Genomic DNA, 576,716 nt, shown 5'->3' with positions numbered 1-576,716 from the left:
GATATTTCCAGCCTTTTCTTCCTACCACCATAAAGACTTTTTGTTTATCATCGTCAGATAAAAAACATGTCAAGATGTTTTCTAGACATTCAGGAAGGCATCATTTCTGCCTTGCAAGCCTAAGTATTGCAGAGGACATGGACAAAATGGGATAACAAAAGGGGCTATTTTAAGGTGCAAGTCATAAATCAGACAGGAACCTTAAAAAGACTTGAGTATATACATAAAAGACAAGAGTCCTAACAAACTAACTTAGGCAGGATGCTCTGTTCAGCAGGGACAGCATGTCAAAAACAAAAAAAAAAAAAGATAATGATAACATGAGAAGCAGATGGATTTGGGAATATTGGAGGAGCAGATGGGGAGGACTAGGAACAGGAAGTTTGTTGTGGGAGGACAGCTAAGGAGGACAAGCTGTTCTTAGACAGAAAGGCTGCGAAAGTGGTGGCAAGCTATTTACACCTGATGCAGTATCAGATGAGGAGCTGGTAAAGACACGTGAAAGAGGGAGGCAACATCATTGAGCTGATAAGTAAAGAAAAAGTTCTGCAGATGCATTTCATATTCATTAGGAAGGGTTCTGCTTGGATTTGGTATTCCAGAGTAGTGGATGTCAAAACAGTCAGGGACATGTGAAAGGAGACTCTGTAGGTCTACATGGACTCCAAAAAAATCAGTTGGCTCACGCTACAAGTATTGCTTATTGTTGGACATGGGGACAGATGTTTAACTAATGAAAATCAGAAGAGCTATATGAATGTCAGTGGAGCTATAGCAACTTATGACTACTGGAGGGTTTAGTCCTATTTGTCATTAACTAACAACATATTGCCCACAAATAGCATACTTCGTATATCTGCAGCAGTAAAGAACTATTCTTTTTAGACTGAAAAAGTTATTTTCTTGTCAAAATAAACTACGTTAGCTGATGTTTCCTGCCTTTCACAAATCTGCTGCTGCCACTGATAGCCATTTCCACCAGCTTTAGCTTGGTAAATATTTGATATTTTATCAAGTATTACATCATTTTCAGTATATGGCTCACAACTTTGTTGCTAAAGTTTATATGGTATGCAATAGCCAATTGGAGATTGACATATGAGTTTGATTTAGGTTAAAAAATATGAACCAGAGCAGGGGATGAAGAATTCAATTTATAACCACTAAAACTGCAAGGAAAATACAACTGAGAACAATGTTGGCATTCCTCAAAATAGCAGATATAAGTGTGGTTGTGGTTAGGAGAGGGAGGGTGAAGGGGAGGATTTTCCAAAGTAATGGAATAGAAATTCTACGGTGGTTTGTCAGGCTATTCTATTCATAGAGTTTGTTAACTCCCTAAATAAAATAAGTACAGAAAATCACTGGCATTTTAAATAATAGCTTTTGCCTGAGGATCTTGATTCACTTTATTAAGCACATTCACCTTATTAAACAATTAGATACAAAACACATCTAAAAGATAAAAATTAATGCTAACATCTTTAGATTGTAAGGTTACATCATACGGCCTTCCAAAAGGCTCTCAGCATTGCAAAGACATTTCAAATCTGAACATTTTCTCATTTCTTTAATCTTCAATTCTTTCTTCTAGTCTCTGTATTAACAGGGTGAATTTTTTTTATTTAAAGTTTTTCTTAAGTGAAGGCTTCACTAAATACTACTAAATGAAATTTCTTCAAAACTGGCATGGGTGAAGTCTTCACACACACATACAAACTACGGATTCACATGTATGAGAGAGTAAATTCTCACCTATGTCCAGGAGTAATTTCTAAAAACAAAATAGAGAGCAGGAATAAGGAGACAGCCAGACAAAGTTTGTCTTTTTGACTCATCAGTTTGACCATATCAATCTTCATTTTCAGAGCCCTGTCTAACAATCAGTTGCAACTTAAAGTTCCTTGTCATCACTTTCCAAGTTCTATGTTACCATTCCTTGACTCTCTCTCTCTTTGTCAAACTTTGTGTTATCATCCATATTTGCTAGTGCTCAATCACGTCTTCTGGTCTGTCAGTCATTCACAAATCACCTCTATTATCTGTTTCACAAGCATCTTCTCTGATAGAACAAACTCCTGAAGCCATATGCACAGTTCTTTCCGTACTGACATTTAATGCTGTCCTGGGTTCAGCAGTAGCAGTCATTTTTCTCCTTCTTAAGTAGCTGGTGCAGTGCTGTGGTTTTGACTTTCAGCCTGGGAACAGCATTGATAACACCAATGTTTTTAGTTGCTGCTCAGCAATGTTTAGTCTGACCAAGGACTTTCTGAGTCTCATGCTCTGCCAGGGAGGAGGGGAAGCCGGACGGAAGCAGAGACAGGACACCTGATGTAAACTAACCAAAGAGGTATTCCATACCACAGCACGTCATGCTCAGTATATAAACTGAGGGCAGTTACCTGGAAGAGCTAGATCACTGCTTGGGTCAGGCTGGGTGTCGGTGACGGTTTGTGAGGTGTTGTGTTCTCTTCCCTTGTTATTGCCCTTATCATTATTATTATTGGTGGCAGCAGCAGTGATTTGTGTTATACCTTAGTCACTGAACTGTTCTTATCTCAACCCATGGGAGTTACGTTCTTTCAATTCTCCTCCCCATCCCTCCAGGAGTGGCGGGGAGGAAGGGGAGTAGAGTAAGAGAGCGGCTGCATGGTTCTGAGTTACCAGCTGGGCTTAAACCACGACAAATACCCTCTTAAAAACTTACTTCTCCCATATTGCTTACAATTAATTGAGGTTACTTATATATATATATATATAAAAAAAAAAGAAGCCAGTTTTGTTATCTTAACCCCCTATTACATTTATGTTCTTTCACAGGACCTCAGTAGATGTGTTTGAGAAAAGATGCATGAAGTCAGGAAAGGGCTCTACAGAATCATTAATAAAATAAAAATAAAGAACATAATATCCCACACATGTGTATAAAAACTGCTAGTAATAACGATGATTATAACAGTGTTCAATTATAACCCTGCTGGCAAACTCATAGCTTCTTAAACCTGGAAAGTGCCATCAGTTCATCCATTGATAATTTCTACCATTAGATCATCTACTGTGACTTCTTGTCATTGAATTTCATTTTAGAATCCTTATCGAGCTCTCTGGAGGCCAAACAGTACACCACAAACATTAAATCAGGTAGACATCAACACACCACCATTTTCTGAGGCTCCTGAAATGACAAAGAATTGATTAGATGTCCCCAGGTTATCCTCTCAGAAAAACATATGCTGTGGAGGCCATTCCTTCTCAATCTTCCAAAAATTAATCATGGGTAACTAACCAAATACACATGGTTACACAGTCAAACAGAAGGTCTAAGAAGGCTCTTTTAAAAAATATAGTTAACTTTTAAAGAGAAACATGTTGTTTGCTACATGGACAAGAATCACTACTCATTTTGAAGACATGAAATAAACGAAGGGTTACTGATCAGCTATAGCAGCAGCAATTTTGGTCAGCAAATGTCTTAAAATATTGATAACCATATACACCTAGATGAAGATACAGTATCACATCTGCTCAAGCCATTATAAATTCATAGAAATACATTTGTATCGGACATTTAACAGTTTCCTGGTTGTCTTCTTCCTGTTACCCATTGATTCCATAATGTGTTGGCATTGCTGAGAAGTCTCTTGGGAAGTAAAACCAAATACAGCTTCAGAAGCTAAAGAGAACAAATGGAGCTTGATTTAGCTTGCAGTAATGGCAATAGACAAAACAAGAAAACTACCTACCAAAAGCAGTATTTTTCTATGGAAATCATAGCCATGCTCTTTGGTTCTAAGGAAGAATGTCAATGTTGAAGTAGCTTAACTTAGTGGAAACATTTAATTCTCATGACTGTGGCTTTGCAAGAGATCTAGAATGACCTGGCTCAGGATAAATTAAATAAATCATGGTGGCAGCACTATAATAGTGTAATTTTATAATCTGCATATAAACTTAGAGCAGTGCAGTAGACTCACTCTGATTTATTTATGTCCATACAAATGTCCATCCATTTAGTATCTCGCAATTTAATCAAGTTAGGAAAACAAAACCCTGCATGCTACATTAGTTAGTATTATACAGCTTAAGGGTATGTTGAGCCACAGTTTCTAAATATTGCACTTTTCAGGATATCTGAACAGCTGTGCGATACCAATGATGGCCCTCTCTCAGCTGGTAGGAAATTAGACAGTAAGCATTAAAAGGCTGGTAAAGAAAGTTGTTTAACATTTTGTAGCAAGAACATTGTAGGGGGGAGAAGCTGCCAGCAAAAAAAAGGAAGCAAGATCATGAATGTGCCCATGTATGTGCTGAACATGGAATGGATTTTAGCTTACATGGTTGATTTCCCAGGGTACAGATCTGTTACATCGAAGTGCTTTTTTCACCTTGTTAAAAGATGATGTTCAGTATCCGCTGCCACACTTTGGCTCTACCCTATGTGAAGAGATAACACAGCATTGGTCACGTTCACTCAACAGCAGTTATAACAATTCACTGAGAAAAATCAAACAGAATTAGATATAATGGAACAGGGAAGAGAAATTGTTAATATTCTTAAGGTTTGCGATCCAGGAGAGTACTCTAAACATGAAAGATGGGACTAAGTTATAAAATTAAGAAGTAAAACCAACAAGGCAGTTAAAAAAAAGAACAGTTTTGGGCATGTTAAGGCCTGGTGGCTAGGCATTCATGCTAACTGCTATGCAGTTTGTTCAGTTTCCATGTCCAAGCTCTAGATGACCCATCAGACAAGACCTGTCCTGAAATATTATCATCTCCCTCCATTCCTCACATTTTATGAACCAGTCAGCAACAACAAAGAATTCCAATAAATTTCATCCCTGTAGAACACACAAAGGCTAGGGATTATGCTGGGAAACTATAGTCACTGAGACAAAATGGCTTCTTCAAATAAGTTATAACAGATCTATTTCTAACATACTCAGACTTGCCAACCCACCTCTTCCTAGACTCCCCTCCAACCCCACAAACTGGGAATTACTTCTGATTTTATGCTTACTTGCAATTTTGACATCTTGATAGATACATCAAGGAAATTTTTTCTGTTCTCTTTCATGTTGTCTGTTGACTCATATTGCCTGAATTTATGCTACAGCACTTACATTTCCAGGACAGTCATACTCTAAAAATCTATGCAAAGTCACCTTTTCCTACATCTTCCTGGAGGCTTGGGCTAGAACTTCCAATAACTCACCCCTTTCCCACTCCATTTGTTTGACACCCTATGACTTTTCTTGTTAGTAAAGTTCTTACTCACAAGCATCATTGAGAAGCAGCATTCCTGCACACCAGAAATGCTAAATAGATAGTCTGAAACTAGCCTTATTGTGTTTTGCAATATCACCTAATCATTTTTATGCACACTTTCTGAGAGAAATGGTTGTAAGTTTCTGCATGTCCTAAATGCCAAGATAAATTGAAAGATAATGGTGGGGAATACCATGTCTAGAGTGCTGTATCCTGCAGAGTGCAATTTTAATTTCTTGAGCACTTTCCTCAGCCTCAGATAATGAAAGGTGGCCAGTTTTCAAAAGGTTTACTAGATATTCTTATGTTGTGTCTATCCAGTTAGAGCAAACAAATTCATCACTATCATCTTCCAACACTGGTAGCATTTGAAATGTCTTCTGCAGGAGCTCACTGCAGAGACATTCAGGCACTAGCTTTCTCCTGGAGCAGCCTCTGTGAAGTTGTGGTGGACATGTTCATAACAACCACACCTTCCAGATCCTCCCATATGACTGGAACGCTAACAACAGTTCTGAGTACTGTGATAGGGCAGATGATAGGTTTTTTCAGATACAGTTTCACAAAATCTAGAAGAACCTTTTACTAATCTGAGGACACCGCTATAACACGGATTATCAGGTTTATATTTCAGCTTTGGCTTTTTTTTTAGTAAGATCTGCTTTTACTCATAAGTAATAGGCATCAGATGTTACTACTAAAAATCTCACAAGAAGAAGATGCATATATGTTTTAGGACATTATAAGCAATAAACCATGAAAAGGCCTAGAAGCAGGAAGAAAACGGATTAAGGAAGAAGTTGTCATTGTCCAACTGTGGGATAAATTGTGTCTCGCACCTCGACGATCATGCAGCTAGATAGTTAACATGAATTAACATTCACTCTGCTCAAAAAGTACATGCTTTTGGGGATAAAAACATTGACTGCTGGAAAAATGCATGCTTTGGAGGGTGAGGACACTGACTGCCTTTTTATATTTGCTATTCTAATTATACTGTCCTGATTTCAAATTGAAGACACAATGGCTTTTGCTATTCCATTATGTAATTATAAATTTCTCTAAACATTCTTTCCTTTGTTGGTTTGCTCTGTGCATGCTTTTTTTTTTTTAATACTTAAAGCAATGAAAATAAATTCTGAAATCAAAACAAAGAGAAAACAAATGAAGCCACAGATATTCCCTTAAAAAATAGCTCTGTGCATCATCCTCAGGCACTTTTGTCATCTGTTGCTATAATAACCACTTTGATTACATGAACACTCAAGAAACTGTGCTTGGCTGACTATAGGGCACTTCCCAGCAGCTAAATGAATAGCTCTCAAATAGTGCTTGTTTCCAGCTCAGTACCAGATTTTGTCCTATCATATCAACAGCCACACAGCCAAGAAACTGAGCTTTCTTGCACATGGTCTCCATGGCATTTATGTGTTTCTTCCCCAAACAGACAGATGCAGATTAAGCAATGCATGTCAATCTCATTATGAGACTGTGAAATGTGCAGAAAGTTTGTTACACACTCATGCAATCATACACATTGTGAACATCCTGTTTATTTGGCCTGTTCTCTGATGATCGGCTGTGGTGTTTCAGCACATTACTGACAGCTGGGAATTGCTCCAATGGAACATGCTTTTCCTATGACAAAGATTCAGAGAGCAGCAGCAACATGTGTCTGCCCATTATTTCAGCCATAAAAAAAAAATCCAACAACCCAGCACAGTCCCTCCAAATTAATAGCACATTGGTCGTCTGAGCTGTGCTGGAGCATCGCTAGATGGGCCCTTGACAACCTTTGGAGGCCATCTGAGATAATAAATCCTCAGACCCCCAGTTCCGGAATGCTTTGGGCAAGGTCAGGATGGCAAATTTCCCACTTCCACAATATCAGATGTTACGGTAATTCCTTTTAGCTAATGTGTAAGAGCAAAGGAATGTCTTCAAACCTCATCTAGGCCCTGTGGAATCTGTTGAAAATGCATGACAGCTGCAGGCTTTGGCTAGGGTCTGTCTGTGAATATATGAAATTTGGAAACATTTCAGATAAGGAAAGGAGGGAATGACTGTACATTCAATGTGTACCATTGGTCTCCCACCCTCCTTTCCCAGCCTCATTTCACACAACATAGCCATATCACAACCCTACAGTCATGGCTGTCATGCATTCTTTATGACTGTCACGGGTAACGTTCAGCACACAGAAACTATGCACATGCACACAAATGTAAGGAAGGAAAAAGAAAGGTGGATTCCCATAAGATCTGAAAATAGGAAATTGGGTAGCTTGCCTATTTTTTAATAAAATTGGTCAGAGCAAAGAAGCAAGCAACTAAGCTCTGGATTACTGCTTGATGTGTCCAGATGCCCAGGGTGAGAAAGAATCCCACATGGATTCTCGTTACCTATTCTCCAGAACCTAAATGAAAGACCAGATCATGCAAAAGACTATGGCCCCCTCCCACATCCCTATTTTTGAACAAAAAATCATGCCCTATTACATGCCTATTTTCACATCTCTAAACAAATGTTTCAATACCAGCTAGCATATTTATCCTCTTTGCAGTCCTGTGCTTTCTGAGAACTTTATAATCTTGATTTCACTGATTTGGTTCTCAGATAGAAGGCTGTGGTGTGTGGGGGGAGCTCCATTTGCCATGTGCGTTAATGACTCAGATCAAGGCAAGGAAGGATCAAAACAATAGCCTTAGAGAGCAATGTCAGCTATACATAGACTTTTCAATCTGCAGTTAACAGCTCAGACTAACACAAGCTTTTTACTATTCTTGAATTACTTCAACAGTGCAAGAAAGCTCCTAGAACAAGAAAAATAAAGTTTTATCTACTTCAGAATGCAGACTCTGAATTAGAGAGCTCTAGTTGCTTTGTTCTACCATATATCTAACAAACATCTACCTATCTACTTCTATATATCAACACAAAATGCATTTTAAATGAAGCAAAGTGGAATTACCACCCACTCAAAACCAGTGTTGTGTTTGATACTGCAAAACATTTCAATCCCCCTATTTAGAGGCTTATAACCAATATCTGCAGATTTAATTAGTTCACATTTATGGAACTCTGGACTTGCAAAGACATAATTACCCTTATTCTGGTGCTGATCTCTGGTAAAGTATTACCTCAAATAACCCTACCTTCTAGAGTGGTAGATTATTAATCTATATTATTATCTAGATTATTAATCTATGTTATTATCTAGATTATTACCACTATCTAATTCACCTTTGTTTTTCACTTTTATCCAAATATATCTGAAACTGGTTTTCATTACGGGAGTTTACATAAGTGAGCATCACCAGTCATCCTTGCCTTTTTCTACTGCTCATGGTTCTCTAAGCAAACAATACTCCTTCAGACAAAGGAACTGAACCCATCATTTATTAATCTGACATTCCTCAGGTGAAGATGCCTATTCTCCACCCCATGCCATCTTGAATAATCTCTAACTCCCCCCAGCAAGCGTGTTAACATGTTTTAGCTTTAATTCAGAATCATCATAAAGGGTACTGTAAAATGTAGTCCTGAAAAAAAAAGGTTGTTCTATCCAAGCATACAAAAAATAATATGGCACCATTTTTTCTTCAGACATGGGGCATGGGCATCATTGTAAACTGTATTCTGATTTACAGTAGATCAGCCATACTTCCAGATTTTGTATTCACAGGTATACACTAGAGTTTCTAAAGTTGGGCTCTGTTATCTGAATGCTGACCCAAACACTGTGACCAGGCGGTAGGGTGGTCTTTTGGATCACACTTCAGACACGACTTAGATTTGCTTTGGCAATATCAGGTCATACCTGAAAGTCAGTTTGCAAACTGGTGTCCTAGTGTGGATAAAGAAGTTAAGAGGAGACTCCTCTCTTTTAACATTATGAAAGGAGATTGTGAAAGACCATGTGCACAGCACTTGGCTCAAAACACTGAGTAACAGTAGTGACATGAGAGTAAATGGAAATTAAGTACAATAGGAAAGGAGATAGTTGACATACTGGTGGGAGAATTTGTTCAGTCATTGACCTTTTACCACTGTCTTTTACCTTCCAACGACATCTGGTTCAGAGGGAGAACAAAGACAAGTCATCTGGTCTCTTATCTGATTTTGTTAGTTTCTGTTTTTTCGATGAGTACTGTAAAGTGACATGATTTCATGTACAAATTGCTTACATATTGATTTTGCCAGCAAATGCTCATTCAGGGAGCCACAGACACATAGTATTTCTTAGTTTATTCCAGATATTTTTTTTGACTTTGCGACAGAAAATGGACTGGATCATCAAGCTGGAAGGTCCTTATCACTCAACCAGAAGGAATGCTCTTTGGAAAGAAAGCAAAATGGGTGGCTCTGAACCAATACAAAAGATATAACAATCATAGGTCACTGAGTAAAATAACTCCATTCAGTGACTAATAGGTCTAACACATCTGCCAAGGGAACATCAGGGATTGGATACATTTTGCAACTGCTACAAATCAACACAAATCGACCACACTGATTCGGTTCTCCAAAGCAGCAATGCCTCAGAGCTGATGCAATCTTAAAAATCAAAGACTAATTGTTCATTTGTTATGCCCATGGAAACAGAAATCCTCCAATCATTACCTCAGGAGAAAGAAACCAGAGATGTGTGCAGAACTGCTAACAGCACCAGTCATTAGAAGTTTCATTCACTTTTCCCATTTTTCCTGGGAATACATATAAGCAGACAAGTTTTTGCATTACCAAGATGAAGCCCTTTATATACAGTCCTTATAAAATATTACTACAGTTTCAGAAATTAACCCAAACATACAGTAACACTATGTAATGGTTGGTGATACTAATGCAGGATATCATACTACATTGTTTTTAAGAAAAAGGGGATGGCAGTGCACTAAATCAAGTACGATTCTCTTTTTAGTGTGGAAAACTAGCCACACCTTATTAATAGACAAATTCTCCACAGATAATATCAGTCTGTCTGCTGCATTCAACATGATTTTTTATCTTGATTCTGCTTAATTGAGAGTTTTACCCATGATTTCAGATTGGTTTTACCTACTGCCTCTGCTTTTACGCAAACTTCCTGACCCCTGGTAAAGTGCATGAAGAGACTAAAGGAAAGGAAGAGCTCCATTCAGAACATATTATCAAACTTCAAAACCGGCCTATTTTGAAAATTACATCTACTGGAAACCTTCTTTTCTGAAGTCTATGGACAAGCTGGTTTTTTCCTTACTTGCATTATCAGCCAATTGCTCTGACAGTCACAGCTGATTTGCTTACACATTCAAGAATTTTCAACAGAGCTGAATCAATTCAGCAAAAAGTTACATTAAAAATACATGGAATTCATGAGGATAAACTTTCTTTGTAGAACCTTATCAAACAGCAGGAGATTTCTTGTGTGATCAATGGCTCTTTCGATAATGTCAATGGGGCAGATTCAGCACTTTAAAACAAAAGTGGAAATGTAGAGGAAATCCATGTAATCAGCTTTGTCTCTGGGGAATTCACCTAGATTTATACTGCTGTCAATAAGACCAGAATTTTGCCCATTGTTTAGATTACATCATTTTGCAATGTGATAATAAGACTATTTCAAAGTATTCACTCTCCAGAACATGTCCAATAATAATAGATCCCACTACACTACACTTTTTCAAACAACACTGAGCAGAATTCAGCCTGCACACCATTCCATATTAAAGGCAAAAAAAAAATCCACACTAGAACACAGGTATCGATTTAAAATTATATAAGGCCCTCATGGAAATACAGTTTCCACCTTAACACTGGAGAAGTTTTAATGTACTTTGATCACAGCAGCCATTCCCCTCTCAACAAGGTTATTTGCCAGCAATGGTCTACACAGATTTTGAAGGCAAAGAGAGTATTGAATCTTCAGCCATTGAAATGTTTACTGTATTTCAGGCAATACCAATATTCAGGATATTTCTTCTGCCATGATGACTTACAAGCTGTTTTTGGTATTCATCTTGTAGTTTGCATTTAGATGGAAAATAAAAATAAAAATCTCTCTTGAATTCATAAATAGAAAGCATTCGTGGAAGCCTTTCCAAACTTCTAATTGTATAAAAAGTCATGATTCTAAACTGCACGTAGTAATTAAAGTAGCATGTTCCACTTCAAGAAAATCCATTTTTCATATTGGACGTTACCCTTGGTTACACAGAGTGGAAGAGCATTTCTGTTTTCTCTTACACGTGCTTTTCATTTGGTATCTAAAAGTGATATTGCCATATGATATGTAAGCAAAACAGCAAGTCAGTGGAAAAAGTACTTAGAAGACCAACATTTAAATCTTTAAGGTCTTTTCATAGCACAACAGGTACCACTTGTAATCAGTTTATCCCAACATCTACTTGAGATTACCTTGTTCCATCAGGTCCTGAGACCTGTCCGCATGCCTGAGAGCAGCTCTGAGAGTACCCTGCCAGTGCAGGTGGCCCTACTTCCCTTCATTTTTTTCCTCCAAACCAAGAACTCCATCCTCTGATTAATCCCTTCATTTCCCTACATTGAGTAGACAGCACAAAATGAGGGATTTGAAATTGACTGAGGAGTCGACCCCAAAGACAAATACTCTGTTAGCCTGACTCAGATATAATGGAGTGTGACAGTTTCCCCAATATACTGGAGATACTTCATCGTATGTTTCAATTCACACTCACTTGTACAGTCTAGCCAGTGTCACACAGCATGATTTTTTTCCATTAGATGCAATCAAAACAAAGTAGTCAAACATAAAAATCTCTTTCCTTCCACTTCACCTGACAGACCAAGGAAGCTTGGCTTAGTTAGTGGCAATAAATTATCTAAATATTTTAAAATACATCATTCATTTTGTTGTTCCCAACTTACTGACTTGCTTAATAATCCTTGATATAAAACCAGTACTAAATGCACACTTTTGCTTTACAGGTCGAGCACACTGAGGTCATCTCTCGTTTTACCTGTGACATGACATGGAAAGAGTAAGATCAGAGAGTGCTATCAGGCCAAGAGGCACATGCTTATCAGGTCCTCCTCACATAGAATCCAGCTTCTCTTGACACAAGGTTTCCAAAGAAACAAATTCTCATGTCCATTCACTTTAACTCAGAAATTTTTGTTTGAGTGAAGACCAAGATCAATCCTAGAAAGTTTTTTTAAGACTTGTCTCACTGTTGGCTTATTCTCAAAATCAGGCAAGATTACCAACATTCTTGTCTACACCAATGTTGCTGTACACATGACTTGACAAATCTCTTCACATCATCTGGTATTTTTTCCACAAAGTGAGTAAAATTTGCATGACACTGTACTGCATGCATTCTTGTAAACGAACACAATATCTGGGGATGTCAACTACTACCATTTAAATCAGAGAATATGTTGAAAATTTGGCCTGGAAAATACAAAAATCCACATCAGCAGCAGAACATCCGCTGCAAACCCAAAATAAAAAGAGCAGCAAGGCTTGCAAATTGCCTATAATTTGCAAAAGGCAAACTTCCTTAGGTAAAGTGCTTACTATTCAGCATGGCTTAGGTTTCCACTAAGTTGCTGTCTTGATATCTGCTTTTATAATTATTCCTGTCTCAGAAAGAAATATAATATTTCCAACAAATCTGTATCAGCAAAATCACATTGTCCACAAAGTTTGCCTGCCTGCCTGGCGGCAATCTTAATATGCATTGTTTTCAATCGGATTGTGTCTTTTGGGCCTCCCCCATTTGCAGGGGACATAAACAAGAACATTTTTGATGTACAGAAATTGACATTTGTCCAAGCATCATGGAGCAATATTCCACAGGAGCCACAGAAACTTTAACAAGGCAAAATTGATTGATAAACCAAAGTGTCCAATAGATTACTACAAATCCACACCCCAACAAAACTGGCTTAGAGCTTTTCATCTTGCCACAGTGATTCTATAAATACAGCACGATGTTCGCTATTAATCCTCCCTATTATGTAGCCCTGCGCTCTGTCTCAGGAACCAGCTCACTGAGCCTAAAATGCAAGCCTTGATAAGGTGAGGTGTATTTTATGGCTACTTTACTGGTCTGTTTGTACTAGCTAGGAACCAGCAAAACTTTTTGGGCTTGTTTTCTTGGAATTGAAGAGTTTTGTGGAATATGAAGGAAAAATAATCCTCCAAAGAGCAACCTCTGCAAATTATCGTGCCCTTGTGGCCAAGGAGGCCAATGGCATCCTGGGGTGCATTAGAAAGGGTGTGGTCAGTAGGTCAAGAGAGGTTCTCCTCCCCCTCTACTCTGCCTTGGTGAGGCCGCATCTGGAATATTGTGTCCAGTTCTGGGCCCCTCAGTTCAAGAAGGACAGGGACCTGCTGGAGAGAGTCCAGCGCAGGGCAACTAAGATGATTAAGGGAGTGGAGCACCTCCCTTATGAGGAAAGGCTGAGGGAGCTGGGTCTCTTTAGCTTGGAGAAGAGGAGACTGAGGGGTGACCTCATCAATGTTTACAAATATGTAAAGGGTGAGTGTCAGGATGATGGAGCTAGGCTTTTCTCAGTGATGTCCAGCGATAGCACAAGGAGTAATGGGTGTAAACTGGAGCATAAGAGGTTCCATGTGAACATCAGGAAAAACTTCTTTACTGTGAGAGTGACAGAGCACTGGAACAGGTTGCCCAGGAGGGTTGTGGAGTCTCCTACATTGGCCCGGCTGGACAAGTTCCTGTGTGATGTACTCTAGGTTACCCTGCTCTTGCAGGGGGTTGGACTAGATGATCTTTTGAGGTCCCTTCCAACCCTCGGGATTCTGTGATTCTGTGATTCTTGATGCATAATAGAAAGTCATTAGTATACATGCATTTTTTCCTTTTCTTAAGAGAGCAGGATGTACTGTTACTGACAGTTCAGCTGAAGTTTAGTTTAACCATTTCTTCCTCTCCCTCATGTAGCATTGTATGTTTAGATCCAATACACTGAGAAATCACAGGCACAGAATCATGAGAACCCTAGCTAACCATCACATGGTGCTTGAAAAGATTCAAAATACAGCTACAGCTACCTTAATATATCCAAGATGATTTCATATTAAGAAGGGCAAGGCTGCTAAGAACATACTCCAGGTATTACTGGAGGGAAATGAACAGCAGAAACTTGACCATGCATTTCAGCCCTACCATTTCCTGTACTTCCTGTAGCTAGACCTCATAGCCCCAGAGACTGCAAACACTTTCACAAAGGCATTTTGAAATTAATAAGATGCTTCTGATTTGATGAGTCTGCAAACAAAGCCAAAATCAAATGCAAAACCCCACAACAACAACAAAAACTCTAAGCAAACCAAGAAAAAGGTAAAAAGGTGTCTCCATGCAGGCTCAGCTCCCATCATGGATATGTCACCACAGATCCCAAAACAGGATCACTGTAGCCAGCACTTGGAAAAGCTGCTCACTGCTGATAACCTAGTTCACAGTTAACTCTGTAATTGTACATGAAAAAACAGATAACAGATCAAAAGTTTTTACTAGACAATAATAAAAATGATGGTCAAAGAAATATTAAAATCCATTTCAATCAGCAAAAAGAGCTTTAGGAAAAAAATGCAGGGCTGATCCCCACCCAAATTCTATGATAAAGAACTGGAGAATACAGCTGGCCCAGGCATGCACACCCTGTCATGCTCCCAGCTAAAGAAATTACAATCCCTTTATATGCACAGACAATGAACTCTGCAGACAGAGTTCAAACCCTGGGCTTTCAACCCCACTATCACAAGGCTTCCAGATCTCAGCTAAAGAAGTAACAGGTTTAGATGTGAGAAAGAGCAGGCTGCAACCACAGAGGACCAGCTGCTAGAGTAATCACACTCACAATGACAGCATACGGCTCTTATCCTAAAATGTTGTCTTAGATAAATGAACAAAATTATTTCTATCCTTCCCCAATTGTGTATTCACTACAACAAGCATATACTACAAATAAACTCACCTAGCTATTGAAATAATGCCATGTGATCCAAAAGGTTCAGCTGTATTTTGTATTTGTGTTGCATTACACTTACATTTCACATCTGTATTGCGCAACAAACTTTCTAGACAAAAAACATTGAGAGTCAAAGAGTTGACACCACCTGTCAACCAAACCAAGGATGCGTATCAGTGTCAACAGAATGCAGTAGCGTTTTATTCAGTGATATATCTCTTTCCCTCCCCTTTCCCCACCAAATGTCAGTAGTCTGAGGTCAAATTCTTGTTTTGAACAGAGAAGAAAGAAGTGAGCAAGGACTTTGAAGGAGCAACTGAATTTTACAGATCTCATCAGATCAGTGTACCTTTCCAAGTACCTTGCACCAGAATCCAACCACACGATCAGTCGAATGCCAGCTTCTTTGTGAAAGACATCACACAAAATTAAATGATTCCACAGAGCTACTGGATTAGGGAATGTAACTTTTCAAAAGTCAGATTCTTTTTACTGTCCAGAAAATTGTGCAAATGTGATGTGATTTGAAAGCCTAACTTTATAACATTCATTTCAGATTATGTTACACAGTTTTGTGTGAGTAGCCTTATGTAAAATGACTTATTATGAATCCATATATATCCAATTTTTTTAAATGGAGACGGGAAAAGTCAGGAGTGGTTTTGATTTTATAAATTGTCAATGGCCAGGATGTTATTTTGAAAATATAAAGTCTAGGCATTCCCAAAATCTTAGATCCTACTCCTGCTGATTTGTGCTTTCATTTTATGATTGCATTAAAATGTTTTTGTACTCAGTGATGCACATACTTCTCTGCATCTACAGAGAAGATAAATTGCAAAAAGTAGGGAAGAAATGTATCCTCCTGCTGCCTCCTACATAGGTATTCAGGTACCCATGAGATTTTAAAATAATTTCATATCAAGAAACATGGAGGCCACATACTGCATTTTCACTACAGAAGCTGAGAAAGCCAGAAGTCTCTGCCTACTCCCCTGACACAATGAATATCACAGTCACACCTACATAAACTTCTTAAAGAGAACTGTCCTGCAGGAAATAGCCTGTAAGTTAAATTACACAGTCACACCACTGCAAGCACTGGGATTATTCTGAAACCAATGCAGCTTTGAACCAAAGTCTTGGCTTTACACATACCACATAGCAACAGCACTATCAGAATAATACATCCATAGTTTCTTTGCTTCCATTTTGTTCTCATAGAAAAGACAGCAGATAAACAACAGAAAAATAACTGAGACATTCTGTACCACAGAGCTGCTGAAGGACAGGTCATTTTGTCCACAGCTGGAAGCAAAAGCGTCACAAAATGCTATGTTCAGTTGCTGTTTGGATGCTTGTCCTGCTTATCAAATGTGCTTAAAAGGCACTTGAGAAGAATATAGCAATGCACTTGACCGTTCTGCTTTTGGGCTCAGCCAAAAACAGAAATACAAAGGAAGCCAACAGAATGCATATACAACCATTTCAATACCTTACAATTTTGTCTAAGCACCAGCTACAAATCCAGAGTGGCTAAAGGCATCATGTTTACCCCATGTGATTTGTTTCTCCTCACTGTGGGATGAAGGACTCGCCAACCAGTTTGCATCACAGGCATTGTTGCAAATACCCGTTTGAATCAAACATCTCATGCAAACCTGCCCACAGAGACCAGTAGAGAAAATGCAATAGAATCACAACAGGAGGACAGTTTCTTAGGAAAGTCCTGTTTTTGTTTGCTTTTTTTTTTTGACACCTTTAAGTATTTCCATGGCCTACAAAGGCTATGCTGTCCCTTCTTCATTTAATTTCCCTTTATTCCCACTGGCTGGCAGAAAACATCCCACCTATTTCAACAAAAGCTTTAGGAAAGTACAGCTGATGTACAGGATGGAATCACTTTAAATTGGGGCTACTTCTGGCCATTGCCCGCCAGAAAAGAAACATCTTTCACGATGTGCCCCTTATTAAAAGACTACACTTTATTCAGAGAACTTCAGCATTGCTCAGGAGTACTAGTTTACTAACAGTAAACATGTTAATGGATGCATTGATTTTTGGTTGGTTTTTTTTTCATAAAACACACAAAACTGAAAACATAGAGATCCCAGAGAATGATAAAAGGGATGCTTAAATAAGGTAGCCCTTTTTCCTTATGAAGGGTTGAAGCAGAAATCTCAACCTTCAAAATACTCAAGTTGCAATGTATACACTCAACTTTCAGCTTTGTTTAGCTTGCTGTGACTCCAAGCCACCCCACTGCAAGATCCTTTTCATTTTTAAACTTCTGCTAATAAAAGAACCATACATCAGCTGTCAGGAGACCTACTGGGAAGCAAGTTTCTAATCCCCACTCATGTATCACAGGCGTTTTCTGGAACACCTGCCCTGACAGTTTCAGAAAAACTACTGGGAAAAGCCATGAAGCTCTGAGGTGGTGCAGACCAAACCCCGTGAAGAGCAGCAGTGACAAAGCCACCGGAATTTCTTTGTGCGCGCACACACATATGTTTATGTGTATTTGAGGACTCCAGACAAATCTGTTCAGGGATCAATATGGTTTGTGGATACAGCCTTTTCGTCATGCTACCCCGCTGTTTTCCTGGCTTTTGGTAATAGATGATAACTGGATACACTACCCTAGAGTAGGAAGCATGTAATACAAGAAAGCTGCTGCTAATTCAACACACAGGTCTTTGCCTCAGCTGGGGGACTGATGGTTATGAGCCTCACCACAGATGACCAGGGATTGCAATTTGGCAACAGCTTTGGAGTTTTTATCATGTGATACTAGTCCTCATAGGAACAAAACCAAAGCATTCTGAATGCCTACACAGAATACAGACTTAGCAAAAGATTAGGATTGGGGTTTTATTTTTCCTTTTCCCTGTCTTTACTTTTTAGCATGAATTTTAATTTTTCAAATAAGAAAAGTGAATGACAATTTTTGCCTATGCCAAAGGACGTGAGAGGCCCAGGTTTGACTCTGTTCAAATCAAAGCTTGAGTCTCTGTCAAAATCACTTTTGGAAAGAGAAGACATTCAAATGTCCCTCTTCCCCATAGCACAGACCAGTTACAAACACACCTAAACGTACCAGCAAATCTGCTTAGAGTATTTTCTAACTGTAGAAAATATTCAATAGGCAACTTCTCCATAAAACAACCTGAAAGAGAAAATATTTCATAAGATACTCTACATCATGAAATACTGGGAAAGAAGTGCCAAAAGTGATCTCCCTCCCACATATATTGTTATCCTTTTCACTGAGGCCATGAGGCAAAATGCAAAACGACGTGGGATGTTTCCAGGGGGAAGACGAATTGGCAATGGGGCAAAGTATTTTTTTATGCAATCCTGTTTAATTACAAAGAATGCACACATTTTGTTCCTTACAGAAACACAATATTAGATTTGTTAGACTTTTTTCTTTCAGTCTTGATGACTCATAGGTTTTTGTTTATGCCTCTTTACAACAGGTTCCTGAAATTGCAGGAAGACTAGATTCTCTTCTGTACAACTTCCTTACATAAAGGAAAGACTGCTTCCCTACTGACAAGACCTGTCAAGAAAATAATTTTTTGTGCTTATTTTGTGCTCAATAAGCACAAAAGCTAAGGAGACTTATGTCTCCTTTTGGTTAGTATTTTAGTTAGTATTCAGTTAATATTTTGGGTTCCCCTTATAATTGGCACAGAGAAACAGATCTCATGCCATGTGAATGAGTTGGTTTGTAAGTGCATATAAGGGAAGTCTGGACTAAATTTCACTGAGATAAAGCCTACCTTTGGTGTTGGGTTTTTTTTCTCAGCCATGACTGCCAAAGAAGGGACGCTATTCTTTCCTTTGGGGATGATCCCATCAAAACAGTGATGCTGTTAGGCTAAGATTCTTGTCTCTCTCTCAAAAACAGGTTACTGCATAGACATGAAGTTAATTATGTATGCAAAATAACTGGAAGGTCTTCAGTACAGAGCAATAACTTCAGCTTTCTAATGTCCAAGATACAGCAAATCTTCTGAAGGGAATTGTCTGACTGTCATATCAGGATCATGTAGGCTCATATCCTGTCTCTGACTGTAATTGTTACTTGTAGTACAATCTACCTCCACAAAGGTAAGTTTATACTTTGACTCCTATGGGAAATTGGCAAGAGAAAATCAAGAGGAGTACGAAAAAATGTGCAAGAACATACCAAGAGAAAAAAATATTGCCTAACTTCAGAAAAGCTAAAACACTGATAATTTTTCTTCTTCAACTAGAATATAAATACCACAACAAACTATATAAATCTACAAAACACAACCAAAAAAAGCCCACTCAGAAATATAAGATTTGCAGCAGATGCAACAAAGGAAATCACAGACACATTTTCTTACACTGCAGTAAACAGAACTGCTGCTTTGAGATTAGTTTATTTTTATGCAAAATGTTTCAGAGTTAGATTCCGAAATTAGAATCATAGAATCATAGAATAGTTAGGGTTGGAAAGGACCTTAAGATCATTTAATTTCAACCCCCCTGCCATGGGCAGGGACACCTCATACTAAACCGTGTCATCCCAAGGCTCTGTCCAACCTGGCCTTGAACACCACCAGGGATGGAGCATTCACAGCTATCCTGGGCAACCCATCCCAGTGCCTCACCACACTTACAGTAAAGAACTTCTTCCTTACATCCAATCTAAACTTCCCCTGTTTATCTTTTTAACCCATTACCCCTTGTCCTGTCACTACAGTCCCTAATGAAGAGTCCCTCCCCAGCATCTTCATAGGCCCTCTTCAGATACCAAAAGGCTGCTATGAGGTCTCCACGCACCCTTCTCTTCTCCAGGCTGAACAGCCTCAACTTTCTCAGCCTATCTTCATACAGGAGGTGCTCCACTCCCCTGATCATCCTCGTGGCCCTCCTCTGGACTTGTTCCAACAGTTCCATGTCCTTTTTATGTTGAGGACATCAGACCTGTACAGAATACTCCAAGTGAGGTCTGAGGAGAGCAGAGTAGAGGGGCAGGATCACCTCCTTTGACCTGCTGGTCACGCTCCTCTTGATGTAGCCCAGGATGCGGTTGGCTTTCTGGGCTGCAAGCGCACACTGAAGCCGGCTCACATTCATTTTCTCATCGACCAACACCCCCAAGTCCTTCTCTGCAGGGCTGCTCTGAATCTCTTCTCTGCCCAACCTGTAGCTGTGCCTGGGATTGCTCTGACCCAGGTGTAGGACCTTGCATTTGGCGTGGTTAAACTTCATAAGGTTGGCATCAGCCCACCTCACAAGCATGTCAAGGTCCCTCTGGATGGCATCCCTTCCCTCCAGCATATCAACGGTACCACACACCTTGGTGTCATCGGCAAACTTGCTGAGGGCGCACTCAATCCCACTGTCCATGTCACCGACAAAGATGTTGAACAAGACTGGTCCCAATACCGATCCCTGAGGGACACCACTCGTTACCGGTCTTCAGCCAGACATTGAGCCATTGACCACAACTCTTTGCTTATGGCCATCCAGCCAGTTCTTTATCCACCGAGTGGTCCACCCATCAAATTGATGTCTCTCCAATTTAGAGACAAGGATGTCATGTGGGACAGTGTCGAACGCTTTGCACAAGTCCAGGTAGATGACGTCAACTGCTCTTCCCCTGTCCATCAGTTCCGTAGCCCCATCGTAGAAGGCCACCAAATTGGTCAGGCAGGATTTCCCCTTAGTGAAGCCATGCCGGCTGTCACCAACCACCTCCTTGTTTTTCATGTGCCTCAGCATGCCTTCCAGGAGAATCTGCTCCAAGATTTTGCCAGACACAGAGGTGAGACTGACTGGTTTGTAGTTCCCTGGGTCATCCATTTTCCCCTTCTTGAAAATGAGGGTTATATTACCTTTTATCCAGTAATCGGGAATCTCACCTGACTGCCATGATTTTTCAAATATGGTGGACAGTAGCTTAATTTCATTATCTTACATGTAATAGGAACATAAAGTCAGCAAAGAGAGATTAATCTTTACAACTTCAGCCATTAAATAAATTATGTACTTTTTTCTATGATCTACTTGCCAATGTGAACTAAGGTTCATCTATGTTCATCAATCTCCTGTGTTTTGAAAACGAGAGCAATCAGGTACAGAAATTGTTTTTCACAATTACTTATTGCCTACATAAGAACATAACTGGACTGTGTCATTACTCAGAAAAGATGAGATGATTAAAAGAAGGAGTGACTGTACCATTAAAAACAGATGAATTATAATTCATTAGCTGTTTTGGCACTGAACCCCCATGTGTTGCATGCTGTATCTTGCATCCTCTATGTTGTAATTTATATCCTCAATTTCAATATCATTATGGTAAGAGTGAAAGGATGCCATTGTATGTTGTTTTACATCTTTTATTTAGCTGGCAAGCACTGTTCAATCTTTCAAGAAATAGTAATATTTTTAGTTTTAATTTGCTGCTTTTCTTGTGGAAGCTGTCACAAGTTAACAAGGTGGTTTGTTCTCTGCTTTAGTATCTCTAGCTAGAGTTAATTCATGAAAAAAAGTCATTCCATTGGCGTTGCTATTCTAGCAGCCTAGGAAAGAAAAAAAAAAGGGTGAGGGAGAACATCTTGCGTGCTGTTTGTCTATCCATGTTACACCAATGGTGAATGCAGTCTTAAATAAACTAAGAACATACCCAGACTCCACATCACCGATTTCTCATCCAGCGGGAAACCAGCTTGCATGACCAGGAACATCTGCTACCACTCAGCCTTGGGATGATAAAACTTGCATAAGAAACTATCTTACACTGTCAACAATTCTGTTTTCCTTTCATTGTTCAGGTACTGGCTATCACTAAGTAATTATGATGGGATTTTCACAAAGAGCATGAATGTAACCCCTTTGTTCATACATCAATTCCAGTATCTCCTCCCCTCTATGAGAACTCTGATTCCTTGAGTACAAATGCATTTTAGTCACATTAAGACATAAGATAAAAATAATCTATCCATGGCTGCTGCTTCCACTGTTATGCTGAGACTGGATTCTCAGGAATCGGAATATTGCTTTGGAGAATTACATACCCCAAAAGCATCTTCAGCATTTCAGTGTGTGTTACTTAGCACTTTCACACGTCATGGGAGACCAGCAGAGGAACACTGTGGTCAGTCATTAGTACAGCAGGGTTTTAAAACCATCAAATCTGGTTTGACAGAAATGCTTTCATAAATAGGATATAATCCTTCTTTGCAGTGGCTGCAGGACTGTGTTCATCATTTCAAAGCTACAAGAATCATATTTGCAATACAGTGAAACTTGCATCTAGACTTTTGCCATTACATTTGTTATTATTCTACTTTAAACATGAAGCTTCAATGAGAGGAGCGATCTATCCCATTTCAATCTAGGCTCTCTGGTTGCATTGACATTACATTTATCATGCATATCAAAGATATGCAGTATAATCCATATAGTAAAGTGCACTCCAGAAGCATACCTAATGCACTCTTACCATTAACAAGTGTTAAGATATCTTGGATCCAGATAAAACACAGTTATAAGCACAGGTATCAGGTCTTCAGTATGAACTTCTTCCCTTTACAGGTCCAGTACTTCTGTGATGACTACTTGCTAACACAGAGACAGCCTCTGTCCAATAAACTACTGAGAGTAATCTCCTATGTGCAGCATATCTGAATTTCCCTCACACACACATATGCCACAGGCACCTCACATGGCACATGTGTGTTCCTTTTTAAGTAGGTACTATTACATTTGATTAAACAAGACACAGAAATGTACAGAAGCAAAATAGAGAACATTCCTCTGTTGTACCCTCAGAACATTTCCTGAATGGATTGTTTAAAAAGGGAAAAAAAAATTATTTGGTTTATGAACATCACTATAGCTAGACAGCCAAAGTCACAGCATTTGTGAACCAGTGTTTCCTTTCTCCCTGTGGAAGAAAGTACATTTCCTTGCTTTTATTTCTGCAGCTGCCTTTTTTACTTGGAAGCTCTGCCTTCATTTTCTGCTTAACAACGTATAGGTTTGGAGTTCAAAATGCTTACAAACTCTTCTTTGAACCTCTCAGCATCTTTTTCCTTTGTTGTACACCTACTTGTGTAGGGGTACATGATGTGTGTATTCAGATAATACATATAAACCAGTTCCCTTGTTGAAAGTCATTCTCCCACTGTGAGTCCTGCTTTACAATAAACAGAAATTGTGACAATAGGATACTCCGATCCAGATCTTCCCAACAAGCGACAGAGCAGGGACGGTCAGAATGCAATTAGAAATAGATTCCAGATTATTTTCCATCCTTTGAAACCACTTATGAAGACTTTTAAGATGCTTGTAGCCACTTAGAAAACAACAGATTGCTTTTCTTCTATGTGGCTACCAGCAAACAACTTCAAGTGAGGAGTCCACTGCATCCCAGCACCACTGAACACCAGAGCCTCCCTTGCCGCTTGCTTCCCCTTCCCTGCTGCTCTCAGCTGTTTTCATTCCTAGTCTCCAGTCTCAGGTTTCAGCTTCCATGGCATGCTTTATTATCTAACAGAGCAGTAATTGTATGTGTTAAGCATTAAGAACACCATCACACTAAGAAATTAAAACAAATCTGAAAACCAAAATGGCTCTAAAGGGAGAAAACCAAAAGCAGCAGCATGGTTAGGCCATCCCAGGTTTGTTCAGAAAGAGCTAATGAAGGGGTTTCCAGTGACGTGGTTTATCTATCAGCAATCTGCCAAAACTGTCTGGAAATTATTTCAACACAGATCTTTAAATGCGATGGAATAAGTGAGATGCCCAGCATGTACTTACTGACACAGCATGGAGTGCTTCAGTGGGAAAGAGAGGCAATCTAGGAAATTCTCAGCACAGTATAAAATGCATGCTCCTGAGATGGTAAAGAAATCATGTCACCTCCAAATGCTTCATTAGGAAAAAAATCACTCTGAAGCCAGATCTTAAAATCACAGAATCATAGAATAGTTAGGGTTGGAAAGGACCTTAAGATCATCTAGTTTCAACCCCCCCGCCATGGGCAAGGACACCTCACACTAAACCGTGTCATCCCAAGGCTCTGTCCAACCTGGCCTTGAACACCACCAGGGATGGAGCATTCACAGCTATCCTGGGCAACCCATCCCAGTGCCTCACCACACTTACAGTAAAGAACTTCTTCCTTATATCCAGTCTAAACTTCCCCTGTTTAACTTTTTAACCCATTACCCCTTGTCCTATCACTACAGTCCCTAATGAATAGTCCCTCCCCAGCATCTTCATAGGCCCTCTTCAGATACCAAAAGGCTGCTATGAGGTCTCCACGCACCCTTCTCTTCTCCAGGCTGAACAGCCTCAACTTTCTCAGCCTATCTTCATACGGGAGGTGCTCCACTCCCCTGATCATCCTCGTGGCCCTCCTCTGGACTTGTTCCAACAGTTCCATGTCCTTTTTATGTTGAGGACACCAGAACTGCACACAATACTCCAAGTGAGGTCTGAGGAGAGCAGAGTAGAGGGGCAGGATCACCTCCTTTGACCTGCTGGTCACGCTCCTCTTGATGTAGCCCAGGATGCGGTTGGCTTTCTGGGCTGCAAGCGCACACTGAAGCCGGCTCATGTTCATTTTCTCATCAACCAACACCCCTGAGTCCTTCTCCGCAGGGCTGCTCTGAATCTCTTCTTTGCCCAACCTGTAGCTGTGGAACAACCTGTAGTTGTTGGGAACTTCACCTGACTGCCATGACTTTTAAAAAAAAGAAAGATTTTGACCCGGGCTGTGTGGCAGGGGCTGGCACCGGGAGTCAGCCCTGGGCCCCTGGAGTGGCGGAAGATAGGTCACTTGATGGGTTAACGATGCCACTGTCCCTCATTAAATAGACTTTCAGTGTGCCATCTCATTAGATTTCTTACATTGCAGGTGCACAGGGAGCTTGGCGAGTGGCGAGTGCACTGGGGTCAGCCAGAGCTTTTATTGTGCTTCAGTATAGTACCTTCCTCAGTAGAGTACTGTGTATAGTAGTGCTTTCCTCAGTATAGTTCCCTAACCAGAGTACTGACTGACTATTCAGGAAAGTCTTGTTCTTCTTTCAGAACAAGCAAAAAAATTTTTTTAAATAAGTCTCTTTTCACCCCATGTGGATATTTTCAAAAAAAATTAAAAAATATATGTTTGGCTAGATCACTGCTTCTGTGGCTTCCCTCTTTTACTGAAAGCTGAAGCTTTCACTGAATCATAGCAATTCAAATGCTTCAGGACCAGTCTGACTCCTCAAGAAGTGTGAATGACCAGGTGACATCAGCATTTAAGTGAGCTTTATCTCATCAGTTTGCTTTATCTTTTCCTCCCCTACGAAGTAGCAACAGATCTACACAATTCTCATGTGACAGGGAGCCCGCCCATTGTGCAGACAGTGAGAAATTCCAGCTGGTATATCATCCAGTGGCTGCCTGCCTTCAGCATCGGCTGCTTTAAATCCCTCCCCTGAACACCACTTTTGGTGTCAGTTTAATGCATTGATCTTCTTCAAAAACAAAAACTTAATCAACCTCCAAATCTCTGAAAGACTCCTCTGGACTTCAGAGAACTTAAAGCCCAAGGACTTAGAGAGCTGCAAATAACTCAGGTTGTGTTTAGACTCACAGATCTATCTAGCCTTAGAAGAGCTGTCAAGGAGAATTATGAAGATTAAGCCAGTGTGGCCATCTTACAAAATAATCTGAAATTCATTCAGGATCACTAAACATGAAAAGGTACAAAATCCATCCCGGGATATATCACTAGATCTTTGTCCTGGTCGTAGTCCTTCATAGATGTTGCTATTGGCAACTTGTGGAAACAGCATACTGGGCTACAAAGACCTGAGATATGAGCTACTCTGGCAATTAAATTCTTTTTGAAACAGCAATATCCTCAATAGATAGATACTCATGTTAATTCTACTAGGCCAATTCCAAAGAAGTGAATATCCAGAGCTAAAATAAAATATTTGGAGATTTTAGCCCTGAAATTCAAGGTGTGTTAGAGCTTGCATTAATTCAGTAAGGTCTTTCTCATTGAATTTACTTGATTCTAATTCAAGTATCACAGAGATGCCTTACAGTATAAAATACATAGAATATATAATAAAACAAGTTATAGAAGATAACAGTGTCAAATGAAAATTATTCCATATAAATGCTTTCCATAGGTTTTCTTCTTTTAGGCCTTTCCTAAGATTTCTTATCCTACCATCTACAAACTCTTATTCCTACAACTTCCTGCTTTCTGTTTGATATTTCCTTCTTGCTATAGAAAACATTAAGCACATGAATTTTAGCTGTTTCAGTCACTGGACAGATCCTTGAAGCATTGCTGCAATCCAAACAACCAAAACCCAAACACCCAAACAAAACCAAACACACACACATGATTCTTTGTTATACTCTGTTGTAAAATTTACTCTGTTGTATAATTCATCTGTAATATTTAAGGAGAATAAAAGGAATGACATTAGTACACATTACTGTGAAATCAAATGCAAAGTAAAACTTTTCTCCTTAACTTGAAGCAGCATTATAACTTTCATAATTAGAGAGCTGTGAAGGATCACTTTGAACACATGTGCCTGAGCTAAATTTCTATTTTGTTTACTGAAGTAAATAATTGAATATATGAAATAAAGAGTTTCATGGTATTAGCACATAGATATATTACAAGGATAGAAGTGTTTTATTTGTGTACATATATATATGTTTGTGTATATATATGTAGCCTTATTTTTTTACATCAGGAAGAATTACAGAACAAAACTAACTACTTAAGAGCTATGAAACAATTTATTTTTTTAATGAGCCAATAAAAATATTAATATTTCAGCTTGGGACAGAAAAAAAAAAAACCAACAATATTTCTCTGCTTTTTTTTTTTTTTTTACAAGCTTGCCTGGAGTAAGGACTGTCGTTTCAAATAAACACAATTCAATGGGAGAAAAAGAAAAGCAATAAAAAACGAATAAAAGCCCTCCCAAACAAAAAAGCCCCAAGAGTATTCTTCAAAGATAACTGACTTACGGACTGATTACTGACCAATTGATATGCAGCGTGCTTTGTATGACATTTAAAAAAGTATTTTAAAATTTCATTTTAACACATACTCCACTCCTAATGAAAAATGTGCTGTCACTGATAAGTGGCCTTGCCAGAAGAGTTTGTGGTGAGAAGGCTTTGAAAGAAGGAAATGAAAAGGGTACAGCCTTTCATTACATTAGGTAAATCTATTTGACCACAGAGAGGTTGAGACTCTGCTGTTGAGGTTACAAGTTAAACAGGCCATCAACTTAATTAATGTATGACTTTTCAACCAATGGCACATTTTAGCTACACCCACCGATCAATGTAATTCCTTTACAAGGTTAACCCTCTGCCACCAGCCTGGTGTTTGGCAGACAGCCCGCGAGCAACACGGCACCGCTTGCACACGTCTCCTAAACCACCATGCGGGAGGTTCTCAGGCAGTTCTCAGGCTCCCGTCAGACGGCTGCAGCCAGCTGTGCACCAGGGAAATGCAGCCAGAACGTGCCAGATGACACCCTTCTCCCAAAAACGTGGTGGAAACAACTGCCACTCCACTGCCTCCAAGCCTTCCTCCCACCCTCCCCTCCCCTCCCACAAGGGAAAAAGGTGCCCAAATCTGGGTGATCAACAAAAAGATGTTTCCCAGAAACTTCCAGTAAGCACGTCCTGTACAATGACAAGCACGTTATCCCACTCTTCAATTCTGCTTATAAATCCCATTCTTCTGCTTGACAGCTCCCGTCTTGATTTCAAACCCAGTATTTTGGATTCCTCCTTGTGATGCTGTCACAGTGCTCTTGAAGCTGGAAACTGTTACTCATGCAAAAGTTTTGTCCTGAAACTTGAAACTAGGTGAAACTTCCCCACTGCTTCCCTCCCTCCCTTCCCCTAGCCCAAGAGTTCTTGCCAGCTTTGCAGAAGCTTTTGCCAAGTTTCAAGAGAATTTGAGCACACCTGGGTTGAGCCTCAGAAGCTGAGGAAGGATGTGCACACATTGACGGAAATTACTCAAAGCAAAAATAAACCTTCCCCTCAAGAGGTTTCATGTCACCTCTGATGTGCTCCTGGGCTGCTATGGCTAATGTAGCTTCCCAGATTGTACCAATGCTGCTCTTAAAACTGCATTTTGAGCTGCTGTTGCTGTTGGCTAGAAGCACGTCTGAAACGTGCCTTTCTTGACTTGCAAACAGTTTAATTAAGCTGTTATTTGTGATATTAAACACAAGAGCATCACTGAAACAGAAACATTTCCATGTTATATATTTTCTGTGCATGTTCTAAAGGTTACGTGCATTTTCCGGCACACACCAAGGACTCTTTCCAAACAAGGGGCTTGGCTGAAACAGGTCATAGTTACCTTGAGCCCCACTTCTGCCCCTGGAAACCCATGCACTGGGTACTCATGGCAAAGCCTGGGTGTTCCAGGTCTAACCCTTTAATTTCCTGACTCATCTCCAGCATGCTGCATTTTTAACTCTTGTGTGAGACCATGCTTAGAGTATTGCCTTAATTTTTTTTTTTTAAGCAAGATATTCATGTTTTGCTTGTAGGCATTGAGTGGCAGAGGCACAAATCCAGATTAAAAAAGCAATTATCTAAATAGAAATTACACCTTAAATGATAACTATAGCCAGGGTGTGGGTTCTCACCTCCCTCCTCATAGACACTCCCTCTTTCAGAACAGATGATATGTCCGAGAGGGTCAAAGAAGTTAAATGAACCTGAATAAGAGAGGAAACCCTGTGTAGTGCATAGAATTTGCCCATGTTATCAGTTTTATATTAAATAATCAGTGTTACATATATGTGATCTCTAAAACATTGAACAGAAAGACTGGGATTACTTCCAATCTTTCTTTCTTCTTATAGGTCATTTGAAAACAAGAGGAAAACTTTTAGCCAACTTGAAAATCTTTTCTGGTCTGCCAGCACAGCAGAATCCCACTTGCCCACTCCACTGCCAGCTGAGCTTCAGCAACCAGTGTCAGGCTGTTTCCTTCTCCAAGGGTAAAGTTGGCATTTTTCACAGCCCATATAATTTTGGTTGTTGCTGTACACGAGCAATTGATTCCATGGAAGTAAACAACTGACCACCAATCACTTCATACTTTGGGCAGGGAGAGCAGTTCAGACCCATTGTTTCCTCTGCCTTTGGCTGTCCACTCTCCATTCTACATCACCTGTCTTCACTTACCCTCCTGACAGCGTCAGCGTCCAGCCTTACCTCTTTCCACTCTTTCCCCTCAGGACTGCTACCAACATTTTCTAGGACACTAGGGCAGAATATTGTTTTCACTACAGTGCCATGGTGCCACAGCACAAGGCTTAGCCCACCAAGCAGCAGGTCAGTGTGGGGCAGGTCCCACAAATAAAATACAGAATTTTAGTACACCTCTGACTCATATCCATACTGTAACTTCAGGTGCCTCAGTCTCTTTGCACTGCTTTAGCTTCCTGTCTTTGAAAAAATGGTGATGGGACCTTTGTGCCTCAAAAGTCCCAATGTAACACCACTGCAGCTGATAATGATTGATCAAGAGGTGGGGGTAGATCTGCTGCAAATGACAGTTCTTTATGAGTACGTTTGCATGCATGTCTCTTCATCACTGAGTCTAGCTTGTTCGCAGAAAGCCAGGTAGTAAACCCAGTCCCACTTGAAGCCAGAGCTTGCTTGCTTTCTTTTTGATTCAATAAGAATGGGTCAGAAAAAGCATCCTGATTTACTCAGGTGGAGGAATTTTTCAGAGAGGAATGGAAAAGAAGTGGGTGCGGTGGCTTATGCTAATTATCATCTATTTATTTTGGGAGATAAGCTACTTATACATGGTATGTTTGGTTTGGATTAATTTGGGCAGACACAGAATGACTGTTCACAGTTTGACCTTGACATGAGTAACTGGCCTTTGGCAGGGAGGGGGAACATAGACAGATTCTGCCTAAAGAAAGGGATCAGTCACAACCCAAATGCTGCAGAAGTTGCTCTGGGCAACAGATCGGGCCCGGGAAACACTGGCTGGAAATGGTGAAGAGAGTAGGGGTGTAAAATACAAACCGTGGTTGGAAAAAATGGAGAGCAGGAAAGTGAGGTTGACCCGGGGTACAGACACCTCCTGTTAATACAATTTGGTTCGGAATGACAATGTTTGTACCGAGCTGAACTCGAGGACAGGAAAAGGCAGACAATAGCACAAAGCTGCTGCATTGTTCACCCCATGTGCTCTTTTCTTTCCCCTTGGCTTACCCAGCTGATCATTATGTAACCGATCAACTGGGCTAATTTTCAACCTGTCCAGGATATTCTCAATTATGTATTCTTCATAGAATGTCATGGTTTATTTTTAAAAGGTCCGGAATATTTCCTGTGATTAATGTCTGGATTTGTCGTTGTTTTACAGGGTATATAGACTTGGATAACAACTCTTAATCCCAACTGAAAGGGCAGTTCAACATGAGCAAGCTTTTAATTTAAGTATTTTAACAAAGGGATTATATATTCTTCCCCTGCCTTACAAATCTTCAGAAGAAAAATACAGCAATGGCAGATGAAGTGGGGCATGAAACACATTGTTTTCTGTACTGGGAAGGTCTGCTTAAAAACTGAGAAGATTTCAAAATGACAAAACAATTTTTCCTGGCAAGTTTGGTATCGGGCTTTGTTTTGCTAAACCTGATTATGTACTTTGGCTGCTCAGTGCAAGCATATGTTCCAAACCAATTTAGTCCCTGCTCAGAATGAGTCTACTTATTTGTCCAACAGCTTCGGAAATAATTTTTTCATGCTGACTTTGAGTGACCGTTTAGCACACACTGCAAAGGTATTCCAGGGACAACAAACCTCTGCAGCAACTGAAGGTTCACTTCAAGACTTGGGCTTTTTTTCACTTTTCTAGTCAAGCTGCTTTAATAAAGCTCTTCTGTTTGTTTTTAAACATGCTAGCCACATTGCATGTGTTCCAAGGGAAGAAATGTCAGTCAGAGTCTGCACTGATCATATGGTGAAATATCACAAATATGGACAAAAGGGTTTAAAACAAACAAACAAAAAAAAAGTCAGGATTTCAAATATCTCTCTTATTTCTATGCATTAGAACATCATGAAAGTCTTCATATATCTGCAAAAAACAGATAAAGGACAGAAAAAATGCCGAGATCTGTGTAACCTCTCTCATATCCTCTTGCAAGATCTCAGCTGTTCTTTTTAAGACCTTTTCAGGGCTCTGCCCTGTTCAGTTTCTAAATCCTGAATTAGAAGATTTCTAGCATTGTCTTTCCACAGACAGGACCAGAGGGGAAGAATGATGCATAGGTCTCAACAGCCAGAACCTCCCATTCACACTTAGCAGTCAACTTTTTCAGATTCAGGACATTATCATACTGACAAAACTACTAAAATCCTGTCAAACAGTGCTGTGCCTTTTGCAAACACCTCTTCACTAGCACTAAACACCCACCCCCACTGGCATTCATATACTTCCCATGCAGTAAATATTTACTTGACATCCTCTTCCATTCCTCCTGAGAGAAATCTGCAAGAACACAACACAAATGTGTTTGATATGAGAGTAATGCATCTAAATATGGAGATCTGAGAAAACAAAACAACCCTAACAAACATCAAAACCATCACCAGGTTTGGACTAGAAGCAAGGAAAACCAGTCTCTATGGGACCAGCAAAACAGTGCTGGAGGAGCTGGGTCTCTCAGTGACTGGAAAATTAAGGGTCATCAAACAATTCAGTTAGCCACCTCTGCTGTACTCCCTGGCCACAGTGAACACATTTGTCAGCTTGGGAAAACTTAAGCTGGGCACATTACTAGAGGCTTAAGACTCAAAGCTCAGCTAGCAACCCCTTCCTGGGCAATTTTGTTGTCACAGCAGCATCACCAGTGGGCCTTATCAATGGGTTGGACAGGCCACCCAAGATAACCCATAACAGGTAGGCAGAAGCAGTGCACACCAACACTTCTAGCTATGCAAACTGACAGTGAGCAAACAAACACTATTGAACATTATGGCTGGTGCTAATATGACTTAGCTAATGTAAGAGATTAACCTCTCTCTGCTTCAAATCACCCTTCCTGAATATGAAAATAAGTATATAAGAATATGAAAATAAGTATATAAAACTTGCATGCCTCAAGCCACATCTTTAAGCAATAGTGATTGCTGACAGGTTGGCACTACGAAGTATCACACTTTGCTTTTCTTCATTCAGTGGGAATGATAGATATTTCAGAGTTTCTGATTGCTTTTCACCCTCACGGAGCAGAAAGGACAGGCAGCCCCAGCACAAATGCAGTTGTTCCCTTTGCTTTCTAACACCTTAGATCTGTTTCTGGAAGGAAAGATTCAGGTTTCCAGCTCCACTTATTCCCACAACAAGTGGACTGAAGGTTCTCTTAAAATTTACTAAAAATCTTTCCCAGGTAGCTGGAAAGTCCCTCTTCAATAGAAGGGAAGGGAGGCAGGGTTCTACCATCCAGAACAACAAGAAAACTTCCCTCCTTAATTGTGTTAAATTATCCATGGGTACAGGATGAAGAAAACGCAAAACAGGTCCTACTATCCTCAGCTCTACAAATCTGGGCCCTATTGGTCACTTGAAGAGCAACCTCCAGAGGTTTAGGAAGAAGGCATGCAGTTTACATGTGTCTTCTGCGAAAGGAAAATCCCTTAGCCTATTTTCATGAAAGTCACTTATTGAGCTTGGTTACATTTACAATTACACCCTTCCTTTCAGAGACACATACAACAGACTCAAGAGATCAAAATAAGGTGTCTAGAAAAACAGTCTTCAGCAGCAGTGCCTACACGTCGTTGTAGGAGGTTATAGGTTTAATATTTCTAGGCCTCCCCCCATTAACCATGGTGCCTTCTGCCTCCAGGTACTGAGCTGAGGAGAACAGGCCAGTCATACTGATAAACAGGTTCTCAGACGTGACAGGTTTCTGCTGCTCATACATGAACTCACTCCAGGATCTTCTTCAGGCTGAAATAAACTGTTCCAGTCTGAAGTAATGGATTATGTTTCTGCAGGCTCAGGAAGAAAGGCCTGGAAAAGATAATCTTTTGTTGCTATCATGACGATGCCAACCAGGGCACCCTCTGAGGACATGACAGGGCTTCACACTCAATCAGCTTCTGGTTTACAAACACTGGTTTACAGCACCTGCTGCAAAATGCTTAGCCTTTCCTCTGGTCTAGGGAAGTCTATTCCCAGACTGTTTCTTCTCCCAGAGTACAGCACTTGGCCAGGCCAAGCCCAAACTGATCTTCTATAGAGGGAGACCATCAAAAGGAGGAGGACTAATGAGTTTTCAACTCTCCATTAGGTTCAACAAGGTTGCGCTCTTGGCTTAAAGTGATGAAGTTTCCTCCTATCACAGCAAACTGCAAGCAACCATGGCCCACAGCTCTCTTCTCATTTTGTCAAGTCCACTGAGAAGACATCACAACCCAACTTAATGACTTTTCTCTCTTAAGACATTATCAGAGAGGAGATACCTGTTCTCCCAACAGAGAAGCTGTGCAATCTCATAAAAAGCCAGTGCTGACCTAACTGACACAGACCATGCCCCACCCTCCTGATGAAGGCAGAGATCATTAGGTCACCCATCCTGGGGGCATCGATAGGCCTTAATTGCCCTGAGAAGCCTCATCTGGGACCCTACATAGAGTCCCAGGAACCCCACTGAAGCTAACTGCCCAGGATCCTGCTCCTTCCCCATACTAACTCTGTAGCAGCAGCAGGAGCAGGGTTAGACAAGCCAGGAGCCAAGCAGGACCAGGGTGGTGACAGTGAGAAGATCCACCTAGACTCGATGACCACGCAAAAAGGTGGGACTACCACTGGGCACAGGTACATGCCTATGACATAGCTGAGGATCACCTAGTTGTCAGATGTTGACTGCCATATCTTTGGACATCAAGAACTCCTTGACATCTTCCAGAATGCACTTGAAAATCCTAAGTCACTTCCAGACCCAGCTTAAAACAAACCTCTCAAGCCAGACAAGAAAAGTGAACTACAGATAATACACCATTTTCAGTGCTTGCTTCTTAACACCTTTTGTTACATCCAAGTGTTCCAAAACAACTGTTGTCACCAAGAATATCTGCTGTAGTGTTATGTGCACACTACATGGCTACTTTGATCAGAAGACTAACTCAGACAGCTCATTGCTTGGTCAGTGAGTTTCACCACTCCTTTCCAACAATATTTTCAGAAAAGCCTCTCAGTCACCATCCTGTCTATTAAAGCACCTGCCTAGAGGTTTAACAGCTTTGCAATGCAAAGCCTGCAGGATGCTCCAATGAGACAGTGACACAAAAGTGGAATTGGAGGACGCAGATTGGCACCTGCTAAAAGAATGACACCTGCTCCAACCATTTCTTCTAATTTACCTTGAATGCAAGGTAAAGGGGGACATTCCACCAGGAGGCGATGAACTTTGTCGAGACTGTGTATACAAGCATGGAAGCATTCAACCACATGCCCTATAGACTTAAGAATGGGTATTTACATTCTGCTTGCTTTCACGCTTTTGCTCTGCTGCTAATAACATCATGCTTTCTTTTTATTCTGATAAACCCATTTCTTCCAGAATGTCACTACCAATTGAAGATGTTAATGGCATACTTCATAGGTAACTGCATTACAGTTACAAGTTAATTGCTTCCTTAAAACCAACTAAGTTTAGCCAGCATGAATTTAAAAGTGCTGCTATAAGGTGTAAGAAGCTGCCCATCTGAATACCTACAGTCGTGCTGTGAGAAGACATTCACCAGGTCTCCTAGACCAAGACTGAAAAGTTTTGCTCAAACAAGTGCATACACAAGAAACTCACCAAACTGTGTAAGAGTTGCTTGTGTAGATGAACAAGATGGGGTTGCACAGTCTAGCAATAATTTTCCACTGCTCAGCGCTTAGGCATAATGCTCCCTTGTTAATTAAAGGTAATTCCACTCTCTGCCAAACACATATTTGTTTCTAAGTATTTGTTTTTAAGCAATTCCAGGAAACAAGCCCTCTTTGCCTGTTCGTCCCCTCCATACTCCCACCTTCCCCCTCCATGCCCTGGAAAGATGCCTTTTAATTCCAATCCTCCACATATCTCCATGCTAATCCAGGAACAACTGCACTGAGGGGGAAAAAAGCATGACAGCTCTGCTTGGGGCCCAGAGAGGCGAGTCTTGCAGAAGCCCTTTTGTTGTTCTCCAGGTAGAATGTTTAGCTTTCCATCCATGCAGCCTGAATTCCTTTCTCACCACACCCAAGGTCATTTTAATGAAAATTCCTAAGCCCATGCCAGCGGGATAAAATTGCTCCTAATCTTTCAGCAACACGTCATTTGATCCCCAGGCCCACTGGGGTTATTATTGTGTGTCTGCAGAGCACAGCAAAGCAGACAGGAGTAGAAAAATGACAACCACTGCAGGAGATCTGCTTCTCTTTCCCAACCTTTCTTTCAGATCACCCTGGATTTTATTTTTCCCTCCAGAGCACATTCACCACCTGCCAATTTTCAAGGGATAATGCCATGTTTTAAGTCACCCTCTGCCATTCCCTAGAAGCTGCACACGTTTTTAATGAAATTAATGAGGAAGTTTCATTTTAAAGGCAGATTGTTTCCTCTGGTTTGCGTTTTTGACAGGAACTGCATGTCTGTGTGGTCCACTCCTTGCAGTACTGTACTGATGTTTTACATCTGTGTTCAAGCAATGCTTTAGCATCATGAAAAACAACACAAAAAACCCCACCAAAATTAAAGCAAAATAACATTTTTGGCAGGACACACAGGAGGAAAAAAAGACCTAGTGAATCCAGTACAACTTCTTTTTTCTGGACTTCTCATGCTGACACAGGCATCTGTGTTTTATATAGAAAGCTTTAGGTGGATAAGATAAGGTTTAATTCTTCTCCTAGAATTTAGTTGCCTCTTCGTGGCCTATCTGAGCAGTGACTCTCTTTCAGTATCATGCTGAGATCTGGAAATCCACTGCATCCTTGCTTTAGGATGCCCCAGGCCTCACACAAATCTGCCTGCCTTTTCTCGTTAGTACTATTTGCTTCCCTGGCACAAAGTTTGTGGAGCTTCCCATCCCTGCCAAATAAGATGCAGTCTTATAAATCAGCAAATTTCCTCACAGGTATTTAAGTATTTGTAGGGCTGGGTTGTAGCAACTTTCTACTCTTTCATCTTTTCTCCAGACACGAAAATTTCCAGTGTTTCCTGCAAGGAAGTAGGACAGGGAATTTCTTCCTGTAGAAACAACGAAGCCATCAGTCTTGCGCAAAGGCTGCAACTTCTGTAAACCTTACTATCAAAAAGCTGTCTCTCTAAGATTTGCAGTGAAATCCACCCAGTTCTTGTCTACTACCTTTCACTAGCAGATCTCAGTCAGGCATAGCAGAGAGGAGTATTGCCATCTCCAAGGAGAAACAGTAGCAGGAGAAAGGGAGCTCCTTAGCCAAGGTTGCTGGACACACAAGAGGTGAGGCAGCAACAGAAAAGAAAACTTTCAATCCAGGCCAGGAATGTGTCCCAGCTTTCTCTAGACCTGATCTGGACAAGTGCCTCAGAGCATCTCTTCTTCCAAACAGCTACCTAATTCACCTTGCTATGGGATGAGGGGTAAGCAGCAAGGTTTGGTCTTTCCTAATCCCTTTGAGTGTTTCACTGAATCTGCAGGCACTTCATTTTTTCTAGCTGCAGTCAGCTAATAGTGTATTGGCTCCAAAGCATGCTGCTAAAGAAGCATTGCTTCTAAAAGTTATAAAAACACAGCTACTAATGATACTTTGGCCCATGCCCTAGAAAGTAGTACATTTGAACCAAGAAGCTATGCTACTCCAACTGCTCTCCACAGCTCAAATCCCATAACTGGAATGCTACCATGACACATTTGAGCCTCTCCCTCATGCCATCCCTCATTCCTAACACTTGTTGAACTGCAGAGGAACAAGTTCAATTACATTGAATGTTATGTTATTAATTTTTTCAAAGCTAATCTAAAATGTATACCTGCCCGGAATACTGGCAAACTGGTTGCCCCAACAATAGAAGAGGGAAGTTATACCTGCATATACTATCAAACTATTACCTTGTTACCAAGGCTTGGGGGAGTCAGGAGACTTTTCTTTTTCCCTAGAATTTTACCAAATACTTAAGAATTGTTAAAAACTAAGATTACTTCACAGTATAATTGCAGTGTTTTCCCAGATACAAAAGTATCGCCAAAAAAAAACCCCTCAAAATCATTGATACAAAGGATAGAGAAACAAGACACCACTGCACAAAATGTATTGTTTTATATATGTATACATACACACTTTATATATATGTGTGTGTGTAAAAATTTAAAATCTACTAATTTCTACCAAAACTAGGTGTGGGGGGGTGCATAGAAATTAGTGCTCAAGTACTACCACATCCTTTGCCCACACAAGAGGCGCACCATGCATAAAACATCACACTCTCTAATTTAGCTTCATTCACTACTAGCTTTTCCAAACAATCATTATCCTGTAAATCACTCTTGGTTTTTATGATCTACTTCACCATTAGCTATAAAGACAGCAAATATGGCCAAATCTACTGATAAACCAAGCTAGAGCCAGGGATGATGTAAACACACTTGCTCTGCCAATCCACCTTCTTCCATCCTGACCTGCCATACTTCTGTTATTCTAGGCCTGGGCCTGATCAGAGACAGTTCTTTGTGCCAAACAATTAGCTAATCACACACACATACACACTAAACTTAATAATAATAATAATGAAACATAATTAAAAATGTTCCTCAGAATTGAGTTTGGGAAAGAAAAAAAATAAAGAAGAGCAAAATAATTGAAGGAAAAGTGTGGGAGGATGTCACTGGGGGTAATATGCAAAGAAAAGATGGATTTGTTTTTATTTTAAGGTTGTTTTACTTAACTTTGGGGGACATGGGAGTATTTATGGGGCAGTCTAACTTGTGTTATCCTGCAGCTATTGTGCAGCATGATAGGAGACTGGTTGACTGATCACAACTCAGCCTGTCAATGACCAGCATTATAAAGGTTGATGTATCCCCTGTGGAGCAAATTGCAGACAGACTTGACTGATGGATTGAGTATAGCAGAGTCCCACACTAGTCTGAATTGTAAAAGTTAATACCATACCATGCAGGGGTCCTCCTGATTCATAGGATGTTTGACTGGTTGTAGCCCAGTCCCACAAGGATAACAGTTCTGGGGGTTTATTGCCCACTGAATTCCTCAAGCTGTCACAAAGCTGGAATCTAGTCACATGCCTCTCTTATATGCTAATCAAGAAGGTTGATTCATGACAGGTGAGGATTGCTGCAGCTTTCTATTTGTGAAGTAAAATGAAGAAATGACTTCATGTGGCACCTATCTTTTGATGGCTGCACAGATTTAGGGACAACAACCTGCTAATACACAGGCAATGTCATTGCTTTATTTGCAAAGGTACACTATAGAATCACTCAAGACAACTTTGAGTAGTCAACCCTTTCTTCAAATCATAGAATCATAGAATAGTTAGGGTTGGAAAGGACCTTAAGATCATCTAGTTCCAACCCCCCTGTCATGGGCAGGGACATCTCACACTAAACCATGCCACCCAAGGCCTCATCCAACCTGGCCCTGAACACTGTTCAAGGTGTGAATTCACAAGGTGTGAATGCTGGATGGAGCATTCACAACCTCCCTGGGCAACCCATTCCAGTGCCTCACCACACTTACAGTAAAGAACTTCTTCCTTATATCCAATCTAAACTTTCCCTGTTTAACTTTTAACCCATTACCCCTTGTCCTTCACTACAGTCCCTAATGAATTGTCCATCCCCAGCATCCTTGTAGGCCCCCTTCAGATACTGGAAGGCTGCTATGAGGTCTCCACACAGTCTTCTCTTCTCCAGGCTGAACAGCCCCAACTTTCTCAGCCTATCTTCATACTTCATGCTGTTTATCTTTAGAGACTGATTCTTTCCACTGAAGAGTGAGTCATTGAGCCTTCAAATCACATTGTCTCACTATAAAACCTTTTATTGTCATAGAATTAGGGTAGCTAATGCTGTCAGCTTTGTGCCTTTTTGCCCTACTGCATTCATACCACAACAAAATGTGAAACTGTAGTAGCAGGAAATAACTGTTTGAACATACTGACCAGTTATTCTCCCTGGAATGCTTTTAATATAAGGAAATGCTACATGATTTATAAAATTATAATGGGGGAGAAATTCCCAAAATTGTCAGAAGCACAGGCCCTGTAGCAAGAAAACATGTTTTGTAGCACAGGTGGCTTTAGGGTTCTGTTTGGGGTTTCAAAAAATCTTACATCCATTAAATCTCTTCATTTACTGCTGCTACTGTTATTCTGAAAGATGATGATTTCTATATTACTTGGACTTTTTCAATATCTTTCCATTTTAGTATCCAGTTTTCTAGGCATGTAGTCAAGAAACAGCTAGAACCTTGCTCCTTTTCAATAATTTCCCTATCAATTAGTGTGATTTTAATAAAAAATAATGCAAACAATATATTCACTCAGATTAGAGGTATATAAATTTACTTGCTAAGATAACAGTCTGTATGTCTTCTTCCTTTGGCACTTGGTTTTCTTGAAGAAGGGAAAGAGAGTTCTGAGCCGTGATGGAGTGTGAGCCTTTAAATACTGTGGAGGTGAAAGAACCAACCCTAGAAGACTCACTATTTCCCCACAGCTAACATGAACTGAAGTCCCAGGGAAAGGCTCTGCACTACATTTGCTGATGTGCATGATGTATTTTGTATTCAGATCTTTAAAAATCACAAAGAGCAGAAAAATTACATGTGGCAGTACTAGCTATTATTGGCAGAGAAATACAGATATTGCATATGTATATTGCAAATACAGCAATACACTGCCAAAATCCCTTCAAAATAAGAAGAAAAACAAAGTCATCACAAGCCTTATGCAGAACAGAAAGTGCAGGCTGAAATTATAGCTAAATCCTGTGCAGTCTGTTAACTTACCTAAAGTCCCAGTGATCTTGCTCGTGTGGGGCCACTGAAAAGGGAACACGAGAAAATCCCCACCTGGATTTTTTGAGCCATTGCATTATGTCCTTTGAAAAGCCAGACAAAATCTGAAAGAATGGCAGGTTGAAAACCACTACCCTTTCCCCATGGGGTAACACGCTCTACTTGTGAAAGGAACAACAGCTGCACAAGGAGTAAAGGGAATGGCTCTGCTACAAAGGAGTAAAGTACCTCAGGCCATCCTGAAGAACAGAGGTGGATGAGATCCTTGGACAGTCATACAAAGACAAAGATGCAATGACAACACTTGCCTGTCACCATGTGAGCAAAAGACAAGCTGCAGTTGGAAAGGTGAGTCAGCTGGAGACCCAAGATAACAGTAGAAAGAACTAGCTTGTAGCACCAGAGCAACAGGCAGCCTCTCTTCTTCTCAGACAGGAGACCATGGCCAGGACCCCGAGGGGGGGCAGACACCAATGAAAGAGAAGAAGGTCTTCACGGGAGACATGAAGAAGGAAGCACATGCCTACAGCAAGAATGCCAGGGGTGGTAGAAGCACTTACAGCTAGGTCTGCCTTCAATTCTGGTTTAGTGCTATTACAGGAACAAAGTCTTGTTATGCCACTACCCAGCTCATGCTATATGAGAGAACATTACCTATGCTAACCACCCCGGCATGTTTCCCATGCCAATGCTTTTTGCACAGATCTTTTAAATTTGGCTGAAGCAGCCGTTTACCACATGTAGGGATTTTCCGTGCTGGGGGAATTCCTCCCTGGAAAGAGGATAGAATTCTGCTGCTACAGAGGCAGAGATACATTTTAATGATGAATCTGGCCCAAGGATTTGTAGATTCATTACAGATATTTTCAGTTTTACCTCAGTGATACCTAGTATTGGTAAACTTGAATTTAAAACACAAAAGACAGCTCTAGCAACCACTAGGCTCCCACTTGCTCCTAAGAAAAAATGGTTAGCACCCATTCAGAATGGAACACTAGCATAACCACTGCTCCTCCTGCACTAGGAATGTGGCTGTATCTTGGATGAGTGGCAGTGGCACACAAACAACCAGACAGGTACAGCATGTTGCTTCCCCATCCATTCCAAACACAGAAGGATAAGACTTTTTGTCAAGGGGATTAGAGTTTCAACATCTGGAAGTTAAATGTTTCCTTACTCAGTTAAATCTATCAGTTTTGTTCTGTTAACATTCCCTCCTCAGCAACCTCATCCAGTTGACTGCCACATCCCATGTTCCAGCTGTTGCCTGAGTCCACAGTTCCCATATGGCTTATCACCCACACACAAAAAAAACCCCACCCGTCTTCCCAAAAAAGACTATGATCTCTGGCTACTGTAACCCTCATACATGCAACTTAAAAACTTCCATGGGGAGACAACACATTCAACTGAAGTCAGCAGGTTTCAGCTGGTATATAGACCTACATGAAAGTAAGGAGGAACCACACATTTGCTGCAAAAGTAGCCAGTGGTAACCTATCAGTAGTATGCATAGGTGCTATCATAGCCTCTGAGTTGCAGTACATCTCTGAGTTCAAAATACAAGACCAGCAAACCCTAGCAATATTCTAGAACTCCGTATCTTTCATCATTTGAATGATTTGGGGGGGGGGGGGGGGGGGCATTCACTTTCTTTTTTGTCTGAAGCAGAGGTAGGAACTTACAGAAAGGTATGATCTGGGAGAACATCAATGGGAAGACTTGTACCTGGATTAAGAAAAGCAGCTATGATCTGTTACTATATAGATACATTTCTCCTCTATTAGAAATTCAGAAATAAACTCTAGTAACTCATGGTGAGTGGAAAATTCTGACAATTCTATTTGCATGGACCTTTACATGTGAAACACAAAACGGCGAACACTGTATGGGGGAAAATGAATCAGGGTGCTAACATAATTGCTATTGGCATGGAAAGATGCACATATTTCAAGTTCTGATCTTCAGAAAAATAAGGGTTTATTTAGAAGTCATCGCCCTCCGAAACCAATAATTACTGTCACTGACAATCATGATTTATGTAACCTCACTAAAGTGGGTTAGATGCATGCATGCATAGGAACTTCCATGGTTTAAAACAGGTAAAAATACATATTTAAGTATTAGAGCCTTTACAATAATTGCAAAACCCTGACTTTAATTTTGCAAGGCAGTTATTCTGGAAAGAGTTACACCTTCATGACCAAAAAGTATCATAACAACCTTACTTTAATTTTAAAGTCCTTGTAGTGTTCCAGTATGTGTCACGCAGGAGCACTTTCTGGACATGGAAAAGACTGTGGGCAGGTCATACAGAATTAGTACTGAAAACTCACAAAGGAAACATGACAGAATCTATCAAACTGATATATGACTTCTTTGCCATGAGTCAGATACATTTTTTACCTCCATGCTTGTATTCCATTCCTCCAACTTGTAAGAAAAAAAAAAAAAATCTTCTCCATTTGTTTATGGAAATAGGCATTAGTTTCACTCTTGACTCATACCTTGCTTTCATGACTCTTTCCAGCTGAAGTCTGAAGCTGCATACAACAAAGCCTAATTGCAAAGAGTCACTTTGCCAGAGTAGCTCAGTCCAACACTTAAACAACATACTTTGCATCATTCCCTTGCTATAGGTACTGCTCTTCCCTCCTACACAATAACGTTCTCCCATCAAGCTTTGTTTTTGTAGCTATGTAATCTTCTTCACTGGAAGATCTGATTCTCCAGCTGAGAAGCTTTTGAACCCTTCTCTCTACCAATCAATCTGCTTCTCATGCAAACTCTGGCAGCTGCAAGGCTAAATCCATACACTCTTCCTCTCAGCTAACACATCATAGTCTAGAAAAATCACGTTCTCCAAAATGTGAGTAACATACAAGCAAGTGGTCTGGTACCCATGAGAGTAAGAAAAGCTTGATTCTACATCTTCTGCCCAGTTCTGAGCGTGGACTTAAACCTACATCCCTAGAAGGTGCCTGATTCTAAAATATGTCTCCTCATATCATTCTGCTTTATTCAAATATGCTAATGTTCAATGGATACCCACATACCACATGAATAACAGTGGTATTACTCTCTCTTGCTCTCTCCCTTTGGCCTAATCCATATCTTTTTCCTGAGCAACTCTTACTACCTTTTTGTTCAGCAAGTTATTGTACTTGTGGCTGGATGCACCCAGATCCCAGCCTCAAGCTGATAAGAAGCCTGGATACCTGACTTAGAGCTTCCATGGAGTAGCAGGATATCCAGAACCTGGGCTATTTAACTGCCTCCGGCTGCTTGGACTGTAGCTTAATTTCCTTCCTGCTCTGCTCATTTCTCCCCCTTCCAGCAGAGAAGGCATGACCTGTAATATACCTCCAGGAAAAAAAATTGGTGAAATTAAGGTTTGCAGCTGGCGTTTTGGTTAACTATAGTGCCATAAATGCAAAAGGGCAATTTCAAGCAACTGGTACACAGTTGGAACCCAAGACTTCCTTTCACAAACACCAAACAATTAAAAACCAAAACAAAATCACAAAAAACTTTTATGCTTCCTGAAAAGAAAATCAAAACAATATTATAAAAACAAAAAAAAAAATCTTGTGTCATTGTTTAATGAGGGGTTTTACGCTGACTACGTTTAGTAAAGGGGGCTTTCTGAATGGCATTTGGAAAGAATGTAGCTAAGACCTGGGTGGGGTGTGGGTGGCCACCCTGAAGATACTTTCCCCTCTCTATTTGCGTAGCTACTCTGTGATCTTCCTTCCTGTAAATTAATCACTAAACTAACATCAGGGACTCCTCCCACTCTACCCCAATGCATCACAGGGTTGAGCCTTCTGGAAGATGTTACCAGCTAAATTACATTTTTCCTCTTCATGTTCATTTGCAGTAAAATCACACTTAAAATGAACTGGTAAAGTTGAGCTTTTGGCCAAGACATATTTGCCGTTGGGAACTTCCATGCTGGGGCTTCTTGTTTTAATTTTTTTCCAAAGGAAGTACTCAAGAGAAGGTAAGTAAGGAAGAATTGTGTTCAGTTAAGCAAATGAACACTGAAGGAAAATGACACAGCCTGAGGATAGAAAAAGGAACACAACTTGAGGATATGACACTTCTACTTCTTCTACGCCTTCTTGCATGTGACAAAAGCTAACTTAATGGAGATTAAAAGTTACAGTCATCTTTTGGCTTCCTGATAACTGATACAAAATTCAGCTAAGTGATTGACTGAAGTCACCTTTGGACACCCCTACATAACCAAAAATCACCATTTTAATTGGCACAAATAGAAATCTCATCAGCAGTTTTACTAGAAAGATTAAGGACAGGCTACCCTTCAACACTGCAGTGCTTACAGCACTGATGGGACAGCATGAAGCATATGCTTTCCTAGTGCCCACGCTGTGCCTGTCTCAAAGCTGAGCTTCAGACAGCAGACAGAAGCATAGACATCATTCCTCTAGCTACCTTCAGATAGGATTTCTCTCTATTGTTCCATGTCTTTAACATTCTTATTACAATCCATGTTTTCAGAGTGGCAATAGTGCAACAACTGATACAAGTTTTTTCCCTTTGCAAGGAAGGAGTCCGCAGGTTACCATTTCCCTGCTACTGTACTAGAAGAAGTTGAACGTATTCAGTGTTTTCAGCTAACCTAAGAAAGAGCATTTCACAATGCTTCAGGATCAGGAATGGCCTTTTGAGGTCAATCTCTCCATCTTCCCTACTTGATTGCACTTCGATTTATATCGCAAGGCTGTCTCAGGGTATGCAGCCTGGCTTCTTTTGGTGGAAAGCAAAGACAGAGAGACGGTCCAAGCATACACCTAATGTGCTTCAATTGCAAACTAGCATTCATTTCATAAGACTTGACTAGAACTAGTCTGCAGTACATTAAATTCGTTCAAGGACGGTGAAACCAAAGTGGGTTAGGTACACTCTAGGAATGCACCTAACACAATTCACAGATAACAGGCACTCACTACAGACTAGAGCCAGTCCAAGATGAATCCCCCTACAACACACAGGCTGTGTAAATATCTGCATCCCAAGCACCAATTCAGTTTACACACATTCCTACGAGGACACATGACACACTCAGGATCTGTGGCACCAGGCTCTGCTTGGTCTGGTCTCTCTAGCACCTCTTTAGTAGAAGACTCATGGAACGGGACATTAACAGTTTACTTGAAAATGACTCCTCTCTGCTTTTGTCTCTAACCAGCTAGGCACCCTGGCCTGATTTTACAATTGCCATTTTACAGTCCTCAATTATTAGTCAAAGAAATGAGCAGAACTAAAGTGGAGAAGCTCCACTTGGCACCACCGAACAGCCATATATTACAAGTAAGAGCCAGAACATTACATCACCATCCAATATATGCTGATGCAGGCTCTGACAACCTTTTCAAGTCCCTGTATTTCCTTGTGTCATTATACTTGAGTCTATCCTCCCTTTAAGCTATGGGGAGAACATTTTGGCTAAATTCAGTTGGCACATACTTCAGGTCAGGTGAGAGGGGAAGGCAAAACATCTAGGTTGCAAATCATACTAGTTGAGGCCTAATAGCTCAGTGCTCTCAAGATTTGGGTGGCTGTGCAAGTACCAACTGACAAGAAAAAAATCTAGCAGTTCTCAAGCAGTTATGCTGTCTGATGGCAAATCAAGGGGGATTTTGCAGACCTAAATTGTACCTCCTTCAGTATGCAAATATGTAACAAAGAGAATAAAAACTGAAGACTGCTATATAAGCTCCAATCAAAGGTCCATCCTGTGTAATGTCCTATCTATGACAGTAATCAGGAACATACATTAATAGTAAATATGAGAACTAGAAAAGTAACAGTACTTTCCTGGTAATCTCTCCCAACCCTAAATGAGCTACAGGTCAGGGTCTTCAAGCCAGAAACAAAATATTTAATGGTTTTCTTCTCCCATTAATTTGTTCAACTGGTGGGTTCTTTTGAACTGGTATTGCAAAAGGTCATATATTGCTATTGGCAAAAATTTGAAATAATTCCATAAATCCTGACTTGCAGTCACACTGCCTTTCCTTACCTTGGAATATTTTACGATGTCCCCACAAAAAGACATAACTAGACAGTCAGATCAGGTACTTTAGTTCATTTGTGATTAGCAAAACACAAAGGGAAGCACATAAAAAGGTGTTTTGTATTCAGGAAGATGAATTTTTCCTCTGTTCATCTAACTGCCAAATAATATTTCCACAATTTTCGTATCATTAACGTAAGATGGATGAAGAACTGGCTGGATGGCCGCACGCAAAGAGTTGTGGTCAATGGCTCAATGTCCAGCTGCAGACCAGTAACGAGTGGTGTCCTTCAGGGATCAGTGTTGGGACCGGTCTTGTTCAACACCTTTGTCAGTGACATGAACAGTGGGATTGAGTGCGCCCGCAGCAAGTTTGCTGATGACACCAAGCTATGTGGTTCGGTTGATACGCTGGAGGGAAGGGATGCCATCCAGAGGGACCTTGACACGCTTGTGAAGTGGGCTGATGCCAACCTGATGAAGTTTAACCATGCCAAGTGCAAGGTCCTACACCTGGGTCGGAGCAATCCCAGACACAGCTACAGGTTGGGCAGAGAAGAGATTCAGAGCAGCCCTGCGGAGAAGGACTTGGGGGTGCTGGTCGATGAGAAAATGAACGTGAGCCGGCTTCAGTGTGCGCTTGCAGCCCAGAAAGCCAACCGCATCCCGGGCTGCATCAAGAGGAGCATGACCAGCAGGTCAAAGGAAGTGATCCTGCCCCTCTACTCTGCTCTCCTCAGACCTCACTTGGAGTATTGTGTGCAGTTCTGGTGTCCTCAACATAAAAAGGACATGGAACTGTTGGAACAAGTCCAGAGGAGGGCCATGAGGATGATCAGGGGACTGGAGCACCTCCTGTATGAAGACAGGCTGAGAAAGTTGGGGCTGTTCAGCCTGGAGAAGAGAAGGCTGTGTGGAGACCTCAGAGCAGCCTTCCAGTATCTGAAATGGGGCTATACGGATGCTGGGAAGGGACTCTTCATTAGGGACTATAGTAACAGGACAAGGGGTAACGGGTTAAAATTTAAACAGGGGAAGTTTAGATTGGATGTAAGGAAGAAGTTCTTTACTGTAAGTGTGGTGAGGCACTGGAATGGGTTGCCCAGGGAGGTTGTGAATGCTCCGTCCCTGGCAGTGTTCAAGGCCAGGTTGGACAGAGCCTTGGGATGACATGGTTTAGTGTGAGGTGTCCCTGCCCATGGCAGGGGGGTTGGAACTAGATGATCTTAAAGTCCTTTCCAACCCTATTTGTTGTGGTTTAAACCCAGGCCATAAATTAGAACCACGCAGTCTACTTCCCACCCCCCCACCCCCCCTTTTCTTCCGCCTGTTCCTGGAGGGACGGGGAGAAGAATCGAAAGAATGCAACTCCCACGGGCTGAGATAAGAACAGTTTAATAACTCAGGTATAACACAAATCACTACTGCTACCACCAATAATAATAATGATAAAGGAAATAACAAGGGAAGAGAATACAGCACCTCACCACCTGCTGACCGATAACTCGCCCCCAGCCACCAGTGAAACAGCCCTTCCGGGTAACGCTCAGTCACATCCCGGGCGTGACGTGCTGTGGTATGGAATACCTCTTTGGCTAGTTTGGGTCAGGTGTCCTGTCCCTGCTTCCTCCCGGCTTCCCCTCCTCCCTGGCGGAGCATGAGACTCACAAAGTCCTTGGTCAGATCAAACATCAGTGTTATCTGCTCTGTTCCCAGGCTGAAAGTCAAAACCACAGCGCTTGCACCAGCTACTAAGGAGAAAAATGACTGCTACTGGTAAACCAGGACACTATTCTACGATTCTATGATTCTAAGATAGCTATTGAGGTATAAATTGCCTGATTTTTTCTAGTGGTTGGCTTTGTACATTGTGTTTCATTAGCTTAGTGGCTTTGGAATTTTTACTTTTTCCATAAGCAAGTCATTGGTGCCCAGATCCTATAAAATAGCATGAATATTTGCACACATAACTCAGACTATCCAGTACCTATGTGACCAACTTGTTTCTGAACTCATAAAATATTTTCAGCTGCTTAGGGGAAAAAAAGGCCACATTAGCACAACAGTTGTTGCTCCCTCCTTTCCTTTTTGTTCACTTAAACTTGGGTTTCTCAAAATTACTTTCCTTCATCTGCCCAAAGGAACCCAAATAAGGATGCCCACGTTGTGGTGAATGAATTTCTGGCTATGAATACTTTTAGTCCATCTTGATGAAGCTGATACACTTTCTAAAGCTGAGCCACAGCAAAATGAGTTAAAAGGCCTTCTAATTCTCATTTTGGGTAACCATCCAGGGATCACATGTCACTGTCATGGGCCTTGTTTCAGCAGATGGCCTCCCACTGAAGTAACATCGAAAAGAGCAGAGCATAAGAGCAGCCTGCTGGTTGGCACGTTTGCTCTTGGAGAAATGGGGTAACAATCTGGCAGAGGAGGAATCATACGTGGACCTCTCACAGTTCAGGTGAATGATTCAAATCCCTCTACAGTCACGACACAACTCGGATGAACTCAGTCCTTCATTTCACTTCCAAGTGCCCAAAGCACTTTTTTTGGGGGGGAAGAGGGGAGGAGAAGACTGGCATGTGAACATATTTCAGATAAAAGAGGGAGAGAAATGTGTTCAGCTGCTTACTCCACACAGAACTTTTTCAATGTGGCAGATAAAAATATTAAGCCATCACATTCTGAATCCTTGCACAGAGGTCAGCTGCATCTCCTCAAAATATCTGCCAAACTTTTAACTACATCTACTTATTAGAAAAAAATCCATTTTGTTGAAGACCTTGAAGCTTATTTTCATTCTGAATCAATGAAAAAGAAAAATCCATAAAATGAAATTATACAGACAAAAAAGTTTAACTCAAAACACATGATGTTTTTCCCCCTAGTGCCTAAACACCAAAAGCATTCTGAGATGACTATATCAAAATTTTGCCTTCTAATGACAAAAAAGCACTTCAGCCTTTCTCTTTTTCTTCAGAATACTTCCATGGAAGCAGACTCACAAGCTGCCTCAATGTCACTGAAATTAGATTTTCTGCAAGAACCCAAATGATCCTAAAAAGAAAAACAAGTGTAGAAGCATGCGTGGAAACAAGTGTAGAAGCATGCGTGGAAGCATGTAGGCTGCATTTCTAAGTTGCAAAGCCATCTGTCCGTAACAGTAGGATCTACTGAGGAAAGTTGTTTGCTGAATATTCTGGAATTTTGCTACTGCAGGGTCTGGGAACATAGTCCTTTATAGCTGCTGTGTATGTAGTGAAACTATGTGGTTATTCTGTAGACCTTAGCTAAATAGAAGTGCCAGTGGGGAAGGAAAAAGATAGCAAATGCTTGGGATAAAGACAAACCGTTATCTACACAATCACTTTCCACAGTTGTTTCAGTAAATTAGTTTGCTCAATAGCATGGTGGTAGGAAAGAAAACTTCTGTTAGAATATTTTATACATATATATGTTTTATATATATCATATAAAAACATTCACCTCAAAATCAGGACTTCAATCATTGAGTTACATTCAGATAATCAAGACAGGGACGTGATACCACAAGATGCAGAGCCATGAATTTCATAGCCTCAAAAGCTTGGAACTCACAGAGGTTTCAGCCTGAGAACGCCCTGAAGATTTCTTGAACAACATACATCATAAAGATGATTTTCCAAAATCACTGCTAACTAGTTTTGAAAAATAAGTGTGTGAGAATTGTAATTCATATATAGCTCATATGCTGATTCATAATCTTCCTCTCCTTAACTATTAATTCATTAGATATTACTTTAAATCATATTTAAGAGAACACCAATTAGAATGACAATAAAAGAGGAAGGGGAACAGGAAAACAAATATTCTCAAACCAGAAAATGCCAAATTATATTCAAGGCAACCATGCAAGGTACTGAAGTACCTTTGTGAGTAATTCCACCCACTGAGCTCCATCACAGGCAGCCTCGTTATTTCTGAAGGAAGTGTGTATTTTCCTAAAAATAATAAGAGAAAAAGTGGGATTTATTTTAATCACAGGGGTATTGGGTAAGAGTTGAGATTAGCCACTTTATGAATAAAGGATGAATCAGTACCAAAGCAAGATATCTGCAAGGATGTGTTGCTGTGGTAAGAATTCTACCATTTATACCAGGTTTGTGTTCAACCCCAGCGTCTCATCTCTGCTCATGTATGTAACAGGTCAACTGTTTGGATAATCCTTAGCACTCTTTGCAATCTAACTCGGGAGTTGCTGGTCTAAATCAAAAGTAGGGCTTTACAGATCACACTTCCTACAAAGCCTATTACATTGAAGATGCAGCTCTTCTGGGGTTTAGCCAAGAAGGGTGTATTTCCTGAAACTCAAGAAAAGATGACACTGTACTGATAAATCTGTTCATCAGTAGATCTTTGAGGGATCCTAGATGGAAAGGTAGAAGGAAGACCCAAAATACAGGGTAGAAATTTCAGATTTTCTTACACTGACCAGTTTGTCACAAAATCAGTTTAGCATGGTGTTTCAGCTAGGACATTAATCACCTTATTGAGCTTGTCTCCAAACAGCTTATGCTCATGCTAAAACTGAAAACTTTTTTTCTTTTTTCTTTTCACATGAAACTCATATTCACATCTGTGAACTGTTTTGAGCTCATCCCACCAGCTCTTGTTTTGTACAGTATAACTCCATGCGTTAGGGCTCAGTTCCTACACACTGATGACTGCTATTGAAACAGAGAGAAGAGTGCAGTGCTGTGCTTAATGTCCATCACGAAATTTATAAGAAGCCAAGCAGTTAATCCAGCAAGAGGCCTGTTGTTGCAGTTCTGGTAACTCATGAGGAAAGTCTGTCTCATTTGCTAACTCATTGTCCTGGTTTCAGACACTCAAATTCCCTACACTTATTACATTATTTTTACTACCTTTTTTTTTTTTCCCCAATGATCCCAAAGGATAGATACTATTCATATTAGTTGACATTAAATGGCTCATCTTGAGACTTGAGTTAGTCTCAGTGAAGTAAACAGAAACTACACGTGCTCCATATCATATTCAGGAAGACAGATAATATTAAGCAACATCACTGTGAGATAAATCTCTCAAGTAACAAGATTTTATTTTTCCCCTTATCTGTATAGGCTTTCCCTCAGGAAAGAAAACTCACAACAAAAAGGCAGCCTCTAATGTAGAGCACTTATTGGCTCTCAGCTAGCCTGAGAGAAAGCAACACAGTCCCATGGAGAAGCTGGTAAATATTTCTGCAAACACTGTCTTCAAACCGTTTCTGTCTACAAGTGAGACCACCCTGCCTTTCTTTCATGTGACATCAGCATTAGGAACTAGATCCGAAAGGAGAACTATATTTTCTGTGGACACACCATTTGCGTGTCTTTTTCATACTGAGTTTAAGAGTGACAAACATCAGGATAACTTGTGAAATAGAAACGGCTTCTTCCTCCTCTCCAATAATACCTTTTCAGAAAAAGGAGACTTTTTACCTCCACAAGTGAGTTTTGTTCTTCCCTAAATCAAAGCACCTGTTTTCCTCCCGAAGTGTAAAGAATGCTTCTTTTGTATGTACTTCTTTGCATCAAAACCAAAAAAAAAAAAAAAACCTCCAAACATTTGTTACCAGGAGAACAACAGTTAGATTGACTTTAAAAAATAAACATATCTTTGAATTTTGAAACATAAATATTATCTTTTTACCTGCAGGATTAAAGACATAAAAAGTTACAGTTGCAGTAGTAACAGAAAGCTGTGTGCTACCAGACCTCCTCACCTGGCTGTTCTTATTCAAGCAAATGTCTTACAGTTGTATAATGACTGCAAAATGCTCTTCATACAGGTTACTTATAAAAGGGCAGTTTCACAGTATCACAGTATGCTAGAGATTGGAAGGGACCTCAAAAGATCATCTAGTCCAATCCCCCTGCCAGAGCAGGAACACCTAGATAAGGTTACACAGGAATGTGTCCAGGAGGGTTTTGAATGTCTCCAGAGAAGGAGACTCCACAACCTCCCTGGGCAGCCTGTTCCAGTGTTCTGTCACCCTCACTGAGAAGAAGTTTCTTCTCAAGTTTAAGTGGAACCTCTTGTGTTCCAGTTTGTACCCATTACTCCTTGTCCTATCATTGTTTGCCACTGAGAAGAGCCTGGCTCCATCCTCATGACACTCCCCCTTTATATATTTATATACACTAATAAGGTCACCCCTCAGTCTCCTCTTCTCCAAACTCTAGAGACCCAGCTCCCTCAGCCTTTCCTCATAAGGGAGATGCTCCACTCCCTTAATCATCTTAGTTGCCCTGCGCTGGACTCTCTCCAGCAGGTCCCTGTCCTTCTTGAACTGAGGGGCCCAGAACTGGACACAATATTCCAGATGCGGTCTCACCAGGGCAGAGTAGAGGGGAAGGAGGACCTCTCTCGACCTCCTGACCACCCCCCTTCTAATACACCCCAGGATGCCATTGGCCTTCTTGGCCACAAGGGCACAGTGTTGGCTCATGGTCATCCTGCCATCCACTAGGACCCCCAGGTCCCTCTCCCCTACACTGCTCTCTAACAGGTTGTTCCCCAACCTACACTGGAACCTGGGGTTGTTCCTGCCCAGATGCAGGACTCTACACTTTCCCTTGTTATATTTCATCAAGTTATTCCCTGCCCAACTCTCCAGTCTGTCCAGGTCCCGCTGGATGGCAGCACAGCCTTCTGGCGTGTCAGCCACTCCTCCCAGCTTAGTGTCATCAGCAAACTTGCTGACAGTACACTCAATTCCCTCATCTAAATCATTGATGAATATATTAAATAATACTGGTCCCAGTACTGACCCTTGAGGCACTCCACTAGATACAGGCCTCCAACTGGACTCCGCCCCATAGACTACAACTCTCTGGCTTCTCTCCTTCAGCCAGTTTGCAGTCCACCTCACTACCTGATCATCCAGGCCACACTTCCTCAATTTAGCTGTGAGGATGCTGTGGGGGACTGTGTCAAATGCTTTGCTGAAGTCAAGGTAGACCACGTCCACCGCTCTGCCATCATCCATCCACAATGTTATTTCCTCATAAAAGGCTATGAGGTTGGTCAAGCATGACTTCCCCTTGGTAAAGCCATGTTGACTGCCCCTCATAACCCTCTTATCCTTGATATGCCTTAAGATGGCACCAAGGATAAGGTGTTCCATCACTTTCCCAGTTTGTTTAATTTTAATTGCATCTCATTGTAAAATGGCGGCAAACTAAAATGGCGGCTGGGGACACTGGATAGCAGCAAAATCTGTGTTGACTAGACTGACAGACAGCAATACCGTCACAATAATCTCTCCCCCACCATCATTGTTTCTCCCGTAGTTAATAACAGAATTCATGGTGTTCAAATAGCTTTTACAGAAGTCCCTTCTGCTGCAAGCCCCTCTTCCTCAGAGAGCATCCTCGACTTTCGTGAGTCATTTGCTCATTAGAAAAAGAAAACTGGGTTCAAAGCTGTAAAACAGCAAATGTCATGTCAAGATCAAGACTTTGTAGCAGATACCATGACCTGACTGGTTTATTTATCAGTATCAAGTGCAACTGCTAGTCTCTGAGATAACATTATTGAAATTCCAGCGCCACATGAACAACATGCTGCAACTTGTTTCCTAGCACAGTTTATCACTAAGTAATTCTAATGAGAAATTCAGCATACTTCTGTCCAGAATTGGAACATTTTACTTCCCAGGCTTAGAATTTAGTGTTCCAGAAGCAAAGTGAGAGTGGGTATCTACAGGAAAATAACCTTTACCATTTCTGAAAGACACAAAATCGCTATGAGTGGAACCTCTCTATCTCCAGGTTCACAGGTGGTTGACACAAACAGAATCAGTAAAGATTTTCATTTAATTTGATATAAACATTTCTGATGCTAGTAATTCACTTTACTCTCCACAAAATGAGCCATAATTTGCTGTGAGTTCATAACTGGAACTTTAAAATTAAACATCAAGAATTCAAACACCTTCACTTTAACTTCTTTAAGAAGGGATGGTTTAACTATCCCTTGCTTCCAAGAAGGAGTGTCTCTGCAACAGCTGTTTAAGAAATTCAATAAAAAGCAAAGGAGAATGAAAATTAAAGTTGGGGAAAGAGAGTATCCAGGAGGGGAAGCAAGAACAAAACCATGCATGCTTATGCAGCCAGCCATCTGCAAAGCTGAAGGTTCCACAAAGGAAAAAAGCCTCTACTGTTCCTGAATCAATGACTTCCCACTTACAAGCTAGCTGTATAGAAAGAGATTCAAAATGGCTCTCAAGGAATTCATGCCAACTGTGAGGCCTGTTTTCTCGGCTATATTCCCCCCACCCACCCTCTTCCTTTCACAATCACAAGGATGTAAGTATTTATCAGTCCTGTATCCCTGCCAGCATACACCGGAACGAGTCAAAGGGACCTGGCACTGAATCACAGGGATTTATGTTGCTAATAAATACAGCAGGCCCCATCTATTGTTGATTAATTTTGACTGAAATCTAAACACCAAACAACGAACACTCTTCTGAACTGCTTTGGTACACATTAGTTTGATGTGTTTATTAGACAAGACTGTATTCTTTTAAGTTTATTAACAACAGATTAGAGTATCTGCAAACAAATTTAGGGGTTTTATTATTTAAAGGTGTGGGTACCATACACTAAGATTTTTAGGATCTGACAATAAATAAAACCAAAAATTCCATATCAAATGGTACTTCGGGTGAAAAAAAACCCCAAACAACTAGTTAATGTTGAAAAGCAGCACAGTCCCAGCACTTCACGTTCAGAAGTTTCAGGTCAGGAGATGCAGAATGACACCTCTGGAGTAACTCAAATTATTATTATTAATTTAAAAATAAATTTTAAAAACAACAAAAATATTGTTGAGGAACCATAGAAATTATATTAGTTCATAGACGGTTCGTAGTAAATATAAGGGGGTTGATACCTCTATAGTGTTTTCCACCTAAAGAAATTCTTTTAAATCCTGCATTAAATCCTGGGAGATTTTATTTGCCAAATCAGCATAAAAGTATTCCAGCAGAGCTCAGCAAAACCATCAAATTTCACTATTAAACTTCACAATTTTTTTCCTAAAGATATTTATTTCTTGCAAACAAGCGTTTACTGGGCTAACAGATCCTGTAACAACCAAACAAACCATTAGCAAAACATTTATTTGACAGTTAAACATTGTAAACATTTTCGTACCATCCTGCCCAAAGGAAACAGTTAGTTTTCTTTGGTCTCCAGTCTTTTCTTCCCACAGCTCTCTCCTCTACACTTCATTTGCGGAACCCAAACTGCAGCAGAAGCCAAGAGAGATGCTATTTCATAATGAGACTGGCAGCTCTTTTTGCGCTAAGAGTGACTGGCCAACATCTCTTGAGATGTTCGTAAGCTGGATTTCAGTGGTGCCTGCTGGATAAACCAGAGCACCAGCTTCACCAGGAAATGAGACAGTAAGGATGCTGCCACAAATATCGAGTTGCCTTAGTTTCTAACTACATGCTCGACCTTACCCTGGCCTGAAATGGAGCTGAGCCCATTGAACGCAGCAAAACAGTGTCTTCTTCTGCCTATGACATACTCCTTGAGCTCTGAATTAAATACGGAGGAAGTTTGGCATCCAGCTTGCAGGCTTAGAAAGGTTAACAATCTTCCACTGCACTGAGAAAATGATTGCTTTTCCAAGCCTGGAGTTTCTAACAGTTTTATGAACTCTTGAAATACCACATTCCTCTGCTTTAAAGCTACAAAGCCAAGAAAAGGCAAGCTACCTAGTTAGGTTTGGTAAAACAGTGGCAGGTTGCACAGCCTCTCATGGTGATACCACATTTCTAGGGTTATCTAAATGCATTCTGTGGTGGCTGATGTTGTGAGGCTGCTCTCCATAATCTTTGAGAAGTCGCAGAGATTAGGGGACTTCCCAGAGGACTGGAAGAAGCTAATGTCACCTCCATCTAAAAGAAAGACTTAAAGGAGGGTCCAGGAAATTATACACCCATCAGTCTTACTTCAGTCCCTGGGAAAGTCGCTAAATGAATCTTCCTGGGGACTATCACAAGTCAAATGAAGCACTTGACTGGGAAAAGCCGGCATGGATTCACCAAGGGGAACTCGTATTTGAAAAACCTGATCACCGTCTACAACGAAGTAACCTGTTCAATTGATGTGAGGCAAGCAGTGGCTATTGCCTACCTAGACTTCTTAAAGGCTTTTGATAGTTTCACACAGACTCCTCCTACAGAAACTGATGTGCTATGGTCTAGATGAGGTGTCTGTGTGGTGAGTGGGAAACTGGCTGACAGGCCACATGCAGAGGGTGGTGGTAAATAGCTCTTTTTTTTTTCTGGTGACCTGTCACAAGTGGGATCCCCCAGGGATCCATATTGGGCCAAATGCTGTTTAATATCTTCATAACTTATCTAGACAATGGGATGAATCAGGATCAATTGTGCCCCGGTGAAATTTGCCATCAACAGCAAACTGAGTAGGGAAGCAGACACTTCAGAAGGGAGAGCCACCCTGCAGGAAGATCTGAACAGGCTGGAAGAGTGGTCTAACAAGAACCTTATGAAGTTCAGCAAGGAGAAGTGTAAACTCTTGCACCTGGGTAAACACACTCCAAGAGGGCAGCACAGAATGGGATCTTCCTGGCTGGGGAGCAGCTCTGTGGAAAGGGACCTGAGGGTTCTGGTAGACATGAAGTTCAATATGAGTGAACAGTATGCAGCTATGGCAAAGAAAGCCGACAGGGTGCCAGGTTACAGCAACAAGATTCCAATTGCACATGAGAGGAAAATTTTTCACAATGACAAAATCAGCCGTTGTAATAATCTTTTCATGAAAGCGATGGATTCCCCAGCAGTGGACACTGAAGATTCAGCTGGACAGGGTACTGGGACATCTTGTCCACAACATGCTTTTGCCAAGAAAGGTTGAATCAGATGATCCTTAAAGCTCCTTCCAACTTGGTATTCTATGATACTATGATGATTCTCAAAACAAAATACAACAAAGTGAAGAACCTCTCTGCTGAAGTCAGAGACAAAAGTTTTGACTAGGATGCAAATTGGTCACCACAGAATAAAACCAGGTAAATTTTCATCAATTTTCTACTTACACTATCTGTTCAAGACTCTAAACAATAATAAAGGATGACTTCTCTTAATCTCCCGCCAGAAATAAAAAATAGGTTTTATCTATTCTTATTTTAATTCATAGACCAATATGCCTTTTGTTTCTGTCATACATTTTTGTTATTTATTTCTCTTCAGACATTCACAAACCTATCAGTTTAGATGTCAAAAAATTGAAGTGCATTGTTATTATTTAGATGTATGACAACACTAAATTATCCTCCCTGTTTTCTCATACGGCACTTTAACCCAATCAAGGATCAAACCAAGGACAGTTCAAAATGATTAAAACACAGCCTTCTTTGTTGGATGCACTGAAGTCAAATACTGATTTCTGCCTCAAGGGAAGCATGATTCATAACCATTAGCTGGCAATATTTTAAAAACACATACTGTTAGAGTTTTCATCTTAAAGTTTTCAGAAACAGCAGAATTCCAGCCTACTTATACCTGTGCACCCCTGACAGACTGAACTCCAAAGATGCAATTGTAGTTGCTGGAGATATTTCCATGGCAGCTCTATGTGACGTGCTGGTGCAATTGTGGGAGCTGAGAGTTCAGACTCAGACCCAAGTAAGACTCAAGAATTACAATTCTGCATCAACACTCTATATTTGAGAAAATACTAATATTTTTAAATGAAGAGAATCCCATCTGTGTTTTCAATAGCATAATAATGTTTCCTTTATCCTTTTCTTTTACCCAGGCTAACATTTTTCATTTCTATTATGACTGCCACTGTACATTAGACAGATGTTTGCAATGAGCAGACTCATTGCCTAAGACCTAAGTCTTAGGGGTTTTTTACTTTATTTAATTTAATACTCAGTAATAAGTAATTAAAAAAAAAAAATCACTGTTTTCCAATAACAGCAATCTTATGCTTCTACTATAAAATGTAATTTCTCATAGTTTTTCTGACACTAGTTTTGCTAGAAATTTCTAATAAATAATCCTCAATAAATAGTGATGAAATGTTTGTTCCACAGATCAAAGAGTCAAGTACTCAAAAAGCTTTTAATTTAATGGACTCTTTCAAGCATTATTTCATAGTGCTATGTTGTCATAATGATATTACAATGCTTGTTATTTGCCTATAAACTCATTCAAGAGGAAAAGTCATACTGATCTTACCAAGGCTTATTAGCTTTCATTGTAGATTCAAATCTTGTAATTTATTAATCTAAAGATGAAGAGTTCCTAATAGAAACTTTATAGGGTTTGAGGAGTTGTTTTATTATTCTCTCTAAATATTAGGCAAAGCAGACATAACTTCTTCCGACAATGCACAACATGTTTCAATACACTAGCATCCCTTAAAAACAGTCTCACTGATTTGAAAAACCGCCTTTAAAAATACATTTGCTAAAGTTCTTTAGTTCAGCTGCTCAGGATCTGCTACAAGGTCAAGAGAAAGCAACATATTGAAAGCCAAGCACCTCAGCAGGTTCTTCAAGGAATTTCCAAGCCAGATATCTTGCTTTCCCAGCTACTTCATGTAAACATACAGCCACCTCTTGGCTAAAGCCAATAAAGTCACAGAAGGAAGGAGGATCAATAACCAAGTTAGCATGTGAATACTGTATGATTAGCATGACAAAATACTTACAAGAGGACAGTTGCAACCTATTGCATGGCACTGACGAGTAGGGTCAGGTTACAAATGATCCTTTCTGATTGCTCAAGAAACTCAACTGATCTAACTATAACAGCAGGTTGGTTGAATGTTATCATGGGTACCACATTAGTTAAACTAATCTAGAAATAACACTAGGTGGAACTTAAATACCCCTAAATCAGTGTTATCCGTGTTATCCTACTACTACTAAGCCAATAGATTTTATTTTTATTTTTTTTTAATGTGTTTGTGTCATAAAATAGACTCAGGTACACCTCATTTTAAGTTGTAGCAGTTGATATTCCTAAGCCATGCTTTCAATCTAGGGGTCAAGACAGCATCAAACCTAAAAGCAAGCCATCTAAAGTCACTATTATTGTCTTAGTTTGGTCTAGCATCATGAAAATATTCACACATGCATTTCCTCCGCTTTTCTAAATCCTTATCTAGCCTGCTGACTACTTAGAGTGTTGCTTTAACTTTCCTAACAAAATCAGTAAAGACCCCAGATGAACCTTTAGCAGTAGGTTTCTGACAGACCCCTCTCTAACAGATAAGATGTATGGAAACATAATTTACATTAAGCTTAAAACAGTGCTACAAAACAGGATAATTTTTCACTCCCTTATGGCTTTAAAGAGTGATTTTCATATTTTTCTCCTGTGTAGGTCAATTTGGCATGCACAGCATTAATTTTGAAAGAGGCTATCAGTACTAATGAAGGACTTTCCAAATAGCACAAAGGATGCATTTAATTACATTTGGGTCTGTGGAGCTCAAAGCCTAGTAAAGAAAGTCAAAAGTGAGTTGAGAATAATAAAGCAGAATCTGCGTTTCACTCTGATTCCCTGAGTGAGATGGGGACTTTGCATAACATCTTAATGTAAAGTAAAACTGCAGCTTTTGAGGTTAAGTTCTTTCAGCAACACATTAATAAGAAAAACACCTTCCAGCCAAACCTACTAATGATCTTACGTAAAAAATTTAAATAGGAATAGGATTAGATGGGAAATTCCTCTTTTGCATGGTGAATTAGGAAGGTCTAAACAGATCTGTAGTGCCTGAGGAGGCACTGAAATTACAGCCCAGATATAAGAAATACTGAGCTCATTATGTCACTGAGATAGCTACTGTAGTGCTTCATTCAATGTCTGAGTTATAAATGCTAATTTTAGACTCTTGTCCCCAGAGATATTTTCATATGCCACTTCGTTCATATTTATGTCTCCTAAAGTTGTATTTCTCCACATGGTCCTCTCTCAGACTAATAGACATAGATATACCTAAAACTTGAAATCCTTTAATTCCTCTGTTTACTAAAACCAGCAAATACTTATAAACCTCCAACATATCCCAAACAGTCATGTACTTCTAAGCCACTTGACAGAAGCTTGTAGTTATAGAAAAGGTATTTACATCATCCAGTTTTCTCATGGTAACTAGTAGGAAGTAATCCACCTATCTTAGTTATTTGAGGGTCTGCTCACAAAATGAACCCAGCTTTTGTTTGTCTACTGAGATCAACAAGCATTTTGTAGAAATCAGTTCTAAAATTGACTAACGTATTTTTTTGTACTTGTTTTCAGATCAACAAGATAGCATTAATTTTAATTTCTGCTTTTAAAAATCTTTCACAGAATCACAAACTGAAGCACCATCGAAACAAGTAAAATCCATTTTATTTAAGACTTTGCTGCTCAAAAGAGAATTTGAAGGATTGCCAAATCTGTCTTGGTGTATACCTATCCAAAGAATTTGAAGATTTGGCAATTTTGAAGCGTATCATGGGTACTTGTCCCCTGAAAATGTGATTAAATAGGCAATGATGTCTACTCATACATTTACAGAGTAATCGTGTGACGACCTACTTTATACCTTAGGAGTCTACAATTCTTGTACAGTCAATGGACAAAAATTCCTCCAGAAGATGACTGAATACTTTTTTTATATTTAAAAGTAGACTTCTATTCCTATTATTTAACCAACTTGCTTCCTGAGAACAAATTTTCATCTCATTTCACCTCATTGTGTTCCAGCTGACCACTGCTTTTTTTTCCTAGTGTTGATCTCATTATTTCATACTGTCTCAAGTATCAGCATCCTCAACTTAAAATTAATAAATGCCTAGTTTGCTATCTGTGCAATGCTCTGTTCATATTCTCCTATGGTTCTGTTCCCAGGAGGAATTCCTCGAGGCTAATAGCTTAATTGTCAAACCTCTTCTCCCAGTCACACACACTGTACAAATTCTTGCAATATAATATGATCTCTTGCTGTTCACTTACCTTTTTTCTTCAAATATCAGGCATCATCTTGCATAGGTTATCAGAGCTGGCATGGTTCCATGGGCTGTTCTGTGTAGTGTAACTGAGTTTTACATTCCTTTCTCAGGTATCAGTACTTTCATATCACTACTTTTAGTATCATGGATTTTCTGTCAAGTCCTGGCACATTTCTGTTGCTTCTTCTACGTTTAAAACTTTGAGTGTTCATTAGTAACTTCAGCAAACTTATGTTCCAGAATAGAGTCTTGCCTTGTATCAGACATTCAGTTAACCTCACAAACTTGAAATTCTGGCTTTTCCATTGAAGCATTTAACCACTTGGGAGAGTATTACTTTCTCTTTGTGCTGTCTTTACTCTTCAGAATGCTACAACAGTGGTTGGCCTCCTTTGCCTAATGGTAACTAAAAACTGTTCAGGTATTGCAGCAGAACCGTCTATTGTCAGTGACCACTACTTGAGATACAAACTGAAGCATTATGTACTCTTCATTTGCCATCTATAGAACCAAAGAGTTGCAATAGTGAAAGGTGAACTAACTGTACAGTTCTTCCAGGTTATCTTTGGCCACTGCATTTTCACCACTGTGTGTTTGTGCAGTAATCATTCAAAGCTTTTGAGAGAAGCCTTTCCACCACCAGTGCTCTACAGTCACTGCTGTTATTTAATGTGCCTACTTGCACAACTCGACAGCTGCTTCTACTAGAGTCTCTTATCTCTCTGGCCATTGAGTTTCTTTGAGATAACCCCATTCATCACCTCTGATCTTTAAAAAGAACCACAGTCATGTCTGGTATTCAAATTAAACCTGACTAGCTGCCTGTAACAGTACAGAAAAGGAATAAAAGTAAAGAAATTTTATTAAAGCTGTTTTTGTAATAAGTGTACTGCCTCTACTGAGCTCTTCAAGAAAACATCACAAATTCATTCCATTAGATTTTCATACACAGTAGAGATCTATAACTTCTGCAACACCCAACTGCAGTGGCAGAAAAGGCACCTCAGAATGGCTTAAAAATAGCAGCAGAATGTTACAGAATCGGCCCTTTAGTTGTAGGTCCTAAATATCTTATTTCTATACCTATTAAAGTTAGTTTCAGGGTTTTAAAGTGAGAGTTCTAGGTTCTGTACAAACCACAAAAATAACCTTCCCATTGCAGATTATCTTAAGGCAATTTAAAAAAATTAAAAAATAAAAATCAACCCCAAACCCCCACACCCTCACTGCAGGATTATTTGGTAAAATTGTTAATCAAGATGTTGAACTTATCAAGGTCTCACATAGCTGCCAAGAACTTATTTTACTGGGAGGGGAAGAGTGAAAGATAGACTTTGGTTCAGAAGTAAACACGAGAAGAAGGAGAGTCATTTAGGCAAGTCTGACATTTGAAGCTGTTTCTCTTCACCAACCAACTCCCTCTACTGAACATTTCCAGCAAACTGTCACACAAACTGACTGCAGGATGGTCTCAATAACCTACCCGATCCCAGCTACGCCAGCAAGCACACAAAGGCCAGTACTGCAAACACTTTACTATGCAAGTACAAATTTCATTTTAAAATTAAAGTTTTTAATAACTGCTTTTTTTCTATCTGCAAAACCAGTCAGGGTAGTACTGCAATATGGTACCTCAATCTGGAAGGACAAAAGGAAATCTTGGAACTTCATTCAGTAGTGATCTGTAATTTATACGGTCTCCCTCTGGGTCTAATACTCTGACTAATGACATCCAGAAAGACATAGTTCAATTAAAAAAAAAGTGGAAGCTGAGGCTGTATCACAAATGGTACTTCACAAGCTATCAAACTTCAGACCTCTATATTTCAATTAATCACAATCCATCATATCACACATACATTGGAAAAGATATTTCAGACACCATATCAGTCACCATAATTGATTTACAGAATTAGAGTCATGACAGGCAATATAATTAAAAAAGGCAGGCTTAAAAAGAGTTGGAGGGGAAGATCGCTGTGTTTGGGTTTTTTTATTTTTTTTAACAATGTCATCTTCCAGTAAGTTTCCTGTTTCATCCTATTCCATCTCAGCCTTGGAGATTACAGACTTTGCTTCAAAGAATTTCTTGGCACTCTCATAATCATAAAACAAATATTCTATAACTTCTAAGATCAAACACACTTTGGTGGGATGCTAAATAGCTACCTCTGTTCCAGTTTGGGCAGACACACTTGTACAGTACTGAATTTTTGCATCTGCACCTGAGCAGCACGTGATGTATCATGAAATATGCAGGTCTTCATTATGCTTGCCTTCCAAAAAGATTGCTTGTCCTTCCCTACAACTAGAACTAATATCTATTTGAATGTGCTTCTCCAAACTGAGTGAAATGTGTCACAGGATCCATTAGAACCTTTTGTACTTCTGAAACTCCAATACTGCTCCATTTTAATATTGTAAGCATTGTTTTTAATACAGGTTTTGCTCTCATGGGCAGACTGTTTGCTAAGAATCATAGAATCATAGAATCAACTAGGTTGGAAAAGACCTTTAAGGTCATCAAGTCCAACCATTACTCCAGGACTGCCAAGGCCACCACTAAACCATGTCACTGAGGGCCTCATCTACACGGTTTTTGACCACTCCAGTGACAGTGATTCCACCACTTTCCTGGGAAGTAGGATTCAAATTTCTGTTGGTTTGTATACAGCAGTTAGATGCCTAGACTCAAGCTAATGAAGTTCCACTACAGTTCTTCTATGGGATAATATATACCGGCTCTATTACTATCCTTTCAAGTAAAACAGTACAGAACAAAATAGAAACCTTCATATTTAGGCTTTAAAATTCAAATACAGACTACTGTCAGATTTTTGGTTTGTCAAATCCCTCCCAGTTTTGCAAAACCCAGCTCATATCTCAGATGAATTAATGGTTCTGATGGTTGACCTTTGATGACAGACAATACAAGATGAGTTATTGACCAAATTGATTAGATCACCATGTTCCAAAACACTGTAGTTTTTGATAGAAGGACTTCTTATTTTGGAAGAATCTTTTAAATTTATGAAAGAACAACATTTGTGGATTTATGTTATGGGGCAAGGGGACAGAAATTATGCCAGCACAAGAAAAAGCAAACACAAGAAAAGCCTGTACACCTTCAAGTACAAATGTTCCTTCTCCTTGGTTTTTCAGTAAAAAACTGGACAGGAGTAAGTTTAAGGGTACAAGGTAGGTAGAAACCTTAATATTAAGCAAAACAGAAAGATGAAGATTGAAGAAAAACCAAGAAAAGTACCAGCAATTGAAGCCATTCATATCCCAATACAGACATGCTTACATTTGCAAGACAGGCATGCTAGCTTCAAGATGAAACAGCAAGATTAGCAGAAGTAATTCTGGAGGACTGAATTCCCTGCTCTAGAGGCTGAATACTTCAGCCACCCCTATTAGCCATTACATTCCTCAAGTCCTCTGCTTACACATGTGTAGGCTCCAAAATTCACTGGGCGAGGTAGGTCTTAACATTACAGCATAATGTAAAATCTTTCTGGTTTTCTTTTCTTAAATACCAAATATACACGTTAGTTACAAAGTAAAATTACCAATATTTAATGCAATAAGTCTAAACATTTAGTCTATTACAGTAGCTTGACCTTTGAAAAGTAAAAATATTTCAACTTTGTAATGTAAATTGAAATCACAAGCAAAGCTAAACATTTTTTAAAGAAGTGTTTGATATTTATACACACAAATGTGTGCGTATACATACATAGAAGCAGATCTCCACTGGATCTTCCAAAATATAAATTCAGAATTTTGTTCTATAGAAAACACTGACTTGGAACAGAAATATTTTTCAAGTTTCCAAACTGCCATAAAACTCAAACACTGTTTCCAAGCATGGTTCCTGCAGTAATAAATACCACAGAAAAAAGCAAGAAGAAAATTAACAAGTTAGTAGTCAAAGCTGGGCTTTAAAAACTCATGCAAATGAATCACAGGCCATGTTTTGAACAAAAAAATAGAAAACATAATATGGAATTCAGTAAACACTGATGTTCTCGATGTAGGAATTCAGGAATTTGTAGAAAATAAGCAGTGGCTCACAATTTTGGCATTTTGTAACTTGTTTCAAGTAAAGCATTTAAATGTTCTTTAAATACTGTTTGTGAGCTAGAATACAGACTCAGAAGAAGAAAAGAGATTGATGCTATACTGACACTTTATTCCCTCTGGGAAAGTGCTTCTAGCACTTTCCAACATAATTCAAAACTATGCAACTATAACGTGACTTCCTCTATACATATATCAAGCCAACAAAGTGCAATTTTATATAGATTATTAATTTGACTTTACAGTTTGGAAAATTGATACACAAAGGTGAAGCAAGTTGACTAAGGTCAGAGAAGCTGAGCAAGCAAGATAAAAACCAGCTAGTTCTCCTGACACGGGGGATCCTAAATGGGATTTACTGCTTTGCCACTTATTTATCACAGAAATGTTAAAATTTCAGAGTTACTTATTCACTTATACACTGTACTAATAAATAGGCTTTACAGGTCAGGAGGGCCTCAAAGATTGCCAAAGGAAATGCTAACAACTTTAGTAACAATCAGACAGCATCAAATGAGGAGATGGAACAAGACAAGAGTTGGATACTCACGAGGCCTACGTTTAGGTGAGCTCCCTCCCCCACATGATTTTTAGACTTTCTTCAGAGATCACTGACAGGGACTTAGAAGCAAAAATCATAAGATGATTTTATAAACAAACAAATAGAAACCAAATACAACTAAGAAAACCTGTTTCTATGTGTAAATATTACCATCTTTCTTTATTACAGTAACAGCCAAAGACCAAGGACAGCCTGCTGAACTTAGCACCCACCAAGCAAGCCAGTCTTTTCCCCTGAAGAGGTTATAACTCAAATAGACCAAAGAGACAGCAGACAGGAAAGTACAGAACATCTTTCATTCTGCCAGCAGCTCACTGCACCTGAGGACTGCAGCCTTACTTTTTCTGCTGGAGGTGAGCGACACCTCTCTCATTCACAGAAATGCCATTTTCCTACTGATTTTATCTAACCAGTTGTGCACAGAGGGCCTCTGAAAGCCCACAAGCACAGAGCTGCTCACCCTCAGCCCCTCCTCAATGCATCCGAGTGATACCCTTCATATTTTGTGAAACAGGACAATGTCACACACCTCTGTCTCTTCAGCAGTCTACACTTCCTCATAGTCTCACACTTTCCAGGAGCTATTGAAGCTCTGAAGAGGCAACTGGCATTTACATGACAGAACATTGGAAAGGTCAGTGCTGTATGGCAATGTAGCCATTCAGGGAGCACACCAGCTACTGAAATGCCACTTCTTCTTTCTGATGACAAAGGCCACAGAACACAATAGGAAACCAAACAGCATAATCACATGTTTTCAAGAACCATGAGGCAGAAAAGATCATCAAATTCTGTCAAACTTGGCACCGCTTACAGCTGTACTTTGCAAGCCAGCAACTTTCTGTCGTCTCTATCACAGACTGATTTGGTTCCCTCCTCTCCCTACATTTTGCTGGCAGGAATATCTCCTCATACCTACTAGCACAGGTATGAATAGTAGCCAGGTGGCCCTGGAGTAGGTATTTATGTCACCCTGCTATAAGCCTCAGCCTAGTTTCTCCTTCTGAAGCTCTTTGAGTAGGAAGTGACACCGGTATAACCTCTTTCCTAGACAGACTCAAGATCATGAAGTCCCATGAGATCTTGTGGCAGAAATGCAAGAAGTAAAGTAAGGTAGCCTCATAGAGTTTAGACCAGCATACGCTTTGGACCTATTTCTTTTTTTCAGTTCATCAGGTTCTCATATGCAACTGCAAAGGCTACTATAAGGAAAGACTCAGCATTTCCAGAAACCAAGTTGGTATGGAGAAAAATTGATTCCTGCCAAAATGTGGTGCCAAGACATCATTCCTTTCCTCCTGCTCAAGAACTGCTCTTATGGCATTTGTAGGGGTAATAAGATTACCAGTCATTACTGACTTTCTACTGTGCTTCTTCACATCTTCCACTATCATTTTCAACATATGAAGAAGATGAAAAAAACCTAGAAACCAAGTCTGTGTTCCTTTTTCATTTTTCTAAGATGGGGGACATACAATCTAATGATTCCACAGGCTCCAAATTTCTAGCTAACCTATTTCCAGGGAAGCAGTGATATCTGAAGAATTGTTTCTAGGATAGTAGCCAGGTACAGCCTCAATAAAAATTCCTGGTCCATTACATCAGCATTGTTAAAAGTATAACCCATTATCCTTGACAAAACTTCATCAGGATTTTTATTATTCCCCTTTGCTTAGCACTCACTGTACCTGGAATATTGCACCCAGTTTTGGCAATTCCAGTGCTAAAAGGACCAAATTTAATAGAGGACCACCAAGATGGTGAAAGGGCTGGAGAGGAAGTCTGAGTGAAATTGTCTAGCCTGGAAAAGGTTTTGAGAGAAGCTACCCGCAGCTTGCCCACATGTAAAAGGAGATTACAGAGAAGACAGAGACAGGCTCTTCACAGCAGTGCAAGGCAGAAGAACAAGAACCCACACCTGTAAACTAAACCAGGAGTTCCAACTAGATTATCAGAGGTGGAGGCATTATAGTTTATCACTATAAAACTAATCAAACACTGGAACAGTTTTTCCAAGGAGGCTGTGGAAAATCTGTCACTGAAGGACTTCAAAATCCTACTAACAAGAAACTGGGCTGGACATCATCCTAAAATGCCAGATAATGAATCTACACTACCTGCTACTTTTTATCTTTCAGCAGTATCCTGATCCTGAAGTGCTTCACAAACAGTAGCCCTGATCTTACAATGTCCCCCCAGTGGATTGCCTCAAAGTCAATGTGGTTTCTGGCTGCTGATTACTCATACTGAGACAATAGAATTGAGACAAGACCTAAAAATAGTAAAAGCTTAAACAGGAATCATTCCACCTGCACTGAATATTATGGTATCTGAAAAGTAAGTGAAAAGTATTACTTTTCAATTGAAATTTCCAATGGAAGCTTAGAAAGTCATCAAAATTAAATTTACCCAGGTTATTTGACAAGATAGCTGTACAGATCAATTCCGTCACTTTCTTCTGTTGTCTGTATCACTTCCATCTCCCACAAAATGGACTAAAAAACAGATTTCTGTAGACTTGCAAACTCCAGGGTACACAAAAATTATTCCCTATTCAGTTTGCCTCATTCTTTACCAGTTCTTTTTCCTCATTGCTTAAAAGCATTTGTGCATGTGCATCTTCCTCCACTCCTTTCCCTTACCATGGAATACTTGCATTTTCTTATTTCTTTTGGTAGCAGTCTATTTTCTGCCCAATTGACAAAGACAAAATTATCTCCATATTTCCCTCTGCCTTCACCATTCTCCACTTATTTTTCAGCTATATAATGTCTTCCCTTTCCTGCCCCTTTGGAGTTCTCTTGCCACGTTATTCGTCTTACATGTCTTCAAATTTTCCAGTATATGCAATCACCTTTTTTCTACTCTTTTGGAATTTAGACCATGTAGCACTGGCAGTTATTTAACTCTTGCAAAGAATTTAGAAATACAGGTCTTGTAAAAGACAGTAAACATGACAAAGTAGTATTTTATTTTGAATCACTACATTGCTACTCAGTGGGTACATTTAATATTATTTGCAGCTCTAGTATTTGCAAGCTGAGGCAGTGGTAAAAGGTTACACTCCTTCCTTCAATAGAAAGAGGGAGCCCAATTTCTTTTATAGATTTTGTAGGAGTGCCATAAAACATGAGGTAAAGGGAGGACAAAATCCATTCCCTTTCATTTATTTGCCCACGTCAGACTCCTTACTACACCACATGTATAGCCATGCTAGATTTATAGCAGCAGAAACTTGGTAATACAAAACTTGGTGCTGACTGCAAAATCTGTGTTGTCTGCTCAGGCAGGAAGCCTGCAGCAAAAGACAATGCCACTGCATCTTCTCTACTGTCGTTACCCACACGCACTCATGCATGCCACCAGCCAGCTACCCTAGGAACACTGTCTCCATCTACATGCTTTCAAAGCATATGAAGTCTAAAGGTGCAACAGAGGTCAAATATCATTTTTTTTCAATTTAAGCTGAATTACTTCCCAATAATTTTCATAAATGCCATTTTTTTTCAGAACAGTGCAACTGTTTGCTTTCAGGCCTCTACAAGCTGAGTCTTCCATACATCAGCAGTCAGACACCTTGCTGCTGACCATGAGCTTGGATGAGAAATCACTTCTGATTTATTGCATTTTATAATTAATGTTTGGTGCTCTTGTGAACAAAACAATACACAAAACTAAAATTCACCACATTAATTCTGTATTGAGATTATAAGGATAATAATAAAAATCCTGTAAAGAATCAAAACTGCAGCATGATCCTCACTACTTGTGGTCCTCTCTAACCATGTACTGAAGTTAAAAACTAAAAAGCTTCAGGTTGGTTTTGTGTCTTTTATTAAATCTCCTTACAAATATCTTACAAATTTAAACTACTAAAACATAACCATCAAAGACAGTCACGGTATAAGAAGGGTAACCGGCACTGACATTTTCACAGTTGAGTGTATTTAGAGCTCAGCTGTCCATGCTATAGCTAGACATACATTTTCCTGTGGTGCATAGCACTTTCCAATCTCCAGAAAGATTTAGAAGACTGCTCTGTACTTGCCATCTGTGAAAAATTGTCCTAGGCTGATACTTCTCAATATGAAGAGAAAATAGCAGGCAGATAAATAAATACATATAAAAAAAAAAAAAAATATATAGATGGGCAGACAACAAATTAAGATTTTTTTTTTTTTTTTTTTTTGTCACATGCAAAATTACTGCCAGTTTAGACTTCTGGCTTTAGCAGGCAAACTGTACACTTTTTTTCATGATACCTTTTATATAACTCATTTTCTTTGGATCTACATTTGAAGTCTGAAAAAAAAAATAAAAGATGGCTTCAGGGTAATGTATTTCAATTCAAGTGTCACAGTTCCATAGATGAAGAATGTGGTTTTGTTCCTATAGTTAAATTCATATTTCATCTATAACTCAGTTCAACATGATGTTTATCTGTTTGTTTCCCCATTTCATGTCCTCACTAGGTGGTTTTGTAAAACAGATCTGTCAAGTTCTCTCCCCACCTTTAACCTTCCTCCAGTTGTAAACTGAATGTACTGCATAAAACCCTTCTAAATAAAGCTAGAGCTAATTCAGGAGAAAGATCCATGACTGATTAGAACACCTTTCATTTCCCTTGGTTTACGTGAATAGTAAAAACAAACAGAAAAGATAACTGTTCTCTGTTAAAAGATAATCCGTTAGTATAATAATTGTCTAGCAATGCTGAATGCCACAGCAGGCAAAAATCCAGCTAGGGTTCAGCAATTATGTTCCCATTTATTTATAAGAATTATGCTCTGACATAGGTTCAAGTCATTTAGAAATGCTTCTATTCCCCAAGGCTTCAGCTATATTTATAATGCAGTATCCCATACTATTTTCCCAGTGTTATGGCAACAAGGAATACAATATTTAGAGAGCTATCAAGTTCTGACAAGGCCAGGCAGCAGACTCTACATCATCCCATCGTACTCAAGCGCAGCAGGACGGGTGTGAGTGTGGGAATGTGTACACACGCGTGTCTGCCCCTTTGCGTACGGGTGCACATCTGTCAAGTCTACAAACATAACAGGAGCAGAAATAGTGCAACAGGAGGATGGAGGAAGGGGATGAACAAAACTGTATTTGTTTCTTCTTTAAATCTCCTGGCTAGAGGCACTTAATCATAGTATAGATTAGACTGTGCTGACTCATTTAGAAAAGAACGTGAAATTCAAGAAAGCTCACTTCCTACTTTTTTTTTTAATTATAGAGTGATGTTAGACTCACAAGGTTATTGAAAGTTATAGAAATATTTCTTTCTACCTCAATAACTGAGAGACTTCTATGCATGTTTCCACATCTTTTAATGATTTTTCTATACACCAGTGAACACAACAAGCTTAAGACTCACCCAGCCAGGTTTTATGCCACTGTCAAATATGTTTTGATCTAAATAGCCATTCAGCTCTTGCACGGACCTCAGTTTTCTAGTGCACTCAGGTTGCACCAGCCAGCAGGTCAAGATCTGCATTCACCCACAAGGCAAGTGACTTCGCCATGCTAATGAGCCTGTGTCCGGAGATCGAACCTCACAACTCCACATGAAGCCTAACCAATACTGCTGCCACCAAGAAGCCAAAGCAGGGGGGACAGCCTTGGAGTTTGTTTGCTTTTTACCTCCTCAATCTCTCAGCCACTTCAAGTACTTAGTTCACAGGATTTGTTGAGTAAATAAATGTAATGCAGGGAAAAAAAAAAAAAAAAAAAAAGAACTAGAAAACACTGTCATGCTGCCAGTGACCTTCTGGGCTTTATCAGTGGAGAGAAGGCTTTAGAACTAAGTTACAGAAGCTCTGTTCTGAGTAGCTGAGCAAAGACAAAAAATTAGCAGACATAAAACTAGCAGTGAAGTATGAAACTGAGTCATCAAGACAAGCAGAGGGGACGAATTGAAATTGCCTCGCTACCCAGCTTGTCTTACAGAACAGACTGTATCCCCAGCTTTGAAGTCTAAACCAGAGCACAGTCCTCTTTCATGCAGCCATTGTCTAGAAACTGCCACAAGTCTTGGAACTGGGTGAAGATTGAAGATTGGGCTTCCACAACAGCGCTTCTCGGTTACAGCTGTGTCAGCAGTATCACAAATGTGTTGCCACATTGCCATTTCTAAAGCTACTAAAAGTGGGTGAGGGTTAAAATTATCTTCTTTAGAGATATTTATCTCCTTTTACATGTGCAGATGTCAAAATAAGTCACCATGCCATACCAGCACTTACTATAGAGGAGGAACAGAACAGAGCAGAATCATTAGGACTATCCTCTGCTTATATCCCCCACCCAAGCTGTAAATGTTCCCACTGCCTCCATCTCCAGCAAGAAATAAGACTTTCAACCTTTGCAGACGAGGGAAATTTATGTCAATCCAAACTTCTACTATTGCCTAGTAGTGTATCACATTTTATTTGCTTCTGAACTCCTAATTGCAAACCTAGTCTGTAAGCTGGTAATCATTTTCATAATTTAAAAAACATTAAAATAATTATTTTTATTTAAAAATATAAATGCAATACACCTCACTCAGATATCATTTTATAACCGCTTTTTTAATATTAAAAAGTATAATTACTTATTTGACAAATCATAGGATAGGAACCACAAAGGTGCAAGATTACCTCCTTGCCTTCTAAATGCTAACCCTCTGAAGCCACCTTTTCCTTCACACACCACCTTCCTTTTGGCTGTCTGTTCTAAAAGAAAAAAAAGCCCCTAAAGTATACACACTTATGCAAAGCAACTTCAGAATAAAAACCCGTTTCATCATAACTCCATCAGCATTTTGTGGAATAGGAATACTTGATGATATTTACATAGCGTGTTTGTAGCCAGGCTGTTCCCTCTTTGAGCACCAGGCTCTGGTGCCCACCCTTTCTCTCCTTGGTCAAGGAAACCTGCCCTAAGGGCTCTGTGCTTGGCATGTTTGCAGCAGTGCTCATGGGGAGGGACAAGGTCTTGTACCACTTCTTCACTGGCAACATCAATCATCCAGGGGAAAACAGGAAAACTAAACTGTTTCCCTCCAATGACTGTTTTCAAACACTTGTTTCTCTTCAACTGCTCTGTTTTTCTCAACAGAGAAAAAACAGTGTGTGGGGAAAAAAGTGAGAGGAAATGTGAGACACCCCAGTGGGTCAATCTTAATTCCAGTGTAACCAGGCTTATGCACTAGTCCTTCTTTGAAAGAGACCGCTGACCTCAAGAGACCTTTATGAGCACCCATTTTAAAAAGTACTATCTAATGCAGTGAATATCTATAGAATAGTAAGATAGTTCTTAGTAGGGAGTCTTGAACTATGAAATGCCTGCACATCACTTCAGTATCTTCAGAATTTTTCCTGGATAATCATAAGCCAAACTTCAGAATTTATTTTTCAAATCTTTCCAAAACATGTTGTTCACACCTTAAAGCAAAGAGAAAAAAAAAAGTGTCAGGCGAGAAGGAGAAGGGTATACCAATGGAATTGAGAGACTGGATAAATAGCTCTCGTCTGGATCCGAGTACACCCAGTTACACTCCAAGTGCCAATTGCGCAGTAAGCTTGACAATAAGTCTAGCACAAGAATGGAAGAACTACACACAAGAACTAAGCTTGCTTCCCTTAAGAAGTAAACTGTAAGCACATACAACTTTTCTAAAACCACTAAGCAAATAATAAACCCACAACTCTGTGAACAAGTCTGAAGACCTGAATGAAGCTCTTCAGGATTACACTCCTCTGCTTTCATCCAACTGTTTTTCCCCTTTAAATTACTTTTTACCATTGTCCGAAGGACTTAACTGTTTGAATTTTTTATTATTTTTCGTTTTGGCTATCCAGCTTGTATGAAAGACCCATTGCCCTCTTGTGGCTCTGTTACTGGTGAGCAGACCTTGTCCACGAGGAAGCTGTATCTGAGAATAGCCCAACACAGCCTTTCTGTACCTTTTAGGATTTGCATCATGGAAGGAAATATTGGCTTATGTCCAGGCCCATGATTTACTGTAACCTTCCAAAGGAATATCCAGTTGACTAGAGCAATTTATTAACCATGCCAAGAACAAAGGCAGGCAATATTTCTGGCATGATCTTTTTTCCAAAGGCCCAAGTATAATGAGAGAGATCATGTCCCTGCTTTGTATTTCTACATTCAGAACCTCAGATGCTGTGTTCTCTTAAAATTATTTGAAGTCAGACATTTTTGCTGTGGCTCACTCGTGTCAGAAAATGAAACCTCATCACTGAAAGGAAACTGTTATTATCCTCTCAGACAGAAAGGAATCTAATTGGTCATACAAGCCTTATTGTATGCACCTTCTTAAATACAGAAATTACTTTAACTTCTATAAAACCAAACCTGAAGACTGCAAAGACTGAAAAAAATTACTTCTTAAAAAACTAAAACAGAATACATGCTGATATTCACAAGTGCAATATACACACACAAGTGACATGAAATGGGCAGCAACATGAAAAATAGAAATCTAACTTTTACTCCCAAATATCGAAGAGCATTTTGCTGCTCTATGATTGCTGATCAGCAGGAAGACTTGTGCCAATTCACATGAAAAGCTGTTAATTTCTATTCACCTGTTACATTCAACACTTCTCTCCTCCTCCCTCATCAAGCAACTCTTGATAATTTGTTCTTCATACCTAGATTATCTGAATCCACCCCTCACACAGAATCATCCACCTTCCAAAAGCATTTTCTGTGCAGTAGCCATGAAAAAAGCAAGATAAAGTGGAAAAAAATTAAATGGCTAATTTTTTTATACCTGTTCTAAAGTAAGCATGCCAAAGAACTGAAATCAGAAGTAGACAGATTTAACTAAGAATGATAGTGTCTTCATATCACCTCCATAGTAAAATTTCACAAAATATTGTGACATCAAACACAGCTGTTATCAGATTTAATGTCATCTTAGTCAGTTACAAGGTAGTCATGCTTAATCACCATGACCTATCTTTCTGGAAATCATAACTTATCTAAATTGCATCACTTTCATTAGCTGACCATATTAACAATATATACAAAATCACCACTGAAATGCCTGGACTAATCTGTGGGGCAAAGCTAAGAACATTTCAAGTCCATCTTCCTTACATAAACTGAAAAGCTTGAGCTGAAAAAGTTAAATGCTTGGAGCTTACTATGTGTCAAGTCACCGATTTTTTTTTTTTTTTGGTTTTTTTTGTTTGTTTGTTTGTTTGTTTGTTTGTTTGTTTTTTAATTTGTGCTCCATCACTGCCCCAGAACTCTATCTGTAAAGCTCCAGCAAGTAGATAAATTGTTGGTTTTAGACATACTGAGCTCAGGGATGTGGAAAACAAGCCCAAAGCACAAAAGAAGGAATAAAAATAATTTAAAAATAATGAATAAATAAATGAGAGACCATGCACGCAATCAATGAACACAGACATTCATTGCTTAGTTAGCAGAGTATTTAGGATACAGGATGTGCAGCTTTATCTCACTGTGACTACAAACCTCAACAGCTGGCTCAAAGTAGATGCAAATTTGGTGGCAGATGTTTGCAGGAATCACAGGGGAGAGACTGTTTTTGTAGTTAGAAGTGCAGAAGGCAAGTTGTTCATTTTGCCACATTTTTGTCATCCTTCCATTTTGAACCATCACCCTTCTCCCTCTTCTCTGTCAGCCTTGGACAGGACAAGCTATTTGGTAACAACTTAGTGCCTTCAAACGTGCCCACATCAACCCAAATTCCTGATCTTGCCATTTCAATCCAGAGATCACAGATGACGTCCACGGCTGTCTTATGTATTTTGCACATGCAGGCACAGCCCAGATGTGAACATGGATATTGAACATCCACAGGCTATGTGGCATTTGCCCTTCCATTTTGACCTGGGTGCCTCCAAGAGAGTCATGCACTTCCAATACACCTTAGCACCACCGAGCACCCACGAAACAAGAAGCTGCTGGGTCTGGTTGAGAAGCAGGAGAATGGTGTCAACAACCCTTCTCTATCCCCATTCCGTGAATCCACACCTAGCACAGAAACCATTCAAAGTTACATTTTCCTTTGCACTCTGTGTCAATATTACCTCCTTCCTTGTTCTGTGAATACAGCATCTGGAGAAACAGCCTCTAGTCAAAATTTAATTGCAAACAATACAACTTTCTTACAGCCTCAACCCCCCTCCCCCATATATGTTCTAAATTTCATTTAAGTTCTAAATGAAAGAAATAGCATATCTACCATTCTCTTGACTCCAGACAAGTTCATTTTTGCACAGAATAAAAGGACTGAGTGCTTGTCTAAATTTTAGGAGCCTGATTATGTCCACTTCCTCATCCAAGTCTAACCTGACAGAAGGGAAAAAAGTACATTCCATGCTAAGACTGTCTCAGCTTATACAGCCTTGAATTAAGCTTTTGACAAAGGAATCAAAGAATGCTAGGTACTAGTCAACACTAGAGTACCCCTGCCTTAGCTTCTTGATTCATTAAGGTCCCTTTTTGCTCAATTTTATATGCAGCACCTCAAAGCCCAGGCCAGTACCAGTACAGATAATCATAACTTTTAGCCAGTATAAAAGCCTGAGCTGCACTTGAATTCATAACCAACAGGCAAATGACTTTATACATTTTACCAATCCTGTAAGGCACCTGGTCCCCCACTTGGCATGCTTGTTGGAGCTCCCTGCCCTGTGGCTCTTGCACAGCTATCATATTCATAGTCTTGGAACCAAACAGAATTCCTACTTCTGTAATTCCTAACTTTCCGTTGCTAGTCGATATGCCTCCTAACATTTACAGACACCATGATTCAGTTGTTTTCTACAATGTCCTATAGACATACAGTAATGGATAGCAAATCCTCCAGAAAGCAACAAAGAGCACTCAGATTTACGAGTGCCCTTTTCAGTTGCAATTAGAAATCAGCTCAGTTCGGAAGACTCTTAATTTTGTGGAATCATAGATTCATTGAACTTTTCTGGATTTCAGATCTGGCAATGCTATCTCTAAAATTCTTGATTTCCTATCTCTAAACTTACTTGATTTGGGCCAGTTAGGCCTATAGGCATCAGTCCTTTTTATGTTATGAAAATGCTATACAAATGCCCAATAGTGTTTCCCAAGAGAAGAATGCTGTCTCAATGGCATTATGACAAGATATAAGGAAACATCATTTAATTCTTAGTACTTTTAATAATCAAGCCATATCAACTCAATAGGTACACTCTTTCTTTGAGACAAAACCAAGTTAAGTCCTCCCCCATTTTCTCCCTTTTTTTTTTTTAAGGCACAGGATTATCCTGTTGTACCTCACCACAGGCACTCTGTGCATTGCAGAAACAGCTGACAGGACATCTCCCAGGCCAAAGCCACAGACCCTTTTCCTTCTGAAGGAGGACGATGCAGCTGTTAGTTTCTCAATATAGTGGCCTGAGGCACATCTTGGAGCAGTACCTGTTTTATGCAGGAGAGGGCAGCGATATACATATGCACAAACTTAGCAACTGAATTGACATGCGTTTGGACGTGCTTCCTATGAGTGTATGACTCTCCTGGAGGTTCAGCTGCCTCTCATGACCATGCAATTAAATCATGAGAAATCCTAATGTGTCATCTAGCAACCTCACAATGACAACTCAAAATGAATGCAGGTAGTTTGATGCTAAATGAGAGGGATCAAATGTGTGGGGTTGAAAAGCAATTGTAAAAGATACAGAATATGCTGGTGAGAGAAACAGATTCAGCTTGGAAGAAAGCAGAGATACACAACAATTTGTCACTCCTTTAAGAGCTGAAAATTCAAATTTTTATTTAAATATAGCCACCCACAAACATAAGGTGGAAGAAGGGAACAGGAAGTAGATTCCTAAAGCATCCAAAGCTGAAATCTGCAAGCCATTTCATCATTAGATTCAGTAGGACCTGAGTATCTAAAGACCAGCATGTATCTGAGCCTGGAGAATGTTTCAATACCAAGTTAGTGACTCTTACAAAACCTGAAAAGACTTTCTCCTAAAACTCTGTTCACTAAACTTTCACAAATAGAGTTACTTATACTTTAGGAAAATATTCCAAGTTCTTCCCATAACAAAAGTAGTTCCTAAGGATGCCCATGAATTGTAACCTTTTCTTCTTTTTCATATGGAGCTCAGAGAGAAAACTGCAAGACAAAAATAATACTCCTTAATATAAAAGGCCAGAAATCTAAAAGCAAAATTTAAAGTGGACTACTTCACAAACAGAAAGGAGCAAGATGAGCTAAACCCAAGTACATACTTTCCATGCATCTCTGACACATCCAGTGCAAACACCACCAAGATATTATGCTTAATGCACAACTTAAAGCAACTAGTAGCTATCTGTAGATATTCCTTTAATAACAAATTTGTATTCAGCCAGTTTACAGGGGAAGCCTCACAAGTGCACCAAGATGCCCAGTACAACTCACAAGTCAAAAGAGTTAATGTTGCTCTGAATACAATTTATAACATTGGGTACCATCTGGATACACCATTCCTTACCACCTAAAGCCCTAACACGAGCAGCCCTGAAGGAGCCTGCACCCTTCCTTCAGAGATGCTCATCCTGCTCTTTGGCACAGCTAAATCACACTTACCTGAACAAACCACCCACCCCACAGGAACACCACACATCAAGAAAATGCCATTTGGCAATGGCTTAGTGAAAGTGTCCCTTCCTGAAGTGGAAGGAACTGTTGCTAGAATATTTTTTTGGAGCAAAGGGTGATCCATGTACGGGGCATATGTTTACAAACAGGTGCTGAATGCCTGCACATCTCCCTCAGGCATAATAAAAGCCACCACAACAAGTTATCAGCATGGTCTGACAAAGAGGCAAAGCATCTGGCACCTCCAGCAGCTGCGCCTGTGAAAGGCAACCAGGGGGCTGAGCACCAGGTACTCTGTGTTGCTAATGCTTGCCTGTACGAGTGTGCATTTTGTTCACATGGCTTATACACGCACATGAAGCTGAATGGAAGAAAACTAAGTGAATATTTAAGCTAACATAAACAGCCAATTTGTTAATAAATAAATAAAATCTCAGCAACAACAAATTAAAAGATAAAATGAAATATACAAAAAGTACACAAAAAGATCTGTATTTCAGCAACCAAACTGTGATAACTAGAGCTGTATCAACAGTACCTCTTAGTGGCCACACTAATCTGCTACCAAAAAGAGGGGAGAAAGAAAAAAAAGAAGAAAGTCTTGAGTGGAAACACAAGTGAGCTAAGGAAGAAAAAAAAAAAAAAAAAATATATATATATATATGGCAAACTTAGAAGGATCTGGTACCCTGCCTGGAATAATCTTGGAGACATGGTTTCGAAGAAATTGTTTTCCCTTTTGTCTTTTAAAAAGATGGATGTGAACAGATATTGTTCAACCTATCATTTGTGTGCCACACGCACACACTTCCCACACGTCCTGCTAGCGTAATTCCTCCAGCCTTGAAGACTCATGTTTAATATGTTTGAAAGCATAGAACCCATTGAAAGGATTTCAAAAATGCAAAGTAAGATCCAAACCAAGGTAAATAATAGTCACTTCTTTCCATGCAGGCTGCAGAAGGGGCAAATGGGGAATGGGATACATATATCTGTTTACCGTGTATTTAGATACCTAAAAATAACAAAGCAGAAAGTTATTTTCGACATTCCTGCACTTCACTTCTGCAAGCCAACAGAGAGTTATAGATGATCGATTTGTGTCTAGAAAAAGGTGGAACCTGCAGACAACAAAGGCATGTGCACACTGTCTACAGGGCTAGGAAACACTTTTCTTTGCCCTGCCTGGGGCATCAGTACATGGATCAAGAAGCACAAAGCATGGCCTCCAGAGCACACTGCTAAAACAAAGCCTGTAAGCATATGGGACAAAAAATACACAGACTATTCTGAGGATATTGTGAGTGTACACTTACATTACAATTAAGGAAAAGGCAAAACAGTGAGGACTCTAAGTAAAATCTTTGCAGATGTAGCCACTCAAATACTGGAAGATATGAAATGAAAATGAAGCCTGCTTCTGAAGTTCACCTCACCAAGACAACCCAGGGATATGATTCGTGTAACATCTTCCAGCCTTGATAATTCTGACATTCATTCAATTTAATACAGAAATAAGCAAATTGACCACTGCTAAGTTTAAGCCAGTATCTATTTGGCGTACAGGAGAGTTCAAATGTCCTCTACCTATCATTTAAATGCAAGCCAGAGTGCTAAATTTCCTCTGACTCTACCTCATGCCTGTAAATCTTCCAGCCAGTCATTAACTGCCTGGTAAAGGACTGGCACCTCATATATTGTCACTTAATTATGTTATGCTACATTGGGCTTCCTAGGAGGCACTCATTTAGCATAAAAATACTTCTAAAGAAAACCATGTAGACAGACTGCTGCAGCCAGAGACGATGAAGAATGCTGCTGACAGAGGAAAAGAAATGACAACTAAAGCAGCCTTTGGAACGGAAGGAAAAACTGTAGTGACAGGGAAAAAGAAACCAAGCATGGACATTTGAACCATCAGATAAACAGCAGCTGACAGGACATTTTAGATCTGGAAGGAGGGAGCAGACAAGGAGGAGGAGGAGAAGTGCACCAAAGTGGAAATAGAAAATTACTCTCCTGAATGAACAAGATGTGTTTGGAATGAGTCACAGGGGAAGGCAAGTGCAAACATCAGCAAGTCGAAAAGCTGACTATGCGGTACCTTGCTGCTGAACCTGGTCCTCAGAAACGAGAGAAGGCTGAATAACGAAAACCAGCCTGTTCTCAGCTCCTACTTTTGCGACGTTGAAATGAAAATGCTTTTTGGGCACAGCCTTACAAGCACAAGGAAAACACCACTGCTGACTTCAACATCAGCGAAGGACATTCAGCACTTCAGAATTGCCCTTCTCACCCCAAAGGAGAGAGAAAAAGAGATGCTTCAATGTTTCCTCCTATGGAAGGAAAAATTACCCTACACAAAACACACTGCCTTCAGAACCTATTGCCAAAAAAATCCAGACCAGCAAAACTGAGCATAAAATAGCCATATCAGTGAGGGATATAAAACAATACAGACTCTGCCACGTGTCAGTAACACACTCTTATTCAGTCACTGGAGCCACTGTGGATGCTGCTACGGATGGAGCACTTAGAAGTCTACAGAAAGACAGGATTGGATCTTTTGCTACTCCACAAGAAGGATCTGGAGAATTTAAGATAATAAATGACTACAGCAGAAGCTCTCCTCCCTTCTCCTTTGTAAATATCAGCATTTCTCTCAGTTCGGGTGACAGGCACCTAGCTAGAAATAGTTGTGCTCAAAGCAGCTGCTGTGCTTGGCAGCTTTGTGCTGAAGTCTGGTGTCATTCAGCTACGTCAAGTCACTGGACAAACTCAGGAATTATGTGGAGGGCCAACAGTCAAGTAGGCTCTTTCCCCTCCTCACCCTCCAAAATAGAATTTTCATCTGATACTACCGAATTTACAGTGATTCAAATCTAGGTGAGAATTTAGACTCAGAACCTAAGCTGCATACACACACACACCTAATTTGATTGAAAAAAGAATGTTCACAAATATTTCCCCCCCCATTTGTCATTGATAAATTGATACTTTATACTTGTAAAGAATACCCACTTCCTGAGAAAACACAAATAATATGTCAGGGAGTAATAAACTGGTTTAATTCATATTTTTCCTGTGTTTCACCTCCCAGAGGTGAAAGGAAAAAGCATCCTTTGAATCCATGGATGGTAAGGGGCTAATGACACTGTTTGTCTATAGAAGACTGTTGTTTATTAACAACATTATTACAACATTATTAACAACATTTATTAACATTATTAACTGTAGGTAAGTAAGGAACCTTCTCAATAGTGGAGGTGTTTACTAAATAACTTGGGGTTCTTACCTGTGCAATTAAGCAGGCACTGAGACATGCAATTGCCTTATGTGCCACTGAAACAAGTACTACAAAGTGAAATTAAATGATTTCTAAAACAAGAGGCAACATTGGTGTGTATTCCTCTGAGCTGGAGAAAATAAGTGAATTGTAATCTATCCTTTCCCTTTCCTTATCTTCACATCACTTTGCCAGCAAAGGTCAATTACATGCTCACAAACAACCAGCTCACATAATCTGCAGTATTAGCGAAATCTTAGTCACCGGTTCCGGCTGCCTACAAGTATAAAAAGCAGCAGCACTGCAAGCCTGTGTTAGAGCTGGTCAGGAAATTATACCCCCACTTCCCAGCCCACACAAAAGCGTTTTAGGAAAATGAACAATTTCCAACTTAATTGGAGTTTCCAGTTTACATACAGAGTGAAATTTTGTTTGTTTCTGGCAACTAAAACCTTTTCTCAGTTCAGTAAGTTTTAGTGGTTTTGAAGACAGGCTAGAAATACAACCCAAGTGGAAAGTTTTCATTTAAGGTTTTTATTTCATCACAAAGTTTATTCCTCCCATCCCACAGATTTTTGACTAAATTAACCAACCAGCCTCACAGGAAAAGTCCCTTTCAACACAAAGAACTTCCACCTTCTCTCTTAATTATTACACACTCAGTTCACATTTTACTGTTCGCATCCAAAAATCAAACCCCTGAATGTTTATCATGGGCGACGGTTGAAATCAATTTGTAAAACTTGCTCTAAACTAGTGCAAATATGTTTTGAAACTTTCATTGTAAATGTCATGAAACAATGCTGATATCACCATTCTGGACAGTTTTTCACATGTACTAACAGTCCACAAAATCTGAGAAGATTAGCATCTCACTGCAGAACTAAACGCAGATGACAAGGCTTCAAATAAATCACAGCAGCATAACTCTGCACTGTTTTCAGGTCACCGAGATCTCTGGACACACCTGAGAGCTGTCTGCTTTGCTTTCATTAGAGGAAGAGAAAAAAGAATCCACAAAAGTTGCTTCATACAGGAACTTCAAACCTTTGAGTAGTTCCACTCTTGCAGAAGGGAAATATATATCTATACAATTATGTATATATATAACGTATATATAAATATTTATATATAGCACACAAACATAGCAATTGCCAATCAGACTTTCTGTCCATCAGAAGATATATTTGTGTTCCTTCAGGAAACGGAAATGTCCTTTAGCATCTGCGAGTTTTCAGACATAACTGTCAAAGACTGTGCTAAATTGGAATCTACAAGTTTTAATATTTTAAAATATAAGCCATTTCATCTCCTCCACTGAACTTTAATCTCCAGTTTGCTAGCAACCCCTGGCCTACAAACCATCATCAAAAGTACCGAACTGAAAAAGGAAATAACAGAAGATAATAAAAATCAGAGCAAGAAACCGTGCATACCAGATGCTGTCTCTATTCCCTAACACTGAACTGCTTTTTCATAGATCCCCATTCTCTTTTCATACATTAATGTCTAAACTACCCCAAGTTGCAGTCAAGAATATTAGACATAGCCAAATGCGTTAGCCCAGCAGCTTCATAAGAAGACTGGATGTTTGGGCCATACACGTCGGGCTGGGACTCACTGTAAGTGGGCCAATTTCTAAGTGCTCAAATACCACCAACTATTGGAGCTATACCACTGATTATTTGGCCTAGTAAACTAGGTTTCTACCTCTTGATTCTTAAGGTTACTTTCTTATTCACCTCTGCCTCTTTTGGACACTTCGTCTTAAAACAAATGGACAACTGCAGAAAATGATCATGCAGTGGCAATCTATGTGCTACAAAGTCACCTGCCTAGGAATCTAGACAGTGAGAACTGCAACGCTGGAGCCACAGGTGTTCTACATGAGTCCAACTGCAGGAAGACCAGGTCAGCAGCATAAAGGGCCACAGCTAACCAGCTCATAGACACTCTATCGGAGACATCATATAGCAAGAGCATGTGCTCCCCCTGCTTTATAACCCACACACCAGAGCAGCTACATAAAGAGCAGCAATCTCTTAGTGAGCACACCGTAAGGTTTCTCTAGAGGTTTTCTCTGTCTGCTTTTTACAGGCCACTATGGGGACTCCGGCATGAAATATAATACCTTGGTTTGTAGTACTGTGCTTGTCCCTGCAGAATTAGTGTTCTTCCTGAATCCAACAAAAACAAAGGAGGGCGTATTTTTATTTTCTTTCCTCTTCTGCTTCCTTAACCATACTTTAAGACTCATCTTTTAGTAGAAAATTTCCACTTGGGGAAAACTCAAATCCTGTTTCCACAGAAAGATAAGGACTATGATGTTAAATCATGTGAAAATAAATCACCTTCCACGGTGCTTCTCATAAAGTCTCACCACATCTGTTAGAAGACCAAATGATACCAATGAAAAGCAACTGAGCCTAAGTATTGGCTGTGATGGATACACATAGAATAGTTTATACAGTTTTTATAGAGGGCAACAAAAATATACTTAAAAGATTTAACACTTGCATGCCAAATTAGATGTTTTGTAAAATACTGTTTTATTAAATAAACCTAGGTCATCTCAAGAGGGGAAAAAAATCATAACTGTTTTTCCTTGTTTTTTCAAAACAGTAAATACTTTTACCATGAAGGTCATCAAAGTGCTCATCATATATAGATTGCCTCTTTTAAAACCCATAGTTAAGCCACATGTTCTGTACTTCATCCTTATATTATTCAACAGAATATTGTATTCAACAGAAAGCTGCATGTTCAGATATGGGATCACATCTTATTACTCTATATTGAAAAATATGCACCATATATTTGGCATAAAATTAGCCAGGTAATCACTTAGATTGCATTGTATTTCAGAATGGTCCTGTATCATAGTGTCCACGGATAGCATATTGTCCCTAACCATGGTTTATTTCAAGTCTCCTTGTCTCAGCACATATGCTTAGAATTATAAGAGATTAATTTGCTGCTTCCAAAAGAGTTGCTCTATCGCAATCCCTATTCAAACACACCAACCAGATAACACAGTTAATGTTACCAGTCAGAAACATCATGCTTTATCCCAGTAAACTAGGACTCTCAAGACAAAATGGAGGGGGAAAGAGCCCTTAAACCTTTAAAGATACATTAGACAAAAATTTTTATCAGAAACTTGCAATCATAAATGAGCTTTTGATAGAAGCAGTATTTCACTATGGATACTGCAAACTCTGTAATGAAAACCAATTCACACTTTCCAAAGACTGTTATATGCGGATATGAACAATAAGTACAATAAGAAGACTATTAAATCCTGTCGTTAATATGTTCCAAAGAGCAGAATATTTTAAGTGTAAAGTTTATAATAGTATGCTTACCTGCTCATAGCATCAAACTCTATTTGATAAAAGGTGCATTTGGAAGCCAAATAAGCCAACAAAACAAGAAGAATGGGAATATTTTTAGTGTAATAACAGAGATTGTATTCTCACATAAGTTGGTACTTAGACAACAGGGATTTTTCTGGGCACTTATCCATTGGGCTCATGATGAACATGCTAACCATCTGTTCGAAGAGTCTTTCAGTTTTGTCATTAAAAAGCCAAATCATAATCTTGTAGCAATATACCTACTTGTTCATAGCTGAGGGTGGTTTTTTCTGGTAAAAAGGATAAATAGTCTCACACTGAGAAGAATGTGCAGGCTTGTACAAAAGTATCATCACATGAAAGTAGAAATGTCTCTGTGCTTAGATTCAAGATGCACCTCTGTGGGAAACCAAGTGTAGATGATGTAAACCTCATTGCCTCAAGTCTACATTCCCACCTGACTACGCAAAGCACAAGTGAAAAAAACTTGCACTATCAATCTGACATCATAACTTTCCTAGGCTGGGTCCAATCTGACATCATAACTTTTCTAGTCCCAGGGTCCTCCTCAGCCTTTGCATTTGAAAGTATATGAAAAAATAAGCCATTGTGGATTATGGAACCATTCTGCTAGAACTATGGGAGGTACTGTGCTTCAGCCAGGGTCTTGCCAAAACCTGGACTGACACGTACCCAGAGGGCTAGATCAATTAGCACAGACTTAGTAAACCATCTGGAAACATCTTCATGACTATGAAATCATTCTCCAGAAACCGTCAAGATCACATGTGAAAGATCTCTACCATGTTTAATCTCCATGCCACAATCTGGACCAACAGAATCTGAACTTGTATAAGCAGATATTTCTGCTCAGTTTTTTTCCTTACCCATTCCTCTAGTATCAAGTATCATACCTTGCCTTGTGCCTCAAGACTCTATGCTAAAAATCTAGCCTAGGCAACAGTTTTTCCTTTGCTAGGAGAAATTTCAGAACATATATTTGTATATAACATGGCAGAATACAGTCCAGACCAAATAGATTTCTAAAGCTCTGACAATGAGCTCTCATTCTGAGATGAAGTTACAAAGTTCTGCTGGAAGATACTGCCCAAGGAGGATGTGTAATCTCCATGAGCAGAGCCTCTTCAGAACAAGTCAAATGTTAGTCAAGAAGAATTTGGCTTAGCTAGGTCTGCTTCAGGGAAAGGAGCAATGCAGGGTGCTTGCTGAAGTTCAAAGCTTCCAGCCATGATTGCTTTAAGTCCAGAACATTCAACAAAGAGCAGAAATAAATGTTCTTGCATTAAGTTTGCTGAAATAGGACTACTTGAAATGTTCATGTCAAAATCAAAACCAAGCTGAACTTCTCTAGTTTAAAGCTCTGCTCCACAGCCAAATGGAAATATAAGCCTATTGTGAATGAATGAATTCTAGATTATTTGAGCTGGCTTACAAATTTACAACGAAAATCAAGCACTCCTGTGCAAAAAGTAAGAATAGCATTTGAAGTTTCACAAGGAAAAAAACTTTAATTCTGAAACTTAAAACCAGTCTTTGGTATTTTTGGTTCTTTTTACTACCTCACAACAAACACAACTCCTTGATTTTGCATAAACCAGTTTTATTTTCTACAGTCTGCACGACTGACAAGTTAAAAAGAAAATGATCTTCAAATACATCAAGCTCAAAATAGAATTTTGGAGAAGAACATTTTTATATGGAAGTCATCAAATCATAAAGAAGAGTTTTTCACACTGTTGTCCTCCAGGGCTTGTACTTTGAGCAACTTTTCCAAGAGCAACATTGGTTCTGTTTGCAATTCATCTCTCCAGTGAGCATTTTTAGACTTGAAGAAGTGGCAGCAGGGGAAGAAGGAAAAAGACAAAAATGTGAACATATTTAAAACAGGGATTCTATAGGAATGAGACAGTTCAGTTTTGCATGCATGTATTTTAAATCTAAAGGAAGTCTCGCTTACAAGGCAAAACCACTAGCGGTGTGAATTATATGACTCCAACTTCCTCCAGTTTGGCAGGGTGGTAAGAGCTCTGCGGAAGGCAGCCACTGTGGTTTGACTCTCACTGATAATAGCCAATCCTCCCTCCACCCCCTGAAAACTCAGCACTCTAAAAATAAGAAGGAAGTAAAAGGAGAGCCATTTCCTTGCCAACACCAGTAGCTGGGAGGCCTGGAATGATGCCATTAGATACCCTGCTATTTATTGCCCATTTCCACCCCGTAGGACGCTTGGGGAAGTAGTTGCCAAAAGAAAAAAAAAGAAGGGAGAAAAAGAAAGCTTCCTGTTTGGCCTAACATTTGACAGGGCAAAGTCAGATAATTCGAGTTCTGCATTTTGCACGTTCTTGCCCACAGTTGTTTTCCTCCAGAGGCTCCTTCTAAAAACAAACAAGGATTTTTATACATCAGTGCTTTCAAAGCAAACACAGGAAGTATCTTCTCCAGTCTCCTACACATACCTTCCTCTGTACTTTGCCTACTGCTTCACTCTCTCTTCACTGGGCATTTTCATTCTGGACAGCAGAAAAACAGAAGTGTTAAAATATATATATTCAGTAACTCCATTTCCTTCAGAAATTACTGTTGCATAAATACCAAAAGTTGTGCAAGTCAGTTGTGATTTTAACATTGTCTCAAATCAGAGATATGACTCGGTGGGAAAGAGTGGGGAAAGAGTGGGGAAAGAGTGGGGAAAGAGTGGGGAAAGAGTGGGGAAAGAGTGGGGAAAGAGTGGGGAAAGAGTGGGGAAAGAGTGGGGAAAGAGTGGGGAAAGAGTGGGGAAAGAGTGGGGAAAGAGTGGGGAAAGAGCAATTTCTGAAGAATCATTATTATCTCCTCTCTGTCCAATTCAGAGAAAATTCAAACTAGTTTCCTACCTGCCCAAAAAAGGTCATACCTGCTAGGCTAGAAAAGTGCCTCAGCATGTCCTCCTGAAGCTGTTCCACTTCATTTAAATTAAATGTTACTGAGGACCAAGACAGACTATCACCTAGTAGATCCAAGCTAGTCACCCCAGGGTCTCCAAAGCCTGGAGGAGTAGTTATGACTTACAAATTTCACCAGAAATTACAATAAAATAAAATAAAAAAAATCGAAGCTCAAATCAGGTGAATGTCTGAAGACCTGTTTTGAACAGGTCTGCTCCAACTTGAAGCTGGCTATGAAATGGTCCAGCATTTCTTTCCTCATGTGAAAGGCACTTAACTTGCTTCCAACTTCATTAACCAGATGCACAGAAGCCTAGTACGTGAGTAAGGGGAATGTCAAAATGTGTAGTTTTGAAGTTGCAAGAATTTTTTCCTTAATTTTTCATACAAGTAAACTTATCTTAAAGACTTAATCCAAGTACATAAATAGTTCCAGGTCACTCAAACTACACTCATGTAAGTTTTTGATTAATAAATAAACCACTTGTCAATAAAAAAAATCCCCAGCTGAGAAGAGAGGGAGATGACCGGCTTTCCAACCTCCCTGCAATCCTGGGTCAGTTCTAATGCTAGCTGGATCTGAAATAGTCACATGGCTGCTATATCCTACTTCATTCTTAACTGCCAAATAACCAAGTCATAAAAATTTTTCATTTCTACAGCACAACACACCCTCTGACAACTATTTACTTCAGGGAACACAGTAGCCAGCCCTTTAGGGGCAGTGTTAATCCCTTCTGAGCTGCTGCAGCTGAGCAGTAGTGGACATCCCAGCCCTATGTCAGAGACCTGGGCAAGCTCCACACTCTCCATCCTGGCCTCCTGACATAGCCTGGCTCCAATGCAGAAGGGTAACCACCCAACTTCTCCAGCCAGGTCACCACTCTGAGGAGGACTGGGCAGAGTGGATCTTTCCTGACTCACAGCCTATAAACAAGCTACAGTACAGCAGACTGCATACGGTGGGAGCACGTGGAAATACATCATTGGGTCAGGGTGGGAACCTTGTAATCCTAAAAGTGTTAGCAGGACAGGAAACAACAACAAATTCTTCTGCATCAGGACACAGAAGAGCAGACAGAGTGAAAGACATCTCTCTCCCCACACACCCTCTGTAGGGAAAGAGGCATCCACACAGGACAGCCAAAAGCCCAGTAGTCAAAGCTCGTAACACTGAAGGAACAGCAACCTGAGAATCAAGACCTCATGTTTGGCAGACATCTCCTGCATTCCCAGGAAAAGCTTTACCCTCCAGGGTATTGGCTATTCTGAGCTCTCTACTCTGGCTTTGTACAGAAACTGAGTGCCAGATCACAGAATTTTTTCCACGCAAAAGTTTCATCCAAAGTGACAAGTTTCCATGAAAAGTTCTAATGAAAAAAATGTTCTCTTGGAAAATTCCTAGCCAGCTCTACTCTTCACGTTAAGTCATGGCCATGGATTTACAGCACTTAGCTCCACACATGCTGACTGGAGCCTAGTAAAACTGCACTCAGCTCTGGTTCCTCCTCCATCCCTTCTCTGGGACATGTAAAGTCTTGCATTCTTTGGGTCCTATATAATCTCCTGGTCAAAAATGAGGTATTTTTTTTTTTTTTTTGGTGAATCAAATCCCATTATTTGTCAGGAGCAAAGCGTTGAGGCCTGAGTCTCTGTAAGTAGCCATACGTAGCTATTCTGCCTGCTGGGTTCATCTCAGATGCCCTCCATGGATGGTGCGGCAAAGACTTTATGATCATGGAAAGTTTTCTGTTACTTGCAAAGGGTTACAAGCAACTGAAAATTCTTCATTTCCTCCCTGCTGTTTCAGGAGAGCAGTGTCATCTCTTAAATAAGCAGAAACAGTTGAAACCAGCAACAAATCTCCCTCCAATGCAGTGCACAATATAATTGAAACTACTTCCATGAATTCGAATATTTGAATTGTAATTCACAGCTTTAATAGGATTTCTGCCTGCATAGAAATTAAGTGAGTTTCTCTGGGCAGCTTTCAATATCAATTTCATGAGCAGTAAAGATCAGAAATCAGTCTAGCCCTTTAGGTTTCTAGGAGGATGCTTTCCTGCTCTTCCCAAAGATTGCAGCCTTGCCATTCACAGTCCCATTATTTCCTTCTTTCAAGGACAGCACTGAGAACTCAGCACAAAGCTATCTCCACTTACATGTCATCCATATTACAAACTCTAGATCCATGTTAAATTTGGACTGAAGTACAACATAGTTGCCATACTGGCAAGTGGGAAGTTATGAAGATCATTGATTTCTACGTGGCAACAAAGAACAGGCGCTGAGGATTAAGCTGGCTAGAATTACATCATCGTTTATGCTGGCCAAGTGCAAGTACATGGGCAGTTCCCCTGGAGCAAGCCATGTGCAGTACTGTTGCTTCTTCGCAGCAGCTTGTTTGCATGCTAAGCCTTTACCCTTATAGCAATTGATCAGTCAAGACACAGTGTTGATCTGATCTTGACAAGAAGCAGCCAAATGAGCTGTGAACATGCAATCTCTAAGCAGAGATTTCTTCCTGGCCAGATATTAAAACCAGAATTACTCGTTTTGAAATGTATCTCTAAACAATCAGCAATACATGTGAAGCAATAGCCTACCTAGGACACGAATATATACAGGAGCCATATGAGTATAGCACTAACTTTGCAGAGTTTCCTTTCTTCCAAGAATCAAGGCTTGTGACACCAAAGCTTCAATCCAAATTCTCTCATTCTGCTAAATTCTGAGAAATCAGGGTCAGTAAAGTGCTACTACAATATACATATTAAAGATGTATATGATGATTGCAAGTGCATTAAGGAGTCTCCCAGCTTCTGTGCAATAGAATAAAGCAATGAAAAAAAAATATTTTCCTTTAGGCCTCTTTTCCCTATTTTGCAAAACATCAACTACTCTGCCATCTTCTCCTCCCCTAGCTGATAGAGCTCTGCACTTTTACAGTGTTTGTACTTGCTCTGCTTAGAATTCAATTTCCTCTGGTGATCTGCATGCAGGCAAATATTGCCAATGGCACTAATGTATATTTGTTCTTCTTGAATTGCATAGAGAAATATTGTTGCTATGCGGCAAGCACAAAACAATCCAGAAGTCACCTGACATCTTCCATCAAACATTTAGGAGTCATCAAACTTAATTTCCCCTTTGTGCCATAAAACACCAAGAGGAAGCTTTAATAGATTGTATTATGTAACGGTCCTGTAAAAATAGCAGGCCAGCACTGGAGCACTTCCTTCCTGAGGCCCAATAACCTATGCTGAAAGGATACACACTGGTTTCCCTGGCAACCATGAGAGATGACACTAGGAGAAAAACAGCAACAAAAGGACCATTTTTTGCTTAGCAAAATAAGGTCTGGCTTCAAGCTTGTGATACAGTGAATAGAGAGTGCCTGACACGGTTAATAATTCTGCTCAGGTCCCAGTGACCTTGCAAGGCTGTTAATGCTTTTCATTTCTTTTTGTTCTGCCTATTAAAAAAAAATAATAATACCAAAACCACAACAGAGAACTCACGTCAGCAAGGATAACAGTTTTAAATTTTTTTCCCATTAAAAAAAAGTTATTCCTTTTTTTGATGAAAGTTGAGGCAGCACCACATTAGAGATTCATCTGTCCCACTAGCATTTCCACAAGGCGTTCCTTCTTCCCTCCACTTGCATAGATCACAGGATTTTCATTTTCATATTTTGTTTTAAAAGACACCTTTCTATCTCCAAGCTTAGTGCTCCATTGTCCAGCAGACAGCTGTTTTTAGGGCGTGGCCTTTGCAAGTAACCAAAATCCAAACTCCCTCCCTAAAACACACGTAATGGTACAACACTATGCTGAAGGCACAACACAGTGGGCCGGAATACTTAACAACAAGGTTATCACTCTTGCCTTATTCAGTTCTTCCACAGCTCCCATGCTCCCCAGGGAGCCAGGCAGAAAAGTGACAAAAATGCATTTTATTTCAGTCCAACCATACAGGCTGCTGGGTTTCTTGTGGCATAACCACACAAGGTTATTCTTGTCACCTTCATCTTCCCCCAGATGATTTTTAACTCTGGCTTGCTGCATCAACTCCTGCTGAGGCAATTCCCTCACCAACATATTGCTTTTTCCACTTGCCTCTCAAACCTTTGGCATATTTGGGTATTATATAGTGCATAACAGCAGTGGCAGTGAGCAAACATGAATGATTCTGCAAGGAAGAAAATAAAAAAAGGAGAAAAAAGTGGTTGTTTTCTCTAAAATCTAGAAAGCAGCTGTCTAAGGCTCATTTTCACCCTTTCTGAAAAACTCCCTCCCTTCTTGTCAGTTAGTAAAAAGGGAGGAAACACATTTGAACAGGATATGCAGTGGCACATAACTCTCCCACTGAGCAACTCTACCATCTTGAAGTGATCCTGGGCTCCTCATGTAAGTGAGGAGCATATCAGACGCACTGCAGAAGAGGAATCCAAGGAACAGAGAGACCGGGTGATATATTCACCGTACTTCATTAGTCCATAGCAGCAGGAGGAGAAATGCAATCCAAAGCCCATTCAAAGCCATTTGTACCCCTCAGCAGGATCTTTATCACGGACATATCTTACAGGCAACAAATAAAAGCATTGGCTAGGGTCACGAAGGTGCCTCTGAAATGGTGTATCACTTCCCCCTCAGCTGTAACAAAGTCTCTCTTGTGTTTTTAAAGCAAAGCTTTGCTACACAAAACATCACAACTCTTCTTTGCGCAACAGTTCACATGTGCAAGCCACTACTTCATTTGGCATCACCCCTCACATCAAATAACTATTTTACAGAAGAAGAATGGAAAGGTGCATTACACAACGTGTATTCCACACACAGGAGCTCTAATTTGACCTAACACCTTGAAGGCAGGGTTAACAGCATGCTAGAGGTAACAAGAATTTCAACTTCTTGACAGCCTTTGCTTTAAGAAATTTTCAAATCAGTAGCATGCCCAAGAAGGCATTTAGTCAAGACAAGCAATATTAAAGAGCACGTAACAGCACAGTTTGGTTTTGTTCTAGATTTGGGTTGGGAATTTTTTGTTGTTTCTGGCTGGGTGGGGAAGGCTGTTGGCTGGTTTGTTGGGGTGGGGGAGATGCTATGTTTTGTGTAATTTTTAAAAGGACGGATTTCTATCACTATCCCACATCACTCAAACACTCCTATTTTAGTATGTAACATATTGATAAAAAAACATATTACCAGTGAATCCAAAGTAAAAGCAAATCCAAGTCCCATATAGATAGTCAGTCTCTAACCTACAGTTAACCCTATAAGGTCACAATATTTATTAAGTAAAGCAAAGGGTGAATTGAACAAACCCTCCATAGCTAAATCAACGAAATATAACTTATTTCTAGTTTGGTTGGGTTTTTTAATAATGAAGTCCTCTCTGGCTACCTCAATCTTTCTATGTCCATAGTTTCCTGATATATTTGCAGCAGGCTATATTTTAAACACAATATGTACAGACTCCTCCTGCAAAATAACCTGACTGTGTTCTTTTCCAGTGGTTTCACGAGGCTACAGGAGAGGTGATGTGTCAGTCAGGACCCATCCCTGTTCCAGAAACAAACACAGTCAATGATCTTTTATTTATGGTGCTACAGATTCTATCACACTGCTTTTAACATATGCTGACCTCAGACCAAATTACTTTTCACTACATCAGTATAAAGACAGAATAACTTCCCTGTAATTATGTGGCTTAATATCAGGCTAACAGCAAATCTGGGGCACAGACTTTCAAACAACATTTTAAAACAAATTCCTTGACACTTGTGATTGCGAAAAACCTGGGGAAGTTCTGAAAGAAACGTTAGGCTGTTAAACCCAGGTATCCTGGCTGAAATGCCATTTCTGGTCCTTATAGTTCAACTTTTTTAAAGTATGTCTTTATTCTTCAAGAGGATATTTGGATATTCCTCTTCATTTCCTTTTGGAAGCGAAAGGTGTTTGCTGTGGCTATATTTCAGCAGGGGATTAAGTCACTTGTATGTGTTACCTACTTCACACGATCACGCCCATTCCTCCAGACCTGTTCATACTGGGTGAAATCCTCCCTTATGCTGAAGGCCAGCACAAGGCCAAGGCACTGCAGAATTATTTAAGGGATTAAATGGGATTTGAGGGGCGTGTAGCCACTGCAGCTGGACAAATTTTCTTCACAATGATTTAACTCTGACACACTGACCCTTCCAAATAAATACATGAGGCCTTTCTGTAGTGTTCAGTTTAGATGGAAACTGGTGAGAAAAAAAATACTTCCACCACCTTCAAGGAATTTTCATGCACACTCTTTTTGCACTGGGAACAGGTCACTGGTGCAACGCTCTGTGGCTTCCAGTCCTAAGGTTAGCTCTGACACAAGTCTCCACAGTAAGGTGGCAACACACCATAAGGAAAACTGTCACAGGAAAGTTCAACCCCATTAAATCCAACTGCCCAAGCCAACACAGCATTCCCCAACTGCATATGGCACAGAGCCTCCAAACTGTGCAGCAGCAGCAAGGTAGCCTGGCCTGGAGATCAAAGCACAGAAGAGCCCAGCATCATCACAGTGCCATAGCAGCATGATGTGCATGTTCACCCCAAGCTCACTCGGTTCCACAGTTGGCAGGTACGGAGGCAGATGGGGTAACTGCTTACATGTTTAACAGCTCCTGCTCCTACCTGCAAGCACTATCTGGGAGCTGCCAGCCAAGCAGCTAAACTTGCTGACTATATTGCAGGCTTAACTTAGGCAAAAACCCCTCCATCTATCAGAAATGCTTCGCTCACTGCTCATCAGGCGGCTCCTAGCAGTGCCAGCTTATGCTCCTGAGAGGGTGCCAACACACACACAACTTACTGCAGCCCAGTTACTTAGTTACTATGTTAATTAAGCACCTAAGTAGGTAGTACTTTAACATGTCAGGATTTCAAAAGGCAAGATGAGCTCACTAGGCATTTCCACTTCCGAGTCACAGCAAGCGGCACAGCAATAATGAAGCCAGCTACAAACACCTCAAAAATGTAAGCCTCAGAAGACAGTCTGTTCATTTGGTATAAAAGTCCAATGCTGTTTGAATTTTAAGGGCAAAAGCAAACAAGATATCTGCTTCAAAATATTTTAAGACAATAAAAGCAAATTAACAGTGAGAGATTTAACCCTACAAAATTACCACCAGTGTATATGAGACTACACAAATACAAGGAATACGCAATGGTACTGAAGCAAACTGGGGGTTGGGGGTGAGCAAAACAAACATCTGAAAGCATGCCAGGGCATGTTAATATTGCCGATTAGAGTATGCTGAGCTTGCAGTCAGTAGTAACTGCATACTACCCTGGATATACACTGCTAGCAGCAGACTGTTAACATTTAACCAGGACACTGGGGCCGCAGTGTTATCTTATTGATAGCTGTGGAAACCTGTATGTGTTCCTTGGCTTTAGGTTGCACCTACTCAGTGAATGAGAAGAATGGGTTCAACCTATACGATCCAGGCAGTCTTGGAAAACTACAGCTAGTTATGTCTGGATTGCAACAAGTAGTCTAGTACTGATCCTGGCAAGGGGAATAGGAATTAAAGACAAATATTTTGCATTCTCAAATTACTAATTTTCCCAACTATGCAACATCATAACTCTTCATCTAACTAGTATCATCTAACTCTTCTGATCACATCAGAGGGAATATGAGCCCCATAGGCAGCTGAAGCCTTTGGTATTTTTAAGTTTAAGAGAGAGCAAGCTTTGAAAATTAAATAGATTTGGATTAGATACTAGGAAGATGTTCTTTACTAAGCTGGTGGTGAGGCACTAGCACAGGTTGTCCAGAGAAGCTGTGGCTGCCCCATCCCTGGCAGTGTTCAAGGCCAGGTTGGACAGGGATTGGGGCAACCTGCTCTAGTGGAAGGTGTCCCTGCTGGTTGCAGGGGGTTGGAACTGGATGAGCCTTAAGGTCCCTTCCAACACAAACTTTTCTATGACTCTATGATCAGGTCCTGCAGATTTCCATCTTGATTCTTCTACAGTAAAAGGTCTCAGCTGTTTAAGGCAGGTAATATTTTCTATTTTGGAGAAGGAGGTTATGCATGAAAATAAAAGACCTACCATGGTGTCCCAGAACAAAACATTTGTCCCAACAGCCTGTCCCTTAATAGTAGTGGAGAGCAGATATCAAAGAAAGAGCAGAACTGTGTGCTCACATACAATACCTCCCTGGCAGTCTCCCAGCAGCCAGTCATTTGAGAATCAGAGACTTCCTGTGCCAGACTTCTTTTTATCTATTTAGTCACCCTCAGTTAATTTCTCTTTCATGAAACTGTCCAGTTGACCCTTGTACCCATAAAGCACACTATCTGGTTGCTTTAAAGTCGATAGATAGGTATCCCTGGTATGCGAGTCAGCAGCATTTTACTGCTACTGAAGGGAGGAAAATACAAACCAAGAACTTTTGTAAGACTGCATGCTTAGCAGCTCATGATTTCACCACCACCCCCTCCCCACAATACAGGCTACATGATGGAATCAACAAGCAACAACAGGGTTCAATAAGGTAGGCTAAATCTATACATCTAGATGCTACCCAGTTCATAGGGTCATGGCAACTGGGAGCCTGAAAAGAGCTCAGGATTGGGGTTTTTTTAACCCGATAGCTAAATTCAGCCTCTTAAGTATCTTAAAGCAAGAAGAAGTTTGCAGGTGCATCCCTATTTAAAGTGCTATAAAGGAGACTCTGCAAGATGTTTTGAAGGGTAACACACAGAAATTATTTTCTTAGCTCCAAATCCATGCCGGGGAAACCAGCAACTGAAACCATCAAATAACAATCTTTAATTAGTCTTTCCCTTAGACACTTGTTGTGATGGCACATTAAATTAAGACAGAGAAAGAAATGAGACAGCACAGAAACGCTTCAGACACCCTACCATGATTTTGAAGCCAAAATTCCACTGATTTTCCTCACAGCAAGATAGACCTCGTAAGACTAAAAATAAATCCACCAGAAGCATGAAAGCAAAAGTTACTGTCTCCTGGCACTTCTGAAATCCAGAATCCTCCTTACCGTTGTGCCAGCAAGACCTGCACTACTCAACTCCTACGTAAGTATTGAAAAGAGCCTTTAAGTGAGATTGAAGGGAAGCAAAGCAACCATGCATATCGCTCGCATGGGAGAGAATTCTGCCATCTGTGCTCAGCACAGAAACCAGTCAGTGCTTGCATCTGTTCAGTGGATCGCCTTCTGTTACTGTGGGCAGTAGATGAACAAAGTTCCTTTCCCTCTGAAGGCTTTTTGACGGTGAAACTGGAGAGCATATATCACCCAAAGGTAGTCCTCCTACCACAAAGAATTACTATCCCTGTTTTACAGATCCAAAATGAAGCAGGGAAGATGGTGGAACTTGCAAACATAGAAAGCCCCTAAAAAAAAAAAAAAAAAAAGGTAAATGTATCTCTGAATGGGAGCCCACAGAAGGACAGAAAGATTCCTGAGGACCACTGTTTTATTCACTCTGCATTGAGGAACTGTAAATCAGAAATGGACAATCCAGGTCCAAAACCAACTAGCATTAGAGAATAAAACAAGTCACAGACTCTCATTAAGTCACAGACTTAATGAGATACTCTTAACACAAGCATACATGCACTGAGAAAAAAAACCCTGCCAAATCACCTAGCATCTTTTGTCTCTTGCGCAGAAAATAGGCAGAGGTTTTGCTTGCTGCCTGCAAAAAGACAGAGGAGAAGGTCAAGATTTTACCCTGGCTCTGCACAAGTGCACACACTTCATTCTTGGTAGGGAAGTTTGTGTTGTCTCTCTGATTTACACTTTCCAGAGACTCCAGAAAGGAATCCTGTCCAAGCCAGCTCAAGCACTGTAAGGATTCCTACAGCATGTAATCCAGGAATACCATCTCCTTCCACGCCTCCACGAGCCATGGACAAGCCTTCCACATGCAGATCCACTGCTTAGGAGTTCACGTTGTCTAAAAGTAGAAACCCTTAGCCCTGCAGGTGTACCTCACATTAGTTTCTGTCACTGGAACTGTTGAGGAGCCTGCCACTTTTAAGGCACACTACTGTGAATCTCCCTTGAAATAGGAAGAGAAGATAATGGAAAAATCCAAAGAAAGAAAGAATAACATTCCTCCTCTTGTTTGTTTTTTCTTTGCCCTCAGAAAGTATACAATTTGTACCAAATATTTTGTTTTTCACAAATGCTTCAATAACGTCTCCTATGTGCAGAAACAGTTCCTTTCTCTTCAAGAGCCCATAGTGCTGCTAACACAGGTCACACTCAGGTAATAGCTGTGTTTTGCATATAATCCTTCATTCCCATTAATATAGCTGTGCTCAAAACTGCTATTCAAGAGCGCTACACAGAACACATAATGCAGCTCATCCATGAGGGAAGACTAGCTTTACAAACACTGAGGTCTTGAACAGTTACACAAGCAAACCTACAGTGGTCTGCTAGTGCAGCTTATGACAACACGAACTTATGGACTGAGCACATCACCGCATTCTTTAGTGTAGCAAAGATTAAGACAAAATAGTTGCATTTGAAACAAGGGCATTGTACTAAGAACCATTTATCAAAATCATTTTTTTTTTTTTTTAAACTAAGCTATTCACTTCAGTTTTCAAATAATGAAGATTTTCTGAGTTTGGTTTTCAACTATTTTGTCCTCCATTTTCAACTTTGTGATTCCCTCTTTTCTGCAGAAGAAAGAACAGAAGAGAAAAATTCTGAGTGTCACTTCCTCTCACTTTTTCTAAAACAAATGAAACAGAAAAGAGATTTTGCTGACAAAAAAAAAACCATACAAAATAAAACCCTGTGTGTCCAGCACTGAGAACTGGCTCTACCTAAAACGCAAAAAATCTCCCTGTTCCCCGCTGCTCCTGAGTATAAGCTGTAGTATCAAGTTCTGTGGATCATGTGCTGTTGGCTGTTACTTCCTTCAGGCAACTTCTGCAGGGAAGTTAATTCTGTTTCTGAGTCACATCTCTAGGCATCTTTTTGCATGTTTGCTATTACGCCGCCAGCACATCAAGGCAAACATTTGGAATAAAGCCTTGGGTGCAAGCCACATTTGTTGTTGAATGAACAAAGCCAATGTTAAAAAAACACAATTAATCATGCTTCAAGGTATAAAACAACTGTCCTTTTTGGCCAAAGGAAAGAAACACTCAGCCCCTCACTGTAGCCTCTCATTTGGAGAGATACCTGGCAAGAAATACTGCTGTTGTCTGCCCAAAGGCTGAACTCAGCTAGGGGACCAGATGAGACATTGGTCTGACCTAGCAAATCACATCCTTTGTTCATCATGCTTCCTGGGGATGTGAAACAGCTCTTCCCATTCCCTCTAAAACCAAGTAAATAGGGTGATGGCTTTAGAGCCTTTCAAGTGACAAGAGCAGGAGGAAAGACTGGCCTATAGTAATAGGCTTTAACAAGGGTACTATCAGCTGACATAGGAACCCACATATTGGCTTATTGAGCACATTCCTCCCACACAAAATAGCAATAATTTGCTCCTTCACATGCAACTGTAGTAAAGCTTTAAGACCTCCTATATCCAGGTTCCTAATTAGAGAGAGAGAGAGAGCACAACAAAAAAAATCCAACAACAACAAAAAACACCAACAGAAAAGCCAACACCATTCTGAAAAGGCCAAGCTACAAGACAGGATGGGGTCAAGAAGTTAGTTTTTCAGCTCTAACCCTCTCATGAGTCTTATCTGATCTCAGTCCAATAAATATCTGATACCACATGACAATTTTCAAGTACAACACTGAAAAAGAGACAAAATAATGTTGTATAGGACAGACTGTGCAATTAGAGAATAACAAACAGCTGACATGGAGCACATCAGTAGGAACAGATGCCATGGAAAGCACTGGTGTTACACCATCAGAAAAAAAATTGGTGCTATGGAAGCATTCTGGGGCAGTGGAAATGGCATAATCAAGCTGTAATACTAAGAGACAAAATTATTTGCACTTTTTCTTCCAGTTGTTCCCACACTCACCATCTAAGATGAGCAGAACACCCACAATAAGATTGTGGTTAGGGCAAAAGTAAACCCTCAGAGAGAGAGTCTCTGACACTGTGCTGGAAGTTTACACTGTAAGAGTAGTAAAATATTTTGCACCTGGTTATGAACATCACACACCTTTGGAAGTAAATATGACTAGCCTGATTTGGGACTACCTGGAAAAGAAAAGGTTCAACAACTGTAGGAAGACATTTTTTTGACCTGGTAAGTATCGTAAATGAGCCCTAAATTCCATCAGCTTATTTGCACAGTTCTCACAGAAACAGCTCTCATATTTATTTAGGTTCCTTAATTTTCAGCACTTGTCTGAATAAATTCTGTATGCTCAAATACAGCAATACTGACAAAGATTGGTGCAATATTCTGTGGCACCCTACAGCTGGATAAGGAATCCTCTCTATGATGCTTCCAACAATTCCTCTGTGTAATTCAACAGGCTTATCCAATATTTCTAGCTATTCTTTCATGGTCATAAAAGCAGAAAAGAAAACAAAGAGCAAACAATTAAAAAACTACAGCTAGAATACAGACATCTGAAGTTATTCATGGGGTTTAGACAAAACACATAAGAGAGACTGTAAAACTGCCTTGCGAGTTTGTAGTGTTCCACCCTAACACCTTCAGAATGAGGAAGAAAATAATTCAGCTCTAGACCAGAAGATGTGTGTGTTTAGGGACTTTGTGGAGTTTTTCCTTCTAAGGCCAAAAAAAAGAATTCTCACTGTAAAGGATACTGCATAACTTTAGAGTACCTACAGATCAGTCAAGCAGACAAATATATGATGTGTACTATGATTTATGGCAGTTTCTACCAAAATGTATATCAGCGAATGGTCTCTAAGATTTCAAGATGACTGATTTCAATCTCACCAGTGAACAGTTGGTCTTTTCCCAGCAAATCACAAAATGTACCTCCTTTCAGAGTTTGTCCAGGAGCAGGCTTGAATGAAGTCAGTGAAGAAAAAGAGTCCCATACAGTGTATTTGCCTTTTTTAAATGTTTTAAACCAATGGGGATCCCAGCAATTATTCTAGGAGATAGGCATTTTCCCCAAGCACTTTTGCTGCTTTAAACAAAGTTGTTGTGCCCTCCATTTTTGCTCAACTTTGGCATTCAAGTAACAAAACCCTCAGATTTATTCTCAGCTCAAAACCATGAGATCCAAAGGAAAATGGCTAATTTAACATAGTTACTGAATCATATGGTAAAGCTAGGCTCACACAGACTTTTTAGGACAACGTGTTTACCCAAAACTGGATAAACAAAAATCTGTGAGAATTTCACCCACAAGTGCATTTTTAGAGTTCATTCTTGGCACAGATGAGGACAACTCCCATCAGTTTGAATGGAAAACTCACCTGTTTACGCCAGGACTAACTTTGGTCTCCAGCATCTGCAAACATAAGGCAGAGCACCTATTTCCCCACAGCTAAGTTCTGCACCTTTGTAAAGTCACTTTTTGATGAGGTACACAGCAGCAAAACAGCTGTCCACCAGGATGTGGGCTAGTTTGTTTTCAGGGATATTCAATACGCAGCAGACACTGTGCCATATTTAAGCAATAAAGAGCACTGCTTCTGTTCATCGTAAGGACTTGTTTGGAATTATAAAGGCATATGGTATTTTTAGAGGCTGAAACAAACATACTGACTCACACTCACCACTGCCAATTGAGAATAAGGCACATTTACTGATGTAACCAATGTTCCACTTCAATCCGCTTTCCCATCAAACCTCAACATTTTATTTTAGCTGCAAAAAGGTTTATTAAAACCCTGCAGCCACATGATGATTCTCTCAACTACAAAATGTCATAAAAGGCTTAAAAAAAATAGAAAAAAGCAGTCCCACTCCTTTTAAAAGTCACCCTAACCTGTATTCAGCAGTCCACTGAGTTCCTTTCTTATGATGCTGTTTCAGTGAAAAGAACAACGGTTGTTTCTCCAATTTATTTTTTTTATACAGACCCAAAATCAGGAAATATGGGGTAATATCTCCAACTCTATCACCAAATGTAAAGTCAGACAAGTTACTAAACACTTTGTGGATTCATCCTACTGGCAGATAATAATATGCTTACTACAACAGCATCTTCACCCTCTTCCTCACAAACTCAGTTTTTCTATTGTATAAGAGTCAGACACAGCTGACAAGCACATAGAAGCTCACCTATCCATTTCAGCAAGAGCTTGAATCTTAAATCCTAGTACTTATGCCGTGTGTGGGGTTTAAACTTTTTAGGTGGAAGATTATAAACATGTTGCATTTATCACTTGGTTGCAAAGATACCTCTTAGACATGGAGTGAGAACATCTTTGCAAGAAGATATAGATACTGGGGTCTTCAGCCCTCTCTAAAGGTTTCACTGCTCCCAGCAAAATGCAGGCAAGTGAATGACACATTACTTTTCTCCTAGATGATAGCAAACAAAAAGCACAGGAAAAGATTTATACTGTAGTGAATCATATGCATATTTTGACTGGTAGAAGCTCTGCCAGAGAATGGAAAGAAAGATTAATTTAGTTGGTTTATCCCTTCCTTGAACTTCCACTCAGACTAACAGAGTGCCTTCTCACAAAGCCTACCCACATTCTGGCTGCCCTCCAGGGAGGCACTGGGGTGTGCAGGCTGCGTATCAGACAGTACTTTGTCCTTGCCAGGATGTGGTCTGCCTTTGTAACAAGGCCTATGCAAATGGGAGCCCGTGAGCCCTTGCAGCCGACTGCAGCAAACACCGCTTGTTCCTTCACTAGACAAAAATGAACTGTAACTACCTAAAAGCAGAACAAACAATATAAGAAAAGAAGGGAAAACATCCAGATTTAATCAGATTAACGATAACGGCTTTCCTGAGGAAAGACTCCCTGAAGAGGAGAATCCAGGAAGCCATTAACCACATTTCTAGTTTGTGACATGCCACACAGTGAAAAATACAAGTCTGTAACTTCTCTCGTAAAAGTATCTGGGAGGACTACTAGCTTCGCAGAAGGCAGATTAGGTCACAGCACAGTCCTAAATGTTTCATATTTGTTTTGCATCCCCAGCATCCTGTTAAAAATAAAAGCAACATTAAAAAAAAATCTGTGCTAGGCTTAGAAAGAAATGTGCAGTTGAACCACCAAGAAGGCCACCATTCCTCCACTGCACTAAACACTCTTTACTCATCTTGAACCCTTATTTCTGCCCCTTCAGCCTGGAAAATATGACTTCAGAAAAACTCTCATCGCAAATTGCCGTTGCAACATTCGTATTAAAAGACAGAACAACAATGAACAGCAAGGAATTCCTAGATTTTTTCCACAAACTTTCATACCTTAGCCCTTGTTAATGTATGACCTTGGGAAAAAAGATCAAAATAATTTCTACTGCATCAGTTTTCATGGATGCAGGACTCCATTTCTAAAAGCAGAAAGATTAGGGTGACTAAAATCTTAACTACTGACTGCACTGGAAGAATGGGTGCTGACAGCAAGCTCTTAACTCAGCAGCAGATGTAGATTTTGTCAACTGTATTCAGATTAAGTCAGAATCAAAAATCCCATGAAAGCTGCAAGAAACAAGGAGCAAGCCAGACTAGCCTCACTCATTAACATGAGAGAACCACCTCTATCTATGTATGGACTCCATCACCTTCACTAGAGAAAACAGGTTCAAGGGACTGATAGATTCAGATATATCACATTTGGATAGTGGAACAAATTAAAGCAAAGTTGTGTCCAAGCCTGTACAACTCACATGGAAATAACACACCTCTTAAAAACACTGAGCTGGTCAGCAAATTAAGTGTTGGGACCAAAGTGTTAAAGACCACAGCTACTTCACTTTCTTCACAGATCTCACGCCGGGGACAAATTATGAAGAAAATAGAAAGCAGAATAGTTAAATATGCTGAGCCCACAATACTTGCAAGTACATCCTCAAGTAAACAGACTTACATGCCATCCTGACCCCACAGTAGAAAAGGTTTGAGGCCACTTTTCCTAGGCCTTTTCAGTGAACTTGAAATCAGCAATGAACTTGAAATGCCACCTCTCATACACCAAGCCATAATACAGAAACTAATAAATTTTGTGCCATTCCAGAAAGAAAACGCAACTCTTGTTACTCCATAAGCTTCTCAGAGAATAGCATCTGTAAAAGCTCCCAATACCAAACAGAGGTCAGTTTGCAAACCCAGCGCCAGTGAGTTAATCAGATTTGAACCTCTGGTCAGCTATTCCTTTTCTTTGGGAAAACTGAGGACCGTCTCTTCCACACATTTTTAAATGGAGATTCACCGCCTGCCAGGCAGAGACAGACTGTAAACTGCATCCAAAGAACACTGACAACATCCACCAGCATCACCAGGTGCTCAGCACCACACAGCCACCTCTTCCTGGTTTGGGAAAGTACTTCTCTAGCCAAAAGGTCTAGGGCGCATCAAAGGGGAGACCCTCAGTACAGAAGAGGCTCAATGGCACTCCTGGTCTTCACTTACTGTTCAGTCAATGGTTTAGGATCTCTTTGTGTACTAAGCACTCTTTGCTTGCACTGCTGTGAGCAAACAGGCAAGTTACAGCAGAGGGTCAAGTCAGAAATGGATACAGCAAAGGCTAGTGTTATTCCAGGGCGCTTGGAATCAGTGCATTAGGAGCTATTGTGACAGGACATCCAGACAAACCTCCTCTTCTTTTTCATCTCAATTATCAGCACTGGGATTATATGATATACCAGAAAAACCTTCCAAAAGAATTAATTTTAGGTTTCTAAATCTTACTTATGTACTTACAAATCACCTGTGCCTGTCCACAAAGATTTCAATTTTGCAATAACACTTTTCTGTGTTACAGCACAATCTCCAGCAACTTCTTGCTTCATGTTCCATTTCACATGTTTTTGTCTTCCCAGAGCACCACTATTTCCCCCAGCCAATTCCATTCCTCTCCTAATCTAGATGGAGTTAAATCTACAAAGTGTTTTTATCCTAATTACAAGCCTTTCAGCTAGTACCTTGGTCTTAGCCTCAGCAGGAAATGATATGCAAAATACCCTTTCATGCATCTGACAGTCCCCAAAACTACCGGTCATATAAATTCTGCCAATTTACTCTAATTAAAGCTAAGCAGTGTAGTGTGTTCTTAAACAGTCAATCTGTCTTGAAGTAATTATACCTGAAGGCAGGAATACATCAGAGTTTCCTTCTCTCGGAATTAAACTCAGATGGGCAACTGAGAAACAGTCGAGGGACATTTGCTAATGATTAAATCCAAATCACATCTCCTTTCAGTGTTCTTACCAAGTACAAGCTGCTGCATGGATGCTGATGGATTTGTGGAGGAAGAAGGCAGATGGTACAAGGCATTTGTCAACACTGCCCTGCCTACACAAAGCACTCTTCCACACCCATTGGTGCAGAGCCTTACACTCTGAAGTGATGCTTTAGGGAGTCAAAATGAGACTCTCAAAGACATGTATCATACACTATGTTCACTTCCACTGGTAATATTTCAGGCAATTCTTAGTGATTTGTTTCATTTGTAAGGTAACCACTGCACCCTTTGGAAGATCTGCTTAATTCACATTTTTATTACCTATTTCACCTGCTATCAATCCTGACCACCAGCATAAAGATGACAAAAGCCCTCTTCCAAATCAGATGCTGAGCTCAGGGCTCTCTCTCCCTTTGGATGCTCTCATCAAATCTTGGCATTTCCTTCTGGCTTCTGAGGTCAGCCAAGTATAGGGACTACCAGACTTCATGGGAAGTTCTACTTTTAAAGGGGCATCTTAGACAGAAAAACACCTGAGTAATCTCACATTTTGATGTAAGCAAATATGGGAGAAGAGCCATCAAGCAGAGGTCCTAGTGGGCAGGAGAATGTTAAAGGCCCACCTTCCATACTACAATATCAGAGACATTTCTCATATCTTGATGGTTCTTTAGAAAAGACCAAAGACGATTTCTAGAAATGGATGAAATTGATTCACGTAGGAAAAGATGAAGAGGTTGCATTGCTCCATCTGTATCCTTCTTCCTGCTCTCACATACAGAGCAAGGAGAACAGAACGCAAATACAGAATAAGAGAAATCATTAACCACAAACCACATTTACACAAGCATATTTTCTGTGCCACTCAACAGCACACAACTCCAAATTTACACCACTCCCAACACAGTGCTCAGAGACTGTTAGTCAGAAGGATGCTTACGTTGGCCCTCTGGGAACTGAGAAATCCGTCTTTATCTTTCTGGGATCTGATGAGCCCATCCTGTCACACGGGAAGATGATTATGAATGACAATGCAATGAGTAACTTTTCAAACAGGCTAAAAAAAAAATATGACTTGAATATTCTGCTTAGATTTTCATCCTTTACTGGTTCACTAATGCGGTGCTAAGGTTCCTGAAAGGAGAAGGACAGACTAGTAGAAGACAGTCTGCTTCATCAGGGACCAAATTTGCTGCCATTCAGGAGATAACAATACCATCCTATAAAAGCTTATATAGATAAACCATTAAAAGATTAACTGAAGTCCAGATTCAGCCTTCAAGAACATAATTTGAAAGACACAATAAAGTACAGAAGGAAAATCCAAATGATCCATGCAGCTTTTATCTGTAAGCTATCCATGATATGTCCATCCTCAAAACAAACCAAAACAAACAGCTTTTTGTCAAGCTTAGACTTGTACTCCTCCTACAACAAGAGGTGAAACTATGTCCCCTCCCATTCTCTCATTAAACATCTTCCCCATTTTAACACAAACATTATTTTATTTTAGTTATAATAAAATATTTAGAGGGATACCTATCTAGGAGTCAGTATTCTTTACTCCTCTATTACAATAAAATCCAACTATACTCATCACAACAGGCCAGTTCTTTCTATCCTTCTGAACCTGGCCCTTTCCGAAACACTAGAAACAGATCTCTTCAGGTGTACTCAAAATAATCTGCTGGTACTCATCTAGTAATATTTTGGGATTTCAAAATGCAAGCCTAAATATGGCAGAAATCATTCTATGACAGAAACTACTATTTACTTTGTGTTTTGTTAAAATACTTCTAGGAGATTAAGCTGCTACTCGGGGAAGAGGGGTGGGTGGAAGACAAGGGGGTGATTCTAAAAGTTGGTTTGGCATTACAAAATGTGCAGTATTGGGCACAGGAGAGGCAGGAAGAGACAAAATCAAAGAACACAGTTGCCCATCATCAGAGTAGGCAAAGCAGGATCAGCTGTTTTTTGCAGATATTTTGCTGTGAGGGATCTCACAACAGAGTCCTCCAGACTGCTTTTTCCATTCCAGTCTCACCGTGAAGCATTGTTTGCAGTGTGACAGTACAGTGATCAGTACAATTTATGAAGACACTCAGCTGTGAAGTCAGCAGAGGCAGTAATTTCATCTTAGCTTTCCTATCAGATCTTAGTGATTTCAGATGACTAGTGATCACAGGATCGTAGTGGTTTCAGGAATAGGTAGGTATGTGTCTGCCCTAGCAGAGAACAATGTTAGGACACTAAACTTCTCTCCTGAAATATCTAGTCTATTTTAACCCAGTTAAAACCAGAATAAGCTAACTTTTACCATTAAACCTGATTCCGGCAGCCTAATACAAGTGTAAGGTTTCTCAGCCACAGCTGTCTTGCCCTTTAAAAAATGGAAAAAAAAAAAAAAAAGCCAAATAAATATTCTCTATGGAGACATTTAAGATTCCCTTCCTTCCCCCCAGCAGCAGTAATGTATGTATCTTCATCTTTTGGACTATTTCCAAAGTGCTTAACTTCAGAATTTACATACTATGCTTGCCACAGCAAGTGTCTCTTTAGAGTAACACTCCTTTCCTATACTGGTCTATGTTCTGTCATTCCTTTTCCCCAGAGCTTGCAGTAATGAGTGGACAGCTTCTTTGCAGTAATTGTGGTCTTTCAGAAAAAACAAAGGAGAGGATGTATCATTTGGCTGTCTACTTAATCTTAGTGTAACAATTCCATTTTTAGGTACACAGAGTCTGTAACAGAATGGGCATATCCGAGTTTAGCACACAAAGCTCTAAATAAGACTGCTACTTTACAAAACCACAGCGCAGAATAGCAATTGTTTCTCACATGGCAACCGCAGTGATTGAGAGACGCCTAAAGTAACTTATTTTTTAAAGGAGAAATTTCAGCTTGCGGTGGTAAGCTCTGAAACCACCGATATAAATGGATTAAGCCGTGAGCATAGCAAACTATAGTTCCACTACTTTGGCTTAGGTCTGTTTTCATAAAGAGAGTACTCTAAAGGGAAAATCACCTTGCTTGTTCCAACAACACTGGAGGGTAGGTCAGGGAAGGGATGCTTTCTGCAAGCTCACACCAGAATATGCTGATATTATCAAGTCTTTTGCATTGTTGTTGGGCTATTCTTTCTTTGCTCCTAATGCTACACGAATGTTTGACTGCTGTTTCCAGTCCACATAACAGATATATTACTGGAGGTTCCAGTCTGTTGTTTTTCTTCGAAACTAAGGTTCAGTCTTGGTTAATGTTTGCCCAGAAATATGTAATTGCGGACTTCCTCCTCATAAACCGTTCCAGAGCACAGGCTGCCATCCTTCCATGTTATTATTATCTGTGTGCCTGCAGGCTAGAGCAGGGTGTGCTCTCACATTTGAGAGGATAGATAACCCTTTCCTTGCAGGAAAGGCACTGAATGCCTTTGATTGCTGCAGCTACTACTAAAGCAGACCACCTGAAAGTTTTGCTGGCGTCATTTTCTGACTCTAGATTATAGAGTAAAAATAGTTTTAGCTCAGGCCTACGAAGTCACAGATAGAAGGGAAGCTAAGAATAAAATGGACTTTTCAAGCCACTTACTTCATAGCCACTTCACTTACTTATTTGTGCTTCTTAATTTTCTATTCTGCCTGGTTGTCCACACATTAAAAAAAATTCAAGTTTAAAAAAAACCAACTCATTTTTCCCATAAATATTCTCACCCACAGAAGGACATTCAATTTTTGTGTAAAGCTCAGATTTTCAGACAGCAGCACAGTAATTCAACATAAGAAGCATTTTCTGGAAAAACAATCAGCTGTATACTTCTATATCATTTTGGGCAGATACAGTGCCAGAAATGCAGTATCAGCAATGATAGCAAAGCCCCAGGCATTAGCAGAAAGGTAAGTAGGTAATGTTCAGAATTTACAATGGTAAATATGTCCCAATAAAGAAAGTAAAATCTTTTTGAGCTACTGAAACTGCTTAAAAAAAAAAAGAATACTCTTCTCTCCTGGGGATTGCCCTCATCTTTCAGGGATAACATGAAGAATCTGCTGCACAAGCTTTTCAACATCATGTAAAATGACCAGAAAGTTTGCAATAAAACAAACTCAAGAAGCTCGAGAAATTAAAGAGATGAAATCTCTTTAGAACTTTGTAGGTAACAGGTCTTCTAAGGTCTTGCCCAGATCACTGCTGGTGATAGCCTGGCATGCTTTCCAGCCTTGACATTCCCTCTTTGCCCTCAAACCATCCAGATCTGGGACCTGTCAGAGTGTGTTAAGGCTCATACCCAATCTATTCACCTGGATTGCCTCTAAGAAGAAACAAGGGGAAAGTGGAAGTCAGTTTGAGTCTCACCCTAATGCAGATTCAGGGTATGTCTGACACATGGACCTAGTCCCAGGAACTGTGGAAAATCTCCTAGGTCAAGTCATACTGGTGCAGTCTGAGAGGTTCACAGTCCTTGAACAGGCAGATCACAGTAAATAGCATGGATCAGGCAAAACTTGCATACTAAACAGAATAAACCTGTGTCTCCGCTCAAAGAGATCAGTGAATATCTGGAGTGCAATGAATTAAGCAGTACCTCAGGTGGAGGAGCAGCACACTGAAAAGCCTTCACTTCCTTCCAAACTAAAATTCTTTGACAAGAGCAACAGCTGGAAAAAGTTTAGCCACCACTTAAACCAAAAGGTATCTTTATTTCTGACAACAGCTGCTTTTGAAGTATTTGATGTTTTCAGTAGCTTTCAGATGCCTCTTCCTGACCTCACTACAACTATCTGACAGTTTAGAGAAGGGCTAAATGAGATACAGGACAGAAAGGTAGTGACAGCTTAGAAAACTCTGGACTTCTAGCTAAAGGATTATTTTTTCAGAAGGGAAAGAGGACTAAGCAAGTCTCAGGATAACAAGCCAGAACTCTATAGGCATTCAGGACAGACACACTGAGAGATTACTGAAGGACTAAGAATATACTCCAAATCAATTACAGTGTCCTGTGCAAGTGAAGTCACCTGGTCCAGCTGAAAGCAAGAAGGTTGCTGAACACACATACAATAGAAATTCTGTTCTGAATCAGTAGTAGTTTTGAAAGACAAACCCTATAGCAATGAAATGTCAACTCAGACTAACGAGTATGATGGAGTCATCCACATGTTATTACTGCCTGCCCTAAGACACTAGGGTCCTAGGATATCACACAACTCAAATCTTTGAGGTTAACAATCTCTCATCAGTTAGTTCCTGTCACAAGGAAAAAAAAAAGCACAACTACACACGACACACACTAAGCCAGCTGTCATTCAGGCACTACTAAGATAGCTTGGCTTAGTAGCTCGATCACAAATATCTGAAATAATTTTTCTATTTTCAATTAATAAATTGCAATTTTAGAGGCGCCTTTTGGTGATATGATCTAACACAAAACTCAATCATGTTACAGATATCTCCTGTTAAATGATACTGAAGTGTCAGACTACCAATGCTGGATGAAGTAGATTCCACTGAACAGCTGCTGAAGAAGATTTACAGCTGCATCTTACTGAAAGCGCACATCATAAAACAAGTTACAGGGAAAGGTGGCCTCTAAGCAGTTTTTTTCAGTCTACAAAACTGTAAAGCCTTTGATTCCGTTTCATTAAATACATACTATCTATTTTTATGCCTTCCCAGACATGAGTGAATTCACCCAAAATCTGAGGAAAGATCATCCTCATAAACTATCATACTTTACTCTGAAAGCTTAGCTTATCTAATTTCATAGCTTAGTTCCTACCACTAAAAACCCCTTAGATAAGAAAATATTTTTATGTTAGGAAATGTCTGCTGGAAAAAATCCACGAATTTACCAATAAAGTTAACATAAAACAATAGTAAATTGTGCTTCTGATCCCAAACAATTCTAAGTCACTGCAGTATACATGTGTGAATGTAAGCATTCACATACTCATGACCCCATATACACACAAGCTTAAATTAGATAGCACAACTTTACTGCCCTTATTGGGCAGAAGAGTAAAACTTTACAGCCACTGCTCTTAGAAGAAATGCTCTGGGATATTCAATAACTACCTGAATGAGATGTAAAAATTCAACAGCAAGGAAGAATTTGGTGAGGCAGAACTAACTTTTATCACAAAGCTTTTTGTAACTTTCCAATTATTTTGCAACTATCAAAGTACAATGCCATAAATGAAGCATTAAAGACATCACCATTAGAATGATGAAAATCATCCTATATAGTCCTTCAATAAACAGAAATACTTAGTTTAGCAAAATGCTTAAAAATGTCAATGGGATTCTGCTTCAGTGACAAGCAGTAAAAACTAGAAGATGAGCTACAGGATTACTGGCATACAGCAATCACAAAATTAAAAAATAACTGGAGTGAGGTAATTTTTGAGCAGGAATTCCAACAGAGCCAGCTTGTTGCTAGAAGGCTGTTCAGCTACTGAAGACCTGTCCTTGAATTCCTGTTGAAATCAATCCATAAAAATCATATTAAAGGATTAGGCATCAAACATTTGTGTGTTGATGTGCATAAGAAATTCATCACTCACAGACTGCTGACCTTACATTCTTAAGAGGGTATTTTGCCCCATAATAAAATGTTCACTGTCAACAGTAATTCTTGTGCTTCGTGCATCTGTTGATGAAGTCTGAACAGGAAGCTTTTCTGCAGGTAAAGCTTTCAAGTGCTATGCTTATACAGGGGCTTCGTACAAAGTGTGATGCAGGATTTGGTCATTCTGGTGAACAGCAAAGTACTGATCTTGATATTTATGTTACAAGTGAACTATGAAACAAACAGATCTCACGCATGTACTTTTGATTGATTGAGGAGATTGATAGTGTACACACTAGCTTCAGGAACTAAGCAGCTATCCTTGCATATCCATACTGCTGTTACCATATCTGTTGTTAAGGCACAGTCACACTTGTAACCACAAGTATGTAGAGCTCATAAGCGTGCGAGAAAACACTGATATTATGTCAGCAGTCCTTGACTGATGAATTAATAAATTTACCCTGCATACATTTTTATAAAAATCCACTAGTTCAGGTGTCTCCAACACTGATTTTACAAATCAGTGACATCATCCCTGTGCATGATCCATGCATAAGCATAACAGTGAAAGACCATGAAACTTTGGCTTATGATGTAAAACTCCCAGCTAAGCTTTTACAGTGCTGGTGCCATTCTGGTATGCATTTAATGCATACCTGTTCATGTTCAAGGTGCACAAGTTAGCCTTTTTTGCCTGTTAAAATCACATGCTCAGCGTAACCCACCAGTGTCAGAAGGGAGCTCAAAGCAAAGAGCTTTAATGGAGGCTCAGGAGAAGTACTTTCTCTCTCTACAATCGGCTGACCAATTCCCACCAGTACAAGTTCAAGAAAGAACTGCACACAAAGCTGCCTCACAACTGCTCTGTAGGCTGCAATTACTTTGACAGAGAAGGAACAAATAAAATTAGCTCACTGCAAACAGGACTGCACTCTCTGCCTTCTTTCTTTCAAATCATGCAGGGTTACTGCTGCCCTAGCCAAACTGAAATCCCTGCAGATACACATGAGCAGCAAGGTCTGCTGTGATTGGTATCTTCAGTGGGGACACAGTGTCTTAAGTATTTCACTTTCCCTAGCCTATTTCCTTAAAAGAAATTATACTCTGATTTCTACTTGCTGGCATCTCCAGATATTTCTTTGCTCACAGAAGTTGCATCACTTCACATTAAGGCTCTCTGCAGATATCCATCATTTTGCATGCCGTATTACTTTCTGCTTGCTCTTAGACTATATGCATTCAGATACAGAAGTTACATTGATTTAATTAGAACTGATGTTAAGCAAGGTTGACTTAGCACACATTGCTAACCACAAAGTCTTCCTTCAGTCCTCTGTAGCTAATTCCTAGCAGGGCCTGGGTGAAAAAATCCTGCACAATGTTAATTAAATTAACTGCAAGAAGATGGAAACAGCAAATACAGTGTTTGTGGCTTCCCCAGCTCCACAGCTTGTCCTTCATCTATCATACCCCAAAGCAGCTTTTACTTTACATAGATTAGTTTACATTGGAAAGGACCCCTGGAGGTCATCTAGTCCAACTCCCAGCTCCAAGCAGGTCCAGTTAGATCAATTTGCTCAGGGACTTGTCTGGGAAATAGAAGATTCAGTTTTAAAGCACTGGAAGAATCGTGAAACCTTTCAAGTGAATCACATAGAAAAGTAATTAAAGTTAACATATGGAGCCTGAAGACAGGCATGCTAGTTTCTAGCCTCACATGAGCTGTGTACCACAGATCTGACTCCCACTTCATACCACAGGTGCTAAAACTAAGAACTTTATATTCCACACACAGAATTAAGAAATCAAGGTAAAGGTAACAATCACAACTCCTGCACAGTACAAGGTGGTTTCACCAACATGTCCTTATGCATATAATTTTGGGAAATGCATTTTTAAGACAACTGCTATTAACCTAGAAGTAAAGAGATGAGGTCCTAACCTGATGCAGACCAGTGCTTGCTATCTAACACTAAGTGGCAAATTGCTCACAACTTGATTTTGTCAGGGAAATACTTTCTCAGTAAGAAAAACTTGCATCTTCTACCAAAATGCAAGAGACAAGTGGATTATACTAGACAAGGCCTGATTTATACTGAACTTTTGCTAGACTTACTCAAAAACAAAGGACAGAATGCAGGGTAACAAGTGATCAGTCACGTCTGACATGCACACTGTTTCCACAGAATTACTCATCTCTGTGAGATCTGACACGTGTTAAAGGATTTTTCCTAATTCAGGCACAGATGCCTTGTAAATAAAAGGCAACTATTCCTATGACTAAATGGCTACTTCGTAGTTATTTTGACATAAGTGCTCATGGAGTTTCCAATAATGCCATCTTCAAAACAAAAACTACGTACTTCCCCCCCCTTTCCCTTGTTTTTCAGGAAACCACATTTTCAGACTTCCTGTAGCTGACACAGCGTGGTTAAGTCAGGTTGTGTTGTATCACAGCCCACAGCATATGGCAGAACTTGAGCTTCCTATGGTGATGCACCACAATGTATTAGGTGAGAAAGTCAGACTACAAAATGAAGAAGAGCTTTGATTTGTTTCAGGTTTTTTCGTTCCTGGCATGACCTACAGTTAAACAAACTGGCTGCCAAGGGAAATAGGAAAGCGATGCTTTGAGCTTAACTGTGTGGTTAGCATGTTACATCTTTCTAGGAGTTAATATACAAAGCTAAATTCAAAAGATGGATTTGGGCACCTCTCTCACTGTCTCTGGTAACAGCAACTGCCTTCAAGCCCCAACCTAGCTCATGCTCACCCTGGAGCTCTCTAGATTTTCATCAACAGACAAATTCAGACTTTAAATCTTGAGACAGCAATTTTCTCAGCTTCTTTTTTCTTCTGATGGCATTTTCAGGCTAATTTTTCTTCTGCCTACTGCACTTGTAAGCCTTGCTCCAGAAAACACATTGGCTGTGATCAAAAGATAAGATCTAGCCCCAGAAAAAATTTCAGAAAGACTTCTTGGCAGCAGGTAGGTAGAGCAGGCATCCCCAGCATAGCTAACAGCTGTATTCATACAGTTCCCATATCTCAAAAATTTGATGATAGGGGAAGAAAAGAATAAACAGCAGGACAAGAGAAGAAAGATAAAATTGAGTGAGAAAATTGTATTCCAAATGTTCACTGTAGCAAGGAGCTGGTGTCCCACTCCAGACAGCTAAGCGTCCTAGGCACTAAACCAGAGGATTACTAAATTTCTTTTGCTTCCTAAAGGCTTGATAAGAACAGTAAAACAGTCTCCAAAAGCACAAACCAAGGACAATTCATACTACCCAACAGTCTGAAGAAGCTATAAGCCGCTGTTTCTGAATCTATAAGCCACCCTGAGATCTGACCTGTTCATCCCACCTTAACAGCCAAAGCCTGTCCATTACCATGTAAATACAACTCTAAACTATTACTGTATTGTAAATAATTTTAGCAGAAACATTCAACTAACAGATTCATCTCGTTATTAGAGACAGCTTGAGAAAGTGAAATAATCATTAGCCCAGGGTGTTGAGGGAGGAGACAGCAAATCTAATCAAGTCCCTACAGAACTTAATCACCTGGAATTCCAATTGACAATTAAAAGCTGTGAGAATCACCTCCTGACAGCCATTGTTTACTACCATTCAAGCAATAACAATATATCATGTTATACACAGACTCTGATTATTTTCTCACTCCTCTACAGACTTATAGTCATCAACATGGTTTTCTGTCTACAAGGGGTGGCAAATGAGAGACAATTCAGAATGCTTTTGCACTTACAGTTTGATCTCCACATACATATATGAATGTTGGATAATAGAGGGGGTTATGACAAAGAGATTATAACTAGGCACCACAAAGATAGTTTTCATTTATGTGCACATTCCATTTTTATTAATTATTCTACTGTAAAAGTTTGAGTGTCCAATCAGTGCTGTTTCAAGACTCAGATTCTGCCCCTGGAACAGATGTTCTCAACCTGCTCATTAATTGCTCGCCCTACAGGTTAGTAACACTACGTATCTGGGCCTTGTCTTCCAATACACTGATAGAGTTGTCCCATTTTTTTTTGTATCTTTGTATTTGCCAATAAAGCCACCCATGCAAGCTGAAGCTTTTGCTACACCCATCTACTATACAGCTTAATAGCTATTAAATGGGCTACACCCATTGCTTGGCGCTTTTCACTAACTGTGCACTGCAGAGCAATTAATCTGCTCCTTCACTTAGGAATCCTTTGGTTCAGCACGCAAAAAAATTACATTCCTTGCAAAATCTAGAGCATAAAGGGCAAAAGCAGTGCAGGGAAATAGAGCTTTTCTTCTGTTTATGTATCTATCTGCTGCATGAAGCCAGAATACTCAACTGGAGCTGGAGAGAAACACTGCTGTAGCACACAAAGCACTTCAGCTCCAGACTAGTTCAGTCCTGCTTGGTTCTACCCAGTTGCATTCATGGATTCCTACAAAATGAAAGACTCAAAACTCCTTTGTGCAGATATTCAGGCTGGGCTGACACAGTGAGAGGAGAGAGAGATAAGTGCTCTGCTCTTTCCCTCAATTCAGACAGCCACTCTCTTTTTTACCTTGCTCCTCCCTTCCCCACGTATTTCTCCACAATAACTGCTGGGATTTGTAGCGGAATTTTATTTAAACCTTTCTAACACCATGACTGTTAAAGTGACTTAGGCAGCAAAAGTATTAAGCCCACATGCTTTAGGAGGAGACAGGATAAATTCTTATTTTGCTATATGATTTATTTGAATGGTAGCAGACCTGAAAAAATTTTAAAAGGAACATAGGCAGACATTATACACAAAGGCACTTCAAAAAACTAGTAGTACAACATTAAACAAGCATGGAAAAGTGCACGTTTGTCTTCCTGTAAGGTCTCAGCCCTGTATCTGTCTGCACCTACGTCTCACTGGCCTCAATCTGATAGCCACTAGCATAACCATGGGCATTATAGTTTGCCATGCAGGATATGCTTCAAAATTCCAGAATTAGCTTGAAACACTACAGCTCCGTTTCTTTCTGCACATGAAATATTAGCAGTCGAGCTGCTCTTAGCACTGACTAAAATGCATAAGGCACTTGGCTTTTGTTAACAATGCTTATTTTGGATATGCAACTCAAGCAATGGTTTGGATCTAAATCCACAGTAATCCTCAGTACAAAACTAGGCTTTAAAAAGTTACTGAAATCCAGATGCTAAAATAAAGCCTTGAGGAACAGCCCTAATTAGCTGGTGGGGTGTAAGTGCTCTATCCTTGGAATAGCTTGGCTGGGAATTGTCGGAATTCCTTCCTCCTCTTTCCTGGGGGGAGCGGATGCCATAACAGCTCCCGAGAGGATGACACTCCCTTCCTTTTGCCTGCTCAGCTCCCTGCGGGGAATGGCCCTGGATTCACTACACAGGACAGCAAGGGGATGTAATCCTTGCTCTTCAGTGGACATGGACACAATCTGAGGTCAAATTATTGACTTGTAACATTGCCACAAAAGAAACCACTTCAATTTCCACTGTGTTATAAGGCTTTTGCAAATGGCTGTTAGTGAAGTGCATGGGGCTTTCAGTGCTCTCTGAAGCCAAGATCTGAGAGGAGTCTCAAACATACATCCCCATCTTCCAACATAAAATCGCTTTTTAAGGGCAATGTGTATCAGCACTCACAGACAAATCCATGTATACAAATAACTAAAAAGGATCATGAAAAAACCTGAAAAATTACCCAATGCAGGATTGGGAGGGAGGGGGATGGGCAATAGTTTTTTCTTGGAAAAGTTAGGAAACTTCTCCCCTCCTCCTCCCCATGCATGTCACAGGCTTTTATCATCCCATGTTGCCTGTTACCACCTTTTTCTTTTGGCACCCACTGTTTCAGGTACAGGAACTTGAAGTATGGTTTACTCAAAGCTTTGGCATCACAGCTGTAACCTCAGAACAGAGATGATGAACTTAAAGCATGTAACAAGGAGCACTTGTGTTGCTTTATCTGCTTCTCACATCACACAGACCAAGCCTGACAGTACTGGTCTTCTCAGGCTAATCAGTACAACCTTTAGCTCAAGTCCACAAGCATTTGCTGATACTAGCAACCTTAAAAGGTTACACAATGTGGGCTACACACTAGGGTCCTTTGATTACAGAGCTGCATTCACCTCTGTACTATGCATCTCAAAGCATACAGTAGAACCAGAAAAGGTTAGAGAAAAAGGCAATGTGGAAAGAAACAGGTAGAGTTCAACTTCTGGGTAAGAAGGAACTAAATAAATTAGGACATGCCAGCTGGCTAAGAGAGGACAGAATCAGCACCTAGAAAATAATGAATGGAATAATGTGGTAAAAAGGGGAATTAGTTACTGCATCTAATATAGGAAGTTGGGGAGCCTGATTTTAAACTGGCAGCAATTTAGAAACAAATGGACGTGCTTTTCATATAACAATTGTAATGTGGGATTCAGTGTTCACAGGGGCTGGCCAAGGCAAAGGAGCATGTAGGTTCAAATGGAGATCAGAGAAATGAATGACAAAAACATCCAGCAGACACTATCAAGCTCAGCAGTCTGAATGCAATCAGACTAGGAAGCTGCTATATAGCTCTCTGTCAGAAACCGAAAAGATAAAGCACGGGAAAGATGATTTAAAATATATACCCCTTTTTTCTCAGGCCCTCTCTCACTGGCTTCTGCTGGAAGCAGGATACTTGGTCACAATAACCTTTGATCTAATCTAGTGTGATAGTTGCTCTATTCTCATAAATTTCACTATTTGAGTAAGACTCGTGCTGAACTTTACAGTTCATTGACTCATTTTCTATGTTTATTATTACAGTGAGCAATAGGACACGTTCCTTCTTTCACGATTTCTTGTTTCCACAGACAATCTCAAAATGCAAAACCAGCTCCCTCTCTACAATTCACATTCAAGCAAATAGTATGGAGACCAAAGAAAGCTTCTTGAATATTATTCTAGTTTTACGTATCAACAATGAAGACACAAAGGACTATGCTGAAAACTTTCTATGTGATCTAGTGAGCTCCAACAATAGTTAGGTTATAGTTTCAGTCTAGTAACTCATTACAGATATTCAACGTAACATCTTTGATACTTCTCTTGGAGAAGAAGCTACTCGGCAACACACCTGCACAAAGATCCCTGCAATCCTCGAGGTTTATGAGGAGTTATTTCATTTGAACATGGCATACTCCTTTTGTTTACCTGCTATTTGGTCTCATGATGCAACCCAACATTCTTCAATCACTTCACAGTGCTTGGAACACAGCCAGAGGCTTTGTTACCCACAGGAGATTGTGGTTTCAACAACTTTGTGCAGCCAGCATTTGGTGAATTATTCCCTGTTCTGGGTTCATTCATGCACAGAATTAATTAAAAAAAAAAAGAAAAAATCACAGACCAGGTTGCAGGCTTCTCCCTTTCACTCCATTCATATTCTTCTGGCCAAAAATCAAAACAGAGGGAGGCCAACGCACTGCAGCTAGTTAAAAAGGAGGGTTGAGCATCCGGCAATGGAACACAGCTGCCTGACACATGACAAACACCCTGGTACTAGTGATGCACCACACTCATTGGCAAATTAATCACCACTGTAGATCATCTTGTGATTATTTGCTACTCAATGCCTTCTCCCACTGACCCCCTAGAGAATTTTTTACTAAACTTTGGAAAAAGGGCAGTAATCATGAGTAATGCAATTCCAATTACAGTATTTGAAACATTCAGTTCAAAAATATGTTCTCACTGTTTCCTTCAGCTTGCTGTTTAGGCAGCCCCATGTATGTCACCACAGTGGACACAGTGTAGTAGATATGAAGTGACTGGTACAAGTATAAAGATCAGAATTAACTCCAAATTCATCTGCTTTCAAGGAACTGTTGAGTTTAATGATTAAAACCCCACAAGTGCTTGGACTGTGTGAACACCTGTCAGTGCGTTCTGGAAGAAAAAGTATTTGCTTGCTTATTCATTTGAAAACTCTAACTACATACTAGTCAAAGGAATTTTATTTGGGTTTCAAAACACAGGTGAGAAACACCAGAGCAGTCAGCAAGTGAAACTTCCATGCAAAATCACCACAGTTTCAGTACTCAGCTAGTGTTCGTGTAAGTGTTCACTTTCCTGTAAAGGTGCAGTTAGAACCGAACACAACACCTTTAAATTTCCTACTGCTCTGCTTTTGTAGGTATCTCTACTAACACCCCCATGCCTCTGTGTATCTCCAAAGTCTGCATGCTTTATATAAAAAAAACCCCAAACAAGCGAATTAGGTTTTTAAGCATTTAAGGCTGTCTTCACAACCTCAGCTCTGCCATTACACAGCACATTCATGTTACTTTTTGCACAAATGTAGATTATTCAGTAATAAAACCAGTGCTGCCCAAAAGCCTTTTCCCTTCTTTGACAGTCACATCCAGGCAACTTTCCACCTAAGGCTCATTTTGACTCTGGATCTGTTTTTCAAGAACACCAAGAGCTTTTTTCCAAACAGGCCAGAAGAGAGATCCATTTCCTCAACACTCTCCAACATTTGTATCCCTGCTTGGAAAATAAATAAATAAGTTTTGACATGGCAAAGAGCAAGCCAGGAAAATATCAGCCCAAAAGAGGCAAGTTTTGGAAAGCTGAAAACAAAGGATTACAATAGGAATGCTTATATAATCCTAATTATAGAGGATGCTTCTTCCATAACCACAATGGCATACACATGGCCTACAACTGCATATGTTAGAACAGTAGCTGTTCTACTGGCCTCTTTCTGTGCTTACCTCCCTCTTACCACATTTAACAAGACAAAATAAAAATCATGCGCATCCCCTCCTTAGATATAATTCTAAGGGGAGATGAGAGTGTTATCACTACTGCAGAAGGATATCCACCTAAATAACCCTCACATTCAGTAAATCAATAGGATTTTTCTGGTTGCATAAGAACAGCCGCACAGTGTTTGCATAGGGAAACAATCAATATGAATGGCATCCAAATACGGAACTGACAACAGCAGGGAATGTGATCTACGGGAGGAGATGGCAGAAGGAAGGGGGGTGCACAAGAGGAGAAAAGGAAAGCATAGAAGGTGTTGGAGTCAGGAAAACCCGTCCAAGTTTTAGTGCCTCAGCAACCTCCATTCGTATCTCGAGAAATGTCAGAAATCAGGAAATATTACTTCAGGTTGCATGCTTCTGTCCTGGCCTATCAAACATGCAGAGTAGTAACAGCAAATTACTGGAAACTGCACTTTGAACTTAGCCACTGGCAAGGATCCCAGTCAAACAGAAATGTAAAAGTTCCTTTCCTCCATGGGGCCTCTTGTACGGGGGTGTCCCCACAGACATTCAATAGCTGGTTGCAACAGGTTGGAATGAGGCCCTGAGCCAGAAAAACAAGCCCTGACCAGTATTATTTCCTACTGCTTCTGTTGTTTATTAAAAAGATATTTTGGCACATCACCCCCAGCTTTGTCGGGCTACATTAGAAAATCGAGGCCCATCGAGGAAACACTGGCACAATTTTCACAAACTGTTTACTCCTTTTCTTCCAGCATTCTGCTCATGTTTCCCTGTATGCATGACTATAGGTGTAGCATAAAGATATATTTAAAGAAAAATCAGCAACTCTCAGGCTGGTTGCTAAGCAAAGGCTCTGTATTTCCTGCAAATAGAAAACTAATCAACCTCTAAACCCTATCAAAATTTCTAGCATAGAGAACAGAAACTACATTTTCCTACACAGCAAACTTTTACAACACGGTGTTAAAAATAAACAAATCCTACAACAAAGTGTTCAGGCACAGTAACTTAATGTTATTAACAACCCAGAGAGTGCCCAGTGAGTGCAGAAAGGCATTGTAGGTTTCCCGCTTCCGGAGGTGAAATGATCAAAAGATTGGCCTCTTTACAGTCTGTTATATTTCTGTCTAAGAAAACCCAATTTACACAAGCAAATAAACTAGCTCATTATAAACCTGAGTCAGATAAACTCAAAAGTCAGACAGCTGAAGAAACAAACTTTTATTTAAATCACGGCACAGGTGATCCTAGGAGGAAATGGTAAATCCCCATAGAGCCCCAACTTCCATGTTGGGCAATAGGTAGCATGAGGAAAGGAGGTGTGGGGAGAGAGGATTTTCCAATTTTCTAAAGGCACACAGCTCACCACACGTTTAATCAGAAACAACAGAACTCAGCTTTGCATTTGAAGGGGAAAGGGGGGGAAGCAAAGAGGAAAATCAAACATTGTAGCCACAATGCAGCGAGTCAGATGTTATTGCTCATACCTCACCATGTTTCCTGGCTCTACAAATTATAATGTGTAAGCAGTTTTTTGCCTTTTTTTTTTTTTTTTAAAGAGACCGAGATTTCATTTTATTACCTTCCCTCCAGAAAACAAAACAAAACCAAAAAAAAAAGCAAAACAAATAAAAACAACCCTGCTCTGCTTTTAGAAGAAAAGGAATGGAAAAAGCTGGAGGAGGAGGGGGACAGGAAAAGGACCATAGGAAAATCCCAGCATTTGCCAGGTGCTCAGTTTCACCATTTACATGTCTACATTGGCCTTTTTGCCTCCCCTTTGTAACTGACAGCAACTTCTGCCATAAGCGTATCTATACATACACCTACCCATGATGATCCTGAACTTGCACCTACTCACTCCTCCTACGTACACCAGCCTATTAAGCAACACACAGGTCCCATTTATCCCCTACTGATTGAAGGAAAAAAACTGACCACATCAGGACTAGTGGAAAGGAATGACTTAATTTTATGATTTTTTTTAAAGCCTAAATATCTTACTAAGCATATTGAAAGTATTTTTTTCCAGCTTAAATATAACCCTCCTGGTGGCCAATCAATAATGTTTTCTCCATTTTATAAGATTGGGGTGCATTCCATTTTCAAAAATAAACAAACTTGTATGAGAAAATGATATACTGAACCTCACAGATGTTACTGTAGAGGTTTCAGAACAATAAATCCTGCTTCCAACATGACCTGCAAAGGCACATATTCAGACCTTAGCAAAACAAAGAGTATTCATGACAACTTCAGCCTGTCACTGTATGTCATAAGGACAGCACTCTTTACGCTGTACTCTAAACCTCCTTTTTCTTCACATTCCCCAAGAGGAGTTACAATGCAGGTTGCTGTAAGAGAGATTTACTTCATTGCACTGTCTTCCATGGGAGATAAATAAGCACTGTTTAACACAAAATTTGCCAAAACTTCAGTGGAGGAAAGTACTTTGTTGTTTATTAACATGTAGTCTAAGTTTGGACTAAAAATAAATCAGTTTCTTCTGCCCTTGAAAATTCAACACTTAGAAAAAACATAACATTTGAACTACCACGGATGTATGCACAAAAAAAGAAAAAAATCAGATCCTTCGTTTATTACAATAATGTTATTTCCTTCACACCAGCTCGAACAAAACAAAGCTAAATATTATGCAATGCCTGTAGAGGAGACACCAAAAAATTTCAGTGTTTCATAAATAAATAAATAAATGGTTTGCACATTTACTAGTCTTCTTGAATACAAGAAACACGCCAGAGCTGGCAGTAACATGCCTCGTCTTAGTTGTTAGCCTGATTCTTCTGCATACATTTGCTTCAGGTACAACGAGGAGCTACGTACGATTTGGAGCATGCTTTTGTACCTGTGTGCAATCAAAAATCCTTGATACAGTATGTGATCATGGCAGCTGATAGGCTTTTAACTTCACCCAGTGCTGTCTCGTGCCCAAAGTTTTGCTAATAATTTGCACATTATACACAAGAAAATTGTGTTTTGGGCTGTATTCTCAAGAAGGGCTTTAAGTAGTTAATGCTAGTGTGGGGTTTGCTTGTTTTTAACCTCTACTACTAGTTTGCATTAAATTATGTGGTTTTATTGACAATAAACCTAAAAAGCAAAACCTCAACACTAAGTTATCCCTACTGTGCTGAATTATGTCTCTCATTAATTGGATCTGGAGCAGCAGGTGAGCAAGGTAAACAGAAGGAGTAAACAGGAATTCAGTGAAGCATGGTTTTACTAAAAGAAGTTGTAAAGTGCTACCCACCTTCTGCACTGCTTGGACTTCATGGATCACTGAATGTAATCCAGGGAGTAACATCAGATGTCAATGCAAATTCCGCTGTCTATCTCATTGCAACACACAGTAGTTGAGAAGTTACAGCTGACACATCATCAAATGAGAAAATCCACTGAAACCAAGAGCAAGATTTGTTGAAGGGAGATGAAAGAAGAAACAAATTACCATAAAAAAGAGAAAAAAGGAGACTTAGGCCAGTATCAGAAACTGTATTATTAAACATTTTTCATTATTAGTAATATCAGGGTACCCCCACTTTTCATCATGGAAATTGTACTACATGCATCATGCCAAGCACATGACTGGTTTTGAGATTTCTTTTCCCCCTCACATTTTCCCCCTTAAAAAAAACCCAAACAAACCCAGAAACAAAAACCCTCATGTTGAAATTAAAAGGACGGAGCAGAGCGGGTAAACAATATTAAATCAAATGCTGGACAGAAGTTGCTTTGTCATGATCTTGTTCTCCCCCCTGCCCAGCTCAGAAGTGGGAGGACTGATGTGTTAATAACACCTTAGCTTTCCCCCCTTTTTATTTATAGCACTGGTTATTCCGCTGTTGTATTTTAGATGATTTACTGGGCTAGTGTTTCCATGCCCACTAAACATTTTGTTTACTAGCATCAAAACTATATCTGACTCCATGTAAAATGTGCCTATTGCCTGTGCACTTTCTATTTTTCCAGTTCTGTTTAAGCAGTATGTATATATCTCACTTGTACACTCATTTCCTGAATATGATATATATTCCCTCATTGAAGTCACACGGCAACACATGTCTATACTACAGCAGCTTTGCTCTATCCTGTCAGAAGAATCATGTTACCAGGAATGTCGATGGACTTCTGAGGAGGAGTGGGTTAGGGGAGAAAGACAAATATGTTTAGTAAGATTTTTCCAGAGAACACATGTTGCCTTGAGGCAAACACTTTAGTACGCAGCTGATTCTGTTTGCATAGACAGTGAGAGGGAAAAAAAGAGGAATAGTGGTTCTGTCTGAAAATTTCCATTCCTTGAACACAATATGTAGCAGTAGAGTTGACTGAGAATCTCTCCAAAGCAGATATGGAAGAGCCATTGTAAATGCTGAAAGAAAACTGTACACGGTAACAGCATGGACCATGCCACATGAGACTGTTGGCTTCCCAATTATTTCACTTTTCACGCAAAGTCAAGATGTCAAATTCTGTTCTTAGCTGCATTGGTTGGCAGAAGATGAGCACTGTATCACCACTAAGCTTGCTAGGGCTAAGCTCAGATCCATACAGGGGAACAGAAGAGACTGATTTCCTTTTAGAAGGAAGCATTCCCTTCAACAGCAGCTGAGCAGGCTCTGTACGCTATGAAACACATCAAGACAAATGGAACAAGAATAGAGTCAAAAGGAAAAATAACTGTGGGGTAGGGGGTGGATGTGGAGAATGAATAAAAATCACAGCTGATACCATTCCTCCCATACACTAATACCTTGAGGAGTTCAAAGGTTTTCCATGCCTATGGCATTTGGCAATTATAATCGCACAGTAAAATACCTAAGGTTAATGAGTAACCTCTAAAGGAAGTTACTTCACATAATGACAGCAATTTCTCTGACCTAAATGTTAATAATCAGGCCCGTAAAACGGTGAGAAGGAAATAGTGGGGAATTGGCAAATGGAACTCTGTTACCTAGTAACCAGTCCTTGAGGTATGAACCTAAAAAAATTTGAGCAGGCAAAACATTGCCAGCCAGGCAGAACAGCTTGACAAACAGAAAACATTTTGTAAAACCAGCAACTGTCCATGACATCAAAAGTGGAAGCAGGTGAGACAAGTTATTTTGCTAACAGGCAGTCTGATGTAGAATTAGCTAATGGCAAAGTGAAGGAAACAGTGTCGTGTAATCAGCAGCAAGGCATGGCCACAAAGTTCACATTACTCTGTGCAAGCCGTCAAGCAGCAGTGCAGCATTTCCCCAGCACTGAAGCTAAATGGGAATCCTGTTCCTTACACTTATATTGCTCATACTTCGTTCTCCTGCTCTTGTGCCCTTTCCCTGTCCACCAAGCGATAAGCAGAGTGCCCTGCCATAGCTTCAGACATGGTACATGCAAGCTGTGCGCAGTGCTGCCAGTGAACCAGGAATGCTGCTGAGTCAGCAAAACCACCTCCAGCTACCAAGTTAGAGAAACTGCTGCAGAAAGGGTTTCAACACATCTGTTACAAATGGGGCAATACATGCTCTGATCCTATTTGGGGTTATTATAGTTTGTGACAAGGAAGAGCATTAGGATGATTGCCACATTCAAATGCACAGAACAGGATTTCCCAAGTGTTCCTTTATAGTAACAAACATACTGTCCAAGTTCTCTTACAAATCTGCCTTCTCTCAGTCACAGTTAAGGAAACCACACATCCTCCTCCTCTTCCAGCTCACAAATTCCTTTTGACAGGTACAGGAACTGCACAGGAAAAATAAATAATAACTTTGTTCACCTCCTGTTTTGCATTTTTCTGTGATAAGCAGATCACATGTTTTATCTGGAGAGCAGGACAAACCAGCTCTTTGCAGAACATTAGTAAATCCATGTAAGCCACATCTGAAAACCATTTACTACAGCAGCCTTACCCTCCCAAACCCAGCCCTTCCCCTGTTCTTTGCCAATATGCCCAAAAAACATGTCCAGAACCACGCAAAGGCTTGGATTTGTATATTCACTTATGACTCTTGATCATTATCACTGGTTCAAGCATCATGAACAAACAGAATAGTGATGCCACATTCAACCCTACCTCATAACATACAGAATATTTACTTCCATAAGTAGTAAATATTAACTGTACTTACTAAAAAGAAAACATGTATCTATGCAATAGTCTCATTTTCAGCCCCTAAGTCCAACACCAATGTTTTTTCCTAATATTTCCTGGGAGTTCCTGATCAAGGTGATACACCTTTATGTAAAAACTGCCGTCAGTGAGAATCTCTAGAAAAAGCTGTGTGATAACTTTAATATTGCCAAAGTCTCTGCACAGAAGCAAACATCAGACGTTTTGTTTTATAAGAGGAAAAAAATTCTGTATATATACATGACTGAATTTGTTCATTGATTTAGAACTAATGAGTGTAGCCAGTTTGTTTGTTGCTTTAGTAAAATCTAATCAAAACTGGCCTCACCACATTATCTTGGCAAAATAGACTCCTGTTCCTGATTTTCACCTTATCTTAGAAACAAACAAGGAAATTTGATTTTAAGATGTGATGTTAATGCTAAAGTAAATTTGATTTCTAAAATTCACAAAGGCCAGGAAATTTGCAGGTAACCTTAGTTCTAACCTGTGAGCAAAACCAGCACTTTCTTTTCACAATTCTAGACAAGGTAAGACACTGTTCTGTGCTCTTATCTTTGCATGAGTTCAGATTCAAGCTAATCCCTGCAGGAGATGACTCTGGGAAAAAAAGCCACAGTGAAGCAAACACATCAGCTGGGAAACTGGGGAAAGATGGGACCATTCTTGCTTGGTCCCACCATATGCCACAGCATTCTCTGGCTCCCCTTGATTTCACTTCTTTCAGCAGAATTCCTTGCAAAAGGTTTTACTTACTTTGAAGATAGATCATATATAGCTTAAAGTTAGCAATAAGGCAGAGCTAAATACTTAAATAATCCTGGTACTGAAAACTTGGAATCAATACGAATTTCAAGTCCCTCTAAGAACATTCCTCAGGAGGAAGTAGTTGGTTTGCTTTCAAGTGCTACACTTACTACACAGGCCCTTAATCAATCTGGTCTAATTTCACTAGATTGAAATACTTCGAATCAGCTATGTCTCCTCTTCATCATATCATATAATCAGAATATATACAATCAGAATAATATATATAATCAGAAGAGAGCTAGATAGAAGTGACCAAAGAAAACCATTTTCACCAAAAATCACATAAAAGACTTTAAACTATCAGTTCTTGTTGTAGACATACAAAGAAAAGATCAAATTTAGCAGAACTCTAGGCTCAAAGTAGTTTCCACTGTCAGAAAGAGTATACATTTGCTCATTTAACACAAAAGCATATCCCTACATGAAACTATAGACACAGCTACATGAGTTGCTAAAAAAACGTGGGCCAAGTCTCATGGTAGTGCAGCAATGTTGCTTCTAACACTTGAGCAGTTTCACTTTGTTATTTTATTCTATGTCAACAGGCCTTATCATATATATGAGCAGGATGTTATTTGGTGAAAATCCACCAGGGACCAAAAGCACACAGGCAAAACATCAGCTGTAAAACCAGAGAATGATAGATACAGAAATAATTACAGATGTGGCTTTTGTCATTTTTCAGATACCTGGCTCCCAGCACAGATAATCTACTTTCCAGGAAGAGTCAAGTGGCCACCTTCAGTCGCACTGTGACACCCAAACCCATCTGCAGTCAGGGCCACAAACTGTGTTCTAACTTGTTCTAACAGAAGCCAATATTCATCACTGCACATTTTGGACATTTGCCTTCAAGGAAGGCAAGAGAATGGGCAAGAATAAGGTGGGCCTCACGTGGCCCATGAGCAAGCAGCGTGCTTCGTGTGCCAGGGCTACAGTGACGCATCTGGCAGCAGGGCTAGACTGGCACAGGGGAGACTGGGCAGTTGGAGTCTGCACCCACAAAAGGCGGGAGCTACTTAAGCCAATGCCACTAGGTTATCCTAGGACACAGCCACATACACAGCTTTGTTCCTCTCCATAGTGGCCAGAGCAACACAACTCCTGCAGAGCTGCTGGCAATGCCACCTGCAAGCCATTCCTTGAATGCGGACTCCGAGGTGAACGGTTTGTAGCCTGAGGCATCTGGCAAGTTCTCAGCTTTGGCAGGCTGTTTGCAAGGTCAGGAAAGCTGGCTGCCCCTCACCTAGAGTCTCACACAGGGCAGCCTGAAGTAGCCGGGGGGCCCTGGCTGCAGATAGTCTCACTATTCAGAAAAGAAAAATGAGGTCACTGAATTTTTATTTTTTTTTTACAATAACCAAAAGCTGCTGCTTAAAACCTTTCCTCCTTCTAGAATGTGCCCTTAGAAGACTTCACCCCAGAGGCTGACAATAGAGATGTTTCAAACAAACTAGACACTGGACTCATCATCTGCACCTCAGCCTGATGGTGCCTTTGCATATGCTGCTTTTACAGTAGAACTCTTATCAACAACCAATCTCAAGTGGCTCATTTTACACTTGTGCTATGGAGATCAGAAGGAAGCCTCATGACTTATATTCCATAACTAAAACTTCAGGAGCATAAAGACAAGTTATCTGACAAAATGAAAGTTAAATATATACAGGTGCCCTGTGGTTGCTACTTGCTGATCTGGCAACAGTTGTTAGTCATTTCATCAGAAGGCCCATCTACAGGGATCTGAGAGTCAAAAGCTTTGATTGTCTGCCCTTTATGTTGTCTGGCTCCTCTTCACTCATTCTCCAGAGCCAGTGAAGACTTGGAGTAATAACAGAAACCTATCCAAGCCATGCTGTTCTGCAGATGTTTAAAAGATCATCAAAAGCACAAACTGTGAAGAAGCTCACACAATACATGGCAAACGTTTTGATTAACTGCCCCAACTGGAAGTCATAGACCCCAGGCTCTCCTAGTGTGTGTTTTGGCTTTTAAGAAAGGAAGTTTGCAATGGGGTTTTCTGCAAGTGTCTGTCATTTCGATATGGTTTAGAGCTAGGCTCAGCCCATTGCTATGCAATGGGAGAAGGCTGCACTGCAGAGGAACCATGGGAATCAGATCCCCTTTCAGGGAGGCAGTGTTGAGGACCCCAGGATGCTGCATCTGGCACTGGGCTCAAGTCAGCTTCCGGGGAGCAGTTCCATGACTTCAAAGGAATTCCTCCTCCTTGTTTTAGTCTGTCCAGTGGCCTGGATACAAGGTCAGGCAGAGAGCTCTGGGTTTGGCCCTTTAGGAGTTACAAGTGGAAAGAACCATGGGGAGCAAGTAGAGCATGAGGCAGCACATGAGACTTCTTTCACAGGATGCTAGGGGTTGAAGTTTTAAGTCAAGTGACATGATGGTTACTTCTTCTGAACCTTAAAATCCAGGACAATACCTGCGATAAAGGATTTTGTGCCAAAAGGGAGAAGCCACTGTCACATCCATAAAATACTTTCACAAATCCAGCAGTGAAACTGCCCCATGCAGCAAATGGCTTGCACCAGCGTAAAGATCGCATCCATATGTGCAAGTTAGACACTAGCTGCTGAACTTGTCTCTCTCAAATTTCCTGTACTGAACAATGTAGGACAGCCCCAGAGACACACTAAGCATTGCAACGAGTGTTGGCACAAACTGACAGAAACCAGAAGAAATTGAAATTCAAGGCTGAAATGCTTTCCTTAGCTCATCCCATTGTACTCAGTTATTTCAGCACATAATTGCTAACATCCTTCACTGATCTGAAATTCCTGTGAATACAATAAGAGTAGCCACGGATGGATGCTAGCCTTCACTCTGAGTTTACATGCCTTTGTTAGAGCTCCTAAGCTCAAAATGTATAGAGCTTTCAAAGTGTCAATGACCTAAATGTATTTCTGAAAGCCCCAGATATGTTTGGGGGTCCTCCTACATGATGCATACAGCCCATTTCCTGCAACCACACTAAAGGCCTTAAGCGCTCCTGCAGACAACAGTATCTCTTCCTAGCCTTCTTTATTTGTCCTTTTTTCCACTTACAGTCATAAAACCCTTTCCTTTTCCTCCTGAGCTCCACATTAGCTATGATTAACTGCCACAGGGCATCCCCAGTTTTAAATGCTCTGTGCAGCCACATCTGAAGATGTTGGTGCCAGTGCTTGGAGATAAATATTCAGTGGAGCATAAAAGGTTTATTATTATGGGAGTAGGGACAGATGCACAGGTGATTTTTTTTTCATTCCCAAGGTAAAAAGGAACAATTAAGATTACTGTAACACACAAGAGCATAATGTGAAAGTAGAGTTACACAGGAAAGAGGAACAAACTGGGAGATGCATATGAAATTTATATATATTGAGATACATATTTCAGATATAGAGATGAATACTTTCTGTAAGAGTAAAGATTAAATAATAACAGATATTTCTCACACCCTTTAAAAAATTATAAGCATCATTTTTTAATTTCAGTAGCCCAATTTTAAAATGCTAACACAGTGCGAATTATTTGAACTCATGTACAAAATACACTCCAAGAAAGCCTTTACACTTAATTTCTAATGGTTCGGTAGAAGTATATGATCTGTTTACCCTGTGTTTGAAAACATTCGGTCCCAACCCATATATTAGAAGCATATCACTCTCAAGGTAAGAAAAATATTTTAAGGTTTTTCTGTTGCTTTCCAAAAACAGCTCAGAAAACGTTGGTGAAAGCACAAAAAATGGCAGACTGGGGTTTGTTAGAGAGAGCAATAGGATATAGAAGAGAAAGGGAAAAACACCATGTGGAAACAACAGGTCCTCCTTCCAGTATGCAGCTTCAACATGCTCTGTTGAGATGAAAGTCTTTATGAATGTATACAAGTCTCTAGCAAATCTACAATGCAGAGAAGGTAAAGCTAAAACAGACCATCAGATTTTCACAGACCTTGTGAGATCCTCATTTTAAATAGCTGCTCACCCCCTCCCTCTCCTAGAATCAGGCTTGGATATTCTAAAAACGGCCCTCTAACTCCAGATTTATCTAAACTGTGACAGTCCCTACAGTGAGGAAGAACGCTGGAAAAACACAGGTTTATTGCAGAAGTAGTTACTGTGATTTTACAGTGACTTTTTAGTATCCACCTCAGCCTCCCTTTGGTTTTCAAGTATTGTTGACCAAGATACAAGGTTCCCCTGCTAAACACAGCTTCACTAAAACTCCAATTTTCACACATTAACACTTTCTGTCAGAGGGACACGGCTCAAGCCCAAGCTGCCTCACGGCTAAGTGCACTCAGCAGAGATGGGAAAATGGGTCACTTACTGACAGTTGACTGACCTCATTCCAGGCTGAACTGCAGGATGTGTCCCAGCATTTGGGGAATCACATGGTTTATTTGCTGTCAGCGAGGTGAGGGTTATCAGCACAGCTGGGAGCGGAAACAACCCAAACCTGCAGCAAAGCAACACTGTGAGTACAGGTAACACTCCAGCAGCCCCAGTCTGCCCTCACTTCTCCTTACAAGGCTATCACAAGGCAGGTGATAAAACCTCCTTAATTTACCACAAACAATGTCAACCAAGCCCTCAGTCACATCATCCAGTTGGAAACACACAGGCTAGACACTGGGTGTCATCCTTCTCATGGAGCCAGCCAGAGGCTCCCCACATCACTGCAGTCCCCTCTCCTTCAGCCACCTCCATGGACACCACCACCTTCGTGACACGACAGACAAAGCTGCAACAAAGAACACAGGGCTTTTCATGGCAGCATTAAATTGCCTCCTGATCCAGTCCCAGGGGAAGAGACCACTGAGAAAAGCCATATATTTAAAAAAGCTTCAGCCCCGTCTAACCCCAACTGAGCTCCATGGCTGCCAGTGCCCGTAACCATCACCTTACAGCTGCACAGCCCAGCACACAGAGCAGAAATGCAGGAGGAAAAGGGGTTTCTAATATAACTTCTTCCTATGTCTGGTTTATTCATTCAGCACCACTGTGCATGTTGTGCCCAGCTGGCTCTGTGCTGATCTTTTCCAGATGTATTCCAGCTATATGCCCCATCCCTGGCAGTGTTTGAAGCCAGCTGGACAAAGCTTTGAGCAACCTGGTCTAGTGGAAGGTATTCCTGCACATGGCAGAGGTTTGCAACTAGATGAGCTTTAAGGTCCCTTCCAACCCAACGCATTCTATGATTCTACAGGCACCTGTCCAATAGTAAGATCCAGTTTTACAGCATGTCTCAAGTCTTGAATCATGTGTAAATTTAAAAACATGAGGTCTACAGGCTGTCTCCCAAGCACCAGTAGCCATGAGGTTCCAGCTGGAGGGAAAAGAAAAGAAAAATATTAAAGAGAAACCTGTATCGTAACATGCTCTGGCCTTGCTTTCCCTCTCACTATGAGAAGCCCTCTCCAGGTGAGTTGGTGTTATGCCCTTCAAACATGAAGCGTACAAAGGGTTGCCAAAATGCAACCAACTGACTCTTTTCTGTCAATACCCAGTACCTTTGCTATCATCATTATTTTCTACAGTGGGAACAAAGTCATCTCTCCAAAAGGCAGATGGGCGCTTTGGCACATGTAGACACTGCCACAGCTCCATTCCAGCCACACAGGGTATCAGCCACATAGAAATGTTTTTCCCTATTGATCTCAATGGGCTTAAAATCACATCAGACCATTAAATTTCACACAGATAAATTCTTGTACCCACCATGGCACTCTATGTAGCATTAGACCTTATTGCCACAGAAGGAAGTTTTAACATGAAAGCAAACAACCCTTAAAAAAGCGAAAACCAACTCAAACATGCAGAGATCATTGTTTAATGGTGTGCAACCAATGTAGCACATGTCCACACCATGATGCATCAGTCTGATATATTGGTTTATATGTCTATCATTTTGGTCTGATCAGCATACCAGGAGCTGTTTCATGGAAGGCGTCCATGATTTTCACCATCCTTCTTCCCTCTTCTCCTCCTACAAAGAGTCAGCTTCACACAAAACCCAGTTTTTCAGGTCATACTGAAGATGATGTTGTTTTGACAGCTTCATGTATTTTCCATCTGCAAAATCTGTGGAAGCCCTGCCTAAAAAAGTGATATATGGCCAGAAAGAGACCCTCACCCTCAAACCTAATTAGAAGCCTTCACTGTTCAGCAGGGTTTCAAGAGGACAGAAGACCAAGGCAGCTGGATGGGAATATGAACCATACCATGCTCGAACAACTTTCTCATATTCATTCAGTGACCAAGATCCATCTGTTTATCATCAGCTGCAATACAGCCTGAGACAAAATGCATTGTTAATAGGGTGTTTGAGAGAAAAGTCACAAGGAAGTGCCCTAAACTAAGTGATTTCTGAAAGTAATGGCTGCAGAGCATCTACCACACAGTAGCACTGCTCTAATAGATAGCTTTCTTCAGTCATTGCCATTAACTGTGTGTTTTTACTGACAAGATTCAAAAAAAAAACAGAAGGGGTGACAAAGCACCTTCTCTAGTTAAGGGATACTAGTTCCTAACACAGTATTGTAAAGGTTGTAAAACATAACGCACAAAGATGGCTGCAAAATAACAGTGATGTTTAAGAACAGAGAAAGCAGAAAAAATGATAAAAAGGATAAAGAGGGTTTATCTAATTCAATTCAAGATGCCATCTTTCTTCTAGAGAAGTACAGAGATTTTGCCTCCATGCAAATATTTCAAACCTCTTTTTCACTTTATCATTAAGGTAGGTGATAAAAAATGAAATAAGTATTTATGTAACTAAAAGAACATGGATGTATTCACACGGTACATCAAAATAAGTAGGTAAAACCTCATAAAAATATATCCAGGCCCACACATGCTCAAGGATTTGAAAACCTTGAATTCTAATTTTGATTCCTTTTGTTGTAAGTAAAATAGGGTTTGCCATGCATTGTCAGAACAGTGGTTCCTTTTGTCCATAGGTTTGTCTCTAACAGTAACTCAGGACAATGCTTCAGAATACAATGAATGTTTTTCAAGTAGCAGTTTTGCAGTACCTTGCACCTATGATTACCTATACTAATTCCAAAGCATTAATTAGCCTGAAGAGCCTTCATCACCCTTACTTGAGTTCCTCTGTCTCTAAAATACCTACTCATATATTACCATATGTGACTAAATATTGCAGATACGACCAACAGCTGCACTCCGCTGCTGAAAAGGCAAGTCAGAAAGTCAAGTGACTCTTAATTTTTTTTAAATCAACAACAATGTAAAAGGGTGTCAGAGTTCTTCCTATAGCCACCCACCCGCATATAGCTACTGGACTGTATCAATTAAGTATGATGGGCGCACAGTGCCACTTGGGAGATGGAATGAAGAGCTGGACACCAGAGAAGCAGAAGCATGGTAACTGGGGGAGACTATGAAGCACACAAAAGCAACGGAAATAAGAGGAGGCTTTTGGTCAGCTCTCCCTGAAGCCCCTGTAACTCAGTAATAGAGACATTTTGCAAGCAACACGCCCTTTAGTTAAAGGGTGATTTCTTTTTCCTGTTGCCCCTGTTCCAGCTTTCATAAATTTAACAACATTCTACACTATCAAAGCATTCATTCATCATCTTGATTTCTTGTCCCTCCCGTTGTAAATGCTATTCTACTACCTTTAGCTAATTTATGTACAGTTGCCGCTCCTAGCAGGCTCACAGAATGCCATCTGGAGGCAAAGACACTCCAGCAAGTCAGGCAAAGTATTTCATCTGGTATCAGAGTTTTTGTATGCATGCTTATTTTATAAAAGTTTGTACACTTATTTCATAAAACATTAATTAAGCAGTTTCCTTTTCTATACAGGCATGCAAGTGAAGGATGGCTTTGTTTGCAATAGAAGTTGGAGCATCTGAATTTGGAGTCAGGCTAGAAATAAAATCTCAGATTGGATCCCTTTCAACAGGACCTAAACCCAGAAGAATTACAGTAGTCTTGTGATACAGCAATGACTTATACAACACGCACCATTGCCATGTAGTTATTTCTAAGGATGGCATCTCAGTTTGCTCTATGGACTTGTTCTCAGTGCGGGGGGATCTACTCAGCAGGTTCAAGCTGCCATTACTGGAACAGATGATCCCAGCAAGCAAATCGTTTTAGTTCATAAATTCATGAAGTACAGAGTCTGTACAAGAGGCCATTTAATTGCAGATCCCTCCCTGCTCCTCCCAGCAGCTTGTGCTTAGTTTAAGCAGCGATTTCAAGCAGGCCTGCAGCCCTGACCTGAATAAATCAAGAGCTGGGGAATTTATCACTGTGCTTGATAGTTTATTACAATGGTTATTAAACCTCACTGTTAAGGATGCATGCCTAACTTTCTGATTTCAAGTTCAGTCTTGTGCTTACCCTGCTAAATTACAGAGGCCTTTAGTACATATTTCCTCTCCACAACGGCGCTTAAGCACTGTAATCAAGTTGCTCCTCAACGTTTTTTGTGATAAGCTAAATAGACTGAATTCTTCATCTCTTTCTTGTGAAGAACTCAAGTCTTTATCTAGCTCTCAAGCTTTCTACACTCTTCAGTCTTTTAACATCTAAAAAGCACAAGCAGGCAGAGGCTGTACTCCAGTGCACATAACCACACAGGTTATGTCTAACTACGGGAAAAACTGTGCTGCAGCATGCCCATGGATCAAGATTTCCACAGCCTGTCCTATGCTGTCCATGATATGGACACTGCCTTCTGGCCAGCACAACCAAGTTTCTCATCCACACAAACCAAAGGACAAGTGAAGGGATGCAGGAGGACATGAGAAAAGAAAGCAGATGCGTAGACATCACTTCAGCGTGAGCTGAGGTCACAGTGACACATGCACCTGAACCCAGCATCTCAGCAGCTCTGCCAGGCTCCTGCTTTCATTGCAGCCTTTGAACAGGGGCACACGTGGAGATCATGGAATCATTTCTTCACTACTGTGGCAGAAGCTCTTGCACTACCTTGGGAAATGTGAATGACTTGCCAGCCCTCTGCCTTCTCTCAGCTGAAGGGCTCTAGCTCAAGTAGCTGTTTAAAAATGAGTATGAGATATCCGTTCATTCATGAGGAACACAAGACTAGCTCCTTACTGACCATAGTCACTAGAGGCAGATGACCTCTTTTTAGAGAAAAAGGTAGAGAAGAGGCTTAAGATTTCTCCACAATTAGGCCCTGCTTATTACAATCACAGTCACCATTAAAAGTGTGATGAGAAGGAACAGAAAAATGGCACTTCACTCCAACTAACATGTGCAGGCATGAATCTGGGCCCATACATATCAATCCCTTAGGTTTGTATATCTTGTTTTCTAATGACCAAAGAATTGTCTTTACACCCCCTGTAGTAGTATGATACTGTACAGATGTGGCATTGTCAAGAATGGGTTTTGCGCTCTCTTGCAATGGGTTTTGTCACAGAGAAGAGAAAAATAGAGCAAAATAGACAGAGCACCCTTCTGCTTCAGCAAAGCCACATTGTGAGGAGTGCTAATGCTCTGCCTGATCTTGCAGCAGCTTTACTCATGGGAACAGGCTCATCAGCTTAGCCAGGGTGTGTCACAGGAGGAAACAGAAGTGAAAGAAGCCAGGCCCCTGTCAGTAAATGCAGGCATCCTTCTGTGCTCAGGGGGGGTGTGGTGGAAGAGGAAGAGGGAAGAAGTCACCTTTAACAGGGTTTGGGCAACAAAATTTTTGCCTCATTTTAACTTGGGCTGAATGTTCTGGCCCAAAATCCAAAGTGACAGTTCCAGCTACCCAGAAACAAATACCAGCTGCAGAAGGGGGTTAAAAAAAAAAAAAAAAAAAAAAAAGATAAGAACACACACATAAAAACACACACATATATATACAAAAAATTCCCTCTTCATTTTGTGGAAAGCATTTAATTGGGGTGTATTTTTAAGTAGACCACCCATTACATCCCATTGCCACAGTCTTGACACTTTTCCCTTCGGCTTCCACTTGAATTGCCACTGAAACCACTATTAAATGGCAATGTACTTCGGATTAAAGGAAATAACCTCTGATTTACTTTGTATTGCAGATGACTTCGGGAGGAAAAGCACATTCTGACAGCTGTTTCCATTTCATTGTGCTTTTTTGTTTTTTGAAAAAGAGAAGACCATTTGTTTTCAATTTGTCTATAAATAATAGAGGAAAACACAGCTGAAGGGCCCAGTGTGATTCTTACAGAAAGTACATTTTTAGAAATCTGATAAGCTTATAACCACATATGTTTGAAATCACAGTAATATAAAGTACAGAATCTTAAAAAAACCCTACATGTCAAGCAATCTAGTATTTACTTTATCTAGCACTTAGCAGCATTTGTCAAATATCGTGTGTTCGGAACAGCTTTGCAACTAGATCCTGAATGCATGAAGAAATATCTTGCAGATCTTCAACAAGGTACTGACCCAAAAGATACTCCAACCCAGAAGACACTTAACACTTAAGTAGCCCCCGTACAATGCAAAAGGCTTGCTTGCCTGAACAGAATTCAGGCACAATGATATGCCAGGACAGACAGCTATTGCATGCTAGCTTGAGAAACAAATGGAGACATAATCTGCAGTGCTAATCAGGTATCTGCCACCAACCATCTGCTGTGACTTCAAGAACTGCTTCACAGTTTCTCTGTCTGGAAAATGGAATTAACAGATTAGGATATAACCTTTCTGAGACCAAAATGGTTGGGTTTTTCTCTAGATTGAGAGTGACCTCATAAGCAGCATGACAAATAATTAGCTTGTGTTTATCAAAATGAGTCGTGAAAGTAATGAACCACACATCAATTCAGCTCACACTGCTTTGGTACATATCAGAACTAGCAGATTATCAATGACAGTGATAGCAGCTAGTACTGAAGTAAATATATTTTCAGATGCAGGAGGAAGCCTCAAGAAGCCCTGATGATAGCCAGAGCACAAAAGAAACCCCCCAGTTAGTCTCCTTATTTCCTCACAAAAGCTGTATTAAAAAAAACAGGGAGAGTTATGTCACTACTGTACCTCAGGAAGATTCCTTAACCTGGAGTATTTTACCTGACCATTTAGGAGGATTTCTGATCTACAGTGTGATTCATAGTACAGCAAACTAACAAGACTGGAGCGAAAGTGGGAGGGGACACAGATACATAGCTCAAACGTAATAGAACTCTAGAATAGTGAGTTTTCTCTTTCCAGTCCTAGTACTGTAGTGTTTATGATCCCAACTTGTCCTCTATTTTCCTTACATATAATCACTGTGTCACACTCATTCCATTTAACTGATACGTTGTTAAGTTTTTTATTCATAATGCAGTTTTTAGGAATATCAGTCAGGTTAAAAATTCAAGTCAGATCAGAAGCTGAAGGCATTGGAGATAGTGTTCCTGAAGAAAGGCTGTTTCCAGCTTGCATCACAGCGTGTGAAAGCTACAGGAAGCCATTACTAAACAGAAAGGTTTTATTACAAGGACCGGCTGCTACCTTGTAAGGTTTCCACAGAATGAGAAATTCAGCATGCTTGTATCAGCAGAGTGCCTGGAAAACATAGAGCATGCAGCCTGGAAAGGCTTCTAAATCTTCACGGGAGAGACTGCACTTCCTATATAAGGAAGCAGGCTCTGTGTTAAACTTAGACTTAGATTTGAGGACATAAGAATATTTCCCATCAGACTAATTGGCTGGAGCCATTTGTCCAACAAGTGGAACACTCCTAAGAGCGCATATAAATGACTAAGCATCAAAAAGACAAGTTCACCAAGGGGCTCAAGGCAGTCTAACAATCGTTTCTGTCCTTCCATCAGTGTCAGATTCCTCCCATAGGAGCAATGTGGGGTACAGAATAGTCCAGAGGTAGTTATTAGGGAGTCTAAGGGGAAGAAATAGGATAACAGCCACTGCTACCACTGGCTATATAGGGTAACCCTACTTACATGCCTTCGAGAATTGCTTCCTCTTCCATTTCTGGCATAGCAACAAAAAGCCATAGGAAGGCCTGACAAACTAAGAAGGTGACATACAAAGATATCCATTTTAAACAAAAAGCATTTCCTAAAGTTTAATGAGCTTACCACTGCCCAGTACATAGAATTAAGGTTTTTAAATTTTTAAATTCTTTAAATTAAAGAATTGCTGGCTGCCTACTTGACAATACAGATTGCAGATGATGTCTCATCTAGACTTTCAGGGAGGCAGAAGGGGAATTGCTGTCCACAGTCTTCTCAGACTTTCCTCCAGGTGCTCTGCTGGCAGTAGTCTCTACTGTTCACCAGAGGCAAGCAATGGTCTTTACTGTAGAGCTGTTAGTAGACAACAACTAGTCATTTCAAGAATATGTTCTGTTTTCAAATAAATACATAGAACAGGCTGCTTGATGAAACATAACCATTTTTTGGTTTTGGGGGTTTTTTTTGGTTACAAAGGAAACTGACTGCTCTCAGTGGACTTAATCTTTATCACAGTTGCTTTGACAACAGCCAGAAATAACTTCACAAAAACCCAAGGGGAGTATTTTAGCAAAGTGCATTAGGGCAGGTGGCTGCCTAAATTCCTCAGCTTTAGCCCCCAGTGATTTGGAAGCACTCACTTGAAAACCACCCCCCATAATCTCCATGTTCCTAACATATTGATTCACGTTGCCCACATACACACCCTGGGAGGACATGACAGATTTGTTCCCGTCACCTTCTACCACTCCTTAAGGAAAATATGTAACCAGCATCCCACCTGTCACATACTGAGTCACCTCCCAGTTAAATATATTTTTTATTTGTACTTTTTTCTATTCAACAGATAAACAGGTTTCATTTGTCAGTACAGCTCACTTCCTCAGGAAAAGAGCTGAAGGTTATGCACTAACAGAATGCTAATCACCCACCAAAACACTTGCTGTGAGATATATGCTCATACTGTATCCCTAGGAACTATAAAAGTCAGAGAGACCAATTTCAATGAGATGTTGAGGGGAGAGGGTCCTCTCAGACTGAAAAAGAAAAGTAATAATTCAGTTGGCATGGTGACCAGTTCTGTCATACCAAGTTAATATCCTGCTGTCATGCAATGATGTACATGTGCTGGTTTTACACACTACAACACAGTTTGAATTATGGACAGAAAGCAGTTAATGAGTCACTGCACCAGGGTGCTGTGTGCCTCAGAAACAACCACGGCCCTGTGGGCCCAAGCTGTTCATAGCATCCCACAAGTAGTGGGTCCCCACCACAGCCAGGAGGTCTAAATCAGGAGTAGGAGTGGGTTGCTGCAGAGTCCAAGCCTCATCTGCATGCAAGGCCAGTTGCACTACACTGCCCCTCCTCACCTTGGCCAGATGCTGGCTTTTCCCTCCGCAAACCACTCAAACACCTGCTGTCCCTGCAAAGCACAAATGACATGCAAAGACTTTGGCAACCTCACAGGAGGTTGCTCACAGGACCACAGAAACTAACAACTCACACTCTTGTGACAGGAGTTCTTATAGTGCATGTTCACAATGACAACAGGACACACACCAGGAGTGGTAAATTCCCAGCAGTATTACACCAGCTACTACTGAATTTTATTTACTGAAGTTCTCTCTCCCTCCCCCCAAGAATCTTCATACACCAAGCCTCCTCCACACATTATGGGTTATTATTTTCAATTCATAAGTGGGCACAAATTTTAAGGAATATAAATGGGTTATTTCTTAAGTACTCACACAGTAATCTGACAGCAGAATTAGGCACAAATTTGGCATGCCAACCGTCATGGCTTTGTGCTTTAATCAAACATTATACAAGGCCAAAGAGGCCCAGGAACTGGCCATACTATCTCTAATGTCAGGAACTGATTACAAAGGCACCAGTTGTTCTTATTCTTGCCAATACAGCTTCAGTCTGATAGAAAATTATTTGACTGAGGGCTGATTCAGAAAGGAGCCATAAACTGATAATACCCACATTACTACAGGAACCAAGAACGTAATCTCTGAGGGTTATTTCCCAAAGCAAATATTTAAATAAACTAACATCTAAACAATAATAAAATGTAATTAGAGATAAGCAAGGTTATAAAAGTTATTCTCCCGGAGGTTGCAGGAAATCTTATTTCCAAATCCCTTCAACATACAATGGAATTAAAAAGTCCCTATGATAGACATTATAACCTAAGATCAGATTTCCTTCCAATACCAAAAGCATTTCCTGTAATGGGAAGTTGTCAATAGACCCACATAGTAACAAACCAGGGTTGGTTTATTTTTGCATTGTCTTTAAGGAACATCTGGATATCCTGTCAAGACATTCGCACCTTCTTACAGGACCCATATTGGCTTGCCATAATGGGAGACTCCAAGTGACTCATCATAAAGGTGCATCTCATGTCCAATAATCCAGGAGGCATTATGAACTCACATAGGTCTTTATTCTTGCTTTTTTTTTTTCTTTCAAGATGAGAAAAAGTCTATTCTTCCCTAAAATTTCCTAATCCCTATACCTCTGTTTCAAAAGTAGTCACCATTAACCTGTCTGGTGTGTCTTTATGTTCTTTAAAACCTCCAAAAACAACATGCTAAGAAAAAGAGGAAATAATCCATAAAAACAATTCAGTCCCCTAACTTGTGAGTAGAGATTGCAGTGAATTGCAGTCAGGCAAGACAATGAGGCAGAGCATCAGCCCAGATCCATAGTCTGCCAGCTCCGTAGAGGAAGAGGAAGAATGGAGGCTGGAGCAGGTGCAGTGCTTCAATTCACAAGTGCAGTGACTCTCCGTAGAAGCATAGCAGGAATTTCAAATGGGATTAGCCACCCGGACAAGGGAAAGGTCATACTTGACATTTCCACTGGAAATTCTAATGCAAATAGACCTCTGATACTCATGAATTTTTTTTTCACACACATCTAACATCCATACATATGTAAAAGGAAAATGATAAAATGTGATGACTAATTTATGTAAATCTCATAAAGGCAATAACACCAACGGCTGACTACACAGAAACATTAGTCAGGCAAAGGAGCACAATATTATTGTATTCTGCTCTTATTTGCCACCGTTTAAAATTGGTTCATTTTGATAGGGCTGTTATTTGTTTAATTTTCAAAAAGTGCTCAATGCTGTACAAGGAGTAGGCCATAGAGACTTAATCGTTGCTCATAGTAAGTAGCATAGTGATTTCTTGGCTTTATTTAGAGTGGTTTTGATTATTGCAGTAAGGGTAGGAAGCAACAGAGGCAGAGGGAGAACCAAAGAGAAGAGCCTTATTTTGCCATCTAGGAAGCCTCTAATTTTTATAGCCTACCTCAGGCTTGAGTTTTTACACACTGTAAAATCCTGGTTGAACACCAAAGGAAAGCATTACTTTTTGGAATTAGACTCCAGTGCAATTCAAGTAGGATACCTACGAGATGAAGATTACATGGAAACTAGTTCTGCTACAACAAAGCTTTTCTCACCTCAAGAAGCCTTAACAAGAGCACTACTTGATGTCTAGCTGCTTCCAAACATTGCAACATAAGTTTCTATGATATATCTTGATAAGTCCATTTCCTGTTGCAGTTGTCTTCTGTAGTCACCAAATTAGACAGAACATAAATGCCTTGGTTAACCTACCTAAAGAAGAAAATCGAAGTTATTACAAGAGCAGAGGGGATGGATATTTTGGTTGTCATGATTTATTTTACACAGCAGACTAAACTGCCCAGCAAACCATTAGGAGTGCACTATGATATAGACAGGAGTCTCCCAGTAAGGGCAGGAAAAGAAGTCAAAGCTAAATATGAACTAAACAGAGAAAACCCAACACTGTCAGAAGTCTTACTCAAAATTTTATTTTCAGTGCAGCTAAGAGCAGATTTTACCCCTTGTACTATCATCACCTGTTGTATTTCTATACACTTATTTCTGCACTTCAAAATTATTTCAAAAGGCTGTGCCTCATTTTCCACAGCTGGGGGTAGGGAAAGCATTTATTAAACTCCTTAAAGCTTGTTTATTTTCTCTTAAGGGTAATTACATTCCCGATATGACTCAATTTTGTTTATTACAAGTTTTAAAATGACAAGTTCCTCTGAAACTGGAAAATAGTGATACTTTAGCAACAATAAAAGACCACAATCCTGCAAGCACTTATGCATATGCTTCATGTTTTGCATGCAAATGGCGCATTGACTAAATCACAGTTCTTTGAAAGAGAAGAAAAGACTGAAAGGGAATCATTGTTTTCCCAGGCAAACAGTGCTGCAAAAGAAAGGAACAAGTTAGGAATATAGAAAATTAACTCATTTCCCATCTCCCACCACACACACACATATCCTCAAACTCATGAAATAACTCCTGGTATACAAAGTTCCTTCTGTATGCAACCCAGTTTCTCAGCATCTTAATGTTTTATTAATTTTCCAAGGCAATTTATTTAGGCAGATCTAAAATGGCAAAAAGACTTTAAAAGATTATTCAAGACAAAACATTGTGAGCAAGCAAAGGCCAGCTCTGATATTCTGCCTCCTTGAACTATTTAAGGAAAAAAAAAAAATTTCAAACCAACCACCAAGGAAAGCTGTAGATATTAATTTGTTCAACCCACACTTCCCTTAAGCTTCCCAGCTAGCTCCATCCCAATTTCCTCCATGCTGGTTAACCGTATGTCCTGGGTTCAGCAGCAGCAGTCAGTTTTTCTCCTTCTTAGTAGCTGGTGCAGTGTTGTGGTTTTGACTTTCGGCCTGGGAATAATACTGATAAAGCCGATGTTTTCAGTTGCTGGTCAGAATGTTTACCTTGACCAACGACTTTGTGAGTCTCATGCTCTGCCAGGGAGGAGGAGAAGCCGGGAGGAAGCAGGGACAGGACACCTGACCCAAACTAGCCAAAGAGGAATTCCATACCACAGCACGTCATGCCCAGGGATGTAACTGGGAGCTACCCGGAAGGGCACGTCCTCTTCTCTGTCGGGCTCATTTCTGGTGGGCGGTATCGTATTCTCTTCCCTTGTTATTTCCTTTATCATTATTATTATTGGTGGTAGCAGTAGTGGTTTGTGTTATACCTTAGTTACTGGACTGTTTTTATCTCAACCCATGGGAGTTACATTCTTTCGATTCTCCTCCCCATCCCTCTGGGAGGTGTGGGGGGGAAGTAGACTGCGTGGTTCTAATTTACAACCTGGGCTTAAACCATGACACCATAGCATATCACTTCAGCCAAAGTCACCCCAGGCTAGAGCTGGCAGGACAGATCAGAACAGCATTGCTGCTGTAACTGCTGACACTCCTGTGGCATCAGGGTTGCACCCAAATTGTAGCATGTCATGAGCTGAAAATGAGCTTGGACTTAGTAGTCTAGGCAGCCCAGCCAGAACATTTTCCATGGGAGCACAAGAAATCTCATAGGTGTCCTTTCTAGCTGAAGTCAAGGAGGAGCAGCTCATAACCTTGACTAGAAGCCCACTCCCAAGAGAGGATAGGAAAGATCAAGCCCCAGACCAAGAGAAACCTGCAGCTTGAGGCTTTCCAGAGCCAGGCAGCACACAGTAAAAGCAGTCCAAAAGCCAGCTCAACATGGCAAAACCCACAGCAAAGCCACAGCGCTGGAGACCAGCAAGGAAGCATGTGCCAAGTATGACAACAAACTACACTGCAGGAGGCTCCCTGCACCGTTAGAGAGTTACAGGTCACAAAATATGTGCAAGCAAGCACCAGCTTCTGGGAAGATAGAAGTTACTTAGGAAGGATAACACCCTTAATTTAGGGCATGAAGTGACCACTTGATGTGAGTTAGAGCATGACTTCTGAGCACAATATCACAGATGCCACAGGGAGAAGCCCATGAGAAAGTCCACACAAAAGCTCACATTGCTGTGGTTCACTTGCTGAAGTTTCAGCTGGCTTGCCCGTGTCTGTGCTACACCACTGCAGGCACATGTGTCTACCATGAGAGCGCCCAGGCTGCAGCCCAGTCTAGTGGCCCACAAGATGTAGTCAGGGGTTAAAGAGTTGTCACTAGCTGTGGAAAAAAATCTGAAAACATGCAGAGAGAGCTGAAAACAGTCACAGGCATCTTACTGGCTAACAGTGGCAAAGACATTAGTAAGTGGAAATAGCCTTCTATTACACATACACAGGTTCCTACACAGGACGATGAGAATTAGATAATACCACCTTGCCTCATGCTGGGTTATGTTTTTTCCACTTGATAAAAAGTCACGAGTTACTCTTCTGTTGTTATCAGTTTCTTTCAAACCTATCATGCTGCCATCACTGAATCTGCATGAGAGATTTGACAAGTGGAAAGAATTAAAAATCAATTTGCTTGCATGAATTTTCCGATAACTGTTCTTTATCAATTTTCATTAAAAAATAAAAAGCCTCCTGAACTTGCACAAATTGGAAACTACATAAAAGCAATTTAGACGGAACTACTGCTTTGAGGTTCCTTCCAACCTGAAATATTTTAAGATTTAAATTCCAAATTTAAAACCAAAAGATATGGGTACAGAACATGCATAATGAATGAAGATGTACAGCCTCTGCTAATTGAATAGTTTCTTGTAGCCTTGAGAGTTATAGTTGATACAACCTCTGCTTCTCAGAGACACTCAAGTTACCACCTCACAAATCAGCCAAGCAATGCAACTAAATCTAGACAAATATTTCAATGTTTCTTACTGTCCAAAGATAATATTTTAATGGCCAAAATGGGTGTGCAAGGGAAATGCATGGGATTCATGAAGAATTACAAGCAAACTCTTCCTCATGGAGAAGTCCTACGACACCTAACAGTGGTGAAATCAACAGGCTTGTGCAGCAGATCACCCTGAGAGCCCTTGAACATTTTCTAGGCCTGGTGTTTCAGGGCTTGCTTCAGGAAATGTAAATACTAAGGAATTTTTAACACAGTGTTACATGGCAAACACCAGCTCCTCTGCCACCCAGACACTGCACAGTTAAAAAGAATTGCACCAAAATTTAAATCTTGGTGTAGTCATAAAATCATATAATGTAGTCCTCCTTTAGGATCTAAATAAATTCCAAATATTTGATTATTTCAACAGGATTGGGGTAAAGTCCATGCATGTATACACCAAGGATGTGTATGATGTTACATTCCCATTTTAACACATCCTTCTGGAAAAACAGAAGCAGATGGGGGAAAGAGGGCAGGAGCTGCTCATCTGTGGTCTGCTTGTACTTATAAAGGTAAGAACATGTTAGCTTGTATCAAACCATGCTGTCCAAACTGCTACTTCACAGGTCTCACTACTGCTCACAGTTAGGGCTTTTCGCTCATTTATGGAGCACCCCCACTTCACTTGCTAGTGATAGGTGGCATTCAATGTCACTTTCATTACTTGCTAGTACATTTTCTTCCCAGTTCCAAGCTTTTCTTCTGTGTGAAGATCTAAACATTGATACAGACTGTAAGCAAGCACTGCACAGTTCCAACCCTTATTATGTTGCTCCTAATAGACCTCTTTCAAACAACTCCCTGACATTTTCTTCTTCCACCCTTGGAATATGTGACTAGAAGCTGCTGAGCATCTATGTAGAAGCTGGTAGGTGATGGAGGGTTTCAGTGTATACTTGGATGTACCAAGTATGTATTTGCAGGTGTTGTTCTAGCATCACAGTTGACACAGGGCGAGCCGTGCTCAGCAGCAAAAGGTGTAAGGGCTGTGTGCCTTTCGGACAACAAGCCAGCAGCTCAAAGAGTAAAGGTGTTTGGGCTCTAGGTTATGAAGAAAGTCTGGCCAGGCTTGGCTTTAATTGTTTAAGAGAAGCAGCAAAAGACTTTCAAGAGGTGTCATCTTTTCAGAGATGAGTGGATAAAGCACTTGGTATCTTTAATGTCTGAGAGAGAAGTTCCTGTCCTTCCTGTGTCAAGCATACACAATTGACAACTAACCTGATCTTACCATTGGCCTGGAATATCTCTGTCAATTTAAAAATGTCCTGATATTTCTATGCATTTTTATATATATGTACAGTCAAGTCACTGGCATATTTGTATTTTGTGTGTATACACATATGTTTATATACATATGTGTGTGTGCGTGTATACACACTCACTCAAAACCCTCAACTAAATCAGCCGGTGACTTGAATGGCTTTAACACAACTTCTGAAAAGGAAACTCTGTAAAACAACCTGTAGCTCTACCACATACAGAGCTAGCAAAAAAAACCCCAAACAAAACACCAAAATCCAACCAAAAAACCCTTTAGCTCAGATCTCATGTAGGCGATGAAAATTAAAGTTCAGGCCTTTAAACACCAACATAGGTAGAAATCCAGAACCAGACCCCATATTTGCAGTATATACATCGTACATATTTTTTCACCTTAGACATGCACGATTAACTCTTGCCAGCATTGCCAGCCAAACTCAGGCTCACTAATAAGTTCTCATGTATACCAATGTTTTGTTAAAAATAGAAGAGGAGCTCCAGTAATAAACAGATAATTACCTGCTGCACTTGCAAGTCACATGCAGGTGACTTGACAGAGAACACTTCAGAGTTTATTTTAGAACATAATAAATGCATTATTCTTAAATGGTTTATTCTTGAACATTTTACAAGTAAATACACACACACACAAAAAAGACAAGACAACTTTTCATGAGTCCTGTTAAAAGCACATGGAGGGTTCTACACAGAGGTACATTAGACTAAAAACCTTCATATCTAGACTAACTGGTATTAGCAAGTAATTCTTTAACAGACTTTAAAGGGGAAAGCACTGTAAAACATAAGCAAACACACATACACAGAGAAATGCCTCTAAGTTCAGGAACAGTAAAACTACCATTGTTTTCACAAACCTATTTATCCTACCTGACTGTATCACACACAACACACGCATAGCTCACACACATTGCAGGCTTCAGATCATGTGATCAGGAGTATATTCTTTCCCTATAGCATCTCTGCCTCATTCTACATATATTTAGTGGGAAGGTGTTAATTTGCACACACACACATGCACTGTCCTCTGTTGAAAGCTTACTACACACCGCTAAAACCCCATTCACCAATCAGAATGATCATTTACCTCAAGAGTCCCTGCAATGCTGTTCACCCCAGTAACCACTTGCTTCACATGCCCTAATTTGTCTTAACAACCCCTGTGAAACAGATATCATTAACCTGCTTGTTTTAAAAGATTGAGCATGAAGCTAATTGGCTTTTGAGTAGCAAAATTCTGGCAGGAATCAGTTGCCCCTGGATTACCAGTAGGCAGCCTAACAGAAACACACCTTTCTCCCCAGTTCCTTCATCACATGCATATTACTGTTAACAGATGATCATCACCACTTTAAGTGCTCCCTTGCACTGCAAGGGAGCCTTTATTACCTTGAAGGACACTGGGGTGGGGAAGGAAGGCAGCAATGTCCAACACATCCATCAGATTTGGGGATCTGTTTGGGATGCCTGGGAAGCAACAAATGGCACGTGATGGAAAGGCTCTCCAGCTACCTCTTAGGTAGCCTCTTAGGGCTTAGGAGCACTGGAGCCAGCTCCCTAGGGTGCCAGGGCAAGAATCTAAAAGAAATAAAGAACACACAATTATTTACAGATGAAAAAATCCCTGAAATTTCAGTGACCAGGGTTTGAAAACACATACAACTGTCCAGGGCAACAACCATTTAACTTAGACTGCATCCCTTCTTTTCCTGCACCTACCTGCTGCCTCAGCCCTCCCAAGCACTCAGCTTGGTGAGAGCCTCAGGGCAGATCCACTCAAGTCTCTCAAGAAAAACAAAACTGCATGCAATGTAACTGATGACCATACATGCCACAGCCCATGCACAGGAGACCTGAACTCTGGTCATTCCCAGCTTGTGAGGGCTGTCCAAAAAGCCTCAATAACATTGTTTTACAGCAGACTTCTGCATGCAAATGTCTTTCATAGAAAATTAAGGGGGGGAGGGAATGTATGTGGTTTGATGCAGGATTATAAACTTTATCTCAAATGCTTTATGTAACAAAATAACCAATGCCGTTAAACACTTTTAATTCCCTGTATAGGAACCTGACTGCCTTCACATCATGGAAGCCAGAAGGATTCCCTGGTCCCCCAGGTGAAGGTACCAGCCCCAGCTCCCTGCAGCAGCAGTACCTTGGCTGGGCACCATTCTGCACTGGGTCCAGGTTTCCGGCAGCTGCAGCCCAGACAGACAGGGAACTGAACACGCAAAACCACCGTTGTGATGCAGAACATGTCCAGTTCACACCACAGAGGTTTGTGTTGTTTCCCAGACGAAGGAGCAGCCTTGATAGAATTAAAAAGCTGCTGATGAACAAGTAAGCCAATATATTTTTATTTTAAAGGTCACCGTTTAAGGGAGCAGTGCAGTCCACACCAGTAACAGAAGGATTGTGGTAACCAACGTATATCTCCTGTAGAAAATTCCGAGAAAACTGGGTAGTGACAGAACCCAAAAGAAAAACTCCATCAGGTGAAAAATACATTAAACACCCCCCCAAAAAAAAAAAAAAAAAACAAACAACCCAACAAGCAAAACCTCAACCAACAACAAAAATCAATAAAACTAAAACAAACAGCAAAACCCCTTCAGAATAGTGATCTTTCTCTAACTTCTGCAGGACTGGAAACCAGATGAATTTCTTATTTTTATTTTTTTCCAGACTGATGAGGACCAATATCAACACATATTGATAGTCTAATTAAAAAAAAAAACCAAACCAATAAAAACCACAAAAAAAAACCCACCCACCCCCCCCAAAAAAAAAAAAACAACCCACCAACACACATGAAAAACAGCCAAACAAAATCTGTCTTATCTCTTTCGGGTCATTGAATGACCTGCAGGGTAACAGCTTTCTTCCTGCTATTTCTAAATCATCCAAGCTGGAGGGAAAAGGTAGGTTTGGGGTTGGTTTGGTTTTAGACTATAGCTCAAGGAGAGTTTATCCATTTATTTAGGAGATTTCCACTGCTCAACAACCCCCCCCCCCCCCCCCCCCCCCCGCAAATACATGCAGTATTCTTTATGTTCAATAGAAAATAACAGAAGAATGTTCAGCCTGGAGAAGAGAAGGCTGCATGGAGACCTCATAGCAGTCTTCCAGTATCTGAAGGGGGCCTACAAGGATGCTGGGGAGGGACTATTCATCAGGGACTGTAGTGACAGGATAAGGGGTAACGGGTTCAAACTTAAACAGGGGAAGTTTAGATTGGATATAAGGAAGAAGTTCTTTACTGTGAGGGTGGTGAGGCACAGGAATGGGTTGCCCAGGGAGGTTGTGAATGCTCCATCCTTGGTGGTGTTCAAGGCCAGGTTGGATGAGGCCTTGGGTGGCATGGTTTAGTGTGGGGTGTCCCTGCCCATGGCAGGGGGGTTGGAACTAGATGATCTTAAGGTCCTTTCCAACCCTAACTATTCTATGATTCTATGATAATATATAAGTGATATGCCAACTGAGATATAATGCATCATCAGTTCTAGATTTTGAGTTTAACATTTCTTTAAAAACTACAAATTTTCTCCTTACTATATTTTACAGAAATTCCTTAGCTTTCCCTAAACACCACCTCTTGTCTGTCTACAAGTAATTGGAAAGCCTCTTCTACAGCTATCAAAGCTGCCTTTTGGAAAAGAGAGGCATCAGTCATTGCCTCCAGGGCCCGAAAGCATCTCCCCAAAACTAACTCTTCAGGCCACCCTGTCAGTGAAACACAGAGATCCAAAGCTCAACGCCAGCTGGAGGCTTTGGGCCCCTTTGTTTTGGGCAGGTTTTAGCTCACCTGCCTGGCAACCAGGCACATGAAAACCCTGTAGAAGAGAACCAAGGAGTAGCTTTGCCCCTCACCATTGAGAAGCAGCTAACAGCTTGCAAAGCAGCACACAGCAGTTCGCATCAGTGCACAAGATGAATATAAAACCCCGAACCAAAACACAATTTGTTTTGCAGTTTATTAAAGGAAATGTTTTCATATAATTAATCATGGTCTGCGACCCTGCTTTATCCAACGCCGTCCCTCCCTACTCCCAGCCATCCCACATGAGGCCTTAGCCGGGCTAAAATTCTGCAAAGCCCTGCATTGTTCTCCCTAACACCAGATCAGCGAACACAAAAAAGCAACTGCCATCTCAAAAGCAATCCGGTGATAGAGCCTGGTGCTATCTAATCAAGGGCAAAAGGTCACTTCCGAACAACTGGGCAATAAAAGATTATTTCCAGCCACAGAACAGAAAGGGCCAGTGGTGGATGCTTGAAAGAGGGGGGTGGAAGGAGAGCAAAAGGGCTCCCGTCTGTGGAAGGAAGTGCATTGAATAAGGCCAGCAGACGGGAACCATCTGGCTTTGTGCACAGTCTGTTCTTCAGAAGAGAGAGAAAGCCCCCTCAGCGGGGCCAGTGACTCTGTGCAATGATTCAAACTTTTCTTTTCTGCAATTTAAAAGCATCTTTCCCAGGCACCAAGACATTAGAAAAGGGAAATTTCCCAACAGGCGGACGTGTCTTATCAAGTGCTAGCTGCAAGACAGGGCCCACATTTTAATTTGGTTGTGATAGATGGCTCTCATCAGGGAGCAAGGCCTGTGGATAAAAAAAAAAAAAAAACAAACCCATCTGGTTGTTCGTTTTGTTTTTAAAGATGGTTTCAGAAGAAACCTCCTAGGGACCAAGCACACTCAGATTCCCAACCCTCCCAACACACTGAGTTTGGTAACATTTTGAAGCAGCAAATAGCATTTTTCAGCAGTATCACCTTTATTATGGATACTTCATGCATTTCCCCCTTCCTCTCACTCTCCACTTGTTATATGGCCTCATTTGAATAAAAGCAAGAAAATAAAAGGGCCAGATTACATTCAGTCCAGTTGCCATGGCCTGTGGGAGGGCAATATTGCAAACGCTTCAGTACAAATGGTACAACCCCTCCTCCCTCCCTTCACCCCTGCAGTTGTCCTACATGTCCTCACTTTCCCTCGCTACGTGGTTCACACCGGAGGCCCTTGGCACTCCTCGGCAAGAAGCTGAATCTATTCAAGCTCCCAGACACCTCCTCCGTTCGCTAGTGAATTAACTTTAAGCATGCAAATCACACTAATCCAGAATTCACAGGAGAGGAAGTCAGGAGGGTTCCCAGTGCTCTGGGAAATATTTTTCCTTTTGGAAAGGGAAGGGGGGGGTGGGTCATTGCACTCTTCTTTACAGCTCACTGCAGGTCACTCTGGCTCATCTCAAAGAAAGCTTAGTTCAGAGGCTCAGCTTGATATCATTGGTTTCTAAATCTGAGCCTCTTGAGCAATTGTCCCAGCAAGCCCAAGGATTGGGGCCTGAGCAAATAGCCATCGACTAATTCTGCTGTAGTAGGGGGGAAACGAAGCAGTTAAATGTCCAGTTTATCAACAGAAAACAACAACTGGGCCTTTGTCCCAACAGGGTGCATTAGGAAACCGTTTGGCAGAGCTAATCTGCATGAGAAACCAAGGCAGCTGGGAAACACTGACATATGTTTTAGAGGGATCCACCAAGACATCAGATGAGAAAATTATTGATTTTCCTTTTTTCCAAAAAGAAAGAAAAACTCTAGAATTCTGGATAAGCCTGACACAGCTTAGCACTTCAGACATTTTGGTTTTTTTCTTAAAAACCCCACATCACACTACTAAAAAGCCCACAAAGCAAGAGTTAAAACTGAGAAACATGACACAGCAGGTCCTCTGCCATAGCTTTCCCAACAGCAATTTGACCAAATGGTCAAACCAAGCACTGCAACAGCTGCACTATTTATTCTTCACAGCTCTGCAAAGCTAGGGCACAATGCAAAGATACCAGTGTTTCTGACATAGTCTTAACAAAAGACTGGATATCAAATGGATATGGGTATGTGGAATATAATTTGGAGACACAAAGCCAACAACGGAAAACCATATAGCTGAAGTGGACTACTATAAAGTGTGGAGGAAAAGTCATTCCCCTTGCCCCTCAGTACAGATCTATTCTCAGTTTTTACCCAATTAAGGGTTTCTAATCAGTCATAGACATTTTTCTCTAAAGATTTTTGGACAACCAGAAGGTGTTAGAAAAGCACAGGAAAGGGCTTTCCCACCATGTTCCCCATTTCCTCAAGCACTGAGCAAAGAGCTCTTTCCTGTTTCTCAAAGCAAGGTATATAACCCATGTAACATACAACCCATATAACATGTGGAAACTGCCCTCCACTCAGTGGGAAAACAACCTCAAGGTGGAGAAAAGCACCCCAAATTTAAAGCAGGTGAGCCTGAGGTTAAGACTGCTGTTACTTTAACAGCCACTTCCAACACCTGAGAAAGTGAAACCACTTACTGGAACAACAAAGTTCTGTGCAAGAAGAAGATATCTTAGAAAACATGTCCCCAGAGCAGTCCATTTACAGACAAGTCAAGGCTTGATGAAGAGGTTATCATCAGGAAAATCGTAGCTCCAAACTCCTAGGTCACAACCTCCAACAGGAACTTACACAGAGCTCTTAAAGAGAAGCAAATTTAGCCTTTCCTGTAATGCCCAAAAAGGAAAATCCACCCAAAGGGATGCTTCCACAGCCCAGCAGTACAATATTCATATTCCAGTCACAACAGAGACAAACATCTTCACTGCAGCGGGGGCAGTATCTGCTCCCACACACTATGACAGCCAAGAGACCCACAGCTATTTCAGAGCTACACCAGCATTCTTTGAGCATGCCCCTCTAGCCCTACACTAAGCAGCTACCCTGGTTTCCACTTCACTTAGCATTAGTTACAAGCCTCTTTCTTGGATAACTTGGCAGCTTTGTGGTTCAAGGGGGAAAGAAAAAGAAAAAAAATAATCTCATCCTATTAAGTGTAGCCCAGCGACCAAAAGACTCTGAAAGATAGGAAACCCTTCCCAGCACGAACAAACAACAGAGTTGCACTTGAAAATACAGGTTTTAATTGCAAGTGGCATTTCCAAGCTACCCTGCTCCTGGGGCCACCTCCATGCAGGCAAAGCATGCTATCAGACAGTTAATACCCTCGAACAAACAGCTTCCGCTTCCCAGCCCCACAGAGAGCTCGCAAGGTTTTAAACGTGCACCATTTGTATCACAAAAGCCACTCAAAGCCGCTGTCCCGGACAAGGCTCATCTCTAGTTAGGCACCCAAAGAAGTGGACCTTTGTCTGGTAAGCACCTTGAGCTGGGTTCTCTATTAGGCTCAAAGCAAGCATTCTGCAGAGAGCAGAAACTGTAAATCACATACTAAAACCCTGTAGCTCAACCACAGATCACAGGCCAGTTTTATCACCCCACACACTTTCCAAAGCACACTTTACAGCATCTACTACCCTAGCAGAGACTTAACAAATACATACCACATACTCCAGTGTAGCTCCAGCAAAAACAAAAAAAGGCAGTGGGACTCCAGAAGGCACATAGGAATACAGCACACCTCTCCTGTAATAATGCCCAGGTTCAAGGGTGCAGGTCTTGTGGCAAGCCTGAAGAAAACCAACACCAAATCTGAGCTACAGTAAGAAAAACGCCACTGTCTAATATCCCTACTAAAGCTCTTGCTCTGAGTGTTGCCTCAGCTGTGGTAAATGTGCTAATTTTGTGGAGCAACACAGGTACTCTGGAGGGGAAGAAACTGGTCTGCCCCGATGGCCATTGGCTGCTCACAGCCTTCGGGACAGATTTGGTTTTCACATTTTACCCTGGTTTTGCAGATTCTGAAGCAATAGTCTACCATGTTCTCAGTATCCTAACTTGCTTATCCAACAACCCACACACGCACCGCTCTGTCTTGCTGATTTGGGATCCTCCAGGTTTGTACCCTGCGGGAAAAATATTCCAGTAATCTGCTGTGCAGATTAGGCATGCAATCACTATTCCTTATATTCAGCTGTAAATCATAAGGTTTCCTGCTAGGTCTAGATAAGAATATAACCCTCAGGCTATGCACCAGCTGACAGTATCAAGTCCTTTTGTTAAGGAAATGACTGCAGATGACTAAGTGCTTTCACCTGTTTCCCTTTGCCAGGTAGCATCTTCTCTGTATGCCTGGACTGAACTGAAGCTACTAGAGACAAGCAGCAGAAGCCGTTTCTCCCCTAGAAACTCGAAGCTGAGACTCTTTAGATAAGAAATGACATCAGGAGTCTGGTTAACAGCTGTCCATTACCCAGGGGTACCAGAGCAGGCACTCAGGAAGGGCGAGGGAGCCTAAATACCTCTACCATAAGGGATGGGATGAGGATACAGGACTAGAACCACATCCATCCAGCTGGGAAGTAGCTGGAACCAGGGGCATTCCAAAGGGGCATCAAGGAAAGACCAAGGCAGGCAGTACTAGTGAGATCTGCAGAGCAGTCCTGCAGGGCAGTGGTGGGACCAGCTACCATGAGAAGGAAAACCATGTGGCTACACCAAAGAGAGCAAACACTCCCAAGCCAGTGGGTCAACAGTACTGGAACCAGTCCTGACTGCTGGTCCTTCCAAGAAGATCATAGACCTGGGGACCTGGACTCTGACAGAAAATGAATCCTAAGACTGTTTATCCTAGAGGAAGAGCTGCTGTCATCATGCCCAAGGACAGGACAAAGAGCAATCAGAGGTCACTCCACTGGTGTGGGACAATTGCCACAGTCCCATAGCTCAAGCAGTGTCGCCCTAGCCTGATTATAATTGCCAGTAAGCCCTGGTTGTCTTAATCTGCCCTATAGAGGTCAGCTGCAAAAATGGGGCTTTGCCTAATAAATACCTCCTCTCCAGCTTTCAAAGCTAAGGCTGAAGAGCTCCGTTAGTGGCCCTCCCCTGCCTCTGTACAGTACCAACACATAGCAGTAACATCTCATAAAATACCCATTATGATCAGAATAACCTCTACTGTGTGAAAATGAAGTGTAAGATCACAGTTTATCAGGACAGCAGAGAATTTTCCGTGAATAAAAGACTACGAAACACGTTGCACCACTGCTTATTATCAGATTGAGGAGTGAGAGTTGCCTCTACAGAGAAAGACCTGGGGTCTGAGGGTTTGCTCTCCTCCATTTGTACCTCAGCGAAGACTCAAGCCAACTTGAGGAAATTAAAAAAACACTTGCCCTTCCAACTCTGGTGTATCCACAAACAACTTTGACCAACTTGTCCATTGTTTTGTTGCTGACGTTGCTCACATTTCTTCTGTCTTTTGCCCTTACTACACAGTGACCGTGCTGGACTCCATGGGATGCTCACCGCTGTAGCTGCAGGCTCCCTTCAGTGTGCTGTGGGCTTGAAGTCAAAAACCCTGATGTCATGTCTTGTAACCCATCAAAAACACCTTGTTTGAAACAGAGAGATCGGGTGAGATCATCAGAAGTTTTAACTATCCTCTTGTTTTGGCATACCACCTTCTTATCTGGGAGGATATTGTAAAAGTTACGTAAAATCAAAACAAAGTTGTCAGGCTTTCCTCTGCCTATCATCTGTTTTGGCAAATTTACATCCTCTGACAAATACGGTGGAAGGCTGACAAACACAACTGTCTGCCCAAATGAACTGGGGAGATTTTAGATGTAAGAGAGGAAAAAAACTTTGGTTTACTCTGAGTGCACATGCAAATATCCCCACATACAATCTCCATGCCCACAGAATGCAAAAGACGGAGGAGGAAAAGGCTACATATCATACAGCTTGATGTCACAGAAGGTGTTTTTATCACTGATTGTATTGTACACAAACACTCTTGGCTTTTCCAAGTCTTGCAGATGGTGAGAACAAGAAGCAAAAGCCATGTTCACAGTTAGAGCTAATGAAATTCTACAAGCCTCTTGGGAAACTCAGAAACACAGGCATAAAATGCAGAATTGCTTCTTGTTTTCATTTCTTTTTAATACTTTGCTTACTTGTTCAAATGCATGTGGACTGAGCACACAGACAGAATTTCCTCAGGTGCTGCTAGACACGTCCCTTTTCTGGCTCATAGCCCTAAATCCAAGTCTGCAGTTTCAGTAACCACCTACGAAGCTGTGGCATCAGGCAGGGAACTAAGGAATGAACTAAGTAGATGACTGCCTCAGAGCTTGAGAGCATGTTTAACACAGAGAGGCAGCCCTAAGGAGCATGTGTTGCCTCCAGGTATGGCACTGTACGACATTGCCCCTGCCACCAGTGTCAAGCACTAGAAGACTCTTCTCCTCCTTTCACCTGGTAACCTGTGTTTTATCTACAGTTGCATCAGAATTACCAAGGGAGGCAGCAGTTTCCCAGGGCAGCAAACCCCCCCACCAAACTGGGCCCTTGAGAGACAAACAAAACCAGAAGCTGCCTTGAGAGGGCAAATGTGGGAGATATGCGGAGCACAAGTATGGGTTGCTAACAGTTTCACCCAGAGCAAAAACCTGAGTAGCGCTACTTGCATTAGCCAGGATATACCAGAGCAGGTTTTACCAGGGTGAGCTTTTCCATCCTCTCCTCCAGTTTTTGCATGCATAATGTTGATGGATACAGAATGCAAGTAGCCATTTACATGCCGAGCAACTACATTGTGTGTGCACACAAATCTCCTGCGTCCTCAGGAAGTTTCCACACATACAGCAAGGCCAAATAAATAGTTAGCCCTACATGCCTGAAAAGTTTCTGCAATCAGAATATTTAAAGATCCATTTTCATTTTCCATTTCCTTTTTCAAAACTGCCTCACAGCCTACAATGTGCAGACATGACATTCACTTCTGAGGGCAGGTGATGCTTGCTCTGATGTTTATCTCTTCCCTGCTATCTACAAGGATCCCAAGCATCCCAATTTCGACATTTTCCATCTGCCCCAATCCATTTTTAGATAAACACTAATAACTGTGTATGCGTACTTTTTTTTTTTCCATGTTCTTCCTCGTGTCCAAAGCCCTCCACTAACAAGTAAAGGTTAAACAACAGACACTTGTACCTTTATGTAGTAAAACAAGCTTTTGTATTTAAGATAAACTTTACAGGACAGGTGGTTTCCTAGAATTGAATACACACAAGAAAACATTTAACTATCCTACATAAACATCAATAAGGTATGAGAAGTGAGCACCTAATAAAGCAGACATAGGATACAATAAAAAGGGGCCCTAAAACAAAGAGCAGGCTTGCAGTAGTAAACACTCATTTTCTGGGCTGATGGAAACAGGGAGCTTGTCCAGCCTTTGTTGCCTGGCCTTCAGCATTGCTAGCAACCCCACAGCTCTTCTGGGCTGCTTTTTCGTTTATTCACTTGGTGGTAGGTTTGACCCAGTACCATCATCCTGCTAGGGTTATGTCTGGGACTGCATCCACAGGAGCACTCGTGCAGTATCTGCATTAGGAGCTCGGTGTGCATTTCTACGTTTATCAGCATTATAAAAAAAGAAAAGGCGAAAAATGCAGAGCAAACATTATCTATTGTTAATTACCTGTAAAGTAGGGCTTTTGCCACTTCCCCAGTTTCTAAGAGCTCTGAAGTGAAACCTGAAAGAAGCCACCCATTGTTTTCAATTGTGCAAGAGCCAGGAGCAAATAGGGCTCAAATTGCAGCTCTGAAAGGCAACAGGAAATTGGCAGCCCGGTAATCTGCTCCAAACTATTCAGTAACAAAGGCTACATTCCTCCTCAAGTAGTCACCATTAGAAACCCAAGGCTGATCTATTTAGTAAGGCCCACAGAATAAATCTGTGGAAATAAAGAGTTTTAATTAGAAGGCCATAGGATGTGGCTCCAGTTTTGAGCCCCGCAAGTAACATGTATTATTGAGGCTCCTACCTAGTTTCCCACATACTCAGGCGCTGACACCCGGAGCTCAGGATCACTGCCATCTGCAAATATTATTAAAAAAGAAACCCCCAAACTAATTAATGTGGACTGTTCATTCCAGATGGCTCATGCTGTACAGTGGGCTGTATCAAGAATGTTTTAAATTGGTCCCAGCCCCAGTTCTCCCAGCAGCAAACGGGAAATATTTTCCTCAGAGCTGTTTTATCAGGCATAGATGATTTAAAAGAACTGAAGTCCAAGTGCAAAACGCTTTGAGGTACTTCTTAAGGAGATACTGCAATTTTTGCCACCTGAACAGATAAAGTCACCCCAAACCCAGTGGGTTAGAAGGAATGGGAAATCAGAGGAACGTTTACAAGGCATGTTATCTACACCTGGCAGCAGTGATGGACGACTCTGGAACTACAATGGCAAGTGCTTCTGCTCCAGTACAGGGCAAGAGACAGAAAGGTAAGGAACAAGCACACAGGCTTTAAAGCTCAAGTTTCAAAAGCCCATACAAAAATCTCTATGGAAGCTCCAGAAGGGCTTCTTACGTATCTACCAACTCTCCCAGAAAGAGACCCTTTGACTACGTAATGCAGCAGAATTGATGCATTTTCAACAGTATTTCCTTATATACTCTTTCAGATCAGTAAACTTGAGACCAGCCACCAGGTATTGCCAAATTTTGACAAAGTTCATACATAGATTTGAACTTCAGACCAAAATAAAAATGAGATCCAAATACACTGTGTTTCCCACCCTGACTAACCAGGCTGATCTTCACTATGATTCAGAAGAGATACAGAACACATGGAAATGTATTAAATCAGCAAGTGCCTCAGTAAAAGCACAGATGGCTCTTGTAGTCTTAGCATATTTCATCAGGCAGAACTTTGCATGCTATGTAGAAAAACAAACAAGTGTACAATTATTCTCTAAAAGGAAGCATTGGTTAAATTGAAACTTGATTTTGGTAAGATATAAATGGTGCCAAAAATGGATTTTGAGCAGGGGCAGCTAGGAGACCTTGGTATTAAAAAGAAGGTACCACGCAATTTCCCAGTATCCAGAAAATAGAGAAAAGCCCCAGCACTTCTGCCTTCCTTCCAGGCAACTAGTTTATACATTGTCATTTTGAAGTACCCTACTCGTGAAGTGCACAGACCCAAAAGCATTGAATGAACACCACACAAGAAATGATGCTTTGGAGAGGACCTTTGCCAGGCCAGGTAACTTCAGCTTTTCCTCCTACTTGAAGTGTGAAAGAAGAATCCCCATGGCACTGGGAGAATTGTCAGATGGTTTGGAAGTTGAAGCATGCCCCAGAAGACAAGTGATTTCCTTTAAAATATCCATTAAGTAGTTAATCAGTTATGTAATTTCAGTGTATGTTTAGGGTATTCCAGCTACTTCTCACCGTTACTTTGTCATACAATCTGAGAACATCCCAACACTTAGGAATGCTAGACCTTCATAAGACAGTGGGCTGCTTTACCAACCCAATTAATAAAAGTAGAAAGAAAACAAGGAAAAAAACCCTACCACAGGTATCGAGTCCATTCAGACCAGCTTGCACTAGCATTAGGCCCCTGTGTAGGCACACTGTGGCCTGGCCAACTTCATCCCTGGTATAAATCCATCAAACTCATTCAGAAGAATCATTCTGTGCTATAACCCCAGTCATACCACAGTAGTGACCCTGTGGGGTCAGGCAGGATGCAAGTCCCATTGTGCTCTTTACTGCACAAACACAATGAGGTTCAGCCCTTTAGAGTACTGCCTCTGTCAGACGTTTGTGCCTGTTGACAATGTGTTCTGTAGGATATTTGTTTTCAGATTCATAGCTCTGTACATGTACACAAAGGTTTACCAAACAGGGCATGCTTACAATGCAAGCTAAGCATGGCATCAGACACACCTTTCTTTAAGGATGAAAACAAATGTATGTTTCTTTTTCCTCAAAGAAAAGAGCAATTCACCTCAACGACATTTTCAAGCTGAAGAGAGCTAATTTTGTAATATGCACAACAATGACATTCTCCGGAAATAAACCATTTATCTTCCTTTTACAGTATTGTCACTTGCATGCATCAGGAATACTGAAAGATCCAGGTGAACTTTTGATCTTTTTGAGGCTAAAATCAGAAGTTTTATATACTTAAACCTCAGGAATAAGATCATGTGTGGTCTGCAGGAAATCTGTCCTGTATTTCTGTTTATTAATAAAGTAAATGAAGAAGTAGCTCATCTCAAGACACCTTCAACACAAGTGTGGGTGGCAGCTGCAAGCATGAAGATAGGAAGAACATCAGCACTCCTCTTTATCACAAATATAAACTGAGCATTAAATATCACTCTAGGAATAACACTTTGTTCCAACTGTGTTGCCTTCTGATATGGTGGATGGTATGGTCCATATTCTTCTTTTTGCCTATAACAGACACAGAGTTTGGATTTAACACTCCAGCCAAGAAACACAGTATCTGGCAGGATACACATGTACAGACAAAGCAAGGTATTTAGCTGAAATGAGAGCAAATCAGTACCTATACACAACTAGCTATGCTCATAAAAACAAAGCTCACTCTAAAGCATACACACACACAGAGGTACAGAAAACGCAATTGTGAAGTTCAATGCTCATTGCAGTGCTTGCAGGAATCTATGTCCTCTGCACACATTTGGCGAGTTGTTGGTGGGGACATGGCCTGCAACAAGCGAGTATTCACAGCGCAAGGGTGCACAAAGAGCCTGAACAACTCTGTACTCTTTTAAATGCTGAGCCAGCACCAGGAAACTGATCTGTGGGGCATCAGACCCACATACCGGTGTGGCAGACCAGGCTCATGCTCTAACATACAGCAGAACATGCTGAAGCTTGGAAGTTTTTTTAATAGATCCTTCCTGTAAGTATACAGCTTATTACCACAGGCCCCATATGGCTCAGTAAATACCAAGGGTACAAGTCATGCCTTGGCTACTCAATCAGTGAGAGAAAGGTGAGAACCATCTACAGTGAGGAAGAACGAATGGTCAAGAGCTGCTCTAAAAGCAACTTTCCTGCTGACAAAGTCTCATGAAAACAAGACTGGTACCACCCATGCACTGTGCAAAGATGATGAATCCAGCTGTCACAGGAGAACAAGAAGGTTTTCTTCCAGGCTTTTTGAAGCACCACCATGACTGACACAAAGGCTCCCGCTGGAAGAAAGCCAACTATTAACCAGGATTCCTTAGAATTTGGAGGTAATTTCAGCAGAACAAGAAATACAGAAGTTTGAGAGAGTCCCGAACACTCCTCCAGGACAAAAATCTTATTACTTCATAGAAGTCCATTAAAACACTTCATCTAGCCCTTCTAATCCCTCTTAACAGATTTGCTTTATCAAAGACAGGGGAGCTAATCCTCTCCCTTTATGACATTGAACTACAAATGAGAGCAAGTACTTTTCAGTAGTTAAGCATGATCCCATTACAGAACACGCTATCATCCACACCACCATTAATGTAATGAAGCTGTCCTTAGTGAACCCCCCCAGTAGGGAATGTGGAAACTTATTTACCATGTTTCCAAAACACATTTTTTGCCACAAGTTTCAAGACAGTAAGCAAACCAAGACTTGAATTCCAGCTTGCTGGAGGTACTTTCCTTTTTCCTTCATCTCAGACCTTACATGACACATCACAGGAGTATGCTGTGCAGAAGCAGATGGCAGGCAAATCCATCACTGACCTATACAATTAGGTTAGTAGGTCAGCTGAACTTGCCACCTAATTACACAACCATTTTATACAGAGTTCTCTGTTCTTCAAGATAGGGTCTCAAAGCTATCTGAAAACAATTGAGAAATGATTCTACAACCTACATCATAATGATAGTCTGGCGCTCTACTTACATGGAGAAAGCAACCCAGCCAGCCCAATTTAAGGTTGTAGAACTGAAATCTGCACTTGAGTCTCCTCATCACCAGAAACCTCATTAGCCTTTAGCAAACCCGCTTACAACAAAACACAGGATCTCTAGCTGGTCATTCCAGTTGCTATCCTGCAGAAAGAACAGATTGTAAGGACTGACCACTTAGGGCATATTTAAAGTAACTTTTGTCCCCTCAAGCTGTGGAGGCTTACTTCATGCAGCTGTCAGCATGCTCAATTTTTTTCTGCTAAAAGGATATTAACTTGCTCTCATGCAATCCTGTGTGGTCTACACCACAAAATCTGTCTGCCCAGGAGAAGTCTCAAGTCATTTCCATAACATAAGGCAATGTTCCAGAGGACCTGCAAGTCAACTCAAATACCTCTACTTGTGCATTAAGTACAAACAACAGAGCACCTAACCCAAGGGGAAAAAAAACCAACTTGAACACTATTATTCGTATTGCTTTAACACTATCTTCTGCAGGTAACACCTGTCAACTAGAATACCATTTAATAAATACAAGGAGTTGTCGCCCCATTTTTCAGTCAATTTTTCCTCCAGAGGAACAGCAATCTGAAGTTATTCCCAAAATTTAGTTAGTAAAGGGAGCATTCATTAGTGTGACTAACTAGAGTGTAGGTTGTTGTTGACCTTTTTTTTTTTTTTTAAACAAAATCTGAAACAGTGCTATGACATAGCCCATGATAGAAGACAATAAAAGACAGAGTATGTTTGAGTTCCTTCAGGCTTTCAGCTCTTCTGCTAGGAAACAAACCAAACCCCACATAAGTCACTTGGCTGAAACAAAAACGAGAGACAAACGATATGTATGCAATACAACACTGTTCTCGAAGAGGAATACCTAACACCCTTTAAGCAAACTTAACCAACACAGAGCTGGATTGTACCCAGTCACGGAGAGGCAGGTGCCACAGTATTTATGCCTGTATGCAGTCTTAAAAATGGTCATATATGACCAAGGGAGACCATTTGACAAGGATTTAATTGTCATCCAAGGGCTGTTTGCAGCTGCCACTGTTACAGAAACACTGGTGATAGCAAAGCAGTGCAAAGCAAGTTGCCTGCTCCTCAAAAACATTGTTGTCTTAGCTTTGCTTCATTTCCTGAAGAGTAAATCTTGGAAAGCAAACTTTGTGTATGCACACTGCCACCCCGTAACCCTCCCAGCCCATCAACTTTGTCTCTCAGAGGCCAGGAGAGCAGCATCACCAACTGTATATACTGTTTCCTAGATGTAGCCAGGTGATGATTTCACTTTGTACCTCACAGAAGTTATCCAGGCCATTTAATAAGGCATACAGCTTTTCAAGCAGCCCATTATAAGGCACTGGATCAGCTTTGACAGAATAACTACAAAAGCTGAGCTTAATCAAGTCATCAGTATGCTAGGAGTCAGAACAGCTTGAACAAGGCAATTTGAAGCAGCAGGGCCTCAAAACGCAAGATACGACACATTTGTCAAGTTATTACCGTTTTTAGAGTGGAGTTTCTCTAGAACCACTTAGTCTGAAATTACATCCATTTAATAAACTTTTTACTTTAGAATTGTGGTGTTAGCCTTGACCCACATGAACAGAAGAATGAGGTTTCCCATTCACTCGCAATGAAAAGCTTTTTTGTTGAGTATGTGTCAAATGGCCACAAGTAGCTGTGACACTCAGGTCACCCTTAAGAGCTTTTAATTTAAAAACAGATGCAGTTGACATTGAAAAAATCGTAGGGGAAAAGAACCAAACAAGCCATAGACATGTTCAACACAAACACCACCCCCCAAAATTTCAACACTAGCAAACCGCAGGAACACAACCATTATCTTTTTATCCTGCCTCTTGCCTTTTTATTTAGGTTTGACCTTCATTACTCCAACTGTTGTACAATTTAACCAGCCAAGAAGTTCTATAGAGGAAAATCTAAAATAGGTTTACAGGTTAATTTGAAGTTCCTTAGGAAATAGAAAGCTTTAAGTTACAGTTTCCTCCTCCACAACTGTATTTCTGAATGCTTTGGTAAATAAATAGGGCCTAGACTTCTTAGCACTGTTAAACACAACATATACATTCAACAGTATTAAATATTCCAGAGCAAAAACCTTACTTGATATATAGGAAAAAACCTAAAATCAGGTAAACTAAACTAGAGCACAAACTAGTGGTTTTGAAGTATCAATAGGAAATTATTTGCCACCTGACACACCTGCAGGGAGGAGAAACCCCAGCAACACAGGCACATAGCTCTCAACCTGTCATTGTAAAAAGAACAAGAGCCATTTTCATTAATTAATATATTTTCTGCATTATAGTTAACATATGTACTTTCTTCGTGTCATTCTTATTTCGTTAAGTATTGATATTTTGTTATATTCAGACATGAGTACATTTTCAAAGTCTTTTGCAATAAATATCATAAAATAATAGAGATTCACATAATAAATATTCTTTACAATAAAAAAAGTTTAAACAGACTTTTGTCTTAAAAATAGTTGGGATTCAACTTTGTTTTATACATAAAATATACAAAAAAGGACCACAATTTGTGGCTAAGGCAATAAAACAGGAACAGAATAAATTTATAAAGTACAGAGCAGAGCTAAATTCACCAAACCAAAGGACCACAAGAAACAAGAAGGATTCAAGAACAGTTAGGTGACTCAAGGGCACCTGAAGGCTGTTTGGATACATGAATACCACCAACTTTAATATCAATTGATACTGATAGACTATAAAAACAAGAGCAGGAGGGTGGAGTGAGCAATATCCTTCAAAGAGCTGACAGCAAAAGAAACAAATGAGTATGCTGCAGCCATAACATCTCCAATGTGAAGATCTACATAGTGTAGCAAAAAGTGAAGTTATATTGAAAAAGTATTAAAAAAAAAAAAAAAAAAGGCAGGGTAATTCTCAGAACCAAGAATGTTCTGAAAGTTGAGACAAGAGAAGAGGGAAGGCAAAAAAAAAAAAAAAAACAAACCAAAAAACATGCTGCTTATAGAAGAGTCAGGCCTTTCACTTGGAAAAGCCTTTATTTTACATCCCTCTCCAGACAGGACACACAAACTTATTTCACAATCCAGCTCACTCATGAAAGTTGTTCTTCCCTGGTACCCAGGAGCTTAAGTTAAAAATAACAGAATTGCTGAGAATGAAAAACATCTTTGGGAAGATACTCACAGAGCAAGAAACTTCAAGAGCCCAGTGAGCCCTCACTGTCTCTTTCAGGAGTGGTTCAGTTACAAACTTAAAAGACCCTGCCAAACTAGTGACAGATGCAGATTCCAGGTCTACACTTACCAAAGAGCAGCAATGATTATGTAAAATGCTCCACACCCAGCCAACAGGAAGAGGAGAGCAAAGATGCAAAGGGAAGTACTTGCGTAATTGAAGTTGGAGAGACAGAAAGGAAGCAAAAGAACAGCCTCCCCCAAAATGGGGGGGGGGAGAAACAACCAACCAAAAAAAAAAAAAAAAGAAAATCAGCTACAACCTGAAAAAGTGAAGTTGAAGGAAGTAAACCTCCCTCCTAAAATCATGAGGGCTTGCCCTGACCCCGGGAAGGGCAGCTCTCCAGTTTACAATAGACCGTGTTGGAGTTCTTGCATCGGCACCCTGGACGATTGATGCGGTCGTAACACCCTCGACAGAGTTTTAAGCATCCTTTTGCAGGAGGGTAGCAGAGCAAGCAAGGCAGAAACAGGGACATCACTCCCATGCACAGGTACCTAGAACAGCAGTGTGACTGGGAGCAAGAGCAGGGATCATCCGCGTAAGAGTCCCCTTCATCGTCATTAGAACAGTGGTAGAAGATCCCTTTGACCAAACACATACAGGTGCTGTACTCCACCATGCTCTCTGCGGAGCACAAACACTGTCGGTTGCAGGCCAAGCAAGAAGGGAGGGCCCTTGGGGCCGTGCACTCGCCACACTTGCACTTCCCACACTGTTCGCAGATAAACTTGTGCTGCGTCAAGTCCTCTTTCAAAGGACCCTTCAGATCATCTACAACTAGAGATGACTGCTTGGGCTGCGTCCGGATTGTCCGATCGGATCTGTGGCCTGACCCTGGCCTGGATGGAGGTGACCGTCCCAGCAGCCCTTGCTCTGAGGAGGCACTGCTGTTGCTCCCAGAGCTGGCTGCGCTCCCTGTGCTGGTTGATCTGCTCAAGATGGGAGCCCTCATGTTATTCTGATGCACCACATGGCTGGGTCTGTGTTCATAATTATTATTCACATTAATCGGTATAATTTCATGAGTCCTTTCATGCTTCTCTTGCCTAGGTGCTGTCTGCGGACCAGACTTTTTCACCACAGATGGACCTTCGGTGTATTCATTGCTGCCCCTGATCGCCTTGATCTGGTCCAGTGACAAGATGGTTGCTGGTTGGCTCTCTCTGTCATAATCCCACCGCTGCCGGCTATCCAAGGAGGGCTGCTGAATCACCACTAGTGAGCCACCGCTGCCATGTTGACTTTGGGGCTCCATCTGTAGTGATCGCTACTTCTGGCATTCAGTGGGAACCTGGCATGCATCTGAAATCCTAAAATAATAATAGCAAGACAGAAGGTATAAATAAACATTGTATGTGTACATGTATACACAAATACACAAGATCAAGGGCAAAAGACAAATAAAGAACGGGATACTTTTTGAAAACAGAAATGATATGGTAAACCACAAATTACCCTAGCCACCTGGTACTGATCTCTTTCAGCAGGGGATTACAACAGTGCTGAGGACCTGGCCAAAATCCAGTAATGGGGAGAGTCTGAGTATGGCATCATAGGTGTGGAATGCAAGGAGACCCCGTGCCATTAAAAAAAAAATAAAAAATTTCGAGTACTAACCTGTACACTTACTTGGCAAGCCATGCAAAGTGCTTCTCACTTGCTACTGAACTCAAAGCTGAAACAAGGACAGTCTGTCTAACTAGCAATAACAATGCTGAGAACATCCCCCAAAACAAGCTGGAAAAGGGCAGAAACATAGTTTGGGTCGTGTTCTGCATGGTAGAATGAAGAAAGAACCTGCACAATCCTCACTGCTCTGTCTGAACCTGCAGCATCAGAGCTCAACAGATTGGCACTGGGGAAGTCTCCTTTTTAAAGTGATGTGTGTGAATTAAAGTCTCGAATGAAGGCCTGTCAAGTGGCCAAGGCATTTTCCACAGGGGAGTAACTTAGCATACAAATCTAATATGCTCCTTAAAAAATTAAAGCAAGGGTGTGAACAGCACGTTCTCAAGTATTTTCAGACCACAGGCCACCATGTGAAAGAAAAAGGGTAGAAAAGGCTAAAATGAGTTAGGTGTCACATAAAAAGTACCTCAGGATTCAGAAGAATGTTAACAGCAAGTGACCAAAAAAACTCCAACCAACCAACAACATATAATCAAAGAACAACTCCATTTTCCTAAAAGACAGATTAAAAGCTTCTCAAATAAGTACATCTTCTAGACTGACTTTTAAATAAAGATTACATATTTTGATTGCTTTTCAGTCTGCCTAGTTATCAACATGAAGATCAGAATATCATTGAGAAAACTGCAATGATAGTTCTGTACCTATATAAAAATTCAGACAAGTTATCTGAATGCCACATTTATAGAGAGAACCAAGAAATAAAAAATAATAAAAAAAAAAAAAATAAAAAAAAAACCACCACACTTTATTGACAGTCAGGGAAAGACATCCTTTTCACTTCCCCTGAGATATCACACATGTTTATCTGAAAAAGGAGAAATATAAGTGCTTCAAGCACTTCCAAAACTCATCCGGTAATCACGAGAAAGAATCTGCCTTGTCTATCCAAAGCATAGCCAGCACGGAGTTGTTCCCCACTCACGAGAGAAAGAGGTAAAGCGAGAGCAGGAAAGGTTTATCCTAACAGGTACTCAGCATCTCCATCACCCTGACCACTAATGGTAAGCGACAGCTTTTCCCAGGACACAAAGTCTTGGTGCTCATCCAGCAGTCGAATATTTCACTTTACATTTGATATCGACTCTGTGGGCTTTAAGGTCGCCAGGTAAACAGGAATTGAGGAAAACCAAGTGCGCCCGCTTCTAATTCACCCCACAGAACGAGCTGCCTTCTTTACCAGCGCCGACTACAAACCCACAACAGACCAAGGGTGAATGAATGTGAAAAGGAAGATTTACAGCTGGACCGATCAGGAGCTGGGCTCCCCAGGGGATGAAAAATAATATCCCAAGGAAATGCGAAAGACATCCAGTGCCATCTTTGGGGGAAAAGCGCAACATCAACACCCCTCGCACACTGACAAGACCAGATGCACAGCTCAGCAAACTACCTCCACCCCTAGCAAACAAGTTTTAAAACGCCCCTCTTCAACCCCTCCCCGGCCAATAAAATACAATAACACGGCGAAGACGCCGAGGAACCTCACTTTTCCGCTCCCAAAGCCACACAGCCCGCGATGCCTTCGCCGCGGGGCAGCACTCCCGCCCATTACCTCAGCGATTCTCCCCCCCCAACCCCGGGCGGGCGGCGGCGCGGCGCCCTCTGCGCCCCGAGCGGGGCGAGGCGCGGAGCGGAAGGAAGAGGAGGGGAAAGAAGGGGAGGGAAAAAAAAAAAAAAAAAAAAAAGTTATGAATGAAAACAAGGGCTTTTTTTTCGCCCCTTTTTTTTTTTTTTTTTTTTTTCCCCTCCCTCCTTTCCCTGCTCCCCCTTTTTCAGAGAAGGGAGGGCAGGACCGAGGTCGGCGCTGCCTCAGGAGGGCGGACTTCTCGGCATTTAAAGCGGCAGCGCCCGGCCGACCGGCCACTGCAGCGCCGGAGATTCCCCGCCGCAGCGCTTAAGAGGCTGCTCCCCTACCCCACGCCAGGAGCCGCCCGAGGGGGTGTCTGGGGTCGTTTTCACCGTTCTGCTCATTTTCAGCCGCCCGCCCGCAACGTTCGGTCTCACGCGCACAACACAGCCGCCCCTCACACGTCTCCTCAGGGCACCGGTGGCCTCGGGGTCTGTCACAACCCCCGACCCGCCGCGCCGGGTCGCTTCCACTCGCGGCAGCCCGGCCCCGGTGCGCTTTCCATTTCATGGGAGAGGGTCCGGCGTGGGGCCGCGGTGCCTGCGCCACGCCAAGCAGGAGCCGCGCCTGTGCGCCCAGCGGCACCTGCTAGCGGGCTGAGTGCCCCGGTGCTAAAGTAAAGCGCGATGAGCCCCCGACTTACTTATTTGCAAGGAGTCACTAGTGATGGGAAATCCACGGGGCGGAGGGAGGTATCTCCGCGGGGCAGGGTAACGGTGGGGCCGCGGTCCCGGCTCCTGGCCCTCCCGGCCCCGCCGGGCGGGGGAAGGCGGGCTTGCTGCGCTCCTCGTCTCTGCGAAGTCCTCGCCGATCTCCACGTCCTACTCGGCGAGCGGAAGAAAATCCAGCTATGCTGCGGGCCGCAGCGCTCCTGGCTCAGGGGTCAGCATTCAGCGGGCCGCGCTCAATCGCGGAGCCAAAGCCCCCCGCGGGACGCAGCGCTGTCCCTCGGCGGCGAGTGTCCCGATCTAGAGGCGGTGCGGTACAGATCGAGCCGCTTCACTGCAAGCAGTTTATCTCGCTCTAGCGCCGGACAGCGGGGTCGGGCACTGGTGAAGAAGGTCTCCAAGCAGGCGGACGCAGGACTCCTGCTCGGGCCGTGGTTTCCTTCCCCGGCGGAGGCAGTCCCGAACGAGCCCTCCCGGGCCCGGCTTCACCGCACGGTCCTCGTCGCGAGTCCCTTCGGGCAAAGCACGACCACAGTCCCTAGTGCAAGAGATTATTTAACTTTTACGGGGTAAAACACCCACGAAGAGGCACTTGCTTGCAATACACGCGCTTTCAATGCACACCCCGGTGAGCTGCAAACGAAGGCAGAGGGCAAATGGCTCTGCAAGCTCCCTGCAAACTGCCATGTGCTTGCTGTTGCTGCCGCAGGCTGCCCGACTGACTGACAGGCTTGGAGCACGGGCAGCGCGTCAAGACGACCGGGAAGCCCGGAACACAGAAACCCTCGCACGGAGGTTTCCGGAGCCTCCTCGCATTTCGCGGGGATCAAGCAAGGCTCCGGCACTCAAACGCGACCCCGCATTAAGCAGAGCAGGCAATCACAGAACTGCAAGTTTTATCATTACCAGCAAAATGCAGCTGAACGCTGCTCGCCCGGGAAGCCAGGTCACCGGCTACCTCGCACCGAAAGCCGGGCGTGCGGCGCCGAGAAGTGGAGCAGCGAGGGCAGCCCGCCGCTCGCCCGCACCTCCACACGGCGGCGGCCAGGCAGCGCTCTGCTTCGCTTCGCCTCGCCTTTCCCCGCGGCCGCCCCTCAGCCCTTTGCCCGCTCGCCGGCTGCGGAGCCCCTCGCCGTCCGCCCACACCCCCGGCACCTGAGCGGCGGAGAGGAAAGGCAGGCGAGCACCGCCCGGGCTTACCTACGGCCGAGATGAGCGCCTGCTCCCCAGGGCACATTGGCAGCCCCAGCACGGAGTCCAGCTCAGGCAGTGCAGGCAGCCGCGCAGTCCCGCGCCCGCTCCGCGCCGTCTCGGAGTGAGTGCGGCCGCGCCCCGGCCGCCTTTCAGCGCGTAGCCCCCGCCCGCCGCGCGGCCGCGCCCCCGTGATGTCAATGTGTCACTCCGCGGCGCCCCTGAAATCCCGGAGTGGACTTCCCGCCCTCCCGGGAGCCGCTCCCGCATAGGTCACGGCCACCGGCCACTCTCGCCGGATAAGCGGCCCCATTGGTGAGGTGCCGGTGCGTATGTGCGCGTTAAAGCGAACCCATGCCCCGCCGCCGCGGCCGTGGCTCGGCTGGCGACTCCCGGCCCCGCGTGGCTGGTCCCTGCGGCAGCGGCTCCTCGGCCTCGGCGCCGCCCCCGGCCGGCAGGGGGAGCGCGAAGGAGCGGGTGCCGCTCCGCCTCACAGGGGTGGGGGAAGGTGGGGGAGGCCAACCCGGGACCGGCGGGGCTAGTGCAGGTCGCAGAGGTGGGAGCGGGCCCCGCACGGCGGGAGACACGACCGAGAGGCGGCCCCACTTGCCGCGGGGCTGAGGAACGGCGGCCGGGGAAGGATGCGCTGATTTAGGCGTACCTGCTGACTCGAGACTAGGCCGTGGGGCTCGAGTCCGAAGGCTCCGGTAGATGTTTTAGCACCGGCGTCCTTCAAGCATGGTCTAGCCAGGTGGCAGAGCAATTCCTTTATAGCCATCAAAAGTTTCTGCTTCTTTGAGCCTAACAAAGAGCTAGCCGAGGACTTCTGAAAGTGTTTACCCCTGTGATAGGAAACGGCTTTTCTGACCCATTTACAAGTGGCATCGAAGGATTGCACAATTCACGTGGTTGTCCTTCTCTACCACCTTCCCATCCCAAACTCTGCAAGTCCCATCCAAAGGTCATCACTGTATTTCTGCCACAGTGCTGAAGAGACCACAGCGATGCCTTCTGAGCCATTACTTTTATGGACAAATACTATCTTTGATGTATGTTGGGGGTGGTGTGTTTGGTTGGTTGGTTTTTTAAACACCTAAAGAGTATTAAAAGGCAACTGCAAGAACATGGGAAAATGCCATAAGAAGAAATCAAAAGTCTGAGAATTATTTTACAGCAACATGCTACGCCTTGGAATAGTTGAGCTTTCTAGTGCTTGGGTGAACATCGCTGTAGCCCCAAGTTTCTCTGCAGTATTCTAAATGGCTTTTTACAGTATCTTTCCTCAAAATCATATTCTCCCACATTTTGCCTCAAAGAAAAAAAAATACATATATATATATATATATATATACGTGTAGCTACTTAGCAGGAACATTCACCCAGAAGCAAATAATTCCTAAAACAAGAATGTACCAGTACAATGATGGTATTCTGTGACAGATTCTGTCCACCCAGATCACACTCATGGCTACAGTGCAGTTATTTTTTTCAGCGAACTTCACTAGGCTTGGAAAGAAAATATGCAAATTATATATATAAATTTGTCACTTAACTATAGTCACTAAACTTTACTTCAACCACGTATTTCTCTATCAAATAAAATCTTGATGCATGAAAGTTTATATACAGAATATCACTAATACTTCTAAGTTTGTAATTAACCAATGGCCAGTATAGACCAACTGTAAATACTGTCTTCCAATTACAGAGGCTCAAGTGACAAACAGCAGCATAAAAATCTTTGGCATGGTCATAAAAATATCCCAATTTAGCATTCATATTGCTAGGGATTCAGAAAAGGTGACTGCTCCTCAAAAGCATTCTCAGACACACTGCAAGCACAAAGTACAAACCTGTTTCCAGTGAAATCCACTGGAAAACTGCAGAAGCTGTCACAGTTCAAATTCACAAAAATCCCTAGCAAAGAACAAAAATTACTAAGAAAACCAACAGAAATCACTCCTGCAGAGCAGCAGTTGGTGCAGATCTATTGTCTGCTATATTTTAGCTTTCTTTCCCAAAGCAACTTTGTTCTGAATAAAGACAAAGCAAAAGACACTGCATTTACTTAGGTAGGTGATACACAGTAGTTCTTGCAGCAATATCAACAGAGGCAGCAGCGGGTGAGCTGTAGGTGAGCGGTGGTGGGTTACAGAGCAGAGCCCTTCTGGTCAGTGAGGCTTGGCTCCACTACCAAGAATACTCACATTTGGCAACTGTCTGGCATCTTACAGAAGCTCGTGTGTCTTTTTCCTAGGATACTACTGTGAAAACATTGTTTAACACTTTTCCTTTTACATCTCTAAAGCCCATACTACCTTAATAAACTGATGCCAAGCCTAAGAGCTGGGTTTTAGAAATACAGAACTGTGCTTAAATGGGTCAGTAAAATCACCAAGAATACTGGCAGTGGTTTACCATCACTTGGCACCTGAACGAACACTTCACTGAAACATGGGAAAACCCTACAGCTATGTCAGAAGGCTCTCTACAGGCTCAAGCAAACATGCCTGCATGTCATGCAAGTCATCTCATTAGATTTTTCTTGGAAATTACAGCAGCAAGAAGCTGTTGTTAGAGAAAGGAGAGCTAAAATTCTGGAGCTTAAATTGGCAACTTGGAAGAGGGTTGACACACCTTATGACTACATCCTGGCACAACCTTAATTTGAGGAGTGACACACAGACGGGAATCCAATTCACCCAAGTTATTTTTCCTTCTCCAAACCATGATCCAAAGGTGTCTGTCTCCCCCACTGACAAGTCAAGAGAGACCAGCCCTCTATGCCCAAAGTTAATCCTTCTGAAAAACCTCCCAGAATGAGGTTGAAGGGACTGAATGTCTCCCCCACTGACAAGTCAAGAGAGACCAGCCCTCTATGCCCAAAGTTAATCCTTCTGAAAAACCTTCCAGAATGAGGTTGAAGAGACTGAATGATGGCTGATAGTCATGATTCAATCCCTATTTCTGCTCTCACTTTGAGGATCATGTACCACCATGATAACCACCACCTTCTGCACTCATATGCTACTTCTCCCTCCTGCAAGCTTCAGTGTGCCGAAAGGCTCATTGTACAGAATAAAAGGCAAGTCTATCATTGGGTTTTGTTTGGTTTTCTCCCTAATCCACACCCAGAAGCAACCTCCACCTCTAGGTCACTTGACTGACCTCTATAGGTACTGAACTACACGTCTGTAAAGATTAATTGGATAAACTATGATCCTCCCACTATCAGTAACAAGTAATGCTGCTTCTGTGTTGCATCCCACCTGGGAACGCCATTGCATTTCCCCCTCAGTGGCATCTCCTAGGCCCTGCTAAGGTGCAGATCCTGGTCAAGAAGGAGGATGCGTACTCAGTCCCAGACACTGGAACTTCACTGCTTCTTCTAAGCAGCACAAAGTGGCTTAGTCTGTGAAGAGTAAGAACTAATCCATTTCAGACAGAGGAGGTGACAAAAAAGCCTGTACTTGAAGCATTCAATATTTACTGTTCCCATCACTCATCTTCTGTGGTGATAACTATCTTGAGCCAATATGGCTTTGAGGAAACTCAGCAGAGAACGTTTGCCTTTATGCAAGTTATTTGTCAGTTAATAACCAATCTTCACAGCTGTAACAACATTTCTGAAGTTACAGAGGGATTCAAAAGCCGTTTAAAAAAAAAAAAAAAAGATGTTAGCATTTATAACGAAATTATAAACAAAACTGCTACCTGTAGAATGCATAAGTGATGTATTTCTCCCATGAGACGTGCAGTGTAATCTTGCAGAGGTGGGTGCTGGGAGAAACAAATAGTACCTGCAGCTCCCAAAAGCTTTGCGCTGGGTGGAACTTCAGGGGTGTTAGAGTTTGCAGACTCAGGATCCACAGCAGTCCCCTCAGAAACTCTCAGTGTAAGGAAACAGTATGTGCTTGTTGGGATAAGACCAGTATAACTAAATTTTTAACACTTACACTAGTAAGCCTACATGTATTAAAAAATCCCCAAACAGTAAACCAACAAAATCCTACAATAGCTATTAAACATTGCTGTAACAATAAGCGTTGTGGACCAGTTTCTTATCAACTCATTGAATATTTTGGTGGTCCTGGCTTAAGCTGGTGCATGAGATGAAATAAAGCTGCTCCAAAGAGTTGAAGTAAAAACCTGTACCCTGGAAAGTACAAGGAATCACTTCAGGGTAAGGAAGAGAAAGTGAAGGGTGATGTGAGGTAGCATTTCCGATCATGCTTTCTGCTAGGCAGGTTGACCTTTATCTGAGATCAAAGGCACCAGTAGCTGGGAATTTCTTCACCTTCTGTGCAAGGATTGCTCTGAAAGCTCTCTGCTGAACTGCGGCCATGTAAAGCTACTCCTTGCTGTCACTGCACAGGGAGGGGATGGGCACACAGGAAATCCTCAGTTGCAAACAGAAACCTTGAGTTTTCTCTTCAGAAGATAACATCAGTTTTTCTTAGAGGCAGAAGAGGTAGTAAAAGGCAACAGCCAGGCAAACCTCTGAGAACAAAGGGACAAACCTCAACGTGAACCTGCTTCGTGAACATTTGAACACTGAATCAAAGTACACAGGAAATGCTGGAGAGCTGAGGGGTTGGTCGAGGCTGGCTGAATTCAGCAGAAATGAGAAAGAAAGAAAATGCAAAGGTTTGTACAGTAAGTTGAGAGTTTGAGGACATGCTTTCCTTCCCCATCTCTTGCACCATATCGAAGAAACTGGTGTTTTCCTTGGGTACTCCTCCCAAGCATGGTGAGCAGCTGGAGATACAGGGTTCGTGATACATGCTACCTGCTTCTGAATCCCCAAAAGGCCAATTTGGTAAACAGGGATTAGCGAGAAACAGTGGGGGAGCTGCAATTTAGGTAGAATCTATGTGATTTTTGTGGCCTTCCCAAATGGGAGTTTTAATGCTACCTTGCTTTTGCTGTGAAGAATAGCAAAGGGACTTTAGCTGTCAAAACTGTAATTGAAGACAAATAGCATTGAAGAAAAGCTACAGGAAAGACAACACATTCGTAAAGGCACCTAACAAGAGGCAAAACTTCACTCTTCTAAGGGCAGGCCACAACATGCCTCTTCATTTTTCACTACTCACTTGCCATACAGGCAACTGGTACATTCACATTTCTGCTTCAGATACCAGAGTTATTTGTTTTCTAATCAAGTTTATTTCTTCCTTGGAGAACTGTCTCTGCAGACTTCATGTTTAGCTGCTGCACTAATGGCTGCGCTTATACAAGATACTTTAGTAAGGTACTGATGATGTCTTCATTACTTTGTATTAATTTTTAAATCTTCTAGCAAATTAGCTGATATTACTTCTGTGAAACGTTTGTGAAAAATGAAAATTGTCATTACTGCTTAATACAGATGATAACTTACATCAATTGTAAATTACTTTATCTGCAACTCATTGTTTCCTGTAATAGCACTAAGGAAACTGCCTTCTACTATCCACTGAGAACATGATTCCTTGCACAGAAATTAGAGTTAGCTCTGTCCTATTTCAGTTTTCACCAATAGGAAGTATTCCTGTGCTGAACTACATTGTCACAAATACATGTATATACATGTATATATCTCATAGTTTTAACATCAACAAGGAGAAGGAAACAAAGGTCTATGAATGTAAGAAGAGGACTGTTAAAAGCTCTTCATTCTTTCTTGTAATTTTAGATTGTGCATGTTTCAAAATGTCCCAGTCCTGACTCTGCTGTGTGTGTCTGCTGTTAGAGACGGCAAAAAGACTCTTCACTGCAACGCCACATTATAGAAGTATTAATGAATTAAGAGAGTAATTGCTTGGGTGTCTCTTTCGACCTGGTATCTGACTAAATGCTCAACTTTCTGTATGAAGATTGTGCCAGGTAAAAATTGTGGCCATGCATGAGATGATATGGCTGAGCAAACCCAGCTCCCAAGAAGGAAGCTGCAAGTTGGAGCCCTCGAACATAGAAGCCCATGAGGGCACAAAACAAGAACACGCTCAGAGGAGCGGTACTCACTTCTCTCCTTCAAGATAGTTCATTCCAACCATGAATAATAATTTTGAAAGGTGCAAGATTCCTGGATTATGGCATCAACCCCAGTCTCCCCAGCTGTATTCTGCTGAATTTTTAGCAAGCAATTGAAATAAGAAAAAAATCCCCATCTATTAATGTGAAGACTCTATTGATTCAGTGGGAAAGGAGGAAACCTGGGTGATTTAATTTCTGCAACCATATATGTTTAGAGTGGGTTCTATTCTTTTTTTTTTAGGCCAGTAAGCCTGGTTTTCCATTTCTCTTGCGTTCTTCTACAGCCGAGTTAGGTAACAAACAGGTAGAGCTACAAAGATGCTCCTGGTGGGATTAAGTGGTGTAGATATAGCTGTGTAAGTACGTGCTGAGAACTGAGCAAGAGGAGGTGGCTGTTTTAATTATAGCTGATAAAAAACTAGCCAGAGGAAAGCTACTTTTACTGAATAATAGCATTTAGCTTCAAAAACCACCAAGGAACAAACCCTTCCCATTTCTTTTAGAGAAGTGGTCACTCCCCAGGTGTGGACTGCATTACCAGAAGATGTAGAGCTCTCTGATAATTTAAATACAGGGCTCTGTGTATGTTTTATTATCTAACCACTTGTGGCTACTCGGGTATTAGTACAGCTCTAGGAATGCCTACTATTTATCAGGTTTTGCAATCCGTCACTGTCAGCTGAAGGAGGTCTCAGGAGCAGCGTTTCTAATTTGATTTGAAAGTATACATGGAAACCTGAGACTGCTTTTAGCAAGAATGATGGGGTTGGCCTAATGAACACAATCTCTTTTGTCGTTCTCAAGAACAGTGTGTCAACAACTAAGTTTAGCTTCTCTCCACAACTGTAACAGCTTCTGCAGGGAAGCAGTAACTTAGCAGCTATGTCACATCTTGGTTCTGCTTTACCAATCAAAAGGCCAATGAGATTTTAAAAGGTGACCTTAAATTTCCTGGAATCCATTTTTCCATGGATACATGAAAAGAAGTTTGCGCCAAGTGCTGATTTCTTATTCTTTTTTCCCCCACAGAAACGTCTTCCCCTGAATCTGAATACAGGTGTATAACACCGAATGATGCCTATGGCAGAGTCTATCTAGAGACCCAATTCTCAAATAACTAGGGTGTTGTCATTGCTTTTGGACCAGAAATTGGCTCCAGGAAAATGAACATGCCACAGAATGTCTCTGTGGCAGAGCCACATGTATTTCAGGCTGCAGCATCATCCGCTTCAATACGTAAGAATTTACAGATTTTGACTTCTCATAGGAAAAAACAAACCAGCCAGCCCTACACCTTTCTTTTACTTTTATGGTGAAAAAGACATGGAAAAGATCCCCACCACAACTCTACAAGAGTACAGCAATGTCACTGGTAGTTTGCTGCATCTCGATAACAGAATGGTAAAATATAATTTTGCCATTAATCTGGTTTATTTTTTTTTTCTTCTCTCATCTTATGGGTAATACTTCTCCAAAATATTCTATTTTGCATTTGGCAGTTCAAGTATTGAATTGAGTGCCAAGATATCCCTTGCATGCTTGCTGTGGTTTGTTGTACCCTAGAAGAGCTTGCTAGTCACATCTTGAGATTTTGCTCTGTAATAACAACTGTCTGTCAAGGAATAATCAGGTCAAGGGCCAGATACTGTTCTTAGGGAAATCAAAACTAATGTTGGTTTCCTTTGGGATAAATGAAGCGAGGAGACTTCTGTGTTGAGGGGATAGTTTGTGTGTTCTCTCTTTGTTCTAATTATTTTATTATATACCTAATATATGCATGTTTTTTACACATATAAAAAAACTCACAACATATTATCCCTCAAGACCCTTTGGGTTAAAAAGGTCAGATTTCTCTCGCCAAAAAAGACTGAAAAAACCCTTGACAACAAAGACCATAAACCACACATGCCAATGGACATACTGTCATGTTACTTATGATCAAGCCTCTCATTTCCACCAGGGTGGGAGACAGGCCATAGAGGAGGCAGGGGCTGTGCTGCTAGAAAAGCTTGTGCCACCTCTCCTGCTGGTTCTCACCTAGAAGAACATGTACAGACACACACTTAACATGTGTATGTTATGATACCAAAAATAGTGTGAGAGTGTGTGCGTGTGTGTGTTTGTTTTGGGGGGGGTGGTCCTCTTTTAGATTCCCTCAGTAACCCTCTATTCTGAAATCACTGGTGTGATTCTCATTTCTTTCTGTGATTCATTAAACACGGTATTCTTGAGAAGCCAAAGAATTCCAATACATTATGGCCACATCCACTACTCTGTTTAAAGTATCTCAAAAGCTAATTAGGATCTTGTATCTATTGCTTCCTAAGTTCAGGAAACTGAAGTTCAGCAGTTTTGGAAATTATGTAGAAATGGATTTTTCTTCTACAGTAGCATGCTAACTTTCCAGACCACTGCTGTAATGCTACTGCAAGATGATATTTCTTGGACCATAGCTGCAATACGGAAGTATTCACAAAGGAGGTACTGTACTGTTGCTTACAGCTCTTTGCATACATCTGCACTGGTATAATCTGTTTTAAAGGAAGCATCTAATAAAGATAAAAATGCCAAGTGTGCCCTGTTGAAAAAACCAAAACGCAGCACATTTTTCTGTGTGTTTCCAGTGCTTTTTATGTTAGCTGAGGAGTGAGTACATCATTGCATGACTGAATTCAGTGTTTGTAGTAATTTCGTGACCTGTTTGTTAAACAAAGAAAAAAACTCAAACAGCAAACAGCAGTTCCCTAGTGGGTTCTAGTCTTTTACACATGGAAGGCTAGACAGAGACCTCAGAGTATTCAAAAAAACGTTGTCTTTAGCCTCAGCAGATACTGAGGTCAACTGCTCAGCTGTTATTTATGTCCATACCTCTTAAAATAAGTGAAATAGCTGTCATCACCAGACTGGATTTCAGCTCTGTAGAGGACTGATCAAAACTTAAACATGTATCTGTTAGAACTTAAACACTGTTCTGTTCTCACAGCAAGCTAACACTACTTTTTTATTTCTTTTCCAAATGTCCCATCTCCAGAAACCTTAAACAGAAGCCTATGATATTCTTATGCAGGTAAGAAATAATTTTCAGTATATTGCTATGATATTCTGTGTTGAAGGTATTGTAGAGGGGAAAAAACCCCACAAAACAACCCCCACACCTTTCTTTTACTCTTTTACGGTTAAAGAGACATGGAAAAGATCTCTCACCCAGAAGCAGTGATACTCACATTTCATCACACAAACAGTGTGAAACATAGGAATTAAATAGAAAACATTTTTGGAACTGAATTGGTGCCAAAAATTAGTTTTCAAAACCATTTGCTATTCTTTTTTAAACTTGCCACATGAAAAAACCCCATAGAGTCAAATACAAACACTCCAGTAGCTCCTGTAGACTTTAATTTTCCAGGATGCCAATTCCTTTAAAGTAGAAGTGCCCAGCAGTCCATAGGAAGACACAGAAAAAAATAAGTTGTTTCTAAGGCAGTAAGGGAAAATTCCTATCGTCTAACCTCCCCAGGCAGATCTTGAAAACCCTGTGTTTCATCCTTCACAGTGTTACTGAAACATACTGCCCTAGCACTAAATGCTATCTAGATGTCAGGTCAATTCTATAGCAATTACTAATGTCAATCAGAATAAGTTACTGATATCACCTTCTATGCACCGGTCATGGCAGTATGGCAGAACATAAAAGATAACTCTACTGGAAGGTAAATGCAAAAAGTTGAAGCTTTTAAAAGAAACAAAAATATTAAAAATTGAATCTGCCACTGAAATAGCTAAAAGCGCTGGATTTTCAGCTATTTCATACCCACATTAATTGCAAACTATTGGAAAGTGTGGATTTTTCTGCTTGAAAGGAACAAATTACTTTTCATCATGAAGGGCTTTCCATCATGGCAGGAAATATCCTCCCCCTTCCCTGCCCTGCAGAAAAGAGAGATAGAAACGAAGAACCCTGTCAGGAAAACCAGCAAGGTTACTTGTTATGTGGAGAGCAAAGACAGAAGGCATGTAGAAGATAGCACATCTGTGAGCAACTACTAAAAGAGAAAGTTGAGGTAGACAAGTCACTGAGGAGACACTGAGAAGGCCACAGCCAGCCACAAACCGTGGAAATGTTGGAAGTAGAGATGCATGTTAAATGACTATGAGTTCAGTTATTAAAAACAACTTCATACCTAGTTCCTGTGGGCTGATAACAATATCTGACTAGGATGTCCTACCAGCTCTTACTACATCGGCAATAATCTTTGGCACCAATCAGGTTAAAAGTTGGTGTTTATAAATGTAGGAGAAATTTTCAAGTACACAAAAAAAAATAATTTGCTTATGGGGAAAAACTAACAACTTGTTATACTGACCACTGAATATGATACTCTTAGCTTATCAAAGGAGCAACACGCAAAACAGAGTATGGAAATCTAAAAAAGAGCACCTAAAGCCACTCCTTTCCTTTGGAGTAGAACTGGGAAGTCAGACTTGGGAACAGAGACATATCAATAAAAGCATATTTCATCTCAAGCACATCTGTAGGTTCCTGTCAACTGATGTTGAGAATTTCTGAAGACATGCTTTTTCTAAAGTATATGCATCTTTCCATGTACTGTTAGGTACCTGAATACCAATGTGCATAGTAGTTTATACCTATAAAGATGCAAAGTAAATGAGAGAGGTGTTATAAATGTGAAGCACTTTCAACTTTGGTCCTTGCAGAACAGCTAAACTAGCTGAACTGTTGATATTAGAGGTAGTTCAGACAGAGACCATTGGTCCACTGGATCTATTATAAACTTACACTTTGAACTAAAATTATAAAAAAAGAAAAAAAATTTGTCAGTATATGTTGTAAAAGATCACTTGATTTCAAGGGAAATCACAATGGTATGAGGAAGGGGCAGACAAACGTCAAGAAATGTTTTTAAAAACATCAATAAAATTGTATTTTGGAGGCAGGTGGAAGAACAGGCTGCAGAGCAAAGCCTTCAACAGCAGAATCCAGTCAGCACTGTATGTTTTCTTCCTCCTCCTTGCCCAGGTTGCATATGTAGTGCACCAGAAAGACAGCATGTGTTTCCTACTGCTCTTTCTAGTTCTGGGGGAGAAAAAAAAAGAAAATAAAAAAAAGAGAAAAAATAAAATAAAATAAAATAAAAAAAAATAAAAAAAAAAAAAAAAAAAAAGAAAGAAAGAAAGAAAAAGACAGTGGAGTTCCCAGTGCTGCGGACTTCACTAACCTTAAATGCATTTTTACTCTTGGTAATAAAAATTAAGTTGCATAGCCTCGCTGGAAAGTAAAATTCACAGACACCAACTGAGCTGTTTAAAGCCTGCTGACACTACTGAAAACTCAAAGCCACTCTACTGGGCCCTGAAGCAAGCCATAATACATGGCAAGACACACGGCTTAGTCAAGTGTATTAACATTCAGCACTAACCTCATCAGTGCATTGTTTTATCTAGCTCCCAGCTGATTTCCTGACAAAGAGCATTACCAAAAAGTGAACTTCTGAGGAAAACAAAAGCAAGGCCTTCATGAAGTTCTTGGCAGTTGTAAGCAAGCACCAATTCTTACAACATTTATTATACACTCATTGTTTTCAAATGGAATTTGGATCATTTCCCATTTTGCAAAACCAAATGCAATATGAATTTTAGCAATATACTTTTTCACAGTTTACCTTCTCTGAACTTAATCTCCTTATCAGAAGAATGGTCTGGACACAAGCAAATAAAACTGAAATCACAATCTCCTCAGAGAACTTCACTAGAAAGGATGCCTCAGCAAAAGCTTACGAATGCTCCTGTATTACATGCTCGTTTGCTGAAACATGCCATATTCCAAATCACTTCCACATAATCAATATTTTCATCACCACTTGCTGCACTGCTGAGCTGTGCAGAGGACAACAACCCTCTCTGGCAGGGAATGGGAAAGAAGCAGCATAACAATGCCAGAAGAGAAAGAGGAAGGTGGAAAGGACAGAACAAAAGATGACAAAAGCTCAGCAGGAGGAGCAGATCAATAGTCAGACTTGCCTTTTGGCAGAAAAGTACCAAGAATTTCTTCTGCATTTCACAAAAGCAGCGCAAATAATTCCTGTTTTCAGCAGCTTTCCCCCATGTATTTAAGTTATTAAATTTAGGAGTCATTAAATTATTTGCTGTACCTGTATGCAACAGAGCAAACACAAACTGAAGGGTACCATCAATGTAGCTGACGGGGCCATGAACAACATGCTAGATGCTTCCCATGGCATGGCAGCATCCAGCTGAGAGAACTGAACTATTTTTTAACATAACATCTCAAAGCAGCACTTACTTGTGAGATTAATATGCCTAGAAGCCTTTCAGATTGCTGCTTGATGCCAGAAATGAAATGCAACTGCACTGGGAAACACACTGCCTAGGATGCAGCTCTGGAAGTTGCCTGTGCAGGGCGGGTGGTTTTGTGGAATGACCTGCAAAGGAATAAACCTCCCTCTACTTCTGCTTTGAATGCTCCATTGCAGAAAGACTTTGGTCAGGCTACATTCTGTTCTAACTTTTTATTTTGCTGTTTCCCCACCCAGCTTCATACAAATTCTTATAAAGGTTATGTACAGACTTGCACAAAATGGAGACTGACACTGGTTCTTGGAGGATTTCCCAGAGCCAGTTTAACAGAGATTATATAACATGTTAAATCTGTGTTGGTTGGGTTTTTTTAATATGGATGTTATTATACTACTAGTTTATTTTTTCTAGCTTAACCCTCCAACCACCCTTCCAAATAATTATGTTTTGCAGAGATTAAAAACCCGAGGTTATTATACGCGTTCTGTTTCCAGCCCTTACATAAGGCAGGACAAATGTGTTACAACTGCAGGGTCTTAGCAAGTCATAACAACCATTATTTTCCTTCCACGAACACTACTGTCACCATGAAGGGGGAGCTTTCCTTTAATTGCTGCAACAGTGGAACTTTAGAGCTAGCACAGAACTTTGAGATCCCCTGATTAAAGGGTAGAGTATAGAAATAAAGTACTTTACAAAAGAGGGAGAAAGTAAGTCTCATGAGGGAGAAATGTCTTCCTAAGGTGTCACAATCAGAGCCAACTGGGACATCAAATTTGACTCCTAGCCTGAAAACCTTCCTACAGAATAGCAACAACTTCTACACATGGGGAAAGCAGCCTGGGTAAAAAAGTACCAACAAAACAATACAACTTTCATTTAAAACCAGCCTCAGTTTCAGAGACAGAAAACATGTCCTACATTGCTAATTTATTTTATCTAGTAAAGAATAATTTTAACACCATGTGTGATTGGAAAGCATGGTACAATTTTCAGGAGCTTAAGATATCAGCAGGAATATAATTTTAGATATATTTCATGCATATAGATGTATTTTAAATCATGCCACCCCTGAGACCCAAGGTAGGAAATAACCTGGAAGCTGAAAACCAGACAGCTCAAGAGCAATGTGGGGAGGACAAACACAAGGCTTGCTCAAACCAGAAAGCACCAGAAAACCAGTGGAGGTGTTTATGAAGGAGCAATGATCAAAGCCTCAGACCTCATGTTCTACTGCCACCACTTTAAGAACCATTTGCTGCTTAACAGCAGCAAGAAAAGAAAAAGAATGACTGCTCTTCACTGCAGCGGAGTCCCTGCAGCTCTCAGATAAGGCAGCATGCTCACTGTTCAGAAAAGTTTTCTTTTCTTCTTTTGTTTTTTTTCTTTTTTTGGCCTATGAGGTGTTCCTTCTGTCCCCTGAGGACCAATTGGTGTTCCTATCTGTACAGAGACCACCAAACGGAACTACTACAAAAATAACTGAAGTTGCTCCAGAGCATGGCAAAGTGCCTCAAAAGAGAAGTCAGCTAGAACACATTCTTCTCACACTTCCAAGCTCAGTCTCAACTTCTTCAGCTTCTTCTGTGGTCTCTTCCAAGACAATGCAATAGGATACATTCATCTTAAAATTATAGGGTGAGGATATTGACTATTCCCAAAAAGTCAGACTATGTCCAATCCTAATAGAACTGACTTCAACATATAAAATACATCTTTGTGCAAAGCCATCTCCAAGATGGTCTTCCAAATAGGCCCTTTTGAAAACACACCCAAAGCAAACAGCCAACCATACTTTAGTCTGAAGGAGCCACCAGACAAAACCCAATTGGTCTGGTTGAGAATACTCCTGACTTTCATACAATTCCATTTTAGATACCATCAAAATAGGCACCTACAGTAACACAGAATTTTCTTTTTTAATTTGATCTATTGTAATTTCTTTTACAGGGTTAGGGCTTGAGGAATTTGAAACAAAAATAAAGCCTAAAGGTTACTAACAATCTCTCCTCCACCCAGTGCTCAGCATGAGGCTGATTTTGTCATCACAAATTTTGCCTGGGTCAACACGGACAACATAACCTCAAATTAATTTGAAATAGTCACTATGTCCATACCAGGGTGGATGCTACACTGCTGGCAGGGATAGACAAGGGGAAGTTATAACAGCAAATTGTCTAAGGCTTGTTTGGGCAGTGCAGCAGAGCTTACCAGCAGCAATGGCCACAGCAACAGCCCAGGGCACTGCCTCGGTTTCTTCTGAGGCTTTGTGCAGCACAGAAAACACCAGTTCAAGGATGCTGTTCTTCTCAGAGCTCTGCTCCAGCTCTGCTGCTGGAGACAGCACACAACTGCTCTTAAACAGGCTAGGGTGCTGTTCTGGGACCCTACTCTTCATGCTATGCCATCATTTCTGCCCTGCAACACCTCCCACACTGCTACCCCTGTCTTGTGCAGCTTCCTCCACATAACTCACATCAGCTTCTTTGCATGTCCTTTTTCAAAAGTCACAGAAAACCAGTAGTGAGGAACAAAATGGTCTGTTGAAGGTACAAGATCCTTTTGATGGCTATAAATGCTTCTAGAAAAATAAAACCTCTGAGTTTGTTACTGTTGCTGTGGGTTTTCCTTCTCCATTTCATTGTTTTTCTTGTAGAGTTTAGAAATAAGCAATGAGCAGACTTTAGAAGAAAGGGGGAAACTTTGCACACACACTTTCTACTCTTTTCCTCCCCACTTTCTTAGACTTTTATTCCCCAACTCCTCCTCTTCTTCTCATTGAGAAAAAGGGCAGAACTCCCCTCCTCCCTCTTGAATAACATTACCTGATACTAAATTTCTTAAAAAATCAGAAGAGAGTCTGTCTTAACTTTTTCTTCTCAAGTTTTTTCAACTGTTCTGAACCCTGCCAATGATATGACAATTAAATATTTCTAGGAGGAAAAAAAGTCTGTAAAAACTCTCTGCACATGTGGGGCTTGCTGCATATCAAGAGGGGCTCCTCAAAGACTTCAGAGAGGTCTCACTTTCGTACACATCAAACACCTTGTGCTGCCCTGCTGCCACCCTATATACACCTTAAGCATCTGAAGAGTCAAACTCCAGAAACACATCTGCTAATCCAGTGCTGATGGGGTTAATGAGATCAAAGCCAGATTCCACTTGGTGCTTAGCATCAAGACACTTCCTATATAGGGCCAGGGTGATTGTAGCCCTCCCTCAGATCACCATCACACTGAAATCAGCATCAAAATAACACAAATCAGCTCCTACTCTGATTATAATCAGTATTCCCACTTTCTGTCACCTTCCAACTCCATCAACCCCCACCTTTCCACATTAAAGTCAGTCAGTGTTTAATCTCAGGGTAATCTTCCTAATTCACATGTTTATTTTCAAACATTTTTCTATCTCCTCTCCCACCTTTCCCTCACCACTGTTAATCAGTAAGGGCTTCACCAGTTGATGCAGGCACTCACCTTTTCACCCAGCAGACAAAAGGATCCCAAAATTCCGATCCCCAACACGCAAGTAGGGAAAGAACAGCTTTCCTACCATCTTCTTTTAAGTCTCTCCCGGCAAGTGCAGGAAAGGGCCTAAAAAAGCTGTATGCAGCCAATTGTGTTATCAAGGGACTTGGCACTACCAGCTGATACTTGATTACTATTCATCCCTCAGGAAAATAAAACACCCTTTTGTAGTAAAAGTGTAACCGGTTACTATGATGCATTACATATTAACAAAAGCAGTTTTTTATCAAAATTACAGATGATGAAAGCCTGGAAGTGGAATCGGACCAAGGTAACCCGTTGTTTCTACATGTTTAACCAAGACATGTAGACAGTTTAACCAAGATTTTCACGGTGCTAAGAAGAAAGTGGTGGTGAGTTATGTCACACATTTGTACATAAAATAGTAATGAGTTCTGTAAAACTGATAGTAAGGATAACATCTTCTGTGGTAGCGACCTTTCTGGTGTCGCATCCTTTGTATGTGACTGCCAGCACTGTAGTAACCTCAGTTTTCACAGGGTCTAACATTTTTGTGCCTTTTTTGAAACCCACACAGAAGTTTTCAATATGCTTTCCTATTATTTTTAAATTATTTTTTAACCAGGAGTATTGCTCATTAAAGAACTGTTACCTGAAAGGCAGATTTTACACTAGGTAGAAGGGTAAAATTTGCTGGTTTGGTGGAATAATCTCTACTTAGGTGGTGAGGAACCATTCCAGATTATTAAAGGATTTGTTTGTTTGCTAATCTACTTCAGCACCTATAGGCCTTAACATCCACAGCTTGTGTGCTTTAGGGATCTTTCATGTCTGTGGCCACTCACAATGCAGTAGCTCTGCACAAAACCTGCAGATTTAGGCTCACGGCAGTGCAGCAAGTTGACTAGTGGGACACTCACCTGAAAAGAGCCATGTGGCCTTGGTCCACTCACCCGCCAAATCCTGCTCTACATTCCTCATAAGCAACGCCTGCCTGTACGCAGCACAGGCAAGACACTCTGCTACTTGCATCTTGCACTTCTGCATCAAAACCAACCAACTCTCTGTTAAGACAGCAATCCAAGGACCATGGAAAAACCTCACATAATGCAAATAAGGCTATACGAACACATTTCACATCCTCAGTTTGGGGAAAACTTGCTGACAGAGAAAGGAGGTAGCTTTAAACAGCATTAAGCAAAGCTGGCTTGATGTAAGCAGCTACCCCTGTGTGAAATTTGAAGCTCTTGCCAGCAGTGTGGAGGGAAGACATGACCTCATTATTCCACAGCCCAGATAATCCGTTCCTGGATAAAGTGAGAGCTGACAAGTATTTCACCTTGAAGGTTATCAAAGCTCTTTCCACACTCTGCTGATGTGGAGCCATTTACTTTACCGAACAGGGATGTGAAAACTCCTCTGTGTTCATAAAGAGATAAAAAAATCAAGAGGTGTGTGTGGTTAAGAGCACACTGCCATGCCACACAGACACAGGTATTGAGAAGAAGAGAACAACAGCATTTCCAGAACCATTTATGCAAACAGGATATATTTGCACAAGTTGATAAAATATTTTTGTCAGTATTTTGAGAGTTACTGCTCTCAATTCCTTCCATCTATGCTTAGGCACTTTCTCTAGATAATTGCCATGGGGCCTCTCTTGACATCAGTTATCCCTTTTGGACCTCCAGAAAGGTAGTTCAGCTCTTAGCTGGGATAAATCACTGTCTGGACTGTCTTTAAGCATTTCTTCAATGACTGCTGAGGAAAGCGAGAGCGACTCCGCTCCCCTAATCTTTTAGATGAATCCAAGCTTTATTGCCATGGGTCTTACACAGGCACATGCAGTTAACACACTAGCCTCAAATTTTGTGGGAAGGACCTGAAATCTATTTGAGCAATGGCTCTACACTAATTCAAAGGGAAAGAATGTCATCTGGTTGCCATTGCCTTTTCTTGTCACCCCTGGGCTCTTGCTGGAGGCCTGCCACGCAAACACCGGGGTTTGGTCCTTGGTGGACTAGTCAACAGAGAAAACAGAGATGTCATTCTCCTATCAGGACTCTGGAGCCCTCGGATTTAAGTCTGCAGGGAAGAATGACACCATTTAAAATATTTAACACAGAACATATAAAGCCCTGCAGGAAATGCATGGCTGAGTTTCCTACAGAAAAGATTAATAAATGAATAGGTAGCAGTTGCAAGAAGAGCAGACACAAGCCCCAAGATTAGGAATAGGTTTCAGTTGAAATATTTGTCTTCCAGATGTTAACCTGCCATTCAAAACATGCACAACTACGACTGTGATTCTGCTTCCTAGTAAAAGCTCTTTATTAAATTGCACACATTAGATCACCTACAGTATTTTCTTTCATGTCAGGAAAAAAATGTGTCAGCAAAAGCAGAAGATTTTGGGGTTCACAGTAGGTAAAAATTACAGCAATTCACTACAACCATAACAAGAACGTTAAATACAAACACAAAAGGGTCACACTGTAAAACCAATCTTCCAAATGCAACTCTTATAGGTTAGCTCCATATTGATCAGGACCTCAAGACATAGTTTGGACCAGCTATAAAAAGCTTTACATAGGCCACCTGGCTCCTGAGTTCAGTGGCCATGAGTTCATGCTGGAGTAGCCAAAATGCAAAGATTATCCGCTGTCCTTCACCCCACCTGTCCTTGTGCGCTGGCTTTGTCAGTGGTGGCCAAGCAGTGGGCCTCCCCATCATATGTGTCATGAGCAGGTCAAGGCACAGGTCAGTTTGTCCCAGCTCCCACTGCAAGCCACTTCCTGCACCCTGACTGCTTTAGCACACAGGTAATCCCAAGCCACAGGAGTGTGAAGGAAGCACATTCAGTTTTGTCCCAGCTTTGTGATCACAGGTAGCAGGGAGAATTCTTCATGCCTGCTTTTTACTAATTATTTCATGGGCTTTTGGCAAGGTTTTGACAGTGGGTGTCTGCCTTCTAGGCAGATGCATGACTCTTCATCTTCCAAGTACAATTGCTTCTAAGTTTTCTCCTACTTTTCACTACATATTGAGCTACCCCAACCACTGGACATTTGCTTTTCTAGTTTTGGTAATACTTTTCACCCAATTGACTGGTTTCTCTGGGAGAGCCAGAAACATCCAAAAGCCTTAAGGGTCTGTCTCCTCCACAGCACTGATACTTGCCTGTTGCAATAAGGAGAGTTCTCCTGCCCATGAACTTGTGTCCATCAGTTAACTTCAGCTTAATGGGCAGTGCACAGTAAAACACCAGGCTTTAGAGTTTGGCTTTCTCTCTACTCCTCTCCACACGTCATCAGAACAGAGTCCGATGCCCACTTCACAGGGAAAAGCCATCCCTCCTGCAGCAAGAATTGCCTGATGTTCAGTTATAGGAGCATTATGTTTGGCACATGCCCAGTTTCTGAAGCAGAAGAACCACAGTTTGACATTTAAAATGAGTAAAGAAACTGAAAGGAAAGAGCCAGCATACACAAGCCAGAAAAATAAACTTTTAGGCCACAATATTTGAAAGGGCTGACAAATCTAAATTCAGTGATTTTGAATATCCATCTTTGAAAATTATCTTTATCCTGTCCCTGATGTTCACCCTTGCACCTGAACTCAGTAAACCTGATGTTCTGTTCTCATTTAGTGACTGCAGAAAAATTATCCACAATAAACTTCATTCTTTTTCCAGGATTAAGAATTGTATAGTGCACCTGCAGTGAAAATCTGGTTTATACATTAGGGAGAACATGGGACTGAACTTTTTTTCAAGTTAAGTGAAGACATTTTTTGCATTTTGATCATAAATATTCTCCTGGTCATTTCTGGCAAACCTGTCAAAAGACATTTTATGCCAATTTCAAAGATGTTGTTATTGGAGGAAAAAGTTAGACTTTGTATTTAAACAAAATGTGCCTGAAACGTTGAAAAGCTGATTTAATGTTAACAATTCTGCAACTCAAGCAGTATTGGGGCCAAAAACTGGCTCCAAAAGATAATGGCAGGCAGGAAAAAGACTGTATTCTTAAGAACGTAAAGAAATAAGTCTAGGAATCACTTCAGCAGTTAAAGAGAGGATGTAAGACAGAGATTCTTCTCAGATGCATTCTCTTCTATTCATGGGGGCTCTATCGTTTTGTTAAAATTAAATCTCAGGGAAACATCCAACAACAGTAAACGCGATTAACCCAGCAGAAAAAAGAATGCCTCTATCTTTGATTTACTCTGAAGCATGGAGGTGTTCAGGCTTATATGGCCTCGCACTGCAAGCAATTTGATTTGGTGCCAAGGCACAATGTGTTCAGTAAAACACCCTGTGAAAAGTTCAGCTCTGAATTAAAAAACACTCATTTAAATGACAGGTTAATGGAAGATACTTCAGAAGTGCTCTGTCCTACAGTGCCTTCATCAGTAAGTTCCCATGAGAGGGTGAGGGTGCAAAAGTGTTCACCAGGCTGGATTCTGAAAGGACTATGTTGCTGATAGACTTTGGCCAAAACTGAATTTTTGGTTACTTTCCAGATTTTTGATAAGTTGGTAGTGCGTGATAATGGTGATCTGTCATTAGGAAAGAGAAGGGGAATCGTCACACCTTCGTTTAAATCTCAATTTATCTGTGGCTTGGGATGGAGTAAGATTTTGAGTGGCATCAGTCTTTGGGAGCAACAGAAACCTTCTAGGGACTTCAAATTTTAAGAGTATCTTGCTTTTTTAAAAATCAAATTCTATGAACCCAATGTAAAAAAGAGAAGCTTCCTACATTTGAAATCCCTTCAGGCATGTAAGTATGTATCAAGAGATTTGGTACCATGTGGATACATGTGGTACTGTGCAGATGAGAGGATAAATGTTTGCAGGGATGGGTTCTTTCCTAAAGCATGAACAGCAGTCATGGACCAGCATTCTCTCCTAATGTCCTAAAATTCAATGTGCAAATTCCCGCTAGTGGCAACAGAAGCCCACGTACAGAAAGGGCATCCAGCTCCTACCTGCCTTTCTCAGTTCAGATTCTTGCGTTGGCCGGACATTCCCAAGGGATCTGAGTGAACACTTCCCAAGAAATGGCAATTTAGTTTTGCTATGCATCTGGAGCATCAATAGTGTTATTTTTAGGATATAAAATTATAAATAGAATTCATTATTGGCAGTAAAAACTAGTTTTTCTTTCCTTCCTTCAGGAACACACACTGGAGGAAAGTGCCAGGGGATAACAGTGTGGCATTTACTTTTTGGAAATATCAAAAATGGTTATAATAAATAGTTCACAACCTGAGCTTCAAGATGGAGTATATAAAAGTTAGAAAAAGATGATGCAGTAGTTTCAAATGCAGTCTTGATCCCCAAGGCAACTTTTCCAATTTATAGTTTTCTTAATTCCCTCTGTCTGTTGTACTATTAAAGGGTCAAACAATGAAAAAATAAAAAAACCTGCACATACATCACATGAACTAAGCGAACGACATGCTTTTTCTCATGCTCTAATCCTTTTCAGTGATAGTAAAATTAAATGCTAATTATAACAACAACAGTTTAAAATAAAAGTAATAGAAAAGTTGCTATTTAAAAATAGTATATTTCTGTTTAAAAGCTGCAAATTGTGTACAGAGTGGAACTAAGAGAGAAAAACCATAATCAAGGCCAAGAGATTACTTTTAAAATTTCATATTGATAACATAAGTAAATATAGTAGAAGTCTCTCTTAGATATACACCAATTTCTCATAAGTTTATGGAGATTTCTAAATAATTATTACTCTCTTCTGAATATATATCTAATGACTGCAAGAAAGAAAAGTCTTCAGAACCATCAATAAACAAATCCAAAAAATAACTTTACACAGAGCCTAAAATTATATTTGTTTACTTCAACAAGTGAAAGCTGGATTTGGCTAAAATTTTGACCTGGAAAGTCTTCTATTTACTTGCAAAACACCAGGAAAACACAGAATTACCCACTGAAATTGAGGGTGTTTCTTTTTTTTCTTTCCCATTTTTGTTAAAGTTTGTATTGTTTTTGCTTTACTTTTCCTTCTATTTTTTGTGTCTGGAATAGAAAAGCTCAGTCTTTCTACTGTGCAGAAAAAAGCTGAAAATTAGTTTGCTTATCTTCATTTCATACTGAGTGCAAAGTAGAGAACCTATAAAGACCCATAGTCATTTCAATAGGTGATATAACAAAGAAATAAGCCCAAGAGATTTTACCTGTCCCTGAACTATTTTGCAGTCATTTATAACAGTTTTTGCAAGGAGGTTTTCTTATTCATTAATTAGGATTCATTTAAGTGGCCAGCTTTAAATTACCAATCAACATTCCTATTTATTTTGATGGAAACAAACAAATAACAACAGAAATCTTTCGCTGAGGTCTGGCAGTGGTTTTGGGTTAGCCGAGGGATGTACAATTTTTAAGGTACCTAATTCCCAGTACATGTAAAGAGGAGTTGTTTAAGACCGAAAAGAAATGTTTCACTGTGATCAGTCATGATACCTTAGCTTTACCTCAGAAAGCTCTATGTTCAGCAAGCCTGTTTGGCAGCTTTTCTGGAGATCATAAATCAAAAGGTTCAGAATAATTTTCAGCATTTTTTGTAGTGAGGCCACTCCTCAGGTCTGTGCCTCACTGAGACAGTCTGTAGGATTAGACTATGGCTGAGGCAGGAACAAATGAAGGCAGTAATGACACTTGCTGCTACTCTCTTTAGGGCCAAGAATCCACCAAAAATTCAGAATTTGGTAAGTACTTCTTGATTTACAGATACTCCAGTAAACGGACTTAAACTAACAATCTTACCACCTCCAAAATGCAGATTATACCACTGAAACTGTAAAAATATGAAGTTGTACATGACACCAGTTATGCTCCAAACTTCTACATAGGCATTTATTACGACAATTCTGCGCTTGAGTTAATTTCAGACACACTACTCATAATACAAAATTCTTTGGCTTTTGACAGCTTTACAAAGGAAATGCGCTATTCACACTGTGAATAGGTGTACGTATTACTTTGCCTTTCAAAGTGCGTGCAGTCCACTTTGCTGCTGATAATCTGCATAAAACTGGATTAACGAATCAGGAATTCTCGGGGTCACAATAGTCAGTGCGTACCGAAAGTGCTGTCCCATGATAGATTTGGCATGTATGTCTTCCTGAAGAGCTAGAAGGGCTGCTTCTCTGCAGACTGCTGTTATCTGCAAAGAAACAATAAAGAAAACCCCCACAGAAAATTACTATTATAAAATACATTACTTGAAGAAAGCAAACACAAGACACCAACATACTCTAAATGCCAGATGCTCACACAGTCAGATTTTCTCCAACTATTTTTAATAAATGAGGTTGTGGGTGATTAGGACATCCAAGAAACAGGATATAGCTCAAAACTGAAACCACAGTAACATTACATTTCACATTACAGGATGTTGCAAATTAACTTAATAATCATATTACCTGTGTTAAATTCCACGCGACACCTGATAAATTAAAGCCCCAACAACCAGCGGTACATTTTTCTGTCCCCAAAGCACAGGAGCAGATATTCCCAGGTTCTGTGGGCAGTTTTCTTTCTCAGCTTTACGCTGGGAAAGAAGTAAAAACAATTAATTCCAAAAGGCAGGCTAGAAGGAGAGAGCAGTGGAACGGGAGGAGGGTTAAGGTCTCATAACCTGCAATGTGTTTTTAAGCTCTCTGGACTTTAGACAGCGGAAACAGACTGATGCCAGTGTTATTCTAAAGACACATTACTATGGTGAAAAGAGCTTGGGGAATGAAAAGAGATATTGTGATTTCCAGTGCAATAGGGAAAACAGTGATTGATATTGACTGTTCCCTTATATCTGTAAATGAAAGAGCCAGCTGAAACACATTTGTCCAGCTATTCAGCATATTTTCTCTGTTTGTTCACTTACTGAAAGGAGTTCCCCTGCTTATGCTGTGCTAATGGTTGCCAAAGCTGTTTAGTAGCTTTTCAGAGGATTTAGCAGCATGTTTAGGAAGCTTTCAAGAGAAAACATGCATGGATTTAGATGGCTTTGTCAAGTTACAACAACATTACTGTTAGTTCTGTGCTGCTCTAATGAGCAGTGAAGCTAAACACTGCTCTTATGCATTTTAATGCTTTTCAGGACTTTAGAGACAGTTAAACGTGGAAGTTAAATGTGGAAGTGTAGCTGAGATTTAGTGCACCAGCTTCTTGCAGAGGTAAGTAATACATCATCTGGAAAGTTAACGGAGGGATATTGGTCTTCCTGTTCAGGTTTTCTCCAAGTAGACAGTGTGACTACTTCCCTAGCTCAACACAAAAATAAATCTACTTAAAGAAAAAGAAAAAAACTCCAAACCAGATCAAACCTCCCTTCCCCCATCCATGTCTAACACCAAACCTAGAAATCTTTCAAAAAGGAGAAGACTTGATGGAAAAGTATCCGGGACTCTAAACTTGTGTCAGTCTTTGAAGGAGGGGTCCATTTCCCCTTGATAAATAGTGCAATAAGGGCAAGTTTTACATGAACGAAGAGGAAGAGACCTGCTAGGGGTTTCCACAGGCATCATCATAAAACCCAATATGTACTACAGCAGGTTTTGACTGTCCTATTCTGCTCACAGAGTCCATCGCCGATCTACAACATCAGAATTATGAAGCAGGGTATCACTACAGCACAAGACGTTCACTTTTTCGGAGCTGATAGGTTTTACTGAAGGAGAAGCTGAAGGAAAGACTCAAGTTGCCAGATCCAAGAAAGAAGGAACAGCACTGCCAGTCTCATTTATCCCTGTTCCATTTGAACACTGATACTCTTAGGAGGAATATCAGCCCATAAGCTGATACCTCTGATGATGCTTTTTCTCTATGCTTTGCCAAGAGTATCGGTAACAATGATGATAATTAACCTCCAAAGGGTTTTTTGGTTTTAATTTTTATCTTAAAGACTGAACTGTACATTCTGCTGTTACTGAAAACTACTAGACATGAGGAAGCACAAGAAAACTGATAATTTTTTTTTTTTTTTTTTTTTTACTTCCCAGTAACATTTCAGCTGCTTTTAAGGAAAGAGGAAAGAATTTTAAGGCATGAACTATCATTCTCCCTTTTCCTGGCTGCACTCAGAATTCTTGTGGACTAAATATTTTATATATTATTGAGTAATAAACAGCAGGCATTCTGGCACAGTGTTTAAAATTTGGGCCCTTGTGTCTGGTCACAGAAGTCACATGGCATTGTTTCCATTCCTTGGCTAACCCAGAGTATCAGGTTTCTGAGGTAAGAGATTCAACAAGGCAAGTGTGATTATTTTTCTTCATTCAAGTATGCAAACTTAAAAAAAAAAAGAAGTCCTCACCAGCATTCTCACTAGCTAATAAAGCTAAATCACTTGTGGAAAGCAAACACAAGGAGTAATATAGCCACAGTGAAATGAGAGCAAATTCATCTGGTGAAATCTACTGTGTTATTGGCCTAAGGTCTACTAGTTTTTCATGGATTTGTCACAGTCACATTAGGACATTTCTTACCACACCAAGCAATGGAAGGGTTTTTAAATGTCATTTCTGCCTAAATTTAAAACAAACATAGATTGGGTCAAGTGAGGTAAAGAGGGAACATAGCAAAAAGGGCCAATTGACAGCAGAGGAAGGAAGAAAACCCACGGCTTTGCTGCAAGGTACATATCCTTCCCAGGCTTAGTGACACTCCAAAACCAGAGGCTTCATCTAGATCATCACTTTTAAAAACTTGCAACAGACCTATCCTCAGTGAATTTGTTCAATTACTTTCTTAAATCACTTCTCCTTTTGGCCTAAATGACATAATCCTGTAATGAGTGGCATGGTTTAATCATGCATTCTATAAAAAAGCATTTTAGTTTGTCTTAAACCTGGTAATTTCAGCAAGTGTCTCCTAGTTCCGGTGTTATGAGAATAGTGATTCATCTGTTGTTCCCCATTCACCTTCCCCGTACTGTCAGTGATTTTACAGTTTTATCTCATCCCCTCTCAGTCAAGTCTTTGCAGAGTCCTCAGTGATTCAGTTCCAGGTCCTGCAGAACTTGGCCATCCTTCAGCCTGTCTGCCATGTTGCCTTCACTAGTTCTTCTCTATCCTTGTGCTGTTGAGCAGCTGAAGCCACATGGCGCCGAGGGAGCCATACCATGGCAAAGCAGTGTTTCTGGGTTCCCTTTCTATTACTGCATCTGCCATCATATTAGTGCCAAGATGATTTTTCTCAGATTATCCACAGTGCATCCAGTATCTATTCCTGAGTGACAATATCTAATTTAGGTTGCATGCTTGTGAATTTGAAACCTGGGTGATTTTTCTCCATTGTATTTATCAGGATGAATAGCCTCTGCCTGCCTCTATAAATGAATGCTGTGAACCAACATTACGTATGTGCCAATTTTAAGACAATGCTTAATGATTTTCAAATACAAATCCAAGGGATCACCATTTTTACCTTTTCAATATTAAAAAAGACAAAAAAGTGAAGACTTTTGCATCTCTGTGTGTTGTGAGGAACACGTATAATGTCCTAGTCCTGTTCCAAAGGCAAAATTGCAGCTTGATGTATTCAAGGACAAAATAGATATTCTTGACTGCATCTGAATACAGAGTGGCTTTCAGCATTGACTGTTAAAGCAGTAATGAAGACATTAAGTGATTGACAGAAACAAGAGTGATTAAACAGCAACAGGCCAGGCACCAGGTAATTAAGCAATAACTACTGAGGTGTGGGGTGTTATTGCAGAGATGAATAGCCAGCCAGGTGTGGTTGAATACTACTGAATCCAGGAGCACCAGAATACACCCTAGTTTAATTGTTAATTTCAATTCTAAATCAAAGTTTAACAAACACAGTTCTCATTTTCAATGGAATGAGAGCAAATTACTGACCTTACGTTAGTCTGCTGTCTGCAGACCTCTTCTAGTGTGGAAATAATTTTGAATTCATGTGTTAAAACCATATTTTTATTTTTATAAAGGACTGATTTATCATCTCAATGAGTGCTTTAAGATCAGAAAATAAGCAACTAATTTAGAATCCCACTTCAGAGTCAAAAAGCCAAGTGTATCAAGTTATCCTGGGAGGAAAGGAGAGCTAAAATTTGCTGTCTTAACCACCGATATACACACTGATCAGTAATAAGCAAAGCCACACACAAGATCACAGCTAAGGTGCAAATAACTGAATCCCAAAAGAAATGGATTTACACCTCGTCATATTACCCCACACACACTCCCAGCAACAATAAAATGCCCAGTTACTGTTCCCTGAATAAACAGTATTCAGCATAACCCATCTTTCTCTCGAAACGATTGGTTACACTGGCTGATTCAGTTTGGCTGATTCTCCCCCACTCTGGCATTAAGCACCGACTCTCTCCAGTGGACTGAAAGTCCTTTTCATTTTCTTTGTATTTAAAGTGTTCTAAACAGCTTTAAAGATTTTTTTTTTTCCCCCTCAAAAAAAGAAGGAAAAAAGAAATGAGCTTCTGTGTTAAAGCCTTAGGTATTTTCAAGAAAGTGGTTTTGTAAGTGCAGAGTCTGTTGGGAACACCTGTGAATGTCGGGTTTAATTGGGCTGCAGCTGGTGTCAATTGTGTGCACCCTAACTGGCAGCCACTGGCTGGCTGTACATTGTGTTTAATTTTCCTTTTTCCTTCCTTTTTAACTTGCTCCTCCATCCCCCCAGTTCAAGTTGTAAGGGATTGTGTGTAAGAGGGATTAGGAGCCTGGAAACAGAATAGTACCCTGCGGTTTGTGAATAGCGCAAATTGTGGCGCTTCCTGGAGGAAAATTACCTGCAGGACTGCGTGCCCATGTGGCCTGCGCCTGCTAGGCAGCGTCAAAGGGACACCGTCTATAGGTAGGGGAGCTTACTTTCCCGCTCTGTTAAGGAGAGATAAAAAGTTCATACATGGCATTTTAAAAAGACATAAATAACTCCTGGTCAGGACATCTGTTTCTTACTCAAGCAAATGCCTACTCACGTCAGGAACCTTATCTTACCCCTGCATGAGAAGCTGCTCTATAGAGAGCAATAGCCTTATCCACATAAAACCAAGGAAGTCAGAAAGCTCTCAGGACCCTGGGCCATCACATGACTGAGGAAAGATGTGGGCATAGATGTCTTTCTGAAGTGAGAAAACAACTCAGAAGATGCACTGTAGTCAGAGAGGCTAAAGGGAGCGGCAAGGAAAGGTTGCTGATGATATTCTAAAATCTACATAAATATCTCTGTTCCATGCAACTCCAGCAGCACACAGCTTCCCACAAGGGACTTGTATGAAGCTCAATGCAGTGCTGGGCAGAGGTAGTAAATACTTTTAGGGTTTTCCCACCCCCAGCAGGTCACTCACTCCTGCACGAAGCGTGGGATGCCATAGCCCCTTTTTCCCCCTTCTCCTTTGTGCAGGCACCACCCGCTGCCGGCTGCAGGCTCCCACCCACCTCTTGGGCTGGCTCCGGTGCTAAGCTGACCCTTTCATTAACTGAATCAATGCACCAGACCATCAGAAAATTAATCCAGACAAAAAAGGTCTTAGCTTGCCGCTGGGGTATTGAGATGGAATTCACCAAGTCCCAGTTGGTATGGAAGGGGTGGAGAGCACAGCAAGTGGGACACTTCTGCCTCCAGCAGCAGAGAGCTGCTGGATCACCTCATGAAATGCTGTGCTCACTTACCCTATTTTAGCATCCTGCTGCGTACGGCTGGCAGTACGAACAAGCTCAGGTACCACAGCACGATGTTGGTTGGGTGAGGAAGACATATCCTAGATAACACTTTGGACAACATCCTACTATTAAAGATGAAAATACTGTTTTAAGATGTCACAAATACAATTTTTCCTTTAAACCAGACTAAACTGAGAGGCTCTTTAAAAGTGAGACATGGAATTTTTGATGTATTTCAAAAAGGCTTAAATTTAGTACTTCTTTTGTGGTTCAACTTTCCCGTTTTGTGTATAAAACAGATAAAATAGGAAAATATAAGATTACATGCCTTTATTTCCTTCTCTAAGAAGAAAAGTTCTTACAGACCACTACAAATCTTGCTCTGTTTAGGAGAAAAAGCTTTCAATACTATGAAATAATTGATCACCCTGTGACAAATTTTGATCTAATCTTTGACAGAAAAAGAATAGCCCCTGTATGTGTATCTCATCATTCTGCTCGGTCCTATAATCTGTAGATTTAAATGAGATGGATTATACATTTGGGCGTTTTGGAAAAGGAAAATAATCTATTCTAACCAGAAAATGGTAAAGTGTATTGGCATAATGCTTTTCATACAGCATCCATTGATTCCTCAGATTCAAATATTATATACATACTACAGGAGCTTTGGAGTGAATTTACTCAGTATGATTGTTGCTCTATAAAACTTTCCTACCTAAAGTGTGCAAGGCAGTCACAGGCCACACAAATGTCTCAGTGAGACAAAGGTTTCTTTGATCTCTAAGCAACTGTGTTTCACAATGTTATTAGTTTTCCACAAGTTAAAGTGCATACATGTACATAGTTCTGTATTCATGAACATTGACTTGGAACAGATGAGTTCCTATTTGTATTGCAGCCATCCTCTGTGATAATATCCTATAATTAAATATTATTTTTTACAAAAAGATAGACTTCATTGTTTATTAAAGAGACATTCAATATGAGTAGACATTGGATCTACTTTAAAAACAGGTCTGTAGTGATGAAGCAGCACTTTGCAATTCTTAATTAAAAAGGATGGGGATTATTTGTATCTCATGTCTCTGATCCAACAGGCTGAGCAAACAATCCCTGCTATTCCTGATTTCTTTTATGGAACTTGTTACAGAAATGTAATTGAACAAAACCAGGTCCTTCAGTGATGTCTGTACGTGACCTCAGTTCAGAAGTGAGAAAATTGGCCCAAGGCTTCACTATTTAATCTATAGTTTGCTTATTTGTGTAATTTTGAAGACTGATGTGCATGTGACCATGCATATGGGTGTCCGCAGCTTACCTGAAACACTGCCCAGGGACATAAAGTGGTTGTGCCACCTGAATATACCTGGTCTGACCAGGATGACGGCTTCCACTCACCTCCTTCCACAGTGGCCACAGCAAAGATCAAATCCTCCTCTGCCCACTCTCCGTGTCTCAGCTGGGAGAGGCAGGCTTCAGGTTAACCTAGCCTACCTGTTGCGGTCACCTGGTGTCAGACAGCTTGGTGTGTCAGCCAGGGACTGAGACAGGCACTTAGCCAGTAGCTCTTGTGGGACAACAGCATCATGGCAACAATTCATGAGACAGCGGTGACCACAAAATGCTGCTTTTAATTGCTCAAAACCTGAGCACACGTTGCGCCTGGGCAGCAGACAGTATCACATGTGTCAGTAGCTCTTATTATTTCATAAAGCTTAAACACGCTCAGAGAAGAGAAAGATGAGGTATATAGCCAAAATTAAGCATATGTATCATAACTACAGTACATGATGACAGCTAGAAAGAATAAACCAGAGCCTTAAGTGGTACACGCTAAGTGTCATCACACATACCTCTGCTCATCCCAACATGTTCTAACAGAGGGAAGCTTTGACTCTAACTGCAGGCTTTCTTTTTTCTTCTCTCCACTCTCTTAAAAAAATATTACTAGATGTGGTATCCTTCCAAGCAATATATAAAACATGTACATTCCAATTTAATTTTTGTAACTACAAGCCCAAAATGCAGCTATTTTCCAAAACGTACTCTGTCGATATGGCTCCCATCACTTTGGCAGAGGCATGGTATAGCTGCACCTTTCACAAAGGAATTCTGTAACAAAACGAGTTTTTACATGCTGGGACTGAATATTTTTAAACAGTATTCTCTGCCAACTTCAAGTTTCAGCTATATTTGTGCAACTGAAAAAAAAAAAATCACACACATGTTTCTATACAAGATTAAGCTGCATTTCTGGTTAACCTCAGAATTATTTCATTTTTATATAAACATTTAATGAGAAAGTTTGACTTCTTCCCTTCAATGAGGAAAAGGAAGCCAAGCCACTAGAAAAACAGTCTTTCTATATGTACATGTGTGTGTACAGGCACTTGTTTTAATTAAAAGTAATTAACAAAATGCTGTGTTCTCACTCACAGTGAGCTGTTACTACAGAGGACCTGTACTCAGTGCCAATGCTATTTTGCTGAATGCTGCTAGCAAGACAGATTGAATTATGCAACTAAAAATGTAAAACTAGAAGACTTGGAGGACATCATTAGCTGTAGCTGTCATGAGTTTCTCTCTAGAAAAGCAAAACAAAACAGAAAAACTACAAAACAGATTTGGCAGCTTCTACCTTATGAAACCTATCATAGTGTAGGTGTTGAGCAGCTGTTGCGCCTGCTTGCTTTCAGATTTTGAGGCAGACAGATACCAGGTTGGGTGACATATTCAGCGTATTCAGTATTTCTTGCACTGGAAAATAATTCATGCCTTTGCTTCTCAAACCAGTAATTCTTTTCTCAAGTTTAACCTGGGAGAGTAGCCGAGGCCTTAGACTCCTATCAAAACAAAGCAAATAAAAGTGAATCCGCAAAAGGAATTGGGAGAAGTGCCCTCCCTTCCCTAAAAATATTTTTTTTTCATCAATAAAGCACAGGCAGGCTAGAACTGTCTTTCAACTCCAGCAGCATTTCTGTTACATTATATCACCACTTGAAGATTGCTAGAGTCCTGAACTTTTGAATTTGCACAGCAAAATAAGAAAGCGAAAAATTCTTTTTTCATGGTTTTATTCAGAGTTTCCCTTTCATCCTGTCTTTGGATATACGGCAAATACTGTCTCCAATTTGAATCTTGCATAGCAGGTTAATGGCAACTGTATTTGTAGTTACCTACATATAAGATATAATACAATACAGAAAAAGCAAACTCAGCTAAAAATAATGGCCAGAAAGCCTAGCAAATCTTGTGGAAGCTTAACATTTCTATCACTTCGGACAGAAAACATGCCATTCCTAGGATAATGAGAATGAGACATGCATACTTTCTGGGTTTCTGACTCTTTACACATGCATACACATCCTTAGTTGAGGCACGGAGTAAGAAGACATTTGTTGTGTGGGGGCCTTAGCTTGCAAGATGAATAATGTCCTTAATGGAAGCTCTCTTGCTTTTATTTATTGGGTTCTCAGTTCCTGGAAGGTGTGAGATGTCTCCCATGGCGTATCTATTTCCTCAGCAGAATGCTAGAGGAATTTTGAACTGTTTCAAGGTTTACCTCTTGGAGCTTCCCATGGTACACAGCTGCTCATGTTTCCCATGAAAGTCAGGGAGGAGGGCTAATGCATGCCTGTATTCCAGGGAGGCAGAATATGGCTAGGAGGACAGTCTGACCAAGAAAGCAATGCTGTTAGGCACAGCTAGTTGCCTCTGTGTATGATTACTACTCCTAAAGGAGGAAGTAAAAAGGCTGGTAAAGAATTTAAAGTAAATTTCAATGGAAATTTTGCTTGTGCAAGAAAAGAAAAAAAATAATTGTAGCAAGAAAAATACCAGTGAGTGATATAAACATACGAAACAAGAAAAGTGGTGTACCAACAATGACTTCAAGTTAAGGATTTATGTAAGGGGTATATTTTAATGGAATAGAAAGTCAGTAAAATAGCAGTACGACAGATATGACAGTGTGACCTGTGCTTCCCAACAGTCAGTCTAAACCAGTGACGCACTGATCACCATCTCTTCTTGGTCTGGCCTCTTGATGAGTCTATTCAAGTGCTAACCAGCAGAAACCTAATCTAGCAACACAGAAGAGAGGAGTTTTTACTGGTTTTTCACCCTGAACTGGCTCACCTAGGATGCAGGCAGGAAGGCAGGCAAGGCAAGAAGGCTCTGAAAGCAGGGAGAGGACAAGACTGCAGCAGAAACTGGGTTTAAAGCACACTGAAGCTTAGAGATATATTGAAACCACATACAAATGTGTCCACTTGTGCAGTATCTTTCACTCGTCTGCCAATTCAAAAGCTAACACAAGATGCATCTAATTAAGAAAAGTATATGCCTGGTGTATATAGAGAGGCATTCACTGGTGTAGGCAACCTTGTGAGTGGTCCTTTCAGGTGGGCAGTCCCCACATTTCCCATAAGGATCTTGGTGTTCTGACCTGACACCCCTCAATCTACTGGTTTTAACATCTGCATGCTTAAAAAAAATACCAAGAGTATTTTGAGTTATTCAGTCATAAAATGCTTACTACAGTTCTACTGTCTGCAACAGTGTATCTACTAATCACTTTCAGTTTCTATAAAAGTTTCAAACAATACATTTCAGGTGTATCCCTACTGTGTCTTCTTAATATAGACCATAGGTAAATGTGACCCATTGCTTCTGATCTCAAATTACCCAGTCCAGTGAATCATTGAGTGTGTACTGTGAGGGATTCACAGCACAATCCCAAAATACCAGCTCCCTCACAAATGGACCAGCTTGTCACCAGTATAGTTGTCCCCCATCACTCTGGGAACAAGACAAAGAACAGAATGAGGCAGTGTAAGAGAAAATGCTGCAACGTAAGACCTTGTCATCAGAGCTGTCACTTGCCTTCAGTGAAAAGTTACGAGTGACCAGATTAACAAGGTATCTGCTTTTGCATTGTTAACATTGAAACTTGTCATTTTAGTGCCCTCCTGTAACTGAGAAAACTGAATTCATGTCATGTCTGAAAGTCACTTCAGTATTTTGGAAAACCGGATCTGCTACTCCATGGATAACACATTTAATTTAGCAAATTCCTCCATTTCTTGTCTTTCATGCTCCTAAACTTCTCAGTTTGTGCTATGTTATTGTGAAAACGTCCTTGGTCTCTTGGGTTTTCTCCCTCTCCTTCCTTGTCTAGGCAAGACAATGTAATGCAAATTTCCAGCACTATGGGGAGTTAGAAAATGGGTCACTTGCGTTTCTCTTCACTTCACAAAGATGTTTTATGTTCAGAGTTTTTTTTATCCTCAACATTTTTGCAAATACACATAGGAAGAAGCAGAGGAGTCTCCCTTCCCTTTCCTCCAGGTTGTATACAGCTTGCTTTTTAATGTTGACAGCATTTGAACTTCTAAGAAGTTGCAAACTAGCATGATAAACAATTTAAGGCCAGAAATTTATAAAATGTATGCTTAATAGTGTTCAGCCATGAGGATTCCCCTAGAACTCTGTGACATTTGCTGTCCTTGGCCACAGTGCTCCAGATTCCACATTCCCTTCAAGCCCATGCTTTTGTGCTTACATCAAAGCACAGTAGCTCTGGACCCTCTGCATAGGAGGCCCAAATCCGCAAACCCTCAAGAGGCACCTCAGGCCACCCAAGCCCTGCAAAGAGGCACCCACCTTTTCCCAGCAGTGACAGAGGGAGGTGAGAGTGATCACACCTATTAGGTAGGTGCTTAATATTTGAGGAAGGCTCTCTGTAGGCACTCTTGCATACCACATTACTGTTTTCACAGTTACAGAGATAATGCCAAGTGTCTCCCACCTTTCCTGGCACCAGGAATATTTGCCAGGATAATATCTAACACCACAGGAGAGGTGGAGGGAGATCAACAGAGGAGGCAATGAGGCCCAAAGGAGCTGCTACAGCTGTAGCACAGCAGAGGATGCCACAAGACTGAGCTGAGAAATGTCGGCTATAACAGAACTAAGGACCACAGCTAAAAAAACACAACTTAAAAGCCATTAAGAAATGTTAGTGCAACCAGCAACAGGACTGGCCCATGCAAGTGAAGTGCTCCTGAGGTTTGCATTACAAATTGAAGTTACTATAAGGTTTCCTGTAGAAGTGTGCCTCTTGCTATCTGGACTGGTATTATTTCCAGCCCCTTGTCAAGAGATGAGTTTATAAGATTTGATCAGGAATTGCCTATGTGCATGAAAAAGCGTGAGTTTTCTATTTCCAGTTTATTGTATTTACCCATTTTATGTTAGATGCACAGACACCAGGACTGGGTCAGCAAATGTTTTAGCCCCTCTTCAAACACAGTGACGATCAAAAGAATGAAGACAGCACATACAGGATGCTACCACAGAAGCACAGGTTTCCATACTGAACCAAAAAAGCAAATGCTATTTTCTCTCTGATGTATAATTATTCACTACGTGTAAAGATCAGGAGACGTTCTTAACACTTCCTACTTGATATCAAATTCAATTCTTTTCATGGTCTCTGGAAGACTTTGTGATCCAAGTTGTTCCCTTTGTCACAGCAACACTCCAGCACTGTCTTTTTTTCCTCCCATATAACCAAACGGGGAGCAGCAGCTGTAGCACCACAGAGCCCTGAAACAACATGGGACTCTTGCTCTATGTCATTAAATGCTCTTTCACTAAAGTAAAGGCCACAAGGAAGTCATACTGTACCCATAAGCAAATGTATGCCGCAGGTCTCACCCCTTCCGAAATTTTCCCCAGCTGTGGATCATTCAAAATCCCATGGAAGACATATGTCAGTTCCATAGGGTTGTTTTTGTAAGAGGAGGGTCTTCCACCTCTCCGTGGACAGAGCATTCAAACCACACTGCCAAATATTATATGATGTCCTTTCCAGAGTTAACTTTTAATTTCCTGACTCCAGTACATTAGAAATTCTCAAACTGCCTTGGCAGTCACTTACCAGCATGTGCAGACCTAATTGCAGCAGTGAATGCAGAGTCAGCCCAAATGAAAACCTCCGGACTAACTGAAGAATTTCTGCAGAATTAGTTACTTGGTTGAATTTAGTTCCAGAGAGCCCCACAGTCCAAGAAACGATGTAACACAGAGGGTGCAAACCTTCCTTATCCCAATCTGCTGTGCAGTAAGGGAAGGCAGGTGTCCTCAATGTGTCACTCAAAAACCCGATGATTTTCGGTTTTCATTTTTTAATGCCACAATTCATAACTCATAGATGTGCACAGATATAAATCTTGGCACCCTCTCCAGTATGAAAGAATTTCCCCCGGTATTCAATATTCTTTGCTTTACCTTAAGTCACCCTAATCATGCTGACATCTACTATCGACGATCATATTAACCCTAAAAGATCCTTAAACAAGTGAAAAGGACTGACTTCCACTCCTGAAGTTCTGCTTCCAATTTTCTAAAGGAAATTAAATAATGTATAAGTCAAATGCTGGGCGTAGGCCCAGGCAGCTGAACATCACTCTGTCCTTTCAAAGTGAAGACAAAGTGTCTGCTACAGAAGGCACATGCCAAGAGAAATAAAGCTTAACCTCAGCTCCATGTGAAAGTGATTTGGAATAATCAGGGGAATATGCAAAGAGGTTAAGACGGGGACCGCATACTAACAGGAGAACTTTACATGATGAGCAAAAATGTATCAACAGCTGACCTTCACCTGGGGGAGCTGCTCAGCCCCAGCAGGCTGTTACACTGAAGCAGAGTACGAAGGGCAGGAAAAAGAGGACATGAGCAGGAAGTGAAAAATCTATTTATATCTGGTATTTGTCATGTCATGGTAATCTTATCAAGGTTGTTTTTTTTTCCAGTTTGCAAGATTTATAAATAAGTACTGCCTGACAACCATACAGCGAGTCAGCTATGCAGTAAATGCACACACTACTTTCCAGTTCTCCTTTAGCTAATACATACTACTAAGATTATTAACTCACCACCAAGGGACTTCTTAATTTATGTACTATTGATGGACTGCTGATCCTTCTCTTTAACACAGATATAGAAGGGGATAAAACAGTAAAAACATACTAGGTATTTTCCTGGTCTTATTTGCTAAGCGAGTGATTGCTTTAATTGCCACAAGGCGTTTCTTACAACTATTGGGAACAGATGTATTTTGTAATATGATTTCTCTATTAAAAGAAGATCCTGATCAAGTTTACATGGCTCCAAAAAGAGTTTATGCTGACATTTTTGCACACAGAAGAGTGGGTCTGAAATCTCAGATTAGCACTAGTCTTCGTAATTAGGATCAACATTACTCTACCTGCATGACCAAAACTTTGATGGAGAGAAAAAGATGCATCACCCAGCTGTTAATGCTACAACTATGTAGTCTTGGCTATTTTAAAAATCTTCCTTAGGATATTATATGTATGTATTATATATTACAATATTTCATACTCTACCGAATATTTTAGATGCACTGTAAATGGCCCTTAAACTCAGATATCATAACCCTCAGTGTCTTTACCCTTTCCTGAATAACCAGCACAATTATTTTCAGCACCATCATTGAGCCATTGTTTGGTCTGTCACAACAGTAACTGAGGAGTAACTGAGCTGGCAAAGCAGGGATGGCCACACAACAGTTACATACACATGTGAATCCAACAAACATCTTGCCTAGCTCTTGTAAACAAGCCATGAAAAGCTTCACGGTTAAAAAAAACCCAAAAAACCAAAGAAACAAATCCTCAAACAAAAATACTACCTATTTCCCTTTTAAAAAGTGGAGTTTGTATATATAATTTCATTTTGCAGTTATCTGGGGTACGTTATGAGTACCATTTAAATCTCAGGATACAAATTCATTTGTAATTTACCAACAAGTACCTGTATATTTCATGAGACCATAAAAGATTAGAACAGGCTTCAGGAATGCCAGTTCAGTATAAAGAGGCAAGGCAATTCAATCAACTGTCATGAGCTGGGAGATTCTCCTATCCATCCCCCTGCCACCTCTCTCCCAACAGAACCCAGCAAATGAAGCATTAGCGCATGCTAAGACTGTTTAAAAAAGCAAACCAAGGAAAGGAATGAGGGTGGGCTTTAGTGGGACCACAGGGCTTTATACAAACACTATTAGAATAAAATCCTCTGTGAAGACCTCCAAGTTTCACATCACTTTGTCTCTGCAGGTTACCAAATTATCAATAGCAAGAAGAAAAAAACAAACCATAAGGAAGGATGGTAAGAAGTAGGAAGTGTTTACAGAATGTGGTTGTTTTGCCATCGTTGAATTTAAACAAAACCAAACACAGTATGTTACTCACACATGAAAAGAGGAGAGCCAAAAGGAAAGGAGAGTCTTCCCTCTTTTCTTCTCTCCTTGCTTCAAGGAAGCATCCCTGAAAGCACACAGGCATCTGCTTTGGGTTCCTCTGACGTCAGTAAATACGACTGAAGTAAAGCACATGCTTAAATACATTCCAAAACTTATCTGCATGTAATAACTGGAAGCTAAATAGAAACTATAAATCAATGAGCAGAACACACTCAATCAACAAACAAGATCTTTTTTGACTTTAAGGTGATATTACTTATTGGCTCTGCAAAAGTTTGGACTCAGTAATACCCATTATTAGAAATATAGTTTCTAATGCAGGATTAATTTATGAATACTAAAATATATGCACTGGTGACAGAAAAGAGTTGTGATTAATACCAGTGTGTCACATTTCCTTGGTGCTTTATAGCTTAAACATAGCATTAACATTAAATAGTTAACCTAGTCGCAGCTAGGTTATTATGAGCAAAGGTTCCTGAGTTCCCAAACTCCTATGTGGTATGGATTTAACATAAAGATACTGTACAAACTACTGTCCTTCATTTTAACAGTCACCTGAATCTTCTGTTCCCAAGGTGTAAGTCATCTGCATTTCAGATCCAGGCTTGCTAAATACCTGACACAGAAAGACAGGGGCTTCCACCAAGAGCTGCAATACAAGCAGTGAGCAGACAATAGGACAATTAGGCACCAAGTATTTCTGCCTGGTTTTTAAATATTGATGTCTCCGGTAAAAGGAAAACAGGAAGAAATGTGGAGGTTTGCTACAAGGCTACTCATCTCTGCTGGATAAGGCTTCCTGGCAGGAAATTGTGATCGGCAGCTCAGGCAGCGTGTGGCTCATATTCTCAGAGAGGCTGTGAGAGGGGAAGAAAGATAGGCTCTCCTGTGAGAACGATCACACACCAGGGACCCTGGCAGGGTTAGGCAATAGTCTCTCCACACAGAAGTCAGCCATTTGACTGTCCCTTTTCTAAGGGACTGAGTGTAGGATTACAAGTCTTGGCTCTATCACAGATGCAAATTTTCACCACCTAGCAAGCTCTGCTGCCACCTGGGATGCCTCACCTTCCTGGGGTCAGTCTTCATTCACCTCCTAACCTCATGGACTGTTATTAGCTCCCTGGGATAGACTCCAGCTTGTTAGACCCTGTGTGGCAATATCTGTGCATATGTGTCTTCTTTATACAAGGTACTCATTCCTATTTAAAAATTTATCATCTGCCTACTGGAAAAAACAAGACCTGAAACAACCTACAGTGACTTTGAGTTTGTTACCATCTGCCACAACCATGTATTATTTAAGCACAGGATATTGCCTCTAATGACTCTTCTCCTCATTATGACGTGCACATTGAGGGGCAAAAGAAGCCTGAACCAAAGCTGAACAAGTGCTAATACAGACTTGAAACAGGTACAAAGCAATGTGGGCAGATGCAGGGCTGATGTGCACAAGCCTGACATGTCTGTCTACAGTGGCTCAGGGACACCCCCTTGCCCAGAGCTGGTCTTCATGTGTGGGTTCCCACCACCCCTGTTCTGCCCAGGGATGGTGGAGAGTGACAGCAGCCATTGGGGTACCGGCCACAGCAGGGACCTGTTTCAGGTACTGCCATTGGAATCACTGTAGTGGGATCTAATTCCTCAGTAACAAGCAGGATTGGGTCCTAAACTATCAGTTCTCAGTTTTCATTAGGTTTGTTCATTCTCAGGCCAATTTTCGCACTGGTGTAACCCCTTGGGAATTGTGCCAGCAAAGACTTTGGCCTAATAATACCAGGTTGATTTCTGTAGTATCATCTGCATGTGGCTTTGGGAAGACTATTTGTATATCCCACTACAGACCTTGCAGAAGCAAACACCAACTCTGAAGGAAGATTTTTGACTATGCAATTACTTTTTCAAGATAAAAAAAAGAGAGTAGCCTAGACCATGGGCAAAAAATTCAGACTGAAATATATTTAACAAATACAGGAAATTAATGCTCTCCTGTATATTGCTTTGTGAGTTATTAGCACCCAAATATTCTACACGGGTGAAAGTGTATTAATGAGCTGGAAGACGAAGCTATTTAATCAGAAGAGATCAGCAGTAATTTATCCTGCAGCAGATTTACATGCAGCAGCCATGTGTGTTTGTTTATGATCTCTACATCTGTTAATGAGTTTTTGACATGATAGAAAGCTGCAGTAGAATAATGCACTCTATTCCTCACACTGACTAGTTAATGCTCTACTTAATCTGGGAAAAGGCACTTTAAAAATAAACACTGATTTTCAGCAGACCATAAAGAACAGGTAGCAACTGAATCACAGCATAGGCCTAAAAACTGGTGTAGCAACCTCACAAGCATGAAAAAAGGGTGATTTTTAACTCTGAGAGTACCACGTGAAAAGTGTGTGCACCTCTCGACGCTGCAAACAGTACATTAACGTTTCAGTTTTTTTCTTAAAGAGAAAAGCAAATATACACTTTCTTCCCTCAGCAGTCTTCCTTTTGCACTGCTTCAAGAGTGACAGACCTGATACCTGCAGAGACGATCAAACCCTGAGTTATAACCTGTAGGAATCACTAAAACTAGTAAAAGATGGCAGAGCTAAAATATTCCACATCATTCTCACACTGGGTGCTAAAGTATAGTTTGTGCTCACAAGTTACCTACAGTAATACTGTGGACATCACCCTCCATGTCCTTCTGACAATTAATAAAATAAGCAGTAAATCACAGTTTACACAAGTGACATCGAAAGGAAAAGCAGCCAGTGCAGACATGGTCAGACATCAGGGAGATGGTGTTGAGCAGGGCTGGCTGCTTGGGGGGGAGTGCAGAGGGAATTCAGTGTCCTCAGCTTCCACCAAAGTAATTCCATTGCTTTTAGTCACTGCACCAAGACCTTGTCTCCACAGGATGTTATGCTGGAACAGCTACTGCGTTTACATTCACACCCTATCTCATTCCAGAATAACTTCCTCACATTGATGTGCCCTTAGAAATACAAGAAAGAGCATTTGTCTGTGGCTGCATTTAGCCCTAGGCTGAAGTCTCACCAGGTAACAGAGAATAGAGATTTGGCTTTATCTTATAAACTGTGCTAATATATATCACCACCCTTTGGACTGAAACCAACTTCTTCTCTCTAATCTCCCAATCATTTCCCACAGAAAGCGCGTACTTTCTACAGCCCATGAAAGAAGGCAAGGATGTTAGGAAAGCCAGAAAGATTGCAAGGCAATGAAAGCCTGTGCGAGCTGCATCCAAGAACAGATTTCCCAACTTAAGACACCTGAACTATGAAAAGAGCACTTTCAGTGACTGAGAAATTACCATAGTGGCGAAGAGCAAAATTGCATAGGCCACAAGTACTGAGGAACATCACTGAAGAACATTGGGACTGATTCCCCAGTTGGAGTTGAAGATAAATTAGGTAAAAAGATAACCATGGAGCAAACAAATGAGTAGAGATCTAAGATTTCATGCATGTTGAAGTGACAATATCAAAATACAGTTTCTCCTGCCAAGTGCAACTCCTGATCTCCACTCATACAGCCAGCGTACAAAATTTGTAACTCAGGAGTTCTTGTCTGCACTGCAGCTGCAGTTGAAGATGCATTTGTGTGGTACTCACAGTTCAGATCCCTAACCATACCCTATATAGACCATCTGCAATGTCCCTGTCTCCCCAGTTCAGACTTCTCAACACGAGTTGTGAGAATCAAGGGGAGGACACCATGTCTAACAGGGATATCCTGGCAGATACGCCCTGTGAGGTACAGCCAGGTAAGGTCAATAACAACAGGAACGGTGAGTTGTTGAAGTGGAACCAGCAATTCCCTAAAACCGCTTTGTTTTCAGGAAGAGTGCGCAGGCTGAAGTCTGCTGAGAAGTACCAGCCTCTGCTGCAGCACTGAGCATAAGTGAGTAAATGGCACATCATTTCTGGAGGTGACCCACTTTCTCTGCATCTCCACCAGTGCTTTTCTGATAAAGGTTTTAATTATGTTTTTTTTGTCAGTGCCTGTGTCTCAGTGGGTTCCTAGGTCTGCAGAACACTTTCATTCCACTTAGACTAATTCTTTCTTTTCTTTGCTGCTGAGAGAAACAAGTTACAGCTTCAAACCACACAGGGCTGCAGGTTTAGTGCTGCAGAATCCCCACTTGCTGCTGCTCCCCTTTACTCAATTCTCTATCTGATTTAGTGTTTACTTTCAGACCATATGGGAAACATGTCAGGAAAGCATGCATCCGGGTTCACGTTCAGAATAAATACTTTTTATGACTATTCCCATGACCTGCAGCAATAGACTAGATTAGTCACCCACAACTATGTATAGTCATACCATCATTTAAATACATTTTCAAACAGAATATATTTTAAGATACAGATCAACTAAATATTCTTCTATAGGCTTTCTAACACCCATTTCCTACAACTTTACCATTTCTATCTGAGAAAGAAAGCGTTATCTTTCAAGTGTGGAGTCAATACAAATAGAAGAACAGAAACCCAGAGGGCCATGCAAAAGTGCAGCCTGCAGACTACTATGTGGTCTGTTAGGTTTTCTTAGCAAAAGAACGATGCAGTGCCACAGGAAAAGAGCTGAAAATGGGATGCTGATGCTGAAGTAAAAGTGCCAACTATCAACACATATATATAAAAAAAAAAAAAACAACAACAAAAACAAAACCAGAAAAAACCCACAACACCCAAAAGGAAATGGCTTTTTATTCTCTGCCTGTTTCAGAAAACCAAACTCCCTACAATTTCAGGTTCATCCCAAAGCAGAATTGTAAAAGTTTTCTGCTGGAGAACAAAATATTTCCCAAGCAGAATATATCATTTACTGCAAAGCCAGGTAAACAAAGGATCACATTCAACCTCACCCATTACACTTAGCAAGAAAATGGATAAAATAATTTTAAATTGAAATACTTGAAGTCTTTGCAAGCTGAAACATTCTGAATTCTACTTCTACCATAAAAAATCAGGTCAATGACACAAAACTATATAAATTATTCAACTTAGTGTTTCTTTTTTTTTTTTTTTGCAGAAGAAAGACTAAAGTAAAATTTATAAAAGTAAAATTAATAACTGCTTTTTTTTTTCTTGTGTAAGTAATGAGACAGCAATATCCTGTATGACTACTCCTTATTCAGGATAATAATTTTTTTTTAATCTGTCATCAACCTCTGGGTTGAAGAAAAATCCGATGTGTCCCTTTTGCTTTGGGAAACGGTTCTGGCAGCCTTTTAAGTGTTGCTGCACATACAACTGTCCAAAGTAAAGAGTGTTTGTAAGGTCTCCTCTGTCTCTGTCCACCCTGCAAAAGCAAAACTCATCTGCTGTTGGATATTTGCAGAACATCTCATCAGCCAAATTGAATGATTGCATCACATTACAAGACTTAACCAGAACACATGGGTATCTTCCTTTGGCTAAAATCATGCTTAAAAGATGAAAAAAAGCAGAGATTTCCCAAGGTAACTTGGCTTTTTATAGCTCTTTTTTTTTTTTTTTTTCCACAAAATGGAGGGCAGGTGTAATTTCTACAGGCGAACGTCAGAATACTCTTGTAACCCTTTAAAAAGGAAAGGGATTTTGCTTCTTTTTAAGAAATGCTTTCCCCGTATGTTTCTGAGACAGTGTGTGCAGTACTGTAAAGTCTCTCCATTCACCGCAATGTTGCAGTTCAGCAAAACACTCAACTAACTGCAAGCTAAAACTCTAAGCTGCAAGCACCTGAGTGTCTCCTCCTCATCAGCATAAAGGACCCTGAAGGAGGAGGGACTTGCCCTTATTTTCGAAGTGAAGCACATGGTGAACAGCTTTCCTGAGCCGAGGCTTTCCAGTGTCCTCGTTGTCAGGCGCGCACAAACCCATGGTTATCAACCACACTGCAGACAAAGTTGACCTGCTACCTGCTCCTGGAACGGTCGGTGGTCAGTCTGCCAGCCGCCTGCCTCCTCTGCCAGCTCCATTTGAACTTGGAAAAGTTGGTATCTGGAAAGTTATTTAAAACAGCAAATTTCCTTTTGATGGGTTTTCTTGTTGTTCTGCTTGTTTTGGGGGCAGGAGGCTGAAGCAGGAAAAGTCATTACATGGTGAAAAGCAAAAACCTCACATTTTCATGTGTGATTACTTACATTAATATGTATCATTTTACATACATAGTACATCTACATATGGAACCCATTATTATTGAGGAAATGTTTTTTTAATGAGGAAGACTGAACAATACTTAAGAGAGAGAAAATGTTCAAACCAACGTTAAATTGCAGCAGAAGTAACAAAATATTTTAATAAAAAACAGTAACAAGACTGGCCTTCGTATCCAGGATCAGCCTTGTCCTGTGTTCACACCTTGAGAATAGGATTTGACCTTCATGGCTTTTCCAAGCTTTGCAAACCTCCTAAACTGAAATCTAAACTCTGCCTCTGTCAAGGACTTGTAAAAGTAAGACCAGTGCTTCAGCTCTAGAGACACAGAGGCAGCTCATTGTATTTGTTTTCCAGATCCACTGAAGCATTTTTACTCCCTCCACTTCTTTTACAGAGACTGGGCCTGCACTCCCTTCCTACCCCCAATCTCATCCAAAAATAAATTAAAAAAAAAAAATAAAAATAAAGAAGGTAGGGGAGAGAGATTTAGGTAATACAATCACTTTTGTATAAATGTAGCTAATTATAATCTCAATTGCTGAACACTGTTTCCTCTTTCTCCCTACATGCTGGGGCTAATTAAACTTTCCTTAACCGTTGCATATGAATTAAGAAGAAACAAACAACAAAAACCCCTCACTACTTTAAAATGAAAAAAATCTGGTGCTAAAAAGTACTGGCAGGCTAAACATTAGTACAATAAAAATGGCTGGATTTTAAATGCTAAAAATAAAGTGACTAAAAGCTCTCTGTTTGAAAAAGGAGACACTTTCAAGAAAGACCATTCACTGTAGGAAAGAATCATCTCAAAATGGAGGATGAATTACTAGTATCAAATATAAACCTCAAAACAGGCTCTCTCTGTTATCATAATGCAAATATTAATGTGTATTTGCTATTCCTGCCAAACATTATCAGTGCTGTTCCGACTCGCAGAGAACAACCTGTTCTGTGTGGATCCTGACTGGGCTAGGATTGGACTAGGTCTGTCATTTTAATACCAGTAACGTTGTTTTGTTCATCTTGAGAACATGAGCATGAGCAATGATTGCAAGAGGATATAGGTCTCTGCACTGGCTTGTTGCTGGGCAAAGCCTTACAGCCACAGGACTGTGGGATCAGCAGAGCTGCTTCTGTGGTCCAGGGAGCTGTTGCTTACCATGGCTCTCACAACTTACCTTAACTTAGCCTCTTTATTTACTCTTGTCAAGCCAGCAGTTTTGTAAGCACTTTAATAGGCTGAACTACTTAGAAACTTTCTAAGCTTCCTTGTTGTGTTTTTCAAGTCCCTCTTTCAATGGCAGAATGGCATCAGAATGGCAGAAAAACCAGCACCAGCCATTCAACAGTGGCTTGATGCAACCCTACTGGGAACATCCTACAAGAGCCAAGTACCAAAACAAATGGGTGGCCTGCAAAAGACACAATTTGTAACAATGCCCCAGGATATAGTTCCTGATTTTGAATTTGCACACTGCAAAAAAAGTCCTACTCATTATGTTAGAAGAAATAAGGCAAATTATAATTTGTTCTGTTACTTAGGTGGCAAATAGATACTACCAATTGCAACACCGAATCCCGTCCGAGTCTTATGTAACAACAGATTTCAAATACCACACAGGCATCATTCAGGCTTTGAAATATAGTTTACTTGCTACCAAATATGATGTGTGAAATGATTTATCAAATTCAGAAGAAGGAAGAAACCAATGAGACAATACAACCTATTTCTCAGCAAGTCCAGGATTGTTTCCAAGGACATGTAGATAGGCAAAAGAGATTTATTACCATGGTTTCTTAATGCTATGTTTTATAATTTAGCAAGCCTTCCTATCATGCTCAAATGGTACTTATATCAAGCACGATAGGGCACCTGGATTTCTACTGCCTGTCCAGCTGGGTGGGTCACTCACTGCCTGCACACCTCTGATGCAGCCTCTCTGTAGCCAATTTCTACATACGGAGCTATTTCTGAAATAGCTTGTTGGATGGCAATTATCTCATGGGGGCAAGAAAAGGTTGCTGCTTCAAAAAGATGTGATTAGAGTGACAGAGTAATTTAGTAATTTTTAAAGTCAGTCTGTTCTTAAACATGCCTACAGTAGTGTTGAGGCCACATGGAATTGTACTCAATTTCAAAACACCAATTAAAAGGAGAGGGATTCACCAGCCCCTGCTCCTCACAAACACATAGAGCCATGTCCCCCATTAGAAACCTGTAAAAAGCAATAGTGAAAGACCTGGAAACATTTACAGTGGCTTAGCTTAGGACTAACTGATAAAGAGAACATGTCTTCTCTTTGATCCCATTAAAATGCAAAGAATTTTCTTGGTCATGGAAAAATCATTTTGCTATACCAAAATCTAATCGCACAAAACAGAATTGCGTAGTTTATGCATCAGCTGATTTGACAGAGATGAACTGTCATGAAGCTACAAGCCCAGAAGTGACAGCAATAGAATACAGCTGTAAAATACATCACATTTTGAAAATTAAAAAATAAAGACAAACCTGATACATCTTCTGTTATTTCTGCTATCTAATTAATAATATACATTAAACTAGAAGACATTTTAATCTTTAGGAATTAAAGAAATAATCCTTGGGTTTAGCAAGCTCAAACATGTATTTGATTTCAAGTGCATTAAATAATTCCATTTGTTGCAGGAAATTTTTTATACCCATGAAAATTTTTGAAATGCTGTAGGGGAACAATTTAAACTTTGACTAGGCTAGAAATGAGAAGGTATTCATAGTTTGGCTTTGGTTGAAGTGACAAAGGTGATGAAATTCAGATGAGTTAAATTCAGATTTCAGACTTTGAAATTTGGTCTATTTCTAATTAGCTGTTAAGAAACAAGTATCTTCCTAGGTGCAACACATATATGAAATATATGATCATGGCAGGGAACAGTTGTTTCAGATTTGTAAGCACATGCTACAGACTACTTTTTAGTTCCTTGTGAAGTTCACATTGATTAGCACTGTGGTGTCTCTGCACTTTCATGACAAAGAAAGCATCAGCAGTAACACGCTTTCATAAATTGAACACTGTCTTTAAAGAGCTAATGAGACATCTTTTTTTGTTTATGTTCATGATTAATTCCTGCTCCTCTAGGTTTCATGTACAAATTAGACAGCTCAGAACAGAAATACAAATTATTTATGAAACCCATTGCACATGCAGAATTGAAGGAAGTTGACTGCTGCAATACACATCTAGTCAGCTGGAATCCAGATAATGGAAACAATTCTGGTGTGAAATAGCTACAAAATGTAGCTCATCTCCAGGATTACCTGTTTTTAAAATACCACACCTGCCTGGATGATTCATTTGCAGCTTCTGCAAACCTTTGACAGCAAATTCATTGGATGAGCTAGGGGATGTTCATTTCAGAGGAAGCACTGCTAGACTTGCTTTCAACACTGCAACAACACACTTGTGCAAAATGAAGTTAATATGGATGTTTGCACTACAATGTGTATTGTACATATCATCACCCAAATATCAATTTCTGAAAATCTTAAATATTGAAGAAATAAGTAAATATATGGCAAAATCTCCTATATGGCTTCATAAGTAAGAAAGGACACAAATATATATATATACACACACACATGTGTAGGACACATATGCCAAACGAGGACCATGTTACTATGTAAGCAGGTAAGATGAACACAATGATAATACTACTTGAGTGATAATATTACCAATTAATTTTTAAAAAGTCTAACAAAAGTTGAAACCTTTTTCCATCACTTTTGGGCTGTATTTATATATCATCCTGAGTACACTGGCTGAATTGCAGACAGAAAACTATCTTAGAATAATGAAAGTAATTCAGCTCAGGACTGACATTTATCAATATAGATTAGTAAATTTTGGCATAGTTTGAAGTAAGGGAAGTAATTAAAGTATGAAAACCCATTTTGATACCACCAACCTATTTCCTGCACAAGTTAGCAACAAAATGCCTCTCCCCACCCCCATACATGCTGTTCATTAACTCTCCACAATAAATATCATACTTCCATATCACACATTTGAGAGCGCTCCTAAATTGGGAAGTTGGGCAACAGCATTGCTCTGTGCAAAAACAGCCAAGTCCAGTCAGGAAACATATTAATTTGAAAGCTTTAATTAATGACTGAACATTTATACAGCCAAGATTTATGAGTAACAAGGAAGTAAGTCCAAAACATAACACTCCCTCCTGCATGTAAACTCTCTTTTTAATGGCAAACAATTAGCCTAGGGTAAGATACTGTCTAAATGCTCAAGTTCACTTTCTTACTCCAGCTTCCGTGCATTGATACAGGACATTTGAATTTAATGCCTTTTTTTGCCTTTTTCCCCCTGCTCTTCCATAAATATTGTTTTTAATAAATATCTATATTTTATCTTCATTAACCTTTGGTTGTTTGTGGTTTGTTGCTTTGAGGTTTTTTTTTAAATAAATAAATAAATTTTTTTAAAAATATTAATTTTTTAGCTCGTGGATGCAAAAACAGCATACAAAAAAAGAAGAGGTAAAGAAAGAACAGAATACTTTCTGAATGGATGAGTTTATAGAACTTATTTTCTATATATGCTTGAAGAACATCATAAACAAGAAACAAAGGTCTTTAGTGAGATATATATACACTTATTAAAAAAAAATTAATCACATGCAAAAACTTTCTTAAAATTCCCCCAAATCCCAGTTTCTTCCTTGAGCTTACTTTACTGAATTCACAAATACTTTTGCACGTTCAGTAACAAAGGATGTTAGAAAGGAAGAGTAAGTTTTCAGCTTTTAACATTTTGACTACATTCCACTTCTGAACAGAACGGACATCTTATTACAATGAGCGTTTACTGTTTGAATACTAAACAAGACTGCCAACTCTTCCTTGGAAGTCCTCAGGCCTTAAGCTAGAAAAGTCAGAATCAAGAAGAGCTTTGCTCTCTCTTGTTTATACTAAATTACAGAAGATATTTTCTTGCCTCCAAAGTTTGGTTTGCTAACAAAGGAGTGTGGTTTGTTTCTCCCCCTGGTTTATATAACATGTAAATACACAAAAATGACCACAGAAATGGCAAGATCCCACAAAGCAGTAACATGGATAATTACAAGAGCCTGCAATGAGCCCGTGTCCGTAGAGCCACACTGTATGCCCCCCTGGCAAGGGAACTCCCCAAAACACCTCTCTCCAGGTTCACAGCCACAATGGCGCCTTGCAGAGGTAACTAGAAATGCAAGTGGCACATGGCTTTTGGGCTTGGGGTTTTTTATTTTTGCTTGCTTGTGGTGGTGTGGCAGTGCTGAACATCCAAGCCCCTATAATTGCCTGTCATAAGAAAAATCCTCAACAAATTGTCCTTCTGGTTCCTTCTCTTCAGTCCTTTATTCGTGCCTGAATGGCAAAAACCATACCCTGCAAGTGTCTGTCGAAGAGATTGAGTGGAAAGAGTTTTTCTGACACGAACTCACAAATACTTGGTAACACCCTACCAAAGATACCCACAGAGTCTAACTGATGAGCCATGTACATTTTGCTCCCCACATCTGCTCCCCCCCATCAGTTTCCCATCAAATGGGAGCTCACTGGGAGCAGTTCTGGAAAGAGACAAAGTTGGTTTATCCCAGTAGAAAGCACAATAAGACCAGAAATATACATGACAAATCAGAAGACAGAGTACTTTTCTTCACCTCCCTTCCCTCTAATGGTGTGTTTCACTGTGCAATGTTAAGTATAATAGTAATAGTCGAGTTATATCATAGATTTATTTTGTTTGCTAGGACACCACAAAGCCAATCTCTGTAAGATGCCAATTACTCTGAAATCACAACTAACAGCCCCCCGCTTCCCTAAATAAGAAAATAAACCATCAAACAAACAACATCCAAAGCAGCTCTTTTAAACTGAGAAAAACTCTCTTAGTTCTCCTCCCTGACAATGGGGATGTCAAGACCAATTAGCAATTGCAGTCATCTTGGGGTTTGCTGTTTTCATCCACTGCAAGTGGTCAACCTAGATCTGACGGTTTGCTTCTGTACACTCAATGCCATGGACAAATTACAGAAGACTAAGACCTGAAAGGCTTCTTTTTCTACCCGATTATCCTTGACATTTTCATTACTCAAAGACAGGAAACAAAAATCTTAAGCTGAGAACTACGTGATAGTTTAAAAAGTTTAATTAAAAAGCAAAATGGTCCATGGAATTGCTTCTAACATAGCTAATAATTTGCCGCAGAGCTGTTACTGTGCTCTTTTCCATCTGCCAATAATCGTTTAATCCTTCTGCCAAAGGCAATCTAAAGCTTTATGTATTTCCCTATGTATTTAAGGGAAACCATAAAAGATAACTTGGAAATAACGACTTCCATTTTTTGATAACATAAAATCTGAGCTACAGTAGTGCAGGCACACATCAGCTTCTTCGTGGTGCTACGATATGTTATTTGGCAGCTTCTACTCCAGGCAATGGTTTGAATGCTAGGACCAAAGTTTTGTGCCAGGACAAAATCTTTGTTAGGATTCAAATACAAAACAAAAAGCCAGCTGCAGATAGCTCCCTTTAAAGTGCCTTCTTCAATGAGACCACAGCTCTCCTCCTCCTGAACAGCCAGTGTTCAGGCAGGCTGTGAAAGCCAAAGTTACATGGCAAGAATGAAAATTGCCCTGTTTGACAACATGGGTTTGGCTGCAAGTACTTGAAAGCTTCCTTGTTCCCATATTCAGAATCAGTGACTATATTAATTACTAACAACTTCTCAAACTGCTTCAGAATTGATGCTGAGCAGCTTAATCTCCCCCAAAACCCTCGAACTCCAACACTGCTGTTACTAAAGTTTGTGGATAAAAAAAGAAAGCAGAACAAAGGCAGGTATTTCAACTATTCTGTCCCAAAAAAATCTCACTTAGAAAAATAAAATTACACATAATCAAAACCTCTTTGAAAGGAACACAGCAGAATGCATTTTTAAACTCAGTTAACTTAAGGAGATGACAGGTGTGTAAGCTTGTGGTTCATACACATTTTTTGGAATGGCAACTACTAAAGCACATCACAATTAAAATGTTAACAAAAAAAAACCCCAAAACACCAAGAACATAAAACCCTGCAAATACTTTATCAGTAATGACCATCTTTCACAAAATTAACTCAACATTTACTTTGCAAAAATGAAATATTATTTCTATTACAGGAGAAAGCAACGGAAGCAGAATAGTTGGTGCACATTCTATACAAAAGTAGCTTTAATAGGTATAGCTTTTAAGTTTGCAATTCAGTGCATTTATTGTGGAAGATATTCAGCCTAAAGGCACTCTTACTGATCTTATTAGATATTGTCAGGTTCCAAATTTTTGCAACAGCAACCATTACTTCGCTGATGACTGCTAAAGGCAAACATCCTATTCTATATGTACACAAAGATACCAATATACGTTCAAATATTTTAATTCATACACACAGTTCTCCAATCTTTGCAGTTCAGTGAAGTGTAAAGAGCATCATCATTAAAAAACATGTTCTTCGTTCACAACAACACCACTCAGGTAGATTAATAAGCTTTTATATCTGTGGTCCATTGTTCATTCCTCCGCCATTCATTAACATTTCTTCCTTCTTGACAGCAATTTAACTGGCACAGTACCAGAAACATAAGTAGGTCAGCACAAGGTGTTCCTCTGTATGGTTTCATCTGGTATAAACATCCCATCTGAGTTAGCCTTCAGGTACTGCATTTAAATATTCCTGGTGCCAATTAAGATAACAATCAGAACTATTTTGGATATCATTGTCCGAGTACTCCCCTTATTTTTGGAGCACTGAATTCTGTTAAGAACGGAAAGTAAGTTTTACTGGAGCAGCAGGGAGCTCTCTGCAGCTCTCCTGGCCAAGCTGATGCCTAAAATTATGTCTCAGCGCTACCTCTGTGGGAAATCCCTTGAGATCCTCAGCATATCCAAGAAGAAAGTATATATGCACATAAAGAAAGGTAAACTGAACACTGAGATTTGATAGTCAGACATTGTGTACTACTACAAGTAACTAAAATACGCACTTAAGCCAGTCAGATACACACTGTTAAGGGATTGAGAAACAGCAAGGGGTATGTAAAAATATTTACTTTTTCCCTATTTATGAAAAAAGTGGATACAAATCAGTGGTCTCATGGAAAATGATACAAAAAAGTCTGAATGTTATCTTTTGCTAAGGTACTAAGACATATACAGTATTTATAACTTGTATACAGTGAAGATCTGGCCCTAAAGTTAGTATAGAAGGGTCAAGAATGAGGACTTAATTTTCTGTGAAGTGCAATGACTTTTTGATGACTTTCTCTAATTTGTGTGCCTTGCCTTATACTTTAGGACTAGAGTTGAGGGAAAATCAAAGCAGCAAGCTCCCTTCTAACCACATACCCTATGACACACCGTAACTTCTATGACCAAGTGCCAACAGTACAAGTTTAAATAAGAAAAACAGGTCAATGTGAAGAAAAAGTGCCTTTTTTTTTATCTTTTTCCCCTTCCTTTTTATAACATAAAAGCGAATTCTACCACTCTGAATTGACACGAGAATCTGTATTATGTAAATGAAAATACTTCAAAAGACAGAAATAAACTGACATTTTCAAATCATTCCTGATCACTGCAAATACAATTTTAACTCAAACTTATATACCCCCATTTGTGATCAATGGTATACTGAAAGCGTGTGCTTTAAGACATGGAAGGATAATCCCTGCTGTCTGATTAAAAAAAAAAAACAAAACAAAAAAAACCCAACAGAATGAATTAAATTAAAAGTTGCTAGAAATAACTCACAGTCAAAAAATAAAACTAACAGAAAACAATAGCAGTAGCCTAAAGAGACATATTTTTTCCTTCAGGAATGAATTTCCATCTGCTTTTAAAGAGCAACATGTTTTTCCATTGCTAGGAACTACAGCCAAAACAAGGACAATAAAGCAGCAGAGCCACAAGCAAGAGCAGAGAGCATGTGAAGCTGCCTGAGAGAGTATCAGTCTAAGGTCCCTCTTTTACAGGGCTGTGTTTCACTGACATCTCAACAGTCCCCTGCTGTGCTGGCAGCACATTCCCCCCTGCCACCCTCAACAAAGGGGAGCTCCTGGTAACTCCGCCGCACTCAAGGTAGTGTGGAAAAGGGGAGGCAAGGGCAGGGAAGGGAAGCAAACAGCACATTCAGCGCTGCCAGTAAAGGAAGGCATCTCCCATGGCCTCGGCTGGTTTGGTGAAACTACAGCTTTTCCGTAAAGCCCATGGGAAGTGAGCAGCCCTGTCAAGAGAGGACTGCATACCCCTGGCACAAGTGATGCTCTTGTTGCAGGTTCTTTCTCCAAACAGGCATGCAACAAGAAATAACCCCTCAAAGGCATTGGGAGGACAAAAGCAAACAGAGGTGCTCATTTACAGAATGTGGGTAAACTATGCCATTAAAATAGCTAATGAAGACACAGAAAGGAAGAAAAAAACATACTGAAATTAGCTGCATCCTATCTGTTTCAGCATTTAAGGAATCAAAACGTTCAGCTCTTCGGGCTGTATGGAGGAAGAAAATCTCAGGTTAAGCAGCAGGCTGAATTTCATACCTTGAGACTGTTTGGTGCTCATCTGGGGGCTCGTTCAAATTCCCTCTGGTGTTTTCCCCACGTTTCTCTGAGGATCACTGTTTTTTGAGTTACTTAGGAAGCAGTTTCGACTGTATCCTCCCTGAGCTGTTAATGGGTCTGACCTTTTCGGAAACACTAATGCCCCTTCAGTCAGATGCTTTAAATCTCCTCTGCTTGATTAAACTATTAGCAAATCATTATTTCACTGAAGGATAAAATATTCTTTCCCGGATGAGCTAGCCAGGCATAAGTTTCAGTGCAAATACTCTCCTGGATACCAAACCTTACGTTTTGCATAAAGATGCTAATTGCCACTCATACTTTTATACACATAGGGTGAATACAAACAGTACCTCATCAGGTTTCAGCTGAGATAAGATGTGATGAAAATCAGGCCGCTTGGGGCAATAAACCCCCCCACCCATCTTTGAAAAATGCTTGAGGGGAACCAGATCTTTCTAAAGTGGCTTAAAAGGAGAGCAGGCTGAGGCGGTGTCATGCCACAAATTCTCGCGGTTCAGCACCACCATGCCCATGAGTGATTACCCAGGCACTCATGCTGCCCTCATTCCTGATCTGCCCGAGCACATTCTGCACGTACAAGGTTCTTGTGAGACCAGCAGTAAGCAAAATCCCATGGGAAGTCCTGTCTAGTTACTTATTTCCTTTCCGGTGATTCATCTCATTTATCCCAAACACTGACATTCGGAAAACATTCCGAATGCCAGGTATTTCCTCACCTTCCAGCCACCTGTGCCAAACACATCCTCAGCACTGAAAATGTGAGTAGGAAGGAGGTGATCCCGTATTACCCATACTGGATGAAGGCTGAGTCTCTTTTCCTCACCCACCCACACAAAAATGTTCACGTTTCAATGAGTGATATAAATTAACAGATCCTATGCATCGTTCCAAGAGAAACTTCAGAGGTTCATCTGAGGCCTTTATCTTGCTGTGTTTCAATCTGACAGTGTTCCTCACCTTGAAAGTTGCATTTCATTGTAATACTGTATCCTGGTGTGGAGCTAAGCAGAACTTGTTCAGGAGGAAAGGCCATCCAGTAGAGTCAGGCCAGAGTCATTTCAGTCATAGATGCTTTAACTACTAAATCACACATTTCTGATGAGACACATGCCTTTTTTTTATGGTATCTTAGAAGTTCAAAATCTGAGGGCCCAGTCCTGTTCAGTGCCTTTGTCCTGTGTTAAGCAGTAGCAGTCATTTTTCTCCTTCTTAGTAGCTGGTGCAGTGCTGTGGTTTTGACTTTCAGCCTGGGAACAGCGCTGATAACACCGATGTTTTTAGCTGTTGCTGAGTAATGTTTACTCTGACGAAGGACTTTCTGAGTCTCATGCTCTGCCAGGGAGGAGGGGAAGCCAGGAGGAAGCAGAGACAGGACACCTGACCCAAACTAGCCAAACGGGTATTCCATACCACAGCACGCCATGCCCAGTATATAAACTGGGGGCAGTTACCCGCAAGGGCTAGATCACTGCTCAGGCTGGGCTGGGTATCATTCAGCGGGTGGTGAGCGGTTGTATTCTCTTCCCTTGTTATTTCCCTTATCATTATTATTATTGGCGGTAGCAGTAGTGATTTGTGTTATACCTTAGTTACTGGACTGTTCTTATCTCAACCCGTGGGATTTACATTCTTTCAATTCTCCTCCCCATCCCACCGGGAGCTGAGTGGGGGAGCAAAGGGGTGGGGAGTGAACGAGCAGCTGTGTGGTTCTGAGTTACCAGCTGGGCTTAAACCACAACAGCCTTCAACACCTGTGGAATTCAACGGGAACTGAACACATGCTGCATCTAGCATAACTAAGCATAAAAGGAACAAACACATTTGTATGTAAAAATCAAAATGATGGGCTGTAGCAGTGACATGATTTGAAAGGTCTACTGTTTGTTTTGTTGTTTGTTTGTTTTTTCTTCCATACAGAAACTTCACTCTTTGTTTTTCTACTTTTTTGATGCCTTTATTCCCAAAAGCCTGTGTCTCTTTTTAGGCTACTATACAGGATTGGATTTATTCCCCTTTAAAAATGTTAAGCAGAAAGCCTTTCCCTTAAGTTTGGAAGATCTTTTCCTTCATGGAAAAACTAGCTGTAAGGAAGATAACACATTCTAATTTGTCCTATGTCCTTTTTAACCTGTATCTCAGCCCTCTCTCACCTTTACTGTAGAGTCTCTTTACTAAAGAGACAGTTTTTTCCCAATATCTTAAAAGACTGTTTACCTTCCTGTATACCTACAGTGGAAGACATCCTCACTTATTCTGTAGTTGGTAAGAGAAAGATGAGTTTGGGAAGGTTTTGGTTGTTCACAGTGGGTTTTCATTAAAGTTTATAGTTTAAATATATCAGTATCTTCTAAACAAGACCATGCATGTTTTAGAATACATATTTTAGGAGTCAAAGGCGTTAGTTGACTGAAACTAATGTGCTGCTGCAAAGATACTTTTTGGCATCAAATATGTCCTCATTTGAGCCAGAGCAAACCTTCATTGGCTTGCTGCTTTGCCCCCTCATCCTTTGTTCCCATTGAAAGTTATTGCAAAGTGAGAAAGATATTTTTTACATCAACTGTTCTACTAAGACCAGTGAAAGATTTACAGGTTCCCAGATTCCTGCTTTACAATTGTGTCCTGTAAGCATGGAAACTGATAATAGCACATAAGCAATGCCAGCCTTTGCTTTCACCATGACCTGCTTTCCACCAATTTAAAAGCACTCAGTTCCATTAGCTTACTTTTATAAGCATGCTGGTCTTGAGAATATGGTCATCATATCCAGAATATTGATTTTTTTTTTCCCACTATTTTTAACCAACTTTAAACTGAAAACTACTCAACACTTAAGTTTCTGCCTAAAACTTCCCTCTCTGCTCCTGCCTTCTAAGCTGTAACAAAGTACAAATGTAACAAAGTACAAAGAAGGTTCCTCACTCTACTGAGTTTATTCTCCTTTTTATCGCCTACTTTCTGGAACTAAATATTTCTACAATGGGGAAACACTGTTTCATCCCTTGATCATCCCTTTTCTCAGAGCAGCCTCCAAGGATTTGAAGACAGACACACCCCTTCCACTTAATTTGTAAAGGCAAATGATACAATCTTCTTCCCCCCCTCCCCGGTCTAATAAAGACATCAATCTTTGCATTTATAAAGGCAGGTATCCTTCCCCTAGACCAAGGCATGTTCCAGCTACAACCTTTCTTCCTCTCTGTGTGAGACAATGCGTAATTTAAAAACTGCTGGACAAGCAATTTTCTATCTGATACTGTCCACATGACTTTGTTTGCACTTGCACTACAAAGTGCATTAGGACTATGGGTGTTTTGTATTACAACAGAGAGCAGCTAGTAATTATGAAAAGCCTAATCTGAACCCAAAATTAAAAAAGTAGAGCACTGGAGTCTGTGGAAGGTCCATCTTTCCTAAAGCAAGCCAGCTGTAGCAGCATCATCAAAGGAAGCAAATGAGACCCAAAGAACTCACACTGCTTGCACTTTCAAACATCGCTTTTAAATACTTCTGTGGCTGGATCTTTAATTCACTGCACTCTACAGAAAGCACAGAGAGAAATCAAACAGAAAAACTCCAGCATGAAGTACAACAGTGAAAATGCTCTAGAAAAAATCTATAATCCAATTAATCTTTGAGTGAAGACATCCCAATTATATGAAAGCATTAAAAAAAAAAAAAAAATCAGCTTTATAAAAGTTGAATCTCCTGCAATTTTGCCCCAAAATAAAATGCAGGAACACTAGAATAAACCTTAGAAAAGTTTCAGTGCAGCGTTAACACTTGTTTTAACCATTTGTATTACTTTCAAGGACTAGAGACCTCTTTGTGCCTACCAGCACTCCCTGCTAATGCTGCAGCACCTGGAAGTGCCGGTGAGGCCAGCGGTGCAGCACAGCCCAGTCCACTCTCCTGCTGAACCATGCCAAGCGTCAGCTGTCTGGGCACGGCCTTCAGTAGAAGTTTCCCAGGAAAAAAAGCTGGAGACAAATGCAAGAGTATTGCTCCAGTTTGATGGCTCCTTTGCCACACCAGTGAAACCTGCTGGTCTGTGTGTGAGGGCAAAGGAGACGTGGTTACTGCACAGCTGTCCTTGCAGCAACCAGATCTACCCTGTGTTTGGCTCAATCACACCAGCTCAGCGAAAAAGAGGTTGAGGTGGTCCTGGGAACAGACAGATGCCTTCAGGGCAGAGATGCAGCCAAAGAAGCTGCCTCAGAGGGAGGAGGGAATGATCCTTGGTGTTAACATCAGCTTGGAGGCCGAACCTTGCTATTCAGAAACTTCTATAGACAATTTCTTACTTTCCTGATCTACTGATGCAGAAGAACAGCCTCAAGCACTGCTGCAGAGCACTGTTTCAGAAGGGCCTGGTAATGAAGATGAAACTCAAACCCACATATTTCAGCTGAGGCTTTGTTTGATCTATACTATTAGCATAATAAAAACTAATTGTACAGACATTACATTTTTTTTTACATTAAAAATGTAAACGCTCTTTTTTTTTTTACATTAAACTTCCCTTACACACTAGAGAAGGAAACTGCAATCCACCCTCATAAATTATCTTCAATCTTCTCTCACGTGAAGCAGTGGGAAGTAATCACCCTATTTTGCTATCTTGATATACCTTTAAAGATACTCATTAAAAGAAATGTACATCCAGCAGGTGAATAGAGATAACTGGTCATCAGTGATGACAGGCAAAAATACACAAATATCTGATCTGAAAAAAGGCCAGGTTAGAAGCCAGATACATATTGAAATATCCACTTTACTTGCTGTTTATTCAGCTCATGTCAGGATGATTCAATGCATCTTTACATGTAACTCCTTATTCATACAGCATTTTCTAGTCACAAACCCAGGCATTTTCCATTTCTTTTTCTAAACAAAGGATAGAACAGTAGAATGGGAACTTGCCATTCAACAGCGGAAACTATTTCTAAAGCTGGGAAGCTGGAGACACTAGGAAGAAAAGGCTTCAATGAAACTGGCCGCTGTGCGTGCCAACTGTCAAGACTTAAATATTCTTCCAAAGAACACTGACTGAGGCTTCTTCTGTATTTACTCTTTACATCTCAGTTATTATAACTTTTTGAATGATGTGAAAGAACAAAATTCATGAGAAATGCCGTACTGGAAACAGGCAGGCTTTCCTCCCCCGCCACAACTAGTCTGTAGCTGCACTCAATGACCCATTAACTTATTTTTGGTAACGTACAAAGCCAGCACCAAGACATTTGTGACTAATTATCAACTAGGCACAGGAATTCACCACTAGAGCCTCAGCTGATTCAGATCCAAAGGAAATCCTTGGAATTTCTAAAATACAAGCATTATAGTTGTTGCCTGGTAAGAAGACAGTTTCCATACACAACAGAAAATATGTTTATATTTACACTTTTGGAGGCTTGTAACTCATCCAGAGGCAGATATATTCTGCCAGGGCAGCATCACTGACATCCAGGTAAAAACATCGTACTGTTTTGAGTCACTACTCCAAAGCATGGAGGCAGTAGAGCTGTGACAATTTTCCAGACTGACATTTAAGCCTGTGATCCTTTTTTACTGCCTTTTGTTCATTCTGAGATCCCACATTCTGTGGCAAAAAGATGTGCTACACAAAACAGCTTTGCTCACTACACAGTCTTCATTCATCCATTCCCAGAGCACAGTTTGTCCTGTGCTGTGGAGGAAGAAAGCTCTTGTGGGTTTGACTTTGGTGTCCACTGTGACACAGCTTCCCAGAACAAGCCTGGAGGCTTGCCAAACCCTGCTGCTGCTGCGTTTGCCAAGGTCAGACCCCATCCCTTGGACTCGCAGCACTAACAGCAGTGCCCCCACCAGCCAGTAGGCAATGCAGGATTTTACAGTGTACCAGCATTTATAGTGATAGCTAAATGAGCAAAAGTCTTGCCTGGGAGCATATCCAATGACCAGCCGAGAAAGCCTTCAGCATTATAGCAATCACACAAACACTCCACAGTTACCCTTTCTTGTGAGCCAAGACAAAAGTTTAACTTATTTCCCTGCCCCTGTAAACAGCACACAGAAAGATGGGGAGCTGAGGGAAGCACATCACATTTTCCACTCTGCTATGGAAAAAGTAGAAGGTGACTATGTAATTAAAGATGGTATGATAATGCATACACTAGGCTACAGGAAGGTGGAAATTTTAATTCTGGTATTTCATACCTTTTAAGATCTCAAATTTGCAAACTTAATAACATTCTGAATATTTGAAGTAATGTTAATTCCTTTCAGCTAATCAAAATGAGAAAAGAATGAAATATCCTTTCATGAGACACTGACATGAATAATATCCACAGAGCAGAGTGGTGACCACTAACATATCAATACTTATTTTAACTGCCAGGCATCAGTACCTGGGAAAGCTTCTCCTTCTACCATGGACAGGAAATAATTGTCTGACTTCCACTGTCAGAAGCTGACCAACTAATAGCAATGAGCTATAACAATAAGTGCTGCTGTGTATTATGTCTTTATACACATAAATATACATGGAATATGAAAATATATGAAAATATGGAAAATATGAGCTTCACAGTGACCAGTGATTTCCTTGCAATTCCCCTACACCATCTCATAATGACTCTGTCTATCCTCCTTCCATCTGAGGTTCTCAGTCACAATCCTAAATGCAAAAAGATCCCCAGGGATGTGGAGAGACCCAGGTGAACTGTCTCGGCAGTCTGGGGGCACTTGCCCCTACCGCCCTCCAAATCTCAGGGCAGCACATCCTTAATGAGGCCACCCATGATGGTACTAGGGCTCTCCCTGGAAGAGGACCTTCCCCTGGCAGCAATCTGATGGAGATCTTGAAGGAAAAAAGCCCCAGACTGTATTGTTTTCTATGCAGAAACATAGAAATCTCACAAACATTCCTTTTCATAATTCCTCCCACCACTTTGAGAAGCTTTACGGGATGATACCTGGTCGATACTTGATTTCAATTTTGAAAACACAATTTTGTGCACCGACTCTGCAGCAATTACCATTCCAAAAGTTTTACCTCTGCTCCTGAGTACTTCTGTGTGTGCTGAACAAGCTCTGCTAAGCAGACTTCATCGCTGACTGGCATGGACTGAAAATGAAGTTTGAAGATCTCCTTGCGAGTGGCTGCATCTGGCAATGGCACATAGATAATTCTATCTATTCGTCCTGGTCTCAGCAAGGCCTGCAATGAAAGCAACAGAGGAAAAGTTATGGCACATGGCACATCACATCAAGAAAGTAAAAATGATAACTCAATTAAAACCAACAATGCCACCAAATAACCAACAATTTCAGCAAAGCAAGAGGCTGCACAATAATAACCAAGCTATGTGTGAGAGGGGTTAATCTCTTCTGTTAGAATGGATCAGTTGCTGAGAAGACAGTAAGGCTAATCAGCTTCTGAAATACCAGTTTATGGAAAAAAGGAATCATAAAGAACCATAGCCATTTTCCTAAAATAATAATTTTAGGCTTGTTGCAAGGTGTGCTGGAATGTTAGGACTTGGCAGAAGGACAGGTGGCAATGGACACATCCCAATCTCAGGTATTCAATTAAGACAAGAGGGGAAAAAAAAGGTTTTGAAGTGAAACTTACATGCTGAATTTATGTTTCTTTATCCCAAGCTATTAGAGCTGCACATGCTTACTGAGGAGCATTTTACTCTAGCAGGATTTTATACAAAATAAAGTAACAACAGAGGTCAGTAATACTCAGTTTCAAAAAGGGAGAGAAAAAAAACATAGACTTGCAAAAGCACTGTAATTAATATATTTCAGTATCAGCTTTGAACTGTTGGAAATATCCTAGTTTCTCCTTCTCTTGTGCCACAAGACAACTGAAAACTCCACAGATTAATACAGTTAGAAGCTAATGCCTCAACTTTTCAGTTTCATACACATATATTGGCCCTTGCGCTTTGGTTTACCAGGGTTACTCAGATTATACATACAACTGGGGAGGGTGGGAGGGTGACAGAACAAATTCTGGGCAGCAGTAACAAACAATGTTAAGACAAGACAATGGCCACAAAGGGTAGCATGGAGGGCTCAGGCTGAATGGAGTGGAAATAAATCTGTAGAAGAGAAGCGCAGCCTCGGTGCAGGTCAGCAGGATGGCTGCAGAAACTCTGTCCTCAGGGGGTTTGCAGCTTAGCCAGATGAAGCCAAGCCCTCCCAATGTGGTGCTGGTGCTGGATAGTCCCATGCTGTGCAGCAGAGGGGCCCCAGGGCCTCTGGGAGCCCCCTCCGACCAGACCAGCGTGCCTGTCACTGTGCTTTCTGGACAGGGTCAAAAAGCAAACATTATCTATATATAAAACAATTATATCCGATACATAGGGGAAGCCAAGCTCTTAAATCTGTGAGAAGAGAGGAAGTTCATGTCCCTAATACTTCTAACAATAGCCAAATTCTTTGAAAACTGTCTACAGTAAAAAAAGTAAAACCCATCCCAGCCTTTCTTATTTGACATTTGTAAAAACCCCAAACCTGCACATAGCCAATGCACATAAATAGTATTTAAACTATTTTCTAAAAACTGAACAATGTTTATATGATTCAGCATGTAACCTAAATTGTTTTTACGTTATGGTTCTCCCCTGGGCAGAGTAGTTTGAGTTCCAGATGACTAGAGATATTGCATGGCTGTCCTGGGCTGTCAGCCAATAAGTCTTTTCCCAGCCTGATCATGTCAGTGAAAGTCATGCTGAAAAAATAGTAGGAAAGAGCTTTCCTTCCTGCAAAGCATTGATCAAGTTAGCACCCTCCCTAAAGTTCCTTTAAAAAGACTGTTGTGGTGCTTCAGAGTGGAAAAATGTATCCTGAATATTAAGAGATGTCTTATTATTTTTAAAACAGAACATGAAAACCCTCAGCAGGAAGTGCACAGCACTGTGGTCTGTTCCATCGAGCTCTGTAAGGCTACAGCAAGGCTGTACTAGGAAGATGAAAGGCCTGTATCCAGTTCGGTGCACTGTCTGTGGCAGTGGTCAGTGCTGGATCCCTGCAGAAGACAGCAAGAAACAAGCCAGCCACCGATATTTCCCAGCAGACTGTGCTACTTTCCACAGCACTCTATATTCCCCAAAGAACTCAACTCCCTGATGATAACTCAACCAGTGTGTAATTCAGTGTCTAAAACATCTGTGCATCAGGATGTTGCCCTTTTTTGCCAACACACTTGAAAGAGAAATTTGCACATTTCAAGACTAGGCTTGGAGGGAGAGGAATTACACTGCAATTGTGTTCTGCATGCTCTTAAGGAAATGCCGATAGCTAATTCTATTATTTGAAGAAATAACAAATGCTCACAGGAGTACAGTGGTGTGCCTCTTTTAAATCAAGGCAGGTTTAATCAGGACACCTAGGTAATTAGAACATTTTATAGAGCCAGCTTAGCTTCACACTGATGAATGACCACGGCTGTTGTACAAGTGAGACAGGAAAAATGCTTGATGCCAACCAGCTGGGAGCAAGCGCTACACTGCATTGCATGGGCGTTCAGTTCTGAGACACAGGCTTCTAACACAATGTCAGAGCACTCAAGCATGCAAAGCACAACTGCAGATGTAAAAGACTGAATATATATTTATTTTGCTCAGTTACTAAAAATTGTATTTCCTTCAGTTTGTCCCAAATGCTTTGTGTTTTATATATAGTTATAGTTGGAGGCCCAAGTTTTAAACACACTATCATTACTTTTTGCTACAATCAAGTCTAGGGACCTTACCCAAGATGGCCAGATGTGCTGGGAATCGTACAAGAAAAGCACAAGTCAGCCTCTGCAGAGTTTGCTGCTTAAACAGACACAGACAAAAAGGAGAGGAGAGCAAATAATCTGTAACCCCACTTGGGAGAGGAGTTAAATTCCTTCCAGCCCCCGGAGAGAAAAGGAGATTGAACTGAGAGCTGTTCTTCCCCAGCCCTCCTGACAGAACAGCTGGATGGGAAATGGGGTGACCCTGGGTGCAGGCTGACTGCTCCTCACTGTGCTGTCACCACCCTTGTCCCTTTGGCAAAAGCTGCCGGCCCCTCCCCTCTATGCTCCTGAGGAACTAAATACAGAGGGACAGGGTGAGGAATGGGCCTGTCTTGACCCATCCTGCGTTATTAGACCATAAATCCCTTGTTAAAGACCGTAAGTGGGATGCAGAGCTGTCCTGCTGCCTCCTGATCTGGAAGCAATCATCAAGCAACAGCATGTCAAGGCCATTCTGGTTTGCAGGACATCACGTTGCCCTCTCAGGCTTTTGGTCTCTACATACTTCTCATGGAGATACTTTTCCTTTTTGGAAAATAATTGAGGACTCAGACCAGAGGTTGGCAATAAGAGAATAATATATCCCTTTTGATAGTTTTGCACACTGAAGTTTCTTCTGGAGGAAAATAAGGTCTTCCTAGGTTGCTTAGAGAAGCCTACTGTGGCATTTAATGGGGACACCTGTAGCAGTGTCAGCTTTAACACCGAGGCCCAGGTCACACTTACTTCTGCTGCTGGCAGCAGTGCTAAGTTTGATGGATGCTGGCACCACCTTGGCGCTGCTTTTCTTATACACCTGGAAGCTATTTCTATTCTCAGTGGGGTGTTGTGTGACGCAGGCTTCCCCACTGGAAGGGTTTTGGAGGTGGTTGCTTCAAGCGCACCATGACTTTGACAGGCCAATCCAGAAGATGGAGCTTCAGTCTTGCAATCTGCACTTTGAAAACCGAGAATGACAAGGACACCCAGGTCATATTCAGATCAGCCCTGCTGCCCATGGGGTCTATTGGGGTGCAGTGCTGACTGGTGAGGCAGGAGGTGAAGCTGCCTGGGATTGATCCTTGCTGTGAGCTGGAGAAGGACGAATTTTGCAGGAGAAGGCAGTGGCTTGGCTGTGCAGGAGCAGAGGCAGATGGGGGAGGGTGGAGAGTTGAAGCAGGGCTGCAGGTTCAGGCAGATATGAGCTGCTGGGAGTACAAAATTAACCGCTCGCGGCTGGGAGATGCAAAATTGATTTGAGGCTGGGAGCACACAGAAGGTGGGAAGTTGATGGGGCCAAAATTAATTGATGTGTGCGCAGAGCTACAGAATTCACTGATGTTGAGATGTAAGGGTTGCATAATTTATGCAGGCCAGGAAGGGCACAAAATTAACTAATTGGGATTTTGGTAGAAACCAGAACACTTCATACCATTTAGCAGTTCTTTTGCAAGTTTATGTAATTTTTTTGTTGTTACCACAACTGTTACAGAAAGGGTCTAAGCGCACATGTACTGAGAGGTTACTAGTGGTACACAGATGCAATACTGTTCAGAGGAGCACTAAGAAACTGAGATAATCATCATGTAATACATAATATCATCGACAGCAAAACCACATATTAATTAAGAAGAAACTGCTCTCCTTTCGAAAAGAAATGCTTAATTTTTTTGGTAATTAAAATAGAGTATTACTTCAAAATTTATCATTGGAAAAGATAGCTAGATCAAAGATGTGTATTTTGTGTGCAATTATGAAGATAATTATTTCATGAAAGAAACCTTGAATAAGTAAAGCCAGGAAAATATCTGAGGTTCCTGTCAAGAATGGACAAGAATTAACCTTAGGGCTTTGCTAATTTTCCTCCTCGTCTCTTCCTTATTCTTTTTTTTAAAGCATCCATCTTTAGTTAGCTTTTCCAAAGAACTAAATTGTCAAACAATGGAGAACTCTAACACTGACAGAAGCATGCCCAGCTGATGAGCTTTCTGTGGGATAGAAAAAATACATTTGCTACTGACATACTTTTACAGCCATACCTAACTCACCAAAATCATTCTGAATCAATCTTTTAACAGAACAACATACAGAAAGGGTGCAGGAGAGTAACCTGACATTAGAAAAAAACCCAATAGAATTAAAAACTATGGTGCCAAACTGACAAAATTTTCCTTAGCAAAACATAAGCCACACAGTAAACGGCATATTGGGGTGTGTAAGAGAAAGCAAGTAGGTTCAGCAGCTAATGAAGCTCATCTGGAGAATCAGTGCTACTGCACAGTCTCTGCTGCAATTGACCTCAAGTAGGAACAGATTTTTAGACTAAATCTAAGACATTTCCTGTCAAGACATTTATTTTAATGCAGAACCTAAAAAATTGAACAAAATATTGAATCCTGCCTTTGGAGTCCCTTGGGATTAGACGACAGATGAAAATGAAAGGACTGGAAATAATAGAAAAATCTGTTTCCTTTGTAACTAAATCCTTTCAACTTCAATTAACAACTGCAATCCATAAGCCCTGGTTGTGGTCCCTACTTACACGGACTCCCAAATATCAGAGGTACTCTGTAAATTGTAATCTAATCGAGTAATGCCATTTTTTTTACTTTCATGATTACAGTATTTGAACGTCTCTAAAGCATTTTAATCATATTTTTCCTGCAGTCTGTGCAAGCAGTAACTCTTTGAGATCCTTTCAGCAGTTTTGTCCATATGTCAGGACAGATGTGTTGCACGTGTGGAAAGTATTAAGGTAAAAACGATAGGCTGAGGAAGTGAATTTGTTAGCAATGATGAAAGGGCCTTCTTGTGCCATCACATTTATCTCTTGCAGGAGTGAAGTCAGCTCCCATAAAGGTGCTTCTCCTATGCTTTTGAGGCCCACTTCAGTGCCTGATATTTTTGCTCTCACTCTGTGCCAGAGCAGGTCACTCTCCCAGCATGAGAGACCAGGAAGTACTTGGCATTTTAGGATCTTTGAAAGTGTTAAGTACAGGAAGCTCATCCATCCTATTTGCTAGGCAGGCTACTGGAGGCTTTCTGCAGTCATGGATTTATTACCAAAATTAAAAGGTGCTGAGGAGAAAAGACATATTAGTGTCACTATTAAGGACTTAAAAACCACAGCCCACTGTAAAGATAAATTTTATCATTCCACAAGATTTTTATTCCCTCTCTCTCTAGCATGAGCTGCTTCAGGAGGCAACCCCAAATTCCTCTAGTTTAGGTGACTACTCTTACTTGCTGGGTCACAAGGCTGGGGTCTTGTAATCACAGGCTCCTGAGTCAAGTGATACTTTTCTTGCCAAGAGCCCCTTTCTCCGTACTCTTCCTCCTCCCCACTTTCTTCCTTCCATGCCAATGTCTGTCACCAGCGTCAGAACATGCCAACATGCCAACATCTCTAACCAGTTCCTCTCTGATGACTTGTTTGCTGGTCACCACCCTTGTACTTCTCCCAAGATTCGTGCACATTACTCTCTGCTGTTGTTACACATCTACAATTCCTTTCAGGGTGCAGCAGTTTGCTTCTTTAACCTAGAATATATCCACAACTTCAAAAACTGCATTTTATTAGATATTATTGGAAACAAGCTCCAACAAAATGTTGCAGTCTCCTATTATAGCCCCTAAGCAAAGACTTCACCTTCCACGTAGATTTCTAAAAATCAGGCTGTACAACCCTTCCATCATGACAGTCTTGCTCAAGACCTGGAGCATTGTGCAAGCCGACAAGAAAAGACAGGACAGGTTTGACAGCAGGTGTTCAGGAAGAATGAGCACTATCAAGTAGCAGTGAGCACAGTGGAAACATTTTACTCAGGCATTAACCACAAGTACTAATTAAAGGCAGAGAACAAACACATGGTTTGATACACCGACAAACAGTAAACCAACTTCAACAGGGAGAGAGTTTATACCATCTGAGTCCAAACCTAGATGAAGCAGCAGAGAATTAACCGTCTGAAAAATAAGAATGCAATGTGCCCTTGTTGAGCAGCCAAATGTCCCTGCTTCTGTAGGATTCATCTACTCTGCTTATCCTCCAGGCCTACTACCATTAGTTAATCTTTTTCTTTCAATCTCTGAGTTTTGCTCATTCCAGTTCATCTCATCAAATGAGAGAAACTCTTCTGTGCAATTCAATTCAAAAAAATATTTTTCAGAATTGCTCCCTTTCCTAGCAACCAACAGGAACTAACACCTTCAGCTATCACTACAGATCAGTGTCTTAATTATTGCAACAAAACACAGTTTATCCTATAGTTGCAGTATGCAGAGAAAAACCAAATTCATCTTCCCTTATCAAATGCAACCTGGGAAAAGAACTGCCTCGAATCAATAAAAACCACTGGCATCACTTGCTTGAATGACATACGCTGCTTCTGCAGATTTCATAGCAAATTAGTCATTTTCACTAATGGTGGTAATTTCAAACAGATACGAGCATCACTTACATAAGTTATAAATAGGCAGCGCTCAAAGTCCCTCAAGAAGGCAAAAATTTCCAGAGTTGATGTGAAAACACATTCAGCCTCCAGAAGCCAAAGTGTTCAGAGCTGCTTTGATTTCATTTTCTTTACCTGACATCTGCTGTCAGGCAAGAATTAGGTCCCACTTTGTGCTGAGTCCCTAACCACCACCACCACCACCATGCAGTGCCTGCCACACAGAGAGCTTGTGTGCCACAGCACCTGGAAGTGCTTGCCTGCAGTCCGGCCTCCTCACCACAGCCTTCACCTCACTGCCAAACCATGGGATTTCAGGCTGCCCTGGCCTGGAAGTAGCTGTGCCTCTGCCTCCTTTGGGGATATGGCACCAAGCATGTAGCACCAGCAACTATTCAGCTGCTTTATCTTGCCTATCCAGCACAGGGAAGAGGCTGCTGTGCCCTCCTGCCTCCTAAGCTCCCCTCCCATGGTGCCTCCTGCACCAGACAGCAGCCCTGGTTCCATGTGGCTAAAGGGTGGCAGAGAAGAGGGATGGGTGGTAGGGTTACTACCTCTCCAGAGGTAGTAGAAACAGCTTGTGGATGAAAGAGGAGAAAAAAAATCTGCAAAAAAACAGGCTTGTATTTCCAAACCAGTAGGCACCAAAATACACTCATCTTTTTAACCAGAGTAACATTAGTGTCCCAACTGCTTTACATCACAGTCCTGCCACTGAGTTTGATTAATATAGCTAATTCAGGGGGAATCATGGAGAAAGAAAACTTGAGGAGACTTGTTTCATTGCAGCAATGAGACCGTGTAAACACAACTGTGAGGAACAATGTGCTCCTTGGCCCATGCAGACAATACCAGAGCATGTTTTTATGTGATTTTGTTCAGATGGGATTAAAATATCTCAAGAAACTGAGTTTCAATCACTTCTCTTGGCAGGAGCATTTGCAGGCAGATACTCTGCAGCTGCAGAACCAGTATCTCCATGCTTTTTTCCCCTGATATTTCCAACAGTTAAATTGGTCAGTTGGCACAAATTACTACAGTGCTCACTGGGAGCCAAGCTTTGCCCAGGCCTCTGTGTATAAAAGTCTAAACCTGTCAGTAACACAGCACATTTTCAATGCAGTAAAAGCAGTGCAAATCCAAGCAATCTTACTGATACAATTACAGATATTCCAGTTTGGCACCACAGAAATTCAGCTCCAAATCAAACCTCTCATGTGGTAGATTCAAAGACATGGAGGCACTGACAGGGAACGAGGCTCTCCTGCCTGCTTTGTGAATACAGTCTCAGAAAAAAATGAAGCAACTTATAGCAGAGTCTCCACAATTTGCCTATACTTTCAGGACACTCAACGACATGTTTTCAAGCCACAAACTGAGTAAAAAACAGTGCCCAATCTGTCTTTTTCTGCTTGTTCAGGCTGCTGCTGTGCCGTTCTCTCCTCACACCTGTGCTAAGTGGCTGCGGCACTGGCTTCCTTTGCAAAGGGGATTTCAGACGCAAGATCTTGTTCTCTCCCCATGTCCAACATGAGCAGTTTCACCGCAGTGGTGTGCAGACAAGGATATCCCTGTTTCTGGCTGCTTTCCCACAATGTTAGTAAGGAACAGGAGCCACCTAGTTCTTTGCCACTTGCTGGGTCTCCCAGAGCAGTTTTGATATTCCATCTTCAGGAACTCCCCCTCTTCTCTAAATGCTATGCTGCTCTTCCTCCCCCATTTATAAAAAAAACGATTTTTAGTAAGGTTAAAATTAACTGAAGGCAAAAAAAACCCCCACCTATCATCAGCTAATAAACAACATAACACACCCTCTTCAGTGTATGTTTACATAAGAAAGTCTTCCCTGCTCCTGTCTAAGAGGCGAAAAACCTGAGGAATGTCAGTTCTTTATTTATTTTCCCTGTTTTTAGGGGTCAGGGTTTAATAAAAGAACCCCTTTAGAAAAGATAACAATTACATGTAATGGAACCTGGAACCAGACTCTTTTGGCAATTAATCACCCAGGAGCCGTTGCAATCCTGCAGGCTGTTTCTGACAGATTTTGAGAGCTTTACAGGAATCACTGGGATAAGATGTGCCTGGGCTGGCTTCTCACAGGGACCGATCATGTACAAAGTGAATTGTTGGTTTTGGGGTGGTTTTTTTTAGTCTGTATATTCATACACACACATACATAAACACATACAGAACTCTCTGCACCCATATATACATTTTTACAGGAGTATTTCTTTACATACATAGAACAACTGCAGAACTCATTTATTAGCCCAGAGGCAAAAAAGAGAGAGAGAGAGAGAAAAGAGAAAAAAAAAAAAAAAAAAAAGAAAGAAAACGCTTTTTCTTCCTCTCAGCAAAGTAGAGCTATCCATCACTTAACAGAGATACTTCCTGTTTTCAAGCAGTTGGGAAGGCATGACTTCCAACCCAAATACTTGGCTTGGCAAACTATTCCTGTGTTGACAGATGCTTTTATAACCACTTCATTCCACCTGAAGTTTCAGTATAAAAGGAGGTGGTTTTTATTGGCTTTTTTTTTTTCTTTTCTGAGGGAGGAGAAAGAGAAAGCAGAAAGGAGAGGAAAGAGAAGGAAAAGGAAGGAAAATACCACAATTATAACAGCTGGATGACAGAGATTAGCATAGCTCTGACAGATGTTACCATGTAACCTCAAAATGACATGTTACAGAAAAAAAAACACCAAACCTGCTCCTTGTAGGAAAGAGAATTTTGAACTCCTGCCAAAATATTACAATCCTCCTCAGAAGCTTCTGAATGCTGTAACAATGATCTACCATATAATACCATATTTTCCATACATAACTATGCCTTTATATTACTATTGCTCTGATTAAATTACCAGCACAGGATGAAACTCTTTTCAGATAAACAGCTTAACCTCAAATGACAAAAATCCGTAGCAGGTCAGCTCAATCAGGACCTGCCTTGTAACAGCTTTTCATCTTCTGTGTTCTGTTTTCATATGATTCATTAACAGGACATGCTCTAAACACTTCTTGAGACTCAATACTTCAGTGTGTGACAAACAGCAGTAAATATCTGCTGCACAGAGGAAGATGGATTTGCAAAGCTGCATGATCCATTATCTATAATCTTTTGTCATATCAGTTTCTGTATTGCTTACACCTGGTTATTTCAGTGACTACCCTACCACAAAAATCGTGATGACTTTACCTGGCTTGTGACCAAACTTTACAGACCTGTCTAACTAACTACAGATAAACACAGTGTAAAAGAAATGTTCACAGAACAAACCAGGTATGCGAAATGAGCTACTTCTAAAGGGAGGAAAGATCAGCAGAGAGGTAAGCAGCATCAAGGAAACAAGAAACAGTTTCAAAAGGAAATCAATGACTTTCTGTCGTTACAGCCAACACTGTGGCAGGAAAAGAAAAAAAAAAAACCTTCTGGTTTTCATTATTTGAAAGATCTTATTTTACTACCATGGCTCTGGAAGACCATTTGAAGGAATGAAGTAGATCCTAGTCACAATAACTGTAAGCTAAAGGAAAAGTCATTCAACTCATTGAGAGAATAAAGTCACAATACAAGAAATATCACTTATTTGTATTTGGAAACCAAGCTGATCTTGCCCTTTTAAAGTCTGTCTTTAGGCTTATATTCCAAAAAGACAGGGAGTGAACCAAACAAATTGCGGTTTAAACCCCTCTTTTTGGGAAGCATAGCCCTCCTGCTCCTCTGGAACTAAAACATACTGGGTACAATGCAGATACCAATACCACTTGAGACCAGCTAAGGTATCCTGGATATCTCCCTGGCTTCTCCCTGCCAAGGGGATAGCTGGTGGCCAGACAGGAACCTGCTGAGCAGAAAAAAATCGCACAGAATGCCTCAGTTCATGCCACCGAATCCCAAGCATGCTTTTAATATAAGAACAACTAGAAGATACACTATAGGCTTTAACTCACTAACTGCCAGTCCAGATGCCTAGATACCAGTGAAGCCCTCTTCCCTTTTCAAAATATGTACTCTTAATACAGATAAGTATATACAGTAGGAAAGAGGCCTCTAACCAGCATCTGCAAAGTGGTGCTCACATAAATGAAGTGCTGGTTGATGCAGGACATGTAGCTGCAGACACACAACATGAGTTTGAAATACGGCCACACAGCTAAGGAGCCTTTCTGGGGCCAGATGAGCATATCAGGGAAGAAGACATTTTGCAAACAGCCAGATACAGTCACTGAGGATGCCACCAGCCTAACAGTGCAGGTGACAGGCCTCCAGAGATGTGCAGGGAATACTGAATTGCTGCATATGCTTGACTATAAAATCCCAGCTAGCTATATGCCAGTATACTAATATAGTCAAGACACACGCTAATTAAGAACAGCAGTGCACCGGCTGGGTCAGAAGCCAAGACACTCTGCTTGAAGAAAAGGCCCCAGCAGACATGCCTTCTCTTATTGCAAGCAGACAATCACTGACTTCCTCCACCCGGATGCAGTAAGACAACCTGGTGGTTTTCTCCCTCATACCAGCAGAAACCACTCTGTGTGTTGATCTAGAAACTTGTGGGTGGTGCTGAGTTTACATAAATTATAGTGCTTACTGCAGCTGCCAGTTGTAAGTGACAGATAAAGTTTGGACTCTGGGATTAAAATATGTACTTTCTAGTCATTAGGCCTGCAGCGGTGCTGATAAAAAGCTAAAATCATTTTACAGGTCTGCCAAGAGTTTATGGCCCCTAACAGACGTGAAACATTAGATGAAAACCTTTCATGCCACCCAACTCACACTGCCAAGAGTTCCTTCCACTAAGAGAGTGAGACTCTGCTGATCGTTGTCCATCTGGCTTTCTCCTTGTCTGTCCCTCACTTTCTGAAGTCATTCATAATGTTCCCATCTCTAAGCACTTTTCAGTAGAGGAATTATTTTGATCAGCCCCTTTTACATGTTCTACAGTCATGCCTGACGGCATTCCTGCCATGGCAGACAGTCTGGCATCAGATCTGGCTTCATTCTTACCACACATCCTAGATATTTCCATCTTCATTTCTGGATAATTTAGGAGATTAAGTCTTGTTCAACTCCCTGACGATTCTCAGTATTTGTTATAAATTCATTCCATTTAATAGCCACTATTTCCCCAAGGCATTTACTTTCAAAAGCTTTTAGATGTCTGTCTGTGCCTTTGGTACATTTCCAGCTTTCACATCCAGCTGTTAAGGTGGAAACAGGATTTCAGTGGAAGACTCATAGATAGGTTTTAAATTGTGGATTATCAACACCTAAATCTTCTTTATGCTGGTAACTGCAGCTGCTGGTTGATGTATTACACTATTTCTTTCTGGACATCCTGTTTGTTCACATCTTACTGCCATACAACGTGAAGACTCCTATTTGTGTGTAGCTTGCTTTTGTATCACATTATCAGAGTCGAAAATTACTGTGGTTCTCATTATGTCTGTTTGGTTTCTAACTTACCTTTCATCCTTCTCTTCCTTTCCCTCCCCTTCCTTTCCCTCCCCTTCCTTTCCCTTCCCTTCCCTTCCCTTCCCTTCCCTTCCCTTCCCTTCCCTTCCCTTCCCTTCCCTTCCCTTCCCTTCCCTTCCCTTCCCTTCCCTTCCCTTCCCTTCCCTTCCCTTCCCTTCCCTTCCCTTCCCTTCTCTTTTTTCTTTTCTTTCATTTGTACATGACTGCAGGTTAACTGGAAAACAACCTAGCTGTGGTTTCTGTTAAGTAACATAAGGAATGTTCTACCTGAGTCAACTTTCTCTCTCCCACTTAAACAAGCAGTGGCTCCAAATAGCAGAGGTGCAAGATTGCACCTCTGCTTGATACCACTGTCTGTGTAAAGGAGGTATCCTGTCAATGTGCCCCTCAATCAAGTAAGGTTTGCACCTTGATCTAAAGCTTTGCTGAGACACTCCTCTTAACATACCTTGTCATTTCAAGATGTTACAGACTCAATCCTGAGGGACCCAATCAAATATTATCTTTAAATCTACGGGCATACTCTACGTTATAAAACACTGGGGGAGGTGGTTCAAATGAGTTTCTTGTTGAGTTATGGTGGAGATTAAATGTGATCCGCACATCATCTTCTATTCTACTGAACTTCAACTGATCCCTTTATTCTGCCTGAAACAGCACAGGAAAATTCTTTTCTACCAACAAAAAAAATTAAAAAAACAGAGCATCACACTAATTACTTCAGTAGTTCAGGCCATCTTTTATTTCTCCTATACACTTTTTCTACTGGCTCCATACTTTAAAAATTCAGGTACTTTGACCAACAGCTTTTTACATTTTCTGAGGCTGTATTCATTTATAGCCTCCCCTGTTCTATGCTTCTGTATCAAGTCCTTCCCTTCATACTGTGACCTTTATGATGATATCTACTTATAGATCACTTATTTGCTGACATCAATAGATTATTGCACTGCTCAGATGTTTACTATTACCACTGCTTATTTTTTTTCCCTTTTGTTATAAATATATGTTTTTTTTTCCTTAGTAGGCCTCCTGAAGCACATAAACTTATGCTGGTAAAGTGTTTTCCTATCACCTTGTTACTACCTCTTTATGCTTCTTTGATAAGGTCATCAAGGTATCTCTTTTCTCTTTTTATGCTACATTTACTTGTGGTATAATTTATAGAAATTGGGGGTTTCCCCCTGAAAAGATATGTTTGAACAGTTAACTTACACAATTTTAATAACTTTTACATATATAAATTGACTATGGATTTATTAATACTTGAATATCTGGAAAGCTGCATTTATTGTGCCAGCTGTGAAGCTCTCAGGCAGAAAGGACCAAAACAAGACACACTCAGCTCCTGAGATAAATTTGTTTTTCTAATAGGTGTTCTTGTTAAATGTTGTGGAATCATAAAATCACAGAATGGTCAGGGTTGGAAGGGACCTAAAAGATCATCTAGTTCCAACCCCTCTCCATGGGCACATACACCTTCCACTAGACCAGGTTGCCCCATCCGACCTGGCCAAAAAGTTTCACTATTCTTCAGTTTACAGGTGTCCAAATAAGACAAACCTACTCTCCTTATGGAATGCAAATTTTGGAAACCTTCAGCAATTTCAAAACATAAAAATCTCTATTATTGCCATACCCAAGCTATACGTTTTCTCAGCTAACGTAGTGAGAAGCCATTGCAGTCCCATCCTATTGCAGTGTCACAGAATCATACTCGTCAGCACTGGGGAACTGAAATGTATTTGCCAAGCAAAAAAAAATTAATTGATTGCATTATCATTAAAAAGCAGCTTTGTGTTTTTCCTACCAAACTTCACTGGTGAGTTGTTGCTCATTTGCAAGGAGGAACAGGGAACATCTTTGGTGTTTATAGCTAAGGTCTTCCCAGAACTTGGCGGTATTTGATTCTGAAAGCTTATTAAGTGACTTGCTTGGGAGTCACCTTGAACTACTACATTTATCTTGCGCTTTAATCACTGTTTAGAAATAGATTTGAACTGTAGTAAATTTAACATAACTATTTGATTACTCCATCTGTCTTTCTGTAGTAATGCTCTCAAGGTGTCATGTAGGCATGCAACGTATCATTTGAAACAGACAATAGCACAGTTCAGGATACAGTTTAAGAATAAAGTGCCCAGAACATGATGTTACCCATGGGCAGTGTGGCTTATAAGGAGACACCTATCTTTATTTCCTATTGATCTGGATTTCCTGAAGCATTTGCCAATTGCAGAAACTGTATTGAGACATTTTCAACTTAAATTACTCTAATTTACTTCACAGGGACACCAGTACTCAAAATGCCTTCTAATGAAGAGAAAATACAAATGGTTGCCCTTTGAATACGGACAACTCAAGCTCTAGAGTTAGGATTTATCAAAGGAACCAAGGGGAAAAAAACCAAACCAAACCAAAAAATCAACAAACCTACTTCACATTAGTAGCTACGACATTCCTAACACTAAGAGCTTCAGAACTACCAAAATTTCCTCCCACATATTCTTTAGCTTTCAAAATTATACTCTTTCATTCTTCAAGTTTCTGAATCCATCAAGCCATCCTTTGACTGAAGGCCAGAATATGCAGAATCAAACAGAGAAGTTCATTTTACTCAAGCTGCTCTGCTGGAAAAATCAGAGTTTTAGATTCTTTCTGGGGATGCAAAGATATAATCTTTTGGTACCAATAACACAGGCATACAGAAATTTGTCTATGGGAAGTCTGTGCCAGGATATTTAACTCCTCTCATGATGAGCACCAGAATCAAAACAAGCATAGAAGCTGGGAGAGTGGCCTGTGTGTTTCCTGAAAGCTTGCACATACCGCCAAAATGCAGACTGGGCACATACTAAACCCCAGTGAATAACTGTCCCATCACCGGCTCAGCCTGCGCAAAGGTACTCTGGGAAAACACTACACTAAAGTGAATGCACCCTCAAAACAAGTTCCCTCCATGGACTGAAAGGAGAAACAGAGAAGCTAAGCAGAAGATTAAAGCCCTTTCTTGGACACTGTCACTTACCTAAGTGACCCCATTTTATATTTCTCGCACACCAGATATCATCAGCAGTGAAGCGCATTGGTCCAAATTTAGTTTCTGACACAGACCACAGTGTACTCACAAGATGCCACTCACCCATGAGGAACTCCATTTAAAGGGGGCAGGGTCCTGCTGTACTGTACTCAGGACATGCACAAAACATTTAGCATCCTGAGGGCGCATGGTGATGTGGACCCAGAGAAATAAAGAAGAAAGTTAGGAGAAAAAGAAACTCTATCAGTGTTTCCAAAACCTAAGGCCACGGTCATGTTACCTGAAGTTGTGAGCCTGACAGAAGTGGGGTTCCCAAAATAAAACAGGATCACAACTGAAAAGTAGTGAAATACCATTCTGTGAGGCCTCTCTGCTCTTGAAAAGAGACTTGATATGTGAAGATAGACCGGGCTGACATGAAATTGCTGAAAGTTATTTCTCTCAAATGAAGAAAAGGGTTTCTTTTCTTTTGTCTTCATTTTCAAAGGACTGGACCTTCCTTCTAAAATTTCAAAAGCCTGGCACTGCTGAACTTGGGCTAGTTATAACACCATTTTACTGCAGACTTCCAGGCAGCAAAACATACTTGGCTATGGAGCATCTTTCTACACTGAATGGCAGAAGCTCTGCTTCTTGAAACTTTACAAGAACATACTAACAAGATTTCTGGAGAGAAGGTTCCTCTATATATATATATATATATATATATATGTATACACGTAAATATATATATGCACAGCACATAGTGACATTTCCCAGCAGTTACTCTTTTATTCGTTATCTGCACTTCTTCCATTTTTACTGTGCAGAAAACAGGCAACAGTTTGCTTTTCAACAGGAGTTACTAACAAGATTTCTTGGTGCTGTAATTTCTGTCACAAACGGTGCTGACAATGAATCAGAATTCATTTTTAAATACAAAATTGAAGATAATGAAAATATAAGCTGAAAAAAATTGTTCCCTTGACAGAGCTGGGGATTATGACTGTAAAATGCAACTACGACTTCTCATCTGCTCAAGGTAAGTTAAAATTCAGTCGCTGATGCATAATTCAAATCTCCCTTTGCAAACACACTTGGTTTAGCATCTTGTTTTCGATGCTGATGTTTTACAGAAAAGTCTTGTATAACAGAAAACACTGTTTAAAAACTCAGAAACCTTCAGCTCTTAAAATGCAACCTGACAGTATTCAAAAGAAAATGAATCAAAAACTGCCACACTAGAATAATCTGCACAGATGGGTGTTGAGATCTGCACTGGAGAGCTCTCTCAGCAGCAAGAACAGTCTCCAGCAACAGCAGTACTCAAAATCTCTGCACAGTTTATTTCTGGTACACCTGCATCTAGACCAATGCAAGTGTTTCATAACTCATTGAGCTTCAGGATTCCTGGAAGATTTATTAGCCAATGTGACAGCCTTCAGCCCTTCTGAGAGCACAAACATCCACAGACTAAAAATTTGGGGGGGTGCAGGGGTGGAAATGAATCTCAGAATTAACACTGCTTTTTTATCCCACTTGGTACATAGCAAATGCTTCCAGAAAAATCCTCAAAGTGCTTGCACACAATGCAGAGCCTGCTCCTGTTGCACAGTACGTTACATTTTATTTCCTTACATCACTGTAGTCCTAAAATGGACAAAAGCCTATTCAGCTACAGCTGTGCACAATTGCAGGGTTTCGCTGGGTGAGCAATCCCAGTCCTGGCCCTTCGCCTGCGAATCGTGTTAACCAAAGAGAAGAAAACATTTATCTGCAGAAGTTCAGGGAGCGCTGAAGTGTCCTCTTGAGGACCAGGCTTCCCTGTTTTAAGTTGCTCAGATTTCATCATGAGGCATCCATTTCCCTCCTCCTGTCCAAGAAGTGCTCTTCTCAGTTCTGTTTCCACAAACCTGCTCAGCTAGGCTCAGTGGAAACAAGCAATGTCCCTGCCTGTGCCAATGGGACAAGAAAGTGACCTCCCTCTGAGAGGGATGGGATATCTAATACAAAAGCCTGCACCTTGGAAAGCAGCAAGAGTTACTGTGCTCTAAATGTGATGCAGCCACTTGGGCCTTTTAATTCTATTTTTTAACAGTAAATTCCAAGCAGTGGGAAGGGTAGTAAAATAATTATGATACTCTGCACCACAAAAGGTGCATAGAACTCCCCTAAAAGCAATTTTGCTTCTTCAGGGTAGGTAATATTAATAGGATGGCCTCTTACTTCAGTGTCCAGTTCAACCATCATGATGTAAGGCACTGACTCTGCCCAGAGTCTAAGCAGGCTTTCAAGGCCGTATCTGGAAACATGCCACCTTCACACAGTGCACAGCCCAGTCAAAGCCCACCTGTGGAAAAGGGCATTTAACCCATCACGTTGCCTGTGTGGACCTACATTAGACTGGAGATACTTTCAAGAAAGGAGATGGAGGGGGACTAGGCAAAGGAACTGGAGGGGTACTCTTAATTGCAGCTGTGCCCTTGTGTGTTCTTTTAAATCAAGTATGGAAGTGCTGAGCACAGGAATAAAATGGCTAATGGCTGAGTCTCAAAAGTTTTTCCAATTGTTTGTTTAGTTGAGATTTCAGTATCACATCTGACCTTTCCTTCACAAAGAAAGGACCAGTTTCAGGTAAAATACATATTGGAAGTAGATAACATGCACACAGAAAAATAGCTTTTGACTGTGAATTCAAAATTCTTTAGTTTGACAGACAACCACACCGATGCATTTCTGTCTATGAAGATCTATGGAAGAGACTGGTCCTTATCTCAATTATTCACCTTTCTTTCTTCAACTCAAACTAGAAATGCCCTAAATAATCAATTTCCTAAGGACTAGATTTGAGATTGTTAGAATTATTGTTATAAGGTAATATAAACACTACCTCCTAGAGACTCATGCATACAGTAATATACTGTAAGCAGAAAATGGTTCTGATCCATTAGCAAAATCTACCTTACTAAAAGATAAACATAAGAAACACTTTTCCCACCATCTTTACAATAATCACCTCAAAACTATACTGACTATCAAAAGGAAGGACTACTTATCAAGTCATATTTTTTTGAATTACGACTTAATAAACCTGGAATAAAAAGTATTTTAATTTTCTATTAACTAGTATATACTAAATGTATGCTAAATTATCATAATAGAGATGATGTTACTGTTCATAATGATGAAATGAAACTTGACACATTGCAAGTTATTCAGAAACAAGTCCTCCAACTTCCTACTTGTATTTTCTTTTAAGACAGACAATTGGAATATCCCAGCAGCTTACTTCCTCTCTTCCCTTCTCCTTCCCCCAATCACATATTTCCTGCTGTTTCTCCTTCTGGTTTTAATTCTTGTGAATTTCAGCATAGCAGCTGTAAGAGGTAACAATTACAGCAAAAATGTTTAATTACCCAACTAGCTTTTAAACAGTACCTGTGGGCACATACAGTCCTCATATGAAGTTACTTAAAAGTAAACCCACAGGAATTATTGTTAAATAATGGTACGATTATCAAAGAAAATTATTCTCTGTGAGTCATTTTACATTAATTACAATATATTATTTGAAGGGTACCATAGATGCAGTTTACTCTGCAGTACTCCTAGGAGAGTTTAATGAGCATCCCATTAGGAACCATAGGTAGGAACCATACTGACACAGCTCTCGCACAGACTCGCTGCCTGCACCAATCCCACCCCACGTACGCCATAGCCTCTTTCAAACTTGGCGGGAATGGAGTGAAGCAATAAAACTAATGAAAATCAGTTCCAAGAGGCTACAAACAGCTGTAAAATATTTAGAGAAAACCATGGAACTGAAGACCTGACCAGATTTCCAAATCCCATTTTCCAACGCTCTTAAAACACCCACCCCACTTTTTAAAATCTCTACAAACAATGGTTTGATTTAACAGTACATTCTAAAAATATGAGAATTAATTCAGAATAAAAGCTATTCAAATACCATTTATAACTGATGGTAGAATATAATTTATAAATTTATATTTATAAATGTATAAAGTAGAAAAGTAGCTGTTAATCTCTATGATTTTAGCTCTCTCAGTGGGAAACTGGATCATGTACATATTTTTTTTTTGCAGACAAACCCCCTCTTCTCCTACAGTAGAAATGCCATAATTTTAATATGGCATTTCATAATACACATAGCTTGTATTTTATACATGTGAGCAATACCATGTTTGTATGCATTGACAGCAACTGGTGTGCTGTTTGCTCAGTTCTATGAATTAGACTACAGGGATCTTTTTTCAGAACTAGTTTCAGATTAATTCATCATACCCTTCCATTACATTCACAAATTCTTCACTGACAAGTCTACTGAAGGGAGAATCACTGTAACTGTGTACACTTCCACTTCTTAAGTAGAAGACATAAAAGATATAAAAGCCCCAGCCTGCTGCTGTAAACCAGTGTAGCTCCACTGTCATCTTTCAGCACTTTACTAATATCTACAGCAGCAGAAGCTGGTCCCAAAAATTAAACAGTGGCCAGTGGCTTTTCCATTATATGAATCCGCAAGTTTATATAACCTCAAAATCCTAAAACTTGGGTGGCTGAATCTTACTTATTATCCTGTCACTGAGCCCTTTTGGCCAGCAGGGAATTCCAGAATGCAGAAATTATCTCTAACCTACTGTGATCAACACAAGGATTACAGACAGCTCTATTCTGCATAGGGAATTAAAGCCCAGGTTAAAGAGCTTCCTTACCCAGGAACTGCAGCTAAAATGCAAACTAGCACTAACTGTTTCTGCCACAGAAGAAAAGCACCTGGATTTGGAGCCAGACCATGGACGAGGGAACAAAAAAGTGGGAAAAATAGAAGTGCAAGGAGAGAACAGAAAAAGCCAAAAAGTAGAGAGAGAATATTTTCCATTAAGATATGTCAAAAGAGCCACAGATGTCAATGGCATTCATGCACACCAGCTGTTCTTAAAAGGACCTGCCATAATTAGCACTGCAGTTTGACACTGAATGGAAACGAATGCCAGCAGCTAGAGCTGCCCACACCTTTGTTTCCCTTCATTTTCCAGGGAAGACTTCAGGCTAAGAACTTTTGGGTCAGAAAAGCAAATAAAAGACTCACATATAGTTACACAGTGCTTCCCTAGAATTTCTGCTTTGACACCATAAACTTTGGTAAAAACACGTACTGCAAACGTCCTGGCTGAGCTATGTCCCTTGGGATGCAGGTGGCTGGCTGTTCATGCTGTTATGCTGTGGGGGCATCTGCCAGTTGCATGTAGGCTCTGGGGACCCCCAGCGCTCTCCAAGAGCAGAGGATTGAAACACCTGAGCTGCAGTACCTAGCAAGCACATAGCACCATTTTCAAACCAAAGTACTTCCTCCAGTGAACTAGTTATTTTGTGTAAAAAAATCCAATTGGTTAGTAAAGAAACCCACATTTCTGTTAAACAAAATCAATCAGAAACATTGATTATTATTTTTTTATTATTTTTTTTTAAACCACAGGAACACCTTTCAAAAAGTTATCTGACACGAAAGGAAAATGAAACCTGCTTCCTTCTTTTTTCAGTCAGATGGCTCTGGATAGATCAACTACACTTTGACAACTTCAGCTGAGATAAAGAAATTATATCAGGTCTTTTGTATGCTAAAGGAAACTATTAACACCAAGTAAAGCTGTTAGCTTTATGGAAATAAGAATGGCTTGAAATTTCTAGGCTTTCCTATCCAGGGTAGCCAAGGTCAGACAATTTTAGAAATTATTCTTGATAATTTTTAGAGCATGGAAACTATTTGCTAACGTTTCACTGGAAGAAAAAATTGTGTCAAACTATTCCACATGGTTTAGTACAGAAGCTGATAAAAGAAAGCACAGCAGTTTGGTACATAAGATCTGATCTATAGAACCATAAATGAAAATTAACCTGAAAGATGAACAGTGTAGCAATGCCTATCCTTTAAATCCCTCTGATAAGCACATACTTGAACTCCTTCAGGGAGTATGCCCAACCTTCCCTGCTGTCTAAACGTTACCCTGGAGTCCCTACTGTCATCTATACATGTAACATACAGTGATCGGTTATACTTGTATAGTTTGACACAGCATGAGGAGCAGGACTTGGGAAGCTAGCCGAATACCTGAGGCTAAATTTCTAGCACATTAAAAGTCTATTTACTATTGTCCATAATGCTATTTTATATATAAAAATGCAAAAGATGACCTATATGGAATTAACTGTATTGTTCATTTTTGTGCTTTTTCAGACATGAAAGAAGTAGGTCAACATTTTCCAGAATTATCCAATTTGCTTCATATGATGAGAAAGGAAAAATGTTCCTATTATGAACATTGTTTGGGGGAACATTTCCAACATTTATGTGAATTTTCACATAGTAGAAAAGCCCTCCACCATGTGGATTAATACAGATTTATATGTGAAGTATCAGTACAGACATCAAACACTGAAGCTAATAAAGCAGTAGCAGTCTATTAGGTGAGCCAATCACCAGAGGAAAATTAAGAATCTAATGTGCCTTTGAGTTTCACAGCTCTATTTTGACTTCATAAGTATGCTGAGAAATCTAGATTCTATGTGACATTTAATGTACCAGTTACAAGATCCATCTGCTTGATTTTACCAGTACTGACTTCTGCATCAGTTCTCTCAATTTGTTTAGCCACTTGATACCGAGCCCCATGGAACCCTTTGCTCTCCACTCTTTACACCTTTGGATGCTTCACTCTCAACTTTCAATTCTCTGAGGGATACGGATGAGAAAACCAAAACGTCTGGGAAATTCACTGAACCAAAGCACCTCATGTAGGTTATTCCCAAGAGCCTTGCCCCACTGCCAGGCAAATGCTTGCTGCCTCAACAGTAGTCAAAAACCTAAAGAATGCAAAGAGGAACTCAGTATTCCCCAATATGAATCTTCTTTATTACCAGTCACTCATAACGAACACAGCCTCCAGAGATGCCACTGGGTCTTAAGATGCCATAGTTTATATAGTTTATAACCATAGTTTATGCACATTAACAGCATCATGGGTAGATACCCACTTCTGCACACTGCTACAAACGGCATGTAAGTCCCTTGACAGTTTGTGTCCAATGTGTTCTGAGGATGTTTGGCTTCTTTTAAGGTTTAATTTATTTATTTTTCCAGCAAACTGACAGCTCCAGAAGCATGTTCACATTCCACTATGTCTACTTAAAATGCTTAAAAGGTTATAATAAGCAGAGGAAAAGGCAGCAGAGATAAGTGTAATGAGTCACATATTCACCTCCAAGAAATGTATTGCTTACCTTTGATGAGGTAAGTAAATAATTAGCTACACTTAAGGCACTTCTCTTCCAGTCTCTCAGAACAGTGTTACACAGGCAAAAGCTTCTGAAAACTTTAAGAAGGGAAACACTCAAAATTCATCATCTCCCTGTGCAGGCAATATTATGCCTGCCGATCTAATCATTTAGATACAAGATCCAGAAGTATTAAACTGATGAACGATGGCAACGGTTTTCTTTGATAGACTGCCTCACAAATAAAATGGATAATTTTGCTGGCCCCGGAGTATTTCTCAGGAATGTGGTCACTGTAATGAAAGTTTCTACAGAACGTTTCGGGGCTTTGTCTCTCTACTGAGACAGAAGCAATAGCATAAGCATCTGAGACCAGGGCATAAAGAAAACTCCTCTTTAAAATATTCCAAATACTCCAGTTCTTTTTTTTTTTTTTTTTTTTCTTATTTAAGGGGAGGATAAGTCAGACTTCTGTGTCACGATCATAAATATTTTAAGTGTCAGATAATGAACCACAGCAAAATAGGTATCATCTGCCTGTCATCAAGCTAATCACCCTGTACACCACTGATAGGGGAGTTTGAGGCATAATTAATATTTTCCTAAAAAAAGATACCTAAATCAAATTGTTCATGCCCTTAAATTTCTAACTATACAAGTGCAACAGACTATGAAGAGAATCAGTTTGATTAGCTTAGATGAATACTTTTTGGCTCTTCACTATCGGAACATTTATTTTTACCTTCATCATTGCAATAAATAAGGTAAATATGCAAAAAAACCAGAAACATTTAGCATTTCATGCTTTTACAATAATAAAATTATCATCTTATTTGTGTACCCATTAACACTTATCCTACAAAATAATTTTACCCCCGGTTAATTAATTACAATATATAATAAATACATATAAAATACATAATGAATAATAACTAAGAACAAACCCTATTTAAAATATCTGACTAGTGGCAAGATGCTAATTTAACAACAGATACTAAATAGGTGTAATATAAAGCTATGTTTCATATTAAAATATAAATGATGAAAGTCCAGACGTGCAATGAACATAATTTTGTTTTGCGCATTCACAAGATAAATTTATACAATTCAGGTCTCATAAGTGTTTTTTCTCATTTTATTTTAGTTTTTACTGGCCAATTCTGTGCAATGGCCGTTCTTCATTTAAAGGCCATTCTCTATAGTGGCTTATTTAAGGAAATTTTATTGAATACAAATACTCTAATAGGTTACAGAAAGTCTAAAACTCCATGAAAACAAAGGGTCCTCTGAGGATGGAAGAAAATTTGAGTCAAGAAAGAAATACTGGAAAGGTTCAGAAGAAAACTGTATTATGGAACACAGATATTAGTTCTTAGGGCTTTACAAACCCTGTGCTACCTCTTAACCTTTTGCCTTGGGCTGCTTCTGGTTCTCTCAGAGCTACTGAAAGCGCTTTTCAGCTCCTATCAACATTTGGTACTACAGACCCTAAAGCTGCTAAAGAATTTGTAGCAATACTTGTTCTGTTACCAACTGGCTTTTTGAGCAAGACCCTGGCTTTCACACAGCCACTCTAACCTCAAGCAGAGTCTCACTAGTCTGCAATATTTTGGTGTAGGCAAAGAAAATTGTTTTATATACTCAAATCATTAAATGATTAAAAGAAAAAAACCCCACCCCACCAAACTAATTAATATCAGAGCATGATTTAAGACCAAGAAAGAAACATCAAAAGACATTACAACGTTGTTTGATGCTCTTCTCTTGGCAATGAGCCTCCCTCAGTTTCACAAACAGAGGGAAAACAAATGTTTCCAGTTACACATATGCTCACACACTCTCTGCTAAGCGAGGCCAGACCTTCCTCTGTTAACTAAATTGGTATGCCTTGGTTGCCTATTAGCTTTGACTGTTTCTCAGAAATACAGGGTTCCTCCTGCAGCAATGCCTAGATAATGTTGTGGGATGAATGAGATGAAAACCTACTGACTTCCAAAGGAGAATCAATGGTGCTGAAGACCGTACAATACAGTATGAAGAACTGTATTCATATATATGCAATCACAGAACATAAAATTCTCCTCAAGGAATTTAGGTAATCACAGAAAACCTACAGACTTGTAGGAGAAGTTGAAAGTCTGGGTTTCATTCAGAGGAAGTAAAATGAGAACTATCCCCACCACACATACAAGCAAATGCTATGAGGGCCAGCTCCTTAGTGCTTCCTATCCTCTCCTACCACTCCTCCCAGCCCTGTCACCTCCAGAAGGCAGGCAGGGAGTTGGAGGGGTGCAGCAGCAGGACCCTTTCTGTGCCATCACCTCTGAGATAATGAGAACGACTGGCTGTCATGTGAATGAGAAGCAGCATGACCATGTTGTCAAAATTGTTCCAACATACAGGTAGAAATGCCAACAAAGCATTTTATGCTTTGTAGCATAACATCAAAGTCCCCCACACATCAAACATTTTAAGACTATTTCTTAAAGAGACATCTTTTAAAATGGTTTTTGGCTATAAAATTGTGCATAAATGAAGTAGAAAAATAAACAATTAAAGAAGTACAGATATTTGCAAAGAAACAGATGTAAGTACATCTCCATGGCAGAAGAAATGCAGAAGAAATTTCTGCAAGATTTTCTTCTCCTCTGAAACTAGAAAAAAAAAAATAAAAAAAAGGATGTCAGAGGGAAACATTTAGGAAACAACTGGGGCAATCTAATGAGATACAGCTATTTTCTGAATATCCTCAGGTATCAAGAATTATCAAGAACATTTAAAAAAATGAGAGAAAATATATTTCCTACAGAATAATTGACAACAATGTTTATACTGTTGTTGGATATTTCCTGAAATACTTACTGGAACTGCCATATTTCTGAAGAAGGTTTCCATCATTTGTTTTCGTTATGAGTACCCTTAGTCTGTACCAGAACACAGTGACAGGCAGCCTTTAACAAAAGGGTGTATGCCCGAATAAACGTATTCACTCCCAGACCTGCCACCCCACTGGGATGTTTTTAGCCACTCTGGAAGTAGTAGCAGAGACATAAGGAATGAGTGAGATAAAGTATTTTTGGCCAATTACTAATGATGTCCCCTCACATCACCTGACAAAACAGGGCAGTTGCTTCTCTTGTTTTTGTACTTATGATGAACTTCAGTAACCACCTCTCTGAGTATGAGGGAACATCTTAAGGCGCCTGGAAGCCACAGAAGTTTGGCAAACTATTTGGCTCTGTTTTAAAGATTATGCAGATTATAGAGGACAGAGAACAAGTTCTACTTTGTAAATACAATTAATGACTGTTACATCTTTACCTTTGCACTCAGGTTTTTCATTTTAAGAGTTTAATCTCTGAGTCATACAAGCATGTCCTCATTTTATTCATCAGACATAAAAATTCACACTCTTTTCCTCAAAATGTTTGGATTCCCAGCAGCAGACAAGATGTACACTTGCCACTCTGGTTTCCAAAATAAATCAGCAGCCCAGAAAACCAGACAGAGCTCAAGGAAGCTACTGCCTGCCTGCTCATAACTAAGGAGATTGAACTGTCATCCTGGAAAGTCTTTCCATGTTTAAAAGCCAGTGAATAAGTCTTTAAATTAAAGGACATAAACACTTCGCTTAAGCACTTTGGTCAACCAAGGCCCAAGGAAAGACTTAGGTTCCCATTTTGAGAATTTTTTCCTTTTTTTTTCAAGCCACAACAACATATCTAATAGTGCTCTAAGATCTCACCACAGCGTGTATTTGAGAATAAAGGACCGAGGAAGACATGGGGAAATTCTAACTAAAACACTCAAACCTTGGCTAAGTGTAGAAGGCACTAAACATGAACACTGCTATACAGGAAAGATAACTTGAGCTGCCTAAAAGGAGTAGATGGGGAAAAATGGCTGAGCTGGACAAACAGTAAAACCTAACAAACACCTACTCAATGTAGAACTACTTCTAGCTGTGTGAAAAACCAGGAATCCTCAAGTGATAAATGATTAGCAGACATAGTAAGCAAGGTATGCTCTTGCACAGTCTTTACCTCTGTGGTCATAATGTGGTCTTCCAAGGAGCACAATGGCTTCTGGTGTACCTAGAAGACTAAAACACTAATCAAACTATTTCTTAAGCCTGTTAAAATGTTTCAGATTGATTTCTCAGTGCCTAGAATACTGCTAACTTCATATTGGGTAATAGAAACTAAAGATCTGGGTGTGCAATTCAACATGCAAGTTTTCATAGTTGTAAACCCTTTCTCTCCACCTGCCTGTTTAAATATCTGTCTCACAAAACAAAACATATGAAAAAATTCAGAGAAGGTAAGTCTTCATAGGCTATGCAAAAAGCAAAAGGCTTTCAAATGCATCTGAACCAGAGATGCAGCCATTTGTTTCAAACTAAGTAATGGGTCTGTTTCCCTCTTAATCAAAATAACAGTTAATTATTGGTAATTTCAGCACATTAATCAGCTGCTGGGGAAAAAAAAATGTTCTCAAATCAAAACCAAGTGCCACTGCTTTTAAATCCTTCTATGCCCTTACACACAATCTTGGAAACAGAAGCAAAAACAGTTTGCTCAGGGAAACTCTACAGTCCTGAAAGCTGAAAATATCAGAGAAGAAAGAATATTCTGCAATACACAAGCACTCTCATTTTGCTTTGCTCTGCAGCTTCCTTTGTGAAGACAAGACAGTCCCTAATTGATGTTCGTACAAAACACTGCTAATCTTGCCTATGTGCATTGTATCAAGCACAGGTAAAGTTAATCCACACTATGGTGAGGACAGACAAGAGATGTAAGTAGGTTTTTCATCCCAAGCTGTCTAAGTGGAAGGAAGAAGTCATTAGGAAAAACACGTTTGGAGTCTCCGAGTATTTCTTCAACATGACATAAACTCCCCAAACAAAAAATTTTACATGAAAGCTTTCCTTCCACATGCACATGTTTTTGTACACACCCTTGCCCAGTTTTTAAATAACACTTTGGCAAAACACGAAAAATAAAAAAAAATAATTAACTGAGTTTTGGCAAAGCTTAGAAAGTGTAGGGAGGGTCTGGATGACGGAAAGCTGGGCCCATGGTATTGATAACTTTGTTCTTGTATAAAGGGTGAGTTATTCATAGCCCACTAATTCAGTGTTTGCTTGAATTCACAATTCACAGGTTTTATACAGGAGTTTGTATTTCTCTAGGAAAGGTCAAGTCTGAAAGGTTTTTCTTTCTAAAAGAGAAAGACAGTAGAATGAAGCTGCAACACACAGGGTAACTAAAATTTGCTTCAAGCAAGCTGTGACTTAGAACAATTATGTGTTCCTGTCCATGTCATCTCTCTGAAGAGGTGCCAACCCCAGCCCGACTAAAGCTCTAACACGCTGTTGGATGCTAGGGAAGGTTCTGCACTAAGCACAGACAGTGCTATCCTCCAATTTGCTTCAGTCACAGAAGAACAGTCATGTATCAGGTGGTTTGCAAGACCCAAGAGGTTGTTTTTGTCTCTGCATTCCAACGGTGAAATTCAGAGCTGTCTATCAGTAACTGTGTACGCACAGGTGTTGCATCTTCTTTTCTCACAAATGCATGAATCTGGCTTTGTGACTCTTTGTTTACTAAATCAACTAGCCCACCAACAGCTTTTTAAGGACCCCATAGGTGTTACTGCCTTTTCTGGGTTTTTGCTTTCTAAAAACTCTCTTTACGTATTAAAATAACCACTTGTTAGTCATTTAAATTTAACTGTCACATGCAGGAAATGTTCTACATAGCCTTGTTAGAAGAAAATTAACTTCTCACCTGGAGGGAGGCAAAGGCAGGGAAAAATATGACAACCAATGTATATAAAACAGCAGGAAATACTGTTCTCCTCGAAGCATTCCACCAAAAAAACAGCAGGAATCCTCTGAATCATGACCATAGTTTGCTTAACTGGAATAAATCAGCTAGTGAAGGTACATCTAAATTTCATATAATATTTTAAAATTTTTGAAGGCACTTTAGGAGTATGAATCTCAAACACCTGATTCTTTCTTAGTTCTAGACAGGCCCTCCAATCTGAAAAAGTTTGAGCAAAGTATTTTTGAAAGTTTCACCTTCAGTAAGGTCATATCATACATGACTTAATAACATGAAATATCTTTATTACCTAAAGAAACCACTACAGCCCAGGCAATTTTCTGGAACACCTTCAGCTAACAGTTGAGGGGAACAGACTAAAAGAAGAGTCCTTTCAGGAAAAGCAATGTTCAAAAATTGTTTGGGAAATAACTCATTCTTGAGTGCTTGCAATCCAGGTATATGCCACACATCATCCTGTATTTGAAGTGCAGCTGAACTCAAAAGAGGAGGTAGACAGAGGCTGGAGAGATTTATGCAGCTATGGACTTGTTTCACTGTTAGGACTTGTTTCACTTGTTTCACTGTTCAAAAATCACAGCTCTGATTTCAGATGTGCTGAGCAGTCTTTATAGAAAATAATAATAATGAAGTAGTGATGCACACATAGATTTATATGTCAGGAGTCCAGAGCATAGAATGAATGCTTAATGAGTTCTATGAATCTGTATAAATAAATAGAAATGAAATCACACCATGGAATATTCCTGTCTTATATCTCTCACTAGCATCTAAATTGGATATGGTCTACATTCAACATGTATATAAATATGTTCACAGAAACACAACTAATTATCAGCCTGCAAATTGTCTCTCAAAGCCCAAGCTGATTTAAGTTCCCTGTGGGTTCATTTTTGTTAGGGAAGTCAGCAGAGACAACTCAAAACATACACAGGAAGTGTATCTGTTGCTTAAGAAGAGATTTGTGCAATTACTTTTCTGACCATAAATACACTTACTTCATTTCTTCTTGCTAATTTTACATTTCCCATATATGATTCATGGTGTTATGCCAAGGTCACCCAGGTCCTCAGTATTAAAAGATTATATAAACACATCCCTGGAGTAACTAAAACGAATCATACACACAGCGGACAGAGTGCAGGCCTGAACTTAGAAAGGGAGGGGGTGTGAAAGCCAGACCCTTGACATTATAAAACAGTATTTCACTTCTATTTGTAACTTCACACAAAACACACAGAAATGTGTTACTGGGTAAGAAAAATCAGCAGAAAATGTTTCCTTTGGGGGAGAGGCAGGAAGACAAAAAGGTAAAACCCCCAATATTTGCATCTGTAAAAACTATCTGAGTACCTACTCTATTTTCTCATGCTACCCTGAAAACCCAGCCCCTAGACAGGTCACTGCCTTAAAGTCCAAGCACGCACAAGGACTTGAGGTTGGACCCTAGTCTTAAGCTGCCATCGTGCAGCTGATTTTCTCTCAGGTAAGCTCCTCCACAAGTGAAATAAAAATAGAAGATGCAAAAGTTGCAGTCAGGACTATGGAAGAATCAAACAAATAGTTTGCTTTTCCGTGGCATTTCTATTAACCCTACAGCACTTAGCTACAATCACACACACATGATGCATAAGAATGCTGGCAGAAGGATGGTGCAAAACAGTATCAGAGAGTAAAACTAATAATTTCTAACTCTACATCTTCAAAACACTCTGATATTAACATCAACAGTTTATGTTTGCAACATCTCTGCAAAACAAGGCCCAACTCAGTTTTAAAAGTGCTTTGTCAGAAGCATCCTAGGAAGTCAGGGTTCACATTAAATTAGCATCCTTTTTTTTTTTTTGCTTCTAGTCTTACACGTACAGCTTCTTAATCCTCCTATGCCTCAAGCAATTCCTAGGGTCTTATAAACTTCTGTATCACTGCCACAAAGCAATCAGAAGAAACTCTAGCTCCATGATATAGCACCAAACTGGAGGAGCAAGCTGCAATGGCTGGTTTCGCAGTAACAAGCTGTTGATGAGCAACTTACGTAACAGCACAACACTGCAGGCCAGCTTTGATCTGGATAGCAGAAAAAAGACATACCTGGGTCACAGGAAACACAGCTTTGCCTGGACTGTATCTCAGGCTAGCTCTATATACCCCAGTTCCAGCTCCCATCTGATTCAGACAGCTGATCTGAACTTAAGCACTAGACTGAACCAAATAAATCCCAGCAGAGATGGGGACACAAGCTCCACTGCAAGTCCAAGCCACTTAAATAACACATCTCTGCAACCTTGAGCTCCAGCTCGCACGCAGGTCACACTTCTGCTCGTGGCTGCAGGTCGTATGTCAAAAGTAAGCACTGGTCCCTCTCCCAGTCTAGCTATGGAGAATCTCTTCTGTTTTGCCAAGACACCAGCTGAAAATAAGCAGGATGAAGAAAGGCTTTTACACACTGTGATTTCTGCAAGGATAAACTGGGCAGAGAAAAAGCACAAGAACACTTGAAAGCCCAAGCACATCTGTTTGAAACTCAAAAAGCAGTGGAATATATCACCCAGTATGCCCAAGTATCATTCTCAAAAATCCCATTTCCATTAGAAAACGAAGCTCTCCACAAGACAGAAACAATTTGTGTGGGAAGTCTAGGTTTGATTATGGTCCAAAAGATTTTAATAAATTTAAGGGATTTACACATTATCCCCTGGTAAGCCTCATTTTTCTCACACTTAAACCAATATCCAAGTATTTGATGGTCCCAGTAAATCCAAAATAGTTACTGAGAGTCAATAAATCTTATATCTGCAAACTCACACAAATATTTTTCATGGATATATATACTACCCAGTACCATTTTATTTCTTTCACTGCCTACGAGTAGATGGACTTCTAGAATTCTAGTAAAGTCTAAGTGTGAGAGGGAGCAAAAACTACTATTGTTCCCACCAACCAGAACTCAGCAAACTAAGAGATCTCATCCCCAGAGATAAATTTCTTGATTTATTTAATGGCAAGTTTCTGAGCACAACTCCTTGAAGGATATTCACCTGTGCTTCTTCTGCATCAGTACAGTCTTGCTGTGAATCTTAAAAATCTCCCTCCCAATACTCAGTTCTGCTTCACTTCAAGTGTCTGTTCTTTCTATTATTCATAAAATAAGATGCAAAGCATAAATGGAACAAAGTGGCAGAAACTGGCTTCCAGCTCTAAATTCCTGACAGTACAAACCAAAGCCTATAATTTATAGTTAAAAAAAATAATAAAGCAGTTGCTTTTTGTTATTGTTACCTTTATGTGAAATGCTATAGCCAAAAACTGTCCAAATTCCAGACAGTGCAGGAACAGTCACACTTTCTCCTGCCAACTTACAGCATGTTAGGACAGGAATAACTTTTTGTAAAAGGACAACACAGCTAAGGCTTTTTCAGAGCAGCAGGTTTTTTGAACAGTGAACTAAGAAACTCTCTGTATATTCACTGACAAACTGATAACCAAACATCTGGCATGCAACCTGCATGTTCCCAACCAGACCAACACCCATTTCCTCTGCTCTTGTTCTTGTGCTATGGATTGTCTCTGCTGGAAATCTTGAGATCTGGCTGATGTCCTCCACTACAAGTTCATTTTCCCTTTTAGTTTTTCCACATGCCTAGATAAGTCAGCTCTGTTTCTCCAGGTTCTGTGAAAACAACTTCCAAAATCCTATGTCCCTTTTACCAACTTTTCATTCAGTGCTCCTCCTTGCCTCCACTTCTTTCCCACATGTAACGTAGAAAATTTCCACCCATAGAAAATATCAAAACATAAAGCCGCCATCTTTCCATTTTTCACCATCATTTATATCTACAAGTCTTTCCTCTTGCATTTTGGTCCCAGCTGCAGTTTCCCTTTTCTTATCCAGTTCCTCCTTCTTCTTTCACTCCTCTACTTGTCCCTCTGGACTCCCCCACATCATCTGCCTGGCTTCTTCAAATCCACATCTGTCCTGTCCACAGCTTTTCAGTTCTGTGACTCTCTCATTCCACAAAACAAACACCTAGTTTCTACCACCCTAAAAGTCCCACTCTGCGTGCCCTCTGCCCCAGTCCCAAGCCTTTTCCCATCTCTGTGCAGCATCTCATCCTCCAGTCCTCATTCCAGACAGTCTCTAATTGGTATTTTTCCACCAAAGTTTCTTTCCCACATGTTGTCCAATATCATGCTCCTCACCAATATTCAAACTATTTCCCCCCATCTTCCAATGATGCCACCTGATATCAATATAGTTATGCGCGTTTGCCTTCCTGAAACTTGGCTGCAGGCATCCCTTCCACCACTTTCCTCTAATTTGATCTCCTGTAGGGGTCTTGCAATTCACTGCTTTTGCTTCTCTTGTCCCCTCACAAGCTGTCTTTCAGCATGCTTAGCCACAAACATACATACAGGTACTACCGTCATACTGTATACTCAAATTTTCTGTTTTTTCACTCTCTTCAAACTTCTTGAGCAATATCTCAAAAATTGCTTGCAGGGAGTGCCTGTCAGCTCAGGAATGGCATGATGCAGCAGTTGATTTCCTTCCATCACTTTTCCCACTCATTGTGAACCAGAAAATTGCCCTGTCAATCAAAATTATAACCAAATCACCTCTTATTTGGACCATTTCCTGAGTTCTTCACAGTTACATGAAACCTAAACTTTACAGGTTCTTTCTGCAAAACATTTCTAAAACAGACTCACTCACTATCAAAATACCAACTCCTGCCTCACCTCAGCCCATACCAATATTCTCTATCACTGACTCATTAGATGCTTGGTGTACTTAAAACCAGAGTAAAATCTAAATCATGTTACATTGCCTCCAACACTGGGACTCTGGAGTGGTTTTTGCCATTTTGAATGTGTTATCTGCAGTTCTTCAGACCCTTCATAGCTATGAAATACACACACCCACATTAAACTCTAGAGTCCTTACAAAATTTGGTCTATTAACGTGCCGAGGCCAGTGCACGGTGTCTTTGTTGCTTTGCTGTTTTCACCTTTTTGCCTGTAGTTATTTGTTGCCTCAAGATCATCAGTTCTTTTGGTCAGGAACCTTATTGGAGCTCTGCCTCTGAGAAATGGGCTCAAGTACCCAAATAAAGTCCAAAGGTAACACTTGGTAAATACTGAAAAATTAAACTTTCTGCCTAATTATAATATTTCACAAGTAATTAATGTGTAGTTCTCTCCTGTATGCTAGCTATTAAAAGCTAACCAGAATCTGCATTTCTGAGATTTTTTGCAGCCCCTTTAATACCTGTGTTATGCCCCTTTGTCCTACAGCAAAAATATAAAAACAAAGCAAATACGCCACATAGTGATTCACACTAATTAAAACCAAGCCATTTCAGTTCTCTAAGCATAAGTACCAACATTTTCAAGAAGCAAAAGTATTTCTAAAATCATCCGAACTTCCATTTTAAAGACGGAGTAATGGAAGGTAGAAAAATTAATGTTTCTACCAGCAAAATCATGCAAGTTGAAAAACAGACCTGAAAAATGAACCCCACCTGATGTTTTTTTATTATAATTTCTGCACATAGGCATTACCTAACAAATTAAGCAAAAAATACTAAAAAAGCAGTAGAAAAATAACCACTTTCATAATGAGAAAAAACACAGAATATTTTGTGAGCAAGGCATATGAAAAGCAACAAAATCTCTTCTCTTCCCTGAAACTGAGCAACCAGATGAAGAAATACCTTCGTGATCTCCTGATTCTGATCAGATTCTTTGCCAATTCATATTGGTAAATCAAACTAATTAACTTTATCCTAAATCAGAGTTACTGAGAATGAATTCCAGATTACTGAGAATATTCCCAATTAAGTTAGTGAAAGTAAGATGTGAAACTTCTGTTTGTAAGTGCCAGCTTATAATTGAGTATAACATTACAAACTGTGCTTGTGCTTTTCCATCTACCAAGAAGCAATACGACCATGTTATTTCTAGTAACTATCCAGCCAGGTATACTTGCAGTAGGACCTAACAAAATATTACAAAGTCTCATTTCATCCCAAGGACTCATTAAGCATAACATCCAGCAATAAATCACAGTCATCTCTGGAGTGGAACCTAAGCTGATACAATTATTTTGCACAGGTAATATAAATTAATACTTTCCAGTGAAACAAGTCACCTTGCAAGACATTGCTCCAGGTGAGCCTGTCCAGAGCTCCTATCACTGAACTTTCATTACAGAGCTGCCAAAAAATCAGCCCAAACTCAGGAAGAAAGGATGGAGGGACAAGAATAGCTCAGGCCTTCCCACAAGCTGGGGCCACCAGCCAGTTCAGCTTACTGGATATGCACAGCTCCCTCTCAACATGGTTCAGGCAGTGCTAACGCTTAGCAGAGCATCTCCCAAGGGGAGCCTGAGAGATGCTGTCCCAGCCACTGTCCTCCAGCTCCAGGCTGTGGCTGCAGCCCAGGTGAGGACCTCAGCTTCTGCTGGGGACACTGCCCTCCCTCTGATTTGTGCTGCGCTTTGAAGAAAAGTCTTCACATTTTCCTCTTCCTGACAGATGCACAAATAGCATTGAGTGTGTACCAAAACCAAACCGCACCCAGCCACAGGCACTAAGCCTCCGGCTACCTCCTGACAGTGTCATCTGGTGAAGCAGGCACTCGGTGCCCTGAATAAACAGAGCAAGCTGGGGGAGTGAATTACTGACATTTCCGGGTCTGAAAAGAGACCTCTGGAGCCTCAGCTCCTTTTCAGGTCAGACTGGCTGCCGCCACGAACACTGATGGGGAAAGGGAGAGCAATGATGCTCTCCTTATGATGAGTGAGGGATAGGGAGACAGACAAAGCGAAGGAAAAACATAGTTCTAATATCTCAAAGACTCCTGGGCTAGAGGAACTTGTCAGCCCAGCCTTTCCTTTTCCTTTTCTTTTTTCTTTGTTTTATTTTTATTTTAATTGACAGGATTAAGATTCTTATCTGGGTAAGCTTTTTTCTTAAAGTTGAAGATCAATGTTAGTTATGGAACCTGGGGAGAAGAAATGGACTGAAAAGCTTGTGGTTGCTCACATGCCCTGGATGATGGATCCACCAGGGCCGCAGCGCACACATGCTCTCCTCCACTGGAGAGTCTGGCAAGCTCCTATGTGGGCAATTAGCAGGTTTGATCAAGTCATTTACAAAAACTAATGAATCAACAGAAGATCCTAATCCACCCAAATCCAAACTCCCTACTCAAGATGCAGGTTCCTGAGGCACGAAAGACTGAAATGGAGCAAAAATGTTACAGATTAGAGTCCTCAGGAAAAAAAACAACAAACAAACCAAACCAAACCAAACAACTGCCATGTAATTTATTTTAATAGCACTTTCAGATGAAGACCATGGTATTCAAAGCCTTTTCAGTGTTCCTAGGAATCTTCCTACTTCAAACTGCACAGCCCTGATTTCTCTACCATTGAGCATTAGCATGAAGGTGGAGACCAATAATCCCAGGAAAGTAATTGCAGTTCTCAAATGCAAAGAAACGTCTCCCTAGTCCTGAGGTTGGACTTCCAATATAACTTACTCTGCAGACACTAAGCTTCTTCAAGCTAAAGGACTAAATGGAGATAATTTCATCTTTCAAAAGTCCCCTCAAAGTCCTTATTTAACATGCAGTGTGTCTCAGTCTGCACTTTACCCTGGGGGCTTGAGAAAGCAGGGGGCTCAGCTAGGTAGGCCTGGCACATTTGCCCACTGCAGCGCTTTCCTTGCTCACAAGAAATTGCTTAGCAGGAATCTCTGGCAAGCTTAAGGGCCTTACAGAACCCCTAATCTTCAGGAGAGATGCAACCCTTTGGCCAAACTCAAATGCACAAAATATCACGAAACACTTTCAATATTTATTCATCTACTGAAGTGTTCAGATGTCATTAACAAACAGGTTGTCATTTTCAAATTCATTTTAAGGGGAAGGAGGAAGAGCCCTGTAAAAATGCTGAACATGTGCTAGTTCATATTTTTTCCATGTAATGTAGAACACTTTTCCTTAGCTGTATCCTTTACTATTGCTGCTACAAAGCCTATGTTCTTTCATCAGCTATTTGGGAGCATCTATGCTTCAACAGTTATTTACAAAATGCAACTACTAAAACTAAATCTCTCTGCTCGTTTGAATAGGCAGCATCTTCTAAAGTCTGTTTTTAAGTCTAGAAGAAAGAAGTGTGAAAATGCAGACTACTTCATTCTTTCAAGAGTTTTCCCCAGTATGGGCAGTAATGCTTAGAAAATTAATTGTATTGAACAGGGAACAAGGACAACACAGCTGTCACACTCTGCAGGGCTTGTCACAGGCAACAAGTCTGTCCATGTGCTTAACTAACTCCTGGAATTGCTGTTTCAACTGGGTTCATACATTAAATTCAGATTCTGCTACATTTCCCTAATGGCTGCAGCCAGAATACGATCTTCCTAGGACTATACAGGTACAGTTTTGTTAAGCAAGAGAAATATTTAGAGTCTCACAGCCAGAACACAAGGAGTAAGGGATGGATGGGAAGGGTCCTGCCCTGCTGCCACACACCCTTTCTGTCAAAGCACATGAGATACCAGCTTCCAGGGTACTCAGCTTTCTATTTGATTCCAAAGTCTTCTGAGTGTCTGGGTAACAAGGGTATGAGTATGTGCATGAGGCTGGCATGAGAGTTTTTAACTAATGAGCAGGATAAGATCATCTTTGTGTAATGATGACTTTTTTTTTTTTTTCTTTAACATAGTACAGGTGTGGAACCGATCCTTTTGTTTTGTTTTGTGCTGGTTTTAACATACCACCACCCTTCTATGGTTTTCCCCTCAGAGTTGTCTTGACTTGACAGCAAAAGTAACACTACAATTTTTTCAACAACAACAAAAACCCCTCAATCTCCCATACTCCTTCTCTGACCCAGTGAATCTCTTGTGTAACTTCACACCAGAGAACAGCCCTGCTCTGTGTTCCAATCTTATTAAATGCTTTTAAGATTTTAATCATTCATTCATTGGCTGCTAAGTGAATATTATATCCTTTTCCTGTAGGCAATCAGATACCGTAATGCTTTAATGTTAAAACTTGTTACTGCTGCAAACAAAAAAAATAACAAATAGTTTCTTATTTAGTGCTAGATCAGTACTCAGAACACCACCTAACTAGCTGCAAATATCCTGAAGGCACCTTTATTAATAGAGCTGAACCAACAGTATTTGAAAACAAAACTGCAAAAGACAATGGTTATAATGAAAAAGTAGGCACAGTTGCAAAACAATAACCAGCAGTTGTGACTTCACATTTTTATGGGCAAATGCTAAAACCGTACTAGTGGAGTCCTATGCCATTTTTAAGAGTCTTACCAAAAAGCTCCACTACCATTTGTTTGTTTGTTCCTTTGGTAAATACACCATTTGGTTGTGTACGCTGTGGCAATTGCTCTGATAAACAAAAGATTAAAACCAGAGTAGATGATATTCCTAATAAACATGATGGTGTTCTGTACCTATAAGGAGGAGCAAATTGGGAATTTAAGTAATTCTTGTTTTCTTTCTTAGGCATCTACTTTTTGGCAACTGCTGGAAATTGGAAATTGGACTATATGAATCCCTAGTCTGGCTACTCAAATGCTCCCAAGATTTTAAAATAACCTGATAAACTGGTGAAGCAGTCGTGCACCACACGCAGCACAGTGAATACGTATGAGCTGCAGTGCCAGCACAAAGAACTGCTGCTGCTGCTCCTCTCCTGGCCAGGCATCTCAACCATCCCCACCACGTCGTGCCAGCCCTCTGCTGTCATAAGCTTTGATGCACACCACATACGGGGAAGTGGGAATTAAGTTTATTTTCACTAGACTCTTTTAGCTGAATTCCTCCCTAGGTATTACCATGTAGACACATAAATGCACATGCAGTGCAGGGGACAGCAACAAACCACTTAGCAAGTACGTAATCGTAACCTCATGTATCAATGCATGCACAGTTTCTTTTAAATGAATACCTATTGTAAGACACAGCATTGCCTTCAGCACAAGGCTGCATTTTAAGTCTTCAAAATACAAAAATTTTAATATTATGATTATTCAGTAAAGCTTTCGCTTATGAAAAATGTCAAAATTCTTTCTCTTTACTCAGGGTTAAAAGACTTGCTCTCTATTAAGCTATAATTTCACCCAGTAATCAAATAAGTAACTGAAAATAATTATTTTTCAAACCTCTGGCTTTGTTTTCCTTTACTGGATATTTTCAAAATCCAGGAATCTGACCTCAACCACAGTAAAATCAGTGAAAATCTTTCCACTATCTCCATCAGAATTTGGGTCATGACCAAAGCTGGCTTCCCCCCTATCCCTCCATAATAGTTATATGCCGAACAGACAGAATAACTACCTGTTGACAGGTAATCCTAATTAACAATAATATGAGAGGCAGAAGCATCAAACACAGATAAGCTATAAACCCAGATCAACGCTATTTGCAACTTGAATAACTTCATGTCTCAGGTTTCTTTACAATCATAACAACAGCTTCTTATTTTAAAGACAAGTTCTCCTCCAAATTATTATGTCCTTTAAATCATTGGGTATCTCCTAGTCTGTCATCAAGTGATAAAGAACACAATACACGTATAATAATTGAGAAAGGAATCCTTTAATGCACTGTTACCAAGATGGTTCTGCCAGTTTTCCAGCTCAGATCATGCACTACAGGTTAATAAGACAGTGGCACATGACAATTTTTGAGCTATGATTTTTTTAAAAATATTGTTTTGAAAACCTTCATGCTACAAAAATACCCAAGTTAAAAGAAAAGAACATAGAGGGCAGCTGGGGAATAGGGAACAATTCTTGCCCTATCAGCAATTCCAGTGAAGGTTTTTCCTTAATGTATCCCCAAACACACTAATTCCTGCAGCATTCAATGTTCCATGCTATTTATCATTTTCTACTAAACAGTAATGTCCTTCATAGCAGATGAACCTTTATTCTGGCAATAGAGCCCCTTTATTTTTCCATAAGCTATGAAACCATTACAAACAGAAAAGCAACCTCAGCTGTCAAGGAAGCTTACAGCATCACTTACAAGTAAAAAGAAACACCCTCAGGCATCTTCCTTATACCTTTATATTACTGGATTCTTTTTGTGTGTGTGTATATATACATACACAAAGATAAATAGTTCTGATACTTACAAAGTTGTATATACATGGAAATTATGATTCATGGCCACTAAGATCACTCTATTTAACAGGAAATGGTGGCAGAGAGGGAAATAAAGAAAAGTTGGTATGAACCTGTTGCTTTGCTCGACTGATAACATTCCATGCCCACTCAACAACATGAATTGGTTCAACTGCAGAAGCTTCACACCAAGCACACACTGATTTTTACACAGTGAATGAGGGTATCGTTAACCCACCACACTAACCTAATAAAGGATCTTCCTTCAGTTGAAAAAGAAAGGTTAGATGGTAAAAGTACCATTCAAAATTGCTTTTATTCTATTTAATATAAACAGGAAAGATGCAAATTTGGATAGAAACACGATGCTTCAAATTCTTTCATTTATTGTAGTGTAATCTAGCCATTACCTTGACTCAGAAAGGATTTTTCATCATTACTACTGCTGGGAGCTAAAGCTAGTAATAAATTCAATGTGAGAGATTTTAGAGGTAATTGTCATCTCGACTGTCTACCAATAACCTGTTATCAGAAACCTGAAGCACTTGTAAAGTCAAATGTAAGCAACTTCTATATCACTGAGAGTCACCAGTGGCTTTTCTTTTGCACCGGGTCAATTAATGCATTGATGTATTAATTTGCATTGATGATCAGAGCACCTGGAACAGCTTCATGAGCAATACAATGAAATCAGCTATTGGAACTACTTGCTGAACCCAGGACATTGCTGAAAACCCCAAAGTCAAAAGGCCAGCAACATGGAACTAAACTTCTCCTATGAAGAAAAACAGAAACACCCACACACACACTTGTGCAAGGCTAGGTACCACAGAGGTAATTTCATTCGCTTTTGTTGAGAAAGTTTGAATAAACATTCTCAGCATAGTATCTGCCTTTCTGAAATCACTGGCTGCAATATTTTTAACTTAAACATCCATATACCAATCAGGAATCATATAAATTCAAAATAAAAATAAATTTAAGCGAGATAACAAAATGGGAGTTCTCGCCAACAACTACACCTAGCCCTCAAGATACACCAGTGCAGATTTCCAGACAGGTTTGCTATTTATAACTGAAACTCACCTTGAAACAATGCAAGGTAAAGATGCAAACTGCACCTGAAAAACACACAGATTTTTAGTGAACCACACACAACTTTCTTCAGCAAGCTGCTTGCATCGTTTCGTGAAAATATGTACACCAAAGAACTGCAACAAAAGGGGCTCTGAAGAATTTTGTGGCTTAATTTTTCTACCTGTAATTGTCATATTGCCAAAGTAATGGGAAAGGTATGAGAAATTCTTTAAACAGTTGTGTTTTAATTCTGATGCCAAGTCTTTTGGTTATGAAGAATTTTTTTGACTGAGTTGAAAGTCTATCACAAGCACACAGAAAGACCTAGAGCAAGAACAAAGGTGCAGGGCAGAAGCTAGTTTATTCAGGCTTATCAAGTTAAATCTTGCAAAATATGTACACATTTAATTGTTTTCATCATTTATATATGTTTCAAGCATGGAGGGGGCCTCCTGAATCATTTAGGTAGAAGGCAAGCATCAATTCTGGAAGTCCTGTTTGATCAATGAAGAAGTCACTCACTTCTGGCACAATCTGAGGATTTAGAAGATTTTTTTCCTTTTGTCATACTAACCGCAGACACTTTGGAACCATTTGATTTATTTCAAGCAGAAATATCTCAACAGCAGCAGTGGGTTAGGCACATTAGAAAGGATTAAAGAAAGCAATAAAGTAATGGGGAATAAAATGAGAGGCAATGAGCACATTGTAATTGAGAAAGCATTCTGAAGTGAGGTACCACTTGCAAGAAGTGTAGTAAAACAGTTCATGAAAGCCCAGTACAAGTCTGGTTTCTCTCTCTTGTTGTCGCTTATTTTTCTGAATAACCGGATTTTCTGGCTCTTCTAAAAAAAAAAAAAAAAAAAAAAAAGGGACACCTGGAAAAACATGGATGTGGTCTTTTTTAGCTTGGGCCAACCTCCCCAACTCCCCCACGCACACTCATCACTGCCCAGGCTCCTCCTCTCCTTCTTTCTTTCCTCAAAAGCAGTTCCTCTCAGCCACAGATATGTCAAGCCATTCTTTCAGGTAGTTCAGCCTTACCACTTCTCCTTTCACATTCAGCAAAACTTTGTAGGTACAAGTTGGGAGGGTTTTTTTCAACATCAGTACCAAGAGTGCACACAAGTGATTTAAGAACAAAACAGGGAGGTCTCTGTACCAGCCTACCAGGCTCCCAGAGACCATTTTATCACTTTTACACCAATATTTTTCTCTTATGCTCACTTTTTATCGTTGTTTTTGACACATGTTAACTACAACAGATGCCCAAGGGGAGAAAGTTCACCAGCAATGCTATTTAAAACAAAAGAACAACAGTCTCAGAGGAATCTTTCTAATACAAGTTAGTTGACTTTTCAGTCAACCAACTTTAACACCACTAGGCATGAAAAATACACAGCGGCAACTAATAGGCCCCTTCCACCAGTCTCTGTATTGACAAGAATGAGTACACAAGTGAGGCTTTGGGCAAGTCTCCCATCAGTTTCCCTGCGCCTAAAAGGGAATAAGCAGACTTACTCTGCATGATAATCTGGCTTCCTTTCTACAGCTAAAGAAGCAAGCACGTTCAGAATCCAGTGAGAAAGGATAAATATGGCAGTATTACTACACACTTAGGATGCAATGGTATAAAAACATTGACTTTTTTACATACCCAAAATTTCTGCAACATTCACATCGACAAAAGAATGCAGTTTAGGTATGACGTCTCTTAGTCATGGAAAGGATGGCCTAACTGAGAATTATTCTGGGACAACAGAAGCTTCTGTATAATCTTCTGCTCTAACAAAAAACATTGCATATCACTGATATGGTGATGTTTGTGAAATAGCAATTAGGAAAGTGTAAAAGCTTCGCAGGCTATTCTGAGGGATCAAATGTGCACCAGGAATCACAACTCACTGAAGGTAGTCCTGGGACAGGTTTTTCTAAACAATATATTTTGTTTTCTTTTAAGAATATCCAAGAGAATTGAAGGTTTCTGAGCTTTTTCCCCAAAATGCAGCTAAGATCATCAGCACACAACATAATCCAATGGCAAAACAAGTACCAAAACAATCAGAAAAAGTGCTCTTATCATCATATCTGTTGCTTCCAAAGCAAATACTAAGCAAGCTTTAAGCATTCCACAACAATCCTGAAGAATTAGATAGGCAATTTCTTCCCACAATGTTACCCAATAATATACATGGCAAGCATCAACAGCAGTATCACTCCCATGTTAATTGCTTACCTTGCAAAGAAAGGGACCCATCTGTTTTCTTTTTTTTTCATATTAACAAAAGAATACTAAAAGGGAATCCTCATATCATGTCCCTATTCCAAAAATCCAAATAATTGCCAGAAATATAATCTGTATATCCTTAGTGGAAAAAAATTTCCTGGGGGAAAGGTATCTACCACATGGAGTATTTAGGAAACAAACATTCTTTTCCCTATAATGGCAAAACAAGTTATGCGAGCAAGATGAAATGATTTGCAAGTTTGGGCTTTATTCCAAGCCCCCTATATATTAAACCCAACCATCAGCTGGATCATCACATCTGTTTTCTAAAGAATATAATAGATGGAAAACTGCTTCTGAAACTGTTTTTCATAAAACAGGAAACAGACAAAATAGCATCACAGCAGTAACATTCACAAAGGCAAAAGAAAGTACTGATCATGAAATTAGAGGTCTTTCTTGCAAAATGCTTTTTTCTTTAACAAAAATTACAACTGGATCACTTTCAGCAACAATGCAGACCTATCTCAGTTTGCATCTATATTATGCATTATATGTATTTTTAAGGTATTTATAAACAAAAGAGTAAAATGGTCCATTACAACCTGATACAGGCTGTATCAGGCTTTTATACAGTCATGTACAAGGCTTTGATACAGTCATGTCACACCAATCTAAACACACACAATATACACAGGCACCTATATGAAGGAGCACACACACAAACACATGCACACACACAAACAAGGCTTAGAAGGTTTTAAAAGACCTTTTTAGAAAAAGTAGTTTCTGACATTTATGATGGAGAAATATAAACAATTTTGGAATGTTCTCTTCCTTTTCCGTGATTTAAAATTAAGTTAGAACTTCAAATACTTTAATATGTGACAAAAAAAAAAAAAGGGTTTCCTCTGAAATTGTTATATGTTAGGTGATCAAAATATGCATCTTAGTGAAAAACACAGATTCACTTGCCACAAAATAAAAACTGTTCCATGGACAAAAATCAATGAACTTACAGACACAATCCAGTAACTTCCCAGCCTCAACTCTCAAGCTACCAACACTATTACCCTCTTGAATAAACACAGCTTTTGGAAAGGTTAAACCTGTGAGGTCCTCATCAGAAAGTCCCTGAGTAAATTATAACATGATGATGACATTCCTGTGTCTTTTGGAACCAGCGAGGGGAAGCTTCCCACTGAGATCAAGATGCACAATCCCCAGCTAAAAATAAACAAGCCCTGGTAGTCATATCTGCTGGAAAATATCATTGGAGCCTGAATTCCCAGGTGCTGAAGCAATGGGAAGAGAATGCCTCAGTTCAGAAAGCTTACGATGGATCACAAAATAATAATTACAGGTATTGCCAATGATCACTGTTGGTGTTAACGCTGCAGATAAGAACATCAGAGCACGCTAACTTGTTTTACACAGAAAAAAAAAGGAAATTAAAATAAAAATCACATTAAAAGGATTTAAATCCACTTTAAATTTCTCCTTGCCATCCTTTAGCTCCCAGACACAAGTCCTGGAGTCACTCTGTAGCAAAATCTTCCTATCAAAAGTAACTGGAGTAATAGTAAAAAATATAAATTTCTACCCCTTCCCACAAGGTGTCTCAATTCTTTCCATGCCTAAGTCTCCCATGGCCAAGGAGATGCCAGCAGCACAGCCCCCACTAAAGCATTTCTACCATGTACAACATGCCCTGCTTTTGCATGCTTAGGACCACAGACAGCATGCTGTGGGACATTAAGGAAGGCTTTTCCTCTCTCAACAGATGGTGATCCCCTTCCTCACTTAAGGTCACTTATATCGTTAGCTAGCTAAATGACCAAATTGGGCAGCACTGATTTAATCTGAGCACACATGCCCCCCCTGCACAGCCCCCAACCTCTGCTGATACAGTCAAGGACACAGACAAAGCAGGAGAGGTGCCTTTTTGCATCTGCTGCTGGAGCACACCCGCACTCAGGACTCAAAACCCACTTGCCAAAACTAAATTCCCCTGCCACTGGGGCAAAGCATCACTTCTATGGTCTGAAGCTAACACAAACCAACATGAGCAGCCTGTGAGCAGCCTCCAAACACACCACAGAGCTTCACTGTTATTTTAACTTAGCCTATGTGATGTTTTTCATCTGTAGATCTTAACAGTTTTTATGACAAATTTAACTGTTCATTTTATACTTCTATTCCACAGGCAGTGCCTTGCTCATTAGACACCAGTCTCCTGCATACACTACACACTCCCAGAACCTCCCATGCTAATCCTAATTGCTTTGGGGATCAACAGCCAGGTCTGTGCCAAGAGATATGTACTCTTTGCTGAGAGAACACAGCTGCCATAGCTGCTGAGATCTCCTCCCATCAAAGCAGCTATGTGCAAACAACCAGGAGCTGTGGGCAGGCCTGGCACAGCTGATCAGCAGTGGAAGAAAAGATGGGATAACCTCATTCTCCAGGACAGGGAAGTTCTCCTTCCTGGCACAGCCATTTTTCAGTTGAGCAATGAAGGTGAGTTTTCTGCCTTTTTCTTCTTTTTTTTTTTTTTTCTTCCCCAGAAGCTGGGAGAGAAAAGAAAACTTAGGAAGCAGCAATCCTGCAGCTTTCCAGGTACAGCAAGATTGGTGGACAAGGAAGCAAAAAGTCCAGAGGCCACCAGTCAAATTCCACTGGGGGTCGGCATGCTCTTAACATGCTCCAGCTCCTCACGCAGACAGTAGACACATGACTGAAGGCTGGTTTTGTTTTGTATGTTTGGGATTTCTTTAACTTTGTGGAAAAAAAAGGCAGCCTTAAATGCAGCTTTGAAAATGGAAAAGGCAAAGTCTTACGCAAAAGGTGAGCCCCTGCCCTGCCAACCCTTGCCCTGGGGACTGCAGCACCATCCTTGAAGACTGTCATGCCATCAGCAGGCTGGCTTTGTCAGTATGCCTCTGAACAATGTGACTACACCTTGAGTCATAGAATTCTTTCTTATTCTGATTTTTTGGCAGCTCTTTCTGCACAGAAAGGCCTGGTGATAGACTATAATCCAGAGACTACAATGGGAATAATGCAAATTCACCATGCTACAAAAGCTAATTCTGATGGATAAATTTATTGGACCTAAGGCAGGTTCATTTAATTCATAGATACCACAGAAAAGTTTTTAAAACAATGGATTGGAAACCACTTCTGGCTGTCAGAAAAACTATAGATAGGAAAAACTACGCACAGGAACATATCCTGAAACCTGATATAAAGATTACTTAAACAAAACCAAGACCTGGGACTAAAACACAGAATAAAAAATATTCCAGTTGTGGGAGGGCAGGAGAAGCATTGTGTCTCAGGCCTTTATCATGTTTTAATTACTTCCATTTCACTGTGCACTGCTCGAAGCCTTATGCTCTAAAGAGCTTTTCACGCTCTCAGTACTCCTGCCCTATATGCTCAGCAGGTTCACTATTTCTTCAAACAGCTTTTAAAAACCACTCTCTTCTTCAGTGTCACCAAAGAACAGCTACAACTGGTGTGGAAGAATTACTTCTACTAACTAATAGCAACCATATACTCACTACATAATAAAAATTGCATAATTATACAGATAAGCTCTTCTTTAAAGTACTCACATTCTAAGAATCAGCAGGAAGGGGTGAAAAACAGAACCAGTGAGGAAAAAAAAAACATTAGCCTTTTTTTACTCTTTTTTCTAGTCAGTAACTATTTTCGCAGGACTAAATTTTGCAAAGTGTTAATGGCCAATGTCACTCTCCAACAGACTAGTGCAAACTGTTACCTGAGAGCTATCACACACTCATTCTCTTGGACACATTTTCTGCATTATTTGAATATATCCTACCCTTAAAACTCTTCTGGCATGACATTAAGGAAGTTGTGGCTCAGGTGGTAAATCCAGGACCATCTTGAAAGGCAAGCTAGTAAATTACACTATATTCAAATTAAACGGGAAACCACTGGTTGTTAAGATTTTATAAAACTACCCCTAAGAACAAAAGGTATTTAAAGTTTTTGTTGACTGCCTAATAGCAGGAGCTATATTCTTGTTCCAAAGCATTCATATTACAATATAAGCAGCCCTCACATATCCCCATGAGACACAGTTCAAGCTGTAGCAGCTCCAAGGCATTATCCTGCCTGCCAAGCAGGTGGGTTCTCTCCCAGTAAGCAGTGTCCTTAGGAATGGAAGTCTTGGAATTAACGCAGTAGCATGCTGTGCATATTGACCTTTGGGTATTTGGCTCAAGGTGCAAGCAGCATTTGTATTTATCATGCAGGTGGGGTACAGCTCTCTCATTCTCTCTTCCCTTCCCTATTCCCTTTTGCATCTCTTCTCAGTCACCAAAACCACTGAACAAAAAGTTCAGTTTGCCCCCAGCCTCACTCCTGCAGAGCATCAGATTTTTCAAAGTTCAGTGCAGCATTCAAACCATCTCAATCCAGCCCACTGAAAACCAAGTATTTCAGGGTATCAGCACAAAATTAAGTTCATTAGCTGAATTCTTCTATGAGTTTGTCTTTCCCCCACCCCAATAACTTTACTTTTGCAGGATTCAAATCTGCTGCACATAACATGTTCAGAGCATCACTTCATCTCTGCCAGAAGAGTACAGGAGTGCTTGTTCCAGCATGGCCTGGGGTGTCAGACTCCACATGAGAGAAAGCAGAGGGACAATTTCAGAGCCACCCTGAACCGAGATTATCACCCAGAAGGGAAAGTAAAGCTTACACAGAAAAGAAGCAAGTTACCCAAGTATTCTCCCAAATCTCATTATTTTAGAAAACATAATTTTTTTTTTCATCTAATCTACCAAGACCCATAGTACCTTGACAGTCTATTATAGGAACATACAAGTATAGAAAAACAGCTCAAGTTTTTTCTTACACTTAAGAGTTTTGCAGCAAAAATGTCTGCAGAATAGCTCTGTGCATGAGAATTCCCACCCGAGAGGTTTTACTGGGAAAAAAACCCACCAGAATTTATTCAAACAGGAATTAATTTCAGTATTTTTGTGCAAACCAGCTTGGTTGCCTCTGTAGCTCGCTTATCTTCCCAGCTGGGTTCCCTTCACCCCCTCCCCACCCCTTTTTTTTTTAACAAATTACTACTACAAAGCATGGACCAGATGCAGGAAGAAACTTCCCTAAGCCTGAATGATTTGGAGGACAGGGCCTTTAGCCGGATTGCTGCAGTGATGGAGATCAGACATACAGCTTTGGGGGAGACATCCAATTTCACGTTTTAAACACCTGCATAAAAAATCTCACTCCAATCAGATGAATCAGGGGACTGGGATTTATGAGTAAAACTGTCAAGAGTATAAGAAACAGAATACGGTATTTCCAGCTCCCTTGCCAAATAATTATTATGACTTCAGTTCATTTTACATAGATTCCAGCAAGCAACAATCAAAAAAAAAAAAAAAGAAAAGACAAGAAAAAAAGAGAAATTAAGCAAAAAATTATTGGTCTTAAGTCTACAGAAACATCAGGGATTAAATGTCAATAGCAAATCTCTCAGTGCTTCCTGCCACCACGCCAAATAAAGCCTACTTCCAAGGCAAACATCTGCTTTGTCCGTCCCAAACAGGAACTCATGAGAAGGAAATGCAGCACCCTTTGCCACTGTGGTCAAAAGAACACATTTTTTAAATTCCACTCTATTCAACGATTTACCTGTAAAATCTGAAAGAGTAAGAATTTAAAAAATCATTCTACTATTTGTACTCTGTTCCTCAAGGGCCTGCATGACCAAGATATCATTCATCAATCACACAAATGTTGCATTGGCAAGAATATTCACCCAGACTAATGCTTTTTACAGAAGTTCCAGTTCCACATACATTAATACTGAAAGAATAAACCAGACTGACATTTAGTATGTGCACATGCATATAGAACCCTCTCTTTTGCTCTCTAAAATACAAGATTATACAAAAATCAGGTGTTTCAATGACATTAACACTATTGTAAAAGTACATTTTTCTCTGTGTCTAATGCTACCAAACCTCCAGAATACCTACAGAGGATTCCACAGCATTCCTGTTTCCCTGCTCTTGGCTCCAACTAACAAATAATATTATTGTAAACTAGAGTATGTACTGAAAATTGATGTGGCAAATTAAAACATACATTTTTCTAGGCCATGATTTCTAGGGGACTGCATCAGAGCTTTTGTAGCAGAGCATCTGGAAGTCCCAGGCAGTGGAGACCTCTTGGGAACCACATTCGCAAATCCCTGTTGTTTGTGAATGCTGATGAATCATTTTCCTGATAGATTAGACACTGATTTCAATGCCGAGATGGATATTTTCAAAGGAATACAAGATTTCTATGATTTTAAATAACAGGCTGTTACTCAAAAAGAAAATCCTAGTTGGATGCCAAAATAGGTGCAGGCAAACTTTGAAACCTGGTATGTATTTTGATAGTGAAATATTAATGAAATTGTCCTGTGCATTTCACAGAGCTAAAAGATTTTCAGCTCAATTTCAAACAATTACGTATTTCTTGTAACAAAATGCAAATTTTTATGATGATGCAGCAAACAGCTCAAAACAAATGGTGTCAGACTGCAATGTAAAATGTATCTGCATATCTTCCACTTATGTTTGAGCTTTTGTTTTACTCAGATGAACTGTACCAATTCCCACCATCAGAAAATCTTGCTGAAACATTCCTAGCACCTACATAACAATTTGTGTATGCAGCTAATTAATCCTCACACCATTTTCCTGAGACACTCAGATCAGGTTACTCCTTTTACAGGCAGATGATACATTGACTAGCCTACACTACAGAGCCAGGAAGGGGCAAAACCCAGATTAGCACTTCTTGTTCCTTAATCCTGCAGTGAGTTTTACAGATCACAGCACATTTAAGAGCCATGGAGTTGAAGGACACAGAAACTCTATTCCTGTTCAGAAAAGAATTAACATTCAGAATAGTAGTATTTGGCTATAAACTTTAAACTGAGTTCAAAACTGTAGTGAAAACACTGCCATGGCATTAAGATTAAAATAAGAGATGGAAACAAGGAAAGGAGAGAAAAAGCAAGATAATCCACACACGCATGTGTGCACACACACACATACAAAAACCAATCAACCAAATTGATCAAATAAATCAATAGCACTAGCAATAAATGAACAAAAAAGATCAATATAAAAATTATCAAAAATGCTCAATAGCATCTGTTATGTCTGTGAGATCTCTTCTAAAAGAAGACAGCAAATTCTTAACAATGGAGATAAGGAACCAGAAGTTCAGGTCAAATTACTTATTAGTTTTGAATATGGGTGAAGTTCAGTTCTTTCAGCTTGGATAAATTAGCAGTAAAAAAAAAAAAAAAAAAAAAAAAAAAAAAAAAAGAAGAATGAAATTCTATTTTTTTCAGGAATGTAATACTGAGATTTTCTTTTTTGTCTCCTAGCAAATAGTACTGGTGTTGTTACTCAGATCCTGCAGAAGTAAATGGCAAAAATGGAGTCTAACAGTGAAAGGGTTTTCAATAAACAATAATATTTACTTAGTGTGCATTATTTAAAGAGAGTAGCAGTTTGTTAGGACTTGCTGGAGTTGTCAGTTGTTTCATCCTGTACATCTCTTGTATCAGTTTCAAGCCAAAGTCATGTTTCCACATGAAATACTAATACTCTTACTTTACACTAGTGGGCATATTGCATTTCAACGAGCTGCAACTTGCTGTTAAATACAGCTTGCATTGCTGGGGAAATGCTGCATTTTTAGGTCCACATTTGAAGGAAAAATAGCCATTAAGCATCTCCGCAATACAGGATAAGGGGATGGTCACTTTCCCTTTGTTTCCCTTAAAACATCCAGCATACTTATTAATCATTACACACATTGAGAATTCAAGGATTACTAGATATTCCTTAGGCACTACTCTGCGTCTACCTATACGCTGTTGGTGGAGATTCTTGGACTCTGCTCTTGATCTATATAGTAAAGAAACAGATAGGAAACAGAAACAGATTTGAAAAGAGCTGTTAAACAGTGAAACATATTAAAGAAAAATAAAATTATATCCTTCAAGCTTTCTGTCCTGTTTCCTCAAATTTACTGCTCCCATGGACATTGGAACATGGGGGACTTAGCTCCAAGTCAGACCACCTGGTAGGCTGCTGAAAAGCCAGGAAGGCCTGGGAAACTTTGTATGACAGTGAAATGAAAGCCCTTTTCCCATCCAAACGTCCTTAATTGCTCAGTGCATTTCCTGATGATCGCAGAGGAAATGAGTTGCTGCTCAATTCCCTAGAACCCTGCTGCATAGCTGACTTAAAAAAAAAAAAAAAAAAAACAGGGAGAGAAAAGAGCATAAAAGAGTAGTCAAGCAAAATGGGTTATTGGACTTAAAGCAACTTGGATCTAATTCCTAGCTCACTTTTAGTTTCCCATACAGTTTTGCATAGGCATTTAGCTTGTGCTAACACAGCTGCTAACCATTTCACCTGTTTCTTAGGTGTATAAACACCATTAATGACTGCAACCTCTTCATATTTTAGTGGAGAGCAGCATCTGTATCTCTAGGTACCACCCTCCATTCACTCACATGCTTTCCACTAGCAGTTTCTCTCTTTCCTGCTACTCAAGATTTATTTTTTCCTAAAGCTATATTCCAGAACACAGTCACACAGCAGCTTCCTAACAGTTAAGGTTGCAAGTGCTTTTCCATAGGAAAGAACACCTGCAATCTTCTTAAAATGTGCAGGAGGAGTACACAGCACTAAATTGGTATGTGCTAGAATTAAATCAGAGGCGTATTTGGTTTTCAAATGCCAATAATGTTTTCATGGCATGACAGAAAGCAAGTAAACCTTTAGAAAAGTCAAGCAGTTAGTAATTTACTTCCTACTATGGTACCAATTTTATTAAGTTTTATTAAGTTGACATCAATCAGTTCCCATCTTTTATGGGAACTTTATTATGACAGCTCATTTTTAACCTGATCTTTGTGGTATTTCCCATTAATGGTTCCTTGTAATTTAACAAACAAACTAAAACTTTGACCAAATTGGAAATTAATGAGACACCATTTATCAGGTCTCTGCAAGTGGAAACTAAATTTGAAATGCAAATACTTAGGAAACTTGGACATCTAAAATGGAATAAATTTCTGCACATCTTTCAACATGGTATATATTGAAAGACTTCTTAATTTTAGATGTGCTGTTGCTAAACTCATGAAAGACTCCTTCACTACTATAAACCAAATAAAGAATTTTAAATGGTACATGGCTACTCCCCTGATGTATCTTCATTACTTTCTGTGGGACCTGGGTATCACTCACCTGATAATTCCTCAAGTGTCTGAGTAACGTATCAGACACAAAACCCTGTTAAATTGAAATCTGTCCTGTTGTCACACATTGAGGGGAGCAATGAGAGGAGGAGAAAGGGATTGAGAGAGACAATGAGAGAACACTGGGGAATAAGAAGACAGAGCAGTAACTCAGAAAATATTAAAATGATAGTAAAATGTTCACAAAAGGGAAAAAAAATGCTAGATAATATGAACACATTTAGTCAAATCTAGTAAGTAAATTAAACCATGTCCTACGGGGCAACAATCACATCCCATTCTCTTCAGCAACAACTTGGTTTCAATGGTAGATTCTGGTGTTTATTTTTGGAAGAAGGATTTTCTCCAACTGCTATAAAGATCTCGCAACACATTTAGTTTGAGAAACACATGATCCTTGATCCTTTTGCAGCTGTAGTATCAAGAATGTCAGTCATGAAGAACCAATTTCATACACAAGGAACCCGGCACAGTGGAGCAGAGGTGACAGTAAAGTGCAATAAATAGTTAAATATTAGGTTTCCTTCTCCTCTCTCCTGGTGAGTGGACAATTTTACTCTCTTACTTAACTCCACAGGGCTGAGTAAATGGACAGCTGTGCATCCTGCACTGTTTAACAACAAGTAATATACATGCAATATAGGGTCCCAACATGAAGAACAGAAACACTTGCATGGCTGCCTCTAAGTTTCAGGTCTGTCTCACTGTCCAAAGGAGGAAGGTGATGGAAATATTTTTACTTTATTTGCAGGTTATTTTTCAGTTAACTGATTGATAAGAACAGAATTTGATTTTTTACAAACACCTGTCAACTGGCTGAAAACATTTCCAGTGGAAAAGTCTGATCTTTAAGATCGAACAGAGCTCTGTTCATCTGGGCTGCTTCCGTGGTCTGTGTACTGCTGTCAGGAATAAAGGGGCTTTTTTAACCACTAAATAGCAAAGAATGGACCCATTCTGTTTGGTTTTCCTAGTTATAGTAACTCCTGAAAAACAAATATGGTTGATCCAGCAAAAGAGCTGATTCCCTGCTTCCTTCTCTCACACAGAGGTAAGATTATTTCCATTAGTTTAAGTATTTTTAGTACACATAGACTATTTTATGTTTACTTTAGTCATCTAATACCCAATATAATGTAAAGATACTGGATTCAACCACAGCTGCAGTTTGCCTGTCTCATAAATTAAAAGTCACAACACATGAAGTTAGATACTCTCTCCAACTCCCTGCATCTTTACAGGCTCAAGGAATTCATAGGAGACACAGGGGTGGGGGTGGGGGAGGGGAAACGGAGCAGGAAAGGAGGAAGAATGGTTATTTTACACTTCAGCAACCTTCTAGTCTTCAGTTTCTTACAGATAAGCCCGCTACAGCTGAATACGTGCCTCTCCCTTAAAAGCACACATATGTTACTACACTTGACTATTTGCAGTATTACTATAAGAATAGCCCAACTTTATCCCACCTATTTATCAATATTAATTTTGTCATGCCAAAATGAGGATACAATTTTTCTAGAGCAAGAAGCTTGCCTACACTTGTGCTGATAAGAATTGAGCTTAGTCTTAGCAAAATGAGGAAAACACGATGACACTAAAATATACATTGGAAACCTAAACTCTATTATTTTACAATAATTGAAGAGTGCATTTGTCATCTTTTTTTTATATATATATATGGTAGCAGATAGACATACTTTGGAAATATTCAGTTAGTATTTCAGAATAATTAAGATTAATGGAAGGCTTCCAATGTACACATGCTCGTCAATGTATCATGCACAGCCTATTAAGCTTGACACAGTAAGGTTTTTCTCATGGCCTTGACTGCAATGTCTATGTAATGTATCTGGTGTATGCTGTCCCCTAGGACCACAAAATAGACTTTATAAACTGTTGGACAAACACTGACATGCATCTAACTTTGTTTATCACTGAAGCCAGGCCAAAGAGTGCTAATTGGAGTTGTTCTGCCAAACAATGTTTATGCACTAATTAGTCCACTTCCTAAACTAAATGTTCCAAGAAAACTTAAGAATATATGGCAAACTGCCACTAAGTTGCAGTCTCTTCAAGTATGCTACTTCACAGATAAACGTGGACAGGTAACAAATGGTAAATTCAAAAGGATGAGTCAACATAGGTGGCTAAACAACATAAAGTCTCTACTATCTGAGAAAGGAAAGTCCTACGGGTTTCATCCAAATGGAACCAAAATATTTGACTCCTAATGGTGAAGAAAAACACACTGTTGTACACAACAAGACAGAATGGCAAGGGTGAGAGTGTCTCTAAGAAAATCATATGCTCTATTCTGATTGCAAACACACTATACTACTACTATTTATAATTCAGACCACTAACAAAAAACTTGAAGAGGATGTGTCAGCCAAATGATTTAGAAAGCTAAATTATTCAGATCTTTGAAGACAGCAGATTTAACTATTCAAGAGACAAACAGAATCTGGCTGTGTTTTCCAGACCAGCAGCAAGTCGATTTTGCAAGGGGGGGGGGGGGAAGAGACTAAAAAAACGACTGAAAATCCAGTAAGGGCAAATGCTCATGTCCTTGCACACAGGTAGCTCCTGGGAAAGGAGAGGACAGGAGCACAAGATGACAAAGAGAAGCCACTGGCAGGGATATTAGGCTACACAATCACAGTAAGGAAGGAGGGTGAGAATGGTATTAAGGGGAACATCTGCCTCTCCTTTCCAGGATGGTTTTGGTTGTGAGACAGTGGACTCTGGAAAATACATGTTTATGTTCACTCTGCATATGATGATTATTTTTTATTACATATAATATAACAATATAAAAACAGAGTCAAAACATTCAGATACTAAGGTTTTCAGTGGCTTTTTTTTTTTTTCTTTTAAGGTAAGTCATAGGTTACTTGCACAAAAAAACACAATATGCTTTCATGCGTCAGCCTCAATGCCAGGAAAGTTCGTCAAAGCCTGCGCAGCCAGTGCGAGGCCAAGCACAAAAGGATTCAGATCTCTATACACTACTACGTTATCAGCATCATTGGTAACCAGAAATGCCTTTTGCTCTGTTTTGTGAAAGAAGGAAAAGCTGTTGGCCTGGAATGTCAAGCTAACTTTGCAATTTTTGTCTTCTGACCCCATAGTCTCTGACCTGCATTTCATTTCACTCTGAGGCTGAAAGACTTCCTCAAGCAATACAGCTGAGTGCCAGACATGTAGTCTGATCCGGTGCAGATCTTCAGAAGCCTCATCTCCAGCCAGCAACCTCCTCTGCAACTACAACTGGTCCCAGATGCCTCAGAAGTCCCACGGCTTCCTCTCCCTGCCCCACAAGGTGGCCTCTAGTTCACATGAAGGAGCTTCCTCCCGCCATCCTTGCCTTCAGAGCCTGTGATCAAGCCAATGGAACACATACCAAAGTCTCAAGAGGGCCCTTCCTCCTCCCTACACACAACCTCAAATGCTATCCCCCTCTACTGCCAGATACCATGTGAAGTTCCAATAAGAGCAGCTGGCTCTGAACTGTCCCTCTCTTAAGGAGGGAGATGCAGGGAAGAGGAAAGGAAAAAGGTGTGTGTCCCCAGAGGAACCGGAAGGGGTAAGCGCCCATGCAATAGGAGATAAAGTGCCCTGCAGCGAGATAAGATTCCCTTCAGAATATGAAAAAGCACAACATGGCAAAGGAATAGCATGGTACACAGGAGTGAGACAAAAATAAGGTACATTAGCCAACACCTGACCATTTCTAGGATGCATCCAAAGCTGGTCTTGTCTTCCCTATGTAAACTTCCATGTGGCTGCATACCTAACTTAGCTAAAGAGATTCACTCAGCAGTAGGATACGGCTGCAATATATCCCCTCCTGCCGAGAATCTTTTTGTGGCAGTCTAGAAAAACTGGTGGTTTCTCCTGCCCACAGATTGATCTTTTCTAAACCACAGGATCTTCATATGAGCTTTCCTAAATCACACATTCACACTTCTGGAGCTGCTTTCTTTTTCAGTTCATTCGTTTCTCAGCTACCAAAAACCAAACGCACAGTGTTCTTTAGGGGTTATAATCTAAGAAAACAGTCACTCCCAACAGTTCAGTACTGTCAAAAGAAAGCAAACAGCTCATAAGCAATTAAACTGTTCCTTCAAAACCTTCAACTGAAAAGACAGTTAAAAAACTTAAAAAAGTTAATTTCACTTATTTATTAAGAAGTTCTTGTATCAAACCACATTTTATCTTCAATTCAATTCTTAATCACCAGCATTATTAAAGGAATAAATTTCCTTTCCAATGATGGGGAAACCCATGTAAACCCAAGGCTTCTTACTTAATTCATAAACACATCATGATACTGGTAGAAGAAAACACAGTCTGCAGCTTTGTTTATGCTTGTGCATGCCAAAGGGAATACTCAAAAGGTATGTGCAATCAGCAACCTGCAGAGTACAATTAAGAATAAAGGACAGTGCTCCACACATGGTATGTATTACAAACATAATTGGCTTCAAAAGACTTCTTTCTTAAAACATGAAAATCTTGAAAAAAATTCACGCCCTCAGTATAACTGAATTTGTCACGCAAGTTGTAAGAATGCTCCCATGATTGACAATTATGACTTATTCTGCCATTTCTTTATAAAGCAAGAATATTGTTTTGCCTGTACAACAGTTTGGAAAAATACTTTAAAATTTAAGCTGTTACAATTCAAGATCTAATATTTGTAGGGAACTACAGCTGTGCATAAATCAGAAAGTCAACTATAAAGGAGTTTGGGAACTATTTCAGGGTACCATATGCTCCAAAAAAAGTGAAAATCAAGTTCTACATTAGCATAATTTTGAAAAAGAAAAAAAAAAAGAAAAGAACAAAACACAGCACCTTTTAAACACTCAGGGTATGATTGCCAGAATCCCCTACCCACAGAAATACTTTTGGAAAAGTAACACTGCTAGCAGAGAATAACAACAATTTAAAAGAATATTAAAGCTGTCAGCAGCTTCCTTCTTATTCAGGCCACTGTGATTTCTACCCTTAAGAACACGTCCTCACAGAAAAAAGAAAACTGGGAAAACTTGTCCATGCTAAATAACCCCAAACTCTGGAAGTGAGGCTGATATATTTTGTCTTACTGCACCTCACAGCAAACTCTCCCTACCACCAAAGCCTGTGAACAGCCTGCTGCAAATTTTGGGTGTGACATGTCAGAGCATTTCACCCAGTTTGGTAGGTCCTGCCCCTTTTGGAGGTACAAGCAGCTTCTCACAGCACTTCATAGTAAGGGGTAGCATTTCAGCACACAGCACCTCACCTTTCCTGATATGCATGAACTTTTTTGCAATACCCACAGGGACGATGGCAGGTATGGGAAAATGATCACAATGAAGTATACCTCAACTCTGAACTTTCCTTCAGGCATGATAATGAGTGTTTTGAACTTTTAAAAGAAAATTAAGAGAATACAGACTGCTTTAACTCTCTCTCCTCTCAGGCTTGTCTACAAAGACATTAATGGCTACACTAATCCTGCTGGGACACTTGTACTCCAGGATTAATGCTTCTTGCTCTCTCCTGCTTTTATTTTGTACACAGCAAAAGCAGAAAAAAGGGAATCTTCATCCTGGCATACAAGTGTCCTTGTGAGGAGTTTTACTGGGATAGCTACCACAGGATCAAAGAACTTCCTTCAAGGATAAAGCCTTTATCTCCACTGCTCATTTGTTCCTCTCCTATTAACTGGAAATTAAGAGGGAAGCTAGCGCCAGCAATTCTCCTGACTGCTAGTTTGGGAACCACTGAACAGTTTAGGGACTATTACATCTATCATGAAAATTGTCTTTCTCAGAAGATAACACAGCTTTCTACGATTAAGTCATGTAGTTTCTGGGCCAAATTCACCCATGATTTTCACTGTAGACCCGGTAAATCCAAAACATCTGGGTGCATAAAACAAAGACTTAGAAATTAGCCTTCCAAGTCTGACAAATACTGATATTTATCTCCTCATGCTTATGGATCCAAACACTTAAGATAAGTTTTTTTAACAACTAAAACTTATTTTACAGATTTAGATTACGGGAGAGACTTGCCCTTTTTTTTTTTTTTTTTTCCCCTTTTTGCTCAAACCAACCAACCAACCAAAAATGTATCTGTTAGTTCTAGTGGGAAACAGCTACTGTTTCATTCCACTAAAAGAGAGGTCTGATTCTACCATAAAATAACAAGATACAGATTATTTCTTATCGTTGCAGCTCTAAAGCTGTAGATGTCATATCCATCAGATTCCTCCTGCAACACCTGTCAAGAACTAAGACATTTACTAACACAGAACAGGATTTGCTTAGCAGAGACTTAAGCTAATACGAGTACTGAATTGTAAATAGGAAGCGCTTTAGCAGAAAACATGTTGAAAGAGCAGAATTTAAACAATGACATGTAAGGAAAAATTAGAAAACAATCACTTGCAATTAGACTCAAAGCATGTTTAGTCCCCATTGCTGCCCATCAATAGCTACAATAATCACAAGGCACAAAAGCATTTCTTTAGCAACTGTAAAAAGTAAAATTTCGTAAGGGGGGAAGCCTTATTTGATGCAATGGGTACAAATTAAGTAAGGGAGAAAAATGTTTCGTGACCTAAAATAACAGGTTATTTCCTCAACTTCCAATGGAATTTAAAAGTGCCTAAACATCAGTTATTTCCATGAGAAGCATTCACACAGTTTCAAGCTGCCTGAAATATCAAAGCAGCCAAGAACCTTATTTGTGTTAGCTTTGGTAGAAAGTTTACAGGAAAACTCTTGTTCATCAGGCTCATGCTAAAGAACAAGTAACATGCTCCGGCTACTCTCATGCTCTCTTCAACCATCCAGCCTGAGTTTTACCTTTTTTATTTCCGCAAGCAGCTGTACCAGACAGCAGAGATCCAATTTGCTGTTGTTTAATTAAGTACAGCAAATGATGTACACATTCAAGCAGAAAAATAATAGGGCTTTAAATAATAAAAGTTACATTTAATACTCTGATTTGTAAGCATAGAAGTAAAAACAAAATAAAAGTATTCACAAAGTGAAAATGCTTCTTCCATTCACATTATTTACTGAGTAGATTAGATTAGAAAAACCAATGCTGACTCTACCATTATTATGTTACCATCATATCCAGAATTGTTTCCTAACGTTCCCTCTGTTGGCAAAAATAATGAGATTCTAAAGTACAAAGACATGAAATACAGTTACATATTTATATAAGTAACATTATCATGTAGGAAAGAAAAATCACATTGTGAAAAGACATACCCTCAGGTACATCTGCCAATAGGCCCCAAAAACCAAATAGACAGAAAAATGTATCTCAGAGTTGGCATAACAAATTAATAGCCATCATCTCTACCCTAAAACACATTCCTAATTTATTCCTACCAGGTCCCTAAATAGCTGAATATCTGAAGTATGAGAAATTCTGCAAAAGCCACAGTAGCAGTAAATAAGAATTAGTACAGTAAATAAGAAATGGAATGCTCTACAAGGTATCATGCAAATTAATTTTCATTCTGTGATTTGGTTTTGATGGTCTTAGCTGTCATTTCAAAGTGATAACGTAAAATTAAAACTGTTATTTTATTCTTCACCGAGTATGTATATCCTTTAGACCAGGAAGGAATCAATGTAACTAATCATGTTCTTTTACTAATTTTCCTTTTTTCTTTTTCTTACAGCGTCTTTCTCCATCCAGTCCAAGTCAGTGTGCTTGCTTTCCACACTGGGGTAGCTGTATTTTCCCCTCTTAACTCACTAGTTCTATTAACACTTTCAGAGCAAATACGCCAGTCGTCTGTGTAGCTTTATAATCCGCATTGTCCATAAGCACTTATGGAATTAAACAGCGAACTTTACCCCCGGGGCTGTGGCCAACTGAAGGCAGAGACTGGATACAGAATGTTTTTGCAAACAGGTCAATCAGGAAGGTTAAGAGAGCAGACAAAAAAACAGATAGCTCAGAATAACCCTACAACTCTGTCGCCAACTTGCAGGAAACCCATAATATACTTCGATAGATGTCATTACTTAAATTTCTTGATACTCACATGCCAAAACCAGGCAACTTCATTTCTATGGCAATGAAAGTAATGCTCCTACCCACTTCTGCCATTCCAAGTTCTTTTCTATTTCTCCCTTTGTTGTAACTTTGATTCACTGGATATTGCAGGGAGAGGAAAGAAGCAGGGTGGCATCACTGTTTTTGTTACCAAAGAAACCACTCATCCATTTCAGAAAAGGATCTGAACAATCAAAATACATTGGTAGTGTGAATTTAAAACACAATGACTTTGTGTTAACAGGCAATAGGGAGAAGTAAGGAAGAAGTCACGAAGAGTAGAAATTGGGGGGTAAGAAGCAAAACTCACTAAAAGAGTTTTAAGGACAAAAAACCCTCCAAACCAGAAAGATTTTATATATAACACAGCAACTGTCAGTTCAAAACAAGAAATATGAGGAAAAGGAAACCTGAGAAGCAGGTGTAGAGGTAGGGAAGGAACAACAGTCAGTAAAGAAAGAAATGCAACTGAAGAAAATTTTTGGAGTGGGTAAAAGAAATCAGAGAAAAATAAAACCTAGAAAAAATACCCAAAGCCTTAAAATTTGGAACACAATACTTAAAAAAATACTCAAACAACCAAGAAAAAAAAAAAAAAAAACCCACAAAAAAAAAAAAAAAAAAAAAAAAAAAAAAACCACAAAACCAAAACAAACCCAACTAAACACAAAACAACAAGCAGGAAACCCCCAACATACATCAGTCTTCAGCTGCTTGAATTGTATTTTGCAAAGTTGTGAGACCACAGCGGTATTTTGGTCTGGTTTCACAAAGAAATTAGGTCTATGTCATCATATCACGTCCAAGGGTAACTGAGCCAATATTATCCCTACCTATCCCTATTCACATTACCCATGTGCATGAAAAGGTCAAAGCTATGATGTTTCTGCACATGCCATGACCAGAGGAGAGTGGAAAGAAGATAACATAGAAAAATCACAGCAAGAAAAAGTTCAGAGCACCTTCCCACCTTTCACCATGTGTCCGACACCTCCTACAGCAAGGGCTATACCAATACCAAGAGCAAGTAGGTGACCAGAGTTCTCCCTTTAACTAGATACTTCTGAATTTCCCCCAAAGTCATTACTTCTCTAGCATGTAAAATACCTGGTGTCTAGTCTGGCACTAACTCCAGTCAGGTTATTTTCCCTGCTGATGGGGCATAACGTTTCTTTCCTGCAGTGGGTTCTGTGGTGTTTAAGACACCGTAAGTTCAGGTACAGGTTTTCTAAAATTCAGCAGAATTCAGTCAAAAAGGAGACAAACCAAACCAATCAGAGGTTTTGTTACTTTTTGCAGCTTTGTGGAACTGCTTGTTTTAGCTCTGGGAGGAAAGGCTGTTGATGTGAAAAAGCCGATTCTGTTGCCATGAATTATTATCAAGATTTTTTTTTTTCCCAACTTTTTAATTTTTCACTTTTTAAGAACAACAATTTGACTCAGTAACTCTTTCATCAACTAAATTGTAAAACCTCAGATAGTAAATGATTAGTGGAAAAGGGACAGAATCAAAGAAACAGATACAAAGCAAAATATTGAAAAGAAAATACAATACAATTGCAAATTTCCTTAGGAATGAGTTTGATTTTCTCAGAAGTGACAAAACGAGACATAGCTAACATGAACAGGAAGTGTAGGACACACTAAGCTAGAGAAATACAGTGTCAGGCGAAAGACAAGAGAAGAGAGGGAGGAAGAGCAGGCAAAAATTTGAAAGCACGAAGTCGACAGAATGAAGAAAGGTCAAGCTGGGAGCAAGGAGAAATACAGCTGTTGAATAGGCCAGTATTCACAAAAGGAGCAAATCAGACAAAAAAAAGCATCATTAGTGGTAGAAAAGGGCAAGGTTGTGGTTCAGAGAAAAACAACTGAGAAAGACTGGGGGGAGAGGAGGGAGGCACCCACACAAGAAGTTTGGTAAAGACTAACTCCAGTGAATGAACTGAGAGAGCGAACAGGAGATGCCAGCAAGAGAACAGCAAGATGGCTTAAAAAGAAAAAAAAAAGGATTCCAGAGACACTAGGATCTAGCTGGTTTTGACCTTGGAAATGGAGAACTTGTTTGCATATTTGAGAGGAATCTCAGATAACTTTAGGCATTAAGGTACAACTTGGCCTCCTTTTTCAGCTCATAATGACTGTCCAATGTTTTTTTCAAACTGGTAAGAAGATGAAGTGTAAGGATAGACTGTGAAAGAAGTAAGTTTTCAAATTAAAAAAAAAAAATAATAATAAATTATGAACTTTGTATCATCACCATAATTCTTGTCACCTCTAATGTTTCTCAAAGAATTCTGTCCATTCAATGCTTTTTGCTTTGGAAACAAAATTACTGATACAAAACATAAGCAGGCAAACAAATACATTCTTAATATCTGGGGGGAAAGTGAGCACAACGATAGTTACATAATGTAATTACATTTATACATACACAAAAATGCAGTCTCAGAACTATAGTACACATTGACATTCAGCAGCTACTGTCTTGACAAATAAAAGAATATGTCCTTTCACCAGTAAACAAACAACTGATATGTCAGTTCTGAAAAGACAGATGTCAGTCTTCACTACCTACAGCTAGGATTGCTACAGTCTCCAAAATGCAATCTGTAACTCTCTCTTCAACAGAATACAGGAAAAGCACTATCTTTTATGAATCAGCTGACAAAGGGAAAAAATAAAAAGATTCCTGGCAAACGTACCACTCTCCAGATCAAGGGAACATGTGCCTGAAAGTTCTTACATTTCTTTAATGTATCTCTTTACAAGCTGTGCCTTTCTTACAGACCCAGACCATGATGACCATAACAATACAATTACAACACAGGACATAACAGTAATTAATCTGCTCCCATAAACTGCCCCAATTTCCTATTTTGCATTTGGGATTATTAACACTGGAAACTGGTATTTTCTGAAAGAAGAACAAATAAAGAAGCAAGTACTAGCTCATAGCAGTCTTTACAGGAAATTGCTCTTAAACTCTACTGAATCTTTTGAGTGTCATTTCAAAGAAACCTAATGAACTACATAAACAGGACTCCGAAGGAAGAGGACAAAACTGAGAAAACATGCGTTATTCCCTCAGAACAAAATGTTTAGTTAGCTGCAAAAGAGGTAACTGTAAAATTCTATGCCAATGACTTCAGATACATCTTTTAAGCTACCTCAGAAGTATTTTCTGATATTAGTGTATCGAACGTATATCTTTAGGAAAACCAAGCAGAAAAAAAGCAGATATTAAAAGGACTAACAAAATAAATGTGAGTCGAAGGTGCAGTAGTTGAGGAGATTCTTATGAAAGAGCTACAATAACCTTGCAGCTAAGGTCTAATTAATTCTTCTATTTTTTTTTCTCATGAACTTCAACATGGCACTAAACCATGTTTGAATTACAACCTACTGCCCTTTAGGTGGGCTTTCATCATGGGAAGCTGTACAGCAGACACAAAGCCCTTGTGAGGATTTCACTTCACTGTGAATTAGTGTCTAACATTGAGAACGCCTTTCATCATCAGCTTGTATTGCCTTCAGGTGCCTATAAATTCCTCTCAGTCTTTATGTAGCACTTGTCTATCAGACCATGCCATCAATTTTACTGCAGGCAAGAGGCAGACACACCTCTTCCTGAGACACAGACAACACAACAATTACCACAGCCACTCTTGCATTATCATTTCATATCAGCTCACTGTCAGCTGCTAATCACCCATGACATGCTACGGAAAACATGCTGCACTTCCCAGGTTCTCTTTCTACTGCTGGCACCAAGAGCTGTAAAGCTACAATGGTCTCACCACCACCAAGTGTACCACTTGCTCTGTCGCCACCCACTGAACACATTCATGGGGCAACCATGCCACTTCCTCTTCTTTCACTAATACACAGTGGTAAATGAACTGTTTTACAAGAGGTTGGTTTTTTTTTTGTTACAACTTCATTATTCACATGCAGCCTTTTTATTGACCATGGCAAGCCTACATTAAAATAACCCAACAAACCAGGCATTAAGTGCTATCTGAATAGAAATGAACAGCTAAAAATACTTACAAAATAACAAAAGGTACTTTCAACTTTTTTAACGATGTCTGCACTGCACTTGCTTGTAAAATAAGATACTTTGTTAAAGAAGAGCTGACTGAAATGATGCCTTCTCTTTTAAATGTTAAAAAATAAAAATAAAAATCCAAACAAACATGAACACACCTATCCCTCCAGGGATAAGGCAACTCAAGAGACAGGGTAGGGAGTGCTTAATGTTGACAGTCACCAAATTATGGTGGCCAATGGCCAAGAGAAATCTAAAGCTGTAAGTGCCACCTCAGAGCTGTTTGGTTAAATGTGCTGGTGCTCAGTTAAGCACTAATGGGTGTTCCTTTATACCACCCCTGCCACCAACTGTGAGATTCCTCACTTAAACACAACAATCAAAGAAGAGGGATCAACCAAAGTCCTGTCTTCCTGAAGATACCATCTTTCATCTAAATTCACATTTCAGGACCTAATTCTGATCCCTGTTAAAATCTGCACTTCCAGTGATAAATAATCACTCAGGTCCTAGACCCAAATCCTAAATTTAACATTGTGCACACAGACACGTTCCAGTTAAAGATGTATGTATTTCAGTTTAACTTCCACTACTGGTGAAGGCAACTGAGGTAAGCCAAAAGCATAGATAAATTGAACTAGTAGCCCTGAAAGCCTAAATACAGGGGACTATGAAGACAAACCTTCCCATATTTTTGAATCCTAAAATGTATCCTCTACAATATAGGAAGCAGTCTTCTCGAATTAATCTTAAAACTCATTATCAAGGCTAAGCAAGGAAGGCAGAGACCTGAAGAAAAGGCTTAATTTCTCAGCCTTGCTATTTTACATTTTTCAGAATTTAAATTAAATTTGTCTGAAGAATTCCTCCCCATCCCAAAGGGGACAATGAGAACAATGGCACATTCCTGTTCAGAGCCCAGAAACACTTCTCACAGGCTTCAAGACTCAAACCTCACATGCTGGCAGCAGGTCCAGGTCTTAAATACCTGGGGAAAGTACAGAAAAACAATGAAAAGCTATTTGAGTTACTGAGTCTCAGCAAAGTTCCTCCCCTTCCTCTGAAATATGGTGATTGACCTCATCAGTCCTAACCCACTGCAATTAATCCCAAGTAAAATTATTTCAGTTAAACCACCTTCATGGCTCAAGTTACGTTGCTTGCTTTGGCATAGGAGAACCGTGTACACGTAATCCAGTTACTTCATCTCAGCAGCAACTCTTAGCTCAGGGGTAGGAAAGTCACATGGCCTGGTAACTCCACGGCTTGTGACTGCCAATCCATACTTCTATTGCATTCAGTATTGCATTGCTACAGTCATGAGACGGAGCTAACTTGCGTTGCCAAGCACCTTTTTTCTGCGTCATGCAGAAGTATTTCAAGGAACCTAGTTCAACAAAATCTATTTCTCTTTCATGTTTTACTAGAGACTGTCCCCTGCAGAGACAGAGCATCCTGCTGCTCTTCCATCTCCTGAAGAGCACACCCCAGCAGCTTTTCCTCTCCTGGTCCCCACTGCATAAGAGAACAAATCAAATTACTCTTACAATTCAGTCCTCAAACTGTTAAATCTCACCCAAATGTGTATTTTGCTTGTCACTTCTTTTATTCTATTTTTATAGGAAGGAAGTAATGATCAACAAATTACTGCACAAAAGCATGTGAGCACTGGCAGGCAGTTTCAAAGCTATTGACAAAACCCAGTCTATTCACTGCAAGAGTCCTGCTTTCACAATCTCTCTGATCAGGATGCAGGGGACTAATTCAATAGTTCCCAATGGAAAATACCTAGTGAGCATGTTTGATTTCTGGAGACAATGCTATGCCATGGGGAGCTTTTCTCTACCTCCATCTCTCTACTTCCAACTTTTTTCTGGCTGGGCTTTGGGGGTGGGTTTTTTTTTTTAAGATTTGAATAATTTTCTCTGAAATACCATAGTAATGCTTAACTCCTACAAAATATACTTCTAAAAAAAAAAAAGATAAAAGAAAGAAAAATGTTAGGGGGAGGAGGAGGGAGAGAGAACCTTTTCAGTAAAGCTGGGACCTTACTAAGTACTACTTTATTAGGGCAGGCAGCTTTCCACAGGCAAGTCCACATTATGTGGACAATGCGTATTAGTGAATGTCAAAAATACCTTGTATTGTAATTTATTAACTAATTCAAAGAGAATCAGATCTAATGCAGGACTCCAGTATTTCCAAACTCTTCCTAGAGTAAGACCATGCAATAATGCTGCTGAGTTCACGGCAATTCATGTGCTACCTGCAGCCTGAGTCCCTCCCACTAGCAAGTTAATTTGCTCCCTGCTCTTCAGACTGTGAGAAGGCTTTTCATACATGAGCCACAAGGCACATAAAAAGAGCATGTGAAAACTCTTAACAAAGTTCACATTTTCCAGTGTTTCCACCTCAGATTAGCACTGAACTTAAGTACTGTTTCAGTACCATTCACAGACTGTCAACAAAGAAAAATTCCATGTTTTACTCAAAGCTATTCTGGTCATGTGTTAGAATCTCATCAAAACAGCACCCTCATTGTCCTCTTCAACAATATTGTTTGTTAGGAATGGAAAAACATCTAGTGCAGTTTATTTATCAATATTTCTCTTTGGCTTCCAAAGTCCTGTGCCTGTTTTCTTTTGCAGCTGAACTTAATTGACGAAGTAGCCTGAGATATTTTGCAGGTTTCCCTTGAAATCTCTCACAAAATACTGGCTGCTACTTATTTAATCCAGGACTTTTAAAGTTGAAAACCTGTAAAGACATTTCACTCTGCTGTCAGCATCTGCTGTCCCTGTGACCAGTAAGCAAATGATAGATCTTTTCACTCGTAATTCAGACATAACACTAAGTTTTAAGCCAATTCTGCAAGACAGAGCAAGCTGACAACAACTTGGTGTTTATCACTTCCTAGGCCATAGGAGCTTTAACCTGGAATTGCATCAATCAGATAGCTTTTCAGTTCAGCATACACTTCACTTAGATTTCTTTCCTCCCAAACGCCCCTGCACCACAAGTCCAGGGAATCAATCCAGAATTACTTTTCTATGGAACAGCACAATCCAGTGTTATGGTAACAAATACCAAAAAATTATCAGAATGAAGAGTTTTCCTTCCATTATTTCCAGATACTACCTAAACCCAAAAGAAGCAGAGCTCAGCCCTTCACACTGCAAAAGCTACACACTGGCTATATTGAGCCTCAGAATTTTAGGTCCAAGAATCCAGCAGTTAAAATTTTTACTAACATCTAGGACTGCCACAAAAGAGAAGACAAAGCATAAACTAGGACCAGGCAGAATGCTGAAGTTAGCCCCACCATTTTATGCTCTGATGAACAGAAGATGGCCTGCTACTATGAGTACTGCAACTGAAATAAATAATGCCTTTCTGAAATTAAAATAAGGTATCAGGAATACCTGATTAGAAACGTAGAAGAGATGGACAGAATGGTTAAAACAGTAGGAGGCACAATGCTAGGGATTCCCTGGGTTATATTCTGAGATTTTGCTTGTGCTCTAAAATATATATTCATATTTCAGATTACAGTCATTGCAGCTAGCAAAAATTTAATTGATGTTTACAATGAACTGTGACACAGAAGAAAAAACACGGCACATGGCAAAATTATAGTATCTATCAGTGGAGATATTAGCATTAGGTATAATATGGAATAAACTACCTGGCAACTTGAACTTTATCTTTCCCGCAGTTTCGAAACCTGTGTTGACAGCAGAAGTGGAGATATTCCAACACATAGCACCACTATTGATCACTGGATTTGTGGGAGCACAAGACTAGTGGGCCTTTAGGATTGCTGTCTCTTTGATCTTCAAAAAGTCACACCATTTTCTGAAAACTGGTTTCACTTGATATTGTTCTCTCTTTTCACATAGGCTAAACTAGACCTGTGACTTTGTTACACTGGAAAAAAAAGTAATCTTCACAGAATTATTTTCAGATTTATTTTTACACCTACTTTGCTGAGAAATCAAAAGTTCAGAGCTCTCACAATCCCTTTGTCTTTGCTCTCCAAAACATGCATGTACATACACGCTATTAGAGGTCTTTTTGCACTTCTGCAGCTTTTCTTTGTTTCAACAACAATCTGGATGGAGAAAAAACCAAAGCCCTCTCCTCTTTCCCCCCTCCTCTTCCCCCTCACCCCCAAATGATCTGCTTTTAATCATAACTAACATTTAAAACAGACATTAGAAAGGAGAGGCTACCCCTTTATAATTACGAACTTGATAATTACCTGGTGACTTGTAACAGACCCGTTTTCAATGCATCTTCCTTCCTCTATCCCTTGATAATGTAATCTAATCCTTTGGCTATGCTTTCATCTGGCATCCAATGCTGCACATTGTTTATCAAACAACAATCTTTTCTTAGTCAATGACAGAACAAAGGCAAGGAAGAGCAACTGTGGTAATACTACAGCACTTACCACTTCAAAAGTAACTGCATCGGTATAATTTACATTGCTTGTATGCATTTTTTTTACCTCTTTTAAATCTAGTTTTATCTCCTCTATGCAAGATTGCAACCTACCTTCACCCTTTTACTGGACTCTCTATACTTACACATTACAGAAGCCATTGTGCACAACGTCAACAGGGGAAGTCAAAACTGGAAACATGGTTCCAAATGCAGAAAGCTGAGAAATTCTATGTGTGTCTTCATATTTGAAAGCACAGCCATTTTCCATGACAGCAAAATCATGTGCTTTACATTACTGGACTATCACGAAGTCTCAGCAATAATGTGTAATGACTATTTTTTTTAAACATGTTTTACTCTCTCAATTTCACACTTAGAAATTCTGATAAGACTCTAAACACAAGTTCAATTTCTCAAACTTCTTATACCTAAAAATGGAAGACAGGTCAGGCTGCTGAAGTTTCATCTTTGGATTTTCTGGGTCCAATGATCCTCTTTCCTAAAGATGCCTGTACTCCATATTCCCTATGTGTCTTACCCTTCCCTAGTTCCTCACATCCACAGCTTAGAATAAGAGGATCCCTGCAACATCCCACCAGTGGTATGTTCAATTCTGATATAACAAAGATCCAGGACCCTAACCCCCTGATATTTTGACAGTTTACAGCTACAAGGACTATAAATAGTAGCACAGTAGTAAAAATAAATCTGCATAAGTAATCAGCAGCTTGGTATAAAATCAGACAGAAACAACTAGGCTCACCTGTATAAAGCATATCTGCAGATCCAGAATAGCACTAATCACTGAATCCCAAGCTTGGTCACTCTTATCAAGTGTCTTTCAACACAAAAAAAAAAGGTAACACAATTAAAAAACAAATCTGGGTGAAGAAAGAGATAGATGAGTATGAGGTATACAAATATATAGTACCACACTAATCTGAGCTTTAAGATCTTCATACCAAGAGAATCTGAATACAAGTATTACTAGAAAAGAAAGCCCTCAAGTACCACTCTGAGTCACATCCGCATAAGCCCTTCACAGCCCTGGCTGTGCATGTATTGATGACTGATTATCAAAGCATAATAGCTTTACGGTACCTGACACTGACACAAACTAATACTGCTACTAAGATGATAACACACCTCCCCCACTCACTTTTCATGTGATTTGAACAGATTCAGGGAGAAATTCCATCTTCCTTAACCGTAAGTTGAAGCACGCAGCTCTGACAATGCTCTCTGCAGATACACCATAACCTCCTACTTAGAGGAGTGAACCAATGAAGGACTGAGATTAGTAAATCAAAGAACAGAAAAACGTGGTTGTGTGGGTGTGAGCATGCTGCCAAATTGCAATGCTGTTTCAGTCTCTGATGGAAAACCCTGTCCCAGGCCAGACAAATCAGGCCAACTCCAGAACTAAAGGTAGGGGAAAAGGGATGATAGCACTGCAAGTCAAGTGTGAGATTGGTATATTCTTCCATAATTCATTAGGTAAGAGATACATTCACTGAAGCACCAACTTATTAACTAAAACTAAGTTAACTAACATTATTAAAAAAAAAAAAAGTAGTAAAATAAAAAATAAACATTTTCTTGAGAAATCTTTGCTCACTTAGTAAAGTCAAAAGAAAACAAAAGACTTGGTAAAAAGTAGCAATTATCCTTCATCACAATATGATTTCAGAGGTGTTTGTAATAAGAGTCTTTGCAGACATTCATAGTTATAAGGAAAGTCACGAGGACAAGCCAAAGAGAGTTAGGTCAAAGCTTTGCTGACAGAAGAGAAAACTGTTCTGGTTCTCCAGAAAGAGGAAAGGCCTCAGGACCTAGTTATTCAACTAAGCTAATACTTAAAATAAATAACTAACTCACAGAATATATCTTTCATTGATAGTAATTTTTGCAGAAACCCAAAGCGCTTCAGATAGGAATGCATAATAAAACATTCTTCTAAAAGCCACTCCTGTGACAGAACAGCAGTTACGAAGCTCTATCTTGATCACAGAAAGAGGGAGCTAGAAGAGTACTATCTAATTTCTTTAATGCCAGCACTTAACCCCAGAGGTTTTCCTGACTCAAAGACGTTATGCCTCTGGCGACCTTGTGACAAGTAGGGCACTTGATTTCCTCTCCATTGCTCCCCCCATGCACAAATGAAGTTGTTATGACACAGAACAGGTGTGGAGCTTTGACTCAACAGCCACACACATATACACCTATCACTTACAGGACCACTTATACTGTCTTCTGCCACAAAGTTAGGCTGGAGGTGAAAGCAACAGTGCCACATCCTATCTGGCAGCATGCACACAGAACCTGTCTCTCTGCATTAGTTAAGTGAACAGACCCTACATGAGCTGTTCTTCCTCCCGCTTTGGTATCTTCTGCTTTAAGGGGGTGGGGAAAAAAAAAACAAAAACAGAAAAGAGAAAAAAAAAAAAAAAAAAAAAAAAAAAGAAAAAAAGTAAAAGAAAAAAAAAGAAAAAAGAAAAAGGAAAAAGAAAAAAAAAAGAAGAAAAAAAGAAAAAAGTGCACTCTGACAAGCTTTAAAATAAACAGAACAGATCTTAACCAAAGGAAAAGTTTCATCAGCACGCTAACCATTTAATTTCCTCCCAATCACTTGCCTAAAAACAGTGAATAATTAGGTGGTATTTATTTTTAAGCAGTTACACTACCCAATCACAATGGCAACAACAGTGTTGTAACTGGGCCTTAACACCTTTTGCACCTGAACCTTTCAGTAAAATCCTCTCGCAGCAATTCCATTTAGTTACCCCTCACTTATTTTACTGGGTCATAAGATACCCAGGATAATTCAAAACAAGTTAATTCATGTACCAGTCATACAGTTCAATTAACTCAATCCCCAAACTCAATACAGACCCATTTCTCCACACCATGTGTAAAGCAACCCTCCTGTTGTTGCTACCACACTGGTATCTCATACCTAGCCTGGCTCAGGTCCAGTTTCTCTCTGTGCTGCCCAATGTCAGGTCAGACAAACAGACTGATTGTCCTGCTTTCAATTCATCTGGTTCTCCAACTCACAAGTGCTCCTCACACAAGTGCAGGTAACAAAACAGTTTATACAAGAAGCACTGCCAATCCACCTGTCTCTCTAAAATGCCCCAGTTATTTAATAAGCATCTACCCATTGTTCAATGCACGCTGGTTGCTACCAAAAAAACCTAAATTTTAGAGCAGTTGCAAGTGTTAAAATACTTCTGCACCTATTTTTGCATCTAAACTCCTGACATTTCAGCAGCCATATCTTTAGTTGGGTCCTGAGCAAAGTTGATGAGGGCGGGCAAGGCAGTATGCACCCTGCAAGGGCTCCGCAGCTACAGAGTCAAAAGGGAGGGAGGAGAGGAACCTGGAGCACATCTTCAGCTCCCTTCCATAATTCTGTAATTAAAAAAAATCTCTCAGTGATGAAACAACTTCCACAAGCGCCACCAATTCAGCAAATGACAGCTACTGCCCACAACTGATACCACGCAAACAATTCTTTGCAAGCACAAAGGTTAACAAACCTGCAATACTTATTGGATAGCTGCTGTAAAAATTACAAACCATGGGTAAATCACAGCTTTATTAGACACCCGTTACCTCAGTCTATAGAAAAATTGCCATAATTAACCTTCACGTTGCTGTTTCCCACCTTTCTTACCTTTTGTGATAAAAGCTTAGCATAGTTACTACTTCTACTTTACTTTTTACTTTAGTGTAAGAGTCATACTATGATTTTACAAAGACAACATTTATCAAAGTGTGTTTTAAAAAAATTAAAATTGGGGTTATTTTCTCAGTTTTCTAAGAAAGTACTGTAACAGCTGAATAAGGAAAGGTTATTTTAACCTCCAAAGACTATTGTTTCTTTTTTTAATCCCCAAAATTGTCTGGAGCCAGGCAACACACGGCTGCTGTGCTCTGAGCTAGAATGAAAGGGGGGGATGGTAGGAGTGGGGTGTCTGTTTACAATTACCCCATTCCTGGTTTTAATGAATCTTTCTGAATGACCACTAAGTGCTGGTTTTGTTCTTTGGAACAAGGGACCTATTACTGGAAGACTAAAAAAGGAAGGAAAAGAGAAAGCAAACACAAAGCTGCCAAACTCAAAAGTGTTTCAAACATCTCAGCTGTATGTCCCGGAGGTAATCTGCTCCACAGGCACAAGACTGTTCCTACACATTTGCAGTCTCTTTCTCCCTCTTCCTTGACAGGCTGAAATAAAACAGCTGAGATCAGGGGGAACAAGACAACATCAGAACTAAAGTAAAAATTCACAGATACCTACTAAAATATGAAGAATTACATTATTCAAATTTGGAGAATTATAACTTAATCACATTTGGTTACTTCTGCCACCTGCAAGCAAGCCTTCCAGAACCATGTAAGCAGTCAGATTCAAGAGGAAGAAGGGATGGATAATGTCTGTCTTGCACCATCCTCTGCCTTCCCAGAATTGCCTTATAGTCACCCTCAAAATCTCGTCTGCCATTCCCAACAGCTACGGCTAAGAGACAAAATACAGCAAAACCCCTGTCCTGCCTCCCTGCTGCACATACACACTTTCCCTTCTCCTTGCAGGGGGCAGAAATTGTCGTTAAACACTGGCCAGAGATTTAAACTTAAGGACCAAAAATTTGCAAACCACCACAGGCAACCTTGAGAGTCTTCACTGAGAATCCTGAGCATTTCACTGAGGAATCTGGCTTTCTGGATTTTTCCCTAGGCTGGGAAGGTTGCAAAGCATCAGACCTGCTTAGTCCAGCAACCTGATAAACAGAAGAGGTATTTTAAATTCAGTTCTTATATTCAGTACCTTAATTAAATATTGTCCATTCTTACAGGCACAGGGAGGAGTATATCTCATGATTAACAAAAAAATATCCTAACAAACAATACATTTTCCTTCAATAAAATTGTTTTGAAAAAAATATACGGTACAGACATATAAAAGTGGCACTACATGGTTTGTTTTGTGTAGTGTGGCTTAAAAGCTCTACTGACATACATTTAGATAAACCTCTTTACAGCCAAGGAGTTTGAATAATACAGCCATGTCAAATTTATGATGGCAAAACCATCATGTACCTCAGCAAATGTCATCAATCTACTTTACTGAAAATGATGCTAAGAAAATGCTTTTTCTCTAAGTCTTAGGAAAAAAAAAAAAGCTGTATGTGTCCAACACACATATAGCCATTATTATACAAAACAGTACCTGTCTATTTTACCACACGTATCTTTGACACAGATGTTGTCATCAGCACAGAAACATTATCTGCGTACTTTCCATCTTTCAAGCTGAGCATGTACGTACAGACTTGGAACCACTGTTCCAATGATTCATTTGATTATAAGAAGTTGCATTATCTTTATGCTTTCTACGTGGCAACCATATTTTGCCTTTCAGCTTCCCTGCCATGGTGGCTAGAATGCGCATTTTCCTTGCAAGGCAACTTACAACTCAAATTAAGATGGGTAAGTTACCCCACATTTACCACAGCAAATAAAGAAGTATGTGCCATGCAAAGGAACAGTTACTCCAACAGATAACTACCTTTGATGCTGGTTGTGAATCAAAACCTTCAAGTGTCCACTTGGTGAGGATCCTCAAAGCTCCAGGAAGCAAAGGGTGAGTAATATCATCACTTATAAGGGCTTTAATTCATTTTAAAACAAAGACATGTTTTATATTTATATAATATTTCTTCTTAAAGTCTGGACAGTTTTATTAAGAAATTACATTCTGTAATCTGGTTAAGATGCTCATCTCAGTGACACAGTTTGACAGTGATTGCTATGAGCTATTTCTTTCTTCTTTGATACTTTTAAAAAATCAGTACTTTTATTAGACACTTACTTAGCACTGTTAGCCACCAGTTAGCCACTTACCCACTCAACATGATTATTTCCCTCAAGTTACAAGGAATACATATAGCTATTTTAATCCCATCTTCTTTCCCATTCATTCTTTTTGCTGACATTCAGCCAAGATTAAAATTGTAACAATAAATTACATGTTCCCTTATCTGAAAGTTGTTGTATTCCCCAAACAATTGAGATTGCTGATCTCTGAAGCACTCAAGCACTGTATCAGTACTGGCCACGTTATTCCATTTGAGAGCAAAACACCAAACTATATTTATATCATCCCTATACTGCTCAGGGTGTATCTTAACGCTGTTTGTTTTTTGATTGTTGCTGTACTCAGAGCAGATATTTTCACTGGCACTGAGCCATCCATAAGCAATCACTCAAACAAATACTTCCGACTCATGAAATCTCAGCAGGACCTTATAACATACACATAAAGGAGAACAAAATAAGGTGGCCGCTACCTGTCAGGTCTGGTAAACTCCCAGCACCTTGCTTTACAGCCTGGAAGTGTTTTTTATCAGATTCTCTCTATGCATTTTTCTGAAGCTTAAAAGAGCTATCTGCAAGGAAAATGAGAGAGTCTATCACGTGGCACACTGCTGAAAAAACAGCAGGTCATGTCCTCACCTCTTACGGTGGGCAGAGACAGTTTTTTGTCTGTACAGTGCCCAACACAATGTGGTCCTGTCTATCACCAGAGCTCCCAATAGCCTCTTTGCATACACTAATGTAAATGGCCAATCCACAGACCAGGCACTTTCCATCTGGATGAAGAGAACAATTTGTGGTATCAGAAGGATGTTACATGGACCAGACACTCAAAAGCCCTACCACACATACATAGCCTGTGAATTATACTACTATTTACAAGGCAACAGAGAAAGTATTTCTTTCAAGATTTGGCTTCTTTTTCTGGCCTCTAAGAAGAAAATGTGGTCCAGTGGTTACTAGCATCACAACCAAACACAGACTTTTCTGAAAGTCTGGGTGACTAAATGGATGCTATTTAAGAGCTCTGGTACAGTTACAATTAGACCTCTGCTTCTGCACAAGTATCTAGTATGACCACAAGCAACATCTCAATCATGTAATTTGCAAATAGGGTGAGTGCTCCATGCTTGCCTTCTGTCTGTGATACCATGCTACAACGTACATAAAATGCGGAGGATTAACATTCACTTAAAAGACTAATATGTGTGCTTTTCTGAGATATTTCTGCGCTTTTCCTTACCATGAAGGACAGTGGGGGGTGCTCCTGAATTCTCATCTTTCCCTCTCCCCTAACCCAAAGTCTAACTTCAAGCTTATAGGCAAATGACATCACGGGAAGACAAGACCGCAGTTCGCACACAGAAAGCAGTATGCTGTCCAGACCATCCAAAACACAGAGTAGATGTTTGCAGAATTTCATGATAAGCTGATTAAATTTGCTGAGCAAATATATTTTCCATGGCCAAATCTAGGTGAATCTTCCCAGGGAAAGCAATTCTCCTGTTTGGATCACCACCAATGCTCCAAAGATGAAGAGCCTGGAGTTTTTCAGAGACTTGATTTAATCTTGACAATTTTAATTTATTTTTCAATTCTGAGAATCAGCTACAACATTATCATGAAAACTTAAAGAAACAGGTCTGGCCAAAACAAAGAGCAAGCCCAGAATATTTCAGTTAGTTAATGCTGGACATTATTTTCTTAGTGGTACCTATAGGTTCTTATACCACAGCAGTCAAAGAAATGAGCGCCAGATGGGTATTTGTTTTCTGAGGGGGTTGTATTTTGGGTTTTGGGGTGGTTTTGTTGTCTTGGCTTATATCATTCAGGGAAAAGGTATAGGTACAACAGCAAAAAATTTTCTGTCAGAGTATGTTGCTGCTCCACCAGAGTCTTCTGCCAGCTTAGCTAGAGAAATACAGCTCTTGGGGACATTCAGCTACACCACCACAGTCAGAACTGTACAAACCTTGTGAGCAGATCAGACACAAACTGGATTTCAGAAAGGCAAATTTAAATTAGCACACAAGGGAGATTTATTGACAAATTACTTAAATTTCTGTTCATTCAAGTCTGTGTAATTTGCGTTACCTTGCATGAAAGTCAATGACTTCATTTCTTTTCAGTTCAGGGCCTGCACAGTCAACTTTGCTACTGCTAGCCTTTTGCCAGCTGACATTTCTCTAGGAAGCATATCTTGTACAGTGATTAAAGAGAAAACAGGGAAGAAGTGTATCTTAAAAGGAAATTCCACACATTTTTTTTCCCCTCAGACTATAAAATGAGATGAAGATAATTCCAGGATTAACACACAAAATCTTTGGGATGTCATTCAGAGACCAGATGAAAACTGAAATGAAACTGACAGCATAAAGATGGGAGACTTTTTCACAGTGTCTTTATCAGAGATTTTTACCAGCAAATATCTAAAGCTACAGCCAGCAGCTTAAATATGAAGGAGAAAAAACTATCTGTTTATTTGCTTACTTTTTCTATGCACTTTGGAATGCAAGAAACCACTTCACACATCCTAGAGAGCACTTCTGTGCCTACACAGAACCGCAGAATCATTAAAGTTGGAAAAGACCTTTGAGATCATTGAGACCAACTGCTAAGCCAGCACTGCCAAGTTCACCACTAAACCATGTCACTAAGCGCCCCATCTACACATCTTTTAAATACTCCACCGCTTCCCTGGGCAGCCTGTTCCAATGCTTGACAACCCTTTTGGTGAAGAAATTTTCCCTCATACCTAATCTAAACCTCACCTGATGCAACTTGAGGCCGTTTCCTCTTGTACTATCCCTTGTTACTAATTAGAAGGTGAAGAAAACAGATCCAGAGACATGGCCCAGTCCAAACAGTGCCATGTCAGACAACACCAATATTCTTGTTCTAGTAACCCTCACGTAACTTATTTTCTGTCTTTCATATCCACACTTCTCTTTCTTTGCTTTCTCCTGCCACCAACATCTGGATACACCCTATTGCCTCACTGCCTCATCTGCACAATTCAACATTTCCATAGATGTAACTGCAGTACTACAAAATACAACCATAATGGCAATACCATCTTCCCACTGAAAGAAAACTATCTCTGTTTAGTTTCAATTGCTCCTACTCTTTGACTCATTTTCTCAGTCCCTTGTATCTTTTCCCATTGCCCATGACAAGGACTTATTTTCAGAGCACGTGTTTAGATGTGACATCTATTTAGACAGGATTCTCACTGTCATCATATGATCGCATGGAGAATACTGGGCAGCCACTGCGCACTGGCAAAAACTCCTCTTATGCCCCTTAGCAAGAGGCTGAAGGAGAGCAGGAAAGGAAGGGTTTGGAGGGTATCATTTGCTGTCAGGGCAAGCAGCATTTGCCATAACTGTGGATAACTGTAGGCAATTTAAAATGAGAAATTGTGTAACCTTTTCATATGACACAAGTATTGGTCAGAAGTTAGTGCGAGAAAGAGGGATGGACACGTGCTTTTCAAGCCTCGTCAAGTGGCCATTATGAGAAAGGTTTTCCAGCAGCCTTCATTTATTCAGCTTTTTTTCAAGGAAGAAGAATTGTAGGGGTTATGTCCAGAGCACCAACACTTTAAGATCCTTAAGAATGTTACAAAAGCTGTACTGCATTTCTCTGTCAATCCAGGGTGGGAGAATTCAACTAAAACATGTTTTCCTGAGCAAAAAATATCTTTCAGACTTTACCATCTACGTAGACTGGATCCCTCTGGAAGAGGCAAAACACCTCTGCACCTTCAGTTTGGGCAAGGTGCAAAGGCAAATGCTAGGATGGTCCAAATTCTACAGCAGACATGTAGTCTGGCTTTGATCCCCAGAGCTATTCTGAATGAGAGGAGGCCCCCTCACTTCATTTTTCTCCATACCACAGCAGCAATACACCACTAACGCCCGTCTGAGCTCAGATGGTGCAAATGGTACATGTAAACAACACCTAAGGGGTAGATAAGACGTAGAAAGGGTCATTTGCAAAATTATTCTTTTAGAGACTTCAGTAAAGATGTATATTCTATGCATTCTAAGCAAATAATAAATGTGAACATTATCAGAGGACTTTCAATACCCTAACAGAGGCTAAATATTTTCTATTAATTTCAACATTAATGTAAACAAAGTCCCTATTTACCGTTATCTCCAATCTTTTTCTCCTTCTCTAGAGATTCAAAATAAATTTCAGCAATAACCAGATGGTGAGTAACCATTAGAAAACAGCTTTTAATAATAAAACCTAATTAGTTCTGACATGACCTCCATTGTGTATTATCAGCTTTGGCTATCATTGTCTCTAAATTGGAGAGACATCAATTTGATAGATGGACCACTTGGTGGATAAAGAACTGGCTGGATGGCCACATGCAAAGAGTTGTGGTCAATGGCTCAGTGTTCTGCTGGAGACCAGTAACGAGTGGTGTCCCCCAGGGTTTGGTGTTGGGACCAGTCTTGTTCAACATCTTTGTCGGTGACATGGACAGTGGGACTGAGTGCGCCCTCAGCAAGTTTGCCGATGACACCAAGCTGTGTGGTACGGTTGATACGCTGGAGGGAAGGGATGCCATCCAGAGGGACCTTGACACACTTGTGAGGTGGGCTGATGCCAACCTGATGAAGTTTAACCATGACAAGTGCAAGGTCCTGCACCTGGATCAGAGCACAGCTACAGGTTGGGCAGAGAAAGATTCAGAGCAGCCCTGCAGAGAAGGACTTGGGGATCTTGGTAAATGAGAAACTTAACATGAGCTGGCAGTGTACGCTCACAGCCCAGAAAGCCAGCCGCATCCTGGGCTGCATCAAAGGAGTGTGACCAGCAGGTCAAAGGAGGTGATCCTGCCCCTCTACTCTGCTCTCCTGAGACCTCACTTGGAGCATTGTGTACAGTTCTGGTGTCCTCAACATAAAAAAGACATGGAACTGTTGGAACAAGTCCAGAGGAGGGCCACGAGGACGATCAGGGGACTGGAGCACCTCCCGTATGAAGATAGGCTGAGAAAGATGGGGCTGTTCAGCCTGGAGAAGAGAAGGCTGTGTGGAGACCTCATAGTAGCCTTCCAGTATCTGAAGGGGGCCTATAAGGATGCTGGGGAGGGACTATTCATTAGGGACTATAGTGATACGACAAGGGGTAACGGGTTCAAACTTAAACAGGGGAAGTTTAGATTGGATATAAGGAAGAAGTTCTTTACTGTGAGGGTGGTGAGGCACTGGAATGGGTTGCCCAGGGAGGTTGTGAATGGTCCATCCCTGGCGGTGTTCAAGGCCAGGCTGGACAGAGCTGTGGGTGACATGGTTTAGTGTGAGGTGTTCCTGCCCATGGCAGGAGGGTTGGAACTAGATGATCTTAAGGTCCTTTCCAACCCTATCTATTCTATGATTCTACGATCGTACGAACTTTGCAGCTCCACAACCATTACAGACAAACCTTAGCCATGAAGTCTGGTGAAAACCCTTACTCCTTAGGTTCTCTCCAGCCCCCTTAATTTTGGAAGTGACTTTAAATGGGACTAATAGATATACAAGGAAATTAGTACTTGCATTCATAGCTCCAATTTATTCTGAAGCTTCCACTTTCTTTTTACACATTCTGATACATGCTGCAGATTTGCTTTTCCATATGACAGTATTTCAGGCTTGCTTGCAAAGGACTGCAGTCACAAAGAAGATTCCTTGCTTAAACAACAATTTTCCCTTTGTGGCTTATTAGAGCCAATTTAAGCCAGAATAACAAGAAGCAAAGAAACAAAACAAATGCATAGCTGTCATTTAAAAACATATTCTTACAAGGCTTTAGGGGTATCATTTATGAAACACAAAGAGATTTCCTTCTTTAGCAGTGTTCCAACGCATTACTCTTTCGTGCTTACTCCAAGACATGAATATACTTGCCTAAAATGTCAGTAAGGTATTTATACAAAGGCAACTTTTCAGAAACCTATTATTGTGAATACAAAACAGGAAGTACAGTAATACCACCAGTATATGTTAAATAATGCTTAGTATAAACTGTGCTCATCAACTAATAAGCAGTGTTAATCCCTTTAGGGGAAAGGGAGATGTGAAGTGTGAACTGAAAATACTGACTCATGATAAAACCTTTGTGCATTTTTCCCACAAGGTTTTCTGTTTTGTTGTTTTGGTTTGGTGTTTTTTTTTTTTCCCCTCCCCTCCTAATAGCAGACAGAACACAACAAAGGACAGAATTTGCAATATAAATGAGAAAATGAGGGGAGAAATGAGAAAAAAGAGGGGTTTAAGTTTGATGATGTGCTTGAAAGTGAAAAACAAAACCATGAAAATATAATAAAATAATAGCTCAATAAATGCTTAATGATATTTCGCACTCCGCAACTCCCTTCAGTTCTCATGCTTTTACTAGCTAAGTATTGTAACAATTATGTCATACAGAAGGTGCACCTTCAGGAAACTACTTTATCAACTACTCAAATGCATCTGTACTGGTGTACAAGCATCACAACTATTTAGAAGAGGATGGAAATAAAAATGCCATATAATACTGACTAGTCTTCAGCCACTAGACAGATTTTAGACTACAAGTGAGAAAACCTCATCATTAGTTTGCTCTTTTCAAAATACCCACAGCTGCAGTGAAAAAAAAAAAAAAAAAAGTAAAAAAACAATCAAGAGCTTCCCAAGTACAAAGCCCTGAAACAAAAACCATATGCAAATCCCACATGGGCAGAAATCAAAACTTCTCTTTCCTAAGGTCTGACAAACAGTTATCTATTTACAAATGTGTAAGAACATCTCTTCTGACACAACTCTCTCACAGTCACACAGTCTCTCCACTTTCTCCCACAGGCAGACTATTTCGAAATCTTCATGCAAGCTAACAGACTGAACTTTGGTTTGACTGCCATCTGCTGACTCCATGTTTTGGCAACCTGAAAAGTCATTTAAAAATATGTGCACAAAGCTTTCAAGATGTCCAGTTTCTTATTCCACTTTCTGGTAACCAATTAGAGATAACAGGTATTTATGTTTAAAGAAATCAAATTACACCAGATGTCCTGATAATTAGCACCCTTCAGCTAACTTTCAGATAAACACACACAGAAAATGTAATTATTTCATGCACATCAATAAGATGACTATTGAAACAAAAGTATGTAACACACAGGACCATTGTGATAGTAAGAAACAGAGAATTAGGTACAACAGCTACTCCTTAAAGAGAAACATAGCTGAAGCAACTACTAAAAAAATAAGGAAAATATAAAATAGTGATAGACTACCTTTATTTTCCTCTGCAAGGCAGAACATCACAACAATCTCATTTGCCACACAAATATTTGATATTATGTAAAGTCTCCATTTCATTGTATCCCAATGAAACACACACACATATACACATGAAAGAAACCAAACTCACTTTCAAGACCCTCATATTTTGCTGGTTTCTTTCCTTCAAGATAGGAAATACTTTGCGAAGGGCTGAGTTGGTTGCTGATGCTGAAATGATGGAATCAAGGCATGAATACAATTATACCTACCAGCCACTCTGTAAGAGACCACACTGTGCATGAAGACAGGACTTGTAGGGTTTTTTTCCTCACCAAGAACGCTTTTATCAGTACAACCCATGATTTAGATGCATATCTCAGCTCAAATTGAAGCAATAAGAAATTTATTCTCCTCTTGCATATAAGAATAGCTTTAGCTTAGATAAGTGTCCACAGTAAGTGACTGAGCAAACTGTGCATGTGCAAAAAGTCATCATCTCAGGACACCACAACCATCTGGCTATGAAAATACCTTGCTTATTTTCACCCTCTCCCTAATTTTTAATGAGGTGGGAGAGCTCTTATATCCCACCCTCCTTTTTAATTTTTCATTTAGCAAAGCTGTAGTCCTTTCATTCCTTTGTTATATGAGAAAAGTGGGGGGCAGGAGAGGAATCAAATGATTATACCTAAATAAGCTATTACTTAAACATATTATACAAATATATTTATATAAGAAGACAATGTTAAAACCCAAAGGGTTCAGACTTGCCAAAACAATGACTGTTTCAGCCCAATTTGTATCCATGGTGTATTTCTGGCTAATCAGACACTTACTTTAGTCACTTCTTTTCTAGTACCTAAAGTTCCAGTTCTGAAAACATTCAAACATTTGCTTACCTTTAAAGTAAAGCTTATGCATAAACAATTCAAGCGTTGGAATCAAAGTAGAGAGAAAACAGTTCATAGAATACATAGCTTATAGATATGAATACATAGAATAGTAGCTTATGGGAATAGAAAACAGTTCTAAAGGTTTGAGTGCAGACGGAAGGAGTTCCAGGTTAAGATCCTTTGTATCAGTATTTTTGTGAAAATAAAAACTAAACCCATGGAAATCTTACCACCAAAATAAAAAAAAGCCCACAAAAACACACAAAAACCCCAAAACAAACAAACAAACAAATAAAAAAACCAAACCCAAACCAACACAACCAGACACAAAAAACCCCAGGCTGACATCTGAATAATGAGTTTGGATTTTTCTAAAAGCCCGGAACTTCAGGTGGCACACCAGGTACACAAATCCTGGAGCTTCTGAATCAAACCACAACTTCTATTCTCTTAGAACAGTACTAATTAAAATCATTTATTTTAAAATATATTTGGTGTCACAGAGAGTTAATGGCTCCAATTCATATTTTTTTTCTTTTCCAAGAACTTACATTATTTGTGTTCTGTCACAGCCCTGCTGGCAGATCACATCAAAATATGCCTTTGTTGTGAAAATGTGTCTGCTTAAACAGTTTCTTTATTTGTGATGTGGCATTTTCTGTGAAACATACACTATTTTCACATGAAAAACCAAGACAGAACCAATTCCTATTCTCTACAAAATTCTAAATGACCCTATAGAAATCCTGCAAACAATCTAGGACCTTCAGTGGTGGCTTTTTTCCTTTTCTTGCTCTGACCACTAGAACTGAAAGTAACCCAGAAAGAGGAAACACAGAACTTCCCCTTCAGTCATAACTCTGAAATCTCTTCAGATGTAGTGGGGTTTCACAGTCATAGAAGAGGGAAGAATTTTGTCCTCTGTGAATGTTAAATCAACAATTTTCTTGAGAAGCAGTGACAGAACAGCACCTCACTTACAGTGCCTACAGCAACTACAGATGGTTTACTTTGTTCCCATCACTATTACAAACATTTTTGTTCTTGATGCACAAAGGATATACATGTCTTCAAGAAGAAGGTGTCAATCTTCTAAAGGCACTACGCTAGCAATAACTGCAGCGAAGAGCATAACCTATTTCCACTTCACACCAATTCTTTGCACTCTTCCATCCCTTGACAACACTTTTTCTGGAGAGGAGGCAGTTGAAGCAATAGCATAAAACACTTCCTGTTCGTGTGGCAAGTCTACATTCTGATAGCAAAATGCACACAAGCAAGACAATAAAAACCCATTAGTTATTTTCCAAACAATGTAAGTGCATTATTTAGCACATGCCAGTACTGCTGATCTAGTTAAGACATACCTTTCATTTAAGAAATGAACTGTTTATCTTGATTTCAGTTGCACAGAACCAAACGAATATCCTCTGCAGCCAATGTTTCTGAGTGAAGAATAAAGTTTGCACTCTAGTTCCCCTGGGAAATGTACTGTTTCTAAATACAGGCAGGGAAGTTCTGAGGAGCATAAGGAATAGGAATCAGTGGAGAAATCTAGGATGAAGCCAGCTATACATTTCCTCGCACACACTCAAATGGCATCGTTAGTGCATGAAGACAACAGAAAAGTTCAGATATCAGATCAAAATGGTACTTAAGCACTAAAACAGGCATTTAAAGACTTTAACACACTTCATCATTAAATGCATAGAAGACTGGCGTTCCAATTTCATTTAAAAAAATTAGAGAGAATTTTGTAAGCTAGCACTTACATACCTTAATAAAACTAATGTAAATGGCCGTTTTATAGGTGCAGTAACATGTTCCAAGATGTGTGGTTGCCAATTACACACACCTCATACGTTGACTGATGAACACACACACCCTGGTGTGTGTTCTTGCTTACATATCTCACGTGCCTCCTTGTTAAGTAATGGAATAAGACTTGCCTTGCAAACTGGCTAACACTGCCTCTTCTCGTTCAGCGACTTCTGCAAAAAATATTCACTGCTAAGAAAAACAACTTCTAAAACACAGCTAAGCTATCTGCAATCTCAAGTACACTCTCTCCATTGCAAGATCCAACTCTGTGATAACCTCCATTTTCTGTATATCACTGTCAGGCATGTGTTTTCCACAGACTGGTTGGCATTCAGCATTTTTCTGCGTGCATTGCTGCTTATTGTGAAGACTTAGTCCTCCTTACAGATGGCTTTTTGCATACCAGCTAGTTTCTCTCAATGAGTGCCTGCTTTACTATTTTCTCATTATGAAAAGATGGGCATGCTCATGTTCTCCACACAACAAGGTACATTGTGGTGCACAGCCAGCCTTCTTTTAGGATTATTTTTGTCTTTAAAAAGATTTGGTTTTTATAATTTTGTTTTGCTCATTTTGAATAAATGCTGGCTAGTGTGCAAGAGCTCTAACAGAAAGGCATGCTTTGTTCAAAACAATGTATTTCTTAGCCTGCTGGAAACCAATCTGTGATTTTTATTATGTTTTGGTTTGGTGTTTTTTCCCCCCCTCAGTCACAGTACTTAATTCCAAATGTATCAACACCAGGACCTGTAGCTCACCTATCATGCTCATTTCTGACAAGACATAGCAAAACCAGTGCCAGTCTTCTACAGAACCTGTGTACAAAGGAATTCAAATTGTCTTAATCTCATTATACTGTGTGATGCTTTATCTCTCATTCCTCTGTTTTCAGTGACAGTCCAACTGTGCTTGTCAGGATCTGTCTATAGATAACAGCATGTACTGGCAGGGTAAGGACTTTTCCTGTGCTACCTCTCTATTGCGACACATAACAGACCCCTTCATCTCATCTATTTTTCCTGCATAAAATTTTCATCTCCTTTATAAGGTCTAATACCAAAGGAATTATGTAATACAGGAGCCATAATTTCTGATGATAGTTATTCAGAGCAACAAGAATGAAGAATGAGGGTAAAGAACTGTCCAAGACTCTCATGAGACTTAGCAATTGGATAACATTCAATATAAGTAAATGCGAAGCAATGAACATGGGAAATTGGGAAATTCAATCTTTCCTTCATATATAAATGGATGGGCTGCAAGATGAATCATTACCACTTCTAGTTTTAATAGACAGTGATGAACACTTTATCTCAGCTCTTCACAGTGATCAAATATAAGCAAACCAAGTGTTAAAAATTCGGAACCGCTAATAAAAGAGTAAAGACCAAACCAGAAAGAATGTTTATTATATTTACACCATACAAACCCATGTTGCAGCCACACTTTGGATAGTGTAAGCAGTCCTGGTCCCTTTCTCTCAGAAAGGATATAATAGATTTGGAAAAGGTTCAGAAAAGAACAGAAAGGATGATCAAAGGCACAAGACAGTTTCTGCTTGAGGCACAGTGGCTCTCCTTTCATTCTGCACCTTGTTCACTGACTCCAGTCATTCAGGAGGGTTTTGTTTGTTTGGTTGGTTTTGGTTTTGGTTTTTTTTTTTAAGAGAAGATTATATAACTCATAGAAAGGCAGAAGGGTGTGAACCAGAGAAAGGTTCAGCTTTGCATATCAGTTGTTTTGAAAACCAGCTGCTTTGCCAGAAACAGAGCACAGAGATGTGTGGAATGGGGGCACAAAGGCATGATTTGGCATTAAAAGCATCATTCTTGTTTGTTTCCTGACAGAATGTGAAAAATTATCATGAGCTTTGTTCAGAAACAGGTTCTAAAATGCCCACAAACTTGTTTTGAGTTTTGGCTTGTCCATGAAAGACCAATGAGAAAGCCACAGTGATGTTTCACTTCTTCATCTTTCATCTGTGAAGTGAAGGCTATTTAATTTGCCTTCCTTTCTCTTATCATTGTTTTAGGAGGTACTACTGCAGGTGACACTGAAGTAAGTCACCTATACATAGGCCACAATGCATAAGCCAGCAATGGCTGCAGCCCTCCGCATAAATAGGCCAGTTTTTCAAGAGGTTTATTTACCTCTATTTGTCTTAATATTTCTTTAGTTCTCTCTGTGTCTTCACCTGAAAAAAAAATCTAGGGGCATTTAAATACAGGTTCTGACATCCTTTTCTATCATCCTGCCAACTTCAATGTATATGATTAATTTCATAATAGATTTTTCTATTTTCTAAAGTCAATTTTCATAAGATTTTTTTATGTTGAAATTTTAACTTTGGAGAGGTTATTAATGGGAAAATAGAATACATTATCCTATCTCAATTAGTGACTAGTAAATCAAAACCAGCTTATTTCTAGATTTAAAAGAAGTAATAAAAAGCAAGAATTGTCAGTATGATATGATCATCAATACAAAAGTACAGTTCCCAAAGCCACCTTCTAGAGCACCTGGTAAGGAAAAGTAAATCAAGAAGACACTGTAGGCAGCAATCAGAATAATGTTATAAAGTGTATACAAAGCTTAATTAAGAGAAGGCTTTTTCAAAATCTTTTCCGCACATGTGGTATATGCTTCTCTGCAGCACAAAGCTTAATTTGTCACAGAGGGACATACATTTAAAACAAAGAAGTAACTACACCCTGATTAATTAAATTCTTCAACAAAGTAAGAACATAACCCCCAAAAGGAGCAGTCACCAGATTTCCAGAAGTGCAGAGTCCTACCAGCCATTGTCTGGCACCACCCAATCAAAATACTCATTTGACTTTCAGACCCTTCTCTCTCAATTTCAAATACCTTATAATCTACATGTTTTTCTAGGTTATCCCAAAAATCTAGCAAACTGTTGAGATCCTGAGCCAACTCTTACAACTGTGTATACATCAAATCATACAAAGCTTCAAACAAGCTTTTGTTATTAAATTACACTGGCACATGCAACCCTGAGGTACTCCAGTGACCTAAATAGTCATCCACCAAGTTTCCACTGTTCACAAGAGATGTTCATATAGACCTAGCTTTGCACTCCTTCCATTTACCTTAAGAAAATGACATATTATGAACCAGTGATTCCAGGTGGTTCCTTCTTCTCTTATTATAATAGTACTACCTTCATATAGCTTGAATGTTAAGAACTTTTTTAAATAATTAAAATCTTAAGAAGGAACCTGTTTTTCCTGAACAAAGCTATTATCTTTCATTGTTATATGTACTGCATAAATGGTATTTCCACTTATCCTTAAGCAGCAAATACATCACGTGCAAGACATCCAGCTTTCATCATTGATGATGTAAAGCTTCATCTCCTTCAACGCAAAAGAAAAATCAACCAGTGGAAACTCTGCCTATGATGCCCTATTTTTCCTTCTCCCCACAGAGGTTTCACAAACAAAAAAAATAGTCCTAATCAACTGAATGGACTAATGATAGCATCTAATATCCAGAAAGAACCTTAAGCAAAAGATCGCTAATATCCTTACTGAGGACCAAGTGTGTATCAGCTAATCCCTAAATTCAACATCTCTTCAGAGTTCTTTACTAATGTATAGAGCTTGATCATACTCCAACTTGCTCATTATAAAGATCAGAGGTTCAGAGGTTTTCTAAACCTAAACCTGAAACCGTCACCACCTTAAAGCATTCCATCAAACAATGAAATCGTACGCTCAGCCTTCCAGCCTGCACCCCGTTATGGCTGATACTAAATCAGTGATATATACAATGCTGGGCTTTCTATTTCACCATGACTTCCATTTTTATTGAAACAGCTGTCACCTTATTAGGGGAGAGAGAAGTATCAACACCTACTATAAAAATCAGTCAACATTTTACATTCTAAGATCATGCATTTAGTAGCTCACACTATTCTGAGCTTCGAACTTCTTGTCCTTTCCAAGCTGGCTGACTGCCTTCAACTAATTTTTTTGTAACATTCCAGTCAAAACATTTCAGCTCTTGCATGAGAAGGAGACCAGGAAAAATGCTACTTTATTCACAATTTTTAAAAATTAAAGAAAAATAAAATTATTTCACTCTAACCTTTGAAGGTAGGTCCTGAGACCTGACCACATTAGAAGAACTTGAAACATCTCAATTTGAAATAGCTTTGTGAGGTTTGTTGACATTCTGCGGATACATTTTCCAACTTTTGCCCACTCAAAGACAGAGCCTTACCAAGGCTTCAGGATTCTCCACGTCATGCTCGATCCAGGCTCCCAAAATGAGAGTAGGAAAATGACTTCTCCCCTTACTGGAGCCACGTGAATCAAGTCAAGCAGGAGGAGCAGAAAAAGAACACCAGAACTGACTCCACGAGAAATAAAAGTTTGATACGAGAAGTGAACAGATTGAAAGCTAAGGTGGACACTGGGGAAAATGATACTCATTAAGAAAGAAATCTACATGTGGAAACCTGGGAGGAAAAAGAGGACTGGGGGATTCTGGCTGGGCAGGAATACATTCAATGAGAAGCACAAGCAGAGGGAAATAAAGATGTCAACTGAGCAAAATGACTAGAAGCAAGAATCATATTGAGATTAGATTAACAGTTTGCTGAAGATCATGAAGTCAGTAGACACAGGAAGTACAGACCAAGAGAATACCGCATAAAGAGAGAGCAGGCAAACTGAATACGGAGAAATACCAAAGAAAGCATATAAGGAAGGAGTTATGCTTATGGAATGTTGGAAGAAACATCACCACTGAAAAAGTAATTTATCTACCCATTACCATTCCTCATATATAATTATATATAATACCATATTAGACCCCATAAAGAACAGCAAAACCATTTAATATTGTTGTGAATTTATCACCTATTTCAAACAAGCATGTTTTCTATGGCAGACCTAGAGAGTCCAGTACTGCTGATAACCACAAAGATCTCAATACGACACCGAACAATGGAATCTGAATGCTCTTCCCAGAAATTGCTCATCTGATTTTAAACAGTGTAAATCAAAGCCCTCCAAAGCAAATTAGGTATTAAAGTAACCAGAGGCAATCATAATGACTTGTAAAAATAATTTTCTAAATTAATGCAATTTAATTAATCATGCACAATGAATACCACTTTAATTAATGTACCTAAAGATTGCATTATGATGCATATGCACGAAGAAGAATGAATTAAGATTATACACACGATCTTACCTATGACAGTTCTTAACTCATACGTGCTCAAACAACAACATTCTCTATAATGCTCTTTCAATATAGTAAACACAATAAATGCCATACATACTGTGCATTTTGCATCCACAAAGAGGAAAGCTGGGCAGAAGACCTGAATGTGTTCATGGCTACAGCCCAAGTACCATAATTGCATCCGTTCCTCTAGCTTCCGTAGCTCACAGTACTACACTAACATCCTTTTCAGCATCACTTCCATAAATATTCAAAACTTTTTGGAACGTTTCTTCCTTAGCTGTTATCAGTAGCCTAATGAGGCTTATTAAATATAATAAGATGCATGCCATCCAACATGCTTGACTGTGAAATATGCCTTGCTGCTCTTTGCTTATCTGCTGTGAAACCCAGTATCCCCAATTACAAGCTACCAAGGCCCTGACAGCTCCTGAGGATGCTCCCATGGGAACAGAGCCAAGCCACATGTCTCTGGAGCGTTACTCAACCGTACCCCTTCCCTGCACAATCCAAACACTGACACAAAGTGGGAAGAGTGAACTAGAAGGATTTAGAAGGAATGAGTTATCATCATGTAGACTGTTCTCAAGTAGGATGTGAAAACCTGTACCTTTATAAGCATGCACGAAAGTTTTAGCAGTTAAAATCTGTACTGGCACATGAAACTCAGCCACAAAATCAGCGTTACTTCCCTAGATGAAGTTGCTTGCTTTGTCAATAAGCCCACACGAAGAACAGAGTTGGACCAACCCAACACTTAGGAATTAATACCCAGTCCTCATGTACTGCTCAAATGCACCCCATTTTTAGAAGCTTGGTTCATTTTAATCCCATATGACCATTCCTGGAGGTATTTAAAAGGTGTGTAGATGTGGCGCTTAGTGACATGGTTTAGTGGTGAACTTAGCAGCGCTGGGTTAGCAGTTGGACTCAATGATCTCAAAGGTCTTTTCCAGCTTTAATGATTCTATGGTTCTATTCTATGTTCCCAGGAGGACCCGGGTAACTATAGACCGGTCAGCCTCACCTCCATCCCTGGGAAAGTGATGGAGCACCTTATCCTTGATGCCATCTTAAGACATGTCAAGGATAAGAGGGTTATAAGGGGCAGTCAACATGGCTTTACCAAGGGGAAGTCATGCTTGACCAACCTCATAGCCTTTTATGAGGAAATAACACGATGGATGGATGATGGCAGAGCGGTGGATGTGGTCTACCTTGACTTCAGCAAAGCATTTGACACAGTCTCCCACAGCATCCTCATAGCTAAACTGAGGAAGTGTGGTCTGAATGATCAGGTGGTGAGGTGGACTGCAAACTGGCTGAAGGAGAGAAGCCAGAGAGTTGTAGTCTATGGGGCGGAGTCTAGTTGGACCCCTCAAGGGTCAGTACTGGGACCAGTATTATTTAATATATTCATCAATGATTTAGATGAGGGAATTGAGTGTACTGTCAGCAAGTTTGCTGATGACACTAAGCTGGGAGGAGTGGCTGACACGCCAGAAGGCTGTGCTGCCATCCAGCGGGACCTGGACAGGCTGGAGAGTTGGGCAGGGAGAAACTTGATGAAATATAACAAGGGAAAGTGTAGAGTCCTTCATCTGGGCAGGAACAACCCCAGGTTCCAGTATTGGTTGGGGAACGACCTGTTAGAGAGTAGTGTAGGGGAGAGGGACCTGAGGGTCCTAGTGGACGGCAGGATGACCATGAGCCAACACTGTGCCTTTGTGGCCAAGAAGGCCAAGGGCATCCTGGGGTGTATTAGAAGGGGGGTGGTCAGTAGGTCGAGAGAGGTCCTCCTTCCCCTCTACTCTGCCCTGGTGAGACTGCATCTGGAATATTGTGTCCAGTTCTGGGCCCCTCAGTTCAAGAAGGACAGGGACCTGCTGGAGAGAGTCCAGCGCAGGGCAACTAAGATGATTAAGGGAGTGGAGCATCTCCCTTATGAGGAAAGGCTGAGGGAGCTGGGTCTCTATAGTTTGGAGGAGACTGAGGGGTGACCTTATTAGTGTATATAAATATATAAAGGGGGAGTGTCACGAGGATGGAGCCAGGCTCTTCTCAGTGGCAAACAATGATAGGACAAGGGGTAATGGGTACAAACTGGAACACAAGAGGTTCCACTTAAACTTGAGAAGAAACTTCTTCTCAGTGAGGGTGACGGAACACTGGAACAGGCTGCCCAGGGAGGTTGTGGAGTCTCCTTCTCTGGAGACATTCAAAACCCGCCTGTACACATTCCTGTGTAACCTTATCTAGGTGTTCCTGCTCTGGCAGGGGGATTGGATTAGATGATCTTTTGAGGTCCCTTCCAATCTCTAACATACTGTGATACTGTGATACTGTTAGCTCACAAATACAGTGTCATTTCCATGTTACTGTTGAAAAAGTAAAACAAAGACCCCCACCTGGTGTCACATATACAGACTCATTGAACTGAGGGGTGGTATTTACATAGCAAACATGAATGCCTTTTGAATTTCCCACTCTGCTAATAACCTGGAGGCTTTCTGACACCCTGCGTTCCTCATCTGGACTTGGTGAGTCTAGGAGGTAAAAATAAGACCAAACTTTGGCCCTCTGCCTTTACCATCCCATATCTGTACTTTTCCAAATGAAACAAATAAGCTTTGATTCCTTCAAGTAAGTTTTCTGGTACGTGTCACAGAAAAGTTTATGGAAGTATTAGTGATGCTAAAATATATGACTGAGTCGACGTAAGGAACGCTTTCCCTTATACAGAATAAGAGCAGGCATATTTACTTTTCCGTTCTATTTGAAGTAAAGCTATTATATTTTTACATACATTGTTGGATGTATGTTTTCACAGACAAAATAAAGCCAACTTATCCTGGCCCTATAGTCTACCTGTCAAAGAAGAAAATATGCAGCCCAGCAAGTTTTCCCTCCAACCCTTCTTTTCAGGCAAGTAATAAATCTTGAGTGAAAAAGTCACTGTGCTCTTCAGCTGTCACCACTAAGATTTTGTTTTTTAAAACCATAGCAGCCTCAAGGCTGATTTACTACTCAGCTCTCCACACTCTGACAATCAAATAGTTGGAAACAAAAATCACTTTTGCACACCTGGAAATATTTTATTTGCTGTACTCATGAGAAAACAAAGTTTTCATCAGTGAGGAAGGAGGCAGGGGAAGGGAGAGAGAGGAATTCAGGTAAATATCAAAACCTAGTTCTTGATTTAAAGAGGAACTTTATACATATGGACCTGAACACAGAAACTGCCTTTGCATTCAAACAGAGTGGTCAGGCTCTTTAGGAACTATGGGTTCACTGTACAATCCAGCCTCAAATCATCAGCTTGGAAGTCTTGGCCATTAATCATCTATGCTCATCATCTGTGTCTATGCAGTCATTTCAGTTTGGCAGGTGAAAAGAATGAGTGAATTAAATGATTCAAAAGTTGTCACACTTCTGCTCTCTCTCTGTTTTTTGGGTTTTTTTTTTTAATAAACTTGATAAGCTCTTAATCACCCGAAAGTGTAAACATTTGATATTAATACAGGCAAATTAGTCCTTTGAGAAACAGCTACGTTCCAGGGCACCTCTTTCTCCTAGTCAGAGTTGCAGATTCAACAAGATTAAGGGTAGAAACCCAAACACATACCAGAGAAAACCAACTGATGGAAAATATGATGGTGCCAAGATTGTGAAACTATGTTAGAATATCAGATCCTCTTTTCAATGGCATGTAGTTTGATATAATTTTTCCCTAAAGCTTTATTTTCTGAAAATTTATTATATGCTTGAGAACAATCTTGTCTTCAAAAGAAATCCCACATCTCCTGTTATTTCAAAGACCCACACTTGCACCTGGGCAAAATGATGTAACTACTGTAGGTGCTGGCTGACTGAGAAGGAGACCCACAAAATCTCACTCTCTGTTTTTAATACCAGGGCTTTACAAGAATATGAGGAGTGCCCTTTGACTAGCAGAGAGTCATTTCAGCATTTAAAGTAAAAACTAATAATTCAGCAGCATAAAGAGACATAGCGATTGTGTTTATGTACGTTGATTCCTACTCTGAAATACTTTCCCATCTGTTCTATTCTCATGACACCTATAAAGCCCACCTACAAATGAAGACTGATCTCAGTAATACAGTATCAGGCAGGGAAAGCAGTTTAGCAACTTACTTGTTAGTTATCTCTACCAGTCCCAAGGACAGACTCCATCTCCTGTAACCTAGCAGTGAGAAATTAAGAATGTAAAAAGATTTCACTCTAACTAGTGTTTACTTAGTACTAATTTATTCAACTGTCATAAAATACTTTATGAAGCAGTTCCAGCATCACCTCCTTCTAAAGCACCCAATCTTGTGCCTTGTCTTCCAAATCTGGATAAAAACTGCACAGAAGCAATGCTGAGAAATGACAGCCAGAGAGATACCACCCTTCCCTGCCTGGGACTTCGTTCATAATGTATCACTGCAAGGCTGAGGGACACTTGACTGCTCACCCTTGAGCCAAATCCAACGCAGAGCAGCCTGAGAAGCAAGATATTTACATTTTCTCCTCCGGAGTCCTAAAGCACTTAGCATTAGCCTTCTTTCAGGCGCACGTCAGTTAGGGGGTTTCCCACCTAAGTACTAGGGACAAGAGGGGAAAAAAATCATACCATGACAAAACCCCCAACGCTCTCCTTCACAAATCCATGACCAGCCCTATCTGTATTAATGTACCTAAAGCAGCAGGGAGCAGTGGAATGGTTTGAGAAGACACAGAGCTAGGCTGCTAGCTGCAAGGAAAAAATCTTCCTGGTGAAGGTGGTCAAACAGCACAGCAGATGCTAAGAGGCTGTGAGATCTCCATCCTTGGAGAATCTCAAAACCCTGCTGCAGCAGCCTTAAGCAACCTCTCACCTAGCACTGAAGCTGGCCCTGCTCAAGTAGGAGTCTGAACCAGAAGATCCCCAGGAGCCCCTTTCAACCTATTGTGTTTTATGATCTTTGATCAAACCGGTGAGGGGTGGAAACTTAGCATGTGACTGATGGGATATGTGATTTGTACCTCTACAGTCCTACACTATATTTGGAATAAACTGAAATCCTACCAAGTGAAAGCTGTAACACAGAAAGAACCTTTAGCAAAATGTATCTGACCAAAACAAAAATCACAAATAAACAACTATGTAAACAGGAAAATGTATCACATGGTAGGCAGTTAATTTTGTGCCACTGCATCTGACTGCTAAATACGCTTGTAGCATCACCTGCTTTATAACAGCACATACACACTTCCAGACAATAATGAATAAATACGCAAGAGTCCTTCCTATTCCCTTTAACTGGTAAAACTGCAAACCTAAATATTTGAATTTCTTCCGTAAGCCTTCAGAAAGACAGAACTTCGATGTTTTTAAAAAGGAAATATTATTTACTTTTGCTGCAGGCAAGAAGTTAAAATTTCTTTACTGATTCTGCCAAATGGATATATCCTGGATTTTTTTTTTTTCCATCAAAACAAGCCACTTTAATTTAAGGTTATCCCCTAACTACATAGTAATCAACATTTTGGGGGTCAGATCAACTTCATGAACCTCTCTTATTTCTCTGCCCAAAAGACTCCTCCAAATCCAAATGAACCAGAGGGGAAGGAAGTTTTATTCCACACTCGGCAATTACTACAAAGAATACAGGTTGCAGATTTGTTTTATTTTGTTTGCGTAAGCAGAACAGACAGCCCAGCAGTATCCATGTGGTTCTTAAACTACATAAGCTGAATTCAAACCAAAACCAATAGAGCTTAATTAAGGAACAGCAAAACTTGCAGGTGAAGGAAGAGAATGAGAAAGAGGAAGAAATTAAGGGAGCAAGAAGGTTTTAAAAAGCAAAATAAATATGCAAAAATCTGCACTGATTTAATACACAGAACACGTGTTTCAAATACCAATACACAAGATACTTTAAAACTGGGAGCCAAGCCCTCCTGTACTAACAAAGCATTTGCAAAGATAGTATTCAGCGTACCAGGACAGTTTCTGGTTTAAACTACACTGAAGCCCATGAGCACAGACAAAATCCAGACCATCATCAATCTAGAGACAACAGACAACACTTGACAGCACAGCATCTCATCAATCTTCATTTGTCCCATCACATCCTGTCATTCTTATGCAAATAGCATATTTGAGGATACATCTTTTCTGCACCCCACAATAAGGAGAAGTGAAGCTGTCAGGAGCACCAGGATGTCATCCTACACCACAGGCCATCACTTCACTCGGCGCCTTGTGTTTTACATCACAGCTAATGTGTCTGACATTCAAATCTGACCCAGCAGGAGGTAAAACTATCTGATACCCCAGCAACATGCACCTTGCTTCCTGGGCTAAAACATTCACTAAGGTGCCCAGGGATTGGACAGTCTCTCTGCCTTCACTGTACTCTTGCTAATGCAGGTTGAAACTGCTTCAGAGGAAAGAAGATATCTGCATGGGCAGGTAATGATAGCAATTCACCCTTCTCACCCAAGAAATAAGCCCAGTGCTAAAAGGCTAGGAAAACAGATTCCACTGAAAAAGAATAAAAAGACACAGGGACCCTGATGAGTTGGTCCAGGTTTTCTTTCATGGAAATTTTTCAGACTGCACCTGAAAATTTGTCTACATATATGTCTTAATAGAACATTTAATTTCAAGCTAAGTAAATTATAGACAGTGTTCAAAATACTTTATGCAAGGTTTGTGGGGATGAGTGATCTCTCCTGTTAGGCCAACTGATGCATGGGAACATACAGAAAGTTTGGCAACATAAGCAGCTCCATAAAATTACTGCAAAATATTTTAGGTATGAAAAAATCACTCCTGAGTGGGTAAGTCACCAGAAACAAAAAGCATTTTCCCAATTATCATTCATCAATTCTACTTATGGAATGAAGAATAAAAGGGAAGATTTTACTATTATTACTGACTCAGAGTGTTTTGTTTCTGTATCACTTTCAAAGAACGTTCAGAACATCTTGTTCTCAAATAATTCCCTTCCAAAAGGAATCACTTTCTGTACCATACATGGCTGAAAACTGTACATGTTGGTTTTGTTTTCTTATGAAAAACAGAAACCATCATCAAGTATTTCCAGCATCACATGAATGAGATGCAAAGTAGCTAAGTGTTACAAACGCGGGACACAATTATGTATTGAAATATTATTCCAACCCTATGATGATATCTTAGAGAAATTACCTTATTAATAGACATTTGTAGCAAGTCAAAACATGTTTACCGTTAAACATAACTTTTTATAAAGTGTGACTCACTATCCAAAACAACATACTGTAGTGTTTACAGAGATGATGAAGTCTGCACTAGGCTCAGGGCAATACCTTTACATTTGATGTTCCCAAATGCTGCTTTCAAATTACAAAAGCATAATCATCACAGATTTGTCAGTTAAGAAGCAGTCACATAAATTAAGATCCTGAATGGATTATTACCAATTTTGTAAGTGCATACTGTAAAACCTACAAAGCATGCATTCGTCAAGCATTTATTGGTTTCAAAAGTGAAAAGGTAGTCACAAGAAGTATACCAGACATCTTCCCAGTCCTTGGAAGGAAAGAACACAGACTGCCTTGTGTCTGTATACCATATGTAAAGTTCATGCATTAGAATTACTGTATAGTCATCACACACCTATGAAAACAGGGCACGCACTTATTGTAATATATGGGTGAAATATACAAAATATCAAATTGATTTAACAAAATGTTACCTTTTCAAAGGGATCACTAATCACAAAGTAAACTAAAAGCCCATATTGAAAGATTTCCCATGAAGTGAAATTCCCAGTACAAACTTTCTGGTGCCAGACTTCTTTCTTCCAGGATTAGGGAAAAAAAAAAACCTAAAAAGTGCAACTCATGCACTGCAAATATTACATAGACCCAGGACATGGTGGTGGCCTGGATGAAGCATGAAGCAAGTCATGTGACTCTCTAGTCCTTTAAATCCCAGTTTAAAACCCCCCTTCCTCCAGACTGGTGGAATTTTGTTCTGCTACTCTGTAAACAAATGCTTTCTACAAAGCTACCATAACTTATTATACCTTGGTAAAAACAGTTCTAAATAAAAATCAAAAATATCCATTCATGGTTTATTGCTAATAAAACTCCTATAATCACACAGCTTGCTATTATGGGTGGCACTGTCTCAGGCAACTTCTTCTTTACATTTAGAGTCAAGACTACCGACTTTATTAGGGAAAAGAACACATAAGATATGTTGTCATCTAAACACAACTGTGCTGTTAGTTCTTAAAAGTTTGCCACCCCACAAAATTCAGATGCACAAAAGATGCCAAATTTTACCCACCATATTAAAATGAAAATTTTCAGCACCAGACTAAGTGGTCTGGATTTGCACCAGTGATGTACGTACAGCTGGCATATATCAAGAACCTAGGTATCGCAGGGTGTACATGGTAGTACTGCCCCAATATTGCCAATATTTCAAATATATACTGTCCCAATATATCCGTATTTCAAATGAAAGCTAAAATATAAAAAAATAGCGTTCACTGCAGGCCCAAGAGAAATCCAGCAACAGGGAGAATGACAGAGAGCTGAATTCCCAAGTGGTGACATAGATAACACAGTACAATGTTGAACTTAGATGGAAATTTCCCATCTGTTCAACAAACATATTTTTTTCAAAATCAGCTCAGTCCAAACCCAAAGAATAGTAGCCAAAGAAAAATTCAATCTGCTTGACAGAAGTGGAATCTTGAAAATTTCATTTTTGCACAAGCATATTTTTCACTGAATATTTTTCATATTTTTATCATCTTTTACTGAAAACCTTCTGATAACCCTACTTTGCCTTGGCAGGCATACTTTGTCAGGACACCATCAGCTGTGTGTCTTCCTCCGGTTCAACAGGGAAAAGACTGTGTTCTGACCACAAAAAGCAAGGGTTTTTTTCCCCAAGATTTCATGTGTATATGAACCTTACTTTAAAGTGCGTGCTTCATAAATATTTTATGCCCGAATGTCCCAAGACAAACAGAATATCTATTCCAGACACAGCTTAAAATGGGAGACTCTGTTAACATTAAAAAGATTTAAGAAACTTAAAAGAAACCCTGGAAAAGATCAGGAAAAATTAATTGTATTAACTTGTCATCAAATTCATGAATGTTGTGAAGGTGAAGAGTTGTGGAATAAAGAATCTCACCAACACTACAAAATGTATCACAAAGGAAATCACGTCAGACTGGTCCATCTACTGCACTTAGCTGTGAGAAGACACAGCAGTGGGAGACAGTTTTAAAGTGGATTTTCTAGAGGGCTGCTGGGTTGGTTTTGGTTTTGGAGGTTTTCCACAGTAAGTGTTACAACCCTCACATTTTTATTAACTTGAAATGTTCTTGTCACTCCAGAAGAGATGTTGCAGGACCTAAGGAGAATTTGCACTGTTTACAGTTGGAAGCCATATTGCTAGCAGCAGGCTAATGGCACTACTGAGATACTAAATCTTTTGAAAGGAAGCAACTAATGAAACCAACAAATTCATGCATAAATAAACATAACAGAAGCAAAAACCACAGAAGCAGTTTGACAGAAATGTTGTTGCACAAGTTCAATGAGCTTGATTTAAGGAAAATTTCTTCTGGGAAAAAGATACTTAAGGCTATCACAAAACATTTTGTTTCTGTTAAATATTCTGTAGAGAGAGAAAAAAGTGAGGGACGATCTTTGCTTTTGCCTTTCCTTCATTTGAAAACTTCTACTTTTAATCATTAAATTGACTAGACAACAGTCAGGAGAGAAACACAGAAGTGAATTACAGCAAAATCTGGTCTTCTCTAGGGAACAGGATATGACAGTGTGTCTATTCGTACCTTGTCTATCATGTCCGGTCTGTTTGTAGCTGCCAAAATTGTCACATCCTTCAGCTGTTCTATCCCATCCATTTCCGTTAGCAACTGAGCCAAGACACGGTCTGCTACATTTCCAGCACCTGAAGAGCTGATTTTAAAAAAAGAAAAAAAAAAAAAGGCCCAGCATTAGCCTTCCCTTCCTAGAAAACTGGATAAACGAAAGAACGTCCTGTTCTTTTCAATTTACAGGGATCCATCTCTTTATCTGCATTCCTTCTGGTTTTTATTTTCACCTTCACCCCCTGAAACCGTATCAGTCATGTGAAGTGAGTAAAAGCAAACTGCAGAATTAGTCCTTCAAAGGAGTTCTGGGTATTCAGCAAACCAACTGAGTTTTTCTTACTTCCTACCCTGCTATGTAGGTTATAAAGAGTTTAAGACAATGTGGATGTCTGGAATAAATATTTCTAAGATAACTGAATTTCCTTCTTAGTCAAACTTTTGTTTTTAGCACCATCCAAGGTAGTGCTTACATCACCCTATGCAGTATAAAAATTAGGTAGTTATGTATTTTGCAGAGTTGCTCTACATTTTTATGTTCTCCCCATCAAATGAGAATAATTCAAGTGCCTCCTAATAGCATTGTCAGTCCTTTAACTCAGCTGATTCTACAGATACCAGGAAAACAAAAGAAAAAAAACAAGACTGAGAAACAGAAAATTCCAGTTTTGAAATCACCAAGATGTGAAAACCCTGAACAGACGAAGCATAACTATTCTAGTGTTTTGGTTGGTTTGTTTGTTTTTTAATTTGGAATCAACTCTGGTAATGTTAAAGTTTATGGAAGATTCACTCAAATTGCTTAACTATATGTAACAAAAAGCATTCTAGAAATAAACTCTATTGTTTTCATTAAAGCTTCCAATATTTTTAAAACAATAAACAAATTATGTACCACCTTGTTCCTAGACAATTTTTTAATGCATATAAATATGTGCACACGTACATATATGTGTGCGTCTGCACATATTCACACATAAAACAAAGAACACAGAAAAGGAAGACATTGCATAAATCAAATCAAGAGAACAAGCACTTATATTGTGATAATACATCTCATGAGCAGTTGTGCTCTTTATAACATTGTTCTAATTCTTCATAAAGAGGTTTTATTTCTGAAATGTTATTAAAAAAAAACATAGGTGATCACCCACCATATCATTTTTTTGGTTTTGAAAGGACACTAGACCTAGGAGATACTAGGACAACACATAGGTAACTGTATACACTCATATGTTAGCAGATGCACTACACAAATGATATATACGTGTTTCTTGTAGTACCCAGCAACCTAAACACTGGTTTGCAAGAAGGAATATTAGATTTTAAAAGATAAGCACTCCAATTATTTCCAGCAGATAGAGAATACTCATAGATAGTTGCATTATTACACACATATATTGCTGCAGCACTGCCATCCATCACCAGCATGCCTGCAACCAAAGCGCTTCCTAAATGTTTCAGAGCCAAAGCAACAACTCCGTCATTGCTGTACAGATGTCCTCCAAAGGAATTCTCTTGTTCTCCTGTTCAACACCTGGTTCTATAATTTTCCAGAGCAAAACAGTTAACTCATCAGACCTAGTCTGGAAAGTATCTTTGAAAGGTTGGCTAACAGAATATTTAGGTTTCTAAGATATATTAGAGAAGGGACTTGGGTTAGTTAATTGTCAGCTTTTTTGGTTTGCTGCAGCCATGTCAGAAATTCTCAGGTGATATTACAGTATTTCTAACACACCCATGGGTCATGGTCCTATTGACTTACAGAGGGTTGAACATGATAAAACACTTCAGGTGTTAGACAAGGATAGTAAATGCTTTTTGAAGGACACAGCTTAAAGGAAATTAAAATCAACTTTGTAACTTAAGCTTGTCTCAGTAGGGATTCAGGCCTCTCATTTTGCTTAAATTTCACATTTACTCAACTTTATACCCAACAGACTGCACACAAGAAACAGCTAAGCAAAGAAAAAAAATGAGATGATCTGAAACTGACACTAGAGGACTTCAGGAGAAAAGGAAATAATATTTGGTTTTAAAGAGAGGTGGCTAGAACAGATATTACATCTCATCTTTCCCCCATATAAACATTTTTCTTACAAGCTTCAGACTGAAAAAAAAAAGATAAAATTAGCGTATATTCTAAAGAAAACCCACACTGTTATAGGGGAATGTACATTGCAAAGACTTCCATGCAATTAGGAAGCAAATAATCAGAAAATTGCAGTTAAGCAAACACTGATGGCATCATACAGCTCAAACAATCAAGGGACATAGCAGGCCACTGTTTGGGTATTTATTATTAACTGCTAAAAGTGGAGGGAAAAAAGTTTTAAAACCAGCCATGCAAAAATATCAATAACATACACAGTACCAAATGAAGAGGTGTTCCGGGACCTATGACACCAGGAATTTCCAATTTCACTGCTTTTATTTACATCGTTCACTAAGCTGTCATATGATGCACCATTTTTAGAACAGAGTCTACAGCAAATTAGCTTTTGGCTGAACAGGATACCCTATAAAAGTCACAGGCAGGCACAGGTTTACAGTGAGAGATCCCTTTGGCAGCTGCTCAGAGCTGCACCATGCACTCTGAGACCTCTAGTGCTGCCTAAGCTGTTAATCTGAAGGGTGACACCCAAGTATGCATTTTTCCATTTTCCCATGTTTTCCCAGCAAGGATTTCAAATTAACACAGGCAACATTCATTAAAGCTGCCTGGACTTTTGACGCAAACGGCAGCCAGAGAAACAAATTATGATTAACCCTCCAGTCCCATGGAGGCCTTGCCAAAAACAACTTCCAGCTAAGGGGCTGTATTTTCCCCACCACCACCACCACCTGACCTCTGCACATTGATGTCATCATCACAATTGCATGGAAATAGTCCTCAAAAGGCACATCCTGGTACAATCTAATTTCCTGTCAACACACCACCTGCAAATCCAGGCAGTCAGAATTAAGCCCCTCACATAATACACACAGCGTGACGTGTGCACGGGTGCACATATGCAAAAGTTGTGCCCTGAACCAGAAATACCTTGAACTTCAAAATAAAAAAAGTGTGAGCAAAAAGGAATCTGGCTGCTCTGGAAAGGCGTGAGAATTTCAAGTCATCTGTTATGTTGCCCTAATGAAATACATCAGTCTGTAGGCTATGCGTTAATCTTTTGGCTAACCCTTGATGAAGGAGTTTTAAATGCAAAAAAAGTCTTTGCTTACTAGTTTATTACATCAGTTAGAGCCAGATATCCTCCTGTATGTAATATTTCAGCTAATCCTGCAAGTGTCCCACCGGTCTCAGACCAAGCACGTATCCACTCCTGCTCAAGCACTTCACTTGACCATCAGAGAAGCTTCCTGAATGGCAAAAGCCTCTTGGGTAAGACTATCCATGGATTAAAACAACTATTGATGGTGAATATGAAAAACAAAACCTGTTCTTGGTATTTTATTTTAGCTGAAGGTACTTTCAAAACACATTTTGACAGAATAAAACACTTTTATAGTGTACCAAAGCCTCACAATTAATCTGAATTAACTCTGGCCTTGTCTGATGGAACTGAGTGATCATGAGCCTCAGCTCCAAATTCAATATAGCAGGTGAAAGCACTCCACAGAACACTTTCTTATCTCCTTTGGCCTTATCCAAAAACTGTTCTAACCAGCTGGATTCAGATCTCAGTGGGCACTGACATTTCCCCTTAGACACCTTAAGCCACTCTCCTACATCTTCCTGGGCATATAAAAAGCAACCACAGCCTGATTCTATCACAGTCCCCTAGCTTATATAGTTCTTCAAGCCAAGGAGATTTTGTTTCTGGACATAACCAGATGTATGAAATCACAGGATTTAAATCTGTTACACTTCTTGCTACAGGCTTTTTGTTTGTTTGACAGCAACTGACTTCAGGACCTTAATTTAGTTATGTTGCTAAACTGTAGATGAGGAAATTGATGAAACAGTCACAGAATAACATTTTGAGCACTCCAAAATCCACAGCAACTGTGAAGCTACAAAACCAGAAGGAAGTCTGGGAGGGCCCCTCTCCTGAAAAGCCCAATTTCTGCACAGATGTCCCTACCTCAGGCAGATCTGCGAGGTCAAAGAGGCAGACCTCAGCAGAAATATCCTGGATAAATTACTGCAGAGGGATTAATTGAAACACAGCTGAAATCTGTAACACAGGTTTTGTGAGAAGGGAGTACAGGCCAGCTTCTTCTCCAAAATGTCCTATCAGGCAAGATTTACATACAGATGAAAGCTGTCTTTATTTTTTTTTTTCTCCTCACAACAGAATCGCAATCATAATCAAAATTTAAGGGTTTTAAAAACACTTGTGGACGTGCTATCATCTCAAATCCTTCTCTCACTGGAATCCCTGGAACGAATTTCATATAAAAGCAAATATAAAACTCATTGACATGACAAAATGGTTGGTATAAAAAAAAACTATTTTACATTGAAATAGAACTTTCTGGCAGGACTCTCCACTTCCCCACAAACTATGGAGGTAAAAGGTTCCTGAAATACCCAAGCCCCCCGCCAGCACACTTCCATGTGAGAGTCGCCTCGCTCGCACAGCCTGAAGGATTTTTATTAAGTCTGACATTTTTGGCAGGGCTCTGCAGGGGTAACCTGTCAGCAAGGAGAACCGCCAAGTCTGCCTTTTCAGTCCAACTGCTGTGAACGCAATTAACGGTCACACTGTTTTACTTCCTTCCCTCACAAACACTGGTGAAATATAGCTTTGGCAATTCAAGGCTTTCCACAGCATTAGAAAAAAAACCCACAACAATCTACTCCAATAGCAATACCAGAAAAATAATAATTGCAGCATCTTCCCAGATACTGAATTTCACTCAAAAACTCTACCAGTGTGGCATTTTGCCCAGCAGAATCATAGCATCATAGAATCATAGAATAGTTAGGGTTGGAAAGGACCTTAAGATCATCTAGTTCCAACTCTCCTGCCATGGGCAGGGACACCTCACACTAAATAAACCATGTCATCCCAAGGCCTCATCCAACCCAGCCCTGAACACCACCAGGGATGGAGCCTTCACAGCTTCCTTGGGCAACCCATTCCAGTGCCTCACCACCCTCACAGTAAAGAACTTCTTCCTTATATCCAATCTAAACTTCCCCTGTTTAAGTTTGAACTCGTTACCCCTTGTCCTGTCACTACAGTCCCTAATGAAGAGTCCCTTCCCAGCATCCTTGTAGGCCCCCTTCAGATACTGGAAGGCTGCTATGAGGTCTCCACGCAGCCTTCTCTTCTCCAGGCTGAACAGCCCCAACTTTCTCAGCCTGTCTCCATACGGGAGGTGCTCCACTCCCCTGATCATCCTCGTGGCCCTCCTCTGGACTTGTTCCAACAGTTCCATGTCCTTTTTATGTTGAGGACACCAGAACTGTACACAATGCTCCAAGTGAGGTCTCAGGAGAGCAGAGTAGAGGGGCAGGATCACCTCCTTTGACCTGCTGGTCACACTCCTTTGATGCAGCCCAGGATGCGGCTGGCTTTCTGGGCTGCACGCGCACACTGCTGGCTCATGTTCATTTTCTCATCGACCAAGACCCCCGAGCACTTCTCTGCAGGGCTGCTCTGAATCTCTTCTCTGCCCAACCTGTAGCCGTGCCTGGGATTGCTCCGACCCAGGTGTAGGACCTTGCACTTGGCATGGTTAAACTTCTTAAGGTTGGCATCAGCCCACCTCACAAGCGTGTCAAGGTCCCTCTGGATGGCATCCCTTCCCTCCAGCATATCAACTGAACCACACAGCTTGGTGTCATCGGCAAACTTGCTGAGCGCACACTCAATTCCACTGTCCATGTCACTGACAAAGATGTTGAACAAGACCAGTTCTGTCACGGTTTAAGTCCAGTCAGTAACTCAGAACCACGCAGTCACTCTCTCACTACCCCCCTTTCCTCCCACCCCCTCCCAGAGGCATGGGGAGGAGAATCAAAAGAATGTAACTCCATGGGCTGAGATAAGAGCAGTCTAGTAACTAAGGTATAACACAAATCACTAGTGCTACCACCAATAATAATAATGATAAGGGAAATAACAAGGGAACTGAATACAACCCCTCACCACCTGCTGACCAATACCCAGCCCAACCCGAGTAGTGATCTAACCCTTCTGGGTAACTGCCCCCAGTTTACATAGTGGGCATGATGTGCTGTGGTATAGAATCATAGACTTTCTCAGCCTATCTTCATGAGAGGTACTCCAGTGCCCTGATCATCCTCTTGGCCCTTCTCTGGACTTGTTCCGAGAGTTCCATGTCCTTTTTATGTTGAGGACACAACTGTACACAATACTCCAAGTGAGTATGGATGCTGCCCTGTCAGTTAGAAAAAGCAGTCTCTCCCACACAGATGTACCCTGCTGAAACATAAATTCAATCAGAATATTCTTGTATCTAAAGATAGCAGAATGGGCCCTTACGTTAGCTTTGAACTTTTCTCCCTTGAATGCCACCAGGGCTTTGAAAGCCAAACTTTACTATATATACTAGGTTTACAGACATGCATGTTTACATAGGCAGCACAATATCACTACTTTTTCCACTACAGGAGTTTTCCCTCTACTCCTTAAAATCACAATACCTTTTACATCTCATACTTATTTCTGTTTACAAGCACAATTCCTGTTCTGAGCTGCAAAACTGTCATCCGCAATTACTAATTGACTCTACGTACACATGCTCACAACAAAGGAGGTATTTCATAAAACAAAAAGGCATAGCAAGCATACCTGGGCCTAAGCAAGCATTATTAAAACACTGGGCTAAATTCATTTCTGGCATATGTATGGTACAACTTCAAGGAATATTATTAATTCAGACCACTACAGATACTACAGGGCCATGGATGGTACTAAAAAGTCTAGAAGAGATATACTGCATGCAAATCTTGTATATGTGATCAGTTTTTATATTTCACTCTTCAGTGCTAAGACAAGAAATGTTCCCCATTGCAGGGAATTTTCCTGCCTGCATTATCAGAACTCCGAAAAAAGATAATCCTAAACCCTTCCCTGCATAAGTACCCTACAACTAGATGCTGTCACATTTTGCGTGCACCTGTATCAGCTATTACACACTATATTGTGTCACATCTTTCCTGTTTCCACAAGAGCAAGTACTACAGAAGGGAAATCTCCAGAGGAAACCTGGGTAAGTCTGGGAAATTCAGAGACTGTGTAGAATATTTAGCTTTAATGTCAGGCCAAAATAATGTTTTGGCCACTGTCAATTCAACAATTAAGTACAGTTCGTGTTGTTTGGTTTTTAAGACATTAGAAAAGCACAGAAAAATAAGAGGAGTCCCAGTACTCCTTCAGTGGTCTCCAACTTCTAAACAAGCTTCCTAAAAAGAGAAGATGAGCTTTGTGAAAAAAGGAAACAGTGCTCAGCTGTCAGCAGGTGACGTCAAAACACATGGCCCATAGATCACTGCAGGGACACCCTAATTATCCTCCACAGTCATGCAACCGCCTGTTCCATTTGCCCAAATTTCTTATTATTGCAGCTTCCAGAAGTCAGTGAAGTAGGCTCAGAAAAAATGAAATGCAATGAAAAGACAGAAAAGGAGGAAAGGAGCAAGTCTGAGACGGGTTTGGAATCAACAGGCTTTCTTTCAGAGGGCTTTTCCCAAGCACATCTTCAAATCCTTAAGTATACAGGTCACGATCCATCACCCATTTCGATCTGCCTGCAACTCATTCCAGACACATGCCCATAAAAGACAGACATTAGACCTGGCCTTCAACTGGCCCTCGCATGCCTAGCTGAAACAGAAAGGATGCTAACGGCAAGGGTTCTCTTCTCCTATTCTGTAAACACTGGCATTGCCTTTAAACAAATAAAATAAAAAAAAAAAAAAACAAACAAAAAACCCCCGAACACATACACACACAGGCACACGCACACACACACCTGCTGCACAGTAAATTTCCCATTTTCTTTCTTTCTGTTTTCCTCAGTGTTTCTCCTCTGCGCATTCCTGGAAGTTAATCAAGTTGAAAACTCTCATCAATCATGTCTACCTGGGAAGCAAGTACAGTTTCAGTTGGAATTATTAAAGACGTAGTAGTAACTAGTAATTGTACTAGATTTCATTTCATTATAATAATATTAAGTAGTTCACTTTCATCTGGAATAAGTCTCATTTGTAAGTTTTAGTTACAATTATGTTCCCCTTGTATTTAATCTGAATGAAAATAAATAAATACATAAATGGAAATAAATAAAATATGACCTTCACTTGTAGTCCTAACCCCGTAGGCAGCTGTAGCCTGCTTGGGCCCATTTAGTGTGGGTAAGCTGACTTTTTTCTATAGCCACCGCCACCCTGGGAACTGAAGTGATCACCATGTATGCTTACTTCTGACCGTTCCAATCCTGGAATCTGTTTCAACTAGACCTCTGGCAAGAATACAGGCAGAAGCTTAAATTCACATCTCCGGCTGAAGCATCTTGCTGCAGGTCAGTTTTGCCACAGCGCTCCCAAGCACTGGAGAACATGCCTACCTACGTTAACAGACTTGATTAATTCCTCTAAACCCTGTACATTTATCCATGCACTTGAATGACTTCAAGAAAAGGGTTTACATATCCAGTCCTGCTTCCACTGATGTCAATGAAAGTCTCTACTGACTTCAAATGTCTAAATTATAATACAGACCCGCAAAGTTACAAATAATTGTCTTTTTTTTCTTAAACAAGAAGGAAGAAACACAGATTTAAAACACACTGTGATAAAGGATTTTTGCTAGACAAAAAGCATGAACAAGTTTGAAAATTAAAGGATTGCAGGTATTAATCATACATACACACAACCAATGGGTAATGCTATTTATTAAAATTGCTATTCCAAAGCAAATTACAAGCTTTACTGCATGATTGTTTCAAAACCTTACAATTTCACCACTCTTTGCTAGGCCTAAAATAGAAAGCTGGCAGTGGATACGCAGCTTTTCTCCCAGACATCATTTGTATTTGGATACCAAATTCCAGAACTTTGAAGAATTCAGACAACAATCACAAGAGTTTTGAATGCCTCAACTCTCTATCATAGCCAAACCCAACTCAGATATTGCACAGAATCTAGCTGATGTTCCCCAGTTCAGGGACAACCAGTGTCAACAGAAGCCAGAAACACAAAGCTTCTTGCCTAACTGAGCCAGCTGCTAGAATTGAGTCCCTCACAATGCAAGCATGGCACAGGGAAACTCCATTTCTTCCATGTATTCTTTAGCCTTAGCATGAGTAATAGTAGGGTGACAACACCTCTCTCCAGCTCTACCACTGGTAATTTACCCTGTGCAAGGAGGTTTTCTGCCCCAAAGGTTTTCTACCCTACCTAATGTCACTTTACTCCATACCTGCAGGTTCCAGCCCCTAGACTTCATTGATAAAATTCAATACAGTGACCTCCTTCATGACAGAGGCTGCAGACTACACCATGGAATTTGCACAGATTTGAAAATGCAATGGTATATTCAGGTGTACAGTGTAGTATGTGCTAAAGCGTACAATATATGTGCTAAAATATTCCAGAAAGACAGACAGCTTGGCTTAAAACTGGAAGATTTATCACAGTCCCTGCTGAAAGCAGAGGTGGCACAGTAGAAAGGCTGCTGCTCTTCACAGCTTCATTCAGAAGCCTGAAGGCCTCAAAAGTTAAGACTGCAAATATTTAAATACCTAAAGTGAAAACAGTACATCTTTCAGAGGTTCTGGAGCATTTTAAACTGTTGCTTAGGAACGTATCTATCCTTCCCAGTATACAAGATAACATCATCGTATTGTAGTTTTGGGTTATTGGAACCAAAGTCCCTTTATTTTGTCATTTCTACCCTCACTCTGAAAAGGTTAGCATTAGTCATCTATTAACTTGTTTTGGTCTCTGCAACTCAAATGCAAGGTACTCATTTTGTCCCTTTCTCCCTCCACACACCCCCCCCCCCCTCCCTGCCTTGAAAATGGAATTTATCAGTGTCTTTCACATTACTCTACAACATTTTCCATCTTACATTACAAAGATTTGCAGTTAAAGGGGAAAATGCTTTGCTTGTGAAAAACAAGAAAAGGAACAAATATGTCTCTTGCCCAAAAATTCTAAAAATCCTACTTATATAAACAATGTCCCATTTCCAAAGCACAGAGATTTTTCTGAGTTCAGCAAACTGACTGTCTGCACTGCATTTACATAGACCCATGTTCATTCATCACTTTCAAGTCTAATTACCAAGCCATTTCCCTCTTGGCAACCTCTAATGGCCAGAAGAATTAGGTTTTACATGGTCAGGATACCAAGGGATAACAAATACCCATAACTCTTTGCAGCTGTGCAATTTGTAAAGCCTCTCAAGCTTTGTCTGGGCAAGGGACTACTGTGAGGCAAACTTTCCTCCTCATGCACAGCTATATCTGGACAAATTCTACGGGTCTCCCTTGAGCGCAGCCTCTCATACAAAGTCATAACAACATCTTTCGAAAGTAAAGAGAAAGAAAAACCAGCCATAACCTACTCATGGAAGCAAATGCTAATGCAAACCACAGAGTGGTGGAAAATGCTCTGTGCATCATGTCGTTCACCTCTCCTGGTGCACAACTGCTCCTCACTGCATGTTAATCCACAAAATGCCTATTCTGCCTTAAAGATGTAAAGAGGCACACTGCTGGAGCTTCTCCCGTACGACTGACTGGCAGCAAAGGAGAAGTCTCTATGAAAAGCCTTTCCGATCTGCATTAGTTTCTCCTATCTCAATCATTTTTCCTACTCAAAACTCATCATGATATCTCTAACTTTCTACCATCTTTCCTTCTGCAGGTTTATCTATTCGTTCCAATCAGTTATAGTGAATGCCTCCCTTTATCTTTATAGCCAGTCCATTCAGACCCTAATTTTTTATTTTCAATTCTCTCTAAACATCCTCAACATAGACCAGATGAAGAGAGGAAAGTAAAAAAAAAAAAAATTCTTCCAAGAGCACTAGAAGTGCATTTTAACAGAACAAAATGCAGAACTGGATACAGCTAAAATTACCTTCATCTTCACTGCCACATTATGACACTGAACTATTTTTCTTCAGAGGTGCAGGATTAGATTTTTATATTTCTCTTTAAGGCTGGTATGTATACAGCCCACAGTTTTAATTCCTGATTAATATGTATTAGTTTGTTGCCTACAGGCCAAACGGGGAGAGAGGTGTGGACAGACAAGAAGAAAAACCCAGGAGCTTATTTCATATAGAAAAAACATATGGAACTTCTAAGATGCCTGGATAAGAAATAACCTTTTAAAAAATAATAGATTTTAACACTGAACAATGTCAATTAATGTAATTTTTGCTGACTTCAATGTATGATTTCTTAAAACTAATAAATTAACACACACACATTGTGTAAAATAAAACTGCTACATGAGACAGTTATGTTAGGAAGAGTGTTAGATGTATTACAATTATGGAGTCATGGCTTGGGAATGTCTAATAAACAAAACACTGGGGCATACAGTGATAGGACAAGGGGTAATGGGTTCAGACTTAAACAGCGGAAGTTTAGGTCATATATAAGGAAGAAGTTCTTTACTGTGAGGGTGGTGAGGCACTGGAATGGGTTGCCCAGGGAAGCTGTGAAGGCTCCATCCCTGGTGGTGTTCAGGGCTGGGTTGGATGAGGCCTTGGGATGACATGGTTTATTTAGTGTGAGGTGTCCCTGCCCATGGCAGGAGAGTTGGAACTAGATGATCTTAAGGTCCTTTCCAACCCTAACTATTCTATGATTTTATGATTCTATATTTGAATGCAACCAGTGTTTGCCATAGAGTAATGGTTTGTGCAGTGACAGAGACTCTGCTATAATATTAATTACAAAGTCTATCAGTTTGCATGTGGCTGCTGCTGAGAAAGGACTGTCAGTGATCTCTACAGAAGGTCGGAAGCAAAACATCTGTGTTTTAAACCCACAAGCTTTGGTCCAATCTAAGCAAGCAATAATTGGTTAATGAATATTTAGCAAAGTGCTTTGGAGAAGAAAAGCATTAAGCAATTACCGACTCTTATTGCACATCTGTATTTCAGATCTGAACTACGCATAAAATTACTCTCACAACTTCATAGTTTAGGCTTCTCCATACCTCTGGACATGTCCTGCTAGGATCAGGAGACATTACCTATCCAGGAGATCTAGGATACAGTGCTTTATGCACAAAGCTCACAGAATTCTAACAAGGATTTAAACCTACAGGAAAAACTTTTACAAAGCTGTATCACATAGTGATACAGTCAAGTGTGATACAGTGATCACTGCCAAGGTGGAAAAAACTAACTCAACCAACAGAGGGAACAGGGAGACAATATAAACAGGTGTTTCCTTGAAAACTCCAGTATGATTAGTAATACCACAGGAAATGGATCTCCAGAGGCCACAAATTGTTAGCATCTCTAACACATTTGCAAATTCCTACTGTGCAAAGTCAGCCTGTAAAAAAAGGCCATTTTTAATAAGTACCTTGTCTGGCTTCCTACACCATTTAATTTCAGATGAATTTTATGAGGACTCTGCTACATATTTTACCTCCCATCTGGTTCAGATTTGACAATGAAATATTTGTGTCCCACCCTGTTCTTTTTAAAGCTCCAAAACCAGATGTCTCCAGCACAACATGACTGCAGCAGGTCATACCACATTCTTCAGCAAGCTGTGCCAGGCCTACTACCCCCCACAGGTTCCAGGTAAGGTAAAATTGTGTTGTTTACTCCTTAAAAGAATAAAGCAAACAAACTCAACACCTCTAGGGCACTGCATGAAAAAGACTGATTAAAATATATTATGGCTTTTTCTTCCAAAAGTTTTTATCTTGAAGTGGTATTTCTGAAAGCTAAACATATTCAGAATTACAGCAGGGGGAGATCTTTTCCTCCCCTCTCTGTTGGCTTGATTCCAGCACGTATTTTTGCCACTTCTCTGTTGTGATAAGCAGGCAGGTGTTTCAGAGCGCACTGCAGGGTGGCTGGCATTTCAGGAAGTTACAAATTTCACACTTGCATACATGGCATATGAGAAGTATGCTGATGAAGATGTATTCTATGAGATCATGCATTTTCAACAGAAAATGTGTTTATTTCTTAGCAGTTTCACAGGGCAGCTCTGTGCTACATGTGATGCCACCTCCTATAACACAATTTATTTGTGTTGCTGAAATGTCAGAACAACACCTTTTATCCTTTCCTGCAGATACAAATGTCCCTTTTGCAACACAAAGGAATCTGTATGGATGCCAAGAGAGCTTCTTTTCCAGAAAAATTATGAAGTTGTGATGTGCCTTTAAACTGGACAAATAATTTCTGCATGCACAGATTTGATATTTTAATGCAAACCAAAACATAAACAGGTACTTGCTCACAAGTAGTGGCATTTTATAACAATATTATAAATATTATAAGAAGGTATCCCCCAAGAAAGACCACTAACCAAGCCTGTCAAATCTTAAATGCTACAGTAGCAAGTAAAACCAGGTATAATCTTCCTCCAGACAAGAGCTAAACATCTCTCAGTATCATTACAAAGCAGGATATTAAAAAAAAAAACCAAACACATTATTAGCTGCTTGCACAATAACCCCCTTTTAATGTCACACATGAAAGCACGTAAGTGTTCCCAAATCTCTTCATGAAGTTCTTCCCAGTCTGGCAAAATGTTTTAATGTAAGTGGCTATGAGTAGCCTCCATGGAAATTCCTTTCATATAGCATATGATCATACTGTTTCCTTGATGGAGACACTATATTACACCAGTGCACCAAGCCTGGGAAAAAAAAAAAAAAAAAAGAGTTCTTTGCTAGAAATAAATGCAAGCTAAAACCACAGAAAAGAGCCAAAGGGCATGAGAACCAGTAGAATCATTCCTGCTAATGAGATGAGAAAGGAAGAATTCTACCACCTTACCTGTTTATGCCAAGTTAAATACGCTCGAGTAGAATTGACAAATGCTGTCCTTCTGCATGTGAAATTAATATATTTAATGAAATAATTCTAGAAAGGTAATGTGATTGCACAATGTAAGAATCATTTATCAGAAAACATCTTGTGATTTTTGTAACAGGATAACTTACTTGCCCCTTTCAAATGCCAAGGCATCTATTTCATCAAAGAAAAGAACTGAAGGAGACACCGCTCTGGCTTTCCTAAATATCTAGAAAAACAACAACAGAACACTGAGTTCTAGGGGATGGAAAACTTTTTACAGAATACTATCACCCCGTGCACACCTCAAAAGCTACAGAGCATCACAAAACAGACATAAGCCTTGTTGTCTTTTATAAAAAACAAAACAACAGATGTTTTAGAAGTTATTCATGATACTGCCCAATGCAGACACACAGTTAAAGCTGCTACTGGATCCCAAATTCGACATTCATCACTAGGCCAACACAGGACAAAGTTACACAACACAAAACATCCCTTCTGCTTCTTTTATTTTTCAAATTTAAACCATAAGAAGTTGGGGTTTTTTAAAGTTTAAAGGTAACTTTATAAGCAGAGAAGAATTAAAATGTCAAGAATGTTTAACATATAGTATTACGTGTGCTTTGCCCCTTCTCACCTCTCTCACTGCTCGTTCAGATTCACCAACATATTTATTCATCAGCTCAGGTCCCTGCAAAGTTAAAAAAATTGAAAAATATAAAATTCCACATTACATTTATCAATAAAATGACTGAGACATCTGCCAGTGCTACATTACTGATGTGCTGTTACAAGCAATTTTTATAATTTGTCACTTGCAAGTCCTATTTGTGTATTTTTAGACTTACCTTCTACCTGTACCAAGTGCTCCTCCACCTGTTACAGGCATGCACAGTGCCATAACTATGCATGTAAGTTAGTCTTATCATAATACTTTCCTAGTCCTTTCATAAGAAACTGAATTACCAAAAAACAAACACACACACACAGACTTTGGGGTTCTTAAAAGTTGTTGGCTCAACAACAGTAACAAGGGGGCTGTAAGTCAAGCAGAAAGATGAACCACCAAAAAGTGCTTACTTGCACTCTCAACACGTATCCTGCCCAGCTAAGCACCAAAACAGTGACTTAAACCAATGTTTAACAGCATTTCTTTGAACTTGACAGTTTGCAGGCCCAGAAACAAGCTGCCACCATAGCAGCACACCCAACACCCACCCATGAGGATCTCAGTCCATCCTCAGTGGGAAAGCTGTTCAGTGTCTGCAGACCACAGGGTTAGTGTTCAGGCCTTGAGAAAGTATTTACAATTATAAAAAGAAAAACAATGGAGAATTCTCAGAGTATTTTCTGTCCTGCTATATCCTGTAGGATAGGCTGCTTAAATAATGATTCCTCATGGGACTAAGATTCTCGTGGGACTGGTAATGATTCATTGACTGTTGATGCCTGGTTTGCATCAACATTGACCTGCAGCCACAACCACTGATAATTATCTGTGCCCTGAACAAAAGGAGCCAGCAGCTTCAATTTGTTTTCCAGGGAACAGGTGTCCTCATAATTTCACCAGCAGAAACTACACCCTTCATCACAGTCAGAAAACCGAACACCCTTCCCATGCTTCACAGCTGCAAGTACCTTCAAGTCACAAGGGTCAGAGCAGTAAGGCAGCTTTAAACAGCAGGCATGTTAGAATCAAGACTATGGCAAATGTACATTTATACACTGGCAGTGACAGAGCTTCTGTTACAACCCCTCTGTAACAGGGACATCCGGTCTTTATACCCAGATCAGAAGAATACAGATTCATTACTCTGAAAATACAGCACACTGATTTTTGCAAGTCTCCCCTCTCCATGCCGATTTTCACTCTTGCAATAAGTTAATGGACTGACTTATCTTGATACTGGCACCACTGGAAAGTACCTGTGCATATGTATGGGAAAAAGCATATACTCTAAAAGGAAAAGCACAAGTCATCTGATATCAGCAAAGCATCCAGGCTAGGCCACTATTTTTATTTATTTATTTTCAAAGACTTGTCCATTATCCAAAGGACCAGGCGAGATACTGCAGCAGCCAGACCTATAGTACCACACAGGTAAAAGCAATTGTTGAGTGTTGGAAAAGCACCTCATGGAAAAGCATGCCTCACCCATAGGAAATGTAAATGAAACAATCAGCATTGCTTCCTTTCATTGGCATCCATCCTTACAGCAACTGCTGCAGTAGCTAAAGTGTCACCTGAAGGCTTTCAACAACTTCAAAATTCGAGTCTGTTGGATACTTGCATGAAACAGAATTATTCATATACATAACTGACGAATGCAGGAAAGAAAGAGAGAAGAAAAAAAAACAAAGTAAGAGAGAGAAACACAAAGCCCTTTTCTACTACCCGCTGTGGACGCTAAACATGAGGAAAGTGAAGCAGCTAGTGCAGAACAGGCTTGCAGCTTAAGAGACAGGACCCAGCTGCTCCCAGTCCTCGCCATTCATCAGGTTCAGTGCAGATGAAGAATCCGATAGCATGGGCCTAACAAAACCTTCAGAAACGAGGGCACAGTCTTCCTGTCTAGCTGTCTGTTAAACTGAGCTGATACACCAAAAAACCTCTGCAGATCCTACCCACAATAACAGATTTATTTTACTTTTCTGTGGACCTTTTCCTTCATGTCCTCACTCTCCTAACTAATTTTTATTCACATCAGTATTCTCACAGAAAACAATACCATATATATATCAGTGCCAATAGTGTACTTCTCCAGTATGACACAACATCAAATAGCCTGACATTTTCTTTTCTTTTGCCTGAGAAAAAGAAATTGCTTAAAACAAAAACTACTGTCTTTGAGCTTTAAGGTACAATACAATTTCAGATGCTTGGAGTTTCATTTTTTAATTAAGCATTAAAATATGATCAAGGCAACATCAAAGCAATAACTGCTGTTTAAAATGTTTCCAAAGAGAATTATTTTGAATATATGGTTTTGCTGTAAGCTTTGACACAAAGTTTTAACTCCATGAAGTAATGACCTGTGCTTCTTCACGGGGAATTTTTGCAAAAAATGATTCTATGGTCTCCTTGTTCACCACTCATGAGTGACACCAAAACTGCCATTGAGGACCATGTATTTTATTACAAACGGCTTGGAACTCTTGTTATATATGGCAATAAAGGGAAAGACTTCAAATTAAGAGAAAGCACACACGGAAGAGGAGGAATCCATATACATTTCATCTCATGCAAACACTTAAAACCACAACACAAAACCTTGAAATGTTCAAAGAAGCTGGATGTAGCAATTGAACTGGGTTAGCTCTGGTCCTTCCTGAGCTGAACCTCTGTCTTACCCTGTCTGCAAATGGACTGTCCTTTAGCAAAGACTGATGGCCATTCTTCCAAAAGACAGAACTGTATGGGCAGCAGTGTATAGGCCACTGCAGAGTCACCTGCTGACAGCTGACACTGTTTCTGATTTTCACAAAGCTCACCTTCTTGTTTTAAGAAGGTTTCTTTGAAGTTGAAGGCCACTCAAAAAACACTGGGGTTGGGGGTTATTATTTTTTCAACGCTAAACTAGTCAGCAAGTTGCCATTTGTCGAAACATCATTTTTTGGCACAGAGGTGAGCATAATGCTTCCTTTAAAAGCTGTTTATAGTTGTGGATATACTGACCAAGAGGTGCTTGTAACAAATGGTCCAGTCTAATGATACATAGCATCTGCAACAAGCCATCTTTCGTACAAAGGGATGTGAAGAATTAGAACATGTTCCTTCTGGTCATTTGCACAATGACTCCAAAATCAGCTAAAGACCTGAAGCAGGAAATTGGCAGAAGTAGTTGTAGCTTAGCCGTGTGAGACTAATAGCATAAAAACTGCCAATTCGGGCCCACTCTACACTGTCGAGTTTTATTTATTCAACTTGAAAAGTAGAAATAGTTTCCAGGTATGATGTTTAAACACTATCCCATCCTCATTTACAAGAAATGTTTCCCTTATATGATGGAAACTTCCACTTGTTTATGGTCTGGATTAATGCCTGTTTTATTTTTATTTTTAATAAAAAAGCAAGACTAAAAGAAGATTCCTTATATTTAAAATATGATCAGACAAAGCTCTCTAAAGATTAACTGCACAAAAGATAAGATCCTTGTATACAGGCTGTCACACAAGATAAGCTTGTGTACACACGGTTATGACAGAAGTTCTCAGAGTCTTTTTCAACTACAAGAGGAACATCTGGTTATCCCTGAAGTTGGAGTATCAGTAGTTTTTCTAAGCAGTGCTTAAAACCACTTGCAAATTTTTTCCACATGAAAATGTGGGGATAGTGACTTTCAATATAACAGAAATTTAGTTGGTGACCTCCCTCTGTATACAATTTCTTTACTATTTTGACAGTCAGGAAAGCTATGCACTGAAGTTTGTTGAGCCAGATGGACACAGCTCCAGATTTCTTCAGCATACAGCCCTGCATGCTCTCTTCAACAATAATGCCATCTGAACACATGCAAGGTTCTGGGTTCTAACACAGACACACTGAAGCGTTTTAGCTATAGAAACAGTTCATATTTTTAAAAATCCAATTAATTAGAGAATTTATAGCTCCTACAGATTATTACTCTACAACAGAAAACACACAATTCCTTCTTTGTCACGTGCAAAGTAGAAGTGATCAAACAGACATTAAAGTATCAGCCATAACCATGGAATCACAGAATGGTTTGGGTTGGAAGGGACCTTAAAGCTCATCCAGTTCCACCCCCCTGCCACAGGCAAGGGCACCTCCCACTAGACCAGGTTGCTTCAAGCCCCATCCAACCTAGCTTTGAGCACTGCCAGGGATGGGGCAGCAGCAGCTTCTCTGGGCAACCTGTGCCAGCACCTCACCACCCTCACAGGGAAGAACTTCTGCCTAATAGCTAATCTAAATCTCCCCTATGTCAGCTTAAAGCCATTCCCCCTTGTCCTGTCATTACATGCCCTTTTAAAAAGTCACCCTCCAGATTTCTTGTAGCCCCATTTAAGTACTGGAAAGCTGCTCTAAGGTCTCCCCTGAGCCTTCTCTTCTCCAGATTAAGAGAGTTCATTGAAGTATCCCAAATTGTTATCCTTTGTTAAAAATGTTAAACGAATTTTCAAATGCAGTTAATTTTACTATCTGCAATTAACTAACAAGTTACTATGAATGTGTTACTATGGGTCTTTCGGGAAATTTTATCAAACATTTGCCAGAGTTTCTCATAAAACCACAATGCTTCTTCATTTTTCATCTTAAACATTTTCCTTAACGAGCTACAGGCACCAAATTTTCTTATTTCATGCTTCTGCCCACTGAAATCCCCACCAAAAGGCTAAAGTATCTTCCCAAAACTCAATGACAGTTCTTCACAAAGCAAAACAGTTGGCTTTTCCAAGTCTCATTAATCTGTTTGAGCTGCCACAGCCAAGAGCTGGAGGAAAAAGCAGAGGAAACTTCAATAGGAAAATATTTTGACATAATTGACCCAGATGACAAACTAAGCTTAAGCACATGTCAAGCACAGGAAGTGGTACAAAAGCATCAGCAGGGTGATACAGGAAGCTAAATCAAGCCAAGGTGAAGTCAGAGCTTTGAGAACAGTGTGTATTTTTGAAATTACTGCTAATTGAAAAAATAAAAGATTCCTTCAGCCCAAGCTCTTCATTAACAGCAAATAAAATGTCAGGAATATTTTCTACCTTTAGGGAAAAAAAAAACAAAACAACAAAACCCAAACCAAACAAAACAACAACAACAACAACAACAAAAAATCAACAAAACCCAAAACACAACCACCAAAAAAACCCCCCAAAAAAACCCCAAAACAACCAAGAAAACCCCAACACATTTTTTTAATCACACCAGAGCTGGAACTCCTAACCAAAGCAAGCCATTGGTTTGCTCGGTGTTAACATCCGTAAACACTACTTATTGTCATGGGTGGGCCTGGGTGAGTGGTTCTTTGGTTCGGGGTTGGTTTGGGTTTGTTTTTTTTTGAAGTATTGTTTCATCATGTTTACAACAATTAGTGTGTCTCTCAGCTGAATTCCAGGGGGTTTAACTTTCAGAGGGCTAGATTTTCTGAAATTTTAAGCTGGTTTTTGTCCCTATCACTAAGTGAGGTTTTGCCTTAGTTGTGATATTAAACAGACAAGTATTAAAAAGCACTAAAAAGCAAGAGGAAAAGTGATGCTTCCAAACCCATTACAAGCATATAGAAGTTACATATTTTTTCTCATTATTTATTTTGTAAACTCAGGTAATCAGCTTGTTGGACAGAAAACAGAACTCAAAATTCCCTGTTGACATTACCCTGAGCAAAAGCCTCTTGAAATTAGCAGAAAGTCTCTCCCTGGTTTTAGCAGTCTGCATAAGTAGAAAGTAATGCAATGCAGGATACCATCAACAGCATATATCCCCTCCAGTATCTAGCAACCTGGGCAAGCAACAGAAAATCCATGAAGAAAAAGATATTCATTAGATTCTCAGCACAACACAGTGACACAGGATTTCCTATAAATAAAATAAATAATGGGGAAAAAAAAATACAACACAAAAAACTAAGAGGACCGTGATATCAAATTTAAATCAACTGAGATGCAAGACAAACACAGATATAATGATCTATGCCATACAGAAAGATATGGAGGTTTCCCCAGAAATATTCTTACAATATCAACACAGAATCTTAGTGGTCTAATCAATATGTATATGTCAAAAAAGCAGCCAGTCAAAGCTGACCCTAAGTGCAGGAACTGTCAAAACAGTATGGAAAGATACCTACCACAGTCAGTCAAAGATAGGAAAAAAGGCCCACAGAAATAACACAGTGACAAAGGGGTTCATTTTCCTTATGTAAATTTCAGAAATCTGGATGACATCTAAAGCAAAAATGTCACAGAGAAAGTTGTATATACCAGAGAGGTGTCATCAGCCTGGCAGAAGCTGAAAATTGTATCCTACATCATATTAATGTTGATAGCTCCAGTATCTGTGCACAATTTTCCTTTTCTATTAGTAAAATAAAGGCATAAAAAACATTTCAGAAGAAAATTACAAAAGCTGGGGCAAGTACAAAAGGAGTGTGAAGAAGTACAAAAGTGCATAGAAGGCTAACTGAAATAAGAATTTAACCAGATCAAAGACTATTGATAAGACTGATGTTCAATCCCAAAGAATTAAAAAGTTATCCTAATTCATTCCTTCACACAGTCTTGTACTCTCTTGTATCCATGATCACAAAACACTGAAAAGTCTACAAAAAGCTGAGAAAAATTCAGTTGTCTTTTTGTAACAGAGGTTCAGAAGGGGGGAAAATAAGCAAGATGACCACTAAAACCCTGAAAAGTCCCAGTGCAGCAAGTGATACAGATAAAGGGGTGGTGGGAGGGAGCAGGAAGAGCCATCCTCTGGAAAGTAGTTGAAAACCTCCTCCCCAGTAAATTTAGTAGATATATTGTATTAAAGACAAAGAAAGTCAAGTGAAGGAGTAAAAATAAACAATTCCCCTTAGGAATTACATGCAAGACTGCTTTGTAAAACAAACGAACCAGCCAAATGCTTTCCTCTGGAAAAGCAAAAGGTCGTCAATCTTGGTGAAAATATAACTATAAAAAGTTCTGGCCAAATATCAAAGAACATGTTTATAAAAGAGCCACATTCATTGTAACATTAACCATTCAAACTTCACAATAGATTTCAGGAGAGAACAGGATGCAACGTCAAACATCTGTTATCACGTTATTTTCTTCAGCTCCCCTGCACAGAAACTGTATCTAGACCTTGCCCATCTTCCAAACCTTATTAGAGGTAAGTCAGATGTGGGCTGGAGGCTGCGTTGTTTTTACCGTGCCTTATACAGCATGATGACAGCCCATCATGCCCAAGACACATGGAAATGTTCACTTTTTAGCAGATTACATATAATCCAGCTGAAGGATCTCACTGAGCAGAGTCAGCTGTTCAAACTGCACAGACATTGCATAGACACATCTGGAAAACAATACAAAGCCTTCCTGGAGCCAGGCTGGGGCAGGAGCGGTACCTTCTGCACCCAAGCAGAGCAGCCAACTTAGAGGAGTACATGCAGCACTCCGAGAGAGCTGGATTTACTGTGCCCACGTATCTTACATGTAGTGTGCTGACATAATTGGTCCATCTTCCAAAAATCACTGGACCAAGTAAGCACTGCATGTAATGTACTCAATTTCCTCTCAGGTTTCAGACACAGGGAGAGACAGCATCCAGAAACAGGCTTCCATAGCTAGAGCTATGACTCCTGTCTGCAGCCTGTTCTCAAGAAGGACCCAAGAACCTGAGTCACCTGGACTATCCTGAAAGATTACACATATTCCACAAGCTGTGCAGCAGATGCTTTTCATCAAAATTATTTATTTGGGGCAGGACAGACTGGGAGGAAAATGCAAGCCTGAAAATTAAATTATCGAGAACACACTTCCATTCAAAAATCCTGATATCGGTTCCAGGGACAGATATTTGAGACATAGAATAGAGAACACCAAAAAATTAAAAAAACCCCACAAAGCCAAAAAAACCAACCCCCCACTTATTCACCTACTTTGGATTCATTGCAGGAACACATGCAGTGGAAATTAATTCATGCCTGTTGTGCCTGAAGAAGTGCTGCAGATAATGATGTTTAACACATTAAGTACATGATGGATGTTGCCTTTTCTGTCCAGGAAGCAAATGTGAAGTTAGAGAAAGTGGGCTATGCTCCCTTCCTGGAGTCAACATATCCAGGGCTGGACATGCTCCAGAGATTACTTCTTGAAACATCTGTACATGGAATATTTGACCAGTTCCAGGCCAAGGGATTTAAATGCACAGGGAATAAAAGGCAGTTTCCCCAAACTATCCCCTGCTGCTGCTGCTTGTCAATGATCGAGTTTTGCACCAGCAGATCTCCACTGTGAAGAAACATTGCACTACTCTATAAATAATTTCATATCAGTATGCCTCTGGATACTTCGATTCAGCATGAGCCACCTTTCACTTTTGAACAATTAACTGCATCAGTAAGAAGGCCTGATGTAGCTATGACTGATGAATACAGGATAGTAACAACGTTCATTTTTAACTGTTTGGGGTTTTTTTTTCAGACTGACACCTTTTTCCCCCCATGCTCTCAGGCATCAGGGCCTTGGACAAGACAAAGAGTTTTCTTTTAAGCAGTACAGGAGGAAAAGGTTACCTTGTTTACCAGTAACTCTAGAGTACAAAGAACTACTTTGTCTTTACAGAAGAGGCAGAGTAAACGTAGTGTTTCTTAAGGGCTGAGATTTCCAAGGCTGCTCTTGTTGATGAGAACATGACTCAGAGGCATGTCTGCAATCCTAGGAAGCACAGGCAATGAAGGGCTGCTGGCTTTAGGGTCAAGGCAACTGCCTCTGCTCCCAGAGAAGACAGGATCCAGAGCTACAGTTACAGTGTGTCTGAAAAAACAGGCAGAGGAGGAAGCTGAGCGGAAACTACCACCACAGAAGGCTTTGTGAGTAAAGAGATGGCCAACAAACAAGAGTTCGTGATCTTACTGCTGAGAAGGAGATACTTTTAAAATACTTAAATGTTTTTTCTTGCACTTCATTAACATTTTAACACATCTGCAAGGCCACCACATGTGGAATCACTCTTGCTATCTTTTTTTTCCTTCCTACACGTTGAAGCTCAGTATTATTATTAAATAACTTCCATTCATGCATTTTCCATACAACCCACAGTAATGAGTTACACTGATTCATAAGCAATGAAATCCAAAATTTTTCTATAAAGCGTTCCTTAATGCTAAGCAAATATCCCACTTATCCAAGAGTAACCCAGACATAACTGATTTTGAAAAAAAAAGGCAAATAGGACAAAAAAAAAAAAAAAAGTGTAATGAAACAGGAACAGTAAGATAAAAAAAAGTTACTTTCCTGAGGAATGAAAAGGAATGTTAAGAGATGAGATGATCATAGTTATTACAGTAAGAAGACCTACCCATTATCCAGAGCTGAATTTCATCTGTACTGCTTTAAGAATTTCATTGTTTCTGTTTTTTTAAGATTTTAAATAATGACAATGGTTAATAGTCAGTAGACAGCTTACCCACCTATCCAACTCTGCTAAAAATAAATACTAGCTTTTTGAAAAGCATACAAGAAACCACTGGTCCTTTTCATAAGAAAACACAAACCTTACTTGATACTGACAAGGTGTTTCCTCTAGCATATATAACAATCACAAGCATTAAAAGCCACTGGACTCCAGCACTGGAAAGTAGTAAACTATCAGTTGTTACGCATGAGTTAAGAAAATGTAGGACTAAAATGGCCTACCTTCACTGCCAAGAAATTGAGACCACTTTCATGAGCCAAAGCTTTTGCTATCATTGTTTTTGAACATCCAGGAGGTCCATAAAGCAGCACACCTTTCGGAGGCTGAATACCCATTCGGATGAAGGAGTCAGGATGTTTGAGAGGCCATTCAACAGCCTGCTTCAATTTCAGCTTGACATCTTCCAGTCCTCCTATGTCTGACCAAGATACCTGCAAAACAGACCATTTTGCTGAATTCAGACAATGGAGCAAAACTGTTTTTAAAAAATGCTCTGTAGAATGCATACTGGTTATTTCATGACATTGTTTTGTTGTTTTTAACCAGTCACTTCTTCAAAAGCCCTTTTTCCTTTTTTAAGAAGCAATTATTAATAAAGCCACACAAAACAAAAGGGTATTAGAATTGCTCTATGCTGGAGGATGTAAGCAAGTATTTTGTATCTACTTCAAAGGTCACTAACAAAACATAGAAAAACAACAATAAAATGACAGCATGATCACACAGGCAGCAACACGATGTGATCACTAGCAAAGTCACAACTCCATTCTCTTGGGACTTTTAATGTGATGCTGATGAAGAATTTGCTAATTACTTTGATGTCTTCCCTGAAGGAAAGGGCTTTTATGAGCTCAAGTTGGTTTTATTTATAGCTGCAGAGTAAGGCCCTGATCCCAGCTATTCCACTAAGCTGAACAGGACTAAGCATTATGAGTTTTGGGGTAGTTTCTCCACTTGCCAGCACTTGCCACCATATGGGACTTGGGCACTGGAGATTTGACTAGAATCTCGAGAACAAACAATCCTCTAAGCAGACAAGTATCTAGAGAAAAAAAAAAAAAAACACAAACAACCACACACACGCACAAAAGCAACACTCAAACCCAAATGCAGTTAAATTTGATCTGCTGAAGATTCAAGACAGGCTTGGCAGGCATACATCAGGACAGAACTAATATGTCCTACCCAAGAGAGCAAAGAGATCTAAAACCTGATACACCTCTCCCCACATCGCTGTCAACAAGCCTGACCGAGACTTTCCCCCACATCCCCCAGCTGGCTCTTCGTCCTGTCACCATCCATTCCTGTCCATTTCAAATATTAAACATGTCAAGACACACCTAAATCAAATGATCTTCTGCCTTAAAACACTCTTCCAAAAATTTGCTAGACATAAATCACCCTTCAGCTCAGGAAAGTCACTACACTTGAAAGGCAAGCAAAGTATTACTAGAAAGCGATTTATCATATTCCTCCTGACTTGAAAACTGGGGTCACTCCTTGCTTGTCCCTATTGCTATTTTCCTGATACTAGTATAGAGTGGAAACTAATAGTAGACATTCCCTTAAAGGGGCAATTCAGTCTGCTATTGAAGTAGAAGAAAAGGAGTATTTGGATGTGGTGCAAGCACTTCTGTGTAAGTTGAAGCAAACCAAATAAGACTTCTCCATTGTCAGTCTTTGACAGAGAATAAAATTACAAAGACAGCAGAGAGCACGCAGCAGAGATCAATATGCATGGGTCAACCCCTCAGAAATACTCAAGAGTTTAAAAGCTAACTGGAAGGCAAGGAACTGCCTTTCTGCTGCCCGCAGAACATCATCTCTCTCAGATCAAGAATATGTTACAGGATCTCTAGAAAAAAGACAAACTAAACTCTTTTTCTCAGTGATCAACAGCCTCTGGCTCTTAATTACTTTACAAACCAGGGGAAGCATGAAATATGTAGAGCTGATCACCACTGCCTACTAAGAAGAATCTGAGAGCAGAGGGACCAGCAAAGGCAAGATTCTGGTCAAGTCCTGAAGTCCTAAACAAGACTCCCCTCTCCCCCCTTTTCAAAAGGACAGAGATGGAGGAGGAATGGGGAAACCACCAATGATAAAACATTCAAAAGAATTCTTTTAGATTTAAGAAAGCTTGGAAGAACCAAGTGGACTGCTTTTGCACACAAAGCCTCAAGTAACTTCCTGACTGCCATAAACACAAATCTAGTGAACACATTCAGACAGACAGCTACAGTTCTTTCACCTGCACACCAATGCAAACGATGTCTTGCAACATAAGCAATGAAGTCTTATATTCTGTCACTGCGGAAGTGGTTTTAAAGACAAGCCTTGGGGCTGAGCTTACATATACAAAGACCTCTGCTATGGTGTGTAAGATGCCAAGATTTAAATACTGCTGTAATCTTCACCTCTCCCCAGGTCAACAGAGCTCAGAATACGATGCAGAGCAGTAACTCCTCTGAACTTGTTAAGCAGCAGCAACAAAGAAATAAATCAGACATGCAAAGGATGTCTCATCCAGAACCTTCTGGCTGCAAAGACACAAATCTGAGTGTTGAATTACAGTATCACCTGAGTGGAACAAGCAAGCAAAACCATCACACTCTACAAAAATTTCAGAAAGACCCATAGGAGAGGAAAGGCAACTACAGTGAAACTCACTGAAGAACTGAAGTATTAACTTCCTGATTTATAATGTGCATCCCCTCTCTCCTATATCCCTGCTGCAGAAAAAAGCAGTCGTCTAAAAATGTTGTAATGCATAGTAAAGTTCAAGAAAGGTTCTGTACAAACAGAAAGCAAGATGCTACATGGAACCAGGCAGTGAGTATTCTGCATTTGTCTTGGCTGCACACAGCAATGCAGACACTAGTGGAAGGGCAAAAAAAAGGCAGAAAGAAGGAACACACAAAAAAAAAAATAAAAAGCATGTGGTGGCACTTCTGCCTCCAACAGCTCCTCCTGCACACAACACTACTTTCACTCTGTTGCCACAAATTCACTCCATTATGGCTGTTTATCCCACTAGAAATTTTGAATATGCATTAGGTAAAAGGAAGAAAGAGCCCAATTTCTGTCAGTGACAAATCCCCTAATAACTAGCTTGTCATAGAGCACTTTTCAGAAGCAGACTGCAAAGCATTCTACACAGACTATGAAATACTCTCAAACACCAAGAAGCAATTTGCTTGAGGCCACCCAAACGAGTGATTTAAAATGTATCTCCTTGTTCCTTAGCTACTACCTCAAGTAGGGGCATAACAAGAGGTTTTCCCAGGTTTTAAATAAGACAAAAGACTGCAGGAGACAATATAGCCCTCTAGCCTTCCAAGCAGTCAAGTTACTAGTGCTCAATTCTAGGACCTAATAAGCAAAGATTGATTAGGAAATTAAATTTCTGTACACCCTACTCCAAGTGCTGAAGATTTCAGTGAACAAGGTCTGTGTTGATGAAAATTTGTAGTGTCTGATAAAACAAGTAATTATTTTCATTCAGTAACAGAGATGATACCAGCTTCAAAAAAACCCAACAGCAGCAAATGGCAAAGGTATCATAAGGGAAGAGGTTCTTCAAAGTCCATTTACTTGTGGCTTTATTTAGAAGTTACTTTGAATTTTTCTCATTCAGTTGACACATGGCTAGTGCAAAGTAACAAAATGTGAAAAAAAAAATAAAACAAAACAAATCACTTTCTGAAAAGCAAAGTTAAAAATCACAAAAGTCTCAGCTTAATTCAGCACATACATCAACGGTTTTACTTGTAACTAACTGCATAACCCAGAAGTTCTACCCTCACCAAGGGGCTGCCAAGCAAATAACTGTAATAAAGAGCAATAAAGCTGATACTATGAATTAGTGTAGCTCAGATTCTGTCTTTTGGGGGGGGGGGGGGGGGGGGAAATCTCATAGATGATCATTTATTTAGTGTTTGAAGTTGATTTTAACAAGTACTTTTTAGAAGACAAAGAGTGTTAAGGGAAGACTTCAAAACATGACGGAATGTCAATCTAGATTTTCTAACAAATTTATCTACACAATCAGCTGTGTAGTTGGATAGCTTCTGGGGCAAAGAGAGAAGGGAAAGACAAGCCTATCCTGACAGTCAAAGTATCTGGACATTAACCAATACAGGATCACTGCACAAAGATACACTAGCCAGAGAAAACAAAACCAAAATCAAACCACAAGTTTTAGGTTTCCTGAAGAAAAAGAAACAGAAAACACGAACCAAATAGCGGTCCAGCTTTCAATTTCTGCACATCAGGTTATATCTTATACATTTTGATAAGAACGCAACAAAAGGTGTAAGTAAGGCAGTTTCCGTTGATACAAACTACTGCAGAGCATATGAGTAAGTATCACAGTACACCATGGCCCACAGCCAGCTAAGTGTTTTATGGGCAAAAGGCCCAAGTCTGTGGACTGGAGGCACTGAAAAGCTTCCAGTCACACTGAAAAGTACTTCCACTTCTCAGTGGAAGCATTGAAAAGAGGGGTAAATCAGTAAAGAAGAAGAACTTCCTATAGAAATGGAAACTACTAGTGTCAGTTCTATGGCAAGCAAGTAATGTTTCCCACAGGTTTTGCAGAAGCAGACATTCAAGTACAATATTAAATAGCAAAGCAGCCTAGGACACAGTATCATCAGCACAAAATGATGCAACTAATTAATGGCTCTGCCCTTGCACTCACTTGGCTTCTTAGATACCTAGTTTCTATTGAAACCAGGTACTCCAGCATCCAATTAATTGCAAATGTTAGTGCAATCAAATACACAGCTTCAACCAGAGCACTTCAATACACAATATCAGAGAAGGTAAAATAAGTCTGTAAAATTTGAGACATACCTAATAATCACTACAAGAAGCATGCAATATAAAACGTTGCATATTCCTCTCAAAAAAAAGCTATCCAAGGAATTAGAAGCTGCATTACATTGTCTGCTGCAATCTGTACTGAAAATAACAACCAACTAAATTCTCTAGTTTAATGCACTGGTTAAATACCAGTACATTAAATACAAAGTGACTGGCACTCAAGACACTAACAATCAGGTGAGAATAAGACATATTTATTTGTTAATAAAGCGCAAATTACACTAGTCTAAGTTTAATAAAAATTATAAATAGATTCTTTATTATTATTTCTTTTTGCTTGTGTATGTCTATAAAACACAGAGTGGTCAACTTTTAAAACAGCTACACGATGCTAAAGTACATGAATGAGTTTCACATGTCTGCAAGTCTTCCTGCATCACATCCCAAATTGCCAGCGAGGAGCCCTACCAGAGGCTTGGATTCCTGTTTCTTGCTTCCCCTGCTCTGCCATCCTGACCACCCAGCCGCAGCAGAACCAAATTCTTTCAACTGACCCATGGACTTGAACTGATGTAGGGCACATCCCTACCTTAAATATAAATGGTAATGGAGTAATTAGCCTTGAGGGTGTTGGTGGTGTTACAATGCTGGATTTACATTACTGTGACATTCTTCAACAGTGTATCAGCATTTCCAGATATTCAGTCTGTTTCTTAGCATGCACAGGTACCTTAATTTTGGTAAGCTGGCAGCTCTGCAGCCTAAAATGATAGTTAAACTGAATTCCAGCACTTCCTTTGGTACGTGATGTGGGAGGATGCAAAATCTATTGCATCTGGTACTTGTAGTTCCACTTTAAACTCATCCCAGGAACCAGAAAGGTGGGCCTGAACTTTACCCTCTACCTTCAAAGAATATGCATTATTCTGTAAAAAATGCAGGTCCTGTCAGCACAAAAGCAATCTGCACTATGCTGTTATCTTTCCTTCAATAACAGAATGAATTTCAGTAGTATTCTAGTGACTCAGCTGGTGTTTAACAAATTAAAAACCAGACAATCAAGGAAGCCACCAGCAGGATGGACAACAGGAGCCTGAGTAGTAGGTTGACCTGGATTTCAGAAACAATTCCCTGCAGTACCTCAAGACCTCGCTTCTATTTGTCTTTATTGTGCTGTTTAGCAGCACTCCATCTGGCTCCAAACAGGCTGGTATGTCTAAAAGACACAGCACAGTTATAATGATGTGAGCCCAAGAGCCAGCAGCACAATAAGCAATGAGAGAATTAGTAACTCTGGTTCTCAGCAGAACTACTTAGCCCTTGCAGATATTGATGCCACTACACAGTTTCCAGGAAAAGCCATCTGGGGCCAACCCAACAATTTCCACCCAGCACTTCACTACACAACGACAGCTCTTAACAACCCAAGTGTGATATCCGAGCTGGCTGCATGCAGCATCCTGTTTGCAGATTTAATTTCCCATTCCTATAGTTTGGGAATAAGTGTCTACAGTTGTGCAATCTAATTCCCAGACGACTCATCTTCATGCAGTGAGACGTAAATGTTTTCTTCTAGGGCATGGGGAGCTGCTGAGAAACATCAGCACAACCACTTGCAGAGTTAAGATTTAGTAAGATTAAATACATTTTCTTTTGCTGAATATTCTTAAGCCAGATCAGTCATCTTAAACCAGATCAATTCCCCAGCCCAATTTATGTTGTGTTTGCTACTGAGCTACCATCATCATCATGGCTTGACTTTGCGAAGATTTGGGAAGGGCTTTACCCACGCTTACTACAAGCACGCTGATGACTAAAAAGGCCAATGTGGGATAGGCAAATTACCTAACTGAGAAGGCAGTGAGCAGGGTAAAGATGAGCCAAAAAGGAACTGTTCATATAACGCCAGCCCCTGACTGGTAACCACTTAGCAGTGATAACCTACTTACAGTATGTAATTCTGCCCTCAATTACAACCACATAATGCCACTGAAGAGGCTCAGTTCACAGCAGTATGAGCAGCATGTAGATTTAATCAGTGTTACCAAAAAAAAAAAGAAAAAATAAATCATAGCAATCAAACTCTCCACATCTTTGTTTCAATACACATTGGTTACAAATGCTAGCAGTTGGTTTCTGCTTATGTCTGCTTTACAAAAGACTTCAGCTTTCACCACTGTTCAGGATCTGCTTTGAGCAGACATCTGAAGATTTCTACCCCATTAACCCACTCAGAATATAAAACTACCAATCAGGAGATACACTCCTGCATTACCGACTCTTCCTAAAGCATTAGGAACTTTATCTTCTGTAAACAGGTCTTCAAAATTATAATTAAACAAATAAGCAAACAAAAAGATGACACACAACATTTATTGGTAACTTGAGGATTCCCCTTCACAGAATTACTCTTTTGTTAAGGCATTTAAATGACTAACTGCAACTCCTAACATGGCTTTCACAATGTTGCTAGCATATTGCAAGAAAAAGACTTACTTTTGGCACATCAACTGCCACCTCCCTCATGGCGCTGGGCCTGACATCATTCATCCCCTGTAGGAAGTCATTGAAAGTAATCATCACTGACCCAGCCACCTCGTTGTCTAATACATTAGGCCTTTTCCCCAGTGCTCTCCGCAATGCGTACAAACCTATTAAAAACAGAAAAACATGGAAATATGTTAACTTCCTCTTGGTTCTCACAGACAGAGAGTGTACAACATACAAACACAACAGCACTGGAAAGGAAATTCTGTTCAAAAGAATGTATCAGCACTGGGCCTTAAGTAGGTCAAAGAACAGGTGAGACACTTCAGATGAGAGCACAAGAAAAGGGAGATTTAATGACCACAGACAGAATATAAACTAAATCTCTTCCAAAAGACAGAACTAAACAGCCATGCCCCTGTGTTCCCAGAGATGAAGCTAACAGGACAAAAACTCCAAAGGTCCACACACTGATCCAAACATGTTTCTAAAGCACAGAGGAAGAAGGATAATGAATATTCAAGGCAAACATTAAATCAGCTCACATAAGACATTTGCAACCTTGTCCATTCCTCTACTACTAGGATTGTATTTTCCTAGCTGCTCTTAAAAACAAACTGATGAGATTTCTTTTACTTTCATTAGAACCCTATTTTGCTATTCAGTAAGATGTCAGACTTTTTTTCTTGATATGCAAGAAACATTCCCTGCAACACTCAACAGCTCTTCATTCCCTTCAGCGATCATATGATTCAAACACAAGCAGAGCTTCTACCTTCTCCTTTGTTTGGCCAAACCTCTTGCATACAATACCTATAACTCTTGATACTAATTCCTAGCTTCTCCCTTTAATTCTATCCTCCAAAACCTGCACAAGTCCCACCCATCAATATATCAGTACTCCTCGGGCAGGACCAAGCAGTACCATCTGCAGTACCCAGGCATTCCTCAGACAGAGCAGCTACCGCCCCTGTTGTGTAAGATGCCCAGAAGCATCATGGTTTTCCTACTGTATAATAATGCCTTTTAAGGTCTAATATAATTTGGAATTCTATTGCTTCTATTCCCAGCCCTGTTCTGTGAACTGAAACTGTCAAATATGTCATTTAGTATACTATTGCACAATGAGTATAATCTTATATACAAGTAAACACACACGTAATACCTGTTGTCATGTGTTACAAAAAAAAAAAAAAAAAAAAAAAAAAAGAGGCAGTATTAAACCAGTGCACCTTGCATGATCACACAAAGATAAACCTTTGCTGTATTTAACTAATCAAAACATCAATTAGTGCTACATGAAAGGACAATAACAAGGATAAGCTATTTCTGAAAACAGAACTGGTTTTAACTTCCAGCAGATTTTTTTCTACAGAGGCCCTGGTAGATGCAGACATGCAAAGTTTCTGACAGGGACAGGAATTCTGAGTTTTCTATAATATATACAATGTGTGAAGAGATACAATATCTCCCCTGTGAAGCACTACAGCTGGTGTTTCTCCAGAAACTGCCAATTATGGCAGAGTCTGAGCACCTGCATTCAATACCCAGGCTCTTAATATAATAATGGAGAGGGGAAGGAGGAAGTTTGTAATTCAGGTTTCTCCTTGCACAGAATATCCAGAACTAATAAGACATATAAATAAAAGCATTTCAAGAGGCCAAGGAATGAAATGAAAATCTGGTCACCAGAGGACAAGTATAAAATATAACTGACTCATTTTAACCATCCTGACAATTTTCATGTTATTCCTCCCCCCACCCTTCCTTTCTTAGAAAGAGTTCCTTTTAGGCATACAAAAACTTACACAAGACAACACAGATTTATCCCCACTCACATTTAAAATTTGCATCCAAGCAAATAACAAACTGGATATCTTATTCTAGTGTCACTGCAGTTAACACTTTGGGGCTGGGAGCAGGTATTGGGGTTGACTCCTACAGGTCCTTTTTGGTGAAGTCAATTCACTCCACTCAAAAAAAAAAAAAAAAAAAAAAAGAATAAATAGCATATTATGAAATTAAGTCATAGAGAAAGCAAGTAACTGGCAAAGAACTCTGCTCATTTCTATACATATCTGCTCCATTGCTCCATCACACACCAGTCTCGTTTGATTCCTTTTAATGGTGTCATGGTTATCTTTTTTTTTCATGACATGAGGAATTCTTAAAAACAAGCAAGTTTATTTTAAAAATTGAGAGACAACAGGACATAAAAATGCCCAAGGAGAATTCTGCTTTTAAGGACCATTACTACCAGTGCTACCAGGAGTACAAGTGAAATTTCAGTCCTCAGCAGTGGGTTTAAGGTGCAACAGCCTTGATCCAGAACAGGAGTAAAGAGGTCACAGCTTTCCAAACAAAGCCTGAATTGATTTTAGCATGTGCACGCACACGCCGCTGCACAGGTCAGCGTTTAATTGAAACAATGTTTTACACTAAAACAATAATAAAAAACAGATTGAAAAAGAAAGCATGATTCTTCCTGTTTCCTCCTGTTATCATAATCATTCTTTCCTGCATTTCAGATTGACCTCTAACCCAGAGGGGGTAGAAGGAGGAGGGAGTGGGGAGGAAAGAGGGAGGTGGGAAGTCTCAGCAATAGGAGGATACAGGCAGCAGCTTGCCAGAGGCAGAAAAACACATCCTTCTCTCAAGATGCTGAAAGATCCTTATTTAATGTAAGAAAAAGCAGGGTAGGCTGCAAAACATGCTGCTAGAAGCAACACAGAGGCAAAGGAGGTGAAACACTACAGCAAAGCCAGGTTTATCAGTACTGGAGCTATAAAGTAGATAAACTGAAGATTCAGACATAGCACCTCAAAAAACACTGAGCATCTCAAATTAGCTGTCGGATTCTTTCATGGTCATGTTCTGGTTTGAGTGTATATCAGTGCTGTGAACTGCCTCTGAGCACAGCATTTGTTACAGCTTTGCTTGCTCATTTTCCAGGGCTACTTCATTCTTAAGGATTCATGAACATCAATAGCCTTTTGGCAGTGACTGACCAGGCCCAGAAACAGGCAGGTAGGTTTTTACTGTTTTATTCCAGCACAAGTCCTGTGTGAGGGGAGGAAGGATGCAAACGTAGTTAGCCTGCTGTATGGTCAGTGAGATAGTTCACACAGGCATGGGCTACCTATTTCTAATAAAGGGATACAAGACTGGTCCCTAGGACTAGAGCCTTGGGCAATATTGTCTAGTGTGAGGCATTCCTGCCCGGCAGTAGGGCTGGAATGATCTTAAGGTCCTTTCTAACCCAAACCATTCTATGATTCTATGACTACCCTGTGCAGAGCAGAAACTTAACTCACAAGGCAGCCTTTGCAATAGTGAACAGCACTGATTCTCAGTAGGTCACAGACAGAAAATCCCAGTTAAAAAAAAAAAAAAGAAACAAACATAATAAGTCATGCATGATTACAAACAATGGAAAATAAACAATTTGTTCCAGTTGGGCAACTGTACGCTGTACCTCACTAACTCATCCTGTCTGTCTAGAACAGAGGAAACTAAGTGAATAGAGGGGAAAAAGCCAGCAGAACACCCTGTTCTGGTACAGATGATCCTTCTTTGGTATCAGGCTATGGTACCAGATCAGTAGCATTGCTTCCGTGAAAGATTTTATTGCTCATAGTTTGGCTTAGTATGGAACATTAGATCGTAATCACAATGTCTGACCCAAAAAATAGACTCTACAACACTGTTAGATTTGTCAGTCTGTGTATAATTATACACTACTGTAAATAATAAAAAGGATCCACTCAAAAGAATGAACATATATACTTTAGGTTTCTGAAACAGAATATACACAACACTTGAGGAAACGAACTGAACAAGATTGTTAGTCATGTACCTTTTACTGCCCATCAGCTATTTCTTCTGCAAATGCATCTTGTCTGGACTTACCCTACCAGTAATTCTAATACCAGAACCTGTAAGTAGCTTCAAAGAAATTGTAATTTTCTTGTACAACTGTTTACAAAAGGAAATGTTTTTTCTTTCCCTGCTAATCCAGCATTTCCCTCTCAAATTGTTACAGCCGTACCAAGAAGGTACATACCATTTCTACCTGTGACAGCTGTAAGAAACAACATGATCCTCCCCTGCGTGGCTGCAAGTGGAATGCTCAACAGCATATGGAAAGATTTCAGCTTCCTAATGACACAGGATAGGGCATCTTCCTCTACTTCCAGATCTTTACATTCTATACTTCAAAATTTAAGTTTTATGCATAGGAAAAGCATTTTGTATAACTTAAAATCAATTTTGCCCTTTATAAACCATAAGAACAGTGTACTTGACTTCGCAGGCAATGCACACAAAAGTTCCAATGTTTGGCTTAGGGTTTTTGTTTAGTTTGATTGATTTTGGTTTGTCTTTTTTTTTTTTCCCCCCCACTGTACATATGTGGGAAAATACCTGAAGAACTTTCATTTCCTGTTTGCACAGAAAAGATAAAGCCCTTAAATCCCTTGTAACCATAACATTGCAAATTCACTCAGCCAACCTGAGCACTAATCTACTGTAGGGAGTATGTTCGCAATTTATAGTCCTTCATGAAGAGCTCTGGCATTTGCTGGAACATGTCTATGGAGCAGACCAAAAGTTGTTGAGAGGTATGACAGGGGAGGGAAAGGAAGGAAGGAAGGAGGAACTGTATTTTTCAAAACTTATTTTGTACAGGAAACAGCTTATTCACAGATCAGGTACACATGCATCATTTATCCTAAGACAATGACAATGGAGGGAAATAAGGAATACCAGACTGCCTGTTTGTAGCCTCCTCTCATACATAAATGTAGCTAAGCTAAGGTTTGTCATACTTATGTTAGAAGAAAAATAAGGGCTGCCAGGCTACCAGAACAGCAAGGACAGAAAGACAAGAAGCAACGGTTAGTGGCTAAGTGTCAGTCTAATTCTAATTAAGAACACTGTCAAGTCAGAATACAGCAAAAGTTGAAGTCAGAAGATCTACAGAAACTTTGTCTGAAAATAGTGAAACTCTGTCCCCAATAGCAGCTATTCATTCTACATTCTACAGATAGGAAAAGCCTCACGCTCACAGGCCCTTGTTCTCATGGGAGACTTCAACCACCCTGATATCTGTTGGAGCGACGGTACAGCCAGGCACAAGCAATCCAGGAGGTTCCTCGATTGTGTGGAAGACGACTTCCTTCAGCAAGTAATAGAGGAGATGACAAAGAAAGGTGCCATGCTTGACCTCGTGCTCACCAACAGGAAAGGGCTGGTTGGAAATGTGACACTCCTAGGCAGCCTTGGATGCAGCAATCACGAGATGGTCAAATTCAAGATCCTCAGGACAGTGAGAAGAGCGTGCAGCAAGCTCACTGCCCTGGACTTCAAGAGAGCAGACTTTGGCCTCTTCAGGAACCTGCTTAGAAAGGTTCCATGGCATATAGACCTAGAGGGCAGGGGGGCCAAAGACTGTTGGTTGTTATTCAAGGATCACCTGCTACAAGCTCAGAAGTGTTGCATCCCGATTAGAAGGAAGTGCAGCAGGAGGGCCAGGAGACCTCCTTGGATGGATAAAGAGCTGCTCAGGAAAATTCAAAGGAAAAAAGAGGCTTATAAAAGGTGGAAGCAGGGACAGGTGGCCTGGGAAGAATACAGGGATGTTGTCCAGGAAGCTAAGGCCCAGTTAGAATTGAACTTGGCTAGGGATGTTAAGGATAACAGGAAGGGATTCTATAGGTACGTAGCAAATAAAAGACAGACTAGGGACAACGTAGGCCCTCTCCCGAAGCTATCAGGAGAACTGGCTACCCTGGATTTGGAGAAAGCTGAGGTTCATAATGACTTCTTTGCCTCAGTCTTCACTGGCAAATGCTCTGATCGCACCACCCAAGTCCTGGAAGGTGGACGCAGCACCTGTGAGAATGAAGACCTTAGGCCCACTGTAGGAGAGGATCTGGTTCGAGATCATCTTAAAAACCTAAACATACACAAGTCCATGGGACCTGATGAAATCCATCCGTGGGTCCTGAAGGAGCTGGCGAATGAAGTTGCTAAGCCACTGTCCATCATATTTGAAAAATCATGGCAGTCAGGTGAAGATCCCGACAACTGAAAAAAGGGAAATATAACCCCCATTTTCAAGAAGGGGAAAATGGATGACCCGGGGAATTACAGACCAGTCAGTCTCACCTCTCTGCCTGGCAAAATCTTGGAGCAGATTCTCCTGGAAGGCATGCTGAGGCACATGAAAAACAACAAGGTGCTCGGTGACAGTCAGCATGGCTTCACTAAGGGGAAAGAAGGCCTGACCAATTTAGTGGCCTCCTATGATGGGGCTATGGCACTGATGGACAGGGGCAGAGCAGCTGACGTCTTTTACCTGGACTTGTGCAAAGCCTTCGTCAATGTCCCACACGACATCCTTGTCTCTAAATTGGAGAGACATCAATTTGATGGGTGGACCACTCGGTAGATAAAGAACTGGCTGGATGGCTGCACGCAAAGAGTTGTGGTCAATGGATCGATGTCCAGCTGGAAACCGGTAACGAGTGGTGTTCCTCAGGGATCGGTGTTGGGACCAGTCGTGGTCAACCTCTTTGTCGGTGACACGAAGAGTGGGATTGAGTGCGCCCTCAGCAAGTTTGCCGATGATACCAAGCTGTGTGGTTCGGTTGATAATGCTGGAGGGAAGGAATGCCATCCAGAGAGACCTTGACACGCTTGTGAAGTGAGCTGATGCCAACCTCATGAAGTTTAACCATGCCAAGTGCAAGGTCCTACACCTGGGTCGGAGCAATCCCAGGCACAGCTACAGGTTGGGCAGAGAAGAGATTCAGAGCAGCCCTGCAGAGAAGGACTGGGGGGTGTTGGTCAATGAGAAAATGAACATGAGCCAGGTTCAGTGTGCGCGCACAGCCCAGAAAGCCAACTGTATCCTGGGCTGCATCAAAAGGAGCGTGACCAGCAGGTCGAAGGAGGTGGTCCTGCTCCTCTACTCTGCTCTCCTGAGACCTCACTTGGAGTACAGTGTACAGTTCCGGCGTCCTCAACATAAAAAGGACATGGAACTGTTGGAACAAGTCCAGAGGAGGGCCACCAGGATGATCAGGGGACGGGAGCACCTTCCGTATGAAGATAGCCTGAGAAAGTTGGGGCTGTTCAGCCTGGAGAACAGAAGGCTGCGTGGAGACCTCATAGCAGCCTTCCAGTATTTGAAGAGGGCCTACAAGGATGCTGGGGATGGACTATTCATCAGGGACTGTAGTGACAGGACAAGGGGTAACGGATTCAAACTTAAACAGGGGAAGTTTAGATTGGATATAAGGAAGAAATTCTTTACTGTTAGGGTGGTGAGGCACTTCAGTGGGTTGCCCAGGGAGGTTGTGAATGCTCCATCCCTGGTGGTGTTCAAGGCCAGGTTGGATGAGGCCTTGGGTGACATGATTTAGTGAGAGATGTCCCTACCCATGGCAGGGGGGTTGGAACTAGATGCTCTTAGGGTCCTTTCCAACCCTAACTATTCTATGATTCTACATACAAATGCCTACTAACTGATTTTGCTCCTGCAGAACTAACACAGACTTACAAATCAAGCCAAATTTCACCAGAAGATCTTTTATTGATTAAGCAAAAGAACTAAGACTGCTTTCAAATCCTAAGTTTGCCATTATATATTCGAGGAAGACATTCTACCTGGAGCCTGAGAAGGAGTCAGAATTCTAAAACTGAACTCTTCTCCTATAGTGCCATTTTTACACCAATAGCTTGTCAGAAGTATAGCTGATGCTACCTTATTCTGAAAAAAGGCAGAGCTCTGAAAACAGTATTTGTTTTTACTCAGATACTGAGAAAGTTTGCCACTTTGTAACTTGAAGATGAGCATCTACTCTAAACAGGTCTTTTCTAGTTCAGATCTTTCTACAGCCAGTAAAGCAAGATAGAGGGAGATAAATCATATCATGTTCAGTCTGTCCCTATATACTAAGAGGGGAACAAAACTCCTACAGTTTTTAGTAGAAAAAGGGAAGAATTGTGTTTCAAATATATTTGAAATGGAGTCTATTACCATTGCTGATCCAAGTTACATTTGAAACCAGATTCAGCACAAAAGCTGAAAGGAAACAAAAATGCATACCAATTGTTTCACAGAGATAGCACTGTACTTGAGGTCTAGATGTTCTCATATTATGGTCACTCAAAGAATGTAAAAGTAAGACAACTGATCAAACAGAATCTGAAGAGAACCACAGAGAGAAGCATTAGCCAAAATTCAAAAGAGATCTGAATTTAGAAATACAACTGCATCAAATGAAATTCTGCATAAAACAAGACAAAATGGCATAAATGAGTATCATGGAAAAAACCAAACAGATAACAAAACAAAAAAAATCACCAAACTCCAGAACACAGAACAAATAGAGAAACGACTGCCTTTCCAAAATTCAAAGTGTTACTAAAGGTTCCTCAAAACTTAATACACCTTTCAAGCAAGTAATTTCCCAAGAAGTATGTCTGCATCTTCGAAAAAAAAAAACAACACAGTTTTAGTCCAAATACACACGTCCAATTAATAACCAGAGCTTACTCCTGAATCAGGAAATGGAGTAACTGTCTGCATCATGAGGAACCAAGTCTCAATCACTTGCAACAACTTAATGTCAGGTTACTGGAGTATTGCAGTGAACATTAATGCTGTTAGTAGGAGAAAAACACCATAGTGCTTGTGTGCAGGTCAGCAGTAACAGCAAACATGGTTATCCTATTTCAGCTGGCAGGAGGTGGAAAATTAGAAAAGACATGATGGGAGAGGAAGAAGGAAGCATGTACGCCTGCGGAATACCTTTCAGTCAGCAAAACACCAGTTAACATGAACAACTCTGTGCACAGCAAGAATAAAGTCCACAGTTTTGCCAAACCCTTCTCAGAGATTAAAGATCAGGAAGTTGTTTTCAGTTCTTAAATCTGTAAAACCTTCAAAGTTAACACAGGGGAGCAAGTACCTCAGATTGCTGTAGGGAAAAAAAAAAACAAAAACACAACACCAAACCCATAGGACAATTTGAAAGATTAAGTAGACTGTAGAGTGTCTTCAAAAATCAGTTTTGTCTTGGTTAAATCATTTTCATTTATTCAAAGGTGCTAGACAGACAGCTGAGGATTTCTTCCATTGCTAGAAGAATAACATTGCCTGGCACACAGCTCCCATCCAGCCTTTCATCCAGACAGCCGAAACCCCCACAAGACAAAAACCCTGATAAGTAGAATAGTGACTAGCACACCACTCATGTCAATGTGACTTAGAGCTGGGTTACCAACACCCTGTTGACTCCCAGGTCTAGAAAATAAACAGGAACCACACAGAACTGTCTGTTCCCACCACAACTTGGCCAGTGATCCAGCTGTCGTGGTTTAAGCCCTGTCGGCAAGTCAGCCATGTAGTTTCTACTCTCTCCCCCCTCCTCCCGGAGGGATGGGGAGGAGAATCAAAAGAATGTAACTCCCACGGGTTGAGATAAGAGCAGTCCAGTAACTAAGGTATAACACAAGCCACTACTGCTACCACCAATAATAATAATGATAAAGGAAATAACAAGGGAAGAGAATGCAACACCTCACCGACCGATACCTCGCCCCCTCCCAGCAGTGATCTAGCCCTTCCCGGTAACTCTCAGTTACATTCTGGGCATGACGTGCTGTGGTACGGAATACCTCTTTGGCTAATTTGGGTCAGGTGTCCTGTCCCTGCTTCACCTCCTCCCTGGCAGAGTATGAGACTCACAAAGTCCTTGGTCAGACTAAACATTCTGGCCAGCAACTGAAAACATCGGTTTTATCAGCACTGTTCCCAGGCCAAAAGTCAAAAACACAGCACTGCATCAGCTACTAAGAAGTAGAAAAAAATGACTGCTACTGCTGAACCAGCCCAAGGCAGTATCCACCCCAAATTTATTCCATTCTTAAGCAAAGTGACATAAGGCTAAATTTTCAGGATCTGCAAGCTGAGGAATGATGTTCTGACTGCCATTTCTTAGCCAACTGGTCTGCACAGATAGGGCTGCACCAACACAGGCTACTCTGGTGTCTTGCACCCCCTCCCTCTTCAATCCAGACAACTTGTTTTGGGGTGGACCCTCACACTCACTCAAGCACAGATGTTTCCATATGCACACATGAATAGTATAATTTCTTCTGTATCACTCAAGTTGCAGGAGCAAGAACACGATGTCTCTCTGTCATGAAAGTTATTTTAAAATATTAATGACAGTTACTGATCAACTCTTCTGAATATATTCTTTATTTCCTGCTTATATAAATATAGCAGACAGAATAGGATGTGCTTAAAACAGATAATTAAATAGCCAACTCTCAACTGTGTATATGAAGTCAGCAATCCCATCATCCAACTAACTGCAAGCCAGTTTCAGATAAAAAGTTAAATTTAGTTATGATGAAAAAAAAAGTTCACATGTCCTCACTGCAGTTAAGTGCAGCATTCTCCACACTAAAACGAAAACCAAGTATCATTGCAAAAAAAAAAAACAACAAACAAACAACAAAAAAACAAACAAACAAAAAAACCAAAAAAAAAAAACACAATCTAATGGGCCCAAGATTTTATATAAGGAAAAATAACTACAAAAAGAAACTTAACATGCACCAGCGTCTCTTCAGAGAGGCAAACAGAGCAAGACTTTTTCCTCTCTGGATACAAAGACAGTTGCACTAACAAAACATCTCTGCACTAAGCATATGCAAAAGACACAGGGAATTAAAAAAAAGATAAAAAAAATAAAAAAAATTCAGAAATTTTGCAATCACATCAGAATGACATTAAACTAAAGTAAAAGGGTGATGATTTAAGCCTATGCAGCTAAAATAACACATTTTTTGTGGAATCTTAGGAAAGTTAGTTGAACTACTTTAAATGTCTAAGAGAGTAATTCTAAAACAAATTTGAGTTTGTTTTTGCCCCACAGGATGCTGGGTGAAGGGCATCCTAACAGAGAGGGCCAACGGATCCCCCAGACAAGAATAAGGTCAACACACTGCACCCAATCTCAAGCATGCTCCTTCAAGCCGCTCAGCAGCATCCACATGTAGCCTCTACTGCACGAAAGCAACCATTCTGAGTGAGTGCTCTAAGAAACAACAAGAAAAACATATGTTGCAGTCCAAGTCCAAAAAAGCCACATTGCTTTGCTATGTGTGCGTGCAAGCAAGGACATATTTGTTCACAACCTGTTAAGATGGCAAACTAGGTCAGTTGCTTTGAGTTAAAAACAGCTTCTCCATTAAGGATTAACTTTAAACCTACAGAACATAGCACTAACTTAAAACTCATGAATGCTGAACATCAAGACAGTGTCGGAAAACTCAACTGTTCCAGTCAAAAACTCAATTTGTAGGTTTACTTCCGTATTGTGTCTGAACATTTCACTGTTTTTCAAAATCCAGTGTTCTGCTATTTCTGCAAAAATCTCTCCATTTCATAACAAAACATCTTTTGGTACTGACCATCTGACTGTATTTGTTATTCATATTCCCACCCAAAAAAACACATTTTCTACATCACTTTTTCATAAAAAGGCAAGTGACCTTTCTCACCTCATTCTGAATGTCCAATGGGAACCACTATTCAGTTAGAGAATGCAAAAGCAGATTGTTTGCAGCAGCATAGTTTCAATCTTTTTCCATGCTACAAAACGGGAGAGAAAAAAAAATGCCAAAAAACCCAAAAAACCAACCACCATCCACAAAAAACAACACCCAAACAAACCACAACATAGATATGGTATTTTCAGTCACTTTCCATACAGGAATAAAAACCCCATAGCATGTCCAAGCACTGCTTTCCCTTAAAATCTGTAACTGCAATCAGTTAATTTGAAAACAATCCAAAAAACAATTCCATTGTCTTGGTTGTCAACTGCCTTTGTCAATATCTACACTTTCAACAGTGTCTCAGCCAATATTCCTACATTTAGGATTAAAGCCCAAGAAAAATATTTACATTTGTTGCACACCCCCAGCAGAACTCAGGTCCAAATCACGTTGGGAAAGGTTCAGACTGAGTATTTATGGCTTAAAGAAAGGGCATCAAGAATATCTATCCTAACACTAGGCTGTTTCATCAAGACTGAGCTGAAACGGAGAGCTCAGATTTGAGATACAAGGCTGAGCAATGACATACTGAACACAGTGTTTGTCTAACTCAAAGAGCAGTCAGACGCTGGTTCTCAGTGCACACAGAGATTCACTGTTAATCACATTAGCCTAAAGGCCTCACGTATCTTTGCAGGTGGCCAGGCTACCAAAACTGCAGAAGCTGGGGGAAAAAAAACCTCAAACACATAAATCTAACAAAGAGACATTCCTGAGTTTCAGGGGAATTTACTTACCCATCAATTACAGGGAAAAACAAAACACCTAGGAGCCAGCCCTTCAATTGCCTAATTCTTTTATTTTTTCTTTTTAACGTAAATGGATTGCACAAACTATTTTGGGATCATAAAAGATATAGCAGGAAGTTTCTCAGCTGCAGGAAAAGCCAGGTAGAGTATTCCCTTAAATAACTTATACTTTCACACATCTAGGAGCTACATATAATCAATATACAGGGCTATCAATTAAGCAGCCTAAGGACTCTGCATCCTAGCTGTGTTATTCATCAGAACGCAGGGGTAATAAAAGGACCAAATGAATATCACAGACAATAAGATCTCAAAAAAAAAGAGGACTCTCATGTTATGAACATAAGACAACGGACCACATCATATGTGTACAAAAGCAGCTTCACAGATTCAGCAGAATAATCCTGATTTATACTGACTGAAGATGTAGCTCAGTTTCTTATTTCTGTAAGATTTTTTGTAACAGCCATTTCAAGGCAGTGAAGAATTATAATCCTAAAGGCTAAGCAAGGTGATACCTTTTAACTGTATTTACTGTATTATAACCAGGCAGTTTTAAAAAAATATTTGATGCAAACAAAGTGATTAGTGCTTCTTTCACAGAAGTCTCAAAGTTCTAGTGGTTGCAATACAGCATCCTCACTGGAACCAAACAGATGTTATTGCAAGAGAGACCACTATTTAAACAAAGACGTTTGCTCTTCCTCTCTTCTTGATGCTATCTTATCACAGTCCAACTGTTTTATAGCAGCACACTGAAATTATGTGTAATAAACAAGGATGTTCAAGATAAATTCTAAGAATTATAAAGCAAATACTTCCTTTCTCTGTAAACAGTATGACTGAACCCACTTCTTGAAGAAATCAAGCTATATTTATATTCACCCTCTTGAAATGCTACAGGCAGCCATAGAAGGCTAAGTTTATAATAAATTGCTATATTTGGAAACCTTTGTTGCTAAGCATCTTCTAACATTCAGCACAGTTTATACCATTCATGTCCCTGCTACCTAATTGACATTTCATATGCTTAAAAAAAAAAAAAAAAAAAAAAAAAAAAAAGTGCAGTGCTTATCTTTGTCATTAAATCAAAACTATTATATTTCTTAGGGAATTAATAAAAAGACTGTGTGGCAAATTAATTAAAGCAGAAGCAACAAGATCTCAGGGACATACAAACACTGACAATATGAACAAGGATATGGCAGTCTTTCTTCTAGACACTGCCTCTTGCTTGAGATAAAACAATTCAGAAGGCAGCTCTTCACACTAAAAGGTAGTCTACTAAGTAATTTAGGACACAGCAGACTTCTCTCAGTTTTAAGAATATGACTCTTAGCTGCACACATAGCTAAGCCCTTGTCAAGAATTCTGTGCATGTGAATCCCTCAGAGGACGCCCAAGTCCTCAAGAGTCTACCATAAGGAGCCTGTTGCAAGGTGATGTCCACATGTCCAGCCCCCATCAAGGTACTTGCAGGTTTTCCATACTATGCTGCTGACCAACATGAAAGTATGCAGTTAATCGTGGAAACAGCAAGTATATTGCTAGGCAGTAGAAGGTCACAGAAATCCCAATTTCTCTAACACAGTCACTACAGATAATGTAACACTGGACAGAGATGAGGTACACTGATTCTGAAAGCACTGCATCTAAGCTAGTGATACTTGCCATGTTAGAAATACCAGGTTCACATTTAATTCTGCTGGAAGGACCATAGTTATTTGTAAAACAGACAAATAATACTTATTCAACATGTGAGAGGGAACATAAGCACTCCGCACAGCAATTCAGGCTGAGATAGATACATTTACATAGTTGATGCCTGTCACCCCGATGTCAACTCTTGCAACAATACTGTAAGTTTCATGATACCTAGCGTTCCTCCTATGAAGTAAAAGTTTTGCAATTTCATTTTGTGAGAAACTCGAATTGTACCTTTAGTAGAGGAAAAGGCAGCACTGGAAAACAAATTCACTCATATTTTAAAAAATTCAGCAGATCAAATAAAAACCACCCTTAACTGATTATTATATCTGTCTATACATAAATATTTCACAAATGTTTGGTCATAATACCCTGTTTGGAAAAGTCCAGAGCACACTGCATAGACTCTCCAGGTTTCTTGTCCACCTCTCCTTTCTTTGCCCATTCCAGCACACATAACACCACAAGTCTGTACACACCATATACACAGGGGCCTAGAAACACTCAGTGAAAGCAGAACATTAAAAGCTCCTAAAACTTCTTAATGACTTCCATAAAAATGTACAGAGTTGCTGAACAGAACAGAAAACTTGCCTGTCTGACCCCAGAAGTACCACCAAGCAATTCCTCACAGGAGGACAAATAACTTCTGCCAAGAAAACAGTTGGAATATATTTAACTCTACAATAGCTATTTACTTTTCACATGTTCTTCAGAGTTATACAGAAGACAAACATCAAAGCTTTTATAATGAAGTAGCTTAGAAAACCTAACTATAGATGCAAAAGTGAAATAAAAGTGAAATGTTTCCTTATCATAGCCCTACAATTACTACATGTGTTACATTAATTACCATTACAAACCCTTAGTTTACATAAGCAGTATATACACAGTACGTGCCCTAAAGACCAGAGTTGAAATATCAGATAAGGAAGGATGAGTCCTTCGGAAATGATCTAAACTTAGTATTAAAAATATAAACATATTTTAACATTTAAACATAGCTTGTAAACTTTCCGGCTTTCCAGCCACAACTCAAGTACCTACAGATATAAATGGGGTAACCAGGACTCGAGTCTCCCAAAGACCACTGCTGCAGTACAATTAGCAAGCAACAATAACCTTGTACCAAAAACTGAACTTGTGTTTCTAAGTTCAGAATTCCTGCTTCTAAATTAGTTTTCATGTTTCACCTGTACTTATACACCCATCATCTGCAGAAGTGGCGCGAGCAACCTTAAAATTTGTAAAAGAACTCTTAACACAGCTATTGCCTGAACCTTAAGCATTTTAGTTATTTCAAAGTGTGCACCAGCAGTATCACGGTTTATGTTGCAATATATACAAAATACAAGGTTCAGTTCTGAGCCCTACATTACCAAAAGATTATTGACAAACTGGAGGGAGTTCAGAGAAAATGAACATGATTTCTCAGAAGGCAGGAAGGACTTATTTATGAGAAAAGATTAAAAGAGCTAAATATTTATAGTTTGGCTCAGTAATGAATGAGGAGGTATAGGACATCAGAACAGCCTAGAGATATCTGAAGGGTGTAAACACTAAGGAGGGAGAGTGAACGGGTTATACAAGGATGTAAATAGAAATAATGGGATAAAACTAAACAAGGAAAACTTCAGCTGAGTATCAGAGAGCATTCCTGGACAACAAGCTATCTTGGCCCACAGTTCAGTTTCTTAAGTGAAGCAACAGAAGCCCATTGCTTGGAACAACAAAGAAGACTAGACAAAACACTGGAAATTTTGCTGTATGAAATAACCTTGGTCTGCTGATGAGAAATATTATTACTTATCATTATGAGGTAATATTATTACCTCATAAAAGCTAGTCTTTTCTAAGTTTAGCTTCAGTGAAAGCACTAATATTTCATAGGGTGTTGAAAACTTAATATAAAAATTGGTACTCAAGAGCTTAATCAGAAAAAACAGAATCCAACTGAGATTGTTCTTTAACGATGAGCAACTTAAATTCAGTTTATGTCATACTTTGACAAAATCATGCTTCTGCAACTCTTTGAAAAATACAGGCTGGGTACAAAGAGTTAACTGCGCTGGACTGTATTATCCCCAGCAGAGGTCACTCCAAGTTAACAAACGACAAGGAAATTTTAACAGCATTCAAGAGCAAAGATCAATAGAAAGGAGACATTCTCCTTCTCCCATTCCCACTAATAGCTCTGGCTACAAAGCTCTCGGATCATCCTGCAACCAGTCACAGGTAGATGCTAGGAGTTTTGACTCTAGATAGGAAGTAATGTTCAATTTGCACAACATTCAAAATTTCTTTTCTAAAAGGCCCTCATTAAGTGTATAAATATCACCGATTTGCAGCTGGATTATGAAGTGTCCAGAATCTATGTGCACAAGGAAATCCCAGGCTGGGTCATGTTTGGAATTGAAACCACAAGACTTCTCACTGAAAGTTTTATGTTAGTTAAGCATTTACTATGTGACGACCATGAGACAGGCTGACTGAGAGGCTTCCAAAAACAGAGAAAAGAAAGTAAAAAGGGAGTTTATCTTTTTGTTGTTGTTGTTTGTATATATTTGTTTTAAAATGAACGTTTGCTAACATAGAGCTTAAAACACAACTGAGGCCAACTGAAGCACACTATAAAATGAATAGTCTGTGTCCATACATATTTTTTTTCTTCTTGATCCATACAAATGTCCAGAAATTCATATTTGAGAACTATCCCTTAAAAATTCAGGAAACCGGCAAGTAAAAACCTTGCTGTTCCAGGTGCCACCACCCTTGATGAAACTTCTGTCATCTTCATAGTTAATTCTGATGCAAGAATTAACTGTGTACTGTGCCACTGCCAGAGGAAGCTGTCCCAGTGCCAAAGGAAATAAAAGTAACCAGCACATACAGCAAACATACTCGCAAACTACAAGGGAGAAAACACACATAAGCCGAGCTGAAGAGTCATATTTTGAATGTTTTAAAAGGCTGCTCATGGTCCAACACTTAAAACTGTGTAGACGCATTCTAGCAAAATGTAAGAATTGACGCTTTTAATATTTCATCCAAGGAAAACAGAAGTGAACTTGAGTTTAAGTATTCCCTGGAACATACTGAACCCTGGCTGTATAATGTGTGGATAATTCTCCAGGCTATGCCTGTGCTGGAGGCCAGAGGCACTTCCCAGCCCTCAGCTCTGGCCATGCTCTCTAGTTCTCCCAGTTCCATGGCACAACTTGACCCAGGTGCACAAGATCCCTTGCCCATGTCACAAGCTCTGCACCTGCAGGCAAATGAAATATAGGCACAAAAGAAGGAGCCACAGTAAACACCACTCAGGCCCACAGTCTCCTGGGAACAAGGATCTGCAGGACAATCTGCCCAGGCTGAGTGACTTAGGTTTTTTGTATGGAAGGGGCAGGATCTAGAGTAGGAAAACTCTCTGGGATGTATCAGGTACCTCACTAAACCATTGGTTTACTGACAGCTAGCTCTCTAATATGGTAGAACTGGCACAGAGGACTCCCCAGTGTTACTTATCTTGACATTCACTTTTCAAATCTATTAATACTCAAAGGCTTTTTCTGATGTGCCCAGGAGCAGACTGGTGTTCCTTGTGCTCCATGCTTGGCTATATTTTCTTTGACACAAAAATTAAATTTCATTGGTTTAAAAGCTATTAGTACAGATTGTGGAATTTTTAAACAAAATAAAGAGATTAACAATAAAGTAAGATCCTAAATAAGATGCACAAAGTCTTACCCGCTTCCTTGCACAAGGCTGCTAAGTCTGCACCCACATAACCATGCGCGCTATCAGCTAGTTGCACCAACTCTGCTGCTGTGAGTGAATGGGGGACTTTGTTGAGAAGCTTTTGGAGTATGTCCAGACGGTCTTGGGCATTAGGGACTCCAATTTCAATCTCTTTATCAAAACGCCCAGGTCTGCGCAGTGCTGCATCCAGTGCGTGAGGACGGTTAGTGGCCCCAAGTACCAAGAGCTGTCCTTCACTGCCCTCCTGAAGGCATCAAACAATGCAAAATATTAATTTTAAAATACAATTAAATGACACACATCGTATAAACATATTCCTTGCTTAATTTTCCCAATTATGACACACACCAAAATCCTGAGATCCTATAAAGGAAGAAAGAGAACTTTTCAGAATATATAGCCCACAAATGATCCCATCCAACCTATCCCTAATTGCAATTTAGCAATACTGTAGGCTGCACATACAGGTAATACAACAGAACCTTTCCTCCAAGATGCCCTCATTCTAGTGTCTCCCACTTTAATCCCCAAGTGCTTACTTTTCTATCTTGCTTTACGTATCAGGAAAGTAAGCACCAAGGAAAGAAAAAGCAGTGTTTAAGCTAAAATGCAGCATTGCCACAAGAACAGAAAGGTATCAGCAGACGTTGAATAAAAAAGGTTGGGAAACAAATAATTTGAGGTATCAAAACCAGCAGAGACAGGAGGTTATAAAGCTTCCTGTAGCTACAGCAGGAAAACCAAGGTCAAAAATCCGAAACAATTTTCTCAGGCTCTGCTTTTTCACTGCTGGAGTGAGGCAAAATCAGCTAAGAAGTCTCTTGCAGTACAATTCTCTTAGTGAATGAAGCACTCATTCACTAAGAGTGAAGAGTATCTCCCTTTGCCATCAGAAAACATGTTCTGCCTGTGAACAACTCCAGACTGGACAACTCAAACTATCATGCAGAAAAATAATGAGAAACTTGCAGATCACATAAAACAGCACAAAACTAATTTTCATACTGTGGAGAGATTTCTTTCATGTTTCCTGCTGATAATCATAAAATTATCAATGAAAGATTGCCAACTTTGTGGGCTTAATCCATAATGTACTCACCTCAAATTTAATGCTTCTTCAGAAGGCTTTTTTTATGTCCCAAATACTACTATGGCAATCTTGAAATACCTGTTGTTGCCTTTACTAATGCAGCCTACATATCACCAGAAATATTTTCATGACTTTGATTTCAGAGCAAAAAGAAATCCAGAAAATCTGGATTTGTTCAATGATGGGCTATTTATCTGCGAAACTACAAGAGTGGAAGAAGGCAAAAGGAAGACAGTGAATGGAAGAAAGCTTTTAATCTCACAGTTATCAGGAGACATTCTCCTCCTATGTCTTCCACTTAGCACCTAACAAAGCATTAGATTACTATATAAAGTCTCACTTAAACCTGTTTTCTCTCAAATGACTCATACAGAATTGGCTGCTTTATAAGAAGCAAAATTATTTTGGGCAGCTAGTCCCCACAGACATTAATTGTTGCAATACAGGCTACTTACTGAGCCAATGCCATCCATTAACGTCAGCAGTGAAGCAACAACTCTCTTTTCAACTTCATTCTGAGCCCCTTCTCTCTTGGGACAGAGTGCATCCAACTCATCTATAAATATAATGGAGGGCTGACTGGAGAGGGAAAAAAAAGGGGGGGGGGGTTGGCAAATTAATGTTAAGGTGCTCAGGAAGATTTAAAACACCAAGGCAGAGAAATACTAAGCAGTTTATGAAAAACATATAGTTCCTACAAAAACTCACAAGCATCCCACTTCTTCAGGTGGAAGGTGGAAAGTTTCAACCTTGAACTAAAATGACTAATATATCAAACAACTAATACCTTCAAGATGACCAATCTACTTTTTTACTTCTGTCTCCCAAAGACTCAACATGAGTAAAAAGGCAGCAGTTTATTTGCCTCTTCTACAAATACAGTATGTGAGTCTTTTGCTGGTGTACTGTGAACACCAATCATCTGGAAATCTAAAGTCTGCCTTAACCAGGTCTAATAAATTTGGGCAGAATGCCAGCTTAATCCAGAGGCATGCTATATCTAGAACCAACACTAGCTCATTTAGAACTGGCTTCCATGGCTCAGTAGCACGCTACATTTCTCTCCAAAGATAAAACTAGAGAGAAAAATTTGGATCCAGGTGAAACTCTGGCTCCTGCTTCTATCTGTTGAAATAAGCGTACAACACACTAATGATACAGGTCAAGTGATTTGGCACCATCTACAACAGTCCCTTAAAAAGGGTAGTGTCCAAAAGCATTTAATAGGCATACTAGAATTTCACTGCTTTCCTTCTAGCTAAGCTCTATACAAACAAATTTACTTCCTTTTAAAAACCACTACAGGAAAAAATTACAATTCAAAGATTCGTGCAAATGTTTTTCTTTTAAGAACATTAATGCTGAAATCAATACCGCAAATAAGTGGTAAAAGTAAAAATTATCCAAAAGAACATACCACAAGGAAGCTTCAGCAAATACTTGACGTAATCTTGATTCAGACTCCCCATAAAACCTAAAATAATTAAAATACCTCAATAAAAATCATTTTTTGGTCTTTTCCAGGCAACTTGGAAAACTCCTGCTCGTGTGTTCCAAAAAGCCATAGCACACCCCTTCAAAGTCCCCAAGTACATGCAAATCTACAACAATCTTTATTTCCACAAGAACAAGAAATTGAGGTAAAATGGGGCACAGGCAAACATATTACCATCTTGTAACTAGAACAAAGATTAAAGTGCAAAGCTTCTCTTTTCTGTGTTAATTTTATCTATATTTTTAAAGCAAACAAACAAACAATTCCCAGGAGACACTACTTGGTGCAGTGTCACCTTCATTTCAATTATGCTTTAACAAGCCCCGCTTCTTGTTGCAGAACTAACATGCAATTGCAGATGCAGTTTTAATCCCCTCTTTAATTTAGTTCTTGCCTTACACAAATTTATTGGCTGAATCCAATAAACCTCTCTTATTACAAGAAGAAACATAAGCCCTACTGGAGACAACCCTTTCCCATTAGTTTTTTACTTTCTTGGGCAGATAGCCCATAGCCAGTTCTACATCTATCCACAAACAGACGCCAGGACAGACTTCAAGCTAATATATTTTTTGAATTAATGAAAATAAATTGGGTGAACTTACTTGCTGATTATTTCAGGACCATTAATAACCGTAACGTGAGCGCCAACCTCATTTGCAATTGCTTTGGCAATCATAGTCTTCCCAGTACCTGGAGGGCCATACAGGAGCACTCCTCTAGGAGGACGGATTCCTTTCAACAAGCACATGCACACAAACAGAGAAGGAAATTATTTGTGATAAATGCCAGTCTGAACAACCTGCACTTGCACATTTTCACTGTCCTGGTTATTACCAGTTACAACTTGACCTCAGCATTAACTTCTTTAACAGACATATCATTTTGATAGAATTGTAGGCTTTCAGTAGGAAGAGCACTCTTATACAGAGCATAGATCTATATTTTTACTTTTAAAAACCAGATGCTTCTGTTTAAAAAGCAACCATTTCAATCACTGTATTTTTCAGTAGTTCAACATTATAATTCTCCATATGCATTATGGTGCTTGGTTTTGGGGGTTTTTTTTAAAAAAAAACCTATCGGACTGAGTACCTAACATCCATGAATGTGCTTTAATCAGTTATTAATGATTCTTAGTGTCATTATTACAAATTTCCAATGTCAGAAAACCACTTTTCCCTCAGAAATACTGTGAGGTTCGATTCAGAAAAATCCCTCAGAAATACTGTGAGGTTCAATTCAAGAATACTCATAAAAAAAATTGAGAACACACATCAAAAGGATTAATTTGCCTCTTTAATGGCAAATGTTACAAGCTAAAGCAGATAGAAACGTTCACGCACAGAACATAAGGGGCATCAGAAGAACAAGGTACAACTGTGTACAGTTAAAACTGGACAGAAACTACAGGTAACTGCATGAAGTAACATTATGATCCCAGGCAGAAGCCCCCAAAAAGTTTCAGACCACCAAAGCCAAACCGAATGGGCACAAAGCCAAAAACAGAAGATGAAAAATTAGAAAGCAAAAAGAAGAAAAGCCTGACAAAGGACTGACCCTGTCACCAAACGCATTGCTGAAACACAACCAAAGAAGAAACATCAGTCTGGTACTGCAATACCAGACAGAAAACAATGCTTGAAGGGCAGGTCACATCCCAGTGGTGATGGAGAATAATACAGCGGGCATAGACAGAAAGTCCAAACATTAGGAACTAACATACTCAAAAGAAATAAACTGTCTGCTAACTGACACAAGATAGAAGTGTCTTTAAAAAGAAGTTACTTTACAACACTCTGTTAAAAGTATGTGCTGCTCCCTCATGCGGTGTTTCTGGTACTGGCAAGAAACGGAGCTGCTGAACCAAGGTCTCACTCAGCTCAGCTGACAGCCTTGCTCCCCATGAGGAATCAAGGGCTCTCAACGTTTTAATGGTTATGAAAGGTTTGTAACTGATGAGGAAATATCATCATCTCTCATGTAATTAATACAGAAGCTGATCAAGCAGTTTTGGGACTAAGTACAAATAACACTGACACTGAAGCAAACTTTTTGCTAACACAAAATCATGTGGTGATGCTGAGGTTGGAGGTCAGTGAACTGAGCTGGACCACATGCAGATGAAGATGCCTCACACCATTCCATTGACACTTGCCCATCACATCCAAGGAATGCACACCAAAAGAGTGCCTTTTGGGAATTTTCCCAATGATAACTGAAATCATGTCCTCCCTAAGCATATGTGTGGGAAGAGATAAGGGAGAGAAATAAAAAGCCTCAAAGACATTGTATTAAAGAAATATTTATAGGTAAAAGCCCTGTCTCACAGTGATCCACACCTAAACAAGCACAGTGAGCAGACACACCTACTTTATACCTATCCATTTGTGATAAATACACAGTACAGAGTTTTATCTTTGCCACAAAAATCTCCAAAGTGTCTATATATGTTAAGTATGACTTTATATATGGCAACAGTAATCATGTTAGTTTTTCTGCCTTGTCATTCCCTACTAAACACACCAAGTAGTGAGTAAACAGCCTCAAAAACTTCCCTAAAATTTTGCAGGAACCCTACAACACACAGGGATAAAAACAACAGATAATTTAATCCAACTGAGTTTTTATCAACTTAAAAAGATGTAATTAGTTGACTCTACCAGAACAAACTGAAATCTTATGAAGACACAAACATCTGCACCTTTTAAATGCACAAGTACAGAAGTCTTTCCTATTTGCTATAAAACTTGCTGATGCATGCCTGAATTTTTTTGTACAGACACATATTTCTTCCCTACCCAATTATTTTTCACAAGCTAATCATAACATCTTCGTAGTATCCATACAGTAAGAATTATAAAACAGCTTGACATTGTTCAAACACACATGTGTACCAGACCAGCATTAAATAAAATTCAGCGCATATTCCTGGAATAGCTTTGTTTTACAAAAAACTGAACAAAGTAAAAGTCACATTAAAGAAGAAAAAATTGTATAAAATGAAGAAAGCCAACTCTTAGGCATCATACCGTAACTCTTGAACAGTTCAGCTTGCTTCAAGGGCAGTTCAACTGTTTCTCTAATAGTTCTGAGCTGGCTGCTTAGACCTCCTATCATATCATAGGTGACTTGGGATTCACAATCACCATCATCTGTTGCATTGGACCTTGTTTCAATAAAATTGATTCTAGTTCTTGGAGAAATGAAATAAAAAGTGTCTGTATTGCTTATTGCTCCAGTTTTGCCAGTCAGTGAGAGTCCCTCATTGCCTCCTTTCCCAGGCGACTCCAAATTACTACTGAGGTCTGTGCCATCTCCCTTGCTGCAGGGTTTCTCTCCCTGACCAGCACCTTGATCACTGGCTGTCACAGCAGAACTGGGTGTAAGTGGTGAACTTGGATCCGTCAGTTTGCTTGGTGTACTCATAGATGCAACCTCTGGACTATTGTCAATGTCCATCTTGCCGAGCTGGAAGGACAAATCTAACATACTTGAGTCCAAAATTGATCTTTCAAGGTCTGGCTCATGCACATCACTGGAAACGGCACTCCGCTCTGCACCATCAGTTCCTTTCACTTTCATCACCACGATGTTACAAACTCTGCCATAGAAGGTGAAAGCCAAGAGGTTTCCTGGTAAAACAATTTTCCCATCTATGGGAAGATTAAAAAAAAAAAAAAAAAAAAAGACAATGTTTCAATCTACTTTGGCAGCAGTAACATTCAGACATTCTTGTATCAGAACAATTCTTTGTGAGGAAGACTGGAAGACTAGATAGGGAGTGCTCTAAATAACCATAACAAAAGACAGGTAATTTCCATGTAATTTCAGTAAATTTCAATGATCCTTTCATGTACAAACAGACTATTGGATAAACATTCACCAGTAGCATATGTAATCTCTCACATGACATATCATTAGTTTGAGCCTTTTAAATTTCACACACCATACAAAGGGAGATTATGGAATTAGTAAGAAGTAAAAATTTTGTATCTGTTGTGTGCCTTATAGGTTCACAACAGTTCATGGTTAGACAACCTTCTCTGAGAGTCTTGGCTTAACAAAAAGCCAAGGTTTTTAGCCTTTGCATTGACAGAGAAAGATTAAGCAATGTGATCTGAACACACCCTACAGGCACAATAAAAACAAAGGCAGAAATGTAAACAAGATTTATTATTTCCAAACTTATGAATTTGAAATGCAGATTGGTCTCTGCTTCTTAGCATAGCAATACTCTTATTAATTCCTAAATCAGAATATTCCCTTTGAGTACAACAATTTGCAGTGAGTGCTTTGAGTAGTGCTATATCTTCTACAAGTTAACTGGCTTTTTTTGCCTTATGTATTTATGTACCACACAAATAAAGAGCAATTATCCTCATTTATCACTAACATAAAAAAATTGTAATTCAGAGTATGGGATTTCATGTTAATATTGATCCCTTATTTTGTTTTAAGGCATAGTATTGCATTATTTCCTTCACACTGCAAGTAAACCCCAAAGAGCATCACAATTATCAGCCAGAAGGTCAGCAATGATTGCTAAACAGCTGTAACCTGAACCAGTAGTATGTATAATGATCAGAAGAAATAGATCACAATTAATGTAAATTACATATTTACAGCATGGCAAAATTATTTAGCCCAAAGAAGACAAATCCCTAGAAGCAGCATGAGCAGGATAACGCACTCTATTTCGCTATAAGCTCTCAACTGAGAACATTAGAGGAAACTGCTTTTCTATCCAAAACTTGTGGATCTACTATAAAAATTAAACAATCAAAAGAGAAACAACAAAACTTGTACCTAGGTTTCTCAGTAGACAGACAGACATTTCCTCGGCATTAATGGTGGCATCTTTGTCCCTGTGGCAGGAAGGAAGAAAAAAGTATTTTTCCAAGCAGTAACTATGTCAAAACCAAAACAGAGTCCATACCATTAAGGCACCAAGCTAATAAATACAACCTATTTTACAGGATATCATTTCACCCCACAAACACAAAAGATGGATGAGCACTTGCCAGTCTTCATATTATAGAATCATAGAATAGTTAGGGTTGGAAAGGACCTTAAGATCATCTAGTTCCAACCCCCCTGCCATGGGCAGGGACACCTCACACTAAACCATGTCACCCAAGGCTCTGTCCAGCCTGGCCTTGAACACCACCAGGGATGGAGCATTTCACAGCTTCCTTGGGCAACCCATTCTAGTTGCTCACCACCCTCACAGTAAAGAACTTCTTATAACCAATCTAAATTTCCCCTGTTTAAGTTTTAACATGTTACCAATTCTCCTATCACTACAGTCCCTAATGAAGAGTCCCTCCCCAGCATCCTTATAAGCCCCCTTCAGATACTGGAAGGCTGCTATGAGATCTCCACGCAGCCTTCTCTTCTCCAGGCTGAACAGCCCCAACTTTCTCAGCCTGTCTTCATATGGGAGGTACTCCAATCCCCTCATCATCCTTGTGGCCCTCCTCTGGACTTGTTCCAACAGTTCCATGTCCTTTTTATGTTGAGGACGCCGGAACTGTACACTGTACTCCAAGTGAGGTCTCAGGAGAGCAGAGTAGAGGAGCAGGACCACCTCCTTCGACCTGCTGGTCACACTCCTTTTGATGAAGCCCAGGATGCGGCTGGCTTTCTGGGCTGCACGCGCACACTGCCAGCTCATGTTCATTTTCTCATTGACCAACGCCCCCCAGTCCTTCTCTGCAGGGCTGCTCTGAATCTCTTCTCTGCCCAACCTGTAGCTGTGCCTGGGATTGCTCCGACCCAGGTGTAGGACCTTGCACTTGGCATGGTTAAACTTCATGAGGTTGGCATCAGCTCACTTCACAAGCGTGTCAAGGTCCCTCTGGATGGCATCCCTTCCCTCCGGCGTATCAACCGAACCACACACCTTGGTGTCATCGGCAAACTTGCTGAGGGCGCACTCAATCCCACTCTTCGTGTCACCAACAAAGATGTTGACCAAGACTGGTCCCAACACCGATCCCTGAGGGACACCACTCATTACTGGTCTCCAGCTGGACATCGAGCCATTGACCACAACTCTTTGCGTGCAGCCATCCAGCCAGTTCTTTATCCACCAAGTGGTCCATCTATCAAAGAGACAAGGATGTCATGCGGAACAGTGTCGAACGCTTTGCACAAGTCCAGGTAAATGACGTCAGCTGCTCTGCCCCTGTTCATCAGTTCCGTAGCCCCATCATAGGAGGCCACTAAATTGGTCAGGCCTTCTTTCCCCTTAGTGAAGCCATGCTGACTGTCACCGAGCACCTTGTTGTTTTTCATGTGCCTCAGCATGCCTTCCAGGAGAATCTGCTCCAAGATTTTGCCAGGCACAGAGGTGAGACTGACTGGTCTGTAGTTCCCCAGGTCATCCATTTTCCCCTTCTTGAAAATAGGGGTTATATTTCCCTTTTTCCAGTTGTCGGGATCTTCACCTGACTGCCATGATTTTTCAAATATGATGGACAGTGGCTTAGCAACTTCATTCGCCAGCTCCTTCAGGACCCACGGATGGATTTCATCAGGTCCCACAGACTTGTGCACATTCAGGTTCTTAAGATGGTCTCAAACCAGATCCTCTCCTATAGTGGGCCTAAGGTCTTCATTCTCCCGGTCCCTGCATCTGCCTTCCAAGACTTGGGTGGCATGGTCAGAGCATTTGCCAGTGAAGACTGAGGCAAAGAAGTCATTATGAACCTCAGCTTTCTCCAAATCCAGGGTAGCCAGTTCTCCTGATAGCTTCGGGAGAGGGCCCACGTTGTCCCTAGTCTGTTTTTTATACTATCTTAACTCTGAATATTAGACACATAGCAACAAAAGAAGCATGTATATTGAATTCTGAGTTAGTTTTTCTATACATAATGCTGTAATAAACAATATCATAACTTATATTTACAATTTTTTAAGATTAAAAACATGAAATGCATGCTTCTCATCTCACCAGGCAAAACAGCCATAGCTACATTTACTGAATTTAAAAATTTTACAGATAAAATAAGTCTCTTCCAGCCCTGCAAACACACATACACATCTTCTATTCATGAAACTAGCACCTTCAGCACTTGCAAAACCATGCATGCCTTAAGCACTGCATATCCACTATCAAAACAGTACAAGTCCTCTCCATGACATATTTTCTAACATTTTATTTAACCAAGTTTAAGTGACTCAACAGATAAACCTTAAGCCTCACCAACCTTGGCCAGGCCTACAGCACTTTCTCAACTGGGATTTAACACACAACTGAACAAATGTGGTCTTAACCTACAGCAAGTGAAAGGTAAAAAGTGTCTTGTGAGAATGTCTTTCTCCAGTGTCTATTAAAATATTTTATGTCACTAAGAGCACAGACATCATTATCTCTCCCCACTCCTCAGATACACTGCAATGTATAAGACTGTGGCAATTCAGGTTCTTTTTATTTCAGTGGTGACTTATCCATACAACCTTTTTCCTGTTTACCTTTCATTAAATCTCATTAAACTGGGTTTTTTTCAGCAGTTTCTTAATTCTGTAGGATTTAACCCCCTCAGCTAATCTGTACAAACCTCACACATTAGCCTTTCTGATTTCACAACACGATGTTTTGACTACATACATTTTTGCAGAGAACTGTCCACAACCTTTGTAAGCATTTACTGAAAAGCATTACAGCAAGAGCTAAACAGCAGCAACGCCAAGGCATTTAAAGCAGTTACAGCTACTGCAAATAAAAGTATGATCAACGGGGGGCGCTCTAAATCCAGAAATAAACCCCCATTTCTCAAATCTACTGATAACAGAGTAACTTGAGGGAAAGAGGTGTATTATGCTAATTTAGAGGAGCTCATTCAAAATATCATTGCCATTCCTGACAAGTAAATACATCTGGTTACGTTTTTGGAGTCTGAGGTTGGGGACTGATTTGAAGAAAAAAAAAAAAAAAAAAAAAAAGCCCACAAAAAAAAACCCACTAAATTACGTATGCAAGCAACTCCCTAGAGGTATTAATTTGCAGAGAAGGAGCTGCAACTGTAAAGTGTCTAGAAACCTAGGCAGTACTCAGATAATGGGATTTCCATTTCTTTTAATAATTTATATTCTTACATGGTAGAATGGCACTAAGGTTTGTAATAAGTGAACAGGATTAAAACAGATCAGTTACAGTTTTCTTTTTTTCCTAGAGTAGTTCTAGAAAAACAGCCATTTATATGACTTTTAATCTGGTGGTACATATGTATAACAACCCTAAGAGCCTGACTCTTGACTGGCCGAGAGGGAAACCTCTGACTGTGGAACAGTTTCCAAAGAAAATTACAGTAATCAAATATTTCTGAAGTTACATACGCAATTCCTCTGACCTCATCCTTAGCTTATATTTCAGTAAAAGTCTCAGTTTTGAAGAAAGAATGTATATTAACATGGGGAAATATAAGTAGATTATGCTTAATTATTTAATTTAATGTAGGGTTCACTTTTTAATGAAATGACTGTTTTCAAACACTTCTACGACCAAACAGTATGTAATAATAGTAAAACATCCTATCAGATTAAATTAACCGTATTGAAAAGATACTTTTTTTGCATTTTCTGGTAGAGAGGCACAGAGGGCAATGCAAGCTGATGGCAGGAAGTCAGCACACAATGTGCAGCCAAATTAACCACTAAAACTGTAATCAAAGTTAAGTTGGTTATATTCCTGACACAAAGCAAGACTGCTTCACTAGCATTTCTGAGAGTCAGTACACTGGAAAACAGCATCTTCCCATTAAAATGGACAATGACAATGTCATGTTTGAAAACAGAGGCTTGACGGGGAAGTGAAGTTAATTTACAGAAATTGAAGTGTTGGCACACTTTCAAAATAACTGTAAAATAACTTTATCTAGGAATTAACTACAATCAGATTCTGCATCAACCCAAATGCTGACTGTGGAATGCTTTGAGAATCACAAATACAGGAAGTCTGTATTCTGCAGATCGCTAAAATGTTAATTTCTCAATGCATTCACGATTTCAAGACAACTGTGATTTGTACCTTTTGCTTCTTTTTTTGGACTGAATTTCAATTAAAAAAGAAACATCTCAGAATTTCTAATCCTAAAAAATATTCCAGTAAATAAAAGCAGAGCACAAAGACACACACATACAAAGGGCAAGTTTTGAAGGAAAGTCGTTAAAAAAAAAAATAAAATCACTCTCTCCAGGCTGTCAGCCAGTATTTCTCTTAACCACAACAGGACTTTAAAACAAGAGCTTCTCAGATAGCAGTGTGCAGCTTACTTTCTAACGACAACAGCAACAACACAGGCTCCTTCTAACCTGACATCAACTACACATAGAGAGATTATCCTCATCCTTTACAAGTGGCTTACAAGTTCAACGAATCTGCCTTGATCGTGCAGTTACACACCCTTGCCTAATGTAAATGCAATGCAGGTAGTTTGATCTCTGCTTCAGGAGATGCTGGGCTATTTTTACTATTCATTAATTTAACATAAAACAAAGAATCTCTTAAAAGACTAGTGAGCTTAATGTCATTATGTCCCTCACAACAGCACCTCAGTTGACATTTTGTACAACAGCTGAGCCACTCCACTGCCCACACAGGGGGCTGCAATTAGCAGCAGTAAGCCAACAGTTATTAAACTTTAATCTTAACCCTGCAAACATCTGCACTTGTTTGATTTTGTGTGGGTACTAATACCATCAAAGCAAGAGAGAAAAATAGCATCTTCTAAGAGGTAGGAGTCAGCAGTGTAAAGCAGACACCTCACTAAGTTATAACAAGTTACATACCTCAACTTTACATTGATTTCCTCTGCCTGGATGACTGCACCAATTACAGGCTGCACAGTGACAGCATCACCCAGATTTACTTTCAAGTTCTTCTGTGTGGTTTCACTCAGCCCAACTTTCCCGCCTGGAAAGCCTGTGGCGGGCCAAGCAGTACAGACCTAGGAAGAGGATCCAAGCAAACAACTGTCAGTTAAGATGTATTTTTCTTCCCACCATTTCCAGTCCTCCACTTAGGAGGAGCAATGTTTTGTTATAAAAAACATCTGGTGAGGGGGAAGAAGAATTAGGTTAAAATTTGGTGCCGCAGAGAAAGATACTGAGTAGCACTGAGTCCTTAAGATATGATCCAAGACACTTTTCAAGAAAGAAGGGGTTATACTTTGCCTACAAAGGAGACAAAAAATTCCTCCAAGACCCTACACATTCTGCAGATGACCCAAAAGCATACACTGTAAGAAATGCCTCAAATCAATAAAGGAAGAAAAGTGCTGTACTCTTTCTTTGCAAATAAAACGTGTGTGTGTACATGTATCATACAAAATATAATACACATATTCACACATGACATACATTTCTGGGAAAAAAAAATCAGTACTGAGAATAAAGATGTAACTACAGAGTAGAAAACATAAGCCCATTCACTATCTTTCTCAATGCATGCTCCATTTTGGTCTCTGCTGAATACAAGCGAAACATGCTGAAAGCCCCAGAAAAAGCACTTGTAGGAATAATTAAGAGTCTCACCTCCTGTCGTCCATCAGCAGACGTAATCAAGACCGGACGACCTATGCATACGTTTGCAGACTTCATGCTGCTCAGTGACAGCTGAGCGAGGGCTCTTCGCAACATATTTGGAACTTTATCATCTCCTAATATTTTCAGGAGAAAAAAAAATAAATAATTTTTTCCTACCTGTCAGATGAATTCAGTGTTTCTCGTACTCCCCAATCAGTATAACTAACAAAACCCTTCTAAGCCCCCATGAAAGCCAGCACCCAGCCATAAGCGGAGTGCAGGGACCCTCCTGAGTCCGCGCTGTAAGGGGACAGTGTTTTCGACAGGTCTGAAAACACCCATGGCAACGTGGACTAACAGGTTTCCCATCCCGTTTTAACTAACAAGAAGCAACAAAAAAAACTACAAACAAAACCAATTACACGGGGCTCAGCCGACCTTGCCCGAGAGACCCTCACTTTCCTTCGAGGCCCGACTCCGTGAGGGGACGGGGCAGCCCCTAGAACCCTGCCACCGGGGGCCGGGCTCGCTCTGGCAGCCATGTGAGCGCAGCTTTGCAGGGACTCATTTTAAACGAGCCGCCCTCAGCTCGGCGGCCGGGCCAGACATTGGCCCGTCCCCGCCGCCCGCACTCGCGTACCTGCCTCCACGGCGTCAGAGACGCCCAGCACCAGCGGCCCGCCCTCGGCAGCGCCGGGGGGAACGGAGCTCGGCGAGCCATGGCTGACACCGCTATTTGGGACCGGCCGCCCCTTGCTCTTCCTTCTGGAAGACGCGGACATGCTCCCCCGCCGGCTTCCACAGAGCGCTTCCGGGAGCAGAGGCCGGCACCGCCCATGGGGTGGCCTCGTCTCGTCCGGCTCAGCCCAACGCAGCGCCATGGTGAGGCCGTGGCGGGCGCTGCACCGGGCGCGGGGCTGGGCGGCCCTGGCGGGGCTGCAGGCGCGGCCAGATAAGTTCGGGGGAGTGAGCGTGAACTTGGCGGAGTTGCGCCAGCCTTTCCGTCTGGAGCGGGCCACCTTCGGGCGATGGCTGCGCGGCAAGTGCCGGGCGGGGGCCCTGGGGACGCAGGGCGGGGAAGGGGTCAGCGAGTCTTCCCATGAGCTCAACTCAGTGGCGAGTGCCACCGTCACGCGCGCACACCCGCTGCCGTGTGGTGAGGGGTGTCGGCAGAGGCAGCCGAAGGGAGGAAAGGTGTGGTTTCCTGTGCCTTACGGCAGGTCCTAACATAAATCCCTCTATTTCATGTTTTGACACCAAAATTAACTACTTAAAATGCCAAGCTGGCAGCCTCTCCTCTCCACCTGTCGCCGCTGGCACTTTTCTCACATCGATGGTAGTTTGACCAGCGGTAAATGAGGTGAAAATACAGAGTTAGACGCATTAGTCCCATCCATTGTGTGCGGTGAGGTTTACAATCGGAACAACTGCGAGGGGGTCTCAGAGGCAGCGGTGGCCTTCAGCCTCTGCTCGCTGTCTCTTGCAGGTGCTGTGGCCCAGTGGCGGGAGGAAGGCTGCGTTGCCGTCTGGCTGCACGTCCCCATTTTCCAGAGTGGGTTTGCGGCAGCAGCCGCTTCACAAGGCTTTACTTTCCACCACGCTGAGCAGGGCTCGTCCACCTTGACGCTATGGCTGGGAGAAGGACCCAGCAGGCTTCCGGGGTACGCCACCCACCAGCTGGGAGTTGCAGGTTAGTGGCTAGAGTGGTTGCGCCCACAAACAGCTTTATGAACAAGCCTCTGGGAACAGGTTCAGTAAGAAATCTGCTGCACAACAAGCACTTGGAAAACAACTGCCTACTGCTCGGGTAACTTTACAAACTGAAGTGTGGCATTCGGGAATCATAGAATAGTTTGAGTTGGAAGGGGTCTTCAAAATCCATCTTGTTCCAACTCCCTTGCCACAGGGAGGGACACCTTCCATAAGACCAGGCTGCTCAAAGCCCCATCCAGGCTGGCCTTGAACACTTCAAAAATGTGCCTGTATGACAGGGTATATTCCTAAAAACAGGCTGCTAAAGTGAGAGGTGTTTCAAGAGAATTCCAGTTTGACAAAATTATAAATAGCTCAGGGAGAAGAAAATGTGTTGCTGAAGCTTTAAATTTTAACTCAGGAATATTGTTTTTAAACACCATTTTGAGGAGCATATCTTGGCTTTCACCTAGCAGATGAGAGAGGTAGGATTTCAAGATTCAAACAGTTTTTTAAAAGCAAAAATGTAACTACAAACTTATGAGAAAAAAATCACTTCTCTGCTCCCTCTCCTTTCTGTAGATGCTTAATACGTGCATCTGCCGGAACTATGCTCAAGTTAAGGTCTGTAAATAGGGCAGAATTGACCCAACAGCGGTTCTTCAGGGGGTGGTACAAGCACTGGCCTAAATTACAATGGTCTAAAGGCTGCTGTAAGCTGCACCCAGAAGTCCACAACCCAAACAAGTATATTTCACAAACATCTGGATACCATGCTGTTACCCATCTAGACCTCCCACAAGCACAGCTGAAAAGGATTTGCTCAAAAAACTGATGCGATTCCCAAGGAACTAGATAAGATGGTTTCCCCACCAACACCTTTTTTTTTAATACATCACAGTAAAAGGAACTGATGATGAGCCAAAAATACAATCAACTTGAACTGTGCTTCACCAAATTTGAATGTTTTTGTCCTCCTTCCCAGCAGTCTTCCACAGAAATACTACTACCAATTCCATCAGTCAGTAATGTCCTGTAAACCGGAGGTTGGTTTGGACCCCTCATGTACTGGTAAAGGGTGGATACAGCAGAGGAACAGCAAACCTCTCCCATTACAACCTTGACTCGTTTGTCCTTGGCTTGCAGGGACACTGTGGGACATTAATTCTTCACCAAGTGCTGTTAAGACCCATAAATAGCAATTTGAAAAATCTAGTTAGGAAGAACTTACAAAAGCTGGATTATTCTATATAGCAGTAGGTCAGGTGAAAGTAAAGTTTGGAAAAACAAAGCTTTCAATTACGAAACAGCACTACTGCTATGGGTATTGTGATTTTTCAGTTATAACGCCAGCAGAGGTCAGGGTAGAAGCTGAAGACAGGCCTGGATTTTTTCAATTGACATGTTAGAGCATGTTTTCCTGAGGTATGAAAACCTCACCATTAAAATATGCGGCATTAAATGCCAGTAAGATAATGCATTCTAGCAAAAGCACCGTGTTACTCCTTATGGTTGTAACTTGCATGTTCGGGGAGACATGACTTAACTGAAAGGGGATTTTTCTGAAGGAGTTTGCATAAATGAAAGTGAGAATTAGAAGAAAATCATCTAATAGAGTGTTCTGACCCTGATAGTTATCAGGAAAGACTTAATATAAGAAAAATCATAAGTCTGAAAAACTCTAAAATAAACATTTTAAAATATGAAAAATGCCCTTTCAGAGCATAATTTGCTGTTGTATGTTGAAACATTTTGTGCGTAGAAACATCTGCAAGCAGGAAAAACTTCAAGGGAACAAAAGTTTCATAAATGCAGGTATATGGATTTCATAATTTATTGCACAGATTTAAGTATTGCACAAAGTATAATGTATGTATTCTTTGCAATCACCTTCCAGACCTGTAGGTTCTTATTCATTATCGGGAGTTTCTTTAAAAGAGTTAAAGACTTAAGGAAGATATTTAGGCAGGAAAACAAACAGATTTCTGTGTGCAAAATAACAACTGCAGTATTTTGGGGTTTCCTCTGTTCCACTCACACTTGGTGGTTCTGGAACACTAAGGGATACACTAAGCAGTGTGGATAACACCTGGCATACTGTTACTAAATTATCCTTCAGGAGCGAGAGCCTTTGATAGTGGAAGTTCTACTTTTAATTTATTTTATTGAAACATTTAAAGTAAATAATCTTTTTAAAAATATTAAATTACTTAGATACGTGTATTTAGTGTGTGTGTGTGCCAAACCCTAGGCTTTTTTATTTGCTGAACAAAACCCTGTATTTTAGAAAGCCTATGCAGCAAATTTGCTGATGAGAGGCTTCATCTCAAAGCTGTGGCAGATCAGTTAAATACAGCACTTAGTCCTTTGCTCATCCTGAAAATAAAAGGCAGAGATGTTGAATGTGGTTTGCCAGCCTACGGTACACCAGCCCAGGCAGCAGACAACAGGTAGCAAGTCCATGTTGCCAAGTAGACCAGCAGCTGGTTTTCATCCTGTCTGGAGTTTCCCACATGGTAAATGCTGTGCAGCCAGGGCTAGTTCCTAAGCATGGTCTAGCCAAGTGATGACAAAGGTGTGAATAAGCAAGGTCAGGTCGTATTTTGCCAGACTAGATCAGAGTCACCAAGCAGTAAGCAGCAAACGTTACTCATTGGGCTCGGCCGTTATTGTTTAGAAATAGTGGAATATGTGATGTGTCTTCCAGCTAACTCTAACTTACTGTGTCCTCTTGTAGGCGTCAGGATTTTCTAGATATGTAAAGGTACAGAAAAGCTTCCTGTGTATGAAATGATTAAGAAGTTTTTGAAAAGCATTTCCAAAATTCTCCACCTCCTAGGAGGAACTGATTTGCCATCCAGAAAGTTATGTGTTTATAATAATATACTTTAATTAAGTTTAATTAAGTTAATATACTGCGTAACAATGGCATAGGAAGACAAGTTGAGGAAGGAAAGTAAAAGGAGAGGAAGAAAAGTAAAAGTCATTCTCTTCTCCCTTGCATGTAATATGAGCCTTACAATGTGGCTGTTATTTTCAGTGCTACCTACCTTAAATCTAGTTGTTGAAACAAAGTCTCCACACACACTCACATGATAGCCTTGGACAGTGCTGTTACTTAAGAGAGGGTGTAAAATAAGCAGCTGCATAAATGTCAGACTGTACAGGAAGTTGGAGTTAGATAGGTTATGATGGTCCAAGGAATCAAAAGTGATTTAAAAGCAGTTCCCAAGTTGTTTTACAAAGTAATACCCGTTCCTGTCTGCTGCCATTTACAATGCAAGCAGTCATGTGTGTGCTCATTACTTCGATGCCAAGTGCTTTTCAATGCTGAACATCTTTTCATACAAGCTGACATCAGTGACAAAACAGGTAGAATGAAGGTATTTTTCCCCTTCAGTACATGTTTTCTGGAGTTGTCTAAAGGATTTTTTTTTATTTTCTTACCTATTTCCCAAAATAGAATATTCAAAACAAAGTAGTGTTATAATAGCAATTACTTGGTTAGGTCACAAGCATAAACCTTTCCAGAAAGTCCTCCTGCTGTTGGATGATTTAAAGCTTCAGATACCACATTTGTAGCAAGAGGGGGAGCTTTTAGAGCTGCAGTCCAGAGCCCGTGGTCAAGATCTGATCTCGTTGATTCTACCTAAGATTCTAACGTTGATTCAGCTGAGGGACTCCTGAGTTACACTTGAGAAAATGAGACAAGAAAGCCAATCCTAGTGTTTTTCCTTTCTTCTTGCTTTGGATTTAGGTATCGTCTAGCAGAGATTCTGGTTATCTCATAGAGAATTTCACTGCCAAAAATTACATTAACAGGCATTGATTTCTGTGGAACAGAGGAAAGAAAAAGTTGTTCTGTTTGATTCAAAATGTAATTTCCTGTCTTCAGCAGTCCTCCTTGGTCTCAGCAAACCATTTAGTTGAAAAACAGCTTTTCTAGAACATAATCCTTGTAATCGCAACATGCATCAAAGTTGCCTCTGCTTTTAATCAGTATAGTTCTTGAACCTGGACACTGCTAAACATTTATGGAGGAATGAAATCATAAAGTCATAAGCCACAGGGAGGCAGATGCGTGACTACCCTCTTAGAGCACATCCTCTGACATATCTTGAAGGAAGATTGGTATTTCATCTTTTAAATAATCCTCCTCCACAGAAGCCTGCTATGTATTATTAAAAGACAGAGGATGTTTTGAGCTGGACACTCATCCCTTGATAATTCCCTTCTGTGGAAATACTTCCCTGTAGCATTTTAAATGCATACATCATCACAGATGTGACCATATACTCTTGCTCCTGCTGTAGAATGACAGGCATTTTTTTTTTATTGTTAACTACTAATTTGAAGCCCATGCATGACTGATGTGGAAAAGTGCCTGGGAAGCGGTACCACAGTGCTCATTCTGCTCAACACAGCACACTTTAAAATCTGAGAAAAATATGTGTTTTAAAGGGAAGGAATTTTTAAAGTATGACCAAGGAGTGTGACAGGGTGACTAAACATGGAAGCACCTGGGTTTGAAAAGTGAGCACTTGTAATCTGCTGGAGAAGGTCATGGGCTGAGCATGAGGACACAAGGAAAAGCTGAACTTTTCAGTCATACATCCTGCTTTGTTTTGTTTTGGGGTTTTTTTTAATCAAGTGGAAGTGTCACTTTCACACTTCGAAGCAGTGCTTTTTGATTAACAAGTTGACTCAGGTTATTACGCAGTTACTATCATGAGTTGTTAGCTGGGCAGTAAAGTATGAGTACATAGATAATTAACCAGTTGGAATGTTACCAGTACTGTCAGCCCACCAAGTACTAAAACTTGTGTGTTATTAACCAGAAAACCCTCAGATTTTCACTACAGTAGGCAGGAGTTTTGTCATGAATTTCACTGGAGAACAGTTCATGCCCATCGTGGCCACTCAGCCAGAGTCACTGGAACAATTTCTGTTATTTGAGCAAGCCTGCAGGCACAGCTCTGCTGAAGCAAGCAGCTTTGCTAGATTATTTTGATGGTGTCTTGATCACGCCTTCTTTAGCTCTGATAATATTAACACAAGCAAACTATTCTTTTAATTTCCTGTCTAATCTGGAACTTGAATGTGGGAAAGTCTTTATCTTGATGCTGCTAACTTTGATTTTTTTCTACAGGGTACTTAACCTTTTTTCATATTTTACTGTGTTATCAGTTTTCTACTGACAAACCACTTTCTGCTGTTCATCTATACAAATCTTGCTAACTGTACAAGCAAGGGGGTTGTCATGCTTTATCAAAACATGTTTAATTAGGGTCGTTAAGATTGAACATAGTTATCTTAACACCACATCTTTTCCAATATTATCTCTCTACTAGGTGCTGTTCTACATGAAAGCACTGGAAAGGTGTTGGTTGTACAAGACAGAAATAAGGTAAGTTTTGTTACAGGATTATAAAATAGAGAAGTTTATTTAGAGAAACCAACTCTGTAGTATAAAACAAAAATATTTTTATTCCAGTGCAAAATTGTGATAGTTAGAAATTACTTTGACAAATGTCTTGGAACACATCTATCAACAGATTGTTGCACTGCATTTGAAGGAAAAAAAAAAATCAGCTTTTGAAACCAGTGGGTTTGTTGTTAATTATAGCTGGTGATTGAATCAGCAGAACAAAGTATCCTCTCTGCTTTTTGTTTTCTCCTGTAAGTGACCCATCAGTCCCTGATACTGTGCTTGCATCCATGCAGCCATCTGGAAACCCCCCATGGCTCAAAGCACATTTTGGGAAAAGGATTCAGATTCTGTTTGGTTTTGAAAATTCCAGACATATCTGTGGCTTTAAATAAGCAATAACATGGTTGGCCATGACTTGGAGACTACCTCAGTACCGCAGGTGTAAAGATGATCAATTTCTCACAACTGGAAGTGCTTGACTTCGCTGCTGAGAATGTCAAACCAGAGCACATTAGTGTGGTGAGGGTGGGTTGTGTGATGTGGCCTGAGGTAACCCAATATCCATCACTGGTAATGTCTCCAGCCTCTATCAGGCTAAGCTGGGTTTAATATGGCACGTGCAGAAAGCTCCATAGCTCGGTAGCAGTTGCGTGTGCCATTCCATGTAACATACACTTATACATATATACACCTGCCATCATGCTTTCATTTGCAAGTTAAATAAAAGCAACTCTAGTACAGTGAGATTAACTGCAATTTAACATGGAAACAATCAGAACTTACATACATAGATTGAAGTATACTTGGATGCATCGTTTTCATTTTATATAGTTAAAACTATGCCAGAATCTCAACTGGCTCCATTTTAAAGTCTTTCCTGAAATTAGCTACCAAGAGATTTTTTCTCAGGACACAAAACGTGACTTCAGTTTACTGGCAGTTACAACACAGTTAATGAACTTTAATAAAAAAGTGCTTTCATCACTTTTTTCAGTCATAAAACATGGTGAATTTGTAACACAAGAGTTCAGACAAAAAGAAACACTCTCTCTTTGCTTCCTCTGAACTATTAATTTGACATTTTTTTAACATAAAGTAAAATCTGATGAACTTTTCCATAGCAGGACCTCCAGACTTACATTCAGCAGTTACCAATTAAAGCATAAATCCACCATGCGATCTATAGGCTCATAAAGTGGTTCCAGTTGTGAAGTCTCCAGGAGCAGAACAGCACATTGTGAACTTCACAAATGCTATGTTGTTTTAACTTTTACGCACACAGAAATAAAACTGCGTGCTTACCTTTTAGTAAATGCCTTAAATGGGTCTCAGAGAAAATGGAAATTACTCATTCAGAAGGAAATAGTAGTTTCCTAAACCCAGACGGCTTAGAGTTTAACTTCTTCACACTGATTTTGTTAAAGCTCACCCGTAACCATTTTAAGTGCAGGTACTTCTATCCAGTTTTGCATGAAGGCATTGAATGCTCCATTCAGGTTCTAGGTCTGATTCCGCACTTGCCAGCATTACCTCCGTAGGCTCTGGCCCCAAAACACAGGAGGACAAGTCTGGCACTGCTCTCTCCCTCCAGCCCATTCTAGAAAGTGGGATGGGTATGTTCCAGGTCAGCTATTCCAGCCTACCTTTCTGGAAGAAAGCTGACAGCACAGTGAGGGAGGAAGATTAAAGGAAAAAAGTGATTGTTTCCGACTCCCCTCTTTACCAGCTCTGCTTGGTGACTGGATAAAATTAAGTATAAAACCTGGAGTCTGTGAATGCCCGTACATTGCCTGTGCCGTGAGCAAATAAAATACCTCAGTGCAAGCAAATTGGCTCAGATGGTTGTTTCTCACTGTCTGTTCCAACACTCCTCTCCATTCTCCCCCACAAAATGAACAATTCCCCTGAAATGGTGACTTCTAATACAAATGATGTTCTGAAAGCTTTGAAAAAAAAAAAAAAAAAAAAAAATGGACAGCTGGTGGAATTCTAAGAGCTGTTTGGGTTTAATCATGAAAGGACAATTCCACAGCACACAAAGATTTCCAGGAACTGAAAGCAAAGCTGAAAGCCAGTAGACAACTATACGTATTTTCCAGCTGCACTATTTTTAACCCTTTGCTTTAAATTCCTATCCAAGCCTGCTAAGAGTGCACAGAAAAAAAACCTAAAACCAACCAACCTTTTTCCAGTGTAGCTGGGGTTTCAAATCACTGGAAAGCAACAACTTCCCTCTCCATGCTGCATGTACAAGAAAAGACACCTTTTTTTTTTTGGCCAGTGTAGCTTTTTACTACGTTTATTTCTAGTTGAAGGTTACCTTCTTCCTACATACACTTTTAATAAGGAAATAAATAAAAAGAATAGTATATGGATAGAAAGATAGAGCCTAAAAAATCCTAGTGCAATTGCAGGAGGTGTAGGAACTGGGACTCCTTGACCACTATCAGTAACAGCACCAAGTCTGCACTTCACATTCTGTTTTAGGTACTGAACTTTATTGCAATTCAATAAATGCTTCTACATATAAGTCACACACAAGGCATCAGTTTCTGTATTCCATGAAAACAAATGGCAAAGTCACACTACATGGTTATTACAGACACACAAAGGCATGTCAGAGCCAGTGCAATATAAAACAGTACTACAATCATAATACCTTTTTGTAAGATTAAATATATATACATTTTTTAAAAGCCAAAACCATGGAAGTGGAATACATTAGTGATTAAATACAAGATTATATAATCTATAGCAGCTTTTTTTTAATACCTAACTACTCTAGTTATCTAGCAGCAATGTTGTCTAATGACTGTTAGACAGTTTGTATTTTCAGTCAGTAGATGTTTAGTTCCAATATTTTGTACAGACTGTAGGTATCGCTGGTCATCACATTAGCACAAACAAAGAAGTTCCTATGTAAAGCTGTACTGATGTTTGTAATTACAATCCTGCAACTTCAAAAAGTCATGTGTTAATTGTCTCCTTCATATTAGGGAGTACAACACAGGCTTCAGTAATACTTTTTTTCCTCCAATACAGACTACAAATGCGTGGAAATTCCCAGGAGGTCTGTCTAATCTAGGCGAAGACATCGGTAAGTCCTAGGATAACAGGTCATGTGTCAACAGAATTGTGAAGACATGAACAGGACTGAAATACATTGTGACCCACATCACTCCTTTGGCAAATCACTGCTTTGAGTTGGTGAACAGATGAAGTGGTCCTGTGACCTCAATGGTAGTGGGGTAACGTTATGTGCAGGGCAGAGAAGTTTTGCATTTGTAACATCTACCCTTTTCCACACTTTCTTCTCTTAATTGAGTGCTTGAAGCCAGCTTATTTTTGGTAAGCTGTTGGACATGCTGTAATACGAGCCAAAAGTGCAGAGGATTAAGGTAATCAGGATGTAACCCAAATAAAACTGAACCAGCGAGCTCTTAGCTCCCACTGGAATCCAGGGCAGTGAGCTCAATGAGGGAATGAGCAAAAATTTCCAACTTCTTTTTTTTTTTTTTTTATGTGCAAAACAGAAATAAACACACTTGCTTCCTTCCACCCTTGTTCATTTGGTCTGTTTAGACTGTGAGCTCTTTGGCACAGGACCAGAGCTAAGTGCAGCGCCTTGGTCTTGTGGGCACCTACTTTCAACTAGAGACATAGGGTGCTTCTGTGTTAAAAACAAGGCTGCTTTGAGGAAACTTGTAATTTCTTACCAGTGTGGCACAGGTGGGTTCAAAGGTGAATGAAAAACGGTGTTTACAAAGAGACAGAAAATTGTGCTTTTTCTCCTTGTATCTCACCTCTTAAAATTACGATCCACAGACTGGTTCATTCCTAACTTACACTGCAGTTACTAGGTAGCTCTTGTTTTCTGAAGTTATGTTTGCTGACATTCATAGCCCCACAGCAGGATTCAGATAGGAATTTATTCTTCCAGCAACTCAAAAATGTTGCCCAGAGCAGTATAGCAGCTCTGGCAAACCAGGTATCAAGCCCAGGTTTCCACCATTTTATACCTTAGAAATATCTACTGTTTATCAGACTTCCTACAACAACAGGTGGAACAGTATTCCAGCTCATTTCAATACATGGAGAAAGTTTCTAGTTAGCAGGGTATGGCTGAGCTGTGATTAGATAAGTCATGAGTTATGTTTTAAGTCTTTTTGTCAAACAAGACAACAGAAATCAGAATTATTTGCTTGACAATGCAAATACACATACCATATGTTTTCATAAGAATTTGTTGTCTGGCCAGGCTCCTTTTCACTTCTAGGGACAGAGCTCTAGGTCAGGAGATAGGGAGGGATTTTTGTACTGAGGGAAGAGAAAACAGCCAGCACTGTCAAGAGCTCCCCTGGAGGAGTGCTGCTGCTGAGTAAGGCAGTGGCCACCCCTCAAGTAGCAGGTGAGGTGATGGCTGAAGCCTGAATACAGTCATTGAGAAAGGCCTGGAAGGAAACAAGCCTCTTACAGCTGTCCTCCTGCCACTACTAAACTATAACATAGTATAAGTTATGATTCACTACATCACATCTTAATACTACAAGAAGATATAAATTAGTGAAGCATAAAATACAATAGAACTTAATTTTCCCCTGTTTATCCTTACATCAAACCTTATAAACTCACAGTCATTCAAGGGACCAAGTTTCAAATTACAACTGCAAATGGCAGTTAAAATGCTTGAAGATCCTGTGTTTATATGAAATGACAAAATACATGGCTGCCTACTTTATGAGTGCTGACTCGTGCAACTAACCTGAATAGTTTTGTAATGTGGATTAAGGAAAGTGCATACATCTTTGAATATTTCTGAAACTCAAGCCCTAGGTTCTTCTAGCTTAACTGTCATTATATATATTTTTATATTTTATAGATATACACACACATTTAAATAAAAGCGAAACAGAAAACACACTGTATCTAAAAGCAAAGCTCAAAGCTTAAGTGAAATCTCTAATTATTTCATTTATCTCAACCACAGCCTGCCTCAGCGTTCCTTACAACCTCAGTTGTTTACCTTCTTTGACCACTCCTGTGTAATACAGCCCCTTGCCTAACAATAAAACCACTTGCCACAAGCAGTTTGCTTTGCAACCCACTCTTCTAAACCTAAGGGTTGCAGCCTCTCCGAGGGTCAGTCATGGAAAATGTCTTTCCCCATATGCAGGTGCCTTTTAACTAATTAACACTGAACGAAGTCACAACCATAAACGTTAGGAGACATTGCATATTAATGGACTTCCAGTCCCACAAAGACCTCTATACACCTGGTGTACACAGCTGCTTCCACCACAAAGTGGAAGTTGAGCTGAGGCAGAAGGATGCGCAGATTTGGGGCCATTCACATACAGTTGACTGGCCTCTGCTGGATAGATCGGTTTATATGTTGCTAGCCAATGTATATCCACATTATTTCCAATATTTGAAACTACCTCTTAAAATGCCTGCCTGCTCTGTTCACCTCTTGACATGTCACTACATGAGCTTCCATAGGAAGGCGAATAGACGTTCTCTTATTTTGTGTTCGAAGTAAGCCAGCGCACTCATTTCACACTGAAATGAACTAACGGAAGCAGGGAACATCACAGAACAGCTACACACATTCACCACTCAAAAAAGACACAACAAGGAGTTTACATAGAATCGGAAAAAGCTAGTATTTTACCTACCAGTATTTTACCTACCCCTGGCGAGTAGGATTTCACTTGAGCACAATGAAATTGCAGACTTTGGGAAAAATAAGTGGAATAGAAAACTTCTTATTTGGGCTCCTCAATTTAAGTTCTTCATACCTTTTAAGCCCCTGAAGTAAGGGCTCCTTTGATAAGGAAGAAAACTGACACCTGCATAACTTCAGTTGATGTGCAGAACACATACACATGCAGCACAGATTCCTGCAAGCACTGGCTGTGTGCTTTACTGGTATTATGGCATATCTGAAATATCACTGCACACTTAAGATACATCTTGAAACAGACCTAGCACCAACTTTCACCTTCTTTAAGCCATAGTTTTACCCATTTTGCTACACCTTGTGGCAAAGCACAATGGAGTGGATTTGATCAGGTGGTCTCCTCTAGGTACAGGTGTTCAGCTGCACCTGGTCTGAACCCAAAACTGGACAGAGGCAAGGAGGCAGAGGGGACCAAGATTCAAAAGGCTGAAAGGAGGGTGCAATGCTGCCCTGGATTGAGAGATGATAGAGCCAGCAACCACGAGAATGTCGGTTTCAAAACCACACCCTCTGCAGAATTACCAAAGTTTCTTACTTTCATCATTTTCTAGGATACAAACAAGAAAAGTGTGTAGCAACTAGTTTTGTTCAGGGACCAAAAAATTAGCTTATCCTTGTGTTGAAACTAATAGGCTGACATTCCAAACAGCTTACGAAGCAGAAAAGAGAACACTTTGAGTTACAGATTTTCCACACTGAAGAGGTTTTTAGAGTGTTGAGCTGTTCTCGTATGTTCTGTAAGGTTTGCTCTTTTCACCTAGGAGACACAGCAGTTCGTGAGGTGTTTGAGGAGACTGGCATCAAGTCAGAGTTCAAGTCCATCCTAAGCATACGGCAGCAACATGAACACCCTGGAGCCTTCGGGAAGTCGGATATGTACATCATCTGTCGCCTGGAGCCCTCCTCCTTCAACATTAGCTTCTGCCAGCAGGAGTGCCTGAGGTGTGAGTGGATGGACCTCGGTGAGCTTGCTCAGACGAAACTCGCTACTCCCATCACCAGCAATATAGCTAAACTGTTACTGTACGGATACCGGGAGGGGTTTGACAAGATCGATATCACCATGAGAGAGTTCCCTGCTGTCTCTACAGGCCTCTTCTACAAACTGTACCACAGGGAGCTGCCTGAGTCCTATAGAAGCATAATGTGATAGCAATACATTTCACATTTCATTACAGTAATAATTTAGGAGTACTATTATTATTGTAGTGTTACAGAGATCATACTAAAATTATCCATGGATTTCTTTTTAGGTAATTATTAGAAAGTAATTGTTTATGCTCTATCAAGTTATAGAAATATAAATTATTTTTAAAGGTAAATATTGCTGTAAGTGTGCATCAGATTTGTTTTCCTTTACTCTGTAAAGTAAGCATAAGGCGAATAAAACAGCCCTACATAGACAATGTAGCACAAAACAGAAGTGTTATTGATCCTGAAAATGTATCTTCTAAGTAACTCTACCTCTGCACACACTGGCACAAATGGTTTAAAGAGCAATGTAAGACAAGAGGAAACATTCATGGTTTAATCTGGTATTTGCAAAAGTAGTGAAGATCAGCAAATAATTGCTTTGGGTTTTGCTACTTCAGAGAGGAGAAGGAAACTCGACATCTTGAGCATAATGTGTTGTGTGTGCTCGGAATCTGCCATGGAAATCAGCTTTTAGCTGACATAGGAAGGAAAAGAATAGCTTTCTGTCCAGGTCCAGTTTTTGGTCCAGGCTTGTACTGCCCAGTTCTTTTCAGTGCCACGTACCAATCAGAGTATTTCCGGGATCGGTAAGTGTTATAGTTATTAGATTCCAGACGCTCAAAAAAGAAACATTCTTCTGTTGCACATTTCTAAAAGGGAAAAAGAAAAGGGTTATTGATATTCCGTCACAAAGCAATTCTTCAGATTGTTACCAACGATGTGAATTAGCAGTACATTTGGTTTTAAGAAATTCACATTAAATGTTTCATATTTGAAGAGAGATACATTTACTGTGAAAATACTGTTAAACACACCTGCAAGAAGAGGAGCTTTTAACTATGGTTTGTTTATTGTCTTTGACACAGACCAAGCATATTCTAGTTTGGTTCCATTACTTAAGTCTTTGTTCTGATCTGAAATCTAGACAACTCAATGGAGAACCCTGCCCCTTGGCATTTACTGACTTCCAAAGCTCGGTAGTTTTGCCATCTCATCCTAGATTTTCAGGCAATCTATGAGTGCTATAAAAATAATTAAAATAGGGTGAAAAAAGAATATGAGAAAAAGAAAAAATATATCTTTTTTCATAAAGACATTTTGAAATCATATTTTGAAATCAATATTTTGAAGATCATAAAGATATTTTGAAAGGTGCCATGCACTTCGCATACGTAACACCAATGTTTTCCTACAGCACGTTGCCAATGTAAATGTTTTGATATAAAAGTGAATATTTAGGTGGCAAATTATAGCATTGTCACCTAATGCTCAGGCTTCATGAACTATGTATTCTTTAGCATCTGCTCAAGGCAACATTTGAGAAGCTGGACTGCTGTCCAGCAGGAGCAGAATGTCCTGCACGTCACTGAGAGCCTCAGGCCTGGAAAAGCCCTCGGTATCAGTGGGTTTTAAAATACACTTTGACATTGAGTGTGGGAGGTTTTAATGTTAGCAATGGTGGTAGCAGCCTGCTGTGTGCCACCACTTAGAGCAGCCAGACTGTAATGACAGCCAAAATCCTCAGGTGAATCACACAGGGCAGATTAATTGACCAAAAGAAGCATCAACTTCCTGCAACAAGGTTCTTCCCTTCCTCATTTTCATGGCCAAATGCCACCCAGGAATTGATTCTGCAGTGCAAACTGCATCTGCCTCAGTATCACATTGTGCCAATTGACTACATTTTGGACTCAGATTACAAATTAAAATTCCTCAAGTTTGTTTACTCTCAAAACTGAAACCAGCATGGTAACCTGTGACTGCCACAGCAAATAGAGTATGGCCTGACAAAGGTGGTGATAGTATTTAGCCCTTTGTAACTACGAAAGGGCCAGTAAATGAAGGTTATTCTCACAAATATTCTTGTACTACAATTTTAATCCATAACATCAAGAGAGAAGAATTTCTCTTCATGTCTGGCAACACCTGTCTGGTCATAGCAAAACCACGTAAGTATGACAGACAGAGCTAACATGTCATACCCGAAATATCAAATTATTTCTTGTGAAATTTCAAAGTTCAATTCTTCCTTTCATGGGGAATTTTGAGAAATTTCTTCCATGACATTAAACAATCAAACACATTCCGTAATATAATATTTTGTCACTATAATTAAGTGAAACTGGAAAGTCAAAATGAGCCATATCAGAAGGGAATGTTTCAATTCTTCCATTAAAAATCTGATGGAATAGATACATTTCTGCCCAAATATTTCTAGCTAAAACAGCATTTCCTGGGGGAAGGTTTTGACTAGCTGCATTAACCAGCCATTTCCTCCAGTGACCAAACTGGTGAAGATAACCTGTCCCCCAAAACAACTGGGTCTGTTAGTAAACAGAAAAAATGAAACTGCTAAATCAAAAGCCATATCATTTGAGCATTTCAGCAGACCAGCAGTGCTAGCAGTGATATGCTGCCTGTGCAATAAATCATTTTGCAAAACCCAACTCAGAACAAACCATAAAGACAGGTCTCAACAAATGACTAGATGAAAAACAGGACTGAATAATAATTTGCAGGAGGAATTTTGAAAATGTTGATATATTTATAAATGAAGGATGCTAAGCAAATTGATCCTCGACACTGAAAAGTAATAAAAAAAGAAGAAAAAAAAAATGAATGGGAAAAAGCGCAGAATAGTGATAAGGAATCAAAGTTCCACAATGTTTTGAAAGAAATAACTGAAGCTTTCAGCAGATACTAATTCATGTGCACTGACGACACCACTTCACCACAAAGATTTCCAGCATATGCTCTTTCAGAGCTCTCACTGAAACACACCACTGCTCAAACTGAAAATGGAATGCTGGCAATTAGCAATAGTTTCATGAATGCGTTTATAGGCAGAGAACAGTAGAGGCACAATTGGCCGCACACTGTTGGGAGTCACAGTACAGAAATCCTGATGGAAAAAACATTGCCTGTGCTGCAGAAAATGATCATGAAATTGCAGAAGTATTATTAGCCTGGCTGTAGAACAGAAAGAGAGTTTTCACCTATGAAAAGCAAAAATGAAGAGCTGCAGGAAGCAGTACAAGGGCAGCATGTTCTACAAACAGAACCCACCACACAACAGTAGGCTGGAAATTCCAAATATAAACACCCCCAGGCGTTTATAACTTTACAAACTGTGCTAAACACCCTGTTTTGACCATTCACTGTTGCTCAGGATAAGGAGGGCAATTTGAAGGGAAGCTGAATGCCACCACACCAGCACCACAGGAAATTCCCAATTATCTTTAATTCTAGAATAGCACAGTGAACGACTCCTCAAATTTTCTTCAACTGAGCTGTCACACAATATCGAAGTAAATAATGCTGTAACTGTTGAAACAGGCTTTTTTAACTGTACTCACAGGCGTAAGCAAAACGGGCCTCCAGGAGCCAGGATCCCTGCTCATGTAAAACTACTTAAGTGTTTTGTTTGCCTTCAGACTGATTTCAGCAGAACCATGGGGAACTGCAGGTCATTCCTGCAGCCATCAGTATGGGTCTTGCATTAGCTGCAGGTCAGCTGGGTTAGGAATGCACATTATTATGAACCCTGGTTACCGGTGGGGACTTGCAGAGGAGCTGAGCAGAGCTGTGCTCAGGATACCAAAGCATTGGGATTATTACAAACTGCTGCTCTAGTAGTTCTAGAAGTTTGTCTGCACTGAAGGTTAGAAATATGAATAACAGATTTACAGTGTCTATGTCTCATCAGCAAAATGAACCTAACTGCAACTCTTGGGGCTTCTAAATTTATAATCTAGCTCTAGGCAACTGTACTAACTTCCAGAGTCTGCTAAAAATATTGACATTAAAACACAGTTAAAAATTAAGCTGATACCAATAAAATACACAGAGTTTAAACTAAAACTCATCTCTTTAAAGACTAGTTTATCTTCATTTATATATATATTTTATCATCATTAGCATTTATCATTTTAACATCATATTTGATCATAACTTATCATTTATCATTTTCAAAATTTTTTTTCTTCCCAGTTTTCTAGTTTGGAAGTATACATGACCAAAAAAAACTTGATTATCTACAAAGAAGAAAATGGGAAAACAATACACAGAGATTACTATCAGACACATAAATGATTTTTTTTTTTTTTTAAATGGCTTTACTTTCTACTTTGAAAGGGTCTTTACAACCACTTTATGGGAAAGTGAAAGGAAAAAATTCCTCAGGGGGGGAGGGGAGGGGCGTGATTGCTATGATTTTTCTCTCCCAGAGAGGCCATTCCAGATGAATTTGCAGCTGCTAGATGGGGAGACATTCCCATCTTCTTATAGTTCATAGACCAACTAATTGACAAAAGTTGCGCAAATAAATCACACAGAGAGAAGCTGAGTCAGTCCTGCTGGAGGAGAGAATACGTAACAGAGAGTGAGGAGAGGACCCACCAGCACAGATAAGACACACCGAGAGATAAACATTAAAATGCCGCTGCTTACCAAGGCCAGCAATCTGCCGTCCTCCTTCATAGCCAGAAAGCGATTTGCGCTTACGCCTTTGATTGACACCACTCCTCGTTCTTCTGCCTGAAGCTGCAGTTTGACTGTGAACACAAAAAAAGACGAGTAAAATTTCTCAGCCATTGTTATATTTCAGCACTTGACAGTGAAGCCTATGGCTTCCAACCTGCACTCGGAGAAAGACTGAGCTTCAGCTTGCAGCAAAGGTAGTAAACTTTCTGATCACATTTTTCATCACAGAAAATGCTTATGACAAAGTAAGTAGCTATTGTCAAATTTGCAACAATATTCTTTGATCGTCACATCAAAGCAACTGAAAAACCTGTACAATTCCTCCAAGGACCACTTGTGGCACCGGCAACTGCTCACAGAAATGGAGATTTTTCATGGCAATTTTCTTGCAGAGATATTTCTTAACATTTATAGAACAGCATTAGACACAGAGTGCACACAGCTTTACAGGGCTAGATCCTCAGTGAGGCACAAGCCTGGACTGTGACCGAGGCCATTCAGGACCGTATCACTCACTAAATGTTCAACAGCAAAGTGTCAATCATACGTCCAACAAGGAGTTAGACTAAACCAACAGAAACAACTGCAGAAGTTGATGAGAACAGCAAAGACACAAGAAAATGGTGTTATACAAACACTATTGAAAAACAATAGTGTTAGGAACATGAGAAGTAGGTTTATTTGAATCAATTACTTTCAAAAACATTGACCACTCACAGTTTTTTGAAAATCTGTAATATCGTCTCACGTAGCTTTCAAATACTGCCTTTGAATTAACACAAGGCCTAAACCAATTTTTCTAGCCACAGATCACATGCACTAGTCCAGGTTAACACACAAATGCTTTTCCCTTTGCCTATGGCTTGTTTCAAGCTACAAATACAAGACCAAAGTGGCCTTCACCTAAATCTAGAAGAGCTATTTGCTTTTTACCTGCTTTTTTCTTCCCTGATTGCTCACATCGTTGCATTCAAAACAACAAATGAATGAAGCCTTTAAGTGGTTACAACAGTACAGCCAGGAAGTTGCATCTATGCTGCATTTCTGTCTCACCTTAACAGGCATATCTGTGACGCTGTACCACAAAGTTCAGGTTTTTCATCCATTAGCTAATACTACAGGATGGGGATGGGGAATACTACAATATAAAGACTACACCAAATGCCATAGAAAAATCCACCAGATACCTCTACCCTCTACATGACTTAGCTATTTGTGGCTCAAAGGAAATCTAAACACTGGTAGAACTGCTATTTTTCTGGAGAAGCAGAGAAGGGGAAGTAACCAAAGTATGTGTTGTCCTAAACCTCACAGAAGATCCTGTTTTACTCCAACCGTATTTAGAATATCACCTTCTGAAAACCTATCTTTGATTATATAAAATGTGACTTTAAAAAGTGAAAAGGGCAATACAGCAGCTCGTATGAGCTCTTTGGACTGCCTGAAGCTTCCTCTTCCATCACAGAAAATACAGGCCCATTCCCTGCAGCTCCATCCCACTGAGCCCACTTGCACAGGCAGTACAATTCAATCTGATATCAAACACAGCCATTTCAGTAACAGCAGAACACAAGAATTTTTATTCCCCAAAGCCTTCAGTTTTCCTCTGTTGTGGGTGGCCATTATTTCCAGTAAAATCTGCATCTGCAAAACTCTCAGTTAAACAGAGCAAAGAGAAGCAAACCCACATGAGTACTCCTTTTCTGTGCAACACTGTGATTCATATCCAGAGTTCTATTAAACAGGGATTTTTAAGAGCAACTCTACATCTGTAACAGGAAGCAAGATCATTGCAACACAGGCATCAAAAATGAAGAGCAGCTGAGAAACAGCTTCTCACCTTCTTAGGATGTATACAGACATAAAAGACTTTTGCCAAAGAAACGCAGGAGCTAAGGAAGGAACATGCAAGATGTCGCAACCTGGTACTGGTTATGTGGCCATCAGGTGTCCAAATGAAGGACATGACTCATCTGGTGTGAGACTATTGGTGTTTCCAAAAACCAACCAGACTGAACTTCTCCTTCCTTCAGCTTGCATCCCAGAAATTATCTTGGGAATTAGTTCAAAACATTTCCTATTTGAACACACTTTACAGAGATCTGACCATTATAAAAGCCCAGGTAGAGGAACCGACAGCTGTCCTGCACTCACAAGGATTTGGCCATTGACTGGCATAAGTCTGTATTTGTCCATTTCCTTCTTCGAAAGGTTCACAAGAAATGCACACCTAGTTCTGTACAGCAAAACTGGTATCACACATTGGTGGGGAAGGGGTGATGGGCAGTACTCAGACACGGGCTTCACTACCCACCTGCTTCTGTGAAGTATACATGTTTTTTCTGTTTAATGATGCAGTCTTTAAAAACTTGACCTTTTAAGCCACCAGAAAAAATGCCTCAAGCGACCATAAATAATGAAGAGGGAGCATCTCTTTGAGATTCAGAGGGAGCTTGCTGCTTATTTGTCTTTCTGTTGTGGGGAAGAATAGATTTTTGCAATACAAATGAAAGCTGTCTTCGTTTACTTTTGTTGCTCCTAAATACAGGACTGAAGAAACTCCAACAATAAGAATACGAGGAACATTAAATCCTTAGGATAATTGTTGCAAGCCCTCTTTTAAGCATTATTTCATTTGATTTTTCCCTAGATACAGACATCAGTAAGAGTTGCTCGTAAATCCACTAATTAGTATACACAACTGAAGCCGTACTAATAGAAATGCTGCACTTTGAAGAAGATAAAATGGTTTCTTATGAATTATGTGTCTGTTGTCACTTCAGACAAAGAAAAAAACAAAGAAAAAAGAAAACAACCTCTCATAATTCACTAATAACTCCAGGTTTCCAAGGAACACAGAAACCTCTGTAGTCATAAAAAGTTAGGTGAAATGTTTAACTTCACCCCAGAACCACATATCCAAAATACAGCCCTCCCAATTTATTAAGCCAAAATCAAACTTGTGAACAGCTTCAAAAAACTGCAGTGCAACTTCTAACCCTCTGGGGAAGCAGGAATGTGGAGAAGTGCTCCGGGCAACGACTGGGGGAAAAGGACTTTTCAAGATGTGCCCAAGCATACAGCATTCAGTGTACACTTAACTAGGAACAGCTGCGTGAAATAGCTGGAAAGTAATATGAATTACTGCAGTATGGACCTATGAAAGCTTCATGACTTTCTCTTAACAAAAAAAAGCACAACCAACTCCTATGGCATCATACTGGGCCAGAAGTTCAGATTCTGTAAAAACAGACTTGTAGTAAATGCTTTTAAAGCCTGTAAAAATATTTGTATAGTTTGGAGAAATGTGTGAAAAGTGTTACTCTTTAAAAATAAAAGGGAGAAGACATTTTCCTGCAGTTTCAAGATCACTGCCACACTGAAAGCCTCAAAAGTAAATTCACTGATTTTCTTTTCCTACTCAATAAGCAGAGCCAGAATAGCTGTGTAAGGTTTTCTGGTTTCAGTGTTACTTTACGGCTTTATTAATGCAATTTGCCACGACGTTATGTTGATGAAGATGCCAAGGTACAACACAGCCTTATTAATTAAACATATTTTTACCACGTAGTCATCACCAGAAGCAACAATTTTAGGGATTTTCTCATTGCAACTTGGTACAGTTGGCCACAAGAGAAACCTAACACTCGACACTGTATCCATGTCTTTTGCAGCCTTTAGATGAGCCTTTAGTTCAGACACAGGCCATCATTTCAGATCTAGTCATAGTACTTATTCTCACTATAACTGAACCTCAAAACCAGATCCATGAAAGTAAACTAATTAAGAAGTTTTTAATCTAAAACAGTAGCACAGATTGTTGTGAAACAGGTAATTAACTGAGAGCCAAAAAGTCCCATTTTCTGAGTTATTCTGGGAGCCCTTTGGGAGGACCCCACTCCAGCGCAGCAGTAGGTTCACATTCACATCATGCCCTTTAACATCTGATGAACACCAAGTGTAAGGCTGTGGTCAATGCCTGCTGGTTTTGCGACAGCAGAGATCTCAGCACACCAAGCGAACACCTTGAGGACTGAGGCTAAGTCCTCACAAATTAATGAATCAAGAAAACACCCTAGCCCAATTATAACCTACATGGCCTTTATGCACAGACAACTAAAAAGGACTCTGTAAATTTTCGACTGCTATTAAGACTCTCTTTTGTATCTCTTCATAATAAGCCAATGTATGATCACCTTCCCTTTTCCTGCTGAGTAAGAAGAAATGAAGTAGAAGACATAAAAGTTTATCTTCATGCCAGGGTAGAAACTCTGATGAAGAAGGATAAAGCTGTACGTTTGAAAGATATAAAAATGCTTAGAAAACATGAATGGAATAAAGTTAAGGCACTGAACTATAATTAAGGAGATGGATTTAAAACCTCCCCCTGACACAAACCTCTAACACTGTAAGATAAAATTATTAAAGTATCCTAAATAAAGCTCTCCTTGTTCCTGTATTCAGCACAACCACAAACCTTCTACCTAACAAATGAATCTGTTAACAGAATGTACTTCATGGACACAACAACATGGTCCATAGTACTGCAGTGAAGGCTTTCCCAGAAGAAAAGATACCAAGCCCAGAAGCAGCCACTGTACAAGCCGTACACTTAAAGATGAAAAACCAGATGTGGCATCATAACAGGAAAGAGAACAAGAGAACTAACACATAAAGACAAAATTCTCAACCCAGAATTAAAATTAATCAATATGTATTTATAGCCTGCAGGACAGAAGGCATTACACAAATTTTTAACCAGAAGGTGATTGTTTCAAAGTTACCTGGCTCAAAAGCAAGAAATGCCTATAAAAGTTCCCGTTATAGGGAAAAGATATACAGTATCTGACAATATACCATGAGCAAATCTCTCCTTGCTCACTTTGCCTGTGGCATCAGGTGATCCCATCACACTATTCTCCTTGGAACCACGCTTTCCAACTCCTCTATGCCATAATAAACACAGGAGTAAAGTCCTACTAGCTATGCCATGGTCCTTCTCAGTGAGCTCACCCACACAACAGGAGCACCACTACCCCACAGGGAAGATCATAAAACTTCAGTTTTCAGCACAGGAAAACATACAAAGCAGAGATTTTTAATTATGGGTCCAGAGATGGGTTGTTTGGTTTTGTCAGGTTTTTTTTCTCAGTCATTCTGTTATGCGGTTTTCCCCAGGTATTGTAAAAGGATTCCCATATGAAAAAAAAAAAAAAATCATAAAAATCACAAGCTGTCTGTCATCCTTTTGAACTGCAAAATGCTTTCCACAGGCAGATGTGTCCAAATCCTGTCTTCAGCTGATGAGGGTGGTGCATACTATTTCCAGAACATGGGAATTCTGCATTTTACAGCAGCCAAGCTGAGAGCTCCCTGATCCACCAGGATGCGTGGCAACCTCTGCATCTCAACCCAACAGTCAAAACAGAGAACATCAATGGCTTGTCAATGCTTTCTCACAGCGAGATCAGTGAACCATAGCTGAGCCAAAATAAATCCTGTGAAAATTTTCACCACGTTCATTTTTGACAGGACATGCAGGAGTCCTATCAGCACCTAGTTGTCTAACATTGTTAAAGCTATCATTAAAGACCGTTTACATCTGTGTGTGTATAAATATATACAAACACACAGATATATATATATATATTTACAGCCTTCTAAAGCTGTAGGGGTAATCTAACATTCAGAATTTCCAGATTTTATTTTACAGTCACATGTGTTCTTGCTTATAACATCACCTACATTTAATTATGGCAGATTATCCAAACAGCTACATTTACCTAAAGAGATGATGACTAACTAGGAAAACACCTCACTTTGGATGTAGCTTGAGTGAACCTACTATGCCTTCCAGTAGTATAAAAAAGGATGGGATGGGATGGGGATGAATATTTGTTCTTCACACTACATGGAGGCTACGTTAAGAATATGTATTCACTGATGTTTTAGCTGTAGAACAATATGAGCTACAACTTATCCTGAATTTCCATCAAAACCAGTACAATTTGTGGCATTAAAGGATGTTGAACCACACTGCAACACTCATCAAAATGCCTGGCAGTCTTCCTTACCTCCATGTACACTCAGCCTCTCCTATAAAAGACAGCTGTTCTGTATGCACGCACAAATGATCATACAACATGAACCTGGGGGTTTTTGCCAGCTTCTTTTCTATTAACCCAGGAAATCTGCAGGTGCACTCTTTCCAACAGTGATGCTCTGGCAGAGAGATTCTTACCAGCATCTGAAAGGCAGAATGACTAAACAGTAGTTTTCCTTTCTGTTGTAAGACAATCTACAGAAGATTAGACTTCTTCAATGCCACTCCCTAATGTATACGTTAAACAGGTTCAACAGTTCTGGGTTTGGGTTTTCGGTTGGTTGGGTATTTTTAGATCAAGTCCTCATCCTGTGACATGTTAAATGCAGAAGAAAACACTGCCCACACTGATGTGTTCCTCCCCTGCAGCCAGCAGAGCTCTGTAGGCATGGATTTCCTCAAGCACTCATCTCACTAGTATACTGTGGATGTGAAATTATAGTTACACATACATGACTACCCCTCTTTCACAGGGTGTATGGTCAGGACAGATCTATAAGTTGGAGGGTAAACTAGCCAGGATAGTTGACAGAGAGTTACAAATGGGTACATATTTCACCATTTAGAGACACTTCTCTGAGAATATGGAAGTTGACAAATGGTATTTAAGAGCATTGTGGTTGGCAAGGTTTCAGATTTCTGTTACAAATTGGATCTTCCCTGTCTTTTCTCAAAAGAGCTCAAAAAAGTATTTTCAACACAGTTTTGCACACGCCAGTGGAGAAAAGAATTTTATGGACAAGTAGCACAACACAGAAAAGATGTTAGTAAATGTGGAGAACACTGAAAACATGTATTTTCCAAAAGTTCTTTTATTGGCCTGAGCCCTAGAACTGAAAAATTACACGTACAGTGAAAACTCTAAAGTCCATTTACAGTTCTCCCTACCCAACAAAGCTTTTTAATGGCCCAGACCAAATAAAACTGCACTTACTTAAATGGTCCCAAATGGTTTCATTGCTCTGCATCATAAAGGGTTCGGCCAAAGACCTCCTTCAAAACTGGTTTATTTGGAAGATCTTGGCAAAATCTAGCAACTTAGTACTTTAGGAAAAGAGAACTGCACATCTTGGAAGCTACACACTGCTGAGTACTACCTTTCTCGCACACTCCCCGTCGGACATCTGCTGGCAGATGCAGAGGAGTGCTGCTGCCAGCCCCAGCTTCCCAAGCCCTTTGCCTGGGGCAATCAGTGTTCGTGAAGCAATGTGCCATTATTTTACAGCAGCTGCATTGGCTAAGATGTTCTGGAGCAGGAGTATGCCACACTGTCACTAAGGAAGAGGGAAAGCGGTCATACTGGGGAAGGAAAGGGACAGAAACTCATTAGTTAAAAAAAAAAAAAAAAAAAAAGAGGAAGAGACATAAAGAGAAAACAGGAACTTAGACAAGGGAAGATAAGGGTGCAGCACAATCGTGCAGGAGAATGAGGCAAATTCCTGCACCTTAAGTAGGTGGAATTTGAGATGTATTAGCCAAATGGATTCATAAAATCCTCATTTTCCTACTTCTCCACAGGGAAATGGGAGATCTAACCACTACATCACAGAAAACCTAAAATAAAAGCCAACCCTCAGATCGTGGCTTTGGATACACTTACACAGTAAATGATGATGATGGCTTGGCTTCGCGAACGAAGATTTGGGAAGGGCATTACCCACACTCACTACAAGCACGATGACTAAGGGCAAGTGGAAGAGGCAAAACTGATTGGAGAAAAGCTGCATAGGCAATCAGGAAGATTCCGCACGAGACTGTCATCTCCTGGATCAAGCTTGAGCCCAAAGGCCTGAACCGCCCACAGGCAAGGTTGGACCTGCAGCTTCCAGTTCACCTTGTCACCTGCCGTTTCGCCCCTCGCCTGTCACTACAGGGCTGTGCAAGTGTGAGTAAACCCTTTCAGCCTGCGCAATGGATTTTTTAGGTGAGGCGCAGCGTGCACAGAACTGGCCCCACCCTTTACACCTGAGGTTTATCTGCCACAGCCTAGATAGCTGGGACGGTGACAGCAAAGTCCTCAGGGCGTAGGTTTTGTAAGAGTGTCCTTCTCTTAGATGGAAGACCTTACAAGGCTAGACGAGCTCCATCAGCCCCGGTCTGAAGATAGGAGTTTTCCTTCTCCTATGAGGAAGGCATGTCTTCACTAGCGAAGATTTGGAAAGGGTTTTACCCACGTATTCTGAACAAGACGGTCATCTCCTGGGTCAATCTCGAGCGGCCAATGACGCAATAGCACAACATCAAGTGTCTAGGTGGGATTCTGACTTAGAGGCGTTCAGTCATAAGCCCGCAGATGGTAGCCTCGCGCCAGTGGCTCCTCAGCCAAGCGCACGCACCAGGGGTCTGAACCTGCTGTTCCTCTCGTACTGAGCAGGATTACTATTGCAACAACACATCATCAGCAGGGTAAAACTAACCTGTCTCACGATGGTCTAATCCCAGCTCATGTTCCCTATTAGTGGGTGAACAATCCAACGCTTGGTGAATTCTGCTTCACAATGACAGGAAGAGCCGACATCGAAGGATCAAAAAGCGACGTCGCTATGAACGCTTCACCGCCACAAGCCAGTTATCCCTGTGGTAACTTTTCTGACACCTGCTTAAATCCCAAAAAGCCAGAAGGATCGTGAGGCCCCACTTTACGGTCTGTATTCGTACTGAAAATCAAGATCAAGTGAGCTTTTGCCCTTCTACTCCGCGGGAGGTTTCCGTCCTCTCTGAGCTCGCCTCAGGACACCCGCGTTACACTTTGACAGGTGTACCGCCCCAGTCAAACTGCCCACCTGCCGCTGTCCCCAGAGCAGGTGGTGCCTGGCATGCACCGGCCACTTGGCGCCAGAAGCGAGAGCTCCCCTCGGGGCTCGCCCCCCCGCCTCACCAGGTAAGTGAAAAAACGATCAGAGTAGTGGTATTTCACCGACAGCCAGGACGCCGGCGGGCGGGTCACCCCGTGCCGCCAAGCGCACGCCTGGCCTCCCACTTATTCTACACCTTTCATGTCTCCTTCACAGCACCAGACTAGAGTCAAGCTCAACAGGGTCTTCTTTCCCCACTGATTCCACCAAGCCCGTTCCCTTGGCTATGGTTTCGCTGGATAGTAGGTAGGGACAGTGGGAATCTCGTTTATCCATTCATGCGCATCACTAATTAGATGACGAGGCATTTGGCTACCTTAAAAGAGTCATAGTTACTCCCGCCGTTTACCCGTGCTTCATTGAATTTCTTCACTTTGACATTCAGAGCACTGGGCAGAAATCACATCGTGTCAACACGCACAGTAAATAAATTCATACCTTTTTTTTTTTTTTTATACAGTAAATACAGGTATGATTAAAGCCTATGCTATACTTCCACTATAATCTACCTAATTAAAGATCCATATGAACAGTCTTCAGTGCACTAAAACCATGAGTAACCAGCCACGGTCAGAATCACACAAAATTCAGGTCATAATTCAGCCCCTACCTAGTCCAGGCTCCTGCTCAAAGGGCTCCGTAGCTTCACATGGAAAATCCTGCTGTTCGCTGCTGCCAAACGCACATACTGTATCAAAGCTCACAAGGGTTAACCCATGTTTTCTGCTGTCACACATGTAAGGCATAACAACAGTGCCCCACACACATGTACATATGCAGAGGCTGCTTTCATGCTCTGCAGTTTTCTCACCACAACAAAATGCTGCTCCCTGGGTAGTACCACACAACCTGGATATCCCCCTTCAGTACCTACACTCTCCCCTGCAGGACACCAAATACCACCCCAAATACCCCAAGACAAGATGCCAGCATCACTACAGCACCTATAATCTTCTCACACAGCTCTTTGTTGTTCTGCCTCTCTCATTTAAATAACCTGCTTCAAACAGCAGGAAAGAGAAGCTCTTCTCATAACTCTAACTTCACTATTGACATTCTGCAAGAATATGACATTAAATACAACATTTTATCAAAAGGACTCTGGGCTCAAAAACACTGATCAGCCAAGGCTCCAAGAGATTTTTTTGAGTCTATGAACTTCTCAACAGCAAATACATACCCAGACCCTGCAACCAACAGAGCAGCTCACAGACCCTGAAAAGAGCAGAGGAATCTGATGGTATTTCAACACATTTTCAGTAACATACAGACACTGCATTTGAACTAAAAAGATCATTAGCAAAACACCTCTAACTCAGTTTACAAGACGGGAGAGTTTATGTACCCCCTGAAAAATCCCGGGCTGCACGTCTCTGGATCAATGACTAGTGTTACTGCAGTCTCTGCTGTGGAAAAGCTAAACCCCAGCCAAAGGCTCAGGGCCCATTTCCAACATATTTGCAGAGGCCCTGTAAGGAAAATCCTTCCATGAGGCCCCCAAATGACACTGTGGTGAAGCTGTTGCCCCAGCTCCCTATCACTCGTCCTCCTGCACCTCCATGCCCACAGAAAAAAACAAAATAGCAGCCATTTGCAGTCCCACTGATACAGAGGTGGACTGCCTCTGGAGCGAATAAGTATCAGAAATGCAAGGAAGTTCACAAAAAAAGGGAGAGAAAATAAGAATCAACAATGCTTTGCTAAATGCAACACCCTACGACCAAATTCCCACTCCCACATACTCCAGGGCTGATGTTGGCTGATTCCTTCGTGCTTGGAGGCAATGTCTATTCCCAGCCAGGTGTCCAAGCAAGACACACAGTTGAGTGTGCTTGCTCCACACCTAACACAATAAACCCTCCCAAACCCAAGGGCTGGCTCATCAAAGAAACACATGCATGTACACACACACACACACAGAAATTAATACCCCATTTTGGCATTTTCAGAGCCAAAGCTGCCTGCTGGGCCAGATCCAAACCCCAGCCTGTGAGCTGGTGATTCCTACTGTAACTTATCTCAAGGAACTGGAAATATCTTTGGCTCGCCCTCTCCCACATCTAGTCTCTGACACTTTTCTCAAAGACATATTAAGCATATGAACATCTTCTGCTAACTGATAAGCTTTGCGATGACATATGAGGCAACCCCAGTCTTGAGACAGCAAACAGAAAACAGCTCTGCTCTCTTTCATACACTCATTGTAAAGCAACTGTGCCATCGCCACAGTTGAAGTACTCCTAAAACCTGGAACACGTGGGGAGGAAGGAGAAACGGACGTGAAAACCGGCAAGCAAACCTCAGCAGGAGAGGTGGTCTTTTAATAAGCAAAAACCACAGAATAGCAACAAAAACAATCAAGCAAATGAAGTGTCACACTGAGAAATAATGAGTCACACTCCTGTACAAAGGCACAGTTCTTTGCTTTTGCGTGACAACATTGTAAGTGTATCTTTTTCCTTTTTGCCAGCCAGAGGCATAAAACCACTCACAGACAGACCTAAGGTCTTTAAAATGTAAACATCTACAACAAAAATACACACTTTGGAAACAGACACACTTCAGACAGTTCCGGTTACACTTAAAAGTAAATCCAAGGCTTTAAACAGAATAATAACTTATCTAACTGTTTAAATATCAACCCACTGACCTCGTCTACCACATTAACATGGACATTCACAGATTTTAAGAGGTTTTCATCATTTTAAGTAGAACAAATACCTAATAAGATAAAAAAATTTTCCCTATTCAGGTTGTCCATCTATTCTCATTTATATCTTGACCTAAATTCCCACAAATCTCCAACACCACCTAACACATACCCATCACACTGGGAATCCTCCCCAGGAAACGCTGATGACCAAATACACACCATCCTCAAATGCTCCCTAGAAATTTCATATAAAGGACAGTAAAGTCATCCTGCAGAAGATCAATTTCAGAATACAGTGACATACAACATTTCTGGCAACAATCTGGCTTAGTGCTCCTTGCCCATTTGTCTAAGTATAAAACACAATTACATTTCTCCATTTCACACATCTTGCATAAACCTGTTGATCAAACTTCATCAGGTCCTTTAACACTTAAAAGCACTAGAGTTTCCATATTCTGCTTACAAAACACAACTTGGGTTATTTTGTGCTGCTGACTAAGTAAACAGTGATTGCTTGGCATTACACAAGGACTTCAAATGCCAGAAACTGCAAGTGCACCGTCATATAAAAGTCTTCTCAATTCCTAGCTGCCACACTGTTTCCAGTCTCCTTGTCACTGCAGATGAGCTGACTGAATCATTTACAGGCAAGAGGTTAAAACAAGCAGAAAAAATTATTGACTTTATCAGAGAAGAACTTCATTCATTACTGGATACAGGTAATAAAGCCTGATCTCCAAGTTCCCAATACCTTTATCCTCAGTTATATTCAGAACAAAATTTGAGGGTTTCCTTATCAAAACAACGAATATATGTTCACAGATGGTTTTTAGGACTTTTCCCAAAGGGCTTTTCTTAACAAGGGTAAGTAATCCATCATGTGTCTTTAAACTGCTTTCACTCCATTTAGTATTCCCTAACGTAAATTTCAGAATAAACGCTTCCAGTTGTTCACCTCTAAAACAAAGCTGATGCAACTGTTTAGCCAACATAGTAACATCACTGACTAATATCAGAAGATGCATACAGACCCTGCAGAATTTCAGCTCTTCATGTTTACCATGCATTCCCTAATCTCTTTGTAACTACAACCTGGTTTTCACTTGCAGCAAAACAAACATATATGAAAACAGGGACAACCTGAGATGAGCTCAAAAGCATCACTTCCTAAGACAGAGAAGGTAAAAATTTATAGAAGGTATTTTTAGTGCTCCTTCTTCACATACAACTCACACAACAACTATTCAGTAGTACATAGTATTTTAGGGCTGTAACTGATGCCAGGGCAGTAACAGATTTGATGAGATGAAAGGAAAAGGCTGCCAGAACAGTGGTAAGAAACTGCCAACCCATAGGCTTTATAAGCCTCAGTGTCACTGTTGGAAAGGAAAAGCTGGATTTTAGAAATGCCAAGAAGAATCAGCAAATTGGATTTCAACAGTCTAAAGCACAGTGGTGAAAGAGGAATTGTGTCAGGCACCCAGAGTGCCAGGGAGATGGCAGAGCAGACAGAAGTCGGAAGAAATAACAAGCTGATAAGGAGGAGTTCCTATGAATTAAGTTGCCCTTTAAAGCTGATTGCTCTTAATCTGGCCAGAAGGTTCAGAGACAGAAATTGTGCTGCTTTTGTATTGCCTCTGTCTCCAATACCAAAGAAAGTTAATTAATCACTGAATCTTTAATTAACATTTTTGCAAAAAGTAAAAAATAATAGTAAAAATTCAAAATCCATACACACACACATGCAGAGTATTTCACTGGTGCCTGTCCACCTTGTTTACTGCAAAAGCAATGCAAAGACAACATGCAGCCCAGAGACTTACTTCATCCCACATCTATTTTATCCCCTTCCATCAAGCTGAGTAACCACCCTACGCTGACATTTAAATAATGCATCCACAGAGGAACAGCATGAGCTGCAGTGAAGGACAACAGCAGTCAATCACTGCTGACCCAGAATAGTAGTGAATCAGTCTTCACAAAAAGGCTCTGATTTGTTTCTGAATGCAGCCTCACCTGAGCATTAAGAGTTCTTCTTTGTAAGAAACCAAATTCCCCTAACATCCAAAAATAAAATGCACTATGCATTCTTAGACTTCCCTTCAAATATTAGAGTAACACTTTTCACTTTTACAGCATCCTGTGATCACTCTGAGGAGGCAGACAGAATACACTGTAGGGCCCAGCCTGTACTGGGGAGACAAGAACTTGGGTCTGCGGGACCACAGAGAGATGGATCAGGCTGTAGTCACTTCCCCAACGTCCAGCTCTCTGAATAAAATCCCAGCGCTTATTCTGAATGCTTTGAAACCAAGCTAAGAAGGGACACGAGCACTTTCCTGACAACGAAAGACAAGACTTTACAATCTGCAGCTTGGAAGAACCTACCTGGCTTTCTGCTGTTTCAGCCACACCATTACTAGTATTAACTATGCTGGTTAAAATCTGCTTGCTGGTTTAAATCTCCACACTGCTCCAGACTTCACTGAAGAACGTGCTTCTAAAGTATGCCACAGCTACAAGCAACAGCAATCACAGCCTTACCTGATGCCACATCAAATCAGCAGGCAGGCCAGACATCTCTCACTCTTAATAGCATTTTTTCCTAATATAGTATCACGTAGACAATATGGATCCATCCTACTAGAGCTTTATCACTGAAATTCAGTCTTATTTTGAGACACCTTGCTCTGCTTTTCAACGTCAAAGAGTAACAGTTTACAATCACAGGTACTAGCTCAAGCGCAGAAAGGCTAAACACTCTGGAAGACATCACTTCTTGAAGCAGTTAAAGCAAGCAGAAGGTTGGGACTGAAATAAATTAAAGCTGACAACACGGGGCAGTTCTGTAGACCTCTTCAGTGCTGAGGAATTCCTGCATTTCTAAGGACACAAGCACAGTATGTCTTTTCCTCTATTTTCCCAAGTGAATGACATTGCCATTAGCAAAACATCCACAGTGACTCTGTAAACATCTGTAAAACCACAAAATGAATCCTTCATATTTACATATTCAGAGGCATGGCCAGGCACACATTTAGCTGTTCTTCCCACTTGCTCTATTACACTTGGAGAAACCTGATGAACTGAATCCATATGCTATTTCCCAGACACTGCTCAGCCGAACAAGTCTGTGCAGCAGGATACTCAGGTGACTTCTAAGCAGAGAAGACGGTCTCTTCCTATACATCCCTTATATGGTCCTCACCAGCTCCTTCTCCACACTAAAAGTGCTTGTATTTTTGTATCCATCTATGTTGCTGCAGGTATCAACAGGACCTCATGGAGTATTGCACAAACTACTCCACAGGTGTGGTCCTCTACATCCAGAAATCTCAATCTCATTATTGGTCTTCCCAGAGTTGTGGGACTGTATTAACACTAATTGTCATATGATCCCAAAATGACTATTCTAACCTGAAATGTAACATAGGTAACAACCACACGGACTCTCTCTGTTCATCCTCTTCAAGTCATCTGTCAAGGAAGACTCTGTATCTTGTCCTGCATTCTAACAGACGACGTGGTTCAGGATGTAGTACCACAAGACATGCAGTGACAATTGAGCTGATGGTAGCTGATGTATGCTAATTTGCCTTTATTGGCAAAAATATTCCACCACAGAATGGCAACACAATGTCTAATAAAACACATAAAGCACAGTAAGTTTGCAGATGGACAGCAGGTCAGCCTGAGATTAGAAAGAGACAAGAAAAAGACTGCAAGCATTTTCAAGCTGTATCCCAGCTGGTATCTATCCTTGATTTTACAAAACACATCATCAGGCAGTATTTCATAGCCATGAGTATCAGAATTTTGTGACTTTCACATTCCAGATGAAATGCTAACGACTGCTGTTTTCCGAGATCTGCTGAAGTCTCGCCAGAAGGTAAGAGGCAAGCTAACAAGCTCCACAGCACAAAAACATAACTTCACCACATGAGCACTGCAAATGTCTATGGAGTCTAGTTCCTACTTCACCCTTCCCTAGTACCCTTACTGTCTTTCTCCTCTGAATCACTCAAGTGACATGGTTTCAAGCTGTCAAAGTCAGCCACGAGTGATAGGTCATAAAGCATCACTCAAACAGAAGTGCACCATGACAGTTTCTGCAAGACAACCTCCACCCAGTTTTGTAGACATCATCTCGTTTATACTCTCAGACGATTGTATCAGACTGCAGTCAAAATCTGGCCCTACCCTGAACAAACAAAAAGCTACATAAGATAATAATCCTGAAATGCCACCAGTACCCCAGAGAGTCACTCTTTAAATATTTTTATTGAGAAGTCAGGAGGCAGCAGAAGCAGCAGGCAGGAACTCAATTTACCCATATATTGTCACAAAACTCCCTACTAAATAGGACAAATGATGATGAGTTGCTTTATTTTGAAATGCTCGGTCTTAAACAGAAACTAATAAAAACAAAGGCTATTAATTCTGCATCAGAATTGAAATGCAATCTCATTACTAACTTTCAGGCTTCAAAATAAACATGCCATAAACATTTCTAATAGCACCTGGTATAGAGACTCAATTCAGAGATTTCATGCAAGTATGGACTTTATTCAGTAACAGTAACTTCAGCATTCTCAGGATAAACTTTGCTTCAAAATTGGATTGTGTTAAGGTTATACAGTCCATTTTGTTTTTACTAAATAATTGCACTTAACATGCTGGCACTGACAGTCAAAGAGCTGCATTGCTTCTTGTGTTATTAACCAATTTGGTATAATTAATCACCTCTCAAGTATTTTGAGCCGACAGATGGCCAGTGATCCCAGGGCAACACTCCCAAAGTTGCTAAAAAACCATAATAATCAAAACACAAATTTCAGTCATCTCTTTCAAATACAGTCTTCTCTCATTCACATCAGAAGTTATGGATGGATTCATGGATTTAGTTCAACCTCCTTGAACAAATGAGGAAGCATGATAAAATGTTTTCCTGGGAAATAAAAAGGAAGAAAAAGGTAGAAAATATTAAGCTCAGAGAAAAACTCTCAAAGAAACTCTTGTTACATGTTTCACTTCACTGTTAGCAACTTTCAGTATATGAAAACACTGAATAATTCTTTTTTAAAACTGCTTGCCATGTATGTAATTTGGGGGAGTTGTGTAAAGCTTACGGAAACAAAACATCACTGGAAAGATTGTAATTTAAAATTCAAGTTGAGACTTCAATTAATTAAAAGGCAATTAAATAGAATTCTGCCCAAAAATCCAGAAGGTCCCCTTTCTTTTAGCAAATACAACAGATGTATGCATTCTGTGGAAACTAAACACAAGAGCAGCACATTTTTCTGGGGTTTATCTGTGAGCACCTTTCGAATTCTGTGACTGTTAATTCTGCTTCTGAAACAGGTGCTATGTTTCTTCTTGCCCATTTAACTATCTGTGCACTTGGCACCTCTCTTGGAATCCGAACCTGCTTTTAATACAGCAGATCAATCTGAATCAACTTTCAAAACTCTCTAGTAATATGCATCCAACACACTTAAACAAACAAAAGAAAACTCACGGGTTTCAACTAACTGCAATTTAATCTCTTCATCTATCATGTCAAAAGAAATTGTTATCTTAAAAAACATTACTAACATAGTTCACTTTCTGTAAAATGCTTTCAAATATATTTCTACCACAGGATAAACTTTTTCTTAGAACCAACTGCATAAATTTCAACCATTTCTTAGCTAAATAAAACCCACTAGCAGCCATCTGATCTCATTCTTTTGATGAACAATCCAGGAACATGTGGCTCCATTTTACCAAGATGACAACTAAGAACGTTCGTTCTGACTTCACTAAATCTGTTACATGCATCACTGCAGTTTTTACCAAACATTTCAACCTGCCCACATAAGGGGGGCATAAAGACAGCTTTTACAAGAAACCAAATTTATGTGACTTTCTCCATAATTTCACTGTGCTGTGAAACTACTGTATGTTATGCATATTTGCCTTATTTATTCAACTACAGCTGTGCAAGGGCTTTTTTCTGTAAACAAGAGTATGTAAGTATCTACAAGAGTTCCTGATTTCTAAAGCCTGTGGGAAGGTTTAAGGGCTAAATCCTACCCTCTAGTGCACCTGCGGATGGTGGTGCCCTGGGAACCTTCCACACTCTCCCAACAGCCATTTCCAAACCGGGCAGAAAACAGCTGGGAGAGACAGGACAGTACACTGCCCACCAGAGACATTTTGTATTTGCCTTGCTCCATGTTCAGAGTGTACCCACTACTTGGTCACACACCTTTGGGATGGGTAAGACTCACTAAAATCGGGGTAAGAGGATTAGCAGACACAATGACAGATGTGAGAGCATCCTCCCCTGAACAGCACCAGTCAGTGCCCAGCCAACACAGGTGGTCTGTCCTTCATTTCATCAATTTACCCTGCTGGACCACACACAAAACAGTATTTCTACGACAAAATAAGCAGAAGATGCAAAGGAAGCATATTCTCAACTTTTTTTTACACAGAGGCTCTCTGCTACCTCATTCCCTAAACCAGCTACATCCAAGAGCCAGGAGGAATTTCTGTGTTGACCATATTGTAGAGAATTAGTATTTGGCAAACCAGTTAAGGTCTGTGCAACAGATCAAAAGTAATGTAAAATTAGTCTGTTTTCAGGCACATCGGCGGAACACCAAAACAGGAGAAATCTTCCAAGTCCTAAGTAACTTAAGCACTTATTAAAAAAAGAAAAATAGGCACCAGGTACTGAACCTTCATAATAAAACACTTCCTGACATTTGCTCAAAGTTGTCTTTCTCAGGATCACAGGAAGTTTCCTTCCATTCGCATGAACAGCAATCAGATTTCTATCTTCTTGATTAAGCTATATGCTCTAAAAATCTCTATATACTTCAGTATTGCCTTTTCAAAACTTTTACAGCATAAGCTTTTAAATGTTGTGCATGATACAAGTAAAAACCACAACATTAACAATTACTTATGAAAGAGACATTCTTAAGAAGGAATTTTCCTGGACCAGTATTAACCTATTTTACATTTTCTTCAGATACTTGTGGAAGAGTAGCCAGGTACTAAGCAGGAAGAAGACATTTCGGACATCTGCAGGCTTGATAAAAGCTCTCGCTGCTGAATCCTTTCCAAGTGACAGACTACAGCCTTGTCACCTCATTAAAGAGAAAGGCTTGGGATTCCTTGGACGCCTTGGTTTATGCTCACCATGAAATAAAGCTGCTCGAGAAATTATGGAAATATATAAATGCCAACCGATCCTCAGTGAGGCAAACTGTGAAGGGAACCAGCTGTGCTATGAGACATTCATTAAAATGTATGGATAAATGTTCCCTTTCCATTTCCCTTACTTTTCCCCTTCACTGGCACTGTAACCTCTTTGAGGCAAACACCTCTGGACAGTTTCTAAAAATCTTTCCAAGAAGACTGCTCTCTGTACGTTTTCCAGGGCAAAAATCAGAAGTAGCTGATCAACAACGACGACAAAAAGACAGACATGGTTTTTCTGTTTTGCTTTAAACAGCAAACTCTAAGAAAGTGACTTCTGTTCCTTGTTTGTCTGAAACATACCTCTTCAAGGGAAAAAAATAACAGAAGTCCCCAGGGTGTGTCCAAAGGGGCACTTCACTGAACTCACTGGACAACACACATCTGATGTGGCAATACTGACCATGTAAAACGTATTGTCCTAGTTTATAGCTGTGTGAATCATATGATTCCAACCCTCCAGCACACAGGATGCCAACTTCCATTCCCAATTTCACTAACAATACAATTACAAATAAACCAAGGTGAATAGGGGGAGTGTAAAACAATCAAAACTCTCGATGCCATGACATAAAACAGACAATACAGTTCAAACAAGCCGTCCCGTAGTACTAGAGGCAGAAGGGAGCAGAGTAAGAAAGAACATGGGTCATGGAGGTCTGTTTACAGTATTAGACTTTGGTCTAAAACATAAGCAGGTAGTCATTTGCCTTCTAAAATAAGAACTTTCTGAAAAGTAAAAATGAGGATGTGCTAATCAAATGCTGCTTTATATAATTAATTCATAAGAATAGCAGCTACCACAAGAATCTCTCCTGTCTTTTAATTAGATTTCTAAACCAAAATCCCTGCAGCCATTTTATTTTTTTCCCACAACCATCTTACAAAACTTTTTACTTAATTAAGAACACCATGAGTTATTTGAGGTGTGTATTTTCTTTGTTAATTTCTTTTTTAAAGTCCTCTCACATAGTCCCAGATTTATTGCCATCTGCCATACCAACGTGACCTGCCAGGCATACCACAAGATTTCACAGGGACTTCGACAGAGCAGCACTCACCAGGTCAGGGTTCAGCATCGCGCATATTCGTATCTAATGACGCATTTACAACAAAGATGCTAAGGATGTGAATCGTGTAATGCCATATCAACGTGCCTTGCTGACGTATCAAGCACTGATTTCTCTACTTCTCAGAAATAAGAGTTCTTCCAGGAAAAAAGGAAAAGGGGAAAAAAAAACCCAAACAAAAAAAAAAAAAAAACCCACACCAAAAAACAAACCAAACAACAACCAAGAGCTGTCTGATAATGGGAAAAGGAGAGCATGACAGCACAGGATAAGGGAGCAGCTCAGGCATGGTAGCAATCCTAGGTACACTTGTCAGAAGTGAATCCCACCAGCCCTCCAGCCCTATCAACCTTACAAACTGCTCTTTTGAAACACAGGGATTTTCTGGGGATGACCAGACAGTGCCAACCTGATGAGTACCCAAGGAACTCCCTGGCAGCAGACTCTCTGCAGCACAGGACAGAGGCTGAATCAGTTATTTATAACTTGGGTTTTCTTTACCTGTTGCCACAATCCACTCAAGATGAAAAAGGGCAGGAAAAAGAGAGGGGCTTCAGAAAGACAAGTGCCAAAGGAAAGGTAGAAGAATTCTAGTGATCAGACAATACTGAGGAGGCAGAAAAGAAAAAGTACAGAGGCAAAATGGAGAATTGGAAAGAAATTACAGCAAAAATAAAGCTATAGAGCAAACCAGAGAAACTTGAAAGGGAAAGAGTGAGGCAGTACCACCAACACCAGAAAGATTTTCAAACATAATTCCCTACTGGGAAAGCAACATGAGAAATCAGTTCAAAAAATTCTAGCACTGATAAGGCTTAACAGGAAGAGAAAAACATATTAGATGGACTAGAGAACATAAAACTAGTACTAGTTTTCCTGGCAGAATAATTAAAAAAAAAAATGCTAGAGGGCTGGAGATGACTATGGGAGAGCTCTATAACGATAAAAGATAACAACAGTGAACCACTCAAGGTGGCTTGGCCCAGTCAGGTGAGTGCAGAACAACATGCACCACGACTAGCATTTTTCAACACAAAAAAGCAGAGTGCAGAATGAGGCAAGAAAGGATAGCCGTGGCAATGTCCAGAGTCAGCATCAGCCTCATATGTCCTCAATCCCTTTGGCGCAAATTTCCATCATATTTTCATAGCTACTTCTAGGAGCAAGATGACACACTTGCTGAAATAATGAGAGTTATTTCCTGTAAGAATTCCCACATTTCCAAATACAAAAGGCGAAATCAAGCTGAATACATTACTGCATACTTTCCAGCACAGACGGGATCCTGCACAGTAACTGACCGGTATGCGTAAAAACCAAACCACTTACCTATATAGTAAATTAACACTTTGCTTTAGGCATCAACATTTGTAAAGTCCACATGCAACAATATACTGCATTGTATTGTCAACGTATGTTGTTACTACTCACACAACATCAACTATGCTTCCCTTTAAACCAGTAAGTGAGAGAGAAATGCAAACATATAGGACCAAGTCTGAAAGCTTCCAATAACTTTTCCTAAGAGTACTCATTGGCCCAATAAATGATGCTAACTTCCACAAGATATACTGTTCCACATATATCTTCAGCCCATCGTAGCTACAATATTTCTACCAAAGAGTCACAAAATAAAACAACCTCAGAATGAAGCCCAACTTGGCAATACTGTTATTTGGGAACAATCTGTTACAGGATTTCTGTGGAATCCTTGGAAAAAGCTTCTTTGTAAATGGCGAGTGTCCAAAGCAGAAAGTAATATTTAAGAACCTTTGGTCTGTCTTCTCACTTCCTTCTCATGTTCTGACTTCAGTCCCATCTGTGCATCTATCACTCAGACCAAAACAAAGAATCACAGTAAGACATTTCACCTGCTCTTTAGGCCAAGTGCCTGCAGACAGGCCACTACCTGGTCAAGGTGCATGCATTGTACAACAAAAAGATTTCTCAAACCAGGACTCTCATTGAGACTATCTATCTGATAGACAGCGATACAGCAACTCCTTGTACCAGTTTTGAAGGAAACAGCTCATAAGCACTCCAAAAACTCCCTGCTACATCCACAAAAACTCCATAATGAGTACTTTCAAAATATTCTGAGGCCTGCAAAAAGGAATTTTGCTCTTGGGAGAAGGAAGAACCTGCATTTGCAGGCACAACCTGCGCCAAACTCCCTGTGAGAGCGCCTGTGGCAGAGCGCGCACCACATAGGCCAACTTGGGTCACGGACCCTCGGACCACACTAACCACTCAACCCACGGGATGTGTTCCTAGCTCACAGCCACTTCCTCACTCAAAAGATCAGATATCAGGGGACAAACTGCTTCTGCGGGAACCTGTAGGGTTTATTTTATCTGTATTTTGACTGCTATTAACTAAGTTTAAACAAAAAAAAAAAAAAAAAACCACAAAAAAAACCCCACACAACACAACATGGAGTGTTTTAAGCCAAAAGGTGTTTTGACAGTACAGATAAACCCTGCTTCCTTTAACAGATTTACACCTCCATTCCTAAAAGTACTTGTATGTTAAGAGTACTCCTATTCATGAGGACCTACCCACACTGGGAATAAACTAACTTCTACCTTTATGCCACTAACGTCCTTACTAGAGACGCATAAAGCAGCCGAGTGCCATTACACACATTTAAGAGCCATGCAAACCAATTCAGACACTTTCAAGCATCTGAGCAAACCTCTCCGTGTTTGATAAGCATTATACCGCGGCAGGTTGAATGAGTTTGCACAGGGACGATGTGCCGACCCGGTGCCGATGTGGTGGTACCCGACCATGGGAAGCCCGGCACGATCTGGAACCACCACCGTCGATACACCCCTGTATGTACATACGCACAAACCGCATTCCCGCTCATAGGCACGTTTATTTATATATAAGCATACGCGTGTTTAAGCACGCTTTCTAAGCAAAGCTCGTTGCCGATGCGTCAGCAGGGCGAGACGGCCGCCGGGAGCCCCGCTGCCTCGGGCGCAGGGTCCGCCCCAGCCCCGGCCCGGCGGGACACTCACTGTGAGGGTCGCTCTTCTCCCGGACGCCGTCCACCCGGCCGTCGGGATTGATGCGCAGGAAGAAGCCGCCGTTCTTGCAGTAAAGCCGCTTGGGGTCCTTGAAGTGCCCGGGGGGAAAGGCGCCGCTGCCCCCGTCGTCGGGCAGCGCCGGCAGGGTGGTGATGCTCCCCGTCGCCGCCATGCGCCGGGCCCCGGCGGCGCCCCGCCGCCCCGGACCCCCTCCGCCGCCCGCCGCCAGCCCTGGGCGGCCTCGCCCCCTGCCGCGGCTGTCCAGCCTCGCCTCGCCGCCGCCCGCCCCGAGCCCTGCCCGGCGCGGCCGAGGGTCCCGTCCCGTCCGATCCGCGGGAACTGCGCAACGGCGCTGCCGGCCGGCGGGAGGGAGGGAAAGTGAAGAAAGCGGGCGGGCAGAGCTGACCACGCAAGGGACAGGCTCCCCGGCGGCACCGAGCTGCCCCCGCCGCCGCCCCGCCCTCGGCCGCCCTCCCTCCCGCGCCGGGGGCCGCTCCCTGCCGGTGGCGGAGCGGCGGGCGCGGAGCGGCCCGAAGGGAAGAGCGGGGCCAACTGCAACCGGGGTATGAGTGGGGAGCCCGTGTGCGCCGGGCGGCAGCGGGTCCTGGCGCCGGAGCGGGCTGTCCCGGGAGGGGAGCGGGGCAGGGAAACCCCAGCAGGAATCGCGGAGCTTCTTTCCGTTAAAATGCATCGGCTCCTGCCGCCGATCACTTCGGCAGCGCTGGAGACGTGTTGGCGACAAAAGTACCAGATTCAAGGCCGGACATCTTCTCCTCGGGCTTATAAATAACACAACTGGAGAGTGAGTTTAACCAGAAGTTACGTGGCCTTTGTATCGTATTAAATCACAACATAACGAAATGTGTGTTGACCTGTTAAAATCCACGTGCCCACTGTTTAATTTCTGTGCATTTACTGGGGAGAAGCTAGTTCAGCTCCCGCAAACTGATCAACTGGTATCTACAAAGAGCAACACGTGGAAATTCTGGCACCACCCTTGTAACAACAGTACTAGTATTTCTAAACCAAATGCATACGTCGTTTATAAAGCATATTGACTCATCAAATACATTTTGTGCCTAAGGCTGACAAAAAGGCAGGAGGAGGTTTGTTTCCAAATGCCTACTTTGTGCCCCATCTCCTGCCTAGCAGCGGGCTGTCCTCACCTGGATCTTGGGGACCAGCTCGACTTCAAAGGCAGCACAAGCAGCCCTGGATAATCTCAACTGGGACAGCTAACGATGGTCTTTTCACTTCACAATGCCGACGCACAGCAACTCGCAGACAGAAACAAACACCAAAGCCAAACACACTGTCTGGAATTTGCAATTTGTAATATTCTTTCTGCTAAATTTTGTTGCCGGTCAACTTCCCTTCCCAACTCTGACCCCTTGCAAGTCATAAATCGTAATTTTTAGCAGAATCGGTTACACTGCTTCCCACACCCTCACTCCAGAGGCTTAATCATGATGAACGGAGCAGGCAGAGCACACCCCAGCCTAGACCAGGGCAGACGCAGGTTCACCCCTGTCAGTTCCCTCGCAGCACCATGGGCACAGCCAAATGCCTGCCATCCTTCCCCATGCATGGGGATTTCAGCCCCATTGTTGAGGAGCATGCCCCTCTCTCCTTACCTTCTCCAGCTTCTTGCCACTCATCCACTTACAGCATTTTCTGCTATTTCTCCCAGAAATCCCACCATGATCGCTGAGAGTTTTGGACAGTCATAGCCAACAGTGAAGACCCTCCTTGTTTCATCTTGTTCTTCTTCTGCAACAGAAGCTGCATTCAGGGCATTTTGTGTCTTTCCATTGCAGAGTCTTCCACAGTACTTGCCTCTTTCTTGGAAGACAGAAGAAAAGAAGATGAAGGTAAAATGAGGAAGATGAAGGTAAAATGAGGAAGATGAAGGTAAAATGAGGTAGATGAAGGTAAAATGAGGAAGATGAAGGTAAAATGAGGTAGATGAAGGTAAAATGAGGTAGATGAAGGGAAGAGGTGAAAATGCCATTCTTAAACCTGTAAGAAGTTGTTTATTTTTTAAACAACAACAAAAAAAAACCAAAACAAAACACAACTTTTCTAACAACTAAATATCCATAGTTTCACTCAACCACTTCTGTAACTCTTGTCTTCCCCTGCAAGCACAGCAGACTGCTCACAGCCCTCACATATCAAACCCTGAGGACTGTCCTGGGAAATCATATTTCAGCATCTCATAGGTCAGCGCTCCATCTTCTGAAAAGAGGAACATGGCTGGCAGGGCAGGAGTGAGCCCCTGTACCCCTGTTACAATGAGCACAGCCTTGGCCAGCTGGAAGCCCTGTCGTTGAGGTGCCTGCAGCTTGAACAAGAGGTCTCACAGAGCAGCACCATGATATTCCCAAGTATTCTGAGCCCTGGTCCCCACAATGTGGCCCAGTGCAATGGTGGCAGGGTGGGTAAGATAATTAGCTCAAACTCCTTATCAAATGAGCCTCGTGCAAGTGGCTAAGTAAAATTATGAGACTTGAGAGCTCTTTAGAAACTTGACATTGAAGCTTGTACATGTGAGGCCTAGAAATAAAACCACAGAGCTAGAATAGAAGGTCATATTCCCTAAGTTATTTGCACTTGCCTCAAGATCTGCCAATTTTCTTTTTTTTTCTTTTTTTAAATACATTTTCCTTTCTCTTCTTCAAATGGAAAACAGACGAGTTTTTGTTTTCTCCATTCTACTTTTCTCTGCACTCCAACTTCTTAATATGGTCATTAATATTCCTTTTAACATGGACTGAAGCAATTTTGGCAGTTGCATTTTCCTTTCTTGTGTCCCTGACCACATTATCCCTACCACCACCCCTGCTCAACTCAGATCTTGCACACAATTACACCCATACAGCTACTTCCCCTCCACCCAAACCATTAATTATCCCTGCTTCCAACCCCCTTCCAAGCCTTCTGCTGGCCTGTGTAAAGCATATTCCATGTTAAAATACCTTAAAAGCAACCTTCCTTCTATTTCAAAAATAAATCTTAGAGACCTCTTCTCTAACCTGTTCCATTAACCTAAATTATCTACCTTTTTGTGTTTGTCTTGCATTATTTTGTAACTAGCTAGATTTTTTAATAGAGTCATAGAATATTTCGGGTAGAAAGGGACCCATAAGGATCATTAGGTCCAACTCCCTGCTCCTTGCGGGAATAGCTCACCTCTTAGAGAGAAAATCCTGTTTTATCCACTGATGCTCTCCTACTTTGGGGTCATACTGAACACAGGGCGCTTCATAAACAAGGCAGGCACTCCATTCTGATGGTAGATAACTGGACTATCTGTATGTCCAAACATCACTTTCATTCCATGTATAATTCTGACCTTTCTAAAGACACTCAGTAGCATTGTACTCAGAACATCTGGAAAACAAAACAAAACAAAATACAGCCAAACCTAAATTATATAATTAGTCTGGTTACAGAAAAACCTTGAACATGCAAGACTAATTTTTGAGATATTTCAAATTAGGAGTTACAAACTCCATCAGCTCCATCAGTTTTTAATTTTTAATCCAAAGTGCAAGAATCCAGCCTACAACTTTCCCAGACTTTTCAGCAGTTACTATTACAAATCCTGCTGTACAATAACCCCCCAAAAAGTCAATCCCCTTTCATGAAAGCTGTTTATAGAAATGTTTCAGCTATATGTCCTTGACAGTTTGCTAGCACTACATCTCCATGCTGTGTTTGGTCACACAGCTATCATGAAGATGATGTTTGAAAAGCTAAATTAATCTGAAGACCTCATTTAATGTAAAAACAAACAAACAAAAAAAAGAAGCCCTTACTTGAAATGTAATTAAAACTACAGGAAAGCACACATCTGCAGCTCATCCATCTTCCCACCATTAAGACACATAAGCAGTTGGTTTGTCTCACTACGGCGGCAGGAAAAGCTTCCAGCTATTAGAAATGTAACATCAACCCAGGCCTCCAATCCATCACAGTACTTCTTGACTCTCTGGGCTTCTTGGCTTCCCAATCCCTCTCTTTGGTGTATATCCAACTAATGATTAGCCAAAGAGAGATGGATAAGCTGTGTTTCTCTTCAAGATTTTCCGGTGTTGTCTAGTGCTCAGCTAGCAGTGGAAAAAACGTCCCTCTCACTTCACCAGCATGTATCGATGCTGAATGCCTCTCACCAAATTCTCAAGACATTCACTTGTCAAAGGAAATGTCCTCCATAGACTTTGGCACTCACGGCCAAATCTTCTGTAAGCATTTTCTACTTCAGTGTTGTGCTAGCAATCAGGACCCTGGTTATAGGAACGCAGGAGCTGCCAGGCAGCCAGTAACACCCCACTGGGGAGCGCCAGGTCAAAGCTGGGAATAGCCTTCATGTCATCTGGCCTTACACAGTGCCTCATTCAGGGTGAGCCTCATGCTCTCCAAATCACTATATGTCAACATGACACCACACACTCTCTCCTGCCACTTATGCCACTTTATCTATCTATCTATCTATCTATCTTTTTAGCAAAAGCTTATTTCTTCCTTTTTCAGGTACAGGTAATAGAAAAAAATCAACTCAACAATAGAAAAAATATCTCCTCTGTATTATAAACATCTTCTATTCTCCATTCCAGTTCAAAAGAGTACTCTTTTCCTATAAAGCATCAGTGGACACTTGTTTAGTTCTTTCTAACATAAAGTTTTCTTAATATATGCTTAATCAATATGAACACAGATCACCAAAGTGTTGTTTTAGGTTGTCTTTACAAATGGTTGATGCTGGAAACATAACAGCCAAGGATGACTGAAGATAAGAGAACTAACAATCCAGTGAGGCTTAAACTGGAAGGAAATCAAATTTGTTATGGTCCAAAAAGATTGCACTTAGAAAAAGAATTGAACTGTCTAGAAGCAGAGACAGCTATTGCAGATGTATGAGATACAGTAGTGACCTCAACTTACGAGAAACAAGAAATAGTGTTCCGAGTACAAATATTTATGGATGTTAGAGTTCAGAATTAGCAAAATCACCACCCTCCTCTCTGATGCATATATAGACACACAGACACACTCTCTCTCTGTATCCACATTATATAGATTAATATTTATAAATCAGCAAAATTACTCCAGGCTAAGAAAATAAACAATATCAGTATAAAGATTGATGATATTAATAAAATATATATATAAATATTCTGAAATCAAACATCATGAATTCAAAGAGTTGAGTTAATATTGGATATCAAAGAAATCCAAATTTACTAAGGTAAGAGATTCCTTAGTGAGCACAATCAGAAAACCATGTTTCTTTCTCACAGCACCATATTATAAGTGTAAGATCATGATTTAGGTATTTATCTCTCATGCTGCCATGCCACTTGGAAGGGTAATGGCTGAAAATGTCAGTTGTCCAGCTGTCCTTTCTAACTCTAGGGTAGTGGTGATCGAGCTGCCCCAGCATGGGCTCTGCATCGAGGCAGTTTAAAGATCCTTATGTGAAGTCAGTAGTCCTATCAGTTGTCCCGAAGTAACTTACTCCCTGCTTATGACTAAAAACACATTTCAGTTTCATGATACCACTACAGGTAAAGCTGTTGCTCTTGCACTGGAAATGCTTGGACACACACTAGGAGATTATAGGGAGATCTTTTTCCCTATAGTGGGGGGAAAATCAGTGCTTGTGAAGCAGATACAAAAATGCAGCCAATGTCTGTATGTGTTACTGTTGTTTAAGAAACCCATTAACCCATTTGAACAGAGCACATACAAACTTTTAAGTGGATTTTCACATAAACACAGAATAGTTGAGGTTGGAAGGCAGCTCTGGGGATCATCTGGTCCACCGCTCTTGCTCAAGCAGGGCCACCAAGAGCCCATTGCAACAAGTCTACTTGCAACAATTCTAACAATTTTAACTCTAAGCATTTCCACGTCAACTACAAACCACTCCCAATCAAAAATTGTCTCTCTTGCTGTGTTACACTGCCTAGCAAGTGATCAGAAATACTAGAAGACCTGTTGCAGATCTTCTTTATCCTCTTTTAAGTTAGGCTCTTGTCTAGTAAGAGTCATGAGATCCATAACTTCCATAAGGGCTAATTCTGGAGAATGCTAAATTATTCACAGGACTGCAACTGGAAATTAAAGTATAGGTGTTGGTGAGGAAAATACTCTTTCCGTTCACTGGTATGTTACAGCACAAGGCCAGACTAACTCATGGAGGAATATAATTTGGCAAAGACAGATTATTCCCAAGGAATAGGAGTTACCACATCATGCAGCTTTCATCATTTCACATTTAAGGGCAAAGAAAGATGAGATCAGAGAGATGTTACAAAGAAAAATAAAAGGAATACTTTTTACTGCATCACGAATTTAGTTTCTACCGGTTGCTCAACCAAAATCTTGCTCTGCATTATTTCTGTACAATATGTTAGCTGGTAAGTAGAAAATAGTAAAAATAAATAAATAATAATTAAAAAACCCTATAAAACCAAAACAAACCCAAAATGCTCTCTCTCAATAAAAATTTGTGCTGATAGTATTCCAGAAGGAATGTCACAACCACTCTCCCATCTGTTTTCTCTTTGTTTCAGGATGGTTTCCATGGATCCCCAAACCTAGGCCCCACTGTAGGGCTCCCCAGAGCATAACACCATGTAGCAGCAGGTCACAGACCAAGCATCACATGCAGAACACAAAGAGAATTCCAGTAGAGCAGTCAACATGCTAAACCTCTTGCGAACAGTTTACTGTACAGGATATCAGCATACTAGTATTTGAGAGAGACAGGCCCTGGAATGCTATGAGAAGCACAAATAAATTATGCAGTCCCTTGTGCTGTATTAGCTTTAAGTTCTTGGGAGGGAGAACTATCCCAAATGAGTTTGAGGCAGCATTTAGTGCTGGGGTGGATATAGCTGTTACTGTTCCACAACACCCCAGTACATCCACCCATGTGACAACTGGCATAGGCGGCACACTTTCTGCAATTCTCTCCTTTCTCAGCCATTAAACCATTCCTGTATGCCTTTAAGTTTACCATTACTGCACATGAACCTACATCTCCTATATTATCTGAAGTTACCAAGTACTGTAAGTGCAACTTAAGCCAAATGGCTCTTGTGAAATCTTGTTTGTTTCTTGGAGAGATGCTTAGTGCATTTATTCATGGTAGTTTAAAAAACTGTAATCCACTGTCCAAGGGCCAAAATAGAATACTATCTGCCAAAAAATGGCTTTCCCAACACTGTCCAGGATATTATCTCAAAACTGACCTGCAATAATTAACTTACAAGCATCTGGGAAGTTAAATTGCTCAGTGATCTGTCTTTTTCTATGCAAAAGCAGTACTCATTACATGATAATCACTATTTAGTTCACATTTGTTTTTTCTCCTCAGGAAAAATTAAGAGAATTAATGCCTGCATGAACCACTTTGTTACACCCTCATTAATTTTATCAAGTGTAGTCTTCCATCAAGCATCAAGTGACAGAATTCTTTATGAGAATATGCTCATCTTTGAAAGTAACCTGAAGACCAAAAAGGGTTTGTGTATTGCTATATAGTCTTTATACCAGTAATAGCAAATTAATGTGCAAACAGATTTTGGCTCTTGCTACTAATCAAATATCTACATAAAGATATCACTGCTTACAGACATGACAGCAGACAATCCAGAAAGTGGCAGAAGAACATGTTCTTACTTTACTGTTACATGTTCATTTTCTCTGTAGAAGCTGTATTACCTGTTGAAAGAAACACCAGTTAATGCTAAAGAGGATGTTTGGTCTGCCATTAATGTGACGAGCCTTCTTCTGCCTTGTGCAATTGTAGCCACAAATTTCAGCTATTTCATACTTCAAATGGCATTTGGGAATACGTCTTCACAGACCACTGTAAGATTACAACACCACACAAGAAAAGGTAGCTGTACTTTAAAGAGAATGCTTAAAGTGCAAACTCCAAGCGACAGAGACTTAAGGGTGAAAAAAGCAAGAGTTACACGTGCCCTTACCAAACTGATTGTTTGCTCTGAAGCAGTGGTTGTTAATGTTGTTGATCTCCTCTAATTTAAAACCCACGAATTCTCTACTGATACCCCAAAGGGGCTATCACTAATAATGGAGGTAATGCTGGACCCACTAGCTTTGCCACAGGCCACAATTACTGCATGACATTAAAAGTAAAAGGTTGTCCTTTAATGACATTGAGGGGCAGTAGCAGGGGTCAGTGTATGCATGTTATCAGTGGATTTCACAGTCTTCTGACAGCAGAGGAAGGGAAAGGCTGTGTAATCCTCCCCAGACCCAGGAATGAAAACCAGGAGGACACTGAAGTAGGCACAGACTCATCTTCCTTTCTTTTGACTGCCCCACCCTCCACCCCCAGCCTGTCTCGTCTCCTCATCCTTTGTCCCCACCCTGTTTCTTTTTCTTCCCCTGCTGTCAGGCCCAGGTTTCTAGTTTAAGTCTTTCCTCAGTTACTCGTGCCAAGCTCTGTCCTGCTTTTCCCTTGCATCCCTTGCATCTTGCTTCTCATCATGTGTTCAATAGATGGGTTTAATTTCCCCACATTTTCTTAATCCCTGCCTTCCTTTTTGAACTTCAAAGCCTATGTTCTCATTCCCTGACCAATCATCATAACCCTGTAGCTTAGTTTTTCCATAGACTTTTTAATTTTCCTTTCCCCTAACACTTTCCCTCCTCACAGTAGTTCCCAACTGCCTATTCCACTCTCTTAGCCTGGCGGTAGTCTCCAGTCCTAGGAGATTGCCCATCACCATCACGCTGGCACAGCTGCCTACATACAACAGGTAATGCCTGACAATCTCCAGGCAGCTGTGCTTGGGAACTCCGCTCTTCAGGCCACTCCACAACCCTTGCTTCCTGGCACAAACCAGCCCAAGGAACCTGACACTGTCCCACAATGTCATATCGCTTTGGGCCCTGCTGTCCTCAGGGTTGAAAGATGACAACAAATGGAAAGAGAGGCCATTTTGCATTGTATGGTATCTTCTTTTCAGCCATTCTCCAGCCCTTCACTATAGAAGTTCTAACTGATACCGTTTTGAAGCATCTGGACAAGTTTAATGGTATAACAAAATCAGTCACAAGACTTCCTCTGAAATTGTTTGAAATGAGGCAAAATTTCAGCTGATCAATTTCAAGCTCACATGAATTCCTTTCTGACAAAACAGCTGAAAAACAAACAATTTTGAAAACTACAACTCTTATCACAGAACTCTTATTACAAAAGTATTCTTCTTTAAAGATGATACTATTGCAGATTACCTCAGCAACAGCAACCAATCACAAACTCATACATCATCTAGGAGTGCTTCATTACAGGAAAAAATAACAAAATATATGTGGCTAACTTTATTACCATAAATATTAAGGACTTTCATTCTGACTAATTGCACACCTTGAGTCATTTCACTGAAGTCAACGCGTAACTTGCAAAACCAACAAAACACTTGGTAAGAAAACAATAATAAAAGCATTTCCCTCAAAGACCAGCAAGTCAAATTAATTGCAATTAATGATAGCAATTTATTACATAAAATCAAGGTGGCCTGCTGGCATTTTTAGTGCATATGTTTCTGTGCATGTATTATACTCACAAGGATGCTTATAACTGAGTGCTCAGAAGTCTATTTTGTAAGATTCACTAGGCATCTTGGCCAAGAGGAATGGTGGATTTTAGCTGTTATTTCCATTCATAATTGAATTGCAATTTTTCAGACAGAATAATCTCAGTGTTTTCACAGTGACAGCAAATTTATGAATCAATTTATGGGCTTTGTCATCTAATGATTCATTTATTTAAAAAATACCAAACTAATATCGATGATTCTTTTCATTGGGTTACACATCACATTGTATGTCAGTTGCTCCTAATAAGAAGTTGAGCTTTTCTTTTATTAATTTCTTCCTCGTTGTTGCATTTCCCACTGTTATTGTTGGAATACAAACAAATAAGGAGACTCACCTCAGAGATATTAGCCTTTTCTTATGACATCAGTGTGTAGGCTGTGCAAAGTAGAGGCATCAGTTAGTCACTCGCACCATCTGTGTGGGCCTGGAGAAAGCAAGATGCAGTCTGTCATATGGTGAGCTTTGTACAAAACAGCAACAATCCGCATTCAGCTGCACAGATGAAATGCATCCCTTGAGGAGCTTCAGCCTGCCAGAGCGTGCTGTTGTGGATGTCAGCTGCTGGGGGTCAGATCTTCATAATGCAAGGAGGGAAAACTTGCTGTTTGTCCAGACAAGAACTAGGAGGGTGGTGGCAGTCAGATCCACAGACTAAAGCCAGACTACAGTGATATTAAGTAGCACTTTAAAATTTCAGAGCCAACATCCTTTCTCATTTCTACTGACGTAAGAAAATTTGCTCAGGGATGATCTGAATACAAGAAAGGAGAAAGTGATGAAATAACTTCTTTTAGGTTTACTTCCCATGGGAGTAAACCTATTGTCTTCCCTGGCCTCCTGAACCTACCATGATGTTGTTCCTCAAGAAGGGGAAGGCAGGGGTCTATCATGTAAAGGAAAAGGCTAACTGCACAGTTAACACTCTGCAAAAGTCTCCCTGCACAGCAGTGTGTGGAATGAAGAACAGGACATGACAGGATATATCCCCAGGCTACCTCACCTATTTGGTTGGAATTTATGATGTTACTTTTCACTCACACCCTTAAAATTGCACCTTTCCACTGACTTCTTTGGCAGTCATCTCTAGATTTTATTTTTAGCATACAGATGACAATTACATGAAGGTACTGCAATATTTTTATGTACAGCACTTGCATGTTCCCAAGAAAAGTATACAATAGCCTTTATGGCCCTACGTCAAATTACTTCAGCTTGTGCTGAACAGAATTTCTGCAATATGTGTTTTCACTAGGTAGGTCACAATCCCTACATTATGGATACTATAAGATGACACCAATGCCATGCCCATTACTTCATTTTTATAAAGCATATTTGTGGAAATGACTTTAAAGGACAATTACTTTTTCTACCTTCCTTTTCATAGTGGTACCAAGTAGCCCAAAAGGTATTATTACTTGCTGAGCAATGGTCTCCTTTCTTCCTTATATACTGCTTGCCACATTTTTAAATGTAAAGAACTCCTATACTTATTTTCAGAGAAAAATATGATCTCACACACAAATTATTATTAAGTAATTATTTTTATGGAACACTGGGGTTTTTTTCCTAGTAGTTGATTTTACCAGAGAGATGCAGATGAGCATAAATACTTTTCCCAGCTGTGGATGTGTAATGGAGAACAGAATGGAGCAGCAGAGAGCATTAGCAAACAAATGGAGCTATAGCAAACAAAAAACCTCCAAAATTCTGAGGCAGGTGAATGCAGTCTGTGTTTTCACCCCAACAGTCACCAGGAAGAAAGGGCAGACCAAGCTTTCTACTGTAGTAGACAGTATAAAATAAAATAAAATAAAATAGCCTACTGAGTGCAGCCCAAAGACATTTGGTTAAGAAAGCTATAAAAAAGCCTTTCTTATGCTTTTTCTGTAAGCATTAGAGCCAACCCCTTTCAAGTTTTGCGGTATTTAATACTGTGTACTCTTGCTGTCTGGTTTCTAGAATTCTCCATGATCCATAAAGGCAAACAGATGAGACAGTTGTAAGCATCATGGAGTTGTTATCCTGATGACAAGCTCTAAATCAAACCTTCTCTGTAATCCTTCCTTACATTCTTACTTTCAATACACTGCACATAACTTTCTAGATAAATTAATATTTTATGGTATCTCCATTTTGCCTACCATTTTTAAACAGTTGATCCCCAGACGTCTCCCATGGTCTCCAAGTTAAGTACCCATAAAGCATCTCAGCCCTCTAAAAGTGGAGTCAATTAAGGCCTCAATCTAAACCCCTTAAAAATCTACTGGACTCTTTCAACTGATCATGGTAGCCATTGGTTTTAAGACATTTGAATTTCCAACCAGTTATTGCTATAAGTCCTAGCCCTATGCATGTGAAACTGCTTGGGCATAGCACATGCAGTAAGGACAACTATTAAAGATGTGACAGAAATAATGATGAAGTGATTAGTATTAGGAAAAAAAAAATCAGCATAATTTGTTGCTTAAGCCAGTTATTTTTTAAACAATTGTACTTAGCAGATGAAAGTATTTTCTCTGAAGAGAAGAAGAAAAAGAGGCCCCTGAAATTTTAAGAAGAGGTAAACAAATGCCTTTGGCTGCCATATGCCCAAGTCACAACACCAAATTCAAAAAAGCTGCAGCATGCGTGTTACTATATCACATAATAGGCGGTGACAGAGATGCATAGTTTTGGTTCTTAAAATTAGTAAAGCAGGCTACCTTTGTTCTTCCATTCACATACAAAATAGATCAGCAGTAAATAGTCTCTAACTATTTTATTTCAGCCTCTTTATGTCCTTTGTGTACTGTTTTTTAAAAAAAAGATTAGCATATATGATGATGTACTACCACATGGGGTAATTGAAAACACAATTACACTACCTCTCAGACACAAGCCTTTTTTCTAGGATGGTTACATGAAAGAAAGGCAAATCACGCTGTAAGCAATAAGATGAAAAGACTAGAACAAATTCTATGCAATTAGCTTGGTAGACTAGATGGAACTGGCATGATGTTGTATTAAGTAAGTATAAACAAAGTAGTTGCTTTTTCTTACTTCATGTCTGATTTTGATCTATTGGAAAAGCAGTGGTACTGGGAGTAATTTAGCTGTAGTTAAATGTCATTGACTTCAACCTGCAAAAGATCAAGCTCATAATGGTTAAGAGTTTTCCCACTTTTAAAAGCATTCTTTTCAACACCTTACAAAGCAGAAGTGGGGCACAGTGGTCTGATCCCAACCGCTTTTAAAAGCAACCAAATATCATTAAGATCTTTACTATGAAATTCCAGTGGAATGGGAATTAAGGTTCTAGGCCAAAAGAGAAAATCATGTGTAATAAAATAACACTATGTTCCAGCCTAGTCTAAGAAAATTCTACTATCACATGCTTCTGGTGTTTCAAGACAGACCAACCAAAACTTGCTGAAAAAAATCCTTAAAAATGTGTAGGAATATAAAACATCATCCAGAAATAGCACAGCTCAGAGGAGGGTTACACATAGCAGACAAATGATGTTTACGTTGAAATGCAAGAGAGATGCTTTCTTTCACTAGAACATGTTTTATGATTTCATGTCAATCTACTCTCACTAGAAATTACTCCATTTTCACTGGTCATAAGGTATAATCTCACAACATTTAAGGCAAATAATTTGTCAGAAAGAAGAAAAAGAATAAGTGTTCTTAGACATAGTACTTGTTGCTAGCCCTTTCCCAGGATGCAGGTGTCAGGTTAGGATAAAGACATAGCCTTAACAACTCTTTATTTTAGTATCCCTTTGGTGCACTATTGCCCTTGTAAATCTTCAAGTCCCAGCTGTCAGAAAAGGAAGGGGTTTTTAACTCCAGGGATTACAGCCACAGCCCATGGGAAGCAGAAGCAAGCAAAAGTCCTCTGGTACACCCAATTCCCTCCTCAAGACAGACAGACATAATTTTTTCAAATGAGACACAACCCAACACTCCACAAAACAAAAACAACAAAAGGTTGGGTTTTTTTAAAAAGTGTATGACACAATGGAGGAAAGAGGATAGTGCTGAGGGTAATATTCCAAACAGCTCAGCGTGTTTTCCTGGATCGTCTCTTATGTAACCTCAAAATTCAGGCTCACAACAGCCTCCTGGGAGCAGAGGGGAGTGGGTTGGGAACTCATTGACAATACCAGGCACATGTGCATATACACAGACAGCCACCACACGCACAAGGTGACAAGAATTAGCTAGTCTACTGCAAATGTCAGCCAATTTATGTAATATCTTTTTACTCAGCGTTTCTTATTCACTGGAGAGTGAAAAACCTCAATAAACAGTCTCTGGAGAATTGAAAGTGGAGAAGTTAGTTGGATTCGTAGTCCTTCTCCAGTCACTGCTGCTGCTGGCTGCTTGATAGTCTATACTTTACTTCAATTAAATAACCAGTGAACAAGCAGGCATTTATTTCATAAGTTATTCATGCAATTGGTGTTAACAACTTCTAATTGTTATTAACAGCAGCTGTCATTTTAAGCTGTCATTTAAGTTGACTAAGCACAACAGCTCAGGGCTGCTGCTGTTCATGTCATCCCATGAGGTGCAAAGAAGACTTACTCCAGAATCCAATTTGTCCAGAGAATAGTTTTTCAGATGGTAGAGAGCCAGAAAGTATAGACCAGATGACAGCAATCCTAAGCGTTGCTGATTTAACACACCTAAGAAACAAAGGAAGAGCTGAAAAGTGGGAGGACAGTATGGAGATGACCAGGCTGGATATAAATAATATTAATTATTTCCCCAGCCTGCCTTTGTAGTCAAGAAATACATTGGCGGTATTCTTACACCACCTGGAAACAGGACTAAGAATCTCACCTGTTCAGTACTTCAGAATTACATATTTGGCATATCACCAAATATGACCTTTGTCACTATGCTATATTATTTTTCTATTATTGGTTTTAAATCACTTTCATTTCAGAGCTCTAATTTCCTGTTATAAGAGAGTGAGCAGTGGTAAGCTGTTATGAATATGACAGCTTTTTTTAAAAAAAATAGGAAGAAAGCAGATTTTCTACTCATCACACAACAGAAAACATTTTAGTTAATTGGCTTACAATCAGAAATAAAAGCTGTTATGATCAAAATAAAACTTACAATACACATCAGACAGAATTCTGAAATTAAATCATATCCCTTCATAGGTATTGAAAAGTCTAAGAAAAATTTAGTGTTAAAGTTCCAAAACCAAGTACAGAAATTCACAATGAAACATGCGGTCTCTATAACAATGTAAGAAGGGGAAAACAAAACATCTAATCAGCAAGCACAAAAGTTTGATTTTTAAGATTTGTTACAGTACTTGTGTTTATCATGGACATCCTTAATGACTTCAAATATCCATAGAAAACTCACCTGACAAGCCTTCCCTTAAAGCCATAGGTTTATGCTCCTCTTCACAAAATTCGTTTTTTCCCTACTCAAAATGTCTTAGTGACAGGTTGTACATTTAGGATCATCTATATGATGGAGAGGATTTTTTTTTTTTTTTTTTTTAATTCACTTACAAAGTTCCAAAGAATTGTGTAATGTTTGGTTTTCTGTTTTATGCCTGACTGGTCAAACCATTTTCTTGCAGTTATTTTAAAACTCCATGATAAAGTAACCCGTTTATTCAGTTTCATAATTAATCTGATCTACATGAAGCAATTGTATTCTGCAGAATTTTATTATAGTTATCTTCAATTCTAATGAATACTTCTGGGTTTGATGGAGAAGACAGATCTATTTAACATATGGATCTAACCTCTGAAACTGAGGGTAGCATGTTGAAACATACGCTGTGAAAGACAGGAGCATGCATAGAAAGTTTAAAAATAAATCTGGTTTACAAGTGAAAAAAAAAAGTTCAGCTATAATCTTAAACATTGTGTCAACATCCATTTCATTTATTGACAAGACTTAAGTTCTTTTTCCAACTTTTTCAGTAATTAAGGTTTCTATTTGTTACTCTTCCTCCTTCTGGAAGTACAGCAGTAAATGGTAACGTAAGTTGTCGCTACGATTATTTGGCTGACTCTCCTGAAAGAGTATTTACCTCAAGCAGGTCCCAAGAGTCATCAGATCCAGTCTGGCTTAAGGGTTCTGTCTAATACTGAATGCAAAATGTTCCTTTAGGTAAAAGTGAGAGAGAATATGTTACTTCAAAACCTACAGGAAATTAGAAAGTACTAGAGATTTTGTTCTAGTTTAAGCATAAAAAGATTATGTATCAAATTATTATTGTCAATGACCCTTTATTTAAATGAATCCAGTTGATATGAACTGAACATACCATTTTCCAGAAGGCATATTTTTATATGTCATAAGTAGAATATCATTACATGCCATTATCTAGTATCTCTAAAAAAAACCACAGTAAGCATCTGACTTGCTCTAAATCCTCCTGAATTGAGTCTCCTTTGAATGAAGCAATACTTGATGAGGTGTCCCCTCCAATAAACCCCACTTGTACAGAGCATGCAGACACCATAGACCTTGCAGTATGAAGGAGGATAGACGATAATTTCTAAAACTGAGATTGATATGATCCTCCACCATAAAGAAATGAGCAGAAGTCTGAAGGATTTTTATTTCATTTTCAACTTGGAATTTGTTTTATTTAACGATGTTTAATTTATAATTACATCATGCTGGCTGAATGGTTGTGTTATGGCACTCAGCCCAGAGATCCTCATGGATGCAGCTTTTAACAGTTTCTTTGTGTTACACATAAGGTCCGTATTTGTCTTTTTTTCTTTCTTTTTCTTTTTTTTTTTTTTTTTTTAATATTAATTGCAAGATTTAAATATGAAAAGAGAGCAATAATAGCAGTGAAACAGTTTTAGGCTTCAAGTGGTTACTCACCTCTAGAATTTCTTGTGGAACTGAGTTGCTTCAGATTAATGCAGTCTGCAACATACATATCCCATCAATCTCAAAGTATAGTTTGAAATATTTGCTATATGTAATGCCTTCAGAATTATGTCTGATGTAACAGTAAGGGATTATCTGGTGTAACTGCAGCAACTACAAAACTTCTCATAAAGAATTGTCATTGATAGTTGCTGTGTGCAGCAGATCTTTGCTGCCTCAAACATACCTGCAGGGCAATGAACAGACATTCATTATTACAGTGAAGTAATAAACCTTTAAAGACCTACCTGGAGGTAAGACATGGGGCATGGGCTTACTTGGTTAACAAAAGCTAGGTAATGCTGGAAAACCAGAAAAACGGGAATGGAGATTTTCTCCCTTGAAGGGAAGATTGACAATACATCCTTCCTCAGAGCAGTTCTTTCTGAGATTGCACAGCCTATAGGCAGCTCCCCGTGGGATACACTGGAGTCGTCCTAACGTAGGACTAGATGATGCAGTGGCTTGAGAAGGTCACATGTTTCCCACAGGTATCCCAAATATCAAAAATTCACTCATTATATTCTCCGGCTTGGCTTATACATTACCCTAGATAACACCAGGGAGGCAGTCCCACCCACGGCTGGTACTGTCCTCTAGACAAGGCTACATAGTGCCTCTGTCTTAACATGCACTCCATTTTCAGTGTCATTTCTTTCACAGGACTGGAAAGTCTTGATTGATTGCAGCGAATCACAAGTAGCTCTAGTTCTTCTCAGAAGCAAACACTGGGCTCTTGATCCCAAATATTTCATAAATGAGGATGTTGTGGGGTTTGGCTTTAAGTCCTTCGCTTTCCTGCCAATTTTAAATGTGATTCAAACCCGAGTTCATTTTCTGATCTATTGCAGTCATTCTAACAGGAATTTGTTAGAAGCAGAATATACAGGGGATTGCAAGAAAATAAGTTGGAAGAATTTTTGGAGCTGGCACATCCAAAAGAATTCAAGAGGCTAGATCAGATGATGAGGCCATCATCTTTATATTAATCCCTTCCTTCTACACGCATTTTGGAGGCCCAGGAAGAATTCTCTCTTGCCTGAATTTTTGATACAAAAAGCTACTAGGGTAAAGACAATCTCTATTGTAAAGGATATGCTGTTTGACTGTCTTGTCATTAATGAACATGAAATTACCAGCTAATAAAAGATGGTAACAGACTAAAGTAATCCAAGAATAAATCCTAGAGCACTTATGACTCCTTCCCATTTAACTTAAGTTAAATTTCAGTGGGACTTCTGCTATTGTTCTCAACAGACCACAGAGAGAAACTCAGGCTGTAATCAGCAGAGATTTTAAGGCAAATAAAAATGAATAAATAAATGCAACAAAGAATCCTTCTTAGGCTGCTGGCAACAGCACAGCTACAAAATTAGCCTCTGCTTGTGACATTCAAACAGATGGGCGTCACCCAGGTGGAAGAGATGACACATTAAACACCAGACAATCTCTCACTCCATCATATTTGACCCTAAAAGAATTGCAAAGCTCATATTTAAGGAAGAAATTTAAGAATTTAAGTCATCCATGTGCATTTAAACACATAGGTACAGAACAGATTGTATGATACAATGGTTTATCTACATAAATTTAACCTACACGCATTATGGAAAGATATGTCTGTAGCTGAGTTTCCTATAAAAAATAAAACTTTTTGATCTGTCTGTAAAGCAGATATTTTGTTGCAAACAACAAGGAGATGGAAGATTATAATTAGTTCAGTTTAAAAACAAAACACAACAGAGAAATAAAGTACAGTGAGAGAAGAGAAACAGACTAAAGATAAAGTTAACTCGGCAGATTTACGGTACTTCTCTCTTTATGAAGAGGCATCAGCAGAGCAACGCACAGAGGCTTGAAAAAATTAAATGGATGGCAGCCCCATGTTACTCTGGGTCCCTCAGTTCAGAGGTAGACACAGAGCCCAATAGTTGCTCAGACTATTTATCTGGTTATTATTAAAGGCGCAGTGCAGAATAGTTTGCCAGATCCCGGCCTACAAGGCTGCTCTGGGTAATCAAGCCATCCCTGTGGGCTGACAACTGGCCTCAGGGGACAACAACAACCCACTCACAGAAGAAACTTCACACAATGCTGACCTTACAAGAAGATTAGCTGCATAGCACATACAGGTCTTTGAGGATAAGTGGCATTTTAAACAAAGCTGGATTGGATCAGTTAGAAACAGATTTAAACCCAGTGAAATTCCTGAGGTGTCAAGCCAGGTAACATCTATTGTATTTTCTCTTCAGGAAATTTGTTGGGGTTTTGTTTTGCTTTCAGATAATATTTAATGTAAAGCATGTAGGTTTTCATCTATTTATGATTGTTGCTGAAAGCAATGAATTGCAAAGGAGGGAAGGCAAAATGGGGGATGAATCTATTCTAAAAGAAACTTAATTTTTACATTTTTTAATTTTTTTTAATTTTTTAATTTTTTTACATTTTTTTAATTTTTACAGCCCACATTTTAAAACCTTCAATAACTAGAAACATTTGCTGTTTTTCAAAGATTGAATATTTCAGAAAGACTGTTTTCCATCCAATATCACAACAGAGAAATAACCAAGACCAAAATAATGTCTCACAGATTTTATTTTGTGTATGAATCAACTAGTCTAAAGAAAATACTACCTTCTTTGACTAGAAGCATGGAAGAGTTCAAGGATACAGTATGTATTTTTAAAGAAAAACTTAATACACATGTTTGGAAAGGGAAAGGACAAGACTTAAGCTCCTGGCAGTATTTGCAGACATCCACAGACATTTTGAATAGAGGTATTCTTCTGGGGGCTTTCACCTTGTCTGAAGGTTTTGTATTTGTTCCAGGGCTTGTACTGTTTATTACATTTTAGAAAGTTAAGTTATTCTTTCCTACTGCACTGCAAACTAGAACATTACTCTTGCTAATTTTGGGGACTCAAAAGCAAACAGACCAGGGGAAAAGCCAGACACAGATGAAAGCAATTTAAGTTTCCACTTAAAATAACCACCACCAAAAAAACTCACAACAAATAGAGGAGGAGGATGATTTTCAATAGAGGAGGTAAGGATTTTCAACACATCTGCAACAATAAAGTCTGTTAATTTTCTGCTTGCAATACTAAAACCATTGCTGTCAAAAATGCCTGATCCAGCAGTGCATCACATCAGCAGTACAGGAAGCATGACAAGGGGCAACTTCTTACACTTTTGTCAGACCAAGACAATTAAACAGACAGAGATCCAACACTGAAGATTAATATCAAAGCCGTAAATAAAGAGATCACATGCAAAGTAAATGATTACAGATTATAAGGGACTCTTTAAAATACATGTTAAAAAGAATTAGAGGAAATCAAAATCCTACACATATGCTGCAGTCTCCTTTTAAAATACTCTGGAAATGAAACAAGTCATTTATTCCATCCTGCCAGTATGCCAATTTGTATGTAAAGGAACTGTTCTGCTCTACTGAGTTTGCACTGACGTTGTACGACTACTAGTAGCTCCACTTGGCACACTGTAACTGCTGTAGTTTAATCTTCACCCTATATTCCAAAAAAGAGCTACTGTGTTCACTGTCAAGGTTTGCTACTACCCTCTGAGAATTCCCTGTCCTAGATATTATCCTTACAGAGTCCAGACTTATGGGAATTTTGTATAGCCAAGCAACGCAGGAGCCTTTTAGACAAATTCCATCAGCTTTATCAGGTTTGCAAATCAAGAAAATGTCTTTCAAGGTGAAGTAGCCAAATCTTACATGACTTCAAACATTCATTCATTACTATAATAATTTTTGCTCCTAAATGTTATCCAAGGCCTCATTTGGTTACACACTATACAGAATAAAGAGTCTCCACAGAGTTCGCAGTTTTAGAGATAAGAAACATTGATAGAGCTGGATATGACTGTCTCAATAGCTGACTCTCCCTTAGTGACATTCCCTGAAGGAGACATCCTCTAACTGCTAGAGATGGTGGGCTCTTAATCCTCTTCAGATTCTTCTGTGGAAAGGATGGCTCAACCTACTGCATCTTGGAAGCAGATTTTTCCAGGTCATCATTAAGTACTCAATTGCTATTGCTATTAGAGATTATTAGAGATTTATCTGAGAAAGCGTGGCTTTCAATGAAGGTTGCACTCCTCATCAGCATTAGCAGTCCTCAATTTCACATTCCTTTCCATTCAGAAATTATCAGAAAGACAAAGACACCCTTCTCCAGTACTCAGAAGAGCAAAGAACAATCATGTTTTTGCAATAATCTGTTTCTTAGGTACCAAGCCTTTAACTCCCCAAAGCAATGGAAACTTCACTGACATTTTTATGAAAAAGGGAATGGTTCCTGTATTAATTCATGACCAAATTATGGTCCCCCCTTCCCCTCCAGTCTCCTAAGAATAACATAGCAGCGTAGTAACATCTTGTCACACATGACAAATGATCTTACAGCAAAAGCATCTGTAAATTCTCATTCAAAAACTGAATTTGTGGTAGCAACTCATAGCAACACATAAAACAGAAAGAAAACTGCTTGATTGGCCTTTTGAAAGAAATTCAATTCAAAACAAATCCTATTTTAACTTATTAGCTGAGAGATGGACATGATCATTTGAGGAAGGACAGGGTATGGAACATCTTGTTTGTATAAGGCCTCTTCACATCATAGTTATTACATTCCAAGTATCATGTTGTAGGGCAGTCTAAAATTCTATTTTACAGGTAAGTGAAGACAGTTAAGTAAAACAGCACCTCTTGGCACAGACAGAAGTCACACACTTCTAAATTAGCCCCCGCATTTTAGAAAATCTTTCTTAAACAGCTTAATATGAGGTCTGTTTAATGATCAGACTTAACAAGTAAGAGACACTGGAATTTTAAGTAATTTCTTTCAGCTTATCCTGACTTTGAAACTCCTCTTTTTTTCCATAGTTCACTGGCTTTATCGGTGGTTGTGAGAGGAATCTGGAAGGCTGGAGGTCCTCCTCAAGCTCTCTTGGGAGACAGTCCCAAGTATCCATCACTGGAGCTGAGATTTTAGAGACCTTCCGATATTAGGCACAGAAATCCCATGCATAGTAATTACTGATCTGACATATGGCAATTCTGTTGAGCTTATTTACAGCACTGCTCTGAGATGCCAAACACTTCGAAAATAGAAGCTAGAATAATTGCACAGCCAGGGCCATGTATAAAAACATTTTTAATTTAACTGCCTGGTACTTCAGATAAACAAAGAAGGATTTGGGCTTCTTTTCCAGTAAAGCTCTCTTACTGCAAATAACATCTGAGTTTCCTGGCTTCTGGCAGCCATCAGCATTCTGTCACAGCTAAATGGCTCCAGAAAACAAGCATCCTTGAACCAGAACTTGAATAATATGCTTTGGATATTTAATATGCTTTTGGGTATTTAAACAATGCTTACATAAACTAAAGAGATGAAGGGCAGTGAGAAGTGAGAGGCTGAACACTCACTGCCTTGAGCAAGGCATATTCAGGGAATTGAAATAATGCTGTATTAGGAGGAATTCATCAGTTAATTAAAATGATGTAATAAACATATCATAGAATCATAGAATCATAGAATAGTTAGGATTGGAAAGGACCTTAAGATCATCTAGTTCCAACCCCCCTGCCATGGGCAGGGACACCTCACACTAAACCATGTCACCCAAAGCTCTGCCCAACCTGGCCTTGAACACCGCCAGGGATGAAGCATTCACAACTTCCCTGGGCAACCCGTTCCAGTGCCTCAACACCCTTACAGTAAAGAACTTCTTCTTTATATCCAATCTAAACTTCCTCTGTCTAAGTTTTAATCCATTACCCTTTCTCCAATCACTACAGTCCCTAATGAAGAGTCCCTTCCCAGCATTCTTATAAGCCCCCTTCAGATACTGGAAGGCTGCTATGAGGTCTCCACACAGCCCTCTCTTCTCCAGGCTGAACAGCCCCAACTTTCTCAGCCTGTCTTCATATGGGAGGTGCTCCAGTCCCCTGATCATCCTCGTGGCCCTCCTCTGGACTTGTTCCAACAGTTCCATGTCCTTTTTATGTTGAGAACACCAGAACTGTACACAATACTCCAAGTGAAGTCTCACGAGAGCAGAGTAGAGGGGCAGGATCACCTCCTTTGACCTGCTGGTCACGCTCCTTTTGATGCAGCCCAGGATACGGTTGGCTTTCTGGGCTGCCAGCGCACACTGAAGCTGGCTCATGCTCATTTTCTCATCAACCAACACCCCCAAGTCCTTCTCTGCAGGGCTGCTCTGAATCTCTTCTCTGCCCAACCTGTAGCTGTGCCTGGGATTGCTCCAACCCAGGTGTAGGACCTTGCACTTGGCATGGTTAAACTTCCTAAGGCTAGCATCAGACCACCTCAGAAGCATGTCAAGGTCCCTCTGGATAGTATTCCTTCCCTCCAGCATTATCAACCGAACCACACAGCTTGGTGTCATACTTCTGCAGGTGTATTAGTCTAATTTTCATTACTATGGAATCAAAGACATTATACTGATATGGAATTATACAGACGTATATATACAGCATACATGACTGCTTCCTCTAAATTAGTATGTGCATGGTATATGTGTATCTTTGAGCTGCAACCCACAGACAGGACTGCAAATACAGAGAACAGCAAATGAAATACAGGAATTAATACCCCAAACAAGATGTAATTCCTTTCAGTTTACTGGAGTGGTTCTTTTTTGTACAAGGCTGCTCTTGGGCAAAATGAATATTTACTTATAATAGATAGTTATCCTGAAAAAGGAGGTATTATAATCTTTTTCTTTGACATAACAAGAGGTGAATAGATTAACTGCCCTAGTTCAGGATTGTATGACTAGACTACAGGTTAATGTTGCTAACTAAGAAACTGTGTCTGTTCTGCTCTGCTCTAGAATGTGTACATACATGTACACATATAAATAAAATTTCTTTTATACAACTCCTATGGAGTTAATTTGGCTCTCCAGTGCTAACAAATAGGGGGTTCCTCTTGTTTGCTTTTATTTTGTTTTTAACTTTAGTTAGTTAAAGCAGTGACTCAGATTACACCTGAGAAATAAATAAGTTCACCAACTGTTAATTTTAGTCATCTCTCCAAATCTGCAACACTGGTTAAATATTTGGTCTTACAACACAACAGACAAAAGTTGTGAATAGTAATAAACCCCAATCTATATTTGAGCTAAAATAAAAGACAGGCAGGGACCAACCTTCCCACTACTTCTAAATAAAAACTGCATGCTAACTTTAATACTCTTATAATAATTTAAAAAAAAAAAAAACTATTGTTTGGAGTAGCACTTGGTTCCCAAGGAAAGAATTCCTTTCCATTTAAACAGATTTTTACTTTTGTTTTGAATCTGTGCTTGTCAGGGAAAACCAAATACAGGCCTCGGTTTCTTGGTTTCCCATCCTTCCCATGAGTTTTCACCATCTGTGCCTGATCAGTCCCTGCTGTATCTGCAAGTATTGCAAGCATTCGTAAGGACTTGCAGAAGTACTTGCAGAAGGTTTGAGCTCAGATTATGTTCTCAAGGTTTACTGGAATGCCCATAACACAGTTCCAGCTCTGCTAGGCACTGCAGAATACACAGTATAGAATTTGTGAAATTCATTTACAACACCCAGACAGACACAAATGCTAACTGCTCTTTCAAAACGGGAAGATAAGTGTTTTTCAAAAGTCTAAATAAATTGATATTACTAATGTAATAAATAGCTAGGAAGCCAAAATAGAAGGAACAGTGTGGTTTTTTCTTCCTTCCACCATTCAGGATCAAACCCAGTCTCTAGCTTGTGTGCATACCTGAGCTGTCCTCTCTCCCTTCAACTGTGCTGAAATCATCCCTGTGGACATTGTTCTTGGAACAATGTGATCTACAAAAAAAAAGTCCTTTAAGACTGCAGATCTAGTCATACTTGGTTTACACACCATCTTGAAAGAAAAGAATCTATGTCCTGCAGCTTTGCAATAAATTGTTAGTTAATGCAGCAATGTTGGTGGCAAGTGGCAGAATTTAGTCTGTGATTTTTTTGTTTTTCCACATTTGTGTTAAACAAACTACGCTCTAACTGCATTGGTGTTGAAGTGATCTCAAAAGGATTACTTATCTATGGGAAGAGAATAAAACTGGAATACACTCTCTCTGCTTCAAAGTGCTATCAGCAAGTTAATACTTTTACAAGTGACTTTGAGGCAAAAGCTGTAGAAACAGCAGTACACATCATCACATTCTGGAAGTTACCAAAAGCTAAAAAGTTTAACTTAACTCCCAAGGTAAAAAATTAATACAAAGAAGTTACTCAAGGGACAGAGCAAATGTATCACTATGCCACAATCTTGAACACTTGTCATACCCTGGTCCCTTCCCCCCAAAAAAACATTTATAGCCAGTCAGTACCAGATTGGTGAATTCTACAGATGCTGTTGTTGTGGTTTAAGCTCAGCCGTAAATCAGAACCACGCAGCCTCTCTCTTACTCCCCCCCTTTCCTCCCTCTGCTCCCGGAGGGATGGAAAGCAGAATCGAAAGAATGTAACTCCCACGGGTTGAGATAAGAACAGTCCAGTAACTAAGGTATAACACAAACCACTACTGCTACCACCAATAATAATAATAATAATAATGATAGGGAAATAACAAGGGAAGAGAATACAACCGCTCACCATCCGCCAACTGATACCCAGCCCTACCCAAGCAGTGATCTAGCCCTTCTGGGTAACTGCCCCCGGTTTATATAGTGGGCATGACATACTGGGGTATGGAATACCTCTTTGGTTAGTTTGGGTCAGGTGTCCTGTCTCTGCTTCCTCCCGGCTTCCCCTCCCCCCTGGCAGAGCATGAGACTCAGGAAGTCTTTGGTCAGACTAAACATTACTAAGCAACAACTAAAAACATCGGTGTTATCAGCGCTGTTCCCAGGCTGAAAGTCAAAACCACACTGTACCAGCTACTAAGAAGGAGAAAAAATGATTGCTACTGCTGAACCCGGGACAGCTGTACAATAACTGAACTATTTAACATACCCTGTCAATTTGCCTTACAAAAATTGTAAGGCTTGTAATAAGTCCGTTGTTAAAGGCTCTCTCAAAAGTGCCTGTTGTGCACAGCAGCTCTGGCAACATTGCAGGTTCCAATAACTGCAAGCACATCCTTAAAGCCGCAGATCAGTCACATTTCAGTATGGCACTGTCATATAGCAGGGTTTTATGGAGCTTAAATACACACACCAAAAAAACCAAAAAAGCCAAAAAACAAACACCAGATTAAAAAATCAATAATGAGACATTTCATTTATTTGTCACCTGGTAGAGTTGGTGAAGCTCTTCTAGATAGCCTGCTTGCACTGGTTATGGGTAGTCAACTTCATAGAAGGTCAGCTCTTGATGCTGGCTTGCAGCAAGATCCCCAGTTACTTTGATCCACTTGCAGAAAGTCTCAGACAAGGAAACTTCCTAATGTCACTGGGCAAGACACATGCTGAGAACTTCTGTTTTAAAACAAACACTGGCAAGAATAAATCAGGAAATTCAAAAGGAAATCAAGAGGTTAGGAAGCTTCCATACATGGACACCAGAATAAACTTGTTTCTTACTCAATTAGATACTACTGCTAGCTTCAACCAGAGACATTTTATCGGTGCTAGGAGTGCTTGGAGAGTACAGATGTATAAAAGACGTAATGTATAGCTGCTAGTGTTCAAAAAGCATTTTTGTGCAAGTTTGCACAAAATAATAGAAATAACAGAGCAAAAGGTATTTTCCAGTCTCACAAACTTAGACCCCAACATGTGAAAAAGGAACATGCTGACAGGTGATGCTTCTAAGTTAAAAGCAAATCATGTTATTCCCCCAAATGAGAAGCACAGAAAAGCAGGCATATTTTTGAAATGTTGAATAAAAAAAAAAAAAAAAAAAAAAAAGCCACTCAGCTCCTCATTCTTGAATCTTTCCCAGGATAAATGGAAGTGGAGATAGGGCAGCCCAGAAGAACATCCCACATAATCTGCTTCAATCAGTCCTTGCAGTTATCAGTCCTTACTGGACCAGAATTTGCAAGCAGGCTGTGCCCTTTAGGGTAGCCCACCTTGGGACAAGGGTCTTGTTACTATGACCTCTACTACATTTCAGGAAATCATGAAGGAGCAGAGAGGCCTAAAAGGTTGTCCTTATAAATGTTAAATAAAATGGCATCAGCCCTAAATAGAAGGTGGAGTAAGCTGGGAATGATGATACTGGGCTGGAAGGGAGAAATGAGGCTCCTGACTAGGACAGAGTTTCAGCAGAGAGATGCTCCTTGGGACAATCCTTTCCCTAAAATCTCTGCCATTTCCCAATTTCCCAGGCACATAAAATATAAAAGCTTAGCTCTTGCATCACATCATACTCTACACAAACAGCTTTTGTGTACCATAGGAGGAGCCTCTGCCTGGGAGAAGCTGAAATCATTCCCTGTGCTAAGAGCCATGGCAGACATGCACAGGACCTTCATTCTATGTTGCAAAGAGGTTCAAAAGCTTTGAAGAGGAGAAGGCCAAATGTGTATATTGTATTTCACATTGCAGAAGGAGGATGCCTTTAGGACAGCATGCATGTTAAATTTCTAGGTGTATCAAAGAAATAATTTTAAGTAATACAGGATACAATATCTAGCTAGTTTATACAACTTTCTGTTTCACTGGCCTGTAGAAAAGCAAGTGTTAAGTAACCAAACATAAGCTTGACAGCTTTTTAGTAAACTTCTGCATCACAATATTTAAATATCTCATTATGTGCTTTTTAAAAGCCTGATTGGAAAAATTACATCATTTTGGAATTTCTCAACATTTGGTGTGTTAGTTCTTGGTGTTTAATGGCCCTATAAATAGCTGTTTGGACCACCTCAACACAATTCATGTATGCAGTTTTTCCATAATCCACTTAACTCTATTATTCAAATAAAGCGCAACTGGATCTTTTCTTGGCAAAAGGCGTTATGCAGTGCTCAGTACAGGAGGTTCAAGAAAAACAGTATAAGCCAAAGATGACCTTCAAACACTTGCAGAGCAGCGGTTTGTTTATATTTATTTACACTGTGTTTCCATCTCCTTCTCACCTAAAAGACGCTAACTCCTCTTGACTCTTTTGACTACCAAACTCTTTCTCTCTCATATCTTAGTACACAAAGAGTGTGGCCAAGCAGTGAAACACCAGCATCCTGGGTTCAGCAGTAGCAATCATTTTTCTTCTTCTTAGTAGCCAGTGCAGTGCTGTGGTTTTGACTTTCAGCCTGGGAACAGTGCTGATAACACCAATGTTTTTAGTTGTTGCTAAGTCACATTTAGTCTGACCAAGGACTTCCTGAGTCTCATGCTCTGCCAGGGAGGAGGGGAAGCCGGGAGGAAGCAGAGACAGGACACCTGACCCAAACTATCCAAAGAGGTATTCCATACCACAGCACATCATGCCCACTATATAAACTGGGAGCAGTTACCCGGAAGGGCTAGATCACTGCTTGGGTAGGGCTGGGTATCGGTTGGCGGATGGTGAGCGGTTGTATTCTCTTCCCTTGTTTCCCTTATCATTATTATTATTGGTGGTAGCAGTAGTGGTTTCTGTTATACCACACAGGGGAGGAGTGAGACAGAGACTGCGTGGTTCTGATTTACGGCTGGGCTTAAACCACAAAAACCAGTTTCCAACTGATCAAAACTTTAATACAGCTAGATCCCTATGCTGTTAGGAACTATTGTTTCAAAATAAAATTATAAACCCCTATAGTACTGATCAGATTCTGCCAAAAGCCACTGAATTATGGAGTTTTTAGAAAACCAAAATATTTACAGTTTCAGGTCAGAGATGACTAAAAACTACAAGCAGAACTTTCTACAGACAGAAAAGTTTTTCTCCTCTATTTCTAAAAGGCAACTGCTATTAATATGCTTCCTTAAGCTCCTTAAGAGCCTTTCAGCTACATGTGAGTTGAATACAAATATATAAAAAATTAAAATATGCAATTCAGCATGACTTTGAATCTTTTGAAAAAACCACTGTATAACACTACTTTAATATACACACAGACATATATACCTATATGTACCTAAACTGTATTTGAAGGTGAATTTCATTATCTGTGTCTTTCTTTTCCTGACATACAAAATATATCAATTATTCACCTACTGTGATCCACTTGGGTAAACAGTTTTGTGAAAGATCTGAATTTGAGACTAGTGTAGGAGAAAACTCTGGGATAAAAAATGAAGTTAGGGCTTCTGGTCAGTTCAACACTCAAAAGCTGTTTCTAAGGATCCCAATTTCAGAACCTCAGTAGCCTATCCCACCTCTCCAGGGAATCCCCAGCTATGGAGATCTACAAGATGTAAGCAAGTCTCAGAAAGGGCTATTTTTAGCTAAATGCGGTGTAGGTTATGGAGTTATTTTAAGGGGCTAAAGACACCAATGGAAGCAAAAAGATGCAGCAAACATGTGGGAGGTAGAAAATATCAGATTCTGTCAAGTACCTATTGACAATTAATTATAATTATATATTTATATAATATATATATAATGTTGAGGTGTTTGAGGGATAATGTTGAGGGATATAATGTTGAGGTGTTTGCACCACAGGGAAGACATTTTCGGAACTGAATTTTTCATTAACTCAAGCCTGAATGCACAAGTAAAAGGGAAGGGCCTTCCCAGGAGAAAAGAGCAACTCCAACAGAGCACAAAGTCAGAGAACCGTGTTAAAGCTCAGCCGAGGTCAACTGGGGAACTGCCAGTGGTCACAGGGGTTTGAGGCAGCTGATGGCTCTTCTTCAAGATGCCTTCCGCAGTGGGGAGATACCTCAAGGAAAATATGTCTGCCTTTCCACTGAATCACACCTCAAAAAACACTCTATAGCCCACCCCAATTCTTAGCTTTCATCACAGAAGGACTGTCTGCCATCAGCACAAGCAATTGCAATCAGTAAGTGCTTAACCCTAGTACTTCCAGCCTTTAGCATTTTAATGAAAAAATTCCTAAAAGCAAGAATCTGCTTTAGCATCACCATTTCCATTCTTTTTCCAGTCTGTTTTCACTGCACTGGTGAGACATTTCACTTACTTTTTTTCTGAATTTGGCATTCTGAACAACTATCTCCATAGTTAGACTCCTCTTTCTTGCAACAAAATGCCAGTTGTCCACGGCTCTGCTTTCAGATTTCAAGTGCCGAAAGACTGTAAAAATGCCTTGCCTCAATCATCATGGTAGTTTGTTTCCAGTTTTTAGCTAACAGCTAAAACATACAACATTTTCCTCTTTGCAAGGGTAACTGAGAAAGCTCAAAGAGAATAATCTAAAAATCCAACTTGCAACATAAAAGAAAACTTTGTGCAGAGATATATCCAGTCTGTAACACCAAAGGGGAGGATTCTGCCTAAATTTACGTCAAAACGAAGAAAATTTCAAAGGGTATATATTTGAAATAGGACATACATGGTCCACATAAATATGCAAAATCAGAATCTATTAATACAATCTTTCAGCATAAAATGTAGCACTCATAATTATTGCATGTTTTAACTCTTACATTTGCAACATTGTACAGAAATTAACAAAAATATGCCAATGTTATGTTCCTATTCTTCTTTAGAAGACATTAAAAGACATCAACCAAGAATAATTTACAGAACACAAATCCAGATACCTTATACAGATAGTGTATGTTCAGAACATAAGCATATCCAAGGTATCAAACTTCTCTCCATCTGGACTCAATATGTCCACCTGCCTAGCACTCGTCATTATAATGAAAAAAAAAACTGCACATCTGCTATGCTAAATAAGACTGGATGAATCTATCCATATGGACAATATTATTGGCTAGAAATGCACAGCTGGGGTTAGAGGGAAATCCACAAGTGATTTCTATCTGTTTTTTAACTTCCATTTCTAGAAATGAGAAATTACTTTGTGACCGTCGCGTCTTCTGATTTCCGCTGTTAGGTGCTTAAGTCATAATCATATCTAAATGTTTGCTTTATAAACTATGAAGAAGTGTAGATTGCTCCTGGGCTCATGGACTTATAAATAAAGCGTGCAAGTCCTATAAAAACATAAATTCGCTTGAGGCATGCGAGTTCAATAGCTGATTCTTTCTGGGACTTGTGACAATTTCAGCATCTGTCTGAAGTACTAGTAGCACCAAATCTAGAGCTCTCCGCCATGCCTCTGTCTTGGCTGTAACATTATCATAAACCTTTAAACCCTCCCTGTGGTCAGTGAAGGGACCAGCACCATCCCTGAGCAGATCACCTCTTCTAAATTCTTTCAATATGTATGCTGAAGGAGAGCCACAGTCAGCTGCTTTTCTGAGGTAACGATCAACTGAGGTGCACGCTTCCAACTCCGATGCAGCTTTTGTGGTGTTACACATAACCATCAAAAGATACTGTTTCCAGCCGCTTGCTAACGCTTGGAGCACAACTGATTTATACTCAGTTGCAGAAGCTGCTTGCCAAGGATTGTGAAACTCTTTTGCAGCATTTTGATTGGCTGGCTGTAAAGGCTGTTCGACAAGCATCTGAATGTGACTGAGGCACAAGAGCTCCACTGCACCACCGCCAATAAAAACCTTCTTGTCATTTAAAGCATGATGGAGTCGATACACTAAAGTCCAGAACTGGTCTTCAATAAGCTGCATCTTTGAAGCTACCGTAGTGGTAAGCACGGCTGTGAGCAGAGGAATTCCTCGTGCTTTTATTCTGACCGGTATGAGTTCACCCAGATCCATTACACGCCCATCACAGGCCTTCCACAACTCCACTTGGGCCCCACTCCCCACACAAGAAGCGTTCAGCTGGGTGAGGTATGTCACTGGCTGAGCACCAGTGACTTCCCCAAAGGCACACAATACATTCCAAGTCACAGAACTAACTAACAATATACTATTTGCTATGCATCTTTCCATTAAGTTTTCACACACATTTCCTTTGACCAAAACCAGGTTTACTTCAAATTTTATCAGATTATCTAACATACTGCTCAGCCACAGGTCTCCTTCCTTTAGGCTAGGATGCTCCACTATGGTCCTCACATTACACGGTCTGTTAAAACCTAAGTGACGATATTGCTCAGTTAGGTCACCATCTATTAGCAAAATTCGAAGGAGTTTGTCTTCAAAGTATTTGATAACTGTGACTTGTTCTGGTGATACCAATGTGACAAAGCCTGGCGAAGCACAAGAATAGCTTTCAGGCAGGCCCACTAAGCAGCATGTCACAATTTCTGCAACATTTAACTGGGAAGAGCCACTGTGTTCTGCTGTCTTTTGCTGATATGTAACAATGCTTTGTAGCAGTTTCATGCTAGTTTCATTTCCATGGCTCAGGGCCATTGCCAGGTGTCCTAAACCATGACATTCACATGAATCTGCTGATGGTCCCAGAAGATATTCCTGAAAATTACCTTGCTGACTTGAAAAACGGCTTTTTCTTAGAGTGCTGAAGTACCTGCTATGGGTCAGCTTTTGTTTGTTACAGCTGAATGTGGTAACACCACTTCCAGAAATCACAGATGTACTTTTGTCACCCACTGGTTTGACAAGAGAAGCTACTGAATCAAACCCAGGCAAAGGCGAAACCAGGTGCTTGTTAAAATTACAATCATCATCTTGATGGGAACAAGAATTCATTGGAATTATTTCTGGTACAGAAATATCTTTCTGAAAATACAGGAAAAGCTGGGAATTTGGAAGACTGTCACATCCAGCTTGGCAAGTTTTGCTTTTAAAAGTGTTTGGCCTAACACTGCTAGAACAGAGCTCTTTATTTACATCATGTATTGATATTTGAAGACACTGGACTCTCTCACAGCAAGAGTTCAACCCCTCGGACATCACAGATACTATTGCTGAAACCGGAACATTCTGCTGGAGGCATTCCACTATGGCATTGCTCCACGCACCAACAAGAAACAAGAGGGTACTCATCCCAGTCTTAAACTCCTTGGTTTGTGCCTGAATGGTTTCATTAAGAAGCTGTCCAGCAGCACTAGTTAAATCCAAACTTTCAATCAGTCTAACAGCAGAACAAATTAATGTGCTTTCATTGGTGATTTCATCCACAATGAATTTACACGATTTCACTGGCCCCAATAATGTTCTTCCAGCTAAGGCTAAGGAAGAGAGTTGCTGAAGTCCAATGTGTCGCCTTGCATTCACATCCCTGAAAGCCATGGGCAGCAGGCAGGATCTGTGAACAGAACACAAACTTATTGCCCCATCCTCACAGCACTCCAGAGCATATATCAGCAAAAAATTAAATTAATAGTCTAACACTGAATACAGCACTCCTGTGATGCTCTCTTAAACAGTTCTTTATCCTGTGCGCTTCTTAGGAGATGTCGATGCACATAGTTGCTGAAATGGTGCATTGCTAAAATACCAGGGAATATTTCATTGCTGGCAGATAATGAAGCGCTGTTAATTCTGGTGGTTTCTTAAACATGATACAGAGCAGATTGTGTAGAACTACCATTTCTCTCCTGACCTGCTATCTGGAATTTCAGTTATTTGGCTTATTTAGGGCAAAAATTCATTAGAGCTGAAAGGACAATTATGTGCAAAACAAAAGTGCTCTGTACAGATCCATCTGGGCAAAAACAGTTATGCCACTGACTTTAACCTTCAAATCTGTAAAAGCATAATCAAAATAATTTTGTTTCAACTCCACTTATTCTATTTAGCATGCACCAACACTTCATTAAATGTGCACGAAAAGAAATGCCACTTCTTCATACTTCACAAAGTAAACTACCAAAACTTTAAGGTTTTGATCTACTACTCAGTTTTAACATGCCAAGAATAAATCTTCTTTCACTTGAAATCTCTTCCACACCACAGTCCTGTGGCAGACCATACAGATTAAACTAAAGTTTCCTTTTATTTTTCTTTTTTTGAATGTAAATGTATGCACACCAAGAATTAAGAAGCTTAGCCATATACCTTTTATGCTCAGATTCATATCCTTTATTTCATCTCTTTATTCCAAATGCAAAATTCTGTCCAGTTTAGTGAAAGTATGTCTGAATACTATCTCAAATGAAAATGAAGTGTGAATTTAAAAAGCAGAGCAGGCAGTCAGAAATAGACTTCTTATGCTGACAGCCTTGAAGTTCTAGTCTAGCCCAAACTGACAAGAGAATTTCCCTTCAATTACCAGATACATCTTGAAGCACCAAATGAATCATTAACTAAGAAATTATTTTAATCTATAGTTAGCTGTAATCAACAATTTAAGGAATTTTAGATAAGTAGGTACTTTTAACTTTAAAAATGCACTGGGAATGCACCTCTGAAAACCTCCAACCAACCTGCTTAAGGGTTTCATCTGGAAATCGTTCTTGGCAATGTCTTGTGACAATAATCTAATTTTACTATGTATCCATAACAGTACTTCTAGTAATAACAACAATAATAATAAATGGCTCTTAATTGGAATCCTTACCTTCATATCACAAGTAGCTTCTTTTGCAAAAACAAGCAAACAAAAAAATAGTTGAACTGATTAAATAATAGTATTGGATCATGCAATCCAATATGAAATGTGTTCCCCCTCCACTCCCCCAAAACACCATCATTCCATTTGATTTCTCTTAAGGATTTACTAAGACAGTAATTCAGCTGTTTGTTTGGTTTTTGAGGTTTTGGTTTGTTTTTTTTTTTCTTGTTTGTTTTGTGCTTTGTTGTGTTTTCTCTTTTTCTGCAAGATCTCTGTTTCTAAATTCAAGCAGTTCTTGGTCACTTCACAACCTGCTTTTTGATGTAAATAACAAATAATCAACTTGTGGTTCTCTTCATAAAAATCAGGAAAAAGCTGAAGTAACAACACTGCAAAGCCCCTTAATGCTCTCTCAGTACCTAGGTCCTTGGTACATAGCTCTGGGCAGAAGACCATGCTGCTGTTTGGATGGGAGACAACTATGGAAGGACTGCTGGGTAAGAGGTTTCCATTTTCCAGTGCTGCAAACTTCTTACTCCCCAGCCAGCCCCAAACAAGGGTTCAGCTCAGCAGTATAAGCCATTATCTTATTAGAATGGCATTTTTATATCAATGACCCTGAAACCAAGACCAGTTACGAGACAGACTAAGTAGAGTTAGTGTAGCATAGCACCTTCTGTCAAGTCAATGCACTTCTTCCAAACCTCAACACGGCCAACTATAAGTTGCTTTGTTAAAATTCTCTCTGAAATTTAAGTTTAAAAATGTGCCTCTTACATCCAGCTTAGACTTTATAGCTTCATTTTGGACACCAGACTGTACTCCTGCAGATCCACAAACATGAACCAAGTGAATCCAGGGCTTGGCTGCAAAACCAGGTGAAGGCAGGGTATGCACTTACAGGAAAGTATGTTTTTATTTCATTGCAATTAAACCACCAAGTGTTCAAATAAGGGTCACGACTTACCTAGTCTAACACAGAGCCAGAACTCTTACTACTAATGTAGGAAGACAAAGAGCTTCCTAACTTGGTGCAGCCGAACACGAAAGCCCATAACGGGCCAGCCCCGCATCTCTCGCAACCTGGAAGCGGAAAGCAGCCAGCATTCAGGCGGGGAGCCGGGGTCGCTCAGCAGGCTCCCCGCAGCGGCGCTGTTCGGGCCCGGTGGCGGGCCACCCGCTTCCTCTCGGTTAGAGGCCCAAGTCCAGGCTCAGAACCGGTCCCTCGTCCTCCCCACAGCAAGCCGGTGCTAGTTTCTGACCGATTCGGCTGCGTTTTCCCCCTGCTCCCCGCGGCCGGGCTGAGACGAGCTGAGCTGGCTCCGCGCACCACCATCCCACCATCCACCGCCGCACACACCGTGTGACGCTTCGTTACCAGGACGACGCCACCGCCACTTGTTTCCACACACAACGGGCGCAGTAGTCCCCGCACTCTCACTGACATCAGGAGACCGCCGACTGCCATTGGCCCACGTTAGGGAAGGGGGCGGGTTCTCTGGTGCGCCCGGTTCGTTCATTGGATGGCTCGAGTTGGTTGCGTGTGCCGGTGCGTCCGCTCGTCTCCGTGAGGCGGGCTGGGCCGTTAGGAGTGGTGGGGCCGACTCGACCTGGAGCGGCGTTTGTGCGGCCGCAGCCAAATGGTGAGCGCCCTTCCCCGCGGTCTCCCCTTTCCCGCGGAACGGCTGGTGCGAGTTCCCGGCTAAGCCCATCGGTGCCCTTCCCGCTGTGCTCCCCGCAGCTGAGGTTCGGCTCAGCTCGGCTCGGCTCGTCCCGGGCCTCAGAGTCCTCCGGCGATCCCCAGCCGCCGATGGGCGGGCAGCCCACGTTGGGCTCGAAGGGTTGTTGGGATTTGGCGTGGGGACCGCGCGGCTTGACTAGGCTTCCTGTGTTGCTTGGTTTCCTGGCACAAAGCGGAAGTCAACAGGAAAGAACCCGATTTCCCGCCCCCCACCTTGGTACTAGGAAAGACATCCCTGATAAAACACCAAGAATCGCAAAATATGTCACCTGATCTCAGAGTGTGACGTAAGGCGGAGGCAAGATGCCTGGTTAATCTCAGCACCACTTACTAACCCCCTCCACTTCATTCGGTCAGGAGTGGTAGCAGTGGTGTATTTAAATGGTGTTGGCTAGGTCAGAAGATGGGATGTAAAATAGGATTGCACAACCCGGTTTTGAAATAAAAGGAACGGGAAGCAGTGCACATGTTACCTCTCTGGATCTTCAACGTTTTAACTAGAATCTAGGTGTACACATAGAATGCAAGAAAAAGGTTCAGGTGGAGTGTTAGCAATTTTTTTTTTTTTCCTTCATAGTCAGAAGAATGCCTCACATGGGTTTCTCCCAGATTGAAGTATAAAGAATAAAAATCTGTTGCCTGTGTTTAATAGCAGGGGAATATCAGACGTGTGCCAGACAAATGGGTTTGCAATCCAACCTGGGAGGGACAAATCATGTTAAAAAATGAAGTTTCATTTCCAAACACAGCAAAATGGAATCTTCTGTGTTACCCACTGGGAATTTAAGAGAGATCCCAGCCCAAAAATGGTAACAATTCAGCAAAGGTAAGAGCTAGCTTAGAGCTACTCAGCAGTAGGTAGAAAACAAATTCCTTTCTTGGAGCTTATTTACTTTCATAAAGCCTGTAACCAGTTAAAGTTGGGGATGGGAGGGAGGGTCCTTCTTTCCATTAATCTGCAGACTCAAGACTGAAGGGTTAAAATCTGTCTGCTGCTGATTTATAAGAAAACCCATACTCAAGGAAAATGTCTTTATCACTCCCTAAGCGAGCAGGTGAGAGAACCATTTTGTACTACACTAACTACACCAGAAGCAGGAAAGGTCTGAGAATTGTCCCGAATAATAACACATCAGTTCGGCATAAGCAGATTAGCTCTCCTTCTGGGACAGATTTTGTGTTGATCTCACTGCTACCACTGCATGTTGTTACCTAGCAGCACAGGTAGTTGGTGGATGGGCCGTCTAAAGCTACCAGCTTCCTTTAAACTTTGCTCCAACAGAGCAGATGCTCTCAGACATCCCACTTCTGTGCTGACTTTTAGGAGTGGCTGACTTTGAGTCCCATTTATAATCAAGACCCTATACAACTAGCCTTTTTATCTGTAAGGATGGTTTACTAGTTTCTTAGATGAAACCACTCCTGATACATCCAAGCAACCGGAAGGATGTGCAGAGGGTGTTAGTTACCTTAGTGCAGTGTTCATTTTCAGACTGCCTGCCTGCCTGAATTTTTGTCATTACTCCTTTAATTGATGATTTTTATGTTTAAAATAGAAAACATGAAGCCCAAATGTGTGTTCCCCAGGAATAAAGTCCACAGCTTGTTTTCTTTCTAGAATAATTGAAGAAAATGAGCATAGAGACCCAGTGTCTACCACTTGCAGCAAAAAAGTCTCTCATGTCTACTGCAGCTTTACTGTTATTTAGAATTTAGTTGTGTTCTGAGTTTTCCCGAGTGGACTATTTCTTATCTTTTTTTTTTTCTCCTTCACTTTCTGAAGGCATCCAACTATAGAAAACCTGGCTTAAGTACAGCCCAGCGGAAGAAAAGTGGCTTGAAACCTGAACTTACAGAAGAGCAAAAGCAGGAGATCAGAGAAGCTTTTGATTTGTTTGATACTGATGGATCTGGAAGCATCGACATAAAAGAACTGAAGGTTTTCAAACTTTCAAACTTTTTTCCCTTGGATGGAAATATCTTTGATCTCAGAATTGTAGCTGCTTTTCCTGTTTGTCCAGCCCTAACTATTTTAAATTAGTTTTGGAGTACAAAAAAGGGTAATGGCTTGCTGTCACAACTGAATTTATGGTCTACTATACAGTTAACCTGAAAAGTCTCTGTATGTAATACTCCAGAGCAGACAGGCTTCTCCAATACACTGATAGCTTTGAGTAGCTGAGCATTAGTTTAACAAAGCAGTTGCTCTGTTTAGGTATACGCAGTACACATTCCAGTTCACATTTCATGACTAGCTAAAGTCATTGTTTCTAGGAAGTGGACTTTTATTTCTGGGTGAATGTCAAAATATCACGTTTTTTCTTCATCTCAGATTTTGCACACATTCAGGAAAGTTAAACACATAATCCCCTACACATAATCCAAAAATTACCTGGTTTTTAATTAAAAAAAAAAAAAAAAAAGAACAAAACAGAGACCTGAGTGCATTTCAGTAGCAATTCAGGTAGTGTGCGTGCGCATGCACGTGCACACACAGAGTAATACAAGGGGGAAGATTATTCTTAGTTCCCTCCCCGTGTTTTGTGTATACATTTTTTTAAAGTGTGAATCTGTTATCTTGTCTCCTTGGCCTTGATTTCTCATGTACACACACTGCCTCAATTTCTGCATATATAACCTAGAAGCATGGTTACTAAGCCTGTGGCTTATCTCAGTTAAAGAGAGCATGTTCTCTGAATGCTGATGATGCATGTTAAAATATAGTTCTTAAAATCGATTGAAATGTTCTAATACCAACCATTTGATGCTATGTTTTTGTTTTCCCAAATCAATACAAAATAACGGCTATTTAACAACAAAAGTGCTCCCTTCTGAAAGACAAAATGGAACATTTTCGATAGTCCCATTGCAAGAAGCTAGTCAGAAAACACACTTCAGTTAAATGTTAAGTTTCTGGTGAGTTGGCACTTCTCAGTAGAAAAGTGTTTAGTAATATTAACTATTGATTTCCCCTAGAGCATATAGGAAGAATGACTATTCACAGTTCAAATCTTCCTCTAGCTCCGTGTTCTTGAAACTTGAGTCTATGAATTAAATATGCTGTAATCATCTGGCATGCCAGGATTGTGATACTAGTGATAAACACCCAAGTAGCAAAATCATTAAAATGCCAGAGCCTGGTTTTAAACTATGTTAATATTATGCATTTGTACAACGATCTACACAACTGTTTTTACAGCAATACTTTGTGCTCTCTAAGGCTTAGGTGGTTTGTTTTGCTTTTCTTAAACTAGCACAGCAGTCAGTCTTTGTTTTGCTGAGGCTGAGACACTTAAGGAGTATTGTCAGCTCCCACCCCACCATGTCCACCCCCTAGCCAGAAGTGCCAAGAGCCAGGCATAGGGATTTCTTCTATCTCCTTGTGTAAGTTACCGCATGTAATTCTGTACACATCAAAATTAATGGGCATTCTGCCCTTAATTTCAGATGGGGCGAGATCACATCCCTTGTTTCTAACCTCCCCTGAAGTCCCATTTTGACAGCCTAGTTCCTTTTTGAACTATGTAGATTGGAACCTTTACCCAATTCAGACACAAAAGGTTTCTCTTTGTTTCAGAAATATATCCATGTTCCACATGGATCTAAAGAGAAAATTTATCTGAATCTTAAGAATATCAAATCTACACTATGACTGGAAAGATGAAACAAGCTGGTAAGAGATATCAAGATGTTTTCACTGCAACGAGTTATTACAGTTTTGGACAAGGAAATTAAACAAGCTTTAGTGCAGCTGTTTACACTATAGTTCTGGTGGCCTCCTAACAGAATTGGTTTTTGGCACAGGTTGCGATGCGTGCTTTGGGCTTTGAGCCAAAGAAGGAAGAAATTAAGAAAATGATAGCAGATATCGACAAAGAGGGAAGTGGCACCATTGACTTTGAAGACTTTTTGGCTATGATGACACAAAAAATGGTAGGAATTCTTAATAGAAATTCTTGTGATGGCATAGAAAAAAACTGAAAAGGAGTATCTGTGGCAGGTGTTTTCTAATTAATTATGTTTTACTCTTGTTTTAGAGTGAAAAGGATTCAAAAGAAGAAATCTTGAAAGCTTTCAGATTATTTGATGATGATGGAACAGGAAAAATTTCATTCAAAAACTTGAAAAGAGTTGCCAAGGAGCTGGGAGAAAATTTAACAGATGAAGAACTTCAGGTAAATTCTGATTTGCCAGAGCTTTTCTAACAGGGACAATGCAACCAATGCTGTTGCATGTAAGGACTGGGTAGAAATTCATGCCTAAACAGAAAGGGCTGAGAGGTTGGAGAACTGAAGAGCAGTCAAATACATAGTTATGTTCCCATAGGAAGTGCTTCTGATTTGTTGTTTTAGCAAATGGGAGATCTTGTGTTTAGAGTCCAGTGCCTGATCAAATGTATGATGTGTTTTATAGGAAATGATTGATGAAGCTGATCGGGATGGAGATGGAGAAGTGAGTGAGCAAGAATTTTTGAGAATTATGAAGAAAACTAGCTTATATTAATATTTGTTGCCTTGTTGTACAGCTGCTCCAAAAGATAACCTAGAAAAGACTTAAAAACTGGGCTTGTGCCTCCTGCATATTTTCTGCCATGTAAAGAAAGCCTGAAAGGACAGATTTTTGGTTCATTCTTTTTCAGCAGTTAACTGGGGAAGGGTGGCTTCAGTACCCAGAACTGTTAAAATGAGATACTGCAGGAGTAAAAAGGAAGGATGAACTGAACCTGCAAGGCAGCGTCCCTTCTCCTTCCCTCCTCGGCAATTTCACTGATTGCCATTTTAGGTAAAGAACGCTGTATTTCAACTATTTAACTGAAAGACATTTCACTTGATGTGGAGATTCCCACTGCTTCTGGGAAAGGCCACTTTTGACTTTATAAAGGCTACAGAATGAAGGTACGAGCACAGTTTTTATATTCCTTTTAAGGCTTTTGGGTTATCTTTTGATATTTGTCTCCTTTATTTCCATGAAAGACTCTAAAACCACCTGTGTCTCTGTCCATTTCTATATGAAATACTGTTTTCAATGGCAAGTTGGTTTTGGACCTAATGGGAAGCAACTGTAGATAACCAGATTTGGTTCTTCATTTGGAGTTGTGTAGATGTTGTTCTGGTTTATTTGAATGTAACCTGCTTGGATTATCAAAGTTTATTGTATAACCAGTCAGCAGTTTGTTCAGTAAACTGCTGTTATGCCAGGGTTTTAGGTACCTAAAAAGTTCAGTTCTATGTTGCACTAGGGTAAACTTTGACTTTGGCTGTTGTCAAGTCAAGTTGCAGGGAGGACTCACATCTGAAGCGAAAAAACAGCTCACCTTGGACATCTGTGGAACATTGAATATATTTACATCCTTGCAATCCAAATTCATTTCAGACATCATAGGTTTGGTTTTTTATTAATTTTCTTGACTATTTCTTGCATATACTGTCAATCTAGGACTTAGTGGAGGGCCATATTTCCTTCTGTATTATGGTGACAGAGCAGTAACACACACCACATCCCATTATGTGGTTCTGCAGGAGGCTTTATCCTTGGGTCCCAATTAGACAATCAGCTTCAAAACTGCAAGGAAATGGTATAACCCTAAATCATATCTCTCTAATAAGGTGCCTGAAGGAGAGTTTACTTCTCACAGTGACGTGGCAAGTAGGTAACCAAATGTCAGGAGGGTTTAATGGGAAGAGGAGGGAAAGAACAGTATTTTGCTAGCATCTGTAAAGATCCCTCTTCTTCAGACAGCCTTTGCTGCTTGACAGTGCTAAGGAGGTTTGTAGAAGAGAGGAAGAGCCAGCTCCTGGATTTGCTCCTCATTACAGCTGCTTCAGCTCTCATCATCTGTAAGGGCCCAGCAGGGGGAGAATTAGTTTCAGGAGTGGAAAGGGGAAGTTTATTCATTTATGTATCTTCTTAGTATGCAGATGCGGACCTGGCATATTCTGCCTCAGTCTTCTGAGTTTTGTACTCAACAACTCCAAATAGACCATTTCTAACCTCTACAGAAGTAGGCATAAACCTTGTGGAGAACATGGATTGGGTAGGACTCTAGAAAACTCAAGAGAAACGCAGAGTCCCCTGCTAACACATTCAGTGGTAGTAGATGTAACCTGTAATACTGTAAGTGTTTTTAAATGTCTATTAATTTTGTATAAGTGTGAAATAAAACTGTTTTGCAAGTTAAGGACTTGGTGTGCTCACTACAAAAACTTAATTTTAAAAAAAAATTTTAAAGTGTTAGATGGTTCACTGGATATGTTTTCACTTAATAGAATCGTTGGGGTTTCTAAGAGAGACATTCTTAGGTGCAGTAGTCTATCACGTAATTCCTCTCTTCTCCTACGCCGATTAAAATTCTGGTACTAACCACTTATATTCAGAAAGGGAAGTCTGAAGTTCTATCTGATTATGGGGAATCCTAGAGCTTATTACAGTGACTACCTTTTAAAATGCTGCTACAGGAACAGATTGACTGTTGTTTACCTATGATGCATGTCACTTCTCTCTTCCTGTTCTAATCCCATTACCTGGCTTCAGAAGGAAGGAAAAAGACACGCAGTCATACCCACCATATCTACTACAATGATGAAATGTTATTTCTGGTTTGCCCATTAATCTCTTAAGCCTGGAATGTTGAGTAGTGGCTAAATTAGCACAAAACTTGAAAGTGTTAATGTGACAGAATAAGTCTTTGCTGCTTCAGTTAGCAGTACAGCAAGGGCTATCTTGACACCTCTTTAGCTGCACAACAGTGCTGTGGCTCCATGTGAATTATTTTTGGTGCCCTTGTGAATCCTTCCTGTCCCTTCCAGAATTTTATCTTTTACATTTCTATATATGGTAAAGGAAAAGGAGCCTGACTGAAGCCAGTGGCAGAACTCAATTTGGTTTGTTTGAGGAACAGGTGCTGAACTGCCCATTCGGGAATTTCATCCTTTTACTGTGCTGGAGAACATGACTCAGATCAATGAACTGGGATGGTACCCAGCAGACATTTTTCCTGGACTCTGTTCTAGTGTCTGTTCCAGCAGCTTACCCTAAATGTGGGGGTTTCACTAAAGGAGACAGATCCCTTGCACCGCAATCTTCTTCCTCCTCCCATTCACTCTATTCTCAAAAGTAAGAGCTGGGGCACTTCCAGGAGACTTGAATTCAACTCATTTGCACTAAAGCACCAAAAAGTAGGTAAAGCAGTGATTTGGGTTGCCTTGCATGAAAAGACCTCAAGGCACCTGAATCCATTGTGGTCTTCTGTGTGAGTGTGTATGAACTGGTGCCTGGTGCAGAGAGTAAGGCAGTTCCAAAGGCAGGGAGGGGAGGCAGGTGGATGTGAACCTCATCCTTTGCTTCCTCAGGCAGTAGAAAATGCTCTGGGCCAGAATTCATCATTGCCACATTTGGCTCATGGAGCTGCTGGCAGAACACATTTTTCTGACTGGGGTTAAATCTTCCTGCGGCCTCAACAAAAACAGTACTGTACTATTTGAATCGATACCATGTGCTGGCTTTCACTTTTGGCAATCTCTGCAAGTGTATCAGCACAATGGTGAATTTTTTGGAGACATGTTTTCCAAAGGTATCACTGCTAAAGCAAAATCAGGACCATTGAGACTGCATTCAGGTATCACTGCCAGCAGCCCCTCCGCTCACTCAGGACTTACCCTCCCTGCTACATTTGTTTGAGATTTTTATTTCTTTATACAGATAAAAACGAATGAAGATGAGAAAAGTACTGCTCCTGAGATTCTTCAACACACAAGTCTATGTAACTAGTTTTCCAAACTTAGTTACATAGACTAACAGAAACTAGACACAGCCGTCTGGCCTGTTTTAGAGAAGTCAGGCAGGGAAGGCAACCAACCAGATAGTTGGGGATGTTCTTCAGACATCCTTCAACAGGAGCGACTGGGCAGGAACAACCCATGTGCCTTCTGGCTCAGGGCAACAAACGAGCTGCTCTATCTACAGGATGTGATGATCCTTAACACCTGAAAGAAAGAAACCTTATGAGGATAATTCTGTAAAGATCACTTCCTTTTTGTCACATATGTCAATATAACAAGTGTAGCTGTGAGTAGACAGTTGCAACTGTATGCCAGTGCCCATGGCAGTCCGTTTAACTACAGGATGCGCTCCTAAATTTTTATATTAAGAAAAGGTATAAAAGTCTTTTCTCTCTTTCATAAGGGAAGAAAGAACTGATAGATCTGAGAGTGTGACAGTCTCACTAAAGGGCATCCAGTTACTAATGTGTAAGATGAATGATGCTCACTTCCCTCCTCTGTGGTTTTCAATGATGATCAAAAGTAGGCTAACACACACCATCCAGCTGGAATTTGAGATATGCAGTCAGATACAGAATCGTTGTTTTCTGAAAGAAGAACACAAGGCTGCTCACACAACTCAAGTGCAAAATGCTGTAATTAATAGTTGGTTGTTCAAAGCTAAACCCCCGAACCACACTTCCCGAAACTCCCACTCTGCATCAATAATTACACACGTGCAGACAGTAGCCGCACCAAGTTAAAACAGTCCTTCAGCACCTCGTGCCACCTGAGTGGCTCTACCACAATCGTTCTACCCTTCTGGTCAGGATATAGCTCACATTTGGCTCGGCTCCACCAATGTGGTGTAATGGATTTCCATCATGGGCATAATGCAGGCACTCCTAAAGTACACTCAACATTTGTTGTCCTTGCGGGTATAGTGTTCTGTAGGTGATCATGCTTGCAGGCCCAAATAAGACCTGCAGGACTGTCTGCACTAGTCCTCCTACAATCATTTAGGGGAGGACTTCATACATATCTAAGTAGGCTTACACTATGATTATGACAGAGACATCTCATGCGCAAAGCAGCTGATACTGTTTAATAACCCAAGGATATTCATCTCAGTTTGTACAATCTACTTGTGTTAGGCATTACCATAAGTGACATGACAGCGTGCAAGTATTCCAGCTTAAAATCTTCTTCAGACTTGTCCCATTGAATGTTTTGGGTTGACCATAAATGGTTTCTAGGACAATGTTCCTTAGCTATGGTTTCATTTGGATGTTGGCATGTCTGTGGACAATCATTTCCCTGGTTCCACTTGAGACAACAGGTGGTATTTATAGGAACAGTAAAATTAATAGATTTATCTGGTTGCTCCCATTGAGCTAATTGGATTTCTCCCTAGGGAGCTCCCTTACACAGTCATTTCAATAAGAAGTCTGGTGAGTATGATAAGGAAGTAAAGTTAAATGTACAATTCGTGGTTTTGACTGTCCAATTTAACCCAGGAGGAAACTGCATTTATGTTTCAGAAAATCAAGTTGGGAACATCAAATTGTATGGAACTTTGATTCTAAATTTGGAGAATCTCCCTCTCTGGTTCAAAAGGAATTGTACTTATTGGCAAACAATATTCCATAGAACAGGAAAATGGAGGCAAGCAGTAATACTAGACACATTGTGCGTATCAGTAAATCCCTTAATCAGTTCTATTACCACATTGTCATTAATCCCTGCATCACTTTTAATATATACAGGAAGCATTAGTAGGATTTGCCTAATTGGGAGTGTATTTGTGGGCATCATTTTACCTAAACAAGCATAACAACCTCTAAAATTTAGGTTTCACACATACAGATAAGTGCTAGAAATACCACTAGTGTACAAATAAAAAGTAATAGTCTTTGAGGACTCTCCAATTCTGTATATGATGATCGATAGTTCCACATGGAATTCAGTGTTCTCTGGAGTATCTGAAAAAGAAAAAAGAAATGTTCAGATGACCATTGAAACGGCACCTACTAGGTAGGTTAATAGGTAGGTGTCCACTGTAGGAGTGGGCAGCCTGAGCCCCAAACTGCAGCTTCTAGTTTTGTAACCCCTTCAGTTCCTCTTGTGAAGGTGTGAAAGGCATCATTGTGGGGCTGGGGGGCGGGGTGAGGGGGAGAAGGAAGATGATCACTTGTCTTTCTAGACTGGTAACCATGTCTTTCCCACAATTCCAAAAGCTTCTAGATGATGTGATCAGTGGGTTGTCCTGCACCCTTGTTCAGGGTACCCCTAGTAAAAGTGCAGCATTGGTATTTAATCACCTGTAGTCAGCTGTAAGTCGCCATTGCTCACTTATTTTTTTCACCAGCCAGACAGGGGAATTATATGGAGAAAGTGCGCAGGTAATAATACCACTCTTCTCCACATCAGTTACCACCCTATCAATTCCTGTAACTTTCACTGACTAGGTTTTATATTTAGATCATTTGCTCTTTGAACAGTTATTACTGACACTTGCATTCCTGTGTCAATTAGTAAGTTTTCAAAAGTTTTCTTGAGTCTGATTGGGATGGAAATGAAAAGCTCATAATGTTTATCAAAGAACAATTACATGCCACTCACTTACGTGCAAGTTTCTGGTTGGGATATCTGTGAAGTCAGCTAAATCTGGTGTTGGGCCGAGGAGACGGATATATACTGAATTGAATTATTTTCTGTTGGGGGATTGGATCTGACAGTTTTATCAGCAGCCAGTCTGACCCAGCCCATGCAATGCCCATAAATCACTATCTCTTTCACAGGTTTACTCCAGGTGAGCCTGCATTAGTGGGGGCTGTGCAGCAGCTGCAGCAGCATTCATAGCGTGGAGAGTCTGTATGCATTCCTGAGCATTGGCTGGGACATTGGCTTGCATAATTTTCAAGCAGTCCGGAAGACCATAAATGCGAGGAGTTACTCTGGCTGAATCAATAGGGGCTAGCATCAGGGAGTTGCTGAATGGGAAGGAACCAGCCACACCACCCTCTGTGACACAGACACTGCTATTTTCTGACTGACTGTGACTGCACAGGACTGAGACACCTAATCCATAGCCGCCAGTGCAGTGTAGCCAGCTTGCAGGCTGGAAACATCAGTTTGATTTTTATCCCAAAGCATTCTCCTCTGCTCCCTGATCCACGGAAGATTTTGTTGCAGCTGAACAGCTTGCAAATAAGAAGACCTAAACACACACGATGTACCACATGCATAGGAAGATTTTGCAATATGTAGGGCTGATTGTTGGCTGCACCGTAGCTTCTGGAGTTTGGCATCTGAATGGTGTTTTCTCACAATTGCCTCTGTGGTTCAAGAGCCATGCCCAGAGGAAAATTCAACAGTTGCTGTTTTCAGCGGCCAGTTGGTAAAGTAATTGCTTTTGGCTGAAAATATTAAATGTCACTGAGCCATAAACAAAATATTGGTTTGTTTTCAAAGAACACTCTGACCATGGTAGTCCTGCTGCATCTCGAAATGCAGGGGGAAAAACATAGCCTTGTTTCCACTTTTCTCTGTATGCACCTGAATGACTGGACCAAGGTTGAACAAACGCAGACAGAAGGAAAAAAGATCATTGAACAAAGTGGAAATGTGAAATATGTCAAATGGTATTCTTTTATTTTTTTTTTGTCAGAAGTGCTCAGGGGTTGTGGCCAGTGAGGCAAGAACAGACAGGCAGCCTGCAGAACAGGACATTTCTGATGCTGAAGTCCTATTGGTTTTTTTCTGGGACAGTTACCTGTAAGACACCAGAGGAATGGCTCAGAACTACCATTCCCACCTACAGTGTTTCTTTTTCCTTTACACTTAAAGTAACAACAGTTTGGGTTTTTTTTCAGTTCCCATTTACTATTCATTGTGAAACTTGGTAAAATTGGCCATGTTTTTAAGTCACTCAATGAATCTGTGGATAAAGACATTTTTCTTCGACAGTTTTTTTGCTTTATTTATGAACCCATTGTTTGGGTCATTCCTTAGGTCATATAACATGGTTGGCACTGGTCTGGCAGAGACCTTCTGCTATCCTTCTAATTTTTATTACTGTGTATATTTTTTTACCTGCTGCTGGAAAACTCTTAAGTAACTGAACAGTGCTGAGGTAGGGAAGTTTGTCTTTCACCATAATTGAGGCTATATCTAAAAAACACCTGTCTATACATTGAGGAGAAACCTTTATCCTCAGTGTTGTGGTTTAAGCCCAGCTGTAAATCAGAACCACACAGCCTCTCTCTTACTCCCCCCCTTCCTTCCCCTTCACTCCCGGAGGGATGGGAAGGAGAATTGAAAGAATGTAACTCCCACAGGTTGAGATAAGAACAGTCCAGTAACTAAGGTATAACACAAACCACTACTGCTACCACCAATAATAATAATGATAAGGGAAATAACAAGGGAAGAGAATACAACCGCTTACCACCCGCCAACCGATACCCAGCCCTACCCAAGCAGTGATCTAGCCCTTCTGGGTAACTGCCCCCGGTTTATATAGTGGGCATGACATACTGGGGTATGGAATACCTCTTTGGTTAGTTTGGGTCAGGTGTCCTGTCTCTGCTTCCGTCCGGCTTCCCCTCCTCCCTGGCAGAGCATGAGACTCAGAAAGTCCTTGGTCAGACTAAACATTACTAAGCAGCAACTAAAAACATTGGTGTTATCAGCACTGTTCCCAGGCTGAAAGTCAAAACCACAGCACTGCACCAGCTACTAAGAAGGAGAAAAATGACTGCTACTGCTGAACCCAGGACACTCAGAAATTCAAATCTGTGAGCAAATAGGTGTTAGAAAGAAAATATAAGGCTATTTATGTATGGGATTGTAAAATGTATGATAAAACAGAAGTGACAGAAGATCAGCCTACATTTTTGTATTTCACATCATTAAAACAGTAAGTGAATCCAAGTTTGTAAGACGAAGCTGTATCTTGGACTGACTGAACTGGTGTGGAAGGAAGTCTGTGTCGGACTTTCTCCTAGTTCTTTTCAAGTTGAATAGTTACTGCTGCTCTTGCCAGTTCTGAACTCCCCGCGTCTCCAATCTGACAGCAAATTCCCCAGAAAAAAGCACTCCAGTTCTCTCTCATGCATGACTAAACAGACACACCACTTCTGCTGCCCTGCAGTGTAGCAAATACATCTAAAACCTGATGCGCGGCCGCAGCGTCCTGTCACACGCACGCACACACGCGCGCCTTACGTGTGTCCCGTCCGCCCCTCGCCCCTGCCCGTGAGGCGCCGCAGGGCTCGCTGAGGGGAACAGGCGCGGCGCCGCCTCAGGTAGGCCTCCACCGCCGTCACTTGCGCTGATGGCTCAAGTGACCATCAACCCTCGGGATTTGGGCTGCGGAGAGGCGCAGTCCGGCGTGGTGCTGGGAGGCGTGGTGATGCACCGCCGAATTACAAACGGCTCCGCGCATCCTGGTACAGCCAGCGGCTGCCTGCAGACCTGCTGGGGTCTGTAGATTGCCTCCAGCAGGGGAAGCAACAGTAAAAAGCGCTGGCGAGAGGTGTCTATTCCCAGTGGTGGGTATCCACAAAGCAGAGGTGAGGAGGTAGCTGGCTGCACGGAGTGGTAAAAGGATGAATCTGGACAGGAAAATGCCGGATGTTAATTTCCCGCTATGGAATGTACCAGCCGTTGACATCTTCCCTAAAGACATGAACACAGCAACCCTCGCAGTTTTCCAACACAAGCTTCATTTCATCTGTGAAATTTGCAGGAAAATAGGAATTGTATTTGAAAAGCCATTTCTGGACTGCAAGAAGCCTTAAGTCACACAGTCCCTCGCTCAAGTTTCTGCACTTGATCCGAAAGGCACAGGACTGCAGCAGCGTGGGAGCTGCTGAGTTGGAGGTACATTGTTAGGACTGTGCTGCTAGGTGGTAAAGTGTGGCTGTGTAAAGCATTATTTGTCACAGTTCCCTAGAAACAATGCTTGCGAAACACTGTACACTTCCAAGTCATTTATCTTGAACTTCCTATTCACTTTCAGACTTAAAACGGATTTCAAAGTACCCAAAACACCAATGACATCCAGATTTTGTACTTAGTGATTCTAGTCACTGTCTAGTCCAAAAAACGTGAGTGGTTAGAGTCATTGAAAAGGTAACTTCATTCCAAGCCTGTTCTCGCTGGGTGGTCATCCCTGTGCAAATACAAATGAGATACTCATGCTTTATTTTTTTTTCCCTAGCCAAATAAAATCATACAATAAACCCAAAATCATTATGGGATTTCCAGCCAATCTTTCATATGAAAGAATTAAGCTGCATTTTTGGCATCTACAGAAGGAATTTAACAACACAGCCTTTCACACCAAACAGGTGTTTGGACAGATTTTGGACAGATACCAGCTGCAGCCATCAGTTCAGTAAGACCTCTGGAGAAGTCAGAAACTTAAATCTTTGGGCTAATGTTTCAATAATAAAATCAGATTTTACTTAATCATATTGCCATACTCTTAGTTGGTAACAAAATGACAGTATTTCTCTATTTCAGTGATGCTTGTCATACATTGAAAGCACCAATACAGCTATTCAGAGTGGTAGTCCCCTTTGTCAAGTCGTTGCCATCTTTTCAGTAACAGTCAGTCTTCCTCATGCGTGGGTCTGGTGTACAGCACCTGCAGGGTGCTCTGACCACCATGAGGTGGTTCCTGCCCTGGCTGCCTGTATCCAGTGCAGGGGATACCTGTTCACATGGCTTTATCCAGAGCTTGTGCCTTGCTGATATGCCATTGCTCAGGACCTGGGAGTGGCCTCTGGCCACTCTTACCAGAATCCTGATGGGAAGTGCCTGTAGCTCAGCAGCCCTTGAGCTTCTGGCACTGAGGCTGGGTTGTGGCTAGCAAACGTGGGGCTTGAAAGCGGGTGGGAAAGGCAGTTTGCTTGTAGCCTTGCAGACATAAAACCTGGGGTGTGCCATTTCAGAGGGACCTGGCTGCTCCCTTGGTGAGATTAAGCGTGAATGGCTGAACATCACCCAGGTGGCTGAGCTTTCCCAGCTCTAGTCAAGATGCATCTTCCTTTGAATACTTATTAAAGCCTTCTTGCACTTTGTTCCCTCCCTACCCCACTGGGTTTCCACGGGAACGTTGGCGCTGGTGCTGTGCACATGCGTTGGTGGGCAGCGGCTCTCCGAGTAAGACCCCCAGGAGGCGGCTCCGGGACGACGGCTGCCGGGCCCCTTCCCTTTGGGCGGAAAGGAGGAAGGGCTACAGGCGGCGCAGGTTCGGGATTCTGGGCTGTCCGCTTTCCTGGGGAGGATCCGGGTCCCATTTGGGGTGCCTGGGACAGGACCGCCCGTGGCAGGCACGGGTGGAGCTGGGCTCAGGCGCCCTTACAACGCATTACAATGTCCCAGCCCGGGGAGCAGCGATGGCTGCTGTGGTGCCGGTACGGCGGCAGTGCCCGTACAGGGCCGGGGGCGCCTGCGCGAGGCCGGATGAGCAGTGGCAGCGGCCGCACGTCTGTCTGTGCTCAGCTTCACTCTGGGAGGCAGCGGGAGCCTCACCAGAGCAGGTGAGGGGCAGCGAGTGTGTTCCTGGGCTAAGGCCGTGAAAATCCTCGTCTGAGGGTCGGAGCCTCCCCGAGCAGTGGAGACCGTGGAGGCCCCGGGCGGAGCGCTGACCCGGGGCAGCCGCGGGAGGAGCAGGGGCAGCCCCGTCCCATCCCGTCCCCGGTTGCCCCCTGCTGCGGCCGGGCGATCTCTGCCGCTCTGCCGTCGGTCAGGCAGGGGCGGCTCGTAGGGATTCCTGCGGCGTCGGCGGTCCCGGGGCCAGCACGGGCGGGGAAAGTCTCCGACTGCTGCCTTTGGGGGTTCCTCAGGAGGAGGTTCCCCCTGGAGGAGGTGAGGGGGGTACGTTCCTCTGGAAGGGGCTATATCCTTCCTTGTCTGGCCGGGCTGTGCTCCCGGGGTGCCCGGGCAAGGCTCCATGCGGGGTCTGCAGCTGCTGTGCCCCAGTGAGCGGAGCTGGTGGTGCTGGTGAATACATCTGCACAACAAAGTGAATACATCTGCTGGTGCCTTACAGGGACACAGGATGGGACCCTCCCTGCAAGGAAGGTGCCTCCACCTCAGTTCCCAAGCACTCCCCACAGCTGCATCTGGGGCCCCTGGGCTACACTGCCTCCAACCCCCTATCAAATCACACCGGGGGACAGAAAACAGTCCCTTTCTGAGCTCCAAAACACAGGATTCAGACACTGCTTCAAGAGTTGAAATTCTAAAAGTCAGACACAATTTTCAGATGTTAAAAATGTGTAAGTCCCGTGGTTTAATCTTTTGAGAATGGACTGAGTGCTGCATTTTTGAGCTTTAAAAACAAGCTCTGGGGGCTGATTTTGGGTCTCCACAGTAGAGCCCTATGTTTCTGAAGCTCAAAAAAAAAACCCAAACCAAATGACTAAGCCATGTGTTTTCGCAACTAAGAGAGAAACAGACCTGACACTTCGGTCTTCTGTTTTTCAGGGTGAAAATAGGAGACTGAGTGCTGTGGTTTCAAGGAGGGTAAGCACTGCCTTTCTGAAGCTCAGAAAAAGACTAAGTCATGCATTTTCAGTGCTTGGAAATGCAGGCTAAGGCCTGTGGTTCTGGAACTCAGAAAAAAATGAAGCGCTGCATTTTTGGGACTTGGAAACAGAGGCTCTGTTGGCTGTTTTCAACCTCTAAAACAGAAGCTCAGGGGAGACTTTGGGTGGGTGGGAGAGAGAGGGGTGGAGGGAGCATATTGGGGTCTGGGTGGATGGGAAGATGGTGGGCAGGTGTGTGGTGTGGACCTTCACCTCTGGTGGGGGTCCAGTCACACTAGTCACCAAACTTAGGGATGCTAGCATGCACCAGCCTGAATTCAACATCTGAGATAGTCTCTGAGGGAAAATCTCTCTTCTCATCTCAAGTTACTCAATATTAGACAATGTACGACAATGACTGATGTACAACAATGACTGATGTACGACCTGGCCAAAAGCCCACATTGCTGCAATTAGGTGGAGCTTTAACTTGCTTGTAACAAGAATGAGCCTCATTACCAAGAATTAAGCCTCATCTGGTAAGAAGCAGCTTCACTTCATCAGCCAGAGCTGTATGAAGCAGGAATATCTTGCAGTCAGAGCCGAAGCCAACTGGAATGTCCATCAGCAGGAACACTGTGTAGCTGGAGCTTCAACAAGCCGTACCTGAAATTACCTGAAAGTGAAACAAGCATCAGGAATTGCTATTACCTAGGGCTTCAAATCCCTCAGTGTTTCACCCTGAGTGCGGTGCTGTGTTTCAGATTTTTTGGGTGAAAGACAATAGGAGGCGCTGCGGTTTGTGTTACCTAATTTTCTGTGGTTCGGCCAATAGGAGGTACTGTGGTGAAGAGATGCTGATTTTCTGCCGTAAGGCCAATAGGAGGCGCTGTGGTGCCCTGTTGCTAATTTTCTGTGTTGACGCCAATAGGAGGCGCTGCGATACCAAGCCGCTAATATTCTGCGGTGCAGCCAAGAGGATGGGCTTCGGTATGAGTTACCTGGTTTTCTGCAGTGGGGCCAACCGCAGGTGCTTCAGTGCCGAGACACTAATTTTCTGTCATGCAGTCAATAGGAGGCTCTGCGGTGAAGAAACGCTGATTTTCTGTGATGCATCTAGCCTTAGACGCTGTGGTGAGGGTTACCTCACAGTCTGTGATGCAGTCAATAGGAGGCACTCATGTACCGAGATGGTGATTTTCTTAGGTGCAGCCGATAGGAGACGCTGCGGTACCGCCTCGCTGATTTTCTGTAGTGCAGCCAATAAAGGGCGCTGCAGTGCCGAGATGCTGATTTTCTGCGATAATGCCAATAGGAGGCGTTGCGGTGCCAAATCGCTGATTTTTAGTTGTGCGGCTAAGAGAACGCACTGCGGCACAGATTACTGATATTTTGTGGTACGGCCAACAGGAGGAGCTGTGACGCCGAGTCTCTGTTTTTCTGTGTTGAGGGCAGTAAGACGCGCTGAGGTGCCCCGTCGCAGATTTTCTGTGCTGTAGCCAATAGCAGGCACTGCAGTTCGTGTTAGCTGATATTTCACGGTTCGCTGGAGGTGCTGCAGTGCGAGACGCTCATTTTCTGTGATGCACCCATTAGGAGGCGCTGCAGTGCGTGTTATCTGATATTCTGTGATGCAGTGAATAGGAGCCGCTGATGTACCGAGAATGTGAGTTTCTGCGGTGCGACCAATATGAGTCACTGAAGTGCCGTATCGCTGATTTTCTGTGGTGCGCCCAGTAAGAAGTGCTGCAGTGCCGAGACGCTGATTTTCTGTGTTAAAGCCAATAGAAGCCGATGCGGTTTGTGTTACCTCATTTTCTGCGGAGCACCAATAGGAGGCGCTGCGGAAAAGAGACACTGATTTTTCTGCCGAGCCGTCAATAGGAGGCGCTGTGGTGCTGAGGCTCTGTTTTTCTGTGGTGCGGCCAGGAGGAGGCGCTGCGGTGCCGCATGGCTGATTTTCTGTGCTTCGGCCAATAGGAGGCACTGCAGAGTCGAGACGCTGATTTTCTGCGGTGCGGCCAGGAGGAGGCGCTGCGGTGTGGTTTACCTGAAATGCTGCGGTGCAGCCAATAGGTGTCGCTGCAGTGCCACGTCTCTGATTTTCTCTGATGCAGCCAATAGGAGGCGCTGCGGTGCCGAGAGTCTGATTTTATGTTATGCAGCTGATACGCGGTTTGACTCCACAACTCGCTGAAGTTGTAAAGTAGGTATGCTTTCATTCAGCGCTGAGGTGCATGGGGATAGCTCCTCCAAAGTATGCACACCTCAGTGTCGTTTCCTGCTACATTTATCCTCTAAAGTTACACTCCTATACATATTCATGATCTATGCCCGCTTCGTATTATAATGAGCTGAAAGGTCCTTTGCACATGCGCAGTGCCTCCCCGTGGTCTTGGGCGAGGGTCTCAGGATGAAGGAAATGAGTCTTCCTCTTGTGAGTAGGGGTCTTCAAGAGGAAGTAAACGAGTCTTCCTCTTCTTAAACTTTTCACCTTTGGCACAGTTGGATGCCCCAGTGGTTACACAATTAGCTGAAACCAGCCATATCTGTAATTCTTCTGTTAACTAGGAAAGATTTAGAACAGGGTGACCTTCCTGCAAAATTTATTGCAGGATGGGCAGGCAAAGAGTATCCCAAGCTAGCAGATGTTTGGGAGGCTCTGTCTTTGAACTAACTGATAAGTAGAAGGATGGTGTGAAATGTTATACTTTAGAAGGCTAGTGTGAAACAATTAACTCATGTTTAGTGGGGCCCATAAATTCCACAGACTTATAACATAGTTTTCTTTCTACAACTTAAGCTAAAAAGTACTTTATATTTTCCAGGCACTAGCGTTTCTTATATCAAGCCCCCTGTATCACAGCCAATAGGAGGCGCTGCTGTGCCGAGTCTGTGGTGTTTTGCGTTGCGGCCAACAGGACGCACTGCAGTGCCGGGTCTGTTTTTCTGTGCTGAGGCCAACAGGATTCGCTTTGGTGCCGCATTGGTTATTTTCTCTGTTGCGGCCAATAGGAGGAACTGAGATGTGGCTTTGCTGATATTCTGTGATGCAGTGAATAGAAGGCGCTGATGTACCGAGAATGTGAGTTTCTGCGGTGCGACCAATACGAGTCACTGCGGTTCCGCATCGCATATTTTCTGTGCTGCGTCCAGTAAGATGTCCTGCAGTGCCCAGACGCTGCTTTTCCTTGTTAAAGCCAATAGGAGCATTTTCTGCGAAGCGTCAATAGGGGTTGCTGCGGGAAAAGAGACACTGATTTTCTGCCGAGCCGTCAATGGGAGGCGCTGTGGTGCCGAGGCTCTGTTTTGTTTGTGATGCAGCCAATAGGAGTCGCTGCAGAGTCGAGATGCTGATTTTCTGCGGTGCGGCCAGGAGGAGGCACTGAAGTTCCGAGACGTTGATTTTATGTGGTGGGGCCAACATGAGGGGCTGCGGTGCCGAGTCTCTGCTTTGCTGTGATGCAGCCAATAGGAGACGCTAAATTTCTGAATTGTGGGCAATACGAAGCGATGCAGTGCCGTTACTCTGATTTTCTGTGATACAGCCAATAGGAGGCGCTGTGGTGCCGAGTCTATGATTTTCTGTGGCGCGGCCAACAGAAGGCGCTAAGGAGCCGAGTCTCTGATGTTCTGTGATGCAGCCAAAAGGAGGTGCTGCCATATCTCGACACTGATTTTCTGCGGTGCGACCAATAGGAGGTGCTGCATTGCCACTTTGCCTATTTTCCTTGATGTGGCATATGGGAAGAGCTGCAGTGCCGTGGGGCAGATTTTCTGTGATTCAGCCAATAGGAGACGCTGCGGTGAAGACATGGTGATTTTTTGTGATGCATCCAATAGGAGGCGCTGCGGCACTGTGTCGCTGTTTTCATGTGGTGTGGCCATTAGGAGTCTCTGCGGTGTCGAGTCGCTGATTTTCTGTGATGGATCCAATAGCAGGCGGTGCGATGCGGGTTAGCTGAAATGCTGTGGTGTGGCCAATAGGAGTCGCTGCAGTGTCGAGACGGTGATTTTCTCTCTTGTGGCCAATAGGAGGCGCTGCGGTGCCGAGACGCTGATTTTCTCTGCTGCAGCCAACAGGAGGCGCTGCTGTGCGGGTTTGCTGATAGTCTGTGTTGCAGTCAATAGGAGGAGCTGATGTACCGAGACAATGATTTTCTGCGGTGCGTTCAACAGGAGGTGCTGTGGTACCTAGTCGCTGATACTCTTTTGTTCATAGGAGTTGCTCAATAGGAGGTGCTTCGGTATGTGTTAACTGATTTTCTATCCTGGGGCCAACAGGAGGCGGTGTGATGCGTGTTATCTGAAATGTTGTGGTGCTTCCAATAGGAGGCGCTGTAGTGCCGAGACTCTGATTTTCTGCTGTGTGGCCAATAGGAGGCGCTGCGTTGCCGAGTCGCTGATTTTCTGTGGTGTGGCCAAGGGGAATCACTGCAGTGTCGACAGGCTGATTTCCTCTGGTACCTCCAATAGGAGGCACTGCAGTGCTGCTTAGCTGATTTTCTGTGGTGCGAGGAAAAAGAAGGTGCTGCAACTCAGAGTCGCTGATCTTCTGTTGCACGGCCAATAGCAGTCGCTGCAGCGTCGAGATGCTGATTTTCTGTTGTGGGGCCAAAAGGACGTGCTGCGGTGCCGAGGCACTGTTCTTCTGTGGTGCGGCCAACAGGGGGCGATGCTGTAAGGGTTGGCTCAAATGCTGTGTTGCTGCCAATAGGAGTCGCTGCAGTGTCGAGACGATGATTTTCTGTGGTGCGGTCAACAGGAGGCTCTGCGGTGCCGAGTCGCTTATTTTCCGTGGTGCGGCAACAGGCGGCCTTGCGGAGACGGTGATTTTCTGTGACGCATCCAATAGGAGGCGCTGCGGTATCGAGATGCTGATTTTCTGTTGTGCTGCCAACAGGCGGCGCTGCGGTCATGTGTCGCAGATTTTCTGTGTTGCAGCCAATAGGAGACGCTGCGGTTCGCGTTGTCTGAGATTCTGCCGTGCAGACAACAGGAGGCGCTGTGATGCCGAGACACTGATTTTCTGTGCTGCGGCCAACAGGACGCAGTAGTTCCTCGTCACCGATTGTCTGTGTTGCGGCCAATAGGAGGCGCTGTAGTGCGGATTAGCTGACATTCTGTTCAATCAACTATTTGGGGATGCTCTTCAGCCATCCTTCAACAGGAGTGACTGGGCAGGAACAAACCATGTGCCTCCTCGCACAGGGCAACGAATGAACCACTCTATCTACAGGATGGGATGATCCTTGACACCTGAAGAAAAAAAACCTTATGAGGACAATTCTGCAAAGATCACTTCCTTTTTGTCACATATATCAATATAACGAGTGTAGCTGTGAGTGGACAGTCGCACCAAACAGGAATCCTGTATACCAGTGCCCAGGGCAGTCTGTTTAGCTACAGGATGCATTCCTAAACTTTTATATTAAGATGTCAAAGTCTTTTCTCTCTCTTCTAGGGAAGAAAGAACATATAAATCTGAGAGCGTGACAGTCTCGTTAAATAAAGGGCATCCACTTACACTGATGTGTAAGATGAATGATGCTCACTTCCCTCCTCTGTGGCTTTCAATGACGATCGAAAGTAGGCTAACACACACCATCCAGCTGGGGCTTGAGATAGCGGTCAGATACAGAATCATTGTTTTCTGAAATAAGAACACAAGGCTTCTCACACACATAAGTGCAAAATGATATATTAACAGCTGGTTTTTCAAAGCTAAACCCCCAAACCACACTTTCTGAAACTCCCACTCTGTATCAATAATCACACACACACTCTCAGATGGGTGGAGAACTGAACTTCCTTTCCACACAGTCCCCATGAGGGCTCTGACCAGTATTCTCTTGTTATTTTCTCTCTTTGAGAATATTGCTGTCAAATGGAACTACCTCAAGCAGAGAGACAGAGCCAGATCTGCTGCAGGATGCTTGTGGCCCTCACTCGGGACGTAAGAAAGCTGGAATCGTGGCCTTGCTTTAAGTCAAGAGGAACAAGGACTGGAGAATTACAGTCCTGTCCCCAAGGTGAGTGTGTTGACCTTCAGGAGACTGTCTGCACTGTGATGTGTCTTACTCCAATGGCCTTGTGGGGTGGAGCATGACTAAGACATATATTTTTAGGTTGGCCAGAGATCAAAACATATGATAGATGGACACCTGCCTTCACTTAAAGGCAGCTCAGAATATCAAGAGCTTGACAGCTTGTATCTACTGCTGGAAAAATACAGGGGACCTTTGAGGAAGAGACACAGAGTTAAGGTAGAGCAAGACAGAGAACCTGCAAAGTTTGACACTTTCAAAACCTGATTTATATGTGTTCAAACTCCTTAAGCAGTATAGCGAGAACAAGGGTCTTACAAGTGATGATCCAAATCTCTCTGCTGAGTCAGAAGCCCCACAGAGCTGGCTGATAGCAAAGCTGTTCCCATGCAATGCAGCAGAACATGCATCAGCCATTCAGGCTTCATCCCAAATGATACTAACAAGGCACCTACCTTTAAGAGCCTCAGCCCTTGATGGTTTCAGGGTTTCACTGCAGTGGAGCTGGGGACCTAAAACTGTGGATCTTGACCTCTTTGGAGTTCTGACTGCTACTAATTACTGAACTTTAAATCACTCATGTAGTTTTTGTGCTTGTCTGAATTGGATTTGATGCAGTGAGTAAGAGCAAAGTTGTCAAACCTGAGCTACAAATGTGCAAAATTGTGGGCATCTACTATTCCCCCCCCATGCCGGATGCATGTGCACGCACACAAATCCTGTATGTGCACATGCAAATCTTGCAGCTTTATCATTATTAAGAGTTTCACATACTTTTGACATGCAAAAAGCACAAACATGAGCATATGTTTAGAAGTTTTACTTGCAAAGAGGGAGATTTGCTGTAACATTTTAGTCTCAAACAGGATATGTGTATTGCAGAATTATGATGGAACAGAGGTTGAGCCCTTTTTTCCCTAGAGTGAAAATTCTACTGGGCCAGCAAGGGCTGTGGGAACAGGAGTGGAACTCCATGTACTAGATTCAGGGTCTGCAACAAGCTGGTGCAGTCTCAGTAAGCTAGCCCTTGTTCTCAAGGCCACTTTAACCCCTTGAAAGCTTCTGACCTGTTCTAGCAGTGACAGAAATTTCACTATAAAAAGCACCCCACCCAACGTTAAATAAAGCAAAAAACCAGGTTTCCATAGGAAACAAATGCAACAGCTAGAAGTCCATTTCCAACATGATTTTAAAACACTTTGCCCAAAAATATAGCTTAACACAAACAAACAAAACCAGCAAAATTCACACAACCATGCTTAGTTACTAGGGTTCCTTCTTCACCCGCCTCTGAATAACACCCTAAACACAGAGGAAATAGATACATGCTTTCCTGTAAATTCTTTCAGACCTCCAAATGAGAAGTACCATGAAAGATGGTACCTTGAAACCTGAAGGAAAAGCTGACTGCAGACATTACAGATCTGATTTACAAAGAGTAGATGGTATGTCAGAACAAAAATTATTCCTTCCGATCCTAACATTTCTGTGATGTATACCAACTTTTAAAAATGTGCTATCTGGTCATCTCAATTTCAGCTTTTAAGCCTTTGTTCCCTGTGTTAAAACAAAAGCTAAGGTGGCGAGTCCAGACATTTCCTCTTTAGATAGCTTATGGCATGATTGGCCAAAGAAGAAATCCACAGATGCACAGTTTCTACATATCCTTTTGATGTTTTAAATCAGAACATAGTATATAGAGAATTACATGAAGTCAAAGATGATTGCTGTACAATAGCTCCTTTTGGAAAGGAAGGTACATAAATTTAACAAAGTCAAGGGAGGTCTTTTTCCTATCAAAATAATGTAATCAGTAAGGCACTCACATATTGATGAGGTCCAAAAGAATGGGTCACGCAGAACTATCGTTTTAATTTTTAAAAGTATCTACCAAACTCAACATCTGGATTTTTTTATTCATTCCATTTCAGATTTCTGATGAAGCCCCTCCCTTTGCAACTCTGAGCAAGCAGGACTGACAGCCCTGTTCAAACCAAACATTAAAGCCCGTAATTTTTTAAGTGTCTCTCTGTCACCATTGTGAAAGCTCTTTTTCAGTTACTCAGTTCTTGATGGCTAATCTGTTACACGAAGAAACAGAAACCAGCTTTGCTTAAAACTCCACCTGGTACAGTAAATGAACAAAAGATTTCTTTCCCAATTACTTTGTCACTTCTAGTCGTCTCATCAGTTATGTGTGGAACAACATTTACATTACACAGAAAAAGAGTAATATTTTTTTTCTAGCTGAAAAGAATCCAGGTCAGTGGAGGTACAGTCCACCCAGGGCAGACCTATGCTTTTTTAAATAACAGGTGTAATAGCTGCAAAAACTACAATTATTTTCTCTAAGGAGAAAACTACCAGAGTTGAGACGAGTGTTTGGTAAACAGAATCCCTTACATGGCCATTTTCAGCTTCCTCCTTCATACTAGGAATGAATCAAGTAGTCAACAAAATGGCCACCAGGTTCGAATATTATTTCTGTTCATGCTGCAGAATGAATATTCTTTGTAAAATCCTGATGAACTAGGTCACTATATGGGTGAAGCAGATTTTCTATTGGGTGAAGTTAGGAGCCTCCTGCAGAAAACAATTTTATTATTGCTTACATAGTGATATTACAGATACTTAAAAATAGTGATATTAGAAATCCAAGAGAAAGTATGAGTTGAAAATGCATAAGTATCAAAATCAAAGGAGCTTTTCCCAAAAATAAAACAGCCTTTAGAAGAGAGGTGGGAAGAAACAAGTGTTTTTATTTTTCCTAGTACCAAAATAAGATGCAATAGATGTGTTAAACATGGTATTATTTATTTTCGGGGATGTTTGCGCAAAGATTCAGAATTCTTCTAACTATTAAATGCCATACAATACCATGGCTCACTGAGTCAGGATCTAGGATGGTTCAATCCTGACCATCATCTGCTAATGATTCAGCACCATCTATTCCCATTGCCTTCAGCAGGACTAAGCAGTGCTTAGCACTTTTGCTAAACTGGGCGCTAGACAGTGAAGGCTTTAGGTATGGGCTTCCTATTTCCTGTGGTGGATTTGTGTAGGTGGCATTGTTACCAGAAATCCATACTCCTACACAGCAACTTCTGACTGCATTTCTGCAGAAATGACTATGATGAAAAGACTAAAATATTTCTAAAATAAAAATCTTGTATTTGTTTCTCCAAACCAGTTAGGGTATCCCCTGCTGGCAAGATTTATCTCTTCACTTCTTGGGTGGCAAAATTAAGAGCAGGGTGGAAACAGAAGGATTAAGGTTTTTAAAGGCACTGCACCTTGTGATGCTGCACGCACCAAGAGAGGAGAGCCTGTCTGCACTGTCCCCTGCTCATCGCCAGCAGCTGAGTCACTGGCCCAGCCTGCAGAGCTTCTTGCTGCTGCATTTCACAGCTATCCTCTGCCTTGCACCCAGGAAAATCCCACATCCAGTGGGGTTAGGAAACACCACTACAGCCTCTGGATGTGTTGCCATCAAAACCAAACGGGAAACTGTGTTGTGCCCAGTGTCCGCAGGCTCAGGGCCAGCGTCCCAAGACCTTGCTGAGGGGTGTCTTAGCTCCCTGAGCCTGCAGCCAGCGCTGCCTGCATGCCTATCCATAGCCCCCCCAGTTTGCCAACCCCAGTGTTGTAAGGTGCATGGTCAGTGCTACCTCCCCACATGGGGATCTGCCAGGGCCACCAGGAAACCGCCTCCCCTATCCCACCTCATCCTGCCTCTCTGCTCTTTGGTGAGGGGAAAATTGCACTTTGCCCTTACTGGTCATTCCCACAGGCCATCCAACCCAGGCCGTTTGCCTTCAAGTGCTTACGGAAGCTTACTTACTCAAGGGGCTTACTGAAGTCACTAGTCTTGCCATGCTGTTGTAGTCAGCATAGCTCTGCTAGGCACCATTGAAGGTCACCAGAGATGCTCCTCTCACCTCCTACCCATCCCATCTTGCTCAAAGCTATTCACCATGAGTAGATGATTGCAGAGGTAAGTGCAATCAGCCAGGCCATCTTCAGTCTCTGAATTTTCCAGTGCCAGCTGAATACTGCCAACACTGCTTCAGATGATGGCTCTGCAAGCATACTGCTGGGAAAGCAACTGAAGACATTGCTCACAGATCCATTCTGTTTCCTTCTGCAAGTTCCCTGGGGCACTTGCCAAGCTTATATTCGGGGTGGTGGTGTTCCAAGAAGACCACAAGCAGCTTGGGTCAGGCAGCCAGAGCCTGGAGCTCCAGTCTAAGGTTGGCTATTGCTCTCGAGAAAGAGAACACAGCGGCAGACTGATGCGGGTTTGCCTGGCTGTCTGGACAACTGCTCCAGATGAGCTCTTTTGAGAACTCACTCCTGTAAAGTTGACAAGTCATCCCCAAATGTGTGCTCACACACAGAGGTAGCAGCAGAGCTGGCACCAGGAGGGATTGCCTTAGGAAAGCAATCAAACAGCTTCTATCAGTCCCAGGCAGTACAAGCCTTCCCACCCAAGTTTCCGATGGCTTAGAAGCCTTTTAGCTGAGAACTGGAATTAGCGCCCCAGCTAACCCCACAACCCTAACACAGTCCTCATTTGCTACCACCATGCTTCCTTGAAGACTTCTCCTCCTTCTGCTTATGCCTCCTTAGCAAAGCTGCTGCCCCCACACCTCCGGCACTGTCTTCCCATTCCAGTTTAGCCACCCGAACATCTCTTATAAAGGTTTAGAAGTGAGACCATGCCGGAAATAAAGGAGAGAAAAATTCTCCTGACATCCTTTCCCTGTCACGTTTGTTCTATGCTCAAAGAAAAGGGAAGTGCTTGACCCAAACAGGAAAGCACAGATAGGGAAAACAATTACATGTCAAGAGAAAAAACAAACCAGTCTTTCCTAACTCTGTCTCAGCATGTATTCATTTACATGAAAGGACCAAGTGCCTTTAATCCAGCCTCATGAGCTAACAAGAGAGTCTGTTTTAACACTAGTGTTCAACACCAACATTTTCTTCTGAGTAGGTTCCACAGCAATTGGCTCCACCACTTGCCTTTCTCAGAGAGGAGCTGGTTACACCACAGGTTCCCCCTTCACTGGGTTCATTTTATCCCCTATCAGGCAAATTACTTTATAGTGATGCCCAAGTAGTGGTTTACAGGTACTTCATGGCCACCATGTGGGATGTTTCTAAATATCTACAGCTGCATTCTTGGTTGAACTTCCTTTTACACACTGGATTTAGAATGAATAGTGTGTGAGCTGCTGGCTCATTGTCCTGGAGTTCAAAAGTTTAAGGTGGTTTCTGAATGCCACCTGAAAACATACAGGTGGCAGATGAGTTCCTTTTAACCTACAAAATAATCTGTTTTTAAGAATGAAGCACTGATTCAAACTGAATCTAGGTATTTAATGGAAAACAGAGTCTAGAACAGCAATTATTGTGGCATTGTTGACATCCTGAAGCTTTCATAGATCAAAAGGTGGCATAAGTCTTTGACAAAAATGAAATTGCTTGACACTTATTTCAGCAGTTTCCATTGAGAAATAAGCTTCTTCAATTTTTCAGTTGTCTCTTTAGAAACATTTTATCAACATCAGTATATTTTACCTGGTAATGCTGAGTTCCTAGCAATTACCAGTATTTATTATTTGCGTATGAGATTTTAGGGACTATCCAAGCAGAATGGTAATAGCCCTGTGCCCTAGAAAGCTTTCAACTTCAGCTAGTAACAGATAATACGCAAGGCAGAAATCTTTAGGACTGGCCAGAAATCCAAGGAACATTAGCATGCTTCTGATGATAGTAATTTCTCAGAAAGGGGCCATTTCCCAAAGCCATCTGAAGAAGATGGAAATTGCGTTGCTTTAGAAATACCAAAAAACATGCATTCTTAAATATGTAAGAGGAGGGTGGTAGAACCTTGAAGCGCAGGCCAGTAAGAGGCAGAAGGGAATGTACCAACAGCGAATGTGAGATGCTCCTGAGTCTGAGAGTACATCACAGCTGGCCGTGGATGAACAGGCATTTTAGTTGCATCTGATACAATAGAGGTATCACAGAAATTATTTAAGCAGAGAGACAGGCTTGGAAAATTAGCTTTGCAGAAAAAGGCAAGGACTATGTGCAAGCCAAGAAGAATCCTGCAATAATAGACATAAAAGAAGAAAGTTTAGCTCTGTTAATAAAACCTTTACGCTACTGAATACACACATAAGGATTTAAAAATTACCTGGAAACAGAGCAGTCCCAGTCTAAGATGATGCCCAAGTTGCAAGTCTGAGTGAAAATCAAGATGCTGGGCCTTTAATAATCAAACAGCAAGTATAGCCAGCTTGCAGTTGTTTGGGGATGCTTAATGAATGTTGCAGATGGGGAGAACCTAGAGAAGTCCCAGAGCACAGCCAGCAGGTTCAGGCAGAGGCCGAGCAAAGGATGCCATACAGCTCTCTAGGTCTGCAGAGGTGCAGTTTCTGTGCCTTTGGACAGGGCTGCTCCTAAATTACTGACTTGAAGATTAGTTGCTGTGATGTAAAAAAAGAGAACAAACTATAAACCAAAACAATCCGCATTTGAGTGGTTTTGTGGGGGGCTGCTTGGAGTTTTGGGCTCCTGGAGCACTTGGGAAAGTGAGCAAAGGCTTTGCAACCACATGGAGCCAGCGTGGGTTCGGCCGCACATCTAGTATAACAAGACAGCAATCTGTCTGGAGACACCCAGGTGGTTTCCACAGAGCCATGTTTCTCAACCTCTCTGCAAACTGGCCAAGGTGGCTGTATGCTGCACTCTCCCACATACCCTCTGCTATTAGTTTTTGTAGCAACACAGAGCTCTCAGTCCCTTCTTCACCTGTGGACTGCCATGCAAACCTCAGACCAGTGGTAAATGCTAAGGCATGCTACCTGTGCTGAGCTTGAGCTCACAAGATACTGCCTTAATCATCCTTGGGCTAGAAGCAGCCAGCATGACACTGACAAAAACTGGGGGCGCCTGCAATGTCAGGGCCTCTTTCTGCCTTGTGCTGGGTCACATACTTCACTGTGCTTCCTGTGCCTTTATGGGTTTAGCAGTGGGAGCTGTCAGTAACCACAGCGCTATGACTAACATGTCACACCATGCCACACTCTGGAGATCCTTTCCTAAGCACAACAGTCTAGCAGGTGGATCAGGAAGGACACAAGTTTCCTTCTCTGCCTTGGGAAGCCCACGCAGCTGGAAACAAGTGTGAACAGCAGCAACAGCAGCTCATGCAGAATATACTAGAGCACCTTGAAAAAAATTACAGCAAACTGTAGAGAAGTATCACGAGGGAGTTACCGCGCCCTTTGCAAGGCAGAAAGAGGGGGATATGAAATGGGGTTGCCAATTCCTCCTGCGTCCTTAATCACGATCACTTTGCTCACCTGACTTAAACTGTGGCTGTGCACATCCCTGAACAGATCCACATTAACGCACAGCCAGCTCTGCTGCTGGTTCTGCAAAGCTCTTCCCCAGCATCAGATTACTCTGCTAACCTGCTGCCATACACACACCTGAAACTTTCCTTATTGCCTTAGGAATAATGCTATTTAATAATAATTTCTGCTCCCCCCAGCCATGCAAATCACAGTGAGCATTGCTGGGGGTGCCGCTCACTCATCTTGCTGCTCAGTGCTTGCTGTCCCAGCCAAAGCCAACCTTGAAGCCAGCGGTTCACCTGCCTGCTCATATCACTCACCCTCAATGAGCCCGTCTCTTTTTCCACATAATTCTGTACTTCGTCCTACGCTGTCAACTGCTTCACATCACCTCTGTTACACACGATTTGCACCAAGTACAAGAATCATGTTATTCTTGTGAAGTAATACAAACTCTCAGAATAGCACATGGGCTTTTTCACCTGTGTCCTTTATGATAGCAAGATGGCCAAATGAAACTACTATCGAACTGATATTACAGAGACTCCTGAGGGTGTTGTAATACTTCAACCAACTACTTGATTTAACTTGGTGTCACTTTGATCCGTGCAACTGGTGTGTGCCTGAGCAAAACTTACTGCCTGCAGCTGCCTGCAGGATGAGCTGTAGAGAGGGAAGAGCTGTGGCAAGTTCTGAGTGTGTCCCTGTTACCTTGCTAAAGAAAAAGGTTTGGTAGCGAGTGCACACGTGCATTGAATAACTCAACAAACAGTAAGAAACTCTGCACAGAAAAGTGCAAAGCAACTTCACCTATGACCTTCCCTAGACGAGAGATGGGTGAACTGAAGCTCCTTCCATTGCCAGATAGGCAGTCAAACAAAGACAGGCCACCTGGGGCTGTCCTGACCCAAGCACAGCAGGATTCCACAGCAGGACAGCCATTTCATGCAACACAAGGATGTCTGCATGACCCTGGGGGCCTGTGATCAAAGTCAGGTAAAGCTGTTAAACTGAATTTATGCCAAAGTCATCCGTGTTTTTCAGTTTCCCCTTTCCTTATACACTTACTCCGCAGGAAGAAGGGAATTACATATACATGACTGCAGTGATAGGACAAGGGGTAATGGGTTAAAACTTAAACAGGGGAAGTTTAGATTGGATATAAAGAAGAAATTCTTTACTGTGAGGGTGGTGAGGCACTGGAATGGGTTGCCCAGGGAGGTTGTGAATGCTTCATCCCTGGCAGTGTTCAAGGCCAGGTCGGACAGAGCCTTGGGTGACATGGTTTAGTTTGAGTTGTCCCTGCCCATGACAGGGGGGTTGGAACTAGATGATCTTAAGGTCCTTTCCAACCCTAACTATTCTATGATTCTATATAACCTTCACCTTTAAGTTTTCTTGATCAAAATGATCAAAACAGGCAACAGTCACCAGAAGCAGGACTTTGAAAGTACCACGTCCTCTGTATACCTCTGTGTCAGTAGGACGATCAATTTTACCAAACAAGCCTTTCCTGCTTACTGTTCCTATTTGTCCTTCCCCACCTGTTGTTTTTAATAAGAGTAGGTATGCTTGTTCTTCAGAGTCCATAGTCTTAACGATTCCTAACGGTAAATACTTCTGCCATTTTTGCAGACTGCCTTTTTAAAGGTTAAAAACCGAATTCTAAAGGAAATTTAAATAAATTTTTACCTTTAGCTGAAGGATAACAAAACAAAGGATCATTTCAAGTCATAAATGAGAAGCATACACCTCAGAGCAGTGCAGGAAGTTCCTCAGAGGTTTAGAGTGAAAGAAGGAAAACTGCCATGGTCACTTGAGGAAGTTCCAAATCCAAATCCCTTCCAATACCCGAAAGTGATTGGCACAAAGCTATAAACCATCTTTAAACACATGATGTGTTGCACAATTCAGTCACAGGTGGCTGCTTGCTTTATGTGGCTATGGAAATACTTCTCAGGGATTATTTTTGGCAGATACTGACCTACTTTAACCAGATAACGGGCATCTTCCCTTCTCCTCCCCGCTTCGTGTTAAGACAATCTCCTTCAGCATGGCCTCTCTGGCCAGCCCCATGGGAACCTCTGGCCAACCCCATGGGAAGCTCCCAGCTCTCTCTCAGGGCAAGAACCAGGACTGAAATAATAGAATCACAGAATGGTTTGGTTTGGAAAGGACCTTAAGATCATCTAGTTCCAACCCCCCTGCCATGGGCAGCGACACCTCACACTAAACCATGCCACCCAAGGCTCTGTCCAACCTGACCTTGAACACCGCCGTGGATGGAGCATTCATAACTGCCTTGGGCAACCCATTCCAGTGCCTCACCACCCTTACAGTAAAGAACTTACTTATATCCAATCTAAACTTCCCCTGTTTTAATTTTAACCCATTACCCCTTGTCCTATCACTACCGTCCCTAATCCTTGATGTAGCTTCTCCTAAGGTGATTCTACATGCATTTCCCCATTTCTCCAGCTGTCCTTATCCCCACTCTGCTTCTGTTGGACAACCTACAAACCTGAAAAGAGCTCACCCTCTGTCTGGAAGCCAAAATATAGAATCATAGAATAGTTAGGGTTGGAAAGGACCTTAAGATCATCTAGTTCCAGCCCCCCTGCCATGGGCAGGGATACCCCACACAAAACCGTGCCACCCAAGGCCTCATCCAACCTGGCCTTGAACACCGCCAGGGATGGAGCATTCACAACCTCCCTGGGCAACCCATTCCAGTGCCTCACCACCCTCATAGTAAAGAATTTCTTCCTTATATCCAATCTAAACTTCCCCTGTTTAAGTTTGAACCCGTTACCCCTTGTCCTGTCACTACAGTCCCTGATGAATAGTCCATCCACAGCATCCTTTTAGGCCCCCTTCAGATACTGGAAGGCTGCTATGAGGTCTCCACGCAGCCTTCTCTCCTCCAGGCTGAACAGCCCCAATATGATCATTTATGTTAAAAAAATATGATCATTTATGTTAAAATGCAGATATTCACAAGTCAGTTGTCAAGCTTTCCATGTGACCTTTTAAAACACTGGTACACAGCTTTGGTCCTTTTGCAGCCCAAGGTCTGATGTTAATGACTCAGCAGCTCATTGGATAGCCAGGCATGCAGGCCTACTTGCATACAGGACAATGTGATTTTCAGTGATAATTTTCCATCAATGCTCTTTACTTCCTTTTTAATTTAAGTCAGTCTCTTACTATTCATGATCAGAAGATGGAAGCCTTTGATAATTTATTCTTCAGCAGACCAGACATGTTAATTACATTATGAAAATCATGGTGCTAAATCAAGGCATATCACGACATCTTATGACTGTATGCCCTTCCTCTATTAGTTTTCTTAATTGTTCTCAATGCTTTTTTAGTGAATGTTTGCCGATAATTGATGTCTGATAACATGATAATTTGCACAATTGTTTAGGTTGCTGGGGTTTTTATAGCACATCATAGCACTTGCTGTCTAATGCAACTTCCATGGCATAACTGAGAATACAACAGATAAGGAAAAGCAGAGCACCGCTGCTACTATACAGCTTGTACCACTTGCACAATTCAGACACTGCTGGCTGATTGTTTGATGTGGCCGTAGAAATGCATCTGAGGCGTTATTTTTGGCACATATTTATCTACTTTAACCAAAGGATTCCAAGTTGTTCAGAAATGCCTTTCTACACAGAAACCCTCTGAAACTCTTTCAAGCACATTTATCCCTGTCTCTTAAAACCCATGATTTACTCTGGTCCAAAAACATGGTAAGATGGAGGCAAAGAGAGGTTAGTAGCAAGAGACTAATGCAGATACAAGTTTTTAACAGAAGAGCGCGCAGGCATGCACCACAACTCTGCCTGTGGCTCTGTTACGAATGAGGTTAGTCTTTCCACATCAGACAGCGTGTAAAGAAAAAATACAGAGCAGATTCAACATGAGCAGAATATGTCTCATTCATTGCAAATGCATTTTTACAGCAACAATAGGTAATGTATCTGGAGGTTTTGTTTTTGCAACAGATGAAAGCTGTGAATGAGCAACTTTTTTCTACCATCAAAGAGGACAACTTGTGTTTCAGAGCTCACAAACCTAAGAGGACACTGAGGTCAGAATGATGCCTCAAGTTTTACTTTTGTTCAAAGGACCCAAAAATGCAATCTCTAAGACTCTTTGACAGGAATGGCAGAAGTTGACCAAAATAATTAAAAATAGGGGAGACCTGGGAAATGTTCTTAAGATTTTGGAATCAGCCCTTTGAAGAACAGGGGAAAAAGCATAGGATTTCAGTAATATACTTCCCACCTTGACAGATTTCATTATGCTATGATTTAATATTACAGGTTTTACATAACAGAATACCGTTTCACTTTTGGAATAAAACTGGACTCTCACACAAATCTCTCTCTGAATTCTATAGCAGCATGACAAATTAATCTCCTGTCTTCAACAGAGTCAATAGCTCTCTGGAAGCATAGAAAATTGCCAGGAAAGGGCAGTACACTTGCAAAGCCAGAATTCTGAAGTTAAGAAGAGCAACAGCTGTATTCACTTGCTCTACCTTAATTCTGTCTGTTGCCAAGTTCCATTATTAGTTTCTAATTACACGACCTTGCAGATTTTTCCCTAGGATTCTTGATATTGACAGAAAAATTTCTCAGTATATTGATCTCATTCTTTGAATTATTTTATATGCCATGTCAAGCCAGCATAAATTCTTGTGAAAAAATCCACATTTTTTTATGTAGTGTACTCATCCAAATCTCCTAATTCCCTACAAACACATACGTCTTTATTTTCGAACAACTGAAAAGCAACACTGCACTGTTTACATATTTTAACAAGAAGTCCAGAGGGAAAGTACAGGCAATACAATCAAGAAAACCAGTGAGTTTCACCTGCTGAGAGCCTAATCTTTGAGTACTTAGCATTTCCATGCCAAGAGCTCGAAGCTTTCTCACGGCTGCTAGTGCTCACTTTCTCATCAAGGCCTTGAGCGTTCCCAGTTGGGCACCTGGAAAATGCACAAATTCTGGCTCCACTTTGGAAAAATCTCAGTCTTTTCAACACGTAAAGCATCACACACAGTCTGGGAGGTGAAGGCCAGGAGCCTATAAAGGCAAAATGCCATCCAGCAATACCTTGTTAGAGGGGGTTAAATCAGGGCAGGATTAATTGCTGGAATCATGAGGTACAGGTTGGAGGGGAGTGAGAGGACACAGTCTGACCTCAGGTTTGATAATCCAGGTAAATGCTGGAAGCCCCACATCATCAAACCAAGACATATCCCCTACCCAGAGGCCAAAAAATTAACACTGTACTGTCTTATCACATAGAGACAAAAGGTACCAAGTGAGTGTTATGTAGATAATACAAAAAGTCCCCCTCCTCACTTTTTCAAGGGAGTCTTGACTCATGGTTTTCAAACTTGTGGGGACTTGTAAAGGCTTTTCTCAGTGCAAGCCATAGCCACAGCCTTAAAAAGCAAAGATGCTTGGAAAGGACATAAACACACCAGCAGTGTGCAGACAGGAGCTGTAAAGCTGTCAGGGAATTTCTTAACTTTGAACACAGGATTCTGAACTCTGAACAAGCTTTCACCAGCATCTCTCTTGATTCAAGGTAAATGTTGGTTTATTTGATTTCTCATACTTAAACCAAAAGGGAAACCCACATCCCCCATTCAGATATCAGGCAGACAACTGCAATCTGTGACCAGGCTAGCTGGGCTACAGACAGCCCCCGCACTGGCCTCTGCCCCTTGAGCTATTGCATGACCTGAAAGCACAAAGGTTTTTGTCCCCAGCGTGAGCCTGCTTTGGGAAGGATGGATGCACCAGCTCTGCCCTGTCATGTCACCTGGGCCCTGTGGCACAGCTGCCTCTTGTCCTCTTCTGTCCTCTGAGCCCTGCCAGCTTCCTTGCCTGTCCATCTCCCCCTTGCCTAACCCAACGTGTCTGCCCTCCACCCTTCTTGCTCTCAGGATCTCTGTTCCTCTATCACCACCACTTTCTCTGTTAGGGGAATTAAGGAAAACGTTATTATGGGGATATCAGGAAAAAAATGTTAATTTCAATTCTGAAAACACAGTAGACTCCCCCTGATCAGAATGTGCTGGTTTGCCATGCTACTTTCAGCTACAACATCCTCATGGGAAGATGCTTTAGGCAATTTTGCTGTCAAACTCTAGAAAGACCACACCAGCAAGATCTCAGTGTTTGTTACCTGGCTGCATTCAAGGAAGGTGTTTCTGTGACATTAGTACGGGTGACACCTTCCTGGAATGTTGTTCCAGATATTGGAACTGTTAAAGGCTCTCAGTAAAAAAGATTTCATTATTAAAAAAACCCCCAAACCCTTACCATTATATAAACAATACATATTTATAAATGTGATTTATATGTATCCCTGCATATAATTTATATATACTATATATATACACTATATATAAAATACATATATAATATATATACTGTATAAAAAATACTATATATACTATATAATTTATGTATACTATATAAATTACATATTCTTATTCTCAGAAATCAAAGAATTATTTGAATTATTTGAAATAATTATTTCAAATATTTGCAATACTTATTTGAATTATTTGAATTCAAATTTTTGAAGGGAACTTCAAAATTATTTGAAAGAAACTTTAATTATTTGAAGGGAACTTTAGGAGTCATTCTGCTCAGATAGTCACTCTGCTGCCTGACATAAAAACTTCTGCCAAAGTGCAGGGCAGAAGTAACAGTGGCTATTTTCAACCTGTGCTAGCTGCAATCCCCACTCCAGAGCAGCACAATCAAAATCCTCATCCTTCTTCTTTTTCCCAAAAGCAAACCTATTACTTTTATTTAGAATAATTCACTCCAAAGCAGGCATAAGGAAAAATATTCCTTGAGGATGATGCCAGGTTTTCTCAGCAGGCCTTTAAGTCCTTTTCATCTGATATAAGCCCTTGGCTGCACACCTTTAATTTCATGTGAATTTGGGGAATTCTGAAGCCCAACATTGCAAATTTAAATGTAGAGAAATCAAGCACAGTCAATTTAAGTAGCATAGTATCTGACCTGTAGATGGAAACTTCTAAGCTTGTATCCTGTTGTACTAATATCCTTTATTTTCTTTTTATATCATCTTTTTCGGTGTCAGATCATGGATTCCATTTAGCAATCTTTGCCTTGAAAAAGCAAGTGTTTCTGTTTTGTGGTTTTTTTTTTCTACTGGAACTTCATTCCAGTAACACTGTGTTTATGACCCATGCATACTTTTAATACAAAATAATCCATAACAATCATGATCCTCTTCTAATGGATGCACTGCTTTTTTCTTTCTACTTCAGCTGCTTTGGTAAAGATTATATATGGTTGGTCAGATATGTAGTAAAAAAAAATGTTACTGTCACTCTCAGTTCAATTCTCAGTAAGAGAAGCCCCCACAAGCTAGCAGATGTAATAACATATATACAGAACCAGCGGTTACGCTGAAAAGCCTTTTTTAAGCGGCCTCTCTGCAGACCAGTTTGCTTCCTATACCAAAGAAATGACAGAGACAAATAGTTTAATCATTATTTTTTTCCCTTGCACACCTTTCACTTCAGTACTGCCATTTGCATTTTTATGCATGAGTAATTCAGAGGGAGAATGCACACTAAAAGGTAAGACTACAGAATAGTGTCTGCTTGGCTTTGGGAAAATTCTAGTCTTGTTTAAGCTGATGTTCCTGCTACGCATTTCTAAAGATAGAATCTGGATCTGCTGAAGAGCAGATCTTTCTCAATAATTCATGTTGTTCCAGAGTCTGGGGATTCCAGGTTAAGAGAGAGGCGAGACACAATAGATAAAAAAAAAGTAGTTTATTATAATAGGAAAAGATAGGAAGAGCTAGCAAAGTGTTAAAGAAACAGTGACAGTTATTTATAGTGGTAATATTAATATTTATATATTTGTATCTTATGAACCCCAAAGACCATGTGATGACGACCAGGAAACCAGCTCCGAAAGACATCATTGCAGTGCGAGGTGGCAGGCTCAGTCCTAACGGGCTTCCCCGTGGAGGCAACGTTGACCTGGGTGGTATGAGGGTCTGCCTCCCCGCATTGCATGAGGCTCAGGCTTTTATGCTAGCAAAATGGCACACTCATTCTGACACAGAGGGCCAGCCGACATCGGAAGGAGTAGCCAGCTATACAAAAAGGGTCTCTGGGGGTCGGGACTTATAGGGGATTTTCGGGGAGCAGCCACCACAGACCATTGTCTCGTGTCTTGCAACTGGTATGAGACTCCCTTTTGCTAACAGCAGTGTTAATTCCCCTATTTTCAAGGTTATGTTCCCACAACTCGTGCCAAACAGTACTTTTCTATTTTTGTGTGTTTCACCACGGACCATTATCTAGTATCACTGACACACATGTGCAGAGAGATGCATTCTTGATTAAAAGTTATGTGTCCCCACACAGTTTATTCAACAAATTATCCATTTTTATTCTTTCTTGTGTAGGTTGCTGAAAGAAAGATGATCTTGCACTGGTGAATACTTCTTCTAAATATTGAATTTGTAAGATGTATAGACAGACTTTGCCTGTCATGGCAATTCTTCCTCCATATTTCTGACAGGAAAAATAGTTCATAGTCTCCTGTAAGTGTTTCTTTTGCTAATGTAAATTTGTCTATGTTAAATATTAGAGAGTGCTCTGCCTCTCACATGCCCTTTCAGCAAACCATTTTCCCTTCATTATTCAATCACAGAAGGATTACATTTGGGAAACTGCAAGGTTGTACCTGAAGATACAAATCCAAATTAAGGACCCCTTCCTTTGTCAACTTAGACCAACCCTTCAACACGTGGACTGAGTCCTAGAACACCCCTCCACAACCAGGAATTTCAAAGTTACTACTCCTTCTGGTAAGAGCTATACCTTCAGCTCTTGGTTTGCCTCAGAAAAAGCTAAGTATTCTTAATTGGAGATAACTAACTAAAAATGAAATCCTAGTGAGGATTAGCAGAGTCTAGTCTTCCCGTGAGCTAGCACCCAGAATTAGGGTCTTTGAGGTGGGTATTTCTAATACCAATGACAAAAGCAAATTATTATATGGTATTTTCATGCTTCCTAACATCTGATTGATATAAATATGCAGCCAGACTGTGCACATGAAACAGTAGAAATATGCAGCCCAAACTGTCTGATGTCCTTAGCTGCCCACACAAGTCCTCCGACTGTGCTGGGCACCTGGGACCTGTATGCCAATGCAGACATTCAGCATTAACTCTGTCCAAGCCTTTGCATCGTGCTGCAGCTAACATGAGGAAATCTGCTTTGGCTTTTCTCAAGGAAAGCTAAAATAAAGCCAGATGATTCTTTGGCTGCAAATACATAAAAAGAAATCATTGACAAATACGAGGGCAACCTCAATCCAGACTGTGGCTGTGGCCTGCAGCAGTCCCTACAAATGCTATGATGTGCCATGAATTCCCCTTTCTCTGCAGACCTGTGCTGCAGTCTATTTATCACCTCCAAATCCTGCTCACCTCGTGAAAGTAACACTGTGAACAAAAACATCTTGAATCATCTCCAGTTGCTTCTGCACCTTGTTGATTGCCACTGGGCAATTCCACTGCTGCTTAGAAAGTGCATCATAAGATATGATAATCAAAGCAAACGGCCACTCTGTACATGCCTCAGTATTTCTACATGGTAGAGTACTCCCTAAAGGGCAAATTTTTCCATTGCTAAGAACAAGAATTCTGCTGTTCTTATTCTAGGTCACTTGCGGAACCACCCCGATAACAGATCTCAACAAAATGTCACCAATGATAAAGTCCGGGGCTTTCAGAACTATGTTTCTGAAGGTAGGCACTTATATTTAGGTGTCTAAATGGAAGGATCAGTTTTAACATGCAATTTCCAAAATTCACTTTTGAAAACACTGGCCCAAATATCATCATTATACTTGGATATTGGTGGTATTTAAGTTAAGTAGGCTGGTCTAGGTGTTGCACGAGGGAAAGGAAAAGTGCAACCATCAGTTTAAACACTGATTTGCTGAATAGGATGGGACCAGCCACACTCCCCTGTATGCCTCAAACACTGCTATTTTCTGACTGACTAGTGACCACACGACTGAATCACCTAATCTGTAGCTGCCAGTGCAGCTCCAGCTTGGCTTTTATCCCAAAGCATGCTCCTCTGCTCCCTGCTCCACTGAAGTTTTTGTGGCAGCTGAACAGCTTGCAAATAAGAAGGCCTAAACACTCACAATGTACCACATGCATAGGAAGAATTCGCAGTATGAAAGGCCGATTGTTGGCTGCACTGTAGCTTCTGGAGTTTGGCACCTGGATGGTGCTTTCCTGCAATCGCCTCTGTGGTTCAACAGCCATGCCCAGAGGAAAGTTCAACAGTTGCCGTTTTCGGCAGCCAGTTGGTAAAGTAATTGCTTTTGGCTGAAAATATTAAATGTCACTGAGCCATAATCAAAACATTGGTTTGTTTTCAAAGAACACTTGAGCTTTAAGGCCGTTGAGTCCATCTCTGACCATGCTGAGATGGTAGTCCTGCTGCATCTTGACATGCAGGGGGAAAAACATAGCCTTGTTTCCACTTTTCTCTGTACTCACCTGAATGACTGGATCAAGGCTGAACAACCGCAGACAGAAGTGGAAACGTGAAATACGTCAAATGGTACTTTTTGTCGTCAGAAGTGCTCAGGGGTTGTGGCCAGCGAGGCAAGAACAGACAGGCAGCCTGCAGAATGGGACATTTCTGATGCTGAAGTCCTATTGGGGTTTTTTTGGACAGTTACGTATAAGGCACCAAAGGAATGGCTTAGAACTACTATCCCCACCTACAGTATTTCTTTTCCTTTACACTTACGGTAATAATGTTTGGGCAACAGTTTGTTTTTTTCAGTTCCCATTTGCTACTCATTGTGAAACTTGGTGAGATTGGTCATGCTGCAATGTCACTCCATGAATCTGTGGATAAAGACATTTTTCTTCAACAGTTTTTTGCTGTATTTACAAACCCATCCCATTGCTTGTGTCATTCCTCAGGGCATATAACATGGTTGGCAGTAGTCTGGTAGAGACCTTCTGCTATTCTTCTCATTTTTATTACTGTGTATTTAGAACATATGCAAATGTTTTCTGATACCTCGTCCAACGGCTTGAACACTGAGTACCAAAACTAATTGCAGAAATTTTCATCACTGCTACAGCAAATGACTTAGGCATGATTTGAAGCAAAAGGCAGATCTGTAAGAACAAACTATTAAAGTAAAACTCCACATAATACAAACAGCAGCACCACGGCAAGCTACAAAGATCAAGTTACAAATTTAAGTAGTCCAAGGTTTTCAGTGGAAGTAATTAGTCTGAAATCAAAATTTCTACCCTCAGCCTGTCTGCAGAAGAAATGGATTCATTTAATTATGCTACAGAACAAGGAACCTTTCCAATCTGTATGGTGAATGGTGCAGCTATTCCTTTTACTTGGTAAAAGTCTTTATTTTAAGTTATGCTTAGAAATTCAAATCCGTGAGCAAATAGGTGTTAGAATAAACATATGCTGCTATTTATGTATGGGATTGCAAAATGTAAGGCAAAACAGAAGAAGCGACAGAAGATCAGCCTATATTTTTATATTTCACTTCATTAAAACAACGTATCTTTAAATCCCTTAGTACGTTGCCTTGTTCGTAACGGTGCTTTGTAAAACACTTCCTGATCACCATAATATTCTTGATGTTACAACATTCAGGTTTGATCTTATCTTATTCATCATTTAATGTTGAAGAACTACATTTCTAACCACCTGGGCACCCATTAAAAGGGTGTGTGGATTTCCCCATGTTCCTTTTTGCCACAGAGCAGCACAAGTCTGCACACTGATTTGCAAGTCTGCAGTGTTTGCGTTCTGCAAACACTGACAAGTGAACAGACACCAATGTGTGCCCGGCAAGCGCCTGTGACCACAAACCCCAGCAGGGTTTCTGAAGGTACAGGGTTTGACACCTGTAGGCAGAGTTGTTTACTAACAGTTTCTGGATACTCCCAGATTTCCTGTCACTGAGGAAAGGGGCACCGACGTGCACATGAAAGGAATTGTTAGCACCCAGGTAGAAGCTGCAGTATGTGTGTTGCTGTACCTGTGATGACCTATGGGTATAAGTGAATCCAAGTTTGTAACAGGAAGCTGTATCTTGTCGGCTTGACTGAACTGGTGTGGAAGGAAGTCCGTGTTGGACTTCCTCCTAGTTCTTTTCAAGCTGAATAGTTACTGCTGCTCCTGCCAGTTCTGAACTCCCCGCGTCTCCAACCTGACAGCAAATTCCCCAGAACAAAGCACTCCAGTTCTCTCTCATGCATGACTAAACGTACACACCACTTCTGCTGCCCTGCAGTGCAGTAAATACATCTAAAATCTGATGTCAGAGCTCATCTTAACATCTTCTGTCTGGACTCTGTTGCCGTCTGCTGAGTAGGCATGCCATCATCTAACAGTGCTTGGAAAAACTCACTCCACCAGCAGCACAAACACATTTGGCTTAGAGCATCACTGAGCACTGGTGCAGCAGACAGATGTACAAAACTGTGTGGAAAACTGAAGTTTAAAATGTGGCTGCAGTATCCGGAGAAAGGCCATAGCCAGTACTAAGATTCAATATCAGCAACTACCCAAACAGAAATGTGCCCTTCCTAGGAAGCCAGAGGTGTCAGTTCTAGGACAGAAATTTGGCTTTGACACAGCCTTTCTCAGCAAGCCGGATTTCCCATACACCAACCTCAACCATCACCACAAGAGAACTGACTGGTGGCACCTAAGGAGCACATGCATATAATTCAAGGTGTTTAACACATTATGATGTCTCACTAAGCTTTACGAATTCAGCATTTACTAACTATGAAAATGGACACAGTATGAAATCCAGTCTCGCATCTTTAACAGCAAGCAGGAAGATGATAGCAGCAAGTACTTGTCAGCTGAGAAACAGTACCATGGTGCGCTGCTGAAGCTACCCATCTCATTTAGCTCGGAACTGAACCAGGAGTATTCACGGCTATCATGGCTCAGCTAAGCACTGAACCGCAAATGCTCACCTGTGCCATACCTCTTCATGACAAAACTAGGATACCTGTGAAACGCCAAACAACAGCCAACATTTTGTCTCCCCAGCAATCCCCACTTTTTCTAGAAGCAACTTATGTTGTTGCAAACTGACCATGCTCTAAGCAATGCTCACAATTAAAATTCACTGTCTTAAACCTGGTAAAAGCATTTGGCTGAGCATTACGTTCTGAAATGGATCAAGACTCATATTTCTGCCCCTAAGAGGCAATCATGATGTGACACCTCACAAACTTAGAATCACCAAAGGCAGGAAAAATTTTCTCTCTGTGATATATTCAGCTTGAAATTCAGCTATGGATGAGGGATTTTCATTTTTCCACACATGCTTATGATTACTCAGTACACTAGGAAGAATGTCTTTGAAAAGCAAATCCCCCAGAAGAAAGCACAATTGTTAACATATATGAAATAATTTCTAAATAAAACATGCCTACCACTTTTGCTGCCTTACAATGAATTTGGTTAATAGGTACATTAAAAGCAGCTCTAATGAAGTGTGTAGATTGTGAAAATTAATTCAAGAGGTAGCTTGGTTGGCAATCCTAACAAAGTCTATGTGGGGAAACTGCCAACGTGTATAGTTTATGTGCACATGCAGATCTTTGTAGAGTGTTACTCCTGTTGTGCCTCTGCCAAGAGGGAAAGTTTGCTCTGCCCTGTGGCCAGAAGCACTACTGGCCACACTCTTCGTATCTCCCCCTTCCACCAGCTTCACAATTATCAATCAGAAGTCACCCATAAAAAGCTTTCACCACACAACAGTTTGATTTCTATTCCAGACAAGCCTTCAGCAAGAAAGAGTCCAAGAGCTGGGCCATTTGACCTTATGTGCTCTTTTTTCTTCAACGCACAACATTCACGTCAGCATTGCCAGAAATATAATACCTCTTGTGCTATAGGGCTTCACGGCAGCCTTCACTAACTTTCGTCACCCTCTTAATCACATCTCCTGCTGGAGTCACCCAGTGCCGCACTGACCTGCAGGAGCCAGGGGCTAGCAGATGGGCTAAGCCTCCAGGAACCGTGCCATGGGGGCTTGGCAGAAGGCATGTGCCACTTCTCAGCTCCTCTGCTCTTGCCTGGATAGCAATGCTTGGTTACTTCACCATTTTCTTTGGAATAATTTTGAAAAAAGTCTGTCAGGAAAATGCAAAATAGAGAGTATTTTAATATTGCACCTAATTTTGCTATTTAAATCCAGTGCAATTTGTTGAGAAATTCCATTACCCTCCCTGACTAATCCCCAAAATGCACTCAATACCCCCAGTCCACAGAACAGCTGCTGGGTCTCCAGGGTGCTCTCGCAGCTTAATGCACACAGCTTGATTTCCACCAAAGCTGTTATGTGGTCTTCCTCTTTGGCACTGGTGTAATAACATAGATGTAGAGTGAAAGCTCATATAAACACTATAATTTTCACATAGAATACAAAATACTCACCTTGCTCACCATACAGAAACACAGACTTCATGCTGGGCCAGACTTCTGGTCTGATGTGACCCATGCTGTAGGTAGGGGGACAGCTGTCTTCAAAGCCCCAACATACTGCAAATCAGCAGGTGGCCCACCACATACAGGTGTCAAGGAACTGTGTTATAGAGGCTGCAGAGGCAGTTGCAGCCTTTGCTCAGGCCAAGGGAATTGCAAGGTGACTTGCAATTCCAGCTTGAGGAGACTGAAAACCAGCCCCAGTGCCTGTCTGAGGAAGCACGAGTAGCCCATGGCACCAGGCACAACTTCTGCATTGTAAGAAATGCACCGCAGGCATCACTGTCCCTGGTTTCAGTGTTTTCATCTATTTTCTGTGATTTAACTATAAATGATGTTATCAGACTGTTCCAAATCTCACAAAGTCCTGGCCCTTGATGATATTGAGGTAAAAACTTCCACAGCTTGACTGTGTATTGTGTAAAAAAACCACTGCCTTTCATTGGCTCTTTGTGCTGTATTTTTATTATACTACCTGCAACGGTTTGTTATATATTTACTTACATTTTCCAAAATACTCCATAGTCTGAAATACAAAATATGCTTCAAACGTTTCATGAAAAAAGCAAAAATAGCCTTCAAATTTACCAACAAAATAAAGGAATCTCCCAGAATGAATCAATAAAACCACCAGGCCATTTTCAAGTAAAATGATACCACGCTGCCAGAATGACAAGAGCAGAATTACCTCACAGACAACAAACCAGAACCAAATTTGAGAAACCTCATACAGACTTTCTACAGTGAATCATCTGGTTTTTTGTTGTTGGTTTTTTTTTTTTTAGCTGGGGTTTGAAGACAGGGTGATTCATCCCATTCTGAAATTGTTGTCTGTTTTAATACAACTTTGTTTTCTGCAACACCTTTTAAGCAATGTTGGAAGCACACAGTAAGAACCAGTTAAATCAGTCCTGGCAGAAGAGAAAAACAAGTCTGCAGACAGGAAGAGGCATTTTCCATCTGCGATTTAGGAAGGAGTGGAGACTCAAAGAGCTACAGTTGTACGAAAAAGCCTCTCTCAAGGTAAAGAAAGTTAATCTCTTTAACACAGAAACAAAGATTCTGAGGTCAGAGAGAGAAATGGCCAGTATTAGGTGACAATAAGAAACTGGGAGACATGGGCCTTAAAAGCAATGAGGCATTTGGGAGCTGTTTCATAGCCATCAGGGGAGTGTAGGACTTGTGATGTGGACATGCCAGTTTTGTCACAGCTGCCAGCTGGTAATGTCACTGATGCACTGGGATGACGGGAGCTGGGGAGGCGGAAGAAGCAGCGGATGAGGATGCAGCAATACCGATTGAGGATGGAGGCAGCACCTAATGCTGTGAGAGCACCAAGCATTGGCATGCTCATAGGGCCAAAGAGAAGTAGAACGTAAAGTTAAAGCCAAGAAGAAAACAGATGCTAAAAAAACAATATGAGGAATGCCAGGTTTGAGACTCCTAGCAAGGAAGCTGAAATAAACCCACCAGTTTTCTTGCTCAGACAGCCAGAGTAACTGTGGGTAGCCAGTCTAAACACAGCTAGCTGTGTCTAATGCCAGAGAGATTCTTAGCAGTGCTGAGAACATGCAAGTCCTGCGTCTTGCAGCAGGAGATACGTGCTACACACTGAAGTCACTTACATACGTACCTCTCACCTACAAATTCAGAAGAAAAATACTGCCTTTAAATAAAAAATACTGCATAAAAATTAAATAAAATTAAATTAATTATTATTAAATTAATTAATTAAATTAATTAATTAATTATTATTAAATTAATTAAATTAAATAAAAAATACTGCATTTAATTCTCAGGGCCTTGGGCAAAATAATTTACTTGGTGAGGTAATAATTTACTTGGTACAGTTATACTGCATATACTTGGGCAAAATAATTTACTTGGTACAGTTCTCTCCTGAGAAAAACTGTTTGCCAGGAAGGATTTCAAGGAGGAGAAGAGGATGGCTTGACACCTCCATCCAACTGTTCCCAAAGGTGCAGGAGATGTTGCCTCCTGGAGAAGGCAAGAGAGGCAGGCAGGCAGGGATCTGGGGAGGTGCAGATGCCCAGTGTACATCTCCTGGACGGCTGAGCACTCTGCTGCTCACTTTAGATTGTCTGTTCTTGCCATGTATTACAAATGAACACAAAAAAATATACTAAGGATAGACAAGGGGAATAGGAATTGACTTCTCAAGGGTCCTTCCAGTCCTGTCCTAGGTCATGTTCCAGATATTTCCAATACTGTATCTTTTTTCTAAACAGGCACAGCAGCATCAGAAGTACTTGTGTGGGACTTAGTATTTCCTTTTTCATCCCACATGTGAGCAACCAACTGAACAATAGGAGGAGTCTGGAGACTGGCTTTGTTACTCAGAGCCATTTGTGCTCCTCATCAAACCTCTCAATCTACTTCCAGCAAACCACTAATGTGTACTACATTCAGGCGAAATTTGTACAATAGATGTTCAGCTTTCCATCAAGGCACAAGAGGATTATTTAACCAGTGGTGGGTTTGAGCTGTCTCCTTAGCTCCCAACTGCTGTCACAGGCAGCTATGCAGCATATGAGCATCAATACCACTGGCAAGGAACAGAACACTATTCATATCACGGGTACTTGAAAGGTTGAGGCTTCAGGTTGTTTGCTTCCCTCCTAGATAGTGTTTTACCAAAATAAAAACCGCTCCACCCTAGTTTCAAAACACCAACATGCAGCACTAAGGTGGGGTAAACTAAGGGCATTCCCTCCCTGCTGTTTTTTAAGAAACATCATTATTGAGCTTTATTCAAGCAACAGCAGTTAAGTGAAGAAACAAGGTATATATATGACCCAACTCAAACAAAATGTTTGTTGTGGTCCACATACAATATCAATTCTTTTTGCATAAGGGCATGTTCCTACTATCTGTACGTATTTCAAAATCAAGTTGCACAATGGCGAACATAACTACTACATGGTCCTAAAGTTGGTACACCTGTCTGTGTTTCCTGTGGACCGATCACAGAACCACAGAATCCCAAGGGTTGGAAGGGACCTCAAAAGACCATCTAGTCCAACCCCCCTGCAAGAGCAGGGTAACCTAGAGTACATCACACAGGAACTTGTCCAGCCGGGCCTTGAATATTTCCAACGTAGGAGACTCCACAACCCCCCTGGGCAACCTGTTCCAGTGCTCTGTCACTCTCACAGTAAAGAAGTTTTTCCTTATGTTCACATGGAACCTCTTATGCTCCAGTTTACACCCATTACCCCTTGTCCTATCACTGGACATCACTGAAAAAACCTAGCTCCATCATCTTGACACTCACCCTTTACATACTCAAGTGTCTCTTGTGGCTTACCTGGACAGGAGCAAACTGGATTTCATGAGGGTCTGGATGATGCCTGGCACAGTGTGGATAACTATGAGGGAAGCTCTGCTATGTTCTCATGTGTCGCTAGCATGCATGTTGAAGCTCTCAGGTGTGGGGAGTTGAGGGCAAGTTCCCTGTGCACCACCTCTTTATTTCTAAACGGCAACTGAGCTTACCCTGCACTGCTGTACAGACTCGAGAGAAACAAAGCAACAAAATAGAAGAGGGTTGGGGTTTGGTGGGGTTTTTTTGTGTGTTTCTTTTTATTTCGTTTAGAATAGCCTCAATTAGATTTCTAAAGCAAATAAAGTGCTTTTGCATACAAAAGGCTGCTTGTCATAGAAAGAAGTCTCCATAAGGAAACTCACTCATTGGCTTGTGCAGGCCAAGTCACAGAATGGCAACTTCCTCATGGCTTATCTTGGTTCTTAAGTAAATCCATCAAACCCTTCCTCTGAGCCTCACATCTCCCTAAATTTCAGCCTTTGCAGGAACACTACACATATGTTTTCTCACCTGTAAAAAAACTGCACAGATTTTGAACTGAAAGACCTCAGTGTCGCAGAATGGACTCAGTTGGAGATCAATGTGATCAGACAAAAGCCATTTATTATAGAAAACTAACTCTTTATATACTTTTGCTTAAAGTAGCTTACAATAACTTGGTACATTGTGATTGGATACATATCTTTAAGGCCCTTAACAACCAATGTAGAATTGGTTAAGCACAGGTGTGAGAACCTGACCTTCAAAGCTTGCCCACAGTCCACAATTTAGCAACTCAGTAAATTCCAGCTCCTTCTTATCTTGCTGGGATTGTTACTCCCAGTGCCTCACTCCTGTCCTCCTTCACCTTTAGTTGTCCCTTGGTTCACGTCGAACTCCATGTAGGCACTTGCTGATCTGGGTATGTGGCCTTTCGTTGCCAGAAAATCATCCACACCTCAAGGCATTTCAATATTTAGAAATAAGAAGTAATACGGTAGTTTGCGTTTTAAGTTACTTTCTACTGTATCCTCTTGATAAAATGAAGGCTACACGCCTTCACAATTTTCCATTTACACACAATTCCATCAGTTTAATCAAAGTGAAACATATGGTACTATTATGGTCCTTGTACTTTCAGATTTCCTTACTGATAACCCACATACTATCCGTTAACCCATTGCATCATTCAAAAGAATAAAGAACCTGGGCTTAGCATACAGGAAGCTGAACAAAAAGGAAATAGAAAATATTAGTTTTCATATATATATATTTTGACCCTCACATAGTTCAGACTGACATATTTTTACAGATCAAGGTTATCTATCCTACAGATGAGCCTGTTAAGTTCACTACAGAGACAAAAAGCATTTCCTGTTTTTATTTTCAAGTTTGAGCCTTTTTTATTTAAACCACCATTACCTAACTCCCATGGATGGATCTTGTGGTTAATAAGGGTAGCAAAAGTCAGACTTCCTATTCTCTCTTAACAAGCCATCCAGAATCACCCAGGCTAAAACAAATACGAGCATGTGTTTTTTCTAAGCATTTTTCTTTTGGTTTAGCAAGACTCTCATGCTTCCCCATTCAGCACACCCTCTTTTCACAAGCTGCATGGAGTTGAGAAGTTAATATAATATTGCCAAGATGACTGTGAACACAATCAGCTCACAAGCGTGAAATCAATGCAATACAACTTACATTTGCATTAACTGGGAAAACATGGTGTCCTAAGGCACTCAAAAATACTTCTGATGGTGGTGAGATGAAGTGGAAGGCAGATCATAAACTCATAGAATAGTTTGGGTTGGAAGAGACCTTCAAAAGTCACCTAGTCCAACCTGCCCCTGCAATGAGTCTTCACCGGTAACTTCTTTCTTTCGTGCCTTAAAGATGCAGAATGTTGTCACCCCTTACCTCTAAAATTCTATTTGGCATTTCCTAATTAATAGGCTATCAGTGTGCTACAGCTTGCACAGTTTCTGGGCATGGTGAAAAGGGACAGCCACAGCCTGAAGGTTGGCAGGAGAATCCTTGGTGCCCTCCTGAGCTCTCCCGAATGGTTAGAGGCTCAGGCATCATAAACAACTCTGTTCACTGCCATGCCAGACCATGCATCTGCTGAAAATGGCATATATACTGTAATATTAAGGGTTAGGTGTTTGCATAATGCCAAAGATCTGCGCCTCAGACTTCAAGCATGCACATAACAGAAGGGGCAAGGGCCAACATATGAGTTTTAAAACAAATTCCAAATATGTAAGTTAAAAGGATAGTTGTGATAGACTTGTAACCTGGCAGAGAAGAGAGGCGAGAAAAATTCTGGCAACCATACACAAAGGGAGGAGTGCTGCATTTAAGTAAAATAAGCAACATTTACTTGGGAATACAGACTGCAAAATCCAGGTTTTTTTACTTCTACTAAGATAAGGAAATCTTTCCTCAATCTGAATAAAAGACAAGTCTTGCTCAGCAATAAAAACTGAAGGTGGGGGCTATCTTCCCAGGTAGCCATTGCTCAGATGCTGGCTGGATATCAGGTTCCTTGTGCGAGGAGGTGAGTAGTTCACCTGAATATTAAACATTGCCTTGACCTATGTATGTTTTTGCTTTTGCTCCTCCTATTCTCCCCCATTTGGGGAGGCAGTGAGACAGGAGCTGTGAGGGTGCTTACCTGCTGGCTGTGGTCAACACACCACAGTAAGAAAGACATTGGTGCTTTGAAGAAGCTGAGGTACTCATGTATATCCTTGGTGTTCGCTGACCCCACATAATCATGCCTCATGCACTTCTACAGTATCGGTGTGAGAAGGGAACGCTGTTGCATTTTTCCCTTGTGTTTCTTTTTAAGGCCGGTAAAAAAACCCAACTAAATACTAGATGGAGATTTTAACAGCACCCACCCAGGTGAAATTCCACCTAGACTCTTCAGTCATGATTCAGGCAGCTAGCTCTTGGGCAACAGACCACTGCAGATAAGGATGCAGTACACTTTTATACTTAACAGAACTTGGTGGAATTACAGATGACCTACAGATGAATCCTTCCACCAGCATGTATTAAAACCCTTTCCTACACAGAATACGCTATACTGATGAAGGACATTTTTTATGTGATAACATCAGCATGGGGTGCTGTGTCTACTAGAAGTGACCTCAACCCTTCCATTTTCCACACTTGTGTTCTGGTAGTTTTGCAAATGATAGCAATACAGGTATACATTTACTGTAATGTCTATTTTCCATCCTAATGGGTACATACCACTATTACTACTGTAGCATATTCATATAACACAACAGTACAAAGCAAGTAGTATCTTGCTGAGACTTTATCGAGGCAGCATACAGTACTTTTTCTTGGAGGGGACCAGAGGACCACCAAAACATAAAATTTAATCAGGTAACAACTCTAAATACATTATCTTTACCATTGTACCATGATAACTTGTTATTAAAGCTGGCACACAAACACAAATAATTACACTTGTGTAAGATTTCACAATATAGGATACTCTTTTTGCTTCTTCAATATTTTGCCAGACTCTATGGTGGGAACGTTTTTGTCAGTAATTTAACTAAAAATCTAAGAAATGGGATGTTTTGGTTATTTCTAAAGCTGCTTTTGAAACACATACTACATCTTAAGCAAATCTTCTTGCACATATATGAAAAAACATTGGGTTAAGTACAGGCTATTTTGTTGCACACAGTTTTTTTCTAGTATTAAAGACCAACTTTTTGAGTCACTCCCACAAACCTTTGGCGGATCTGAATCGTGTTTTTTGTTGATTTTGGTTATTTCAGGGCTGTGAATGAAATCCGTTACTGATTTTTTGCTCATGTTAGTGCAATAAAAGAATGTAACTGATAGGTTTGTTCCAAAAATCTTTTTAAAGATTATCCATTAAGAAATCAATACAGGCAGAAGATTATTTCAGGGGACATTCTTGTGGATGTAGGGGATTCCTTGATGTACAATGGACAGCAAGCTAAACACTGAGACAGCGAAGCTGCTGGACAGGTCAGGAACGGAAGAGACACATTTCAGCCCCATGCTGTGGGTGTCTGTAGCCTGAGCACAGCTCCATATCACAGTCAGCCTCAGAATGTACTGGACCACCAGGCTGCCTGAAGTCCTCTGTGTGCATGCACTTATGCCTGGGCATGCTGACTTAACATTGATCCCACTGAAACAAGTAGTTTTTCTCCTACAAGAGTCTCACCTTCCCAAATGCGAAGGTCCTACGTGCAGCAGGTTTTCTTTTCTCTGCTATCTTTCTGTACAGCATAAGGAAACACGTACTTTGTAACCCCCCACTTTTCTGATAAAATGATTTTCCTTAGCTCTGCAATACTTGCCACTCTTGCACAATGTTAACTGGAAACACTGTCATCTGCAAACAAAATGACAACATACAGATAATTAAATATTGCTCACCACAGCACTGGACAAGAGATATTTGCTACTGCATTCTGCCATTTCACTGTAACCCTGGTGTCAGTTACATAAGAAGGGGAGAGACAGCAAGATAACTAAGCAGCAGCTGAACTCGCATGTTTATCTGCTATCAGCAGAGCATCTACATGATTATTTTCTGGGGATGTTAAGTGTACTTGCACTACTGACACCGTTCACAAGTCCACCTGAGCAGCTACACCTCACATTTACTGAGGGGTTTTTTTAATTAGTTTCTCTGACATTATTATGCTTAACCCAAATGTTAATCAGACCTGAAAAGCTTTCTCAGTACTAGATTGAGAACTGATGGAGGCGTGGATTCAAGCTGCTCTGATTCATACCAATGTAATAGCTCTTAGCATTTGGTCTTGTTCATGCTCAACATCATTCTTAGAGAAATCTTGGCTCATATTCTAGTTTGGGATATTTAATTTAAACTGAAGAAATGCAGGGCTGAGTTACAGGCTTTTCCTTAAGCAAGCCTTGAGTGCTCCATGTTGTGAATTTCCTTGAATTCCTTCAGGAAGGGAAGGAATACACAGTTTTTGGAAGTCCAGAGCAAGAGGCAGCCAAAGGACTTAGACTTTCTAGACAGTGGATAAAATGGGAACTCAAAAATAGCTAAATAAGCCTCTTTAACCCCATTTTCACTAGGTGCTAAGAAGTGCTATACAGATCTAAAGAACTAGTAATGCACAGGAAGTCCACAACAACTTGTATTAGGCCATTTGCCACTAACTTCCCAGGATCCCTTCAAATCCCAGCAATTTCTTTAACCCACATTATCCTGAAGCCATGTAAACTGCCTTAAAGTGCCTGGGTAGTTCTACTTTGGCACGTTAGTTTGCTACCTTCCTTTTTTATATCACATCACTTAATCCTCAGGCAGAAAGTAGGAAGGACAAGGACTAATTTCAGAGTTTGTATATGCCAAAGGTCAGGCTTTTCTTGTGTACTTCAAGTTTCTTCTTTGTCCTTCATTTTCTAGAATACTGATTACCTACAGTATGTAACCCTGGTGTTGTTTCCCGCCTGTGAAAAAATAAAAAGCAAGCATAGAAACGTTTCAGAACATGTACACTGAATCATAAAGATCTAAGAAAACAGGAATTTACTTAGATATTAGACTGATCGCCTAAAAAAGGGAATCTGATTTTTTCATTTGCCAGAAGACATATAAAGTGGCACAAAACATACTGCAGTCACTGAGATGGTCAAGGGGAAAAAAGCAGCTCACTTCAGGTTGGGCATTCCACATCAAACTATGAAGAAATGTTTCTTTCCCATCTTTTAAAACTATTTTAAATAGAATAAAACTTCAAAATGAAATATAAATGGAAAATTGCAATGCTTGTATCAAAGTGCCAATATGAAACATTTTAATATTTCTTAGTTTTGACAGAAATTGGACAACATCAATAAAATCAGTCAGGATATTATGAAGAATAGATCTAACAGGGAAAATCTGTGCAGTTGAAGCCTTAAACGCATTGAACTAGACCTAGCAATAGAGAAGAAAACAAAGCAGCTTAGAAAGTAAGGATAGTTTCCATGGCATATGATTACATCAGAGGACAAAATTGCTTTCTCTCTGCTCAATTTAAAGGTGATTTAAAGTGAAGTGAATGGTGATATTTCTCTCAGAAAAACTCAGAATGGCCAACACAGAAATGCAGAAGGCAATGGTATTAAGAGAGCCAACAAAAAAAGCTACAGGGCCTACTGCTTCTCTGCATACTCTGTGTATTTCGCAGCATCTCCCAAAATAATGTTCCTTAATTTTCTCCTGCAGATCCACCACAAATATTGACTTGAAAGAACATCAGCCTCCTTTGATCTCCGGTTATTGTTCTGGAAGTTACATCTTTGCCTACTTTTTTCTTCAGGCTGCTTCTGATATTCTTGTGAATTTTTCTGTTCTCAGGTTTAGTGTTTCCATTTCCCTTCATGCTGTCACTTGTCGTGCAGCAGTATCAGTATTTTCCAGCCCCTGGAGTCGAATCACCATCTCCTCACGTGTGGTGCATGATATCAACACACAGCTCCAGGAGATCCAAGGTGTTGGGGCTAAAAGCAGCGGAATATGTGCACTTTCTGGCCAGTTCAAAGGGCAAGTAAAATGCAATCTTCCTAGTGATTTACACCCTTAACATTTTGTTTTGCCTGCGGTTGGGCTACAAGCATACATGCAGTCACCAGCAGTGGCTCAGCTAATGGCAGTAACAGGTAAAGGTCTGATTTGAAGGTGAGGCTGGGCAGGACAGAGTCACATCCTCCTTTCTCCTCCCTCATGCATGTTGGGTGTCACAGCCCTCGATGCCCAGTGGTGCTGCAACAACTGCTTTTAATCCACTCTTAAATCAGCCACCTGAAATGGTCAGGGTTAAAACAAGTACTCCACAAAAGAAGATGGTGTATAACTTTCTAAGCTGTGGGACAATGAAAGATCTCTTAAAAAAATAAAAATATGGAACCGGTACTGAGGCAAGCTTCCACTGTTATCTTAGTCATCTTGCCATGGTGTGGAGCAGCATTAGCAAGTAAGTAATTAGCATTACTTACATGCTAACAGCATATCTCCTTAGGAAGGCATGGGAAGGCAGTGCAGTATCTGCATTGTCTTTCAGCCCAGACAGCCGAGCACCTCCCATGATACACACTGCTGTGACAGCTAGTACAGCTTAGCAGCTCAATGCCACAGAAAGGCACATTTTTGTCTGTTTCAGTGACCTAACCTGTTCCTTAAGAGGCAAACACCAAAGCTGGTGCTAGAAGGACAGGGAAAAAAAGGACCTCCTGTGACTTTTCAGCTGGACCCTCAACAGTGGAGGATCAAACCTGCAGAAGGGCAGGTTGAAGTAGCCACTTTTGCCCCTCAGCACCCGGGATGCAACCATCCTGGGAAGGAAAGGGGATGCCTGGACCAGAAGTGCAGAACTGGTGCTTCACTATTTATCCATGCCCAGCAGAGGCAGGTAGGTTAGAATCATAGAATAGTTAGAGTTGGAAAGGACCTTAAGATCATCTAGTTCCAACCCCCCTGCCATGGGCAGGGACACCTCACACTAAACCATGCCACCCAAGGCTCTGTCCAACCTGGCCTTGGACACCGACAGGAATGGAACACTCACAACTTCCTTGGGCAACCCATTCCAGTGCCTCACCACCCTCACAGTAAAGAACTTTCTCCTTACATCCAATCTAAACTTCCTCTGTTTAAGTTATAACCCGTTACCCCTTGTCCTGTAACTACAGTCCCTAATGAAGTCCCTCCCCAGCATCCTTATGGGCCTCCTTCAGATACTGGAAGGTTGCTATGAGGTCTCCATGCAGCTTCTCTTCTCCAGGCTGAACAGTCCCAACTTGCTCAACCTGTCTTCATATGGGAGGTGCTCCAGCCCCTGATCATCCTCGTGGCCCTCCTCTGGACTTGTTCCCAACAGTCCCATGTCCTTTTTATGTTGAGGACACCAGAACTGCACACAATACTCCAAGTGAGGTCTCACAAGAGCAGAGTAGAGGGGCAGGATCACCTCCTTCGACCTGCTGGTCACGCTCCTTTTGAGGCAGCCCAGGATACAGTTGGCTTTCTGGGCTGCGAGCGCACACTGAAGCTGGCTCATGTTCATTTTCTCATCGACCAACACCCCCAAGTCCTTCTCTGCAGGGCTGCTCTGAATCTCTTCTCCACCCAACCTGTAGCTGTGCCTGGGATTGCTCTGACCCAGGTGTAGAACCTTGCACTTGGCATGGTTAAACTTCATCAGGTTGGCATCAGCCCACCTCACAAGCGTGTCAAGGTCCCTCTGGATGGCATCCCTTCCCTCCAGCGTATCAACCGTACCACACAGCTTGGTATCATCGGCAAACTTGCTGAGGGCGCACTCAATCCCACTGTCCATGTCATCGATGAAGATGTTGAACAAGACTGGTCCCAAAAGTGGAAACGTAGTGGGGCTAAGAAACCACATAAAAATGTCACCAACCAGGGATCTAAAGAGTTGTAGGCTTAGTTACACAGAAAAAGAGAAAACAGAGTCATAGATAGAGTCTTTCTTGAGTTCAATAAAAAAGCAGTTGTGTAATCCTTATAATCGGAGGAAGAGGATCACAACCGGAAATTCAGCTATATGGAAAGGAATGCTGAATCTTACGATCTTGCTTCTGAGTAAATTTTGGATGCCTAAAAAGACAATTCTTTCCTGGTTACCTGTATAACCCACATCTGCAGTGAGCATGGGAAAAATGTGATTTTCCAAAAGCCTCCACTGATCTGGATCTGGACTAGCATCTTCAGTGCCTCCTTATTTTTCCCTTGTTATTTCAGAGAAACATCACTGTCTGCTCAAGTAACAGGGTATCAAGTCTTAGGTCTGCAAGAAGCACATAAATAACAGACAAGAAAAATGTCATTGCCCAGGAGAGTACCTTAAGACAGCAGTTTTACTATTTTCTTGTATAGTCACTTGCAGATGCAGTCATGTTTACTGGGCTCAGGTTTCTGTAAAGAAAACACAAGCAAGACAAGACATTAATTTTCTAGTCAAAGGTACAACATCAGAATTTTTTTTTCTTTTATTGAAAAGGAACAACTCCCCTAGCAGGACCAACGAGACAGTAAAAGCAATTAAAATCTATGGTCTTCTATTGATGTTTCGACACAGAAACTACTGAAAATTATTAAGATTAAACCTGAAGTCATCCATTTGAAATAAATTGACAGTGGGTGATCACACTTTCAATCTCTGTTCACATAGAAGTCTTTGAATAATGTTTTCAGACAGATTTTTGTACTCCCACAAACACACTAAGTAGTTACTTTCACACAAGTAGTCATTTCATTCTATTACAGCAAGAAACATTGTTTTGTACCTTGAATGTTCTTTTTTCTCCTTTGTTTTCTATTCAGAGGTCTTTGCTCGTTTTTCTGTCTTTCCATAGATTCACTTATCGGGAATGGTGTACATGCTTCCGGGAACCTGCATGCCAAAGGCAAAACCGTTGGTGGTGAGAACTCAAGGTTTGGGTTGTCGTTGCTCATGACTGTGAAGGGAACAGGTTTTGCCAGTATAAGAGGTTCAGATATCCTGCATTGCCACAACACAGCTTTCTGGGGAGTTACGAGGATGGTAGGCACTCACCAGAGCAGAAGGGAGAAGAGCCTTGGTCTTGGATTTACCTTACATGTAAACCTATTTTCCTATTTAGACCACCAGAAAGATTACAGATACTGCTGGTTACCCTAACTGGTACTAGTACCATGGTTTATTCTAAACTACCTTACTTAGTTGTTTGTAATTTTTTTAAATTGAATTCTCACTCAAGACAATTTTTATTTTCTAATACCTGTCATTTCCCACAGCTAATTTCTCTATTTGTCTCCCCTCTTGAGAAATGCTTTTCTCTCATCTCTCCCTGTATTTCACTTCCTTCTTAGACCTCAATCATAAGAGTATCTTGATTCTTCTCCCTTTCTGAGGTCAAAACAGGCTCACACAGTACATCTTAAAACATTTCCATTATTGTTTCCACTGAATGCAAGAAAATATGTTGACTTCATTAAAAAAAGAATAAAATTAAACCAGAGATAATTTTCATAAATTAGATGTACAGATTTCACAGGTCAGAAACAAGGATGTCAAACGTGTCCAGCTTATACAGCCTCCTACACAGAAACCACAAGGTTTCAGCAATAAGTCACTGAAACCACAGTGTTCAGCTTTTTATCCAAGACTACCTCTACCAAATGGGTGCTGCTGCTTCAGTGCAATTGACTGATCACACAGTAGTTTTTCCAAGGTTCGCTTAAGGTGCTGACCTGTGAGAAAAAATTAAACCCGTTATGCAAAACAACTGTGCTATAGAGCTTTTCTAATCTGTATGTGTTCACATATAAAAGATGTATCTGTAAGTACAAGCACACACATTTGTATCTGTTGTATATGTCTAGTCATAGATGAAGACAGAAACAGACATCTGAAAAAAAATTACCGAGAAAAGCTGTTTTTTCAAACATACTAAAGTTTTATCTGTTAAGCATAGTATGAGCTAGTCATCTTAGAGCATTCCCTGACCTGCTGTAAACAATTAAATAGCAGATTTATTTAAGCCCAAAGTCATAACAAAGTACACCATATTCACAGAGCAATTCATATATGAGAAACACAACAGTTAGTATTGCTATTTAAGATATTTCTCTACTGGTACAGTTAAATCCACATCAGAGATTTTATGGATGTAAATGCCTGACAAATAACAACAAATCATGTCTGAGTGATACTATTATACCTGCAAGAATCTTAAACATAGACCAAGATGAAGAGTTAAAACTTCCCTAAATCCTCTTCCTTAAAATGGTTCTGCCAGAAACGACATTTCAGACACAGTTAAAGGGCTGGATGATGTTTGCACTGGCATCAAGTTGCTGTTCCCGGAATGATGCTGCTGAGCGATACCCACTGGTCCCCTCAGCCTTATGTGCTAAGAAGGTACTTGTTGCATAGGTGATCCAGTTTTGATCAGTAGTAAAACCAGGAAAAAAGGAGTTTCTGACTTTAGCAACTTGTAGCTAACTGCAAATCTGTCACTTGTACGATGGAGAAAGTAGAGTTGATAGTGAAATGACTGCAATAAAAACAAAGCAAACCAAACAAACACTCAAAGCCTCTGCAAGAGGAATTTTTAACCTGGATCATTTTAATGACCCAAGCTACTGTAACAGAGGCTCTTCAATACCATGATGCAGACACACGGCAGAGTGGCAGTGACCTAAAGTAGAAAGTTCTTAAAATAACTTTGCTGCTGAAGAAAGCACTTGCATTACTACATCCTGAAATCTGCTGAGGTTGCTTCTGCCTCAGCCTTCCTTTTGGTTATGCAGCACGACACTAAAACCTCTTCTCTGCTGCAGGAACTAAAATATAAGAAGGATCTGATGGCTGATCCAGTGGTTTGCAGCACGCATAGTGGCAGCACACAGATGAAGTTGAGAAGTTGGTCTGCAAGCAGGTACTTGGAGTCATTTCAAGTGGAAGCAGACCACATCTTCCAGTGCAATATCACAGCCCCACTGTCCTCACTATTTCTTGCTGTGCGCCACAGAGATGGTATGACAAGGAACTGTTCCTGGCAAGACAAAAAAAGGGCAGGAGAACAACGTGAATGTTTATAGAACACGAAATCAACACTACCATACAAAATACTGTTCTAATAAAAACTGTGCATACACTGTCAATATATACATGTATATGAAGGAGAGTACAACCTGTAATATTCTGGAAGTACCCGAAAACCAGAAACTGCAACTAGTTAGAAATAAAAGTGGTGTTCAGTCATCTGCTTCTACCAGTAATGCCAAAAGGTAAAACATAACAAAAAGTTAAAAACTCCATTTTATTTTAATTTTATGTAGAATATATTTCTAAGGAAGGTAAAATCAGACTAGATTTGTTGGAGAGAAGAGGGCTACAGCCTCACTGCCTATCCCCTGTATTTTGCTCTAGGCTCTGCAAGAGGGACACAGCTGCCCCACTACAGATATCCTACACCAGAACAGCAGCCTCACAAACCTTGAGAGCGACTTCCAAAAGATCCTGTAACATCAAACCTTTAATTTTGATATAGAAATATGAGCTATAGTGACACGCTGATCTCCAGCCATGTCAGGATACAGCAAGGCTCAGCTGCCAGCAGAATAGTTATGTACACAGTGCATTCCTCCACACAGCAGTAGACTCCATGCCAGTCTTGTTCATCTTGAGCCAATGGTTTGGGGATTGTTTTATGCCACTGATACTGTAACATAGAAGTAACTGTCTTCTGACTTCTGTTCATTAGTAAATGAACAAAGGCAGCATTTTGTATTGTGCCGTTCTGTTTCCTTGTCATGGTTTAAGCCCAGCTGGTAACTCAGAATCATGCAGATGCTCCCTCACTCCCGACCTTCTTCCCCCCCTGCTCCCAGAGGGATGGGGAGGAGAATTGAAAGAATGTAAATCCCACTGACCAATACCCAGCCCGACCCAAACAGCTATCTAGGCCTTCCAGGTAACTCCCCCCAAGTATATATACTGGGCATGATGTGCTGTGGTATGGAATACCCCTATGGTTGGTTTGGGTCAGGTGTCCTGTCTCTGCTTCCTCCCAGCTTCCTGTGCTGCTCCTCCCTGACAGAGCATGAGACTGAAAAGCCCTTGATCAGAGTAAGCATTACTTAGCAAGATCTAAGAACACTGGTGTGTTATCAGCACTGTTCTACAGACTACAGCTGAAAACACAGCACTGTACTAGCTACTAAGAAGAAGAAAAATGACTGTTACAGCTGAATGCAGGACATTCCCCTATTCACTATTCACATCTCCATGTGTCTCTCAATTTTTCTTTCTGAACATTTTTGAATGAACATGACATATACTGTTGAGTTTCAGTACTACCACATCACCACTTTTCACACCACAGGCCATACTGTCTATCAGCAGAGTTGTCAGGAAATATGTATTACATATAGAGAACACTTCCGAGGTAGAACAATTTCACACTGCTAGCCCATGTTTCATGAGGAGACCTGAAGACCGGCAGTACAATGCCATCAAGCACTGGAGCTGCAGGAGAAGTCACTGTTGCAACATGGAAGAGGTGCACTGACTTTTATTGCCCCCACCTCTCCCTACCTATGGCTTTCAGGTGAACAACTACTTTCTGCCCTCAAGTTGTTAAGAGAATTGTGATAGCCTGTCTTCCTGTCAACTGCTACCTTGTGTTCTGAACGTGGCTGTCCTCTGGTAGCATGGAAAGATTATTAGTAGTACTCTAGATAAGAATGAAGCTGCCCTATAAAAGCTGGAGATTATTAGTAGTACTCTAAATAAGAATGAAGCTGCCCTATAAAAGCTGGAACGCATCATAAGCACAGAAAAAACTTTAAGCTTTTATTGTTACAGAGATTTAACTGATAAGGCCTTACGCAGGAGTTTTTAGTGAAGATGTGAAAGGAACTATAAGATGATGAGGATGCCTGCAATGGAAGAATACTAGACTCGGTGATCCAGTGACGCTTCTTCCATCCTACATACAGAGAAAGGTGCAACCCAGGAGTGGGGAGTCTGTTCCAACTTTTAAGAAAGACTTGGAAGGTCATGAAAGGACAGTTCTTCTGAGTATCAAATTCTAACTACACTGGCTCTAGGCTTGTCTCAGGCTTTGGATGTTGACTAGACAGTTTCTCAATACAGTTTCTCAATTCAATAGTTCTTAAGGCTAGAAATACATTAATCAAACTACATGCATAATAAGCATCACTGGGTTGACCTAGGAGCAGGATGCAGCTGGTATTTAACATATATAAAACTTCTGTTAATGTTAAATTGTTCTGCTTTATATTTATGGTCACCAACTTCTGCTGAATCAGGGAAAACAAAGACAACAATGGGTGATACAAAACAGATGAGGCAACGCACAAATATTTGCAAATGGCTTTGAATTTCTCATGCAACTAGCTGAAGCTGTTTCTAAAACTTAGATAAAAACTGTGAACAGGGCTGTGCTAGATTCAGAAGGATTTTGTCTGTTCTTGAAAGCAGGTTCTACTTTCCATCTCCCAAATCTTTCATTCTTACATCACCTCTTTTTCTGTTACATGGCAGTGCCTTAGCCTTAACTGCAATTGACAACCACAGATTATAATGCTAATGTTCATGATGTTCACTGCTAGAAGCATAATATCATGATTTTTAAATCATTATTTATCACTATCATTATTGAAATAATTTAAGTGGTAACAGCCAGAGGCCAAACACCGGCATGGCCATAGTAGCCAGGTACCCCTCCAGCCCCTATTACTAACTGCAGACAGGGGGATTCTTTGGCACTCACACAAGTTTTTGAAGACAGAGCAGTTCACTTTACAACCCAGCCAGTTGAGCACTTGTCATAGTCTTCACCCTGTTCTCCAGCAACTGGGAATAGAATTAAATACTTTGCTCAAGGTAACTACCCTTATATGACATAAGAAGAATCTTCTGTAATAAAAGCTTTTGCTTACCATCCCTTTCACCTTCAGTACATTCTCTCAAGACTGAATGCACGATCTCCTGTAAGAGCTGCTCCATTTATTCCTTCAATTCTTTCAGTTAATACACAGGATCTTCTTATTAGCCAGTGTCAGACACAGACCTCCTGATCAGGACGAAGGAGTTGATGAGGCTTTCTATAGGCAACTGAAAGCAGCCTCGCGACTACATGCCTTGGTCCTCATGGGGGATTTTAACTACCCCGATATTTGCTGGAAGACTCACACAGCCAATCATTCACAGTCTAGGAGGTTCCTCCAGTGCATTTGATGATAACTTCTTAATGCAAATGGTGGACAAATCAACTAGGAGAGGAGCACTGCTGGATCTAGTACTCACCAACAAGGAGGGTCTGGCTGAAGTGGTGATGGTCAATGGCAACCTTGGCTGCAGTGACCATGAGATGGTGGAGTTTAGGATCCTGTGTGGGAGGAATAGAATACCTAGCAAGGCCACAATTCTGGATTTCTGAAGGGCCAACTTTGGCCTCTTCAATCAATTGCTAAGGGAAGTGTCATGGGAAAGGGTACTAGGTGGTAAAGGGGCTCAAGATAGTTGGTCAGCATTCAAGGACCACTTCTTCCAAGCTCAGGATCAGAGCATCCCAATGGGTAGGAAATCAAGTAAGGCAGCCAGGAGACCAGCGTGGTTAAACAAGGAACTGCTGGGCAAACTCATGTGGAAAAAGAGAATCTATGGATTATGGAAGGAGGGGCTGGACACTTGGGAGGAATATAGGACAGTTGTTAGAGGATGTAGGGAGGCAATTAGGACAGCTAAGGCCTCCTTGGAACTTAATCTTGCAAGTCAGGTTAAGGACAATAGAAAGGGCTTCTTCAAATACATAGTGGATAAAACTAACACAAGAGGCAATATAGGCCCACTGCTGAATGAGGAGGGTGCCCTGGAGACAGAGGATATAAAGAAGGCAGAGGTACTGAATGCCTTCTTTGCCTCTGTCTTTACTCCTGCAGACTCTCCCCAGGGGCCCCAGATTCCTATAGCCCCAGAAGGAGTCAGGATAAAGGAGGAGTTTGCTTTGGTAGATGAGGATTGGGTTAGGGATCAGTTAAGCAATCTGGACATCTATAAATCGATGGGTCTGGATGGAATACACCCACGGGTGCTGGTGGAGGTCATTGCTAGGCCACTCTCCATCATCTTTAGTAAGTCGTGGGAAACGGGAGAGGTGCCTGAGGATTGGAGGATGGCAAATGTCACACCAGTCTATAAGAAGGGCAAGAAGGAGGACCCAGGTAATTATAGACCGGTCAGCCTTACCTCCATCCCTGGAAAGGTGATGGAACAACTTATTCTTGACACCATCTCTAGACATATCAAGGATGAGGGGGTCATTAAGAGTAGCCAACATGGTTTTACCAAGGGGAAGTCATGTTTGACCAACCTTAGCCTTCTATGAGGAAGTAACTAGGTGGATGGATGATGGTAGAGCGGTAAATGTGGTTTTTCTTGATTTCAGTAAGGCATTTGATACTGTCTCCCACAGCATCCTCATAGATAAGCTAAGGAAGTGTGGGCTTGATGATCAGGTAGTGAGGTGGATCAAGAACTGGTTGAAAGGAAGAAGGCAGAGAGTTGTGGTCAATGGGGCAGAATCTAGCTGGAGGTCTGTGACTAGTGGAGTCCCTCAGGGGTCGGTGCTGGGACCAGTGCTGTTTAATATTTTCATCAACGACCTGGATGAGGGAACTGAATGTACCCTCAGCATCAGTTCACTGATGACACCAAACTGGGAGGAGTGGCTGACACACCAGAAGGCTGTGTTGCCATTCAGCGAGACCTGGACAGGCTGGAGAGTTGGGCAGGGAGAAACCTGATGAAATTCAACAAGGGCAAGTGTAGAGTCTTGCATCTGGGGAGGAACAACCCCATGTACCAGTACAGATTGGGGGTTGACCTGCTGGAAAGTAGTGAAGGGGAAAGGGCCCTGGGGGTCCTGGTGGATAGGAGGATGACCATGAGCCAACACTGTGCCTTTGTGGCCAAGGACGCCAATGGCATCCTAGGGTGCATTAGGAAGGGTGTGGTTAGTAGGTCAGGAGAGGTTCTCCTCCTCCTCTACTCTGCCTTGGTGAGGCCGCATCTGGAATATTGTGTCCAGTTCTGGGCCCCTCAGTTCAAGGACGACAGAGAATTGCTTGAAAGAGTCCAGCACAGAGCCACAAAGATGATTAAGGGAGTGGAACATCTCCCTTATGAGGAGAGGCTGAGGGAGCTGGGTCTCTTTAGCTTGGAGAAGAGGAGACTGAGGGGTGACCTCATCAATGTTTACAAATATGTAAAGGGTGAGTGTCAGGATGATGGAGCTAGGCTTTTCTCAGTGATGTCCAGTGATAGGGCAAGGGGTAATGGGTGTAAACTGGAGCATAAGAGGTTCCATGTGAACATCAGGAAAAACGTCTTTACTGTGAGAGTGACAGAGCACTGGAACAGGTTGCCCAGGGGGGTTGTGGAGTCTCCTACGTTGGAGATATTCAAGGCCCGGCTGGACAAGTTCCTGTGTGATGTACTCTAGGTTACCCTGCTCTTGCAGGGGGGTTGGACTAGATGATCTTTTGAGGTCCCTTCCAACCCTTGGGATTCTGTGATTCTGTGATTAGAAACTGGCTACAAGTTAACCCTGGAGGACCATTATGGAGAATGGCAATGGTTTTATATTGTCACATGCAGTCTATTAATTTTTTAGTGTCTATGTCACCACATTCAGAGTTGGTTTTACTCTGATTTTTATAGCTAATACACTTACAAGTTAGGAACAGAATTTTTCCCAGGTTTGACTTTCTCTTTTCAAAGTAGAGTGAAAAGATAGAAGAATTACAGCAAAACTTGTAATAGGAAAATCATATTGAAAGTGAGTGGAACTAATTTGCCAAGTTGTCAGAAATATTTTAAAGACTAACTTTCCTAAATCTGTTATACAGGAGCCTTTTTCCTAGTCTCCCATTTTCCAGCATACCTCTCTTCCCTTGCTTCCCTACAAGTCCCCCGACGTCACAGACAGTATACACTATCAGACAGTATATATTAAAGTATAGTATATAGCAGATAGTATATATGAAATCTCATGTTTCTAAGTCAAAAAATTCTTTGAAAGCAGCCTTGTACATTACAGGCATTTTTGCCTGAGCCATAGCAATGACTAAGCGATGGGAAAAACCTACATTCAACTACACTGTAAAGGAAAACGTGGGCGGGGGAAAAGGGCTTTCAGTGTCGAAGTCATTCAGCATTTGGGTGGCATTGTTGCAAAGAGGAAAGAGGACTCAGCCTCGCGGGCTTGGAATGGGAGGTTTTTCAGATTTCCACTCTGCAGGCATCCTTCCGGGGCTGGGCAGGCACCAGTGCAAGAGAGAGTGTCATTATTTGACTCAGCATGTTCCTAAGCCACAAAAGAGAAGTGACATAAATAAAAAGCATGTTGCTCACTCTTATCTGGTAAGAGAGATATCAAGGAGTTTTCTCCACTGCCTAGACATATAGGAAGTTCTTTGTCCTTATATTTCACTTTATCTTGTCAGCATACCTTTCCTCAAGCAATTATTGTGACCTTATATCCTCTAACACAAAACAGACAACTACAGAGTTTTAGAGACATGACGCAACCATCTGCTACCACATTGCCAAATACCTATTGTTTAGCTTTCCATTCTAATCACTCCACAAACTTGAAAACTCATTTCTGATATAATGGATTTAATTTAGGAATATCTCAGATACAGCCATCTCACCTCCCATGAATTTGGTGGACATTTGCCTCCACCAAATCAATGAATTATCCTGTTGTACCAGCAAATTAATAAAGTCAGCCAAATTCCTGTGATGCTTCTTGTATGAAATAACAACGCTTCACTTACTGGCCAAACAGTCTCTGGCATTATTGTACAGCCATTCTTTCACACAGTAGGTTTTATATGCAGTGGCATATTCTGATCTCCTCTAATATCACAAACTGTCCTTTGGAATGCACTGCTGTATAACATTTGTTTGGTTAGAGCCACAATCACACACACACTACCAGCCATCAGCAAGGCTCCCTCACTTGGACTCAGTTTGCAAGTTTGCTCAGTAAACCTAAAAATGAAGGGATAACCACAGCTTTGCTTAAACATGAATCTTGCGATGACACAAACTCCTCAGAACAGTGCTCATCAGGCTTGAGGTTGGTTCAGTAGATTTAAAGCTGCCTTTGCCTGCCATTATATTTCTTTCTAAGTAACAGGATCCCAGGACTGTCCAGTCTAGTAACATGCTAAGCTTTATGATTATCTCACTCTTTTGTTATTCAGATTTTACGTCCAGAAGCAGCACAGGTTTAAGACCTGGTCGCTGCTTGAGCCCCTTAAGTATTACAAGTTTATGAAAAAAGCTGAAAATTAAAATGGTTGTTAGCTACACAGGTATGATCCTACTATGGAGTTGTAGGGTCCCATTATACGTAGCCATAGAGACCAAAACCAGTACCTGGCAGAGACACAGCTATATAGCAAATGATGTTATGCATGCTCTTGTCTAGCAAATCATCAAAGACAAAATGCAAAGCTTGTCTGCAATAGGTAAAGCATTTCTAACTGATAAGGTAAAATATTAAAGTTACTGTACCATGTGTCTGTACAATGACAGAAACCTATGCCCTCTACGTTGTCCCTTTAAACCTTGCACTTCTGAAAATACATACAGACATACTGTACATTAACTGAAGTTCTTGAGTGGTCCTGAAGTTGTCTGGTTAATGCAAACAATCTGCAGTGATATCTTTGCATGAATAACTGCCAACCACCTAATAAGGACAGAGTTAATAGTCGTAGTCCACATCCAAGTGGAAAGCTTCCAATCTATCAACTAAATAAAGGTGCATAAAATAGAGGCTGCCAGGGCAAGCACAACCACCTACAGTAGGTGGGCTCAAAGGAGCTTCTCAAAAGAATTCACAGTATTGATCACTGACAATAATGTCAGTGATCTGAAGCAGACATTATGACCAGCCTGCATGTTCATTCAAGTTACTAGACAATGACCTACAGAGAAGATGAAGGGTCAGTTATGGTAAAGAGGAGCAGAGCTAAGTACTCTCTTCATGTAAATAATACCACTCAGAAATAATCTCTCCATCCTCTTACCAGTCTCACAGAGGTGTTGGGTAACAGGTAAAAAAAATTTCGAAGCTGCACCTGAATGGGATGGAGGGAAAAGAGGATAGCAAAAAAAAAAGTAAAAAAATGCAGTCACCACATGCTTTCTCGAACAGAGGATGATGCTGATTTCGATTTATGATCCTTAGCTATAAATTAACACAACTTCTGAATAAAACCTACTGAGATACTCCTTACTTCCCAGTCCAGATGCACTGCTTATCTAAAATAATTTCAAGACTTGTACATAAAACAAATAAAACACCAAAAATCACAGTACATTTTCTTCAAGAAATTAAATTTTAGACTATGTGGTAGAAGTTTTTTATTTTCTTACTTATATCAGTTTTTATTTTTTAGGATCTCTGCTCTATTAGGTGTAATTAGCTAGCCCTTACACCAGGAGAGGTTTTGTGTGCGCATGCATGACAGTGTTACGTGTATCTACACATACACCTGTAAAATCTATTCCTTTAAGCTATCCACTTTCTGAAAGACTAAAAAATGGCTTAACCACATAAACAACACACAGTGAATAATAATTTATTACAAAAACCAAGCGCCACTGTGTATGCCTGACATAGAGCTCTCATCAGCATAAATGCTCATTTTGAAATGAATGACAAATAAGTGATCCAACTGGACTGCTCAGATTTACCCAACAGACAGAAACACACATATGCATTTTATATAATGTCAGCATACTACACAGACTAGCATTTTAGACACCAAACTGAAGTCTGAATTCTGTGTAGATTTTGTAAAGCATCTCCTAAGTCATCTGAAACCTTTAGACTTCCAGAGGCAAAGATTTAATTTGAAAGTCAACTGAGCATCTTCTTATTCACCACAGTGAAGGTGCCCAAGTGACTTTAACTGCCTTCTACTAATCCCACACAGGAGCCTTTTAATGGTTAATACTACAGCGATGATAACCATTTATTAATGGCAATATGTAAACTATTTAAAGCTGTTTTTTTTCTTCTTGTGATGAAGTATCAGGAACAGTGATTTTAAAATCAACTGATTCCTACAGCTGGCAGTCCAGTAAGTCCCTAGTGCCTGCAGAGAGCCTTGATGAAAACAATGCAGCTTGTGAGAGTGACAGAAACTAGGCTTGGACTGAAGGCAACTAATAAAAAAATGAGTATACTCAACTTTTAAATATTTTAAATATTTTAAAATACTTTTAAACATCTTTGACTTCAGTGGCAGCCATTTATAAAGAAAGCAACTCCCTCCCCATTAGAGAACATTCCTTACTAGCATATGCTGGAAAAAAATCCCACTAATGAACATCTTTTTTAATATTAAATAAATTTCCTACAAAGAAGCATATATCCCTAATTACATCTAGCATGGATGTTGAAAGAAATTACGAGATTCTGACTTATTTCTTAATTCATATAATTCTGCTGGTCTTACTCTGGCTTGACATTTCTTAAAGTATGCACTTCTGTTTCCATTTCACACAAAACAAACGCACCTCTCCATCCTCAAGAGAATTCTCAGGTCTCATTATTACATCTCATTTGAAAGGGCTGCATTAAATAGCAAAACTAATTTTGAGCCTAGCTGCTGCAAAACATAATTCAATGTTTTTAGCTGCCACAAGCACTGGGCCACTGCCAGCGTCCCTTGGGACTCTCCAGGATTTAATCCCTTATCTTCCAGGATCGCTCCCATTTGGGGAATGGGCACAGTACAGGGATCCACCTCTTCCAGGGCAACACATCTCCCTTGCAACTTTCACCCCCAGTGGAAACACACTCTAAGATGCTGCTAAAATATCTGGTCCTGGTTCTAAGTAAATATAAAGCAACCTTCAGCTGGCTTAAATGTTAAGATGAGTTTTTAGTCACAGCTGTTGCAGAAACCAAGCTAAGAATTTGAAAGTGGCAGTTCATAGATATTAGGGGAAGCTAGCTAACAACCAACCCTTGGAGCCACAAAGTAATATTGTCATACTTCTCCAGCATGCTACGTAAGAACTTCAGATGGATTGGAGAGACTTGCTGTTGTAAGAAACAGGGAAAAAAGAAAAAAAAAGCAGAATCTTTATTTACCTAGGTCTGTGGTTTCTAAGTACCTGCTTTTTACTACGTTCATTTCTTGACTCAAAGTGAAAATGGGAATTCACCTTTTTCTTTTTTCCTGTCCAATGTGCAGATGGTGCATATTTTGTTCACTCCATCAATCCCTGCCCCCTACGCACAAACTTGCATACATGCACCTAGCCAGTGGAAAAGAAAAAAGGGTTACTCATTGATCCATTCTACAAAGCTTTCCAAACTGAAATGGGTGGGTTTTACATCTCCAGCAAGGAGCAATATATAGGTAGGTACACAGCATACCTGAGCACAGCTCAAACTGAAGTGTTCATTTTGAATAGCACAACGTTGCTCCTGACACATTTTAAACCAAAACTCATCAGTATGGGGAGGATGATTATTTTATGTATACTTTTCTTGAGTTCCAGCATGGCACTGACTGCAGCTCCACACAAAACAGCAAAATACAAACAGCTTTTGAAGACAATTAAACTGTTAGAAACCACAGTAAAAGATAAGGTAAGCGAAGTATTTACTATAATATTGAAATTATTTACAAGCACTATGTATGTATCTGGTGAGGGACACCCCTTTTAAATGTTAAATTTTTCTAACTTAGATTTGTTTTATTGTAGGATGTTGAACTGCTGCATACACCAGAAAACCCTGTGGTGAGATTGCTTTAACATTTCTCATTATATCATTTTTAATTTGTACTGATTTATTCCACTGACAAATGGGAGATGCCTTCTTCACATCTCTGACCTAATACTCTTAACCGTAAGCTAGACTGAGTAAGAAAATACTTTTATCAAAGTTCCTTAGCTCTGGATTTTTAAAGACAGAAGCATTCATATTATGTCATCTTAATTACTATTTTGCTATCATGTGTATGTTCTAACACACCCACAGATTCAAGTTTGTGTGTATTCCATTTACTTAAGAAACGGTGCTAAGGATTCATACAAGATTCAGGCAAGCAACAATGCTCTTGGGGATGCAGGTTTTGGGAGTGGAAATGCCTCTAGCTGTCATGAGCTCCAGCCACACCCAGCACAGCATTGAGCTGAACCCCAGAGGAATCCCTTTTCCCCCCCTCTGAAGCCAAGTACCAAGAGTGGCACTGTAAGGCCATATTACATAGCGTTTCCTCTCCTACAGAGTCACAGTGCTTTCTCTGAGAGTATTTGTGTGCAAGGGCTGGGTTATCAACAGGAAGATAAAACTGCATTCTACAAGTGTTCTCCTTTGATTATAACTAGTTAAAATTACGAGAGCAAGTCCATTGAGTGAATCCATGAAATACATTTGAATATGAATCCATTTGAAATACAGATGTAATTTATACATTATCTAATGCTGATATTTTACGTGCTCCAAGGTCAGGAACCTCTTGTATATAGTATATTACACCAGAGTCACAGAAAGTGTGTGCATACTCAAAAGTGCTAGGATGCAAGATTTACCATGAAATCAAATAGTAATAGTATTTAATAATAGTAACAACATGACTTAAAAGCTCAGAAGGTAAATGTTGTTTGCTTTTGATAATCTCCAACATGCAACAAAAGTCTAGAGCTAGCTCTGGCTAATCTGATGTTATACTTCTGTTCTCAGCTGTCTTAAATTCACCCATAAGATTTTTGAGCGCTGGTAACTATTTTAGAAAGCAAACAATTTTAATCAACATATAAAAATTATCATTATGCATATTTTTTTCAAAAACACCCAGAGCGCAAAGCTATTTACTCAGGACTGTAAATTCGCTTGCAAAACAACAAGAAGAAGAAAGGAAAAAACTTACCTCATTTCACACAGGTTTTATTAGCCTCCTCCTAAGCTCTACAACTGCGTGCTGTTTATACTTGCAAAAAATATACAGAAGCATGACCAAAACAGATACATTCCTTTTCATTACTAGAAACAACTGCAGTTGAAGAACCTCATGCACCCTAACTAATTGCTGGGGTTTTTTTCATTAACACTCTAACTTGAGGTGTCAAAGTGAAAAGGAGGAGATGATTAGCTCTTGTTTTACTGCCACTATCCCGGACACAAAGCAAATACAACTAGTGACTAATTGCTTAGTCTTCTTTTTTTTTCCTTTTCCTCTCAAAAAAACCCATGGTCCCCTCAGGAAGGAAGACAACGCTTCATTTGCAGCTTAGAGCTTTACAGTCTGATTCTAGGAGGTCTCAATTACCTCCAGTGAAAACTATAGAGAATTCACATATTTAAAAGGTACTCAGTTGATACAGGTTTAACCTCTGATGAAAAACTTAAAAAATGTTAGTGTGCTAATAGTAATTATCACTAGCAGCCATGGTAATAAACTTTTCATCCTGCAGGATGAAATTTACATTTACTGAATTATCCAGATACAAAGATATAAATTACAGTGTGCCAAAGCTGCATTCAGGGTGATTAGGTGGATTAGGTGCAATCACACCCTAATGAACTCAAATTTAATAAAAAGTCTTTCACATAACTGTATTTCAAATATTAAAATATTGCTTCTGTAATAAACTACTTATGCCACAATTTACCTTTGGCCTTGAATATTCAGTAAGAAGACTACATTGAAAATTCATTGTTTTACTACTATTTGTTTTTACTTCTTTGAGGTTCCTGTAAGTGGACCGAGTGCTAGCCCCAATTCAACCCCACACAATTTCTCTGATACTCAACAATGAAGTATCTTTTTTTTTTCATGTAAAAGAAGGGAGACAAGAAGTTTAAAATCTCAAAGGACATCAGCTCAAAAGATGCTGAGGGTGAAAAATTAGTCTTAAGGCTGAAGAGATTCACGATTGGAGGGAAAATAAGATCTATTTCTGGTGACTGCAGCTTATGCTAGCAACAAAACGCTGATTTACATCAAATCACCATCTAACCCCGCTGATTGCTAATTCCGGAAGTGAAGCCTTTTCAGGCTAATCTGTAAAGGCAGCCTGAGTCAGACACAGAGTATTGCTGTGCATTTGCCTGATACAAATATTTTACGTGTTTGCCTAGCCTCCCTCAGACATTGCCAGTGCTCTATACTTTTTAAAGCCTCTTCATGAAAGTGCTTAACCCATCACAATACACAAAACCCTCAACTGTTGAGAGCTAACTGTTAACTCTGAAAAAAACCCAAACCAGCATATATGAAAAATGCTGGTTTCTCAGCTCATCACGGATGAGGCAGAAAATGTTTTCAGTTTCAGCTGGAAAACTGATCTCTTCAAAAAACAGAGGGTTTTTTTTCCAGTAAGCAAGACTAGTTACAGTAAGAAGCCTGAAACAAACACGAATGTGTGGTTTTTAAGGAAGATAAAATGTTATACTCAACCAATATAAAATGCTGCCATTAAAAGCAACATAGATGAAGGTTCCCTTGTCCTGGCCAAAGCAACAAACTACAGTGGCATCTAATAAACCAGATGAGATTCAGCTTTGGTAGCAGTTGGTATGCAAAACAGGGATGATGGCTTTGGAACCTTTCTAAAATGCAAAATCAGCAATTCTAAATGTTTCCTTCTTTAGAAAACAGAAAGGAACTTCTAAATTTGCTTTAGTAAACATTGCTTTTCTTTCTCTGTTGACTACAGATTAGTTTTGGTGATATTTTCCATAGCTGTGCGCCCATGAAGGAAAACAGTAACTGGACAGGAAAGGAGATTCTGGAGAGCTTGTAGTCTTTCTGTTAGCATCAGTAAAATTAATATGCAGCTGCACTATGAAAGGAAAATGGCAGGATGCTTTCATTCCAGATAAGCAGCAGCAACAGAAAATTTGTATAATCAGATTAGACTGTTTCTTTTTCAAGTCAGATACAGACAGTGCTGGCTTTCCTTGACTTGGGTTTAATGTGCACCTGAATTTAAAGGAACACAGTAAGACAATCCAAGCCAGGAGCCTGGTTCCTTCTCCTGCCTCTCACCCTCAATGCCTCTTTTCCCTTTAGTAAGGTAACTAGTTTACTTCATCATTTTAATTTCCCATGTTATCAAGTGAGCATATTTCAACTGTATTTGAAAATACGTTGTTCTACATCAATTCTAAGTATAATTATTAAGTAGGTAATATTAGAAATGGCACAAAAATTAGGAAGAAAAAAGTATATTCCCATATGTAGCACCGAGGAACAGTCCAGAGTGATAATTTCTTATTTTTTTAAAAAGAAAATATTCATGCCCATGATTGTGAAAACTTACTACACATAAATACACATAATATGATTTACTCTTTAGTAGCATTTTCTTTCCATTGCTGCCATGATTAATATCCAAGTGGATATTTCAGGCATTTATTTTATGAGGAAATACTTAAGCAATTAGCAAAGAACAGGCAGAGAAAAAGTTAAAGATCTCTCTCAAAAACTAACTTAGAAAAAACAGAGAGTACAGATTTATCTCCTCAATCAATGTCCTGGATACTTACTTCTACACATGGACCACAACCTAATACATGCCAGAAAAAATGCTGCAAAGTCAGTTTTAAAAATATTGCTGCTTTTCCTTATCTAGGATGGATGCATCTTCACAGCTGTGACCTGCTTCCAGAAGGGCACACTGAAATTACAACCAGAAAACAGCCAAGTAAATTCTACATTCATCCAAACCATTAAAATCCTGAAAAGATTTTCCGTCAGTGATTCTGGAAAGGTAAGATTTCCTCACAATCCTGATCACTGCTCCTTACTTTCCCTAACAGACATCATGTGCAATGGTGGAACTGTAGAAAGCAAACTTGGTAGAAAAAAGTTATGTGCCTTTCATTACCTTGGAAATTAAAAATGTTCCATTTTCTGCACTTCTGGATGAGGCATTCACACTGATCCTATCAGTCAATTGCACATATGTACTGGGCAACCAAAAGGACAGGGATTACTGCAAAAAACGTGAACAGAAGGTGTCATTACTATATTCTTTCTCTTTCTGAGCTAGGCTGTGTTTCAGCTTTTCAATTTGTAAAAGGCTTTGATTACAGCCTTCTTCATTTTTCAGTAAGAAAGCTTGAAGTATTATTTTTGATTCTGATGCACTGTTCAGGAGTGACATGATTTTCTTTATCTTCCAGCCATGCAAGTCTTCATGTGAATCTTACGAGAAAAAAAAACCCAAGGAGTTTCTGAACAGCTTTGCAAAACTAATCAAAAAGGTAATCAGAGTTGAATCCTCCTGGGTGCTTTTCGACATTTTGCAACCAATTTGAGGTATCTTATTTTACATTATTTCTGACAATGCATTGTTTTTTCAGTTATTCAAGGACTAACACAGGACACACCAGAGCTGAAGACTACTGAAAATCTACTATCTAAAGCAGACACTATGCTATTTAAGACAACATGAAAAATGTAAATATTTTGTGTTGCTACTGTGTTATGTGCTCTGTATGTATGGTACATGAAAGCTTCTCCCAAAATATTAAGCAGTCTTATTTGGGTAGCTACTCAAATGGCAGATGGTGCTTTGCAAGTGACTCTAGCCTCACTTTGCAGTGAAAATTAAATGTAATTTCACAAAAATAAGTTCTCTTAGGGTTCTCAACTATCACCTTCTGCTAAACTAGAAATATATGAGATAGCTACTTCTGGATTTTTTTATTTGATCTTAAATGAATTTCATAGAGAGAGGTCTGAAACTTTTTAAAGAAAATGAACAAAGAATTGTCAGTGGCTTTGAAGCCTCAAATGGTATCTATTTGGACTGATGTCCTTATCTACAGTAACACCGCGCACGCTTTTATTTATGAGTTTTTAGACGGTATCTTAGCTAACTATGGAAAAAACATCCTGCATTTAACTGTCTTATAAATACTGGAAAAAACATTTACAAATTATACTGTATGGCATGGATCTGGCTTATGCCAATCTTGAAGTTAATGGCACAATTTGCCATGGGTTTCAATAGGGAGAAGAGTAACCCACATGCTCTAAGTGGCGATACAAGATTCTGTGGGAAGAAACTCATTTCAGAAGATGGAATTCCACCTAGATTCCCTCAACGGGATACATACAGCAGAAGCATGACTGGCTGGTATGACCAGTCACTGCAAAACTTCCAAGAAATACAGTAATTTATGATTATTCAGTGTGAAACAGCTCAGATGCATATTGCTCTTTCACAGAAAATAGTATTTTACAGTTGTATTCATGTACCATAAACACTAGTTCTCTCTACTCAACTCTTTCAAATCAAGTTTCAATTGCAGTTTTTTTTTAAAAAACTTCCAAGCTTTTTCTTATGTGAGAACCTGCCTGTACAACTTCTGAATCCTGAGCATTTCTGTGGAACTATGGTCAGAGATAGCACTAAAACTTTTTAAAATAAAAGTAAGTACGCTTAAAACTAGTTTTTAGCAACTTAATTGTATGCCAGTGTATTCTGCTTTCAATGATTCTGTACCTCCAGACCTCATCCATCTGAGAAGTACCTGTTAATTTAGCCCCAAACAGATATTAGCCCCATATGAGGAAACGAAGCTTGGAAGAGTGTAAGACATTCCAGTAAAAATTAAGCTTTCATCTAATTTTCTCTCTACTTAATAGAAATGTGGTATAGAGAGGAAATTGGAAAATTACCTCTAGTGTCATGATGGAAAATTACAAGCTTAGTTACCTCCAAAAATAATGACGTAATATTAAAACTATTTCCACTCTTACCAATGTCAGCCTAAAGAAAAACTGATACAAAAAGCTTTTTCTGCCTCCACGTTTTCGCTGTCCTGAAATGTAAATCTCCTCAAAAATATATGTCAGAGGAGGAAGGAAGATCCCCAGGGCAACAACAAACCAAGTTTCCACAGTGAACTTGCCTTGTTTCTGGTGATGACCATTTTGATTTAGATTTTCTTTTTAATTCCTTTTTCTTTCCTGCTTCAAAACCTGCTTCTCCTCTGAGTAATGTTCTCTCTCATACCTCAGTGTTTCCACATTACTGCATAAGAATTAACACTCAAAATATGAGCTACCCCTCATTTGTAAGTAATCAGGTTTAAATGATGTTCAGCACTTTTTATCCCTGTTTTTCTGACTTTGCTAACCATTAGGTCACTTAATCACCAATTGGTAAGCAATATGCAAAGCTGCTGCTGTGACTGCAATTGATTTTAAAATTAAAGAAGTAGAAAAAGTCAGGGTAAAACTTAATTTCAGATTTGGATAAAAACAACTGGGCAAACATTAAAGCAAGTCCTGCAACTGCAGAGTATCTGCTGATGTTTCCACAATGTTATATTTAAGTCTGTATGAACGTGTTGATTGAATGCCTTTATCATGAACTAAGTGCTTATTTTGGTGAGTTCCAGGTAACCAACCTATAAATCAGAACTTTGCATTCACTTCTAAGGAATGCTTGCATGTGCAGAGTTTTGGGGAAAGAGCTTTATTTTCGTACAAAGAATGTAGAATGGTTTTGGATTTTTTTAATTTGTAAATGTCTTTTCCAGTAATTTGCTAAGTGCTTTCCAAACAATATTCTAAAAGAGCCTATTAAAATTCTTGTGCAGATGAAATGTGATTAGCATGCCCCAACAAAGAGAATATTGTACATTACATATTTATTAGCAATCACTGTATAGCATCGAGAAGCAACTTTTATACCTGGGATGCCTATTTTGTGACAGGAAGGTGATTCCCTACCAGAATGTCATAAGCTAACTGGTTACTCCTGCCTACACTGGAACAGGCAGCATGTAACACAGTAAGTAATGTAGCTATTTTAGTGCCTTGCTCCACTGTTTTTGAACTATGGATCTTATCACAGCAAGCACAGTGCTAAAGGTTTTTTGTTGTTTGGTTTTGGTTTTTGTTGTTGTTGTTTCAAACCTATTGTACTCACTGAGGCTATTTCTTGTCCTGCAGAATAACTTAATTCAAAATGCTTCTTCAAAGGATTCAAAAAACCAGTGAGAAACTGTAACAAATTTAACTTAGAGGGCTACCTGTACTGAGATCTTGTACTGTATTTATTGGACAATCCAGTCCAGATATGTATGGAAAATATTAATCACAAAGTGATCTCATCTGATTTTAGTTAACACCACACTTCTGGGCAGTGTCAGCAGAAACAGTGGGCAACTTTGCACACTTTCGACTTACATGAGGCTGAGGCCTCCTGCTAACTCTGATTTGTCAGAGTAATGAAAGGTTGAGTGTGTTCATTCAGGATGAGTTATCTGAATCTCAAATCAAAAACAGTGAAGGAAAGATAAGTCTTTGAGAAGACATCATCTTGTTCACTGACACTGTTCTCAAGAGGAAAAAGAAGAAGATTCCCGGGAGGAACACATTGTCCTTGCATGGACTACTTATCACAATGCCAGATGTTACACAATCTTGATTTATTTTTATTTGTAAGATGAACTCTTTCTGTACTAACTGCACTCTGTGCATCAACAATGTGTGTTTCGTGCACTGATTACAGAGAGTAAGCCATAAGAGCCTATTACCTCCCAGGGAGGTTTTTCAATGTATTTATGATTTTGGTCATAAGTGCCCTTTGCAGGCACTTCAGGATGTGTTTTAGCATGATATATACAATTCTGTATAATATTCACTTTTTCTGAGAAGATTATTTTTTATACCAACTCATCTAATTTAATTATTTATTACATTTTTGTGAAGGGAATGTTCATACTAAGGACTACGGGGTTTGATTTATTTATATGCCTGTGATATTAAACAATCTTAGCTAATACAATTCTCTCTTGTCCTTTTTGTTCTGACCATTCCTACTCTGATAGCAGCCCGTAAGTGCCACAGTAATTTTTATTACCCCACACTGTCATAGGTTTGCTAGATCAGATAAGGGACATGGTATACAAAGTTTATCTCCCCCTATTCTCATATAACTGTTAAGAAGGGGTCATTAAATTTTTATCGTGCTCATCTTATTTGAAAATCTTTTTTAAAAATTGGCTTTTGGGGCTTAATAAATTCCTTCTGGCAAAATCCCAGCAGGTTCAAGCACATCACCTAGATTTCTTTAGACTGACATGAACAAAAAATCGATTAGCTTCATGTTTTGAATCTATACAGAATAATGCCAAAGACCTGAAAACTTAACTCTAGAAGCAAGAGTTATTCAGTCTGTTTTTCACTGTTCTCTCTCATCTTACCTTTCTCTTGCTTTGAAATGTCAACCTTTTTTTGCATCCCAGTTTGACAGGATGTGTTGAAGTTACATTTTATCTTTTATAAAAATGCCTTTTCCCTAAAACGTAAGAAAAAAGGACTTTGTGCCAACAAATGACCATAATGCTCTATCCAAGACTGGACAGTAACAGCTATTCCTTCCCTTTTCATTTGTTCAGAAAACAGACTCAAACTCTTATCCCCTTCCATTATGTCACCCGTCATCACATATCTGCATTTGTTGGGCCTGATTTTCTTAATGGGAAAAAAAAACAATCCACCTTAGAAAAGTAACATGGGATATTGCAGGCATAAACTGCTCCTATGCCCAGGACAGAGGACAACCTGCAGACAGTGCTGTTATGATCCCCCCTAGAAGTCAGTAAGTTCTGCTCTGCCCAGTAAGTATTTTCCTCTTGAAAAACAGCCAACAAACTTAACTCCCAAGGAGCTCGATGTACTAGTTGCGTCCTGTTTGCTCCCAAACACTTCAGTGGTGGCAGACATCTGGATTTGCAGCCTAGATCACCCTGTAAAAGTGTTCGAAGAAAAGAGTAAAAGGATATGGTCTAATCCAAGCAACTCCTCCTCTATCTTGCACGCAAGAAACCAGGGGGAGGCAGGTATGCTGGGATTCACTGCTAGTCAATTCTGAGCCATGTGTCCACTCACTGAAGAGACACAGATATATCCAGCAACAAGTCACCCTACTCCAAACCAGGCATGTAATATTTGTGATTGGAAAAAAGCATAGAGAATACTTCTCACTAAGTACAGATTTGATGACATTGAAAGTATGATGACTCTTACTTAAACTACATAGGATTTAGATGCAAGCCAAAGGTTCAGAATACTTCTAGCTTCTCTTTTCTGGTATAACATACTTAATTTTGTACATACACACTGCTTTTCTTACTTGGATCTTTCAGTATTTTTACCTACAGCTAGAATCACAAGAGAAAATATAGAAAAGAAAATACTTAAAGTAGACATTGCTTTTAAAACCTAAGGAATCTGAAAAAAATAAATACAGATTAAATACGTAAGTATGGTTTCAGAAATATCATTAAAGGCTGATCACAGTGTCTATGCTGTGGACAACTGACAGTACACTGTACGAAGCAAACAGATCTTGAAGTCCTATGGCCAGGCTACTTTGTCTTCCTAAGTAATCGGTTCATTGTGTAACTCTAATTATAAGGCTACAGACCTCACAAAACCTGAAACAGATCTCACAGAACCTTTAACAAAAGTGCTTTAGACTTCTCATACATTCAGAAGTATTTGAGCTGTAGCACAGCATACAATGCCTGTTGTGCATTGTATGGATATCTGCTGGTGCAATAGAGAAGAAAAAAGCCTCTGAACACAAAGACAATTGTGTTAACACTAGAATAAGTCAGCTATTTAAGTCTGGTTAGATGTCTAGGCACAATTTTGTCCAACTGACCTTTATATCTGTATAGATGTAAAAACTGCCTTTCAGAGTTGGAACATCTCAAACATGTTGGTTTGTACTGCCCAGAAATGCTATGCTACTTCTTTCAATAAGGTTTTTCTTACACCTCCTGCAATTGTCCCAACAGCTTTGGGGGCTGGGGAACAAAACTTTGTGTGTGTGATTTGCACTTGTGCTGATGATCCATGTTGTAAAAGGAACAAAGACGAAAGACAGCATTTCCTGTTCAAGTATCATCTTTGTCCAAATTAATGATCTGAATTACTGTACTGCCACCTGTTGACAGTTATATGGAAATTCAAAACAGTTTCAGATACAAAATAGGTAAATTGAAGAAATGCTTCTCATGACAGCATGCTTTGAGATACACTACAGATAATAACTAAGTTCTTTACTCCCCATTTAGTTTTCCCTTTTCCTGCTTATGAAGCTGACAACTTCCCAACTTCTTGTCCAACTGTGTTACTGATGTAACATCATGAAGCGCATGTTTAAAAAAAACAGAATGAAGGCATCTGATAAATTACTCAAAAAGGCTTCAGAGATGTTAAGAACACAAAACATGGGGCATTACACAGAGGTTTTTTTTTTGATGGCATCTTTGTTTCTCTGTTCTCGTATCTCACCCCTCTCCCTATTTAAATATGACAGGATTCTGTCACTTCAGCATCTTTCTTGCATACCTTTTGCACCACTCTTGCATGTGGTCAAGTATCAGCAACAACCTGCAGAGGATGAAGGGTTTACATGGTAGCTAAAATTTGTCAGTGAATTAGAGAAGATGAAAATTGAAAGTACGGCAATAAGGAGTCGCTCAGAAAATTAAAACTTAGTTTAAAATTAAGACAAATCACCTCACATGAATAATATGCACAGGTCAAAACCTACTACCTATATACAGGTGTTCTGAGGCCAAGTTAAGCTGTCTCTAATTTTCTTTTGGACAAGAGCCTCTTCACTGGGTTTAACAGAGTTTAGCTCGTACACACTGATTTCACATATTAGCTGGCTTATTTTTCTAAAGAATCACCTTCAACATAGAACTGGATCAACCTTGGCTCACAGGTTATGCCACTCAGTGTTTATCCTGACACTGGCTTTCAGCGTCAAGCAGCAAAGCAGCTCACAGTGAAGCTGACAAGGATACATAGTCAGCTAAGATCGTCCAGAATCTCTCTCTACATTGCCTGCATATAGAATTTAAGATGATCCTTCTAAATCAGGGACTTGCTAAGGTATGCAGTGAATACACTCCCTGTTCTTATTCCTGTTGTTAGAAGGGAAATGATTCCTACTTCTGAATGTACATAAACACCAAATATTCACCTGCCTTTGGCCACCTTGCCATCTTTAAGTTCAGTAACCTTCCCTGTGATTGCTTTTCAAATACAGTCATGTTTTCTGTTCTCTGTACTTAATTCCTAATATTTAACTTGCTTTTCTGACTGCTCCCCAGCTACGAACTGCCAATTTTGTGCAACTATCAAGTTACCCGAAAGTATCATTCTTGTGCAGTTATGTATGACCTGAAGTCCACTGTTTTACTTGTCAAGTTAGGATTTCTCCTGCACAGATACGCAGACATGAATTTATCTCTATCAAAACTGAATTTCACCATTCCTTTGATCAGTCTTGCAAGGTTTTTCCAAAACTTCTTGCTCTGCCCTTGTGCTCACCGCCCTACCATCACCAAACTTTTGCAAGGTAAGAAGTCAGAAAGATTTTGAATTTTAAGCCACAGAAGTGAGGAGACCACTCACAAACCAGATGTAATGGAAGATACTTCCAGCCCAGGCTGGACAGGACCTTGAGCAACACGGTCTACTGGGAAGTGTCCCTGCCCATGGCAGGGGGTTGGAATTAGATGATCTTAAGGTCCTTTACAATCCAAACCATTCTATGATTCTATGATACAGTATGTCTCATATCAAGTTTATCACAACAAACGCTCTAACACTGTGACAGAGCAGCTTTCCCCATTCTGCCTTAAAACTTTAAAGTAAATGTAGAGACAAGAAATGAAAAAGGGGTCAAGGCCAGAACCAGTTTATATAAGAAAGGCTGAATGGAAGACAGTATCTGCAAGGAGTGAAACAGAGAAAATGTGCGACGTTGGCACAACAAATCCAGCATTTCATGAAATTTAGAAATAAGTACAAGCTTATGCCTGCCTTTATGGATGGCAAGTGAATACACCAATGTAAAGACCAGATCATAGCACAAGAGGGCTGCAGCCAGCTGAGAAAGGAAAAGAGAGCTTTTCCTCCTAACTCCAAGCTTTTAAGAAACTTAATCTCACCAACCCTCAAATATAGGTAGGAAATCACGTTTGAAAAGGTAACTTTACCAAAAACAGCTACAATGCTCCCATTTCTGAGAAAGAATTAATGACCAGAAGTTACAAAATTAACTTCTTCAACACAAACTTAAATACTTTAGGGTTTGGTGAACTCCATAACAGGAAGAAAAGCCAGCATTTACCTCACAATGGCCCGAACTCAGTGAAACAGATCTGATCAGTCCTGAAGATAATTTTCCTTGATTTAGATGATAATGTCTGCACAGATACTATTAATTCTGATAGGTTAAAAACAAGGACAAGGAAGAATATTAGAAAAAAAGGTAAACATTATTTTATGCATCAGGTGTTTATAAAGACTACCATCATTGTGTTTCAGGACCTCATAAATAATTCAACTCATCAGTATTATCATTATTCCCTATTTTACAAATGGAGAAATAAGTCAGGCACAAAGTAATTAAGACAGCTTTCCCAAAGCTTTAGATTAACTCTATGAGAGGTAGAGTGAAGAAAACAATGCTAATGAATCTGGGCCAGTACCTTAACCATCTTCATATGAAGACACATAGGCGTAACACCCAGCACGCACACACCCATCCTTTTAACAGCTCACCTAATATCTTATGAATGCTTTCACAAGGGCATGAAACACCCTGTTCAGACAATGTGCATTTGCTAACAGTGAGGCCAATTTTAAACTATCTGTAAGTAAGCTGGAAGTTTCTACAATATTTTGCTGCCTCCCACACATATGATCTCTCTTTTTAAGGCTGCTTAAGAAATGGGGTACATAAAGACACCAGCGAATCAAGTCAACACAGCAAGAAACATCTGGCTTACTTGGTGGTATATTAAAATCAAAACTAAAGGCTCTTTGTCTGGGTTTTGTGAGCAAAGAACACAGAGGAAACCCTAAACACCCATCACAATTTACTTTGCCACTCAAACACACTTTGTGATTAAGACTGAACAATTTGTAATGTGGTGGAGTTGGGGGGGGGGGGGTGGTAGTGGTTTTATTTTTGGTTTTTTTAAGAGTTCATTTTGTGGTAAACTGGTATAAAGTAAAAATATCTTGACCTCAAATTTACTTAAACTAAAAATAGGCATAAACCTACTTACAGAGTCTTAGAAGAGTATGTTGTTGGTTCCATGTTGTGCTCTCTTTTACAAGCACATTTCAAATGCCATTTACTTAGCAATTTCAATTTCTTCCTCCCATGTTCATTTCCTTCCCAATCTTAATTTACTCCCTCCTCACTCATTCTTTCACTCACTTTTTCTTCCACCCTCCTCCTCTCCTTTAGATAAAGCCAAGTTAATGGTGCATGACAACAAACATTACAACTCTCTTGCATTACCACCACACAGGACAAAGTATTGGCAAGTCTTGCCTCATTCGTTTAATACTCAGAAAAGCACCAAAATTACTCCCAGTTGCTTCCGCATTCTGCTTTCATGAAAAGTTGAAAATGGCAAATTACCAGTACACAAAACCAAAACCTTTGCTTTTGGGATACTGAACAGCTACCATTTCTAACTGTTCAGCTAAATACAACCTGTTAATCACAAAATGGCAAAAGCCATTCCTGTTTTGGAATCTACTGGTGAAAGCTCAGAAACATCAATGCCACACTGTACCATCAGGAGAGGTCTGACTCTAAAACAGATATAGGTATAAATCACAAATTAAAAACACCTCACAGACTCCTTGCTATCCCTGGAAGAATTTACACTTTCCTTCTAACAGTTCCTAACACAATTTTTCTCCCTTACCAACTACAAGTTGTAACACAAAGAAAAGGCTATTTTTTGCAAGTAAACAGCTGGCCCAGAGTCTGCCCAGAGCTAGAAGGCAAGGCAGGGAGCTGATGGAACAGGAAGAGTTGGGAGGGCTTGGTAGCTAGCAGGCCCTCCCTCAGAGTCATCATTAAACGTGTCCTCTGAGGGGCTTGGTGCTTCAGTGGCCACCCTTGCCACTACATGGAGCACTGCTGCTCTTCTGGCCATGGAACACTCATCCCATTTCTGAAATACTAACCTATTATCACCAGCTGAACGGTTGTTCTGAGCATTCCTAACTGGCTTACTGCCTCCCTTCCTTCTTGGTGGACAAACCATGGGCCAAATTAGGTGCCCCATGTTCTGTTAAGACAGCTGCTGTGCTGTACTCCCCACCCTGCTAATTTTTCCAGATTCTCTACTCCAGATTCCAGGAGTATTTTTAGACAAACATACATAATGAAAGTTTTGTTTGGTGACACTAGCTTCAGAAATTCTTGTTCCTTTCCCCATCCTCATCCACTGTTTTAACTCACTCAGTCCCAACCCTGCCCAACAGCTGGGCAAGTGTAACAGCAGCTGCTTTTCAGGCCTGAAGTTATTCAGGTTAAAACCAGCCTTGGTTTGTTGTTGTTTCATTTGTTGGGTTGGTTTTCTGCGTTTTTTTGTCTTGTTGGGGTTCTTTTTACTGATCCTTTCCATTATCTGGTTTACACCATGGCCCTGCAAAGAGCTGAACAGCAAATGAGGCAGCAACCTGACCCAGCAGTAAGAATTTTTCATGGCACTGAAGAACAAACTACTGGGTACCTATTGCCTCAAGTTCCTTTTCCACCTGTCTTTCACTAGGCAGGGCTGGCTTAAACCTTTCCTACTCCTGCCCGTACCAGCCCCCAAAAGTTGCATTTGTTAAGGCGAGGAGAGTGAAGAAGCAAGCTATACTGGATCTCAGTTAGTTCTCTGACTCAAACATAGGCATTGCAGCACCACGTGAAGTTGCACAACGACATGAACTAACATAACAGCAGAAGCAGACAGAAGATGGGAACAAGAATCAAGCATCAAGAGAAATGAGCACAATCAGCTCAAGTTACTCCAGCTGTGGCAAGATCACTGCCCTGACCCAGTACCCATGGCACATAAACCAATTTGGGCTGCTTGCAGTAACTGCCTTTAAAACATGTCCACCTTAAGCATGAATGTTCTGCATCATAACAATTTCCTTAAGAAGATGTTGTACAAGGCCAACTCAGAAGTCGACTAGGCTGGGAATTTTTCAGTGAAATGTTTTTCCACTGGATAAGTTCATTGAAACGGAAACTTTTCTTTGCAACGCTCACTGAAACAGCGTGAAAACTTTAATAAAAAAAATTTTCTCAGGTCCAGGATGGCATTTCACTTAAAAACAAGAGTATGTGCACAAGAGCAGAGCAGACAGCAGGTTTCTAGGATACACATTCAACAGGGAAATGAGTGCTGGAGTTGGGGTCCAACCCCTGCCCTGCCTGATTTGGCTTCTCTATTTAGATGCAGTCCGCCAAGATGCCAGAGGAGATGACTACTCAACTACTGACTGCTACGGATCAGTCTCTGTCTTTCTTGTTTATTAAAAGTTGAAAATTTTCAACATCGCTTCAGTGTGACATGGGGAAAAAAGTCAAAATTTTAGAAAACGACACTTCTTTGAGGTGGGGAAATAGCTAGCTCTTTCTGGTTCTCGTAAGATTTATTTCAGTGTTTGAGACAATTCTCTGGAAAATTTCCCAGCCTGATGCATATGTCTTATTTAGCTTTAAAGTAAAAGTCAGTGGGCAGCACAGTGATGAAGGTCAGATGAAGGGCAACAGAGGTATGCAGCAAACATTAAATGTCTTTATGGAATGAAAGAAACTGTAGGTTGAAAAGTCAATGGGAGAATGAAAACCATTAATTTAAAACTTTCCCTCTCTCAAAGTTTCTATATGAGTACGGATCCATCAACAACACATTTCACTATCAAAAGCACCCAAGGTGTTTTCCCAGCCCCTACAGATCTCCTTATTTTCCACCAAGACAAAGCACCAACATACATAGTTCACTTCAGTGAAACTGCTCTGCAACAAGTCAGATATCAGCAGTCACATGACTTTGGATAATTCATGCCAGGTTTTTAAGATAAAGGAATGATTGTTTATGCTTTAAAATATATGATGAATGCATCTTCAGGTTCATAAGCCAAATACATACCTCCATACATTTGTAACAGTATTTTATAACTGTGATCATAAAACAGTGATTCAAATTGTGGTTCTTCCTGTTGGTCTATTTCAGTGTTGCTTTTATACAAAAAATTATCCAGACATGTGACCAGCTACCCCCCCCCCCCCCAGTTCACATACACAGAGCATACACATGCCCCAATCCTATTAACCCTAGAGACAGACAACTGAAAAATTCCATGTGAATGTGCCATATTTCACTTGTCACAGGCATTCTCTTTTACTGCCTGTCCAACAGGTAGTATTGCACTAGTATTGGACTAGAGTGCCCCGAAGTGATAGAACTACACTGCTAAATGAACAGGGGAAAAAAGAAAAAGTGAACACTATACAATGAAAAATAAACTTGACATTTAACATTAGATTGCTGAAGTTGGCAGACTTTTACCCATTATGCAGCCAACATTAATTCCAAAATCAGTGTTCTTCTCTTAAGCACTGCTATCAGGCCCACAGGTAGTCTACAAATGCTGTTATATAGTAACCTGCTCTTCTGGTTTGATACTTGGTGAGAAAAGGTCACATATTTTTATCATTATTTCTAAACATATGCTTTTGGGATCTCTGTCTAATCTTGCTGTCTGGGGATAATAAATCTGTCTTGGGTCAATTGGTGAGGTAAGTAGCTCGAGAGAGGACGCCTTCAACACCAGATCCAAGTATAAACTGAAGTACTGTTACAGGGGAATTTTTAAAACAGCACAGTGTTGACCTAGCTTGAATTCTACACTGAATCCTATTGCAACAACAGCTGTAGAAACCGCAATTTGGTGCCAATTACCAACTTTATTTTTTTTGCATTCTTTCGACTTTATTGAGTTTCTGCAGTTCCAAATTCCCCTTTTCACCACACAGAAGTTAATGGACACAAACAGCCAGCTAAAAATTGGTCATATTGATGGGTTCCAGCACGTGACCGTAAAAGGAATCAGCCAGTGATTAGATCTCAGGCTTCCAACATCAAAAATCATACCAGACATGGCCCACTTTTTTATTATTATTTACACAGATTTAATAAATTTTAGCTGCTCTGCAACGCAACAAACATAGAAGTAGCTGGTGGCATATCTCCTGCCTTGACAGTTACTAAGGGAACAGCACCTCATCACTTTGATGTGGCCTTCTGTTCCTCTGGAGGTATCAAGGGGATGCTGTCCTGTCATTTTTCACATCAGTTATTTATCACCGTCATAGTGAGCTCAAATCACAAGCTCTCAAAAATCAGCAATATGATGTAGACGTTTCTATGAACAGGTAATTTTCTGCTGGAAAGGCCACTGCACCTAATACTGTTAACTAAAGCCTTTGGAAAGACTATTCCAAATCATTGCCATTATCTCTGGGAGTAATCAAGACATGGGTCTTGGATGCGTTTACCAGGAAAAGGTCATATCCATATCTTGCACTCAGTAGAGGCAACAGAACAAATTATTCTCCTATCAGCTGCTCCTTTTGTAACCCACAGCTTGGTAAAAGGACACTTACCTCATGGCAACTGCTGTTGTGCATGTCTCTAGCTTGAGGGCTACAGTGGTTTAACTCCCAGTCAAAGAAAGACAGAAACTCTTGCTATCAGAGAGTACCTCATTTTTGTCAACAGCCATGGTTGCAGTGTTCAGAACATACAAGTTCTTAGCTTCAGGGGATTCTCAGATATCAGTAAATACGGACAGGCTTGACAGACTGGTATCCTTGTATAAATGCAGTGCACATTTCTTGACTCCTGTAAGCTGGTATGAAGCAAAAATGAAAAATTTTTTGTTACTTGGACTGTGATTTCAAGTTCCATAATTTCTAACTTCCCTGCCTGGTATTACAACCTCGTCATAATACTGGCCTCAAGCAGCAATGAATTTTCGTTCTGCCTGTATCTGTAACCCTATGGTTAAAAGTCTAACTGGGGAAGATGCTGCTAAGATAAAGTGATGCTTTGCAAGACAAAGCTTAGCAAGCAGCCACTGCAGGGGATTACAGCAAGGGTAGGGGTACTTCGGAAGTGTCCAGTAGTTAATGAAACACACTGTACCCTACTATCTCAGGCTGAAGTACTACGACTGTGCTGTGCACCTGGCTTTGCAGGGACCCTTTGCTATCTTCCCAATTCAGCTAAAGCAGCCCTGTAAAGTCTCAATGGCAGGCACCCTTACACTGCTTCTTTAAAATGCCCTGCCCACATCTGCCTCATGGTGGTTCTTCCATTTCCATTTACTTCTTCCACTCTCAGTAGCAGGCAACTTCTCCAACTGTCTAACACTTTCAAACAGATCTCCAGACTACTATCTCCAGCCTACCAATCTCCTACGATATCTAGCCCTTTAGCACAAAAGAGGAAAGAGCACCACATTCATGAGTCGGCAGGTGCATCACAGCATAAGTACCGTAACTGTCTTGTAGCAGCTTGTATGTAGTCTTACACATACCTCCTCTTACCTTTTGGAGATGCCAGTACGTCAAAACCTATTACACGTATGATGGGGAAGTCTACTGACTCTGATACCACCACATTTTTCCTCATGCGGGACAAATGGAATCAATTCTTCTGTTCCTCTCTCCTGTAAATTCACTTAGAAAAATATTAAAATGTTACTGATACAATGTATTAATAGATTGAAATAAATACAGAGTGGCCATTACGTCTTTGCTATGAAGCAATCATAGGACATGATTGTACGAGACCAGGGGTAACATCAACCACCTCTGAAAGCAGAGGGATCTGACCCCAAGGAGAACTGCAGGTGCTTCATGCCACATGAGAACACACAGACTACATGTTCTGTGTGACACACACCCATAACAGCAGCCAGATGTGGGGCACCATCTGCTGGTGACTCCTCAACAGGTACTGTCAAGAACCACACGCCAGCTCAACCTCATCAGAAATTGCTTCCTCTGCACAGCTCTCTACACGGTGCTCTTACTGTTTGGTGTCTCTGAAAGTCAGGAGCAGGTAATTTCAGTTCCCATAATTATCAATTTCCAAAGTACCAATTCACTTAATTTAAAAAAATACTTCTATTAAAAAAATTAATCACAGGAAAAGCTTACAAACAGCAAAGCTCCTTTACAAGAAATCCTTCAGAGAATATGACTAATCTACCTGTACTTTTTAAATGTAATAAAACATTGAGTCAAGGCCTACTCATTTTCTTACTCCAATTTTTTTCTTTTGTTGTTTTCACAAACTTTCAGTCATTTTCTGGGTGGAAAAAACATTAGCTTAGTTTCTGAATACAAGTAAAAGTCCTTTCACTTCTGCTTAGAATTCAGGATTCTCACAAGAACTGCACTGCAAGAGACCCCCCACACCCCTTTGGCTATAACAGCAAGATAAATGCTTTTCATTTTCAGTGCGCTGCCTGGTATATATCTGGAGTTCTCCTAAATCCAGTCATCTTGCTGGGTTTTTTAATTTTATTTTTTCTCTCTGCTTCTATTGATTTGCAGACAATGTCCAGACACACACTGATTTAAAATAAATACTTGGACCTTTGTATGCATATACTGCCAAGAAAAGGGCAAACTATTTTTAATGTCTGTTTTAAAATTATTAATATTAGTAGTTTCCACTTCCTCAACATTTTAGGCATTCCATGTTATTACACAATGAATTACATAAAAAAAGGAGTATTAAAAGATTATCACCATGAAAAAGAACAAAAAAAAAGAACTCAAACATTACTGATTGCCAACTTCTTCCTTGTCCAGACATGCTGTAAGGATTTTAATTCTGTATTTTCTGAGAACAGCCACATTCACTGAGTGCTAACAATCCACTTTACCTCCTCACCATCTCCTAGCTGTTGTCACAGCCAACCGGTACTTCAATCTTCACACCCAGACCACTCTGGCCAGAGACAGAGCCCTTCCGGTAACACCTTTCTGTCCAGCCACACCCACCACCCTTCCCCACACCCTTAGGTGGCCCCAGCCACAACCTCACACCTTTCCTGGAGCCAGCTGCCTCCTGCCTCATTCTGTACCCCAGCACACTACAGGCATCCCTCCAAGCCCTTTTTCCCCACTGCTCTTGCACCATTTCTCCTCCAGTCTCAATTGTTCTCTCTCAACCCTTCACTACTACACCCCACTACCTGCCTGAGTCTGCTCTTTTCTGCAGCCAGGGTTAGCTCATGTCTCATCTGCATCTCAGTAAAGCTCAAGAAACACCACAAGTAGCATACCACAAGTAGCATATCAATAGCTTATTTTTCAAGTCACTGGCCTCCAAAAAAGTTGAATACAACTTTCGCCTGGAGTTACACCATTTCTGGGAAGAGAACTGCAAAGACAGACAGAAAAATCTTTAGGAGCTGGAAAGGTTTTGTTTTATATTATAGGCTACTTAAAAAGGCTACTTAAGAATAATGCAAATTTGAACATGAAGTATTCAAAATTTTTTTATACATTGCTGAAAATCTCACAACCATGTGTGTTGTCTTTCTTTTCCCAGAAGTCACCCACATAAGGTAAACTTTAATCTTTTAACACAATAATGAAATAATTCAGTACTTCATACAGGCTTTATTTTCCCAAGCGGCAGACCCCTTCTTGCCTGACTTTTCAAATGCAGATCAGCACAGGCATCCCAAAGGTATTATTCACCCATCAGGACAAAGAAATGCACAGAAGCTTCATGCAGCTATATTTTTGCAGCACATAAACTCTATTCAGCTTTTCAACCCAAACAAATTATAGGTAGCTCTAATTTAGCTGATCAAGACCACATAATGTAAATATTGGGTAAGTTAAGCTACAGTGAGTAGAAACGCTGTTCACTTGAACAACTTTAAATCTTCCTCCCAGAATCTATGTGTTTGGAAACAATACCATCCCCATTCCACATACAATTCAATTAACATACAGACAGTTTACATTAACTGTATTAGAGCTACACAGCAACTCTAATGACAAAACCGGCTGAGCTTGGCAAAGAGTAAATGCAAATCCTTTTTTAGCAGTGGCTAAACTACATGGCTACAGCACTGGTTCACTTTCCTCTCACCATTAAGTGTTTAGTAAACATACAAAAATACGATTTCATTTTTTTAATTTCCAGTTTTAATATTAAATTAGATGTATTAGGTTATTTTAAGTTCCCCATAAATAATACCTTGGGGGGAAAAAAATGAGTGAGAAAATTAACATGTGTACATCTATGGCATTATTAATGATGCTTTTGCTAACATTTCTGTTGAATATTTATACTTCATGTTTAATTTGTGTCATCCAGATCTTCATTTCACTCCTGGTCTTCTTCCTAGGCATTTATATTGAATCTTTTGATATTTTTGTTTAGCCACATATAGCTAAGAGCTTTGGAGGCACAGTAATAATACTGCTTGCTCTATGACAGATACCAGAAAAATGTATGTCTCATAAAATATTCCTCTGGTTTCCCTGAATGTAGAATCTAAATGTATGGATTTTCATAGATACCAGACTTTATTATACTTCAGGCAATAACTGGAGAATTAAGTCATGCAAAGACATTTACAAAATGATCTCTTTTTCTTCCCTAGGCACTAATGATATACACAACAGATACAAGCAATCAATTACACAATCCATGTATATAATGTCAGCTCTGACTGAATCAACAGGCGTTGACAGACAGTACCTTGTGAGGAAAGTGTGTAATTCTGCTAGCTAGGATTATTATCTGACCTTTGGACCATCGGAGTTTTCTTGTTTTTAGATACTATGACTATCGAATACTATGGATTCTCTCATGTAACAGTTCATGAAAAACAGTTTAATAGCCATAAATAAATCACTTATTGCCACACAAGCAACACAGTAACCACTTGCACAATTCTACATGGATAATGAATCCAGTGTTAGGTAAAACTCATTTAGCCATATAATAGAAAATGCTCTAAGAGCCATGTCATTAAAGCAAGACCTCAGTTGGGAAGGTAGCAGCAGTGCATCTCTAGCCAACATCTCCTTAGTCCCTGGAAGAGGTATTAAAGTTCTCAGTTTGAAAAACCCCTCTGATTATCTCAAGATGGATATATACAATTGGAGGAGCAGGTACAGCATTAGTGGCTTCAAGTGCACACAAGAAACTTGCAGCATCCTCAGCACAAAGTTCATCTGCATGTATGTAAAATTATGCAAGTGCTCCTGTTAGTTAAAAGTTGTCTTACTCTCAAGATAATGCTGCTCAGAAAGAGGATGGGTAGCCAAGCTATAAAACCCACCTTCTTTCTCCATCTTCATTGAAAGTCTGAGGGCATTTCCTTGAGTGCAGACTTCATGCTACCGGCCCTAAGGTAGAGCCATAATGAATGCAAGAGAAATCCATGGAGGGGGATAGAGACCAACAACAGATGTTCAAACTTAGAACAGAGGAAGTTTAGGTTAAACACAAGGAAGTAGCTTTTTACTGTGAAGGTGGTGAAGCACTGGTATGGGTTGCCCAACGAAGTTGTGAATGCTCCATCAACATGGTTCAAGGCCAGGTTGCATGGAGTCTTGAGTGACATGGTTTAGTGCGAGGTGTTCCTGCCCATGGCAGGGAGGTTGGAACTAGATGATGTTAGGGTCCTTTCCAACCCTAACTACTCTATGATGCTGTGTCACTGTAAAAACTGTTCTGAAACACAGTGCTCATTTTTTTCACCCCACATTTTACAACAGTCTTAGTTAAAATATCGCACACCCTCCCTTTCTTTTGGGCTACAAACCACTATTTAACCTTGGACCTTGACAGACACATCCCTGATTCCTGTTTTAAAGAATCATTTCTACGATTATGCAAACTTTTCCATATTACCCTAGAAGATCACTGCCTAGCTGCTGGAGCAGTAAAGGTGGTGTAACCAGGATAATCAACATCTTAGATGCTGATATCTAAAATCCATTTTTACTATTGCAATCCAGGAATTAAATATAACTAAGCCATAGAATTACTCTGGGGAAAAAAGGAAACACAATACAGAGATAATGAGCATATTTTTTCAGAATTATGTGTCACCCTTACTACTAACATTAAGCCCACGTGCATTATTTTATCCCTAATTCCATTGGGAAAAAACCTAGAGCCAAAATCAGGAGATAATGGTAAGTGCTCCAAAGCAGTACATCAAAATGAAGTAACTCATCAATGCAAAACAATTCGTGGTTTCTCTGAGATCAGGATTAATACTGAAGTAGGCACAAAGTTCCTGCAAAATGTACTAGTGAAATTTCACTCTCATTTACGCATAAGGAAGATTAAAGCAGGAGTCAGCAACTTCCCCAGGTAACAAGGGAGGCAGTGTCATAGCTAGAATGACAACATGGGAGTCACTAAACCACATCCCTGCTGAAAATCATGTCACCACACCAGATAATCCTACAAAAACTTACCAGGATTGGGCAGAAAGGAAGAAATTAATATACAGTCATCTAGGAGAACAAGAAGTAGACTGTAAAGCCAACTGAACAGACAAGAGAGGAAACCCCCTGAATTACTACAAGCAAGGATACACCATATACCACAAGGGGAAACCCCTATGTTTTACATATGAATCACATGTGTTAATAATGAAATTATAACCCTAACCACAAAAGGTATTCTGTAGTCATCCTAACTTTTTTTATTAAAAAGACAGGAAACAGGGACAAAATACCTATTGCTTCTCACACTGCAAGAGAAATGCCTTAATCATGCAGACTTTGTACATTAAGTTCCTGAGATACTAGGAGATCAGTTCCAGCATGGGAAGATAAGCCAGGATCTGCAATATTAAGTATTTATAATAAAACAAGACATGACTTTGGCCTCTGCAGAAACCTGCTTAGTAAGGTTCCATGGGATATAGCCCTAGAGGGAGGGGGGCCCCAAGACTGCTGGTTGATATTCAAGGAGCACCTGCTACAAGCTCAGGAGTGTTGCATCCCAACTAGAAGGAAGTGCAGCAGGAGGGCCAGGAGACCTTGGATGGATAAGCAGCTGCTGAGGAAACTTCAAGGGAAAAAAGACGATTATAAAAGGCAGAAGCAAGGACAGGTGGCCTGGGAAGAATACAGGGATGTTGGCCGGGAAGCTAGGGACCAGGTGAGGAAAGCTAAGGACCAGTTAGAATTAAACTTGGTTAGCAATGTGAAAGATAACAGGAAGGGATTCTATAATTACATTGCAAATAAAAGACAGACTAGGGACAATGTGGTCCCTCTCCGTAATCTATCGGGAGAACTGGCTACCCTAGATTTGGAGAAGGCTGAAGCTCTTAATGACTTCTTTGCCTTGGTCTTCACTGGCAAATGCTCTGACAGCACCACCCAAGTCTTGGAAGGTGGATGCAGGGACTGTGAGAATGAAGACCTTAGGCCCACTGTAGGACAGGATCTGGTTTGAGATCATCTTAAAAACCTAACATACACAAGTCCATGGGACCTGATGAAATCCATCCCCGGGTCCTGAAGGAGCTGGCGAATGAAGTTGCTAAGTCACTGTCCCTTGTATTTGAAAAATCATGGCAGTCAGGTGAAGTTCCCAACAACTGGAAAAAGGGAAATATAACCCCCATTTTTCAAAAAGGGGAAAATGGATGACCCGGGGAACTACAGAGCAGTCAGTCTCACCTCCGTGCCTGGCAAAATCTTGGGAGCGGATTCTCCTGGAAAGCATGCAAAGGCACATGAAAAACAAGGAGGTGGTTGGTGACAGCCAGCATGGCTTCACTAAGGGGAAATCCTGCCTGAACAATTCGGTGGCCTTCTATGATGGGGCTACGAAACTGGTAAGACAGGGGCAGAGCAGTTGACGTCATCTACCTGGACTTCTGCAAAGCATTCGACACTGTCCCGCATGACATCCTTGTCTCTAAATTGGAGACACATCAATTTGATGGGTGGACCACTCGGTGGATAAAGAACTGGCTGGATGGCCGCACGTAAAAAGTTGTGGTCAACGGCTTGATGTCCAGCTGGAGACTGGTAACGAGTGGTGTCCCTCAGGGATCGGTGTTGGGACCGGTCAACATCTTTGTCGGTGACATGGACAGTGGGATTGAGTGCGCCCTCAGCAAGTTTGCCGATGACACCAAGCTGTGTGGTTCGGTTGATACGCCGGAGGGAAGGGATGCCATCCAGAGGGACCTTGACACGCTTGTGAGGTGGGCTGATGCCAACCTTATGAAGTTTGACCATGCCAAGTGCAAGGTCCTACACCTGGGTCGGAGCAATCCCCGGCACAGCTACAGGTTGGGCAAAGAAGAGATTCAGAGCAGCCCTGCAGAGAAGGACTTGGGGGTGTTGGTCGATGAGAAAATGAACATGAGCCAGCTTCAGCGTGCACTCGCAGCCCAGAAAGCCAATCATATCCTGGGCTGCATCAAGAGGAGCGTGACCAGCAGGTCGAAGGAGGTGATCCTGCCCCTCTACTCTGCTCTCCTGAGACCTCACTTGGAGTATTGTGTGCAGTTCTGGTGTCCTCAACATAAAAAGGACATGGAACTGTTGGAACAAGTCCAGAGGAGGCCACGAGGATGATGAGGGGACTGGAGCACCTCCCATATGAAGACAGGCTGAGAAAAAGGCTGCGTGTAGACCTCATAGCAGCCTTCCAGTACCTGAAAGGGGCCTACAAGGAGGCTGGGGAGGGACTCTTCGTTAGGGACTGTAGCGACAGGACAAGGGGTAACGGGTTCAAACTTAAACAGGGGAAGTTTAGATTGGATATAAGGAGAAAGTTCTTCACTGTGAGGGTGGTGAGGCACTGGAATGGGTTGCCCAGGGAAGTTGTGAGTTCTGCATCCCTGGCGGTGTTCAAGGCCAGGCTGGACAGAGCCCTGGGTGGCATGGTTTAGTGTGAGGTGTCCCTGCCCATGGCAGGGGGGTTGGAACTAGATGATCTTAAGGTCCTTTCCAACCCTAACTATTTTATGATTCTATGACACAGACTGTTTCCGTGGTGCTTAAGTCAAAGATAGACCCTTAGTCCTTCTCTCATCTCTTGTTTCTTGTCTCACAATTGGTTCTGGATCTACAGAACTGCCACTCTCTGTGGTCCCTACATACCAACATAATTTAAGTGGTGGTGTATTTGCAACATGAAGCAGAGCATCTCAAGACTCTGAAACAGTTTTATTTAATCATGCTCACAAAAAAAGCTGCAGAAAAAAATGCAATCCAGTAATGCTACGAACAGTCAGGCTAGCCTCCACCTGTCATGGTACTGGCTAGGATTCAAATGGATTCTTGGATTAAAAACATCAGAGCACCGTCTTGCTGTTCTCTCTATGTTGGCATCCTAGCAAGTGACACCCTTCCAAGAACTCCCTTCTTGCTTCTGCTATATGCGCTTCTTGCCTCTACTTCTTTGCTTTAGGAGACAGCTGGTCAGTTTGAGTCATCAGTAAATTTTCTCATTTTCTTGAGTGCTCAGTATTTTTAATGTCTAATATTATCATGTGATATCAGCATCCTTTTTCAAAGGCTATAACGACTTGCTTCTGTCATCAGAGGAAGTGATTTTCTGCCATGAAAAGTTTTACAGACTCAGAACTCCAAAACTAACAAAACAAAACAAAAACACCTCACCAGAACAGCAAGAAAATCATCCACAATTTCGTATGATTCTATGTAAGCTTCAATTTTTGGATGCTCGTGCTAACAACAGGTAAATCTTATACCTGATAACCAATTACAGTATAATGACATGATCAGGGAGAACCATCAGCATTAAATCTCTATTTAAAACAGCAGGAATAAAAAACTGATGGTAACTGCATGTCAAAATATGAAAAATAAGAATAAAACAAAACAAAGCCAAAACCAACCAACCAACCAAAACCCCAAAAGAAACAAAAAAAACCACCCCACAACAAAACAGAACACTGCACCAAAACATAATCGCAAAATCTTTTGAATAGGAGATGTTTCACAGAGGTGATGTTTCATTTCTTTCTGGAATGTCAAGAACTTTCCTGGGGGCACTCAAAGGCTGATCAAAGCCTCCTGTTATACACCAAAAGCTCATGACCACAAGAAACTTCGGTAAAATAGGGATTTTGAGACAGCAGAAGTCTGCTACTTTATTTTAGTATCTGGCTCAAATCTTTACACCTCAGTTTAGGAATAAAAGGCTTGTGTTAGAGCACTCTGTTCATTAAAGGCTGAAAGAAGAATTATTTGCAATATTAAGAATATATTACATAAACTCAGCCTAAAATGATAGCAAACTGTTTCCTAGAGTCAAAATGATGACAGTATTGCATGCTCACTTCTCTTTCTCTAGCCTCAGTCTGAAACAAATGCATTAAAAAGTCCTTTACTCATTACTGTGATAAGGCATAATACCACGTCCATATATTTAGCATTTAAGATGTCACTATCCCTATAATGAAATGCTGAAGCATCCAAAACATTCACATCCATGTTAATGGCTTTATGCTGCATCAGATTAAAGTCCTTTTGCTTTTCCCTTTTCCCACAGGTAGAAGGTGCAATCGTGTTATTTGTTTTCATGGGTTTGGGGTTTCTGGTGTTTTGTTTTGGGTTTTTTTTGGGTTTTGTTTGTTTGTTTCGTTTTTTTTGTGTGGGTGTTTGTTTGCTTATTGTCCATCCCATTCTCTTTTCTCATCCTGGCTTCTCTTCTGTGCAGTGTTGCCTTTCAGAGAGCAACACCATAACATATGGACATAAAGGTCAAGTCCATTCCATTGACAGCCCATCCCATAGCCAAAAGTCTAGTAACCCGTAGCCATTTTTATACTTGTTTCAGTGACTGGTATTCTCTGTGGTTAAAAAAAGAGAACTTTTCACTGATCACACATTCATTGTTTGCCACTTTATCTTAATGGAAGCCAGCCTTTCACACGGGTTGTAGCACTGAAATGCCAAAGCCAAAGTCCAACAGATGATTATCTTAAAAGCATTAAAATCAAACAGGGACAAAATAATGGGGCATTTCTGATCCTATTTGTTTATATCAAATCCTTTATATTACTAAAACTTTACCGGGATCTGAACGGGGCCGGGGGGGGGGGGGGGGGAGGGCAGGGATGATGACACGACACACAAAACGCTTACTCTCTCATGCATTTGGTTATGGAATATATGACTGAAGTTGCTATGATGCATTTGCCACCACTAAATCACTGTCAATCTTTCCCTCACCAAGACACGGAAAGTAAAAAGTACAGTAATTTCAATAACGGTAGGAAGACCAATACCCAAGCAAATTTCTCCATCACTTCTGCTTCCACTGCCAAATTTGTCACTAAGAAAGTCCAGAGACCAAGTGAGAACTCAGCATTAAAATGCAACCTTGCATTCCACAATGAGTCTCCTGACCTTCGTATCTAGTTACTGGTTAATCACCAAAAAACCACTCCCCTCCTTGTGCAGAGCTTGTATGCAATTTATATTCATACTCTGTGGTTTAATTGACTTCTCGTAGTCTATCAAGACTGACAAAAAATTGACAAAAAGAATAAACTCTAATCAGATCACTGTGGTCCTTTTGAAAACCTCTAACTACACGATCAAAGTTTCAATTTCCTGCACTTTTTATTACTGATGAGAAAAAGTAAATAGTAACATACAGATATAATGAAGTCACAGATGATTTTAAAGTATTTGGATGCAATAGCACACTTTCTGCAAATTACAATGTTGCTCCAGAAGAGTGCAGTTTTTCTTGTGAAAAATAGTTCTGTTACTATGCTGTTCAGTCTTGCCTGTCTGAAAACTGCTTCCAGAGCTGCAGAAATGTAAAAGCTTCTTTCCCAAACTCCAGAGAACTTTCATGTGCAAGACTTAACACCTGAACCCTAGTGAACACAGGCTTTTCTAGGGATTATTATCCATCATCATTTAGGAGTATGGGGACGGGTGAGCAGTTGACAGAAAGTTTGTGGGTCAGGGTTAAATGGAGAACAGCTATGGGGAACATTACTGTGGGGATCTGTTACAGACCGCCTGATCAAGAGGAATCTGTGGATGAAGTGCTCTATAGGCAGATAGGCACAGCCTCACGCTCACAGGCCCTTGTTCTCATGGGGGACTTCAACCACCCTGACATCTGTTGGAGTGAAGTTACGGCCTGGCACAAGCAATCCAGGAGATTCCTCGATTGTGTGGAAGACGACTTCCTTCAGCAAGTAATAGAGGAGCTGACAAAGAGAGGTGCCATGCTTGACCTCGTGCTCACCAACAGGAAAGGGCTGGTTGGAAATGTGATGCTCCAGGGCAGCCTTGGTTGCAGCGACCATGAGACGGTCGAATTCGAGATCCTCCGGACAGTGAGAAGAGTGTGCAGCAAGCTCACTGCCCTGGACTTCAAGAGAGCACTTTGGCCTCTGCAGGAACCTGCTTAGTAAGGTTCCATGGGATATAGCCCTAGAGGGAGGGGGGCCCCAAGACTGTTCGTTGTTATTCAAGGATCAGCTGCTACAAGCTCAGGAGTGTTGCATCCCAACTAGAAGGAAGTGCAGCAGGAGGGCCAGGAGACCTCCTTGGATGGATAAGCAGCTGCTGAGGAAAATTCAAAGGAAAAAAGAGGATTATAAAAGGTGGAAGCAGGGACAGGTGGCCTGGGAAGAATACAGGGATGTTGGCCGGGAAGCTAGGAACCAGGTTAGGAAAGCTAAGGACCAGTTAGAATTAAACTTGGCTAGCAATGTGAAAGATAACAGGAAGGGATTCTATAATTACATTGCAAATAAAAGACAGACTAGGGACAATGTGGTCCCTCTCCGTAATCTATCGGGAGAACTGGCTACCCTAGATTTGGAGAAGGCTGAAGCTCTTAATGACTTCTTTGCCTTGGTCTTCACTGGCAAATGCTCTGACAGCACCACCCAAGTCTTGGAAGGTGGATGCAGGGACTGTGAGAATGAAGACCTTAGGCCCACTGTAGGACAGGATCTGGTTTGAGATCATCTTAAAAACCTAAACATACACAAGTCCATGGGACCTGATGAAATCCATCCGTGTGTCCTGAAGGAGCTGGCGAATGAAGTTGCTAAGTCACTGTCCCTTGTATTTGAAAAATCATGGCAGTCAGGTGAAGTTCCCAACAACTGGAAAAAGGGAAATATAACCCCCATTTTTCAAAAAGGGGAAAATGGATGACCCGGGGAACTACAGAGCAGTCAGTCTCACCTCCGTGCCTGGCAAAATCTTGGGAGCGGATTCTCCTGGAAAGCATGCAAAGGCACATGAAAAACAAGGAGGTGGTTGGTGACAGCCAGCATGGCTTCACTAAGGGGAAATCCTGCCTGAACAATTCGGTGGCCTTCTATGATGGGGCTACGAAACTGGTAAGACAGGGGCAGAGCAGTTGACGTCATCTACCTGGACTTCTGCAAAGCATTCGACACTGTCCCGCATGACATCCTTGTCTCTAAATTGGAGACACATCAATTTGATGGGTGGACCACTCGGTGGATAAAGAACTGGCTGGATGGCCGCACGTAAAAAGTTGTGGTCAACGGCTTGATGTCCAGCTGGAGACTGGTAACGAGTGGTGTCCCTCAGGGATCGGTGTTGGGACCGGTCAACATCTTTGTCGGTGACATGGACAGTGGGATTGAGTGCGCCCTCAGCAAGTTTGCCGATGACACCAAGGTGTGTGGTTCGGTTGATACGCCGGAGGGAAGGGATGCCATCCAGAGGGACCTCGACACGCTTGTGAGGTGGGCTGATGCCAACCTGATGAAGTTTGACCATGCCAAGTGCAAGGTCCTACACCTGGGTCGGAGCAATCCCAAGCACAGCTACAGGTTGGGCAAAGAAGAGATTCAGAGCAGCCCTGCAGAGAAGGACTTGGGGGTGTTGGTCGATGAGAAAATGAACATGAGCCAGCTTCAGCGTGCACTCGCAGCCCAGAAAGCCAATCATATCCTGGGCTGCATCAAGAGGAGCGTGACCAGCAGGTCGAAGGAGGTGATCCTGCCCCTCTACTCTGCTCTCCTGAGACCTCACTTGGAGTATTGTGTGCAGTTCTGGTGTCCTCAACATAAAAAGGACATGGAACTGTTGGAACAAGTCCAGAGGAGGGCCACGAGGATGATCAGGGGACTGAAGCACCTCCCATATGAAGACAGGCTGAGAAAGTTGGGGCTGTTCAGCCTGGAGAAGAGAAGGCTGCGTGGAGACATCATAGCAGCCTTCCAGTACCTGAAAGGGGCCTACAAGGATGCTGTGGATGGACTATTCATCAGGGACTGTAGTGACAGGACAAGGGGTAATGGGTTCAAACTTAAACAGGGGAAGTTTAGATTGGATATAAGGAAGAAATTCTTCACTGTGAGGGTGGTGAGGCGCTGGAATGGGTTGCCCAGGGAAGTTGTGAGTTCTCCATCCATGGCGGTGTTCAAGGCCAGGCTGGACAGAGCCCTGGGTGGCATGGTTTAGTGTGAGGTGTCCCTGCCCATGGCAGGGGGGTTGGAACTAGATGATCTTAAGGTCCTTTCCAACCCTAACTATTCTATGATTCTATGTTCAATGTAATACAACAGTAGCTTTTGCCTTTCTGCATTTCTAAAGTTAACAGAATGTATTTGGATTTCATTTGTCATGTCTGGGCATTATAACATGAATAACTAACTAGAAGTGCCTGCATTTAACATAAAGCATGTTCTAGGTGTGAAGTGTTTCACATCTCTCTTGTGATTTTGACAGATAAATAGTTTCCACTGGTTTGGAATTTAATACTCCAAGTCTCCTAACCGGCTTATCACCACAGAAACTTCCTTCCCCTGTTCCAAGACAAATCTTAGAAAAACCTGCCTCTACCAATACCCAACAATTTTTCATGGCATTGTATGATGTTCCTTCGGCACTAAATGAAAGAATCACATTACAGTTTACGAATCCGCCATTTCGACTGAGAGATGGGCGTGAGCTGATCGTCCAGATCACAACCAAGCTAGAATACACAGCATCTTGCTTCCAGCCCACACAACTACATTTCCTTTCTGAGAAAACTAAGCTACGGGAGGGAAGGTGACGCACATACTGGTCTTGCATGGGTACGAGGTCATGACGTGGCTGGGGCAGACATGCAGATCTATGAGCATGCGTTCTTTTAAAATTATCACAGGACTTGAATTGTGAAATATGCTGTTACCATAGGATGTATATTTTTAATTTTGAAGCAACTATTTCATTGTTATTTTCTTCATATATTACTTTCCCCAGAATTAGGTGCACAGCATACTGTCCTAGATATTGCTATCCTGAGTAGATGAATCATTTGGTAAAAGCCTTCTTTTACGCATTCATACCTATGAGGACACTTCCCAATCTGCTCCTCCCGCTCAGCTCCAAAGCTCTTCCCTTAGTTTGCACAAAGCTTGTAAAAACCACTATGCACAGCAGACAGCTAACCTAGCTATTTCTCACCAGTTCCTGCTCTGGAGATTAGACATGACAAGCTTATTTTCAATCTTACAAATGCATGTTCTATAGCTCTTCTGTACTCTGTGAGTACTCAGTTTTCTGGCAACACACAGAAAAATCAAAAGTAAACATACTCATTTCATTGCAGATGAAAATGAACTTGATACTGAACTGCCAAAAAGGAACAAATGCAGAGAAAATACATAAAACTAATCTAGATAAGGAAAATAGTTTCAATAATACGAAAGCACTGCAGACACACATGAAATTCAGCTTGTCTGGCTGACATAGATAGCTTTGCCTCACCTGTGTTAGTAATGAAATGATTTTCAACCTGAGTGAAAGGGAAAGAACCAGGAACATTCCTTAGCTCTCAATCAGCCACTGACACCCACAGAGGATTTTCCTAGCAAAAGATACTTTTTTTTTTTTTTTTTAATGTTAAAATTCATGTCATGCCAGGTTGTTAGAATAGAAATTTGCTCTTGTAATGACTATTACATTTGCATTTCTACCTATTATTTCTATGGTGTATCCCTTTAAAATTTCCACTCTTATGACTGGAGCAAATCGCAATTTTTGGCTGCCGGTTTTGGGGGGGGGTTTTGGTGGCTTTTTTTTTTTTTAGTTGCTTAATTAACCTACTATAAGAAAACTAAGGCACTGCCACAAATCTCACACGTTGTATTTGGAGTAAAATGGATGTATTTGCAAGGCAGAATTTTTCACACCATTGATGTAAATTTAAAAAGAAACCGCATGAGCATCCTCATTTGATCCAGCACCCTTGTTCCCTGACAAGCATCATCAAGGGTTAGTGAAGATACAACCATCTTTAACGGTCCTGCTACCATCAATAGCTGCAAAATAATCCATTCCAACCCTCTTCCAAAAGTCTCCTCAGTCTAAGGTTTTGTTTGACAGGACCAACAGAGGACGCCTATGGAAGGCACTTCTCCAGTATAGTCTCTGAGTCACCGATGATTTGTGATTTAAGAGCTTCTTAAATAAAAGGCAGCATCTTTGTTTTTAAAGGAATAAAAATATCCCTGGAGCTATAAACTTGTCTAATAGCTTTATGAAACTATGTAAGCTTTTGGTACCCATAACATCCTGTAGCACAGTTCCTCTTCTGAACTACACCAAGATGGAAGAGGAAACCTTCATTTCATTTGGAACCCTCAACATTTCAGCTTGCTTCACTGTTTGTTCATCAACTACAGAAATATTCCCTCCTTACCCTATGTAAGCTCACTGAGTTTACAGGCTTCCAATATCTTTCCTTGTTAAAATCTCTTCCAGCTTTAAGAGCTTGAGTCTACTTAGCCGTCTCGTATTTTTTTTCCATTGGTCATCTGCTTTGCCATTATCCATCTGCGTCCAGACATGGGGGCAGAACCATATACGCTATTCAAGATGTGGGTGCACCTCAGATTTACAAAGCAGTTTTGTTCTTTCTTAGTAGTACCTAGGATTCTACTTTCTGATTAATACTAGGTATTGAGGTGAAATTCAAACTGAACTACTCTAATGCCAAGATAGCCTTCCTGAGTGGCACCAGCTACCTTTTACCACTGTAAGATCAGGAAAATTGTTCAAATCCTCCTTAAGTCTTAGGACACCAAGACCTAATTCAAACGGAGTCGCTTTTATACAGGGCTTTCTGTTGAGTGTGAGCTGAAGTCTTGACATCCCCAACT

General features: G+C 40.5%; 6 protein-coding genes across 6 annotated transcripts; 2 read left to right on the top strand and 4 right to left on the bottom strand.

Annotated features, from left to right (window-relative positions):
* Positions 1-165,532: 165,532 nt before the first annotated feature.
* On the bottom strand, positions 165,533-171,201 carry SPRY1 (sprouty RTK signaling antagonist 1). Its single transcript, XM_080626947.1, has 2 exons — positions 170,659-171,201; positions 165,533-168,006 (listed from the first exon to the last, which is right to left on the bottom strand). Exon 2 carries the CDS (start codon positions 167,949-167,951, stop codon positions 166,998-167,000), a length of 954 nt encoding a protein of 317 aa, XP_080483073.1. The 5' UTR covers positions 167,952-168,006; positions 170,659-171,201; the 3' UTR covers positions 165,533-166,997.
* A 23,533-nt stretch (positions 171,202-194,734) lies between these two features.
* On the bottom strand, positions 194,735-395,891 carry AFG2A (AFG2 AAA ATPase homolog A; the record flags this gene model as incomplete). Its single annotated transcript, XM_080612414.1, has 16 exons — positions 194,735-194,911; positions 232,536-232,700; positions 332,658-332,784; positions 346,834-346,913; positions 347,325-347,378; positions 357,050-357,259; positions 364,152-364,306; positions 381,983-382,238; positions 383,540-383,663; positions 384,502-384,558; positions 385,185-385,314; positions 387,612-388,235; positions 389,389-389,447; positions 394,375-394,532; positions 395,119-395,243; positions 395,750-395,891. 16 exons carry the CDS (start codon positions 395,889-395,891, stop codon positions 194,735-194,737), a joined length of 2,643 nt encoding a protein of 880 aa, XP_080468540.1.
* A 97-nt stretch (positions 395,892-395,988) lies between these two features.
* On the top strand, positions 395,989-409,122 carry NUDT6 (nudix hydrolase 6; the record flags this gene model as incomplete). The annotated part of the gene is made up of 5 exons (XM_080639205.1): positions 395,989-396,148; positions 396,596-396,799; positions 402,153-402,208; positions 405,275-405,329; positions 408,734-409,122. 5 exons carry the CDS (start codon positions 395,989-395,991, stop codon positions 409,120-409,122), a joined length of 864 nt encoding a protein of 287 aa, XP_080495331.1.
* A 508-nt stretch (positions 409,123-409,630) lies between these two features.
* On the bottom strand, positions 409,631-436,793 carry FGF2 (fibroblast growth factor 2; the record flags this gene model as incomplete). Its single annotated transcript, XM_080635967.1, has 3 exons — positions 409,631-409,816; positions 413,616-413,719; positions 436,613-436,793. The coding sequence occupies 3 exons, from the start codon at positions 436,791-436,793 to the stop codon at positions 409,631-409,633; spliced, it is 471 nt and encodes a 156-aa protein (XP_080492093.1).
* Positions 436,794-467,236: 30,443 nt separating this feature from the next.
* On the bottom strand, positions 467,237-471,735 carry BBS12 (Bardet-Biedl syndrome 12; the record flags this gene model as incomplete). The annotated part of the gene is made up of 2 exons (XM_080634788.1): positions 471,598-471,735; positions 467,237-469,382 (listed from the first exon to the last, which is right to left on the bottom strand). Exon 2 carries the CDS (start codon positions 469,364-469,366, stop codon positions 467,237-467,239), a length of 2,130 nt encoding a protein of 709 aa, XP_080490914.1. The 5' UTR covers positions 469,367-469,382; positions 471,598-471,735.
* A 350-nt stretch (positions 471,736-472,085) lies between these two features.
* On the top strand, positions 472,086-477,576 carry LOC308232893 (uncharacterized protein). Its single transcript, XM_080639157.1, has 5 exons — positions 472,086-472,273; positions 474,155-474,310; positions 476,176-476,304; positions 476,409-476,546; positions 476,785-477,576. The coding sequence occupies exons 1-5, from the start codon at positions 472,271-472,273 to the stop codon at positions 476,872-476,874; spliced, it is 516 nt and encodes a 171-aa protein (XP_080495283.1). The 5' UTR covers positions 472,086-472,270; the 3' UTR covers positions 476,875-477,576.
* The last annotated feature ends 99,140 nt before the right edge of the window (positions 477,577-576,716 follow it).

This window comes from Psittacula echo, assembly GCF_963264785.1.
Source record: "Psittacula echo genome assembly, chromosome: 1".
NCBI lineage: Eukaryota > Metazoa > Chordata > Aves > Psittaciformes > Psittacidae > Psittacula > Psittacula echo.
The sequence above is the reverse complement of the archived record's forward strand: the minus strand, read 5'-3'. Positions and strand labels throughout refer to the sequence as shown.

Coding starts and splice junctions, on each gene's coding strand:
- SPRY1 (XM_080626947.1), bottom strand. CDS start 167,951: ATGGAGCCCCAAAGTCAACATGGCAGCGGTGGCTCACTAGTGGTGATT.
- LOC308232893 (XM_080639157.1), top strand. Junction 474,311..476,175: donor TCGACATAAAAGAACTGAAG/GTTTTCAAACTT, acceptor TTTTTGGCACAG/GTTGCGATGCGTGCTTTGGG. Junction 476,547..476,784: donor TAACAGATGAAGAACTTCAG/GTAAATTCTGAT, acceptor TGTGTTTTATAG/GAAATGATTGATGAAGCTGA.